Genomic DNA, 576,716 nt, shown 5'->3' with positions numbered 1-576,716 from the left:
ATTTTATATAAAAAAAAAAGCCCGCTGAGTTTCATGCGCCCATTCTTCTCAGGTCTGAGGCAGTCTCTTTTGAATGCGTGGTAGATTTTGACGTTCAATAAGTGATTATAAATCCTATTTTGAATAAAAATATTTGAATTAGAATTTGAATTTGATACCAAAAACTAATAACCGATCGCCTCCGAGCCGGTCAAAATCGGTTGATTCGTTCGTGAGTTATTGTTGACGAAAGAGAAACAAAAAAGTGCTGTTTTCGGAATTACTTCGAAATTCAGAGTTCGATCAAGATTCTATATGAGGCTCAAAAAAGCGCGTGAAAATCGGTTCATTCATTAAAAAGATATTGCCGTTTGCAAAATTCAAAAAAATAGTGTTTTAACTTTTTTCAGAAGTATTAATTTGAATTTCTTATACCAATACAAATATAATAGTTTCTCATTTAAACTAAAAAGCTATTAGTTTGGAATTTCTACTTACTTATCTTAGAGATTGGAACTACAGTAAGAATTTGTAATTTTGAAATATTGATGATCTCTTAATACTAAACTAAGATTAACCAATGCAATAATGTTTTTTTTTTCAAAATATGGGTAAAATATATTAATACCACCCCGATTTTCAAAAATCGAGTTTTCATCAGATATCGACGTTGTAAGATCCTAGGAAGCTTTCCTGACGATTTTTAAGATGGTGCCTGTATGTTTGACTGCATGTGTTTGTGTGTTGCCATTCGATAGGGCTTGACCACACTGAGATTTTTAATACAAATAGGACCGGTAGATTTTGAGAAATTTCAAAACGTTAGAGAAATTTAAAAAGTTTTAGAAATGGCTTTACCGGTCGACTGAAAACTGCGTGAAAATCGGTTTATTCATTTAAAAGTAACTGCGCTTTTAAAATTTGTAAAATAGGGGTTTATTTAATTTCGAAGAGCTCAAAAACATAGAACAGTTAACTCTTTCTTTATATTAATCGTCATAAGTACAATTTGAGGCATTTAGGTACGAAATTTGCGGGAAGTTGCAGGGATGGCCTTTAGGGTCAACCGTTTTCCTAATTTTTATGTAATATTGATACACAAATTATCTTGCCCAAAACTAGGCATAGCCTGTACTATGGTCACAAGACAACGATATATTTAATACAATATACTTTCTTAAACATTCACATATATGAACTTAATTTCTTAACGCAGTCTTATATCAGTAACAATATTATGATCTTAATCGTAACGGGTCACAAAAACAGCAACGGCGTAGCTATCGTGATAGGCCCTGATGATTGCTATCGCTAACGCCTGTCGGTTTGGCGTTTCTTCAAAAACCCTTCCAGTATTCAGAAGCTAGTCTTCTCCAACCTTGTCGGGGACCCAGTACTCTGTAAACAGCTCGAACCTGCGTATAGTCGTCGCTTCATTGTGTGTTCATTCAAGCCTATCTAACTGTGAAAGACAGTCTTGTTATTCTTACCTGGCTTCTTCACCTTTCAGCTCAAGCTTTTTCTAATACACACGTACGTCTAGTCATTCATTTCCAGGAGTTCCGTTCTCTAATGATCAAAACAAATTGTGAAGTTCTTTTCACCTGTCTTTTCTACATGACTTAGCTACTTGGTATAATGACTAAAGCGAAACAGTATTTCACTTAAAGCAACCGCCTGCAAATCTTTAAGGCGCAAATATGTCCTCACATGAATAACTGTTCTCACCTCCAGGGTTAGGCCCAGTACCAGATACCAGAATCTTTCATTTGAGATTGTAAACGAAATCGATTCACTGAGTCAAAATCAAGTCAATCAAGTCAAATCAAGTCATCTTCGCTTTTCTCGATTCTTTGGCGTTGCTTACGACTTAGGGAGCTTCAACTTTAGAGCTTACTCGGAATGCCAGCAAAACGTTTCTTGATCTCTGTTATTGTAGATTTCCTTGGATAGTTTTCACTTCCATTAGGTCCACGTGATCCACTTGCGCATTTCCTTCCTCTAATATAAAAAGGCTTAAACAGGTCACTAACACTGGTTATAATGATGTATATAATTACAGATATGTTTGAAGAGTTTAACCAAAAAGCAATCATGTATGGTGAACTTTAAAATGATAAGTTACAAAAAGTTCTTTTGAAAGATGTATCGAAGGAATAATAATATCAGTCGAATTTTGATAAAGAGCCCTTTGAAAGATAAGCCGAATTTGTGGGCCTGATAATAGAGGCCCCCAAGCGCTTATTAGATATAAACCATAAATATGCTTAAAGATAGCGCCTTTCCCGCAAAATCAGTAACAATAACACCAAACTATTGAATAGGTTTGCAATATGACCCGAAATTCAATTTTATCCTGGCACTAGGGTCTGGTAAAACTGATGACAACCCAGGGAAAAATAAAAATTATTGCTCCGGTACCTTATTTTGCCTAAGGTTTTGAATGTATAAAAAAGCTTTGAACCTTCACTCAAAACTCTACATATATATATATATAGCTGCCTCTTTTGTCTATGTTTCCAATATGACGCCCATGATGAAATTAGTCCATTATTCCCTAATTAAATTTACAATTACACTCTTTACGAACGCTACACCAAGAAAGGTGTTTGTTTTTTTAACTGAATCTGAAGAGTTTTAACTAACTAACTTTTCTATTTTATTTCGAAGCATTTTGTATTTTAATATACCTACAATTCCGACTACCCTGATTACTACTTTAACTAATATCACAGAGAGTTACACCTTATTCAATTGAGAATCTAATTCACGAACTGATGCTTTCTGAGCTATCTTTTTCTTAGAACTGCGGTGTATATTTTTCGAATAGAAACTTCATTGAAAGTATCAATAATTTGAAAATACAACATTGAATAAAATATACATAAATTTCTTTAATAAACACGTTGTCTGTTATACCATATATCTAATAATCATTGCGTACATTTAAACGTAACCAACATATATTTTTCTTACACCAACGGTATTCCATCCACGAATGTTAAAATTCTGACTTTGTATAAGTGATTATAAAATCCAAAATTATTAATGATTTTTGCAAATAAATAAATAGTAAGTAGTTAAAAAAAGCTATAAAAACGTTATTTATAGAAAACCGAACTAAAAAACAGAAAATTTATTTTAAAATTTAAAATTAACATCAATTAAGTTACTGTTTTATAGACGATACATGAAAATTATATAAATTAATAAAAATTTATTTTGCATATTTAAAGATGGAATAATTTTATTAAATTAATGTATTGTCATCGGTCCTAGATAAATCTACGAAGTTTGAACGAAATCTGGCCGTTTAGAGTGGGTCAAAATCGCACCCAAATGAGTCGGTTACAAACAAACATACATACAGGTGAAGCTAATAAAAAGCGTGTAAAAGCTGTCCCTTAAATATTATTTTAAGTGTGTAATGGGGAAGATATCAAAAACGTGATTGAGGAAATTTTGACACCGGAACAATGTTACAGAATTGGAACGGGCGTTCGTGCCAAGAACTACGTAGCAACGTGACGTCAGATGGCTGATAGGAACTACGTTTACGACCCCGTCGACAACGGCGAGCCAGTGCATCAACAAACGTTCAGGATGGAGGCAGGCCAGCTCTGGCGACAATATGTCATCGCAGGCGTCGGTATGTCTCTGTGATTGTGTATCTGTGCTAGAATTAAGAAGTTATGTGGCAGTTCCAATTTTGAAAATGTGACAGATTTTATTTTTTATTTTGTGTTTATGTCTTTAGAGTCTGCGTGTTTTGTTACAAAAAGTTACAGATCACATCTGAAGCTAATGATGAGTTGAAATTTTGTTTTTTATATGATAGCGCCATTATTTTATGGAAAGGTCTTAAATACTATTAAATAAGGTTTTAACTTAAAAAATTTTTAAGTATTAACATGAATCTTGGTCTTGTTATTCCTTCATTTTAATTGAATATGTCGCATTACTTTGCGGAATATCAGATCTGTTGTATTTAACGGCTTTTATTTTCGAATATCGTTCAGAGTTTGCATTAATTTTGAATAAGTACATATTTATAAGGTTAATAATTTTATTAAATTTAAATTGACGCATAGGTCCTTTAATTTAATATCTGTAGTTTTTTCAATAAATTACGGATGCTCATAATATACCTGAGTCACTTCATTGTGTTATTTTCGATGTTACATAAAATTTACGAACAATTAAAATAGATTGATTTCGGTAGTAATTTTATGCACATTGAATTTTAACTGTTTTTGCATAAATTAAAATATTTTATATATTTGTTATTGGTAATAATAGAGTTGAAACTACAATGTTAAGAAAGATAGATTAAACAGTATTTTATTGGTTTGAGTATACCTACGATAAATTTAGGTTGTTATATCGATAAATATGACACATCGGGTTCGATACCCCTTAGTGAATAAATATATTGTTGAATGTATAAATTCGGGCCTTTAGTATTTGAAATGTCCATTCCAGCCTCAGTTTTTTAATCATAACTAGACTGCGGTACATATTTATATTGTGAACGTACAACTGGGAAAGTTCACGCTCGAGCAATGTAATAATGACTTACAAATATATTCTACATTCAATCTTGAATTAATAATTAAATCTTAGATTAAATTCCCGGAAAAAAACAAAATAAAAAAGGCGGGAAGCATTGAGTGACTTACTAACACAGATACATAATAATACAGTGTTCTATTATTGTCCATTGCACTCCACGTTTGAATTTATTATGGTGTCGAAACGCTGTTCAGTAGCGTAGTTTATTTTTAATTTGTTTACTCCTGCGTAGTAATAGTAACTACAAGCAGAATACTATAATTTAAAACGCCGTTCATCAGAGTAGATATTGTTTTTTCCTTGTATAACAGTGAGTTTAATAACATACAATATAAACAATATCGAGCTATTCTTTGCATAGCGGTGAAGTAAATATCACCTGGGCTAAGGTTGCCGGATTCGAATACATCATCATCATTATCATCAGCCGGAAAACGTGCACTGCTAGACAAAGGCCTCCCCCAAAAATTTCCACGACGATCGGTCCTGCGTTGCCCTCATCCAACGTATTCCGGCGATCTTGACCAGATCGTCGGTACATCTTGTGGGGGGCCTACCAACACTGCGTCTACCGGTACGTGGTCGCCATTCAAGGACTTTACTGCCCCAACGGCCATCTGTCCGTCGAGCTATGTGCCCTGCCCAATGCCACTTCAGTTTCGCAATCATATTTCGAATACCGTTTTATAAATTATTAATTAATGAAAATATGATGAAAAACTTAACTATACAAATTAATTGATTATATATACAGCGTTCTACAAAAGTGAGAATGCGTATGTCGCCGGTAACTTTAACATAATCTCGTTTTTTTTTCGACTAGCTGACCCGGCAAACGTTGTTTTGCCATCTAAATTATTTTTAGAGTTAAACCGTTTCTTGGACATTGCAACATTACTTTATTTTTCTAAAATAAAATAATTTTTCTAAAATAAATGTAGTTACTCCTTATTACATCAGCTACCTACCAATAAAAGTCCCGTCAAAATCGGTCCAGCCATTTCAGAGATTAGCCGAAACAAACAGACAGACAGACAGACAAAAATTGTAAATAATGTTATTTTGGTATATGTACCGAATATATATTAATTTACATGTAATAAAAAACGGTTATTTCAATATTCATTTTTTTTATATGTATAGATATAATCTAGAATGTTTTTATTAATTTAAAATTCCATCTTTAGTGCAGCGACTACAGCTTCATCATCTCAGGCTGGCCACACTCATTCCGTTTGCATTTCTTTTTGTATGTATTATATATGTCTGCAGGTGCCGGGTATCACGGACTACTGATCAATCTGAGTTTTAATTAAGACACGTGTGAATCAAAGTGCCGGAATTTATTTTATAAATATTTGATTATGAATTCAGAGAACCATTCAGGATGTGTGTGGTCAGCCTTAGAATCTCTGTCGTATCAGACAAACCTTACATCTTAGAGATAAATAGAATCATAGGCCCGCCTATGGCTAGCAGGCTATGATGCGGACCATTCATGGAACTTTACTATCTCAAAAAAGAGTTTTAAAACTTGTTCCATATTGAATTTTTTCAAGCAAAAGTACTTAATAACCGCACACAATTTAACTTTACCTTTTTTGACAACACGCTCCGTCAAACAAAACAAAAGATTTCGATTTATAAAAATCAAAGATTCTTTTTTTTTAATTTCCATGCCGAACTTTGACGATGGCTGCATAACTCTGTATTTGCCTTTCCTATTTAAGGGAGGAAGAATAATAAATTAAAATCAATATTCCAGCTATACCAGACAGACTTTACTTTTTTTTTGTTTCCACCACATTCTAACTATGTTATAAGGAACGCCCCCCGTATTATTTACAGAGCGTTAATCATTAGCATCAAAAACAGATATATTATACTTCTAGCTACGTAATATATCATATTAATTACATTAGGATTTTGGCGCGATCTTGAATTATAATGTTTAAATGAATTTTCTTAACTAGCATGTATGCTTATATATGTATATGCCAAAATAGATATTGGTAAAAAATTAAGAAGTAACACACGTCTTAGAAATTTATATATCGGAGGAGTTGCCATAACAATAATAATATATAGTTGCCCATAAATAAGATTACAACATCACTTTTACGCGTCATAAGTTTTTACACTTTATGTCACATAAAGCTAGAACGGCTTAGAAATTACAAAATATACGAAACTCATAAAAATTATATACAATGATGTAGGTATCCCATGCATTTTTGTCTGCTTAGTAATATTTAATTGTATTAAACGCTTTTTAACAATTTTGCATTGAAAAATATATTAAACTAGCTGACTCGACAGACGTTGTTCTGTACATAATAAATAAAATACTGTTTTTTTTTTTTTATGAATTGTCAATAATATTTCATAACATCAAGAACTATTTCGTAACATATGCTCCCTGTTGTAATTATAAAATTGTTTCACGGCAAAACTGTCAAACCGTGCGTCAATAAATTTTCTCATACAAAATATGTCCATACAAAATATATATTGAAAATAAAAATAATTATGAGTCCCAAATCGAAATAAAAACTATCCTATCTCTCAAGTTGGACTAAACTGCAGTCCATGAAGTAATCTCCATTTAAATCCGTTCATTAGTTTAGGAATCCATCGCGGACAAACAAGGTGTCACATAATTTATATATATTAAGACTAGTGGACCCAACAGACGTTGTCCTGTACACATGTCTAAACGTCGATCCAGCCGTTAGCAGGAGTTCACTAACATACACATGAACAGGAGAATTATATTATATGGACAGAATTGAGAATCTAAACCAATGTCAAATTCACTGAAACAAACAAAAAAATCATCAAAATCGGTCCAGCCGTTTTGGAGGTAGTTCAATTGTGAATCCAACCATTCTCGAATCCACCTGAAGACACACACCAATCTCAAATTCAATGGAACACACAAAAATATATCATCAAAATTGGTCCAGCCGTTTAGGAGGTAGTTCAATTGTGAATCTAAACCATCCTCGAATCCCCTTGAACTCACACAAAAAAAAACATCAAAATCGGTTCAGCCGTCTAGGAGGAGTTCAGTGACATACACACGCACACAAGAAATATATATATAAAGATATAGAAACGGACACCTGAAAACCGGAAACGACAACGGATTTGATTTCAATTTTTACTTAGACACTGTCTAGTTTAATATGAAACGTGTAGTCATTTGACATAATATTAAGGCAAGTGCCCGTGGACGCCAGACCTACATTATTTTAAGAAGCTTAAAGTTTGTCAGTGCATGCTCGCACCACAGGTAAGAACGATGGACCATTATGGAGTTTAGGTTACAGTGGCCGTACCATAAGTTTAAAATAGTAATTACGATTGAGCGACAAAGTATAATCCGGATAAGTTTGAAAGCGAACAGTTGCTTAAAACGTAGTCGATTTTGGCAATCTCCGTTATTTACAAGATTATAGCCGTCATCTGTCAATACATCAATGACTGCAGGTTTCATATAATCGCGTGAATCGCTTTTATATTAGAGAGTTTCACGAGGCTGGCTACCAGTTTTTCAATTATGAATGACACTTTTTTTTAAATATCAATATTTATATGGACCTTAGTTATGAACAAATATTAAGTTATGCATAATGCATGTGGATCATATAGCACTGTTAATATCATGTTTATCTCAATAAATTTCCGTTCCGTCAGTATTATATTGTCAATAATGGGCTCCGATCAAATATAAAACATAATATTATTGTTTCATAATGTAAATGCATTATGTTTTGCTTCGGGAGTCTCTGCGCAACGAACAACGTTATGTCAAAAATCTAAGCCAACTGTAGCCTTAGATAACTAAATAGCCATATAGCCCATTGGTTAGTGACCTCTGCCTACTGAGCCAGATGTCCCGGGTTCGAATCCCGGTAGGTGCAAACATTTATATGATGAATGTGGATGTTTGTGTCTGAGCCATGGATAAGTAGTAAGTATATTGTATTAAATATATCATTGTCTTGTACCCATAGTACAGGGTATGCCTAGTTTGCAGCAAGATAATTTGTGTAAAATTGTGTAAAATATTTATTTATTTAATTATAGGCTAGATAGATTGTGACACTTGTTAACAGCGGCGAACTGTTAACCTCTATTTTCAGCAACTCACGCAAAGTGACTAACAATTAGCGAATGTCAGACGTAGTTGTCATGCACACTAATGTAATAAAAGTGGCCTGTTGTTATGCGTTGCCTAACAGTAAGAGGCTCTATCTAGACGGATAAATTATCTGAGGCTGTAGCGGCTACAAATACTCCCAGTACCAAAGCTAAAATATAAGTCAAGACAACTTCAGGATAGCTGTGTTTCAGTTTACCAGTGGGAGGCTCCTTTGCACCGGATGCCGGCTAGATTATGAGTACCACAACGGCGCCTATTTCTGCCGTGAAGCAGTAATGTGTAAGCATTACTGTGTTTCTGCGTTCTGAAGGGCGCCGTAGCTAGTGAAATTACTGGGTAAATAAGTCTTAACATCTTATGACTCAAAGTGGTGAGCGCAATTATAGTGCCACTCAGAATTTTTCAAGAATCCTGAGCGGTACTTAATTTTTAATGGGCAGGGCGTATAATAGATTCAAGTGTTTTGAATGATTGCAATTGTTTATTATTATTTAATTAGCTTCCATTTCTGTTACATAACTTGCGCACAATAATAATAAACTATCTGAGAGGTTATCAACAAAAATAAAAACGCGAACTTATCTTACGATAAACAATAATGATATTAAACACATAACCTTCAATACAGACTTATCGGCTTGATACCAACCATCGTAAAATCCAAATAAATTATTATAAAATTTCTCCTATATATTTAAATAACATAAAATTTCAATGCTAATAGTATTAATTAATTTTCTATAAAAAAATAATAATAATATAATAATAATATTGACACACTTTTTAAGCAAATTATCTTGCCCCAAGTTAAGCATATATAGCCTGTGTTATGGGTTACAAGACAATGATATACTTAGTTAAACATACATAAATTCATATAACATACATATAAACATGCATAAATACATTTAAACATGAATGACTCGGAAACAAACATCCATATTCATCATATAAATGCTTGCACCTGTCCGGATTCGAACCCTGGACCTCTAGCTTAGTAGGTAGGATCGCTAACCACTCGGCTATACAGGTCGTCAAAAAAGTTGAATCAAAAGTCTATAAAGTCGCTACACAGCGGAGGTCCGGCCACATTATGGAGTATTGGTGTCATCTCTGGTCTGGCGCACCCCAATATCAACTCGGTCCATTTAACCGCGTGCAACGCAGAGCTCCTCGAATTGTTGGGGATCCAATATTCTGTAAACGGCTAGATCAATTGGGATTGCGTAGAGACGTCGCTTCATTGTGTATCTTCACCGCTTTTATCACGTGTTCCGAAAACCTGTTTGATCTTAAAGGAACTTCCTTCCGTGTACAAGATGTGGAAACTGTGGAATGAGCTTGAATGAGACGATATGACATGGGTACCCCCAAGAAAAGCACGTACACTTTTCTAAAACGCGGGCAATGCTCTGGTGTTGCAGGAGGATCTGGGGGCGCGGTGGTGCCAACGCTCGTTTGTTCTCCCCTTAAGGCAAAGAGTAAGCAGAAAACACGCAAACATGGTGTTTTTAGACAAGTTTTGTGGTGAAAGTATAGCATTTCGAGCTATGACTACTACTTAATCCTATTACACATATCCTTAGTATTTGTAGGTTGCTATTGCTTGCTGTTGGTTATAGTCAACACTCCCGAGCCTTTTTGAACTACCACTTTCCTTTGAAGTTAAACAAGTTTTTTGGCATGGCGTGACGCATTTTTTTGGTACTTGTCTCAGAAAAGTTATTCTTATAGCTTGTACTTTTATAGCTTCTATTTTTATTTATTCAGATCAGTAGTGAATAACGAGGATTGTAAGCATATAAACTGTTTTCCACACAAGAATTTTGAAAATATTGGCTTTATTACATAGATGGCGGGCCGGCAGCCGTGAACTCATATCGCTCAAGGTCGCTGGCATTTAGTGTCGCCTTAACATAAAAAATGCAGTTGTCAGTTAAATTGGAATTGGTGAAACATTACAAAGCAAAATGGAATCGTCAAATTTATTTCACGGCAATTGACTCGCCGTAAATTGATTCTGTAGTTTAATGTTGTGATTTATAAGATAAATTACACATTGCTAAAACTATATGAAGAAGCTTATACTTACCACAAAGTGCAAAAAAATTTTTACAAAATAAACAACTGACTTCAAAAAAAACATTCCAACACAATATAATATGCAATAAAAAGTAAATAAAATTTGCCCATTCTTCTGAAACTTAACTAACTTGTAACTATGTATGTAGTTACAAACTTATCTTAGCTGACATCAACTTAGCTTTCAAATAAAAAAAAACATGAAAATCGGCTCACCCTGTCGAAAGTTCTCAGGTAGTTAGCATAAAAAATACAAAGCCTAATTGGGAACTTCCTCCTTTTTTGAAGTCGGTTAAAAATACTATATTTATAATATGTAAAGAAATTAAATTGCACAGTAAAAATACTAGTTAAGTGGCAGTCTAAACGGCTCCCTATTGGTCGTGACTGTCTTGTTCAGTCAGAATTAAAGCTTCTTGTATTCAGTGGTAGGGCTTTATTCGCATTTCTGTTTTCGAATGCCTTAAGCAAAACCATATTATGTAGGAATTTACAATACGTTCGCTTTCAAGACCTTAATTGGTCGTATTTCCTGAAAAACATTCCTAGCCACAAGCATCACATTTTCAGGAGCTCGTGTTTTAAACACAAGCTCCTGAAAATGAAGAACGTTTGATAAATATTAGTGTTCTAGTGGGCTGGGCTACTAAGTCATGATGTTATTTAAAGAGTGACAGTATGGCTGCCATTTTTTGTCAATCCGTTAATATGAATCACGTGACCAGTTTTGTGTTCTTAACTCAATTTCGACATGATTGTGGTTTGGAACATTTTTCTGGAATTGCGTCCAATTTTAGTTTAAGATTATTTAAAATTTAGATTTTATCTAAACCACAGATGTCAACCAAACAATCGATCCTGGATCTTCATTACGATATATCAATCTAAATATCCAAATCCATTAAGTGTTAAAAACGTTTATCTGCCTTCAATCATACAAATACCAAGATAAAAAAACGTCATCCGTAAGTGCATTGATTCATAGCTATTGAAATGCCAAAAGATGGAAAAGATTTAAATATTAATCTCAGATCGCCACTTTAAGATTGCAAATCCAAATCGGCCGACAATGGCATACGCATTATAGCATAAAAACACGAACGGTACGAGCATAGTATTTGTAATATATTTTATCTACACCCATGCTTTAAGTCCTCTATTATAGATCCTGAAACAGTTAGCTTATTGCCAATATTAAAACACCTAAAGTCCTAATAACAATTACATCATCCAAACGAGTGTTGTAATGTTGTACTGAATTTCATAACAACACCCCTTTTTTTTCGATCCCTTCATGCGCAAAGAACTTCAACAGACAGCCACATTTTTATATCTGTATGAATTTCAAAATAAGAACATTTACGTTTACGCGCGGCTCCACTGTCCACACTACCAGAACGTAGCGCGCCGTAAAAAATGTAGATTCTTCGAATCCCCGCCATTTTTCTTCTATATTTTATTGTTTTGTTTACAAAAAATGAGCTATTCAAGTTTTGACACTGCATATTACTACTAAAATAAATAAATATTTTTTGTATACAATCAGTAATGGATGATATTAGGCTACTAATAGGATTGCCGGTCATCTTATACTATTATTAACCCACATTCGTGTTTTAATACCCCTTATTGTTATTACACAACAGTTGCATAAATAACTAATAATGTTCCCGTATTATTACTGACTAAAATTAAAAAAAAAATCTGTATATAGTATCTTGTAGACTAATATTAAGAAGACAGACAGACATCAAATAGTAATGTATCGACAAGCTACAATTATTGTTATCTAAATCCCTGTGTTAACAATATTATCATGTAATCATATGTCGCTACAAACACACGCCATTCCTATCATATTTACTGTTTATTATACATTATTATATCTGTTAATTTATAGAGCACTAGAATTACAGATCGATTTTTATATTATTACATAGTTTGCTATTATAAACCCTCAGATTAAAGATTGGTCTTCGCTGCACGACAACTAGATACCGCATTACCTAAGAACAATAGTTGTTAACTATTAGATGCTTATGTGCGTGGCACCTTGGCACCCAATGGCATCTTTCAAATTTTGATTTTTTATTTCTTATTGTAGTAATATTTTTACAAAGCTTTACTACGCAATCCGGCATTTTAATTTCAATTATTAGCAATGTTTTACAAACACATATGACACATCGTCACACATTGTTCGAGGCTGGCTTTTGCAATAAAATATTTTAAAAATGCCGTCGTTCGTTGTGAAAAAGTGTAAAAACGATAATATAAAAGTATCTGTGGATATATGATTATTTAACGAAAAAAAAAAATTGTGTAACTGGTATACCCCGTAACCCCACACACACTAGCATAAAGGTGCTTCACTTGATAATATCACGGCGCGGAGTCCTTCTTTTTTACTAGTCCGTGGTTTTATGTATGAAACAAAATCTATGGCCTTTAAACATCTAACGTGACAGAATAATCATTTGTTTTTTTTAAGTTACTGGCCAATTTCATATTGTATATGTTGTAATTTCATATTGCTATGTGACACTTATTTATTGAATGCCAATATTCGTCGCATCGCGTTCCAAAATTGGTATGTACACGTTCACGACGATAAATATTTCGGTGATGGAATGCTACTAATGTGTATCAAGTACTGCCAATATGTGAGTGATATATAATAAATCGTCTATAATAGATTACATTCGATATTAAAATAAGTATGTAAGTATAATAATCTCATTAGCATGTGTCAAGTATACACATACGAGTGGGAGGCTCCTTTGCACAGAATGCCGACTAGATTATGGGTACCACAACGGCGCCGTGAAGCAGTAATGTGTAAACATTATTGTGTTTCGGTCTGAAGGGCGCCGTAGCTAGTGAAATTACTGTGCAAATGAGACTTGACATCTTATGACTCAAGGTGACGAGCGCAGTTGTAGTGCCACTCAGAATTTTTGGGTTTTTCAAGAATCCTGAGCGGCACTGCATTGTAATGGGCAGGGCGTATCAATTACCATCGGCTTAGCGTCCTTCTCGTCTCGTCCCTTATTTTCATAAAAAAACACGTCTCATACGTTACATTATACAAGCGTTCCCTTCTTGTTATGTTGATTCCCACGAATTTTTTTGTACAAAATAAAATGAATGATTCTTGCTGTTATCTTGACTATGTTATACTAACGGATGCCCGCGATTTCGTCCGCGTAGATAAAGGGTTTTATATTTTTTAAATAATAAGCAAGTTTGGAATTGAAGATTATCTGATATCCTATCTGGGATAGTAATAGGACATGAGATAATCTTCCGGTTCCAGTTTTCACTCCCGTTACCAACATATTATATTAATATTATTTCAAACTAAACCTTCTATTGGTATAGTTATAGCTCATTTACGTGAATTACATTATTTCACAAATACCGCGGAAACCATAATTTTTTCCCATACAAAATATAGCCTATGTATGTCCTTTCCCTAGCTCTTGTCTATCGCTGTACCAAATTTCGTCAATATCAGTTCAGTAGCTCCGTAAAAGCATAAGAAACAAACATTTTACAAACAATATAATTAGGGATGTTATTAAAGCAGCAATATTTAATAAACACTCTATCAAAAGAAGCTGTCCCACTATTGTGGTTTATGTGATATAGAACGACCGGGCGCACGGTGGTGTCTTAGGGCTGATTTCACCATTTAAGTTGAACGCGATTAGAATACTTTGAACGAATTCCACCTTCGCACGACACGCCACAAATTAGGATATCATCCCCACCATCTGGATGTGTGGCGGTCCTCCACAGTGCGGTTTTCAAGGAGCTTTCTTCCTCGTACTACGAAGCTGTGGAATGAGCTTCCTTGTGCGGTGTTTCCGGGACGATACGACATGGGTATCTTCAAAAAAAGCGCGTACACCTTCCTTAAAGGCCGGCAACGCTCTTGTGATTCCTCTGGTGTTGCAAGAGATTGTGGGCGGCGGTGATCACTTAACACCAGGTGACCCGTACGCTCGTTTGTCCTCCTATTCCATAAAAAAAAACGAAGCCTGAGATCTTCTATAGAGCGTTCTCAGACTTTAATCACGTAAGCCTTAGCTGATTTTAAGCTTAGCGTAAACTTTGATTACGTTTTAATAGCCAATTGACATCTGAAATTATATTGAGCTTAAGCTAAGATAGTCCAATGCAAAAGCCAAATTCGTGTTTTATCACACGCAGCTAAGTTTTAGTAAGTCTAAGTTTGCTCTGTAGACCTCAGCCTAAGTTTACGCCTGTAAAGTAAACAAGTAAAGAGTTAAGTGAGATTCAATTCGAATTTCACCAATACAAACTAAACGCAGTTATAACCTAAACGCGTTTAAACGATGATCACCGATTTCAAAGAGGACGAACATATTATGCAATAGCGAAATTTTCGACGTATATGATTATGTTCAAGAGCTGTCAGTGTCATTATGACACTAATGTGACAGCTAATGTTACATGAAATAATTTTGTTTTGTGTCAATATGTATTGATGACAGTTTTAACAGCTGTTTGATACATTCTAATGTTTATGATATGTAATCTCAGTTTTCGTGAACGCGCTTAAATGTATTTATAAAATCGCTTTGACTTTAATCGAGATATTTGAAGTAGTTAAACGGAGTTTTATTAAACTCAGTTTGAATGACCCTCAAGTAAGAAACTAAATAAGACTTTATTCCTAAAATCCTGTAACGCTATTGTGATTGTTGTGTTACAATAATAGAATATTCAAATTCAAATATTTTTATTCAAAATAGGACTCAAAATCACAGAACGTTAAAAACTACCACCTATTCAAAATAGACTGCCTCAGACCTGAGAAGAACGGGCGCAAGAAACTCAGCGGGCTTTTTTTTATAAAAAATATGGATTGCAATGTAATATCGTACAATAAACATTTAACGAAAGAGCTTGAGGGTGTTCGATTTCCAGTCTGTGGTGTCATTAATAAAATCGTTTATGTTATAGTAACCTTTCGCACAGAAACGTTTATTAACAATTATTTTAAATTTCGCAAGTCATTTGTTTTGTAGGTATATTTTTTGGGATCATGTTCTGAAAGCCTAATAAAAAACTAACTAACTCGAGTTAAACGAGTAGTAGGCATAACAAGTTTATGTTAAATAAAAATATGATATCATATAATGATCGCATTATTACCACCAGCTTGGGTTTATTACTCCATTGTCAAGATCACGGTCACCGTATACGAGGAGCATTAGTACATACGAGGATGGACACAGGAAGTTATCATCGGTCATACAAATTAATATCTTAATGCATTTGTTCATTCTCAAATTGATGACAAAATACAACTTAAGCGGTTTTTACTTTTAGGCGAAAGGAAAAGAAATGTATGTTTGTACGAAAACTGTGTGTGTGAAGACTTTTGATCCCTTTTTAAGAATATCGCCATGTACGGGATAGTGTATGTTATTGCGTAGTGAGTATTTACATTGAGAATAAGTGCAAAGTTTTCTGCAAATTATTCCCAATCTAAATACTTTCTTCAAATCTTAGATAGTTTATTAAATTGTCTAGCGGCCAGCTATTAGTTATAGTCCAATGCTATCTGTTGATAGGTTATTGAAATGTAAGTAAACGTAAAAGGATAGATTTGTCTACCATTAGTAAGTTAAAGATAGATAGGTTATTGAAAACGGCCGTATATAGAGCCTCTTGCTGTGTGGCAACGCATAAAAACAGGCCCACTGCTACACTCGCGTACACACGACTAAACTTCAGTCACCATGTTTTAGTGTGCGTGCGTTGCTGAAAATAGGGTCTAACTATTTGCCGCTATTTTTTCGACGTGTTCACAGCTGGCATAGTCTATCTAGACGCATAAATTATCTAACGCTAAAATGAACAACTTTACGTAATATAAGCTTACATTCTTTTTGAGAATATCAGACAAGAGTCAATGTCAGATAACAAAATATTTAGATTCTTTTCTGTTACCTACTTTATACTTACGTACCTATAAAATAATGTACCACAGGAATGGCCGTTGAATCGACGATAAAAGGGAAGTCGTGTATTATCCTTGTGACTTGTACTATTTATAGATGGCTAGAAGATTATATATAGAAACGGTTTCTAATTCAGAAAATGAACTATACATATAAATAAAATTGGAGTGTCTGTTTGCAATATTGAAATAACCGTTTTTTACCACATGTATTTGAATATATATACGGTACATACACCAAAATAACAATTTTTGTCTGTCTGTCAGTTTGTTTGTTCCGGCTAATCTCTGAAATGACTGGACCGATTTTGGCGAGACTTTTATTTGCAGGTAGCTGATATAATAAGTAGAAACTATGGCTACGTTCATATTTGAAAAATTCTTTTATTTTAAAAAAATAAAGTAATATTGCAATGTCCAAGAAACGTTCTAACTCTAAAAATAATTTATATTGCAAAACAACGTTTGCCGGGATTATATTAAAACTGCAGGATCCGGTGTAAATTTACATTAAAAGAAAAGTAACAAAAAAGGTATAAAAAATACAGACTACAAAAATTAATAAACTTTAAAACATAGTAACTAAAAGTAAAAAAATATGGTTCTTGTCTGGCTCTGCGAAAGCCACCTTAAATTGTAAAATAATACATTAAAAACTTTTAATAGCTCACATACTACACTCTACCTTTCTTACCTACTACACTCTACCTTTCTTACCTACTACACTCTACCTTTCTTACCTACTACACTCTACCTTTCTTACCTACTACACTCTACCTTTCTTACCTACTACACTCTACCTTTCTTACCTACTACACTCTACGTTTCTTACCTACTACACTCTATCTTTCTTACCTGCTACACTCTACGTTTCTTACCTACTACACTCTACCTTTCTTACCTACTACACTCTACCTTTTTTACCTGCTACACTCTACGTTTCTTACCTACTACACCACGTACCTAATACACTACAGAATTACATGACAGGGAGAAGTAGTTTTAAACTTGGAGTATGTTTTCATTGTGTTAAATAATTTAAGACAGTCTGTGGTACTGCATTCTCATTTGATTGAATTTACAACCATCTTATCACAACGCGTAGTAATTGATTTTTGGTTGCCATTGCTGGTCTTCACTTCGCGAAAATATCCTTTCTTTAAACAGATATAAGTAGGTTTGGTATTATTTGAAATGATGATACAAATATTGTTTTTATCAATCGGTTGTACTGTAAAGATTTTAATCGACTTTTTTTATTGTTTTAGGCCTAAATATCTTTTTTTTTAAACATTTTATTCTGCCAAACTGCATAGCAGTTTGTCGGCAGTAATTCTCGTGTTTTGCAAATTACCAAATCAATATTATGTTTTTGTGTGTGAAAATTTAATAGTCCCTACCAGTATTTCTTAAGTCTATTTATTATGGACATTGTGCTAAGTAGAACTTTCGCAATAAGTTTTTCACCTGATTTTTTGTTGTATAATTCGACAATTGTGACGCTATATGGGCAGTTAATTCATTTATTAATGTAGGTTGTGAGTGTGTAGAGTGCAATTGTAGTGCCGCTAATAATTTTTTGGGTTTTTCAAGAATCCTAAGCGGCACTGCATAGTGATGGGCAGGGCTTATCATTTAACGTCCTGCTCGTCTCGTCCCTTATTGTCATAAAACAAATTAAAGATACTTTTAATTTCCCAATAGTCGACAAATTATCGAGTGACCTTCATTCACCGATGTATTCAACATATAAGTACATAATATTAGGTAGCTAATATTTTTTTCCTGTATACTATCTGTCAGTCAGGAGGAAACACAACAGATAAGAAACTATGTTGTTTGATAGATAAATACATTATTTCGTAAATAAAATTACTTTCTACGACTTAGCGATTTTCAATCGACTTTTAAAAACGGCCAAGTGTGAGTCTCTCTCTCTGTCTTTACATAATATTACGATTTCATTGCTTAGGTTATTGTTAATGACCAAGACATAAACTGTTTAGTTTTCGTTTAAAATCTTAAGTTAAACGTCTCGGGACGCCTGACAGAAGTGATAACTTAAACCAATCTAAGTTGAACTATTTAGACTTGAAATTGATTAACTTGAAAAAGCTTAGATTATTACTTAAATTTTATGTAAATTAATATGATAATGCTAATATTCTTTGTAACAATTCTTGATGTGTACATTAGAATTTTGTGTGTGTACACCATTTAATCCTATAAAAGTAACAATTGGTTAGAGTGAGAGGAGTAGCCTGCCTACCGCTGCCTTATTTGTGAGAGAAAGGGAAAGCAGACAGAATGGCGCCGTAACGCGTAACGTTACGTTATGAAGCGATTCACTCTCTTATAAGAAGTTATCACTTAAAAAAATATTAAGACATGTTTTACTTATACACGCCCATCGGTATTATGTCGATAAGTTTGCAAACCATAGCAAATTGATAAATACATGTGAACTAATTTGCCCAAATCCAAAGTAAATACGATTAAGTACAGCTGTGACATAATCATCAAATAAATATGATTATCGCTCTGTAAGAAATTTCCGTAGATATTTTATCAAATGATAAAGAGTGATGAACTACTAATCCATTTTATTATACAAAACTATCTAGATATAGGGGGGCACATAGTTACATAAAATATGTATTCGAATTGATTTTACGAAATTATTTAAACGTATATGCGTACGTGACTTTCCACGTAGATATCAGCGTATTATTTTAACTAACAATTGAAGTAGTATTTACAGTAGCAACTCGATTAACCGGACTATTATTGTCGTTAGGCATTCAGATAATCGAAAATCCGGATATTCGAAAGTATGTGCATATGTGCATATTGTGTAGTAGTTTTTTTGGCGTAGTAGTTTTTTTACCTGGTTTTAAGTGATCACAACCGCCCATATTCTCTTGCATCATCATCAGCATTTCTTCGCAGAGGAATCATAATACATGAGAATACATCTTACCTTCATTGTTTGTAACATGAGTTGTGGCCAGCTATCGTCAGTTCACTTAGTCTATGATAAGCGGTTTTTTATATGAAAATAAGGGACGAGACGAGCAGGACGTTCAGCAGATGGTAATTGATACGCCCTGCCCATTACAATGCAATGCCACGCAGGATTCTTGAAAAACCCAAAAATTCTGAGCGGCACTACAAATGCGCTCGTCTCCTTGAGACATAAGATGTTAAGTTTCATTTTCCCAGTAATTTCACTAGCTACGGCGCTCTTCAGACTGAAACACAGTAATGTTTACACAATACTGCCTCACGACAGAAATAGGCGCCGTTGTGGTACCCATAATCTAGCCGGAACCCTGTGCAAAGGAGCCTCCCACTAGTAAGTGGTGTTAAGCGTTTGTAGCAGTAACACGCATTTGAGTGATAGGTTTTGCTCAAAATATCCCAATATAATATCTCTCAAAACACAAGTAAACGTGAAGGAGTGACCTTTCACCACTAAATCGTTATTATTATTTTTAAAACAGACTTCTTATATTACATGTTCCTCAACATTTTTCTTTATTAAGCGATTAGAATAAACAAACAATATGTAACGAGCTTGCCACAAAGTTAAAGTCAAATAAACTTTATTCAAATGAAATTTTTGATTTGATTTTACCATAATATGTTCGGACAAAGTAGAGCTCGTGAGAAGAACATACAAGAAACGGCCACTCTTTTTAATCAAATAGAGTATTTTACAATGATTGTAAAATACTTGCATAACTTTGCTTATATATACTATTACTAGACTATTGTTTTAACTATAGGAATCAAGCTCAAAGTTAAAAGCACTTTAATTAGAATTCATTGTTTGTGTAAGGATGCTGTGAGAATGATAATAAGAATAATAGAGATAATTAGAGATAATAATAGAGTGTAACAAATCGTGTTGGTCACAATACATCAGTGTAAAATAGTGGTTTTCTAAACTCACATTGTGTTATTAAGGCTGGGGACCGAGCTAACGGCCTTGAGGAATTGAGTGGAGCGAGGTTACTTCTCTCGCACAAGATCGCTTTAATTTTAATTCGGAATTGTTCTTCTCAATCGTTCACTCTTGTCCGAGTGGTCGTGCTTGCCAAGATGACGCAACATTAGTTGCCGTTGGTCTCCCCATTTTTGGGTCGCACTGCCTCCCTCGTGATGCTCCTCCACTTTCGACGGTTTGCTACATTGCGGGAGCACTCCACAACAGGTGTCTGGGTCACTGTTTTGATAAGGTCCGTCCATCGCGTGGGTGAGCGTCTCTCGCTCTTTTCCCCTCGACCTTGCCCTGCACTATCAACCGCTCAATCGATCCTTCATTTCTGTAGATGTGACCAAAGAACTTCAGAATTCGTAGTTGCACAGTCGGCGTTAGCCTTTCTTTTATTTTCAGTTCTTTTAAGATGGAATTGTTGGTTCGGAAAGCCGTCCAAGGGATCTTCAGGAGTCGCCTCCAACAGCACATCTCTAAGGCATCAATTTTGCGGCGGTCTTGAAGTCTAGGCGACCAGGTTTCAGCCCCGTAGAAGAAGATTGGAAACACAAGTCACCTCATAAGTCGAACCTTGGTGGTTTTGGTGATCCTTCTGTCCTTCCAGATCTTATTGAGCTTCTCTACCGCAGACCTGGTTATAGCACTTCGGATTTCCAGCTCGCAACCCCCGATATTGGAGATAGTAGAACATATTAGGTGAAGGTTGGTACCACCTCGCAGTTGGCCATGTGTTGAAATTCTACCCAGTTGTTATTTACGCAGTAATCGTTACGCAGTCTTTTTTTCGTACTGTATATAAAAAATAGAAATATAAAGAAAAAATGATTTTCTTCTGATATTCTGTAGATTTATAATTATTTTTTGTAAAAATATAAGCTTTATATAAACCGTCGAGAAATGGTTTCAACTATGCACTATTTTGGCGATTTCTTGGGATAGCAGCCTTAGTAAACGCAATGTAAAGCTACTCCAAGTTTAAAATTCTGTCTGTCATGTAATTCTGTAGTGACAAAGTTAAGATAATGACAATAATTTTTAATTTGGAATAACATTACCTCGTATACAAAAGACTCACTGAACATGAAAGGTGAATCACAAGAATCGACAAACTAATTAAAGGAAAGATAATTAATTTCTAACTATCTGTAATATCTTTACGAATACTACTTATTATTCCGATATTTGAGCGATTTATTTATGTTCCTAGTCATCTGTAACTAAACGGATCATAAGTAACGGCCTATAAGAATTCCAATTTGCTTTTTTGACAAATGCTCATTTTTAATTTACTGACCATTCACGGAATAGCGGACGACTAGCGTTAGCCTGAATTTAATTGATTAATAATAAAAATTAAGTAATATATTTTAGTCAGAACCCCCATTTATGCGCCTTTTAATATTACCACAATACACTTAAGCATCTTATTCTGGACTCTATATATCTAACTTAAATTTCTCCATTCCAAGATGTTTACCAAGACAACCGATTAATAAAATATTTTCAAATAATTACTCTAGAACGAATGTGAAACAATACGGTCCTTATAATAGAATATCTACAACATTCAATGATTCCAACGGTCATGACGTTGACATTTTTCACGACACGTTTAAGTCATTTAGAAATAAAGTTTTAGAAAAAATAACGACCACGGTAGATAATAGTTTGTATTAGATTGTTAATGACTTATTAATTCTTTTTTTTATTTTTTGTAATTCCACACATACCACTTTATAATTATTTACATTGTATAGTTTCTAGAATTAAGATTTATTACTAAGTTACTTAATTTTTTCATAATTAAAATGCTGAATGTACCTAATTAGAATAACCAACCTAGAATTAGTATGTAACTGCAATTCAATTGTTAATTTTAAGTTGAGTTATTGTTGGTACATCTTAAATAAATAAATAAAATAAAATAAATAATAACTCCAACCACTTCTTGAACTAGTTTTAGCTATGCCTATGTCACAGACTTTCAATATACTAGGGTATAGACAAACACAGCGTACGAAAGAGAAGATCATCCTAACCAATTTTGATTAAAAAGCCGTAAACAGACAGCCACGCTTGACATGAGTTCCTTAGTATTTTGAATAGCTAACGCACTCATTGATATATCAAAATTGCTCCCGCATCATCGGCTGTCAGCTCATGCATACTAAATCTATGGTTTATGTATTGTTTTATCTCTTTCTGTCAAACATCATTTTAACGGTGGGAAAGTGACGTAACAGTTCAAATAGGTTTAAAGAAAGGTTATTGTTATTATTAGATGGATAGTCTGCAAATACAGAACGTAGGTGGGGCATTGTAAACACGAGAAACAACAATTTACGAGTCAATGAGTGAGCTTAACTGGACATTACCTCCGTAGTGAGCCCATTCGTCGTATAGTTTCAACTTATATTGACAAACAACCTTATGCCCGTTGCTTTGTTTCCATAAAGTGCTATGGCTGGACTTATATGGCTGGATAATACATCGTATGATGCGTTTGGGAAAAAATATGACTGATTTTTATACGTGGTTGGCTGGATGATACTATTATAACAAACTCTGCTTCATGTTTTTAAAATTAATTAATACATATATTTTTTATAATCGCTTATAGAATGCTGCATTATTTATTTATTTACGGTGCGGATTGATGCATCTCTTTTTTTAAATGAGCTTAATTTTATATTCATTAATTAATTAATAATTTTTTATTAATATATTTTTTTTTATTATAGCTACCTTTATTTTAATTTTTGATAATTTTAAAATATTGACTACTTATATGTAAACATGTTTTATACGGGTCCCTGAACTGCAATAAAATGATTTTATTATTCATTTACATTTACTTTTTTTCATATACTAGTATTTGAAGTTTGATTTTTTTTTTGTTGCATCACTTTACGTATTTTGTAATTGAAGTGATTTATAAAACGATGAAACTGAAAATGTTGATTTAAAAGAGTGGCAATGAGTTTCTTGCCACTTCTTCTTAACAAAGCCCAACCTTTTCTGAAGTGGTGATAAATGTAAAAGAAAAAAAGAAAACTTTTGAAATTCGTAGGTGTTTCCTTGATCTACATGAATAAAGTGATTTTGATTTGATTTGAAGTAGGTATGTTTTTCCGACAACGCGAAGTTAGTCGAGAAATCTTTCTCTAGTAGTGTGAAAAGATATCTATACGTAATTATTTATTGAGTAAGTTACACGACGTCAAATCCTATTCTCTTTAGAATAATTATTATTCAAATAAACATTTCAATGGACAATAGAAGACAGCTATTACAATATTTTATCACTCGTTAAATTGTCCCTTACTTCCTTGTTCAATCACAAAGTATTTTAAAACCATTAAACGTTGTAACACAATAGTGATCCTTATTGAATACACGATAAAAAATAAATTCATTTGCAACTTTGTGTGCTGTTACGCCGTTTTGAATGAGATAACTTGATAATCGTAGCATTTTTCATAACAAGAGTTCTTATCTGTAGTATAATAATTACAGTGCTTTGATGCCGATGAGTAAGCATTTACTTAGTATTTGTTCTGTTTACACGATCGAAACGGCAGTATTAATTTTTGTATGAAATATTGTTTTATACGTCTTACTATAGTGATCCCACATAGTATGCGCTCTATGAGATCATTTGATGAGCTCCTTAATAATAATTTTGACTCCATGGATATGTTTGGGATGTCGGTGCTACAATCTAAAAGACTTTGCAACAGTAGTAGTTTTTAATATATATATGGTTTGTTTGTTTTACTCATATTCAACATAAGAAATAATTTGTATTTTTAACATTTATTCATCTTTAAAGTACTTTGCGTTTTTTGTACTAACATTATCTTTAATAATACAACAGAGCTGTACATACCTGTAAGAAAGCTATTCTGTTCATGATGTTCGTTTTATATTTTTCTTATTTTTGTTTAGTTTAGAAAAGCTTGTTGGTGTGTTATAATAAATAAATTAATAAATAGTATTCAGCGGCTGTCTACGTTACTTGACTGCTAAACTCTCCCATACTAGAACATTCGTCTTTTGTGGGTTGTGTGTCCGCATTTATACTAAAATACCAATTATTTGTCTGCATAAATTTAAATCGGTTATCAAGAACATTTTAATTAAAAAGTCTTATTCCACTGTAAATTATTACCTTATTAACAAAAGCCCGTGGATGGTTAGCGAAACACAAAGATACATTAATACTGTCACAGTAACATATTGAGTAATTAAATTTAGATTTGTTTACAATTTTTGACAAGTACAAGTGTATGTAAATACCCAAGTGCTGAATTAATTTCATTGTTTTAAACAATTAAATACCTACTTACAGAAGGTAGGATAGACAAGTACCATAACAATGAAACTCACAGTTTACGACAAAAGAAATTATTTTTTTTTTATGAAAATAAGGGACGAGACAAGCGACGAGCAGGACGTTCAGCTGATGGTCATTGATACGCCCTGCCCATTACAATGCATTGCCGCTCAGGATTCTTGAAAAACCCAAAAATTCTGAGCGGCGCTACAATGCCACTAGTCAATGTTAGGTCTCATTAGCCCTGTAATTTCCTAGTAGGTACGGCGCCTTCAGACCGAAACACAGTAATGTTCACACATTACTGCTTCACGGTAGAATTAGGCACCGTTGTGGTACCCATAATCTAGCCGGCATACTGTGCAAAGGAGTGAGGGAGTGAATTTTATTTAATTTGGGTCAATTTTATATTTTGCCAGCGAATATACTGATCGCGTCGCTGGGGTACAGCATGGGTTGGACAGCTCCCATCAACTCTAAGCTCAACAACACGGCCGAATCCCCTCTCGAAGTACCACCCACGGCTGACCAGCTCGCGTGGATGGGCTCACTTCTAACCGTTGGCGCTATATTCGGTAAGTACCTACGTTAAAATCCCATCAATTCATCCCCAAGTACACGGACCCTTAGCCCGAGCTGGTAAAGTTAAAGGACAAACACCCAAAGTAGAAAAACAACAGAAGAAGAAGAAGACTGGTCGTGCCAAGCGCAGGATTCAGTACAACAGAAGATTTGTAAATGTGGTGCAGACCTTTGGCCGCAGACGTGGTCCCAACTCTAATTCGTAATTGATAACCCCATGCTCCCAAATACCGCAATCCCAGTAAATATCTTAAATAATAAAGCAATAAAACTTTAAATATAATGTGTTAAAAAGAATCTTGGTCAGGGGTGTGGGGTTCTAAACCACTCTCCCTCACCAGAGCAATTATCTGGCGCCTTAGACCGCACGACCAAAATAACTTGAAAGCAGTAGTTGAAATTAATGATACAACTTCACCCCTACTGCGGTAGGTACTCCGCAGCCGATCGTTATACGACATGCAATAAAATATACATATACATACATGAGATAAAAATTTGAGGCGATGTAAAAAGTTTCACTTAAAAATTATATTTTTATTTATTAATGAAAAAAGGGAGGAGACGAGCAGCACGTTCAGCTGATGGTAATAGATACGCCCTGCCCATTACAATGCAGTGCCACTGAGGATTCTTGTAAAACACCCACAAATTCTGAGCGGCACTACAATTATTGTGCTCGTCACCTTGAGACGTAAAATATTAAGTCTCATTTGCCCAGTAATTTCACTAGCTAGAGCACCCTTCAGAGTGAAACAAAGTTATGACTGCACATTGCTGCTTCACGGCCGAAATAGGTGCCGTTGTGGTACCCATAATCTAGCCGGCATCCTGTGCAAAGGAGCCTCCCACTGGTAAGAATATTTGATAGAAGGAGGCTACTTGTTGTAGCTAGATGATCCTGACATCCGGAATTCTGCTTCATTCTGTTAAATTTGAATCATTTCATAAATTAATATCTTAATTTCAATCTCGCACCAATTAAATTATATATCTATTGACTTGCTTTACTTAAACATTTCGTTACATAAAATTTGATATTGTCTATTTAAGTGGAGGACAATATCATTATTATTATCAACAAATATATTTAATGTATGTTTAACGCTTTAAACAGGTCCCTTCGTAGGCGGTTTAGCAGCATCAACAATTGGCAGAAAATGGGGTCTGTTGTCTTCAACAATACCTCTGTTCGCTGGTTGGGTCCTCATTGCCATTGGCACCAGCATGGGACTCCTGATCGCCGGCAGAATACTTTGGGGTGTTTCCGTTGGAATGGTGTTCACAATATCACCGATGTATTGCGCGGAAATTGCAACGGTAAGAACCTATCCACCAACGTTATCCATATTTATTTGGAAACGAATACAGGTTACATGTTTTTAACACAAAATAGACATAAGGACAGGTGAGATAAAAAATAAGGACATAAGGATGTCTCCATATAGTTTCACTGAAAAATCTAATATTTAACTTTACACTTAAATTGCACCTGATACCAGTAAACAAAATGCAAGAACTTAAAATAATAAAAAAACAACAAATAAATCAGACAAAATTACATATATATATCTAATACATAAAATTCTCGTGTCATGGTGTTAAACATGGAACTCCTCCGAAACGGCTTAACCGATTCTCATGAAATTTTGAGTGCATATTGGGTAGGTCTGAGAATCGGACAACATCTATTTTTCATCCCCCTAAGTTGTTGATGTTTTTTTTTTTAAATTTGTTTGACTATGAGTCAGCATTAAAAATACATACAACTTTAAATTTTCACCCATCTACGATCAACAATATATATATATATACTAGCTGACCTGACAGATGTTGTTCTGTAGATACTAAAAAAATACAGTTTTATTGGAATTTGCCAATAATATTTCAAACCATCAAGAATTATTTCGTAAAAAATACTCCCTGTTGTTATAATGAAATTATTGCACAGTGGAACTGTCGAGCCGTGTGTCACTAAATTATGGGTAAAATAAAAATAATTATGGGTCCCAAATTGAAATAAAAACTATCCTGTCTCTCAAGTTGGACTAAACTGCACTCCATGAAGCAATCTCCAGTAAAATCCGTTCATTAGTTAAGGAGTCCATCGCGAACATACAACGTGACACGTAATTTATATATATTAAGATACATATGTATGTATTAGTTAGTAATATATAAAACATTCAAAATCATATTTAAAAATTCGCCTAGCTAATTGGTTACGAAGATAATTTCGGGAATCTCACTGTTTTGTTTCTTGAGCATACCAAGTTCATGAAAGGTTATCACCTATGTTAGTATGGCATCAATCTGTGTTAAGGATTCCGCGCCCTTGGGTGTGATAAGAAATAGTTATGTCAAGATGAAAGCTATTGACAACATTGCTACAGCTGAGTGAGGCCTTATAACAAACAGTATTTATATATTTATAAATATAGGCACAGAATAAATAACCTATTCCAAGTATTACATAAACAATTTGTTATTTTTAATGTGATATCCCTCAATACTGGGATTAATTATACAAATTAAATTTGTAACCATAATTTATGAACGATTCGGGACTCGAACCTCGCGAAGGTAGGTAAGTAAAGTTGTGAGGTAAGGAGCTACTGGAGTTGAACAAGACACCAAGATTTACTATCCATGGGTCACTCGACCGCTTGGCTCAATTCGCGCGGAGAGTTCCGCGTGTTCGAGTCCAGAATAAAAATACAGTTTTATTGGAATGGATAAAATTTGTAACCAAAATTTATGAACGCATAAATTTTGGTTACAAATTTTATCCATCCTTACATTATAAATACGAAAGTATATTGAACTCCTCCTCAGCTAAGTTACCCAAGCGACTTTGATGATTTTTGAATTAAACCCCCTTTGGGCGCGTTAGGGAAAAATTGCCTGCATGAATTTTTACGATGCGCCACGCAAATTTGACACCCTGACACTAGTTGGTCAACTAGACCATTTGTATCATACTTCAGCTACCAAGCCTCTTGTAACTCATGTGTCAACTGAACCACAACCAATGGATGAGAATTAAATAAATTTCAATTTATATACAAGTTTTAAAATAAAATAAAAATCTCTCTAATTGTATAAAAATAATTTAATGATATTTAATTACACGTTATTTAACTAAATTATGCGGTATAATAGTATTTTCATTTTTTGTATTTAATACCTTCTTTATTACAATACTAGCTGACCTGACAAACGTTATTTTGCCATATAAATTATAAATGTAAACTTTCCTTGAGCTTCATCGAATCTATTACAAAAGATTTCATTGAGATCGGTCGAATAGTTTAGGAGTTATTAGGGAAAATACAAACATACATTCTCTTTTATATATATAGATTGTTTTTCTACAAACGTAAAATAGCACGAGGGATAATTTCTTTAGCGTTTTTGTTTTATGACGCCAAAGAAGATTATCTTCTTGAGTGCGTACATAAGTAAGTACACACACTGTTTTTTATGGGAGAGGAGGACAAACGAGCATACGGGTCATCATCATCAGCTGGAAGACGTCCACATGCTGGACAAAGCCCTCTTCCAAAGATCTCTACGACAATCAGTCCTGCGCTGTCCTCATCCAGCGTATTCCGGCGACCTTGCCCAGATCGTTGGTCCATCTTGTGAGAAGCCTATAACACTCAAGAACAATCGAAATAAAATCGAACATAGGTACATTGACACATACAGTAGAAGCTAGTATAAACCGTATAGAAATCAAAGTAAACATTATAAGTTATTATTTAATATAGATACAAAGAAATGGTCACTTTTTGAATTTTATTTACATATAGGTACATAGACTATCGGTGCTCTATTACCATCAAATTAACCCTTGCCCTTTCATTGACAAATACAATAATCTTGTTTATTATTAATCATTCTAATTAGATATAAAACAATCACAATCATGACACGTTTGATCGTCACAGTCTGAGGTCAAGATGACGCCACGTCTTAGTAAAAACAAACACATTTAAACTGTCTGGAATTAGTTCATACATTAAACAATACCTAATTCCTGACCTATTCACAACCAAAGATCATGCGACAGAAATGTACATTCGATGCTAATTAATTAAAAGGGTGTGTTTGTACGCATATAAGACATATTATAGTAGTAGGGGAACCTGTTGTACCTAGGACAGTTTTTTGGATATCTATTTTTATTTTTTACTAGTCGACTCAGCAAACGTTGTATTGCCACCATAGTATCATCATCAACTATAGCTAATCTATCAACTATAGGTAGCTAAAATTAAGTTTGTTTTTTTACTGCTGAGAAAGTTAGACAGATACAAAGATTCTAATTAGTTATACATTTTAAACTATCTTTCAATTTGATTTCTGAACGACGGGGGACACATCAAAGGAAAAACAAAATTGTTGTTTTTTTTTATTCCGAACATTTTCATATTTATTCACCTTTTAAACCTTCTCTGGACTTCCACAAATAATTTAAGACTAAAATTAGCCAAATCGGTCCAGCCGTTCTCGAGATTTAGCGAGATAGATAGATAGATTTGACGAACTGTAGTCAAACCATTTATGCATATTTTGAAAGGTCAATTATTTGAGTATTCACCACCAAAACATCAAAAATGTAAATTTCCCACTTACAAGTGTTTTAATAATTAATACGAAAAAAGGGATTTATACCAAGGTACATCATAACCTATGTACCTAGGCCAGTACTATGGTGTACCTAGGAATTGGGGGTAATTTATGGAACATATAACTATTCTTAACTAAAACCGTTTTTTTTTATTATATTATAAATACTTACATTTATCCCCAAAAATCTTTTTAACGTCGATAACACAAAATACCGGCTTAATGGCGGTAAGTGACTTTCAAATTGAATAGTCAGTACTGACGAAGAGAAAACATTGGACAATAGAATTTAACGCGGGTATTTTTTTAAACCAACTTTTTGGCCTAGGTACACATAGTGCCAAGGTTCGACAGGTTCCCCTATATTATGATAGAAGTGAGCCAAGTTTTTCATTAAACACGAGGCTGTGGGTTGCAGTAATCTCAGTTCAGCCGAGTGTCTAGTGTGTAAGTTGCTCACGGGTTTCATACCGAATTTTTCAACACACTTGCGAGGAAAATTGATAATGCTCTGTTTACATATTTCTATAAGATTTAATTTCAATTTGGAAATGTTTTTTCTAGGATGACAGCAGAGGAGCTTTAGGTTCCTTCCTGCAGCTCTTCATAACCCTGGGGTTCTTGCTTGTGTACGGCATCGGTCCCTTCATCTCCTACTCAGCTGTTGCATATGTTGGAGTAGCATTTGTTGCCGTATTCGCGATCCTGTTCTTCTTCATGCCGGAATCACCAACATATCATCTTCTGAAGGGTAGGTATTTTTTATGGATAAAGGAAAACAAACGAGCGAAACGGGTCACCTGGTGTAAAGTGCTCACCGCCGCCCACATTTTCTTGCAACACCAGAGGAATCACAGGAGCGTTGGCGGCCTTTACGAAAGGTGTAGGTACCCGCTTTTTTAAACGTAACCTTGTCGTATCCCGAAAACACCGCAAAAGGAAGCTTTATCCACAGATTTGTGGTATGTGGCAGATATTTCCTTGAAAACCGTAATGTGGATGAAAGCCACTCATCCAGATGGTGGGGATGATATCCTAATTTGTGGCGTGTCATACGAAGGTGGAATTCGGCGGCAGGCGGTAGGTTTTACATTTTTGAAGTATTGTAGATACAACGTAAAACAAGGGCTTCGATTGTTAAAAAAATAGTAACATTAACTACTATCAATATATGCATTCGAGTGAACCAGTTTTCCCAACATTTAAGATACATATTGTGCGGGGGGGGGGGGCGAAAAATATCCGCCGAAATCCTTCACGGCTTTGTCTGGTTTTACTCTTGCTTACTTTTGCGAAAAGAGAAAAATTACAGATATTTATCATTCAAAATATAAAAAGAGAACTAGAGTCTGACTGTTATTTGCAAACATTTTGCATGGCACGCCTAATTCCACATCAAACACAAGCATTAAAATTTTTAACAAAAAAACAACCGACTTCAAAAACACTATTCCAAAACAATAGTTAAAATATGCATTAAAAAGTATTAAAATAATTGCGTATTTTTATACAATCTAATTAACAAATGTAATTCTAGTTACGATTTTTGTTATTTTTGGAATAGGTGTCCTTCCGCCGCGACCTCGCTATCGCCTCTCGCCTCCTCACGACTCAAGCACATCTCACCTATAACTATGCATGTAGTTACAAACCTATCTTGGATGACATCGACTCCAAAAATTACAATAATCGTAACTAGAAATTCCAAAGCACCAGCTTTAAATAAAAAAAGAATTATCAAAATCGGTTCACCCAGTCGAAAGTTTTGAGGTACCAAACATAAAAAAAACATACCCACGAATTGAGAACCTCCTCCTTTTTTGTTAAAAAGTCAGTTAAAAATAGGCCTTTTCAGTACCGACCAACTGTCGCAGAGGATATGTATTGAAATTTGTCTTGAATTCAAGATATTTTTTGGAAAAAAGAGGTTATATTAGCAAATAATGCATAATAATCTTGGTAATTTTCAAATCTATTTCAATGTTACAAAGTTAATTATTAAACCACAGTTCAACAAGTCGACAGTATAAATTCTCCAATTGAGGATAAATATCGACCTCTATAATGTTTAATTTACTCTACATATTATTTTGGATACTATACGCGGAGTACTATTTTGACCTAAGATAATGTATACGTCTAGATAGACTAACAGCCGTGAACACGTCGAAAATAATAGCGGCGAACTGTTAAACTCTGTTTCCATCAACGCTAAAACAAAGTGCCATACATATCGCGTATATATTAGAGTAAGACGTAGCTGTCATGCACACTAAAGTTATAAACTTGGCCTGTTGTCAAGAGGCTTTATATATAGACATATAATTCATCTAGCATTTGACTTATAATATAGATTATTTGCCCAATTATATTTGAATGACATACAATTCGTCGAGCAGGTGACAGAGCTGCCGCTGCTGATTGTTTGGCCACAATCCGGGGCCGGTCTCGAGCTGGCGTAGAAGCTGAACTGAGCCTGATGGAATCAGAGGTCAAAGCTTCCATGGCGAAGACTGCCACGGTAAGTGCTCCGAATATTAAAACTATACCAATTGTATCATGATTTCTCCAAAACAAATACACACTTAAAACTTCTGATTCCAATTCATAATAATTTTAATATATTTAGGCTATATAGGTAGAGATTGTTAGTAATTTTATTTTCAGATCGCCGACGTGTTTCGTGGCAGTAATTTCAAAGCGTTCTACATATCTTGCGCGCTTGTCTTCTTCCAACAGTTCAGTGGTATCAACGCTGTACTCTTCTACATGACTGATATCTTCGACGCCTCTGGATCAAGCATTGAGTCTTCTATCGCTACTATCATTATTGGTGCTGTACAGGTACGGCGCATCAAATCACTAATAAGATTATTGTTATCGCTATTTATAACAAAATAATGCATACATACCTATAATGCTATAAAAAGAGTATTGTGATAGATTTAATTGGAAATACTCTTCTTTTTTAGATCATACTCTTAGTAGATTTAGGCCAGCTTCTTATGATTATTGTTCTCCGTATCATTTCCTTCTCCCGTTTAATTATAAATATATACTTTCTCAATTTCTTCTTTGATTTTAAAAGCACCTTGTTTGTCACTCTAATCTTACACGAATTTCAAGTTTCCTCTAGGCCAGTTTCTTTATTATTATTCTCCGTCTCATTTCCTTCTCCCATTTTATTAGAAGTACATACTTTATCAATTTCTACTTTGATTTTAAAAGCATCTTGTTTGTCACTCTAATCTTACACGAATATCAAGAATTTATCAATATAAAGATATTCATTGAAAGTTTTTTATAGGTCCTCGCGTCTTGTATCACACCATTCGTTGTGGACAGACTAGGAAGACGGATTCTGCTTCTTATTTCATGTTGCGGTACTGCTATTGGACTTGTAAGTTAACAATATTTACGAATTATAATTGATTTAACATCGAATGCATATGTAACATCTTTAATGGACCAAATATTGATCCTTGTACCATACACAAAACACTAGTACCTACTTATATGCGTATTATATTATTATTTTAAAAATAAAAATAAATATAACTTCCGTTTTGCGTGCATCTACATGTATACCATATTTCTTTCCTTGACACAGTTTTTATTAAGTTTTTTTCGTATTATCTAAGATCATTTATACGTCTAGATAGATTTTAACAGCTGCGAAAACGTCGAAAAAAAATTGAGTTTAGAGTTAACCTCGAGTTTAAGACGTAGCTTGTCACGCACACTAAAGTATTAAACCTGGCCTGTTTTTATCGGCTGTCTAACAGCAAGAGACTCTATCCATATAATTTATTTAAGAATATAACTAAACCAAAACAACCATTTTCAGGGTCTTCTTGGAATGTTCTTCCTACTGCAAGATCAAAAGAGTCCTATAGTTGACTCCATCAGCTTCATACCAATTCTATCCTTGGTGCTCTTCATCGTAACGTACTGCTGGGGTCTGGGGCCACTCCCATGGGCGGTCATGAGCGAACTATTTCCCATCGAGGTGAAAGCCGCCGCTTCACCCATTGCCACTGCTTTTTGCTGGGTCATGTCCTTCCTAGTGACTCGGTAAGTCATCTCTATTATTGTATCAATAGATTTATTAATGCAAGGCTTGGAATCGGTTTTGATTTCACGATTAATGGATAAACCGGTTTGTATCTTTAATTGAAGTGTAGGTAAACTTTAACGGAGTGTTCTATTAACTCTTTCAATCGGTTAATTCCTCGAAAATCGAAACCGTCGTGTGGTAAAGTGATGATTATCACAGAAATTTAAACTTTTCTCTATCAAATGACTCGGCGATGAAGATATGTTAAAAACCGTTCTCAACCGGTTTGTTCAACGAACCTTTATAATGCACTTAAATAACCAAAAAAGTGGTTAGATGTAGAACACAACCGAATATACCTAATGTTCTCTAAGCACCTACACTTAAACTAGTTTTTTGGTTTCCAACTTTTGATTTTTGGATTAGATTTCCATTTTAACTATCTAGCGCTCCGTGTGTTTACCCGCTGAAGTAGCTAAGATACACTTATTAATAGAGACCGGATTATATGCTACAAAAAATGCCCAAAATATGCATGCAAATATGCAAGTAAAATAACTAAAATATGCACGAAAATCCACAAAAAGGGCCAAAATATGCATATATTTAAACAAGAAAAAATTAAAAGTCATATTTTTAATTTATTTTATTTTTATTTTATAAAGGCTTGTACTGACAATCGTATTTGTGAAAAAAACTTTTACAAGATATACCTACTTAGGTAACAATGAAATTTAAGATTTACCTTTAAAAATATGTACTATTAAGTGCTGTTCTAAATGTTCTGTAGACAAATTGTGTCGCGATCGCTTAATAAATTTTTGTAAGCGGAAAAGGAGTGTTCTACGTCTACTGAGCTTCCTGAGCAGAATTTAAATTTGAGTGCAATGTTTGGGCTTACTATGAAATGCATCGAACGATGAGCGAGATCGAGCGTAAATACGCATCATTATATTTTTTTTCTAAAATATGCAACTACCTCTGAAAAGGTACTAAATATGCAATATGCACTTGCATATAATCCGGTCTCTACTTATTAACTAAGCAAATTAAAAACCAAATTTAGGACTGAACTCTCCAATTATCAGAGCTGGTGAACAATATAAAATGCTTGTTATAAAAACACTCAAATGCAGACAGTAGACATATTCAACGATTCTCTTGGCTCACTAAAAATAAAATACTAACATAATTTTAAGTCAAGCTACAAACTGAAAACCTAGTAACTTAAATAAATTTTCACCGTAACTCTAATTTGTACTTACTTATAAAACACTAACCTTAAATTAAAATTGGTCAATGCTATGCTTAGTAGTGATATCGCTTTTGGGATTAAATATGTAAATTAAATTTGTAACCAAAATTTATGAACGATGCGGGACTCGAACGAAAGCTCGGGTTCCGAGCGCTCTTACCAACTGAGCTCTGACGGTTGCCTCAGGTTGCATAAATTTTGGTTACTAATTTAATTTGCATAAATAATGTCAACTTTATTTTTGTAAATGTATTAATATTATCTATTCTGTTGAAGAGCCTGATAAATAAATAAGTTACTTATCAATATTATCCAGCTATTTCCCTACGATATCGAATGCGGTGGGAATGTTCGTCGGATTCTGGATCTTCGGCGTATGTTGCGTGGTGGCGTTCTTCTTCACACTCTTCATGGTTCCCGAAACCAAGGGGAAGAGCTTCCAGGAGATTCAAGAGATGCTTGGAGGGGGGTAAGTGTGCATTATGGAATAGAACGACTTGTGAAACATAACGAATAGCTTAGATCATTTATGTATCTAGATCAAATTGGTTAAAGTTTCATCGAAGACGGATGAACGGTGTGACAGCGTATATTAGGCATAAAACGCATTTATTTTCTCAACATCAATTCCTTTAGAATTCTTTTTGATGTCACTTCTAACACTTACCACCGCTGCGGAAACAAATGGTGCTCTGAGAGAGAAGAAACGAATAGAAAGATTAGATCGAATTGATTTCATATAAGTGGTGCCCGGGAGGACGATGTCCACTCGGACCGTAGCCGTCGCCGGCGATCAGAGGGCCTACCATCAACTTTTAATAAGCGATGCGATTCCGATGCAGTTCGATTTAGGTACGTAAACTGAATCGGCTAAAATTCGTACCATGAAGTGCCTTTTACTGAATCGCGTTTGGATCCCATAAGAAGAATGAACGAAATAAATTTGTCTGTGGTGAGAAAGAGATGACGCTCTACAGTCGTTGCATAAGTTTATCTCTCTTACTCGAACCTTATGCGTTGCATTTCGAAACCAAAAATGATATGATTTTAAGCTATTTTTTTGCGTAGAAAATACTAAAAACACATTTTAAAATTGCGCTTTATAGCTTCAAATTATAAACCATTAAGCCTTTTTTGTACTTATTAAATAATAGTAAAATTAATAAATATAGTTCTTTGAATTACAAATTAAATGTTTGCTTAGGTGTTTTCGTAAAAATAACGAGTTATGAACGCACCTCCATTGATGGTTGATTTGACAGGACGACAGAGTACATTTTTTTTAATTTGTTCTTGCGAACAGGCTTTAGTCCGGGCCCTTACTGCCTCGTCTTTAGTATTTTCATTTTTGGTATTTATTTTCAGTATTTTGTTTTACAAAAACGTCCGATAAAGTATTCTCACCTCATTTTTCATCAATAAAATTTTCCTTTTCTGTATGTTTTCACTATTTTTAAAAGTTATTAACAACCCAATTCACTTTCCTCTAAGGAAGTAGGAACTTTTTTCGAATCGCTCACTTTGACACATAAGCTATCCAGTTTAGGTTGAAATATTACCTCATGGTACGAATGAATGAACGAACTAAATCAGTTTGCGATTGAGTTGATATCATTTTTGACATTAAATTCTAGAGTCTCATCCCAGATTTTGGCAAGACAACACGTCCTGAGGATGCCTCGTGTAGAGGCGAAACACGTGTCGAATTGTTTTAAAAAACAAATATTGGCGGAATTAAAACTAAAGAAAACTTAAATCACTTTTATAATTATGGATTTCCGCAAAGTAACGCCTAATTCAATAAATTTTATTAAATTGACATCATTGCGATTTAATCATTTGATTTGACGTCTACCTAAATTAGATAGCTCTAATCACGTCGTGGTACGAAATAGCAAAGCAGTTCATTTTAGGTTGTCAATTGAATCGCAATAAGAGTTCATGGTAGGCCTGCAGGGCGGCGAAAGGGCGCCTCATGCCGCTCTGAGTGATTATATTCGCTATTCCATTACAAACAACGACTTAACTTCATTTTATCTCTTTTTCAGGAAACCAAAAATGGGGAAAGCGTAATGATTGCAGTCAGCTTAGTAAAGTTCAAATTGTAGTAAAATTTTATTAATGTTGAATGTATGGGACCAACTATGTTGACGTCACTTTGTTTAAACCTACTCAATGACATTCTACACATATAAAGACATATCATTAGCAGTCTGATAGCGGAACGGTCAAAGTGTGCTTAAAGACAATGTAAGCACACTTTTCTCTAGTCACCAAACAGACACCAGAGTCATGACGCGTCCGAGCTGGTCTCGCCGCCAAATTAGTTGCGTAACCAAATGGACACCAGGTAAGTAACTCCCTACAGAGCTGTATATATTTTGTTGGTAGCGACGACTGGTAGTGCCACCGTGGTGTCCCGGTGATACATAAAACTTAGACGTGTGTTAACTGTCACTGTCTGAATCAAACCTTATCTAAATAAATGTTCTACATTGCTGCTTGTTGACCAAGAATATTTTAAACGACTGGAGTAAATGCGGCAATGTATAGATACAGCAGTTGAAGCTTATTCTGGCATGTTCCATATTTCGGCTTTGTTTTAATACGTCGTGAATTGTCTATATGTATAGAATGTCATTGAAAGTACCGAACGTTGTTATCTGTGTGTAAGTTAAATATTATATAGCTATATCTGACCTACTAAAACCCTGTTCTGCTGTTCCTAATAAACACACAGGACTGCGAATATACGAGAAAAATAAACCAAGAATACCGTTGCAAACGTATCATATTAGATTTATAATATAATGTTTTAAGTTCTTTTATTTCGCAGTTAAAATTCAAAATGGCATATCAGATATGCAATCGTTGGCTCCTAATTATTATTAACTGACTATTAGCAATTCATATCGATTCAAATGTTACATTTTATTATGGATAGATAGGTACTTAAGATAAAATATTACTGTTGATAATTTTATATTATACTGAGTACAAATAGGTAGGTATTATGTTAATATTACTAAAATTGTATAATAGAATACCAACTGACTGTTAGTAATTTTTTAAAGGTTTTGCGCAAACTAACACCCGATTCAAAATATTATTGAATATTAGTTAATTAATTAATATATCATTAAGGGTATGTTCCGATATGCACTGCGACCACTGTACAGTGTGACGTCAATTTAGTATACTGTGAAGCCGTTCCTTTATAGCCAGTTATACTGGTTACTATTTAAAACGGAACGCAATCCAGTAAACTGTCAGCCGCATTTTTTGACGCAGCATTCAAATAAGTGTATTAAAGTTTTCTAGTTCATTAAAAAAAACTGTTTCCACTCGACATTGGCGAAATAATTTGCGCCCGACTGGTGCAGCCACACGCTATATCACAAAATTGAATTGAATTGAAAAAAAAAACTGTTGATGGAGTACTGTCAAATTAAAAAGATTTGGAATTAATCTGTAGGTATTGTTTATAAAACGTTAGACACTCAAGTGGTTTTGACTGATCACGTGATCAAAGTACTGCGAGTACCTTATCCCGAAAACGCCAGTGCTCACACATGATATATTTCCCTAGGGTACTGCGGCAGTATACTGGCAGTCCATAACGAAACGAATTTTTGTACAGTTATACCACTGTGCAGTGCTCGCAGTGCATATCGGAACATACCCTTAGTGTTACAAAGGGGTGTTTTATATTCAAAGCCTGTATATGTATATAATTGAATTACCTAACCAGTTTTAATAAGAATATATTAATATATTTGTATTAGAATATTTGAACAGTAGGTGTTTAAGCACTAAAATATATTTAGATATTATAAATCTATTGAAATCAATATGGCAATTACTTTAATGTACAATATGTACAATAATATAATAACACTTTACCGGCTGCAAATTCCTATAAGATATTTTTTATTAAGAAATATTTTAATGCTTGAAATTTGTTTCGTTTTTACAATCATAATCAGTTATACTTTCAAAACGTAATTCGTCTGTTTATTTCTACTAAGTAAACAAGTCCCAACATTTTTTAAAAATATATTAAATTTGCTAGAATCTAAATGTATAATTATCTTAAGCACATTAAACTGTAACATTATATCGAATAGTTTATAGTAAAGCGTTGACTTTTGAATACTAACACTTAATCACAAAGAACTCTGTGATACTTTTCTGATATAAAACTATACCCTGGTGACGAAAGAGAATCAAGAAAAGAAAGAAAGAAACAAGAATATAGTGTTATTGAGTACTCACACATTTTACTCAAGTTTTCAGCTATTTAGAGACCTAGTTTTAGATTTTTATAAATATTTTATTTACTATATACTTTGAATACGTCACTATATCACAAAGTTTAGGTCAATTCCCGAGATTGAATCAGCTTCGTGACCAGAATATAGTATATTATATATGTACCTACTAAGTTTAGGAATAAATATGTTAGACATATATTTAGCGCACAGAAAAGCCCGTTGATAAAAAACAACTTCTAAAGTTAAATAGTTAAATTTAATGACGAATTTACGCAATACCAAAGTGCTAGTTGTATTGCTAGTTCAAAACTAGTATAATTATTTATATATATTGTATTTTGTTAATTAAAATTAGATTTGATAAGTGCCAGTACAAGTGCCTATATTATTGTGAGACATTTTTAAGAATAAATTATTTTATTTATTTGTACTTTTCAATTTTTCCTGAAATAAATGTGATTGGAATAGGAGGACAAGCAACCACGCGGATTACGTGATAGGAAAGTTATTATCGCCGGCCACATTCTCCTGAGAGGAATCACAGGAGCGTTGCCGGCGTTGCGCCTTGTAATACCGCGTGACGAAACTCATTCCAGAATTAATAATCATAAAATAAATTATATGAAGCTAGCTACATACCAATGTAATGCTTAAATTAAATTAATCTTAGATCATTTATACGTCAAGATAGACTATGACAGCTGTGAAAACGTCGAAAAAAATTGAGTTTAGAAGTAACCTCTATTTTGAGCAACAATTCACGCACACTATGATGTAGCTTGTCAGGCACACTAAACAAATATTCCTCGCCTGTTTTTATTGGTTGTTTAGACAACTGTTAGCAGTAAGAGACTCTATCTAGACGTATTAATTATTTAAGAATTTAATATAAAACGAATTCATATAATGAGGAAGCTCATGGTCGCTTAGAGAGCAAGCTAAAAGCAAACTAATCGACATAGCCCAATTAATAATTGCGAAACTGAAGTGATAGTGGGCAGGGCATATAGCTCGACGGACAGTTGGCCGTTGGGGTAGTAAAGATCTCAGATAGCGACCACGTACTGCAAGACGCAGTGTTGGTAGGCCCTTAACAAGTTGAACTGATTTTCTGGTTCTCTTTTGAATGAAGCCAATATTTGCTATTCCCTACCCCAGTACACCTCGCCTAGTAGTGGGCAAATCAATATGATTAGGGCCTCTTTTTATATGGAAAAGGAGAAGATTGTAAGTGTTCACCGCCGAACACACTCGTGCTACAGCAGAGGTATTTCTATTTCATACTATTATATTTTTACTAATTTTATACAAATTAAATTTGTAACCAAAATTTATGAACGATTCGGGACTCGAACCCGCGTCCTCTCGGGTTCCGTCCGAGCGCTCTTACCAACTTGTCAACCGTTCGAGTGTCGCATGGTTGGTGAATCTTGGTATGTCTTGTTCAACTCTCAGGTTGTGGCTCCATCTACCTACCGAGATGACGCGGGTTCGAGCCCCGCATCGTTCATAAATTATTTTTTTTTATGGAAAAGTAGGACAAACGAACGTACTTCTCGCGGACCTCTTGCAACACCAGAGGAATCTCAAAAGCATTGCCGGCCTTTAAGGAAGGTGTACATATCGTCCCGGAAACACCGCACAAGGAAGCATTCCAAAGCTTTACAGTACGTGGAAGAAAGCTCCTTGAAAACCCGCACTGTGGAGGACCGCCACACATCTAGATGGTGGGGATGATATCCTAATTTATGACGTGTGGTGCGAAAGTGGAATTCGGCGGCAGGAATTAGGTGAAACAGCTCTTCGGAACACTCTGAAAATGAATCCCAGAAGTAGAGGATCTCACTTTGAAACAACAAAGTATATAGTTTTGTTGTATGTTGAAGAAAATACCTTGAAAACCGGACTGTGGAGGAACGCCACGCAAATGGAGGGGATGACATCTTAGTTTATGACGTGTAGTTGGATAGTGGGATATTACGGTTGGGAACGGGTGAACAGCTTTTAATTAAGAATACTCTCCGTGATAAATGCGGTAGAAGACACACAACAGAACGACACCTGTTTGTAATAAAACCATTATTCACCAGTGGGATGTAATGCTCCTTTGAACAGGATGCCAGCTAGATTATGGGTACCACAACGGCGCCTATTTATGCCGTGAAGCAGTAATGTGTAAACATTACTGTGTTTCGGTCTGAAGGGCGCCGCAGCTTGTGAAATTACTGAGCAAATGAGACTCAATAAGGTGACAAGCGCAGTTGTAGTGCCGCTTAGAATTTTTGGGTTTTTAAATAATCCTGAGCGGCACAGCATTGTAATGGGCAGTGCGTATCAATTACCAGTAGCTGAACGCCCTGCTCGTCTTTTCCCTTATTTTCCTAAATAAAAAATTCAATATAATATCATAAATAAACACGAAACAGTATTTACCCAACCCTAGAGTAGTTAATCAAATCCAAATGTTATTTCTGTATGTAAAAGTAAATATAAAAATCAAAGCCACATTTAAATAAATACAAATATATTTAATATCAGACATGTTTTATAGACAATATAATATCTACATCTATTATCACTATATTGCTTTACAGAGTACACTGAGATAACAACTATAGGTGCCATAAATATTCCTTCGCAAATAGAAATACTGTTAAGAACTAAGCCTTTAAGGTTTAACAGTGACAGGTAAGTTGTGGCCGTAAAATCTTCAGCGGTGTGATTGAACACATTTAGATAGGTTGACAGAGACGCTGTGAAATTTTGTGATTTATATTACCGACTTAGATTAAGGATTGGTCTCCGCTGCGCTCCAACTAGATACAGGCAAACGCAGGCGTAGTCGCAAAGTGCGGCAACGAATACTACGCCCAAGTAGACGTAATCGAGCCAGTCTCGGACAACGTGTGACGTTGACGTTCCAAATGTTCTGTTAAACTTTGCTAATAGTTGAAACTAAAATGCCGGGTTCCGTAGTAACACTTTGTAAAAATAATAATACTACAAGAAATAAGAAAGACACTGGGATCAGATACGTATCATCAGTATTTTGTATTTTATTAATTTCAATGTAAAATAACACGAAGCGTATGTAACAAAATTTGAAAGATACTTCGCACACAAGCATCTAATAGTTGCCGTAATAAAAAAGCTATTGTCCTCAGGTAGTGCGGTATCTAGTTGGAGCGCAGCGGAAACCCAACCTTAATCTACGGTCAAATGTTAATTTATTTTGTTTATTCATCATCTTGCAAATATTATTCTTATATATATTATAGTCGATCATGCTAAATTTGATAGCATAAATATTTTTCGCATTTCGACGTTACCTGTACGCTTATTTTACGTGGAAAAGGAAAAGGGTTCAAGCCATTATTTCATTAAAAAAAAAATATGTTCTCTTCAATGTTGGTAAAAATTTATAAAAACACTTATTTCACATATTCTTTACCTATTTAATATGACATAATAATAAAATATTTTTTAGCCGATATGTAAGTTAAGTTTCCAATACATACACGATATATATATTTTTTTTTATAAATTCACGTCGAATCTTCGCGAAAGTCATGAGATTGTCATAAATTAGGTTCTAAGGCACAATGAGATTATAGTTATTTATGCAACTGTTGTGTAATAAGGGGTAATAAAACACGAATGTGTGTTTATAATAGTATCACATGAGTATTATAATACCTAATTATCAACAGTTGCATACAAGACCTTATCTATACCCATAATATGAATCCTTTATAAAAGATTCTGAAACAGTTAGCTTACTGCTAACATTAAAAAAGCCTGTCCTAGTAACCATTACATCACCCAAACGAGTGTTGTAATGTTGTACTGAATTTCATTACAACACTCGTTTGGATGATGTAATGGTTATTAGAACATTGGGTGTTTTAATTTTGGCAATTAGCTTACTGTTTTAGAATCTTTAATAGAGGATTAAAGCATGGGTGTAGATAAAGGTTTTTATTAAAGGCATATCGAAGACGTTATCCTTAATGAACAGTTATGTAAACGGTAAGAACACACTTTATCATAGATTATATTATTATTACCTTAGATAATACGTCTCGATAGTCTTTTGCTGTAAGACAACCGATGGAAACAGGCCAGGAATATTAGTTGTGTATGCGTGACAAGTTACATCTTACACTCGCGATTTGTATCACACTTTGTGTTAGTGTGCGTACATTGCTCAAAATAGAGGTTAGTTCTATGGTATAATTTTTATTAAATTTTCACAGCTGTCATGGTCTATCTAGACGTATATATGATTTAAGATTATATTATACGTAAGTCGACAATTTAAAACAAATGTATGCAAACAGACAAGAACGAACATGTCAAAGGATACGTCACTGCAATACATCGGGGGTGACTTCAATGTTTACGTTAGATGTAGATGCCTACGTGAAAACAAAATAATATTAGTCACAATACAAGTTATAGAACAGTAGCGGCCTCCTTCAAATTTATACCTACGTCTGAGCGGAGTGCTACAAAAATATTGATGACGTCACGGCGCCGCACTCAATAGTTTTGTCTTTCCAAGATTGCTTAGCGGTCGAGTAAATTGTGTGTATGTGCGCGTGCGTCGATTCGCGCGCTCTAGTATGTAAATAAAGTTCTGTTCTGTTACTGCATCGTGCTTTTGTTGACATAAAATGGCACAGTTTACATCAATACAAAACGATTAAAAAAAACTCTTATATTTAACCGACAAAAAAGAGATTGATTTCGTCATCGTCCATATAAATTCATTAAACAGACAGAAATAACATCATTGAAGAATAAGGACGAGGGCATTTCACAGACAACCCACAGCTGATGTAAAATTAAAAAAATTGCTTGGCCGTGAATGAGATTTATTTATGAAAATAAGGGACGAGACGAGCAAGATGTTCAGGTGGTGGTAATCGTTACGCCCTCCCCATTACAATGCAGTGCCGCTCAGGTTTCTTGAAAAACCCAAAAATTCAGAGAGGCACTACAATTATTGCGCTCGTAACCTTGAGACATAAGATGTTAAGTCTCATTTGCCCAGTAATGTCACTAGCTACGGCGCCCTTCAAACCGAAACACAGTAATGCTTACACATTACTGCTTCACGGCAGAAATAGGCGCCGTTGTGGTAACCATAATCTAGCCGGCTTCCTGTGCAAAGAAGCCTCTCACTGGTGATGAATTTCACATTCTTAACTAACCTCATCCATAGCCTGCAGCACGTCACAGATACTGGCCGCGTATGATCTTATATCCTCGCTCTTCTTAATCTTCAAACTAATTAAATACAACCTCTTATACGAATCCGCCATTTTCTCGTAGTCTTTGGTATTCGAACACCTGCAGTACTGCACTATGCTCTTCAGCATCAGGTGGAGTTTGGTCTCGTACAGTTTCAGCAGGCTGAGTTCGTCAGTAACGCTGTGATCGTCTTCAGGTTTCGCCTGTTCTTTCTCATCTGGCTCTTTGTCTCTGAGCACCTTCATGATGGAGTGGCATTGACGGAGTAACTCTACTGCGTTTTGGAGCGACTTCAGTTTGATGTTTGATGAGACTGGAACTGAAATATAAAAAGATATTTACATGTATCTTCACATTGTCTGCATAGTAGTGGGCAGGATGTATCACTTGACATCACGTGAATGTTTTGGTTTTCTCGACACTTTTTCTCTTAAAAAGCGGTATGTCATTAATAATGGAGTTCCGAAAAAAAACACAAGGTGACATGAAATCAACTTACAAAATATAATTGCGTCTCACTATCCAAACGATCTACTTAGGTCTTAAATTTTTTATGGAAACAATTTATGTAGTAATATTAAAATAGCTAAGATTATAATTATAGCGAAATTGTCGGCAATTTTCCCCTTTTCGGCAAAGACCACACACATCAAACATCCCACATCTAACTCCGCTCTGTTCAATCTCTTGCCAAATAGATTCGAAGCAAACATGTCAAAAACAATATGTTATGTTTTTAAAGTGATAACCTTCACTTCTAGGATTAATACACAAATAAAATTTGAAAACAGTGAGGGTTATCACTTTAAAAACATAACAAATTGTTTAGATTTACAAGAGCGACATATCAAGTCAATTTCCTAATATGCAAATATTGGGGTTGAGCAGGTTATCAACTGTAAAGAAGATCCTGTAGATGAAGCCACAACCTGAGAGTTGAACAAAGCATACAAGATTTTGTGACGTACGACATACGTCACTCGAACGGTTAGCTCAGTTGGTTAGAGCACTGGCACGGAACGCCAGAGGACGTTGGTTCGGGTACCGCATCGGTCATAAAATTTTGTTTATTTGTGTAAAGACCTCCTCCTCCCACATCTAACTCCATACTATTCGATCTCTTGCCAATCCTTAGCCCTATACTTGTAACAAAACGAGAATAGATTCGAAGCAAACATATGTCAAAAAGTTAAATTTCGTATTCTTGTAACATTCCGACGGTTCGATTCCGATTGTGATGAAGTTACGTTCCGATTTAGAGAAATCGTATGATGCGTATTCTTGTAACAAGATCTAACGGCAATTGTTGGAAGATGCGTATGCTACTATTTTTTACGTTTGATTGAGTTGACAACCTAAAACATCATCTAATATATAATTTTTTTTTTTTTTTTTTTTTTATTAGATTTGGTAGAACAATATTGGTAGCTTGTCGTCGACGCGCGGCTCCGATTCCTTCTACGGCAAAATGACAGGAGAATACGAATCTAGTGCAAAACGTGCATAAAATCGGAACATAACGTTTAAAACGTATTTTAAGTTTAATTTTATTTGGTAGTGGTTCCCGCATAGCTCGTCTTCCCACCTTTTATTTTATTTTTTATGAAAATTAGGGACGAGACGAGTAGGACGTTTAGCTGATGGTAATTGATACATCCTGCCCATCACAATGCAGTGCCGCTCAGGATAATTAAAAACCCAAAGTTTCTGAGCAACACTACAATCGCGCTCCTCAACGTCAAAGTCCCATTTGCCCAGTAATTCCACTAGCTACGGCGCCTTTCAGGCCGAAACACAGTAATGTTTACACATAACTGCTTCACAGCAGCAATAGGCGCCGTTGTAGTACCCATAATCTAGCCGGCATCCTGTGCAAGGGAGCCTCCCACTGGTAAACCTTTCTTGCTCTTTTCAGATTACCTTATTCTATACAAATTTAATTTATAACAATTAAAAATAATAACAAACTTTAGAGTTAAAAACATAAAAAACACTTTAAAAACATAACAAATTGTTTAGATTTACAAGAGAGACATCTTAAGTCAATTTCCTAATATGAAAATATTGGGTTTGAGCAGATTATCAACCACAAAGTAGATCCTGTAGATGAAGCCACAACCTGAGAGTTGCACAAAGTATACAAAATTTTATGACGATACGTCACTCAAACGGTTAGCTCAGTTGGCAGAGCACTGGCACGGAACGACAGAGGCCGTGGGTTCGAGTCTCGCATCGTTCATAAAATTTTGTTAGCGAATTTTATAAATCCTAGAAGTGAGGGTTATCACTTTAAAAACATAACGAATGAATTAATTATATTAAATAAGGATTTTAACAAGCAGTACCTAATCATAAATTCTCTCACATCACAAATAAGCATTTAAAAACAAGAGATCAAACAGTGATTACTTTACAGACAAAGGTTAATTCCATTGTCAACGAGACTGTATGCCGAAACAAATAAAGTGTTAAACTTCTATGTAAGTATTTAATATTTGACGCATTGCCAACTCACAAGTTTAGACGTGGAGTGTTTTATGATATGTCAACAGTAATTTTATATTGTATTAAGGTTGTTAAGATTAAAATATAAAAATGCGTGTTGTCAAAGAATTTTTATATTTGAGATTATAGATATAAAGTTGGCTCGTTTGTTAACTTTGGTATTTCTGTCAATATAATGTTTTTTTTTTATTTTTTTAGGTATTTTACAAAATTATATCTAGGTGGCCCAATAGTCTAAGAGCCCGTGGACCCCAGACCTACGTTATTTTATAAAGCTGAAAGTTTGTAATGCACGCATGCTCCCACCACAGGTAAGAACGATGGACCATTATGGAGATTGGGTTACAGTGGCTTTGGCAGATAAACTGTACTTAAGGTGTGTAAAATACCGATCTAAATACATCAAATAATAAAGTGCGATTTTTCGGTATTACCTTCAGAATATTAATAAAAATCACGTTATTAGCATAACAACTTAAAACCAATTTGAATACAGAACTCTCTAGTACTCTCAACGACTTGGTTAATATGGTGGGAGGCTCCTTTGCACAGGATGCCGGCTAGGTTATGGTTGTGTTTCTGCCGTGTAGCAGTAATGTGTAAGCATTATTGTGCTTCGGTCTGAAGGGCGCCATATTTAGTGAAATTGCTAGACAAATGAGACTCAACATCTTATGTCTGGAAGTGACGAGCGCAATTGTAATGCCACTCAGAATTTTTGGGTTTTTCAAGAACCTTGAGCGGCACTGCATTGTTATTGGGCAGGGTATCAATTACCATCAGCTGAACGTCCTGCTCGTCTCGTCCCTTGTCATAATAAACACCCACCCATCTCGAGCGCGGCGACATGCTCCAGCCTGGCCGTCAGGAACAGGGCTACTTCCTCCAGGGTCGCTAGCATCATCGTGGATCGCTCGTAGTTGGTGCACGCCAGGGTCATCAGGGCACGCCGCTTGGCACCGTCGTTATCAGGTGACAACGACCTGAACAACAATATCATGTTAACAATATTACTTTTCATAAGCATTTGAATGTTATTTTAGTTGTTAGTTATGTTTTATTAATCAGTAACTATATTTTATTTATGGAAGAAGACAAAAGAGGGTACGTCACCTGGTGTTAAGGGATCACCGCTGCCCACATTCTATTGCAACACCAGAGGAATCGCAGGAGCGTTGCCGGCCTTTAAGGAAGGTGTACGCGCATTTTTTGAAGATACCCATGTCGTATCATCCCGGAAACACCGCACAAGGAAGTTCATTCTTTGTAGTACGTGGAAGAAAGCTCCTTAAAAATCGCACTGTGGAGGACCGCCACACATCCAGATGGTGGGGATGATATCCTAATTAGTGGCGTGTCATGCGAAGGTGGGATTCGGCGGCAGGAATCAGATGAAGCAGTACTAGTAATTCTTACAATATTCATGGTAGTATTTGATAGTCTCGTGACGGTGAGTGAGTATTATATAATATATACTTTCCCCCTTATTCATAATGGTCCGCCAACTTTAAACAGCCGCTTAGGAGTGTTTTGTCTCATTCTGACTTAGGTCAATAGAAGAAGACAGAGTGAGAATTAGCAATGCTTTAAGTTAGCAGACTATTGTGAATAAGGGGGTATATATATATTTATATATACTAGCGGACCCGACAGACGTTATCCTGTACACACGTGTTAAATTTGAAAAATCGGTCCAGACGTTAGGAGGAGATCACTAACACACGTAGGAGAATTATATGTCGACTGTATTGAGAATATAACCAATTACAAATTCACTGGAAAAGTCTAAAAAATCATCAAAATCGTTCCAGCCATTTGGGAGGTACTTCGATTGTGAATCTAAACCATCCTCGAATCTACTTGAACACACACAGAAAATTTAATTCAAAACGGTCCAGCCGTTTAGGAGTTCACTGTGGACACACGTACAGAAGAAATATATATATATTTTCAGCTGTACAACGCTTTTTTTAAAATTAAATAGAAATACCAAGGTATTCAAAAGAAGCTGTAGAGCGTAAGAAAATTATCTAAGCATTTTATTAATATCTAATATATAAAATTCGCATGTCGCGGTGTTTGTAGTTAAACTCCTTCGAAACGACTTGACCGATTCTCATGAAATTTTGACTGCATATTGGGTAGGTCTGAGAATCGGACAACATCTAATTTTCCCCCTTGAACGTTATGGGTGGTCCACGCCAAATTTGTTTGACATATTTTTTTAAATTTGTTTGATTATGAGTCATACAACTTCAATTTTTCACCCATCTACGATCAACAGTTACTTTTGCATCGCGATTTTAATATCGGCAATACAACGTTTGCTGCGTCAGCTAGTCATTATTATATAATCACATAAGATTTTAACAATTCTAATTCTAAGAAGTCGAAACAACTGAACTTGATAAGAATTTTAATACAATACGGCGACTAAGAAATGTTAATATAAATTGTACTAAGCAATTCTCTATATCACCTTACGATGTACTTCTAATACGAACCTGTACTGCGCATGATACAGCGACCCTAGCCGAGTGTGGATCATGGCTGCACGGAACTGGTACAGATATTGCCTCGGCCCCGGGCTCAGCTGACAGTACTTGAGCGCATGCTTGAAAGACTCCATTATTTCTGCTGGATCCTGGAATGGAAATACATTACCATCTCTGTGCATGTGCACTTCTAAAATGTATATAGTACACATCCTCCGAAAGAATTGCCCTCATACCAGTGGGGGGTTCCTTTGCACAGGATGCCGGCTAGATTATGGGTGCCACAACGGCGCCTATTTCTGCCGTGAAGCAGTAATGTATAAGCATTGCTGTGTTTCTCTCTGAAGGGCGCCGTAGCTAGTGAAATTACTGGGCAAATGAGTCTTAACATCTTATGTCTCAAGGTGACGAGAGCAATTGTAGTGCCGCTGAGAAATTTTGGGCTTTTCAAGAATCCTGAGTGGCACTGCATTGTAATGGGAAGGACGTATCAATTACCATCAGCTGAAAGTCCTGCTCGTCTCGCCCCTTCTTATCATAAAAAATAAAAAAAATATACTACAAATATGCGGGCGGAAGATTTGTAAGAAAATTAATTTCTAACGAGGCATTCATTTGTATTTTTTATTTGGCGTTGACTCTGGCCAATACCAACTGTGAATCAATCTTAAATCTTTTATTAAAATACTGTCAAAAAGCATCAAATGGTGTGCGTTTTGTGTTCAATTAATAATATTGGTATTTATAATTTATTTGCTAAATTATTAAACTTGATTTATTTTATACGTAGGTGTAGTGCGATGCGCTGCTTGGGTGTATTGAGGCCCTCAACTACGTCTCATGCCTACAAATTTCACGAGCCTCGTAGGAATTGGTAACTATCCTTTTGTGAACAATGTATTTACCCGACTGCGCCAGAAGGAGGGTTATGTTATTTAAATGTGATACTGGGTATATCAATCTATAAAAAAAATAAAATGGCGCATTTATTGCGCCAAATTCAAATGTATAGCAAGCTCTGCAGCCTGAACGACTCGAAAGTGACACCGGTTATAAATTTTGATTCAGAACACAACATAAGGTAACAGTTAAAGTGGCAAAAACTCAAAATTCATTCAATAATTAAACGTAAAAATAAATTTAAAAAAACGGTTATTTAAAAAACGGGTTTGACGACTGTCTTGTTTAAGAGCTTTTTCATTTCCAAATTACACAGAAAAGTAGCCGAGTTTTTTAAGTTTTTAAATAACCGTTTTTTCTGCTAGATGTTGTTTATTTCATAAAAAGTCAAAACATACATTTTCTTTTTTTATGCATCACAACAACACTGCTTGAGAAACACTTGACGCTCTTATAGAAGAGAAACATTTCAGCTTTAATGCAAAAAATATGATTTAAGACAATTATCAGATATTTCAAAATAATATACTTTTTATTATCTTTTTTCAACATCTTAACACTCTAAGATAATAACATAAATATTCTATTCAATTAAGATACTATTTAAAAGTTCTTCTGAAAACTTTTAAAAACAGATGCTACATGGGCGGACTGATGTACTTTAGTGTCAAGTGTCAAACTGTCAAGAGCTTCTCGCCGCCTTCCCAGTTCCGCCGTGACCACGATACATACAATTGAATTGAAATATCGGCTTCAAGGAAATAAAATATATATCGGGAGTACCAGTCATAATAATACTAATAATATTGACACACTTTTACACAAATTATCTTGCCTCAAACTAGGCATAGCCTGTACTATGGGTACAAGACAATGACATATTTAATACAATATACTTACTTAAACATACATAAATACATATAAACATCCATGACTCGGAAACAAACATCTATATTCATCATATAAATACCTACCGGGATCTCTAGCTTAGTAGTCAGAGTGACTAACCATTCAGCTATATGGGTCGTCAAAAGAGAGTCTCGAGTCCAATGTCTTGAACTGGAAAGTCATTGGTAGCAATATCCCTTTATTATTACCTTGGAGTGTTCGTACAGCAGGGTGGCCTTGGTATACAGGTGACAGGAGAGCTCCCAGCACACCAGGTCCCACACAGAGGCCGCGCCGCAACACTCGCGCGAGCCCAGCACTCGGAGAGACTTCAAGTACAGCTCCTCTGCATCACGGTACAAGCTCGACTTGGGGGCCCTAACACAACGGAGACGTTTCTACAGTATTTTATAGTAAAGAGAAATACACATAATAGGCCCTTACACGCTTTTTAATGAATTATTTATTTCAGGCTACAAGGCTAATGACATAAATACCTTATAGTCTAACATACCAGTGGGAGGCCCCCTTGCACGGGATGCCAGCTAGATCATGGGTACCACAACGGCGCCTATTTCTGCCGTGAAGCAGTTATGTGTAAACATTACAGTGTTTCGGTCTGAAGGGCGCCGTAGCTAGTGAAATTACTGGGCAAATGAGACGCAACATCTTATGTTTTAAGGCGACGAGCGCAATTGTAGTGCGTAGTCAGAATTTTTTGGTTTTTCAAGAATCCTGAGCGGCACTGCATTGTAATGTGCAGGGCGTATCAATTACCATCGTCTCGTCCCTTATTTTCACAAAAAAAAATAGGTAATCAGGTAATGCAGGGCAAAATACACATTCTAAAACTTACAGCGAGCCGTCCGGGTCACAGTGGGCCTTGAACCTCATATACCGCGCCTTGTTGCAGTAAAGCAGCACTAAATTGGGCAGGTCGTTGACCCTCTCGAAGATCTCCGTCGCTTCGTCGAGCAGCTCCGAAGACTTCTTCGACATGGCCGTGAACTGCGCCAGGTATTGCTGCGCCATTGGACTCCCCTCGTCTTCCTCGGCGAAGAACTTCGAGTATACACCTGAAATATGACTATTCAAATCAAATCAAAATCACTTTATTCTTGTAGGTCACGGAAATGACACTTATAAATGTCAAAAGTTTACTTCTCTTATTAAATTTACCATCACTTCGTAAAGGGTTGAGCTTTAATGAGAGCTCTTTTAAATCTACATTTACACCTTCATCGTTTTACAAATCATTTCAATTACAATAGGTATATGTAAAGTGATGCAACAAAAATACTTAAATGTCAAGAATCTCAAACGTGGCTTACATGAGTTGAACAAAAAAGTAAAAGTAAATTAATACAAAACAAAAGTAATTGAGTAAAGTAGCTGCATTATTCACACACATCGTAAATAAATAAAGGTATTTTGAGAGCATTCCATTAGCGAATATAAAAATAAATAAAAACTAATTTTATGAAAATGAAGCAGTGTTTCTAGTAACAGGATCATCCTGCCACCACAAGTAGCACCCGATAACGAGCACGCCGCATGGAACAGCCATCGCCACCATATTTTAAGGAAGGGAACGACTCGTGCCAAGGCGCCGCCACAAGCAGAGACTTTTAAACGAGCATGACGAAGCCTGTCACGAGAACTCAATCAAATAACAAAAAAGAATGTTAATCTACATATTATTATGAAATACTCACTAAATACCTCTAGTTACATTTTGACCATTCTGCTTTAATTTGTAATTATTAATATTATACATAATTTTTAATATTATATTCACAGTAATTATTCTTCATTTAAATATGTTATCATTATTATAACACAGTTTACTTCTAATACCTATACTAAGGCCAACGAGAGGAGATAAAGAATATAAATAAACTGACCGTTACTATGTTACATTGCGATAGCGAGTGACTATTATCTCTGTCCCTATCACCCGTACGTGGCTATGGTCGACGACAGCTGTCGTTGCGTAGTTGTCAAAATTTGGTCCGCCATTTTGTGAACAAGTCCTGTTTGAATTGCGTTTGAAATGATAAAATTTTTTTCGTTTCCATATTTACTTAGTTTTTGTTATTATTAATCCGTTACTGTTAGTTTTGACTATTGCTGTTGTTGATTTTAATTATGGAATCACAGCCTGGCAGCTCTAGACTACCTTTGAAATACATAAATTTTTTTCAACAATCAAAGATATCGATGAAAATGTTTTGAACCCCTTGAACTTTGTTTACGTTCTTTATCTCCTCTCGTTGGCCGTCCTATACATACTCTGTGCATCGCTCATGTACTTGACAGCCAGCTCGTTGCACACGGACGCCAGACGCCGCTGTAGCTCAGCCCGCCTGCTCGCTCCGTCCCGCCGCGCCTCGCTCGCTCGCCGGTAGTAGTGGCACGACGACACCATCGCCTCCGTCTCGCTCGTGGGCAGCGATATATCTGTCATTATATATTTCATTAGGGCTATATTTCACCGGGGCAGACACGAGGCTAGGGTCCCAGACCAAAGATGGACTTTAAAAGCGACAAGATGGAGTGGTCACTCAGGTAACAGATACCGAGGTAGACGTTACAGTGGCAGGTAAAAACTGGGTGTAGAGAGTTATGGAAGAAGATGGAGGAGGCATTTATTCGGATAGGATCAAGATTATAATTTAAGTAATAACATTAGTTTAAGGTATATTTTAAGTTACTAACACATTTAAATAATTATGTTATCTATACTCTTGAATAAATATGGGTATATATACGGGACACCACGGTGGCGCAAGCAGTCGCACCAACTTGGTGTCCGTAAGCTACCAAACTAGACACCAGATTCGCCACACCACACTGAGGCGGTATCAAAATGAACCTCCAAGAGATAGCACTACTGCTGTATGTAAGAATGAAAAGAAAGTTTAAGAGAAAAAAGAAACAGTGGTGGGTTTATCCTTATTTTGCCTTAGCATTTTATTTTTATATCTCTATCGGAATAATCTGATCAGGAATTATCCGAAAATCTAAATTGATGGTCTACTTTGAATTTCGATAATAATCTTTTCTATATCGAAATTATTCATTTTTATATGTGTGAAAACAATACTGTAAGTGGATGCGCTGCAATTATTATTTTAAACCGACTTCAAAAAAGGAGGAGGTTCTCAATTCGTCGGTATTTTTATTTTTTTTATGTTTGTTACCTCAAAACTTTCGACTAGGTGAACCGATTTTGATAATTCTTTTTTTATTTGAAAGCTGGTGCTTCCCGTGTGGTCCCATTGTAATTTGGTCCAGATCTGACAGTGGCATCCATGAGAAAACCATAAAAGTCTTAAATTTGCTATACATACGTATAGCAAAGTGGATGATAAATTTACGAATAACTCAATATCACAATCCTCCAAGATAGACTTGTAACGACATACATAGTTATAGGCGAGAGCGGGTCGCAGCGGAAGGACACCGATTCCAAAAATTAAAATAATCATAGATTTTATAAAAATACGCAATTATTTTTATACTTTTTAGTGCAAATTATATCTATTGTTTTGGAATAGCAAAAACACTATTCGGTTGTTTTTTTGTCAAAATTTATTTATTATTGTTATTTGGCTGTGGTCAATTTATAGCCGACGATTACCTGTAGACAGAGAAATACCATAGACAACAGACGCATTGTCATCTGTGAGGTTAACATAATGACAGTTGTCTATTTCGCCGCCTAATAATATAACAAAATTGTCACCGAGCAATATAGTTCTAATATTATCCATAACATATGCAACACGACACGTGTTTCGCCTCTACACGAGGCATCCACAGTCTCCTGCCAGATTTTGGCAAGTCTACACGTCCTGAGAATGGCTCGTGTAGAGGCGAAACACGTGTCGAATTGTTTAAAGAAAACGCAAATCATTTTGATGATCTGGAATTATTAGGTCGTTATGTAGTGTCACCGCCTCAAGATTACCATTATTATACTCTTGATTAAAAGTATTATCATTATAGACATTTGCAAGAACTCACCCAAATCAAATTCATCTGTAACGACACCGTCAGCCTCTTCACTCAAATCGTTCTCAATCTCCATTCTTATCACTGCATCAATCTCATGGTCTGTGTTAAACTGTTTCCTGAATTGCTCCAGCTTACCCCAATGTTTACTAATCTGGATGAAGTTATCACCCACTCTCCCGACAAGACAGGACGCATCCACCACTCGACTCTTCAATATCATGCTGCTTAACAGCTTCTGGCATTTACTGGCTATATCAATGTATTTTAGCGAGAAGCCGTACTGCTCGTGCGAATAGCTGTACTCAGCTAAAGTAGCGTAAGCCAAACATATTTTTTCGTAAAGCAATGTCTTCAGGTGCATCTTCCACGCGAAGTTATCATCTCTATTCGGCTCTTGCCATTGCAATATCTTATTTCTGATCAAAATGGCATTCTTGTCTACGTTAGAGTTGGTCTCGATTAGACAGTTTCCAGACTTTTTGGTTTGCTTTTTATCACGTTTCCGTCGCCGACTTCTAGAGGTATGTTCCTGCGGCTCTTTCTTTTTGTTTATGGGTTCATAGTCCATCTTGATAGGCTCGTAGGGGTTTGCCATTTTAGGATGCTGTTCTTCGATGATGATCTGCTGTTTGAGACGCTCCCGTTCTTCTTCCTAAATTGGAAAAGCTGGTTTTAGGATTGTATAATATTCTATTTATTTACCTTCATTTAATGGAGCTGAACGCAATAGAATTCAAACTTACTTAGCATAAGTACACGATAGTAATCCGATAGGATTATAGAACACGGAAAGATGTCGGTTCTGCATCTTTTACCGCATTTATCATGGGGAGGACTTAAGAGTTCTGTGGGTCGAAACAAGCAGCCGAATTCCAACACCGGACGTTCGGAACGAAACAATGAAAGGCCTTTTTAAAGAAATGTCCGGCATAACCGCGTCTATCAGTTCACTAGATACATACAGTTTGCGGAATATTTAAAATTAGCTGTAGCATTTATACGAAGGGTTACCTTAGACTTGTCAATAGTAAGATGATGGAGAGCTAACAGTCCCTTCAGCGCGTGACTGAGCGCTTTGCCACATCGCTCCGGTACCTCCACGCCAAGGCCTTTGCCCCCCGTGTCCTTCGTCTTTTCGTCCTGGCAAACACAAGTTTTTTTATGTTATGCAGGGGACATTGTCAGCGCAAAGAAAGCAATATTTTGACATATCATAGACTTAATATATGCACACAAAAACGAAATTTATTACAATGCGAAATATAATATATGATACTTTCATTTTAAAATTATTTTTTTCACTCACTGTGTCGTGTCTAGTAGATCTATGTCCGATGTCGCGTAGAGCAAGACCGCGCACCTGTACTGCCATATCATCCATCTCTTTCTCCAATTCCTCGCTATCCTTTTTATTTTCAGCCTTATGTACCTGTTAAGAAGAACTGTTTTACCTTAATTTTAAATAAACAACATATGACGTATCTGAACACAAAAATAATGTGTAATAATAATAATTACAATAAAGCCTTTTTATTTCATATCCTTAATATATGTACATTTCAGAAGTTGTTATTTAGTGTTAGTTAATATTTTTCTTAATATCTAGATGTTAGTAAGTGTTACTTATTCGTATGTGCTATTTTTGGATATGAACCGCTTCTCGGGTGAAGGCCTCCTCCAACTTTTTCGATTGTCGATTTGTCTTTACCCATTACTTGGCAGTCTTTCCCAGCTATATCTATTACTTCATCAGCCCACCTTCTTTTCGGTCTGCCTGCTCGTAGTTTTCCTATAGGTCCACTGCGTGGTTCTGAGTCAGCCCATTGCCATTTCACTTTAAGGGCTTGCGTGGGGACATTCTGATTTTGTTGTTTTTCCTTATATTTAATATGGTACGCTCCATGGGTCTTCTTGTTGTCCTGATCCTCTGTTTAGCTCTTGTCGCGAATTTTCATGTTTGACAGCCATATAAAAACAGGGCATTGTGCAGGTATCAAATACTGTTTAATTTTTTTCAAATTCATCGAGTAGTCTCCTTTTAAGATGTCTTTGAGTGACCAAATATTTTTTCCAGGTTATTTTTGTTCTTCGTTCGAATTCGTCTTCGTTATTTGTTTTAAATGATACCTGCTTACCCAGGTAGATGTAGCTGTTAATTTTATTTTATTTTATTTAATTTTATTTTATTATTCCATTCTGTTTTCTTTGACTCTGATGGGTAATTTGATGCTGTTTGTCATAATTTTGGTTTTGGTAGCATTCATTTGTAATCCAATTTTCGAGCTTTCTTGATCAAGTGTGCATAGGATTTCGCATAGATCTTTGGATATTTCAGACAGAATAACTATATCATCAGCGAACCTGAGATGATTTAAATAGCTGGTGTTAACTTACAGTCCCTTGGGTTTCCAGTCTATGTTTTGAAAGATGTTTTCTAGCAATAAATAGCTTAGGTGACAGGGGGTCACCCTGTCTCCTCTTTCAATGCAAACATAAAATTCAATTTAATGAGTAATAACTATTAAAACATTGTTCATACTAAAAGACACATATACACAACATATAATATATAAACAAATATGGATAGCTCACTTTATAACTGCTTGGCGCGAACGCATTCATTACTTCTATTTATCAATTTTATTTATTTTTGTTATTGTAAAATATTAACAACACTAAATTGTGTGTGATACCTGGCTGGTATGTCTTGTGTTTCCGCTATCCAAATCAGTTATATACCGTCACTCTGTACGTCGGTGCATCGCACCACTATTTCGTTTTAAATGTTATTGCTTTGCTTGTGGGTTGCGTCCCTAAAATATGGTCAAGGGAGGCGATGGCTGGCCCATGCGTCATGCTCGTGAACGGGCGCTACTTGTGGTGGCAGGATGATCCTGTTACCGGAAACTCTCCTTCATATTTTACGGTGTGTGTGGACGATACAACTACTGTACTCACTAACTTTTGTTATGTATTCATTTACATTCACTTTTTTGACTTACTCGTGTAAGGCATTGACTATTTTACGTTCGAGTATTTTTGTTGCATCACTTAATATATTATTTTATTATAATATTTTGTATTTGAAATAATTTGTAAAACGATGAAAATGTAAATGTTGATTTAAAGAGTGGTAATGAGTTTCTTACAACTTCTTCAGTGGTAAATTTAATAAGAGTCATTTTTGACATTCATAAGTGTCATTTCCGTGACCTACATGAATAAAGTGATTTTGATTTGATTTTTGCGTATTTAGTATATCTTTATACCTACAGTTGGCTTCATAATTCCCTGGTAATCATTTAATCCATTTATTTATTAGTATGTTGAATTTTGATTTGATTTTTGCGTATTTACTATATCTATATACCTTCAGTTTGCTTCAAATTAACTAAGAATTATAATCAGTATTTTAATTAAATTTAATGTAATTATGTAATTTAGTATGGGAATAAAAGGCTTTTTTATTTGTATTTACTTGTCTATCTAGTGTATGTGACGGTGAATTATTCGATACCGGGTATTCAGTATGGCGCCGTGAACGTGACTATTCGAGTACGGGTCACACCCTTGGTGGCGGCGTCCTAATAGCAACGCGGAAAGATTTACAAGTCCGGCAGAAGGCGAATGGATTACACTAGCTGTTAAAGTAAAAATACGTAAATCTACATGTTTGTGTAGTCTACATATATATGTGTATACTAGCTGACCCAGCAAACGTTGTATTGCCGATATTAAAATCGCGATACAAAAGTAAGAAGTTGAAGTTGTATGTATTTTTTAATGCTTACTCAAAGTCAAAAAAATTAAAAAAAAATGTCAAAAAATTTAAAAAAAAAATCGTCTGGACCACCCTTAACATTTAGGGGGATGAAAGATAGATGTTGTCCGATTCTCAGATCTACCCAATATGCACTCAAAATTTCATGAGAATCGGTCAAGCCGTTTCGGAGGAGTTCAAAGTTTAACACCATGACAAGAGAATTTTATATATTAGAAGATATATCGTCTTGAAATAGCTGATGTTACTCTCCTGGTGAAAATAGCTGAAGTGTTAATTGATTGTCCAGAAATTCTAGATAAGCTTCATCTCCAAATCACTGCGATAGAATGATTTACTAAGACTAACCTAAACTATTAAAGAAATACTTTTATTTGGCTGTATATTATAGTGTATACAAATAAAATTTTCGTGACACAATATTCTACTTGTTTCCGAAACGGCTTGATCGATTTTTATGAAATTTATGCGTATCTTTGGTAGGTAAGATACGGTAATCTCTTTTTATACCCCAATAATTTTTTTTATTGCATAAATTTTTTATTAATTGACGAAGCAATGCAACGTTTGCCAGGTGCGATAGTAATTTTTTTTTATGGAATAGGAGGACAAACGAGCGTACGGCTCACCTGTTGTTAAGTGATCACCGCCGCCCACGAGGTGGAATATATATTATTATTATTTATTTTATGTATTATTATATATTAGCATAAATATACTGGCTATAATTTAAATTTTTCTAGCTGCTGGTTTTCCTAATTATATAATAAAATTATTGTCCTAGATGCAAATACTAACATTATGATGCAATGTTTCATCCTTGTCGTCCGTATTGCCCTCTTGCTCGCAGGTGTCTCCACAAGCACTGCGGTCTCCCTTACACTTATCGCTGTCTCCCTTGCGAAACTCAGCGTAGTTACCGAACTCCGACTCTTCGTCGGAATCCGAGCTTTCGTCTAAAAAAAATATTATCTGTGCGTAAGTTACTGAAAATCAATATTATATATATATACTAGCTGACCCAACAGACTTCGTTCTGTGGATAATAACGTAACATAATATGCTCCTTGTTGTTAATGAAAATGTTTCACAGCAGAACTGTCAAAGCGTGCGTCAATAAATTCTCTTACAGAAAATATGTCCGTAAAAAACTAATATTGGAAATAAAAATAATTATAGGTCCCAAATCGAAATAAAAACTATCCTATGTCTCAAGTTGGACTAAACTGCACTCCATAAAGTAATCCTCATTTAAATCCGTTCATTAGTTTAGGAGTCTATCGCAGACAAACAACGTGTCACGTAATTTATATATATTAAGATAGATACATAATAATATGTTTTTTTTTATGGAATAGGAGGACAAACGAGTGTACGGGTCATCTGGTGTTAAGTGATCACCGCCGCCCACGCTCTCTTGCAACACCAGAGGACTCACAAGAGCGTTGCCGGCCTTTAAGGAAGGTGTACGCGCTATTTTTGAAGGTACCCATGTCGTATCGTCCCGGAAACACCGCACAAGGAAGCTCATTCTACAGCTTTGTAGTACGTGGAAGAAAGCTCCTATAAAACCGCACTGTGGAGGACCGCCACACATCCAGATGGTGGGGATGATATCCTATCCTTGTTTGTCTTATATAAAATAAAGTCTAAAACAACGTTAACTGTTGTCTAATATTATTTTATATTATAATAAGTAATTAATATTTTATTGTAACAGCAACAACTATGAATGTTGCGTACCTACATCTGTTATTGTTACTCACATCAGTAATTAAATTTCTGAGATAGTTACATGTGTTGTACTGTTGATGTATCTCTTAGAATAAATAAATTAATAAATTATCATGTCATTAACGTTACATCTGAACTTGATATCCTTGTGGTAATTACAAATATTTCAAGCTCATACGTTAAGCAGAATGCGAGAGGCAGGTCAGGGTTAAATGATGCCTATTCTAGGCGACGTCGCGGCGTCTACGTATTAAAACGGAATATGACATTATTTCACTTAAGGTTCGGTGGGCCCGACATGAAATATGACACCATATGTTACTAGATTTTTCAGATACTCTAAAATCGGAAGTGCCGTATGGCACACTATGCCCTGACCGAGTTGTGACCCTCATTTGGTTTATTATGAATGGTCTTATAGCTTGTTTCAATAGCTTTCTTATGCATTCACTCAAATCATCATAATTGTAGGCAATCTAATAATACAAGTAAAATAATTCGCTTTGACAGGCAGTTGCGCGCCATAATCGCCTATCTATCTAAACGAAGGGAAACAGCCGCTTCATATAAAAATCATGAGGTAAGTGAAACAACTTTCTCATCACATTTCGTGGCATTCACAATACTTGGAAAAAGTATCGTCTTCAGAACCTAACATCATTAAAATGTTCTTCACATAAGCAAAGAATTTTATACGAATAATTAATTAAAACACACCACAGGTGTCGCTATTAACCCAAATATCTTTATTATTTATAAAATTTTATTTATAATACGATTAAAGTAATCCGACATCTTAGATATTACATAATAAAATAATAAGTATTAAATTAATGCATAAATAAAGTATCGGTTTGTCTGAAGTATCATGCAAATGGTCTAGTTGACCAACTAGCGTCAGGGTGTCGAATTTGCGTGACGGTGTGCGCACGCATCGTAAAAATCCACTCTAATAATTTTTACCTAACTCGCCAAAAGAAGTATAACCCAAAAATAGATGAAGTTACCTTTAAAGCCCGGTGCTGCCGGATTGGTGGTGGCCGGCACGTACAAATCAGATAGCATGTAGTGCGAGGAAGCCACCAGCTGCGGGTATCTCTCCTGCTGCAGCAGAGCCACCACGTGCTGCAGCAGCTGCCTCACGTGGCGGCTGCGGTTCATGAGCCTCATGTTCCTGGCCACGCGGTACAGCAACATGGCGACTGGCGTGGTGAACGGGTTGTCCATCGCGTCAGGACACAGGGAGGTCAGGTCGTATAGTTTGACTACGTCGTCGTGGGGGCCTTTGAATAGCCTGAAAGTAACAGTGATTCATTTTTTTTAATGAAAATAAGGGACGAGTCGAGAGCACGTTCTGATGATGGTAATTAATACGCCCTGCCCATTACAATGTAGTGCCGCTCAGGATTCTTGAAAAACCCAAAAATTGTGAGCGGCATTACAATTGCGCTCGTCACCTTGAGACGTAAGATGTTAAATCTCAGTTGTCCCAGTAATTTAACTAGTTACAACACCCTTCAGACCGAAACACAGTAATGTTTACACATAACTGCTTCAGGGCAGAAATAGGTGCCGTTGTGGTACCCATAATCTAGCCGGCATCCTGTGCAAAGGAGCTTCTCAATGGTAAAATGTAAAACTATTGGAAAATAAATCGCACTGGCGATACAGGCTGTATAGCGAAATATCAGGATGAATATGTTCAAGCAATGTCACATGCTTTTTACTCTCTGGTAATTCACAACAGATAATGCAAGACAGCAAGATGTCAAGCATGCTGCGAGCACGTAGGCCACCGAGAGGATATGGAGCCTTGTTTAGGGCAGATGTATGTGTGGGTGTAAATGTGGGATGTTAATGTAAGTAATTAAGTGAGTTAGCTGCCATGATATTATATTAGGTAAAGATTACATTCTTAGACAGTAAAAAATCTATAGTATGTCAGATTGATTCTCACCAATACGTGTGGCCAGCCTTAGTCGCGTTCGACTTCAAAAAGGACAGAATGTTCTGTGCCACGTTTCTGATAACCTTGGGCGAGAACTTAGAGTTCTCCATCTTCGGAAGGTCTTCGGTCTTCATCGGCTCGTACCTCTGGACTATGCCGTCCAGGTGGTAACACATGAGCACCTCAGGCACATTACACATCAGGTTGTCGAGCCAATAATCTATGCCTGAAAAAATTGCAACAACAAAATTTAACATTAAAAAAAAATATTTTAATTTAACTTCTTAGAGTATGAATGAAGAATTATTCGATAGAGACCCTTCAAGGCACACAACTGCGGTACAAAGGCTGACGATAGCACCGATTGTATAGAAGATAATAATGCATGGTTCTTGTCTGGTTCTGCGCAGGCCACGTAAAATTGTATAATATTATATGAAGTAGGTACAGCAATTTACATAAACGACCTTAAATTTTAATTCGCCAGCTTGGGGCAGGCTTTTGCTGTACGGGAATGTAAACAATACAATTTTATTAATATTTAGTGAACATAACAAATTTGATAAGGTCACGTTTGTTCATGTCTCCTCTATTTCTAAACCATATTATTAAGTTTGATACATGTGTTAAGTTTTAACTTAATATTCTTGGAATAATATCATGAAAACTGGTGTCTGGGAAACAATTATTTATTAATGTGTGTTCTATTGTACTGTGCAGTAGTTTGCCTAAATTTTTTCCTATTTCATCACAAAATATTACAGTTTTATAATTGTTTTTTTATGCATAGTTGTAGTGTTGGATCCGATGTTAACTTCACCGCTTAAGGGGAGAGCTAGTCTATCTGGTTTTGAATTCGCAGAATTTTGGTAGTCACACAATCACACTCCCTATGGTAAATAAATATATTTCTATTCTATTCATCAACATTGACACTACAATGGCGCTGCGGCAGTGGAATTTTCCCACAGGGATATCATGGCATCACTGTTATATAAAACAAACTTATGCACCTGTCAACACATTGATGGGCTCGTTGGCATCGCGCAGTCTCAGACTGACACAGGGCCGGTCCTTGTCGCCAAAGATGGGCAGGTTGCTGCCCACCAGCATGTGGATATCCTCGAAGGTCCACAGCACGTTGCGGTTGTAGCTGGCTTCCGCAGGCTCTTCAGGTCGAGGTTCGGGTTCCGGGAGAAATGGACCTATGAATAAAAATAACAATTATTGGTTATCTGGGTGATAAAGGCAATTTGGCTTCGAAGAAGCTGGAGATCATAAATAGGTTGAAACAACATTTAAAGGCGGCCCACATTTTGGCGCAGGTCCAGGGGCGATATATTTTTACAGATCTTCTTTGGTTTGGTGCACCCCAGTGTCAGCTGCACTTAATTGATTGCAAATAGTAAACAGGTGCTAGAATTGTCATCGCGTCTGGCGTGTGTCCACAGTGCGGTTTTCAAGGCCTGCCACGTACAATGAAACTGTGGAATGATCTTTATTGCGCGGTGTTTCCAGGCCGATACGAACATCAAAAACAGCGAGTATATCTATACTAAGGCCAACGAGACTAGATAAAGAATATAAACAAACAGACCGTTTCAGAGTCACATTATACTGAGTTATATTGTCATAAATATGGCTGTTTCGGACACTTCCGACTAATCATCATTGTCTAATACAGACGACAGCGATTAGAATAGAGAATCCATAATTTGTATAAGTATATTTTGAAGCCCTGAACCTTTGTTTACAATATTTATCTAGTCTCGTTGGCCTTACTAAATACAAGAAGGCAAGAAAGCATGGGTGACGGTGATCACCCACCATCAGGTGGCTCGTACACTCGTTTTTCTCCCAGTTCCATTAAAAAATATTTGCTGTCCGCATGAGCTGTTTTTTATGTGCTTGTTTTTTGAATGTAGAATTTGAAGGCCACTAACCGGTGAGGCACACAGGAGTGTGAGGTACAACGGATGGTGCGGGCTCAGCGCGTTCCAGCACACTGTGCGACAGGAACTTGTTGGTCAGCTGCAAGGCAGAACTGGGACTTCCGGCCGCTGTCAGAGACATTCGCTCCTGTCGCGACAAACATGCAAGTTATTGACGATTATGGTTATGGTGTGTCAGGCCCGGTTATTTCCACCAAGCGGAGAGGACATGTGAGCTGTGAGAGATCCAATCAGTCAAGTGATGTCTAAGTCAGGTCCGTCAATCAAATAACGCTTTCGGGTGTCCGCAAGAAGAAGGAAGCGCGTATGATGAATTTTCACCTAAGCTAAGAGGAGAGATGTGGAAATAACAAAATCTGATTGGTTATCAAAAGATATTTTTACGTTTCCTGTATAAGCGGAATCTGGGTTACTACCCGTATTTGTACCCGACGGCGTATCTCATCGGTTGCCTCGGATACAACAGTCTAGAAACCAGACGGGCTCTCAACCAAGCAACTACCTTGCTTAAAGTTAGCCGGGGCTTAATAAATACCCCTGATACTCATAATGAGCGGATCCGATTGTATATACCTGACAATTATAGTCTCTATAATATAAATATCTCCTCTCCGCTCTGGTGGATACCGGACCTCAAGTGGCTTTGGTACAGTTCAGTGCAGCCCTGTTTCACCGTGACCAATGTGATCTAGTGTGATAAGATATGCGTATCTCAAATGGTTGAATAATTGGACTTCCCAAAGAGATGCTACGTTTACGCATGGACCACATTTAGAGAGGATATGTAACGGGGTTTCATCTGCATTGTTACGCTCTGCAATGTGGTTTCAACTGGTCTAGGATTGTTCGCTGTTCAAAATCAAAGTCAAATAAACTTTATTCAATTAGGCTTAAATAAAGCGCTCTTGAATCGTCACTATAAATATTTCTTTTAAATTACTGAATCTACTATATGATCGGAAAAAGTTGAGTACGTGAGAAGAACATACAAAAAACCCAACGGCCACTGTTTTAAGCGTAAGTAGTGAAGTCGGGAGCGGAGCCAATACCACGACTGGTACACTTCCTGTGTTCCGCCGTGCAAAGCGCTTTGAGTAATATATTTATGCACCATTAAGATTAACCATAGCAATCATAATAATGTAGGTAATATTTATTAGCTTGATCGTGTTGGGTTGGCAACACCAATACAGATATTTCAACAAACACAAAGAAAAGGTCAAAGACTAGGTGCGCAGTTTCGACATTCTTTTTAATAAAAAAAAATAACAAAAAAACAACCGACTTCATAAACACTATTCCATAACAATAGATATAATATGCACTAAAAAGTATTAAAATAATTGCGTATTTTTTATCTTATTAATATTATCTAATTAATAAATCTAAGTCTAGTTACGACTATTGTTATTTTTGGAGTCGGTGTCCTTCCGCCACGACCCGCTCTCGCCTCTCGCCTCCTCACGACTCAAGCACATCTCACCTATAACTATGTAGTTACAAACCTATCTTGGATGACACCGACTCCTTTTTTGAAGTCGGTTAAAAATAATTTTAAATTGTCACACAGTTGGACATTACAATTTTAAGAGTTTCGTTTCCGAGAAAATATTCAATTTCAAAATTCAACCCCACTCAAGAATATTTAGTATAATGATACATTTTTGAATAATTTTGCGATTCATTCATATATTTTGTAATCAGGCATTATGAATGATTTCATTTAGAATTATGATTACATGCCAACATTAAAATTGAAGCCGTTTAGAATGAATTGAGATATAATAACTCACCTTTTCAGACATTGTCTTAAATATATTCTCATAGAAGAAATCCTTCAGCCAGGTCCACTCCGACTTCATCAGATAGTTATATACATCAAAGTCATCCAGGAGTAACGTATTCTCAACTCTATGCACCATCATGCTGACCTGAAGAGTTCATTATCATCTTTCATAAAGTATTATTAACAAATGGTCTTCACATGGATCTTAGAGAATCATTAATTTAAGAAAAATTTAAAGAGATATACAGAATATTGATTATATATTTACTAGCACATCAATAGATTATCCATAAAGGTGATAATAATAATAAATTTATTCGCAAAAAAAAAACGAGCGGTTTTAATTTTTTCCGTCCCATTAGAAAACCATTGACAATATTACTGGCACATTTGTTGTGGTGCATAAAAAAGTTTATTCCAAATTCAAATAGTCGGACTTTAACAAAAATTGCAGTTATTTGCGTATCGTGGAGGGTATCTGTGATAGTTCGTATTAACTCTGAATCATTTTAATATAATTATTGTCTGATTGTCCTATTTCCTTGATATTTTTAAGTCTTCATACCATTATTTAGCCATCTATAAAATGGTTGATAGAACGATAACAGCGAGCAAAATTATAGCGCTACTTGAGGAAGAGTGTAGTCAATGTTATGTATCCGAGGCTAAATGTGAGTCGTTCGAACGTCTAGAGGACTTGGCAATGATATCCAGAGACTGGTTCCGTCAGCAGAAGGTCTGGGTCTGGAAGAAAATCATGCACAGAAGCTCGAAATGACCGCTTCCTGGTGAACCAGGCATTGAGAAATCGCAAATGTGTGCAAAACCAGCTCATAGACTGTCAGGAGGAGGCTTCTCGCTGCCAATATATGCAGTCGTGTCCCTAAATTACTCCGCGAGCACAGAGTTGCTAGACTTAGCTTCGCTCGAAATTGTGCGACGTGGACTAAAGGGGACTAGGGTAGAGTATTATTCTCGGATGAAGCCAGAATATCACTATATGGTGGCCAAGGCAAGGGGGACGTTTCTCAGAAATTTGCTTTGAAGAAATAACCCCTTATGGTGGGAGGCTCAGTTATATTTTGGGCAGTGAATAATGTATAACCCCTTATGGTGGGAGGCTCAGTCATATTTTGGGCAGTGAATAATGTATTGGACCGTACGGAGTTAGTCTTCATAGAAAACGACAATTTGAATGCACACCGGTACATATCAGAAGTCCAAATTATTTACGTACAACCTGCATTAACAGTTCTTGAAGAAAATTTTATTTTTATGGACGATAACGCTCGCGCTCACTGTTCTGGCGATGTGGAAGCGTATGTTCAAAAGAGATTCATCGTTTGGATTGGCCACTTCGAAGTCCCGACATCAATCCCGTGGAGCACATTTGGGATGTTCTAAAATGAAGAGTAAGATCGGTGCAGCCCGCTCCGCAAAACATCAGGGAGCTAAGGAATGTAATTGCTGCGCAGTGGGAGCATATTCCATAAGAATTAAGAATAGCATCGCTAGCATGCCCAGACGAATACAAGCTGTCATTTTAAGAGAGAGCCACACTCGATGTTAAACTTTTAATTTTTATGTTATAAAACTTATGTATTTAGTTTTCTTTTTTATTTAATGAACAGATAAGCGAATAACTGTTTAGATTCTGGGATCGTTTTTCATTAAGTCCATCGAAATGTACTGACGAAATTGACTGAAACTTTTTTTTGCTTATTTATTCAAAGTATTATGATAATACAATCTACTTAGAATTATGAAATAATCTGAAGATGCCAGTGAAACAGATTATTTACCTAGGTGCCCGTTTTTTTTTGCTAAAGAGTGTATTAATACCAGGAGCAAAATAGAAACACGTAATGCCTACTAAAAAGTGGTAATTTTTGACGTTCATTAAGTGATTTTAAATCCTACTTTGAATAAAAATATTTGAATTTTAAAACACGAGATAGTAAGTCTTTCGTTGAAATAAATGTATATCCTTATCTTTTTTTTATGGAATAGGAGGACAAACGAGCGTACGGGTCATCTGGTGTTAAGTGATCACCGCCGCCCACACTCTCTTGCAACACCAGACGAATCACAGGAGCGTTGCTGGCCTTTAAGGAAGGTGTACGCGCTTTTCTTGAAGGTCGTATCGTCCCGGAAACACCGCACAAGGAAGCTCATTCCACAGCTTCGTAGTGCGAGGAAGAAAGCTCCTTGAAAACCGCACTGTGGAGGACCGCCACACATCCAGATGGTGGGGATGATATCGTAACTTGTGGCGTGTCGTGCGAAGGTGAAATTCGGCGGCAGGAATCAGGTTGAACAGCTCTTCAGAACACTCCCCGTGATAAATGCGGTAGAAGACACACAATGAAGCGACGTCTCTACGCAACGCCAAGTTATCCAGCCGTTCACAGAGCGCTAGGTTACCGACAATTCGAGCTGCTCTGCGTTGCACGCGGTCAAATGGATCGAGCTGACTGGGGTGCGCCAGACCAGAGATGACAGCAATACTCCATGTGAGGCCGGACCTGCGCTTTGTAGAGCGCTAGAATGTGGGCCGGCTTGAAGTATTGCCGTGCTCTATTTATGACGCCCAGTTTCATCGAAGCCAATTTGGCTTTGCCCTCCAGATGGCCACGGAATTGGCAATCGCTCGAGATTTCGAGACCCAGTATTCCGATACTAGGCGAGGCTTTCAGGGAAGTATTCTCGGAGAGCGTGATACGGCAAATGGGGTTTTTTTAGTGGTAAACACGCAAACTTGAATCTTCTGGGGGTTTAATTGGACAAGGTTCAACTTACCCCATTCCGCGACCTTCTCGAGAGAGGACTCGATAGAAGACACAAGTTTCTCCCGGCACTGCTCGACGTTTTCCCGAGAGAGACCTGCATGGCCCGTGTATACGGCATCACCAGTGCTGTCGTCTGCATAGCAATGCATGTTGGCGGTGTCCAACATATCATTGATATGCAGAAGAAACAGCGTGGGAGATAGCACACGCTGTTTCGGCACTCCAGCGTTCACGGGCTTGGGATTCGAGCAATAACCGTCGACAACGACCTGTATGCTGTGCCCAGTGAGGAAGCTGGAGGTCCACTAGCATAAGCTCTCGGGAAGCCCTAATGATGGAAGTTTTGCGAGGAGCGCCTTGTGCCATACACGATCAAAGGCCTTCGCTATATCCAGACCACCTGCCAGGCCTTCCCCCTTGCTTTCAATAGCCGCCGCCCATCTATGTGTTAGGTATACCAGAAGATCGCCAGTCGACCGACCATGGCGAAAGCCGTACTGCCGGTCGTTGATCAACTGGTGACCCTCAAGGTATACCAAGAGCTGGCGGTTAATTATGCTCTCCATGATTTTGGAGAGTAGGGAGGTAATTGCAATAGGCCTGTAGTTTGCCGGATCCGAACTGTCTCCTTTTTTTGGGATCGGATGGACAAGGGCTGACTTCCATGAATCAGGGACTACGCCTTTTGAATAAGAGTTCCGGAATAAACGCGTTAGCACCGGCGTCAACTCAGGGGCACACGTTCTAAGCACGATTGGAGAAATGCCATCCGGCCCGCTCGACTTCCTGACGTCCAACGAAAACAGAGTTCGCCTAACAGTCTTCTGTCGGAACTGTACTTCAGGCATGGAGCTCTGACATCGCGGGATGGTCGGCGGTGTTTTTCCGTTGTCGTCAAGAGTCGAGTTGGAGGCAAAAAGAGTGCACAGGAGTTCGGCTTTCTCTTTTGCCGTATGGGCCAGGGTGTCATTCCTTATGTGCAAAGGCGGCATGGACGGCTGGTTAAAGTTACCAAGAGCAGCTTTCGACAACGACCAGAACTTGCGTGTCCCGGTCGGGTAGCTGGAAAGCTGCTCGCCAATTTTGATGACGTGCAACGATTTCGCACGGGCGATTTGCCGCTTAAAAAATCTGGAGGCACGGTTATATTTCCTCTTCAAAACTTTGCAGTTCGGATCCTTTGAGCCCAGCACCGCAACCCAAGTTCGATACGCCCGTTTTTTGCAGTCAGATGCTGCTTTAACTGACGCATCGAACCAGGGCTGTGATCTGCCACCGATGGTACTACAGAGCTTGGTATAAAAATATCCATGCCCTGCAGTATCACATCGGCTACTGCAACGGCGCAGGCACTAGGATCATCCGAAGGGAAACAAACCCTGCCCCAAGGGTAGGATGCAAATAGGAACGCATCCTATCCCAATCTGCTGACTTGTAGTGCCATACGCGGCGGGTCGCTGGTGGTCTGCGACGTTGGCGTCGGATAGGCACTACACTCCTGACCAGGCAATGGTCGGACGTTCCAAGAGGGTCGTCGACAGAGACCTGGTAACCATCGGGATGTGTAGTCAGCAGAAGATCCAATAAGGACGGCATGTGGCTATCCACATCCGGGGGCCGCTTTGGCGACTCAACCAATTGGGACAGACCATACGCCAATGCAAAATTATGCACAGATCGCCTGCGTGGCTATGCGTGGTCTGTAGTACGTGATCCAAGCCATTCGGCATTGTGCCCGTTGAAATCACCCAAGACTACGATTTCAGCGGAGGGGATCTGAGCAAGCACGTCTTCACGGGGGGGGGGGGGGGGAATGGCCTCCGGTCCTCGACACTAACCTATGCGAAACATACCGGCACTAGGCCGCTACTTCACGCCGGTATTCTGTGCGAGTGTGGTAAGTAACCCGGACGAGTCTGGCCCGATTGTGCTGGCCTGATTGTGACGTCATAAGACGGCAGCGTGACTCTCCCACTTTCAAAAAGCCCGTAGTTGCCTCTTAGGACACCCTTGGACCTGGGGCTACCCTATTCTTTTTACGCTCCGGGGCAGCACAGGGCGAAAAAAGACTTATCTTTAAAGACTCTGTGATACCTATGGTGTTACAAGAGAGTGTGAGCGGCGATGAACATCAGGTAACCCGTACACTCGTTTGTCCTCCTCTTGCATAAAAAAATGCAGAATAATATTGTTAAAAAACTTTTGTGTGGTAAAACAATAACCTGTATAATACCTTAGCAATGAAGACAACCACGCCACCAACCACCAAAATTTCATAAAATTTGAATAGTGAAACAGATATAAATACTCCTAAACAACATTAAAAACAGCCAAAACACTGTATTTTAACTTTATTGCCACAAAACTGTTACATCCACAAGATTTTATTAGTCACTGTGAGTAAGAAAATTGTTAATATTGTTCACAATCTGTATCAAAGTTATGTAAGTCAAGATTAACAAATTATTAAACTTACAGTTCCATTGGGCTGATATGGTAACTTGAGTAGTTTCTTGATACACTCGGCATCAGAAATGACATCAACCTCGCCCACACAGTCTGGGAACATGTGGGCCATTCTGAAACTATATTAACACTACTGAAGTCAAATATGGAAACAACAAATGCTCAACACATTTCCAATAAATCCAAAACAATAAAACATAGAAGTTTTTGATTTTATCAAATGACAAAAATTATGGCGGTAGTTATATATTAATTTTACGAATATTCTTTTTTTTTAATTTAAAACAAAAATGATACCACACCTTGGCGATATTTAAATATAAATATTATTATAAAGCAATTTAAAAATAAAAAAGGCCTGAATTTCGTGTTTAAGGGTGTAAGGCTTATTTTTTCGAAAAGATTTTTTAATTTAACATTCGAAGTGATAAGCTATAACTCTGTTCCTCTATTATATAAGAAAAATGCAAGTCCAGTAATATCATAATTTATTAATTTTCACACTAACAGCATTACATACAAAACATTAAAATAATTATGGTCTTAAAGGTACATAATCTGGTATACTGTTACTGGTTAAAGCCAGTTACTGGTTACACTCTCATTGCAAGATATTAATTTAAATACATTATAAAGTTCGACCTACAAATTTGACAAGGATTTGAAGCAAATTATTAAAAATAATAGATATAATAAAAAGAAGTAATTTTTTGTATGAATATCAACAAACATATTATTATTTACGAACAGAAATGTGTGGTTAGTTTTTATTTCAGACTTGTAGGTGAAAAATATAAAAATATTTTATGGACGCGGAAAATCGATTGTACTCAGAACATATCCTTGATGATGGGGAATGTACTGTACTGAACTGGGATAGCCTTGAGGAGTGCAGGCAAGCCAAAGCAGCTTAACCTTGCGCCGACTTGCGTTTTACCAGGGAAATCTTACAACTTAATCGGTGTCGACTAAGATTAATATTATGTGCGGCCACAGGTCACGGCAATTTTAACAGGCATCTTTTTAATATAAGTGTCACGGACAGCCCTCTATGCAGAGGCTGCCTGGGGGCAGAGGAAACAGCCGCTCACGTCCTGCTGGAATGCAGTGAGGTGGCAAACTACAGGGCAAAGCACCTGGGGTCACCACGCGCTTCGGGAAGTCTTCCGAGACGTTAAGAAGGTGGGTGACTTCTTGGAGGAGCACGATAGGCGCATATGACGACGAGTTGCGGAAAGCGCCCGTATGAAGAAGAAGATGAAGAAAAATGGGGAATGTTTAAGGTCATAATCAATACAACAAACAAAATAAGTCACCAGTGGACGGCTTTTTCGAACAAGATGCCAGCTTTGTGAATTTACCACCTTTTTCTGTCGTGAAACAAATATATAATGTACTGTTGTGTTTCCGTTTTAAAGGTCACCATAGCTAGTGAGATTACTGGGTGACATCAACATTTACCATCTTAAATTAATCTTCTCAAATTGACACACATAACTTGCATGAATTACTAACAGGTGAATGTCATGGATGTCTTTTTACTTTTTCTCATTCACAATGGAAATAACCTTAAAGAATATTTTCTTCTGCCATGAGCAATTATAGTAAGTATCTATTCTGATAATAATTGACAAAGCAACACTGTGACAAAAATTATAAACTAAATGAATGTGAAAAATCGTCCTTAAAATTTCGCAATTATATACCCACCATCTGGATTGGACAGTGCGGTTTTCCCTTGAAGCTCCTTAGCTTTCTTCCACATACTATAAAGTTGTGGCATGAGCTTCCTTGTGCGGTGTTTGCGGGACGATACGACATGGGTACCTTTATAAAAAGCGCGTAAACCTTCCTTAAGGGCCGGCAACGCTCCTGTGACTCTTCTGGTGTTGCAAGAGAATATGGGTGGCGGTGATCACTTAACACCAGGTTGACACCCGTACGCTCGTTTGTCCTCCTATTCCATAAAAAAAAATATGAGCATACCTTGACATTCCAGTTCCCCCTGTAAGTATCTGTTTGAGACCATAACTATCTATCCCACCCCAGTTTGTGGGGGGCAGGTTGAGATCCGTGTTGCACTGCAGCCGAGCATAGCCAACTGGGGTTTGAAATGCTGTATACTTAACAACTGCAGTTGACTTAACACCTGGGGATGGACTTCGCTCCTGGAATAATTGTTTTAGGGTACTCATAATCAAAGTCGAATATTGTTATTTGCAAAAAGTATTCACAAATGAAGAAGTTTAATATTTTTATTCTGAAAATGAATTTAGGCGTAGGCTTTCTAATTTTTTAAATAATAATTTAATTTAAATTTGTTCTTTAAGTGTACTTTTCTTTTTATTTGTGTAGAAATAGTTGTAGAATATGTTTTAGATTTATATAATACGTTATTAGGAGGTATCTAGCCGCCAATTAACGTCAAAGTATGTGTTTTTTTTATTTACTAATTTAATTTAAATTTGTTCTTATATATTTTTCTTCTTATATGTGTAGAAGTAAATGTAAAATATTTGTTAGATTTATATAATTTGTTATTATTTTATAGCCGACAAATAATCGTCATAAAATTATGTTTCATGCATGTCCGATTGCCTGTAAGTAGAATCGCAATTATCATTTTTTTAAGTATGTTGTAATTATAGTGGAATGTATGTTGTAGTTTCTGTAGGTAATCTTAAATAAATAAATACTATACCCATAATGTGTTAAATATAGGTTATAATAATAAATAGATACAATATAGGAATTCATGGGCTTTTTCCGCAAATTTAACACTAATTAAATGACAGGCTGGGTTCAAGCCTTTGAAAGTCCAGTTAGAATTGTAAGCCCAGCCTAGGTTCCAGCCGTGGTAAACCCCAGCCGGCCAAAATCGGCAACCACCTTTCTAGTTACCTGACTGCAAACACAAGTTTTGGACGCTGTCAAATGCTGCTCTTGGTATGGTCAACCAGCCATTCCTGCCACAGCTGCACATGAGGCATAACACCCTGGCAAATACAACAATAGAGAAAGCTGATCATCACTGTACTCTTTTTGCCTCCAACCCGACTCTTGACGACAACGGAAAAACACCGCCGACCATCCCATGGTCCCAGAGATCTATACCTGAAGTACAGTTCACACAGAAAACTGTTAGGCAAGCTCTGTTTTCGTTGGACAGTAAGAATCTCGAGCGGGTCGGATGTCTTCTGCATATCAATGATATGTTGGACACCTCCAACATACATTTCTATGCAGATGACAGCACTAGTGATGCCGTATACACGAGCCATGCAGGTCTCTCTCGGGAAATCGTCAACCAGTGCCGGGAGAAACTTGTGTCTTCTATTGAGAAGGACGCGAAATGTGGCAACGAAAAAAACTCCATTTGTCGTATCACGACAACACTTCCCTTAAAGCCTTGAAGAAATCTCGAGTGATTGCCAATTTAGTGGTCAACTGGATGGCAAAGTCAAATTGGCTTCGAAAAAGCTGGGCGTCATAAGTAGAGAAAGTAAATACTTCAAGCCAGCCCACATTCTAGCGAGTGGAGTATTGATGTACTTTCTGGTCTGTATCTGCTCGAACCTCTTGACCACGTAGAGCTGCTCGAATTAACAAGGACCCAGTGCTCTATGAATGGCTAGATCACTTGATGTTACATAGAGATGTCACTTCTTTGTGTGTGTTCTACCACATTTATCACTGCGAGTGTTCTGAAGAGCTGTTTCACATTATTCCTGCCACCAAATTTTACCATCACACAACACGCCACAAATAATGATATCATCCCCACCATCTGGATGTGTGGCGATGCTGGCTTTCAAGGAACTGTCTTCCACATATTACAAAGATGTGGAATGAGCTTCCTTGTGTGGTGTTTTTGGGGACAATATAACATGGGGACTTTAAAAAAAGCATGTATTTAAGCTTAACTTAAGCACTGGCAACGTTCCTGTGATTCCTCTGGTGTATCAATAGAATGGTGGTGATCACTTAACATCAGGTGACACATATGCTAGTTTGTCCTCAGCTTCCATAAAAATAATTATTTGTAAGCCCAGTTAGTGGCAACCAATTTTACATGCAACATTTGAATAAACCAACCTACAGGTGGGTTTAGGTTTACTCACTATATTTTCCTTCACCTTCACAGCATTGAATAAACACATTAAATTAAAAAAAAAAAACGAAATAAAATGGTATGTGGTAGGCATGGTAGGTAGCATTAGCCCTACCAACACTCTAGGTATGTGTTATATAGATTTTTGTATTGCACATCATATTAATGTTCACATCACAGAGAGTGTTACTGTTGGACCAAATTTCACCTTTGTGTTACGACATCACACAACCTTGGATAACATATTCACCATTTGGAGTATTCTTCTAGCGTGTGTAGTTTTCATGAAATTTCTATCATGTACAACCTTACTGTGGAATGAGCTTCTTCCCCATGCAATGTTTTCAGGATGATGTGACATAATTATCTTCATAAATAGTATGTGCACCTACCTTAACACTGTTACTCCTCTAGTGTTTCATGAGATTGTGGATGTGGGTGATAACTTACCTTGGGATAACTCATATGGTTGTTTGTCCATAACTTACATAAAAAATGTGGCTCAAAATATAAATAGTGTGAAAAATTTATGCACACTCACTTAACCTAACCAATGCCTTGGACACTCTACAATTAAATATGTAATTTAAAATTATGATAGGTAGATTAGAGCATTTAATTGGTGACTGATGAATACACATTTTGTTGTTAATAGCTAAAAAAAGAAAGTTTTATAAAAGGCCTTTATTAATCATTTATTTTTAAGAATTTTGAATATGTGTCTTGTATTTAAATAGTTGCTTAAAATATAATATATCTTAAAAATACTAAAGAATCAACAGTTGCAACTAGGATATTTAATTATAGGTTACCTTATTGGTCTTATGGTCGTGATCATTTTCCTGTTGTTCCATTGCTTACTTACTAAGAAAAATCGATCGATTGCGTATCTTCAAAGTTTTAAATTATTTGCTCAAAGTAACAAAAATATTATTTTACTTATTATGCGAAGTACGAACATTCAAATTTGTAAATAACAATCACAAACGATAATATGTCAACTGTCAATATGACAGCCACAGAATAATAATACTTCTATGACAGGAGGGAGAGTGGCGAGTGCAGACAGGAGACAAATGACAATTAGACAGCTCGAGCTCTGAAATAGAAAGGGTTGAAAAGGCTTGTAATGTCAATATCCTTTCCGCATCGGCCGTGCCCGCGGGCACTGGTAATTCAAAAAACAATAAGAGCGGCTGTGCCGCGGGGCACTCTTTTACCTCATCCAGTTTTCACCCTTATTAGGTGTACAAGATGGTTTATTTGCCTACGCAGTTATGAACGAGTGAATTCCCAAACACATTTCGATCCGTTACGATTCAAGGCCACCAATATTCGACGTCATAGCTTTACGGACAAAGCACTTATGTGTCCACTTGTTCCCGGCCGGCGCAGCGAGCGGTCGTTATCAAGACTTTACACGAAGATCGTTCTTTGTGGAGATTTAAGCTTTATTTTATAATTAACATATACTATTCATTACAAAAACATAAAAGGAAATAAATAAAACAAGTAATTAACAATAATAACAATATTTATTTTAAAATATACCTATTTTTACACTTTTTTTCGAATGAAAAGTCTGTGTGAAATAAAAAAGAAAGACAATATGAATAATTTATACATGGTCTTATAGCTTGTTTCAATAGCTTTCAGTGACAGTCACTCAAATCACCCTAGTTATAAGCATTTAATAACTACACGTAAAATAATAAACACGGGGAAAATGCCGCGAAAATGCCGGAAGCTTGCCGATCTACAGTGTACAGCGAGATCCGGAGCGCGCCGATCCGGAAAGGATATTCTAAGCTTGTACCCTAAGAAGTTTGTTTACACGTCTTGTAAGTTGATGTGATGAGAGAGACTTACATCCCGTGCCACTAACTAAATTAAAAAAAAACTAAACAGCTGTGACTGGTGAAGTGTCAAGTTCAAGTGTGTTGGTTGTTGTTATTTTTTTTAATAATTTTTCAAAGAATGTAATTAATTAAATAGATTTCTAGGAAATGCACACACATTCATATATGCATACTTACCTTATATACCTATTATATTTATTCTTAATGCCTTTTTGTAATAAATCTTAAATTTGTTTTATTTCAACATAAAATGCGTTTAACAAATTATTTACTTTCTTCTGTCGTCTCAAAAAGACCTTTTTACATAACAACGCCTATATTTTACGTTAATGCTGGTAAGCTAGAAATATTGACATATTTAATTTGAGTTTGTATAATTTGAATGTAAGACTATAGCCAATACATATTATTTTTTCAGCTCCACACTTGGGTCACTTATACACAGCAGTTTTAGCAGATGCAATTCAAAGATTTGAGAAAATAACAAATTCAGATATTAATGTCACATTCAGCACAGGTATTTGTAATATAATTATTATGACAAGCTGGCTCCTGTATAATTGAACCTGACTAAATCTGCTTATAGACTAAATGCTTGCTACAAAAGATGCAGAGTTGTCTCCATTCCTGACTTGTTTGTAGCTAATGTGTCTACACTTCCAATCACTTATTTTTTTTTACAAAATGTTAAATTTATATTGTAGGTACTGATGAACATGGCACTAAAATACAGCAGGCTGCAGCCAAAGCTAATCTCAGCTTACCGGACTATTGCACCACTATATCTCAGGAATATAAGTATATGTTTAAGGAGTATCACATAGAATACACAGATTTCATAAGAACTACTGAGGAGAGGCATCTAAAGGCAGTCCAACATTTCTGGGTATGTTTGTTACTTTTTATGTCAGACACATTTTCTTTCACTCAGGGTTGGGTTATTTAGATAAGCAAAGGGTTGGGCTCATTACCATAATAAGGAATATGATTTTGATAGCCTATATCTTTATATATCCATCTTTGTCTGAATACAAAACACAAATATTGTTTAATAGCCAACTGACACAACCACTCACACAGTTTTGCTAATATATATATATATATATCTGTATCTGTATGTATCCTGCCTTACCCTGGTTGCCCCATTATAGGACCTTAAATTTTTACCAACTGGTATTTGTTAAAAATTTTTGACAGTAAATAATGAGGTGGAATTTATATTTTATTAAATTTTATTTGTGGATATAATTTTTGGAAAAAATTTTTATTCCACCCATCACAGAATCTACATTACACTTAATAACATGATCAACCCCAATAATTTCATATTAAAAATTTGACTTAGGAGCAACACTCTTTCAAATCTAAACCAAATGTTATTTTTTTTTTCTCCCTTAATTTTTGTTTTTTTTTATGGAATAGGAGGACAAACAAGTGTACGGGTCACCTGGTGTTAAGTGATCACCGCCACCCACAATCTCTTGCAACACCAGAGAAATCACAGGAGTGTTCCACAGCTTTGTGAAGAAGAAAGCTCCTTGAAAACCTCACTGTGGAGGACCGCCACACATCCAGATGGTGGCGATGATATCCTAACTTGTGCCGTGTCGTGTGAAGGTGGAATTTCGGCGGCAGGAATCAGGTTAAACGGAACACTCCCCATGATAAATTCGGTAGAAGACACACAATGAAGAGACATAAACGCGCAAACTTGAGTCTTCTGGGGGTTAAATTGGACAAGGTTCAATTTACCCCATTCCGCGACAAAAGTTTCTCCCGGCACTGGTCGACGATTTCCCGAGAGAGACCTGCATTGCCCGTGTATACGGCATCACCAGTGCTGTCGTCCGCATAGCAATGAATGTTGGAAGTGTCCAACATATCATTGATATGCAGAAGAAACAGCGTAGGAGGTAGCACACAGCCTCGGGGCACTCCAGCACTCACGGGCTTCGGGTTCGAGCAATGTCCGTCGACAACGACCTGTATGCTGCGCCCAGTGAGGAAGCTGGAGGTCCGCTTGCACAAGCTCTCGGGAAGCCCAAATGATGGAAGTTTTGAGAGGAGCGCCTTGTGCCATACACGATCAAAGGCCTTCGCTATATCCAGGCTTACTGCCAGGCCTTCCCCCTTGCTTTCAATAGCCGCAGCCCATCTATGTGTTAGGTATACCAGAAGATCACCTGCTGACCGACCATGGCGAAAGCCGTATTGTCGGTCGTTGATCAACTGGTGACCCTCTAGGTATACCAAGAGCTGACGGCTGATTATGCTCTCCATGATTTTGGAGAGCAGGGATGTAATAGACTAATAGGCCTGTAGTTTGCCGGATCCGAACTGTCTCCTTTTTTGGATCGGATGGACTAGGGCTGACTTCCATGAGTCAGGGACTACGCCTTTGGAATAAGAGTGCCGGAATAAACTTTTTTCCGTTGTCGTCAAGAGTCGAGTTGGAGGCAAAAACAGCGCACAGGAGATCGGCTTTCTCTTTTGCCGTATGGGCCACGGTGTCATTAATCATGTGCAACGGCGGCATGAACGGCTGGTTGAAGTTACCAAGAGCAGCTTTCGAAAACGACCAGAACTTGCGTGTTCCGGTCGGGTAACTGGTTGCCGATTTTGACGACGTGCTTTGACTTCGCTCGGGTGATTTGCCGCTTAAAAAATCTGGAGGCACGGTTATATTTCCTCTTTAGAACTTTGCAGTTCGGATCCTTTGAGCCCAGCGCCGCATCCCAAGTTCGATACGCCTGTTTTTTGCAGTCAGATGCTGCTTTAACTGACGCATCAAATGAGTGATGTGATCTGCCACCGATCAGTACTACAGAGCTTGGTTTAAAAATATCTAAACCCTGCAGTATCACATCGGCTACTGCAACGGCGCAGGCACTAGGATCATCCGAAGGGAAACAAACCCAAAGGGTAGGATGAAAAAAAGGAACGCATCCTATCCCAATCTGCTGACTTGTAGTGCCTAACGCGGCGGGTCGCTGGTGGTCTGAGACGTTGGCGTCGGATACGAACTACACTCCTGACCAGGCAATGGTCGGACGTTCCGAGAGGGGCGTCGACAGAGATCTGGTAACTATCGGGATTTGTGGTCAGCAGAAGATCCAATAAGGACGGCATGTGGCTACCCACATCCGGGAGCCGCGTTGGCGTCTCAACCAATTGTGACAGACCATACGCCAATGCAAAATTATGCACAGATCGCGCTGCGTAGTCTGTGGTACGTGATCCAAGCCATTCGGCATTGTGCCCGTTGAAATCACCCAAGACTACGATTTCAGCGGAGGGGATCTGTGCAAGCACGTCGTCAATTGCCGCTTGAACGCAGCCCATGAGGTGATCCGTTTCTGCCTTACCACTATGGGACCTGTAGACACACGTATAGATGCGGACGCGGTCCTCTAAATCTACGCGGAGCCATAGAGCAGACAGGTCCCTACCCTCAAAATTGCCGAGACGGCGACAGCAGATGTCCTTCCTAAAGTACACACATACCCGGCATGAGGCAAAAAATTATGCTCAATTTTGTACCCGGGGTACGTTAAATATGTCTATTTCAGTGCTGCCTGTTTATAGTAAATAATTTTTTTAAAACTTTTGCACAAAAGCATTTTTGTAAATTATTGAACAAAAAACAATTTGGTTTCACTAGGGGCTAATCAACAATTAATGCGGGTACTAGAGTCATTGAGCACATCTTTGACGCCTGGGAAGAGTCACAGGATGCATTGGGCATTTTTTGTGATTTGTCCAAAGCATTTGACTGCGTCCACCATGAAACTTTACTCCTAAAACTAAAGCATTATGGAGTAAAAAATAGACCCCTTAATCTGTTAAAATCATATTTAAGCGAAAGAGTTCAGATAGTCGATGTAAATGGTAAACGGTCTTCGGGTAAACCTGTGGGAATAGGTATTCCGCAGGGTTCTATTCTCGGTCCTTTCTTGTTTCTTATAAATATTAACGATCTACCGTTTGTGTAGATGATAGCCATGAGATTGTATTGTTTGCTGATGATACTTCACTTATTTTTAAAGTGAAACGAAGTGCAGATATTGATGACGAGGTAAACAATGCACTCTCAAAGATAGTGCGTTGGTTTGAGACGAATAATCTGCACTTAAACAGTGCCCACTAAAACCAAACTAAGTGTTTACGGTTCATTACACCAAACAGCGGAGGTACAAACCAACGTACTTATAAATGACCAGAAATTGGAACTTGTGGACACTACGGTCTTCTTGGGTATCACGTTAGATAAAAAGCTTCAGTGGGGTCCACATATTGTCCAACTAGCAGATAGACTCAGCTCTGCGGCATATGCTGTTAGAAAGATTAGAGAGTACACTAATGTTGCGACCGCTACGTTAGTGTACTTCAGTGCTGCTGACATTGACATAGTGTTAATTATTTTCTAGCAATAGCAATGAAAGTACAATATTGTATATTTTTATTAAAAAGAGCGCAAAAAAAAGAATGCTGGGAGAGTTTCTTGCGCCGCTTCTTCTCTCTCAGAGTGCCATTTGTTTCCGAAGCGGTAGTATATCTACTATATTAGAAGTGACATCAAAAAGAATTCTAAAGGAATCAATTTTGAGAAAATAAATGCCTTTTATTCCTTTTATGACGTATCGCTAGGTCGAGATATCTGCGTCTCAGTAAGGAAACACAAGGCCGGCTGCGCCGTCTCAAGGTGGTGGTGGACGGCGTTTAAATTGGAGTGAATTCCCCTGATGTTACAAAAGTCCACATTAAGCGTGGAGTGGGGTGCCGTGGTGTTGCTGCCCTGTTTGTCCTTTGATTTGCGCGGTACTGTGCCCTCCCCAGAATACGAGGGGCAGCCCGAGCGAGAATGCTCGGTGAGGGATTCTCCGGTACCCTCCTGGGGTACTATCTCTGAGGACCGCTTTCATAATCTTATTGACACTAACCCATGCGAAACATAGCGGCACAAGCTCGCTACTTCACGCCAGTATTCTGTGTTCTTTCTTTCTGGGATTAAAAATGCAGATTAACAAAAGTAACAAATTGCTTATATGTATTTTTTTATTTTCTACGCAAACGGAACCCTAGAAATTAACACAGAAATAAATACATAATTTTGTCAATGAATAACATATGTTTTCCAATCTTTTTATAAAAAATATTTAGTTAATGTAATCATTTTTAGCGAAGACTTGTCAAAGATGACTATATATACAAGGCGAAGTACTCGGGATGGTACAGTGTCAATGACGAGGCATTTGTACCAGAGTCACACACGAGAGAAGAGAACACTCATGATGGTAAGGTGAGATCAGTAAAGCGAAATTAGTTTTATTTTTTATTATTTACCATTACCTACTTGCTTTCTTGCACAGTATCTTCAGGTTCATTTGAATTTTACCAGTTCCTTTACAGGCTCCTTTACACAGGATGCCGGCTAGATTATGGGTACCACAACGGCGCCTATTCCTGTCGTGAAGCAGCGATGTGTAAGCATTACTGTGTTTCGGTCTAAAGGGCGCCCTAGCTATTGACATTTCTGGGCACTCATTTGCCCTTAACATCTTATGTCTCAAGGTGACGAGCGCAGTTGTAGTGCCGCTCAGAATTTTGGGGTCTTTCAAGAATTTTGAGCGGCACTGCATTGTAATGGGCACGGCGTATTAATTACCATCAGCTTAACGTCCGGCTCGGCTCGTCTCTTATTTTCATAAGAAAAAATCGTCATCACTTTTATTCCCCAGTGAAGTTATATTATAAATTTGTTACGCTTTTATGACGAAGCTACTGAACCGATTTTATCCCGGAAAAATCAATGGTTCCCGCGAGATTTGTTAAAAATTGAAATTCAAGTCGATGAGCTGTATTATATAGCTATACCAATAGTAGGTTCAGTTTGCCATAGCAATCTTCCTCAAAATAAGATTCATATTATAATATGTTGGGAACGGGAGCGAAAACGGGAACCGGAACTGGAATAGGACACGAGATAATCTTCAATTCCAAACTTGCTTATTATTTTAAAAAACCCTTATCTACGCGGACGAAGTTGTGGGAATCAGCTAGTATATAAAAGTATTGCATATACAAATGGGTACCTGGGGTATATGGAAAAGGGCTCCTTCTAAAAGTTAACACGATACAGACTAGATTATGGTTATACGGCGCGGTCTACATAAAAACAACAACATCGAACGAAAGGTATCCCGTTTCACTCGCCTGGCTACACTTCTAGAACTTGTTTGTCGTATAACAATGACATAAGTACAACTATGTATCTATATATTTTTTTAAAGAGCCAAAATACTGCGAGATTTTTTTGCGCAGTTTCTTCTCTGTTTTTTTTTTTAATTTTTTCGAGTTTCCGATGTGTGGAGGTGGTTTAATTGACATTTATAATGAAATCTATGAAATAAATACCTTTTATATATTTTTATCTAAACATTACACTCTTATATACATGTGATTTATTTCTATATAGTTATGTCATGTCTCAGGTTCGAGTATCAGTTGAGTCGGGTCATAAATTGGAATGGACGGAGGAGACCAACTACATGTTCAGGCTGAGCGCCTTCAAAACACAACTGCAACAGTGGCTGAGAACAGGTAACGGTTTTCGAAATATCTGACAGTAATGAGTAAATCGACCACGTGATCTTAGGCGGGTGTTGTTTTTATATGCGAGGGGGCGAACGGGCAAGAGGCTCACGGGATGGGGAGAGCTGAGGTAACCGCCCATGGACATCCGCAACAACAGGTGTGTCAAGAAATGCGTTGCCGGCCTTTAACGTAGAAGTATGCTTTTTTCTTGAAGGTCCCTAAGTCGTATCTGTTCGGGAAGACCGCTGCCGGTAGTTGAATCCACAAAGTGGCTGTGCGAGGCAAGAAATTTCGAACAAAACGCGCGGTTGTGGAATGCCAGACGTCTACGTGATGCGGATGGTACTTTGCACGTAATACGGGTGTAATCTGCGTATTCAAACCTCACCAGATACCTCTTACGATTTTCGATTTTAATATGATGGAGGAAAACATCGTAATGATACTTAGGCTAAGATCTATAAAGCGTGCTAAAAACTTTGCTCAGACTTTACTTACAAAAAAACTTAGCTGAAACTTGACTTTTACATTGGGCTGTCTTAGCTTAAGTTCAGCATAATTTCAGGTATCAAATGTCTATAAAACCTAAATCAAAGAGTATGCTTAGCTTACACTCTTACAAGGTAAGTCTTACTTACATAACTTAACATCTCGTCTTAAAACTATAGGCTCAATAGGGCCTGAACCCAGGGCCGTATTAACGCAAAGTTGATGTCAAATTGCAGAAAATGATCATCTATACCAGGTATATTCTAGTTCCTGGTTAACAACTTGCTCGTATGTTTAGGGTTAGTGGGTTTGCGGTTGTAGAGATGAAACTTTATGAAAAGAAACATTCACCTGACTGTCAAGGGCGCGAAAAACTCGGCAAAACTAATATCAAAATCTGTGACACTAATTTTTCCACAGTAGAGGAACCAGGAAATGTCATCAATATCTTTAGAGCCAAATCGGCTGACCAACTTGAAATATATGTATTAAATATGTATGTATGTATTAAAATAGTAGAAATGTAGAAAAACTCGGCAAAACTAATATCAAAATCTGTGACACTAATTTTTCCACAGTAGAGGAACCAGGAAATGTCATCAATATCTTTAGAGCCAAATCGGCTGACCAACTTGAAATATATGTATTAAATATGTATGTATGTATATAAATAAAGAAATATATGTGTGTGTGTGCGTGTGTGCAAGTCACACACGGTAGAAGTTAGTTTAGTTAGTTTATAAAGGTCTTTATTTACCATAAGCTTAAAATCTAATACAATGGATACTGTACATAATCACTTAAAGACAATTATTTTACATAGACTAATTACGTCTTTTTAAAATATTTAGATGTAAAACAATATAAACTTAATAAACAAGATAATGAAATAGGTAGGTATTAAAATACAAAAACATCTCGCTGACTTTATGGTCATACAAGTTTTAGATTATGTACCTACTTAAATTATTTTTAAGAAGGTATAACAATATTATTTTGCAATATAAGTATTATTGTGACATAATACTAGCACATTAAACACAATTAAATTGTTCAATACTAATCATGGAGAAAACAATAACGTAGTTATACAGTCATTATCAAAATTATAGCATTGCATCAATGCGTAAGGTAACGGATAACAATACCTACAGGCTGCGAGCCTGCGACACCAAGCTAGTTAAAACCGGTATTATGTGACGTTATCCATACTCGAGGAAATAGTGATGTGGGAGGCGATATCGATTATACCTGCCAGCGTATCGTAAGTTATTTAAGCGGGTTCTACCAATTGAGGAAATTAAGGGATTCTTATGAGTCGGATTTTTAAAAATATAGAATTTCTTAGATATCCTAAATATGAAGTCTTTGATTAATGGATTTTTTTTTATTAAATTGTAATTTTTTCAGGTTAGTTCGAAACACGGTATTATATGAAATTTTAATGGCTTTATTCTGTATTGATTGAATTTATATCGTAATTAGTATTGCAAGTGCTGCACCACACGGGAGCAGCATATGTAATGCATGGCCTGACAAGACTAGAATATATACGCATTTTAGTGTTGCAACTTAAATTTGATTTGCGGTTAAGCACAGGACTGAGAGCGTTAATTGCTTTAATACCTTTTACATGAAGAGCATTTGTATTTTGTGTCCAGTTTAGCTTATTATCTAGTATTAGACCCAGGTATTTTACCGTAGTACTCTATGGGATAAGTTGGCCGTCTATTCTTAGTTTGCGAATTGGAGATGAGCGTTTTCGAGTAAACATAATAGCTTCCGTTTTAAGGGTATTTATTTTTTACTTCCACTTGGTGAAATAAGTGATAAGTAGTTCCAGTGACCACTGAAGGCGTGATATTATAATATCAATGTCATCAGAAGACGTAAAACTCGCAGTATCGTCTGCAAATCCAGCGAGGTGGGTATGAGGTTGTTTTTTGATGTCATTTAGGTACATCACGAATAAATAGGGCCCTAAGATTGAACCCTGTGGTATACCGGCTGGTACAGGTCGTGGACTCGATATAACATCACACGGTAGAAGTGAAACTTCTGAAAAGTTCCTGATAAAATATACTCATTGAAAAGTATTGAAGAAATAAACTGTCGATTCATATAAATTGCATATAAATAAATACATAAAAATGAATTAGGATTATTGAAAATAACTCAAATTTCATCATTTTCAATACTTTTTAATGAGTATTTTTAATCAAGGGTTGGGCTACGAGATATTGAAATGGACATAGAGTATCAGGATTACTAGTATAAATGTAACGCTTACGATTTTTCACCAAGCTTAAAACTTATTTAATATTGTAATGTAAACTATTATATTACAAATGCTGCAGCTTTACAAACCTCATATGCGTCGCTTGAGGCATATATTATTCCACATCCGTTTCGTGAGCTTACTAATTTGTGGTACTCAAACTTACTATTCACAGTTAACAAGTCCATGCAACCCAAGCATTATAAATGGTGACATAGAGATCTCACCACAAAACCAACTATATATCCAACTATTTGCTTTATATATTCACAAGCTTGTTTATGATCTATGAAACAAGACATTATGTCTCCATTTTCTTCTAAGCTATCTATATTATATACGTCACTTTCATTCTCATTTGCATCATCAGTCCGTGAAGATGGAGCAGTTGTATTAATATTATGCGTCGAAGAACACATCAAAATACTGACTTTTCTAGTGTTACATTTTCGTTAGCACACAGTTATTTGACTATCTGGATGTGAACTTTCTTCCACGTACTACAAAGAATGAGAAATGAGCCTCCCTGTGCGGTGTTTCCGGGACGATATGACATGGGTCGGCAACAATTTTAGTTCCATTTGGCACGACAATTTCCGGAAGATGTCTATTGGTTATTTGGCATTAGGGTTATCATTATAACTACCACGCATATATTGGCGCAGATCGCCACCTACCGGCAATAGTTCGAAACTATTGATATTTATGTATTAGTTTATCGTTGAAATGAATATATTATCGGACGTCGTTCGGCTGATTATGATATAACTATGTTCTGTTCTTCAGATGGAGTGATTAGACCGAGCAAGTTCCAAAAACAGTTGCAAGATATGCTGGAGAACGAGGTCTACTTCCCGGATATATCAGTCAGCCGACCTGCTAGCAGGGTGCACTGGGCTATACGGGTAAACATCAAATATACCCAAGAATATATAACAACATCAATGACCTCGCTTGTATTATTATTTCGATATCTCACTTCCAAAGTGTAACAAGGCTGAAATTCAGTAAGTTTGAGATGAGTATGAGAAATTGTTCCATAGACGACGCCTATTTCTGCCGTGAAACAGTAATGTGTAAACATTGCTGTGTTTCGGTCTGAACGGCGCCGTAGCTAGTGAATTTACTGGGCAAATGAGACTTGACATCTTATGTCTCAAGATGACGAGCGCAATTGTAGTACCGCTCAGAATTTTTGGGTTTTTCAAGAATTCTGAGCGACACTGCATTGTAATGGGCAGGGCGTATCAATAACCATCAGCTGAACGTCCTGTCCGTCTCGTCCCTTATTGTTATAAAAAATAAAAAAAACGATAACCCACATATTGTGTTGTTTGGTAATCCAAAGAGAAACTTGTCGATAAGTGAATGCAGTTTAGTTGTTACTTCCAATATCCTACTCATATTATAAATGTGAAAGTTTGTATGTCTGGATGTATGTTTGAACTTCTTTAACGCAAAATCTACTGAATAGATTTTGATGAAACTTTACAATAATATAGCTTACACACCAGAATAACAAATAGGCTATAATTCATAAAACTATAGTGTGAATTATACAAAATATAAAAGAAGTGTGATTGTTACTAAAGAATACATACTAGCGCCATCTCTTATCAACTAGCAAGCACAAGATCAATACAATTTATATGGCAAAACAACGTTTGCCGGGTCAGCTAGTTTCTTCATAAGTCTGGAATTTTTTTGTTTCATCCAGTGACAACTCGGGATGCTTTCATTAGGAACCCCTTTCTCAATTGTTACTCTGTGAAACTATTGATTTGATCATTTATATTTTGCTTGCCCCTTGGTCCCTTTTAAATGCCACTTGCCTGGGAGGTACCAGTCAGTTATTTAATTATATTAATTATTAATTAATGAAGGCTAGCCATAGCTTTTACCAAAGCTCTTTCGTTTAAGTGGCCCACGCATGCACAATATTATTGCACGATAATGGAGGTTGTGTAATTTCAAAATAATGATGGTTGTGATATTGGGTTAACATATTTATTCTCATAAAGAATTATTGCAATTCACTTACATGACAACTTAAAATCTTTTTAATTTACCTACAGTTTACCTTAATCTTGTTTTCTATTTATATAGAGATAACTGAATAATATTTGATAGGTGCCTGATGATGAGGAGCAGAGTATCTACGTGTGGTTGGACGCGCTCATCAACTATCTGTCGGTGATCGGATATCCCGATGAAGATCTGATGAAGCAGAAGAACAGGCCGTGGCCCGCAGACCTACATGTGCTCGGCAAGGATATACTGAAGTAAGCTACCTTAAATTCTTATTAATAATTCATTATTATGTTGTAATGAAAAATTCTTCACGATAAGGATAAAATATCCAAATATACATAACCACTTTGAGACGGCGCAGCCGGCCTTGTGTTTCGTTACGGAGACGAGATCTGAAGCTAGCGACGCAAAAAATGAGCATAATTTTTGCCTCATGCCGAGGTATGTCTGCTGTCGTCGTCTCGACAATTTTTACGATAAGAACCTGTCTAGTCTCTGGCTCCGTGAAGATTTTGAGGATTGCGTCCTCATCTATGTGTGTGTGTCTACAGGTCCCATAGTGGTAACGCAGAAATGGATCGACGACGTGCTTGCACAGATCCCCTCTGCTGAAATCGTAGTTTTGGGTGATTTCAACGGGCACAATGTCACGGTCACGCACCACAGAATACCCAGGGCGATCTGTGCTAAATTCCACCTTCGCACGACACGCCACAAATTAGGATATCATCCCCATCGTCTCGATGTGTGGCGATCGTCCACAGAGCGGTTATCAAGGAACTTTATTCCACGTACTACAAAGAATGAAGAATGTGCTATGTTTCCGGTGCGATACGACATGGGTACCTTCAAAAAAAGCGCGTACACCTTCCTTAAAGGCCGGCAACGCTTCCGTGATTCCTCTGGTGTTGCAAGAGAATGTAGGCGGTGGTGATCACTTAACACCAGGTGTCCCGTACGCGTGTTTGTCCTCCTTTTCCATAAAAAAATATATTTTTTGGAAATGTGCTTCACTTATGATTGTGTGAATAACCATAGATAAATCACAGCTCCCTCAGAACTCCAGAGGAGTTACTTTCTGTGAGGTCAATTTCCTTTTTGTTTTTTAGGTATGTTTAACAAATCGCAGCATCGATTTTGTATTTATATTTATAATTCTTTTACTTTTTTATTATATGCCAGTAACCAATTTAAATGTACAAATGTAACGTTTAAATTTGTATAAATAAATATTTCTGCCGTAAGCAGTAATGTGTAAGCATGACTGTGTTTCGGTCTGAAGGACGCCGTAGCTAGTAAAATTACTGGGCAAATGAGACTTGACATCTTATTATCATTACTGGTGGCTGGATGATTTTGTTACCGAGATCTGGGTCTGCTTGATGTGTTTTTTATTATTATTATTTCCTTTAAAGTTAAAGTTATTATATATTTTATTTAATGAAATGCTCACATAATGCCTCTATTTATTTACGGTATGTGTGGATTGATGCATCTACTATACTCAATAACTCTTGTGTTTATAAGTATTAATTTACTTTTTTTTTTCTTTTTTTGACTTACTCGTGTAAGCCTTTCAGTTTTTGACATTTGAGTATTTTTGTTGCGTCACTTTGCATATATTGTAATTGAAATGATTTGTAAAACAATTAAAATGTAAATCTTGACTAAAAAGAGTGGCAATGAGTTTCTTGCTACTTCTTCTCATTAGCTCAACCCTTTACGAAGTAGCGGTAAATTCAATAAGAAACATTTTTTTTTTGACATTCAAAAGTGTCATTTCCGTGAACTACATGAATTTGAATATGTCTTAAGGTGACGAGCGCAGTTGTAGTGCCGCTCACCATTTTTGGGTTTTTCAATAATCTTGAGCGTCCCTGCATTGTAATGGGCAGGGCATATCAATTACCATCAGCTGAACCTCCTGCTCGTCTCGTCCTTTATTTTCATAAAAAAAAAATAAGGTTTTACAATAAATTCCAAATAAACTTATGTGAAATGAGAGCAATAAGTATTCCTATATTGTCCAAATGTTATGATTTTTATTGAGTGCAAATTCCGCTAAGTTTTGTCTTTAATCATGTCAACACGTGTTTCACCTCTACACTTAGGAATCTTCAGGAGATGTTGACTCGCCAAATTCTGCCACGAGACTGAATTGAATGACATTTTTTTGCGCCCAAACAAGGGAAACCCTCCGGGATAACTACGGGAGGGAGGTGGTGAATGCTCATGCATACCAACGCACCCTAAGTCTGCGTTGGTTATGTGGGACTCACGTGAAAACCTAGGTGCCTACCCACTAAACGTCACCTGCAGTTGGCTTTGGGCAGGTGCGCTCTAAGCCTTCATCGAAGGCGACCTTCTCTTGGGGAGAGAGAGGCGCAATCGGCACTCCCTATGGAGTATCCGCTGAGATATTGAATGAGGCGAAAACCGCTCTTTTATACCCTCGTCGCATGGATTGGCGCACTATGATGAGTCGGTTGTTGTGACGTATTAACCCCAGAAGAAATACGTAACTATGGTGAAGAGATCAAAGAACAGTTGCTGCGTAGCGCCTCGTGTCGCATGATGTAACGTGAGTTGGGCACGTTTTGCAAAGTAGCAGACGATTTCTAGAACGTTGTATTTCTTGATTCTATTCTGTTGTAATACAAATAGATGCAAGGTCATCAATATACAATTTTTTTATGCAAATAAGGGGCGAGACGAACAGGACGTTCAGCTCAGATGGTAGTTGATACGCCCTACCCATAACAATGCAGTGCCGCTCAGGAATCTTGAAAAACCCAAAAATTCTGAACGGCACTACAATTGCGCTCGTCACCTTGAGACATAAGATGTTAAGTCTCATTTGCCCAGTAATTTCACTAGCAATATACTAGCAGTGTGGTTGTGAAATATGTTCTCTCTGTGATCAAACCCTCTAAATAAAGATTTAAAACATCACAGATTCCACGGCATCTACTGGCCGGCGTTTCTGATGGCTGCGAGATGGCCGCCGCCACGTGGCATCCTGTGTCACAGCCACTGGACAGTAGACGGTGTGAAAATGTCCAAGTCCCTCGGGAACGTGGTGAGGCCACCGTTGAATGCCGCCGGTACCGCCTACGGAACTGCCCTCAGGTATCTTCTTCTGCGGGAAGCCACCTTACAGGACGATGCAAGTAAGCTTAGGCCATGCATTTTAAATTATCATTTGATATTATAAAACAAACTACGCATAACCTGTACTATGGGTGGCAAGACAACGATATATTAACTTACTAATATTATATTTTCTTTGTGCCATGTCGTCGAGACACTTGGTCCGTTGGGCCCAGAGGCGCGGAGAATGTATTCAAAGTCAAATATTTTTATACAAAATAAGATTCAAAATCACTTATTGAACGTCAACAACTACCACCCATTCAAAAGAGACTGCCTCAGACCTGAGAAGAACGGGCGCAAGAAAGCGGGATTTTTTTTTATAAAAATATGGATAACAATATAATATCGTACAATAAACATTATAATTAAAGAGTCTCAGGGTGTTCGCTTCATTCCCAGTCTGTGGTATATTAAGAAAATCATTTATGGTATAGTTACATTATTATCGGCTGCACTGCCCCATAACAATATACCATAGCATATAATACTATGAAAATAACTAATGTATACATACTAGTCGCGCCGTATCTATGTCAGTTAATTATCTAATCTTTTTAACCGCGTATGCTACAGAACTAAGCCTATACGCCAATCATTCAATATGGAGGCACCATAAAAAACAAAGGCAAAAACCCTTAACATCACATGTACAAATTACTAATCTACGCGCCTCAATAGGGCTTTTGGAACCCAAGCGCTGGCAACTATTTCGGTCAACGGATCAGCCTAGCTATCCAACGCGGAATGCTTCTTAAAAGCCAGATGAAATAGCGTTAAGCCCCACCAAACAGTAGCACTTGGCAGCTCCTTTGCGCAGACTTCAGGATAAATACCTCCCATCTATCTACGTATCACAATGCTTTCTTTTTTCTGTCTATATGAAGATAGAAATATGTTTATTTATTTATTTATTTAATAGGTACACACAACAGAATTACAACAAATACATAATAAACAAAGAAAACTATTAGCTAAATACAAGATAGGCTGCAACTCCACGAGGGTGTGTACTCAGCATGTTTAGCATAAATTAATAACTATGAAAATACAACAATAATAGCGATTTTATAACTAGCTTTAGGTAATGTAGTATTATAAAAGAAAAAGACAGATAAAATATATATTTGGACAAATAGAAGTGAATAATTATGGTAATATTAAGATTTTTTTTTAATTTAAACTATTTAGTTTTTGTTACGGGAGTAACAATAACATAACATATTGCAACAATACTTGGTCTTATGAAGGGGCCATGATATGGGGAGAAGAACTCCCAGCCCATCTTTTAAATCATATAAAAACTTAGCCTACTTACTCTAATATTATACAATAACTAGAAGATGTGATATGGAAGAGTACGACCATAACCCGCCAAAAGAAAGAAACACGTCAGTTGTGAACAAAAATAGCAATAAGATTTTCCATTTATATATGTAAGGACCAGAGCAGGTTATTAACCGTAAAGTAGATCCTCTAGATGAAGCCACAACCTGAGAGTTGAACAAAGCATACAAGATTTTATGACGATACGTCACTCGAACGGTTAGCTCAGTTGGAAGAGCGCACGGAACGCGAGAGGTCGTGGGTTCGAGTCCCGCATCGCTCATAAAAATTTATTTTAAAATTTTATTTATGTATTAATCCTAGAAGACAGGGTTATCACTTTAAAAACATAACTAATTGTTTAGATTTGAAAGAGCGACATATCAAGTCAATTTCCTAATATGCGAATATTGGGGTTGAGCAGGCTATCAACTGTAAAGTAGATCATGTAGATGAAGCCTAGTATCGGAATACTGGGTCTCGAAATCTCGAGCAATTGCCAATTCCGTGGCCATCTGGAGGGCAAAGCCAAACTGGCTTCAAAGAAACTGGGCGTCATAAATAGAGCACGGCAATACTTCAAGCCGGCCCACATTCTAGCGCTCTACAAAGCGCAGGTCCGGCCTCACATGGAGTATTGCTGTCATCTCTGGTCTGGCGCACCCCAGTATCAGCTCGATCCATTTGACCGCGTGCAACGCAGAGCAGCTTGAATTGTCGGGGACCCAGTACTCTGTGAACGGCTGGATCACTTGGCGTTGCGTAGAGACGTCGCTTCATTGTGTGTCTTCTACCGCATTTATCACGGGGAGTGTTCCGAAGAGCTGTTCAACCTGATTCCTGCCGCCGAATTTCACCTTCGCACGACACGCCACAAGTTACGATATCATCCCCACCATCTGGATGTGTGGCGGTCCTCCACAGTGCGGTTTTCAAGGAGCTTTCTTCCTCGTACCACGAAGCTGTGGAATGAGCTTCCTTGTGCGGTGTTTCCGGGACGATACGACATGGGTACCTTCAAGAAAAGCGCGTACACCTTCCTTAAAGGCCGGCAACGCTCTTGTGATTCCTCTGGTGTTGCAGGAGAGTGTGGGCGGCGGTGATCACTTAACACCAGGTGACCCGTACGCTCGTTTGTCCTCCTATTCCATAAAAAAAAAAAAAAAAAAGCCGCAACCTGAGAGTTTAACAAGACATACCAAAATTTACGAATCATTCGTCACTCAAACGGTTGGCGCACTTGGCAAGATTTTGGTTACAAATTTAGTATAATGATAGTAATTTTTCAGACTACAGTGAAACAAAGCTAATCAACGTGGCCAACTCGGAGCTGGCGGACACTCTGGGTAACCTGGTGAGTCGGTGCTGCGGACCCGCGCTCAACCCTCGCGCTGAGCTGCCACCGCTACATCCTCGTGGGCTGGAGCCAGCGGTCACTGACCAGCTCATGACACAAGTCGATCGGCTGCCTGGTGAGTGGGTCATATATCCAATCGATTGAACGGCTAGCCCATTTGATATTTTTTTAAGACATAAGGGACGAGACCAGCAGGACGTTCAGCTGATGATAATTGATACGCCCTGCCCATTAAGATGCAGTGCCGCTCAGGTTTCTTGAAAACCCAAAAATTCTGAGTGGCACCATAATTGTGCTCGTCACCTTGAGACATAAGATGTTAAGTATCATTTGCGCAGTAATTTCACTAGCTATACGGCGCCCTTCAGACCGAAACAAAATAATATAATCACGGCAGAAAAAGTCGCTGTTATGGTACCCATAATCAAGCCCGCATCCTGTGCAAAAGGAGCCTCCCACTAGTAAAAACCTAGCTGGAAAATACCTAGCTTTAAATAACTGAAAACTAGAACTGCTAGCCCAATTGAAATGAAATTGCACACATTTAAAGGGCGGTATAACAACTGCGACGAACTCAGTTACCTTAGTGCCGGATAGGTGGCGCTGGTGGCAGTGATTTTAATCTTTTGAGCCATAGTATATTATTTACGTGAATCCGAGTGCACCAGCTAGTTATCATGCATATTAACTACAAGAAAATGGAATTTAGAAATCACACAGTGGAATTTAGAAAAATTTGCCCAATATTTATTTAAAAGATCGTCGGTCCATCTTGTAGGGGGTCTACCAACAATGCATCTTCCCGTGCGCGGTCGCCATTCGAGGACTTTACTGCACTAACGGCCATCTGTCCGGCGAACTACGTGCCCTGCTCAATGCCACTTCAGTTTCGCAATCAAGTGGGCTATGTCGGTGACTTTGGTTTAGCTATTTTGCTGATTCGATCTCAACTTTCGCACCAAGCCCATTTTTAGCGACAAATTAATTAATAATTAAGGATTAATTTTACAAGTGACTTTAAAAATCAATAATATTATAATTTTCAGAAATTTGCCACAAGCACTATTCAAACTATCAGTTCTACAAAGCGGCTGACGCCGTTATGTCCGTGTTGCGGACAGCCAATCAGTTCTTTGAGACTTCCAAACCTTGGGAACTGAGGAAAGATCCGTCTCGCCAGAAAGAATTAGATGTAGTACTACATTTGACGCTCGAGACGTTGAGGATATGCGCGATTATCCTTCAGCCAATGGTACCAGATATTAGTGAGAGGTTACTGGACAAGTTGCAAGTCCCGAAGACTTGTAGGAGCTGGCAACACTGTGAGACGGCATCTTGGCGACTCAAGGGCGCTATCTATGAACCCAAGAACATACAGGCCGGGAAGTTTGTGTTGTTTCCGCGGATTTATACAGAGAAGAAAGTGAAGAAGGCGTCTGTGTAGTGTAAAGATTGTGAAATATAGATGTATTATACTTCCACAATTGTTTTTTTTTAACCGACGAAAATTCCGGAGGGGCTTCTAAAGTCGACGCGTTTATTTTTTATTCAAGTAAAATGATTGAGTAGTAGTGTAAAAGTGTCAAAGTCCCTGAACCTGATATGACCAATAAAATGACCTTATCCTGTAAAAAACACTCCTCTACTTTACAATCTTATTTTTACAGTATTAAGGACTAAGATCCTTCCCTGTTTTGACAACACTGTGTGTGCGTAATACTCTGTGGGGCTGAGCGACGGATACCATATCTGTCATGTTTTATCTTTCATTGCTCCGGCCACCATATTATCTTCGTCTCATGACGCCTGTACCGTAACATTTTGACTAAGGTTTGCATTATTTATCTTATACTATTTATAAATGGAGAGCTTTTTTTGTTCGGTTATGCTGCGAAAACTACTGAACCGATCGAATAATATTTATACCATAAGATGCAGCGTGTCTCGAAGATTTAAGTATGTCATGTCGGTGATTACTTATTAAGAATCTTTATTTTTTTTTGACTTAATACCTATATTAGCAAAACAATTCAGTCAATTACACATGACAATTCATCCCTTGAGTAGGCGCGAGGTACTTAATTTATATGCCAAAAAAAACGTTTGCCGGGTCAGCACCTGTCTACTATATTTCGGAGTATTATATTTCCATGGTTCTATTAATTACTTAAAAAATACTTAGGGCACGAAATAAAAGCACATAATCTATATCAGAGTCAATTTATTTATACGCTTACTAAATAATAATATTTGCATCAAAATACTGCAATAACGACAAACAGTACCGAGAAAGTTGACATCGAGGGGCCACACGTCTGTCACTGCTAGCTGTCAATGTCACTGTCACTTATTAATTTTACAATCGATACTTGGGTACTTCATATTGCTTTATATTGGGCGCAAAGCCGGCGCTACACGTGGGCAAACATTTCTGAGTATAATTTCGTGAGATGGAAAGAAAGAGAAGTATTTCAAAAGGTAGGATAGGAACATCTTGGCGGTTTTTACTGTGCAAGGTCACTTCAAAAAATAACAAGTGTAATATTTTGCTAAAAGAACAAAATGTGTTGTCAAGTGACGAGATTTTGTATAGAAATCCAAAAAACCTGACTCAATTTACAATTTTGAAGGTGAAATACAAAACTATTTACTACGGCCAAAATATGACAAACGCCATAATTATTTTTTTAATGTTATTGCCTGTATGTAGACCAGTTTGCAAAATGTTGACATTAAGTTATTCATATAAAGCTATATCTCATAAATTCGCAATGACAGACACCGCGTCAAATTATAATTATCTCCCCTATAGTTAATAACACAATATCTTCTACCACCAAATGGCCCTATTCATAGAATGTCAAAACGTTACATAAAAAATTTAATATTTTAATTACTGATTAAACATAGTCTACCATCAGCGGAAGACAAACACGATAAACCCCTCGCCAAATATTGTTTGACTAACGCGAGTGTTACACATTTAAATTAAACTCTTTTTAACGGATTAAACGCTTGTACAGTGTCACCAACTAATCTGTGAACTGATGGGTGTCGCCATTGTCGTTTCAGTGTTGGTAATTAATTCCAATGTGCATAAAAGTCGGGGCATATTTAACGCTTAAAATTCAGAAGAATCGCAATAAAACCCACGGAACACTCGAAAGCAGTAGACACTGACAGTCGAATGACATTTGACACACAACATGGCGACCAGAGTTCTTATTTTTGCCACTTCACAGATAAGTTGGTATTACTTTAAATGTGTTTTTACATTCGATTTTGCATTTTAGGAAAATGTGCTCTGAAAGGTCACAAAGGTCCGGTTAGCTAAAATAATAATAATAGTAATAAATAAATAAAATAATAATTTACGCAACAACTAATGTAAAAACGCATTTATAATTACTTATACGCGTTTTAATCCTTTAAAAAGTGTTTTATTTAAGTCTATATGTTCGGTCTAAAGTTGCCACGCGTATCTATTTGGGCAATTTCTCATACGTCACTCTAAGACCCATTCTACCTATTCGCAGCAACTTCGGGACGAATCGAACGTCTGAATTAACTTTGAAATTATATTATATTAACGACCATGCAAGTTAGAATACATCAACTACAACATTATTCAGAATTAAAAAAAAGTGTTTGTTCTTCTAAATATTAACATTTGTAACTGTGAAAATATATTAAGCGATTAGGGATTTGTTGACCGCTGGCTACCTTAGATTAGTGTTATAATAATATGTAATTTCCGAAATACCTATTATTGTTAAAAAAATATTTAAGAAACGTTGAAACATCTATGAATAAGGCCCTCGGTGGAAATGCCTCATTGATATGACCCAGGTAATACGCGTGTAACGGATTTAATTGACAAAATTGTAAATTGAATATTGTAACGTATAGTTCACGGTCCTTGATTGGTATCATTATTACGCAGGAGACAGCTGACTGGGCAACTAACACCCAACGTACAAGCGCAGTCGCTACTGAAGATCTGCGCACTAAATAAACTCACCGCTCAAAACCTACACAGACGTACAACCAATTCCATTGGTGCAAAATTTCCTCATCGTTAACTTACAGATATTAAAAAATATCAATCACGCGATCTAATGGATGTTGTACGACAAAATAACATAATGTAGAATATATGTATGAGCAAAATAGTATTCGATAAATGTTAGTTTTTATTGAACATATATGTGCGTCTAGATATACGTTCGTTTAGGTATAAAAGAATTATGTATATTAGATTAGCATGTTATATAACAATTACAAACATAAGGTTTGTAAGGATAGAAGCATTCCTATTCTATTGTCTCTGCTTACCCCGACGGGGTCATACTGTGTGTGTGTGTGTGTGTGTGTGTGAATAAATATAATAATAAAATAATAATAATACTAACAAATTAAATATTCATAATATCTATTGTATATCAGCGGTAACTAATAAATGCCCTCCGTACCATAAGATCTTCTTACACACCAAGTCGCAAGCTGTAACTTTCCCAAAGATTGTAAAATATATAAAATACGCAACCGACAGACAGAACGACGCTAGCAGGCAAGAGTCTTTGAATCGCAGCAAAAGAAAAACATCAAAAATACTTATGTTTTTTATTTAAATTTATATGAAAGATGGTTACTTTAACTTTTTGCCTCAGTTCGATTGTTTGACAGCTGCGGCTAATATTCTATCTTAGTATTTTCTTTGATTACCGCGAGTGTTACACATTTTTAAATAAAATACTTTTTAAAGTAATAAAACGCGTGTAATTGTATCTGTGTTTTACATTTGATTTTGCTTAAAAGTTACATATTTATCTTAGATTATTAATACATCTAGATAATCTCTTGCTGTTAGACAACCGATAAAAACAGGCCAGAAATAATACTTCACTGTGCGTGACAAGCTTCGTCTTACACTCGCTATTTGTATGACAAATTGTGTCAGTGTGAGTGCATTCCTCAAAATAGGGTAGTTCAAAATTAATTTTTTTCGACGTTTTCACAGCTGTCATAGTCTATCTAGACGTATAAATGATCTAAGGTTTTTAGTATTATTTTTTTTACGCAAAATCTAATGTAAAAACACAGTTCAAATTGCACGCGATTATTTAAATATTCCCACTTGTTATTTTAATTAGTCTATGTCATCTAAACACATTCCGATAATATTCGAGATACGTATTTACGATGAAATTTTGCAAAACACCATTCAACACAATTAAATTACTTAGTGAGGATAACTACCTAATACTTTTGTTCTGCTTACTAAAAAATAAAACAAACAGTTCACACTGGCCTTATTTTGTCATTATAAGCGAAAGTTTATTGTACAAAATAATATTAACATTATACATGAAATTTTGTGCGTTTTGATGATTATTATTTATTCTATCACGCCAAAACGGCTGAATGAAACTCAACGACAAATGACACACGCGTTTAACAGAATTGACACATTGATGTCAACGCCAATGCGTATATAACCACAGCAACACTAAATCAGAATATCTCGTTACACGCATTATATGTAAGAAAATCTAGATTAATAAATCAATTCGGTGAAAATATTGCAAAATATTCATTTAGAACATGAATCACAAATAGGTGTTATTATTCGCGAGGGCTCGCTTGGTAATTGTTAAATGTAGACAAGCGCCATCTGACGTCAGTTGGAGTTTTATACTAACTATTTCTTTGTCGATACTATCGATACTTAAATTCCAAAGAGTAACAATTCAAAAAAAGATTTCAAAATGAAACGAAAATATTCTAGACTTATGAATAAATTAATGTTATGAATTTAGTTATTATTATAACTAGTGGGTTATCGTTTATGGAACAATTACCCATACCTTATCTTAAATTTATTGAATTTCAGACTCGTTACACTTTGGGACTGAGGTATCGATATATTGAAACACTTACTTGACGCTAGAGGGCGCCGGGCTTAAAACTCACGATATATTAGCGTATACGAGTTGCGACCCGTCTTTGCTAAGACTAATTCTGCTAAGTTGCCGTAGAAATAAAATAACCTGTTTAATTTGAGCCTTAGGGAACGAGTGACTCCTTTGCAACGCTAGAAGTGTTTTTTGTTAGTCACAAAAGTAAAGTTTATGTGTGCGTAAATTAGTCACTGCTTTTAATTTTGTAATATGATTTTTTTTCATATCTGGTAATCGAGGAAATTAGTAAAATAATGCACCCACACAAAGATAATTCATCATAATTCATGATTACTCATAACTTCAGAGACGTTTTCAAATACATACTAATGGACAAAATCTCCAATGTCACTAAAAAAATTACTATCAATAAAAATTTCCGAGCGGGCCCCAATAGAACAGACCTAGGAACGATATTGTATATACAAACTTTCCGTAACAAAAGTTGTAAATAATAGTTTTCAGTAGGTAATTAAAATTAAATTTAAAGATTTCTTAACACACTCATATTGAAAATAAATTAAACCTTAGATTTAGATTTTTCCACGGCTGGTTTGGCTAATGAAAAGTGCCGCCGATAATCTTAATATGATAAGGTTCCGTCCCTTTTTAACGTGCGGGGGTTTTATATACCCAATTTCAGAAAAGAATCGCCAACAAGTAACTTAACGTCTGTCAGAGAATTTAGTTTAGTATATTTCGAAAAATTTTAAAGGTACAGTCTAAGCCAAAGGGCATGTTATCAATAATAATTATTGCTGAGTAAAACTTATAAATATATAAAGCAAGATTGACAAAATGATACAACTAAATTATATATAACAGACAAGTCTTCAGAAGATACAATATCTTAAAAGTTTATTATAGTCCGGTAGGTTTTGTATTCGGAAAGTTTGAGCCCAACAAGACTATAAATAATGACTACATCTAGTTCTTGTGTCCGACTGTTCGTCGACATTGTAAATAACAGAGGTATACCTCAGCCTTAATTCTGCAACTTCATACTATTGGAGAAGATATTATAAACTATTTATAACGAAATTGATAAATCTGTACAGCGTGGATTTGTTGGCAAGTAACAGCCTACCAAATGTGTGTTTAGTCATAACGTATGGTTGTGCTATTTATCGAATAAGTAAGTGTTTGTAGACACGGGTTGTAATTTTTTACATCAAATCCACCTGCTAGATTGCTAGATTCAAAGATAAACGCGTTAAAACAAGTAAGAAAGTTTTTCATCTTTATAATATTAGATAATATCGTTGTGCCTTTTCGAAAGCTAACTTCTACTCTTATCTTATTGGATGTCAATGCGTTGTGTTAAGATAAGACTGAAAAACTAAAATATCGGTCCTTCTTCTCCTACGAGTGGAGCGTAGTTCCAAAAAAATATCGCCACAAACTTTTTAAATGATACAAACCCGAGTTCGAAATCTATAAGTTATGCAAGTGGCTCCATTATTTCACATCAATGTGTAGAACCCTGTATAGTTATTATTTGGGTAGTCGCATATTTCAATAAGATACCTATAAAGATAAATTCTTAAAGCGTAAATAGTATTAAATGCATAGGATTTTAATTATGCTTTCATTTTGTGAATTGCTTTTTGATTTGTTAGATGTCATCGGTGTTAGATTTTTTCAAACCGAGTCAGAAATATCAATTTCGTTATATCGAGTTAAACTAATTCTATAAAATGCATTGAAAATATTATATACAAACAAGTGTTTTCTTTTATTGTATCACTGTGACAGATTGGGCCGCCATGTTGAAAACCTGACGCCATTTTAAAAAACACTTTGTCTTGAAATAACAAAATAAATGAAATTATTAAATATACGAATACAAAACACGCGGAATGGGATGCTATTTTCTTATATAATAATAAAAGAATATTCAAAAAATTTCCAGCGACAAAATAGTTATATTACATAGACACTTGTGCACTACAGACTATGGTTGCAATTTGATATAAAATTATTAATAATAAATACCTTATTTGCTAATTGATCAAATTGTAGATATTTGTGCTTTACATAGTAGAAGTCTGTTAACGTTGGTGGGTAAATGGGTAATATGCCACTTAACCAATCAGATGTGTTCACTGCATCGCCAGTTAAAATTGTTAGTTAGGTATGTATATCATTATCTATCATGAATCTTGAGCGGTGTCTCTATAAACGCAGAAATTGTTAATAGGCGTGCGCAGGTTCCAGTGCTTATTTCGTTTAAATACAATCGACAAAAGTAAGCAAGACATATCGTTCGGATTACGTTATACTGAAGTACTGCACACATAAAAATTTGGAAAGATATTCCTCATGGGTGCCATAATTAATTATGGTATATTAAACCATAATAGTAAACAAAATAAATCTGCCATATTCATTTCTGTGTACACGAAAAGTTTAAGTCGTAGAAAAACGATAAAAAATTACATTTTAATTGAGTTCATAATGCCATCGACGGGTTCAGGGTCGACTATAAGAATGTTTTTGTTTTGAAAACCGTCAGAATTTTTGCAAATTCAGCAAACCCCATTTGATTTAAAATAAAAATGTTACTATATTGGCTTGAAAAAGCAAGTTGTACTTCTTATTTATTCACAAACGCTCAGAATACTAATGTACAAATGTAATAACAATAATATGTTACATTTAAATTATCGATTCGAATAAATACTTACTTTTAAAAAATATTCAAAGCGTTTTCACACATTCACGATGATCGAATACGAATTCATATAAAAACATCAAGTTGTCGTTACCGCAGGAAACATCGATCTATCGAATCAACTAATTCGATTCTACTTATTGCTCGAGTTATATAAAATTGGCAAAACATTTAGAAATTGCATTGTACTTACGTTACGTTCACTACTCTGTGTCGTCACCTTCTCCGTTGACAACGATTAGTCTGTGCTCGAAGAAACTTCCACCGCAATACGCTAACTACCTACCCGTTAATTCATTTCAAAAGCGACTAAATGCATTTACATTACTCTCTATATTCGCACATTATGACAACTGTTTTTTTTTTAAATAAAACAATTATTATTTAAAATATAGTTAATAATTTTTAGGGAATTTCACTAACGGACAAACATGAATCGGCCATCATAACGTGCCGTTAGTTAGACATTCAATTGTCAACTTTAAAAGATAGGGTATACGACTAAAATTATAAACAGAAAATAGTAACAGTATAAACACTACATTTTTCCCTAAAACAGTAGACATAAAGTCGACAATCGCGTGTCCCAAAACAAAACACTCGAATTATCACTCACACAGTCGTACCAAAAAAGCTTTTACAAATACCATAAAGAGAACGATTTAAAAAATATACAATATCAAATAACAGTCCACCTTTCAATATTAAAAAACGTTTTATATTTAAATATCTATCGATTAATAATATCAAATGCGACGAAAAATGGACTCTTAACAAATAATTAATAAATTTAACTTCATCATTTAAATTCGCAAGTCGAAAATAAAATATATTAAAAGTATACCTTAATGGCTAAATTGTTCATGATTGTTCTAACCTTTTACTCATCCCGGATTATTTTCTGAAGCCTTATAACCACGTGGTGTTCAAGCTTCGTGTGCGCAAATTTCATTTAATTTTTAAGTCGTGTAATTTGATATAGATTACAATACGGATTCATAATTCGACTACAGGCAATTAATTACATTTAATTTCCGCTGGTAGCTCATAGTAGCCCTGTTTAATAATACATCTAGATTACAAAATGGCGTAACAGGAAAATGACAAAATAAATTCGCTAGCTTCCTATATTCTGAACAACTGACCAAGACAAAAATAGTATTTAATCAGAGGTGATCGCAGAAAGCGAAGATAGAAATGGATGATACATCATGTCCAAACCAACATGTGGTTTATATCATCTTATGTTGTTCGCTGTAGATTGATTTCTACATGTTACGTTCGGCTTGTCGGTCAGCTGAAAGCTGGCGTGTGCTTGTTATTGAGCGTTGATTCAATGGGGGGCTTCACTGACTCGTGGGGGCGCTTGATTGCATCAAACGCGGGATTGATTGATTCAAAGGTGGGCTTTATTGAGTCATATTGGGGTTTTATTGCGTCGTACAGGGACTTGACTTGGAGGGGGGCTGTGTCTGAATCCAGAGGAGATGTGATAGACTCAACGAGGGCTGTATCTGATTCAAGTGGGGTTATTATTGATTCGATGGGGGGCGTTACTTGTTCGTTGGGGGGCGAAAGTGATTCCGGCGGGGGCGAAGAGGGCTGTAGTAAGTGATCTGGAACGGGGACCTGGCGTAACCGGGCCGGGATCTTCTTTTGCGGACATAGCACCTGTTTAAATAATAAGATTCGTGTTAATTAATAAAATAATCCTTTTTTGACCCTAGCATTAATATACAATTATTTATAACGTACGAAATGTACTCAGTTACTGAGGACTCAAGAGTTTATATCTTGAATAGATTATATATTTTATTTGTTTATCTACAACCACTGCGATTTTGATAAATTATTTCTCAATATATTTAAATAAGCTTGACTTTTGCAACAAAAAACTGGAGTTACCTTTCGTGCAAAAATAAAGCACCCAGTTTCCTCCTCCTGTGTCTCAGTGTCTGCTACTATCTGCAGATCAGAGGTTCGAGTCTCGATGCCGTTCTCATCTGTTTTATAAAAAAAAAATATACATACATAAAAAGCCTGTGTGTAACGCACGCACGTAAAAAGCAATTCTTTGGCACAGCAAAATAAATTTTATAAACAAATCACAATATTATGACGACGTAAGAACTATTTGTGATACAAACCTCTGTATAACTATATCTAGTTTATCATAGTAATACCTATTTATCTCTACTGACAGTGGCATTTGCTAAATAAACACCTTGAATATAGTTAATCTTCATACTATGCTACAGGGAGATTTATCGACTAACTTCATGGTGACGGAAACGGTATGCCAACATTCAAATCTTGGACTTTGTGTTCATGCCATAAGGTCGGATCTAGTTGACACTTGTTTACCCTATAGGAAGGAAGTGTTATCAGTGAAGTACCTGTGGTGAACTGGTTTAGTTCCGCGTAGCAGCCGGTGTCGATCATCTCCGCCTGCCAAGGTATGGACACGGAGCCCGTGTTGAACTTGCCATAGAAGGTGTCGTCTCCCGCGTCCAGGTTCACGCCCTTCACCGTAGAGAACTGTTCGATGTCGAGCACGTCTTTGGCGTACACGGCGTGAGGCTAAAACAGATAATAAAGATAAGACAACCTATTAAGTTATCCGCGCTCTGATTGTTGAAAGTCGCCCAATTACCGCGCGCTTAAACGCACGCTAAACGGCGCCTTATCTTTGTCTATGTATTATTTTACGTGTAGCACAAGAATGCTTATAGTTACGGTGATTTCAGTAAATTTATCTGAAAGCAAGTAAAACAATGTATTATAGTAAGCGCAAATTATTTGATTTGTAGCTTGATTTTATTATACATAGACCTTTCTTTTGACAAAAGTTGAAAAACAGTTATATTTTGGAATAATCGAGGATTTTCAAGGAAAACAATTGGTTTTGTTTATAAGTGTTTATGGTTTTATAATCAAATTTATTTGTTTGTTCCTTTCACCAAACTGAAATTTACATGCTTCATAGAAATAATTTGAGATATTCCTGCAGAACGACACCCACGAAATTAACGATGAACAGAGATTGCACGCGTTAATGACCGTACATTCATAACCCTTATGTGAATAGGTGTTCAATATCTAGACATTATATTTATATACTGAACGATAGGAAATTTAACCTACTTTTTATTGAATAATATAACTTTGGTTAATTTATCAAACCAAATACCATATAAAGCAAAATATTGAGTAAGGTAGGAAGTTCACGACATAACTTTGAAATTTTTTATTTTTTAAATTATGTCAAGATTATCCAAGTTTTCTGTTAAAAAAAAACTACAATAAAACAGAACTTAAATAAGCTCGTAGTAATGTATAATACATGTACATTATAGAACAAAGTTATAAAAAAAAAAAATTGAAAACAACTTGCGCCGACAGAAACCATGTGAGTGAAGAAGTGCGAAAGTGCGAGATTGTTTGTGTATGATATAGAATATAATTTTGAAAAAATAACTACTGAACAAAGTCGTTATTCGATTTGAATGGTCAAGAATTTCAAGTCTAATTTATATCAACAAAAATAGTATATATCCATACTATTGTAATTATATAATATGATGCCTTATATAATAAAATTGTGTTATGACAACTTACCGAATATTGGGTATAAATACAAAAACAATCAAAAACTCAACGCACGCACGGAAAAAACTACTCAATATGGCGTACGGCAAGTACTGTTACGTTCCCGCGCCATTTTTTGTAAACTTTTCTATAGAGTGTTCGAATCTACCTATTCAAAACGGATCACCTCATGGGCTGCGTTCAAGAGGCAATTGACCACGTGCTTGCACAGATCCCCTCCGCTGAAATCGTAGTCTTAGGTGATTTCAACGGGCATAATGCCGAACGGCTTGGATCACGTACCACACACTACGCAGGGCGATCTGTGGATAATTTTGCATTAGCGTATGGTCTGTCCCAATTGGTTGAGTCGCCAACGCGGCTCCCGAAGTGTAGTGCCTATCCGACGCCAACGTCGCAGACCACCAGCGACCCGACACGTTTGGAACTACAAGTCAGCAGATTGGGATAGGATGCGTTCCTTTTTTGCATCTTACCCTTGTGGCAAAGTTGGTTTTCCTTCGGATGATCCTTGTGCCTGCGCCGTTGCAGTAGCCGATGTGTAGTATCACAACGGCTACTGGCAGGGCATGGATATTTTTATACCAAGCTCAGTAGTACCGATCGGTGGCAGATCACAGCCCTGGTTCTATGCGTCAGTTAAAGCAGCATCTGACTGCAAAAAACATGCGTATCGAACTTGGTTTGCGGCGCTGGGCTCAAAGGATCCGAACTGCAAAGTTCTAAAGAGGAAATATAACCGAGATCTCCAGATTTTTAAGCGGCAAATCGCCCGTGCGAAATCAAAACACGTCGTCAAAATCGGCGAGCAGCTTTGCACATGAGGAATGACACCTTGGCCGATGCGGCAACACAGAAAGCCGATCTCGTGTGCGCTTTTTTCGCCTCCAACTCGACTTTTGACGACAACGGAATAACACCGCCGACCATCCGGGGGTGTCATAGCTCTATGCCTGAAGTACAGTTCAGACAGAAAAATGTTAGGCGAGCTCTGTTTTCGATGGACGTCAGGAAGTCTAGCGGGCCAGATGGCATTTCTCCAATCGTGCTTAAAACGTGTGCCCCTGAGTTGACGCCGGTGCTAACGCGTTTATTCCGGCACTCATATACAAAAGTCGTAGTCACTGACTCATGGAAGTCAGCCCTTGTCCATCCGATCCAAAAAAAGGAGACAGTTCGGATCCTGCAAACTATAGGCCTATAGCTATTACCTCCCTGCTTTCCAAAATCATGGAGAGCATAATTAACCGCCAGCTCTTTATACCTAGAGGGTCACCAGTTGATCAACGACCGACAGTACGGCTTTCGCCATGGACGATTGGCAGGTGATTTTCTCGTATACTTAACACATAGATCGGCGGCGGCTATCGAAAGCAAGGGGGCAGGCCTGGCAGTTAGCCTGGATATAGCGAAGGCCTTTGATCGTGTATGGCACAACGCGACTCTCGCAAAACTTCCATCATTTGGGCTTCCCGAGAGCTTATGCAAGTGGACCTCCAGCTTCCTCACTGGGCGCAGCATACAGGTCGTATACGTCGGTTATTACTCGAATCCCAAGCCCGTGAACGCTGGAGTGCCCCAAGGCTCTGTGCTATCTCCCACACTGTTTCTTCTGCATATCAATGATATGTTGGACACCTCCAACATACATTGCTGTGCAGACGACAGCGGGCGATGCCGTATACACGGGCCATGCAGGTATCTCTAGGGAAATCGTGCCGGTGACTAGTGCCGGCAGAAACTTGTGTCTTCTATCGAGTCCTCTCTTGAGAAGGTCGGTCGGAATGGGGTAAATTGAACCTTGTCCAATTTAACCCCCAGAAGACTCAATGTTACGCATCTACCACTAAAAAAAACCCATTTGTCATATCACCGCTCTTCGACAACACTTCCCTTACAGACTCGCCTAGTATCGGTATTCTCGAGCGATTGCCAATTCCGCGGCCAAATTGGCTTCGAAGAAACTGGGCATCATAAATAGAGCACGGCAATACTTCAAGCTAGCCTACATTCTAGCGTTGTACAAAGCGCAGGTCCGGCCTAATATGGAGTTTTTTTTTTATGGAAAAGGAGGACAAACGAGCGTACAGGTGACCCACCTGGTGTTAAGTGATCACCGCCGCCCACATTCTCTTGCAACACCACTTCTGGTGGCTACCTATGATTCCTCAATCACAGGAGCGTTGCCGGCCTTCAAGGAAGGTGTACGCGCTTTTTTTGAACGTACCCATGTCGTCCCAGAAGCACCGCACAAGGAAGTTCATTCCACAGATTTGTAGAACGTGGAAGAACCACCCATTCCAAAATGAATGCCTCAGACCTGAGAAGAATGGGCGCAACAAACTCAGCGGGCTTTTTTTTCATCGAAAATATGTTTGCAGAGTAAGTAATATTGTACAATTAAACTTATTATTTAATGGCCTGGGGCGGTCGCTCTAGCTCAATCTGTTGTATCATAAAGAAAGTCTTTTATGTTATAGTAACTTTTACCACACAAAAAAAATAAGTAGCCCAGCCGCGGCCCCGGGCTCTTGGTGAGCAGCGCCGCACATTATATATATTGAATGTGACTCACGTCGGGCACGAAGGGCGCCCGCACCATGCCGGCCTCGAGGCGCGCCCAGTTGAGCCGCGCGAAGAACCGGTGGGCCTTGACCAGCCGGGCGCCGCCCCGCCTGACCCCGGGCTCTTGGTGAGCAGCGCCGCACATTGTATATATTGAATGTGACTCACGTCGGGCACGAAGGGCGCCCGCACCATGCCGGCCTCGAGGCGCGCCCAGTTGAGCCGCGCGAAGAACCGGTGGGCCTTGACCAGCCGGGCGCCGCCCCGCCTGACCCCGGGCTCTTGGTGAGCAGCGCCGCACATTGTATATATTGAATGTGACTCACGTCGGGCACGAAGGGCGCCCGCACCATGCCGGCCTCGAGGCGCGCCCAGTTGAGCCGCGCGAAGAACCGGTGGGCCTTGACCAGCCGGGCGCCGCCCCGCCTGACCCCGGGCTCTTGGTGAGCAGCGCCGCACATTATATATATTGAATGTGACTCACGTCGGGCACGAAGGGCGCCCGCACCATGCCGGCCTCGAGGCGCGCCCAGTTGAGCCGCGCGAAGAACCGGTGGGCCTTGACCAGCCGGGCGCCGCCCCGCCTGACCCCGGGCTCTTGGTGAGCAGCGCCGCACATTGTATATATTGAATGTGACTCACGTCGGGCACGAAGGGCGCCCGCACCATGCCGGCCTCGAGGCGCGCCCAGTTGAGCCGCGCGAAGAACCGGTGGGCCTTGACCAGCCGGGCGCCGCCCCGGCCACCGCCGCCGAGTCGAGACGCGGGGCTCTTGTTGAGCAGCGCCGCGCAGAGCGACACGGAGCACTCGCTGAACTTGGACGAGTACTTCTCGCTCTCGTGCTGTCGGCACACACACAAAACTATCACCTTCTTATTACATAACGTATGATATGTCTTGTTCAACTCTCAGGTTGTGGCTCCATCTACAGGATCTACTTTAGAGTCGATAAACTGTCCAACCCCAATAATTGCATATTAGGAATTTGACGTGAGATGTCGCTCTTTGAAATCTTTACTTGCTATCTATATCTTAATTTCATTGAACATGGCAACCCTGCTTGCAACTATTGATACAGTGCTCCTAGATTTTTTAAGTGAAACTTTAGAATCGTTGTGATTTCAAACCGGATGCAACGGACAAAACGATAGGTAAGAGACACAAATAAAAAATGTGTAGGATGAAGCCGGCAAAGAATGAGACAGAAATATGCATACTATTGAAGTGAAAATTTCTTTATCATCGTTGTGATTTGAAAGTCGATGAAACGAAAAAGCAACAGTAAAAAGAGCAGTCACACATCAAATCATAATATTTAAACATGGGAGATAATGAGATAGGAAGCATAATACAATGTTTTGGTACCAGGCGATCATAGTTAAAGAAGAGATTGTCTTTAGTATGGCGCGAGTATACCTTAATATATTCTGAATCCAAGCGCACGACGTTTTACTACATAGACACCAGGAGAACATATTATTATATATATTAGTGGTCGTAGGAATGTCTTTCATAGCGGTTGAAATCATGTGTCATCCTAGCAACACGTACCAGGAATTCATATGCAGTTTAGAGGTTCATGCACCATGCAGGTTTCACTTCTGACATGTGTACTTTGTACGCACGCAATGTTTTTTTTATGTTGTTCTATAAACTTACTGTTAGTTTCATGTAGAAAGTGTAACAGGCGGAAAGCAACATCTACGAAGAAGGTGCTTTGGTGATATCTCAGATAAGTTCCTATTATTTGCAATAGAAATCAAGTAAAATAAGTTTGATTTACACTCCCACAACCCTCAAAACGGACTTGTTTTGCGGCTGTCATTATTTTTCTGCGATCACCCTCAACCGGCGAGTAAATATACTGTCGAATTCAATAGACATTTTGACTTTCACCTTTGACAATTTGCCAAATTCATCTGACATTCTGTTTTCGGTTTTGACAATCGAAAAATATTGCCAGCGTAGAAATTTGCTGCCGGCACAGGGTAATACTAAAATATATAGATTATCGTAACACCTGCATAAACACATATGACGCTATATGCCTAACCGAAAAGTGGTTACTGGATGGTGTGCACAATAGCGAATTATTCTACGATAGGTATATAGTTTGGAGAAGAGACAGGAACTATAACGAGACGGGTCAGTTATTTGGAGGTGGGAAGACGCGACAACAGCACTGAGAACAACAACACTCGCAGCAGTATTCAGGAATTGACTGATAGTGTTAAATTTATGTCAACCAAATTGGACAAGCTTCAAAGTGATCTAGCCATTACAACTGAGGTTATTAAAAAGCACGAGACGGAGATATCTGCTCTACGCAGCGAAGTTACTGAGGTTAAGTCAAGACTAAACCAATTTGAACAGCACTCCCGCGACTGTAACTTAGAGGTGCAGTATGTCCCTGAGCATAAGGCTGAGAACCTAAAAGCCGTAGTTCAGCAACTGTGACCTGTCATCCCACGACCTTGTGAACTTCCATCGTGTTGCAAAGAGAAGTCCAACCGACCTCGTTCCATTATCGTATAAGTTGGCGAGTCCCCTTGTACGTGACTCAGTATTGACTGCAGTGAAAACTTTCAACAAGACTCACGAGAAAGATAAACTCAATACAAATTACCTGGGGCTTGCTGGAACCAAAAAAGCTGTGTACGTGTGCGAGCATCTTTCTCCAGGCAACAAAATTCTTCACGCCGTAGAATTGCAAAAGATAAGCACTACGAGTTTGTGTGGGTTCGAGGTGGAAAGATTTTTATCAGAAAAGACGTTAATTCCAAAAGTTTCCTAGTCCGAGACTTGGACTTCATAAACTCCCTCTAAATTTGTATCTATGCTTTTATTAACTAAACCTTTTTGTAATCTTAAAATCGTATATCAAAATGTAAATGGTATTAGAAGCGCATATTTTACGAGAAAATTTACTGAAACAAGCCTTTGACGTTATTCTATTAACTGAGACAAACTTAAACGCGTCTGTTTATGACCATGAAGTTATAGACAACAGATACTTGGTTTTTAGGCAAGACCGACACGACAGGTGGGGTCCTCATAGCAGTCCAAAAAAAACATGCCCCCGTTAGGAAATTAAAATGGATGACTACTAATGAGAACCTATGGATTACGATTAAGTTTGGACAAGATAACTCAAAAGTGGAATTATGTATTTGTACTTTATACGTTCCTCCCCCCGTTAAGAATTATTCTTTAGAAAATTTAATGAATAATGTAAAAAATGTTATACAACACAAAATGTCAAAATAATTTATATTTCTTTTAGTATGTGATTTTAATAGGCCGTACCTCCACTGGTCTCACAGTACGGATCTAAACTTATGCTCTCTGATCCCTAGGTCTCCAACAGATAACACAGACGCCTTGCTTATCGATGCTGTTTCTTTCAACGATCTCCACCAAATGTGTTAATACCAAACTTAAATGGCAGATTCTTAGATCTTGTTATTCCAATCTCACCGAAACTCGTATCAATGACCCATTTGGATTAGTGTGGATTTGAAGACGCATCACCCGGTACTAAGTATTTCCGTAAAAATTGTAGCTGCATCATTGAGGCCCCCAAAATTTAATAAAACGCCCAGGCCTAATTTCAACAAAGCTTAATATGAAATCATTAGAAACGAGTTGGATAATATTAACTGGGAGCAAACTCGCGATCCTCGTTTAACAGTCGATGAGACAGTAGACGTTTTCTATGACATACTTACATCCATCATTAATAAGAATGTTTCAATGAGTACGAAAGGTCGGAGCACTTTCCCATTTTGGTTCAGTCGATCGTTCATCCAGAGTTTGAAGGAAAAGGCAAAGTATCATCGTAGATTTAAAATGTATGGCAATCCTATGGATCTGTTTACATATTGGTTACTCTAAGGACAAAATCTTAACGACTGATATAAATATGTTGAAATCAGAAGCCAAAAATTTAATCAAGAAGGATCCTAAATATTTTTGTTCTTTCGTATAATCTCTACGATCCAATAGCAGGAATATACCAGATGAAATGACTTACTTAGATCAAAGCGTTCAAGGTGGCCAGCAATTGACAACCTTTTTTCAGAATACTTTCACTCGACCAATCTATCAGTATGACCCAAACCCAAGTACTAAGCACAACGAAACCGTCGAATGTCACACGTCACTAGTTTATGTCGTTTCACTGACTCAGATGTCATATCAGCGCTCAAAAGTCTAGATGCAAATAAAGGTCCTGGTCTAGATTTTATACCTCCTAGTTTCTTGTGGCACAAAATTGGCTGAGCCGCTACGAATTATTTTTAATAAGTCTTTACTATGTGGAACTTTCCCCTCAAGATGGAAGGTTCACACAGTCCGCACATCAGTCCAATTCACAAGAAGATCCTGGAGATATTACTAACTACCGGTCGATCCCAAATTTGTTTGCTATCGGTAAGCTGTTTGAATTACTGGTTCAGAAAAAAAAATTTCTACGTTAAGCCCTTGCTCATGGCATGGATTTCTACCTGGTAGATAATCTACATCAAATCTTGTGGATTTTGTTAGTGAAATTACACAAGCTTTCACAGATGGCCACGAATTGCTTCTATTTACACTGATTTATCAAAGGCCTACAATGTGGTTGACCACGAACTGCTCATAGAAAAATTTGGTCACGCAAGAATATGTGGCTCTCTACTGCGGTGGTGCGAATCCTATTTGCAGATCCGTTCCCAGATTGTAAAGAATCGTTGGCTTTAAGTCAATTACAAGAACCTTGCCATCAGGGGTTCCACAGGGTTCCATTTAGGGCCCCTTTTTTTCTTGGTCTTTGTGAACGATCTAGCCACTAAATTAAAATCCAAATATCAAATGTTTGTAAACGACTTAAAGATTTATAGAGAAATACAATCTACAGAAGATACGATCATATTACAAAGTGATCTTGATTCGATCTGCAATTGGTGTGTTAGAAATAGGATGGTCTCAAATTCCTCAAAAAGTTTTTACTTAAACTTTTCTCGAAAACGAAACTCTTCACTTCTTACTTACTCCATAAATGAGTGTCCACTAACAGAAGTTTGTACTAGCCGAGATTTAGGCGTCATGGTTGACACTAAATTAGATTTTAGAGGGCATATTGACTACATTTCCAAAAAGGCATCTCGTCTTTCAGGTTTTATAATTTTATCAGGTTGATAAGACAAACTAAATTTTTCAAAGACCCTGATGTGTCAAAGATACTTTTTAACAGCTACGTGCGTAGTATTTTAGAGTTCAGTTGCAGTTCGGTGTGAAACCCTTCTTACAAAGTTCATATTAAGAGGTTAGAAAAGGTACAGTCCAAATTTTTATATCATCTCTCATATTCAAGTAATCTGTGTCGTCAGTTAGACTGCTACGAATCTAGACTTGTGGATTTTGACATGACGCCTCGTGTACAGCGTAGGAAAGTTTCAGACCTTGTCTTTTTACACAAACTAATTCACGGCCACATAGACAGTCCTCTATTATAAAGTAAAATTAACTGTGCTGTCCCACGGCATTGCAGCCGTATTATTAATAGGAAAACGTTCAGTCTACCTGCAAGACGCACAAATTATGGTCAACATTCTAGTTTATATCGCGTTTGTTCTTTGTATAATGAAGTCTGTCAGAAGGTAGACATATTCGATCCGTCAGTCTCTAGGTTCAGAAAACTTCTGCTAGAAAAAGCGGATTATTAGCTTGAGGACTGTGGGGTTGAATTGTGTTTATCTATAGCTGAAGTTATTTTTTTTTGTTTTATATAAAATCTAGAACACATTTAAAAGCATGGTGAGTTCACTTCCAGAAGGAGGCACTCGCCCCTACATTTTAACATATTTTTCTGTTTTATACAATACTTAGAGTGTATCCCGTTTAGTGAACATAATAAAAAAAAAATTGCTGTATATGTTTATGTACTGAGTATTATTAACATTCTCATAAGTTGTTCTTAGGTCTTGTCTGTATACAAAGAACAACGTGGATCACTCTTTAGCAATTATTTCGATTTCGTTATGTATAATATAATATTGACACACTCTTAGACAAATTATCTTGCCCCAAACTAGGCATAGCCCGTACTATGGGTACAAGACAACGATATATTTAATACAATGTATATACATAAACATACTTATAAACATCCTTATTACTTATAAACTCCGAAACAAACATTCATATTCAACATATAAATTATTGCACCTACCGGGATTCGAACCCGGGACGTCTAGCTCAGTAGGCAGGGTCACTAACCAGTGGGCTATGGGGGTCGTCAAAATATATTTTAGCTATTGAAAAGTCTTTGTCATCACAGACACAAGATCGAGGACTAAATAAAGTCAAGTCAAAGCTCATTCGTCGAGCGTTTTTTTTTGTAATACACAACTCAGCATTTTAATCTGCGATTGAACAAATATCATCTGTATTTTCCTACACTTAGTGATCGATTTTTTTCCACAACCAACTTAGGGGTATATATACCCTTTCCAATAAAAAAAGTTAGTTATCAGAATCGAATTACTCTGTAAAAAGTCTTAAGTGGTTATACATAAAGAAATATACGCGTCGAATTCAAACTTGTATAAAATCATAGTAATTTTAAAATTAACATTTTTCGACTTCGAGCGCAAGAACTTAGGATTAAATATTTAAAATGCGGGTAGTTAGACAATATTTTGTACCTTGACTCTCCTGTCCACCTCTTCCCGCTTCACCTTTTCCTTCCTGGCACGGAAGGGGGCGCGACCCTCGATCATCTCGTACACGAGGCACCCGAAAGAGAACCAGTCCGGGCTAAAAGTGTACCGCTCGTTGTCTATCACCTGTCATACGAAAAAATCATGTATCACTTATCTTGATCTAGAAGTTACTTTGTGAATTCATGTTTGTTATTTTTTAACCTATTTATAAATACGGCTAGACTCACGTTTTATCGGTGAGGTTACTTAAGTACTCAGTAAGAGTTGGGACGTTATCGCGAACCCACTACACTAACCCTGATGAACGACCTCCGAATGGTCCAAAACTAGTCGTTACCCACACCGATAAAACGTTAGTAAAGCCGTATTAACAAATAAGTTAATAATGACTCACGGAAGTTTTAATAATTAATATTGTTATTTTTAATGGTTGAGTTTCTGTAACAGGCTTCGTCATACTCAGTAAGTGACGGCTCGCAAAATAATTTCATATTTTTTTATGACAAATAAGAGACGACACGAGAAGGACGTTCAGCTGATGGTAATTGATACGCCTTGCCCAATACTATGCAGAGCCGCTCAGGATTCTTGAAAATCCCAAAAATTATGAGCGGCACTACAATAATTGCGCTGGTTACCTTGAGACATATGATGTTAAGTGTCATTTTCCCAGTAATTTAACTAGCTACGGCGCCCTTCAGACCGAAACAAAGTAATGTTTACACATTACTGCAACACGGCAGAAATAGGCGCCTTTGTGGTACACATAATCTAGCCGGCATCCTGTGCCTCCCTCTACCTACAGTCGCAGCAAGTGTCCGTACCTCTGGTGCCATGTAGCCCACGGTGCCGACGCGGCCTCGCACGGTGCCGTTCTCGGGCACGTCCACAGCTAGCCCCAGGTCTGAGATACGCACGTGGCCCGCGTCATCGAGCAGGATGTTCTCCGGCTTGCAGTCTCTGCAACGATTAACAATCTACATAGGCTTACATAATACTATATTATGATACAAACGAGTTAAGTAGCTCCATTATACACGAGGCGATACGCCGTGCCCGTTACTATGCAGAGCCACTCAGGATTCTTGAAAAACCCTAAAAATTGTGAGTGGCGCTACAACTGCGCTCGTCACCTTGAGACATATTAAGTCTCATTTGTCCAGTAATTTCACTAGCTACGGCGCCCTTCAGACTGAAATAACAGTAAGGCTCACACATTACTGCTTCACCGCGGAAATAGGCGCCGTTGTGGTACCCGTAATTTAGCCGGCATCCTGTGCAAAGGAGTCTCCCACTGGTAAATGATGATTGATTCCATACAGCCTACTTCAAAATTAAAATTTAAGTGATAAAATACATATTATATTTTATAACAAATTATTGTGAATTATAATTAATTTGATAATAATAAATGTTTTATTTGTCTTAATTAAGGACACATTAATTATTTATATTACAAAAATTATAAGTCCTCTTTGTTACAAAAAAAACTGTATTACCCAGTTAAATTGAAAATGCTCGGTTTACTCTCGTATAATTTGCAGTTAGGTATTAACTTTACTTTGTAGGAATAATTGCATTATACACCAGTGTGTAATATTATTATACACCAGTGTGTTATATTATTATACACCAGTGTGTAATATTATTATACACCAGTGTGTAATACTATTATACACCAGTGTGTAATATTATTATGCACATGTGTGGATCACCTATTACCTGTACACGATGCCCATCTTGTGTAAGTGCTCGAGGCCACATGCAACCTGGGCCGCGTAGAACCTGGCCCGCTCTAGCCCCAGTCCACTCTCCGCCCCGCACATGTTGTATATGTGGAACTTAAGGTCACCACCTGCAACAACATATTTGATTTTAAATGACAAAAAATACAAATGAGACAGCTTCGACAACAATGACATAAAATTTATTTAAATTTGATAAATAATCCCAGAAGTTTATTATCACTTTAAAATAACGAATTATTAAGATTTGAAAGAGCTACATCTCAAGTCAATTTCCTATATGCAATTATTGGAGTTGAGCAGGTTATCAACTGTAAAGTAAATCCTGTAGATGGAGCCACAACCTGAGAGTTGAACAAGATATACCAAGATTTACGATCGATGCGTCACTCAAAGAGTTGGCTTAGTTGGTACTTGAGAGCTCGGACGGAACCCAAGAGGTGCGGGTTCGAGTCCCGCATCATTCATAAATTTTTGGTTTCAAATTTAATTTGTATAATTTATCCCAGGAGAAGAGGATATCAGTATAAGATAACTGTTTAAATTTTATCATTCATTTCTAAGTTTCACTTTTTATCTTGTTTTACAGTTGCAATCCTAATTAAGTCTGTGTTTAATAAAGCCAAAACGTAGATCGGTTATTTTAAAGTCTATTTCACCTCACAACACTGAGGGTATAGTGAAAACAAAAATAAAGTGAAAGAAGGAAGTGCCCGGTCTGGCCACGGCCCTGTCACTAACGTATACACAAACTTACAGCCCCTGACAGAACAAGGCACTCGGACACGGCCCTCGTGTGTGGATAGACTTAAAAGGATATGCTCAAAAGTCAACTTTATGCAAATAGGCTTAAATTAAGCGCTTTTGAAAAATCATTAAAAATATTTAAGCAATTTAAATTACTGAATCTACCATAGATATATGCTCGGAAAAAATAGAGCTCGTGAGAAGAAAATACAAGAAACTCAACGGCCACTCTTCCGAATGAATGAGTATTTTACACTTGTTGTAATATACATACATAATACATTAGTTTGTGAGGTTTACGCAAAATATTGGATGCATCTGTACGGTGCAACCATACGCCTTCCTCACTCAGCACTTTACGCGACACGCCCGGTATTAACATAAGTACGCGTGCTCATTAACATTTACAAAAAAATCATTTTAAATATTTATATTATACGTAATTCCTGAACATCTTTCATTTAACTATCGTTTTGCACCAACAGCTCGTATATAGTCACATTGGTCCTTCGAGCCGGATTTGAACCGTGTTCAAAGTTAAAAAGCGCTTTGAATATCTTTATGGAGTGTATATGTGGTAATAACATACCATTCATAATAGTGAGAACTAGACACAGCGCGTCCTTAGTCTCGTAAGCGTACGCCAGGTTGACCACAAAGCGGGAGTTGATCCGCTGCAGGATCTGCTTCTCGATCAGCACCATCGCCTCGCCCTTACGCTTCTTTATTCGCTTCTTCTCTAGCTTCTTGCAGGCGTACATCTTACCCGTTGCTCGGACCTGCAAAACAGATATCAAACAATCAGTACATTTCATGATGGGATATTTGAAAGTTTTCTGAACCACAAAAAATATTAATTAATAGGTTTAGGTATTTTAACCGAAGTCAATTAAGTTTGTTCAAATATTTTCACACTAAGCGCTTTTTAATCGTCATTATAGACATTTCTAATAAATTACTGAAGCTACCATACGTTTGTTCGGAAAAGTTGACTAAAGTAGCGTGAGAACAACATACAATTGTCGAATCTAGATCACCACAGTTTTATCGCAAAGGCATAAATGATCTTCCTATCAGATGGCAGCAATGTATAGATAATATTGGTAATTATTTTGATTAAATAAATATTTTATTAAAAAACAAAACAGAATTTTAATATTTCAGTACAAATCTGCAATAACATGCTTTATTTAAACCCTATTTCAATAAAATATCAAAAATAATAAAGAATAATTAGTAAAAATATTTATAATACATAGTTATATTTTAACTATAACAGATGGAAAAAACACCACAACCAGCGCCCGTTCACGATTTCAAACATGGACCAGCCATGGTTCCCATCGCACATATTTGAGGGTAGAAGACGATCCGGAAAACGACGCCGCTGCAAAAGCAATTGACTATTGCTCTCATCTTTTGACTGGTGACCTTCAGTATATGCTCAAACCATTTAACGGCGTGTAATCGAGTGAGTTGCTCGAAGGTCGAGTCGCGCTTGGCTTTGCATAGACAAGCCAACACAACGACAAGCGTGGACACCCGATGAACGTTTGTCTTCTTCTATCTCAATTTGACTCAATTTTTTTGACCTGAATCCTGCCGTCAAAATCCACTATCGCACCACATGCCATAAACTTAGATATTATCCTCAACGTCTGGATGCGCAGCAATCCTCCAACGGTGCGATTTTCAAGGAAATTTCGGCAATTTTTAACCAAACTATGGAATGGGCTTCCTTGCACTTTGTTTCAGGATGTTACGACGTACGTACTTGCGTAAAAGCATGTCCACATAAAGCCGGCAGCGGTCACATGAGGATTTAACATCACAAGGCGAGGCGGTGATCATTTATCAACAGATGACGGGTACACTAGTTTGTCTCTCTCTATTGAATCACATCGTATAACAATAAAGTCGAAATATGGAACATGACACAAATTACACCATAAAGCTTCGACTGTTATATTATCTATACATTGCTGCATTCACTCTTGTTTAAAATATTCTTCGTCAATAAGCAGCAACGTGAAACATTTAGTCAGTTTAGCTTTGATTCAGATAGTAACAGTTGGCACACGACTAAGGAGAAAAGTGTGCTTATATAGGCCTGCTAATGATATGACGTCATACTCATAAAATGAAGTTTTTTACGTCCTGCCAATTACAATGCAGTGCCGCTCAGGATTTATGAAAGACCCAAAAATTCTGAGCGACCCTACAATTGCAGTCGTCACCCTGAAACGTAAGATGTTAAGTCTCGTTTGCCCAGTAATTTCACTAGCTACGGCGCCCTTCACACCGAAACACAGTAATGCTTACATATTACTGCTTCACGGCAGAAACAGGCGCCGTTGTAGTACCCATAATCTAGCCGGAATCCTATGTGCAAAGGAGTCTCCCACTCCCCTGAGTGAAGGTAGAAAGTGATGGATGTGGGCTTCCTGGTTTGTGTTTGTGTTCAGCGTCTGACCTGACAGGCGCAGACCTCGCCGAAGCCGCCCTTGCCCAGCACGCGGTACATGCGGAAGGTGTGCTGGGTGACGGGCTGAGCCTCCAGCCACTTCCACTGCAGGTAGCGATGGAAGTACATGGACCGCTCGAACTCCGCAAACGGCGTGCCGGCCAGGAAACTCTTGACACATCGCACGCACTCGCTGAAGATGTCTTTTGCGCCGCCTGGAAATACAACACTAGTTTTTGTATTTGTAGTAGTAGAATAGTTAGCAAATAAATTTGAAGTTACATCTACATATTCATACCTTAGTAACTCACCGGCCTGTCTGGCCAGAGTGCTAGGGTTGGTATATACAAAAAGATTGACGTGGCGCAGCTAATTTAACTCGGACAGCGACTAGTCTCGGCGGCATACGGCGTGGCACTCAATAGTTCTATCTTCCCAAGATTGCCTAGCGGCCGTGTAAATCGTGTGTATGTGTGCGTGCGTCGGTTCGGACGCTCTAGTATGAAGATAACGTACTGTACTATCACTGTATTGTGACCTTGTGTACCTTCGAGCAGTGAGCTGGCATCCTCAACGACATTTGCGGAGACCACGTCGGTGACTGCCTCGCCGTCGTCAGTCTTCAAGTATCGTCCGAACACCTCGGCAGCCAGTGCCCCGCGGTTCTCGTCCACCTCCACCTCATAATTATCCGCCTGAAACAGAAATAACTAATTACCTTTTTTATTTTAATTATGGCAAGTCTGATAGCTAATCTCACGATCTATCGGTATCTCACTTTTAACCTTCTGAGGTACCGGTGTCTACCAGACATAAGTACAGCAATAATTACTTTATTCTGATAGACGTTACCTCACTAAGGCCGTGCTTGTGTTCTTCCTCAGTAAGTGAAGTATACTTCAATATTTTAATTTGTTTTTTTTTTGTGGTTTTAAAGGATAAATGACTTTCTAATGTAGCTACAATACTAATGGTACGACGAATCGAATTTTTCGATCTATTTCCTTTTCAATCCTGACGTGCCTATTTTCTTTGTTTTCTAGATTTTCTAACCAGAATAAATACTGTAGAGCTATTAAACGAGACAGAAGTGAAAAGTTTAGAAGTAATATTCTTGATGAAAAGCAAATTGAGCCGTGATTATTGCAGGGAAAGGTGAGAAGGAGAAAAAATTTAGTGATTTTGAAGATTCTGACTTTGTACTTGAAAATAGGGTAAGAGAAGTGAGTCACGACAGTGAATATCAAACTGAACGTGATGAAATCATTGAATACAATGTAAGTAACAACGATCGCAGCCATGAAGTGAACAAGTGAATCGTTGTCAAGATGCTTCGAATTGCATAAGCACAAATGGATTTTATGGTCGAAACTTTAAGTCGCTTATTTATTTATGCCAACGTATCAGTTACTTTGCTAAATTTACTACGAAAGGCAAAAAGTTAGCCACCAAAATCTGGAATGGAAGGAGTAGGAGGGACCAAAGAGTGAAAAAAATGTAGAGAACTGAAGCAGATAGCTCAGAATCGCGTACATTATGGTGCTCCCACACTGCTGTTATTAAATGTTTACAAACATTCTCTAACAATCATTTGATCACAATGTTATAAAATGTTTTCATGTTAGATAATGTTAGTGAACATTTCTAAGCAAAATTGTTAGGTAACAAACAATAACACAAAAACTCAAAACATCTAACAATTTCTAACATTTTTCACAAATATTTTTAGTGTTTGAAAATGTTTGTAAGCACTTTAGAACAGCAGTGTGGGAACACCATTACGAGAACATTGCACTTAGAACAATCACTCGCGGTTGTATGATCATGGGCTAGATAAATTGTAAACTAAAAACTTACATTAAGGATTGGTCTCCGCTGCGCACAAACTAGGTACCGCACTACCTAAGAACAATAGCTTTTTCATTACGGAAACTTTATATTGTAGTGTGTATTGGCTATTTATAAAGATGCTTGTGTGCGTGGCATCTTGACACTCAATGGCATCTTTTAAATATTGTAACATACGCTTCGTGTTATTTTACATTGAAATTAATAAATTACAAAATTCTTACTGATGATATGTGATCCCAGTATCTTTCTTATTTTTTTGTGGTATTATTTTTACAAAGTATTACTACGCAACCCGGCATTTTAGTTTCAATTATTAGCAAAATTTAACAGAACATGTGGCCGCACTTTGCGACTACCCCTGCTGTATCTAGTTGGAACGCAGCGGAGACCAATCCTTGATCAAAGTACGTGAATCCTTACTGAATTATACAAAATATTTGTATTTTTCTTTTAAGAAGTGTGATTGTTACTAATGAATCTCTTATCAACTAGCAAGCACAAGATCACTACAATTTATAAGCCCAAAAACAATAGAACTAGTCAATTGACATATATTTTTTATTTACAAATTGACATAATGAAGTAATATTATGACGGCTACCATTTGGTAAGTAAATAATAGTGATTACTTTGAAATGACTCATAAAATTTATTTTATTATTTTACTACCTGGTGACCGGTGCGATTTGCTTCAAAATTTAAAATATTTTTTTGTATACTTACGTGTTTTTATGACGAAATATATAGAAGTTCAATGACTACAATAATAATTATTTCGTTTTTCCCTGTACTCATAAAAACATATAGTAGGAGAGCCCAAGCGGGAATTTCGGGTTTCTAAAGCGCGGTAGATTAATATACAGGGGGATAACTTGTACCCGGTTAAGTACCTCCACCAAACATGAGCCCCATATATAAGGCCGCCCGCCTCAAATGTTAATGTTATCTAAATTGTAAAATACCGCGTTGAGCAATTTGCGACATGCTATAAAAACGATCTCGCTATCCCAAACAACGCATTGAGCGTGTTAAAAAGCACGAGTGCCTAGATAAGCGGTGCGCTCGTACGCTACGGACGTCTCGTTTCGGTTTCTTAACAGATTTTATTCAATATTTTAAAGTGAAGGTCAATTAAATTTCTGCTTTAAGCTGTTACAATAAGTCACAAAATTGTGTAATATAGTTTGCAATTTGAATCTCACGCTCGCCCAGTATCTCTTGGCACTGTGATCACAGAACAACGGAAAATACACAGAATCAACATGTCGACGATGCGATCACCGCCTCATCATTATAACTCAGATTCAGATCTGTCGAAAGTGAAAACGGATGATCCTGTGTGCAGTTTAATGAGAAAGCGAAAACACGGGGATGACTTCACAGTAATTTTCAAGCAGTTCAGTGTGGAATTAATGAATAATTTCAAAGTCTTCAAGCAGGAAATACAAAAAGAAATCTCAGAAATTAACAACAATCTTAACTCTGTCATCAAAACTGACTTACAGAATTTAAGCTTTAACATCACAGAAATGAAAAAAGAATGTAAAGGTATGTCAGTCTCTATACGTGAATTAGAAGGTCAGCATCGATCAATGCAGTCCAAGATAGATGAAATTCAAAATTCAGTGCAGTTTACGTGCAATAAAGTTGATGATTTTGAGATTAAAATACAAAACTTAAGTAAAGAATCTAAGAAAATTATCAACTTGGAAAAAGAAATATCGGATATAAAAGAGCAAAACCGACACCTGAGAAACGACATTAATAATAAAGAACAACAAGACAGGAACTGTAATTTAGAAATAGTCGGATTACCCGAATTCAAGAACGAAAATTTGATGAGCATCTTTCTGAAAATAGCTGCGGTCACTGGAGTCGCTCTCGACGAGAAAAATATTGTTCATATAAACCGAGTTACACCCAAAGTTAAAATACAAGGACGACACAACAACATCGTAGCAAAGGTCAGTTCCCGCTTACTACGAGATGTATTATTATCGAAACTCAGGAAACTTCGACTGACAACCAAGGACATAGACCTGCCTATAGACCCAAAACCGATTTTCTTTAACGAACACCTAACCCCGTATAATAAACAACTATACAAGAAATGCAGAGATTTAGCGAAACAGAGGCTGTATCAATTTGTTTGGACAAAAAATGGAAGGATTTATACCAGAAAAAACGACACCACTCATGCTATACAAATAGTGGACGAAGAGGACCTGAAGAAAATTGTAAATTCCTAATGCATAATAACAGGATCACCCAGGTTATTTTTTCATTTTGTATAGGTCGTTTTTATAATTCAAACATATACTTTTATTTTATACATTTATATGTTATCAAACTTATCTCTCTATTATCCATACACCTTTATACAATTTATCTGTTTCGATGTACAACTAACCACTCAAAATTCTGTCGCCTCTCTATTTATAATTACTACTCTTTGACGTCACTGACCAGAAGGTATTGTATTAAGTGCATAAACAAGTTATGGTTCACGCGCTTTGTATTGGTGCGATCTTTGATTTTACACAATAATTATTGCAGCACCAGATTTCTTGTGACATGGCATATTTCTCACATGGTTATATTGGTACATAGGATAAATATTTGGAATATAGTTTATATTTTTTATTTTCTCCTTCTTAATATGCAACAAAATTTACAATTGAACTGTTTATCAAAGTCTATTTTTATGAAATCAACTATTTATAACTACTTAAAAAATACATTAAATATTTTTAAACACAAATTACTACCTACAACACATAACAATCTCGCACCATTATTTAGCGAGCGGAGTATAATACTATTAATTTATTCACTAAATATATTTCTGACTATTTTGTTGTTCTACCTACCTGATTCTGCTAAAACATTGCGATCATCTGTATACTCTTTTGATTATTATAGTAACACACGTAAATACTATTATCGTTTACGCGCCTTTGTATATATCTTTGTAGGTATTTCGAATTTTTGTCGCATACCACTTGCGTATATTGTGGAGAATTATTTGAGTATGTACTGTTTAAAAAGTTTAATGAACTTGACTTTATTGTATGTAGTAAATTACACACTCCTGTTGTTTCCGGGCCTGGTTGAAGTTACTATGAATGCATTAAGATTAATGATTATAGAATTTGGTATTATACAAGACCAAATATTACATATAATTATTACTATATTAATTATGTTTATCTTGAAAAACTGCCTAATATTACAAAGCTATCTGACTTTATTTTATGAATCTGTTGCAGATCAAATTATGAAAAATCTCTCACTTAAGCGTATGTTAAAAAAATATATGAAATTGTTTTTTAACATTAACCAAAACGGAAACATGATTCATAGATATATTTTAGAAATCGGTATATATGCTTTTTACAGACACGTCTATCCTTTAACGTCTTCAAAAATTGTAATTGTTATACAATTTAGTCGTTTTACGTCGTCAAAATGAACAATAAGGACTTAACCGTGTACTACCAAAACGTACGCGGACTTAGGACGAAGTGCTTAGAACTGCGGCAAAGTATTTTATGTAACGATTTCGACATTATCATAGTTACAGAGACATGGCTGCATGACGGAATATTTGACGCCGAGATTTGCGACGACCGGTACGACGTGTTCCGAGCGGACCGCGACCTAGCTTCTACAGGCAAGAGCACTGGGGGCGGCGTCATGATATTAACGCGAAGAACTTTAGGTGTCACACTGTTGGAACTCGACTCGAGCGCGTCTATTAAGCCTATCGCTGTCGAGTTAATATGGGTTTCGTTGTCTATGCGTGTTTGCGGTTCTCATTCGGATTTAATTATTTGCGCTGTTTATATACCACCTGAACCACGATTAATGTCCGATAATATAAATGCTTTAGTAGAACAAGTCTTGTTTGTTAATAATTTACATACTAATTCTAATTATCTAGTCATTGGAGATTTTAATTTAAGCTGTATTTCCTGGGAAAATGATTGTCCTTTATTCTTAAAAAAAGGCCCCAAAGTAGTGCAGGCTGCTGGCATGCACTTACTGGAGGAGTTAGAATTTATAAATTTAAAACAATTTAACTTTCTTAAAAACTACGCAGGCAATACTTTAGATTTATGTTTTTCAAACCTACCACTTCTAATATGTCATAACCATACTCCGCTGGTTAACGTAGATCGTGCTCATCCTCCTTTTACAATTAACATAACAGACTTAAACATACAGCCACTACGTGAATCTTTTATTCCTAGGAGAAATTTTTATAAAGCTGATTACGCCAGTATTAGTGAAAATTTGAGCGCACATGACTGGCCTAGCTTATTGCGAACAGGCACTATCGATGAGGCGGTTGATGTTTTTTATGATATTTTGTATATTTGTGTAGATAAGTACGTCCCTTTACGTAAATCAAAACCGAGTAGATCGTACCCTAAGTGGTACAGTTCTTCTCTTATAAAAATTGTCAGGGAGAAGTACAAAGCTCACCAAAGATGGAAGAAATACGGTAACCCAACAGACTATGACGAATTCACATTGCTTCGCTGTAGGGAGCGACGTGTACAAAAACAATGTTTCAATAACTTTACTTCAAACTGCCAGGTCAATATCAAATCGAATCCTAAATTATTTTGGACTTTTGCTAAAGCTCTTCGAAGGGGTTCCAGTTACCCTAAGTCTTTAAGTATGGGCAACGACAAATTTGTGGATGGGAAAGAGATTTGCGATGGTTTTAACTCATTTTTTAAAAACGCTTTCGTTAATCACCATAAGACGGATCAGTTTCCAGAAAACGTCTCTCATGGGCTAGACGCATACTCATGTGTACGAACAAATCCCACCATTATTCTTAAGATGCTCCAAAACCTTAACACTAGGAAAGGCGTTGGTTGCGACGGTATTCCTTCCACATTCTGGCACTTGTGTGCAAAAAGTCTTGCCCTGCCCTTATCAATCATATTCAATCGCTCTCTAAGTGAAGGTATCTTTCCACACAGATGGAAAACAGCATACATAGTGCCTGTTCACAAAAAAGGTAGCAGGACAATGATTGAGAACTATAGGGGTATCTCAATGCTATGCACTGTAGCTAAGTTACTCGAACTTATCGTATACAATTCAATTTATCATATAATTGCTAAATCCATTCCTCATGAACAGCACGGTTTTCTCAGGAGGCGATCGACTTCCACGAACCTGGCGTGCTTCACCGATTATGTACTTTCTAACATGCAACGTGGTGGTCAGGTTGACGTGATCTACACTGATTTTGAAAAAGCTTTCGATCGTGTGGACCATGTCATCCTTCTCCACAAACTGCAGCTCCTTGGAATTCATGGAGATTTACTTCGTTGGGTACAGTCGTATCTTTCAAATAGATCTCAAGCGGTTGTAATTGGTGGTTACAGGTCTGATCTCGTTGATATTCCCTGCGGTGTACCACAGGGTTCGCATTTAGGGCCATTGTTTTATAATGCATATCTCTATGATATCGGTTCCTGCTTAGCTAACTCTGAATATCTTATGTATGCTGACGATAAGAAGATATATCGTAGTATAAAATCTATAAATGATTGTCAGTTGATGCAAAAGGATCTCGACTGTCTTTTTGAATATTATAAAAGAAACAACATTACAGTCAACATACTCAAATGCGTGCAAATCAGTTATACGCGTAAATCAAAGCCCTTTGTCTATAACTACACCTTAAATGGCACACTTTTACAGAAATCCAAACTTGTTCGCGACCTCGGAGTATATTTTGATCACAAAATGTTACTCTGCGACCACATTAACAACATAGCAAAAAAAAGCATAAGAAATCTGGGATTTGTCCTGCGCACGTGCAAACCATTTTCTGATATAGAACCTATTAAAGTTATCTACTATGCATATGTCAGGAGTATTCTGGAATATGCTTGTCCAATATGGTCTCCACAATATATAATTTACAATGAACGCTTGGAACGTATACAGAAAAAATTCTTAAACCACCTAAACTACCGTAAAAAATTACACACCGGCTCTTATTATGTCAGTTGTAAGGCGCACAAACTATTAACGTTGGAGCAGAGACGCATTTTACTTGATATGAGCCTACTATTTGATATTGTGAACAGCTTTGTTGACTGTGATAAATTGACCTCTAAAATATCATACTGTACACCGTCAACCCGCACGAGGCACACGAATCTACTATATGAACCACTACACTATACAAACTATTCCAAAAACACTTTCATATCACGGGCAATACATACTTACAACACAACCTTCAGTCACGTAGATCTTTTCAGCATAAATAAATCTAAATTCAAATCAGAACTCATAGCTACTTTCAATGATACATCTAAGTAACTGATGCACTAACATAATATATTAATATGTTTATTTATTTTACCACATATAGTATACATATTTATGTATTACCTTTTATGTATATATTTAGTAACAGTTTTTTTTTATGTAATGAAACGACCTATATAATCTCAAGATAAATCTCATTTTTGTTTAGTAGGTATCGCACCATCTTGAAATTTTTCGGAAACCGTAATTTAATATAATATAATATAAGGGAAACCTGTTATTGGCATTATTATTGTAAAATATTATTAGTTATTTATCTAATCTGTAATATGCTGTTGGTTTTCTTAATAAAATAAAATAAAATAAAATCTTTTTGTAAACGCAAAAGTTGTGTAAATAACGCCCCACACTGAAGGTCGATAAACCACAGTTGTTGTGTTTCAGCACCCAATGTGTAGAGTTCAATGATTTAAAGAAAAATTTTTTGTCAGATTAGGCGAATCCCTCTAGATAATCGTCAGATTATGAGACAGCACGTTTATAACATAAAGATAAACCATATATATCTTAACCAGACGCGCTTGAGTTTTTTTTTTATTTCAAAATGGCGATTTTTTTACGCATTATAATAATGGCCGGGAGCTTTCGCCACTTCGGAATCGTCAGATTAGTGAATGAGAGCTTTTATTGGTGCACTTAACACCCCCCTAGAAAATCTGACGCGCTCGATTAATTTTTTTTTATCATTTTCAACACTTACGTACAACCACCCGCATCATGCTAACGATCAGATTAACATACGTACATTATTAAAAATACGTAGGGCATTAATGCTATCAATATCTGACACGCTCGAGAATGTCTATGCAACAGTATTTTTTTAAATATTTAAAAATCTATAGCCGCTTCCCCCACCCATGAAAAGATATATATTATATAACATTTTTTCTTCTTATCATATAAGCTTTGCAACCCAACAGGTCTCTATGACGCTCGAGTAAATCCCCAATAAGCATCGTGGGCTCCCCTACTAATAGGGTATGTTCCGATACCCATAACGTCCCAGCAGAACTGTAAAACTGTGCGTCAAAAATTAATTACAGAATTATTCAACAGAAGTAATAATCGATCATGTGTATAGGCTATAAGCTATCTGAATGAAATAATTTTTAATTTTTGGAAGTTATATGTGTGTGAAATTATAAGATGCGCGCGCATCACTGTAACATAAAAGTAACATGTTGAAGTTGGTTCCTAAAATTTTCTGACGTTTGCGACATTCGTTATTTTTTTTTTGTTTCTTCGTCCATTATTGGGGCAGGCAATGGGTTCAATCCCATATTTTCCGTATTCATTATTTAATAATTTTATTTCATTATTTAAAATTGTTCTTTCTAAAAACGTACACGAGGAATAAATCATTTTAATGATTTTTGCTACGTTAGGCCACAGAAGTATAACTACTTGCGTGCATAAATAAGTACACACACACACACTTTTTTTTCTCACATAGTATACCTAGTACCCTAGTCTTGCGTCACATTAAGTACAAACCACTTAAAGTAACATTCAACGCATACCTGATCACCACAAAACAAGGAAAACAATGAGCAGTTGCGTCAATGAGATAAACTGAAGGATATTTAACAAACAATTATTATAATAATGTGTACACTATATTATTGCATCTATTATATCAATAAGGAGTTAAGAAATATATAGACGGAGCGAGGACACATTTTATTTATGGAAAAGGGGGACATAGAGCGTACGGGTCACTAGGTGTTAAGGCGACACTAAATGCCAGCGACCTTGAGCGATATGAGTTCACGGGTGCCGGCCCGCCATCTATGTAACAAAGCCAATATTTTTAAAATTCTTGGATGGAAAACAGTTTATATGCTTACAATCCTCGTTATTCATTACTAATCTGAATAAATATACTGACACAAAAAAGTAAAGCTGTAAGAATAACTTTTCTGAGAGGTTTACTAAGAAAAATGCGTCATGCCATGCCAAAAAACTTATTTAACTGCAAGGAAAAGTGGTAGTTCAAAAAGGCTCTGGAGTGAAAACTATCACCAACAGTAAGCATTAGAAACCTATAAATAAGACTTAAGTATGTGTGTAACAGGATTAAGTAGTGTTCATAGCTCGACATGCTATATTTTCACCAAAAAACTTGTCTAAAAACCCCTTGTTTGCATGTTTTCTGGTTACTCTTCGCCTAAGTGATCACCGCCGCCTACAGGCGCGTTTCCACCCTCTTAGTTAGGTGTAAGTGCATTTTTGAAGATATCCATGTCGTATCGCCCCGCAAACATCGCAGAATCATTTCATTCTATAGCTTTGTTGTACTTACTTGTATTAGGTACTGCTATTTTAAAATTACCATAACAAGATTATTTCATCTGTTACCTTTACTGAACAATTTTATGAACAAAAAAACATGTCAAGAAATTATCCCACGAAAATAGGAAATCTATTGACAAATTTAACCAGCGATAGGATTTCTCGTCGAGCCAGTCTCGAACAATATGTGACGTTGGCGTGCTACGTGTTCTGTTAAACTTTGCTAATAATAAATAATTAAAACTAAAATGCCGGGTTGCGTACTAAAACTAAAACGTAAAAATTATACTACAAGAAATAAGAAAGACACAGGGATCACATATCTGATCAGTAAGTATTTTGTATTTTTAACCGACTTCAAAAAAGGAGGAGGTTCTCAATTCGTCGGTATCTTTTTTTATGTTTGTTTCCTCAAAACTTTCATCTGGGTGAACCAATTTTGATAATTATTTTTTTATTTGAAAGCTGGTGCTTCCCGTGTGGTCCCATTGTAATTTTACAATGGCATCCATGAGTAAAATCATATAAGTCTTAAATTTGCTATATAACGTAGATTAATTTACGAATAACTCAATATCGCACCAACCGATTTCGATAATTCTTTTTTTATTGGAAAGGATATACTTCAAAAATAGTTTGGTGAGAGTTTGGTTAGGTTCTGATTACGGAATCCATGGCAAACTAACGGAACTCTTCAATTAAGCGCGTACGTTCATTCATACTCATATTTAGACAAGTTGTTAGTGTTCTTCAAATTCACTAAAAATCAAAAATTAAAAAAAAATATAACAAAAAAACAACCGACTTCAAAAACACTATTCCAAAACAATAGATATAATATACACTAAAAAGTATAAAAATAATTGCGTATTTTTATACAATTTCATTCTAGTTACGATAATGGTAATTTTTGCGGTTGGTGTCATCCAAGATAGGCTTGTAACTACATACATAGGGGAGATGTGCTTGAGTCGTGAGGAGGTGAGAGGCGAGAGCGGGTCGCGGCGGAAGGACACCGATTCCAAAAATTACAATAATCGTAACTAGAATTAGATTTTATAAAAATACGCGATTATTTTTATACTTTTTAGTGCATATTTAACTATTGTTTTGGAATAGTGTTTTTGAAGTCGGTTGTTTTTTTGTTAAAAAAATTTTTATTACCTAATTTCAATATAAAACAACACGGAGTGTATGTTACAAAATATGAAAGATTGCCATTGAGTGTCAAAATGCCATGCACACAAGCATCTAATAATTCATTAGAATCGTAATAAAAAAAGCTATTATTCTTAAGGAGTGCGGTAGTGCGAGACCAATCCTTAATCAAAGATATAGGTATTTCTAAGTTAAAAAAACATAGTTTCCGAATAAGTAATCACCAACATAAATATTGTCATACTAACTTATTATATATTATATTATTAACGTTAGCAACAGTTAGTCCTTTATATTATAATTTTTATAAACATAATATTTTCCATTCTCAACATATTCCAATTCTAAAACTCATCAAATGCAGTTTCCATTTCTGATATGTTACCACAATTCGGTCACTGAAACCTCTAATTAATTGGTACAACGCAACGCAAGTAAAAATATATTTTCCCAAACCATATAATGCACACAACGTACCCAATTGAGAAAAATATCTTTCAGATATATAATGGCACAGAATCGGTTAATGCAGTTGTATATATTTGAAGAGCGTTTCTCTCAAGGTGCCAACTTAAGTACCAATTTGAAATTAATTGTTTTTTGTATAATAAATAAATATTGTAAATTCTCATACCTAACGAGCCCCATCCTATATTTATTCTACTATAATGTAACTTTACTACTATAATGTTCTTAAGGGAGATTTATTTATTTTAATATATATACTTTTATAATAAAGTCCCAGCCACTGTTCAGGCATTATCTATAAAAATGGCTTTGTCGTAAATCCTATTACTCCACAGCGGAATATCTAAGTGATCGGACAGCCTGGGACTAGATTATGATTATTTTATAGCAATAGCAATGTCAGCACAATATTGTATATTTTTATTAATAAGAGCGCAAAAAAAGAATGCTGGGAGAGTTTCTTGCGCCGCTTCTTCTGTCTCAGAGCGCCATTTGTTTCCGAAGCAGTAGTAGTATCTAGTATATTAGAAATGACGTCAAAAAGAATTGTAAAGGAATCAATTTTGAGAAAATAAATGCCTTTTATGCCTTTTTATTGTGATTTTTGGTACTACAGTTGCTTAATACGTAGAGTATTTATGATTAAAATTATATCTAAGTCTTAGCAAATTAACCTCTTAAACACCAAAGAAAAGTTTTTTTGTCATTTCGCCGAAGTAATTCTGGTATTTGATCATATCACTAGATTTGTTTCGAGAAATGACAAAATCGTATTGTTATTCTAACATACTTCATGATTTGATCAAATCACTTATAGAGAATTTACCAAATCTCTATTTTTATCATACTCCTGCGACATATACAGGACTTGGATAAACTTAAAACATAGCGTTTTCATTTAACTGGGTTAAGCTCGGAACCACATAAAGTCTCGTAACCGTGGTTTTGTCAACATTCAGGAACTACGATAAGTTTGAAATTTACTGAAATTACCGAACCATTCTGTTTGGAAACTCCTACCCCGTCCATATCTCTAGATGACATCTATGATAGCAAACTTTAATCTTGTTTGAATCTTTTGAAACATTATTACAACTTACAAGAAACTTTAAGCTGCAAGCATTGATTTGAAACGCAAGAGTACATCTAGATCGGGATGGGGCAAGTTTTTAAATTATATCAGCCAACCTAAGATAATATTTTATACGTCTATATGAGTCTCTTGCTGTTAGACAACCGATGAAAATATGCCAGGTTTGTAAGTTTAGTGTGCGTGACAAGCTATGTCTTACACTCTTTATTTGTATGACGCCTTGTGTAAGTGTGCGTGAATTGCTTAAAATAGTTGTAAACTGAATTTTTTTCAAAGTTTTCACAGTTGACACAGTCTATCACAGCGCTCCTAACCTTGATACTTAAGATGTTAAGTCTCATTTGCTCAGTAATTTCACTAGCTACGGCGCCCTTCAGACTGAAACACAGTAATGTTTACACATTGCTGCTTCACGGCAGAAAAAGGCGCTGTTGTGGTTGGTACCGATAATCTAGGCGGTATACTGTGCAAAAAAGCCTCACACTGGATCACTTTTGCAAGACAGGAGATGTTATACTGTATTGTAACGTCAAATGTTAGCTAGAATTCGATACTTACCGTCGTAAAGGAACCTTTACCTTGGGAGTTCGCACGACACAAATTAGGATATCATCCCGACCATCTAGATGCATGGCGGTCCTCCACAGTGCGATTTTCAAGGAACTTTCTTCCACGTACTACGAAGCTATGGAATGAGCTTCCTTGTGCGGTGTTTCCGGGACGATACGACATGGGTACATTAAAAAAAAGCGAGTACTCCTTCCTTAAAGGCCGGCAACGCTCCTGTGATCGCTTTGGTGTTGCAAGAGTATAAGGGCGGCGGTGATCACTTAACACCAGGTGACCCGTAAGCTCGTTTGTCCTCCTTTTCCAAATAAAATTATATACAAAAACATGTTCTTCTTGCTTCTACCTACTACACTGTTCCACATCATTGTACAATGATGCTTATAGGACCGTCACACTATGCTCCTTCCATGTCGCCCCGTCTCTACCTACACACTGCTCTATTCGCTCAACTAATCGCGACGATTCGCACTTGTTGCTTTCGCTCAAAAAACCGACAAAATAGAAATGGGCACGATGAGGAAAATGCTGTTCGGAATGACGAGTAATGTTGCCACACTACGGTTCACATCTATGAAGCGTACTTAGACGCTAGTAAGATTTACGTAATTAAAGTCTGAGAAAAGTCTAAGGAATCTCTATACGTCTCAAAGTAGAGTGTTTGTAAAGGTTCGCGTATTATTCAATGATTCATTCAGTAACTGATCGATAAAGTGAACAGCTTGGGCGATACCTATAGCAAGCGATACTAAAGAATTATAAAGAGTTATATCACCAACTGCTGCAACTTATAAAAAGATATTTGAGGAGTTATTCTGATTTTTTCAGAAGTTCGTAGTCTTAACTCGTAACAGTAGTGTACGTGGATATTCTCTTTCGTTCACCAAGATATTGCAAGGGAAGCGATGGTTGTCCCTGTCTCGTGCAGGTCAGCAGTCTCTTGGGGAGTCTGGTCGCTGTCATTGGGAACTCAGCTTTCGTTGGTAATATAAGGAGTAAAGTTATAAATATCTTAAATGATAAAATTTTAGCACAATTTTAAAATATTTACAGTGCATGTTAGAGATATATTTATACCTACACCTATGTGTATACATTTCATAACTGGAATTAGTATAAGGTTCATTTTTTTTCATACTTGCTCGAGTAAGTCATAACGCTTTGATATTTTTGTTGCTACACCTTGCTTATATTGATTTAAAAAGTGGTAGTGAGATTCATGCCACAACTACAGCTTAACTTTATTAGTAAATGGTTAAAAACTAAGATTAAGGATTGGTCTCCGTTGCGCTCAAACTACTGCAACTAATACTACGCGCCCAAGTGGGCGTACTCGAGCAAGTCTCAAACAATGTGTGACGTTCACGTGCCACATGTTCTGTTAAACTTTGCTAATAGTTGAAACTAAAATGCCGGGTTCCGTAGTAACACTTTGTAAAAATAATAATACTACAAGAAATAAGAAAGACACTGGGATCAGATACGTATCATCAGTATTTTGTATTTTATTAATTTCAATGTAAAATAACACGAAGCGTATGTAACAAAATTTGAAAGATACTTCGCACACAAGCATCTAATAGTTGCCGTAATAAAAAAGCTATTGTTCTCAGGTAGTGTGGTATCTTGGATCGCAGCGAAGAACAATCCTTAATCTAAGTGGTAAAACTTATTACTTACTTTGACAATCAACTTTTAAATCAAAAGAATCTGTTTAAAATAAACCACAATCAGAGAAGAGACGAATTTCTATAGGGATTCATAAAGACTTGAATTACTTCTAGTTAAGGGTAGGTTACGTCAAGCATCGCAGTGTAAAGGTAAGCTATTGGAGATATTGAAGAACTTACCGCATCTAAAAAACTGTTGTATTTGTGGTAGTGGGGTCGGTTCTTCTCGCAGAACTGCCGGAACAGCAGCTTGCCGATCGGCTGCTGATCGACCACGTAGTCGTAGTTAACATCTGGAACATAAATATTGCGAATATAATATGGTATCTTACTTGACATCTTTTTCAAGTGAATACTTCGACGCGTTGGGCACTTTTTGGTAGGAGAAAATCTTATGGATTCGCGTCAGCGTCATGCTCATGACTGGCGCACGCAATAAATAAATAATTTAAAAAATAAATTAATAAATATATAGTTAAGACACTTTTTGGATGGATGAAATCTCGTTAGTTCGCGTCATCGAAATGCTTACAGCAGTATATCTGTAGCTATACAGCTGACGTTTTGTGCAATATTAGAGCTGTGTATATCTTATAAGTGAAATTGAATGGATTTAGTGAAGGTTCAATGTGAATATACTGTGCATTGTTGTATGATTAATATTTTATTGTAAATAAGTTTTAAAAGTAAATTGAAATTAATAATTTAATTGTCTTCAAACATTCTGAAATTTCAAATTTTAGCACTAAAAGTACTAAGTTTTCCCTTATATCGGTAGTCTCTACTGCCCATTTATTTTTTTTATTAAAAAACGTGACGAGACGAGTAATACGTTCAAGTGATAGTAAATGACACATACGCCCCCGCCCATTGCAGTTCCTCTCAGGATTGTTATTTGTACCCCAAATTCTGAGCGGAATCGCACTTATTCCCAGTAATTTCACTAACCACGGCATCCTTCAAACGGAAGCACAATAATGCCTGCACATTATTGCTTCACAACACAAGAAGCCGTCGATATTCATGATAAGGATTGACGAGGCGAACAAGAGCCCACTCAATTAACTGCCTCATAACAGCCGGAAGACGTCCACTGCTGGACAAAGGGCTCCCACCGAAGATCTCCACGACAATCGGTCCTGCGCTGCCCTCATCCAAAGTTTTCCGGCGATCTTGACCAGATCGTCGGTCCATCTAGTGGGGGCCTACCAACACTGCATCTTCCGGTACGTGGTCGCCATTTGAGGAGTTTACTGCCCCAACGGCCATCTGTCCGTCGAACTATGTGCCCTGCCCACTGCCACTTCAGTTTCGCAATCAAGTGCTATTCTTACTTCATTTATATCTTTATTTTCGTGATATTCCCTGTTTTCCTATTAACTAGTTAAATCGCCCAGACAGACATTTGTACAACAATAAGAAATGCCTATTCAGATAATGTTATCTCGCACAGATAACGTAACTACGCTGAGTTATGCTCGGTATTGGAAGACAGATATTTTAAACCCTTATCTAATACCTTTCTTCGATAGCTGTTCACAATTTCATTATAATACTTTCATACAAAAATGTTACCAACGGTCTGGTAAAACTATTTACTTGAGTAATGGCTTGAAGGATGAATTTACAGTTTTTTATTTTGGAAAAGGGGGACAAACGAGCCTACGGGTCAACTGGTGTTAAGTGATCACCGCCGCCCACATTCTCTTACAACACCAGAGAAGAGCGTTGCCGACCTTTAAGGTTTGTGTACGCGCTTTTTTTGAAGGTACCCGAATGTCGTATCGTCCCGGAAACACCGCACAAGGAAGCTCATTCCACAGCTTTGTAGTACGTGGAAGAAAGCTCCTTGAAAACCGCACTGTGGAGGACCGCCACACATCCAGATGGTGAGGATGATATCCTAACTTGTAGCGTGTCGTGCGAAGGTGGAATTCGGCGGCAGGAATCAGGTGAAACAGCTCTTCGGAACACTCCCGTGATAAATGCAAATAGAAGACACATAATGAAGCGACGTCTCTACGCAATACCAAGTAATCCAGCCGTTCACAGAGCACTGGGTCCCAGACAATTCGAGTTGCTGTGCGATGCACGCGGTTAAATGGATCGAGCTGATACCAGAGAACGCAAGACCAGAGATCACAGACAGTAACTATAATTTAAGCAGTGGATCCAAATATGAAAAATATCTTACATCTTATAATAGAGGTTGACAGTTAACCTCTATTTTGAGCAACGCACGCACACTTATAAAAATTGACATACAAATCGCGAGTGTAAGACGTAGCATGTCACGCACACTAAAGTAATATAAACCTGGACTGTTTTCATCGGTTGTCTAGCACCAAGAGGCTCTATCTGGGCGTATAAATTGTCTAAGAAAAACATAATAGACACTTTCTGTGGTAAACAAAACAATGTGCATCCCTTATTCAATCCTGATGAAACACCATTGGTCAATAGCAATTATTATGTGAGCAACGGGCAATGGCACCTATTAACCAATTAAATTCTAATTGCCTTCAATTGCTGGACACGGCTGAGGTCAACGTGTTATGAACACAAAGCAATTAACCAACCGGAGACGGTATCACATAATTAACGGATTTTAATAATGATTTCAGCATTTTTTTTGCGACCTGCGTGTTTGAAAGTTTATGCTATTCACAAATTATAGTGCGAATAAAATGATTTACAAAAGATCTATGAGAGAAAGATCGAATCAGAAATGAGGAGATCCGTAGGAGAACCAGTCACCAACATAGCTCAAACATTTGCGAAACTGAAGTGGCAGTGGGCAGGGTACATAGTTCGACGGACAGATGGCCGTTGGGGCAGTAAAGTTCACGAATGGCAACCACGTACTAGAAGACTTACCCCCTTATTCATAATAGTCTGCTAACTTAAAGCATTGCTAATTCTCACTCTGTCTTCTTCTATTGAACTAAGTCAGAATAAGAAAAAACACTCCTTAGCGGCTGTTTAAAGTTATATGAATAAGAGGGGTAGTGTTTACACCAGATTGACCTACGATATGGTCAAGATCGCCGGCGTAGGTTGGATGAGGGCAGCGCACGACCGATCGGTATGACGTTCTTTAGGCGAGAATTAAGCAAATATTTTTTGTGCGGTCCCTTTCGTTATTGTTAGCATGCCGCATCGATGCTGAAATAGATAAAACCGTTAACTCTCACTAAATAATATTGTACACTATTCTGTGGGACCGGGGTTGACGGGGGCATCGTGGTGAAAGTAAATACTCCACGTAGTAGCACGTACTACACTGGCCTGCAAAAGTAAGTATCACACTTTTCAAATAAATTTTTTTTCTTAACTATAGAAGGTAGAGATTTAAGATTAAAAACGTTGTGTTGCAAATTTTATAGGCTTTAATTCTTTGAAACTAAAATTATACATTAGTAACATTTTTAACTTAAAAAAGATAAAACAATGAAAATAGACATTATTAGTTTAGTGTAAAAAAATTCAACTAAAATGTATTACATGTTATTTAATTTTTAATAACTGGTATTGCCTCGTCGAGCTCTGATTACGGCTTCGAGCCGGTTTGGCATACTGAACACTAGGTTTCAGAGCCGATGTTGGGGAATATCCTCCCATTCTTCTACCAGGGCCTGCTTTAGTGCTCTGAGGGTAGTAGGTGGTGGTCTGCGATTTCCGACTAGCCTCCCAAGCTCATCCCAGGCGTGTTCAATCGGGTTGAGATCAGAAACTTCTTGATGGCCAAGCCATCACGCTGATACCGACCTCCTGAATATACTCTTTTACGATATGAGCCGTGTGTGGCCGGGCATTATCATGCATCAGCATCGATCCATCACCCATATTTGCTAAATACGGCCCTGCATACTCATTGAGAATCTCTTGAGCATATCTTTGCCCAGTAAGGGTGCCATTTTCTATGGCTACTAGCTCTGTGCAACCTTCTGAAGATATGCCAGCCCATACATGCACACTGCCTCCAGCGTATTGGACTCTTTCTGAGATGCAGGCTTGAAAGTATCGCTCACCAGGTCGCCTGTAAACACTTCGCCTTCTATCAGAAGTGTAAAGGGAGAATCGAGACTCATCTCCAAACAAAATTCTTGACCATTCTTCTTCATCTCACTGCATGTGTTCACGGGCGTATCGCAGTCTCGCTACTCGATGCTGTCTCTCGAGTTTTGGGCCACTCGCTGGTCTTCGGGGTTTCAAATTTGCTTCAGCAAGTCTTCTTCTGACTGTACTGTCACTAATGTAGTCCCTCCGGGTCTAAAGTAGCTGTTGCTGGATTTCAACTGCATTTTGGTGGCGATTTCTTAACACAGTGGAAATAATATAACGATCTTCTCGGGCACTGGTACACCTGGGTCTGCCATTACAAGGTCTCCTCAGATGGTGTCCAGTCTCTTCGTCTTGAAAAAAATTTAAAACAGAAAGAAAAATGTGAATGGTAAAATTGTAATTCGGAAACGTCCACTTTGAATAAGAATGGTTTTGTTTTTGAAGTTTTTTTCAGCCAATTCTTAAAAGAAGGTTACCGACTATAAAGTTTTTATGTACAAAATTAAATTCTCTTTGGAGTCCTTTTTATTTCGAAAGTATATCTTGTGAACTTAAAACGTTATCCCAATTTTAAAAGTGTGATACTTACTTTTGAAGGCCAGTGTAGTACGTTTCCACGTATCAATATGTGTCGAATTTTGAACTCATATGTATGTTTGATCGACGCTTTATAAGTTCAGCAACGATCTAATGATTACAAGTGTTACAAGAGTTACCCCGAATTTCAATTTAAATTAGGATATCATCCCCACCAGCTAGATGTGTGGCATTCCTCCACAGTGCGATTTTCAAGTAATTTTCTTCCACGTACTACAAAGTTGTGGAATAAGCTTCTTTGTGTTGTGTTACCGAGACAATAAATCCTGTACACCTACTCTGGTGTTGCAATGTGGGCGGCGGTGATCACTTAACACCAGGTGACCCGTACGCTCGTTTGTCCTGTTCTTCCATAAAAAAAACATTTCTAGTAGTGGAACTTACAGACGAGTTAAGACACACGTACAAACGACAACACATAAGTTTGGGTTCGTTTAAATCAGGGGTGCTCAAGCTTGAACTGCTGGCGATCTACCTCAAAATTGTTAGACTACGATCGATCGGCTCTGAGAGGCTTCAAGTATGTGTGATAAAGGATTGTCGTCTAGGTAGAGTGTCACGATGACATAGTGATAGTTTTGCGCAAGATATGCATATTTTTTTAGTCAAGTAAGTGTAGGTCTGCTCTTAAATGTAAATGAAAAAACTCATAATTATTATTAAAAATTACGAGTTTATTGGTACTTACAAAACAAACGCGTTCTAAAGTTCTAAGCTTAACTAAATAGTGACTTTGGATGTTGAAGCGTGAGACTGCATGTCCTGATCATACTTTTCATAAGATGGTACGTAATTACCGATTTTAGTTTATTATACCGGATTTTTTTCTCGAGACCGACTCAAAAAGCACTCGCGATCGACCTGTCGATCCCGATCGACCGTTTGAGCACCCCTGGTTTAAATAGTTATGATGAGATAGTATAGCATTGAACTTGATGAGGTAATATATTCTTTGCAGGGGCGTGCATATCATATAGGCAATTAGGCAGTGCCTACCTCATTATAAACCTAAAAAATATAGTGTTAAAGTTAACTTAGTTTAATTTGTTGACCGTTATTTTATAACCAAACTTCTATTGAACCCCCTCTCATAAATTTTCCTAAATATCTACGGTAAGCAATCTCCAGGGTCAACTACGACTAGTTAGATCTACAGTGCCTACCTTGCTAGAAAACCAATGCATGCCCCTGGTTCTTTGATTAACGTAAGAAGTGGTATTGAGTTTCTTACTTAACATTTCAAAATGGTAAAATTAGAATACATCGTGATACAAGGGTGGAAACTTAGATAATTTATATATCTAGGTACAGCCTCTTGCTGAACGAAAAAAGGATAGGTTTATTACTATAGTGTGCGTGACAAGCTAGGTCTTACACTCGCGATTTGTATGAAACTTAGTATTAGTATGCGAGCTTTGCTCAATATAGTGGTTAATTGTCAACCTTAATTTTTTTCAACGTTTTCACAGCCGTCACAGTCTATCTAGAGGTATAAATGATCTAACTGTCATTTAATGAACTGTTTTTAATGTCACGAGTACCTCTACCTACACATGATTTTATTTTTTGTATGAAAACTCCTTGCTAAAGAACTTTTTAAATTGATCGTAAATCGAGCTCGTTAAAGAAAGTCACGACCGCGTAAAAGAAAGATGCTTTTGAGAAACATTTAATTTTCGAATCATAATAATTATAGCCTATGGAAGTGCGCAAAATTTAACAACTGTTTTGAAATACGTAAATAATTATTTTTTATTTTGATTTTGAATTACCTACAGGGAGATGACTCTTATAGCCCAAACACATGGTCGTATTTGGTACGGTCGGACCATAGGACGGTCCGGTTCGCGTGGGTTGGCGCTTAGCACCATTTGGTCCGGTGTCTTACTCATACAGTCCGGACGGTAATAATAGTAATTCTGTGCGATGGACAATAGAACATACCATCGAATATGGTCCGCTACCAGACAGCGTCCGATGGTTCGTCCCAATCAAATCCGATGATGTGTTTATAGCTTTAGCATGAGTTGATCAACATCTGTTTCTTTCGAGACTTATTCTCATTAAAGATGTAAGCTTATCAAACATAACGCCAGTCGCCACAGAGCAGCAACCTTTACGAATCTTTACTAACGCAGTCTCGCCAACTACTTGTCCAATTAAAGCGGCATATAAACATCGGCGAGTTAATATCTCCACAGGACGTCGCATTTTAGCATGTCGTAAAATAGCCCCGGACACGTCGTAAACGGACCGAGAGATTCGCGCTATTTCTTGTTGATCATTATTAAGTAGTCTGTTCACTAAACTGAACGTTATATCTTAAAAATACTATAAATCTTTATATACTGCCTCCCTTATTCATAATAGTCTTCTAACTTAAAGCATTGCTAATTTTCACTCTGTCTTCCTCTATTGACCTAAGTCAGAATGAGACAAAACACTTCTAAGCGGCTTATTAAAGTTAGCGGACCATTATGAATAAGGGGGTTAATATATACTATATATTTATAATCTGGACCTCGACACCAACGATTTTAATGAAATTATACAGGCAGTTTGGGGGAGGAGAAATCGATCTATGTAGGTTTCAATTTAAAAAAATTTAGTTTTATGAGAAACTTCTACAATAACATTAGAATACAAAGGTAAATTTCGCCACTATATACAAGACTATAATAAGCTCAGATGGGATATTGGGTGATCCAGAAAGCAAAAGATCCCGGTTCGAATCCAGATGTCCTATTAGTTTTCTTCTTAAAAATCCGAACGAGGCTCTGTCTTCCAGGTTATACTTTACTTATACTTTTTAACTGTCACCTTGTTAACTTTAACTCACTTAATTATTTTTTACTATTTAAGTATTTGAAAAGTCATACAAATACGCCTAAATCACCAATCAACATCAGAAATGTTACATCCTCGATCAGGTACCCTTTTAAGAGGTGCCGAACCAATCAACAGTTCGGAGCATCCATAAATCACACAACCGTAATTGGAGAGGGAGGACCCGGTCTCGACTCTACAGTATCGGTACAGTCACGGAGAGCGTCCGGCGATGAAAATGAAAGATTCAGTAATTCAGCCAATCTAGGGACACGCTATACATTATATTCGGTAGATTTATATTGCATAAAGCCTTTTCAAAATTTGAAACTACTTTTATACCTACTACAGAGTATCATTACCTATAATGATAAATTAAACGTAATTTTATTTTTCTGTCATTTATATATTACTAGCTGACCCAGCAAACGTTGTATTGCCGATATTAAAATCGCGATACAAAAGTAACTGTTGATCGTAGATGGGTGAAAATTTGAATTTGTATGTATTTTTTAATGCTGACTCACAATCAAACAAATTAAAAAAAAAATTAGTGTGGACCACCCTCAACATGTAGGGGGATGAAAAATAGATGTTGTCCGATTCTCATACCTACCCAATATGCACTCAAAATTTCATGAGAATCGGTCGAGCCGTTTCGAAGGAGTTTAACTACAAACACCGCGACATTTGAATTTTATATATTAGATTTTTCATTGTCATTTATATAACATAATTTATAAAAATTACGTGTCACGTTGTTTGTCCGCGATGTACTCTCCTAAACTAATGTACGAATTTTAATGGGGATTACTTCATGGAGTGCAGTTTAGTCCGACTTGAGAGATAGGATAGTTTTTATTTCGATTTGGGACCCATAATTATTTTTAATTCCAATATCTGTTTTGTATGGACATAATTTCTATGAGAGACTTTATTGACGCACGGTTTGACAGTTCGGCTGTGAAACAATTTCATTATAGTTAACAACAGGGAGCAATGACGTTCTATACATAATATAGAACGTCATTGACAGGGAGCATATTTTACAAAATAATTCTTGCTGTTATGAAATATTATAATGTTATGATTAAAATTGGGATTGTTTGTAGATCTATACGTGAAATGCCTGAAAATAAATGATTTATTATTATTATACAGTCACGAGCAGTAATATAATGGGCTAAAAAAAGCATTGTCTATCGTACTTTAATGTCGCCAAAAAACACAGTTGTTTCGTTGCCACAGACACCCAAATCTAGGTATGGTAAGGTTCATAGAAATAATAGGTAACACGTAGTACCTATACACAAAATTACAAACATATTTCTATGTTTATCAATTTCCATCATTAGACTAAAAATTTTAATGTCAACCAAATAAAACATTTTATTATTAGGGGTTGAAATATCATATTGCCGATTTGTACTGAAAAATTGAAATTGTTTTTGAAAGAAAGTTTTTTCAGTATATTGTTGGTCAGTGCAGAAGATAACACTACACTGGTTTACAGCAGCCCCTCGTGACATTTGGGGTAGACAGATGCTATAGCCTTCCCAATGTTATTAATTAAAGTAATTAATTAGCGCATACTCTTTCCTTGAAGGCCGGCAACGCTCCTGTGATTCCTCTGGTGTTGCAAGAGATTGTGGGCGGCGGTGATCACTTAACACCAGGTGACCCGTACGCTCGTTTGTCCTCCTATTCCATAAAAAAGAAATGTGTAGGTATCAAAGGGAATGAAATTAAAATATATATATATAACAGATAACCCGGCGTAAAGACGATGGGGGAAGGACGGTGGATTGCTACAGGAGCTTTTGGGTAATCCAGAAATAATCCATTTGAATATACACGGGCTCCCCTCAATAATAAATCATCTCATACCGCTCGTAAACATTAAAATCTCATCGCAAACAAATTAAACACAACGACATCGTGAATATAATTCGGGATCGGAGATTTTTTCATCGTTAAGGGAAACGAGATTAGAAAGAAAGTTTTGTCTTGAACAATTGCTTGAGATTATTTAGTTTTTTTTTTTGTTATATAATTTTATTTATTTACACGGTAAGCATACTTAGTATAAATTGGATGTTTAAGTACTTAAGGCGAAGAGTAAGCAGAAAACACGCAAAGATGGTGTTTTTAGACAAGTTTTGTGGTGAAAGTATAGCATTTCGAGCTATGAACACTATTTAATCCAGCTGAGTGTAAGCGTAGCATATTCTTTGATTTTGTTTTTAAAGAAATTGGATAGCTCCACCAGTTGGAGGCTCGTTTGCACCGGATTCCGGTTAGATTATGGGTACCATAACGGCGTCTATTTCTGCCGTGAAGCAGCAATGTGTAAGCATTACTGTGTTGTCGGTCGGAAGGGCGCCGTAGCTAGTGAGATCACTGGACAAATGAGACTGAACAGCTTATGTCTCAAGGTGATGAGAGCAATTGTAGTGCCGCTCAGAATTTTTGGGTTTTTCAAAAATCTTGAGCGGCACTGCATTATAATGGGCAGGGCGTATCAATTACCATCAGCTGAACGTCCTGCTCGTCTCGTCCCTTATTTTCATAAAAACGAGGTCGTTCACACTGAAACACAATAATGCTTGCACATTACTGCTTCACGACAGAAAGCGCCGATGTGGTACTCATCTATAAGGCAACCAGTGCAAAGAAGCCTCCCACTGGTTGAAATAAAAATATTAATGACTAACAAAATATAAAACCGCACGTTTAGTTGTGGCGACCTAGACCTCGGCATTAAAACTGTCCGGCAAGAAATAACCCAAACTAGCCTGAAATACCAGGACAAACTAACAACACATGCCAACGAGCTAGCCAAGTCTTTGAGCGGAAAGGGTGGCATCCAGTTCACCAGGCTTAAGAGGCATGATATCACAAATCTCAGCAAAAGATATCAATAATAAATAAATAAATGGAGAGTTTGATGCAAAGTAATTTTACATCAATTTCGGGCTCTCGACGATGACTCTTTCAGCAGATATATGCAGCCAAAACAGTAGCTTATTGTTTGAAATAACAGATTGCCACGACGCAGAAAACCAAACAAAAAAAAAGTTGTGGCGAATATCTGATGTGACGTCAGAAACATGTAGCAGTCTTACATTTAAACGTCTACATAGACTGTGGCGGGTGTGAACACGTCGAAAAAAATAGCGGCAAACTGTTAACCTCTATTTTCAGCACTGACGCACACTAGCACTAAATGACTAACTTATAATTATAAATAACTAGCTTGTCATATACACTTAAGTAATAAACCTGGCCTGTTTTCATGCATTGCCTAACAGCTAGAGGATCTATCTACACGTATAAATTATAAAATATAGGTAAATTATTTAAGTGTGGCAATGAGAGGGTATTGACTACGATCGGATAATAGTAAAAATAATATTGACACACTTTTACGCATATTATTTTGCCCCAAACTAGGCATATCCTGTACTATAGGTACAAGACAACGATATATTTAATACAATATACTTACTTAAACATACATAAATACATATAAACATCCATGACTCGGATACAAACATCCATATTCATCATACTAATGATTGCAGCAACCGGGATTTGAACCCGGGACCTCTAAGCTTAGTAGTTAGGGTTCAGTCCCGGGTTCAAGAAATTAATTTATAAATCAATTCAGTAGAGAGATTAAATAAACATATAGAATCGATGCATCGCATAAATTGTGCTTAAGATCCGCAAAGAGGCAAATTTAAATTATTAACCCCCTTATTCATAATGGTCCGTTAACTTAAAACAGCCTCTAAGGAGTGTTTTTTCTCATTCTGACTTAGGTCAATAGAAGAAGACAGAGTGAGAATTAGCAATGCTTTAAGTTAGCAGACTATTATGAATAAGGGGGTAAATCTTCGTACAGTCTAAGTAAATGTTTATTCATCTTATAGTTATTCATTTACTTTTATACGTGTTTAGAGATTCTCAACTATTTGTTCAGCATATTTACTACGGATTTACCTCATCATCATCAGACGGAAAACGTCCACTGCTGGACAAAGGCCTCCCCCAAATATTTCCACGACGATCGGTCCTGCGCTGCCCTCATCCAACGTATTCCGGCGATCTTGACCAGATCGTCGGTCCATCTTGTGGGGGGCCTGCCAACACTGCGTCTTCCGGTACGTGGTCGCCATTCGAGGACTTTACTGCCCCAACGGCCATCTGTCCTTCTAACTATGTGCCCTGCCCACTGCCACTTCAGTTTCGCAATCGTTTGGACTATTTCGGTTACTTTGGTTCTCCTACGGATCTCATTTCTGATTCGATCTCGCAGGGAAACTCCGTGCATAGCCCTCTCCATTGCCCTCTGAGCGACAAAAAGCTTCCTCATAAGGCCCATAGTTAGCGATGACGTCTGTGTACCGTAAGTAACGGATTTACCTAACATTGTTTTAAAGATAAATATACATAAAAAATACCTATAATTCTATCCATTTCTTTGTAATTTAGCAAGCTGACACATTTCTATTTTTCAATTTATTTATAAAATAAAAACAAAAACAAACAAGCTTACAGCCGCGGATTACGGATTGGTCTCCGCTGCGCTCCAAATAGATACCGCAGGCGTAGTCGCAAAGTGCGGCAACTAATACTACGCCCGAGTGGGCGTACTCGAGTCAGTGTCGAACAATGTGTGCCGTTGACGTGCCATAATAGGTTCTGTTAAACTTTGCTAATAATTGAAACTAAAATGCCGAGTTGCGTAGTAAGACTATGTAAAAATAATACTACAAGATCACATTTCATCAGTAAGTATTTTGTAATTTATTAATTTCATGTAAATTCAATGTAAAATAACACGAAGCGTATGTTACAAAATTTGAAAGATGCCATTGAGTGTTAAGATGCCACGCACACACGCATATAATAGTTACCGTAGTTAGCCCGTACTTAGCCCTGAAGAAGTAAAGTGTAAGCATTACTATGTTTCGGTCTGAAGGGCGTAGCTAGTGAAATTACTGGGCAAATGACATTATATGTATAATTCTTGATGATGTAATGTATGTTCATAGGCATATAAGTGAATTTGCCAGAACTCATAGTACTTTGTAAACATATTTATTCAATGAAAAAATAAAGCCCGCTGAGTTTGTTGCACCCATTCTTCTCAGGTCTGAGGCAATTATTTTGGAATGGGTGGTAGTTTTTTGACTTTCAATAAGTGATGTCACATCCTATTTTGAATCACTCATTGTGCCGCTCAGAATTTGGGTATTTCAAGAATCCTGAGCTGCACTGCATTATAATATGCAGGGCGTATCAATTACCATCAGCTCAACGTCCTGCTCGTATCGACCCTTTTTTATAAATAAAAAAAACATTTGCTTGTTTGGTAACTTATACCTACCCATAAAAAAATAAGATGGACCCCAAAGTTTAAGTTTTTAGTTAAGCAGCTATCAGCTACTTAACGCCCGTTAACAGCAATCGTAGAGTGAGGCCTGGAACTGACGTACTGTACTGTAATTATAGTCGCGTGACGTCACTACACGTACTCCTTAAGCCGGCTCTACACTTGCCTGTGAATCGCGGCCACAATTTACGGATGCAATTCACACAATTCAAGTGAATTCTCAGCGAAAATGTCTGTACAATTACAATGTAAAAACGCTTCGCTGTCTTTTTTTAATGGAACCTTTTTTTGTAAAAAAAAAGGACCAACGAGCGTACGGAGCAATGGGTCAATGGTCAATGAATCACAGGAGCATTGCCTGCCATGTAAAAATGTGTTCACGGTTTTTATGAAGTTCCGAAGAGCTGTTTCACCTGATCCCTGCCGCCGAATTCCACCTTCGCACGACACGCCACAAGTTAGAATATTATCCACACCATCTGGATGCGGTTTTCATTTCTTCCACGTACTACAAAGCTGTCGAATGAGCTTCTTTGTGCGGTATTTCCGGGACGATACAACATAGGTATCTTAAAAAAACCACGTACACCTTCCTTAAGGGCCGGCAACGCTCCTGTAATTCCTCTGTTGTTTATTTATTTATTGGAACACCAACAATAGGTATACATGACATTTGCTTATACAATATTAAGATTCTATATAGTCTAGTATATCTATTACTTAAAGGCATTCACAGCATTTCATAATAGATAGTTACAATAGGCAAAAACAAGACTTAAAAATTAAAACAAAATACTACTAAATTAAATTAAACTTATTACAATTAAAGAAATAAACATTTTGACGGTGTTGCAAGAGAATGTGGGCGGCGGTGATCACTTAACACCAGGTGACCCATACGCTCTTTTGTCCTCCTTTTCCATATAAAACAGTTCCAGAACTACACCGCCGTGAACGAAGCGCGAATCGTTTGTCGCCGGAAAAAACTGACATTATCTAGGATCGCCGCGAAGTGCGAACGTTCGCGGTTTTCGCGCCGCTAATGTGGAGCCGGCTTAACATTCGGAACAACACAGACATTACTTCCATGTACGTCGCGCTCGGTAATCGGTGCGGTATTACAATGATTGATTTATTAACGGGTGGGCCGAATTAATATTCGGCAATGTGTCAGCTGACAGAAGTGACACTGAATAATAGATAGTAGTCATATATTTTAATAACTAGCTGACCCGGCAGACTTCGTACTGCCTCAATCGATAAATAAAATACCTACACTTTTGTATAAAATAAACTTAAAACAAACAAAAGGAATCCTTTTTTATTAAAACAAATAAAAAATGCTCGGTACGAATGAAATTTTATTATTATTTTCGATAAATTACACACGATATTCCTTGCTTACAAAACAGAGTTTTCCTGAAATACTGGCTATTTGTAAGGTTTCAATTTGATATTGATGAGACACACACAGTTATGATACAGTCTGTTAATCAATTCAAAGCTTTCTGATAAACTTTTTGTTTTGTTTTATTGGTGCGGTTAGGTTCAGAAATTTTATTTTTGGACAAAAGTTAAGATTTATCAATCTACATAAAAATAATCTGATAAATAGTTAACAACTGTAGTTAATCCACCTACTACAGTTACCTAAAATTAAGTTTATTTTTTACCTCCTGAGAAAGTTAATTTTAATTTGATTTCTGAACAACGCGACGGGGGACATATCAAAGAAAAATCAAAATCGTTGTTTTTATTTAATTCCGAGCATTTTCATATTTATTATACCTTTTAAACCTTCTCTGGACTTTCACAAATAATTCAAGACCAAAATTAGCCAAATCGGTCCAGCCGTTCTCGAGTTTTAGCGAGACTAACGAACAGGAATTCATTTTTATATATATAGATAGATAATCATTAGGACATAATGAATTATCTCTACTAAAGACTCTACAATACATTGAGGTTGGTGATAATAATATTATATAATACTAGCTGACCCAGCAAACGTTGTATTGCCGATATTAAAATCGCGATACAAAAGTAACTGTTGATCGTAGATGGGTGAAAATTTGAAGTTGTATGTATTTTACAATGTTGACTCAAAATCAAACAAATTTAAAAAAAAATTTGTGTGGACCACCTTAACATTAAGGGGGACGAAAAATAGATGTCCGATTCTCAGACCTACCCCTATATGCACTCAAAATTTCATGAGAATCGGTCAAGGTCCGTTTCGGAGGAGTTCAAAGTTTAACACCATGACACGAGAATTTTATATATTAGATTTGGCAGTTTCCCGGCAGTTCACCAGTGGGTGAACTGTAACTATATACGCATAATTGTTATGCTTATCACACATGTAATTAATGTTTCTTACACCTGTAAAGACATGTCTTATAATTCTAATTTATGGACTATGTCCTTATGTACTTCCCATAAGTACTTACTAAAATTATAATTTTTTAATGATGTGTTGTTGGTTAAACTATCTGAATAAATAAATACTTTTAAATAAAACACTTTTAAAGGATTAAAACGCGTGTATTTGTAATTTTTACCACCTTTGCAGATCTCGTTTTCAGGAATCTGGACAGGTCTTGAAACGTCGGGTTAACTAATTTAAAAATGTAAAGATTACGCAAACATCTAATATAAAACCGTTACAATTACACGCGTTTTAATCCTTTAAAAGTGTTTTATTTAAATGTGTAACACTCGCGTTAATCAAAGAAAATACTAACTCCCTTATTCATAATGGTCCGCTAACTTTAAACAGCCGCTAAGGAGTGTTTTTCCTCATTCTGACTTAGGTCAATAGAAGAAGACAGAGTGAGAATTAGCAATGCTTTAAGTTAGCAGACTATTATGAATAAGGGGGTAAATAAATACTGCTTTAAAGGTTACGAGGGAATGCTCTCGGTTAGCAGCAATTAAGTTGAGTTTAATGAGAAGAATATGATATAATATATTAAAAAAAAAAACCCTTGATTTATAATTCGCAGATGTTTAAGAAAAAAAAGTTAAATTGAATTTTTTGCAATTGAAATTAGAAGCCTATTTTAAAATGTTATTTTTAATTTTAACACTCTAATCACACATCGGCTAAATTCGCTATCGCGGGACCAGTAGTATATTCGATTATATAATCTTTATACAGATAATCAGATACCAATCTTATCGCGTTATCGCGAGGCTCTAATAGAAAGTTGTACTGATATTATATGAAACATTTTATCAATGACATCAAACAAACCAAGTAGTTAGATACGAAATATAAACAGATAAAACATACTAAGGAAATATACGTATACTTACTTCCAAAACCTTATGAAGTGTGGACAAGTTTACTGAAAACAAATCTCAGTTTAAGGCTGGGGACCGAGCCAGTGGCCTTGAGGAATCGAGCAGAGCTAAGTTACCTCTCTTGCACAAGATTGTCATACTTTTAATTCAGAATTAAAAGGATTTTTAATTTATTACATAGTACAATTTTCTTTACAAAACTATGCCATGTTAAATAGTATTGGTGTACAATAAATAAATGTTTATCTAGGTTGAATGATTAGCATGCTAATGCAACTGTAAAAGTTAGGGGTAGTTTGGTGAATTTTTTTCGCACAGTCTATAAAAAATAGAGATGTAAGAAAAAAAGAATTTTCTAGTAAAGTCTCATATTGTGTAAATATTAAAATATTTTTTTAAAGAATATAAGCTTTATATAAACCGTCATGAGATTCAAATTCAAATATTTTTATTCAAAATAGGATTTAAAATCACTTATGGAACGTCAAAAACTACCATCCATTCAAAACAGACTGCCTCAGACCTGAGAAGAATGGGCGCAAGAAACTTTTTTTACTAATATAAAAATATGGATTACAATGCGATATCTTTACAAGTGCGTAGCTGTTTTGTAGCAAAAATAGGCGTAGTGGCAGTACCAGACTTAGGATATATGCATATTAGCTAATAAATGGTGTCATCGTTAAGTGTGACCAGTCGATTATTCCGTAACTATTAGAGATATCAAATAAATTCTATAATTGTTCGTCTATACACTAGCATATTGTACGTCTAAGGTTCATTCTACTGACGGCGAATCGTTTGACGTTTCAAGTGTTTTTCTTGTACGTAAATAATGTCCAGGTTAACATTCTCGAGAGTCGTATACTCTTCTGTCGCACGTCATAGCGATCGCGGAAGGAATGACAATGTACATTGAGGCGTTGTTTGTGTTCGTACACTAACAGGAAAATAGATGGACCCAACTGGTATTAACATGAAAATGCACTTATGTGCCTATCTACATACATTTAATTAAAAAGAATACACTATGTTAAATAAACCCTGTAGAATAATTGACACGGATATGAATTAGAATGAGGAGACACCACTAAAAAAAAATCAAAACCTCTAGATTATGTGCTACAAAAATCTTGGGAACCCCTGACTTACAGTAGACTAAGGTCTTGCCCTGAACTCGGTCCAATGGCGTATAACTAGCATTAGCTGAGCGGCGGCTCAAACGAATAAGACGGGGCCATTAGAATCGCGGAAATTAGAATTATTGCTTTACAAAATTACAAATTACACTCAATCAAGTCAAGCTCTCTTTCAGGATCGGTTGCGTAAAGTTTGGCGCTCGCGACAATTCCGTGATTTTTGGTTTTATGGTGCTAATTAGATATTTTGTTGGTCATGTACTCGAGTGAAGAGTATTTAAACTAATTGCTCATGTGTCTAGGGCGTAATAATTGTAACAACGGCGCAGCTCGAAGGGATTACGAACAAAGTTATGCACTTGCAACGCAATGCTTTCCAGCGCCTGCACATGTGATAGTTTACCTCGGGCAGCGTCCATGCAGCATAACTGATCTCCACCACGTCTTTCGCGTGCCGTTCGAGAGTATCTCCAAGAAGAGTAGGTACGGCACTCGATGGATCGGGCGAAATGAGCCTGTCACTTGGCCGACGCGGTCTCGTGACCTCACGCCGTTCGACTTTTTCTTTGGGGACACGTGAGGAATACGTGTTCCGAAAAAATTGTGACGCTAAGGAGGAAATGAGAGCCCGAATCGTAACACGACGGTGTTACAACGGATCCGTGCCAATGTCGTGAAACGTTGCACTAAATGTATCGAAGTCAATGACGGTCACGTCGAGCAGACCCTGCGGTTGAGAGACGCTGAGCAAGTGGACATAATAATGAATTAAAGTGTATTAATACAAAAATTACGTTGTTTGTTGCCGCGCGCCCGCGCAGGTTCGCAAGGTTCATGAATGAAATGGGTGTGTGGGCAGGGAAATATGAAAATGGCCGCACGCAGAGGTGTCCAAACTTTTATAATTGGGAACGTTATTACCCGCTTTTTATTCACTATTTTTCAATGTGCTTATTTCCTAAAAATCAATATTTATATGGTGTTATTACTTGATATGATACCAATATACGTCCTAATATTGTACAGGATTTTTTAACAGCCTGTATGCTTGAATTCTTTAAATTTTTCTCTCGATAATTTTTTACAACCTATGATTTAAAAAGCGCGGAAAGCTCTTCTCTCTTCTGCAGCACAAATATTGTATGAATATCGGGTGCACTGTCCCATAACAATATACCATAGGACGTAATACTATGTAAACAACTTAAGTAATCTAAGATAGTGGCAATTTTCCGCCCTCTGAAATTGTTGACGTATTTTTATTACGCATGCATTATTACTATCCACCCTCTGAAAATGTTAACGCACGCACAAAATCAACTATACTTCACACAAGCGTCAAACTCTTAGCAACGACTTATAGATTCTGTATTATATCGGTAAAAGTTCGATGATCTGTGAAATAAAACAATCTTAGATTGGTTCTTCCGTGGATTCCTGCGAAATCTAAAGTTAATTTACAAGAAGACTTGGAACCAGTGGATTTATTATCAGAATAATGGATTAAGACTTGACGCTTTCCGCCTCCGGCGAGAGAAAAATATTGCACACACCTCGGGCCGTGTTTGCTTCCCAACCTCGCCTTCGGCTAGGGTGGTATTTTGAACAAGGTTTGAAAAATCCCACTTGCCACCCTAGGTATGTAATATATTAATGAATTGAAAACACCTCGAGGCGCACTGAGCCTTTAATTTAGTGGGTATTGAACGATGAAGTTCGGAAAATATGAGGATAAAAGAAAAAATCTCGCCTAGTTCAGCTTTCACTTCTGTCGTGCTGTGTTATTATTATTATTTGCAGAGAGTGGCTATTTGGCTAGTCCTGATTGAGTCCTACTAACACCGCGTCCAGAATTGAACTATTGTGTTCGCCACTCATACTTATAGCTCGTCGTCAAGCCCTGCCGCATTTACGAACGGCAATATCTTCTTCACGCGAGTATTACAAACAGCATCTGGGAATAGGGTATAGTCGCCAAGGATGGTGTTACGCTTATGCATTAGTGGGCCGCAATTGCAGAGGAGTTTATCGAATTATTATTTTAAGAAATATTTTGATTAAATATTTTTCTTTGAAATATTGACGGGTAACTCTAAAATATTTGTCCGTTAAAGTTTCAATTCTACGATGTGTTTATTTGTGCTAAATTTACGGAATATGCCAGATTCCAGATTCACCAAAAATTGGTGCTTAAAGTATGTAACAGCTTGCTCTGTCTATAATATCATTGTGGATCCGACATTGACGCGGCAAGAACGCGTCGCCTTCACAACACATTTTGTTGAATAAATGAATTTTAATATAACATATCCAAAGGTCGCGTTGAGATGACGACGGCACAAATGAGATTTGTTTTAGTTTAGCGTCCTTAACTGTGGTCTACATTGAAGAGTTACGTAGAAGAGAACCACAAAAGACAGGCATAAAAGGCATTTATTTTCTCAAAATTGATTACATTAGAATTCTTTTTGATGTCATTTCTAATATACTAGATACTACTACCGCTTCGGAAACAAATCGCGCAAGAAAGTCTCCCAGCATTATTTTTTTTGCACTACATAGAAAAAAAGCAAAGATTTTGATCGTTACCTTTTTTTTTGGACATCGAAGGATGATTAAGCTGGAGGTGAACCACTTGCTCATTCGTGTCAATGATGTAATCTGTGATTGAACGTAGATACGCCAAGTAACGAATGCCATTGCATAATATGAGTGCCAGTGGCGGAAACGAATGGCACAATAGAGAGCATGGTTGCAACAAAATCTAATTAAGTGTTGCGGTATACTAATATATTTATTTAGATGTTGATAAAAGGTAATATTTTTTTATATAAGAGGGGGAGCAAACGGGCAGGTGGCTCAGGGGAGGGGGATTGGTGAGCCAAGCACCCATGGACATACGTAATAACAAGAGATACGATGCCCGCCTTTAAGGTAGGAGTACCTATGTTCATTTCTTGAAGGTCCCTAAGTCGTATCGGTTCGGGTAAACAGCAGCCGGTAATTGATTTCCAATTTTGAGTGCCAACTTTAAAAATAACAAATTGCTTAGATTTGGAAGAGAGCCTGAGATGGCTCTCTTCATCAATCAATTTCCTAATATGCAATTATTGGGTTTGATTGAGGTTATCAACTGTAAAGAATTTGAGGCGCGACTTTCGAGTCCCGCATCGTCCATGAATTTTGATACAAAATTAAAATTTATATATTTAATCCCAGAACTGAGAATATTTTTTTCATTTCAGCCATTTTAAAATGCATTATATTGGATTTTTTATTATTTGTAGTTATAGCAGGAATAACAATTTAAAATCTGTCATTTCGGCTACCTAACTGTTGCGATTATGAGATACAGTCCACTGACAGACTGACAGAAAGGCACCGGAGTCTTAGCAAGAGGTTATAATCTGGGTTCCCTTCGGATACAGAAGTTTGTTTACCCCAATGACAAAGAATATATATAATAGTACAAGTACGGAAGTCTCACTCCACAAAATCAATAAAAGGAATAGGTAAACTCTTGCAGTCATACAATAAGGTGTAGTTCAGATTGCATAGCGCTATTAACCTACATTTTTATTCACCTAGAAGTTGCCTCTCTTTCTATCGCGTGACTCTTACCTCTTCTGACGAAATTAGGGTTGACTTCTTTACTTAAAAGTGTACCTACCTAGTATAAGGTCATCAAATCAAATCAAGTTCATTTTTTCTATAGTATAAATAGGTATGTAAATAGTAATTTAAAAATCAATATTCATTCGTTGTCAAACCTTTATTAGCTGCAGATAGTTATATCGTTGACAACACTGTATGCGTTGGAAGACCACGACATAGTCAAACCTACTTAGTATATAGGAAATAAATAGGTAGGCATTGTGAATCGTAATTTCATTATAATAATAATCACTTTAAATTTGATTGTATCAGCGTCTTTAGGAAATTTAAAAAAAAATAAATTTCTATCACAATGACCTTAATTGCATTGCTTTATTTATGTTTCTTAATTTTTTTAAATGATCGCGCGTGCGTCACTGCTGGCTCCTGAGTCCCGACTGGCCGGCGTACTCTGTAGAAGCCGCCGCGCGTACTTTCGATACCAACACGGGGAGTGAGACAGGCCTGCCAATGATAGAGGGCTCCGTCTACACGATGCTAGATCGCCGTCGAGTTGTTAAGCCGGCTCAATCAGCTGTGACCGGAGCTGTGTAAGCAAACATCAACTACTTAAAGCCGGCGCGCTCTATAAATAGCACCGCTGGGGTGTTATTGTACAATGCCCTATGAGATGGCCAACAACAAACGATCTCTCCATTCGTTTCGTTCTGTGTATGTTTGTAGAGATTGATTCATTGATGTTGTGTGCACATCGCGGATTTTTTTTTAAATGTCACGCGAACTATTCAAATTCATATATATATATAATCTACCACCCATTCAAATTCAAATACTTTTATTCAATTTATTTAAAATCAATTAGGTATGGAACGCCAAAACTGCCACCCATTCGAAAAAGTGTGCCTCAGACCTAAGAAGAACGGGTGCAAGAAATTCCGCGGGCTTCCTTTGAAGTGTGTCGCACTTCTTTGCGCACATGAGGGTAAACTTTTTACGGATGAAATGCAAAAAAGAGACAGGAAAATGTGAGACGTTTTCGTTCAATTAGAGGGAGAGAGCAATTGATACCGGTTGAGAGAGAAAGTGGAAAAGGGCGAACGTAGGATGAAGCGAACATAGCGCCGCTAGTAAGTAGAACATCTTCACTACTAGCGTTGTATCATGCAGGTTTAGCGCGGCTGCGAGTAAATAGAACATATTGTGTGACTGATAAGGAGTCGACAGATTTTTTTAAAGTGTAATGGCGTCGCGAAATAAAAAAGGCTATTCTAACGGCGTTAGAAATAAACTTGGAATAAAGTTACAACTGAGAATAAACGAAGAACAAAACGTTGACTATATCGTTGACAACACTGTCAATACAATGTTAATTCTGAAGTTTACTGAACGGCAAGCATTCTTGCAAATAAACGCGGGAGACTTTATACGTCCGAACACCTAAACCAATTATAAGCAAAATGTGTGATGGTACGCCCCCCACAAGATAGACCGACGATCTGGTCAAGATAGCCGGAATACGTTGGATGAGGGCAGCACAGGGCTAAACGTCGTGGAAATCTTTGGGGGAGGCCTTTGTCCAGCAGTGGACGTCTTCCGGCACATGCTGATGAAGCAAAATGTCTATTTATCAACATTTTGCATATTCTTGGTTAATTCTCAGCTATAACTTTATAACCAAGTTTATTTGTAATGTTTTTTTATGAAAATAAGGAACGAGACGAGCAGGACGTTCAGCTGTTGATAATTGATATGCCCTGCCCATTACAATGCAGTGCCACTCAGGATTCTTGAAAAACCCAAAAATTCTGAGCGGCACTACAAATGCGCTCGTCACATTGAGACGTAAGATGTTAAGCCTCATTTTCCCTAGTAATTTCACTAGCCACGGCGCCCTTCAGACCGAAACACAGTTATGCTTACCCATTACTGCTTCACGGCAAAGGAGCCTCCCACTGGTGAATGATGTCTATTGTCAACATTTTGCATATACTTGGTTTATTCTCAGGTATAACCTTATAACCAAGTTTATTCTATCTAGTCTATAAGTATAGACAATAGTTGTACAGATATTCGCGTAATAAACAATTAAGAGTGCCGGGAGCGAGAGAAAAATATGATAAGATCGGAGCGGGCAAAGTAAAAATAAAGATTGTGAAATGGGAACACATCAATAACACCTCCGGTAGTGTGTGCTGCGTAACCAATCATTATGTTTATTCTTCTGAGATTATAACGTGAAATGTTTTAGTTTGCAATCAACGAGGCTCGGCCGGGGCTCACTTAATATATTAGCTGTATGTGGAGTGTTCGTCCGGCTGTATGTGGGAATGGAGCGACCGCCCTCAGGCTATTAAATAACAACCCCTTATTCATAATAGTCTGCTAACTTAAAGCATTGCTAATTCTCACTCTGTCTTCTTCTATTGACCTAAGTCACAATTAGAAAAAACACTCCTTAGCAGCTGTTTAAAGTTAGCGGACCATTATGAATAAGGGGGTAAAAGTTTTATTGTACGATATTTGTAACAATATTTTTATTACACAAATAAAATTTTACGATCGATGCGGGACTCGTACCCGTGACCTCTCGCATTCCGTGCGAGCGCTCTTTACAACTGAGTCAAACGTTCGAGTGACGTATCGTTGAAAATTTTTTGTATAGCAACTTATTGTTCAACTTTAGGTTTTTTTTTTCATCTAAAGGTTGTGGCTACAATAATTGTGTGTAAAAATGTGGCAACAATATTTTTACGAAAAAAAAAGAAGCCCGCTGAGTTTTTGCGCTCGTTCTTCTCAGGTCTGAAGCATACTTTTTCGAATTGGTGGTATTGACTTTAAATAGGTGATGTAATATCTTATTTTGAATAAAAAATATTGGAATTTGAATTTGTAGGTAAGTTACAACAAAGTGGGCGTCTAGGAATTTCAATCTCTCAAGTTCAAAGACGCGTTTTTTAATGACAATACAGGACGAGACGAGCAGGACGTACATCTGATGATAATTGAGACGATTTTCGAAAATTTCAAAACTTCTGATCGGCACTACAATTGCGCTCATTTCCTTGAGACATAAGATGTTAAGTCTCGTTTGCCCACTAATTTTTACTAGCTTACGGCGCCCTTTTGACCGAAAATGCTTACAAATACTGCTTCACGGCAGAAATAGGCGCCGTTGTGATACCCATAATCTAGCCGGCATCCTGTGCAAAGGAACCTCCCACTTTCTTCCACGTACTACAAAAGCTGTGGGCTTCCTGGTGCGCTGTTTCCGGGACGATACGACATGGGTACATGAAAAAAGGCGCGTACACCTTCCTTAAGGCGCGGACCATCTAGGATTGTAAACGCTACAACCAACCTACAATATTTGTGTTGAACATGTGGCTAAGCTGCAAATGCTGCATTCGTTTTACTGGTTTTCTTTATGTCATTCAAAATTTACATATTAAATTAAATAATTAATCGCTTTAAATTTAAGAAAAGTATTAATTCTATTAAATTCTTTAAAAAAAGAATGTTGCTATCGCTGAATATTCTGAGATATTGGACACCAAAGTCTATTTTTGGGAAGCAACTTTTAAATTTATTATTGGATATTTCAAATTATATATGCATATTCTATTCGGTTCGAAGTTTTCTTTAAGTCCTTCTTTGTGCACTGTATTTTTTGCGTCGGAATATTTTCATTGCTTTTTGATGTAATCGACTCTCTAAGAAACCAATTTTTGTGGATATTGAGGTGTGACCGCGCCTTAAAGACTGGTAACGCTCCTGGGCCTTCCTCTGGTGTCGCAAGAGAATTTGGTCAGCGGTGATCACTTAACACCATTTTACCCGTACGCTCATTTATCCTCCTTTACTATAAAAACAAATGCAAACACAGCTGAAATTTGGACAGAAAATGTCATAATTTTAACTACGAAGAAAAGAGACAAAACATACATGATCACGGACTACGTAATAACATGCCTTCTGAGTTCTGGTATACGAACCTTGGATTATACTGGACCACTTTTGATTGGCCACATAAAAACTGGCGTAGCGTGTTAGTGTAGTAGCCGGGCTAAATATGGCGACTGCCTCGATCAATTGTCGCCGTAATGTGTCAATATTGAATGATAAGTGTAATAGCGGAATGTTGCGTTGCATTCTTTACCCGGTTACATTATCTCTGGACTTCACGTTGATGACGTCACAACGTCGCTTTGTTACGGTGTGCAAAACATCACTAGGATATTATTATTAATAAATACGATTCATTTTATTTTTATTATTATGTTGTGATGCTGATATTATTATATTTATGAAAAATAAATGAAAGAATTTGGGTTACGTACAAAAAGTAAGCATATCTTATACTACAGAATAAGAAACAACAAAAGTCATTAAAAAAATTTTAACAAAAAACAACCGACTTCAAACACACTATTCCAAAACAATAGATTTGTGCACTAAAAAGTATAAAAATAATTGGGTATTTTATATACAATCTAGAAATATATAATATAGATTAAAATCTAATTCTAATTACAATAATTGTTATTTTTGGAATCGGTGTCCTTCCGCCGCGACCCGCTCTCGCCTTCTCACGACTCAAGCACATCTCACCTATAACTATGTATGTAGTAACACACCTATCTTGGATGACACCAACTTCAAAAATTACAATAATCGTAACTAGAATAAGATTAATTAATTAGATTGTATATAAATACGCAATTATTTTTATACTATTTAGTGCACATATCTATTGTTTTGGAAAAGTGAAGTTTTTGAAGGCGGTTGTTTTTTTGTTAATTTTTATTTTATTTTATGATTTTTAGTGAATTTGAAGTACACTTAACACTATAACTAACAATTTGTCTAAATATGTGTAGATATATTAAATTTTTCAATGCAGCAAGGAACGTAAGTGCTTTGCAATTAGATTACAGACAGTGTTCCGTTACTTTGTCATGGATTCCATCATCAGATCCTAACCAAACCATCTTTGAAGTATATCCTTTCCAATAAAAAAAGAATCATTGAAATCGGTTGGCGCGATATTGAGTTATTCGTAAATTTATCATGCACTTTGCTATACGTATGTATAGCAAATTTAAGACTTTTATGGGTTTCTCATAGAAGCCAATGTCAGATCTGGACCAAATTACAATGGGACCACGGGAAGCACCAGCTTTCAAATAAAAAAAGAATTATCAAAATCAGTTTCACCCAGTCGAAAGTTTTGAGGTAACAATAATAAATACGTCATGAACGTACATCAGTTGTTAAGTGGTTTGAGATGGGGAAGACAACAAATCAAATCAAATCAAAATCACTTTATTAAAGTAGGTCAAGGAAATGACACTTATGAATGTCAAAAAAATATTTTTCTTATTGAATCTACCGCTACTTCGTAAAGGGTTGAGCTAATGAGAAGAAGTAGCAAGAAACTCATTGCCACTCTTTTATATCAAGATTTACATTTTCATGGCTTTAAATCATTTCAATTACAATATAATATGTAAAATTATGCAAAAAACATACTCAAACGTCAAATATTAAATGCCTTACACGAGTAAGTCAAAAAAGTAAATGTAAATGAATACAAAAGTTATTGAGTGCAGTAGCTGCCTCATCCTCGCACACCGTAAATAAAGAAATTCCGTGAGCATTTTATAAGCGATTATAAAAAAAATATCTATAGAACTGATAAGAAACACCATCTTTTAAATCATATAACAACTTAACCTACTTAATAGAATACTATATATTGAAGGATTGGCGAACAGACTTAGTTCTGCAGCATACGCGGTTAAAAAGATTCGACAATTAACTGACATAGATACGGCGCGACTAGTATACTTTAGTTATTTCCATAGTATTATGTCCTATGGTATATTGCTATGGGGCAACGCTGCCGATATTAATACATTATTTGTGCTGCAGAAGAGGGCTATTCGCGCTATTTATAACCTAGGTCCTAATGAATCATTGAGAGCAAAATTCAAAAAAATTAACATCTTGACTGTTGCTTCTCAAAATATTCTTGATAATGTAATGTATGTTCATAGGCACATAAGTGAATTTACTAGAAACTGTCATAACCATCATGTTAACACCAGGAACAGACATAACTTAGCCTACTACTCGGCTAAGTCGAGTTAGTAAGGCTTTTGTGGGGCGATGTTTATCCTTTTAGAACAAGATCCCAGAAAGTGTTCAAAACAAAAGTATCACGTTATTCAAAAGAATTCTTTAAAAACGTTCTTGTAGTAAAGGTTACTATAACATAAATGACCTTCTTAATGATACCACAGATTGGGAATGGAGTGACCGCCCTCAGGCTATTAAATAATAAGTTTAATTGTACAATATTACTTTGTAGACATATTTTTTCAATGAAAAAAAAGCCCGCTGAGTTTGTTGCGCCCGTTCTTCTCAGGTCTGAGGCATTCATTTTGAAATGGGTGGTAGTTTTTGACTTTCAATAAGTGATGTCAAATCCTATTTTGAATAAAAATATTTGAATTTGAAAAGTAAATAATTTTAGGTAGCGGAGTAGGACCACTCAAAGAACCATGCATCATTATCCTCTATAGGTATAATCTACGATACTAAAGTAAGCGATCGTTGCCATATAAGCACTGAACTGTATAAATACCACTGGACAGGCTGTTCCAAGTGTGTGACAGCAGATTCTTTGTATCCTATTTGAAGCGCCACTCGCGAGCGTCCAGAGAACTAATTTTGACGTATAATACAAATGGCTGCGAGAGAAACATACAATACTCTGAAGTATTTCAGCATTTTGAATTAAATTCGGTCGTTTTCCGTGTTATTTATACAGGAATCAATGTAATATTTTTTTAAATAGTAGTAAATAGTTTTCCCATTGATGTTTGTTTAGCTGCGGTTGTCATCACTAGTTATAGTTCCACAGACTCTCGCTACATGGCCAACAGCGCCAAAATGGTGAATATCAAACAGGCACAAAAGCACTTTGACAGCCACCAGTCCAGTGTAAATAAGCTAATATATTTCTTAAATCAGTAATTAATCTAAAGTAACATATTTATACTCTCAATCACAATATAACCTAAAAACTAGTTAAAGCTAAAAAGGCGTGCAGTATTAACAACAAGGCATAAAATACTTCATTTGAAATGCGTAAAACAAATAAACTGGAAAAGATTATTGAAACATAAACCTAAACGGCGGAGGTAAGTATGTAAAATGTCGTTAAAACACAGTGGAACTATAAATTAAATGGCCAAGCTCGTTATGTATTGATTTATGAAAATTTAAACAGCACCTAGATAGATGTCTACAGTTGAATGTAGTCTATATAATATGTATAAATAAAATAGATGTCTGTTCGTAGTGAGAATTAAAATTATTTGCGGCACTGAAGGGATCTGTGGACATACAAGTAGAATGGATAGGCAAAGGGTAGAGATACTAGATCAGGTCTACTCGCAAAATCGACAACGATACATTCGGAACGATACGATAATACTCCGAATATATCGCAACTAACCTACTCTAACAAATGTTCGAATTCCTTATCGTTTATCGTTACCATAGACTAATATTTTGATTTTTTTACGATGTTAGTGTGAATGTAATATGTTCAAACCTAAACATTATCTGTGCTTTGTCGCTGTGAAGTGTCAAAAGTCAAAACATAGTTTAGGCGCTAAGGACCAGGCCAGACTCTGCACCACCAATTTGGTATCATTTACACATAATGTAAATGTTAAAAAAATATGTAATGAATATAATATGACCATTTAAAATTGTATAAATAATACAAAACTCGCGGATAATAAAATGTAAAAAAAGTAACTAAACCCTTCTCGTCGACTTTCTATTTCTCAGGCGGCCATTTGCATTATTTCTACGCATAAACGATCAACAAAATGACGTAAATTACTTGGTAGTAAAAAAATCCTCTTGAATAGTAAATCACATATAATTATTTTAATAATATTTATTAACTATGTATATTGTATGGCAAATATATCTACACAACTTGAAACGATAATAGCAACGACAGCCTAGATGGTGTCGTTGAGATTATCGTAAAAGTGACGTTTGATTATTTGTGAGATTCGAATATTCGTCTCTGACATTTTCAACTAAGAGTAGGGTTAGGACCGATAATATCGAATAATGTTTCGTTCGTTCAATCATCGTTTCGACATTGAATACGACGTAACTAAGAGTAGGATTCGACACGACTAATGCCACGATTTATCGAATATCGATTTTAGGAGTGGCCTAGGCCCCCAGGGATGCTGAAATGGTCGATGTCGAAGCGCGTGCTTTTTGAGTCGATCTCGAGAAAAAAAATCCGATATAGAAGTATTCACAGATTTTGTTTTAGGTAACTAAAATCGGTACGTACCATCTTATGAAAAGTATGCTCAGGGCATGCTGTGTCAAGCAGATTCAACATCCAAAGTCACTCTTTAGTTAAGTTTAGAATTTTAGACAATAGAACGCGTTATTTTTGTTAGAAACTTAAAACTCGCAATTTTGAATAATTATGAGTTTTTCCATTGACATTTTAGAGCAGACCTACACTTAGCATGACTAAAAAAATACATATTATTGTGCGCAAAACTAATATCTATGTCATAGTGACACTCGACCTAGGCGACAATCCTTCATCACACATACTTGACGCCTCTCGATCTCTCGAAGTCGATCGATCGTAGTCTAACAATTTTGAGGTAGCCAGCAGTTCAAGCTTGAGCACCCCTTGACTAGATAAAATAGACGCGATCTCCGTGAGGAATAGAAAAATATTAAATCCGCTCTAGTGCCAGTCGGTTACTCGCACTCAGGGTTCCATGGCATCGTACAAGATTTTTTTAATGAAAATAAGCAGGACGTTCAGCTGATGGAAATTGATACGCCTTGCCCATTACAATGCAGTGCCACTCAGGATTCTTGAAAAACCCAAAAATTCTGAGCGGCACTACAATTATGCTCGCCACCTTGAGACATATGATGTTAAGTCTCATTTCGCGCCTTCGCGTCGGCGCCCTTCAGACCGAAACACAGTTATAGCTAGCCGGCATCCTGTGCAAAGAAGCCTCCCACTGGTATTTGTAAGATACAACAGATCTACCATTTGCCCATCCATGCTACAGCGTATCCCACAGACCGAAGGCGTTTGACTATACAAGTGTAGAGTTCTAAGTTAATATAATAAAGTGTTGGGAAAGATCCAGTTTTTGCATGTACATTTGACAATTCGAAATGACAACAGAAAAGAGGTCGGGATCAATAGTATCAAGGACAAGGGTTAATTTGAGTGGAAAAAGCCAGTCAAATGTGTCAGGTACCTACTCTCTAGTACCTTTGAAGACAGACATAATTGGATGTATGTTAGTATGGAAGAGAAGGAGACACCTGTACCTGAAGTTACCGCCGATGCGTTGTCGGCTTGTTCACGCTTTTTTGAAGGCATCCATATCGTATCGTTCTGGTAACGGGATGCAAAGAAATTACTGCGAATGCACTATGCACTAGCTATGAGACGAAGAGAGAAAGAATTTGTGAACGCGCACAAATTCTTGCTTCTACAATGTGATACAGACCTGAGTATACTCCTGCACTGTGTCTAAGACATAGGAAACATAACTGGCAATGAGAGAAACAAAATGTGTGCTCGCACCTCTCTCTATTGCCCCTACATTAATATATAAAACGTTACTCTCTCTTCTTAACTTCACTAACTTACATCTCCCTCTCAACTTCCTTCGTAACACTCTCATCACGCATTGACCGGCTTACTGACCAAGTCAAGCATGCGCAGAGAAGTTTAACTTAAATTTCAGCCGTGGATCCACCCAACCGTATGTAAGTCAGCCCTGTATTTAAAATACAAAGCATAAAGAAAATATAACGCCTTATTCTGCAACAGTGTTTAAGGCGACGGCCGTGAGCGCATGCATTTTAGATGGAAATTATGTATTCTTTGCGAACGTTTAATAATTTGCGTGGACGGCTGCTCGTATTCATATGCAGGTAGCGAAGACATTGTTTTATTACAATGTGTACATCGTGGCTACAGAGTGCCTGGCCATCATATTATCCATTAATGTCTACGTATACGATTGTAAGACAATTTTAGCCCGAACATTGTACATGTTATGAATATTGTACACTTTTTATGGCATAGGAGGGCAAACTAGCGTATGGGTGGCAAAGTTGGTGGTGAATTGCCGTTAGTAAATTGTTATTTACGATATAGTCTAATTTTATATTGATTTTTTTTTATTTTATCCTGAGCCCTTTTCAGGAAATCCCCAAATTGCCGTGCAATGCTTGCATTCGTCGACGTTTATGAAATCCATAACGTCTGGATCAATTCTGGATTTTTGGAGTGAAAACTTCTTTAGCGGCGCTGAGCACAGTTTTTGGGGTGGGTATAAAATGTTAAACTCGCGTCAGGACACGTGACCTCATCCAAAAATTCGTGAGACATTCTAGAAGTTAAACTTTTTAATGGAAAATAATTGTAATAGTAACTTCTGAAGTGCAAAATTTTTTATGTAATATAAATTGTCATTTTTGTGTACGCGCAATAAATTATTTTTTTAAACTATAAAGTAGTAGGAGAATATTTTGTTATCTTTTTCAGACGTTCGCAATGGCGTCGTTTTAAAGTCACATCCATATAAGCTGTAAGTTATAAAATTTTATTTTAAAGATGGATAGCGAACCTGGTGCAATATTTATGTGATACATATGAAAGTTTTAGTATGTATCTCGTAATATCGTAGCGTTGCACCGACATGACAGACTATCTCAAGTTCGGGACATGAAAGTTTGTGTAAAAGTGTGTCTTTATTATATTATCCTACTATTATAATATCTTCCCAATTTTGGCGTGCGTCCGAGCAGAATGGGATGTCGCTATGCCAACTTAATGGCTGACAGGCTTGCCCTGCATGTTTCAGTATGACAACTCGATGATAATTGATTTAGCAGACGCCTCTGTTTATGACAAACATTTTATTGAGATAAAATCTTTAGTTATGAATGCAACGGACAACTACTAGTTATTATATAAAGATGGATGAATTCCCTGGCACACCACTTGTTTTATATCCTTGAACCCAACACATGGTCTCTCCACAGAATAATCAAACAGACAATGATGCCAAATACTCAATAGAGACGAGAGCATCTTGCGACGAAGCGAACATAAAATTTATGACAATTTTTATTGCTCCGAGACATCAACTTGCAGCGTAAACATTTTAATGAGTTGCGAGCTCAAATAATTTTATATCGGCCATTACGAATACCATAACGTTGTAAAACACTTAGAGAAATTGTACCGTTAATTCGATTAAGCTTTCAAGGACCCAATTACTCCGAATATGCAACATAAAATAATGCTTTAGATTAATTAATGTAACTCACGTCAAAAATACTAGTGCTTCGCCACGATTTCAACCGGGTGGAAAATATAATAAACATCTACAAACATAGAATTATGAGCAGGTAATAGAACATGTAGTTACCTTTAAAAGCAATAGCTACTTTAAATGTTCGACAATAAGATTAATTTTAAAGTGTCCTCAGTTTGTAGCCGTGTTGGATTCGTTAGAATAAGCATCGGAAATATTATGTAACAAATATATTTAAAAAACAGACTGATGTATAACCTCCTCCATTTTTAAGTCGTTAGAACTAAGTAACATTTAAAATATTTTCATCTACTAGGATATGTATATATGGATTAACACGGGTGTCCGGGTGTCCACGGAAGACCAGCGTTGTGGATTCTTTCGAAACCAGAACTATGCTGAGCCCATTGGCGTCATTAGATCATAATAATTATATTAGTATAACTTTAAGAACTGTTATCAGAATGTATAGTGACGTCAATAAACATTTTAGTTCTTTCTTTCAATATTTACACGTGTTTAAATAAGGAACATTAGGTTTTAGCAACATGCTCGCAATAATTCCTGTAATTATATTAACTTTCAACATATTATACTGTACAAAGGTTTAATAATGAAAACACATCACTCTTAAACCTCATTATAATGTTATTCACAACGTAACATCGGTCGCGCTCAAAGGGGTTGTTATGAGAAAACGAACAAGTTGCTGGAATTATGTGTTTAATATTTAATAAGCATAGTAGCTTTATTGTTTGGAACACAGTAGAACTTCTAAATATGTATGTACGATGTAATAGTCCGAGTACAACTGATTCAGATAGCATATCGAAGTTGAATACCTGTTTAGTGAGGGCAATCTAATAGAAATAGACGAATAAAGCATCATTCGCGGATATCTGGCGCACGCCTGATGGACTTATGAAAGATAATGACCAGGAGTGATCAAATTGCTACCATATAGCATATATATGCCCAAGTTCTCGGATAGGAGAGCGAGTATCCCCTTTAGGTATCCTCTCCATAATAACGGGCTCAATGATAGCAGTTTCAATACACCGCTTATCTGGTATACTTCACACTAAAAGAGTGCCCTCATTGCTCTTAGCTAAAATATCACCGTCAGCATCTGCCTGATTGGTTCCTGCACAGATAGATTTTCAAAGAACTTTCTCCCACGTGTGACCAAATTGGAGGCGCAATGACTTCTTTAGTATTGCAAGAGTACAGACAGGAACCAGTGGGACGCTCTTCCACATGAGGGTACCACTACGGCGTCTTTTTATGCCATGAAGGTTCAAGTAGTGTGCAAGCACTGTTTGTGTTTCGGTTTGAAGGGCGCCATAACTCATAAAATTACTGGGCTAGTGTGACTTCACACATAAGTCTCAAAGATATGGGGTTTGCAAGAATCCTGAGCGGCACATTGGACATTGCAATAGGCGGGGTATTTCAATAACTATAATATGCACGTCTGAACAAGTGACGAGACAAGCAAATTACTGGGCAAATGAGACTTGACATCTTATGTCTCAAGGTGGCAAGCGCAATTGTAGTGCCACTCATAATTTTTAGGTTTTTCAAGAATCCTGAGCGGCACTGCATTGTAATTGTAGTCGTATCAATTACCATCAGCTGCACGTCCATATTTTCTCGTCTCTTATAGTCATAAAAAACATATTCCATTGAAATAATGCACGGAGCGACCAACTGCGACGAGGTGATACCCATTTTGTCCCCAGCGGTAAAACTTTCCTCCATATCTTGCAATGTATTAAATTTGTCTGAGGTCCTTTTCCTCTTTTTGTTTTTTTTTTGTTCTTTAACTTCACTTCTTATAATGGGTATTCAATTATGGGTAAACTATAGTTTACCCATAATGAGGGTAGATTCATCCCATTTTCAACAAACTGAACAAAACACTAGGGGTCAACGAGCAGCCAGGTTTACTTTTTGTTGGAAAGCAAACATGGGTCATATTTTTATAAGGCTTGAATGTAGTTAAAGTTTATCATAAAATCTATCGGAGACCTTTTCTTTTTTGCTAGAGGTCCCAACGGCATACTGTATGGATTATTGATTTTTCTTAAAAGCCCTTCTGCTGTTGGGAATTGGCATATTTTGTTATCGCTGCAGACGGGTCAAAGGCATCGCGCAAATTGAATCTAAAATAATCGCTTCTTTATCGATCCCTCGGGGTTCGCAGCTTTTCTATTATCGTCAAGCCCCTCGCATATCCACCTTTTGACTGGAGCGCCACTACTGTATAATACTATTCTTATGTCAAACACTCCGTGCCTATGATGCATAAATTATCGCAAAAGGAACAGACGTGTGCGATGATGTCATTGATCGATTGACGGACACGCTCAGCAGTAGAAAGAAGGAAAGAAAGAAAAATCTTTAATTCACTTAGGTCAAAATAACATTTACGAATGTCAAATATTTAACGACAACTTCGGAAATTTTTTGCATTAATGAGAAGTAGTGTGAAAAAACTCTTTTCAACTCTTTTAAAACTATATTTACAGTTTCAGCATTTTACATAATATTTAATACAATATATGTTAAGTGATGCACCAAAATTACTCAAAAATGACTTATGTGTAAGTTAAAAAAAGAATAAAAGTGATTCATCATTGAAAAAACTCTTGGTACCGAGTACAGTAGATGCATCTATCTGCATACACTGTCAAATGTCAATAAGTAAAAATGTTGTGCGAGCAGTTTTGTCAAATAAATAACATACTGTGTGTGACATTCTGTTATTACCACTGAAGCCTTTAAAGTAGGCTGTACAGCAGAATACTATGCTTTAGACCGTTTAATGAATGGTAATGGCGATCGACGACCCATATAGTCGAATGGTTAGTGACTCTGACTTCTAAGCTTGAGGTCCCGGGTTCGAATCCCGCTAGGTGCAATCACTTGTATGATGACTGTATGATGATTCCGACTCATGGATTTTTATAAGTATTTATATATGTTTGAGTAAGGATATTGTATAAAATATATCGTTGTCTTGTACCCATAGTACAGGCTATGCCTAGTTTGAGGCAAGATAATTTGTGTAAAAGTGTGAAAAAAATATAGATAATTAACAAAAAAGACGTGTGGCACTCGGGGACTGCCGCGGTAAAGCTATTGCATAGTATTTTTAATCAACTTATGCAATTATAATTATTTATTTATTTTATTTATGCAGTATTTTTTTGATAACATTAATTTTAAAAAAGGCAAACGGGAAGTGAGTAAAATTTAAATTTGATTACAGACAGACAACGGGACAGGTGAAACTAAATAAAACTGCTTGGCATAATAATAAAAATTAAAAAACGCGATAATAAATAAAAAATTTAAAAAAAAATCAAGATGTATCCCAGGCTGGAACCTGGGATCTTCTGCACAAAAAGCAATACGTGATAACCGCTGTTCCACGGCAACTGTAATGACCGTGCCGAAATATCTATATACAACTAGTAAGTAAGTGTTAAGTTATTTTCGTTACGGAACTTCTGGATTCGGTCTCCACGCTCAAGGCCCGCGATAGAAGCTATGAAATAGCTTAAAAAAAAATTGCTCATTTAAAGGTATAAAGGTTACGTTACTTGTATTCCCGCAAAAAACAAACACCACAATAAAGTCATTCACAGAATGTCACCGCGGCCCCAATAGCCCGTGGACAATGTAACATTCATATTTTAATTACGATGAAAGGATGTGATAAATTGTCACGCGTGACAACCCTAGGTCGTACCTCGGCGGCTGCTACGTAATAAGGGACATCCGACCTGTCACGGGGCACGCCATACTTTTATCTACCGTCCGTGTTTAACGTTTTATGTCAACCATCAGACCGAGTTTTTGAGTTTTTCATTAATCCTGAGGGGCACTGCATTGTAATGGGCAGGGCGTTTCAATTTGCATCAGCTGAACGTCCTGCTCGTCTTGTCCCTTATTATCATTAAAAAAAATTGAGGGGACATAGACGTAGTGCATAGAGTACCATAGGTCTCTTTACCCTCGAAATGGGCATCGCATGTAATTGCCTACACAGCTGTTGATGTTTGTTATGTTTTCGAATAAAGAAATAGTTTCATTAAAAAAGTTATGTCGACACGAGTAAGATTATGCAAAATGTTGACTATATAGTATCGCTCAAAAATGTTGAAACCCAAACATTCTCATAAGACCGTAATTATGATTATCACCATCATAAGCGGCCTTACAAATAAACTTAAACCTTGAATATATAGCTGACAACACTGTCAATACAATGATAATTGTGGCCAATTTTTGCATCCCGTGCCACTAACAAAATTAAAAAAATGATAATTGTGAAGTTTTCCGAATGTCAAGCAGACTTGCAAATAAACGCGGGAAACGTTATACTTCCGAATAAAATATGTCTTAGATAATTGAGCTTATTTTTAAAGCCGAAGATGTTTGGTCATTACTTGGTCATTCGCTGAAAGTTCGCATGGTAATTAATGTGCATCATATATTATTTTTAGTTTTATCATTCTCTTATTTTAGATGTTACAGGGGTGGGGACACATTTTACCACTTTGGAAGTGTCTCACGCGCAAACTATTAATTTTAGAAAAAAGTGATATTAGAAACCTCATATTATTTTTGAAGACCTATCCATAGATAGGGTATGATAAAAAAATGTTTAAGAGTTTCAGTTCTAAGTATGGGGAACACCCAAAATGTATTTCTATTTTTGTGTAAAAATCTTAATTCGGTTCACAGAATACATCTACTTACCAAGTTTTAACAGTATAGTTCTTAAAGTTTAAAAAAGTGGCTGTGACAGACAGACGTGACGAATCAATAAGGGTTCCGTTTTTTCATTTTTGCCATTTGGCTACAGAACAAAAAACCAGCTACATAATAATTTACTGTATAAATAATTGCTTATAAGAGACAAATATAATTTAGTGGGAGGCTGCCTCATACTTTAGGTTATATGCAGTTAAGTGATAAGATTTACAAGAGCCATTTTTAAATCCACTCGTAGATCACTTAGCATCAAATGTATGCTCGTTTGCACTTGAAAAAAAAAGTTTTTTTGCACGTATTCATTATGGAAAGTGTTGTGAATGGTGTTTCATTGATATAAGCCGTGCGTTGAAATAATGAGCGCTAGTCAACGGGGCCTATTGTCTCCACATCCTTTGTGTCTTCATTCAAAGCATGCCTTCAGCGTAGTAGAATACTCCTGACGACTGTGTTATGTTAATATCACTGAAGCGACATTCTCGCAGGTTCTATGTACTACTTTAAAAATGTAACCGAAGAGTTGAACAAGACATAACAAGATTTATGAACCATGCGTCACTCGAACGGTTGGCTCAGTGGAAGAGCGCTCGGACGAAATTCGAGAGGTCGCGGATTCAAAATCTCGCATCGTTCATAAATTTTAATTTAATTAGTTATAAAAGTGATGGAAATCAATTAGAAAAGAACAAATTCCTTAGATTTGAAAGAGCGACATCTCAAGTCAATTTCCTAATATGCAATTATTGGGGTTGAGCAGGTTATCAACTGTAAAGTAGATCCTGTAGATGAAGCCACAACCTGAGAGTTGAACAAGACATAACAAGATTTATAATCCATACATCACTCGAAAGGTTGGCTGAGTGGAAGAGCGCTCGGGCGAAATCCAAGAGGTCGCGGATTCGAGGCCCGCAGCGTTCAAAAGTTTTGGTTACGATTTTAATTTAAAAATTTGGTCTTACTTTTTGCCGACTCCATCAAAAAGGAGGTGTTTTCAAGTCGTGTATAATTTTTATATTATTCCGCCATTTATTAACCGATTTAGAAAGTCGGTTAAATTTTGTTTCTTTTCGGCAACAGCTCTACGCAATTTGGCGTATATTTGAATGGGGATAAAAAGTATCCGACTAAAGTCTGGGATAATCCAGCTTTTATTCAGCGCGACTATTTTCAGGATAGATTCAATTCAAACTCTTCTTTACGTCCCTGTGAATTTCACAAGAATAAGTGTTGAATACAATTTCTACGAAGCCTTAGGCCCAGAACTCACGGTGAAGCGCAAATGCAACGAAACTGCAACTACTAATTACTTTTGAGTTGCATTTGAGTTTCTGCCATAGATTCCGTTGAGAGACCACACATGAGGCGACCAGTTTGAAATCAGTTTGAAACGCGTTGTAAATCAGTCGCATTGAAACCGGCGTGCAGGAAACTCGCGTTGCGTTTCATTCATTTTTTGTCTTGGCGTCTTTTTTACAAAATTGCTGACGACAAACAAAACAACATTTAACTTGTGTTCGAAGTGCAAAAATATCCTTGCTTGTATAATATCACACTATGAAGCTTCTAAGACTGAGACTGATAAAGCATTCTATCAGTTTCTTGTAATTCTTTGGCAGCCACAAACATACAACAGTTGATATTCTTCTCAATGTAGGGATGTATCCACATAGTTCTTCTTTTGCACCTTCTTCTTTGTCGAAGATACAAATACATAACCACAATTTCTTCGTCACTTGAAGAACTCATTATGCACACGTATTTCTCAACGAAAACCGAAATAATTGTGGTTGCAGCATGTGTGGAAAATGGTTGAAACTGGTTTCAAATCAATAATTTCAAAAGGGTTTTGTTGCATTTGCGTTTCACCGTGTGTTCTGGGCCTTACACGCGGCGAGGTGTTTCTCACAAAAAAAATTTTTTTGCTATTTCAAAAGAAAAACCAAATAATATTATAATACAATCACACAAACGGGTAAAAAATGAATATGGTTCCAAAATTATTCTGCGCTTATTCATAATTTTTGCTAGCCCAATGAAACTGAAAAACACCGCCCTTAGCTGAAAGTTAATGCGTAGAATATACATAAAAAAAAATACCGATCGAATTGATAACCTCCTACATTTGGAAGTCAGTTAAAAATATTAAAGCGTATCGATTTAATTGTAATGCAGCCGACAGCTGATTGTCGACAACCGGTATGTGTGAAAAGGCCCTAACAGTTCAATGACCGAAAAAAATTCTGCGCAGCGACAGCAGATACTTATGAAATGTGTAGGTATTATATTATGCACTCACCTATTCTTGTCTTTATATCTAAGCATTGCGATATGTGAGGAAACTGCAGGATCTTCCGCCACTTCTTACTCTTGCCTTTGTTGCTATCGGAACCACCTGTAGACAAACATACATACATTTATAATGGTTTGTTATTGAAGTGAAACTTCGATATATGAGAGAAATTTTATAGCAATGTCGTCACGATTTTGACGAAGGGAGCCGTTGCTAGTGAAATTACTGGACAAATGAGACTTAACCTCTTATGTCTCAAGGTGACGAGCGCAATTGTAGTGCCGCTCAGAATTTTTGGGTTCTTCAAGAATCCTGAGCGGCCCTGCATTGTAATGGGTAGGGCGTATCAATTACCATTAGCTGAACGTCCTGCTCGTCTCGTCCCTTATTTTCATAAAAAAAAGGCGATTTGAGCACTTTATTTTGTGGGTATTGAATGAGAGACGTCACGCTTGGCTGTGTATGGACGGGTTAGCATTTTTAGAGATATTCAATCATAATAATTTAATATTAACATAATTTAATTTCAATCAGCCTATTAGGGCTATATTTCACCAGGACACCACATTGACTCAACTAATCGCGCCTACGTGGTGTCCGTAAGCTACCAAACTAGACACCATACAGACACCAGTCATGACGCGTCCGAATGGTCGCGCCACTTAATTGGTTGCGTAACCAAACTGTAACCTAGTTAGTAACTCTGCATTGAACTGTATAATATATTTTGTTGGTAGCGGCGACTGGTTGCGCCACCGTGGTGTCCCAGTGAAATATAGCCCTTAGTTAATTATAAATGATTTTCGCATGGGTAGATCAAATGTAAATTTTTTAATGTCATTGTTTTAGATGGTGTAGGTAGGTAGGATTTCATATTAAAATTCTACAAGTAAATGACATTTTTATAAAAAGTTACAAACCTACGTGAGTCTTATAGATTTAATGTTAGCGAAGCTACGATCAAAAAGACCGACCAAAGTACCTACACGTATCCCGCGTTACAATGTGCGTGAATCAACGCTAGTAGGGTAGGTGTTCTACTTAACCGGAGCAGCGTCGTCCAAGTACAATGACTTCACTATGCTTAATAATGAAACAATGTTTACGACTGTCGTAAATATTATACTTTACTATACTATAATAACAGTGAAGATACAAGATATATCGTTAAGCATAATATTTTATTCGTACATGAAGCCATTATGCAAAGTAGTTTGTTAGTCTTGGCAAACGAACGAGTGTCGTAAAGGCGAATTTCGGACCAGAAACGCTGATTTTGCCGTTGTTCATATATGTATATATATTTATGTATAGTATGATTCATTTTTCTTTTTATGTCGGCTAATAATTAAAGTACATGGGGCCTTTTTTTTCATGTTAACAATCTAAAAATTCTGAGCGACACTACAACTGCGCTCGTCACCTTGAGACATAAGATAGACAAGTCTCATTTGCCTAGAAATTTCACTAGCTACGGGGTCCTTCAGACCGAAACACAGTAATGCTTACACATTACTGCTTCAAGGCAGAAATAGGCGCCGTTGTGCTACCCATAATCTAGCCGGAATTCTATGCAACGGAGCCACTGGTAAACTATAAATATAATGAATGTGATAGAACAGAAATATATTTTTACTAAAGTAGTGTACAGTGTATCTGCGACTGAGGTTGGTTCTTGTACTCGGTATATATAACTTTTTTATAAGATTGTTTAAATACAATTTAAACAAACAAAAACAAAGGTTTTTGATAGTAAGTCGACAAAAGAGTTTCAAATATTATTTGCCTTCGAGTAAGCCGACAAGATTAAAAAACTAAGGCCTAAATAATCGACAACGATGTTTCGTTGCCCAGTCAGAATTTATCAATAGCTATTGGAATCATCCTGTCTTTTATAAGAAGGTGCATAAACGGCAAGAGGCTAGGCCCAAGGATGTTCGCAACACCAGGGGTCAAGAAGTGTGTACGCGCTCTTCATGGTGGGCTAGATATGCTCTAGGCTTCAAGGTCTGTAAGACGTAACAATTGAACAAGGGAATATGTTCAGAGCCCAGTAATTAATAATAATTACGTCAAAATTCTAAAAATAAAAAAAATTCTAGAAATTTCTTGCCTCAAACAGCCACTTTGTGGAATCAATTACTAGCTGCTGTTTTCACGAATAGGTACGGCTTAGGGACCTTTAAGAAAAGAGCATACTCCCACTAAAAGCCGGTTAGGCATCTCTTGACACCTGTTGTTGCGGATGTCTATGGGCGGTTGCCTCACCACTCCCCATCACGTGAACCTCCTGCCCGTTTGCCCCTCTTTTATAAAAATATATATATCTAAGTTTTTCTTTTAAGGATTCTTGTGGACCTAGGTTATAAATAGCGCGAATAGCCCTTTTCTGCCGCACAAAGATGGCATTAATATCGGCTGCACTGCCCCGCAACAATATACCATAGAACATAGTAGTATGAAAATAACTAAAGTAAACTAGTCGCGTAGTATCTATGTCAGTTAATAGTCAAATCACGTTGTTAGTTAATTTTTATAATTTTCCACTAAGAATCGTGCACAGCTATTTTTTTGTATTTCGCCCAGCCTGGTTCTTATATGCATACAAACGATACCAACACGAAATCTATCTAAAATTATGGATGTTTTCATTTGTGCACGCACCACAGAAAAGCTACTGAATAGATTTCAATTAAGTCTTCTATTCCAGAGACACTTAGCCCTGATCTAGAAAAAAATATTCCGATATCTTCATTTAATATAAAATTTATTAAATTTTAAGAAACAACGAATTTTAAGGACTAGACGAACAGGACGTTCAGCTGAGGGTAACTGATACGCCGTGTTGATAACAATGCAGTGCCGCTCAAGATTATTGAAAAACCTAAAAATTCTGAGCAGCGCTACAATCGCTCATCACCTTGAGACAAGATGTCAAGTCTCATTTGCCCAGTAATTTGACTAGCTACGCCCTTCAGTACGAAATACAATAATACTTAGACATTACTGCTTCACGGCAGAAATAGGCGCCGTTGTGGTACCTTTAATCTAACTGGCATCCTCTGCAGAGCCTCCCACTGGATGAAACAACGGGCAAACTCAGTCATGTGTATACGCGGACGAATGGAAGGGATGTCCCTTTAGGTTTACTATAACAAAATTTTTAAGATTTCCCGAAATGCGGAATTTTCAGAATTGGTGTCAGTTAGTAATAAAACAAAATTATACAAAAAAAAATGTGGTCACAGACAGAGGCTACAGACTTGTATAGTAGTATAGGTGTTTGAATTTATTTTCATGTAGAAACTTCCTGTCGCTTCCTTATTCTTATATTTATTGAAATAGAGGATTGTTCCGGGTTTCTCGGTAACTGGCAACCTCTAAGCCTTGCCAAATCGTGTGATATATATTGACACACTTTTTACAGAAGTTATCTTGCCCCAAGTTAAGCATATATAGCCTGTGTTATGGGTTGCAAGACAACGATATATTTAATACAATATACTTACTTAACATACATAAATACATTTAAACATCCATGACTTGGAAACAAATATCGTAGGATCGCTAATCACTCGGCTATACAGGACGTCGTATAAATATAATATTTTATATGTTTGTTGACATAATGTTGAACTCTTTGGTAAGCTGTATAATATTATATTGTATATTATTGAAGTGAAAACTTCTTTAACCGCGTTGGGCACTTTTTGGTAGGGGAAAGTATGGGTTCGCGACACCAACATGCTCATGATTGGCGCACGCGATAAATAAATATTAAATATAAAGTCAGGCACTTTTAACCGACTTCAAAAAAGAAGGAGGTTCTCTATTCGTCAGTATTTTTTTTATGTTTGTTACCTCAAAACTTTCGTCTGGGTGAACCGATTTTGATAAATATTTTTTTATTTGAAAGCTAGTGCTTCCCGTGTGATATCAATTAGGTCCATATCTGACAATGGCATCCATAAGGAAACTATAAAAGTCTTAAATTTGCTATACATACTTATAGCAAAGTGGATGATAAATTTACGAATAACTCAATATCGCGCCAACCGATTTCAATGATTCTTTTTTTATTGGAAAAGATATACTTCAAAGATGGTTTGGTTAGGTTCTGATTACGGAATCAATGACAAAGTAACGGAACTCTTCAATTCTTAGGAGCAAATTAACGATACGATACTCGGCCGAATCTTTTTTATGCTATCCGCCATATTTAAGTCATCTACTATAACATAGTTATGGTCAAGTAATTGTCGTAGTCGAATATGATGTTCAATGGGACTCCTTCACGACTAATAAGGTGCGATCTGTGGCAGAATTTCTGTCTGTAATCAAATTGCAAAGCGCTTAAAGTCATTGCTGCACTGAAAAATTTAGTATATCTACACCTATTTAGACAAATTGTTAGTTAGTGTACTTCAAATTCACTAAAAATCAAAAAATAAAAAAAATATTAACAAAAAAATCAACCGACTTCAAAACAATACACATAATATGCACTAAAAAGTATAAAAATAATTCCGTATTTTTATACAATCTAATTAATTAAATTTGTTTTGAAATAGTGTTTTTGAAGTCGGTTGTTTTTTTGTTAAAATTTTTTGGATGGGTGAATTCTCGTGAGTTCGCGTCATCGAAATGGTTACAGCAGTATATCTGTAGCTATACAGCTGACGTACTGTGCAAATAAAGTTTATTATTTCTCCTTGTCACGCTAGAACATGTGAACGGCTTTACCGATTTTATTCATTTATTTTTTAATATTTTCTAATACTTCGAAGAAGGTTCTTACATTTCGAAAAATTACGAAAATTGCGCAGAGGATTAAAAACTTAACGACCACCTTTATTATAAACTTTTTTAATGTAACCTTAGCCTGAGCGGTATTTGAAATAACTGTCAGTTGTTTGGCAGTAAGAGAAAGATCGCAAGCCGCCAGGTTTAGACAGTACAATAAATTCGTTTTTTTTTTTAAATAAAACATCGTCTGTTGGGTCAGCTAGTTTTATAATAATATCCGCCAGAAAGCTGACAGTAGTCGCATGCTGACAATTTCTCAGCTTTATTAGCATAGTCTAACTAATTGCTTGCGATATGGTTCAGTTAACGACATTGCCAAGTAATGACATCACAACTTTCAACCGGTACCAATTAAATAGAGTTGTTAACTATCGTGCAGAGTGCATTTTTGCTAATGGCCTGTATTGTTTTAAAATGATATACCTTATATATAATATACAGGGTGTCCCAAAGTTATGAGACATGAAGGGAAAGTACCTTAAATATCGAAGATAGGCTATATCACTGAAAGAAGACTTTATGTTATTTTTAAAAGTTAATAATTCTGCATTCAAAGATTTTCTAAAAACTACTTGCCTCGTCTGGGAATCGAACCGACTTAAATTTAAAAAAAAAACACCCCTACTCTTATGATGCCAATCAAAAGAATGGCCAAAAACTAATAACTCTTCTTAAGTAACATAGTATTTTAAAAGAAAGTAGTCACTTAAGCGGATATTTTTTTGTAAATATTTTAATTAAATGCTCAAAATGTGATCCCTCTTATCTTACGCAGATCGCCAATCTTTTAATGAGTCCGCTGCCTGTTGATTTTCTTATCATGTTATGGTGAATTTTCGATATGATATTTTTTTTTATGGAATAGGAGGACAAACGAGCGTACGGGTCACCTGTTTTTAAGTGATCACCGCCGCCAACAATCTCTTGCAACACCAGAGGAATCACAGGAGCGTTGCCGGCCTTTAAGGAAGGTGTACGCGCTTTTTTTATGGCACAATTCGTTTTTTTTTTATTAAAATATGGGACAAGACGAGCAGGACGTTCAGCTCATGGCAACTGATACGCCCTGCCCATTACAATGCAGTGCCGCTCAGGATTCTTGAAACCCCAAAAATTTTGAGCGGCACTACAACTGCGATCGTCACCTTGAGACAAGATGTTAAGTCTCATTTGCCCAGTAATTTCACTAGCTACGGCGCCCTTCAGACCGAAACACAGTAATGCTTACACATTACTGCTTCACGGCAGAAATAGGCGCCGTTGTGGTATCCATAATCTAGCCGGCGTCCTGTGCAAAGGAGCCTCCCACTGGTTCTGTTTGTAACTCGCCCACGTTCTCGTATCGCTTTTTGTATAGCATATCTTTCACGTATCCCCAAAAGAAGAAATCTAATGGTGTAAGGTCCGGGGATCTGGCCGGCCATCTAATCGGTCCATTCATACCAATCCAAGTAGGAAAACATTCATTTTACGTTGTTCCTTTCTTTTAAAATACTATATTACTTAAGAAAAGTTATTAGTTTTTGGCCATTCTTTCGATTAGCATAATAAAAGTAGGGGTGTTTTTTTTAACATTTCAGTCGGTTCGATTCCCAGACGAGGCAAGTTATTTTTAGAAAACCTTTGAATGCACAAGTACTAACTTTTAAAAATAACATAAAGTCTTCTTTCAGTAAAATAGCCTATCTTTGATATTTAAGGTACTTTCCCTTCATGTCCCATATCTTTGGGACAGCCTGTATATACGACCTGTATAGCCGAGTGGTCAGCGATCCTACCTACTAAGCTAACTAACCTGTACTGTCAAGTCGGAAACTAGGAGACTTAGAGAAAAGTGGTGAAAGGACTCATGCCCTCGATTTATAACAAAACAAATAAACTGCATTTAAGTTTGTTTTTTATATTTCTTAAACTTTTGATGGAAATCGACCCGAATAATTTTTCAAAAAAATTACATCCTGTATTATTGGACCAATGGACTCTGATATTGCTGATAAGGATATGTACTTACTTTGTGTAATGCAATCACGACTTTCCTCTATGTCTCGTAATTTCCGACTTGGCCATCACAGCCCTTCTCAAAAAACCATCCTGTATATAAACATCACTATGCAAGCTTATAACTTATACTGCAAAAATAATTGTCTAAAATCTGACTCCTCGTTTCGCTCTTGGTACCTCCGAAACGTTTGAATGGGTTTCACTGGCTAGATAGCTTATAAGGGTGTAACTTTTACTATTCGTTTGTGAAAATGATTTAGGCTTACTTTACTGGCATAAGTTTACGGTCAAGTGGTTCAAAAGCATGGTTGGTAAAACATTTTAAATGACTTACTTTACACAAAGCCTATTTATAGCTGATAAACACCGTAAATAGTTAATAATTAAGAGCTCAGGCACCTAGAGATCATAAATAAAACACGCCTGACCATATCGGCGTAATTCGTCCATTAGAATGGCCAGTGCCGCACTCTGTCGAATATAAATACATTTTCATTTATTATGCTTAATTAGAGGCCAATTAATAACAATCCAGGCTGTGTAACATTATTAATTTAGAGTCCGACCAAAACAGGAGCTTCAACCGAAACCAAAATCGAATCTCAGGTAACTGTTTTAGGTTTTTGGGTTTGCGTAACAGTTTGCGGGTAACCATAAATTACGTAAGGCGCTTAGGGAGACGAGAGTGTGGAGCCAAATCTCACCCAATCTCACGCTGGAATGAGGTAAATCTCGGCACATACAACGTAATTTTTTTTCCGCAAGAAGCACTGTTTTACGCAATTTTTTGCGAGAAAACTAAATTAAATTTTAAGTAAAAAAAGAGTGGATATCTTATAAAAACATAACTTATTACGCATAAATGGTTGCAATCAGCACAGATGAACTACTTACCTAATTTACATGTTTTTTTTTTAATTGGGCGTTATTTTGCGGAAATTCACAAGTATCCTTTAGATAAATATTATTATTGAAGATTTTTAAAATTTTCACGTGAGATTTGAGTGGAGTAGTGTTTCAACCCAAATCTCACGACATAACACTGAGGGAATGAAGGCTGAATCTGTTAATTTACCTCACGTAGATAATATATGGGCGAAATCGAAACTTTGTCAGACAAGTTAAACTATTATTGACAGTTAATGTTAAAACGTGATAGTATTTGCCGTGATTCCCCCTACCCCGTGAGGTTGGGTGAGATTCGGCTCGACCCTCTCGTCTCCCTAAGCGCATTACGTAATTCATGGGATGTCCAAAAATAAATATTATTAAAATAATGTACCTAAATACGATTGCTAAAAATTATCACAATCCAGTTGTAGGCTGTCTCATCATTTATGCAATCTTCAGTGAAATAATATTAACTGCAAAACCTCTTTTTAATAAAACTTTAAATTTAATTACAGATAACATCTGAAGTAAAGCTGGGATTTCATTATTGTGTAGATATACATTTTCTTTTAAAACTATTGCGTATTTTATGGAGCATACATGTTTGTTAACAATCATAACATATAACCTGAAAGTTGAACAAGACATACCAAAATGTACGAACCATGCTTCACTCGAACGGTTGGCTCAGTTGGTAAGACCACTCGGACAGAATCCAAGAAGTTCTGGGTTCAAGTCCATCATTGTTCATACATTTTCGTTAAGAATTGAATTTGTATAATCATCATCATCAATATACCTACAAAAACAGATGCTTTTGTTTGTAATATCAAAACATCGGACAGACTGACGGACTGAGATACACAACAAACACACTTCACAAAATAATATAAACACATACATACATACACACTAACATACATTACACTATACATCACTGCAGTTGGCAGCGAGGTATGATGTTAACCACAATAATTAATTGCTAATCATATAAAAATTATTACTTTAAGCATACAAATTTTTTTTCTTTATTTTTGTAAAAGGGAGTGAAGACTCCATCCTATGTGTATCAAGACACTGTCTTAAGACTTGTTGAGAAATCTCTTAGCAGTATGCAATGTGTCTTAGACTTTCCAGCAAGACTTCACACCCGGTCTTGGCACTACCCAAGCATTGGATGGAATTCAACATTCTAGATTTTAAGACCTGAAGACTGGCTCTCATCAGCCCAGATCGGAACAACTTGGACTCCAAATTATGGTCAGTTTTAGCAGACATTGCCTGTTCTCGAAGATACACTGTGTAAGTCCACAGAATTGTGGCCAGATGGATTAAAGTGCTGCATTAAAGTCAACGAATAGAATTTCTATATTTTGCTGAGACTTCAATAAATACATACATTAAAGTTTTATTAAGATTACTTTACGTAAAAATATGCTTTTTTTTTGTAACAGTAGCAGTGGCACATAGAAATACTAGAACTAGAAAGATATTTTCATCATTTATTCAGATGGTATTTTGATCACACTGAGATTAAAGGACTAACTTCATGGTGTACTATAAAAATGGCATGGTATGACGGTGCCTATTTCCGCAATTAAAGTCAAATAAGCTTTATTAAATTATACTTAATTTAGACGCCTTTGAATAGTCACTATAAATATTTTTTATAAATTACTGAATCTACCATATGTTCGAAAAAAGTTGAACTGATGAGAAGAACATACAAGAAACTCAACGGCCACTGTTTTCAATCAAATAGAGTATTTTAAAATGGCTGTAATAAAATACAAAACAAGTGGAATGTATATATGGACTGTGATTAAATAATATAAATTATTTCATAAAAAGTAATAAAGAATAAACTGTATAAATATAAATTATCATATATTGGATGCATCAACTTTTAGAGCTTGAATTCATCAACAACTGAGTGCGTTTTAAGAGCAATGTTTGATCACCCAAAAGACAATGAGCATTATAATCACAAAAATCGTCACCGTTTTGCTCTTAATAGTGATTTTCATTATTATAACACTAGAAATAAGGGATTGCTTGTAACTAATTCTAGTAGGCTTCATAAGATACATAATAGCTTTAAGGGTAAATGTATACACTTCTACAATAAAGTCCCAGCCACTGTTCAGGCATTGTCTATAAATAAATTTAAATGTTTTATAAAAAAATGGCTCTGTCGTAAATCCTATTACTCCACTGCTGAATATCTAAATGATCGGGCAGCCTGGGACTAGATTGTGATTATTTTATAGCAACTGTACAATATTGTATATTTTTATTGAAAAGAGTGCAAAAAAAAAGAATGCTGGGAGAGTTTCTTGCGCCGCTTCTTCTCTCTCAGAGCGCCATTTGTTTCCGAAGCGGTAGTAGTATCTAGTAGTATAAGAAATGACATCAAAAAGAATTCTAAAGGAATCAATTTTGAGAAAATAAATGCCTTTTATGCCTTTTAAGGATATAAAATAATGACTCACATCATGTCCAGATGAAATTGCCAAGCTAATGTAATATGTCTCATATGTTTGTTTCCTTCACAACAGCCGATTTTTACCTAACAACTGCCTAGTCATGATCATAAGATATTGTGTTGCGGGATTCTGTAATAGGTTACAGGCATCCAAAAATACCATCCTTTCATCAATGACTGGGTGGATGAGATGTAGTTTGACAGATATAATCTATATAATATAAACTATTATTATTTTTATATGAATGTGTCACTGCCATTTTCATTTGAATTTTAAGAAATATAACTATATCGCCAGGTGACCAGAACCAGACCAGGTCATGAACAGAAGGACAACACTTTTAACAATCTTGACAAGTAATTATGATCATTTAAATGCATTACTAATATTCCACATATATTCCATAAAAGAACAGTTAGAATACTAACAACCATCCATATTATATGATAATATATCTATAGGCATTAAAAAACTCATGTATAATGCCCTTAACTTAAATTTAGGATTGGTCTCCGCTGCGCTCCAACTAGATACCACAAATACTATGCCCAAGCGGCCGTACTCAAGCCAGTCTCGAACAATGTGTGGCTTGGACATGCCATGTTCTGTTAAACTTTACTAATAATTGAAACTAGATAAGACTTTGTAAAAGTAAATACTACAAGAAATAAAGACACTGGGATCGCATATCATCAGTAAGTATTTTGTATTTTATTAATTGCAATGTTAAATAACATGAAGTGCATATAACTTACAAAATTTTAAAGATGCAATTGAGTGTCAAGATGCCACACACACAAGCATCTTTACAAACAGCCAATACACACTAAAATATAAAGTTGCCGAAATAAAAAAGCTATTGTTCTTAGGTAGTGTGGTATCTAGTTACACTAAACTATAATTTTCAGCTTGAAATTTATTTAAATAAAACTTGTGATTCAAGTTGAGCAGTCTTTTGAGTTCAAATTATTGTGCAAATATATGAATATATTATAAATGTAAAGGCAGGTGGGGAAAACACATTTTAGTCTAAATATGTGAATCTCATCTCTCTGTGAAATAACAATTTAACCAGCTAATATTATTAATGATTTATGACGTGCATGGCACATCATTCTTTTCTATTCTTCCTACGTTAAATTACACATAAGTAGTATAATAAATTCTAGACTTTGTTCCTGTACATATTAATTTTTTGCAACTAATAAGTTTTGATTTGTTTGTCACTGATCATCAGGCAGTCATTCATTGGATTCAAAATATAATTAGTGAGAAATATGAATATTACTAGTGCCATTGATTGTATATTTCATCAAAATTTACCTACATATGTACATAAATATTTTTTTTAAATATGTGATAAACCTCATAACATAAATAGGCATAAGGCCACAAACTGTGGGCAGAACTTTTATTTATTAAATAAATTACCGAGTACTATAGCATGAATTGTAGGTGAAACTGATATAGTTTTGATAGTAGAGTGTCTCAAATGAAAAGAAATAGAAACAAAATTCATAATATAGATATTATGAGTGTAGTTGTAAAACCAGTAATTGTGTTCTAAATAATTCTGTGTAATCACCTTTTATAAAGGAAACCCAACTTAATGTTTTAAAGTCAATGAAAAAAATGTTACAACTGTTCTATATCCATATTTTAACATCAAAGAGATAACTGTATAATAATATGCATGTAAAAATTGATTAGCACCCCACTTATCAATGTCGGTTAATGTGTTTAACAGGGCGTTGAACCATATATTATGTTTACGTTGTAATACGTAAACAAAAACCATAAAACGTAACATGTTTTCGACACATTTGTCATTTACCAATAACGCGCTATTCATTCGAAATTTAAAATACGTACCCTCTCTGGCTTTCAAGTAAACAGTGTTGGCTACGATGTTTTCCAATTCCATTAGTTCCAGTGTGGCGGATTTTACTGTAGACCGTCCAGGAAACTGGTATCCGCCTTTGCGGCCACAGTGCCGCTGTAGCCGCTTGCAACAATCCGCCCATCAATAAAACAATCATACACTAAACTTCACACACCTCATCGGCTTCAACACAAATTCACGGGTGTGTATATAAATGTAACGAACACGCGATGAAAACACCTTACCATCCTTTATATCATTCGCGGGATATACAATTCACAACTTTTAACAGATTTAAAATAATTTTAATGAATTATAACTTTTTGTAAACGTGATTTATTATCGGTGAAGTCTCGTTTTACTCACAACCGAAGAAACGCCCCACTAATCCACGATATTAACGGCTTTAGAAGTACTTTAGAGAGTTAAATGAGTACTGTTTACTACCGTTTAATAATATTTAAAACAACCAAAGAGATACTTCAACCAACCAACTTAACAATCACCAAAACGCGACGCAATCATAACCCAAGAACCACGACTCCCCTAGCTCCTTCCTGTATGCATTCGACTCAAGTTCGACTTCGACCGTCATCAACATTCGGCATGCATCGGCCATCAGAGAACTTCTATTCATTCCTTCAAGAATGAAGAAATGCCAATTTGACATTTTGACACTGACATTTTTTTGGAGTTTATGGCCTTTTGACACTGACATATTGCAATGAAAGCTGCACATCTGTCACTTCTGTGTTTACTGGAGAATCAATTGCCAGAGTAATTAACATTAACAAATAAACATTCTTTGCAACTGCCATTCTAGAAGCATTCTTTTGTTATGTGGTGTGAACAATTCTATTATACTTTCAGACTTCAAAAATTGCATCTAATAAATTCAAAGAGGTTCTTGCCTTGCCCCGACACACATATAAGTTTTATTATGACAACGTTACATCACAAAAAAAATATGCATTTTTTTATGGGAGAGGAGGACAAACGAGCGTACGGGTCACCTGTTGTTAAGTGATCACAAGGGCGTTGTCCATTTGAAAATATTACGTCACGTTTATGAAGTGTAGTGGTGCATAAAAAAGTTTATTCCAAATTCAATTTTAAAATAACATTGTCTAAATTGTAGTATATCACTTGGTTCAATTTTTTTTTTATTTATATGAGAGGGGGCAAACGGGCAAGAGGCTCACGGGATGGGGAGAGGTGAGGCAACCGACCATGGACATCCGCAACAACAGGTGTGTCAAGAAATGCGTTGCCAGCCTTTAAGGTGGGAGTATGCTTTTTCTTGAAGGTCCCTAAGTCATATCTGTTCGGGAAGACCGCTGCCGGTAGTTGATTCCACAAGTGGCTGTGCGAGGCAAGAAATTTCGAAGAAAACGCGCGGTTGTGGAATGCCAGACGTCTACGTGATGCGGATGGTACTTTGCACGTAATGTCCGATGGTGGAATTCGGCCGCTGGAATCAACCCGAACAGCTCCTCTGAGCACTCCTCATGATAAATGCGGTAGAAGATGCACAGAGAACCCACATCTCTACGCAATGCTAGAGAATCAAGCCGATCGGAGATGACTTGATCGTCGATGATTCGAGCCGCTCTTCGTTGAATGCGGTCAAATGGAAGAAGCTGGTACTGTGGAGCACCCGCCCAGAGGTGAGAACAGTACTCCATGTGAGGCCGAATTTGCGCCTTATAAAGTTGCAGGCGGTGGCTTTTAGTGAAGTACTGTTTCGCCTTACTGAGTACACCAAGCTTTTTAGAGGCCAGTTTGGCCTTCTCTTCCAAGTGACCACGGAACTGAACGTCGCTCGATGTATCGACGCCAAGTATGCCAATACAGGCTGCGGCAGTTAGAGGAGTGATCTCGAATCGAGGGGATACGACAAAGGGAGACGCACAAACTTCTGTCTTCTTGGGGTTGAATTGGACTAAATTTTGTCGGCCCCATTCCGAGACTTTGCAAAGCATAGTCTCGATTTCAGACACAAGTTTGATCCGGTTCTCGTCGACACTATCCCGGGACATGTTGGCACGGCCGGTGTAGGAAGCATACCCCGTGCTGTCGTCCGCATAGCAATGAATATTGCTGATTTGCAGCATATCATTGATATGCAGAAGAAACAGCGTAGGGGATAGCACACAGCCTTGCGGGACACCAGAGTTTATGGGTTTTAAGTCGGAGCATGCACCGTTGATAACCTTGATGCTCCGATCAGCCAAAAAGCTAGTGACCCATTTGCACAACTTCTCGGGAAGCCCATAGGATGGCAGTTTCGCTATAAGCGCTTTATGCCACACCCGATCAAAGGCCTTCGCTATGTCCAAACTCACCGCCAACGCCTCTCCCTTCGACTCAACCGCTTGCGCCAATTTATGGGTGAGGTACGCAAGAAGATCACCAGCTGAGCGACCCTGACGGAAACCGTACTGGCAGTCGCTGATCAGCTGGTGCCCCTCTAGGTATCCCAAGAGCTGGCGGTTGATGATCGACTCCATTACTTTGGAGAAAATGGAGGTAATGGCAATGGGGCGGTAGTTGGACGGATCTGAGCGTACACCTTTCTTAGGGATCGGGTGCACTAAAGCCGCCTTCCATAATTTCGGGACTACGCCTGATGAGTAGGAGAGCCGGAAAAGACGGGTAAGGACCGGCGCCAGTTCCGGAGCACATGTCCGCAGCACTATCGGGGGAACGCCATCGGGCCCGCTCGATTTGTGAATGTCCAAGGTGAGAAGCGCCTTAAGCACGGCACCATGCCGGATTTTTACCTCCGGCATATAAGAATCGCACCGCGGAATGTGCGGTGGAGGTGCACCTTGGTCATCCAGAGTCGAGTTGAACGCGAAGAGGGAGCCCAGGAGATCAGCTTTCTCTTTCGCGTCATGGGCCAGCGAGTCATCATCCCTGTGCAGTGGCGGAATCGCTGGCTGGCAGAAGTTTCCTTGGATAGCCTTCGCGAGCGACCAGAACGCACGAGTTCCCGAGGGAAGGCGTGCAAGTCTCTCGCCAATTCTGCCAATGTGCTTCGACTTCGCTTCAGCAATAACTCTTTTGAAGGACCTGGAGGCATTATTGAAGTGTTTTTTAAGTTCGCTGGAATTCACATCCTTAGATACCACCGCATTGACCCAAGCCTGATAGCACTCCTGCTTTCGGCGAGAGGCCATTTTGCAGGGGCGGTCAAACCATGGTTGGGACCTGCCACCGATAGGCACAAAGGAGGATGGAATGAAGAGTTCCATATCTTGCAGTACCACATCAGCAACAGCGTCAGCAGCGGCATCTGGATCTCCCGGCGAAAAACAGATCTGCCTCCATGGGTAGGATGCAAAAAAGCACCGCATCTCGTCCCACTCTGCTGACCTATAGTGCCACACGCGGCGACAGCCTAAGAAGCGGGGCCGTGTTAGGCGCGTGATCGGCACGGTGCTACGGATCAGGCAGTGGGCCGACGATCCCAGAGGAGGGTCAACGGAAACTAGGCAGCCGTCCGGATGTGAGGTCAACAGAAGGTCCAACAGTGAAGGTGTATGATCTTGCACATCTGGGATTCGCGTTGGCGCAATAACCAGTTGCGTCAGACCATATGCTAAGGCGAAGTCGTGAACAGATCTCCCTGCATGATCGGTGGTACGTGAGTGGGCGTTAAAATCGCCAAAAAACACGATCTCTGCAGTGGGGATCTGCTCCAACACGGAATCTGTAGCCATTTGGATGTGTTCGAGGACCCGGTCATTCTCTGCGTTACCGCTATGGGACCTGTACAGGCATGCGTAGATTCGCGGATGGTCATCGCATTCTACACGCAGCCAGATGATGGATAGGTCCTGTCCTTCAAGAAAACTCAGGCGTCGAGACCAGACATCCTCCCTGACGTAAACGCACACGCCAGCCCGTGGTATAAAGAAGTGTTCCAAATTATACCCCGGGTAGGAAAGGTAAGATGAATCAGCCAGGGAGGATATCTGTGTCTCGGTTAAAAAGAGCAGGGCCGGCTTCGCCGTCTCCAGGTGAAATTGGACGACATTTAAATTTGAGCGAAGCCCCCTGATGTTGCAAAAGTTCACAGCGAGTGTGGAGGAGGGTGGTTTGAGCCTCCTGCTCTGTTTGCCCCGAGTCAGCGCGGATTTGCCCCCTCCAGAATACGCGGGGCAGCCTGGGCAACTACTGTTAGGTACAGGCCCTAATTGTGGACGCCCAGGGACGGATTCTCCAGGGCTGCATAGCCTGGTACCGTCCTGGAGTAGTCTCAGTTTAGTCTGTGCTGCCATTTGTATTTGGGAGGGGGGTTGTAGGCCTCCGGATACCCCTCTCACCGGACGAAACACAGCGGCATAGCCGCTATTTCATGCCGGTTTTGAGTGGGGGAGTGGTATTTCTCCGGGCGTGCCGGCCCAATTCGGTTTTAAAAATTTTAGCACCGATCACTACCACTTAAAATAAAATAGAAATACTCGAAGCTTAGTCTACTTTAACGAGACATTGGCTAAATTGTTATAAGTATATCAAAGAAGCTATAGAATAGAACTATTTGCCGCACACAAGCCTGTATTAGCAAATAATACATAATAGTACAAGTACGAAAGTTTTACTCGGCAAAATCAATCAAAGAGATAGGGATTCTTGCGGTCATTCAATAAGGTGTAATTCTTCTGACGACATTTGGGTTGACTTCTTTACCTAAAACTGTAATACCTAGTACAAGGTCATCTCATAAAAATAGCTCTGTTCTTTCTATAATATTTCTTATATATTCTATATTATTCTTATATATCTTACATTAATCTATAATATAAATATAGATAAGTCGCGCGCGCGGGCAACCGGGATGACATGTCGCTTACCAAGTTTATATATATATTTTAAAAATGAGTGGCAAAGAAATAATAATTATTAAGTGTTATGTTTTATTTGTAATCGTATAGACGTTATTGATGAACAAGCAATAACTCAAATATGTACATCGAGTTTCTCGAAAAAGAAATAGAAAGTGCAAAAGCCGTTATTTGTGAAAATTTGGGAACAAGAATCACTACATGAAAAGGCGAAACAAGGTCAGTCAAAAATGTCCAGGACATTTTTAAGATATTAAAAGACACAGAACCTGATAACTTACCGATTTTTGTAGCAAAAGATTTACACAAAATTCCACAGGTAAAGTTCGATCTTCTTTAAGATCGGAAGTTTCGTTTATGAAAATGAATATGGTTGTAAAAAACGAAATATATAAACTTCAAAATGATATAGACACAAATAAAACGGAACTTTTTAATCATCGTAAGCCTTTGTGCAATACTGTAGTATAATCATATGATTCAAAAAATGTACAAAACGTTGAAGGTAGTCCTGAGAAAGTCATTTCACCTTTACCCGCATTAGAAATAATTAAGTCGACTCAGTCTGATGTACGTATTAATGAACCTGTTTTAGCACAAAGGAGGCGTGGCTTAGTGGACGCTAGCATAAGGGCTGCTCTACAAAGTTACTCGTATCGAGACGCGGTGATCGTTCCGGAAGAAAATGTAAATAGACAAAAAACAAATAATCTGGCCGCCGGACATTGATTACAGAAAATATATATATAAAAATATAATGAATTTACGAATAATGGTAGTGGAAATGATAACCGTGAATTTATAAACAATTACCATGGCTATTTCCTTGAAATTATCATCTTTCAACTGTAAATCCGCAAAGAGATCTTGTGATTCCTCTGGTGTTGACAAGAGAATGTAGGCGGCGGTGATCACTTAACACCAGGTGACCCGAACGCTCGTTTGTCCTCCTATTCCATAAAAAAACATTTCTAGCAGTGGAACTTACAGACGCGTTAACACACACGTACAAACGACAAGATGTGCCAAGTTTGGGTTCATTTAAATAGTTATGATGAGATAGTAGCATAGCAAAAAAAATATCAATTGAGCATATTCGTGAATTATGTAACATCTCCGATATCATTGCACTACAGGAAACTTGGCTCATGCCAAGTTATATTGGATTTTTAAATCAAATTGAAGCCATTGATGCTTCCGCTGGTATTTTACGTGGGAGGCTCTATGGTGGCGGAAAAATTTATTCCAGCAAACTAGAATAATTAATGTGGGAAGTGACAACTCTCGCATAGTGGCAATAGAATTTCAGTTACAAAACATAAAATTATCGTAATGAGTGTGTACATGCCCTATGATTGCAGCGATAACTTGCCGGAATTTACGAATACGTTAAGTGCGATGAATGCTATCGTTCAGGACAGTTGTGTGCAATTAGTACTTTTATAACTTTAATAAGTAATCTATTTAATATTTTTTTTAGGCATAGTATGTTACCAGAAGACCACAGTTGTAGCAATTATAAAAAGTAAAATGAGTGACCTTTCTGACATAAATAATTACAGACCTATCTCGGTGGCTACTGTATTGTCAAAAGTATTTGAATACATTTTATTACAATATCAAGAAAGTAGTATAAAAATTAATGATCGTCAATTTGGTTGTAGGAAAAAATTTTCCACTGATCTTGTGATATTAGCTTTAAAGAATTGCGTTACCTATTACAAATCTAGACAAACGTCAGTGTATGCTTGTTTCCTAGATTTAAGTAAAGCATATGATAGAGTGGTATATAGTAAGTTATGGGACAAATTGTATAGAACAGGTGTATCTCACAGTATTGTTCGGGTTTTAAAGTATTGGTATCAGCACCAAAAGTATATTGTAAAAGGCATAAAAAAGGCATTTATTTTCTCAAAATTGATTCCTTTAGAATTCTTTTTGATGTCATTTCTTATACTACTAGATACTACTACCGCTTCGGAAACAAATGGCGCTCTGAGAGAGAAGAAGCGGCGCAAGAAACTCTCCCAGCATTCTTTTTTTTTTTGCGCTCTTTTCAATAAAAATATACAATATTGTACAGTTGCTATAAAATAATCACAATCTAGTCCCAGGCTGTCCGATCATTTAGATATTCAGCAGTGGAGTAATAGGATTAACGACAGAGCCATTTTTTTATAAAACATTTAAATTTATTTATAGACAATGCCTGAACAGTGGCTGGGACTTTATTGTAGAAGTGTATACATTTACCCTTAAAGCTATTATGTATCTTATGAAGCCTACTAGAATTAGTTACAAGCAATCCCTTATTTCTAGTGTTATAATAATGAAAATCACTATTAAGAGCAAAAAGGTGACGATTTTTGTGAACATATATTAAATTTTCATAAATGTACTGACAATAAACAGTCATAATATTTATTTCTTTAAATTTTTCTTTGAGAGACTGTCTATAACCAAGCTGATATATAGCACGAACAGCTCTCTTTTGCAGAGCAAAAACTATATCAATGTCAGCAGCATGACCCCATAGTAATATACCGTACGTCATGATGCTGTGAAAATAACTAAAGTACACTAATCTAGCGGTCGCAACATTCGTGTACTCTCTAATCTTTCTAACTGCATATGCCGCAGAGCTGAGTCTATCTGCTAGATGGGTAATATGTGGACCCCACTGAAGCTTTTTATCTAACGTGATACCCAGGAAGACCGTAGTGTCCACAAGTTCCAATCTCTGGTCATTTAAAAGTACGTTGGTTTGTACCTCCGCTGTGTTTGGTGTAATGAACCGTAAACACTTTGTTTTTTTACTGTTTAAGTGCAGATTATTCGTCTCAAACCAACGCACTATCTTTGAGAGTGCATTGCTTACCTCGTCATCAATATCCGCACGTCGCTTCACTTTAAAAATAAGTGAAGTATCATCAGCAAACAATACAATCTCATGGCTATCATCTACCACAAACGGTAGATCGTTAATATATATAAGAAACAAGAAAGGACCGAGAATAGAACCCTGTGGAACACCTATTCGCACAGGTTTACCCGAAGACCGTTTGCCATTTACATCGACTATCTGAACTCTTTCGCTTAAATATGATTTTAACAGATTTAGGGCTCTATTTTTCACTCCATAATGCTTTAGTTTTAGGAGTAAGGTTTCATGGTGGACGCAGTCAAATGCTTTTGACAAATCACAAAAAATGCCCAATGCATCCTGTGACTCTTCCCAGGCGTCAAAGATGTGCTCAATGAGTCTAGTACCCGCATTAATTGTTGATAAACCCCTAGTGAAACCAAACTGATTTTTGTTCATTAATTTACAAAAATGCATTTGTAGCTGTTGAAGCAAAAGTTTTTCAAAAATTTTACTAAAAACAGGCAGCACTGAAATAGGTCTGAAATTAGCAGGGTCAAAAGAACTGCCCGATTTAAACAAAGGTATAACTTTGCTGTATTTCATGAGGTCAGGGAACACACCCTCATCTATGCATTCATTAAATATCATTGCTAATTCAGGTGCTATAATGTCAAGTATGTATTTAACAATATTAGTCGAATGGCCCCATAGGTCTTTTGTATTTTTTATTTTTTGTATTTTTTTTTTTATTATAAAGTGGCAAAAGTCATATTCTGATACATACACATTGAACTGTGGTGTTAGGCAGGGCGGACTGACTTCTCCAATCCTATTCAATCTGTATGTCGACGCTCTGATCTGGTACTGAGTTCAGCTCATATCGGATGCCATATTGGTGGATTTAATATCAATAACATTAGTTACGTGGATGACATGGTCCTCCTTAGCCCCTCGATGAAGTGTCTTAGAGGACTGGTAAACATCTGTCAAAAAATTGTTGGCGAATACGGGTTACTGTATAACGAAAACAAAAGTAATCTCATGGTATTTCGCTCAGGAAAGGGCCCGGATTACATACCGCGTATTTATTTGAACGGAACGAAACTAGCAATAGTAGAAAAATTTAAATATTTAGGTCATTTTGTCACAAGTACTCTAAGCGACGACGTTGACATAGCGAGAGAAAGGCGAAGTTTAGCTGTAAGATCTAATATGATTATAAGAATATTTAAGCAGTGTAGTAAAAATATTAAAAAGCTTCTGTTTACCTCATATTATCAGTTTTTTTATTCAAGCAATCTTGTGTTAATTATACGCGTAAGTCCATGAACATCTTAAGAGTTCAATATAACAACGCATTTAGAATGTTTATTATTGCATTGTTTTATAGGGTTTTTGTGTTTGCATTGTAGTTATAGGGTTAATGATTTTTATGCAGAAATTAGAAAAAAGTTTTTTCTATTAGAGACCGCATTAGTAAAAATTCCAATATTGTTTTAAATGTAATGAATAATTTTGAAAATATAGTGAATAGATGTGAAAATTATTAAATATATTATATTAATTATTTAAATATGTTAAAATTAAAGTGTTCAAATAAATGTATTTAATGTGTCACTAACCCTAGAATTAGATTTTACTAACATTATATGGGCTATGGCCTGAAATAAATGATATTATTATTATTATTATTATTAAATAGGTATGTAATTGTAATTTTAAATCAATATTCTTTCGTTGTCAACCCTACATTAATTGCAGATAGAAATGTATGCGTTGGAAGACCATAATACACCACCATAGTCAAACCTACTTAGTAAGTTAGTATATACACGGTGAAATTTTATGGGTATGCTATGCTTTGAACCCGACGTTCCTTAGGTCATCTCTAATGACTATGTTAAGTCAGAAATGAATTATCGTTATATTTTAATACAATATTTAAAGTGCAAAGTTTTCGTGAAAACTATGCATCCCGCAACCCTTATCAGCTGTTTTTTTGAACTCTCTTAGACCTAAAACAGATGAATAACGTAGATGTGACATAACATCAGATAAAAGTAAAATGCCTACTACTCATTGCACCTGCGAGGAAAATTAATTTCTCATTTTGCCATGAAGACGAAGTTATTTTGTATGTCTTTAGCTGACATTTTATTTTATTTTATTTATTTGGAAAACCAGCTTTAAAAACGTAAACGATACTTAAGATAATTACAGAGAGCCAATTATAGGTTTCCACAATTAGTGCTAGAGTAGAAAAAAACAGACATTGAAAATAATGGTAAATTTGTATTTTTTTTAGATATGTACAACCCAATAAAGATAGGTAATTCGATTCCAATTATGAAACTATGTATGCATACACTTAGGTTTAAAAGATCGGTCTGTCTGCATTTTTACTCTTTGGACTGTGTGAATGTAAATATCATGATTGAAATATTCACTCCTCTGTGTAAGTAATTGCCGATTGTAAAGGACCCTACACACTGCACCATTTTTAATTCAAGATATTTTTGTTATGTTGGAAATTAAATGAGTTCACATTTATGATAAGTTATTACCTACACGCAAGCACTTCAATGTAGGATTATTTTTTTTTTCTATTTTATTAGAAAACAAACAGCTATATACATATTTTACATAGTTTTAGCTTTAATTTAGAAAAATACAATAAGCCAGCAAAGTTTTCACAAACGTGTAGATTCATAATTGCTAGATTAATAACTCGATCGGGTACAACTAGGATCGCATACAACACTAAAGTTATAGATAAATATAAAAGATAAAATTCATCGACTGCAAGATTTATTTCTTTATCATCTAGTAGGCCGCACCAGTTAATTTTTGCTAATTCTTCGTTAATCAGGTTATAATCTGCCGAGTGAAATTTTCTCACGAGCCGAGGAGGGGGTCGCAGGCTAGGCTGCAAGCCTTGAACAGTATTAATATTAATATATTAATACTGAGAGCAGGTGGTTATCTTCGGGTATCGCTAGAGCGACAGATCTCTGAACTGAACGTTGAGAACTAGATATGACCAAATCGAGGCATCTATTATTAATATTGCTGATATTATTGAACTGGGTCCAACCCGTAAAACATAAAAACGCCCATAGTTGGGAAGTCAAACGGTCCGTGCTAGTATTTAGTCCGTGCTTTTATTTAATTTTGCATTTAATTTTTATGCTTAGCTAGTGTGCAACCTATATCACCAAGATTAGCTTGCCATTCAGCATTCCTAATTTGAAATTTTCTTCATCTGTCATTGAAAATAATTCCAAATTTGTATTTGTAGATTATGGGTGCCACAACGGTGCCTTTTTCTGCCGTGAAGCAGAAATGTATAAGCATTATTGTGTTTCGGTCTGACGGGCGCTGTAGCTGGTGTAATTACCGGGCAAATGAGACTTACCATCTTATGTCTCAAGGTGACGAGCGCAATTGTAGTTCCGTTTTTGGGTTTTTCTAAGCTCTTGATCGGCACTGCATTGTAATGGGCAGGGCGTATCAATTACCATCTGCTGAATGTCCAGCTCGCCTCGTCCCTTTTTAACACAAAAAAAATGTATTATCCAATAAAGGTAATTCTCTCTCCTATTAAGAAATTGTTCTAAACGGATAACTTTAGTCAAAAATGGATGTCTTTGACCATCCTCGTATTAATAATAGATAGGTAGGTATTTCATTCCCGGGCCGGGCAAAACGCATTGGGTTTTTATTAAGAAATTTCTGGGCAGCAGTCCAGAGCTTCGAAATGTGGAGGCTCTATTATGGTTAAACATGAACCTTGTCCAATTTAACCCCCAGAACTCAAGTTTGCGCGTTTACCACTAAAAAAACCACATTTGTCGTATCAGCGCTCTTCGACAACACTTCCCTTACAGTATCGGATTAATGGGTCTTGAAATCTCGAGCGATTGTCAATTCCGCGGCCATCTGGAGAGCAAAGCCAAATAGGCTGTCATCTCTAGTCTGGCGCACGGGGGTGAAAGTATTAGTTGGCTGTATTTACTTTTTTCGAAGATACTAATATCGTCATTGCAGTGTTCAACGTGGCAGTAAAGCATTCACCCATCTCTATATTCTATTTTGTGATCTTTCTCGAATAAGATCCTATTGTTATATCATTCTACTGATTGAAATCAGATTCATAAGAAACTGTAACCTTTTCATATTAATATTTTCTCTAGAAATGCCTTATACATTACACTTACTATCGAAATAATAATAAGAACTAATGAAAATGACGTGTTGTGGTGTTTTGTGTGTATTTATTGTGAAACTCAAGGAGTGTTCAAAAGCTGCGAAGGATAAAAATAAGAAGAATGGTATGTATCTACGCTCAGTCCCTCGCTAACTCGCAGTAACTCGCTAAGTCCGTAGGTAGGTTACCTAAGTTTGTTTACAAACAACGGCTCCGCCTATATTAAATGGCGGTCTCTTTAAACGTTATGGTTGTCTAAGAAAAGAAATTGAAAAATAATATTTTTATTTTGTAGGGTATTTTTTAGGCACCCGTAGGCCGTGCGAGTTTTTAATTAAATTATTTGTAGACAGTACAATATTGAAAATCGAACACTGTTTTGCGTTGAGGGACATGCCCCTAGCCAACGTTACTCTAATAACTACATACAAAATTGCGTTTACTTTACTTTCACGTTGAAGGTACTGTTAACGAAATTAAATAATTATAGAAATACTCGCACAGGGCATATGTACTTTATTCCATACAATATAACGTCTCTCAATGGATATTACATAATCCGTGATCAATCATACCAAAAAAAAGTCAGACAGACTCGATAGCACAAAAAATGTGTCATCTGCGATAGGCCTAACGAGTATTATACGAGATAGCACTGGACAGCCAGCTGTATATAATATAATTTTATCCTATGATTTGATACCATTAATTTCGAGAAAATGGTGTAGACTATAGAATTCACAAACTTATAAACAATATTTATTTTAATATAAATGAGTGGTCAAATTATTCAAATGGTAATAAAAAAAACAGGCGGCCAGCATTTCAGATTCTCAAGCTATAAATTTTTGCTGATAAAAAAAAAAATTAAAGTTTCGCGCATGTTTCCTTAATATTTTAACCTGTATCAACCTGTATACACTAAACACCTAAACCTATTCTGTACTCGGTATTTAAAGATATTTTTATTTTCTTTTAAAAGAAAGGTTTGAAAACCTTAAAGCCGTTTAGGGACATAATCATTTATTAAATAAATGATCCTTTAATGCTACTCTCGAAGTAAAATGAAGACAAATCCTTGCAATGTTTGTGGTTGTACCGATTTGAAGCTGCTAGATGGATTTTATTATTGTATTGAATGTGGTACACAGGATAAAAACGTGCAGGAAAGAGTGGTTGAACATCTTACGCAAGCCGATGGAACTATCACGGGCTTAAGTACTGTTAGAAAAATAGTTACTAATGAAAAGGAAAGTGTCGACTGTATGTATTTAATATTTAAGAACATATTTATCTTTATAATACAAATCTATTTATATGATAGACCCATAATATATCTGTTCGCTTCATCTTCTAGTGGGCAGTGAATGGAATAAATGGCATGGGTACAACTTTGTAATGGCAGGCTTAGCAGATGAACTTGTGGGTATTGGTGCCAAGCCAAGTGTTAAAATCAAACTACTGTGGATTTGGATCAGATATATAAAGAAATTTCAACTAAAACAATCTGAGTATGTATACACAATCCAAGTTTCTTAAATCTTGTGATGGTACACTTGTTGTATTTATTGTTTATGTTGGTACTGTTTATTTATTTATACATTTATTTATTTAGATAGTTACACCAACAACACATCATTATAAAATTAAAATTTTAGCAAGTACACAAGGGATAGTACAATATGACATGTCTTTATAGGTGTAAACAACATTTACAATAGTGCGAAATGAGTAACAAAGTTGAAAAATTAAAATTAATGAAATGATGAGTTAAACAAAAATGATGATATTAAATGACTTAAATACATTACTACTTTAAAAAAGAGATTTATAAAATTTATAACTATACAAAAATAAATTAATTTATTATTATGTTTGATTCCTTCATAATCCCATAGTTATATTTTATAATTTTATGTATCTGATGTATTCTAGAATTATTTCATTCATACTTGTTTTCTAGTAATTAAACTACATTTACTTCTATTGATTGTAATGTTGTGTTAGGAACCATTTAGCCCTTGAGTGACATGTCAGGTTGGACATGCATAAGTTATTATCACTATTTTTATTATAGACTAGCTGACCCGGCAAATGTTGTTTTGCCATATAAAGTATAATTCACGCGAAAGTTTTATAAGTAATAAAATATTGCCTATATTATAGCCTGTACATCATTTTGTTCTATTGTCAATAGTATTTGCAGCTCACGCAAAAATAGGTTTTCGATTTTACACCTTGTGTTACAAAATAGCAATTTTATTACGGATCCCTAATTTTGAAAAAAAAAACATAGCCCATAGCCTTCCTCGATAAATGGACTACCCAACACTGAAAGAATCATTCAAATCGGACCAGTAGTACCAGAGATTAGCGCGTTCAAACAAACAAACACTGCAGCTTTATAATATTAGTATAGATTGGTGGTTATTGAGTGTATTTGTACTTTTCGATGTATATAAGATTCCATGCAAAAGTTACAATTAAAAGTGTCAACATCAACATAACAAACATATTATAAGTACTAACTGTACCTTAACATAATTCTGAAATGGAAATTAATACAAAATTATTATAATATGTTAATTTATTGACTATATTCTAGTCCACATTTACAATATAGTGATAAAAATATTATTATTATTTACTAATAATAACATTACCAACTATTTTTGTATCCTAAAAGTGTAATACCATATTTAAAGGACTGATACTTTCTACATGTCAGTCATGGTTCAACAATATTAAAACAAGAGCTCACAATATCTCAACTGCTATTTACCATTTTTTTGCACCAACCTGTAATCTAATTGGTATTGTTGATCAATTAATTTCAAGACTATCAGTGTACCCACAGTATTAAGCTAAGATTTTGACATATAATTTGAGGTACTGTTCATCCAACTTCATTTTGCATATCTGTTTTGGTATTTACTAAGGATTCATTTTGAAAATGAAATATAGCAACTTTTTTTGGTAAATAAGAGTAATTTGGTATCATCATTCCCCATCAAAGGTTTCTCCTATCTCTAGAAACATATAAAACAATACTGATTATGAAATTTTGCTATTGGTCCAAATTTTTTAGGACGTGTGGAAAGCACATTTTCAGCTTTTCTTAAATAATATATTTCTAGTATTTTATCAGTAATTGAAATTAGGCTTACTACCTATAGAGATTTTCTGGGTTTACATATCAGTACAAATTGTGCAATTTAAAGTTACAAGTACAAAAATTACTTCTCCCTGTCATGTAATTTGGTAGTGACAAAAGGTAAAGACAAAAACATTTAAATTTTGAATAACTTTACTTCACGTTTAATATTTACACAGCTTATGTAATTAATATTATTATTTATAAACATGGTCTGAGCTTAAGTTAGGAGATTGGCTTACCCAAGGACAGTGGCCCACTTAAACTTATTACTGTCTGTAATGGTAATATATCAAATACTTTGATGTTTTAGTGACTTTCAAGAAGTACCCCCAAGTATATAACACTGTCTTAGTGTGGTAAGGTTATGTTATCTACCTGGAGAGGCAGGCAGTTGTCCTTTCACAGGGTGAATACCCATCAGTTTACATATTCATATTCATATTTTCAGTCATGATATGACTATCTGTGATCCTAAAAGATTTGTGATTGCATTTTTGTTGTTGCCCATATAGCAATGTTATTGGCAAATGTTGAATAAGTGATACCATCTGTTTTTTTGGGTATGTCTGCTGTGTAATATGTGTAGAACAATCTCGCAATGCTGAACCTTGTGGAACTCTTCAATTTAATTATGTTTTTAACAGGTAGGTCCCATACCTGTAAGAAACAATTGATAGCTGTGTGTAAGGCTGGTTGTGATCTTGCAAAGGAGATCTTGGTGCCAGATTCGGTCAAACACCTGTTCAATATCTAAGAATGCCGAGGTAGACTATTCTTTATTTTCCAATGTTGTATTATTCTGTATTACACTGTATATGTACCTGATCTGTTGCGGATGTTGGTATGGTAAAGAGGTTATTTTTCCGCAATTAGATGTTTTGTTTGCGGAGTGGTGTTGTGTAAGGGGGCGTCCATAAATTATGTAAGGTGTATTTTTGAATTTTCTGTCCCTCCCTCCCCCCCTGGTGAGATGTTGTGAGATTTTATTCGACTCCCTTTCCTATCCCCCATGCGATGTAGGTTTCTTTCATAAACGCGTTGTATTGTTACTGTAAAGTTGTATAACATCGAAGTATAAACCAAATTATTTTCTTTGGAACTAATTAGTGAAAGATCTTATCGTATTATGATTACGCTTAAGATTAAATCTTAAGCATGTACAATCTGGCTTAAATGGACCAAAAGATTATTTTTTTTTGTTTCAATCAGAAAAAATATTGTGTGATATTTGCCGAGACCCCCCTCTCTCCAACATAAGATTAGATGAGATTTGACTCGACACCCTACACCCCTTAAACATCTCACGTAATTTATGGACGCACCCTAACAAACTAGTGCAGTGGTATAAAATTATTTGCATCTGGGATAGGCAGTAATCTTTCAAATACCTTTTCGACGAAATAAGTATGATGTAATTTCATGAGATACTTATCCTGCTTTAGGTATCATTATAATTATTAAACCTTCCATTATAGTATCTACTGTACAGTTGTTAGTTAAAAAATTATTGCTCATTTTGGAAGGTGCAACAGTATTTATTTTGTTAAAAGGTCAAAGCACAGAGCCTTTTTGTGCTTTTGAGCTTCAATAAAAATCTATTTCAAATATTTTTATTCAATAAAGATTTAAAATCACATATTGGATTGGAATTAAGATCACTTAGTTCAATAACTACCAGTCATGAGAGAAATTATGTGTCAGATCCGAGAAGAATGGACGCCAGAAACATAGCGGGCTTAAAATTATAATTAATTAATAATTAATTATTATATTATTAAAATATTGTTACAATGTAATATCATAGAATAAAATTTATTAATAAAAGCCTGAGGGCGGTCGCTCCATTCCCAATCTGTGATATCATTATGAAAGTCATTTATGTTATAGTTACATTTCCCACACAATCGTTTTCCAACAATTATTTTGAATTTCGTAACACACTTGTTTCGTTCATTTTTAGGGATCATGACGTGTTAAAAGCATATACATAGCCCAATTAAAGACTTTTTAACGCGACTTAACCGAGTTGTAGGCATAACAAGTTTATGTTTGTTTGTAATGTTAACATTGTGATTATCACAATTTCTAGCAAATTCGCCAATGTGCTTACGTACATACATAACGTAATCAGGAATATAAATTGATATGCAACGAAAATACTTATTTCGTTAAGTTTATTTTTCTCTTAATGATTCTCTAGACCTAGCTTATAAATAGCGCGAGTAGCCCTCTTCTGCTTTGATTGATAATGGCTACACTATGCCCCAACAATTTACTATAATACATAAATACTATGAAAATAACTAAAGCGAACTAGTTGCGCAGTATGCATGTCAGTTAACTGTCTAATGACTAATACTTTTAACCGAATAGGCTGCAGAATCCTTCACCAGATTGTCCTAACTATCTGTATCAATGATACATGAGGAGAAGATATTTGGTAATCTCGATTTAATATTTGGTCTATTTCTTTGTCAGATTCCTCCTCTGTCACTGCTTTTGGGCGGAAGATTTTAGACAGTGTTTATAGTGCAGGCTTCAGCCTATTCCTGTGGTATTCTTGCCAAATCCTGGTCTAGTGGAGGTCTTGCAGACAGGGGTCTGTCATATTCCTTTATGAATTTCCAAAGAGATGATGGTTGTAGCAGTTGCTAGCTATACTTAGCTTTCTGCAGCACTCTTGTAACGCCAGACTAATTAGGTAGACCAGTAAACGGGAGGGGGGGGGGTGAAGGTATTAGTTGGCTGTACTTACTTTTTTCGAAGATACTAATATCATCATTGCAGTGTTCAACGTGGCAGTAAAGCATTTACCCATCTCTATATTCTATTTTGTGATCTTTCTCGAATAAGATCCTATTGTTATGTCATTCTACTGATTAAAATCAGATTAATAAGAAACTGTAACCTTTTCTTATTATTTAATTACTCTAGAAATCCCTTACACATCCAAACTTAATATCGAAATAATAATAAGAATTTATTTTAAAGTTTAACAAAAAAACCTATCAAATATCTAATATACATTTTCTTTCTTTACTAGATAAATTAATTATTCATGTTTTCAGGTCAGAAAATGAGTTTACAATAGGGCATGATGATGAAAAATCTAAATATGATACAGAAAAACAAGAAAATAATGAAACCTTTACTGAGAACTGTTCATCGAAAGAAGACTCTAGCGGCGAGGAATCTAGTGATGGTGGTGATGATGAAAATGATCGAACAACTACTCTCAAAGTACCATTGGAGAGGATAACCAAGGGGTTGATAATTGCTTTGTTATATGTAGCATTGAACATTGATGAAAGTGAATTCCAACTTTCGCATTTGCAACGTTTTATTAGAGAAGGCCATCTCAGCTTATTGAAATGCAGAAAATTTCTCCCAATGGATTTTGATGTCAAGAAAATTCCGCGTTGGAAATCTTTTATACATTCGATGTGTATAAATTACAGTTCATATAAAATTAGAACTACAGCCTTTTCTCTATTTTTAAGATTAGATTTAGGATTACCCAGAGTACCAGATTTAAGAAAGATAGCATGTAACTTTACAAAGGAGTTATGTTTGACAAATGATTTCAGTGAATTAGTTTTTTCACTTATGTATCAGTTTCCGTTCGATTTTGTTAATGTTAGTATGAAGAAAAAGATGCTGGTTCTCATCCCAGACTATGAATCTATATGTATGGCTTATGTTTTGGTTGCACTTAAAATGTGCTTTGGCTTAGACTCAGATTATGAAATTCGACTCTCAAAACTGGCAGACAAAGTAAATGATATGCATGATCACCCAAAATCTTATAAAATTGGAGGCTATTCAGAATCATCAAACAGGTGGTATTGCTTTACGGAATGGTGTATGTATCTTAAATTTAGGAGAACTATTTTATGTAAGCATAACTTTACTTTGGCGAAACATCTCAATAGTGCAGTCGGCGAAAGTGTGTTCTTAGAACATTTGTTTGACAACGATGAAAGTATTACAAATTTGAGATATGAATTAACCAAGGATATCTTAGATAAAATTCCTGTTGATAATAATCCTTTTGTCATACCGAAATCAGAATATAGAGTATCACTAACACCTATGTCAGCTTATTCAGAAGTTATTGTGGAGTTTCTTCAAGATCCTGATTTAAAACTATTGCTCTCAGAAGATTTTAGTCAGTACTCGCTTGAATATGTGACGAATAAATCTAAACTATTGGATTATGATGATACAAAAAGTTTAATTACTGGTGTTACTGGTAATAATAAATTTATAAACAAAACGATAGTTGGGAATTTCTCTGTTAAACGCGGAGAAGATGGGGCTATGGTGTTTGTAAGATTTTGCGAAAATGAAAATTGGTTAGATACAAAACCACCTACATTGCGACATGTTAAAATTGCCAATGAGCAAATTATAAACAGTGGCGAATCTGAAGATGAAGATCATTCAAAGAGTCTAATTAATATAAATGAAAGTAATATTACTACATCTGATTCTAAAAGTAGTACAGATACAGATAGTATTTCTCAAACTTTATTACCGGAAGCAGAAAACAATAAAGAATTATTAGAAAAAAATCAATATGAAAAACAAATATCATTTGTTGATTATTCAAATGCAGTTATATATGAAGATGATTCGAAGGATCATTTAAAAGATATTACATTAAATATGACAAATACACATGAGACTACAACTTCACCAATTGTTTCCGAAAATGTTGTCCCTGAAAATATGAGTTGTGATACTGTGTGTAATATTAATGATTACAATAATATATTTGATCGAAATACAATTATAAAAGAATTACTAGATGTTGTGTGTAGAAAGTACAAAATTTCATTACCACGTGAAAGCAGCAATGGCAGTAGAGAGAAAAAACGAAAAAATCCTGATCCAGTTAATTGTCCTTCTGGGCTCAAAAGACAAAGAAAACGACTAAATGATACAGTTAATGAAACTGTAGCTGGCCTATTGTCCATATACTACCACAAGTTATTTGATCCCAATATTAATCCTTTCGACAATGCTCACCATACTTCTAACAGTTCACGAGCACACAGTTCTGCTAGTAATTCGTTTAATTCGAATGTTGTTCAAAATGATGTAGTTGAAGAGAATAATTCATCAGTTGATGTACAAAAAGAAGATGAAGTTATAAATAAAGATAATGAAGCGAAAAACGAAGATGACCAAATTTTTAAAAATGATAAGACTGCACTGTTAACATCTGATGATGAGAGTGACGATGAAATAGTGAAACCAGATCCAAAATTTGACAAAGAAAAGCATGATGTTAGTCAACTATATCTTGATTTCAATGCGGAAAAGACAGAAGATGTTACACTGACAAAACTATTTCATATGGATAAGGAATTGGAATGTATACTTGAAAAACATTTAGAAAGAAACAAAAAGTTGAATAAAATAGAATCAAAACCAGTTAGTAAAGTACGCAGTAGAAAATTAAAGAAAGGGGAAAATATGTCACATATAAAGGAATTTAAATATTGGTTCCGACATTATGATATAAATAGTTTTTTTATAAAATCACGTGAACAACATGAAGAGTTTAATATAGAGCTAGATGAGTTTTTTCCAAAAAGTTTTGTATTCATATTACGTGAATGTGCTGTTATTGCAGATACTAGTCCGTTTAGACTTTATAAATTATTGCAATACTTGGAGTCAAGACTAGTTAAATTCGCAAGTTAAAATCAATAGACACTATAAAATATGAGGTTTGACATTTGATTTAGCTTTGACATCATAAATGGTGCCGTTTTGATGAAATTATTGCTTTTTAAAGAATGTATGTATGTATTTGTTGGAATAAATCTTATAATTGGAAAAAACCTGAAAAACGTAACAGCCACAAATATAACATTTTAAGGAAATCGTATTTAAAGTTTAATCCCATATTAGGTACTCAATGAAATAATTTTTGTTTCTAGTTTTAATATTTTATTTATTTGTCTTAGGGCCGATTTTTCAATCCTCAGTTAAACAACTAGATAAGAGAAATTCGACGGATAGCGCAATTCCGAATTTTTCAACAGGCAGATAGAAGTTATCGAACGAATTTATACTATATCGGGTGATTATATTTATCGGCCCCTTTGGGAGCCGGTTAAGAGCTATCGGTGGGATAATTAGGACGTGTTTTTAAGTTTTTTAGGCTATATGTGTAGATAACAAATAAGTGTATTATCTAATCTTAATACTATGTTCTAATAACTATCATCTTTTGACGACTACACACGTAATTTATGTTATAACTATGTAATATAGTAGAAATTATAGTATAATGGATATTTTTGAGACAATTGACGACTTCGCGATTGAAGAAGAAATCCATTTCCTCAAGAAGTAAAGGCCACGAAAACAATTTTAAATTGAAATAAACTGAACAAATAAACGAGTGAATTAGAGGTTTGTTGTTATTAATTGTTGTGATAAATGTCTTATGTCAAACACGCATCCTTTGACCTTTCTCTGTCTTATGCGTTAAATAATATATATGTCCATCTCGCTTGTGTGAAGTGTGAAGTTGCTTCGACAATACCACAGACAACTATTCTTTGGATAAAAAGCGATTGAAAAATTCAAAACTTTTAATCGTTAGATAAACAGTAAGTTGATTTTATTCTCTCGATAGTTATCTGGTGATTTATCTGAGGATTGAAAAATCGGCCCTAAATTGATTAAACATTACGATAATTTTATCCTTGTTATAATTTACAACAAGAATACTTTTTTTTAAATATTCTTAAAAATATTGACGAAGCAAGTTTTTTTGATAGATTGCAAAATGTCAGTACAGTCCTGACACAAGTTTAACATTTTATGCTCATCCCTTAGAATAGCGTTAATATTCAAAGACCCATCTAAGAAGTTTTCACTTCAAAAATTATAGCACCCAATTACTTATATGAAAAATATACAGATATAGTTAACAGATATGTTAATTGTATCAGCTATCAATGAATCAAAGAACTTGAAACAGAAGTCACCCAATTATATTTGCATTGAAAAGTCAAGTTTATACCCTGAAAAAAATATATTATTATGTCTGTTAAAGGTACGCTATAGTAATAATCTGTCATGTCATCAATTTACTTTTCTATACTTTCTAACAATCTAGTAAATTTTTTTATTTCAATTAAATTTTTGAGTAAGTATTATTTTATTTGTTTTTTTTTTATACATACATACATAAAATCATGCCTCTTTGCCAGGGGTAGGCTGAGACCACTTCTTTCCACTTGCTACGATCCTTACATACTTGTTTCGCTTGGTCCACTTTAATTAATCCTTTCATACATGCTCTTCAGTTTAGGGTACTCTTGACCTGGCCTTTTTTCAAGACATCCCTGATTTGATCTTGAAACGTCCGCCTAGGTCTACCCCTTCCAACACTTTCATTCACACTGGCCTTATACACTTTCTTCATCAATCGTTCTTCATTCATTCTCTCGACAAGTCCAAACCATCTCAGCACACCTTTTTCAATTTTTGTCACATCTTTCAGACCACAATGTTTCCTTATCTCACTATTTCTTATCCTGTCACTAAGTTTAACTCCTATCATACTTCTCAACGCTCTTATCTCAACTGCATTTATTCTGCTTTCATGTTTCTACTGCCATAACCAACTTTCACTTCCGTACCTGAGTGTTGGAACTAACACCCCCTCATGCACAGCCAAACGAGCCTTATTAGACACCTTCTGCCTGTTCATAAAGGAGTGCAAAGCTCCATTCACCATGTTTCCTGCATACACTCTCCTTTGAATATCACTCTCATACTTTCCATCTCTTGAAAATTTAGAACTCAGATACACAAACTCATTCACCTGTTCAATTTTTTCATCTCCAATCACGATATTGCAGTCTGTCACTACCTCATCTCTTTCAAACACCATCACATTCCTTTTCTGCCGAAAGCTCCATTCATAGCAGTTACCATCTCCTCGGCCGAAGATAGACAGGCATAGAGAAAACATTTGACGAGTAACTCATTCATTCTCAACCCACTTTCATTCTCTTTTAAATCTGTTAGCAATTGTTCGTGAACAGATTAAACAGCCACGGTGACGCTACACATCCCTGTCTAACACCTTTTTCGATATTAAACTATTCAGTCTATGCCCCGTATATCCTTACACGAGCACTAGAATCTCTATAAAGGGATTGCAATGCACGTATGAGAACATTGCTCTCACCGTTCGCGGACAATGCTGACCACAATTCGTTCATCACCACTCTATCATAGGCCTTTTATAGATCCACGAACGCGCAATAGACCTTCTTGTTTTTAGCCAAAAACTTTTCGGCTATGCACCGCAAGGAAAAGACCTGATCTGTACATCCCATTCCCTTTCTAAATCCCGCTTGTGCATCCCATACTTTTTCGTCTGTTTCATTCACAACTCTTTCAATCAACACTTTCGCATACAATTTACCGACGACGCTGAGAAGCCGCGTTATTATACCGCGGTAATTTCTGCAGTCCTGCCGTGACCCTTTTCCCTTATACAATGGCACGATTACAGCTTTGCAGCAGTCACCTGGTTCTTGCCCATTTCGCCAGCACAAATTGAAAAGGCGGTACAGCTGGCTAGCCACTATGCCCTGTCCAGCATCTCGACGGTAATCCTATCATACCCTGCAGCCTTACCTAATCTCATATTTTTCAATGCTTTCACTATTTCGTCCATGCTTATCTCACTTTCATAAACATTTATATTAGTTTAAATAGAAGGTGCCGGATGTTGTTCATGCACTTCCTCTAAACTTTCAAATAAACTTTCAAAATACCCTTTCCATGTCTTTAGCACACTTTCTTCTCCTCTTATGATGCTCCCATCTTAACTCCTGATTATACTGAGCTCCGTGGTAGAAGTTTTACCCCTGGCTGTTTTGATCGATTTCTAGAAGAACTTGATGTTTGACTGGAAATCTTCTGTGAGCCTCCTATCAAAATCATCCTTTTGTTCCTCTTTCTTTCTAGACATGACTTCTTTCGCTGCTGATTTCAATCTTTTATACTTCGTTCTTGCTTCCTTTATCATGTCATCCGTTGCCTTTTGAACTTTTTGGTTAGCTTTTGTTGCTGACCAATCCAACTACGTTTTTTTTCTTGTACCGCCATTTGTAACTCTTTATCCATCCACACATTATAGTTCTTTCTTCCTTTCCTTCTTTTAGCTACCCTGCATACCTACACAGCAACATTCACGACCCCTTTCTTAAATGTCTCCCACAAAACTTCAATCACACCTATCTCTTCTATGCCTTTACTTTCTTTCAGTTTCTCTACATACTCGTCTTTCCTTTCTTCTTCTTATAGATTTCCCACCTTTACTCTGTCCAAAACACTCGTAGGCTCAGCTCGTCGGTGTCGCCAACGTTTAAAAAGGCCACGCATTCAGGCTATGACCAGGAAGTGGTCTGTGTCCATCACGCTTTACTCTAACCCACCCATTAAAATACCCTAACATCACGATCCGTTCATTTTCTCCGCATTTATTCAAAACCTCTCGCTAGTTCTGCAGCATATGCGGTTAAGAAAATTAGATGGTTAACTGACATTGATACGGCGAGATTAGTATACTTTAGTTATTTTCATAGTATTATGTCCTATGGTATATTGTTATGGGGCAGTGCGGCCGATATTAATACTATCTTTGTGCTGCAGAAGAGGGCTATTCGCGCGATTTATAACCTAGGTCCTTAAGAATCATTAAGAGAAAAATTTAAAGAAATAAACATTTTGACTGTTGCTTCTCAATACATTTTCGATAAGGTTTTGTATGTTCATAAGCACATTGAGGAATTTTCTAGAAACTGTGACATTCATAATGTTAACACGAGGAACAAACATAAACTTGTTATGCCTACTACTCGGTTGGGTCGAGTAAGTAATACTTTTGTTGGGCGATGTATATGCTTCTACAATATGATCCCAGAAAATGTACAAAACAAATGTGTTACGAAATTTAAAAGAATTGTTAAAAAACATTTGTGTGGGAAAGGTTATTATAGCATAAACGATTTTCTTAATGACACCACGGACTGGGAATAAAGCGAACACCCTCAGGCTCTTCAATTATAAATGTTTATTGTACGATATTACATTGTAATCCATATTTTATATTAAAAAAAAAGCCTGCTGAGTTTCTTGCGCCCATTCGTCTCAGGTCTGAGGCAGTCTCTTTTGAATGGGTGGTAGATTTTGACGTTCAATAAGTGATTTTAAATCCTATTTTGAATAAAAATATTTGAATTTGAATCTCTCATGGTGTCCCAAAATTCCTCTCTCTATTTTGGCTTTTAATGACACACCTCCGCACAGATTCGTCGGTGCATAGACCCCAAGGATAAACAAGCGAGTGAGTCCGACTTGTAACTTAATCCAGAGGAGTCTTGGGCTAACACATTCATGCTCTATCACACATTCTACTATTCGAGCGGAAAGAATCACACCAACTCCCTGACAGCCTCGGCTGGTTTAAGGGACTCCGGACCAGTATGCCGTGTAGAGACCATGAACCGTGGTGTCACATCCTTTCCTCTTCGTTTCGTTCACGCACAGAATATCTATGGATCGTTCATCCATCATCTGATATACTTCATCTACCTTATCATCCACTCCACCTCTTACATTGAACGTAGCAAAGCGGCTCTCCATGGGCCGCTTTTCGCCCCCGCGAGGAACGAGACGTGATGGGTGGCGAACCACATCGCCGCCATTTTGGTGAATTAACTTATTTTTATTATTCTCCATTGCGTTACGACTTGCAAGGGAAAGGTTTGTCCACCCCAGCAGAGCTCCGCATGCCAGGGTAAGGCTGGTCTGATTCTGGGTCGCCCGGTCCCAGGGCAGTGTGGCACACTAACGACTAGGCTTGCCCCTAGCCATTCATCCATCCGCGCGGCAGACGTTGGATTGGCGGAGAGGGTAGAAATAGGGAAAGGGAAGGATAGGTGGTGTGAAAAGGAAGATTGGTAAGTTAAAGTGGGAAATGTAGGATATTACCGCCCAGGAGGGCAAGGATTAGGACAGTAATAGCTAAGGGAGCCGGGGTCGCATACCCGTATACTATACCACAACTTTCGGACAGGTAAGTTGGGATGAGTAGCCCTGGTTAAAGTAACCGTCATGAGAAGCTATAAATTTTGTAAACAAGTGTTCAGGAGTTCACAACATTTGGACCAACAAAAAGAATGAATTTGTTTAAGATTTCATAAATTATTAAGTAACAAACATTAATTAACATATATTATTTAAGAATAATTATTCGTCAGATTCAGATGTTTCCATTTCTGTGTCAGAATCAGTGACATGTATCACGAAGCTGTCTACAGTTTTATCAATCATCTCATCGATTTTGGAATAAAAATTATCTTCTTCCTCGATAACATTCTCCACACAACGCTTCCAATTTTCCGAAGTAATCTGCTGCAGTCCCTCTTGTAATAATTGTTTTACCTCGTCAAATTTAAAATTTGTATTTTTGCGAGCAACATATCCTTTTACGTTGGCCCAAATTAGCTCAATTGGATTAAGCTCACAATGATATGGCGGGAGTCTCAATACTTCCACTTTATATTTTTTTGCGAGCTCGTCCACTACATATGTTTTAAAATTGTCTTTAACATTTTTTACTTTTAGCAGTAATTCAGTCTTAATTTCATTGTCGTCGTAAGAAATATCCTTACTTACAAGCCAATTTTGTATATCATTTTTTTTTCCAGGCCTTGAGTGGTATGGTGCATTGTCCATTACCACTACTGCATTTTCTCCAAGTTTTGGGAGAACGTTTTCAAACCATTGTTCAAAATGTGTTGCATCCATTGATTCATGGTAATCTCCCGTCTTCTTGCATTCAAATATATTTTCACCGCCCTCTTCAAAACCGTTCTCATTGCCGATATAGGTAATTATTAATCGTTTACCTATTGACGTTGGGTTACGTGCACCAATGCTAAGTCCTTCTAGGAAAGCCTGCTTCTTACTTTTAACTTGTTTGTCTACCCAAGTTTTATTTACGGTATGTCCTGTAAAAACAATTAAACATTTGTTAATTAGCGTCTTGCGCAGTAAAAGCGTTGAAGTATATTATTATTAATACACACTTGTGATAGCCCTTAAGAACTAATGCCTCAAGGTCGGCGGCGCGTGGGTTATATTTTGCAAATAGATTTGCAGTATCATACACATCACTTCACGGTAAAGGTGACGGTATTTGCTTACAATCAGGCGAACCGTATGGTGGTCTGCCGTTTCACTGCAATAAAAAAAAACACACTAACCTGCATTCACCCATGTGTCATCCATGTAAAATATCTGGCGATTTTGTTGTCTATAGTCTTTAATAGATTTCAAATATTTTCGCCGCCATATTGTTATGTCATCTCTATCAATAAGTGCGTTATTTCGCTGTCGTTTTATATATTTAAAGTTTAAATGCTTTATTAGCCGCCTGAGAGTTGTTTCGCTAAAATTTGGCAAATCTTCATCGTCATTGACTGCCTGAAGAATCTTGGGAATTTTTGGTAATTGGCCATTTAAAAAGAAACTGTGAATTTTTTTCCTAATTACGGATTTATCAAAATCGTCTACTATCTGATAAAATTTAGGCCTGTCTTTAGACTTGATAGGTGATTTTATTCCCTCTTCTTATTTATATTCTTTTAAAATATTATACACAGATGCTATGCCAATTCCCAAAATCGATGCTGTTTTTTTATTTATTTCGGTTTTGTAGGGATATTCATTCGATGGCCAATTTTCTTTCACGTACTTATATACGTTGATCACCATAATTTTCTCATTAGCCGTAAAGCTCGTCTGTATCATAGAGGTCTTACTCATAGAAGAAGAAATTAGTGACTTTTGGTTACTATGACTACAAAGCAGTTATTACGTTGTCATGCTTATAAAAAAAGTTGTAATCAATTTATAAAATTGTTTTCTTATGTTAAATGATGGAGGATCCATGCAAAAGCTGTACTATTAAAACTTGGTCTTTTGAGCTATGTTTAAAATAAAATTAAGAGACCAACGCGAGAAGGTGGTGCATTAAATGGCTATATGGAAAAAGATGAGGTAGCATTAGCCGAGCTATTTCTCATATTATCACCGGGCGAATTAAAACAAGTTAAAAAATTGTCAAACAAGTAAAGATGTCTGGGATACGCTAGAAAGCATATATTATAGCAAAGGTCCTGCAAGAAAAGCAAGCCTATTAAAAGAGTTGATATTGAAGAAGATGAAAGATGGTGATAATATTGTCAATCACTTGAATAAATTTATGGATATCGTTGATAAACTGGCAGATATGGACATACCAATTAATAAAGATCTTCTTAGTATTATGATGCTTTATAGCTTACCTCAATCTTTTGAAAATTTTTGAATTGCAATAGAATCCAGGGATGATCTACCAGATCCAGACAACTTGAAAATAAAGATAATTGAAGAAGCTGAGGCAAGAAAAAATATAGCTAGTACAAGTGAACAAACCTCTGAACAAGAGGCGCTGTATAGTAGACAACGTGGCAAAAATAAAAACTTTATTGTTAAATGTTTTAAATGCAAAAAGAAAGGACACAAAGCTCATGAATGCTGGTCAAAAGTGGACCGAGTTAATAAAAATAATGCAAGTCTATGTTGCTTAGAAGAAACATGCCTAAATACGTCTGATAATAAAGAAAAAATTAAGAAATGGTGTCTTGACAGCGGATGTACGTCACATATGAGTCATGAATTGAAAAGATTCATTAATATAGACAAAGCTGATAACAAAACGTTAAGGTTAGCATCAGAAAACTGTCTTGCACAAATCGAAGGACGAGGTCCAGCAAAACTTTACATCTATAAAATACCAAATCTGAAACTAACTGAAGCCTTGTACGTAATGTCAGTTGGAAAAATAACAGACAAAGGTGGAACAGTTTTATTTAAACAAAAAAGTGCTATCGTGATGCGAAACAATAATATTCTGTTAAAAGCAGAGAGACATTCAGACGGTTTGTACTACTTTAAAGAAAACATAGAAGAGAAAGCTAATTACTGCGCAGCAAGCAAAATGCAGCAATGGCATAGAAAGTTAGCACATCCAAATGAAGAACAAATGAGAATAGCACTTGATAAGAAAATTATGGAAGGCTTAGAATTGAATAAAAGTGACACAGTTAAAGACTGTGAAGTCTGTGCTAAAGGCAAAGCAACAAAACTACCGTTTAATGCACCTAAAAATGAGCAACGTACAAATGAAAGATTAGAAATTGTGCAAACTAATATTTGTGGTCCCATGAGGCAGCCATCGAAAGGGGGTTCCAAATACTTCATCACATTTACAGATGATAATTGAAGATATACAAGAGTATATACAATGAAAACTAAGGATGAAACTCTATTTAAATTTAAGGAATTCAAAAATGAGGCTGAAAGATTTACCAAAAAGAAGATAGTATGCTTACAAAGTGACAATGGGACAGAATATATTAACAATAATTTTGACAAATATTTGAAGGAGAATGGCATCAAAAGGAGACTCCGCACCAAACACGCCAGAACAGAATGGCTTAGCAGAAAGAAAGAATAGGATATTGCTTGATAAAGCTAGATGTATGTTGATAGACGCCAATATGAAAGAAGTTTTTTGGGCTGAAGCTATTAATACAGCTAACTACTTGACAAACCATAGTCATTGCACAAGTATTGATAACGCGACTCCATTTGAAAAATGGGTAAAGAGAGTTCCGTCAGTAAGACATTTTCACATATTCGGAACTAAGGCGTTTGTACATAAAAATGGAAAGAAAAATGGAAAATTTGAAGCCAGAGCGACACCTGGAATTTTTGTAGGATATTCGGAAAATCACAAGGCATACCGGATTTTCAACCCAAAAACAGACCAGGTAATGATTAGCAGAGATGTCAAAATACTGGACAAAATGTTTTATGAAAACGAGATCAAAGGAGAACAAAAACAAGATGTAGTTAATAAAAAGGAAATAGAAATTATATTTTCTCCTGAAAAAGAAAATGTAGAAGATAATAAAGATTTGAAAGAATATGAAATTGATGAAACTGACCAGGAATTGAACAATGATGAAATATTTGTTGACACAAATACAGAAACAGATGAAATAGATCCGACTAGTTCTACTGATAAAAGACAGAGAAAACCACCAGTATGGCATCAAGATTATGAGATGGATGCTGAACAATCATTCCTCTGTGAAATAGACGAGAACAAGGATGAATGGGAAGATGCAATAATAAGCGAGATTGAATCTCATCTTAAAAATAATACTATGAAAATTGTACACAGGAACGATGGCAAAAATTTGATTGATAGTAAAATGATTTTAAAATATAAATATAATGCAATGGGAGAAATAGATAGAAATCTGGATAAATATTTAAAATACATAATTACACATGGAAAAGACAAAGAGTTGATTAAAAAAGCAAAAGAAATGCTTTTAGAAATAAATAGATATAAAAATAATGGGATATGTCAACTAAACAAAGCCATATATGGTTTGAAACAAGCAGGAAGACAATGGTTCTTAAAGTTACATGAGAAATTGTTGGAAATCGGATTTAAGAATTCTTCAGTGGAGCCTTGCTTGTAAATATTAGAAAAAAGAGGAGAAAAGCTGTTTGCAAACATTTATGTGGATGACTTAATACTAGCATATAAATCAGAAATGTTGTTACGAGAAGTCAAAACAAAACTGCAAAAAGTTTTTGAGTTACGAGATATGGGTTCACTCCATCATTGCCTGGGCATACAATTCACCCATGTAGGGGGAGAAATAACATTGTCACAGGAGAATTGTATTTAAAATTTAATAAATAAGTTCAACATGGCTGAATGAAAGCCAGTGTCAACGCCCATGGAGACTGGTCTGAAACTGGAGAAGGGTAATGGACTCACAGAGATGGAGAATATACCATACCAAATGTTAATTGGATCTCTAATGTACCTCGCTGTAGCCACAAGACCAGATATAATGTTTGCTGTTAGTTATTTGAGCCAATATAATACATATTTTGATAATACACATTGGCAAGCTGCAAAAAGGGTGATTCGTTATTTAAAAGGAACGAAGAATGTAACTATCAGATATAAACAATCAGGAATGGCACTAACAGGCATGGCTGACGCTGACTGGGCGGCATGTACCGTTGACCGTCGTTCATATACCGGTTATATTTTTAAGTATGGTGGTGGCCTTATCAGTTATGCATCAAAGAAACAAAGAGCAGTGGCTTTGTCAACAGCAGAAGCCGAATATATGGCGATGACAGAAGCAACGAAGGAAGCTTTACACTTGAAATATCTGTTGGAAGATATTGGAGTTTTTCAACAAACTGTTACGATCTATAATGATAATTTGGCTGCACAGATGTTAGCAAACAATCAAATGACTGGTAAGAGATCGAAACATATCAGCATAAAGGAACATTTTATACGGGATTGTGTCCAGAAGAAATTAGTGACCATCCGTTACAAGGACACAGAGCATATGGAGGCAGACCTTTTTACAAAGGCATTACCACAACCAAGATTGTTAAAGCTTCTAAAGATGATAGGCGTCACTCAGACCTGAAGGTCATCGTGAGGGGGAATATCATAGAGGTTACTCATAGAAGAAGAAATTAGTGACTTTTGGTTACTATGACTACAAAGCAGTTATTACGTTGTCATGCTTATAAAAAAAGTTGTAATTAATTTATAAAATTGTTTTCTTATATTAAATAATGGTGAATGCACTGATTTGCTCATAGTCTACTGCTGATACTCTGCTCTATCTCATATAACAGTCTGTGTAACCTGTAAAAATCACCTTTAGTCACTTGTCACACGAAGCTCAAGCTATATCTCCAAGTATACCAATTAACCTAACCAATTACTTCACAATTTAAAACCTACTTCTAATATTAGCCTTAAGTTTCCAAAGATTAGCGCGTTTGAACAAACAACTCTTTCTTTTTACTTATTATATATTTTAGATAAATTGTATTACGCACCTTTTGACGTTTTTTTCGTGGCAAATTTATTTCCTTAGATGTACTGGCTACTGGCTCCATTATACGTAATAACAAATAAAATTAACGCAACAATTAAAGTAACAACAATAAAAAAGTGATAACGAAACAATAACAAAATTAACAATAACAACCAGATCCGCGATATATGCAAAGCAATGAAACAAACTCGTACGCATTCGAAACTCGAATGACGATCCCTGCGACGGACGCGTTCCGGTACCAAGAAACACAAACGATAGCGCTTTACGTCGTTAAAAATAAATTAAATAGGTTGTTACTTTCATATAACCTGTCTATATTTCATGTCGATTGAATATGGTCAATTTATTATTATCTCGCAGCATAAAATGTTTACTTAGTAAAAGATGTTTGTTTATATAATTTATAGCTTCTCGTGACGGGTACTTTATATAGATAGTTCTTTTTATAACCTGTTATTATGTTGTTTTATATTATAATTTCATGAAAATTTAGATTTTAGGGTCTCTGGCAAGGCACGATCTTAACGTTCTGGCAATGAATGACGCGATTTTTAGTAATTTTCTGAAGGTTTAAATTCCAGAAAATCACACTTTATTATTTGATGAATTTAGTTCGGTGTTTTACACACTTTAATTAGCCAAGGCAACGCGGGTAAACCAAACTTTTATGGGCCATCGTTCTTACGTGGGAGCATGTGCTGACAAACTTTCAGCTTTTAGAAAATTTATTGAATTAGGCGTTACTTTGCAGAAATCCATAATTATACAAAAGATTTAAGTTTTCTTTAGTGTTAATTCCGCCAATATTTGTTTTTAAAACAATTCGAGACGTGTTTCGCCTATACACGAGGCATCCTCAGGACGTGTTGTCTCTCCAAAATCTGGGACGAGACTCGTGCCAGATGCCTCGTGTAGAGGCGAAACACGTGTCGAATTGTTTTAAAAACAAATATTGGCGGAATTAACACTAAAGAAAACTTAAATCATTTGTATTTCAGCTTTTATAAAATAACGAAGGTCTGGGGTTCACAGGCTCTCAGACCACGGTTATGTTTTAGATAGATATTTAAAAGCAGCCTAGTAGGTAGGTACCTTCGTTTCGATTCGTCTCGGCTCAACGAATCTACAAAATGAAAGCTGTCATACCTTTTATGAATGCAAAAAATTAAAACAAAAATTCCATTTTTAAAAAGTTATACTCTTGCTGACAATGTCATTGAATTGACAAGTCTCATATATTTTATTTAATCGTGAAAAGGAGATAGTTGAGAAAACAATTCTGTGAATTACCTTTCTGGAGAAAAGGAAATAAGCTTGTTCACTAACACTATGTTAGGCAGAAACTTGGTGAATTTAATGATTCGGACAAGAGCACAGCCAAAGTTTTGTGTTCCAAAACGCAATTGGGCCCAAGTTGGCCATGTGATTTCAACACCAGCCAGGGTCCCAGTTTCATATGCAGTGAGTTACAACCGTTCTGAGCTATTAAAGTAATATAAGAACTGGGCAACTCAGTATTGCATATTTAAATTTAATATTTAGCTTAATTTAACATTAACTTAATAATTATTTCCACGCGCCCAGCACTATAAACATAAAAATATGCCCGCAAAAATATTAATCTAGCGGTACGCGTGTAATAATTGTATGTAATAATAATGTAATATAATAATTATTCACAAAAAAACTACCTACGTATAAGCCGATACGTACAATTGCGTATAGTGTAGGTGCAGTCGTCCTAACACAGCAGGACGGATAACAGATTAGTCTGAACCTCTCCCCTTTGATCTTCCGTCTTAGAATTCAACAATCGTCAGATCACGACGATTAAAATGCAGCATTAAGTTAATAATAATTGGATTGGCACGTAATTCAAGATTGAATTAAACTAAATGAAAGAGGTAGGAATGCCTAGAGAAGACTTTGATTTGAAAAAAATAAACAGTTGCTCTGGAGCCGTTACGACCGGGAACCTACTAGAAATATATTTCTATGGAGAAATTGGAGCATATCCAACTCGCACTTAAAAGTTGCGTCACGATGTTTTCAACTCGAACTATGCAAATCAAAACATGCCCTGTGGAACAGTAGCTAGTTAATATTTCATTAATCTTTAAATATTATTGTCATTTGTTTGCAGGAGAAAGTTTGCCATGTTGTATTCATGTTCACCGTTTGGCTTTCACCAGTGTTATATTTCTTGACGCAAATTAAAGTATGGAGACGTATGTATGTTCAAGATAATAAGTCTTAATGCTATCATTTAATAAAGAGTGAATATCTAATAATGTATTGTTTTATTGATAGTTTTACAACGACAGCATTCGAATTCCACTTTGTGGAATCAACTACCGGTTGCAGTTTTCCCGAACCGTTATGACTTCATGTCAACGCTCTTCAAGTTGAGTGTGTAGACCCAGCTCTTCATCATCGCCGTCAGTGCCTAGATAGATTTCTAAATAAAACAACTAATCGAACTTAGCGCACACCCTCTTCTTGATATTGTACACTGTCTCAGACTATTAAAAAACTACTTCAAATTGGACTCATATAGATTCCCCTCCTTTAATTAATTCTTATACTAAATGTAAAGCCTTCCCAGTCCCGATTTTCAAATAAGAGAAGTCAGGCCTGTGCTATGGGTCAGTGTCACCAAGAGTGTCACTCACGTGTAGGTGGCCACGCCAGCGTGGCTATGTCCACACAATCATGCTTGCACATTTGTGTAGGTACTTTAATTCTGCTTCACAGTAAAAACACGAGTGTTTACGAACGGGCAGTAACGCACGCGTGAGCACGTAGTGTTCAATTCTCTTTGGCGCGAACCTTGTTCGTCATCTACTTCAGACCGATATTTTAAAAATGGAGAAACGTAAAAAAGCAAACCATTTATTTTAAAGGTCATTACAATCTAAATTATAAATAAAATAAGCTTCCTGCAGATGCTGAAAGAATCTAATTTACAGTGAATATTAACGCTACAGAAGTAGCGTCGGTTACTGCATTACAAATAGAAAGTACAAGCGATATACAACTAAGGCTGAGATAGAACGGGACAAAACTATTGATCTTGCATCTCTATCGCGTAACCCATTTATTTGTTTGGCCAAAAGTTAAATTTTGGACCAATAATCGCTACCATGGCACGCTGGCAAAGATCTGTCATGTCATCAAGCTTGCGAATAGTATTTTTGTGATTTTATTGTTTTGAAACATATTTGGTGTGAGATACGGATACCTTTCAACATATAAACGTTAAGGCCATGGTTGGGTGTTGTGTGTCTGGTTGCCAAAGCCGTAGTTACTGTAAAAATCCAGGAGTCAGCATCCACACGTAAGTATTGCTTTTCACCTAACGTTTTCAATATAATTTGTAACAAGAGAGTATCAAATTAATTTTGTATGAAATACTCTTTCCAACAGTATTGATTTTTGAGCCACAGCCAACTATTTTCAGTAAACTTGTAATCAAAATAAACATAATTTATCACAGTGACAACTTAAATGTTGCCATAACATAGGTTTATAGTTTTAACCAAGTTATAGGGTAATTATTTATTTTAAACCTTATTTTATTCAATTTTATAAAAATAATATGCAACAGGTATTTATAATCAGCTTAACGTCCTGATCGTCACGTCCCTTACTATCATAAAAAAAGATGGAGTTCTGCATACTCTTATAATATGCTTATCTCTCATATGCTTTGTGACACCCTTTCACAGCTAGTAATTTTTCAGTTAAATTTCGCGCACTGATTCATGGAAGTTAACAGAGTGACACTGCGCGTCAGTGTCGGGAAACGTATGTGGTCATAAAAGACCACATCCATTTCGCTTGGGCCTACTCACGTTCTAAGCGTTATTATTCTAAGTTTCTCACTTCATGCCATTTCGATTTCATACAGATTCTTTACAAATATATTTCCCGCAATAATAACTATAGTTTTTATCCGATACCTATATTATTATTATATTTATTTATTATTATGATTCCGATGTTTCTAAGCAAGGTAGCTAATAGATTATCCACCGGTATACTTAGTATTACTTAGGTTATACTTGGTTTACGTTGAAAATAGAAAAGGAATGTTATTGACAATTATCTCTAACCAAATATTGCCTTCTCTCTTCTGTTAAGTCAAAATACGGTCATACTATTGTGTTCTTATCAATTTGGGTATTGATAAGATATAGAAGATAGAAGAAAATAAAGCCTTGTCCAACATTATGCAGTCAAATTTCCAAAACTGGCATTTAATTTTTTCTGATGCATCTTAAGTCCCCAACAGTCCTGTTGGAGTACCAGTATGGATTCCCTCTACAAGAATTATATTAAGTTATAGTTGCCCATCTGTCACATCTATATTTACAGGAGAATTAATTGCTATATTAGAGGCCAATGAATTCATTAAGTAACACAGTTTGAACAACTCCATTATCCTTTGAGATTCTAAAAGTTGCCTACAAGCAATCCTCTGAAACCCATTCCGTTCAAAAAGTAGGTTCCCAATTATATTTAAAATAAGAGAGTTATTACACGAGTGCCATAAACTCCACATTAACATCATTTTAGCATTGATACCAGGTCATTCGGGTATCCTTGGTAATAAATGCAGATGCATGTGCTATGTCAGCTTCACAAATAGGATCTCTCCAACACTAATGTAGCTGTACCTACAACCAATAATATCAATTAACACAAATGTCTAATATCTAACTCATAACGTAGCATTATAGATCGTAGAAATAGTAATCGTGCATAATAACTGTAATAAGCGTATGCCGAAAGATTTGTTCTGAAAAGAACATTTTATTTTATATAACATAATATTAGCTCTGATAAGAACATTTTATTTTATATAACGTAATATTAGCTCTGATAAGAACCATTTCATAATGCTGTACATCAACTCATAGAATCATACAGATCACCAGTAATAATCTCATCAATGTACGAGCATCGTCACGTCCTCTCGACGATCGCAGATATCTGCGATCACGTGATCAGTCATATGCTCCGCTTTACACAACCGCACAGCAAGGCCGAGCGGACTTGACTGACGATTGAAGCGTCGGGACTCGGGGGTCGATCGCTATTCATGCAATTTTAATCAATGAACAACAGCGTAGGTGCTGAATGCTCATTGACATGGTATGATCGAGGTTCGACGCGAGTTTACACAAACTGCGATAGCATTAGTTTTAGAGCGAGATAGAACACATAATGCTATTCTCAATTCTTATTGAATGAAACGTTTTACTATTGGTTAAAATGTAAGCTCTAGTATTGGTGTGTATTTTCTGAACTTGTAAATATTTTTTAAGTAACGATTGTAATTGGGTAACTAGTTTTAAGGATTTTGTATATATATCATGTAACTTTTTAATAAATTATATCTTCCACATATTCCTCACAGTCAAGCAGTTGTTTTATTTAATCACCAAACGCTCAGTCTCTAAAGTGGTGATCCCGAACAAGAACACCGACGGCAGGAACCCGAAGAAGAACACCGACGGAAGGAAGCCAGGAAGCCCGAACAAGAACACCGACGGAAGGAACCCGAACAAGAACACCGACGGAAGGAAGCCAGGAAGCCCGAACAAGAACGCCGACGGAAGGAAGCCAGAATAGAAGAACACCGAACCCCTGCCCGGCAACACATCGAAGAACAGCTTCACCAGCTCTCTGAAACGACGAATTCCTGTTCGACGAATCTCTGCTCGACGAATATCAACCCGACGAAGAAATGGAAAACACAAACCAGGCTCAGCCACTCCCAGCGCCCACCGCGACAGAAATCTCCACCATTTCACTGTCGATGCGCATACCACCATTTTGGCGGGAAAAACCGCGATTGTGGTATCACAGCTTTGAAGCCGCCACCGATGATCTCAAGAGGAGTCAAGCCCAGCTGACACAGATGGTGCTCGTCCAATTAGAAAAGGCTGACATCGAACAAATCTCCGACATCCTATTTAACATACCGAGAGACAAACAATATTCAGCAATCAAGGAACGTCTCATATCGGTGTATGAAGAATCCGACAGCCGCAAGTTCCAGAAGCTACTCGCCGAGATGGAGCTTGAAGACCAGAAGCCTTCACAGCTACTGCGACGCATGCGTAACCTTGCAAGGGACAAGGTTACCGACTCCACCCTCCGCATGATGTGGAGTAAGCTGCTGCCAGCCCACGTCCGCTCCGTGCTCGCTGTCAGCGATTCATTCAGCGCGAAGTCCACGCTGGAGGAACTAGCGTTGCTTGCTGACACGATGATGGAGCAAATCCAGGAGGTAGCAGCCGTCTCCAGCCAGCCACCAGCCGTCTCCAGCCTGCCACCAGCATCAGGTCCAGAATCATCGACGTCAAATCAGGTAGATCACACACAATCACTACAAGTCGCCAAACTCAAGTCAAGGCCATCTCAACACTATCATCGCCACCGATTTCGCTCGTCATCTCGAAATAGAACTTCGTCACAACACCGTTCCCGCACACTCAATAGCTCACCAACACTTTACTGTTATTACCATCGCCGATTTGTTAGTGAAGCACGACGTTGTACTACGCCCTGCAGCTTCAAGAAAGAGCCATCGGGAAACTAGAATGGACGTTAGCTGCGGCGGAACCCGGCACCCTTCATACCGCCTTTTTGTCACAGACAAGAAAACAAAGATGTCATTGTTAGTAGATACCGGTGCTAATATATCCGTCCTACCAAGAAAACTAGGCCTGAAAGCAACGCCTCTACCATTTAAATTGTACGCTGCAAACAACACAACAATTTCAACTTATGGTGAGAAAACATTAGAACTCGATCTCAACCTCCGTCGACCATACAAGTGGAAGTTTATTGTAGGTGACGTCACGATAATATTATATAACTAATATTATGTGCCGATTTTCTCAACCATCATCAACTTATCGTAGACTTAAAAAATCGAAGTTTATTTGATGCCGTCACAAGTCTTAAAATTAACGCGCCAATAATGTCAACGACCTCACCCACAATACGAAGTATCGATATACAGGCCCCGTACCACGCGATACTCGCCAAATTCCCCGGTACCACGAGATTAACATCGATGCAATTATCGCCAAAAATTAACGTGGAACATTATATTGAAACACAAGGACCTCCATTACATTGCCGTGCTCGTCCCATTCCACCTCATCGTTATGAAATAGTGAAGAAAAAATTTGAAAACATGATGCAACAAAGACTCTGCAGACCGAGTAAAAGTCCATGGTCTTCACCACTCCATATAGTACCTAAGAAGAATGGAGATATACGGGTATGTGGTGATTATAGACGATTGAACAGCATAACCAAACCCGATCGTTATCCAGTGCCGAGAGTTAAGGACTTCACCCATCATCTGTCTGGCAAAACAATATTCTCCACAATCGACCTCAACCGCGCTTACCAACAATTGAAGACCAGGGAACAGGACATAGAGAAAACAGCTATCATCACACCAATGGGTTTATTCGAATTTCCTCGCATGTGGAACAAACATTTCAACGATTTATTCACGAAGTGCTCCGAGGATTAGACTACGTTTTCCCATTCATCGACGATTTGCTCGTAGCCTCAGCAAACGAGACTGAGCATCGCGATCACCTAAGAACAGTTCTTAGAAGATTGGAAGAAAACGGTATCACTATCAACCCCGCGAAGTGTAACTTAGGCCAAACGGAAGTCAAATTTCTTGGATACATCGTATCATAAAACGGTATACAGCCACCAGAAGAGAAGATTAAAGCCATTACCGAATATTCAAAACCGAAAACTATAGAAGGTTTAAGATGATTTCTAGGCATTTTAAATTTCTATCGTGACCACATACCGAATGCTGCATCAATACAAGCTCCGCTAAACGCTTACCTACACCATGTCAAGAAACGTGATAAAACAATAATTGAATGGACCGACGAAGCATCACAATCATTCGAAGAGTGCAAGAATAGTATATCCAAAGCTACCTTACTCGCTCACCCATCACATGATGCCCCTATCGCAATATTCTGCGATGCGTCTGACAATGCAGTAGGTGCAGTTCTACAACAATACATCGAAAATAATTGGCAACCACTCGGTTACTTCTCAAAGAAATTCTCAGAGGCGGAGAACAAATACTCAGCGTATGACAGAGAACTCTCAGCTGTCTATAAGTCAGTGAAACATTTCCGTAAGATGTTTGAAGGACGTGAATTAATTATATTCACAGACCACAAACCCCTCACATTCGCAATGAATAAAACACAGACTGCAAACGAAACGCCACGCCGAACGCGCCAATTATTATTCATCAGTGAATTCACAACCGATATTCGACACATCAGTGGAAAAAACAATATTATTGCCGACGCATTAAGTCGAATAGAAACAATAACAGTGTCACCTACGATCGTCTACAGCGAATTAGCAAACGCACAAGAGCGAGACAGCAGCATAACACAACTCATTCAACAACCAAACTTAACCTTCAAGAAAATAAATGTATCTAACACGAACCTAGAATTATATTGCGAAACATCAACAAGTCATGTACGTCCTTACATACCTACAGAATTCCGCAAACAAATTTTTAATAGTGTACATAATATTACTCACCCAGGAATACGAACATCACGTAAATTAATATCTCAAAAATTCTTTTGGCCATCAATGAATATCTACATCGGGAAGTGGAGTAAAACTTGTATAAATTGTCAAAAAAGTAAAATACAACGCCACACAGTCAGCATAATTCAATGTTTTGACGCAAGCGATCGTTTTCAGCATATACACATAGATATTGTTGGACCTCTACCTACCTCTGCCCAAGGACATCCTTATCTGATAACAATGATCGACAGACATACTGGTTGGCCTGAGGCAATCCCTAGCGACAATATTACAGCCGAGACAATTGCAGATATCATAAACAATCACTGGACCTCAAGATTTGGATGCCCAGCGACACTAACAAGCGATCAAGGTCGACAATTCGAAAGCTCTCTGTTTACCAACCTCATGAAAACTATAGGAGTTAAACGGATACGAAGTACTAGCTATAACCCAAAGAGTAAGGTAGAACGTTTTCATCGTTGCTTGAAGACAGCCCTTCGTTCAAGGTTAATGAACACCTGTGCATGGGTCAATGAACTACCAACCGTATTATTAGGCCTGCGCGCAGTTCTACGATCGGACACAGGCGTTAGCGCCGCCGAACTAACATACGGCTATAACCTTCGTCTACCAAGTGATTTCTTCGACATAAACACACAAACATCATCTACCTCATTGGATCATACCTACGTTGATAAATTACGTACCCATATCGCAGCTAATAAACCACACTCATCTACTTCACATCGTAATATCTAACACATATTTGTTCATCAAGACTTTATATGCAGTCATATACATGATTTACTGAATCTATTCTAATAAATACTTATTAGAATAGATTCAGTAAAATCACCATTACAAACACCATATGAAGGACCGTACCGTGTTATCAAACGAAGCGGTAAAGTTTATACCATTCAGTTACCAGGTCGACAAACAAACATATCGATCGACCGTTTAAAAGCTGCATATTTATTAAATGAAACTGAAGAAAACAATACATTATATTGACATTGGCTTAGTTGTGGTGACCTTTCCACAAAAGCCATAATATAAAGAATAGACGTTGAACCAAACAAATAAATGGGTTACGCGATAGAGATGCAAGATCAATAGCTTTGTCCCGTGCTATCTCGGCCTTAGTTGCATATCGCTTGTCCTTTCTATTTGTATTGAAGTTACCTACGCTATTTCTGTAGCGTTAAAATTATAAGTTTTAGGTGGTGAGTGTTGAAGTTTTCCATTTCAGACATCAGATACTTACATCCTCTTTGCTTTAGAGTTAACACAGATTATTACGATGAGTAACATAAAACATTCTGTGTTCAAGTTTCACTTTCACCTACACCAGGCCATAAAATCAAAAAAAAAAATTTCACCTACAAAAAAATATTGCCGGTTTTTTTGTGGATTTAGGTTAGGTTATTTGTTTGTAAATAAATCTGAACATGAAAGAATCGAAACAGAATCAGACGCCAATAGCAGATTTACAGGAATTACGAAATCATTTTGTTTCTCACAATGTTATTCGCGAATATATTGCTCACTCATCTAAAGTCCATTCTGTTGGCTGGTCTTGCGATGGGAGACGACTAGCTTCAGGATCCTTTGATAAAACTGTTGTCATTTTTAACTTAGAGCGTAATAGATTGGTAAGTTTAACTCTCATGCATCTCAATCCTTGACCAGCAATTAAAATTTATGCTGTTAAGTTAATTTCAAATACCAACAGGTGTTTGATTACTATCCTATTGTAGGAATTGAATTTTCAAAGTCATTACTACAATTAACTGAGCGAGTATTTATAAATGTAGTCATTCACATACCATTCCTTTTTAAATTTTGTGCTAAGCTGTATCACACTATTTTTGTTTATAATGCGAAAGATACACAATAAATTGCAGATTACAATACACCAATGAATAAAAATATAAATTATTAATTTCTTATTATTACTTTTATGTGTGTAAGGTGTAAGTAACTCTCCCAGAATTCTGTTTTGTGTTCTTTTCAAACAAATTTGAATTAGTAGTCGATGTCAAAACATATTTCCTTGCCCTCAAATCACTTTGATATTCAGTTGTGGAGTAGTGAGAGGAACTGTTAGAGGAATGAGGAAGCCATTTGGTTTCTTTTGAGCCAGACATAGTATTTTTGCTGCTTATAGAGTCCATGTGAATGACAGCAGCAAGTAGAAAATATTACAAGTTGTTTTTTATTTACAGGCACAAGACTTTGTGTTCAGAGGTCACACGGGTTCGGTGGATCAACTATGCTGGCATGCTTCACATCCAGACCTACTCAGCACTGCCAGTGGTGACAAATCTGTCAGAATATGGGATGCCAGGTATTTTTGAAACATTAATTTGGGATTGCTTACAAATAAAAGCACATTATAATTATAGTAATTGTGTCTTTTACAACACCAAGTTTTTTTACTGTAACAAATTGTAAATTCATATTAATAATGATAATTTCTCTACATGTAGAAATGATTTGAATCAATTTGATGAAGGAAATTTCTGCTATTTTTTAACCTAACTTAATGGTTTACCCATTCTGTCCTGTTTTAGTTATATGTTGTTCCAGCCCAAAAAAAATTGTTGTCGATTTTCTGAGGTGTCGTCCCACTAAAATTATTTTCCCAAGTTTCATTATTATGTTTGTAACTATTTTAACAGGTCACATAAGTGTGCAGCAGCCATATCCACAAAGGGAGAAAATATAAACATTGCATGGTCACCCAATGGTTCAACCATTGCTGTGGGAAACAAAGAGGACCTTGTCTCATTTATTGATGCTCGTAATTACAAAGTGGTAAGGATATTTTATAAACATGTAATACAATTTGGTGGTGAAAAATTCATTATATATGTCGCTAGTTGGAAACCGTTTGTGTTCTTAAGAGCTGTTTGACCTGTATTCTCCCTCTTCAAAATGTTGATGCATCCAATATAATATGATAATTTATATTTATACAGTTTATTCTTTATTACTTTTTATTATAATTCATATTATTTTCACATGATTCATATATTAGATGCAGCACCTTAGTTATTAATTTGTTATCTATTTTACAGCCATTGTGAAACACTCTATTTGATTGAAAATAGTGGCTGTTAATTTTCTTGTATGTTCTTCTCAAAAGCTCAACTTTTTCCAAAGATATGGTAAATTCAGTAATTTAAAAGAAATATTTATAGTGACTATTCAAAAGTGCTAAGTTTAAGCCTCATTGAAAAAAGTATATTTGACCTTTTTTCAGGTAACTGAGGAGCAATTTAATTTTGAAGTCAACGAGATATCATGGAACAATACCTCTGATCTGTTCTTTTTGACGAACGGCTTGGGATGTGTTCATATTTTGACGTGAGTACCTAAGTAAAACTTATAACTTTGTATGAAGTTAATTATTTATTTAATAATAAATTTTCATGAATATTTCTTTTGTGTATAACAACCAGTTGCTTAACTAGCCTTAAATACTTTTGTGAAATAAGTTAAAGAAAAAAGCTCACAAACTACTCTATGTACCAACTACATGATAATAATAATAATAATATTGACACACTTTTTACACAAATTATCTTGCCCCAAGTTAAGCATATATAGCCTGTGTTATGGGTTACAAGACAATGATATATTTGATACAATATACTTACTTAAACATACATATATTCATATAAACATACATAAATACATTTAAACATCCATGACTCGGAAACAAATATCTATATTCATCATATAAATGCTTGCACCTACCGGGATTCGAACCCGGCACCTCTAGCTTAGTAGGTAGGATCGCTAACCACTCTGCTATACAGGTTGTCTTATGATGTGTTGCGAAATTGAAAGAATTGTTAATAAATGTTTGTATGGAAAAAATTCGATTGCATAAATTATTTTGTAAATGATAACATAACTTGAGATTGGAGCGAATGCCCCCACTAAGACCCATCACAAAATCTACTACCCACATAAATTCTGTGAGTAGATTTTGACAATAATGTTAATCCTATTTGCATATGGATTTAATGGCGGTGATATAGCAACTGGGGCGGTGGTAGTGAAAGGATTGGCTGATTTCACGCCATTTTTTTGATGTGAGTTGTTTCGATAAACTCGTTGAATCTATGGATAGGGAGGGTGCATATTAATGATAGGTGGTGCAATTTTTTTTATTAGAGCGGGCAAATGGGCAATTGACTCACCTCACTAGTCGCTCATGGATATTTAGAAGGCTTTTGAGAAGGGTTTGAGTACCAGAGTATTAAATACAACTTTGTATAATGCGACATTCCACAACAATGAAAATTTAATTTTATTTGACACAAATAAATTCATTAATTATAAAATGAAAATAACCAATGGTAACCTATACCTACCATTTAGAGTTAAGCGACAGCTGGCTACTTTAGTAGCTTATAGTCTTAGTCAACAAACTACTTCCTCTGTAGTATTATTTAATAAACATGCCTCTATTGGGCAAAATTGTAAAATAATCGACATACAAGCCCCTATTGGGGAATGTATTAGTACTAATGTACAAAAATATAACAATGAAGATTTTTCTTCAATTAATTTAAATTAAGTTATTTGACAAGGGAGGACAACTCTTGCAATATCATACAAAATAGGCAACATTCACCAAATATAAATGTTACTGCTATAGATAATCATAATATAAAGCTCATAAATATTGTTCACCAGAATATACAAGGTATCTCAAGTAAGGAATTAGAAATTGAACTGTTTTTGAGCTGCTGTAATATAGATATATTATGTATTACAGAACATTGGCGTAAGAGTCATCAGCTCCAGTTTAGTTTTAGAGAACATAAAGTAGTCAGTTCGTTTTGTAGAAGTAGGGCAATACATGGAGGTTCCCTAATTATCATTAATAATAGATTAAAATGTAAAAATAGAAGAGATATTGTTAATCTCTCTATAGAACAACTAATTGAGATAGCTTGTATAGAACTAGAGCAATTTATTATTGTAAGTGTATACCGCCCCCCACTGCATCATATGAACAATTCCAACATAGAATGGAGGAGGTACTATCAAAATTTAGCAAAACTAGCAAGTCAATTATAGTGTGTGGAGATTTTAATATAAACTTGCTCGAACCTTCGGCCAATTGTACTAGCCTTAAAAATTTATTTCAAAGTTTTAATTTGTTCAATGTATTTTGGGAACCTACTAGAATCACTTCTACAACAGCAACCTGTTTAGATAATATTTTTACAGATGTTACTATTACTAGTAATCTCATAATTAATAATCTTCAGTCCGACCATAGTGGGCAACTTATAAAAGTAAATACAAGATTGGACAATGTCAGACCAAAAAAGGTGACGATTATACCAGTTACGGGTAGCCGTCTTGAGAGGTTTAGAAATAATTTGGTAAATACAATACCATTTTTACACTGTGGCGAAACTGCTAATTTTCACGACAACTTAGTCTTCAATTCCTTCTGTGAGGAATTTGACAGGATTTTTACTCCAGTAACGGTGACAGTAAACAACAAACATAGTTTTAATGATTGGGCAACAATGGGTATCCACAAAAGTCGTAAACGCTTATATGACCTTTATTATGAGAAACATTACAATAATAGTGAAGAATTTAAAATATATGTAAAAAAATACTCCAAGCTCTTTAAAATAGTTTGTCATGAAGCGAAAACACGTTTCATTGCAGATAAAATTAAAAACAGTAATAATAAAGTAAAAGCGACTTGGAGTGTAATTAACAATGAAACTGGTAGATCGAATTGCCGTAACACCTCTATCTGTTTAAATATTAATAATCGCGTTATAAATTCGGAAATAGAAATTGCAAATGAATTTGATAAATACTTCTCCGAAATCCCGATTGTCACGACCAAATACCTTAACTCTTCGCCAAAAGCAGCATATGATATGCTTAAATTACACGTATCTTCTACTGACTTGAAATTTAAGTATGTTACAGGTAGCGATATAATAAAAATCTTCAAATTAATTAACCTAAAAAATACAAAAGACCTATGGGGCCATTCTTTATCTAATGTATCTGTATCTAATATTGTTAAATACATACTTGACATTATAGCACCTGAATTAGCAATAATATTTAATGAATGCATAGATGAGGGTGTGTTCCCTGACCTCATGAAATACAGCAAAGTTATACCTTTGTTTAAATCGGGCAGTTCTTTTGACCCTGCTAATTTCAGAACTATTTCAGTGCTGCCTGTTTTTAGTAAAATTTTTGAAAAACTTTTGCTTCAACAGCTACAAATGCATTTTTGTAAATTAATGAACAAAAATCAGTTTGGTTTCACTAGGGGCTTATCAACAATTAATGCGGGTACTAGACTCATTGAGCACATCTTTGACGCCTGGGAAGAGTCACAGGATGCATTGGGCATTTTTTGTGATTTGTCAAAAGCATTTGACTGCGTCCACCATGAAACTTTACTCCTAAAACTAAAGCATTATGGAGTGAAAAATAGAGCGCTAAATCTGTTAAAATCATATTTAAGCGAAAGAGTTCAGATAGTCGATGTAAATGGCAAACGGTCTTCGGGTAAACCTGTGGGAATAGGTGTTCCACAGGGTTCTATTCTCGGTCCTTTCTTGTTTCTTATATATATTAACGATCTACCGTTTGTGGTAGATGATAGCCATGAGATTGTATTATTTGCTGATGATACTTCACTTATTTTTAAAGTGAAGCGACGTGCGGATATTGATGACGAGGTAAGCAATGCACTCTCAAAGATAGTGCGTTGGTTTGAGACGAATAATCTGCACTTAAACAGTAAAAAAAAAAGTGTTTACGGTTCATTACACCAAACACAGCGGAGGTACAAACCAACGTACTTATAAATGACCAGAGATTGGAACTTGTGGACACTACGGTCTTCTTGGGTATCACGTTAGATAAAAAGCTTCAGTGGGGTCCACATATTACCCATCTAGCAGATAGACTCAGCTCTGCGGCATATGCAGTTAGAAAGATTAGAGAGTACACGAATGTTGCGACCGCTAGATTAGTGTACTTTAGTTATTTTCACAGCATCATGACGTACGGTATATTACTATGGGGTCATGCTGCTGACATTGATATAGTGTTTGCACTGCAAAAGAGAGCTGTTCGTGCTATATATCAGCTTGGTTAAAGACAGTCTCTCAAAGAAAAATTTAAAGAAATAAATATTATGACTGTTTATTGTCAGTACATTTATGAAAATTTAATATATGTTCACAAAAATCGTCACCTTTTTGCTCTTAATAGTGATTTTCATTATTATAACACTAGAAATAAGGGATTGCTTGTAACTAATTCTAGTAGGCTTCATAAGATACATAATAGCTTTAAGGGTAAATGTATACACTTCTACAATAAAGTCCCAGCCACTGTTCAGGCATTATCTATAAATAAATTTAAATGTTTTATAAAAAAATGGCTCTGTCGTAAATCCTATTACTCCACTGCTGAATATCTAAATGATCGGACAGCCTGGGACTAGATTGTGATTATTTTATAGCGACTGTACAATATTGTATATTTTTATTGAAAAGAGCGCAAAAAAAAAATGCTGGGAGAGTTTCTTGCGCCGCTTCTTCTCTCTCAGAGCGCCATTTGTTTCCGAAGCGGTAGTAGTATCTAGTAGTATAAGAAATGACATCAAAAAGAATTCTGAAGGAATCAATTTTGAGAAAATAAATGCCTTTTATGCCTTTACCTATGCAGCAGCCGGCACTGATACCGCAAAGTGGAAGCAAAAGTTTCTTCGGAAACGCACGGTTATGGTATGACAGGCATCGACAACGTGATGCGGGAGGTTATTCGTAGTTTGGCGTAGTCAGTGATTGTGAAACTTGGTTTTTAGTTAATTATCTGATCAAGCTAATTTCTAAGCAACTCAGAGTGGTAGCAGCAGGAGGCTTTGTACATGTTGCCGGCTAGATTATAAGACCCACACGGCACGGCGCCTATTTCTGCCGTGAAGCAGTATTGTGTTTCGGTCTGAAGGGCGCCGTAGCTAGGGAAATTAATTTTCAATTGAGACTTAACATATTATGTCTCAAGGTGACGAGCGCAATTATTGTAGTGCCACTCAGAATTATTGTGGTTTTCAAAGAATCCTGAGCGGCACTGCATTGTAATGGGCAGGGTGTATCAATTACCATCAGTTGAATATCCTGCTCGTATCGTCCCTTATTATGATAAAAAACCTTCGCAGGTACCCGTCGCTGGAGCTGCAGACGGTCCTGAAGGCCCACCCGGGCACGTGTATCTGCATTGAGCACGACCCCACTGGCCGGTTCTTCGCCACCGGTTCAGCCGACGCGCTCGTGTCGCTGTGGGATGTCAACGAGCTGGCCTGCCTGAGGGTCTTCTCAAGGTAACGCTGCGTCATGGAATTCATACTGGCATTCTGTCACAGAAGTAGTTATAGAACTTATTGTTAGTAGATTTTTTTTTCTAGAAAAGGACGAGCGTAGGGTCACCTGGTGTTAAGTGATCACCGCCACCCATATATCTTGCAACACCAGAGGAATCACCGGAGCGTTGCCAGCCTTTAAGAAAGGAGTATGCGTTTTTTTAAAGGTACCCATGTCGTGTCGTCCTGGAAACTCCGCACAAGCTTATTCCACAGCTTTGTTGTATGTGGAAGAAAGTTCCTTGAAAACCATACTGTGGAAGAATGAAGATTGTGGTGTGTCGTGCGGAGGTGGAATTCGGCGGTAGGGAATGTGTACACATTCTGTCCTGTTATTTGGTTAGTTCTTGTAGTGATATCGTGGGGCGGGTCGTTCCTTTGCTTAAATCATGTCAAGGTAAGTGATGGCTAGTCTTACTCGTCACCCGTCAAATATTTCATATCATTGAATTAATTTAAGAAAATAATTAATGACAATTTTAATTATTTTCTTTTAGTTATTTACACAACATTATTAATTTAAAGGGTCACTTTAAATTTACTCCTTTTTAAGTTTGGATATGCTGTTATTGAGACAATTTTTCACTGAACACCTTTTTTTCACTGATCATTGCTTGACGTTGTATTTAAAGCGCGGTAGAAACACAACTGAAGTGAAGTGCGTAGGCTCAGTTTTGCTTCAGACAGTTTTTGAGCGTAATTGTGAGTCTATTTTATTGTACGTAACATAATATTTCAATTCAATCATTGAGATTGAATTGAAATATTATGTTTCCATTGCAAAAGCAGGTGCGCACAAGTGTCACAAAATAAATTAAGTAAGCAATGCAAAATATAACTGTAGGTAAGTACTTCATACAAATGATAAAGGGACTAAAGATATGAATAAAAATTTAACCTAAATTTTAAGTAATAAAAATAAAACTGTATGATGTTACTAGTGAAGCCCATGATGACAAGTAATTCCGCATCATACTATCCCCAATATAATAATCTTTTAAATTTATAATAAGTGGGGAACGTAATAGAACCCAACACATTTTGTCATTATCTTACGATTTATTTACCTTGTTAGTTCTAAAACCGCCAGGAAATTTTATGTTTGTGTATAATATTAGTTATGCAAATCACATTTTTAATATATTTATGCATACTTTACTAATTTATAAATACAATGTTTTGATATGTTGATTATTTGCAATACAAGCCCCAGTCTGTTGTTTTTGGTGCAGACTGGAGTGGCCGGTGCGCACTCTGTCGTTCAGCTTCGACGGTCGGCTGCTGGCGTCTGCCAGTGAGGACCACATCATTGACATTGGAGACACCGAAACTGGTGAGTCGTTTGGATACTATATACTCATTCATGGGGAAATACAACACAAATATATAATAAAATCCCCCCCCCCCCCATGTTACTGAACTTCCGTTATATAAATTTTAATGAAGTTTTAATGAAGGAAGCGTATTATAAAGTTCAGGAATATAATATAGATGATAAAAATGTATGGATAATATGAAAACTGTAAAGGGAGGATAAAACTTTGGTGAGTTTCTTGCCGGTTCTTCACAGAACATGCCCTCTTGGTAGTATCTTAAACCGATGGCATCGAACTTGACATTCATAAGTTAACAAATTGTACCTAAATGAATAAAAAAGTTTCATTTCACTAGTTTTGGTTTAGTTGCAGCCTTGGTCCTTGGCTGTTCCTCCACGTTATCTATTATTGCTAGAAAACAAGCTGCGGGGAGCACTTAGATTATCAGGACTGTTCTGCTGAACCATTGTCGATACAATCTGAGTCTTAACGCGTATCAAAATAGCCCAGCGTAATTCAATCAACTCTGATCAAGATGTATTGGTGCTAGAGAGAACATCTCTAACGGAGATACAGCAAGAGATAAAGCAAAGAATCTATTGTTACTGTAGCATAATAAGGATCAATTGTAGTGCCACTCAGAATTTTTGGATTTATCAAGAATCCTGAGCGGCACTGAATTGTAATGAGCAGGGCGTATCAATCACCATCAGCTGAACGTCCGGCTCGTCTCGTCCCTTATTTTCATAAAAAAAATCAAGCAGTTCAGCCTAGACTAAACGGGTTTGTCCTAAGACCGATAGGAGAAACTAGTTTGACCTAGTCCGTACCAGTTTATCCTATCGCCTACAGGTGAACTGGTTTGTCCTAAGATCGTGTTTGGCCGGTAACATATACACGTACATATAATACAGGTACACACTAGTAGATATATTCCCAGAATATACACATAGAAATAGTGTTATATGCCACTGTCTCGGATTACAAATAAGTGTTCTCTTCTATTCCGACATTTCTATGACTTGTTTGAGGGCTCTAAATAATGAATATAAAAATAAGTTTTTTTAATATAATATTGTTGTGGGTGTATCAGGTGAGAAGGTGGCGGAGATCCCAGTGGCTGCGTCCACGTTCACGGTAGCTTGGCACCCGTCGCGCTACCTGGTGGCGTACGCGTGTGAGGACAAGGAGCCTCCCGAGAGGAAGAGGGACGCCGGCAACCTCAAGCTGTGGGGCCTGAGCAACAGCTGAGTGTGAGAGGGACTGGTGACGCCACGCACACGTCGGTATGAGAAGGTTCCGTCCCTGTTGTACCACGTGGGTACTAATACCACTACCCTCAGTAACATTGACAACATGCGGGTCACCTGACGGCAAGTGATCACTGCGGTTGTTCTTGTGAAGAAGGATCATAGTATTATAAGCGTTGCCGAACTTTATACTTGACGGGATATTTTTTTTAAGGTATCAATCTTTTATCGACTTGAGAGCACCACAGAACAATTAAGGAAAAATATCAACAGTACTTAACGGGATAAGCATTTTTTGAGTTTCCCCTATTTCATACTGTTTATGTGTAATAAATACAAATAGTGAGTCAACTTTTCCACTAGATAGAACAACTATGGATCAGCCAGCGATGTTTGCGGTAGTACCGGTTTGCTCGCTTGCGTACCGGTACTCGTAATTAGACTTGTCACATATACAAAGTAATCTTGCGTGAGATGATTTAAACAATTTGTTATTTTTAAAGTGCTATCCTTCACTTCTGAGATTATACAAATTAAATTAGTTACCAAAATTTGTGAACGATGCGATACTCGAACCCGTAAAATCTGTTTCCGGCCGAGTGCTCTTACTAACTGAGACAACCGTTTGCGCGTGACGCATGGTTCGTAAATCTTGGTATGTCTTGTTCAACTCTCAGATTATGACTCAGTTGGTAAGAGCGTTCGAATGAAATTTGAGAGTACATGGGTTCGCATCCCGTATCGTAATAGTATCATAAATTGTGGTTACAAATTTAACTTGCGTGAGAAATAGTTTGGTGTCCCTTGTATACATATCATAGCAAGTTTTTGTGACAACCCGCAAGGGTCTTGACATCTAGTCATAAAGTATTTGCATATTTTAAGACTAGGTGTCGGGACAATCGTGCAGGTAGATAGAGTCTCTTGCTGCTAGACAACCGATGAAAACAGACCAGGTTTATTACTTTAGTGTTCACGACAAGCAACGTCTTACACTCGCGATTTGTATGTCACAGTGTTAGTGTGCGTTCATTGCTCAAAATAAAGGTTAACTGGTCAACATCAATTTATTTTCGACGCTTTCACAACGGTCACAGTCTATCTGGTATATATGTATAATTAATGATCTATATAAAAAAGGCAAATGATGAAGGAAATATTCAAAACAATAAAAAATTTATTCATAAATATATTTGTTTTATTTACAATTCATATTACTTCGTAGTGACCGGTGCGCTTCGCTTCACCGAAAAAAATACATAATATGTACAAAAAATTATATCAAAAGGAGGATGGCGAGTATGCATGTATTTGGGACCCACTGAAAGAAGTGGTTTACATCAGATAGAAACACTTAAGAAATTAATTTTAAATTAGGTAACCTTATGTAAGTTTATAAGATTTAGTTTTTATACCACGTTACTTTTAGTTTCCTACCAGTAAAAAGTTTTGCTTTTAATTTATATATAAATATTTTTTCAATCTTAAGTTTATATTTATTTTTAATGTTATGTCTTTGTATACTACATACTTATACGTTTCCAAATAATTTTTTTTCTTTCTTTCTTTCACATCACGGAAACTTATTAATAATAGTAGAACGAAAGAATAAACTGTTACGATGTATACAAAAAGTGGTATGATATAACTTAAAATTAAACGATATCTAATCTAAATTAAATAAATAAATCTTTTGTTCAATCAATAATTTGTATCTTATGTCTATGCCTAATTACTGTCTGCTAATAGATAATATAGATAACTAGCTGACCCAGCAACCGTTGTATTGCCGATATTAAAATCGCGATACAAAAGTAACTGTTGATCGTAGATGGGTGAAAATTTGAAGTTTTATGTATTTTTTAATGCTGACTCATAATCAAACAAATTTAAAAATCATGTCACGAAAATTAAAAAAAAAAATGGCGTGGACCACCCTTAACATTTAGGGGGATGAAAAATAGATGTTGTCCAATTCTCAGATCTACCCAATATGCACTCAAAATTTCATGAGAATCGGTCAAGCCGTTTTGAAGGAGTTTAACTACAAACACCGCGACATGAGAATTTTATATATTAGAATATGTGGAATGTTGGCCAGCAGTGGGATAGTCAAGGATAATTGAGGTTTCACAATTCATTATTTCAAGCAGGTATCGATCGATACTCTAAAAGAAGTGACCTACTCATTTTAGTATGAAAGAACGATAATAATCTTATTGTTAATTACTACTGGTTTGAGGTAGGTCAAGATAGTACGATGGTGTCGGAACATCCATATAAGTAATGACAAGGACTGTCATGTCAAAAAATGTAGATGTAGATATTTTAATCATATCATATTCAATTCAATTTATTTATGAAGAGAGAAGAATATAGAATATTAAAAATAATAGAATAAGGCTACAAAAATACTTATAATAGGCGCTCTTAGGCGCCACCATAATCAACAGAATTTATGTACTCTTTTTCAGCCATTATTTTCGCTGGGCAATCAGAAGCGCCTGTGTTATGATCGCTTGGCTTTTTAAAATGTAAGCAAGAAGCATATTTCGGTACATCTGCCTCTTTTAGATATTCCTTGATTGTGTGACCTTTATCTCCGCAGTGGCTACACGTGTATGTTCACTCCTGGCCGCATGACCATACTGCTGACACTTAAAATACCTTGTGACAAAAGTAAAGTCTCTCACAGGACAAGACAATTAACAAACACTTGATCCTATGACATGAGGGCTTTGCGTATGGTTGCGGTAACTTCAATTATATAATTGCAGGTTTCAGCGTCCTAAATCAGGCGATTTATAACTTTAACCTTAACTTAATTGAGCTTAAAAACGATTCGAGGCTGGAATCTTAAAAGTCATCGGCATAACTCTAAGCTTACGTTTAAAAGGCTCATCGGTCATAAATCCTGAGTGCTTTAGCTGTTCAGATTGTTTCAGCTTCTGGATGTCCACCTTATTATCTGTGCTGATTATGACACCCCCATTCCTCGCCTTGCACAGGCCTCAGGCCAAGTAATTTGATTTGATCTGGGCAAATAATTTTTTGTACAAGAGATTTCGTCTTTTCGCTTGACTTCAATTTGTCATTGAGATAGATGGCAACTGACCTAAAATTATTTGGTTGGATGAAATTGTTAGTACCTTTTTCAACATCTCAGCAAATGATGTTCCCGGGGCAGGTTTAAAAGACTCCTCAATGCTCAGCTTCTTCTTCAGGTCTTGAAGTCGCTGGGATAGGTCAAGTTGGCTTTGGAGAGTTTGTATGGAAGAATGCGCTTGAAAAGTTTTAGAATTGAGAGACTGGTATTGCACAGCCATCTGCGAAGTACCATGACCCACTCTTCGGCATAATGCATTGATCCGTAATTTCTAATCAGTATGAAGCTTTCCTTCTGCAGCAATAGAGCACATTTCATTTAAGCACTGGTCAATGGACGATATCTGTAACTCTGGTGTGGATGACTTCAAGCACATTTTCGTCTTGGATCTTTCGGGCGAGGTGCGGGTGCGGTTGTTGGAGGTGGGGAGCGAGCAGTCCTGTTACTTCGATTAAATGGAATATTTTCCATTTTTAAAATATACATACATAGTTAATAAAATATATACTATGAACACGTCTCGCACAGTTATTACATAACTGCCTGTTAACATGAAACTAGGTCACACTTTAGCTTAATGATTATTTATAAATGACAAATAAAGATTATTCGACACGTCTGTTCACAATGAGTTCGCAACATCTCATAATTAAAAAATTATAATAATTTCTTTCTTTTGACTCCCATATCTTAGCGATTCAATGTTTTTATATAAACATTGTATAAACTTATGTTTCTAATTAATATAAACTTGTACTTGTACGTTACTCCCTTAATTTTTAAATTATGTGGGTCCATTCTCGCCATCCTCCTTTGAAATCTTCAGTTAATTACGAAATTCGTAGAAGTTCAGTCAGTACAACCCAGTTGTTATTTCATCCGATTAAATAATATGACTTAAATTATTTCGGGAATTGCAGGAACAGATAATTAATTTTCCAAAATTAAATTATGTTACGTAACAATCACTAAATTATATTACACGAGCTGTTAGACACTTAGGGTATATTCCGATATGTACTGCGAGCGCAGATATGTATGTACACAGTGCTATCACTGTAGAAAAATTCGTTCCGTTATGGACTGACAGTATTTAGGCCGCAGTAGCCTAGGGAAATATATGACGTCATAATTTACTGTGAGCACTAGCGTTTTCAAGATAAGGTACTCGAAGTACTTTGATCACGTGATCAGTCACAACCACTCGAGTGCCTAACGTTTTATAAACAATACCTACAGTTTAATCCCAAATATATTTGACAGTACTCCAATAACAGTTTTTTTAATGAAGTAGAAAACTTTAATACACTCATTTGAATCCTGCGTCAATGCGGCTGACAGTATACGGGATTGCGTTCCGTTTTAAATAGTAACCAGTATAACTGGCTATAAAGGAACGGCTTCACAGTATACTAAATTGACGTCACACTGTACAGTGGTCGCAGTGCATATCGGAACATACCCTTAATGTCACATCACAATTCGATTAGTCCTTCGGTTTTACAGTAATTTAGTAATTTTTATTTTAATTTATAATATTGATAACTATCATTGCTGATTTACATTAGAGAAAATCTATACATTACGGTGGTATATATAGTATTTATTTATATTATGTACATCGGTTATAACAATATATTCAACTACAGTGTCTATCACCAAGTCTCCGTCTGGTATCTGCCAGTTTGCACCATATTCTTCACGAAACCTTTACCGTCTTCAAGGTCACAAAGAACGTTCTCTATAAAGCTATCCCTGACATTGTCGGGCATATTCTTGGAGTTCCCGGAAACGTAAATGTGTGCTCCCGACAGGATTAGATCCCGGAGAGTGTTGCGGTGCTCACTTATTTTATGTTGGACGTATCTGTAAATGTAAATTAAATATTTCATTCTTGCCCATTCTTGTACCTCACCTGACACACAGTGGCATTGCACTTCTTGCCCCGCACGGCCACTGTGTGAAATCAATTGCCGGCTGCTGTTTTTCTGAACCGATACAACTTGGGAAACTTCAAGAAAAGAGCGTACTCCCACCTTAAGGGCCTGCCACGCATCTCTTGACACCTGTTCTTGAGAATGTCCATGGGCGGCTACCTCGACACTGCTTACCACGTGAGCCTTGCTCGTATGCCCCCTCTTATATAAAAAAAACGAATAGGTACATAGTAAACAACGAAACTCACACTTTCTCCTCCTGGTCCCTCGAGAACGCGCAGTACACGACGACGTGTCCATCTGTCTCCCATTTCTCTATTTCGCGGCGACACAGGAAGTCTTTCTCTTTGTACCGACACCCGAAGAACAGATGAATGTTACCAGCGACTCCCCGCGCGATCCGGTCTTGGATTAAACTGCGGAATGGAGCCAGACCAGTTCCGGGACCGATCAATATCAGAGGAACATTCTGGAAAATATTAGGTTTTATTGGTAAATTTGAGATGTGCCTACATTTATCAAAAAAGGAATAAGTTTTGGGGCTTTTACCATTACGTCTTGGTAAATGAAAGCGACGGTCAATGTTGAATTAAACAAACTGCAAATCCGAATTGTCACATTTAGGTTGAGTTGAAATAGGAAGTTAGCTCATAAGATTTAAACATATAAAAAGATTAAAATACAATATAGAATTAATTTAGGTTATTATATTTATATTAAATACCCACATATGATGTAATATGTTAGTTTAGACTTCGTTTATTGACCGGTTAGTAACATCGTCCGCGTAGGCGCATTCAAAATCAAGCAATTTTTATAACAACCCAAAATCTTCCACCCAACCCTCACATTCATTCATCCAGTTAGGTACGCATGATATATATTTACAGATAATACTGTTACTTTATAAGATAGTTATTCAATATTTCTTTTGTTACCTCTCACCAAACTTCTAGTTCGCCCTGAAGTTCGCATTCGCTCCTTCGGTACATTATTTTTTGGATTTCGCACCTATTCGCTACAACTTCGGACCGATCTAGAAGTTTGTGATATGAAAGTATGAAGAGAAAACGATATTTATTTATTATTTATCAAGGGTCAATGGTGAGATATATTCGTACACGTTGCGTCCACGCCTTACGTAATTTAATTTTTAACTTTAGGCTAAGTTTACTAGGAGGCCGGCTAGATAATGGGTACCACAATGGCGCCTATTTCTGCCGTGAAGTAGTAATGTGTAAACATTACTGTGCTTCTGTCTGAAGGGCGCCGTAGCTAGTGAAATTACTGGGCAAATTAGACTTGACAACTTATGTCTTGAGGTGACGAGCGCAGTTGTTGACCGCTCAGAATTTTTGGGTTTTTCAGTAATCCTGAGCGGCACTGCATTGTAATGGGCAGGGCGTGTCAATTACCAACAGCTGCACGTCCTGCAGACGTCTCGTCCCTTATTTTCATTAAAAAAATCCAATAATATTTATATTAAACGTAATTTTTTCGCTAAATATCATGTCTAACCAGTCGTGCTGTAGAGATCACAAATAACATATTTATCTTTCTAGAGTATTGTACTGAACTCACCGGTTCCGGAAACTTAAATACTCCTTTGTTGATCCACCCATATAGTCTGCGGCCCACGTCAAGATGTTTCATCCAGTTGGAACACAATCCAAGTCTCGGCTTCTTGATCTTCGTGGAATATTCAACTACTGCTACTAGAAGATCTAGTTTTTCACCTTTAAATATAAGAATAAAAAACATAAGCAAGCAATATACCTTATTCTAAAATATAAATAAAACACGTTTTAAAGGATTAAAACGCGTGTAATTGTAACTGTGTTTTTACATTAGATGTAGAAGATTAAATGGACTCATACTTTCATCTGCAGTCCCCCTGAAAACCAGATCTGGAAAGGTCTTAAACGTCGGGTTAACTTAAATAATAATCTAATGGAAAAACAATAACGATTACACGCGTTTTAATCCTTTAAAAAGTGTTTTATTTAAATTTGTAACACTAACGTTAATCAAAGAAAATTATTCTAAAATAATGAGGTTCTTTGTCTATATGAAGGATGATTAAAGGTTCTTGTACATATCGCCGGAACCGCACGGGAAGCGTGTGCACACAGCTTAATTGAGGAACACAAGATCAGTTTTTTTATATGACAGTAAGGGACGAGACGAGCAGAACGTCCACCTGATGGTGGTCCAGAAAAAGGCGCCGTTTTGGTACGCATAATCTAGCCGGCATCCTGTGCAAATGAGCAACCCACTGGTTCAATACAGCATCGCCAACGAAATGTCAAGATTTCTGGTATCAAGAAACTGTAAGTTTTAAGCCAAAAATGTCCGAGCGGCGTTGTATATACGTATATATTAACTTACACTACAGATAACATTAAAACATTCATTCAAATTAACATCTTATTTCGAGGTAGTAATATTCAAAGTTTATTGTATACGCTTATAAGAGACTCGTTGATTATTAAGCTCTTTCGCAAATTTCACCGGCGTCTCGTTTTGTTTTAGCAATTTGAATGTAATTATTTAGCAAAATGATAAAAAATCTCAAGGACAGTTTTTAACTGAACACTTTGTCATTGCGTGGCGTTGTATTCAAAGCGCGGTCGAAGCATAACTGAACGACGCGTAGGCAGAGATTGCTTGAGACAATTTTTGAGCATGATTGTATGTTGTTTGCTTATGATTCTAATATTGATATTGTTACGTGTAAGGGTTTGGAAAACACCAGCAGTTTCCGCAAATAATTTATTACGCGTCGCAGCAGCAGTAACTATTGGTACTAGTTAGGAGTACCCTCACTAACGAACGAGAATTTTCTCAAAAAAGTAGACAAAAGTTCTTGTGATTTTATGTTATATTTTCTGAGTTTAAAGCTTTCTTTTATAGCAGCTATTAAAACTAGTTCCCATCTTAAAATACTATCCCCGGTGTTCAGTTAAATACTGACCTTCGGCAGGCACACAACTGCTGGCTATAGAGAAGGAACGCGGCTTGATGGTGGAGAACAGCTCGAAGAGAACGTCTATCGTCAACTTGGACGTTGACTTGTGGAAATCTCGGAGTACCTTCAAAAAGCACAATATTATAGTTATTTACATTATTTTTTCGCTTTTATCTTCTTGAGATCTTTGGGGGAGGCCTTTGTCCACCAGTGGACGACTTCCGGCTGATATGATGGTGATATTATTTTTTATACTTGAGCATAATACATCAACAATATACCCTAATATGACATAATGAGTGAAGCAGTAATGTTTAAGTATTATTATATTTCATAACAAGTGAAATTACTGGGCAAATGAGATTTAACATCTTATTTCTCAAGGTGACGAGAGCAACTGTAGTGCCGCTCAGTATTTTTGGGTTTCTCAAGAATCCTGAGCTGCACTGCATTGTAATGGGCAGGGCGTGTCAATTACTATCAGCTGAACGTCCTGCTCGTCTTGTCCCTTACTGTCATAAAAATGTGAGCCGTCACGGGACGCCTGGCAGATGTGAAACATCGACATTATTTAGTAAAAGTAATATGCAGAAAAGAACATATTGTGATAGGAACTAAATATGTCATAATGGTAAAATAAAATATTACGATTTTTTTCCAGATAACGATGACTATTTATTGAATAAACATTTATTTTCATTAAATACAAAAATTTACGAATTTATTTCAAATCGTGACTACTTAATTCGTTTAATCAGTGACTTCGGTAATCGTTATATTCGATGTTGCCTCTGAGGACGGTATTACTGTGACAAGGCGACGCGTCGCCACGGCATGCGTCGCCACGCCAGAAATCTGTTTTACGTGCGGCTATAGATGTTTCACATAAAAAAAAAACTATTTATGCAGCAGAACTAAGTCTGCTTGATAAGTTGTCTATATATGACACACACACTTTTCATAACGCTCTCGTCACGCATTCACCAGCATACTTGGGGAGGCAAGCGTGCGTAAAGAAGTTTTATTTAAAAAAACTAACAATATTGTTTATAAAGTAATGTAGACTCGGAAAATATTTATTACAAACTGTATTGAAAATTGATCGTATTACCTCCAGAATGGTTCTCCTAGGCCTTCTACAATAGTTCAACCATTCCTCCTGACCTTCTGGTGAGCTGAGCTCTATACATTTCTCTCTCTCTAACTTATCTTCAGACACAAGCGCTAGAAGAGCGAACACGTATTGTGTGGGGTACGCCTTCAAATCCCAGTATTGTTCGGCTATCATGTAAACGGACAGTGGTTGCTTGAGGAAGTTCGGTACAGGCATGTCTACAAAATAAATTGCAGATAATTTTAATAAAACATTTCTTTACCGGCCTTCACAATGGAAGCAGCAGATGTTAATGTGCAGTCATCACCGACAGGTTGGACACAGTTTTTACTGCAGTTAAGCGATTTGTTGAACTCTGTAATTACTTTTACAATTTGTTATATTTTAAAGTGATAACCCACACTTCTGGGATTACTTAATTACACAAAAATAAAATTTGAAACCAAAATTTGATCAACGAACGGTTGGCACAGTTGGAAAGGCACTCGCACGGAACGCGAGAGGTCGCGGGTTCGGTTCCCGCCTCGTTCATAAAATTTTGTTTTCAAATTCAATTTTTGTAATTACTTTTATTCAAAATAAATTTCACTCTCTAGTACTTACAACGAAAAACATATTCTACAAACTAGTGGTGTAGGTTTATAATATAATACCATGCGTCGCCAATTACTCGTGACGTATTCAAACATACATTCGTGTTTATTGACTTGAATGCAATTAAATATAAATTGTGACTTAAAGCTACATTACTACTGCGCTAAGGCTATGAGAGACCACGATGGCGTGGTCTCCGTCTTCGTAAGCTACCACACAAGACACTATACTCATAACGCGTCCAAGCTGATCGTGCCACGGACACCAGTAACCTATAAAACTGTGTACATTTACGGCCGTTTTCAATAACGTATCTCTAGTTACTACGGATACATTGCTATCACCGTTTAATGACGAGAACTTATCTATCCATAGTTATGTCCAATATTGTTATAGTCCAATGCTCTATGTCGATAGGATATTGAAATGTAAGTAAGCGTAAAAGGATAGATTTGTCTGCCTCTAGTAAGTTAAACTAAGGATAGATAGGTTATTGAAAACCTCTGTTAGTCGGTAGCGGCAACAGGTTGCGCCACCTTGGTGACCCGGTGAAATACAGCCGTAAGGGTTTGTTTCACTGAAGGAAAATAAAGTATCGAATTGCCATAGGATTAATAAATAATTATTGGAGACATCGAAGTTCCGAATAACACAGATTGCGTCCACAATCACTTCACCGCTATATTTATTTACCGGACTAGCTGATACAGCTATAACATAGCAGGAAGTTCAGCTGATGTTAATTGATACGCCGTGCCCATTACAATGCAGTGCCACTCAGGATTATTGAAAAACCCCAAAACTTCTGAGCGGCACTACAAATGCGCTCGTCACCTTGAGCCATGAGATGTTAAGTACCGAAACACAGTAGTGTTTACACATCACTGCTCCACGGCAGAAATAAGCGCCGTTGTGGTACCCATAATCTAGCCGGAATCCTGTGCAAAGGAGCCTCCCACTGGTAAAAAACGCTTGTATGCTCGACGCGGCACAAAATTCTATAGAAAAATGAGACATCTCTCCTCCGCGTGATCCATTTCCACCTACGCTAAGCGGAGATATATTTTTTTTTATGAAAATAAGGGACGAGACGAGCCGGACGTTCAGCTGATGGTAATTGATACGCCCCGCCCATTACAATGCAGTGCCGCTCAGGATTCTTGAAAAACCCAAAAATTCTGAGCGGCACTACAACTGCGCTCGTCACCTTGAGACATAAGTTGTTAAGTCTCATTTGCCCAGTTATTTTACAAGCTACGGCGCCCTTCAGACCGAAACACAGCAATGCTAACACATTACTGCTTTACGGCAGAAATAGGCGCCGTTGTGGTTATAACGAAATCTGATTGGTTATCAAAATACATCCCCTCTCTTCTCCGCTTTGGTAGATACCGGGCTAATGCTGTTGCAAGACATGTAAATAATTATGTACTCAAAGTCGTAGTACATTTATTCTATCATCAATTGTTTTCGCAGCGCACGCGATGTAAAGAATATTTTACACCTTGGGTTACATTTTTGGAGTGTTAATAAGGATCCTTTAATTTTTGACAGTATAATATAGCCTATGTCACCCGGGGATAGTGATACAACTTCCCAACAGTAAAAGAAAATTTAAAAATCGGTTCAGTAGTTTTAAGCCTATTCAATGCAAACAAACAAATCATTCCTCTTTACGATATTAGTATACTTAGACGACTTATAGATTGTGGGATTCACCAGTGGGAGGCTTCTTTGCATACAATGCCAGCTAGATTATGGGTACCACAACGGCGCCTTTTTCTGCCGTGAAGCAGTAATGTGTACTAAGCATTATTGCGTTTCGGTCTGAAAGGCACCGTAGCTAGTGAAATTACTGGGCAAATGAGACTTAACAACTTAACTCAAGGTGACGAGCACAATTAGAGCTCCGCTCAGAATTTTTGGTTTTTCAATAATCCTGAGCGGCACTGCATTGTAATGGGTAGGACGTATCAATTACTGTCAGCTGAACGTCCTGCTCGCCTAGCCCCTTATTGCCATAGTAAATAATTTGAAACAGGACCTGAATGTGATAAATGTGTAAATATAAATAGGTAGTTAGTTTTAATCTTATTGCTAAGGAATGCATGTTTGTGTGTGGTAAATGAAAGTCATAAGTCAAGATATAATTTATTCGTCTTGCTGCCAGCCATCTTCCTCGCTCAGGAAGCGCCTCTTTGCCGCCGTGTTCATATAGGGGCGCAGCGCCCACTCCGTGTCAGCCGCGGCGGCCGCGTCTAGAGTTCCCAACTTTATCTCATACAGTTTCATCTGGAAGCGGGGGCCTATCTCCGACAACTCTATCTCCTTTCCGGCCTGCAAAGTGACAAACAACAACAAGTTTGAAATGATAGCTATTAGCATGGCTGTATACTCCGCATGGTGTTTTGTTGTCTCTGTCTCGGACAGCTGGGTCACGTGATTGCCCTAAGGGCCCGGCCACAACACTGCGTTGCGGCGTCACATCGTAAAAATCTACCGACGCCGCTTATACAAAGAAATATGCTTATAAATAATAAAATACAAATCGAATTGAGAATCCTCCTTTTCTAGGTTGGTTAAAAAATTTATAAAATATTGTATCGAATCAAATTTATACTATTTTTATGGAATAGGAGGACAAACGATCGTACCTGGTGTTAAGTTATCACCGCGAAGAATCACATGAGCGTTGCCGGCGTGTAAGGAAGGTGTACGCGCTTTTTTTGAAGGTACCCATGTTTTATCTTCCCGGAAACACCACACAAGGAAGCTCATTCCACAGCTTTGTAGTACGTGGAAGAAAGCTCCTTGAAAACCGCACTGTGGAGGACCGCCACACATCCAGATGGTGGGGATGATATCATAACTTGTGACGTGTCGTGGTCGAAGGTGGAATTCGGCGGCAGGAATCAGGTTAAACAGCTGTTCGGAACACTCCCCGTGATAAATTCGGTAGAAGACACACAATGAAGCGACGTCTCTACGCAACGCCAAGTGATCCAGCCGTTCACAGAGCAATACTCCATGTGTGGCCGGACCTGCGCTTTGTAGAGCGCTAGAATGTGGGCCGGCTTGAAGTTATGCCGTGCTCTATTGATGACGCCCAGCTTCTTCGAAGCCAATTTGGCTTTGCCCTCCAGATGGCCACGGAATTGGCAATCGCTCGAGATTTCGAGACCCAGTAATACTATCAATATTTCCAAGAAACGTTAAAACACGTTATCTGTACGATGTTGTTTTTGCAGTGTTGTGACATGGCCCTAAGAATACATCATCAGTTGCGATGACTGTTCTCAAACTATTTTCCAGTGAAACAACGCTATAGATGTGAATGACACTACAATAGTGATTATATAATAAAATGCTTGCAAAATACCTTTATGTATTTACGCTGTGTGCAGATGATGCAACTACTGTACTCAATAACTTTTGATTTGTATTAAGTTACATAAAAGAGGGATTGACGGACGAACTAGTAAATTATGTAATATGTATGTATACGTTACATATTAGTTAAACCATTTTGTTATCATCAGACACTAAAGACCTTTTGATTATGGCTCACTTTTAAATACCATATCCAATTCAAATTCAAATATTTTTATTCAAAATAGGATGTGACATCACTTATTGAAAGTCAAAAAACTACCACCCATTCCAAAATGAATGCCTCAGACCTGAGAAGAATGGGCGCAACAAACTCAGCGGGCTTTTTTTTTTCATCGAATAAATATGTTTACAAAGTAATATTGTACAATTAAACTTATTATTTAATAGCCTGAGGGCGCTCACTCCATTCCCAATCTGTGGTATCATTAAGAAAGTCATTTATGTTATAGTAACCTTTACCACACAAACGTTTTTTAACAATTCTTTTGAATAATGTTATACTTTTGTTTTGATATGTCTGTTCCTGGTGTTAACATTATAGTTATGACAGTATCTGGCAAATTCATGACTGACTTATGTGCCTATGAACATACATAACATTATCAAGAATATATTGAGAAGCAACAGTCAAGATGTTAATTTCTTTGAATTTTGCTCTGAATTATTCTTTAGGACCTAGGTTATAAATAGCGCAAATAGCCCTCTTGTGCAGCACAAATATTGTATTAATATCGGCAGCGTTGCCCCATAGCAATATACCATAGGACATAATACTATAGAAATAACTAAAGTATACTAGTCGCGCCGTATCTATGTCAGTTAATTGTCAAATTTTTTTAACCGCGTATGCTGCAGAACTAAGTCTGTTCGCCAATCCATATTGGATATGGGGGCCCCATTGTAATTTACAATACATGTACTGTACTAGTGATTTTACAGACTAAAAATAGACAAAATATTAAATGAGTCATTTACTTTACCTTCTTGTAGGTGTGTTGTCTGAAGCAAATGTAGTCATCATGGTTTGCAAAAGTTATAACACGCTTTGAGTCCGCCTTCGGAACAGGGAATAAGTACTTCAATATACTCATGGTTCTCAAGCCTGAAAATATATAAAATGTCAACTATTACCATTATTGCCCCTCAGACAAATAATATTAGTTGAAAGTGCAAAGGAACATTCTGATTTTATTTGCACATCACTAAGAGCACATTAAGAGTCTGTTTATATGTCTATTTATTGAAGACATTCAATTGATAAATTTAAATATTTTGTTAAAAAATGGCTCTGTCGTAAATTCTACTACTCCACAGCTGAATATCTGAGTGAACTGACAACCTGGGACTAGGTTATGATTATTTTATAGCAATAATAGTACAATATTGTATAAAAAAAAAAGAGTGCAAAAAAGAATGCTGGTTTTTTGCGGCGTTTCTTCTCTCAGAGCGCTATTTGTTTATGAAGCAGTGCTAGTGTTAGAGAAGACATCAAAAAGAATCAATTTTGAGAAAATAAATGGTGTTTATGCATTTTGATTATTGTAGTATGAATTTCGAAAACAAATTAAAATTGTAAGTTTTGATTATTTTGTTATATGGCAACATACCGCCATTTACAAAATACACAATGTTTATTTATGCATAAATAATTATTACCTACTAGCAAGCAAGTTCATTGGGTCTTGTCCGCATACAAAGAATTACTGCAAATGAAAATGAAATAAAGGTACTTATACTTTTCTTTTGCTTGTCCCACATATTATATACTATATCTTTAACCTCTAGAATACCTTTATGCAATAGTCGAACAGTATGATTTAACTCTAAATACTATCAAAATGATAGTAACTGCGGTCTGTAATTGGACATCACAAAAACAGATCCGGTACTAGTTAGTGGAAAACCGTTGGAAAAAGTAAAAGAGTACCTGGGATGTAGGTTGAATGGAAGCCGGAATCAGAAAAAAGGAATATTTACTAGTAATTTCACTAGTTACGGCGCCCTTCAAACTAAAACACAGTAATGTTTATACATTACTGCTTCATTACAGAAATAGGCACCGTTGTAGTACTCATAATCTTCCCGGCTTCCTGTGCAAAGGAGCCTCCCACTGGTATACCTGAGAGTAAACTAAGAATATACAAAATGTAGACTATATTGCTGACAGCACTGTCAATAAATTGATAATTCTGTAGTTTTCCGAATGTCAAGCAGCCTTGCAAATAAACGCTGGAAACATTATATGTCCGAATAAACCAATCATAGGCAAAATGTATATTTGTAAACACTGCATATTCTTGGTTGATTCTCAGATATAACCTTATACCAAGTTTATTTGTAAAGCCGTTAAAGTTTTCAAAAGAGCATACTAGCAGTTAATAACATAGCTTTATTTTGCTGTCATTTGTGATATGTGAACCTGATCTAAAATATGTATAACAATTCGTCAGGATCTCATAATTTTTTCAGGACAAATTGTATCCTATAAACACTTCTGTATCTAACCACCATGAATATAAAATTTCAATGGTATTCTATAAACTTTTCTGTATCTGACAAACGTGAATGTTGACTATGTTAAGTCAGTGAAGGTGTAACAAACAAAGACATCAGACTTACCTAAATCAGTTTTGAAGTTATGAAATATTAAATGTGGGTACTGTTCACTCATGGGTCCAATGTCTGGAATGTCATGCCTCATCACAACCCCAGAGAGAGTGAATGACGCTGTTGGTCCATACGGCAAATGACATATGACCTGTAAATTGACATTTCATTAGTAAAATTATTGTTTCAACACACATAGGATTTATACATGTACCAAGGAGAGCCATCCAGTGTCGCCCAGGATATAAACCATACATTTAGTGCAATAAAATGACTCTACTAAAGAAGATCAAAGACTAATGGTACAGGCACATTACATTTAACCCTGATGACATTTCATGACAACCACATTGACAATATAGGTAAGATAATATTTACTTAAAAATTGAGTATAATAATTCTTCATGATAAGAACTCAAATGAAATACTGCAATCAGATCTCAATACTACTGTGTCATTGCCCATGCAGCTGATATTTCCGCTACAAATTTCATGACCACTTACAAGCTATTATTATTTTTAAGTTGGTGTTATAGTCCTGGTTGCCTGGTCCTTTGTGGTGTTTTTGACCTTCAGGTTTCTCCAAGTGGGACAACTACTGGTTCTACTCAGTACAGTCCTCCCAACCAGACAATTTGTAAAAGTGATTTTTTCATGGCCAATATTGACCTGTGGCTCATTCTTCAAATACTACTGGTACTAATCTATATATATATATAAATAAGAGATTTCCATGTACATAGTCACTCATCACGATATCTCTGGAACCTAAGCCATAGGAATATTCCATTAAGAACGGATTTTACGAAATTCCACCCGCAACAGTTTTTTTTTATTATGAATGTCTGTTGGGTCAGCTAGTTTAATATATAACAACCTAAAAGGGCAATGGGAACATTACCTGTCATGTATAATAAATTTGTAAATTACTTGATCGTCAACAGTCTTCTTACCAAACTATCAGGCACTCCTCTATGTTCATGTACTACAATGAAGTCTGTGACATCATTTGCTCTGCAGGCATGAATCAGTTGTGACATCTCGTATCCACCTCTGTTCATTCTTTGACTGTTTGGAAATATTAATCTGAAATACACATTACAAATTAAATGAACTGAATGAATTTTATTGTAAGAATGAATTCCTAGAGAAGCTTTCTGCTGATTTCCTTCAAAGATGAGTAGTCATTAACATTTTAATTTCTAAAACACAACATATACTTCAACTATGTTAACATTTCCACATCGGCGCTCTCCTCCGCAAAATATTCGCCTTAGTTTAGCATGCGTTCGGCGCTCGCGCAGCGATCTCCCCGTGCGTATTATTTTATGTGTAGTAATAAAATGCTTATAACTAGGGTGATTTGAGTGAATGTCACTGAAAGCTATTGAAACAAGCTATAAGATCATGTATAAATTATTCATATTGTGTTTTTATTTTATTTCACACAGACTTTTCATTCGACAATAAGTGTAAAAATAGGTATATTTTAGAATAAATTATTATTTTCAATGATAATTACTTGTTTTATTTACTAACTTTTATGTTTTTGTAATAAACATTATAGGTTCTTTATAAAATAAAACCAAAATCTCCACAAAGAACAATCTTCGTGCACAGTCTTGATAACGACCACTTGCTGCGACACCCGGGAAAAAGTGAACACAAAAATGCTATGTCAATAAAGCTATGACGTTGAATATTGGTGGCCTTGAATTGTAACGAATATTGGTGGCCTTGAACGTAAATGTGTATCGGAATATCACTCGTTCATAATTGCGTAGGAAAATAAACCATCTTGTACATGTAATAAGGGTTAAAACTGGGTGAGGTAAAATAGTCCCTTGGGGCACAGACGAACTCAATTTCAAGTGCCTGCGGGCACCATCCGATGTGAAAAGGTTAAACAAGCCATGCATGTTGAAAATTGTCTAGATATCTTAAGTATAATTACACAGCTGTTTTAGACCTTTCGAGAGATAGGATTGAAAATGTTACTGCTGGGAGAATCATCCATCCACAAATCACAATTACCAAAAATAAAGTTTGTACTTTGAAACAATAGATAAAAAGTCACCTTAGTTCTTTGACAAACATTTTAAGTCTTGCACTTGGTTCTCGGGAAGTTGTGATCATGATTTTAGGATCCTCAACCCCTGCATACTGATATTCATCATCCTGAGAGTTAAGTGTGTTTGCTCCACCACTGAAACCACCTATCACTGCTGACCTTTCTGGACCTGTAGAGTAACACAGTGTGATGTGAAATAATGGTTAGAAATTAATAAAAATTGTGATAAGCTTGCCCCAACGATAGCTAACAAATAAAGTGCAGTCAAGTTTGCAAAGATTTAGGTTATCATTTCAAGCTAAAAAAACAATGTATTAATCATATCAAACAATTCAAGTAGCTTACCTTTATCGTCAAACTCTAATCTCTTCTGCAGAGCTAACGCTTCTTTGCGTAAATCACCGTGAATTGGTATGTTTTCTTCCAAACACTTTTTTAACTGTTCTTTCTTCGCTTGTATACTTTTTTGTTTATCTTCAGAAGATTTTCTATATAGATATTCACGGCGCAAACGCGCCTGCCGTCTCAACATTTTTATTGAATTATGATGTAGTAACAAGAGACAGTAACTATTCAGTTAAAGTGTAAATTAAATAATTCCGTTTCAAAATATACAGTACATTCGACAAACAGCATGCTTTTTCGAATAACTCGATACTTCAATGTCAAATATGTCAATTTGACAGTCAATTCGCGACTTTCAAATCGGCAAATCGTAGTTGGACCAAGAGGAAGAATTAAATAATGGGAACATATTATTTTTCTAAAGCAAAATTTGAAGTGTGAAATGGTCTGAAATGAAATGGAGAACGAAATAACATTTACATTTCTCACGAGCTCTACTTTTTCCGAACAAATGATAAATTCAGTAATTTCAAATACTTATATTTATAGTGAATAAAGATTATTGAATAAAGTATATTTTACTTAGACTTTACGGTAAAATAGAAGATCCTCTTTTCAATATTTTACCCCTGTTCGAAGTTTATATGAGCAGGTTGTCAATGGTGTATATAGATTTTTGGTCTAGTTTGGCTACTATTCCAATTTAGTACTTCACTGATATACATTTATTATTATTTTTTATATTTATTTTCTTACCTTCATGGCATTCCTCAAAATTCAATATATAGTGGGCTTTTATATCTAAATTGTGGGTTTCAAAAATATCAAACAAATCTTTTATATCCGCTGTACTATTCCGAGGTCTGATATTTAATGTATCTCCTGGATCAAATTTGAGTTTATCATTGATTGTCTTAAATGTTATAAGCCTTACATCCTGTAAAAGTATGTTTACAAAAATGTGAATAATAACTGAAAAAAAATCATTAAAACTTCAACTAAGGTGTAAATATCACCAACCATTTCTGCTGCTTAAATACTATTATCAAATAATATATAATTTGTCAAAATATATTTTAATTCAAGCATAATACTCACTTGAAAATGTGATTCATCTGTTATTCTCTTATTTTTTTCTATTTCCAAATGTAATGGGTTTACGAAATGTGCTGTGTTGCCATTACTAAAATAAATATCTTCATTGAAATCATCAACATCATCTATTCCCCTCTTATTTAGAGATACTTTCCATCGTGGTACAAATTTAGTTTCAGTGATCTCTGGAGTTACATTGGTGGAGCATAATTTTAGCTTTGTATAGAAATTCTTTAACCATGATGATAATACACCATTATGACCTAAATCATGTTGGTAGTCACACAGTGCTAAAAAACAATAATTTCTGTTAAAAAAAAACTAATGAATCAAAAAACTAGTTTTCAAGTTGATTTGTTAATTTATTTATTAAAATGTGGAGCAGGGCATCCAATACACTTATCCAAATGTCATCAGAAACATGACAAATGAGAGTAAAACTAGTATCAAATTGGAAGCCCTAACCCTTATCTGACTAGATAAGGTTATAGACTCTCACAGAAGCTATTCTCAGCAGTACTAGAGCAAATGATCAGAAAATTAGAATGGGATCATCATCAGATTGTGACAAAATCAACCAACAGCACAGACAGAAGCTAAGAAATAGGACTAGAAATTAACTCAAGTAAGACTAAAATGATGACAAACTCAGTGGCTGCAGACATAATCATCAACAAACAAAAACTGTCTTATGGAATATGTGTATCTCAGTCCGATTGTATATTTATTATTATGTACTGGGTTATTTGTGGTATGGTAAAAGTAAAAGGAAGCAGAAATAATTCAGTACTTACTCAAATTTTAATCCTTTCAAAAAGTATATATTATGTTAATATAATTGAATGATAGTTCAATTTGCATTTCTTAATATATCCACTTATACATATTTATAATGCCCTAAAGTAAAGTGTAAATAAAATTAATATTTCAACACATACCAGTTTCATGCAAAGGTGTACCCCCTAGTTGTGATAACCGTTTCTGTAGCTTTTTAGCAGCAAAATTGAACTTAGCATATGAGGAATCCCCTAATCCAACCACTGCGTACTTTAAGTTGATTAAAGAGTTTGATGGCAAGTTTTTCCGAAGCAGAAATTTCCAGAAGGTCTTCATATTATCTGGTTCATCACCATCGCCAGTCGTAGAACACACAAATAGTACTAGTTTCTCATAAATGAGATTCGAAATAGGGTAGTCATCCATAGCTAGAACAGGCCCTTTAAAACCGAGAACTTTTGTATCGCGCCATATCCTCTCAGCTATTTCTTGTGCCGTATAAGTTTGGCTTCCGAATAAAACTAAAAGTCTTACGTTATTTTCCATATTTAATTAATTTTATTTTTTAGAATATAACCTCCAAAACTAACAGAAAAGCCAATAAAATGTCAAAAATGTCAAAAATGCTGGATATCAGCTGAGAATGACAACAAGAAACAAAGAGTTAGAATATAATTACTCGAAAGAAACTCTTTCTACTAAGAGGTACATCATTATCATACCCAAATATACATATCAATAAATTATTATTGTAACGAACAGACATTATGGAGATACTTATAATAAAGCTTAAATTTTCGGAATAAGTGGCGTAAGTATTGTATCTCTTGTAGTTTATTTATGATTTGATCATAACAATGGTATATGGTCGGAGCACAAACTAAAACAAAATCGTATAGCGAGCTTTCGAGGTTTTCTTGGAGTTCCCTAGACAGCGCCTCTTTTAATCCTTCAATATGTGCGAATCCTACCCACCGTCACACCGTTGACAATTAAATTTTTCAAGTAAATCTTTAAACTTGGGTGGCTTGGACAATACATTATAAGTAATTAAAGTAATATAAGCATCCTGTGTAAAGGAGCCTCCTACTGGTATGAACTTACCCGTTTAGGCAGGCACAACACGTTTAAATTTATTACGCGCGATTTCTACCTGACCTAAGCAAAACGAACCCGATCTGAAGACATTTGCTCTTATAATGTAATAATCATGTAATTAATATAAATAATGTATCGGTAAGGTTAATGATGTTATATCCTTACCAAGACATTAATGTGATATCATCTTTCATAATGAACTATACCAAATTATTTGCCGTAATAAGATAAAACTATTCACATAAGTTAAGTAGGTAGTATTTTCTCTATCCAGGAAGCATGTGTAACAAATCATAAATCCTTTATTAAAATAGGTGAAAAAATAGTAAAAATTGAGTTATTCTACACAAAAGTATTCATCCCTGAAATCCCGGTTTCAACATTTAGGTCAGGTGCGGAGCAATAATATAAAGCTTGGAGAACACGCATTTTTTAAGTAGCATAGCGGTACTCTTTCATCCAATACAAGTAGTAGTGCGATAGAAAGAGACGACATGCGGCAATCGGCCTCAATCCAAATCCATAAGTAGCCGTTTTGGGAACGAAGTTCCTTACGGCAGGCTTGGAGGAGATAGGGATTTTGAAACTGAAAAAAAAGGGGTAGTTAAACCGTAAGAAAAAGTCCGTGGAATAAAACCGTTAAATGAGACGTGCGCAGGCGCGACAGTCGTTTCTATTTCTACGTAATTTTATGTTGTCAAACAAAAATAAAGAGACATATTTTGTTATTTTAATTGATAATTTGGATTACGATTTTTTTTTATTTTACGTAATTTATTATTTCCTAAAATACTGAATTTCCTAAATACTTTCGTGTAGTTAAATAAAAACTAACCTGCAAAATTTAAGAGAAAAATCAAGAAAACCTACACAAAATTGAACATTATTTTTTTTTACAAATTGTGTCGATTCTACATTAGCCGAAGGAACTTCGTTCCTACCTGGTGTCCCACGACACCATTTTTTTTTGTTCCAGTAAGCGACTATAATATCGATAAATAAAAGTGTGAATGTAAGCAATAAAAAAACATGCTGTTGAGTTTAATTATCTCTTGATCCTGGAGTTTTCTGACTGTCTTCAGACAAAATTCACATTTAAACCTATCGATTTTTTTGATAAATTTTGCCTGACATTTTGACGTGAAAAGACTAACAAGCTTACTATCATCTATCACATTTTGTAACTGTCCAGTTAGAAACATTGCAAATGAAAACTTTTTTTTTTAATTTCAATTTTAGAACTCTTTGGTAATCTAATGTAGTATATTGCATTCATTCGTCATTTGTTTTTGTGAATTGGTGGCAAATCTTAAACTCTTGTTGCAGGTGAAAATGAACCTAACGCGAGAAAATTTTCGGTCAATAATTTATTATGACGTTTCGTTGGGCTTACTCAACAACAAAGCTATGATAAGCTGCGATTAGTATTTCTTAATGAAGCCCCAACTCCTGCGACTATTTACAATTGGTTTAACAAGTTTAAGCGTGGATGTAGCAATCCTAATGATGATCTGCGTGAGAGACGTCTTTTAACAGCGACTACTGAAGATAACATCAGTGCTATGCGTCGCATGATAGAGGAAGATAAGAGAGTGACCTATCAGCAGATACGGGCAAGCCTAGGCATTGGTATGAATCAAGTTAAAAAAATATTACATGAACTTTTAGGCGTCAGAAAGCTTTGTACCAGATGGATTCCCCATACTTTAACCGACGACTAGAAACACCTTCGCATGGACTGGTGTTGCCAAATGTTAGATAAGTTCAACGGCGGTGACTCAAATGCTGTATTTGACATCGTAACAGGTGATGGAAGCTGGATGATGCTACGAACCCGAAACCAAAATACAATCAGCTCAGTGGGTGTTTCCTTTCGAGGATCGGCCAACTAAGGTAAAGAAAGGAAGAAGTCAAGGAACAAAGATGATTGCCTCATTCTTTGGTCGGAAAGGTCATTTCGCGACAGTTGTGCTAGAAGATGGAAGGACAGTTAAAAGGCATAAAAGGCATTTATTTTCTCAAAATTGACTCCTTTAGAATTCTGATGTCATTTCTAATATACTAGATACTACTACCGCTTCGGAATCAAATGGTGCTCTGAGAGAGAAGAAGCGGCGCAAGAAACTCTCCCAGCATTCTTTTTTTGCGCTCTTTTCAATAAAAATATACATTATTGTACAGACATTTCTATCGATATAAAATAATCACAATGTAATCCCAGGCTGTCCGATCATTTATATATTCAGCTGTGGAGTAATAGGATTTACGACAGAGCCATGTTTTAATAAAACATTTAAATTTATTTATAGCTACTGCCTGAACAGTGGCTGGGACTTTATTATAAAAGTGTATACATTTACCCTTAAAGCTATTATGTATCGAAGCCTACTAGAATTAGTTACAAGCAATCCCTTATTTCTAGTGTCATAATAATGAAAATCACTATTAAGAGTAAAAACGTGACGATTTTTTTGAACTTATATTAAATTATCATAAATGTACTGACAATGAACAGCCATATTATTTATTTCTTGAAATTTTTCTTTGAGAGACTGTCTATAGCCAAGCTGATATATACCACGAACAGCTCTCTTTTGCAGAGCAAACACTATATCAATGTCAGCAGCATGGCCCCATAGTAAAATACCGTACGTCATGATGCTGCAGACTGGTATGTCTATCGCTGTTTGCCTGTTGTCTTGGAAAAAATTCAACAGCAGCGCAATCGAAGCAGGATCCTACTTCACCACGACAATGCTTCAGTGCACTCCGCAACACGGACTGTTGAATAATTGACTATAGCAGGTGTCGAGATAATGAGTCATCCGACATACAGTCCTGTTTATTCCCAAGAACTAACGATAAAATTCGAGCCCTGAAGATGCGGTGAAAGCGTACGAAAATGACATAGAAAAGACCCCTAAGAAAGAATGGGCCTACTGTTTTTCTCAGTGGTTCCATCGAATGCGACGATGTGTAGAGAAGAACGGAGATTACTTCGAAAAACAATAAAAGTATTGGCAACTTTTTACATTTAGCCGTTTTTTATTTTCTAAACATTCTCAGTGTTACCTAGGTAATATTAAGATTGGATGTATGAATTTTAAGGTAAAGTCTTTATTTGCTCGGGTAACTAGAAATAATGCAATAAACACATTTTAATTTTTAATACGTAAAGTAAATTATAAGAACTTATTTTCACATGCTATTTAGTATTTAGTATATTAAAGCCCTATACATATTACTTATTTTACATTTAAACTATATACAGTTTTCGACAATCACTCAAAACTAAACATTAAGATTAATGACGTTCTTATGGATACAACGTAATTTATTAAGATCATAAACCTCTAGATGAAACCGTAGAAAAAAATATTGAAGAAGGATTATTGTCAAAGAGAAGATTCCTAATAAGAAATAGAGAAGATATTTGGGCGGCGGCTATTGAAAGTAAGGAAGAAGGCCTGGCAGTTAGCCTGGATATAGCGAAGGCCTTTGGCGTATGCCACAAGGCGCTTCACTCAAAACTTTCATCATTTGGGCTTCCCAAAAGTTTATGTAAGTGGACCAACAGCTACCTGGGAGCAGCATACAGGTCGTTGTCGACGGTTATTGCTCGAACCCGAGACCCGTGAACGCTGGAGTTCTCCAAGGCTGTGTGCTATTTCCTACACCGATTTTCTGCATATAAGTGATATGTTGGACGCCTCCAACATGCACTGCTGTGTAGACGACATTACTGGTGATGCCATATACTCGGGCCATGCAGTTCTCCATTGGGAAATCTTCGGCCAGTGCCGGAAGAAACTGTCAGGGATCCAGTGTTCTGCGAACGGCTAGTTCACTTTGAGTTTGTTAAAATGTCATCCCCACCATCTGGATGTGTGGCGTTCCTTCATAGTATGGTTTTCATGGAACTAAAACTGTACTATTCTGCTATGCATGATTTATATTTATGCTTTACTGTATACGAATATGTTTATGGAGACAAGAGTTTTTGACTTACGAAGAGGTTAGTGAGCATTTATGCTAAAGCGACACTACCTTCGGAAGTACAAGGGAAAAATAGGCAACATGCCTATTTAAAACTATAGATACTAATTTAATAAAGATTTTTCGCCTATAGAATATTTTAATTGGACTATAAGAAAAAAAGGCCGGTTTGTACCAAAAAAAAAGATGAAATCACTCTCCTGTAAAATGCACTTTTCGTGCTTTAGTAATTTTGCCTCTCCAGTGACGATATGAAGTCCTGGTACATGTTGCTAGGATGACACATGATTTCAACCGCTATAAAAGACATTACTATTACCGCAACCGCATTTATGTTCTCCTGGTGTCTATGAAGTAAAAGGTCGTGCGCATGATGTCAGAATATATTAAGGTATATTTGCGTCATATATAAGACAATCTCTTCTTCAACTATGATCGCCTGGTACCAAAACATAATGTATAATGCTTCCTGTATCATTTTCTTCCACTTTTAAATCTTATGAATTTATTTATCTGTCTGTTTTTACTGTTGCTTTTTCGTTTCATCAACTTTCAAATCACAACGATGCTAAAGAAGTTTTAAGCAGCCAAAGCATACACCTCGGCACCGATCACAGAAAGAAGGCAAAGCTTTAAAAAAGGGGATATCATTACCAACTACACCCAACTACGGTCTAACTAAGGCTTATGGAAAATTAAAGATGGCTAACGTATTTGTAATTTTGTAAATTTGTGAATAGTAATTTGTGATTGAGTTCATGCGGCTTTTTTTCTTTTGTGCATGTATTATGTGATATTCCATCGTCATACATAATCGAGTAAATATATTCTTTGTTTAGTAGAAACTGGAAATATAAAAATTAAAGATGGCTGTTGTGTTTATTGGGCATTCATTAAACGACTATATATATTATTTGGCCAAACCACATGAGTAACTAAACGGTACAGAGACAAAGCATTATAAGAGCGGTCTTAATTGTTACCTATTTTGGTAGTATGTCACAAAAAGTTAAGAGAAATCAAACAAAACATTGTTTTAGCTATTTAATTGGTTTGATCATCGATATTAATGATACAGGTTTTCATACAAAAGTTACAGTTAAAGGTTCAAACATTAACTTCAACATTATATACTTCTATAAAAATTAAAGCTTACGGACTAGTTTAGGTACCTATTTGAAAAATATATTTTTTTTATATTTATTTAATTTAAAGACAGACCCGACTAAAAGGAAGAAAAAAGAACCATGTACGGATAATAACCTTTCATTAAAAATGCTTTTTTAACTTAAGCTTAAACAAATATTAAAAGTTTCATGTTCATATTACGAGCCGATGAGGAGTTCCCACATGAGGAGACAGTCCTATCTGCTGTTGCAGTTCATGGTGAAGTTCACGTTTGACAAACAAAATTAAAAAAATTAACAGAAGTTTCGTTCCAGCTTTTGGCGACAAATAAGTCAACAGCTCCTGAAGATGCCTCGTGTAGAGGCGAAACTCGTGTCGTAGTGATATTTTGTGAAGATCGGCGGAATTAACACTAAATATCAATTTTAAAACGAAATTAAATTTACATACAATGTTTCGCGTCCTTCCTACGAACTGATAGGGAATTCTCTCGTAAGGTGACAATCATCACTACAGCGACAGATCATAGTAAAAACGTGATATCAAAATTAAACTTACATACAATTTCGTGACCGTGCCAGTAAGTACTAACTGATGAAGAGATAATCCTGGCTGCGTCAGATTATGTATAATATCATATTACTGCATTGCCACCGAAGTTATGCAGGTGTACAATATTTTAGCTCAATGAGATTTCAGAAACATTCGAAAATTCCAACTTATACACTTGCAAGTCGTACCTACCCAGGTACATCTGCAAAGTACAACCTGCAAATAAATTAAGATAATACTACTATGTGAAAAAATTAAATTAAGAAAATTTACTTACTCATAAAAGCGATGTCAGCGATGACATTAAAATATGTGTAAGCACGCTATACCTCTGTATCAAATACACACGAAGTACCTCTTACATATCTACATTACATTCGAGGGGCAACTGATAAATTTCCTATCATTGCATTGCATTATTAGTTATTGGCCCGTAACCGTCACAATATCTGAGATCCACACATAGAACAAAATTGGAGTACCAAGCCGTTACAAAATAAGCACCAGCGCTTGGGTTTCCAGTAGCCTTATTGAGGCGCGACGATAGTACTTTGTACATTCTCCGCCCCTCTGGGCCCCACGGGCCAAGTGTCTCGACATCAAACGTCACAAAGATATTTGACTCACTGAGACCAGATAACGATTTAAATAACAACGATTGTTTGCGTTATAAACAATCAATATTAATTAACACCCACCATCTTCGTTACAAACACCTATAGCCCTGGGCTCAGCCTACAGACCTGAAAACATTTCAGTACTTAAGTACTTAACTCATTACAGAAGGCGCTCGAAGCCCTTGGCGAGTCATTAAGCTCCATGTTACGTTGTGATTTCTCTTGTGTTCTTGGTGATCTAAATATTGACGTCACCAATGAAGACTCCCTAAAAGTAGAATAACTTTAAAACTTCTATTGTAACCACAGTATTGCTTTAATATTAATACTACGTACTGAGCCAACAAGAATGCAATAATGTTAAGGTGATACAAAACCACTAGTTGACTTTGATAAGAAAACCTAAAGTAAAGAAACACGTTCGAATAACAATATCGTTATACAACATAGATCTTGACGCTTTCACACAGGATCTGAACTACATAGAAGACGACAGTCAATAGAAGAAGACAGAGTGAGAAATAGCAATGCTTTAAGTTAGCAGACTTATTATGAATAAGGTCTATCTTTAGTTTTTTCCTATTGATAAAAAATACCTAGGTACTAAGGTACCAATTCGAAAACTTTGCACTTTGTTAAGTGAGTAAAGTTGACTTCATTTTCTCATCAAAATTTAACAAAATGAAAAGACACACAAATTCAGTAAGTACCAAGTTTAATTTATAATGATTATTACATATTAAGTAACTACTTAAAGAATCTTAAGTAGGTAGGAAATTATATTTGAAAAAGTATTAATTCGCAAAGAGAAAATAAAACATTCAATGTGATGGATGAACCTGGTGACTATCTACCAATCTAGCTACATCCGGTTCAATATTGGTGAGTAAATATATGTATATAACCTTAAATCTCCACGTTCGTTGATTTTCAAACGGTTTCTTTTTTCAACTAGGTATGATGATGGAAAAGTTCCACAATGTAGGATACTGTATTTCAATGTTGCATTGCCACCAGAAATTCTGATAGCCTTGGTTAAACTTCTGCTTAAGCTCATCGTCTGTGCTGATGGTACTCAACTCTTCTTGCATTATCAAATTGGCTTCTTCTATGGCTGTGGTATTGTACGGATTTATTATCCATTGAGGAATTTGTAAATTTAAAAGATCCTCAAACCTCTCCGTAAAATCCTTGTGTAATGCGTCCAAGTGAGTGACTTATAATGAAATGTCATCATCTTAAAGCATTTTTGGTAATTTTGACAAATACGAAAACTACGAATATTCTTTTCTGACTAAATTTTGTTTATAAAGGATTAGTTTACCCACGAAGGCCGATATTATTGATTTTGTTTTAATCAAGTTAAGACCGTCACCTGCAAATTAACTTTGTTGAACAATCCAAAGATATCAGTCAATATTTGTTTTACAATTGTTCAGATTTTCTTTCAAATTCGGATCTCTTTCTTGTAAAATCTCCAACAGAGATTCAAAAATGGCCGAAAATCTTTTTGAGCGAGAGCCTCTTAATAGCCAGCGAACTTCAGTGTGCAGAAGTAATCGAGTAAAGACTTCGTCGTTTTCCTCACATAGCTGAGCAAATAACCGCGAGTTCAAAGAATTGCTTCGAATCTTGTTGATAGCATTTATTACATATTGTAAAGACTTATGCAATCTAGGACTCAGCTTTTTTGCTACTAAATGCTGCCTATGAATCACGCAGTGAATGAACAGTACATCAAGCAGCTGTCGCTTTAAGTGAGCTATAAAACCACGATGACGACCAACCTAGATGGTCGACCATCAGCCGCAACAGAAACAATGTTCTTCCATGGAATAGCTTTGTCAGTAAATAAATATTCCACGGCCTGAAAAATCGATTCTCCTCTGGTATCAGTCTCTAAATATGTAGCAAAAAGCAGTTCTTGGCACATATTTTCATCATTGATATATCAAACATATCCTAACAACAGAGATTCATTGCCGGGTAATGTAGACTTGTCCAACTGGAGAGAGAATCTGTTGGTCTGTAAGAACTTGCATAAAATGTTTTTCATATCGCGTACCATCTCGTCTATGCGTCTCTGAACGGTGTTATTGCTCAAAGGTATTCTCTTTAAAATATCATGTGCGGGTTTGTGCAATACATTGTTAAGGAACTCCGCAATGGTGGGTAAGATAAGCTGCTCTCTAATTGTGTGGGGTTTCCCCGACTTCGCTATTAGTAAAGATATGATATATTATGAGCGGCGGCCAATTTGGATTTCAAAAATGATCCCAGAATGGTTCTCTGCACCCTCGAGAACCTCGGACACGATTTCCATATTGCTGAAATCATAATTATGAGCGGCGGCCATCTTGGATTTCAAAAATAATCACAGAATCGTTCACTGCATCTTCGAGAACCTCGGATACGATACCCATAATATTGTAATCATAATTTTGCGCGGCGGCCATCTTCGATTCCAAAAATGATCCCAATTCGTTCTCTGCACCCTCGAGAACCTGTGACACGATATCGATATTGCTGAAATCATAATTATGAGCGGCGGCCATCTTGGATTTCAAAACTGATCAAAAAATCGTTCTCTGCACCCTCGAGTACCTCGGACACGATATCCATATTGCTGAAATCATAATATTGCGCGGCAGCAATCTTGGATTTAAACAATGATCCCAAAATCGTTTTCTACATCCTCGAGGACCTCGGACACGATATCCATATTGCTGAAATCATAATTATGAGCGGCGGCCAACTTGGATTTCAAAAATGATCCCAGAATCGTTCTCTGCACCCTCGAGAACCTCGGACACGATATCCATATTGCTGAAATCATAATTATGAGCGGCGACCATCTTGGATTTCAAAACTGATCACAAAATCATTCTCTGCACCCTCGAGTACCTCGGACACAATATCCATATTGCTGAAATCATACTTTTGCGCGGCGGTCATCTTGGATTTAAACAATGATCCCAAAATCGTTTTCTGCATCCTCGAGGACCTCGGACACGATATCTATATTGCTGAAATCATAATTATGAGCGGCGACCAACATGGATTTCAAAAGATTGCCCTAAAGTACATACATACAAATATCCCGCGTGGCATAATATTCTGTAAATTTTATTTTAGGGCTTTCCGACTTCCATTTACCTATATATTTCAACAAATACGCTGTCGCATGATCATTATTTTTTTACTATGATTCCCGCTTTGTACTTGTTTGCTAAAATCTTACGTAATGTGAGCCCGAGAGACACGAACACAATACCTTCCTTGACAGTGGTCACGGGCGTACTGCTTGTATGAGCGTGCATGCAACCAAGGCATCGCGTTTGGTTTATAACGAAAAAAATTAATATAAAATAATTCACAAAGCGTATTGATAAAACCCACAAGGAAAATTTATAAATACTAATAAACTATCGAATAAAATAAGTTTTGTGTTTATAGCTATCATAGTTTTATCATAATATAAACAATTCAAATAAAAAAGACTATTTTTCAAAAAATAAATCTATCGAGATTTTTTTTCGTAATCGTGTTTTCGAAACTGAGATAATTTAGATAAAGAAATGAAGATAAACATGTCAAAAAATTGGAACCGTAGTATTTGTAGAAATATTTTAAGTAGATTTTCAAAAAAGTTACATTTTCGTACTATAGCGCCTTAAGATTTACTTATTGTGTTAAAAGTTTTCAGGTATACCTAAAAGCTATACATATTTCAAATATAGTGCGGTATTGAAGTACTTTACATGAATTTCTATCAAATTTTCTCGCGCGGTGATTAACAAACATTCAAATCTACAAATTTACTTGTATTGTTCAATGAGTTCATAACACATTTTTTTCAATTGTTTATATTTTAAATATTTATTCATTCTACATTCAACGTATCTCATAGTATTACACATAATTTCACACAAATTTAGTAACTGTATAGGTATGTAATGACAATTGATATTGTAATTAAGTTTTAATAAAAATTTTCATCAAAACGGTACTACTACAGCTTATTAAAAAAGTAAAAAGAAAAAATTTAAGACGTCAGTCGGGTCCGCGAGTGTATTATAATTATAAGAACACACTTTTTACCCATTAACTTATTTGAATTTCTGTTTGTGTTATCTTTTAAATAGATAAATAAATTTTCATTCAGCACATACCTGTTCAAAACTTATATTTATCGTCTCAAACTAATTCTAGCATCCTTTTTATAAAATATTTGGTATTTAAAACGCTTTTTATCGTTGAACCCGATTAATATCTATTGGATGCAGCATCTTACAAACCAAAATTTATATTTAATTTAATATGTAATTTATACCTAGGTGTATTACAGCAACTTAATATACTCATTTATTCAAGAGAGTTGTTGAGTTTCTTGTACGTTCTTCTCACGAGCTCTACTTTTTCCGAACTCAAGATAGATTCAGTATTTTAAAGTAAATATTTATAATGACGATTAAAAGCGCTTAGTTTGAATACAGTTTATTTGACTTTTTCTGCCCTCAATATTCGATGTTCCCATGTGTAACGACTGGCCAAGAAAGTGATTGGGGGTTCGATTCCCGCTGTTATGTTTCAGTAATATATTTTTATGGCGCGACGCAAAACAGTTATCCGTAATAGGTTGGGGTGATCAATCACACGTTGATGGCTGTAATAAAAAATTAAACTTATCATTTTAGTTTTTTGTCCTATAATGTGCAAAGGGTTTTAGGCTTTAGCTCTAATAGCAATCTTTGGATTAAGCATTTCAATTCGCGTGTTACAAAGAACATTGCTTATTTTACTTTGAATTTACGTCATCCACACTCCGAAGCAACCCCATTTTTGCCACCCCTTTCAGCCCACGATCCGTCCTCGAATCTGGTTCAATACATATAGATATCTTTATTGCTCTCGAACAGAACCGATCTTCCATCTCGCTTTATTTCGGCGCACGGCAGTCTCGCGTTTCATCTTAGCGGGCCTAGTCGCTCTACAAAAAAGGCGGGAAAGTAAGTGTAGTGCAAAAAAGGATTTCACAGATAAAAAATGTAAGTTACTCAATGAAAATGTTTTACTACAGAGATTAGAGACTTATCTATATTGTTCATATTTTTCTTAATTATTATGCAATTTAGCGATGAAGTTACAGTGCATTAAATTCATATCTACACTGTGGTAAATGAAATATTATATTTTATTAATATAACAAAAATCTATAATTAAAATTGTTATCTTAATAATAAATTAAATAAATATTCTTCATAAGTGTATTAATTATACTCATAATTTTTTTAGATTACTATAGTTACATTTTATTATACCTACTAACTTTTCAAATCAAACTTCTGACATAGAGTATCTGATTTAATACAAAACCTAATAAGTATTTATTGTAAAAAAAAAACTTAATTTTGACGAGTTTAAATAATAACCCATGGTTGTCAACTTTTTGGAAATACATATGTCTCATTACAAAAAGGGGAAAAACAGAATAGATATTAATTGTTTTATCTAAATTTTTCAAACATTTTTCAACAATAACTTGTTACATTGACATTATATTAAGATGATATCTGCGTTCAGAAATACTTAATACAAGGATTTTTGAGTAGATACCAACCAGTACATGTTTATGTAAAATGAGTGCTCACATGAAAAAGATTACAATACTCCATTTAGTGTACGATTGGCAAACCTAATATCTATATATTATTATTATTATAACGGTAGATAACCATGTAAGTAGAATTGTCAGACAATTTTCAGGAAACAATTATACTGAATTTGAGATGCTTTTAAAACCTAAATTATTTCCTTTGTAAAATATAGAATATTTATTGTTTAACTGTGTGCTAAGAAATAAATCGTTGTGTCCGAATTGATTAAAAAGGCACTTATCAAAATATAACTTCGTTACTTACTCGTACAACCAATATTATCAATTTCGTGTCGACAATGACATCGCTTAAGATAACTTAATAATAATATTTAAAGATACTACCCGACCTATAAGGTCAATTAATTTATTGACTTTGTAAACATACACATTAAAATTTCCGTACTTTATTTATAAATTGTTAAATACCACTAATTATTGTTAAATATGCATACATACATAGTGCACAAGGGTTGTGCTGATAATAATTTACTAAGTAGTAGAATTGTTACAGACGAAATAAATATTAAAAACACGACAGTAAGTACCTAATAGAATTCTTATACCTACGAGTACATAACTAACACTGACCCGGCAAACATTATTTTACCCGGTACCCCGCGCCTTTTCACTGTATGAAATATGAATTGTCATAATAAGTAATGAAATGTCATTGACTGATTTACTATTGTATTGCGATATATAGGTATTTCTAAATCAAAAAATATAGGTTGCGGTTAAGTAATCATCAACTATCAGATACTAAGATCTACTCCGAAATATGCATGCATCTTATGGTATAACTATTATTCCGATCGGTTCAGTAGTTTTTGCAGTATAACCGAAGGAAAAACCGGCTTTCCATTTATTTGTGTAGATTTGATTAAACATAATTTATACAATTGATATTAGTTACTACGGAAAGCGATTATGTCAAACTAATTAAGAGAATTATGTCCAAATGAGAATAAATCTACTAAAAATATTGGTACATGATAATATACAGGCGTGATGATAATAATCGCGCTTTCGGTTATATTTTTGCATTAATATGTGCGTTGATTTATTAATCATTTATTAATTATTATTAATAATAAAAATAATAAAGCTTTACTTAATTCCATGCATAGTACATATGGGTTGTTATCGTTAAAAGATAACAATTGGTAACTTGTTAACCTATAATATTGAATTACATTTATTAGAGTTAGATGAATTTGGTTTCTAGTTATAGATTCTATTTCGTAATTAGTTTAATTATTATTAGCTTTAATTATCAACAACTTAATTATTTAATGCATGGACCTCGTTCGGGTAAAAGCCTCCCCCAAGGAATGCCATTGAGGCTGCAAATGTAGACGGTATTTTTCGTTTTGATAATTATTCTTCTTGGGGGGTTTTGCTCGAACTCTCCCGCGGTGACCGCGACTGGGAGATTAGGGGTTAGAAGAGGGTGATTTTGATTGCTGTGTCGTGGTCTGAAGTCTTCGATTGGCGTTGAGTAGATTCTGTCTGAGAATTAGTTTGGGCTTTTGTATTATATAGTTCATTATGTCCCCTTTATTTTTCTTAGGTGGTTGTTTACTAGTATGATGAACATTTTGGTTGTCAGGGTGGAGCTTTTCTGTTCTGCTGTTCTGTGGTTTAATGTTGCTCAGTATGAAAATTTTTGGCGTATTTTATAAAAGTGGTGTTTCCTGCATCTTCTTCATTCTGTAGTTGGACTTGTTGTAGCTCTTTACGCTTAATTAAGACTTCGATTGGGTAGTCTTCTTTTCGGTAATAATAATAGGAAGTATTTTGAAGGTTGTGTTTTTTTTTTTTTTTTTTTTACTATCGGTCGAACTTTTTCACCCTTTTTCTCCAACCTTCTAACAGCTTCTATGTTGTAAATATCGCATGAAATTTTTATGCATGTATTTATTATATTTATTACCATTTTTTCCAGTTCATCGTACGACTTTTCTATCTCTTTTAACTATTCTTTTTTTTTAAATATTTTATTGGACTTTCCTTGACTTGTATGACTATTTATCATATAATATACCTACAGTACTATAAGTGTACTATCTATTAATATAGATGACATTGGTACCATCAAAAAAGCAGCTTTATTTTTTGTCAATATTTTTCGAGAGACATAAAATCAGTGAGAATGTGCTATTATATGAACGAACTATTTAAGTACACCTGAAAATAAGTGTTCATTAAAAATTTTACTTTGTTCGAACATCTTAACATTAAGACATATTCGCAGATATATTTATCTATCATAAAACTAAACACAGAGGTCAAAGGTAAAAGACATTAGAGGTTTGAGGTCAGCGGGAGGGGAGGGAGAGAGGCAGAGGTCAAAATGGAGGACAATCGATACACTTCCTACACACGTGCTCTTTATTTTGAGGTTATAAACTTATAAAGATATTCTTACCTTCTTTCTGATTTGAAGTATTGTAGAAAAATACTAGCTGACCCAGCAAACGTTGTATTGCCATATAAAGTAATAAAAAAAATGAATAACAAAAATTTTTGAGGTATAACAAATAGATGCAACCGATTCTCAGACGTACCAAATATATATCGTACTACAATTATTGTATTCGATTGCTACCTTGCAATCCTATAGCGGTTTTGTGAATGGAACAGAATTATGTAAAAAAAGGCGATACAATAATAGTAGAACTATTTTCGATTCGATTTATCGATCGTAGAAGGGCGAAAATTTGAAGTTGTATGTATTTTTAAATTCTGAATCATAATAAAATGAACACAAAAAAATTTGGCCAAATATTAAAAAAAAAATGTTAAGGGTGATCAACCCTTTTCACTAAGGGGTATGAAAAATACATAGTAGCCGATTCTCAGACCTACTGAATATACATATAAAATTTGGTAAAACCAGTAAAGCCGTTTCGGAGGAGTAAGGTAACTAACATTGTGACACGAGAATTTTATATATATATATCTAATATATAAAATTCTCATGTCGCGGTGTTTGTAATTAAACTCCTTCGACACGGCTTGACTGATTCTCATGAAATTTTGAGTGCATAATGGGTAGGTCTGAGAATCGGACAACATCTATTTTTCATCCCCCTAAATGTTAAGGGTGGTCCACGCCAATTTTTTTTTTTAATTTTTTTGACATTTTTTTTAAAATTTGTTTGATTAGTCAGCATTAAAAAATACATACAACTTCAAATTTTGCACCCATCTACGATCAACAGTGACTTTTGTATCGCGATTTTAATATCGGCAATACAACGTTTGCTGGGTCAACTAGTATGTATATACAATTTGGTAAAAATCAGTTAAGCCGTTTCGGAGGAGTAAGGTAACTAACATTGTCACTCGAGAATTTTATATATAAGATATATAGCTATAATATAAATATTAATAATGTAATGATAAAATAAATTTGCTTGCAAATGTGTTACTTCTGATTTTTAATGGAAAGAAGCGTGTCGATTTATTACTTAGTATTACTATATATTACCATCATTGTGACCTACTTTACCTAATCCTGTAAAAAATGCTAAATTAAAAAAGTTCATACCTAGATGCTAGGTGTTATTATTATAAAACCGTAGAGACTTGTTTATCATTGATAGACCTGTATAGCCGAGTGGTTAGCGATCCTACCTACTAAGCTAGAGGTCCCGGGTTCGAATCCCGGTAGGTGCAAGCATTTATATGATGAATATGGATGTTTGTTTCCGAGTCATGGAAGTTTAAATGTATTTATGTATGCTTAAGTAAGTACATTGCATTAAATATATCGTTGTCTTGTAACCCATAACACAGGCTATACAGGATGTCCCAAAGTTATGGGACATGAAGGGAAAGTACCTTAAATATCAAAGATAGGCTATTTTACTGAAAGAAGACTTTATGTTATTTTTAAAAGTTAGTAAGTTTTTGGCCATTCTTTCGATTGGCATTATAAAAGTAGGGGTGTTTTTTTTTACATTTCAGTCGGTTCGATTCCCAGACGAGGCAAGTAATTTTTAGAAAATCTTTGAATGCATAAGTACTAACTTTTAAAATTAACATAAAGTCTTCTTTCAGTAAAATAGCCTATCTTCGATATTTAAGGTACTTTGCCTTTATGTCCCATAACTTTGGGACATCCTGTATATGCTTGACTTGGGGCAAGATATTTTGTGTAAAAAGTGTGTCATTATTAATAACAATATAATGTGTTTATTTATTTATAAACGAAACGGGTAAGTGTGGGTTGGATTTGCACACGTGGGTTCTGGAGTACCCAGAGAAGAAGTACCCAGAGTTTCAACAAAAAGTACTTGACATTAGATATTTTTCATCTTACTATTAGACGTTTAAGAAAAATAATGGTATGTGATATCGAATGGGAATAATCGACTATCAATAAGTGAAGTTATAATCTAAATAAGTTTTATAACATATTTATGTATTTATTGTATTAGTGTTTTGCTAGAAAAAAAAAGAATTGTCTTTTTTTATCAGTTAATTTTGTTTACTTTAATTATTTTAAGTGCTTTGAGTAGTACCTACTCGTTGTGAGGTCGAATTTGTGTCTTACATAGATGTAGGCTGTGGTTTGAAGGGAAGGACTGTCTCACCTTAGATACTGAGTACACCAAGCTTATTAAAGGCCAATTTAGCCTTCTTTTCTAAGTGACCACGGAACTGAATGTCGCTATATAGACACCAAGTATGCCGATACATGCTGTGAAAGATAAAGATCTGATAAGAATCGAATCTTGTATGCACTTAAAAAAAAGTAGTATAAATTAGGTTCTCCATCTTGTTTTAATTATTTATTGTATAACCACCATGCTATAAACTGATTTCTATTGAGCATTTTAATTTCTTTATGGCTTATTCCTTAAAATAATTACTAAGACGGGCGATAACAACCCTTCCTTAATACTTCCCGGGGGCATAAAAATAATAGGGAATAGGGACTTAACATCTTGTTTCAAGGTGACGAGCGCAATTGTTATGCCGCTCAGAATATTTGGTTTTTACAAGAATCCTAAGCGGCACTGCATTGTAATTGAATTTCCTGCTCGCCTCGTCCCTTATTGTCATAAAAAAACCTTACATACTAACATAGTTTTAAAGAATCAAGATGTTACTTGTACAGTCGCACCATAGTGTTGTCAACATAACAAATGCGGGTATTCAACAAAGTTACGCAACCAAATGTTATGACGGTTCTCTTTCCGCACCGACTGTACCATCAGCCACTGACAGACAAACAGAAAGGACGCATTGCGGAGCATGGCTGTAATAGGTATAATCAATTGAGGCAATGGGCAGCATCTTCAATCTGTTCTGTAACACCAGGAACAAACATAAACTTATAATTCCTACTACTCGGCTGTTAGTCAGTCTTTTGTGGGGCGATGTGTATGCTTTTACAACAAGATCCCAGATAATGTTCAAAACAAAAAATGTTTCACGAAATTCAAAAGAATTGTTAAAAAACGTTTGTGTGGTAAAGGTTACTATAATATAAATGACTTTCTTAACGATATCACAGATTGGGAATGGAGCGACCGCCCTCGGGCTATTAATTAATAACGATTATTGTACGATTTTATATTGGAACCATATTTTTATAAAAAAATAAAGCCCGCTGAGTTTATTGCGCCCGTTCTTCTCAGGTCAGATGCATACTTTTTCGAAAGGGTGGTAGATCTTTACTTTCAACAAGTGATATTATTATATACTATATTGAAGAAAAATATTTAAATTTGAATTTAAATCTTACTCGAAATAAGTCTTATTCACCAATGGCTAACAATATCGGCCTCAAACCTGTAAAAGTGCAGCGAACTCGGAACGTTGCGGAATCGAATGCTATCTCTGGCGAGGTCGGATGTCAACTGATAACTAGTGATTGTGCATGCAAATATCTCAGATGAGTCCTTGGAAACGTGATTCTGCAAAGATCACGAAACGGTTTTAAGAAGTAATAATAGAAATCACGCAAAACACAAAAAAAAAGGATTTATATTTAAGTAAGCTTGTAATTGAATTAAATTAATTCAAATATGGATAGTGTTTGGACTTAGAAGTTGTTTTTTTTCTTATGAATTTTGATGAGACTGTAGAGACAATTTATTTATTTTATCACTATATAGTTACACAAATACTCTCAGACTCTAACCCTCGACCTCTCGCGTTCCTTGCGAGCGCTCTTCCAACTGAGCCAATTGTTCCAGTGACGTATCGTTGAAAAACCTTGTATGCTTTGTTCAACTCTCAGGTTGTGGCTCCATTTACAGGATCTACTTTATAGTTGATAACCTGCACAACCCCAATATTTACATATTTATATTTGTGTAATATAACAAACTGTTTATCACTAGTTCTTGGCCGCGACTGCGTCCATATTTTCTAGAGTATCCAACTAATATGTTGATGTTTCAATGATGCCACAAACCTTCATATACACAAAAACATATCTCTCATAGTTAAGGCAGCGTTCACAAGAAACGTTTTCGTGCGACCGTTTTTTCTCTGGCTTACTTTGCAAATCGGAATTCTAAAAGACTGACTTAAAGCTAAGTACGTACTAATTCTAATTATTTCTATTCTATGTTTGATAATTTTTTTTTGCAGTTTTATTTCGCTACTACCATTACATTCACGATCATGTTGTTTGTATAGATTCTCTTTCTTTTTCTATGATCTCGCAATGTCCCGCAATAAGGGGTCAGCTTTTCCAATCATGTTTTCTTACTTCAGACCCAATACCTTCATGCCCTCTGGACATTCGTCAACTAGGTGGTCATCCTCTTCCCCTCTTTATAGTAGCCATCCTCGGCTCTACGCATTATTCGACCGACCTCATCCCGGACTCGCTCAGTTTGTCCGTTATCTTTGCAACTTTGAAGCTCTCCCTAATGTACTCATTCCGAACCTTTCCTTTGAGTGTGACTCCTACTGCCCATCGTAGCAAACGCATTTCTGTTATGTGGAGCTTTTTGATGCCCAGGCTTCGCTACCGTAAAGTAGTGCAGGCCTACAAACTTTGCCCTTAGTTCTTATTGGCATTTTAATGTCACACATGACTCCAGACAAGGTACCTACGTCGCGTTGCTTATTACACCCTGCCGTTGTCCTACGAGTTACGTCCACTTCAATTGATCCATCATATGGGAACAGTGATCCTAAGTATTTGAAGTATTTTGCTCTTAGTATTGGTAGTGTATAGATTCACTACACATTTAAATCTTAAAACTAGCCTAAAGCACGGACTAGTAAAAAATAAGGACTCCGTATCACCTTACATAACAGTGTAGCACCAAAACAAGCAGATTAACGTGTAAATACATAGCCCCACGGCACACTTTCACAACTACAGGCCGATAGGCGGCCATTATGAGAATTGTCATTGTCTGTGACAGATCAGTTTGCGTCGCAATAAAATATTTTAAAAGTGCCGTCGTGCGTTGTGAAAAAGTGTAAAAAAATAACATAAAAGTATTTGTCGATATAATTTGATTATTTAAGGGAGAAAAAATTGTGTAACTGGTATACCCCGTAACCGCGCACACAATAGCATAAAGGTGCTTCGCTTGCTAATATCACGGCGCGGAGTCCTTCCTTTTTTTGCTAATCCGTGGCCTAAATTAGGTAGTTGAAAGATTAGACTATATTACAAGGTTAGCAAAGGCACATCATGCAATCAAGGCTTGTATCAACTGCTGCTCGCGTCGTCGAAGCTATAAAGCAGGAAAAATACTATGCCTTCATCTACCGTGGTATATGTATAATCTATTATATTTTCTCAACCTCTTGTTAATATTCATGCAAAAGTTGAATTAGATCTGTTTGGCAGTTAGTAGTTGTGCAAATAAAAAGAAATTCTATGAAGTATTTTTTTTGGTTTCGGTATTATTTGCAGAACACACAGCGAGTATTCTTTAAAAACTACTCAATGTACCTACGGTTTTAACGTTATTAAAATATGATTACTTATACGTATAGATAGATAGAACAATAATTTATTTAGCCTTATGGTCTATCTATTTAAAGAAGAAAATATTATATTTTCCTCTTCAAATCGCTGCAGTTCTGCGGCAACGCATTCTCCAGAATTTATTAGCAAATAGCAACTTTCTGTACGGATTCGCTTGTTCAGGCCGAACCGGGAGAGAAACGCCGGGAAGCTGGCATGGCCCGTGAATATCTGGGTCATTAACGCAAAGTGGGTTGGGATGTCCTTCTTTACCAGCTTTTACGACACCCCGATGTCTGGCAAAAGCGGTTTAGTAACACACTTGCGGTTTGACCAAATGTTAAAGACAGACCTCGAGGGTCTTGACTCTTGGCTTTTAGAATGCTTCGAATAGTCGCCTTCAGTTTCAAGTATCTACAGCTACACGTCTTTCGCCAAGTGGTAATAGAAATAGATATACATATTTATATAAAACTGGCTGACCCACAAACGTTGTATTGCCGATATTAAAATCGCGATACAAAAGTAACTGTTGATCGTAGATGGGTGAAAATTTAAAGTTGTATGTATTTTTAAGGCTGACTCATAATCAAACAAATTTAAAAAAAAATGTCAAAAAAGAAATCGTGTGGACAACCCTTAACATTTAGGGGGATGAAAAATAGATGTTGGCCGATTCTCAGACCTATTCAATATGCTCAAAAAATTTCATGAGAATCGGTCAAGCGTTTCGGTGATGACCCTTAATTCTGACCCTTTCTAAATGCCTTAAAGGCATAAAAAGGCATAAAAGGCATTTATTTTCTCAAAATTGATTCCTTAACAATTCTTTTTGATGTAATTTCTAATATACTAGATACTACTACTGCTTCGGAAACAAATGGCGCTCCGAGAGAGAAGAAGCGACGCAAGAAACTCTCCCAGCATTCCCTTTTTTGCGCTCTTTTTAATAAAAATATACTAATCAACCTACCTTCAATATATTTTTCTGTCCAGAAATAATAGGTTAATAAAGGTACATAACTTGGCCCGTTTGCCTCTCTATTTTCTAAGAATATTGGACAACGCTAAAAAATCTAAAATTACCAGAACATTTTTCTAATCGAAACTTCAAAGAAAAGATTTATACCTTATCAATAATCTCCAAAATTATTATTTTTATTAAACTATTCGTTAAGACGCATTATATAACAAAAATGGGTAGAATTTTAGTATTTTGCGAAACCTGAACCTCATTTTTCATGTACTTTACATTAACTTTAAAATTCGCCTTGCAGGAAGGAGGTTAAAAATAAATAAACTTTGAGTTATAATTTTCCCTTCTTGTCGCTTTAATAAAGAAAGTACCCTCGTACGAGTAAAAATAATATCACGTATAAAAGTAGACTACTCGTCCTTGTGCGACCCCAATCAGATCACAATAGCCCCTTTGAATGTAGTTCTTTAAGCCGAGTAAATGGAGTCTGGGAATGAGTTCCTTATGTACTTATTCCTATTTGTTTACTCGACAGTTCTCACCAGCAGATATTTCTTTATCATATAATGTGTTCGTAAGGTATGAAGTATTGGGGTATATTTGTTAAAATTGACTAGGAATGTTTCATGATGGTTTACTTGACTTAGGGTACTTTGGGCATAGGGTGTCCACAGACCTCCATCATCCTGGACGGTCTTGAGCTTCACGTTTCACTGCACTCCAGGTCATCCCATTACAAAAATGGAATGGCCAATATGGCTTGTCAATTTATATCAGAATCCCTTCGAATTCTGTGGCCAGTCTACTCTTGTAGTATTATGTTGTCTATAGTAATAGCCCAAATCGTCTATTTCACTTGCAGATCACGTCCCTTTCATAATTTAATTGGCGGTTTGTTCCCCAGAGCCGACGGGACTCCAGAAATAGCCTTGTTTGATACCTCACCTAGTTTAAGGTTTTTACCAGAGATTGGAATAGTTTACCTATTTAAGTGAAGCCGGTACTAAAAATCTCGCACAAATGTTGACATCCAGATTTTTTATGTTTTGGCACCTGCAGTAAAAAGATACGGACATCCGGGGCTCATGGATATTGTAATAAAGACTAACGGCCGCTATAAATATTTCAGATTTCAGATTATTTGGGATCCAGGTTTTGTCCTCGATCCGTCCATCAAAACTGAATTCGCTATTCAATATTACAATCTCAGTTTGATAATTTAAACAGACTAGTTTGACGTAGCGTTCCATAGATGGATCAATGAAATGCCAAAAGTGGGAAATAGATAAATATACCAAGCTCGGTTCGCCAATTTAGGATTCTGTTTAAATATATATATATATATATATAATTTTATAATTATAATGATATTATTTTCTATATGAAAATGGTCGTAAGTGCTCTTTAATCTGAGAGCTTCATACTGCAATGTTATGACGTCAACACGAGCGAGCAGGCCCTAGCGGATTAGTACCACACTCGTATTGAAAATCGGCGAGAAGTGGAGACCATGAACTGCTATGTTTCATACATAGATCAAAGTTGGTGATTGTGAGACGGCATTCATCTTCCACCCCCTCCCTTGAACAGAATATACGACAGCACCAACTCAAACACCGTCGGAGAATCAGTCCCTGAGAATAATTATTCAAGCCACCGTCGTCTTCATGGAAGGCTACTACATAATTGCTGAAGCCTTTGAAAATGATAAATGTGAAAAAAATAATAGTAGGATGATAGGACCCAACCCATTGGAAACGGAAGAGAATATAACAAATGAAATGAAAAATAAATTACGGGCGAGGGGTCTAAGGGGGGGTTTAAGGTAAAAAACGGTTTATCTTGATTTCCGGCAAAACTGCAAGTCCTATGGTAAAAAGTCAAATCGCAAAGTTGTAGGTAGTAAAAAGATCTACAACTTTTGTGTTTCCAATTTTTCACATAACCTCAAAATTTATATGAAAAATTGAAAAATAATTTAGTGTTATCCATATTTGGACGTAGTTTCTGAAAAACGTTCCAAGCCACAAACATCACATTTTAGGGAATTCGTTTTTAAACTATAATAAATATTAGTGTATTCCATACTTGTGGGATTATATGTTAGTTAATAGTTAGTTACCTGATAAAAAATATATCGATATTTTTATTGGTCAGTACATTTGGTTATTGGTTTATGTTAAATATTTTATATTAGTTAAAACATAACTGATAAAAATATCGCTATTTTATTGGTTGAGATATTACTCATTATTATTTGTCAACTAGTTGACCCGACAGACGTTGTTCTGTATATAATAAATAAAAGAATGTTTTTATATGAATTTGTCAATAATATATCATAACATCAAAAATTACTTCGTAAAATATGCACCCTGCTGTCGTAATGAAAATGTTTCTGATAACTGTCAAACCGTGCGTCAATAAATTCTCTCATAGAAATTATGTATGGACACATCAAAGGAAAAACAAATATCTTGTTTTAATTTAATTTAGCAGCATTTTCCTATTTATTCACCTTTTAAACCTTCTCTGGACTTCCACAAATAATTCAAGACCAAAATTAGCCAAATCGGTCAAGCCGTTCTCGAGTTTTAGCGAGACTAATTCATTTTTATATATATATATATATATATTACTTACAAGATTTGGTTATGAGTTGATTAATGTTAATGAAGTTGAATAATTTATCATATTGTAGCATATAAATGTTATTAGATAAAATTAAATGACTTTTTCTTCATACATGAACACTTTATAAGATACACTTGCTTTACGATTACCTTCCTTATAAAACAACGACTTGAAAAATAAAATTAACAATAACAAGTCACTTACTAATCGCACTATAGTTATTTGTTTAAAATATCATTTCACTTTGTTTCGAATATAAATATCGAACTACAGTAAGGACGACAATAGAACGAAGCTAACATAATTAATAAGTATACTACAGTCCGGTAACATAATATTATATGAACATACGAAAATGTTGCTTAACACTAAGAGATTAAAGGTTAAATTTCAAAACATTCAATTTAGTTAATTCGGAAACCCAGGTTGAATTGATTAAAGTTGATATGATATTTTTATTGAATAATGTTAATTGTTAATTTTATTTATAGAATATGATTTTTTCTTTATTCGTTGATAGGTTGAAATGGTTGATATGATATTTTATTGAATACAATGGTTGATTTTAAATATTAGTTAAATTTATTAGTTGATAGTTATATTCATCATCTCTAGTCCGTTAATATGAATAACGTGACCAGTTTTGTGTTCTTAACTCAATTTTGCCATATGGTTTGGAACGTTTTTCTAGAATCACGTCCATTTTTCATTATTATTGATTAATTTAATTATTGTAATTAAAACAAATAACACAAAACATAAATATAAATACATACCTATAGTTAGACAAAAAATAATTGGTGAAATGTTGAACCCGGGACCTCTAGCTTAGTAGCTAGGGTCGCTAACCTCTCGGCTATACAGGTCGTCTAAATACAGTATATCTGTAGCTATTTATTTATTTATTATATTTATTATAAAATTTCACATTTTAATGCTAACTTTTCACTTCTGTCGGCAATTAGTTTCTACAACTGCCATTATTTTTTTCTATTTTCTATTTTTATTTCTATTTAGAAGTGCAAGACTTTAAAAAACTATCTACAGTTTTATTTATATAGCAATTTGTTTACAGGACACCAAAGCGGACTTCCGAAGATGTCGACACTGAAGAGCTTAAGTCGGACGACCAGGAAGATGCCAAGAGTGGTGGTGCTCTGGAAGCCAAGATGTCGCTGCTGAACGGCATCACGGTGATAGTGGGTTCGATTATCGGCAGCGGCATCTTTGTATCTCCCACGGGCGTGCTGAAGTACACCGGCTCTGTGAATGCCAGCTTATTAGTGTGGATTTCTTCAGGAGTCTTTAGTATGGTGAGTATTTAATTGATTTCTATTTCTTAAAGATATCTCTTTTTTTCTCGTCTCTCTTATAATTCTCTTTTAATTCAGGGCGCGATTTTGCTACAAAGCGGTTCACTAACTACTATCTTACACTGACTTAAAAAAAAAATTAACAAAAAAACAACCGCCTTCAAAAACACTATTCCAAAACAATAAGTATAATGTGCACTAAAGAGTATAAAAATAATTATGTATTTTTATACAACCTAATTTATTAATCTTATTCTAGTTACGATTATTGTAATTTTTGGAATCGGTGTCCCTCCGCCGCAACCCGCTCTCGCCTCTCGCCTCCTCACGACTCAAGCACATCTCACCTATAACTATGTATGTAGTAACAAACCTATCTTGCATGACACCGACTTCAAAAATTACAATAATTGTAACTAGAATAATATTAATTAATTAGATTGTATAAAAATACGCATTTATTTTTATATTTTATTGTGCACAGTTTTTTTGATATTTTTTTTATTTTATGATGTTTAGTGAATTTGAAGTACACTAACTAACAATTTGTCTAAATATGTGTAAATATACTAAATTTTCCAATACAGCAATGAACGTACTTTGCAATTTGATTACAGACAGTGTTCCGTTACTTTGTCATGGATTCCGTAATGAGAACCAAACCAAACTCTTACCAAACTATCTTTGAAGTATATCCTTTCATTGGAAAGAAAAAAAGAATCATCGAAATCGGTTGGCGCGATATTGAGTTATTCGTAAAATTATCATCCACTTTGCTATACGTATGTATAGCAAAATTTAAGACTTTCATGGTTTTCTCATAGATTCCACTGTCAGATCTGGACCAAATTACAATTGGACCACTCGAGAAGCACCAGCTTTCAAATAAGAAAGAATTATCAAAATCCGTTCACCCAGTCGAAAGTTTTGAGTTAAGAAACATAAAAAAAAACCGACGAATTGAGAACCTCTTCCTTTTTTGAAGTCGGTTGAAAACGACTTACGACGGAAGTGAAACCTTCATCAAAGCGAAGTTAAGAAATTCCTTCTTTTTTGTTTTATTAACTTAAAAAATACCATTTTCTACAATGTTTTATAATTAAAATAAGTGTGTATAATTTTTGCTCTATATTGTTGTTGCGTTTCCTAAGTTAACTAGAGCTGACTTAACCACCGATAAAATAATGTTCAGCGCGCCTAAAAAAGTATTCACTTATTGTAAATATAGTTAATCAGATTAAATATATAAAATTAATAAGATAAAGAAAAAAAAAATAACAACCTAAACCGATAGACGTTGATTAGTTGACCAAAGAGAATTTAAACACTATAGTTGACACTTGTTTGTTTACATGACCTGACTACGAAATATCACAATGGCTATCATTCCGCTAAAAAGATTACAAATTAAACTTAACTTAACTTGAAGTACATATATAATAATATGTAATAAAATCATACGATATCAGAATTGTGCAAAATAATTATCTATATATATATATATATATATATATATATATATATATATATATATATATATATATATATATTAGACTAACGAACAGCAATTCATTTATATATATATATATATATATATATATATAAATGAATTGCTGTTCGTTAGTCTCGCTAAAACTCGAGAACGGCTGGACCGATTTGGCAAATTTAGGTCTTGAATTATTTGTAGAAGTCCAGAGAAGGTTTAAAAGGTGAATAAATAGGAAAATGCTGCTAAATTAAATAAAAACAACAAATTTCTTTTTCCTTTGATACATAATTTCTATGAGAGAATTTATTGACGCACGGTTTGACAGTTCTGCTGTGAAACAATTTTATTACCACAGCACGGTGCATATTTTAATAATAGTAATAATTTTTGATGTTATGATATATTATTGACAAACTCATGTAAAAACATTATTTTATTTATTATACACAGAACAACGTCTGTCGGGTCAGCTAGTCGGATATATAAGTAAAAGAATGTAAAAAATATTTTTGAAATTTTTGTGGTTGTCGGTTGTCGAAGTTACTAGCACAGTAGACATAATGTCTACTGTACTGGGATCAAGATCCATCCACAAAATTATAAACATATTTTTTATATATTTTTTTGGAACAGGAGAACCAACTAATAAATATAAGGGTCAACTGATGGTATGTGATCACCACGACCCACACACTCTTGTAGCAGCAGACCGTTCGAAATCTGAAAACACATTCTTACGTGGCGTGCGAGGTCGAACTGGAGGCTCCGTCCTGAAAGTGAACGGCTCGTCCTAATTTAGTTAATAATATCTATGTCGAGTCCCGCGTGCGCGCTTACAGTACTTACTGGGAAATTCGTGTGCCAATAAAAAAAACCAAGTCTCGCAACTCAGTTCTTCTACCGTAAAAGTTGTGAGATCCATGAAATACCAAGTCAGTCTATTTATTAAGTCCCTACGGTCCTTCTGTCTTATTTTATTACGTAATTAGCTAACTTAACAACATCTAATAGTGACTATATTAATGTTGAAATTATTTTGTTTTAAATAAATACATTTATAAATCAATGGAAAACCAAAATAGTTTGCAATTTCGGTCCAGTTATCGCCAACTGCATAAATAACTTTGAAATGTCATTTATAAAATATAGATAAAAAAATTATTTTCAATGTTTTGTGATATTAAGAAATAGGTACTTTCTCAAAAATCTTAATATATGATGAAATGTCGTTATTTTATATCACTTACAAGTAATAAGATACATTCACCCATAGAAGACGTGGAAAAGCTTGCGATGGAGAACTCCACATTTTCAAGGAACACATACAGAAAAGTTCATGAATTGGATCCAAACAACTTCAACTTCAAATATTTACGAATACTTACTCACGGCCAGCTGCTACGGGTATAATATGTTTGATGGACGTTATTGTAGTAAGTGTAGCTTCATGTGACAGGAAGCGACATGGACTACTAAACTCGTTGCGGTTACCTTAGAGTATAATATCATTATGTTGTGATTACAACAGACGTTAACCTTGCGATTAATCAAAAGTTTAATCAAAATCACGCGTCACTGAGAGTTCGATTGTGGCAATTTTTTGTTGTTATTTGGGAGCTTTCAGATGTCGCTAAAAATCATTTTCTTAGATATACATACAGATACAGCTGAACGATGACAGCTACCCCATCAATGGATTACGTGAGAGTAAATTGAATCAATCTTTGCTGGATCTGGAAGACAAAACGTTTAGTGAGGAGAAAATTATGAATGCTGTGGTAGCTTGTAAGTGAATTAACTCCTATCCATATCCAGAGTGTAATTTGTTAGTTGTCCCAATAAATAAATAAAAAATCTTTTATCGCAGTATGGCAAACGCACTATAGATTTAAATTGCGAAATTTCACATGTATGTCAAAGGGTACTTGTTGATCTGCGGGAAATAATGAAGGTAAACTGAGTGATATAGAAATAATCACGTGTATTAATGTGCAGTCAATGCAGAAAAAACTCGCTGATGTTTCATCGGGGACGGTACACATTGTAATATAAAAAATCTCTCATTATACTGTCTCATTTAGTATAGTGCTATTGCTTGTGGAAGCAGAATTCATTATGAAAGAAAGAGAATTCCCCCAGGCATCTTGTTAAAATGTAATATTTCTTGTCCGCAAGGTTTAAAGTTCTAATGGCTAAAAATGAGTGAAAATAAGTTATATATTTCCAGAAACAGTAGAGGAAAGAGCAAGCCATTTTAAATCAACACTAATATTTCTAAATGCTTATCACCTATCTCAAATGTATATTTTGTTTACATTAATAATAGTAAGATACAATACTGAAAATGTCAAAGAATATAGCGTAATAAACTAAATCTTAAACATTATTGCGTCTATATATTTGCATAAATAGATAGTAATTCTATTCGTGTTAAGTTGACAGTGAAAGCGTTCGATCAAGGTCTTCATTAACAATATACTTCGCAAACAACCTTGACCTACTAATATCAATTAATTTCTTGATTTTTTGCATAACCCGGTTTCTCACGATAGTCAATTCCTTGTTACATAATTATATTGCTAAGCAAATTATTATGGAAAACAGTAAATTAATGTAGACAGCGACTTGATTCCTGTGCTGGAATTCCAATATTACACCACACATTATAAACTAGAACTATATCCTCACCGTCTGAAATTGTGGCGTTCCTTCATGCTGTGGTTTTCGACCTACCCAAATATTGTAAGTTTTCTTGAGCGTTAGTTCGCTATGATTTATCTTTAAATCTGTCTCCTTGAATTGGTTAAAAACAAATAATAGCGAAATTAACACAAGAAAACTCATTACATTAATTCAAAAATTTTTCTTCATGGGATCTTTTTCCAAGTAAAACCTGAATGAGTGTTTCCAGGCCGATGTGACATGGGACGTACAAGCGTGCCCATCAACCTGGAATGTGATGTGTGATTCCTTTGATATTGCAAGATAGGATAGGCGGCGGTGATCACTTACCATAGGGTAAACCCGTACGGACGTTTGTCCTTCTAATATATTAAAAATAAAGTGGAGAATGGTAATTTGTGTAGAAGAAAGGTTTATCAGAGCCATTTTATGGAATTACAAATGAATTAAAATAAATATTTATTTCGTAGTGCTTCCCCAGGGCGTAAAAAGAAAAGTCCCAGAAGCAAGGTGAGTTAGCGCTTTTTGATGTAGGAGTGCCAGCCACTCTGGCGTCATATGACGACAGTAAGATCGGGCTAGACTCAACTGGCTTAGTACCACCCTCGCACACAACCAGCGGCGGAAAATAGTTTTGTTTCGCATCGGTTAGTATCAAGAACCGGGTCATTCCAGCCTTATCGCTCCACCACAATAAGTCAGCGGTCCTTTATGAAATTTTACTCCAGAGGGGAGAGTCAGGGAATCCCTCCCTAAGCATTCTTACTCGGGACACCTGCAGTTTACATTACATTTATTTAACTCCAGGCATCCACACCATAGTACCCCGCAAGGGCATCCCCTACCACTTAAAAACCGTCAACCACCTTGAGACGGCGTAGAAGTCACAAATGTGGTTAATTTTAATTTATTACAGATATATGTAGAGATATTCATACAAATATTAAATTAGCTTTTTATTTACTTTATTGTTTTATTTTCTTTAATTTTACCGACTTACCGGATTTTCCTATCTTATTATTTGTACAGGAATGTATTTAGAATTAAAAATGGAATAGTAATGTGCCAATATTAGTATAAAAATAATATTTGCATAAAGCATGGTATACAATGGTGTTATAATACAATAATCAGCTTACATCTTTTGCTAGCACTATACATGTCTTTTCTGGCACTATACCTATATCTAGCATGCAAATATTTAACTTAGTACAACTTAATACGTAAGTATCATTCCTACTCTGTGGTACAACTAACATTCGAATTTCTCACACAAATAAAATTTGAATTTTTTTTTTATGATCGATGTGGGACTCGAACCCACTACCTCTGGCGTATCGTCAAAATCTTGTTTACCGTTGATAACCTGCTCAACCCCAATATTTGCATATTAAAAAATTTACTTGAGATGTCGCTCTTGTAAATCTAAAGAATTTGTTATGTTTTTGAAGTGATAAACCTCACTTCTAGGATTAATACATAAATAAAATTTCGAAAACAAAATTTTATGAACGATGCGGGACTCGAACCCACGACATCTGGCGTCCCGTGCCAGTGCTTTGCCAACTGAGATAACCGGTCGAGTTAACCCTTCAGACCGAAACACAGTAATGTTTACACATTACTGCTTCACGGTAGAAATAGGCGCCGTTGTGGTACCCATAAACTAGCCGGCATCCTCTGCAAAGGAGCCTCCCACTGGTGAATATATGTAATATATATAATTTTATTCTTAAAAATGATTAAGAATTTAAAATTTTAATGCTACTGGGTAATTTATTAGAAATACGATCATAATTACATAAACAACTTTTATTATATTTTATTAATATCTTAAGCTGACTGGCAGGCTGTCTCATTTTGTAAAGTGCTATTGCTTGTGATGGCAGAATTCATTATGAAAGAAAGAGAATTTCCCCAGGCGTCTTGTTAAAACGTAATTGTTCGTGTCCGCAATAAATATCCTTCTTGGAATAATCCTCTTTAGAGGCTTTTCAATTTGTGCAAGACTAGCTGCTGCTCTCTAACATTTTCCGTGTATACTAATATTGCAATTTAATTAATGTATTCAACATATTAATATTCAGTCTATATAAAATAACTAGCTGACCTGGCAGACGTTGTTCTGTTTATAATAAAAAAAAATGTGTGTGTACTTATGCATGCACGCAAGAAGTTATACTTATTTAGCCTAACGAAGCAAAAATCATTAAAATGACTTATTCAATATATGGCTTTGACAATTATTTTATTAAATAATGAATACGGCTGTATGGGCTTGAACCTTTTGCCTGTCCTAATAATGGACAAATAAACCAAAAAAAATCATAATTTTTTCATAACTCGCCTTAAAGCATTATAACTTCAAATATTGCGGGTGGAATTTCGAAAAATCCGTTCTTAGCTGACCTCTACTCGCCGAAGGGAATTCCTCAAATTAAACTTAAAAACAAAATTTATGAATGATGCGGGACTCGAACCCGTGACATCCGTTGCATGCGAGCGCTCTTCCACTGAGCCAACCGTTCGAGTTACGTATCGTTTATAAAATCTTGTACGCTTTGTTCAACTTTCTGGTTGTGGCTTCATCTATAGGATCTACTTTACAGTTCATAACCTGCTCTTCTTCAGTATTTTCATATTAGGAAATTGACTTGAGATGAGGGTTATACCGAAACACAATAATTCTTACACATTACTGCTTAACGGTAGAAATAGGCGCCGTTGTGGTACCCATAATCTAGCCGGAATCCTGTGCAAAGGAGCCTCCCACTGGTGTACCGACCAACTCAATATAGACGCTTCATACTTCGGGAAATAAGCAGAAAGCATTAAGTTCCTGTCTCTAGATACTGGATTCTTTCAGACTAGAGTGCTCAGGATGCAAACCATGCCGCATGCTTGATTTTTAAATGCAAATTAATGCATGCGGCAGTTTCGTGTGCCGGGTCGATATGCGAAGGGAACGATGGTTGTTAAATTGTGAACGGGTGCTGCTTGTAGTGCCAAGTCGACCTGTTATAGTAAACTATCATTTTATTTATTGGATGCGATTACTAATATGACAGTAATCACGACCATCATGTTCACGAAGCATCCTTACATAAACAATGAATTTCAAGCTCTAAAGGTTGATGCATCCAATATACGATAATATATATTTATACAGTTTAGTCTTTATTACACTGTATCAAATATTTGATATTATTTAAACACGATTCATATATTGGATGCAGCACTTTACAAACTAATTTGTTATGTATATTACAGCAATTGTAAAATACTCTATGGGATTGTAAAGAGTGGCCATTGAGTTTCTTGTATGTTCTTCTCACGAGCTCTACTTTTACCGAACATATGGTAGATATAGTGACGATTCAAAAGCGCTTAGTTTAAACTTTATTTCAGTTTGACAAATTGGCTTCTATTACTGCGTTCAATACATTATTATTTATCTTAGTGGATGGTTTTCTTCGGATTCATTCTTCAAGTGTGGATATTTTCTATAGAAGCGATTAAATGAAAAATCCGTGGTGCGTTCATTCCCGTATCCTCTCCAGACACAGCTATCATATTGTGAGCTGTCCCTATAAATACACACTAAATACATACTTTTCAATGTAATCTCAAACATTCTAGTTGTCTTTTGAAATTAGCTTCACTCTGAAACCTCGCACCAAAAGCTTTATTTCAATCCAAAGTATCCAGTACGCTAAAAAGGCAATTTCACATTTATTATAAGTTTAAATTCAAATATTTTTGAATTGACCTGAGAAAAACGGCTGCAAGAAACTCAGCGGGCTTTTTTATTAAATTTTGTAAAGTTGTACGATAAAGTTTATTATTAAAGCTTGACGGTGTTCGCTCCAATCTCAGTCTGTGGTATCCTTAAGGAAGTCATAAGATACCACAAAAACAATCCTTTTGAATTTGGTAACACATTAGTTGTGTATATATTCTTACGTTGTCCTAAAGACTTAGGCTTAGCACGCACTGCGATTAAACGCTTGATTTTAAACGTAAGTCTGAAAACGCAAAAAAATATAACACATAGCTTTCTATACAAGCGCACGCATTTGCGACTTTTTTCAGTGACTGATTTTAAAAACGCAACTTGCTACATTTGATCGCAGTTTGTAAAAGCACGTTTTTTTTGTGCCCCATATTATTAGTATGGTGGCGCACGCACGGCGGTTAACCGCATTCGGTTTTCTATTCAGTCTCGACTGGGCGAGCGCAGAGGATAGATCTTTAGGTGATATTGCCTTACCAAATGCAGTGTCTTAATATCGTAGATACTGGCCCACAGATTATAATAATTTGTCAAAAGTACCAATGGACATTCTTTAGTAATTAATAAAATTATCGGGATGCTGCCGCACGTCGTTGTACATTTTGCAAAAATATCCTTTCAAATATCTTTGATCTATTAATGGGTGTACCCAGTAGGTACCCATGGCGGCGCTGTTTTCGTTTTCTTTTTTCTATTTTGAAAACCAAAGCCGCAACACATGCTGCCCGCCAGAAATCCATGGTGATACTGGAATAAAATTAAGCAAAACGCCAACCGCAGTGCGAGGTTGTATGCTGTTTTGCGTTTTCAGCTATTTCTAAGCCGCTCGCCTTTAATCGCAGTGCGTGCTGTGCCTTACTAACTCGACATAACCAAGAGTAGGCTTAGCAATGTTGGTTCCTAAAGTTTATAGCAAATTCGTTAATGTGCTTATGAACATACAGAACATAACTATGCAACCAGAGACAATGCAAAACTCTGTATCACCGTTTTAAGATTATAATTGAAAATAGAAATCAGTCTTAGAACGTACATTTTTAACGAATCTCTTCCACGTGAGATAAATAACATGTTGACCACATTCGACCCATTTCAATCATTGGCGTGTTGATAAGCTCGTATTTCTGATATCATTATCAATTGCTAACATTATAATTATTTTGTTGATATTTAAATATTACTCGTTGTTACTAACTCTATGGAAATTAAAGCTATAACAATTATTAATACAAATATGCGATAATGGATGTGAAAATTTTTTAAGCGCGTTGAGAAATTTATTTTGTGAGTACTGAGGACTTGCCGAGAGAGAGCCGTCATGCTCAGATTTGTAATGCTCGTTCCAGTACAGTAGGCTCGAGTTAACTTAGGAATCGCAGACTCTTGTCCTATCTTCGATCCAATTGTCCTTATCAGTACAGCCAAAGAATATTTAATAGTACAGGCGCACATACAGCCAAGATTTGATTTGAAGAAGGCTTAGGTTGAAACATCGCCAAACTTATACAAAATTTATAAGCAATGAAGGATTCAAACCCACGTCTTTGGATATTATATATATATATATATATATATATATATCCAAAAAAAATGTATAAAACGTTTGTGTATGAAGGTTTTTTTGAAGTGAAATTCCTTTAAAATCATTGTGATTTGAAACTCGATGAAACGAAAAAGCGAGACAATAGAGGCGCCGTTGCCAGCTATTGTTTATAAAACTTTTATTTTAGCCGCGGCACCAAAATATGATTTCAACCATATGCATATCCAGCCAAGGTTCTTGAGGGTGCAGAGAACGAATATGGGATTATTTTTGAAATTCAAGATGGCCAATTTGATGTAAGATTCAAGAAGAAACTGTACGTGCCGCTGAATAATTTAGCTAGAGTTAAGAGCCCCTTCAAATAGGTCTTGGTATTCAATTTTACAATAAAATACCAGGCAGTATTACTAGGACTCACTAAGCACAATGTGTCTTTTTATATTAAGTTGGCTAAGCAATTTTGTTATTCAAAGATGGGCTGCGAGTTCCTTTCAGCTCATCTCCTCAAGTCAAATCCCCTTTAAAAACTGATGATGCTTCGAGACGTTTACTAAGTTTTTGTTGCAATTAGTATAATATTATTATCACTTCACTTCACGTACGAGACTTGATCTCGCATAACGATCGTTTGCGTCATTTTCAAACCCTTTCATTAAAATCCCGCCGTTTATACTTAGATATGATTTTTCAGTACAAAATAATAAACAGTAAAATTGATTGTCCTGCTCTATTGAGTTTGTTTGACATCAATATTCCCCATCGACCTCCTCGTAAGGGAACTGCATTGTTTAAAATCCCACTCCGCAGAACGAGGCTTGGAGCCAATTCAACTTTAGTAAGGCTGTCGCGGTCATACAATTATCTATCTTCAAGGATTGAGGGTTTAGACATTAACCATAATTTTGAAAATGAATTTAGGCGTAGGCTTTGTAATTTTATAAATAACAATTTAATTTAAATTTGTTCTTTAAGTGTACTTTTCTTTTTATTTGTGTAGAAATAGTTGTAGAATATGTTTTAGATGTATATAATACGTTATTAGTATCTAGCCGACAATTAACGTCAAAGTATGTGTTTTTTTTATTTACTAATTTAATTTAAATTTGTTCTTATATATTTTTCTTCTTATATGTGTAGAAGTAAATGTAAAATATTTGTTAGATTTATATAATTTGTTATTATTTTATAGCCGACAAACAATCGTCATAAAATTATGTTTCATGCATGTCCGATTGCCTGTAAGTAGAATTGCAATTATCATTTTTTTAAGTATGTTGTAATTATAGTGGAATGTATGTTGTAGTTTCTGTAGGTAATCTTAACTAAATAAATAGATAAATCACTATTATAGCAATTTACAATTTATTAAAACAAAACAAATCTTATAACTATATTTACAATACTACGACTACATAAAATTAAAACTATCATTACGTGGAAGTGTACCTAGAATACTGGCAGCATTTCCACGTTGGATAGCAAGGCTGATCCGTTGACCGAAATAGCTGCCAGCGCTTGGGTTTCCAGTAGCCTTATTGAGGCGCGAAGATAGTATTTTGGACATTCTCCGCGCCTCTGGGCCCCACGGGCCAAGTGCGACCAACATATTATCACTATTATTCTTTACTCGTCATCAGTCTCATCATCACTGTCTGAATTCTTCACATCTGTGGTAGACAATTATTTCACGTAAATTCTCGTCTCCTAGATTGCTCTTTTCGAAGTACTCCCTTCCTTCCTACTAAAACCTTTCAATATGATTCACATTCGTATCGCATTCCGACGAGGTCTTCAGATAATGTGACCGTGTTATGAGGACATACATTATTGATAAACACATTACTTTTGTTTACGTCGCGAAAAACATTCAGAGCTTCATAACGATGGCTGGTCCATGGGACTTGCTCGTAAACGGGCACTTCGTGTGGTGACTGGTTGATCCTCTCATCAGTCTGCTATTTTTCTTAAATTTAAGTTATATTTTCTTTAAATCCTTATTTATTTATTTATTCAGAACAAAACAGTATTTTATAATAGTAAGGTTTGTAACTTTAACCTTAAGATATACATACTCGTAAGATATATATAAACTAAAAAAAAAAAAAACAGTCCCATAAATTAAATATTAATATTACAATTTTTTTTAGACAATAATGAAAAAAGCAATTAAGATGATTTATATCAAAAGTGAAAATTACAAAATTACCATAAACAAAACGAAAATTTAAACAGTTATAACCCAACAACAATGATTTTATTATTTAGAGTTAATTATATTCGCATTGAGTATGATATCGCCTGCTATTTTCTTATATTTTTGTATATTTAATTAAATTATATCAATTTCAGTAAGATGTAAATTGTAATAACTACAAGAGCGCCTCACAAATGTATTTCCTATACAAAAATTTCTTGTCACGTTGTTTGTTCGCGATGAACTCCTAAAGTACTGAACCGATTGTGTGCAGTTTTATCCAACTTGAGAGATAGAACAGTTTTTATCTAGATTCGTAAACCTTAGATTAAGGATTGGTCTCCGCTGCGCTACTACTAGATACCGCAGTAGGTACCTAAGAACAATAGAATAATACTTGACACTCAATGGCATTTTAGCACAAAGTTTACATAGGTTGGCCCATTAGTTTTCATTTTTTGAAATTTTTTTGCCTATTTGGATGATATAATTGTTTTTTGTGTAGGTACGGCTTTTTAGGAGTTTTCATTCAGGTTGATTATATATTAATATTATTTACTGACACTAAATAGTAAAAAAAAACTACGCTTAAAAAACCGACTTCAAAAACTGTAAAGTATCAAATAACTAAATTTAATTAAATACACCTCTTATGCAAACCTTTACCTTTAATATTAATAAAATACTATTATTTATTTTTTCCCCTAACTAAGTAAAAACTTTTGGATTTTTTGTTGTCATCAATTTGTATAGTTGCATTACCTAAAATTATTTGTAAAATTATGAAGCTGTAAACATAGATTTAAAAGAGTCGCAATTAGTTTCTTGCCACATCTTCTCATTATTACTTAACTTTTCCAAAGAAGTGGTAATTAGTAAAATATATAAATTTGCCTTTCATCTGTCATATTTGACTTGAATGTATATTAGTTATATTTTAAAAAAAATATTTAGACGTCAGCCCGTAGACATTACTTTACAAAAGTTATTTTTAAGTAAACTCTTTTGTGAGTTACCAATACTAAACATATTTATGAGATAAAATGACAGTAACAATGGCAAATAATTATGACACGAAAATAACAAATTAGTTTTCAATGACTGTTATTATGTACGTGTGTACAATTTTGGTACACAATTTTATTCATAACTAGCTGATCCGGCAAACGTTGTTTTGCCATATAAAGTATAATTCACGCGATAGTTTTATAAGTAATAAAATATTGCCTATATTATAGCCTGTACATCATTTTGTTCTATTGTTAATAGTTTTTGCAGCGCACGCAAAAATAGGTTTTCGATTTTACAAAATCCCATTTACAGGATCCCTAATTTTGAAAAAAGAAATGGACTACCCAACACTGAAAGAATCATTCAAATCGGACCAGTAGTACCAGAGATTAGCGCGTTCAAATAAACAAACAAACAAACACTGCAGCTTTATAATATTAGTATAGATATGCGTTAAACCTGACCTCGCGATAGGATTCCTAAATTGATACGCTTTCAAATGTCTTAGTAAATACGGCCATTACAATTTTTACTTATTATTTTTAAAAGATTTCATGTGTAGGAAATTTATATATAACATTTTATTTATTTCATTCCTAATCATTCCATTGTACCAAATATTGATTACATACAATATCTTAACTATTTAACCTCATTATTTAAATCTCATCATCATAATCTCAGGCGGGAGCCGTCCACAGCTGGACAAAGGCCTCCCCCAAAGATTTCCATGACGATCGGTCCTGCAACTCCCCTCGTCCAACGTATTCCGGCGAACTTGACCTGATCTTCGATCCATCTTGTGGAGCCTACGAACACTGCGTCTTCCGGTACGTGGTCGCCATTCGAGGACTTTACTGCCCCAACGGGCATCTGTCCGCCGAACTATGTGCCCTGCCCATTGCCACTTCATTTTCGCAATACAAATCTTATTTATACTAGCTATGATTACATTAAGTTCAAACTATCATTACTGGGAGTGTACGAGAACACTAGCAGCATTTCCACTTTGGATAGCTAGGCTGATCATTTGACCGAAATAGCTACCAGCGCTTGGGTTTCGTAGCCTTATTGACGCGCGTAGATAGTAATTTGTATGTTCTCCTCCTCTGGGCCCCACGGGCCAAGTGTCTCGACAAAAAACGGCACAAAGATGTATGAATTCTCACTCTCTCACTCACTGCAGAGACTGTGTGACGACAGAGAATATTTGTGACGGTTGCTGTCTTCGGCAGTCGAATCAGCAGCACGGACTGAAGTAACTTGGACATCAGAAGGAGCCAGAGCGTCAACGTAAGTAGCGTATTACACCAGCGCCCTTCTCCAAGTCCATGCCACCAGGGTCATTCCAACAGGACGCTTGCCATCGCGGCGGGTAATACCATTTGCCTCTAAAACAGCTGGTGTAGTAAGAGCTGCAAATGCTCTACGGATAACTTCATTAATGCTGTCGTCCTGATACAGCCTACCGATTTTAATTAGGATAGCCCGTGACGAAATGTTTCGTGATGTTTCGCAATTATTTAGCCCAAATTAACACTAGTATAATTAGTTTGTGGTTGTCTGCAGGTGGGAGCGTATTGCTACGCGGAGCTGGGCACCATGATACGACTGAGCGGCGCTGACTACGCTTACATCATGGAGACGTTTGGTCCCTTCGCTGCCTTCATACGTCTCTGGATCGAGTGTATGATCGTTAGGCCCTGCTCACAGGTGAGTCACTTCTAGCCCTGGGTCGCCCTACTGACATATTGTTACTGATACGGGACATTACTTTATTTTTCAACACACTTGCTCGAAAAGTCGGCAAAATGCTCAATATGACAAACGCATTTTATTTCGTAGGACTATTTGACTCAATCGTTGTCCCTTTCTTACTCCTTATAAAAATGTTTCCTTAAATTGCAACGGACCACAAATACTTACAACTATATAGGAATAACTAAATTACACAATTCCAAAAAAAAGAGTAACTAAAGCAAAAATTTGACAAAATCGAATAAAAAATAAGCTCATCAAACTTAACAGTTGCTAAAAAAAATTTATTGAAGTAGGCGTTACTTTGCGGAAATCCATAATTATACAAACGAGACTCAGTCTCGTGCCAGATTTTGGCGAGACAACACGTCCTCAGGATGCCTTATGTAGAGGCGAAACACGTGTCGAATTGTTTAAAGACAAATATTGGCGGAATTAATACTAAAGAAAACTCAAATCATTTGTATTATACAGTTGCCACTATACCTGTTAATAATTATAATAATATTGACACACTGTTGACAAACATTATCTTACCCCAAATTAGGCATATATAGCCTGTATTATGGGTTGCAAGACAACGATATATTTAATACAATATACTTACTTAAACATATAATATATAAACATAAAGACATTTAAACATCCATGACTCGGAAACAAACATCCATATTCATCATATAAATGCTTGCACCTACCGGGATTCGAACCCGGGACCTCCAGCTTAGTAGGTAGAATATATTCGTTTATCGTATACAAATGATTTAAGTTTTCTTTAGTGTTAATTCCGCCGTTAAATCGTATTCAACTAAGCGTTTGATTAAATAGTAAATTCGACTCCTTCAAACTCTATATTATATCGGATAGTACTGTATCAGGTTTTTTATTTTAAAATAAGCGACAAGACGAGCAGGACGTTCAGCTGATGGTAATTGATACGCCCTACCCATTACAATGCAGTACCGCTCAGGATTCTTGAAAAACCCAATAAATTCTGAACGGCACTACAACTGCGCTCGTCACCTTGAGACATAAGATGTTAAGTCTCATTTGCCCAGTAATTTCACTAGCTACGGCGCCCTTCAGACCGAAACACAGTAATGCTTACACATTACTACTTCAGAAATAGGCGCCGTTGTGGTACCCATAATCTAGCTTGCATCCTGTGTAAAGGAGCCTCCCACTGGTAAAGGTGATACTGGAGAAGAGTTCCCCATGAGAGGGATGTCTGTCAAGACTACCCTATTTCTCCACAGCTATTCACCACAGCGGAATATGATAAATCTAGTTATTTGCTTTTAGTTGGTTAAAACAGTCGTGAAATAAAATTTGTGAAAAAATTTGCAATGAACGAAAAAGTTACAAATTCAAATTCAAATATCTTTATTCCAAATAGGATGTGACACTTATTGAAAGTCAAAAAACTACAACAGATTTTAAATCTAATGCCTCAGACCTGAGAAGAATGGACGCAACAAACTCAGCGGGCTTTTATTTCATCAAAAAAATATGTTTAAAGTAATATTGTACAATTATATTTATTATTTAATAGCCTGAGGGCGGTCGCTCCATTCCCAATCTGTGGTATCATTAAGATAGTCATTTATGCTATAGTAACCTTTACCACACAAACGTTTTTTTACAATTCTTTTGGATTACGTAATACTTTTGTTTTGAACATTTTCTGGGATCTTGTTGTAAAAGCATATACATGGCTCCACAAAAGACTTACAAACTCGACTCAGCCGAGTAGTAGGCATTATAAGCTTATGTCTGTTCCTAGTGGTTTCTAGCAAATTCACTTATGTGCCTATGAACATACATTACATAATCAAGAATATATTGAGAAGCAACAGTCAAGATGTTAATTTCTTTGAAACATGTAAATAACTCCGTTTCCAGTTGATAAGTTCTACCACAGATTAGGGTTGGTACGGCTTGAGTTCTACTAATACAATATTTACTAACACACTCCAGTGAGAACTGGTGAAATTTTACTTTATCAGAGTTTATTTCTTGTTCTTGTGAGATAGAATAACATCATAAAGATCTTTTAAAATGCCTTCACTGGACTTAGCGCTCATGAAATGATTTGCAAAAATTTATTGAAAGTGTAGATAGGTAGTGTTAGATCTCAGATTAACGGCAAACCGAAAAGGGATTATAATATTTAAGGCATTAAAAGGCATAAAATACATTTACTTTCTCAAAATTGATTCCTTTAAAATGCTTTTTGATGTCATTTCTAATAACTACTATACACTACTACCGCTTCGGAAACAAGTAGCGCTCTAAAGAAGACGCGCATGAAACTCTCCCAGCATTCTTTTTTTTGGCGCTCTTTTAATCAAATGTACAATATTGTACTGTCATTGCTATTGCTATAAAATAATCATAATCTAGTCCCAGGCTGTCCGATCATTTAGATATTCAGCAGTGGAGTAATAGGATGTACGACAGACCCATTTTTTTTTAAACATTTAAATTTATTTATAGATTATGCCTGAACAGTGGCTGGGACTTTATTATAGAAGTGTATACATTTACCCTTAAATATAAGCTTTAACAAAAACGGCCCTAAAAACTATATCGCAGAGACTTAATACGGATTAAATTAGTCCGTAATTTTTTCGATGAAAATCGAATCTTATCTAGACGATTTAATGTCGATAGTTGGTCAACCTAAATGTTTCTAAGATCGATATATTAGTAGACGAGGCGTTATTGTCATGTATCGTGACCTATTTAGTGGGAGCCATTAAGTCTCAGTCTATTAAACCAGTGGATATTTTTTAAATTGCAATAATTACTTTATATAATAGCTGCCTCGATTTTGATTAAATTTAATTCCAATCAAAATGATTTACACGAGTAAGTCAAAAAAAGTAAATGTTAATAAATACGTAAAAACAAGAGTTATGGATTACAGTAGATACACCAATCCACATATAATAAATAGAGGTATTTTGCGAGAAATAAAGGTATTTTATGAGCGAATATAAAAACTGTAATAACAATAATTAATTAAAAAAAAATGTATTTAATCCATTATAATATAAAATTAGGTACAAGTAGCAAATGGCAAAATGTTTAGCGGTAATGTAACAAGAATATTTTGAGTTTTATTAATTCTTCGCGGGGTCAGATAGGATTCCTATTAAAAAGACTGTGTGTGTTTAAGATGATATGACAGATATGAATCTTATCAAAGCAAGTTTAATTATACGAAATACAACTATTTGTCAATACGGCTCAATCTCATTCAATATCCACAAAGTAAAGGGCTAAAAGCACCTCAATATTTCCATTTCGAACACACAATATATTACTTTATTGGTGTCCCATGGAGCCAGCAGTGTTTATCTTGATTTAAGGTCAAATTGACAATATTGAAACTGTTTGTCTCACGTCTATTTTATCTCCGGTAATACTCTTTAATGTCCTCGCTTTATTTAGACCTATAAAACTACAGCAGCCTTAGACAAACACAATACGATTCGAAGGGATTTGATTTTTACATCTATGAATGTTAATATTTTTTCTTTGGAAAAGGAGGACAAATGAGCGTACCCGTACGCTCACACGGTGTTAAGTGATCACTCAATATCATCTGTGTGAAGTAGTTGATAAAGAGCGGCGATTTTTTTAGTGGTATACGTGCAAACTTGAGTAAAATCGTTGTGGGGGTAAAATTGTACAAGTTTCAATTTACCCCATTCTGCGACCTGTTCAAGAGAGGACTCGATAGAAGTTACATGTTTCTCCTGGCACTGGTCTATTATTTCCTGAGAGACATGCATGGTATCGTGTATACGGCATTACCAGTGCTGTCGTCTGCATAGTATTGTATATAGGAGGTGTCCAACATATCATTGATATGCAGAAGAGACAGTGTAGGAGATAGTATACAGCCTTACGGCACTTCAGCGTTCGCGGGCTACGGGTTCGAGCAATAACCCTCGAAAACGATGTATGCTGCGCCCAGTGAGGAAGCTAGAGGTCCACTTGCATAGACTCTAGGGAAGCCCATAAGATGAAAGTTATGAGAGAAGCACCTTGTGTCATACACGATCAAAAGCCTTTCCTATATCCAGGCTAACTGCCAGGCTTCTCCCTTGCTTTCGATAGCCGCCGCCCATCTAGGTGTTAGGTATACCAGAAGATCGTCTGCCGACCGACGATGGCGAAAGCCATACTGTCAGTCGTTTATCAACTGGTGACCTTCTAGGTATACCAAGAGCTGGCGGTAAATTATGCTCTCCATGATTTTGGAGAGCAGGGAGGTAATAGCTATAGGCCTATTGTTTGCCGGATCCGAACTGTCTCCTTTTTTTTAATCGGATGGACAAGGGCTGACATCCTTCAGGGACTACGCCTTTTGAGTGAGAGTCCCGGAATATTGCGTTAGGACCGGCGTCAGCTCAGGGGCAAACGTTATAAGCTCGATTGGAGAAATACTATCCAGCCCGCTCGACTTCCTTACGTCAAACGAAAACAGAGCTCAACGAACAGTTTTCTGTCGGAACTGTAGTAGAGACATAGAGAACGGACACCGCGGGATGGTCGGCTATTATTTTCCATTGTCGTCAAGAGTCAAGTTGAAGGTAATAAGAGCGCACAGAAAATAGGTTTGCTCTTTTGCCGTATGGGCTAGGGTGTCATTCCTTATGTGCTGCGGCGGCAAGTTTGGCTGCTTGAAGTTACCAATTGCAGTTCGTACGGGCGCCTATCCTTTGAGCCCAGCGCCGCAACCCAAGTTCGATACGCCTGTTTTTTGCATTGAGATGCTGCTTTAGCTGCATCGAACCAGGGCTGTGATCTGGGTCCAATCGATACTACAGAGCTTGGTATAAAGAATATGCAAAACGCAACGCAACTTGGTATAAAATAAAGGAACGCATCCTAGACAAAAAAAAGGATCGCTGACTTGTAGTGCCAAACGTGTCGGATCGCGGGTGGTCTGCGAGGTGGCCATTTAATATACTACACCCCTAAGGTGTAGTACCTATATACCACCGAAACTATCTTATACGAAACATAGCGGCAGTATACTATAGGTCGTAGGTAATATAGGTCGCTACTTCACGCCGGTATTGTGTGCGAATGTGGTAATTAACTGATCCGATTTTGCTGACGTCATAAGACGACAGCTTGACTCTCCCACTTCTAAAAAGCCCTTAGTCGCCTCTTACGACACCATTGGCTCTGGGACTCCTCTATTATTTTTACGCCCCGGGGAAGCATAGGGCCATGATAGGGCAAGCATTCCTTGCTGTTATCGATTTTAATTCAAGGTGTACCAATAGTGGGGTATTTAACCCAACTTTTATTATATTATTTCCAATAGAACACATTTATATCAAAATAGTTTCCATACTGAGACATTTACTACTCAATCCACAACGTTCTAATATAATATCAAATCAAAAAAGTTATTGGAAACCAAAGCCAAACAAGACAAATTGGGATATATTTGGGAAAGATTAAACTATTAGGTCTTACCCAATAAGAAAATGAATGTACTACAGGATCACATCGCCTGGTCACACGGTAACGGATTTTAAGCGTTTTAATCCCTTAAAACATTTATTATTTTAAAGAAAATTAATGTATAGTAAAATTTATTACATTTCCATAGGCGATCGTGGCGTTAACATTCAGCGTGTACGTCCTGAAACCGATATTCCCCGAGTGCGATCCACCAGAAGATGCCACAAGGTTGCTGGCGGCTTGTTGCATCCGTGAGTATTGTCTGTGGCACTATTACATATTCTTTGTCTGTGGTATTGTGTTACACTGTCCTTCCTTGTCACTACCACATAATAATCCGCGTGCAATAAAATATAATTAAAAGAATCTGAAGTACATGGTTAAGTAAAAGAAGTGTTTTTTTTTTTCTGCCAGTAGACTATTATAGCGACACAGAACAATAGAAACTACAGAACTATTAACAACAAAAGTCAAAAAGTAACAATGAAAACTTCAAAAAAGGCAGTGTTAGCACGAAAATATTATGACATGTATCTAACGGTACTGAAACTACAAAGCGTACTGATGCAACAGGACGAGCCGCCGGGGTGAAAGGGGAATGGGAGTGGGAGTGGGTTTCACGTTCCAGTGAGCTCCAAAGATAATGTGGCCGTGTAGTAAGTTGGTGTCAATTTTAACATCCAAATTAGGACAATCAATACGTTTTACATAATGTATAATGCGAATACTGCGATTTTTTTTTTAAATTCTAAACATCAGATCTCATTTGTTTTTTGCACTGGAATCATTTAATTAATTCTATTCATATTGCCGTTCAAAGTCAAAATCATTTATTTACAAGATACATTTATAGCTATTGTGTGTGTGTATATAGTGTGTGTATTGTTGGGTTGGCATTGTTTCATATAAATTATTAGGAATCAGGACACATCTTACGAACTAGACGCACATGTTCGGAAGGCTATTAAGTAGGTGTGGTCCTTTTAAATTCCGCGCGTTCTAACAGGGACAGAACATTCTCATATTAGCACGTCGTCTGTTTGCAACGGTACTTTTGATGGGTGATTTGAAGTTTCCGTCTGACGTCACTACGATGGCACCACGGGTATTCAGGCCCATGCGTATTTCAGTTTTCTATTGTGATCTAGTGCTCCTTTAAATTCACAAAATTGTGTAACTAACTTGCCGTTTTTAATCATTATGCTAGATAATCTGATTATTTATTCAAACAAAACAAATCTAATAACTATATTTACAATACTATGACTACATAAAATTAAAACTATCATTGCGTGGAAGGGTACCAAGAATACTGGCAGCATTTCCGCGTTAGATAGCTAGGCTGATCCGTTGACCGAGATAGCTGTCAGCGCTTGGGTTTCCAGTAACAGTATTGAGGCGCGAAGATAGTATTTAGAACATTCTATTATATCTATATAATTATATTTCAATTGGTAAAACAAAATATTCTTGCCTCGTGTTACATGAGTAAATAAAACCGTTTTATTTACTCATGTGGTAGTGGTTGATTGGTGCTGTGTACTCATGTGGTAGTGCTTCTAATGAGCGTATGTAATATACATTACTGCCACGTAATATGGTGTTAATTTGAATGATTGTTTTAATGTTATCTTTATAAGTAAATGTATATGGGTATACTCGGACATTTTTGACAAACTTTTAATAGGCGATTGTGTGCTCAACCATATCCGAAGCGTTGCAAACGTAATATGTAGCAATGTAGTGTATGTTGTTTTAGGTGACAGTGGACTCGCATGGAAACACCACGTATAAGTACCATCTCTATTACCTTCTTACTAAGACTTCTATTGTTGTCCTCTTAGATATTAAACATGATTGTATCTGTTTGCCCATTCTTATTACAGCGTCACACCCACACCTACTGCCTCTATAAAGCTATTAATATCATAGGCTTTTATGAATTACATTGAGATACTACTACTAAGAGTAGTAAGTAGTAAGTAGTAGTACTCGTACTCTTCAGACTAAATACTGCTTTTTTATATAAGAGGGGGAACGGGCAAGAGGCTCTCGTGATGGTGAGTAGCGAGGCAACAAGACTAGCAACGCATCTCTGGTCATCATCAACGGTGGGAGTATGCTTGAAGGATAACTTGTATCGGTTCGGGAAAAAGCCGGAAATTGATTCCACGAGGCTGTGCGAGGCATGCAATCAATCATCAAACAATCGAATGGTCGTTCAATCATTGATTGAACCCAAAGTCTGGAGCGGCATCGCAATGGTTCTTCATCTTGAGACAGATGAAAGTCTTAGTAAGTCCGATATGGCCGGCATCCCTGTATCAAAATGTCTCCAACTTGACCATCCCGTAATTCTGTTTAATATAAAATATTATTCTGTGTATCCTCAGTGCTGCTGACATTCGTCAACTGCTGGTCGGTCCGCGCTGCGACGCTGGTGCAGGACTGGTTCACGTACGCTAAACTCCTGGCTCTCTTCATCATCATCGCGGCCGGTGGCTATCAGCTCTGCAAAGGTAAATAGGTTTTGGTTATCTAGTGGGTTGGTAGTATTAGAGATACACATACATTTGTTATGACTATTACTCGATTAAGTCGAGTGAGTAAGTCTTCTGTTAGGCGAAGAATATGCACTTACAACATCCTGGGTAATGTGCGAAATACATGTGTTGCGAATGAATGCTTTTGTATTTCGTAATGCATTTGTGTTGAACATTTTCTGGGATCTTGTTGTAAAAGCATATGCATCGCCCCACGAATGGCTTACTAACTCTACTTAGCCGAGTGGTAGGCATAAGTTTATGTTTGTTCCTGGTGTTATTAACATTATGCTTATGACAGTTTCTAGCAAATTCACTTATGTGCCTATGTACATTCATAACATTATCAAGAATATATTGAAAAGCAACAGTCAAGATGTTAATTTCTCTCAGTGATTCTGTAGGACCTAGGTTATAAATAGCGTAAACAGCCCTCTTCTGCAGCACAGAATTTGTATTAATATCGGCAGCGCCCATAGCAATAACCAATATACCATAGGACATAAATGTATTAAATTAACTAAAGTAAAGTAGTCGCACCGTATCTATGTGAGTTAATTGTCAATTTTTTTAACCACGTATGCTGCAGAATTAACTCTGTTCGCCAATCCTTCAATATGGGGGCCCCATTGAAATTTGGAAACCAGAGTCATGCCAAGAAATATAGCAGATTGCACCGGTTTTATCAACTCTCCGTTTAATAAAACATTTGCTACGGTAAATTTTATATATTTCGTATTCTTGCTATTAACCATAAGGCTATTAGCGCTAAACCAGTACACGATGTCAGATACAATATCGTCTACTTCGTCATACATAACGTGGTTTCTTTTCACTTTGAATATAAGTGAAGTTTCGTGTGCAAAGAGTTACTACCTTATTATAAGATTAGGTAGATCATTTATATAGATAAGGAGGAGGAAAGGTCCAAAAATAGACCTTTGTAGTACCCCCTTATAATACTGAGAATTCACGTCAACTTTCTGAATGGTATTGTTAAGATAAATCCGAAGATCGAGCGCAGTTCCGTTGAACATAATCAAAATTAGGCCTTAGATAAATCATAGAAGATACCAAGTGCATTCTGTGATTCTTCCCAGGCAGCAAAAATATTCTTAATTAGATCAACATCTGCATCCGTTGTTAAAAGTCCCCTAGTAAAGCCAAATAATTGTTTCATATGAAGTAACTTATGAGAGTTATAATAAGTAAGCATTTGGCTTAAAATTATTTTTTCAAAAATTTTACTAAGGGTTGGCAAAACCGACACAGGACTAGGATAGTCATTCGGGTCAGAAGTGCATCCTGACTTAAATATTGGTGTAATGTTACTATGTTTCGAAAAGTCAGGAAACACACCTTGTATTATACAATTATTAAAGACTTGTGTTTTCATGTCTTGAGATTTAAAAAAGTTAATTATTTCTCCAGGGCTTACAAAACTGAAATTGAATATTTGTTGACATTCTCTAACATTTTCCAGAAGAAGTGACTCGGCAATACTGGTAGAGGAGACAAGAGTGTTTGTGATAGAAACTGGATTGTCAGAATTTTTTTCTCAAAAGCAAAAGCAACATCCTGCTGAGATTGAATTATTGTATTGTTTATTGATACATTATAATCAAAGCTGCTTAAAGCCTTTCACTCTTCCAGCTTCCCAGCTTCTCTTATAACACCTACTCTGTGGTATAACAGAACGGAAAATGACGATGCTTTTGATAGCTTCTCTATATTATGTTAAAATTAAATCTCTGCTATCGGAGAAAAAAGGCGGTCTGATAGAGAAGAGACGGTGGTAGAAGCTTTCCTAGTATTCTTTTTATACGATATTTTTAAACGTAATTTATTCGAGTAATGGAAGTCCACCATTATCAGCTATCAATAAATCACGTGTCTCCAGTTTAGGGTCAGCCTTGTTTAAAATATTTATTTATGATATTTAATACAGTGATGTTCATTGAACTGTTGACCAGTAATGATAAGAAGTTTCTTATGAATTGAATCTATGTAGTCAAAGGTTAGATTTTACCAAAGCAGTAGTGATATTTATACAAATAATTCGCGGACATAATTTAGTGGTTGCTCATCAATCCAACCAGTACTTTTATTGTTTTTCGTCTCAACACATCGTCGCTATTCAATGGAACCACTGAGAAAAGGAAGGAAGAATGGGCCCGCTGGCCTATTCTTCCTAAGGGGTCTCTTCTATGGCATTATCGTACGCTTTCACCGCATCTTCAGGGCTCGTAAAGCGAATACCTCGAATTTTTATCTTTAGTTCTTGGGAATAAATAAAAGTAGCAGGGCGCCAGGTCAGGACTGTATGGCAAGCAATATATCCAGCTTTCATCACCTGTGACGATGTCAAATACAGCATTTGAGTCACCGTCGTTGAACTTATCTAACATTAGGCGACACCAGTCCATGCGAAGGTGTTTCTGGTCGTCGGTTAAAGTATCCATCTGGTATAAAGCTTCCTGACGCCTAAATTTTCGTGTAATATTTTTTAAACTTGACTCATAGGCTTGTCCGTATCTGCTGATAGGTCATTCTCTTATCATCACTATCATGCATCGCACAGCACTGATGTTATCTTCAGTAGTCGCTGTTAAAAGACGTCCCTCACGCGGATCATCATTGAGATTGCTACGTCCACGCTTAAACTCGTTAAACCAATTGTAAATAGTGGCTCGAGATGGGGCTTCATTAAGAAATGCTAATCGCAGCCTATCATAGCTTTGTTGTTTAGTAAGCCCACAACGAAAGTCATAATAAATGATTTGCCGCCAATTCACAAAAACAAATAACAAATGAATGCAATATACTACATTATGTTACCAAAGAGTTCTGAAATTGAAATTCAAAAAAAGTTTTCATTAGCAATGTTTCTAACTGGCCAGTTCTAAATATTTTCAGTGTACTTAGAACAGTAGCGTAACTCGACGGGCTCCTTCAAATTTATACCTACGTCTGGACGGAGCGCTAGGGTTGTACATACAAAAAGATTGACGACACGGATGGCACGGCGCTAATTTAACTCGGACAAAAGTCAGTCAAAGGAAATAAAATTTTACTTCCTTTGACTGATTTTTGTAAGCTGCTTAAACTTTTAACCTACTTCAAAAAGGAGGTTCTATATTGGTCTCATTTTTAAAAGTCAGTTTCACTGATTTTATTGTGAGTAAAATGATTTATCTTAATGCCTGTGTGCCTAAAATGTCAGAGAGCTATGGAAAGGAGCAAAAAGCTAAAGCTTAAAGACAAATAAATATAGACGTAAAAGGCGTAAAACAAAACTTACAAACATCCTATTACGTATCTACCAACTAAATTGGAGATGGACTAGACATTTGCACCGTTGTCAGCAAGAGCAATGAAGCAACCAGGTGACTCTCTGGTACCCACGAGATGAGCATAGTAGAAATGAGAAGATTGAAAGACGACCTGAAAATGACCTTAGGTCCATATTGGCTAAAAGTGGCGGTAGATAGAAAACGCCGCAAGGCAAACTGAGCTAAGAGACATAATATTATAAGTTTAGTAACACAAATATCAATTAGTTCAACATGTATGAAAGTTTGGAATAAAAGGCTTTATTAACATTAAAAATATAGGTACCTACTGCGTTTTCCATTTTTTTCAAAACAAATCAAACATTTGTACACGGAAAATATTAATTGTTGAAGTGGAACTGATGAATAAGATCGCGAAGGTGTTCTACTTATAGTTGTTTCCTGAAGCCTTTTACTCGGTATTTAGGCCGCGATTAGTTTTTTTAAGAGTCCAAGCCGAAAATTAACCAGCCGAAAGTGAATTATTACTTAGACATTTTTCGGTACATCCGCCTGTCTGTTTTTCAGCGGGTAGTATAGTATAGTAGTAGTATCATGCAAATATCGCTTTATCTCCAAATCTTAGATCATTTATACGTCTAGATAGACTGTTTCAGCTATGGAAACGTCAAAAAAATTACACTAACACAAACTGACATAGGTACGAATCGCGAGTGTATGACGTAGCTTGTCACGCATACTAAAGTAATAAAACGGGCCTGTTTTCATCTGCTGTCTAGCAGAAAGAGGCTCTATCTAGACGTATAATTATCTAAGCTGCAAATAATGAAAACAAATATTCGAACATGGCCGCCACATAAATTCGCGTTCTCGTTTTTTTCCCCTCAATCTATTTCACTTGTAATGTAATACTTACGCATCTCAGTAGTTTAACGTGAGATGCATTATATGTTGGTGCAGGCTCGGCCGGACACCAACAATCATCTAATAAGTTAATTTAGTCTGCTTGTGGTTATATAGTTACGTCATTTAACAACAACTTCCGAGACTAGTCATTCGGTACTCTTTGTTACTTTTGGCATTTCTCATAAGTATCAAATCATCTCAATTATTCAATTACGTCAAAAAGCGACATTCTTGAATGAGATTATTTGATGCAAACGTTAAAATTTTTAGCAGTTACCACCGCTTTTTGGGCTTGATAAGAAATGGCATGAAACTAATTACTAACTACGAATTATTTTTATTACCATCTATGTGAAACGATCCTACAAAAATACTCAAACGTCATGACTCCCAAGAATAAGTTTATTAAAATTAAAAAAAAACACAAGACTTACGGAGTGCAGTAGAATGAATCGAATTTCGATAGCCATAGTAAAAGATTGGCAATTAAATTATCTTTTAGATTGTGTAAATTTCCTAAAAATATACTCAATACTTTTAGCTTTGTGGGCTTATTGCCCGCGTGAGACATAGATTTAAAATACGTTTTAAAAAGAATTAAGATATTCATAATGTAAAGGAATTAAGTATAAATTATTAAGGAAACACTCTTTTACCAAAAGATTTTTTTTATTAGATGTGATAATATTATATTAAATTTAAAATCATTACATATTCTATATTTGCACCGTAAAGGCTATGATAAACGACAATAATAATAAATATGACATATATTTTTTTTACAATATATTTGATCGAAAGCTTTATGAATATGAGGACCATCATAACCAAACCAACCCAAATAAATGTAAAAAAAATTTGAAGTAGGCGTTACTTTGCGGAATTCCATAATTATACTAATGATTTATGTTTTCTTTAGTGATGATTCTGCCAATATTTGTTTTTAAACTATTCGACACGTTTCGAGACATTGTCTCGTGCCAGATTTTGGCGAGACAACACGTCGTGAGGATGCCTCGTGTAGTGAATTAACACTAAAGAAAACTTAAATCATTTGCTAAATAAATGTATTAACCATACAACATTTACCCCAGTCCTTCGGTAGGATTCTATTTTAACTCGTGTTCAAGCAATTTATTGAAGAGTTGGCGACAAAAGGCGCAAATTGAGGAACAAATTGATTTGTCCAGTGTTTCCGGTTTGTTTGCGAGACGCTTTAACTTCTCGTTTTGTGTCGTGTGACTCTTATAAGATGGATTGAAATTTATAACGGTTCTTTCGTAAGTAATAACCGAGTATTGTTCCTAACTAATGTAAATGTAAGTTTATTTGTTTTTGAATGAAATGAAATGATTTACTTGTATGAATCGTGGTAACATAGTTGTTAACAATTAATTGGTGTACAGCACAATTCGCCAATAAATCGGCATACAAATATTTGATTGTCAATATTGGAATTTTTATATTTATACGTCACTAATAAACATTACATAGTTTTAATTCAATAATATAATATTAAATAAACATTAGTTTGTAGGTACCTCTCAAAAATTACATTTAAATACTATATTTTTTGGCTAAAGAATTCTTTTAAACTATAAAAGCATTTATCTTTTAGCCATAATTTAAATTTTTTATGCATTAATGTTTTAGGCATCTCTCTAATATTCTTTGGAAGGTTGTTAAAGACCCTAATACACATAACATTTGCGTTATTTTGATGAAGCGCTGTTCTACAGTATGGCATCAGAAGGCGAGTTGGATCTCTTAATCCTAATATGGAATAGTCCTTTGCTGGTTTAAAAAGTTCACCATGTTTTTTAATGAACATACAAATTTCTAATATATATAGACCAGTAAGCGTTAACAGACGGTGCTTTTTGAATAATGGTCTACACGATTCTAGAGGACTGACATTTAAAATGAAAACTTCTTTGGAAGCGTTGGGAACTTTTTGGTAGGGGAAAATCATATAGGTTCGCGTCACCGACATGCTCATGACTGGCGTATGCGATAAATAAAAAAAAAAATATTTAGACACTTTTTGGATGGGTGAAATCTCGTGAGTTCGCTTCACCGAAATGCTTATAGCAGTATATCTGTAGCTATACAGCTGACGTATTGTGCAACATTAGTGCTGAGTATATCTTATAAGTGTAATTGAATGGATTTAGTGAAAATTTCAATGTTTTATTGAAAATAATAATAATAATCGACTTCAAAAAGGAGGAGGTTATCCATTCGGTATTTTTTTTATGTATGTACACCGATTACTCTGAGCTTTATGATCCGATTTACGTAATTTTTACGGCACCAACTTAAAACCTATCAATAGGTAGCACATATAAATAATAGCATTTTATTAATATTAAAGGTAAAGGTGTTTTAAATTAAATTTTTAGTTATTTGATACTTTTCAGTTTTTGAAGGCGGTTTTTTTAAACGAAGTTTTTTTTATAAAATAAATTGAAAGTAATAAGTTCATATTTTAATACTAAAAGTTTTAAGTGTGCACTTTTATCGGCAGTCACTACAACTGCCAGTATTTTCTACTCTTTACGTCTTAATTCTACTTATTCGATCATCGTTCATAAAATACGTCACACTAAAATCAGCTTTTTTGACCCCCTCCCCCCTATTGTCACGCTGTGTCACACTTTTTGTGATCCCCCTAGAAATATTTCGTCACAAAAACTAAGTATGATAAATTCTAAATGATAGTACACAAATTTTGAAAATTAAAAATATCGCGGCAGTAAAGAGTATAAAGTAATTAACTGAAGAGTATTAAATAGAGAAGATGAAAAAAGCGACTGTATTAGCTCACTGCTAAATGGCGAATGAAGGAGTAAAATATTAATAAATACATGAGAAACAGTATTTTCATTTGTTACTGAATCGAGAGCGCAGGTTACGTGGAAACGTTACTCTCTCAAGTATTGGAAAAACAAAAGAAAACAGTTGTAACGGATCGCAACACCGCTAGAGTCTCGCCACAGAGCTTGCGCTCATGTCAAAAAATAATAAACGGCGAACGTCACGTTGCCGTATACCCCCCGTCCCCCTTTGTCACAATATCTTGTCACACTCAGCCAAACCCCCTCCCCCCTGTATGCAAACGTATTTTATGAACGGCCCCTTACCTATAAGTACATTTTTCAAAAACGTTAGAAACGTTGCGTTGTTAAATACCTGTATATCTTTGTTTATAAGTAGCACATTAAATATAATTAGGTACGGTTGACAAGCGCTTAAAATGAATAAAGGCTTGCATCGTATGAGGAGACGTGAACAGGTTTAGATTTCAGGGAATGACAATTACAATATTTAAAGTAAAAACAAAATTGGTCGCAGCTCATTAAAATGTCCGCCAAAAATGGATTCGTAATTTATCATTTTACAGAATCGTTTGCGTTGCGTGAATCTGGTTTGCACCTCACTTGTTTTTACGTAGACTCACATTCATTCTCACAACAGAATCACAAACAATTTTATTTTCCACATCAATGTCATACTTCCTTATGTAAAAAAGTAAAAATATGCCCAAAATCGAGGCTATGACGATCAGTTTCGTACCATCGTTCAAGATGTTATACTATGTAACACTAGATATTTTATTAATAATTAAGTAATATGGAATAACACAAAAGGCAGTTTTACATGGCTTAGTCCAATTCTATTAATGTTACATCTGGTGTACCCCAGGGCTCAATTCTAGGCCCGCTTCTGTTTATCCTGTTTATTAATGAAATTCACACGTGTTTTAAGTTCACTAAATTTCTTTTGTATGCTGACGACCTCAAAGTATACAAATTATTGATAGTTTCGAAGATCACCAACGTTTACAAGAAGATCTCGATCGTCTCACTATCTATTGTGAATTGAATAAACTTGAACTCAGTATAATCAAATGTCATATTGTCTTTACCAGGAAAATCAGTAAGTCAAACTATTGCTACAAACTTAATGCTTCTGTTCTGAAAAAAGTAGACATCGTTAGAGACCTGGGTGTGCATCTGGACTGAAAATTGACCCTAAATACTCACATTTAATAATGTTTGTTATAAAGCTTTTAAGATGCTTTGTTATAAGATCGAGTAGGCAGTTTTAAAAATCAAGTACTTATCTTAATCTATATAAAACGTTGATAAGGTCTCAGCTAGAATACGCAGTCTCTATATGGAATCCTTATTCTGAAAAGTATATTTATAGTATAGATCGTATACAGAACATATCTTATGATGAACTGTTAAAAAGTATTGCATTTTGGATCTAAAATCTAGAAGAATTTATCTTGAAGTGATGCTATATATGCAAAAAAGAAATACTTATTTGCAAATAATAGATGCACCACAAACGATGGTTTCCGTGCACCGTTATTTAGACTCCTTAAAAATTATAATGAGTACTTTACACACATTGATAGATATTTTTAGTAATCGTGCTTCCTCTTTTAGAATAGAAGTTATTGATGTTTTAAAAACATAAATTAGGTAGTATGATTAAATGATAACTACTTAGTAAGATTGAAAAGTTTAAATTAGTTATTCAACCTTATGTTACAGTATAATTTAATTAAAATATATATAGTAAATAGTAAATGAAAGCTATAAGTAAATAGTAAATGTTTCCGGGACGATACGACATGGGTACCTTCAAAAAAAGCGCGTACACCTTCCTTAAAGGCGGGCAACGCTCTTGTGATTCCTGTGGTGTTGCAAGTGTGGGCGGCGGTGATCACTTAACACCAGGTGACCCATACGCTCGTTTGTCCTCCTATTCCATAAAAAAAAGCTAATAACCCATGCCTATGTAATAAACAATAATATTTATCATCACAGCCGTCATAATTTTTTTTCTCTTTTCTATATTAATTGTTACTAAGCACATAAATTTTATTTTTTGTTTATATAGATGTACGTGTTTATCTCTCTCTCATATAATTTATCTGTGGCTAATGTAGTTGGTTTCACAATTAATAATTAAGGTTTATATGTATTAGTTATTGTGTTACTGTTTATTGGTACTAATAAAGTAAATAAATAGAGGCAATTAGTACCGGTAGACGTGTGTTGTAGGCCCCCCACAAGATGGACTGACGATTTGGTCAAGATTGCCGGAATAGGTTGGATGAGGGCAGCGCAGGACCGATTGTCATGGCGATCTTTGAGGGAAGCCTTTGTCCAGGAGTGGACGTCTTACGGAATAGATTTATAAAAACATGCTCCTATATGAATAGAATATTGTGTTAAACTGTTTATATAAATAGGATCGGTAAAAAAACATTAGATTTTTATATTTATAGATTTATATAATAATAATATAATATTGAAACACTTTACGCAAATTATCTTGCCCCAAACTAGGCATAGCCTGTACTATGGGTACAAGACAACGATATATTTAATGCAATATACTTACTTAAACATACATAAATACATATAAACATCCATGACTCGGAAACAAACATCCATATTCAGCTTATAAATGATCCCGAGACCTCTAGCTTAGTTGTCAGGGTCGACTATGTGAGTCATCTGGGCATATTTATAGATTAAAAAAATATGCGGCGATATTAAAATAAGTGTTGTAACGGGGTGGCAATTATCATACCACGCATATATCGCAATTCAAATTCTGTTTTGAATGCGTTCAAAACAACGTGACTGGAAAACAATACTTATAGAATACGTCTTATATAAAGGACGCCTCCATACATATCTAACGTTTTCATTTCAATAGGGAAAATGAGGCAAGTGGAATATAATTTGGTATTACGTAATCACGACCGTCCATGTTTCTCTGCAGCACAACAGATGGAGATTAATAATTACAAGAGATGGGGGGCCCCTTAGTATATACACATTACAATTTACAATGTTATAATTTAGGTATACACTTAGGTACAAGTGTAGGTATAGAAGAACAAAGAGTGCAAGAGAGTAGAACATCTCTAACGAAGATGCAGCAAGATAAAGGCAAAAGGCAAATTTTCTCTAAATTGATTCTTTTAGAATTCTTTTTGATGTCATTTCTAATATACTAGACACTACTACCGCTTCGGAAACAAATAGAGCTCTGAAGAAGACGCGCAAGAAACTCTCCCATCATTCTTTTTTTTGCTCTCTTTTTAATCAAATATACAATATTGTACTGTCATTGCTATTGCTATAAAATAATCATAATCTAGTCTCATACTGTCCGATCACTTAGATATTCAGCTGTGGAGTAATAGGATTTACGACAGAGCCATTTTTTAATAAAACATTTAAATTTATTTATATATCATGCCTGAACAGTGGCTGAGACTTTTTTATAAAAGTGTATACATTTACCATTAAAGCTATTATGTAGCTTATAGGTAGAAAAAAGGGGAATTTATTGTGACTGTAAACGATTTTGATTGAAATTGGAATTAGCTCCTTAATATTTTGAATATTAAACCACTAACTATGTAACGCACACGGGTTGTCAGGTCGTCTATAAACTAGTATATTCTAAAGTATACTTAAAGTATCGCTGATCTAAGGACGATGAATACTATCCTTTCGTGATACAGTTTTTACAAGTACGAAACGATAGGGTTAATAAGTTTAATGACAGCCATTAAGTTACCTATAATAATGAAAGTTAACTTTGAATAACATTTAGTTCTATTGTGTTTAGCTCATTAAAAGCTGTATAATGGTTGTTTTCTTATTTTAATAAAGATTATTATCATTATCATCATAACATAAATAATAGCTTTAAGTGTAAATGTATACACTTCTATAATAAAGTCCCAGCCACTGTTCAGGCATTATCTATAACTAAATTTGAATGTTTTATAAAAAAAATGGCTCTGTCGTAAATCCTATTACTCCACTGCTGAATATCTAAATGATCGGACAGCCTGGGACTAGATTGTGATTATTTTATAGCGATAGAAATGACTGTACAATATTGTATATTTTTATTGAAAAGAGCGCAAAAAAAGAATGCTGGGAGAGTTTCTTGCGCCGCTTCTTGCGAAGCGGTAGTAATATCTAGTAGTTATTAGAAATGACATCAAAAAAATTCTAAATGAATCAATTTTGAGAAAATAATTGCCTTTTATGCCTTTTATTATTATTCTTAGTCTATGGTTCTAATAATAAGATGACGCGTGCTGTATAATATAATGCGTCGTTATATTTTCTTTTCAGGTCACGTTGAGCACTTTTCCTTTGAAGGGACAACTAATGACGTCACGTCTATCGCCCTGTCATTTTACTCCGGCCTTTTTGCATATAACGGATGGTATGTAATATGTATATAAATCGTTTTTTCTATATTTGTGTGTGTAACAAATATTTTTGCACTATTTCAATGTGAAGTTAACAAAATATCAAGTCATTTCTGAATAAAATTCGATTTTGTTTGAGTCATAATCATCATAATATTTTATATTTTGTCATGGCTTCCTGCGTAACTCTGGGATAGTATTAGAGTTTGAAAAAACGTAAATAAATGTCTCTGGGGAGTTTTTAATGTTACAAACTTTTAGGTGTAAGTTAAAGTAGGTACTCTGTGGTCACAAACGCTTCATAGCTAATCTCTGTCTATATATTAGTGTCGTAGTGTAGTAGGATCTATGGTAGCGTATTTTTAAATAAATAAATAATAATAATAATGACACACTTAACACAACTTATCTTGCCCCAAAACGAGACATAGGCCTGTACTATGGGTACAAGATAAGGATATATTTAATACAATATACTTACTTAAATATACATAAATACAAATAAACATCCATGACTCGGAAACAAACATCCATATTCATCGAACCCGGGACCTCTTCTTATTATTGGCTTTTATATTTGTCAAATCAATTGTTAACCACGTGGCATTATGTTGTTCCCGTAGATATCGTTGATTTGTAGCGCTAAAGGTTATACATAACAAACTTTGCCAAGTTTGCAATATTTGTTAGTTCACGTGTGTCGGTAAATAATAAATTGTTTTCCATTTGAAAGAGAGACATCTCAAGTTAGTGTCACAATAGTCCTGTAGATGGCGCCACAATCCGAGAATTGAATAAACATACCAAGATTTACGGGTCATGCGTCACTAGGACGGTTGGCTTAGTTAGGAAGAGTGCTGGGGCGTCACCCGAGAAGCACAGGGTCGAGTGCCATATCAACAATAAATTGGACGTAGTTAAGCAGAAAGGGCTCAAACCACACTTTGGTCAACAAAGACTTAAGAATGCCATCATACTCCTGAAGGTCGATTCTGTCATGTAGTGAAAACCCTATTTTTAAAATGTACACGGTAACTGTTTTTTTAGATATTTATATGGAAGATTATTGGGAGCTGAAACTTAAAATGCCTATAACTCAAAACTTTGTGTGCCTGCGTAACTAAGGCCAATTTTGGCACAGATTAAATTTGTATGTTTCAAGTACATAAATTGAAGCTTCAAAATTTATTTTCATAATAAGAAACTTAAATGAAATAAGCTAGAATAATTTAATTTAAATTACAGGAACTATCTGAACTTTATCATCGAGGAACTGAAGGACCCTGTCCGCAACCTGCCGCGAGCTATCGCCATCTCGTGTACGCTCGTCACCGTCGTCTACACCTTCACTAACATTGCTTTCTACACCACACTCTCACCCAATGAGGTTCGTATTGTTGTCTTTTATTTTATTTATAGGCATCCAATTACCAATGGGAGCCTTTTTGGAAACGGTTAGACCGGTACCATGGCGGCAAGTCTTGGAGAAACCGTTTTAAATTTAACGGTTAATATCGGTTTGTGATCTGTTATTTAATTCGTAGTGTAAATGTTTGAACATCCATGCTAAATTTGCGTTTTTGCTACAAATATTCGGTAAATGTCACTAAAATTGACACGGCGCGCGAAGAAAAATAAATACTTACTTTTTGTTCTTAGCCCAGATTCTTTCATTAATTTTTCAAAATTATAATAAAAATCATCACAACATCTTAACAGTAATCAATAAAGATACAGATAAAATAAATCATTGTTTATTTATTAATAATTATATTCTGGTAATGCTTGTTTTGCACACCGTAAGAAAGCGATTATGTGACGTCATCGACGTCAGGTCCTGAGATTATGTAACTGGGTTGTAACTTCGACTATTGTTCACTTCAATAAAGGATTTAACGTATGTACGGGTTACATTTTCATTGGTTACATCCATTGGAATTTAAACAGAGCTAAAACGCCAGTTTTTCACTAAACACTTTGTCATTGCGTGGCGTTGCATTAAAAGCGCGGTCGAAACACATTTGAACGAAAACTCTGCCTAATAGTGGCGTAGGCGGATTTTTGCTTTAGACAATTGTTGAGCCTGAATGTGAGTCTAGTTGTTTATTGCACGTCTATGGGTGAGATGCATAAACTTAGAATACACTAGCATATAGACGACCTGACAGCTCGATAATGCGTGAACAATTTTGTCAAAGCATATACATATTAGTATTCAATATACTAAGGAGCTAATTCCAAAAGTGTGGCTGACTGTTTACGACTTGACAGTCAAATTTGGTTACAGTAACAATATATTCGATTATTAGAAGTGTCTCACTCATGCTTTGTTTGTCTGTACAGTAGTATATTGTAAGTCAAGACCTTTTCGTTACGGTCCAATTTTCTAACTTGGTAACCGTAACTTTCAGTGTGACTTTAATGACATCTCACGTCAAAAGCACTGGTGTTTTCTTGGATTATGAACCCTAAAGCGCTGTATTAAGATCCACAGTACAAACAAGTGTGATGAACTATGTCTTATTAAAGCAATGTCCGCAGGTGCTGGGTTCGCCGGCAGTGGCCGTAACATTCGCCGAGCGACTGTTCGGTGGGTTCGCTCTGGTCATTCCACTGTTCGTGGCTGCGTCTACGTTTGGTGCTGTCAATGGAGTGCTTCTGACGTCTTCAAGGTTAGTTTTATCTTTTATATATCTGTATATATATATATATATATATCCATGTAGGAAAACATTAATTTTACGTTGTTCCTTTCTTTTAAAATACTATGTTACTAAAGAAGGGTTATTAGTTATTGGCCATTCTTTCGATGGTCATCATAAGAGTAGGGGTGTTTTTTTTTACATTTAAGTCGGTTCGATTCGCAGACGAGGCAAGTAATTTTTTGAAAATCTAGGAATGCAGAATTACTAACTTTTAAAAATAACATAAAGTCTTCTTTCAGTAAAATAGCTTATCTTCGATATTTAAGGTACTTTTCCTTCATGTCCCATAACTTTGGGACACACTGTATATATATATATATATATATATAATGAAAACGGTCCTTGTTTGAGGCTCTTTCACGCCTAAACCACTGATCGTATCGACATGAAACTACCACAATTCGATGCGAAATTTATCCTAGATGGTTTATTTTTTTAATGTTTTTGTAATAAGATTAATAAATTTTTTTTTTCTTTTAAAAAACGGCTAGTTTATTTATATTTTGAAACATGACGTAGGTTCTATTGCATGTAATCATAGACTTTCTCTAATCTAAATCACATTATGGCAATAAATACACAATTAAATAATCTTACGATTTCTAAGGCAGATTTTTAATAAAAAAAATTGAGGATACCAATACGATACCTTTTTGGATACGCAACCTCATTCTCAAATTAACTGCAAATTCAAATTAAAATATTAAGCAATGCAATGTAAAATACATTCAAATCAGATGTTATAATAAATATATTTAGGTATAATCAATTAGATGGGTGAACGCCTTTTCCAATAATCTGATTCTGGAAACCAGAAATAGGCTAGAGTTCTTTTTTTTATTTTGTACAAGATACATTAATACCTCATGCTTTTGGTCAAACTATCCATACGTTCGCCCGTTCGTAACCAGCTCGAAGGACCAAATAATAAAGTTATAAGCAATTATAGGTAATATTTGGTAAGTTAATGTTAAGTACATTTCTACTCAATGGAGAGACTTAAGAACAGTAGCTCAGAGCATACTTCCACCTTTAAGGTCGGCAATGCATCTCTTGGCCCCTGGTGTTGCGGAGCTCGATCGACGGATACTTCTCCATTTTCCATCACGTGAGCATCTTGCCGGTTTGCCACCTCTAATAAAGAAAAAGATACAGCTTGCAGATTCTTCCAGGATTCGGATCAGTTAGGCATAGTTCCCTTTTCCTACCTGACCATTAATGCACATAAAATTATCTACCCTAGGGTAGCACACTAAGCATCAAGAGATGTGGTGATACCACTACTATATAAAGGCTCAAATAATATGGAAGTTTTACTTTATTTTATAAATATGCTTAGTGATTGCATATCTGGTGGAATGGTTTATTACAATACCGCGCATTTTCCACATGTTTATGTTATATCCCTTTTGTTTGTTATACCCGACGTATCGGTATCGGTTTCCTGTGCAAAAAAACGTGAATTCGTGTATTAGCGCAGTTTCTTTAGAGTTTTGCGTAAAATGATGCATATTTGTTATCAAATAAAACATATGTTAACAAATCCAAAACAATTTTTTAATAAAGTTTTTTTCGTATATTATTTACTTTTTATATGCTTTTTAAAAATAATAAGCAAACAACCTCCAAACTTCTATTATTTTCGCTGCTGTCATGAGTGTGGAGAGTAAATTTTCTCTGAGTTCTTCTTACTCATATACGTACACATAATTATTAACATATTAATATGTAAGGAACAACGTCTAATAAAACAATAAGTAACAGGTTTTATTTTCTCGTAATCAATTTAAACAAACAATACGAACACTTAATTTACTAATTAATTAGCTGCATTATCTTTCAAATTTTCTCTCAAGTCTCCCTCAAACTTTTTTTCGTCTTAGGCAAAGAGAAGGAAAACCTGTAAAAACCAGTTCAATATTCTCAGACAAACAGCTGCACAAAAAAAAATTGTTGATGCTCTTTGGGCTTGGAAACAACGATATTGGCCACCTTTCCCTTTCTATCAAATCATGGTCCACGGCATTTGCGATGCTCGTATCCAGAAGCTATAACATCTCACATACCTATAAAAAGAATCTATAAAGTTTTATATAGGCCTTAGTTTTTGACAGAAATGTTTGTTTCCTAAACAGTTTTAGTGATTTCTCCAGTTGATTGGGCCCTCTGAATTAAATTTCACCAGAACAGATTAGTCTTTGGCACGTAGGGTAAAACTATTTCGTTTATCATGGAAATCTGTAAGCTATCTTGTGATATCCTAGCTGGCGCACGTCGTGCCACAATTGTATCGAATGTTTTTAATAACACCTCGTCTATCTGTTCAGCTAGTAGTTACCAATAATAATTATCATCAGGTTGTTCTACGCCGGCGCAGCACAAGGTCAGATGCCGGAGATGTTGACAATGGTGACTCCGCGCGCGACGCCCGCTCCCGCCGTTATAGCGGTGGCGCTGCTGTCGCTTCTCTACCTCACTGTGTCTGACATACAGGCGCTAATCAACTACGTCGGGTTTGCTACTTGGGTATGTAGTATGTAGTCCCTACTTACTATTCACATTGTGTCATTAAAATTGTGAATTGTAGCACACTTAGGAAGGGTAAAACTTGCTTAGTTATGTTACTGACTTGCAAATATAAATGTTGAGAAATACTGGCTGATTCACTAAAGTTATTAAAATTATATTATGTTAGTTATGAGAAAGTTGTGATAAGACTAACTTTCAATTCGATTTCTTAAGGCTTCTAGCCATTAAAAGTAACGACTTCAACGGAAAATATAGCAGTGAAAAGTCGCATGAAATGCTTAAATTTAGTTCCCTCTAATGATTAAAATAATTAAATATAATAATAGGGTAATTGACATTGCAATATAAATACAACCTACCTATATTGAAATAAACTATTGGGTTTTTAAAAGGATACTCGATTTTAGATTTATTTTATGGATTGGAAGGACCAACGAACTTACACACCTGGTGATAAATGATCGCCGCAAACTCTCTAGGTCGATGTTCGGCTTTTTAAGGGTTCCGTACCCAAAGAGTAAAACGGGAACCTATTACTAAGACTCCTCTGTCTGTCCGCCTGTCACCAGGCTGTATCTCATGAATCGTGATAGTTAGCCAGTTGAAATTATCACAGATGATGATAGTATTCCTGTTGCCGCTATAACAATAAATACCCAAAAACAGAAAAAAAATAAACATTTAAGGGGAGCCCCCTTAAATGTTTACCCTACCACAAACGTGATATTTATAGATGATGTTTAAAAAGATAGTGGTACTAAGCCCTTCGTGCGAATGTGCGTGCTTTAGAAACGATGTCGGTCTCCTAGAATCTAGATACACGGCGTATGAAAGTTCATTGTATAGTTTGATTGTACGTGAAATTAAGGCCCTTGAAAACTAGAGCAACGCAATATGGTGGAGATGAAATTTAAGTTTGGGGCATGTGGTGCGAAGTTAGAATTAGGCGGCAGGGATCTGGCTATAAAGCGTGGCTGTTAAAATAATACACCTTTTTAGTATAACAATATCTATATTAATTTGGAAATACAGAACTTTATTTTATTTTAATTAACCAAGGAAGCCATTCTTAACGATAATAAATAATAATACGCCGACTACCGTACATTAAGTATATATACATATATGTCAAGATAAATGACAGTGACAATGACGCATAGAGCCACAGAATAATACAACAACATATCAAATGCATTTCTAACAGCAGTGGCACTACAGTGGCGACATGAAATAAACACACAGGAAGAACTACATAACTGTAAACATAAAAAAATATTCAAAAATAAATACCTAATTCACCTAAATAAATCAATTTTCCATATATACATATTATAATTTCGGAACGACCTGTAAGAAATGTAGTAGCCGTGCGCTAGCGTAGCCCCTGACACCACTACTTCGTATATGCACTATGCGACCACCTAATGGTGATTAAAATTTTGTTTCCAAAATATATAATTAATTTGTTTGAAAATTTCAATTATTTACTTAAAGTTTAAAAATTATTATTTTACGATTAATGTTTAATAAATCGTGTGTGCATTTAATGCCATCATTACAACGCCACGCTGTATAGTTCTTTACTGTAATATAGTAGAAGACACACAGTGAATTGACGCTAAACGATCTAGCCGTCCACAGAGTACCTACTGAATTTGCAACGATTCACGAAGCTCTGCATTGCACGCGGTTCGACAAGGTGACTAGTGACAGATGACAGTGGGGTGCACCAGACCAAAGATGATAACATTTAATACTCTGTAGGTGGCCAGACCTGTCCCTTATAGAGCGCTGTGGGCCGGAGTGTCCCATTCTGTTTATGAATAATTATAACAATTTATATGCTATTGTTTCAGCTGAGCATCGGAGCTGCAGTTTTGTGTCTACCAGTACTCAGATATACGCAACCAAGCCGGGAACGACCTATTAAAGTCAATTTATTCTTTCCAGGTAAGATAAATACGTTTTTATTATACTAAAATTAATATAAAATGCATGAAGTTTGAAGAGGCCTTTACCCAATGTGGGATCCATATCTATTGTCTAACCTTTTCAGAAATATGTATAAAAAAAAACTTTACAAAAAAAAAGTTAAACATTTGAAGTATTTACTAAACTGATGACAGGATCATTCTTAGACTAACGGTAGAGCAGACAGTGATCCTTTACAGGATTGGAACCCTAAAACGTTATGCTCGGGCTAATTCTGATAATTCAAATTCAAATTTAAATACTTTTATTCAAAATAGGATTCAAATTCACTTATTGAACGTCAAAAACTACCACCCATTAACGTGAGACTGCCTCAGACCTGAGAAGAATGGGCGCAAGAAACTCAGCGGGCTTTTTTTTTAATATAAAAATATGGACTACAATGTGATATCGTACAATAAACATTTAAAATTAAAGAGCCTGAGGGTGTTCGCTTTATTCCCAGTCCGTGGTGTCATTAAGAAAATCGTTTATGTTATAGTAACCTTTCCCACACAAATATTTTTTTATTAATTCTTTTAAATTTCGTAACACATTTGTTTTGTACATTTTTAGGATCATATTGTAGAAGCATATACATCGCCCAACAAAAGACTTACTAACTCGACCCAACCGAGTAGTAGGCATAACAAGTTTATGTTTGTTCCTCGTGTTAACATTATGAATGTCACAGTTTCTAGAAAATTCCTCAAATTGCTTATGTACGTACAGAACATTATCAAAAATGTATTGTGAAGCTACAGTCAAAATGTTTATTTCTTTAAATTTTTCTCTTAATGATTCTTTAGGACCTAGATTATAAATCGCGCGAATAGCCCTCTTCTGCCGCACTGCCCCATAACAATATACCATAGGACATAATACTATGAAAATAACTAAAGTATACTATATAGTGAATAAAATCTATCCAGTGATCTATATAATATGCACCATCCTGGTGGTGGCATTCCCTGCCATCGCGTCTCCGGCGGAGACTGGCATCGGGTGCCTGATGATCTTGAGCGCAGTACCCGTCTACCTGCTGCTTATCGATTCTCGCACCAAGCTGTCGCTGGGCCCAGCCGCAGGTTTGTTAATTAACATAAGATGACTGAAGAAAGAATTAACGTGATCTGTAACAGTAATAATTCCAACATACGTGTGCAAAGTGGGAATTCAATGACAGGAATTAATATCAACCTTAAGGTGTGTCTACGCTAGATGAGTCGAACACTAGCGAAGCACAGCGCATATATACGTATTAAATTCGTACATTATAAACCGGCTTAGCAACAACGATCGAGTACGCTGCGTGCGTTGGCTCTTCTTGTAAAGGTATTTGCAATGCTGGTTGCACTCGAGGAAGTTTGTAGACGCCTTATACGTTTTTTTATGGAATCTGTTTTTTTTTCCCCTTAATGCCTCGTCTAGTATCTCTACATCTCGAGGGATTGCAAATCCGTAGGTCATATGGAAGGAAAAGCCTTGACTTCGAAGAAATGTGAAATTTATCACGGGGAGTGTTCTGAGGAACTGTTTGACCTGATTCCTGCCGCCAATTTCTACCTTCGCACGACACGCCACAAATTATGATATAACGCCAGATATCAAGATGGTGGCGATGATCCCCACTATCTAGACATGGAGAAGATGACTATGGAATGAGCTTCTGTGCGTTGATTCCTTGACGATGCGACTTGGGTACGCTCCTGTGATTCGTTTGTCTTCCTCCTCTTCTCTCCTCCCCAAATTTCTTATTGGCCTTCTGGAATTGTTTATTGACTTTTTTAATAATAGCTGCATTAGCAGCCAAGCCAAGGTCGCCAACAGCCGCGAGCGTAGTGTATACTACCAAAGAATATGTAATTGTACAAGTAATACTATTGAAAACTATGTTCGAGGACAGTGATCGTTGTGTGTTCTCTGGTCTCGATCGTCTTCACTCGTTCCTGACTCTAGCTATAACGCACCTTTATACTGAACACCAGCCTAGCGAAACTCTCTCAGAAAAAAGTGATTGTATGAAACGTACAATCGTTGATTGACAGCTGACGGCTATAATCTTGTAAAAAACGGGGATAGCTGAAATCCACTACGTTTAATGCAGTTGTTCGCTTTCAAACTTAGCCGGATTATACTTCGGCGCCATAATATTTTAATTAGGTATTATTTCAAACTTATGTCAAACTCAAATCACTGCAAAATTCACACTTAACTAAATTTCAATTTTGATTTAGCCAGTCCCACCTCTTATTACTTAGTATTTACATCCTCTTTGCTGAACACTATTTTTGTATTAATATGTGATGTGTTTTTTCAGAGGCTGCAACGCGTTTAGTGCAAAAACTGACATTGTCTGTTCGGCCAAAAACCAAGGTAAATTTGAGAGTATTTTTCGAGTGCCAATAATGATAAAATTGTAAAAAGTAATCGCAACGAGCCACTTTTCACAACTGAAGTAATTGCTAGTGGTAGAAGTACCATCACCATGCTCGTTCGTTTTTGGCAGAAAAATTATTTAACATAATTCAAATGGCTTGTTCTGTGTTAAAGAATATTTTATTTGTTTTCAGTAAACTGAACGAATTGCCGCTACGAACATATCGGACCTCGTCACAGTATTCAGAGATTTTTTTCTAAGATTAAAATCTGAAATTACACCGAAGCCTACAATCAAAACTCAATTTTCATCTTCATAATTTACATACTTTTATTAATTTTTACCAAAAGCGTAGGTAGTGTTTGTATTATATTATTTATTTATTTATCTATTAACACACAAAAATTATAATGTAATGAATTTAAAAGGGACCTTATAATATTCTTACATAATGAAAGTAGACTGCATTTCATCAAAAATTAAGCACTATTAATCTGTGGTAGTGGGAACATTACGGCTAAAAACAAGCTTACTTGCCATGATTTAAAAAAATTAAAACAACTTACAGACAGTTTCGGCTTGCTTATTGAAATTATGAACGATTAATGATTTTTCGTAATTAAATACTTATTTAAATAATAATTTAGTGTAATTCTCCAAAGATATTTGATTGGTATCGTTCAATTCTAACATTATATTGCAACACCTTGGAATTCGAGATGCGCCCTAATGAAGGGGTTCCCTATTTGATATTTAAGTTAGTTTTATTTAAAATAAAAAGGTTCGTGCTTTTCAGTCAATTGAACGTAATTTCGTTTATGACATAAATCGAATCATATTAGGATCGAATCTAGTTGTAATAACAACACAGTTTCAAGAAAATGTTCTGTATTTTTCTAACTGGGTGCTTTGACATTAAGGGTAGGCTCCCATAATTATATGAGATTTTCTCGAGAGAACTAAACCAAATATCCTATCTAAGAGAAATTTAAATAATATATGTTTTCAAACCTTTTTCTTTCGGTTGCCTAAACTGAAAACACGATTGGAAGATATTTGTTCGATGCTTTTTTTTATCGATAACGATGCTTACTTATCGTAATAAAAAATAATGCAATATAATATTTTCGTATTCAAAAAATGTATGTTTATACTAATTATTATATTATAGATATAAACGTAGTAAAGCATGCCGTTGTATCAAGTGGTTGAATTGTTGTCGATGTTGTTCAAATTGTTATCAATTAATATAAAATGTAGTTTGCTTCTATCCAATGTGTGAATTATATTGGTATTTGGCTATTTCGCGAAATATTTTCTAATAACTTTTATTCGAAGTGGCCGCATTTCATTCATTCAGAAGTTCACTAATAAAAGCTCAGGAGAAACTATGCATTTATACAGAAAGGGCTAATACGTAAGGCTTAAAGAAAGGCTACGATTAGTCTTTATCACAGTGTACAGAAAAGACTGTGCCTTTATACTGCATCAGTCATTTTTTTCTTTCCACTCATATCAAGAAGTTAGAACCAAAAACAGACGAAAAGATTTTTTTTACCTTTCAAGGTACCCTTGGACGACAATTTATACACTAAAATAGAAATAGTAGAACTTAGATTTTGTAACTAGCCTCTAGTCTATATTTGATAGCTTTTATACTATATTTAAACATATTTTAATAACTTTGTTTATTTGAATAAAGGCTGTGTTAGTTGATTTATCCAAAGAATCTCTTTTTTAATGCTCTTTACTTTGTACATATCTATTCCTGGATCGCTTGCTACAAACAATAGTTATAGTCCTCTCCACAAGAACGTATAAATTTTTAAAATACACATTCACAAACCTTTGAATCCGCGAAAACAACACGAAGAAACTCTTGAGACGCATTCGAAACTTGAACAACCATAGACCAAGTATAGCAACTAGACATCGCTCGATTTGGCTTGGCCAACATGAGACAGATAAAATCCTATATATACAGGCACAATAGGTACATAATATAACACAAGTGTTCTTTCACTTTTACATCGTAAAATTATTACCTTCGTATATTTCCTTCGATTCTACATAAAATTGTCACTGATGTTGAATAAATAGTGGATATTTCACACGTTTCACAAGTTTTCTGTGCAGCGCTGTCAAGTTTGTTTAGCACACCGGGTATGCTGACCTTGAAAAAACCGGCACGCATGGCGAAACAAAAAATCTAATCACTCTATCTCATTTCTTTACATAAGACTCGCATAAGTTTTTCTTTTTCTCGTGTGAGTGAGGCGGAAGCGATCAATTAGTCTAGTAACTAGTTACTATACTTGGTCTATGTGAACAACCGTAGACAGCTTCAACGTGAATTTACTTCAAAAAGGTTAACATGAAAAACATAAAACATTAAACGACAGACAGACACTTCATATCGCTAGAAAATTACCGTCGCTCGTAAGTTTCGAATTACATTTATGATTACTTCGAGTGGATTGAATTTGGGATATTTATTTCTGATCAAATTGTTGCTAAGTACTGCTAAGTACCTAACTTAGGAAATCTTTATTCACAAAATTTATAGGGCTTCTTGACGGGGACTATAATTAAGTAATTTACAAACTTTAATGTTAACAAAAAATCTGATTATCTTGATAGAACAATGATATACTTAAATGATTTGGTTGTGGTACTTGTCCACTCCGTTTCCAACTCCAACATCGACCATAAACAGCAAGCGAGATCTTCCTTTATTTTACATGCAAGAAGACAATAAATAATTATTTTGCAAACTAATGATCTAAGTAAATTATACTCATTAAGGTGATTTGTATTTGTACATATTTAATGCGTTACAATACATAAACATTCCAATTTGTTAGATTAGGTTAAACTAGATGCGCTTTACGCAAAAATATATTCAATTTCTGTAAGGTGTCAAAGTTTATAGGCTTCGCCACGTAAAAAGGGTGGCAACCTACAACGTTTTGTCAACTAACTTAGCGGTAAGCAAAGGGGATGTCAATGCATTGTTTCCTGCCTGTACATACTCGCACAATATTTTTGCACGATTATTTTGCTTAGCGTTGAAAGGAAAATACTTATAATGTTCAATAGTTCAAGAAGAATGCAGGCTAATAAGAATAATTAATTAGTTATAACATTTAATGCTACAGTTAATAATTTAAAACAGTTTTTGATAAGATCTGAAGAATTGTTTTTTTTAAAACAGTTTTTCATTCTATTCCTTCCTATGCCGCAATATAATACATAATTATTATAAATTGTGTTTCTTAGTTAGAAGTTATTTTGTGCGTGACTGTACTAGACGAAGGCACCCCACCATAACCGCGCAGCATCTCTTTACGTGGCGCCATCTATATAAATTACTTCATTACAAATAATGTTGTAATATTCATATTATGTCTTGTGTTATTTTATAAGTATTCCTAGTTTATTACACATGATTACAACATCGTTACTCTATGCCCTCAAAGGAGTAGGTATATTAATGTACAAGGGCATTTCATTGTAGTGTTTTAATTTTAATTAGTTATGTTAAGAAGTAGCAATGGGCCAAATGTGGTTTGAACCGAATACGAACTTCGGCCGAACATTCGGTAAAAATCGAAAATTCGGTTGATTTTCAGCGCGCGTTCTCGGGAGTGGTCAGCTACGCCCCACCCCGCGCGTGATTCTGGGCTTGTTGGAGCTCATTAGCAAATACGTCACCTTCGTGACGCTCGCGTTTTGTTTACATTTGACATATTATTACGTGTTCTTAGGTATTTTAACGAGGTTTAAGTCAAGAAATATTAATATTTTCTTGTTTTATTTAACAGATATGACAAATTTTTGGTTCTAATATGTTCAATCAAAAATATGCAGATATTTTGTTTATTTTTTTTTCTTGTAGCCAATAAGCCGAACTTCGGCCGAATACCGAAGTTCTGTTCAAGCCGCCGAAGTTCAGTTAAACCGAATGTAAAACGAAGTTTGGCCCATCCCTAATAAATAGCTTTAAGACTGCGTGCCATCATTACGGATGAAAAAGTTTGTCTTTCTGTCGGATAATCTCCACTGTTCCAGCGAATAGCGATTGTTCAACCAGCGTACCTAATCTTGCGTTTCGCAACGTGCACACCACGTCATGTAGTATCTCCGCGAAAGGACTACTTGGCCTTATTTCATAATAGGTGGTATGCATGTTTAAATTAAAAAAGTAATTTGATATAAATCACCCTGAGAATAGCATGAACAAGAACAACAAACACGCGGAACTAATTTGGTGACATAACTGATGACCAATTTGATGACGTGTAATTACGAGTACGCAAGCGAACGAACCGGTACCACGCGAATAAGATGGTGACGTCACTGTCCTTCATACCGCAGCCTAGCGTTTCTTTAGTTGAATCACTTTAAGAAATATAATACATATTTTAACACCGTTATATATATATTATAATTAAAAGTGGCAAGTGAAACAAACCCGCAACGTTAATAATTATTATGGTAATTAATAGTTAATGGTCGTGTGCGAAATGCGAAACGCTATGAAAAAGTACGTTGATATCGCTGTACAGTGTAGACAAAAATTTGCTTTCGCAATCATCATTTATAATTGCATTAATATATGACGCGTTATTTCCAATATTTTTTTGCTCAGTTTTATATTGGTAATATTATGATTAATACATATTAATCATATTTATGTTATTTTAACTGTTTATGTGTTAGTATAAATGTATGATGTGGATAACAGAGTTATTCAGTTATATTGTAATCTTGAAATAATAACGCGTAGAAATAGAAACTTTTGTATGAAACAATCGCACAAGATTCTGTTTACTAAGCCAATAATACTCAGAAAGTAAACGAGAGAAGCGTTATGCTCAGCACACTGACATAAATCATTGAACTTAGGTAAGGAAAAAGATTTAAAAGGAAGGCGTGAATAAAACAGCAAATGTTAGTCAAACAAACATCATACGTAAATACTCATTGCCATTATTATAAATGAATTGATTAAGTACCTAGTTACTAACATAAAAAACGTATATCTAAAATGTTTAAAATCATTTCACTTACGTTTCATTTAAAACTTAGCTTTTTGATGTGTCATTATTTAATAAATAAATGACATTAACTTCACATTATTTCAAACTTGAAGACCAAATTATAAAAGCCTTCCGATTTCATTAATCAGATTAATTATCGGACAGATAAAAGTTTTAAAATAAATAAATCATTATGACATATCTCAGTGTAAACAAAAATTACCTACCTACCTATACGAAAATGGCGTTTGAGTTTAAAACTTGTAATTATTAATGTTCAATAAGAGGAAAAGGTGTGTGAGCTTTATTTATTGCATTTAATTTAATTTCAGATTGTCAGCGTGCGATATTGTGGCTAACTCTTAAAACTTATTTCTATGCGTTATTTTTAGTGTGTGTATCGTATTTGTTCTATGTCGTTGTTTCTATAAAACGCAGTTTTTAACTGTCGGACACGATGTGACAATAATAACTTATTAAACGGAATTGTAAAATTATGTTGTTTTACTTATTAGCAAACTATTTTTAACTATTAGTTACAAAATTTTGTTATATTATATTTAACACCATGAAATACCTGTTATATCTGGAAGTCCGTAAGACCGTTATGAGTTTATTTTCACAGACGAAAGTTATACTTAGTAACTTCGGCAAGACAGCCCTGCCGCTGCTGCGCATCTCTTTTGCCTGTAAATAGGTTCTTAACAGGAATCCCCCTATTCTAAGAACGTGTGCTGATCCTGGTGTGATATGAGTCCAGTACTAACGTTTATTCTGGCACTAGTACTCAAATGACATAGTCCTAAACTCATGGAACTTGATGAACTAAATAGATGACAGCTCGGATCCGGAACTTTAGTCTTATTTCTATAACCTACCTTTTCTTCTCTTAAATAATGGATAGCATCAAGAACCAACTCTTGACTTCCAGAGAAGTTTGGCAAGTGGATTACCAGCTTCCTCACCCGCGATTATTGCTTGAACTTTGGGTTCAAGCAATAATCGCCTGTAAAAGTTAGAGTTCCCCAAGCCTCTACTTCGTGCACTGTTTTCTTCTGTAAATCAGCAATACACTCCAACATTCTCGTTTGAGTTAGAGTAAAAATATTCTTTTGATGATTATAATATATATGCCGACAATAGAATCTACAGCGGATGTCGTATCGTAGGACTCTCTCGTATAATCGTCGACCAATGCTGGGAGAAACGTATGTTCGCTGTAGCACAGAAACAGATTTGTCGGCTTACCAAACAGTACAAACCATAGAGTTACGAGTTTTTCGCTACATACGAAAACAAATTTTTTAATTATTGACGAAACTCAGAGGCGTGCATACGTCTAAGCAATTAGGCAATGCCTAGCCCATTAGGAGTCTTAAATAAATAAATTTACTGTATAATTAATAATAAACACTATTGTTCAAGTTAATTTAGTTTAATTTGATTCTCTAATTCCACTTTATCACCCAAACTTCTATTGAATACCCATCCATTTATGTTTTCGCAATTTATTTTAAGCTTTAGTTACTGATTGCTGTGTTTTCGTCTCCGTACTTAAAATCACGTGCACGAATTAATTAAGCTAATTAATTGCATTAGTAATTTCATGATTTGTTAATGAAAAAGGAAGTTGTTGTGTGTTTCAAATAGGTAGGTGTAATTACATCTTCGCAATGACATTACACGCAATATACTTACTACCTTTGCAAAGTTAAGTTGAATTTTGTGAGGTGGCAGACCAGGCACCATATACTGATTAAAAATTCTATTGGATAGTCAACAACTTCTTCCGGTTAACGTCATCATGCGTAAGCATCATATTAGTCTGTGGAGTCATCAGTTGGATAATATATCTATGGTAAGAGTGTTAGTCACAGAGTACTTTACGAATAAAAGCGTTCTGTGTATCTGTGGCCATGTCAATGTCACTCCTTGAGAGTTGAGACACTAATGAAACCGTCAAGTGTCAACTGTTGAAACTTGAAAGTGAAACTTGAATTGTCGAAATTCGAACCTCGAATCTTGAAAATAATTAATAATACACTGTGTTAATACATAACCTAAATAAATGAAATATTAGGTATTAAAAGTTTATATTTTAGCTCTGGCTATTAATAAAGAAGACATTACGCTGTAGAATTAAATAAGGCATAGCTGTCATCACTCATCCCTACTAAATGCAGTAAGCCGTATCTAGAAGAAAGTAAATTAATTGAAACCACTCACACCGTTAGCTGGTTACTCTGCGATATTGAAAGTATAATATAGTGTAGTAGAAATTGATCATCATGGTAAAATTTGGAAAAAACAAATTAAAACTACTAAACAAATTAGCTAAAAAACAAAACGCTATTCCACACGGTGATAATTCAAACAAAATTTTAAAAAAGAAGATAAATGCAGAGAAGAAAGTGTCTTTTCAAAAAGAAGTACTTCTAAAGGAAGCCGTTAAAAGTGATCTTGTTACTCAAGTGGAGAAAATAGATTTAAGAAAGATTCTTTACGCTAAAGCTGAAAACGTGCAGTCTGAGTCTAATGACAAACCAAAACCCAAATCGAAGCCAGTCGAAAAGAAAAAAAAGCGTCAAAAAATACAGAGAAGTGACACTCAATTGTTGCTCAGTCTAATGAAAAAGAAAAGTTGATGTTAATTATGTTTTAATATTTTCTGTATTTATTAAAAATTTCTACAGATTGTTTAGATATAACCCATAACATACGTAATTTGATAAGGGTTGGTCTCCTCTGTGCTCCAACTAGATACTGCAGGTGTAGTCGCAAAGTGCGGAGACTAATACTACTACAATGTGACGTTGACATGCCACATTAATCTTTGCTGGTAAAATTAAATGCTGGGTTGTGTAGTTAAACTTTATAAAAATATAATACTTTCAGGAATAAGAAAGACACTGGGATCACATATCATCAATTATATATAATATTGTATTATATTATATTTAATGTAAAATAACATGAGCATGTTACAAAATTCGAAGGATGCCAGACACACAGACATCAAATAGTTGCCATAGTAAAGCTATTGTTCTTAGGTAGTGTCGTATCTAGTTAGAGCACACCAATCCTTAATTTAGCATAGGTAGATATTTGAAACAGATAGATTGCAAAAGATTGAGACTCCAGTCTCGATATTGCTTCATAATATGTTCTTTCCTTTGTATATGCATAAAGTTTGTGAGAATAAATGATTTTATCTGATTTTTATGATCATATTTCTTTATTTTTATTTATTTACATTAACCCCATGGGGCAGTTTGTTTTTTGAATCTAGTCTTAAGTTAATTTAATGTTGAGCCTGGATAGGAACCTATAAATATATCTTCCTACACCATGATATTATATTTTGACTGTGGTAGAATATCATAAGGCCTAATTCAAGAGAGATTTAACTTCATACTAGACATACACACTATTTACACAGCCGCTAAGCAATCTTGGAAAGAATCTATAAACTATCAAGTGCCACACTGAGAATAGTCGCTGTCAGAGTTAAATTAGCTGCGCCAGGCCGACCATGTCATCAAGCTTGTTTGTACCAACCCTAGCGCTCCATCCCGACGTAGGTTAAAAATTGTAATAAATTTCAAGTAAAGTGCCGAGTTATGCTACTGTTCTATTACTTGTATTGTGACTATACACACCCCTTTTGCGGGTGAAATACAAACATAAATTTGTCTTGATTTACAAAAGACGTCACAAAAACTTCAGTTATGTTCTAATTAGGGTAGTAAGAAAACCATTAATTTCAGATTGAAAAATTTATTGAATGAGACAAGCCAGTATATTTTATATCTTAATACTTACAATAATTATTATTCAATAGAATACATTAATATATAATATTGTGTGCTGTCTAAGATGACGCCTATAAAAAGGTTCTCGTAGTACAACACTCACTGCAGGGAGAAAAATTGTGATTTGTAAAAGGGTGTACGGAATGAAGTTGAGTGTCTCAAGTGATACATAATGTTTTATACTACACCTACAAGGAAGATGATTAGTAAAATCATGTTATAATTTACCAACTAATAGAATACAACTATGTATCTGAATTATTTTTAAATATTATTTTGTTTGATAGGATTCTCATCAGGTTTATTTTTTCGACACAGTTCTATTACAGCAACAACAAACAAACACTCCGAAAAGGTTGTATTTTGAATCAATTACTACATAGCACAAAAATTTTAAATTAAAAGAATTACGATATCTATTATACTTTCTCAATAAAGTAATTATAATTAACAATAAAATGAAACCTAAAATATTAAACTATATAATTACATGCTATCCTACAAAGATTAAGACACATTATTATGTCAATACCTTATCTTAGTTACAAGACGTTACAGAAGATAACTACTATCCATTATTTTAGTTCTATACTATTACATACACTAAATAAAAATATAGTTCTACAAGTGTAGTTTATTATAAGGTCCTACAAAGTACAACCATTGACATACTAGTAAAGCTGGCCACCATAGTATGATTGTACTTTGAACATAATATAACGAAAGAAAACCAAATTGACAAATGTCGCACGTAGATGTTCTGTTGACATTCTACCAATTCACAATCTTTAGCAGGGAGTGGACAACAAAGAAGAAGAAGCAGCTAAGTAAGTTATCTAACGATACATGATAGTTGGGGCTGACTCTAGTTAAAAAAAACTATGACGACAGCTGCGGGAAAAAAATTCATTGGCGCCATTACCGGTTATAATTCATGGAGGCGCATGATGGTATTATGTGGGTTGATAAAGTAGTGTATGTAATGGTGCTCCCAATCTGCTGTTATAAAATATTTACGAACATTTGATCACAATGTTATGAAATGTTTTCATGTCAGGTAATGTTAGTTAACATTTCTAAACAAAGTTCTTAATAAATTGTAACAAACAAAACATTTGTTTGTAAACATATTGTATTCTGAGGAAGTATTTGTGTTTGAAAATGTTTACAAACATTTTATAACAGCAGTGTGGGAGCACCATAACTGTACATAACTAGGCATTAAATCTCCTGTTTAATGCTCTTCATTATGTACAGTCACATAAAGTACTAAAAAAGCATTTTATTCAAACACACATGTCATGATTTAGTAATGCATGTGTTAAATAAAACATATTATATAAACATTGTGGTGGCCTGCTTGCCATGAGCCTCAGCCCAGATCTAGTTCCTCCTGCGGCCGCGTCCACGTCCCCGCTTGGCCGGAGTAGAAGGTTCCTTGGCCTCTCCGTTCGCCTCGGTCGCTACTGGTTCATCCACTTCCTTTTCTTTTTTCTCTTCTTTGACTTGGACCACCTCCTCTTCTTTAACTTCCACCTTCTCATCGTCTATTAACATAACATATTTGCTACATTTAGGGTAATATTTTAAACTAGGTTGAAATTCATGTGCTCTAAAACTTGATGTCACAGAATAGTTTTTAGTGAAACTTCATGTCAAGGGACATGGACAATGGACATCTGTTTACCAGGTTTCATAGTCATGTGGTGACTAACATTTTAAGAGGCATTCGCTTCTCAAAATTTATTTTTTTGGAATGCTTTTTGATATCATTTTAACTCTCTCACTATTAATCTTTTACAAAATATAAACAATCAACTTTATCATTGCTATTTTAAAGATAATTGAATTTTTTGTAATTGAGTAGAACAAGATTTACATCAAACAATTTTTGTCTGAATATTATTTGTTCCAACTTCAAACGTTTTTAGAGTGCAGTACAATACCATAAAATGAAACCCTTAATGAATGAAGTTAACATTATACAAATATTGACAAATGCACAAGTTGGAGCCGTCTAATCATAAGGATAAAGGATACTACACCAAGACAATAAAGAAATTGATAAATGACTAATATAATATGACATACTACAAGAAACAAGGTCTCAAATAAGTTTAATAAAATGAGAAGTGTCCCCATAAGTAAAAAAGAACGGCGAATGAAAGTTAACTAAGATGTAAAGAACAGCTCATAGAACGCGAGAAAGAAAATGGAGAATTTTTGCTAGAGCAGAACCCTCTATTTGATAACATGTACTTGTCTTTATCTTGTTGTATATTAATGACAGTAATTGTATTAAGCCCTAGGTTGTATTCGGTTTGTCAAATGAACAAACAAGAGACTTGTAAACTTACCAGCAACATCCTTCAGCAGTTCATCCACAGAATGCTCCCAATCCTCTAGTTCATCTGTCTCGGGAACTTCTGAATCTGCTACTTTCGGATCTTGCTTGGTCTCTGCTTCTGTCACCTCCATTTCCTCTTTTTCATCTGAAATAAAACAATCAGTAGTTTTGATAAGACAAATCATCATATACCCATTTTTATATAATTTGTATCCCTCTCGAGCAATGATTCCTCAACATCGAGTACACCCTGGTAAGAATTTAAAAATGATTAACACACGTCATGTAGTATTTTGTGGTACTTATTAACTTAACCTTGCTTGACACACAAAGATCATTGAGAAAAGCTGTTTGAACTGATTCCAGTCGCCGCATAATTCCACCTTCGCAAGACAGGGTGTATGGTGACAGGATTTCAGGGTGTTGGGCGTTCCTACAATGCGGTTTTCAAAGGAACTTCATTCTATATACAACCAACTTATGGAATTGAACGTTGAGCAATGATTCCAGGACGATACGACATGGTTACCTTCAAAAAAATGTGTACACTCTTCTAACTGCCAGCAACGCTCCTGTGATTCCTCCAGGATAATGTGCACGGCGGTGATCCCTTAACATAAGGTGACCTGCGATTATCTTGTCTTCAATAAAAATCATATCAGCCCTGATATCATCATCACTATACAATCACACCTGTCTTCCAGCGGAATAGGAAAGTTTACGATACATACTCTCTTATATTCTTTATACTCTGATCATAAAATTCCGAAACCTAATAAAATTGTAGTCTACTTTCATGCAATCTTTCTAGATGCCTTAGCCACCTCACGACTTTTATGGGTAAGTGATGACTTGCAATATGTTCACTAGACGGGAAGACTCTTGAAAACCTAAAATTTTACGTAAAACCGCAGAGGCGTTTACCACCTGGAGTTATAGGATGTTTGAGGTAACCGTGTGTTGCAGACTAACCCTTGTCTCCGTTCTCTGTGGCGCTGTTCCCGTCATCGTCCTCGGAGCGGATGCAAGCTCGCTTCCAGTTGTCGGACCCCTCGTCGGTGTTCGGGCGCTTTCTGGACTCAACCGGCTTTGGCATCTGAGAACACCGCCATCGAAGAGTTACATTAAGTTGCTTAGATCATTTATACGTCTAGATAGACTATGACAGCTTTGAAAACGTAGAAAAAATTGGGGTTAAAGTTATATATTTTGAGCAATGCGCGTACAATGTAATGCATGTGCGTCAGTTTTAAATTTGTTTGAAAAGAGAGAAGTGACATTCACACATCCAACACAAGACGATAATAATCAGAACACAATTTATGTTTGCATAAATTGTGTTCTATTACCGTCTTCAAAGAGTACATTCTTCTATTGTGAGAATTGGTTTTCGCATTTATAATAATATACCAATTTGCCCGCAAGAATTACCCCTAGATTTAAATCCGTAATCAAGAATATTTTAGTAAAAAAGGCTTATAACACTGTCAATAACAAAATCCCGTGGTTGCTTGGCGAAACGCAGGGAGAGATGTAAACTGTCACAATGATATACATAATAATTAATTTAATTTAGATTAAAAGTTGTTTATAACTTTTCACAAGTACAAGAGTGTATATAAATACCCAAGTGCTGAATATCATTGTTTCACGCACACTAAGAGACCTGGCCTGTTTTTATCGGTTGCCTAACACTAAGCATCAATGTATATTTATTACACTTGGAGCTGCTTTTAAATATCTGCAACTGCACTGCGACGCTTGTATTTTGAGTCGTGCAGATTTTTTAGTGGACTAGCCCTGCACGTCGGAGGTTGTCTATCAAATATTTTGAACATTCCAAATATGTATAATTTGAATAGACACACGTGAAAAAACTAATATATACAAATATAAACACAACTCCGCGCGAATATTCTGCGGTAAACAGAATCAGAGTTCAAACCTACAACGTATATTATTTATAATAAAAATGAAGCAAGAAGAACTGTACTGCTGCTACATTATTACGAATGGTATCTGTAGTGACTCGCGTTTGGGCTCAGGTGGGACTACTATTGTTTAGTAAGTAACGCTGCAACCGGGAACGTCCGCTCCCGACGAATGACCGATTGGAACTGGCGTCTGGCGTTCCAGTTGTGCTGTGCATTCTTTATATAGCACTTAAAGTCACACGGTTAATGTCACTGTCAGACTAGATGTCAAGACACTACAGTATCTGCTATTATAGACATATAAAAATATCTACTACCTTAAATTAAACCATATCTAATACAAAAAATCATGTCACATTATACCTTTTCACCACCGAACGTTAGATAAAGGCTTGTTGGTTCATTATTAAATATGTTATCTCGTTGTCTTTCATTCGAGCTATTAAGCTCCAAGTTAAGGTGTGCATACGATATGTCCTAAAATTCTTTAATAATGTTAATACCTAATAACTCTATTCCATGTTACTTATAATGAGAAATTGAGAATGTTAGTGCCAATACGTCCCCTCCTTTAATAATGCTGTCTCATTCTCACACGGCTACACTGAAGATTTATTAATAATTAATTAAATCAAGAAATTATAAAAACATTACATATAAACATTTTTATATTATGCAATAAGTATAGTGGGCTTATAGTTATCTGAAACAAACAAGAGTTCTTGCAACACACACAATAATAATCAACATAATATTATTGTCATATCTAACTTAAGAATACAAAATAATTCTTCAAAGACAGTGTAAGCAAGATCTTCTAAAAGAGAATCTTGCTAAATCCATCCTCCTGGGAATGCAACGCCATATTTTAATGCATAATAATTGTTTTCTTTAATATTACATATTATTTGAAAATTCTAGGGTCTGTGATTGACTTGTTATTCAACAATTTGTTATGAAAAGAGCAAACCCTATATTTGCTTAATTTTTCAGGTGAAACTGCATTACAACCAGATTATTAAAATACCTATTGTAATGCTTGACTATTTATTTTAATCTTAAAATCTTTACGTTGCACCCTCTATATTTAAATATATATACTAGCTGACACAGCAAACGTTGTATTGCCGATATTAAAATCGCGATACAAAATTAACTGTTGATCGTAGATGGGTGAAAATTTTAAGTTGCATGTATTTTTTAATGATGACTCATAATCAAACAATTTTTTTTTAAAGGAATGAAAAATAAATGTTGTCCGATTCTCAGACCTACCCAATATGCACTCAAAATTTCATGAGAATCGGTCAAGCCGTTTCGGAGGAGTTCGGTCCCGCACACCGTGAACGAGAATTTTATATATTAGATATTTAAATACAATAAACATAAGAAATTTTTAGCTACCTTCTGGGGTTTCAGTCGTTGAACATTGTACCAAATAATTTGATTGTATTCGTTCCTAAAGTAATTTAAATTATAGTTCCTGTATCCGTTATTGTAGCCAGCATTATAATATCTACTAATACAATAATGTCTTCGATTACCAATGTAATTAGCATTGTCACAACCATTCCTTTTCTTTTTGCGACAACTGTTTCTTTTACGAATCACTCCCTACAAATTGTATAAACATTAATTAATACACAAAAACTATATAGCTATTAAAAATATAGTACTTAGTGATTTATCATACAGACTTGGTTTAAAGCAGTCAGTGAATTTAACTATTGAAAATTTTCTGCGGAGACTCCTTCTTTTCCCTACCTAAAGCTTCAACATAGCGATATAGGCCTGGCCTGATTAGATCCTTCTCATTTGGTTTCAGCACTAAACTTGCGAGGGATGCAGATATTATTTATGAATATTTCAAAAATTATATTACAGAAAAAAATATACTTAGCGTATTTCACGTGACGCGGTAACGTAGAAAATATTACTTAGCTCAAATTATCAGACTCTATAAGCAGTCTTTTTAAAGACATATATTTTATAATATGTGTGACGAATACATAACGGATGGTGAACCAATAACACGCCACAGCTGCTCAGTTAAGTAAGTTGCATGCGATATGTAACTCGAGCACAATTAGCAGGATTTTCTGTCCGTTAAAATGAGTGAATCTAGTGAAGAAATTCGAGAGATTTAAAAAAATTATTAATAAACCAAAACGGAGCAAGATGCGAAAAAAATTGTGATTTCCATGGACTTAATACAGTGCAGTATTGCACAAGTTTGTTAAAGCGTTTTCAATCAAGGAGATTTTAATTTCAAATATAGGGGAAGGTGGTGTAAGAGACGTGGTAGCGAGGTAAGATGGGGACCCTACCAAAATAGCATTTAAATATATTTTTATAGATTATGGTTCGAAATTATAAATGAAAAACTGGTAGAGGAGGGTAGAGTGAAGAACAAATGAAATTAGCCAATCAAGAAATGTCCCTCAAACAATACTCGAGCGTAAAGTTTTTCGGGGAGCAACAATGCCAACTGCAATTAATGCACCTTATAACACAGCACAGATTTTTACTGAAGATGACTTCATTGCTGCAGAGGCCACCGAAATTGTATTGAATGTTGCAAAGGAACCTGAAGCTGATACAACTTCGACACCATCGATAGCAGAAATCTCACAACGAACACTGACAGTTCCACCAACAGTTACATCGTCAACTCGTGATACTCAAACAGCTGCCTTTAATTCTTCAGCACACACTCTTTCTCAACCAACTGCTCTAACCTCATATCTAGTACAGCAAGCAACAGTAAATGATTCTTTGGATAATGGAGCATTCCATCTGGTTAGCCCGAAACAGTTTTGCCTTGCCTTATCCACGAAGCGTCGAAAATAATCTAAGACAAGTTCGAAGAAGAGGAAAAGCAGCTATTATCACTGCTTCTCCATATAAAACAGAATTTAAAAAAAAGACAAAACAGTAAGAAACCGAAACCAACTGTAACAAACAAAAAGAAAATAACAATTAAGAGATCTCAAAAACCAAGAAAGCTGACGATGAAGGTCAGACATCAGACGAAGAAGATACAGAATGTCTGTATTGCCACGGCTTGTATTCCGAGTCTACTGAAGGTTGGATCACTTGCCAGGCTCGCATTGTGGCTGTGCAGGAGTGGAAGATAACGATGACGAAGCCATCCATATCTGCCCGGTTTGTGAACATGACGACGTTTAAATATTCTATACCCCATCTTACCCAAGGGGTACGTCTTGCCCTGTAAGTGGGGTAAGATGGGTACTATTTTTTAAAAGTTGATATTTCTTTGAGAAGTATTATATTTTTTTGTTTTGACTGATTACAGTTAGAGGAAGAAAGGCTGATTATTTTCTTAATAAAAGTTCTTACATTGTGCAGTTAAAAACATGGGTTTTATTCATGAAATACCTTAAGGTCCCCGTCTTACCCCACCTTCCCCTACACCTCGCTCTGGTCGCACTGTTACAGATAAATTAAACGCCATTTTCGAAAAGGTGGAGCTAGATGGATCAGTAGTTGCGACTTTCTACATTATCTCTGGACCTGACGTCACATCGTCGCTTTGTTACGGTGTCCAAAACAAGCATCACTAGGATATTATTATTAATAAATAAACAACGATTTACTTTTGCAGTATTACGGATTGATGTAAATTTGTTGTGTTGTGATGCTGCTTATAATTATATATTAAACTTTTATAGCGACACAGAACAACAGAAACTACAGACCTATTAACAACAGTCGAAACATAACAATGAAAATTAAAAAAAATAAAAGAAGTAGCTGAAGAAGTGGAAATTGACCACGAAACAGTTTTAACCCATTTGAAACAAGCTAAAAAACTCGATATTTGGGTGCCACAACACCAGCTCACTGAAAGATACATAATGAACCTTACCGAGAACTCATTCAGACTATAATGAAACCGAACTGTTTTTAAAGAAATTGATAACAGGTGTTAAAAGTAGATCACGTACGATACAAAAGATCCGAAAATGGTCGTGCTCAAAAGTCGATTAGGCTTCACAGATTATGGCAAAACCCGGGTTAATTCGCAATATATGGTGGGTGAGATTGGATGTGCATTGTTTATTGTGAGCTGTTACGGCCGGGTAGAAACATCGATAGTCGTTACCTATCTCTCTGCCACCTACTCATGTGATTAAATCAAGAAGTTGAGAATACGATCAAAAACGATTAATAGAAAGCGTGTGTCTTTCATCATGTTAGCGTTATCACATGTTAGCTACTCAGCAAAAACATTAGTTTAACTCGAAGTTTGGGAGACAAGTTTCGGTTAAAAGGTATCAATATGCAAACTGTAATCAATCCAACATTATTATGACACCTGAATTGTTGCTGCTAGGTGTAAAAGTGATATCGAATAGGTTGATGGATGATAATAAAATTAGAAAAGGAAAAGAAAACCCAAAGGAAAAGCTATTAGTGATGCGTAAATAAATTTACAGGGTGATCAACCGGGTGTTCTTTCATACTGCAGGTACGAGTAGTGTCCGGGTATACCTACTAAAGACTGTGAATATACCGCTTTAACGCGATGGTCTACACTAGAAAAGTCATAACAATCAAAGTTAAGCATAAATTGGCGCTTTTAGCGTTCTGATGTCTATATAATCTTCATAATATCTTAGATTAAATATTGCTCTGCGGCCGAGAGATCAGACGTGTCTAGAAAAGGTGGTTGACCCCATTATTATCGCACATTATAGGATAAATAACAAAAGAACACTAATAGTATCTTATATTGCGACGCTACCGCTTCACGTGAAATGCCGAATTGTTTCGTTAAATAACAAATAAAATTACCCCAGAACTTACACCATGCTTTCGACAGACTCCATTAGTTGCTATATTGGTATCATCATACTTATTTGAACATTCTTTATCAGATTCTGTCAAATCAATAATATCAATTGTCTTATCCTAAAACCATAATTAATTTTATAAATTAAATAACCTTTGATCTACCAAACCCAAACCATAATATTCCATTGCAATAAGCTCTAAGTACATTTGGTAAAATTTACTGTATTGGAAGCATATCCCATTTTATCCTCTATTATTTCACCTTAGGGGTGGTTAGTTTTGCATAAAATTCATAGACGTACTATAACCAACTTGACTCCCAATCGCCTATTAAAGGTCGTCAAAATGTACGAGCGGTTTTGTATACACATACATCTTTACAGATACCATTATAACAATCATTCAAATTAACGTTGCAGTAATGTTCAAAGTATATATATACGCTCATAAGAAGCTCGGACGCGAACACGAGGCAAGTTTGTTGTAGCAAGTGAAATGTGTTTTTTTTTTGCAAATGATAAAAAACGTCTAATTAGTTACATAATTTTGTTAATTTAAAGGGGCACGATCCTTTTTAAATTTTGATAATATACTGTTAATTTGGACAGTTTTTCACTTAACACTGTCATTGCGTGGCATTGTATTAAAAGCGTGGTCGAAACACAACTGAACGAAAACTCTGCCTAATAGACGCGTAGGCAGATTTTTGCTTCAGACAATTTTTAACCGTGATTGTGAGACTAGTTGTTTATTGTACGTGAATGGCTCTTTGCTACTTAATAAATCGTTAAATTACTAAATTACCACATGCACCCCGTAAGGGATAGCAATGAACAGGAGAGGGGGCAGACATTCAAAATATATTATCCTCAAAGTAATCATAGTTTTCTGGTATATTAAAAGTCAAAGTCAAATAAGCAGTTAGTAGGAGTGTAGTTACGATAGTTTGGTCGCTGGGCTGACTAGTGTTACGTCCAGAGAAAAAACAAACAGAAAGCTCTTTAACTTAATAATAGTAGTATATATATATATCTATAGATAGTAAAACCAATGATTGACAAAATATTAATACAATTGTAAAATACCCACAATTATCTCAACATCAGTTCCTGTATCATCATGTGATATCAACAAATCTAAACACGGAGCATTGTTCGCAGTCACTAGTGCAGACTCAATACTATTCACATTGGATTCCTAAAAATGAATTCTACTTTCGTTTTATTTATTTTTTATACTGCCTATTCAAATATATTATGTACAACTGTACCATAATTTCATCATTAGGCCATGGTTCAAGTGCCTCAATCTCATCAGTCAAAGTATCTCCTTGATTCTGAATACTAAAGGATTTCTCCATAATGAAGGATTCGTCTAATACATTTCTGCTCATCTACAATTAAATCAACATTTAGCACAAAATATACATCGGTTTTTGGATGTTTATGAAAAAAATAAAAATAAAACCCGAGTGAACCTATTAATATGTGCATGATTTTTTTTGTTTTAATCGCCAATGTTGCAGATAACAGATACCTACACAAGTTAGAAACTTCAAAGATTTATGAAATCTTCTAATAAAAATACGTTATATATCATCATAATATACAAAACCTACTGTGTCATCTATTGTATAGTCGTCATCCGGAGCCAATTGGTCTGAATTAGTTAAATAATTATCTGGTTGAACACTCTCAGCCCCTTCTTGCACCTACAAATGTTACAATTGTTACGTTACTTTTAGAGGTTGTGCGATGTGTTATACATAGTACAATTGATTTTCCACGGTCACATAATATTCGATGTCACACGGTCTGACTTTGAGAATTGCAACACAACAGCTAGAAAATCATCATCATCTATCTCTCTTTCTCTATCCTTCGCTCGAATGATGCTACACGCAGAATGCCTTTGAATCTTTTACAATTATTTCCGATTCCATGGCCCTTCAAGAACCGTCATAATTTCTGTTGCTTTGATGACATATCTCTATGCTCAGCTCGAGCGCATGCATACGTAGTAATATTTATTGTTTTATCCCAATGTATAGGACTTAACCTGTTCTTCTGTCGAACATGTATGTATAGTAAACAAAATATGAATATCATATTAATTATACTGATATTTTTATACTACGTCACTAAGACTGTGAGTTTTAGGCATGATACAAGGGCGGGATGATTAGTAACTAGCCTAATAAGAAAACACTTAACTTTCCGTGATAAAATTAATTTTATTTTTCGACATAGTCTCCGTGAACCTCTACGCACTTATTCCATCTTCGTTCTAAAGCAGTAATGCCTTCCATAAAATGATTTCTTTCGATGCCTGCAAAATACTCCTCTACAGCGGCTATGAATAATTCATCATTTGTGGCAAATTTATTTTCGCCCAAAAAAGTTTTGAGCTTAAGCGGAAGTCTGAGGGCGTTAGATCAGGCGAATAAGGTGGGTGGGGCAGCAAATTATACTTCAATTCGTTGATTTTTGCCATAGCTTTAACACACGTGTGAACCCTAGCGTTGTCTTGGTGGAAAATGATTTTTTTTCACCTAACCTGGTGGTTTTTGCTGAATACATTAATGAAGCATATCAAGAAGATTAGCTTAGTATTCTCAATTAATTGTTTGACCTTTAGGAAGGTAATCTATAATCAAGATCCCATCTGCATCCCAAAAGACGGAAGCCATCACTTTTCCAGCCGACTTTACAGCAATGGCTTTTTTGGAGCCAGGCATCCCGATTGAGTACACTGGCGTGTAATGATGAACCCATGTTTCATCTGTTGTTACAAATCGACGTTAAATAATCGGCCGTATTACTCTGAAAACGGTCCAGACATTCTTTTGAGTTTTGCACCCCAATCCTTTTTTGATCATGTGTAAGCAATCGCGGCACCCAACGGGCCGATATCCTTTTCATATTTAATTTCCTCACTTAGGATATGATGTACCCGTTCTTTTGTGATACCTGTTGTGTCAGCTATTTCAGATAACTTCAATCGTCGATCTGCTAATACATTATCATGCACTTTCACGACCATTTCTGGAGTCTTTTTGGACGACCGGGGCAAGCTTCATCTTGGACACGTACGACCGCGTTTTAGCTCAGCCACCCAGTTTTTTATTGTGGCATAAGGAGCACATTCACCCAAAACATTCTTTAACTCGTCATAGATATCTTTCCCCTTCATGCCCTTCATATGAAGAAACTATCACCGCTCTTTGTTCAATTTTATCCATTTTGAAAACAGTTGACGAAATATATTTTCAAATGATAAAGAATCAATAAAATTTTCACGCCACCAAATTCAAATTTGGAACACGGTGGCCAGAGATACGAATTTAAAAATGACATATTAGGCTTGTTACTTATCATCCCGCCCTCGTATCTATATAAAATAGCTATGAGAGATTGAAGTAAAATGATTTTATTATCTTTATACAAAACTCTATAACGCATGAATTGTAGATTGATAACCGAGGGTCGAAAGAATTAATTCCAGAGGTATTTAGATATATAGTCCGAGTAGGAATTGATTCTTTTACCCGTGTTAAACACTCTACTTTTCATTTCGAATATGAGGAAAATAAAACTAGTTGTTTATCTAAGCTATTTATTGATAATATATAATAATATAAGTAGTATCTATTTAAAATTAATTGTCAAATTAGGACAATTTATGTCGACTTTTTAAATTTAAAATATAGAACTCACCGCGAAATTGTCGCGGCTTATTCCGCTCAAAGAAGTTTGCGCTAAGTTCACACTGGCTGTTTAGAGTCACATAGCCGCAGGATTTTGTTTAATTTTTTTTTTATATAAAACTCTTCACAGCTGACAGCAGTTCTATTTTTAAACTTCATTCCGGCCTTTAGGTGGGAAGTAATTTGTATGATTTTTTCCCTTTCTATGGAGGAAGCAGCATTTTCCACCCAATAATCAGATCAAATCAACATTACTTTCCGTGTATGAGAAATGAAAAAACAATTACTTACTTGCTCACTATCTTTGGAGAACATTTTCAAGCTAGCATTGTTTATTTCCCAGTATGATAAATTGCAGCAATAAGGTTCAGAAACTTCAGCAAAAAACTGGTACTTTAGCGGAAAATATGATACATAAGGTATTTAAACAAAGTAATTAAGATATTATGTAGTCATTATATATATCTATACCCTTATTCATAATGGTCCGCTAACTTTAAACAGCCGCTAAGGAGTGTTTTTTCTCATTCCGACTTAGGTCAATAGAAGAAGACAGAGTGAGAATTAGCAATGCTTTAAGTTAGCAGACTATTATGAATAAGGGGGTTAGTGTCTATATGTTGAGTGCAAAAATAAATACAAGGTTAAACTAAATGGGTATACTATGCTTTGAACCAGACATTCCTTAGGTCATCTCTAATGACTATATGAAGTCAGAAATGAATTAGCATTATATTTTAATACAATATTTAAAGTGCTAAGTTTTCGCAAAAACTATGATTACCTCAACCCTAATCAGCTGTTTTTTTGAACTCTCTTTGACCTAAAACAGATGAAAAACGTAGGATGAACGTAGATGACATAATATCAGATAATAGTAAAATGCCTACTATTCATTGCAGCTGTGAAGCAATTTGTGTTCTCATTTTGCCATGAAGACAAAGTTATTTTGTATGTGCATTTGCTTTAGCTGACATTGAAAATACTTCTAAATTTGTATTTACTGTAGTTAGGTATAACCCAATAAAGATAGTTAATTCTATTCTAATTATGAAACTATGTTATGTTAGTATTTACTCTGATTTCCGCGAGTGTTACACATTTAAATAAAACACGTTTAAAAGATAAAAACTAGTGTAATAATTGTAACTGTGTTTTTACATTTTGTGTTTATTTGAAGTTTAATACTCTTTGAATTCTGCTTTGAAACACGATATTTACTGCTCTGTGTGTGTGTAAATGTCTATTTTGCACCATTTTTAATTCAAGATTTGTTTATTATGTTCGAAATTAAAAGAGTTCACATTTTTGATAAGTTATTACGTAAGCACTTCAATGTAGAATTATTTGAAGTTTTCTTTAAGTTACATTGAAATAATTCCAATTTTGTAATTGTAGATTATGGGTACCACAACGTCATCTTTTTCTGCCGTGAAGCAAAAATGTGTAAGCATTATTATGGTTTGGTTTGAATGGCACTGTAGCTGCTGTTATTACTGGGCAAATAAGACTTGACATTTAAATTCAAAAATGTTTTATCCAATAAAGATAATTCTAATAGGCTCCTATTAAGAAATTGTTCTAAACGGATTTTTTTTGTCAAATATGGATATCTTTGACCATCCTCGTATTAATAATAGGTACTCCATTCCCGGACCGGGTTTTCTACCCGTATGGAATGGGGCAGTTATTGAGTTTTTCGTAGTAAATTCCTCACTAGCAGCCCATAGTTCAGAAATGTAGATGCTCACCCCCTATTACATGGGAATTAAACATTGTGAAACGTGGGTGGAAAAAATACACCTCTAACCCTTCAGGAATACAGATGTGAAACTGTGTAATGTTATGTAAATTCTTATTTTGTTTATTTGTTTCGCAATAACAGGATGTAAAAAATGAATGAATAAATACATAGACACAAGCCACATTTCATGTAGTGTGCATACTCCTTAATCATAGATTATAGTTTATGTTTAAGTTCATAGGTAGGTGACCTGATTCTGTTTATAAACAAAGGCCCCGCCTAAAACTGGCAGTCTCTTTAAAAGTTAAGGTTGTCTAAGAAAAGAAATTGAAAAATAATATTTTTATTTCGTAGGGAAGTTTTTTCTTATTTTTTATTTATTTATTAAAACTTAAACATCACCATATTGCATATGACCCAAATAACGTACCATTGAAGGGATGTTATACCCTTTCTGGTTCACGTTGTATAATAATATAATCTTAATATATAAAATAGCTCGCAAAATACCTTTATTTATTTACGGTGAGTATGGATGATGCAACTACTGTACTCAATAACTTTTATTTTGATTAACATTTACTTTTTTTATTTCCTCGTGTACGCCATTTGACTATTTGACGGTAGAGTATTTTTGTTGCATCACTTTACATAATAATACATGGGGCACACTAAAAGTTTTACATTTCTAGCTAATCCGAACTACATATTTGAATTTCGGATGTTATATTTTTTTTTAAACGTTGTAAGTAATAAAAATAAAAACAATTGGCGGGAAATCATTTGTAAATTGTTTTTATCACACATCAAAGTTGTACGTTCGCAACGAAAATGGAATTGAGTCGAAAAGATTTTCGGGCGATGATTTTTTATGATTTTATAAATTCTCTCTCCGCAAGACTGTGCCGCTCGTCTTCAAAATGCTTTTGGGAGAGAAGCACCTGAGAGAGGGCGGCCTACAACTGCCGTCAACAAAAATAATGTGGCTACTGTTAAGCGACTAATTGAAGTAAACCCGCGGATTACCTATGAGTCAATTCGAGGACTATTGGGGATTTGTACGAGCCAAATTCAGTAAATATTACACGAAGAATTGAAAGTTTGGAAACTATGTTGTCGTTGGATCCCTCATGGACTGACAGCGGAGCAGAAGCGGGCTCGCGTGGAATGGTGCTCTCACAGATTCTAATGAAGTACGACCACGGACATTCTAATGCTGTTTATGACATTGTCACAGGAGACGAAACGTGGATTTATTGTTATTGACCCGAAAAATAGCAATTTTGTGAATGGATGAGAACAGGCCAACAAAAGTGAGGCAGGCGAGAAACGTTGACGAAAAAATGATTGCATTTCTTTTCTCAGCTATTGATCCCATTTGCACAATTCCACTTGAAGTTCAAAATGTTAATGCCGAGTGGTATTCCACCATAGCCATACCATATATTTGGATAGAAATTTTTGTAGAATATGTTTTAGATTTATATAATACGTTATTACTATTTAGCCGACAAACAACGACCAAAATTTATTTTATTTTTAATTACTAATTTAATTTAAGTTTGTTCTGATATATTTTTCTTTTTATTTATGTAGAAGTAATTGTTAAATATGTTTTAGATATATATTGTTCATTATTACTTTATAGCCGACAAAAAACGTCATAAAATAATTTTTCATGCATGTCTATATGTTATAGTTGAATGTATATTGTAGTTTCTGTAGGTAATCTTAAATAAATAAATACAAATAAAATTTGAAAACAAAATTTTATGAACGGTGTGGGGCTCGAACCCAGGACCTCTGACATTCCGTGCCAACTGAGCTAATCGATCGAGTGCCGCATCGTTCATTAAATTTTGTTTTCAAATCATATTTGTGTATCTTAGTTGATATTAGTTGCGTGGACTCACCTTTTCAGCCAACACCTGCAGGAACAGCTGGTGGTGGCGCCAGGTCCGCAGGTGGATCTCGGCCGTGTCGTCACTGTCCAGCAGCTTGCGGCACAGCTTGCACTGCACGCAGCGGAACTCGGTCAGGAACGAGCGGCCGACGCCACGCTCCGTACTACATGAGCAATACGGTATTATTGTTCGAAGTAAATCCATCGAACAGCACTATATTACAAATATTGCTTAGTAAATAAAATTAATTGTAATAAAACCATGTGTTACCTTTAGTAAGGCAGTACGCGGGTGACCATTGATCGGGCCGGTCCTAGTTACCATTTTAACCATTATTACCAATGCATAGTAGAGATTCGGTACGCGAGTAACCATTGATCGGTCCGGTCCTAGTTACCAATTAATAGTAGAGATCCGCGTACTCACAAGTAGAACCAATAATTATAGTTATTTAGCAAGTGTCACAGATTAATTTAGTATCTTAAGTAAATAAATACTTTTACTATAAAACCAATACAAATATCTACCCCTAAGTGCACCTCTTTTCAATTATTGTTACTAGTTGTCTCTCTTAGTTTATCTTATATCTTTAAACGAGAAATTCTTGTATCTATATATTCAGAATCTCGGAAACGGCTCCAACGGTTTTAATGAAATTAGTATACAGGTAGTTTCGGGGGCGAGAAATCGATCTATCTAGTACTTTTATTCGTGTTTTAATGAGAAACTGCTACAAGACTATAATAACTCAGATGGGATATTGGGTGATCCGGAAAGCAGATAAACCCGGTTGGAATCCAGATTTATACATTCTGAAAGATCCGAGCAAGGCTCGGTCGACCAGATATTACATCATATGTTTTAGCTATGGAAGAGCGGAGCCTCCTACTACCGGCAACTCATTCTTAAAGGGAGACCCCAACACTAATGTTGTAATAAATGATTATTATAATAAATAAAAAATGGGCTACGTAGAATAATTAAGATATCGTAAATAAACACTCAGTTTTTTTTACAGAAAAAACGGAATTATTACAAAAATCCTGCCTGAACTTGAACTTTATACTAATGAAGTGTTTCAGTGAAGCTCGGGGCGAGGTAGTAGCGATTTATGACTAAAATTGTGAATTTAACTAAACGTGTCAATGGTTGTCTTTTTTCATGTGATAAATTTTTAATAATATTTTTTTCTCTCCTAAATGTGTTCAGTAATTTTATTGTAATTGATAAACCAGTTTATTTTTTATTATTTTAAAATAATGGTGTAAGGCTTTAATACCTATTCTGCCTACATCAATAATATTGACTCTAATTTTTATTATGAGCTAGAAAAAAATTATTAGAAGTGCTAAAAATCTGTTATCTTCAAATATTTGAAAAACGATACTATTATTGTCACATAAAATTATGACCATTCATCCTAACTCCTTCACTTTTTTTTGCTATGCATTAAATGCTAATAGGTTAAGTGTGTATAACATCTGTGATATAATGGAGGTTCCACACATTCGTCATCTGTTCCTCACATATAAATTATTTTTTAATTATTTTCGAGGACATTCCTTGCTTCAAAAATTGGAGTAACTTGTCCCTCTACAGTATTAATCATATATCTAATGATAAAGTCCTAGCCTAGTTACCTAACACTCTGTTTTAAACCTACACATTACCTGTATTATGAATGCCCTTCACCACACTAACCTTCAAACCCTCCAAAATTTTAGATTTTGGCATTAATAAGAATACAATAGAAGTAAATATAACTTTCTCTCACATTATTGCACATTTCCAAAATTGGTATAAATTTTTTACTGACTAGAAAAGTCCCTCGGTCCTGTTTGGGTAGTTTAGCAGTATCGATTTCCTGTACAAGAATTACATTAAGTTATCTACCACAGTATATCCTATTTACAGGAGAAGAATAATTTGGTAATGCAGAGGTCATTCTATTCATTATGCCCCATGGTTTGAACAACTCTATTAATTTTTTTTTTAATTCTAAAAGTTGTAACTTCAAAAAATTTTTTTTTTCTCAATAATTTTATGTCATATACCTAAATTGCTTAGATTATTAAGCTCCTTTTATGTGCATAAGCAAGTATTCCATTCTTCTCTTTTAATAGGCTTAAAATCAAATATTATGGGCCTGATGATAAGCATCAGAGGAATCACAGCAGTGTGTGCCAGCTATGCTAAGCTGGTGAAATCAAGTGCGAACCTTCGCACGACACGCCATAAATTAGGATATCATCCCCACCATCTGGGGGTCTGGTGTTCCTCCACAGTACCGTTTTTAAGGAACTTTCTTCCAGGTACCACAAAGCTTAGAATGAGCTTCCTTGTGTGGTGTTTCCAGACAAATAATACAAGCGCGTACACTTTTTACAGGGCCGGCAGTACACACTCTGACAAAATATCAGATCTCTAAGTGTTTTCGTTTATGAGACTATCTGCTAAAAGGTGTCTTGGGTTGGTTACATTCAGACGAACAATATATTAAACATATAGGACAAACAAAATGTGCAAAAAAGAAGAACATCTCTAAGATACATACCGCAGCAAGATGGAAAAGGAAAGCGAATCCAATGCTACTGTGTAAATATTTTTGATTGCAAGTGAGCCACACTTGGCATTAGTATTTTGAATTTTATACTAGCTAATGCATTGACAATGTCATATATTCTCTTCTATATTATAAGTGGATGGGTTAATCACCCTTTTGGACTGGAACTAAGTTAATGAGAACATTTAATTTCCTACCTGTACTTTGGAAACTTATCAACAGTGATGGCAGTCATATCATCACCATCTTTATAGTCCAATATAGTTTCCTCATCGTCAATACTCTCCTTGGGACCTTCAGCTTGCTTGTCAGCTGCCTCATCTTTTTCTTTTTCACCCTTTTCCATATTCTCATCACCATCTTCATCCTTTAAAATGTTTTAAAATTAATTATTTTTTGCTGTAAATATTCCTACTAATATCTTCCCTATCTTGGAGTGGGTCCTTGCAGAATGGGATGTTCCTATGCCAACTTAACGGCTGACAGGCTTACCCTGCATATTTCAGTATGACAACTCTCTCTGTTAATGATTATTCTTATATTAAACATTTTATTGAGATAAAACCTTTAGTTGCGAAAGCAAAGGTCTACTACTAGTATGACAATAATGTGCTAGAAAATTGCATGCCAAAGTCACCTAGAACATATTTGTATAATAACTGATACACCAATGTGTAAAATATATTAAAAATCCTTTTCATAAGAGCACAATCTGGGGCATGTGTACGGGGTTCAACTAAAGGACAGAAATCTAAAACCTGCAACAATGAGGTTTAAAAGAAACCACATGTTATTAAGACATGCTTTTAAAATACAAAATCTCTTAACCCATCTGATTGTATGTACATATTTGTAATATAGTGAAGAAAATTTTAAAATATTTTTAATAAATGCAGGAAGAGTTGAGTAGAGAGCACTTACGCATTACTGCTTCACTGGTGAAAACTGTAGTTGATCAGGACATGAATAATAACTATCAAAGAGGGTTGTCTCCCCAGGGAAATATTACTTAAAAAAAAGATGCGGCTGTAAGTGTCATTCTTATGCCAATCTGCTCAATATTGGACTGTCGAAATGTGTGAAGTGGTAAAAGGCTTAAACAAAAGCAACTAAACAGCAAGGCACCTCAAAAATCACTAACATATCTAACTATTCTAAATATTTTTTTTAAAAACACAAACATTATTTCATATACACTCAGCGGCACAATTAACAGCCCACCCTTTTAAAGTAGCAAATTTTGATGTTATCGCAGATGTAAGTTATTGGGCATAAATAAGTCAAGTGTGAAAAAAATGTAGTGAGGAAAAAATTACAAACTACCCACTTAACTGTGTTTTTTTTTACGCATAAGTTGTGAATAGGATAAATATCTAACTTCGTCTCATTATCGTTATCGTTGCCATACTGCTTACATTGCTTCAGTTGGACATCACAAACATGCCATTTGATGCCAATTCAGTGGCGAGAGCCGTCGCTCTTATCGACGAAGGGTTTAGTCAGCGTAACGTGGCGCGGAAGCTTGGTGTCGCACGTACCACCTTAAGGGATGCAGTGAAACGGTTTCGGGAAACTGGTTATTATGAGCGAAGACCAGGACAGGGCCGAAAAAGATGCACCTCCGCTCGTGACGACCGATTTCTTGTGACCAATATTCTAAGAAATCGGTTCACTACAGCTGTTGAGGCACGAAACCAACTTCGTGAGGTTCCCAATGTTCAAGAGAGTGAAAGAACAGTGAGAAGATGACTAGGAGAGAATGCCCTTGGAGCTTTTCGACCATCTCGAGTGCCACAATTCCTCGTAGGCCACCGGAGAGAAAGACTTCGTTTTTCCCGAGAGCACGCCGAATGGAATATGGAACAATGGAAGAATGTTATGTTTACTGACGAGACAAGAATATGCTTGCACGGTCCTGACGGTCGCCAGCGTGTATACAGACGCAAGAATGAAAGGTTTGCACATATCAATGTGGCGGCATTACTTACGAAGCACGCACCGACTTGGTTATCTTCGAAAGAGGTGGAATAAATGCTCAGAGGTATGTAACAGAAGTGTTAGAACCTCATGTAATGCCATTTGCTCCATTTATTGGAGATTTTTTATTAATGCAGGACAACGCTCGCCCCCATGTTGCTAGAGTTGTTACCGCGTACCTGGATACCGTCGGCATTCGAAAATTAACATGGCCATCCCGGAGCCCTGATTTAAATCCTATTGAACACATATGGGACAATTTAAAAAGACGTGTTTGAAGCCGCATACCAGCTCCAACCACCATAGATGAATTAAAACAATCCGTGATTGAGGAGTGGCAGAACATTCCACAATAACAGATCAAAGATGCCATCGACAGCATGTCAAACCGTTTGGTGGAAGTCATGAGGGCTAGAGGTGGAAATACGCACTATTAGATCAGCCATTTCATCACATTTGTTAATTTACGGTCAGTGTTTTTCAGACTTTTTTTATAAATAAACGTAATAATTAAAAACAATATTATCTTTCATTTTACTTCAATATACCCACGTTATAAAATAACATTTTTTTTTGCCACATTTTTTTTTAAACCAAAATCGTAAAAAATCAAGGTTAATTGTGTCGCTGAGTGTGTATTGTAACCTAGTTTTGTAACTCTGCAATGAGAAAATTCTGATTGTTTTTAGCATTACCTTGTTCTCAGATTGATCTACGTCTTTCTCGGTGTCCGCATCCTTATCTTGGACTTGTTCAGAGTCCTGATTGCGATGGCGTTTCTGGCGCTGCTTATCGTCACGTAGAAACTGTTGCTCCGTCACAAGTGTAGATATCAACAACACTGTGGAACAGAGATCAAATAAATAATAATAAGTAATTTCCATGTCAAGTTCTACATCATAATGTATTTTTATAAATTTTTATATTTCTGGTAGTTTATTTTCAGCTGGAACTAGTGTGATAGTATTTATGATCAACCATCCATCCAACAGTTTTTTAGAGTGGCAGGCAGGGTAACCACCTGAAGCCTCATTTACATGAGGAACAGAATCGTATCTGAATACTGATTATTTAAAAAAAGTACACCTTGTTTATCTTGATTAATAATTCATTCCTTCTGGAAATGAGTACCTTTAAAAAAAAAGTACATACACCAAGGTGAGCTGTGATATATCTGGTGTTGTCAGAGAATGATGGCACTTATCATTGTTATGACAACAGTTTATTTAACCTGTAGGCAACATTGAACCTGCACTGAAGGAACAAGTGACAGGGTCAATTTTATTAATGCCGACCAGACAAGAAAACTGATAATGATAGATCACTTAATTGTATTTAACCTAATATGCATTATTAGTCGTGCTTCCCCGGGGCGTAAAAAGAATAGGTAACACAATGGCACTCCACTCTATCGAAAATCCCGCCACCCCCCACAAATGACAGCATGGAATAAAAATAGACTGGAGTACCAGGGAGGTAACAGACTATGGCAAAGAGAGCAAGACGCTTAACCACCCTCTTCCTCATTCTCTGTGGACTTTTGCATCATCAGTGCGTTTCGCTCAAATTTAAATGCCGTCTATTTCAACCTGGAGGATTCGAACTCCTATTTTGGGATCCAATGGACCATGTTTGACATCCAGGAGTCTGGGACTACGCCTCTTTAGGTATGAGTGCTGGAATAAACGCGTTAGCACCGGCGCCATATGGCTGTATAGGTCTCATAGCTGTAACGCATATGATCGGCTCCTTGAGCACATCCGGTTAATTCCGTGTTGGAGCAAATCCCCACCGCAAATCGTGTTTTCTTGGCGATTTTAACGCCCAGCACGCCGAATGGCTAGGCTCACATTTGACACAACTGGTTATTGCGCCGACGCGCATCCCAGACGTGAAAGATCATATACCGTCACTGTTGGACTTTCTATTGACCTCACATCCGGACGGCTACCTAGTTTCCGTTAACCCTCCTTTTGGGGTCGTCGCGTGCCGATCAAGCGCCTAACACGGCCCCGCTTTTTAGTTGGTCGGCATGAGATGCGGACGCTTTTTCGCTGGACGATTCAGATGCCGCTGCTGATGATGTTGTAGATTTGATAATGCAAGGTATGGAACTCTATTGTTTTGACCGCGCCTGCAAATGGCCTCTTGTCGAAAACATTGAGTCATTGCGGTGGTATCTAAGTATCTGGATTCCAGCGAACATAAAAGATTTATCGTTGAGGCGAAGTTGAAGCACATAGGCAGAATTGGCGAGAGATTTGCACGCTTTCCATGGTAATTTCTGCCAGGCTGCCATTCGCCACTGGGACGATGACACGCTGGCAAATGACGCGAAAGAGAAAGTCGATCTCCTGTGCTCCCTCTTCGCATCAAACTCGAGTCTGAATGAGCAAGGCCAGTTTCTGCGGTGCGATTCATACACGTCGGAGGTAAAATTTCGACACGGCGCTGTGCTTAAGGGGCTTTTCACCTGCTCCGGAATTGGCGCCGGTCCATACCCGTCTTTTCCGGTTCTCCTACTAATCAGGCGTAGTGCCAAAATTATGGAAGGCGGTTTTACTGCACCCGATCCCTAAGAAAGACTACACATACCGATTAACTACTAGATCTCTGTCTAAGACCCTCTCGGAACCTCTGTCTATTGCAAAGAATTTCACTCATATTCAAAGGCAAAGTAGTCCCTGACTCAAAAATCATGGAAAGCATCAACAGCCACCTCTTGTTATACCTTTAAGAAGTATATTTAACATATATATATGGGGACTGAGAAGACTCAAGCATGCGCGTTTACCACAAAAAAACCCCATTTGTTATATATACTATTACTATACTATTCTTCGACAACACTTCCCTTAGCACACACCCCAACATCTGGATTTGTGGCATTCCACTAAAGTGCGGTTTTCAAAGAACTTTCTCCCGCTTAAAGCCAAGCTGTAGATTGACCTTCCTATTGCAGTGACATCGGTACCAAGACACCTTACACCTTAGGTGTAAAAAACACCTTACAAAAAGGCTGGCAACTCTCTTGTGTCTCTTCTAATGTGTAGGATAATGTGGGTGGTGGTAATCACTTAAAATCAGGTGATGTGTAACAGTCCTTTGTCCTCCTATTCCATAAAAATTTGGCACAGTATGTAATATTTTTAAAATAAATTTTTGCTATTTTATTTACCTTCAGGCTTAGGCTTAACAGTTATCCCAGAGGAATTCTGAACATTTCTCAAATGTTCCGGGCTCAACCGATGCTCATCCAGCTCAATTCTAGTTGGTATCTCCTTGTGGCACTTGGTGCAGGTTGGATGGAGGTATTTTTTCAGTTTGCGATGCTCCATAGTGGTCCTATGAGATGAACCCTCCGCTGCATACATGTCACACATTGCACAATAGAAGTCTCTTGCTGGCATTTGACCCGTTTTACGGTTGCGTTTCATTTCACGAATCTGTATATTTTTTTAAATTATTTGTACTATACACAATATTGTGGTCTATGAACTGCAAACTTTTATATGTAGCATCCAATAGCACAACAACAAATATATTCAGAACTGTATTGTAAGTACTTAGAGCAACATAGGATCATTATTTTAAAATTACAATAAAAAGAACTGGTATATCATAACTTTTCTTAAAACACATTTATGATAAAAAACAATGTAACAATTATCCAATATCAATAATAATTTATTGAAAAACTTTAATCTATTTGATTTAAAAGACTGAGTGGCCATTGAGTTTCTTATATGTTCTTGTCACAAGCTCTACTTTTTCCGAACATATGGTAGATTTAGTAATTTAAATTAAATATTTATTCAAAAGCACTTAGTTTATTTGAATAAAGTTTATTAGGCTTTGCCTATCACCCAAAAACTAAACTGCAATGCCTCTTGTGGCTGTAAATAAACTGAGTTTGTCTAACAACATTACCTTGAATTCTTGCCTCATGGTATCGGCAGTCAGAGCATAGCTCTCAGCAGTTTTCTGCATCATAATAGCATGGGCGCGACCATTTAGATGGTTCTCAAATGAGCGGCCATCCCACATAGACTTGTTGCATATATGACACTTCAACAGTGACTGGTTTATGTCATCATAGCGAGTTTTCTGACCTTCTTTCTTCTGCTCCTCATTGTCTGTACCCTCCTTGTTCCCACCATCATCTTCCTTTTTATCTTCATCACTAAATTATCAAACTTTATGTTTTATTGAATGTTTTTCATTACAGACAGTACAATTAACATCTCAAAACTTTGGAAAATGTTCCATGCTAATTTATATTTAGCTGATTCACTACATCTAGGTAACTAAATCATATAAGTTACAATTTAAAAAGCACTTGGAACCACAATCATCAGTAGTAGTGGTCAGATACAACAAAAATATAAACCTTAAATATGACTGTCATTTGCTGGATGGATGAATCACAAATAATATGCCAAAATGTTCTTCAAAAAATTATTGAATATTGCTTGCCCCATAGTTGTATAAGAAGCCAATGTTGAGAGATAACAAAATTAAGGTTTGTTAATGTATAAATTTATGAATCGTTTTTCAGATACTTGAACCAGAAATTGGGCAGATACTTTAGATGCTTACATCTAGTTGCTTCAGAAATTTTAATAAGTCATTCTGAGAAGACAAACATAATGTGTATATTGAAAATACATCTCATAAGTTTTCTCAGAAATGGAAACTGCCATAGGGCAAACATGTGGCCGGTGAACGTAAGAACAGTATATCTTTAAAATATAGAATATAAAAAGGAACAGAAAGTCGGTAATCACACCGGAAGGAAGTGGGGTTCTTACCTCTCCTTGGATTTAGGCTTAGAATCGGCCTCCTTTTTCGGGGTTATCTTGTTATGTTGCCTTGGCCCATCATTAGGCCTGAATGGTTTACGATTGTTGATACGCTCACCAGCTCGGTTGTAATTTCCAGTACGACGAAAATTACCTTGATTGCCCATCTAAAGGGAATTCATATGTTGTTAATAAGAAACTGTGCGCCAGTTGGCTTTATGAAAATAGAACATGAAAGACTCTTTACAGCATTAGTCTGCATCTGTAAGCCTACATTAAACTTACAATTATCATTAAAGAAGGAATATGAATTTATAAAAAATAAATCATGAGTAAAATTCAATTTAAAACAAATTGCTATATTATCTTCCCACAAGTTGAACTATTAATGTGGTACTTAAAATATAATACTAATACTTTCAACACTTTCACAGCTTGCCCTACAAAGGTCTTTTAGCTGTGGCATAAATCACAGTTGGATTGCACTTATGACACAATTGTTATGTTTTAGTTATTGAGAATTAGTATTAATACATAAAATCTGTAAAAGAAGTTATTTTTATAATATACTTTTTATACTCACTCTATTGGGCCCATATCCTCTATCCATATGATGGGTCATAGGAACAAAGTCGCGTCTTATGGGCATGTCTAACAATGAGGGAACAGAATTCTGTCGTGGTTGCAATAAATTGATTATGTTACTGGCCATACTGGCTAGAGCAAGTGTAGCGTCAGAAGACTCTCCACCCAAGGGAAGCAGATTAGGAATGTCATTGCCCGGTGCTCCGCCTTGCCACGGCGATACACCAGGCCGAAAGTTTCTGCCGCGGTCATTGCGCCCAAAATCCATACGACGCCCGTTAGCAGCAGGTCTTCGGTTTGCCATTTTCTGTAATGTTTTGTAACTTAGTGACGTCATCAAAATACAAATTACAAACTGTGTACGCAAGCATTTGTAACTAAACAGTGTGGTATCGACAGTGGACAATAGGAATATAAAATCTTGATCAAATTATTACCATCAGCATTATTTAAAATCAAGCGACGCATTTTCGTACATTAAGAGATATGATTAGCTACTTGTCCTTACCTACTTCAGATATCGTTGTATTGATCTCTAATATTCAAATTCACAAATCGTAATGCACAAAATCACTAATCAGAGAATAAAATTCCGCTTCTAACTTCTACAACATCCACAATGAAAAGCCGACGAACCTCAAAATGGCCGGTGCTAAGCAAGCTTGGTACCATAGACTTTTTTTTTTTGGTTCTGTTCGTCCATCTGGACAGGCAAAGGGGTCAAAAGCCCATACAGCTAAGTCTTCATTTTTATTTTTGTATTCTTCAGTCTTCACTTTACACAGCTTGTTCAAAGTCAAGCTAAGTCTTTATATCATCTTCATCTTTAAATATAAATAGTACAATTTCACATAAAAGTAGTATTTCGTGTTCTTCATGTTTCATTTTCTTCATATACATATAGGTTCACATGAAAGGCCGAAGCCAAGTCTTTTATTGATAATATTCTTGTTCCAATTAAGATCAAGCTTAGCCCCTTATTTTTAATAATAAACTTTTATGATATAATACTAAAATATAAATCTCATATACGTTATAAGAAATATATTATACATGAATTATAAGTAATAATAATGAATATTAGTTGAATATAATAATTATAAGAAAATATGAAACTAATTTAAGGTATAACTACAAATATACTATTTACATTTATACATTAAAATTTACATTATAAACACAAGTCCAATAATCTTTTATGGACGAATATGTTTTAAGTCTGTGTAAGGGATTGTGTCAAAAGCCACGCCGTATTTTCAAATTTCGCCTACCGTTGAAACTATAAATTTGTAAAGCGGCACGAAGCAGTCATAAGTTTTCAATAACTGCTGAAGTGAGCGCGGGATGTTTTCAGCATTCTTATAAATATCCAAGAGGCAGTCTATCAATGTAAATGTTTGAAGATTATATTGGGGACAGTCAAAGAAAATGTGATCAAGAGTTTGGATGGATAAATTACAGAATTGAAAAGTTGGAGAATCTAACACACCGACCCTAAATAAATGAGCACCACTACGAGAATGTCCCAGACGTAACCGACAAATTGTGGTGTAAAATTTTCTGTGTAAGTATTTTTTCTTTTTAACAAACCAGGGAGGAGAGATTTCGTTTTTAATGTCGGCTAAACATTTGCCCTTTGTTTGAACAACTTGTTGCCAATAATTCTGAAAGTCTTGCAAGAATGTACCTTTAAAATGAGACAGTGCATCTGTGTGTGGTATGGAAATGTTCAAAGCAGTATGTATCTGATTACTATTCACAATAGATTTAGCAAGATAATCAGCTTGTTCATTTCCTTCCACGCTTATGTGTGAAGGAGTCCAGAATAAAACAATATCTTTTGTTAGGGATAACCATTGATATTTGTCTCTAATATTGTAAATGATGAAATTAGTTGTAACATTACATTTAGGATATTGTAAAGCTTTTAAAACACTCATGCTATCTGTTATAACGATCCAATTATTATATGACTGTTCTCCAATATATTCTAGAGCAGCATATATGGCAGCACATTCTGCTGTGTATATACTAGCCAAGGTATTTAACCTATGACCAAACCCACTCCGCAGTTGTATGTCATAAACTGCCATAGAGACAGCAGTATTACTTTTAGATCCATCAGTATAAAGTTGGTTATAATTTTGCCACTCTGACAGCATACTATATACATCTTCCTTATATTTTAATGATTCATTAATAATTATTTTAATAGGTGTATATTTTGAATTATAAGAATTTAAATAACATGGCCAAAGAATACTAGAAAATAGATTATGATCACAAGAAAAATGTAACAAATCAGAGATGCCTTCTACTTGATAGTAGGAATTATTGTCAGGTCGGTTAATATAGTCCTGTATCTTTAATAGGAGTGGATGATTATTAATAGAAGTTAATTTGAGAAAGAATTTTGTTTGTAGATATTTGAATCTAAGAGCTAGTGGGGGAATAGTACATTCTACTTGTAATGATATAATAGGAGTAGACCTAAAAGCGCCTGTTATGATCCTTAAGCATTTATTTTGTATTTTTTCTAATTTATTCACTAATGTAATTACTCCACTATAACAAAAGAAGGCATACTCAAAATGGCTACGGACTAATGACTTATAAGTGTTAGCAAGATGCGTGGGTCTGCACCCCAATATGTACCAGCTAATGATTTCAGAATATTGCAGGCCTTTAATGCTCGATTTTCTAATATTTCAACATATTTGTGCCATCTAAAATTACTTAAAAACGTAACTTCTCAAAACTTTATTGAATTATCTATTGAAATTTCCTGAGTACCATAATATATTTTTGCATCTCTTATTCTTATAGAATGCTTTGAAAATATTGCTACTTTGCTTTTGTCAATACTGACCTCAAGACTAAGATATTGAAAATAAAGCTCAAATTTTTTGAGTGCTACATTAAGATCTAACACAACATTTGATAAATTAAGTCCTGAACTATACACTACTAGATCATCAGCAAATTGGAGGTTAGAAACTCTATTAGCCAAAACAACATTTATTTGATTTATGTAGATTATAAAGAGCAATGGACTCAAAATTCCGCCCTGCGATACGCCTCTATATGAATATCGAGGACTTATTAATTGGTTATTGACTCTAACATAAAGTTTACGACCATGCAAGAAATTGAATATCCAACTAACTATTTTTTCAGGGCCATTTAAGGATAGAAGAATGGATGATAATTGTTCTAAATCAACATTATTAAATGCTCCTACAACATCCAAAAAAACACCATCCAATATCTTATTGTCAATCTGGGCACTATGGATGTCAAGACATAAATGCCGTATACTCTCACAAGCAGAACGACTTTCAATATAAAATATTAATCTCTGTTTTATTAATTGTTCAATAATTTTACCAACACTCGTGTGTTGGTAAAATTTTTGAACAATATGATAGGACGATATGAATCAGCTGAACTAGAATTTTTCCCATGCTTTAAAATTGGAATTAGACAGTCTGTTTTCCATTCTTCTGGAATAGTGGAGTTCTTCCATAGGAGATTTAATATTTTTAGAAACTTATTTAAGTTAGAAGAGTTTAGGAGTTTAAAAATTTTATAGGAGAGCCAATCCAAACCGCATGCCGAGTCCTTTCTTGATGATAGACCAGCTTTTAATTCTTCAATAGTAAAAGGGGCAATCATAAAAGAGTTGGTGCTATTTAAAGGATGATTATTGTGAATAATTGTCAAATTTGGTACTGTATCTGGAGTATATTTGTGTAAAAAATTGGATATCCAATTATTGCTAGAGAAACAATTATTATTAGAATATAAGTTCTTAAATTTCCTCATTTTTGTCCAAATCTGTTTCATTGGTTCTGTTAACCTATTTATGGTGGAGCAAAAATCTGTCCAGGATTTACGACGTTCAAGTCTTAATATACATGTTTTCTTTGCTTGAGCTTGCTTAAAATGTAGTTTTGGATATTGCAATTTGATTTGAATAACAGATAAGCCTGTTTGCAATCTTCTACCAGTTTAGTACATTGCCCATTCCACCAGGGAAGTTGTCGCTTTCTTTTAGGTAGATTAGCAATATTGTTACAGTGGTAGTTGGTTTTAGGTACTGAACTTTCTACCGCTCTAAGAATTATGGAACAGAAGTTATTGTAAGACTTCTGTAGATTACAATTATTTATATCAAATTGTTTTAATAAGTCATTTACTAAGTTCTCATATTGGTCCCAATTTACTATTTTCAGATTACTGTGTGGAGGAATGTTGGATGGAATTGAAGAAGATTCAGTTTCCGACACTACCATGGAAAATTTTGTGATTGTAGGCAAGTGATAGCTGCCCAAAGAGTCCTGATGAACTTGCCATTCACAGCACAGGAATAATGAAGATGATACTATTGTTAGATCTAGTCCATTTGGTCTCCAAGAATTAGTACCCACTGTAGTTGGTTGATCATTATTTAAGAGCATTAAGTCATTATCGTCCATTACATCCATGATGTCTCTACCTCTAGAATTGGTTCTATTACAACCCCCAATGGTATGGTGAGCATTAAAATCACCAGCAATTATTAGTGGTTTTGGGATACTCTGCAACAGTCTATTAAATTTAGATTTGTCAAAGTTAGGTACACTGTTGCCAGGACTATTAAAGCTAACAATTGAGATGTCTTTTTGTTTGTATTTAACTAACAAAAATTGCTACACCATTGTGATCATTACCACAATCATTTCTTAGTATTGTATAACCTCTGATAGAAAACTGTATATTTGGTTTAAGACAAGTTTCTGATATAAGTGCTATGTGTATGTCCTGCTCATAAAGTAGGTTTTGAAGCTCAAGTCTGTTACTCAACAGACTTTGAGCATTCCACTGTACTATGTTAAGCTTGTGACAGTTGAATGTGATATTTTATTTTTAATTTGTATGGTATCTTTAATAGCTGAACTAATTGCGTGTGAGCTAATGCTTTGATTCTGTGTTTTATTTAGTGTAATGACTTTTATTATTGATTCTGTGATTAGGTTCATTGCTGCTGGATTGGATAAAATTAAATTAATGATGTCTTGTGTGTTCTCTGTCTTATTGAGTGATGGAAAGTTTGTTGGATGTTTAAATAAATCTGATAATGGTGTTTTACTTTTATTTTTACAAATTACTTACTTTTACTTTTACTATTCCAATATCTTTTTTTGTTTTATAGGGCATTGACCTGATACTGCAAGATGGTTACCTTTACAGTGCACACATACTGCTTTGTCAATAGGTATAGTACATTCTTTATATGAATGATTTTTAGTGCAGATTGAGCAACGCTGAGCATTCTTACAGAATTTTGCCAAGTGGTCAAACCTAAGGCATCGGAAACACTGCTTAACTGGCGGCACATATGGTCGCACTGGTAGACGGCACATCTTTAAGTGAACGTAATCTGGGAGTGAAGTAGATGACGCAAAGGTAATAATGACTGCCTGTGTAGGTTGTAATATAAAACCACTATCGGATTTGTTTTTTTTTCATTATACGCCGAACAGAAATATTTTTTTTTGTACTTGACAAAGATTTGAATTTTTTTTTGTTGGATATATCAATGGGTACGGAGGAAATCACTCCAGACAATTTAGTGGCACCAGCTGGGATGGACGCCTTAATATTTTGTTCCCTTAAAAATGTCGTGTTGTCTAGGAATGTATTAGCCAAATTGGGTCGTTCAAACACTACTCCTATCTTATATTTGTTTAGTTTCTTAAGATATTTAATGCCTTTAATGAAGCGCGATAAGTAGCTACTAAGAGTTAGCATGTCACGACTACCAAGTGGCTGTTCAGTGACACTCTCTATGACGACTATAAATTCATGACCGGCACCTGCGTCTTCCGGATATCGGCGACAATAGTCGGCCACCCTATATGGCGAATAAAAGTCCTCGTGGTCTTCCAAAACTGTACGCGAATCTGAGTATTCGCTACTTTCAGAGGTGGAATCTAAAATAGACTCACCTTTATCTCGTTCCGGCTTGGTTTGTTTGCGCCTTTTCGACATCTCTTAGCACAAACCTAAATCACTAAATATATAGACTTTTACTTATACTAAACAAATTAAATGATAAACATATACAAATACTTATATACTTTTCAAAAATATGAGGATTATATACAATATAATAGAAATATTTAATTTTATAGTTAAAAAGACCGTCCTAAGCAATCAAGAGTTCCCGCGCTTTCCATGCACCGTCAATATTCGGTACCATAGACTTTTTTTTTTGGTTCTGTTCGTCCATCTGGACAGGCAAAGGGGTCAAAAGTCCATACAGCCAAGTACCATAGACTTTTTTTGGTTCTGTTCGTCCATCTGGACAGACTATACACAGTACACTATTATTGGTACCATAAATATATTATCGTACTGACATTCGTAGATAGGTAATGCAAATCATCGAGCGTGCCCAAAATCTGATTGCTTGTGTTAGTGTGAAATGTCTATGTAGCCCATCAACTCACTCAAATCCAATCTTTCTCAAATAGCAATGGCCCGAGTTTCTATTCTTCAATGGAACACGAGAAGCCTCCGTCCCAAGAAATACAGTCTCCTTCATCTCATTAATAAATTTCGTCCAGCTACCATGGCCATTTCGGAGACATAACTAGTAATGTCCTGCGGGTTCACCAACCCCTATAAAACCCCAAAATTGCTGTTGAACTGTTCTTATGCTCACCTTGTCTGGCCTCCTTCCTGTCATGGAACATCCTGACTGATTCACTAGGTAGTGATCTATACCTTCCACAGGAGCCATAGTAGGAAGAACAGAATAGAATAGAATGTTTATTGAGGTAGGCGTTACTTTGCGGAAATCCATAATTATTCAAATGATTTGAGTTTTTTTAGTGTTAATTCCGCCAATATTTGTCTTTAAACAATTTGTGTCTTTAAACAGTTAGTGAATAAACTAATTAAAAATAAACAAAAACATTTAATTAATTCAGAATTTTATCCCGTCCCACCACCATCAAATACCAAATATATGAGTAGTTTGACATATATTGGTCCAATATCAGATAAAATAGCTAAAATATTTAGGAAATATAATATTAATGTGTCCTTCCGAACGAATCACAATTTCCATCTGTGAATATGTAATGGCAAAGATCGATTAAATAATTCCGAAAAATCCGGCGCTTACAAACTAAGTTGTGACACTTGTAACGGGGTATATATAGTTCAAACGGGTCGAAATTTCGAAATTAGATTAAAGGAACATATTGCCGCATTTAAAGAATAATCATACCGAAAAATCACACTTCGCGAAACATTTAATTGACATCGGTCACTCACTCGGAAACAATGATAATTATAATGTTTTACATACATGTGAAAAAGGATTTCGCTTGAATGTGTTAGAGCAATTAGAAATAATAAAACAAATTTGGTCCCTTCACCATTGTTACGTATCTCTTCCGGGGGTAATGCGTCACAACAGCCAACCAATCACTGCGCATCATTTCATGGGGCGAGGGTATAAAAGATCGGTTTCTGGCTCATTTGTTTCAGTCTCGTGCCAGATTTTGGCGACTCAACATGTCCTGAGAATGCCTCGTGTAGAGGCGAAACACGTGTCGAATTGTTTTAAGACAAATATTAGCGGAATTAACACTAAAGAAAACTCAAATCATTTGAATAGAATAGGTAGTAATCATTTCCCTATTTTAATACACATATCTGACAGGGCAATCCCTTGTCAATACTTTTCCACATGCCTCAAATACAGATTATCCAATGTCAATTGACATGATTTCGCCTCAAATCTTGATCAAAAAATAGAGTCCTTTACCTTATCAAATCGAAATAATGTTATAGATAATTATAACAATCTAGTAGAGGCAATGATCTCCTGTGCAGATAATAATTTTCCATTAAAAAAAACCATCTAACACTACAATTTCTACTCCTTGGTGGGACGTTGAATGTACAGGGGCTGCAGAAAATCATATTTTTTGAGTTTTCTTCGATATTGAAGCTGCATATGACAATGTGTCTCTTCATGTGCTGAGGAGTAAACTCAACCTGAACATCCCAGAGAAGCTATCCCGTTTCATATGCACCATGCTTATGGAGTGCCATTGAAATTGACCCGGTAAGTACTTCTTCCAACGACAGCTACAACATGAGTAACAAACAAATTGCCTAGACCAATAACGATGTAATAGTTTTAGTCCTGATGAAATACTAAAGATTGCAACAGCATGTCTAGAGATAAGTCCCCTGGCATGTCTGTCCCCTGGTAAGATGGTCTCAGTATTGAACATATTATTATATTTGCTGGACCGGAAATTTTTAGTTTACTAGCACAATAATTATATTCATTACTGTTAAATTTTCCCTTCTTACCGAGTGATTTAATGAAAGCAGTAGTTAGTAGTCCCAGTTCCAAAAAATAAGACAGGTAATCTTTCCACTACAACTATATACCAATTTTCTTAGGCACCATTTTGGGTAAAATCTTTGAAAGGTTAATTTATCTGAATTAATGCAGAATGTTTGTATTGATGACGTACAGTTAAGCTTTCACCCTGGTCTCTTAACGGACGCGGCAATATTCAGTTTAAAACATGTAGTTAGGATTTACGAAAGTCGCTACACATCCGTATAAGCATGTTTTATAGATCCTAGTCGGGCTTTTGACCTTGAAACAATGATTTACTGTGGAAAAAACTATCGATGAGTTCGGTTCTCCTGAAGGTTGTCGCTCTGTTATGATACTAGTACGAGAACCAAATAAACTGCTTGCCTTGGCTCACTTGACTCACTGTCTAATAAACATAGATTAGGCTGGTCGTCAAGGTGGGCTGACTTCAACTTGTATAGGTCATTCATATACAGTCGATAGCGGATCTGAAAAATACGGTACATGGCCTAAAATACAATGTGAACCAATTGGAAATGATGGTTTTTAGGGTTGGACGGAGTACATTAAAAGTTCCAATAATATATATTAGTTCGATAATTGAATAGTATAGCTGTAAAAAGAGTGAACGGTTAAAGTATTTGGGACATATATCTTACAGATGATGAAGATATCGAGCCTGAGCGTCGTGCGCTGGCTCTCAGATGCAATATGCTTGTGCGTAGATTTGTCAACTGTGATGATACACAGTGATGTCATTTCACCCGTAGGGGGCATGGGGGATGACTTTTAAGGATGCCTACTTGCCCCCTAAATCAGGTTTCTAGTGCTGGGCATAAATATGCCCAAGCCAGTGGGTGGGGGAGTTGAATGCTCCCCTTTGTAGTCATCTTCTTCTTGAGGTGGTGGGGGAGCGGATAATCCCGTTTGCAATCATCTTCTTCTTTGAGTTGGTGGGGGAGCGGATGCTTTGCGTTCGTCTTCAAGTTTGGCGCCCAATGTAAGAACTTTGCGCGCGGCGTCATGTCCAGTGGGGTGGCGATCGTGGCCCTGGGTGGCCTAGAGATCAAGCCCCGTAAGGCTACGGGGCGATCAGAGGGGCGGTGCTACGAGCACGAACGTCCTCCTCTTCTTCAACCCGCTACAGGAGGTCTCGCGGGAAGCTGTGGCGTTGGGTAGCCTCACGTGCCAGGGTGTCAGGTACCGCAAATGTTCGAAATCTTCCACATCGGCGCGCGAGAACATAGCGACAGCGAGGCGCCTAATGAAGGCGTCAAGGCTCTCAACTCCCAAGCCCCTCTGGCTCGTGGTGTTCCTCACGTACCATGGGGATCCCGGTACACGGCGGAGAATCTTATTTTGGGGTGCCAAGCCGCCTGTCACGAGTGCGTACCATGCTGGTGCTGCGTACGTGAGGCGGGATATTAGGTGTTGTAGACCCCGCCTTGTTCTTCAGAGGGAGGCTGGCGGATAGCACTGGAAGGAAGAGAGCTGCGGCGATGTTGGCCTTCGTCACAGTGTCTTCGACGTGCTGTGTCATATTGAGGCGACGAGCAATCGTGACTCCGAGGTATTCAACCATCGGAAACCACAGGATGTCCTCTCCGCAAAACTTCAGCTTCTGCAGACTAGTAGACTGCCTGCATAGACAGATGGCCTGTGTATTCCTGTCATTTGCCGAGAGTCGCCAGCCTTTCAGCCATGCTGGTAGTGCGTCCAGCTGGCGCTGCTGTCACATCTGTATTTACAGGGGACTCAATTGCTATCTCAAAGGCCATCGAATTCATAAAATTCCACAGTTTGACCAACTCCATTATACTTACAAATTCTAAAAGTTGCATCCAAGCAAATCTCTCATATCCATTTTGTTCAAAAAGTTGGTTTCCAAATATTTTTGAAATTAGGAAGTAATTACATGAGTGCCATAAACTCAACATTAACATAATTTTAGCATGGAAACTAGGTCATTCCTGCGTAATGAAAGTGCAGATGCATGTGCTAAGTCAGCCTCACAAACAGGAACCCTCTAACACACCAAATTTTTTCTCATGACTGCACTAATCTGAAATCCGTGATAAATCGAAATACATCGTCAATTACATACATTGGTCCAATATTTGGAAAACATCCAAAACTTTGAAAGGAAAATTCTATGGAGATCTTTAACCTGGTATCCCACCAAAACCATGGTTTTCGATATTGAAGAGTGCCCATAAACCTGTAATTTCAATGTCTGCTCTCCAGTATTTCTGGCAAAACTTAGGGTTAGGGATCACTCTTTGTGTGATCGGGGCCTAGATTGGGGAGATATGAACCATTTTTTCTTTAGTTGTTATTTAATGCATTCTTCCATATACAATTGTAAACCTCCTGAAATACACGGTCTCTCCAATCCCTGGTTTTTACTCCATTTGTAAATATTTAATGTAAATATATAAGGAAAAATAGAATTAAGCTTTAAGAGTGTTACTTAACACTAACATTAGTATATATTTAAATAATATATATCTGTGTGTTTTTAAAGTAATTTTTATTTTACAAACACCATGTTTATTTGTTTCATACTTGACGATATGAACATAGCTGTTGTAAATGGAGTGATGTTTGGTGAATTCAACATGACTTGTAAAAAAACGCGGTAAAAAATAATAATATGTCATATGAGTATGCTCCGATAATATATTTTTTTTTAAAGTTCGCCAAAATGAAATGGATATTGTTTAATCCTTGTTTATTTCTTTATCTTATTCTCATTACGTTTGGCGCTTTCTATAAAATTTATCGTAGGCTACCGCAGCGCCTTTATTGAACGCGTTTTAACGGACACTTTTTCATACATATAGATACGGAGATCTCTGTAGACTTAGTTACCTTCCTAAATTATTTTCGAGAGTTCTGTCGTTCTGAAGGCCTAACATCAACTTTTAATAAGCGATGCGATTCCGATGCAGTTCGTTTAAGGTACCTAAACTGAATCGCTGAAATTCGTACCATGAAGTGCCTATTACTGAATCGCGTTTGGATCCCTTAAGAAGAATGAACGAAATAAATTTGTCTGTGGTGCGAAAGAGATGACGCTCTACAGTCGTTGCATAAGTTTGTCTCTCTTACTCGAACCATATGCGTTGCGTTTCGGAACCTAAAATGATATGATTTTAGCGGTTTTTTTGCGTAGAATATACTAAAAAAACAAATTGCGCTTTATAGCGTCATTTTATAAACAATTAATATTTTTTTGTACTTATTAAATAATAGTAACATAAATTAATATAGTTCTTTGAATTACAAATTAAATGTTTAGGTGTTTTCGTAAAAATTACGAGTTATGAACGCACCTCCATTGATGTTTGATTTGACAGGACCACACAGTACATTTTTTTTAATTCGTTCTTGCGAACAGGCTATAGTACGGGCCGTTACTGCCTCGTCTTTAGTGTTTTCATTTTTGGTATTTATTTTTAGTATTTTGTTTTACAAAAAAGTCCGATAAAGTATTCTCACCTCATCTTTCATCAATAAAATTTTCCTTTTCTGTATTTTTTCACTATTTTAAAATGTTATTAACAATACGATTCACTTTCCTCTAAGGAAGTAGGACCTTTTTCGAATCGCTCACTTTGACATATAAGCTATCCAGTTTAGGTTGAAATATTACCTCATGGTACGATTGAATGAAAGAACTAATCAAATCAATTGACATGATTGCGATTTAATCGGTTGATTTGACGTCAACCTAAAATAGATAGCATTAATCACGTCGCGGTACGAAATAGCAAAGCAGTTCATTTTAGGTTGTCAATTGAATCGCAATAAGAGTTCATGGTTGGCCCGCGGTTCTATTCTTTTTATTGTGCCTTTTGTGGAAAGGTTAGCGCTGGACTTCGTATCATCATTGACAATTGACATATTGTCAGTTACTCCATGTTACTGTCGTCTGTCACTGTAACTGTGACATGATTTCAAGGTTATTTTCACAAGATAAATTTAGCAATATTTATTATTCAGTCCACAGAACACTATTACCTGTGACTATTACTCTAACGAGATTCAGTCTCCATCAATAACACTAATCAATAATTTCAACACTGTGAGAGAAAATGTATTTTATGTGAAAAAAAATTGATACTAAGTAATCATGTCTCAGGGAAAAGTAGTTTTAGTGGCGTGTGGTAGTTTTAGTCCTCCTACGTATATGCATCTAAGATTATTCGGTAATAATCACTGTATAGTTTTTCAGCAAAATTTGTAAAAATCCATTCATTTATTTATATACAATTTTTGTTTAATGTTGCAGAAATTGCGAAAGACTATATGCATTCATTTGGATTGGGTACAATTGTTGGGGGTATTGTGTCTCCTGTGCATGATGCTTATGGAAAAAAAGATCTAGTGCCTGCACCCCACAGGTAGGAATACAGACTGTGATGTAAATATTGCTTAGGTATTCGTTTTTTGGACTAAGGAAGTTTTTAATTAATAACTTCTCTGGTTATTGAGAGTATGAGTGTCAATGTCCACTTACTACCAGGTGACACATGCTTAATTCTCAATCTGTTTGATGAATGATTAGGCTCTCCCTTTATTACTAGCAAATTTTAGTATATTACAGATTTATACCACCTTATATTTTAAACTATTTTAATTAACATTCAGCATCAAGTCCAAATGCCTTTTTACATAAAAAAAAATGTGAAAAGCAATACTGTACCCATACACTATCAGCTAACTTAAATTATCTTATAAAATCACCACAAAAAATTAGCACTTACAAGCTGCAATATGATGCGAAATTATTTTGGTTGACTATAATCTATTGATACACAGTAGTGTATCAATAAATGGCTTGAAAATTTTATATATCTAACAAAACTATGACAGTTTTGTGTTTATCTATCATAGTTTAGTTCTATCATATTTATCACATTTTTTAAATGCCAAAGTAGGAAATTTTTATATGGAAGATGAGAATAAACAAGTGAATAAGTAGATTTCAAGTGGTCACCAGCATCATCCTGCAACACCAAAATTGCGAGAAAGTTGTAGATCATGACCCCCTGATTCTCTCTAGTCATCAATCAAGTGGCAGTTACAAAATACACAATTGACTGGAACAACATTTAATTCCGATTCTACTCATTGTTCTATCATAATGTGTCAAGAGGTTAAAAAGGAATGTTTAAGAAATATTACTCATACACACTGACAGCTAACTAATGTGTGTGGCTGCAAATGACAGCCCACTTGAAATAGGACCCCTCTGCTCCAATATAATTATCTGCTCATACTGCAAGGTTTGATCACATGATTAGAGTTAAAGAGAAGAAGTTACTTAGTTAATTGTTACATAATACACATAAAAATTACTTAACATTTATATTTAAATAAAATATACTGTGGTTAATCAAAGTAAATACCATAATAATATTGCAATAAAGATTTATTATTATCTTTCTAAACTAACCTACCAATGACCACTCTATCAGCTTAGATCTCTGCATAAAAACCGGTTTATGACTTGTTACACTTTTGAACTGTGGTATTTTTATAATAGCAAGACTGGATATCTAGTCTTAGTGATAGGATGAAATAAACAAGCCATGCCTATGCATTGATAGTTGTTTAGAGTCTATTGTTTCAACTTTAATCTTATATCTTTAAACGAGCAATTCTTGTATATATACATATAATCTGAATTTCGGAAACGGCTCCATTAAATTTAGTATACTATTAGATTTCGGGGGAAATAAATCTATCTAGCTAGGTTTCAATTAAAAAAAAATGAAGTTTTATCTGTGTTTTGATGAGAAACAGGAACAATAACATTAGAATACAAAGGTAAATTTCGCCAACTATATACCAGACTGAAATAGCTCAGATGGGACATTGGGTGATCAGGAAAGCAGAAGACCCCGGTTCAAATCCATATGTCATATTAGTTTTCTTTTGTTCAAGTTTCAATCCGGTTGTCTGGATATTGTTATTTAATAATTAGAAATACCCTATTGGTTTCCATTTCCTTACATGTTATAATAATGTGATGCTTTATAATGGCTGTATCGTGACAGGGTTAAAAGGTATCTATGTTTTCAAATTTGATTCCTGAGTAAAGAAAGTCTATTCAGAAGTTTTTTCTTTTCTTTCTAAAGTTCTTACAGCTTAGGATAGGAAAACTTATTAGTTATTAAATTCAACTTGACTCTGTGTGGCAGATCAGACCACCACATGTTGAATTCTCACACACACAGATCTGTAATATTGTACAAGATCTTATATTATGTATCAAGATCAAGTCATGGTTTATGAGATACAGCTTGCTGACAGACAGACAAACGAGCGAACAGTGTAGTCTTAAATAAATAGGTTCTTGATAGATGGGCAGACCTCTTAAGGAATTCCATACCCATGGAATCCTTAAAATGTAAAATAAGCTTTTTTTACAAAAATTAATATTTGTTACAGAATTGAAATGCTGAAATTATCATTAAAATCTTCGAGTTGGGTCAAAGTATCTGAGTGGGAGACACAGCAGGCTGGCTGGAGTAGGACCAGAGTTTCACTGCAGTACCATCAGGTGAGAGTGGTTTGAGTTAACTACCAATGTCTTTAATGCAGTAGTTTAATCTGTGTGGCCACAAATTTATGGATTTACACACTGTTTACAGCGGAAATTTAGTCACTGCCTGTTCTAGAGGCTTACTTTTTTTTACTTACTCATGTAAGGCATTTAGTATATGATGTTTGAGTATTTTTGTTGCATCATTTTACATTTATTGTATTTGAAATTATTTTTAAAATGATGAAGCCATAAATGTTGATTTAAAATGAGTTTCTTGCGCCTTCTCTTTAAAGCACAACCTTTTTCAAAGTGGTGGTAAAAGTAAAATAATCATGAATAAAGTGAATATGATTTCACCATCATTTTTTATTTATTGGGATAAAAACAGTAACAGATAATGCTAAACATTTTTAGAAATATTTTAACAAAAATGGAAAAATCTTACAAATGTGCAAACAAGAATATACAATATTTACAAAAACTATCCAAATTTTAGGTCTATGAAAGGTGGTTTATTAGTTCCATGAAATGGTGAGGATGTAATTTTAGTTTGTAAATTTGACAAGTCCGGACAAAAAGACTGACATTTCGATAAAAGACCGGACTTTTAAGTTGATCTCATTTATATATATTTTAAAAATATTGTGTAGTTTTATTACTATAGAGTTTATCTATCTAATTAATAATAATAATGAAAGAGTCTAAAAGTCCGGACATGCCCGTATTAATTCGGACGGATGGTCACCCTAATTGCAATCTAACGATATGACGTATTCTTCGGTCGGTACGGAGCGATAAATATGCCGCGGAAAATATCAAGGCTGCGACCGCAAGGACGGAAATAGTTGATAGTGAATGCTGACCTTTAAATTATTATGCCATTTTTGTATTTATAACTAACCGCATTAATTTGCATGATAGCGATGTGGCATGTCGAAGTATTTCACTAAAACGCAATTCCAAGTTCAAGTTTTGCAAATCTATATCACGCAGAACTTTAGAATGATGTTGATTGTTTGATTTTATGTATAAGAGACCTGAATTCTATTTTATATCGATTTATTGTTTTGTAATGTTCATTATGGGCCTGACCAGGTTGGGAAACATTATCAACCAAGAAGTTTAGAGAAGCGTCAGAATCTTTCAGTAGATCTTCATCACGATGACCCTAGACCACGCACATTTTTAGCCACTCAGCAAAAAATACGGTCACCTTCCTCCTTCAGATTCAGAATCATTTAGCTAGTGTTAGATTATCATCAATAGAGGAATGCCAAGACTTACCTGTCGCGTTTATTGATCAGAAGTCCAAGAATTACTACAGCAACAATGTCGCTACCTTTGTTTTAAGGAAGAGGAGGACTTTGAGCGATATGAGTTCACGGCTGCCGGCCCGCCATCAATGTAAAAAAGCCAATATTTTCAAAATTCTTGCGTGGAAAACAGTTTATATGCTTACAATCCTCGTTATTCACTACTAATCTAAATAAATGAACCTACACAAAAAAGTACAAGCTATAAGAATAACTTTTCTGAGAGAAGTACCAAAAAACTGCGTCACGCCATGCCAAAAAACTTGTTTAACTTCAAAGACAAGCGGTAGTTCAAAAAGGCTCGGCAGTGTTAACTATAACCAACAGCAAGCATTAGCAACCTACAAATAAGACTTAAGGATATGTGTAACAGAATTAAGTAGTGTTCATAGCTCGAAATGCTATACTTTCACAACAAAACTTGTCTAAAAACACCATGTTTGCGTGTTTTCTGCTTACTCTTCGCCTTAAGTAATCACCGCCACGCACATTCTCTTGCAGCACCAGAGGAATCACAGAAGCGTTGCTGGCCTATTAGGTGTACGCGCATTTTTAGCGAAACACCGCACAAGGAAGCTCATTCAACAGTTTTGTTGTACGTGGAAGAAAATTCCTTACTTACCTACAAGATGGCAAAAATTCATCGAACTAAACGGCATATGGGTCATGTATTCTATATAATACTAGCTGACCCAGCAAACGTTGTATTGCCGATATTAAAATCGCGATACAAAAGTAACTGTTGATCATAGATGGGTGAAAATTTGAAGTTGTATGTATTTTTTAATGTTGACTCATAATCAAACAAATTAAAAAGAAAATGTCAAAAAAATTAAAAAAAAAATTTCGTGTGAGGGACTTTCAAATACTTACCCCCTTATTCAAATAGTCTGCTAACTTAAAGCATTGCTAATTCTCACTCTGTCTTCTTCTATTGACCTAAGTCAGAATGAGAAAAAAAACTCCTAAGCGGCTGTTTAAAGTTAGCGGACCATTATGGATAAGGGGGTTAATCCTTATCAAAACCAAACGAGGATATAGAGACTTGGTTGCATCAAAAAACGGGATTGGTCGAGTAAGAAAAGTAGCTTCGTCTAGAATATTTTCCGACAGTGATTCAATCAAAATTTTGAAAAGCTCACGTATTTTATTCATCTAATATATAAAATTCTCGTGTCATGGTGTTACACATTGAACTCCTCCGAAACGGCTTGACTTGAATTGGGTAGGTCTGAGAATCGGAAAACATATATTTTTCATCCCCCTAAATGTTAAGGGTGGTCACCCTCAAGCCGTTTCGAAGGAGTTCAATGTTTAACACCGTGACACGAGAATTTTATATATTAGATAATATATTTAAATAAAATGAGTTTTCATATAAGATGGGAAGAAGCTTTTCCCTTAGCCTATTATTATACCTATACCTTGATTTGATTTCGAGTCATGGGAATTTATAATGCGTTTTTATGTATGTTTGAGTATGTATAAGATGAACCGTTGTCTTGCACCCATACTAATGCTTAGTTTGAGGCATGATAATTTGTGTGTCAATATTAAAAACAAAACTTGTAACAATTTTTATCTTACTTTATTATATTAAAACCTTGACTTTAATTAAATCTTATCTCGAAATGTAAATATGTTGTTATGTTTGTCATAACAATAGATATTGTTCTGTATATAGAGATAAAATATAATGTGGAGTAATGATTCTACACCGTAATTTTGACGATTATTAAAAATTTACAAATTTAATTTGTACCAAAACGAATGAACGATGCGGTTCTCGAACTCGCGCCTCTCGGGCGCTCTTACTAACTTAGCCAACCGTCCGAGTGGTCTGGTCGGACCGATTTACTCTCAGAAGTGAGGGATATCACTTAAAAATAACAAACTAATAAAAAAATATTAACTTTTAATTTAATATTTTTTCATTAGTTTATAGTTTTGATAATCGTATGTCGACTTCGTTACATAAGCGACTAGCTGACCCGATAGACGTTGTTCTGTATATAATAAATATAATGTTTTTATATGAATTTGTCAATAATATATCATAACATCAAAAATTACTTCGTAAAATATGCACCCTGCTGTCGTAATGAAATTGTTTGACAGCAGAACTGTCAAACCGTGCGTCAATAAATTCTCTCATAGAAATTATGTATGGACACATCAAAGGAAAAACAAATTTGTTGTTTTTATTTAATTTAGCAGCATTTTCCTATTTATCCACCTTTTAAACCTTATCTGGACTTCCACAAATAATTCAAGACCTAAATTTGCTAAATCGGTCCAGCTGTTCTCGAGTTTTAGCGAGACTAACGAACAGCAATTCATTTTTATATATAATATAGATATAGATGAAAAACAATAATTTTAAAGATTTAATGTATGGGAATATTTTAACATAAAACAGAATGATAATATCTTTCTGTCTGGAACGTATAAGATGGGTGTTTCCAATTTCGGACATATATATATACGTACTGTATATTAATATATTTGCAGGGTGAATTTGGCATGGCCAAACGGAACGACACAATTAGGAATATCGAAAATTACTTTAAGGGGTCGCGGGCCCGATTTGGAGGAAATCTTTAATACAAAGCTGTGGAATGAGCTTCCTTGTACGGTGTTTCCGGGACGATACGACATGGGTACCTTCAAAAAAATCGCGTACACCTTCCTTAAAGGCCGGCAACGCTCTTGTGATTCCTCTGGTGTTGCAAGAGAATGTGGGCGGCGGTGATCACTTAACACCAGGTGACCCGTACGCTCGTTTGTCCTCCTATCCCATAAAAAAAATCTAAAACTGTTTTATTGGGTTTTTGTAAAATTTACCTGTAGACACACATTTAGATGGACGCGGTCCTCAAAATCTACACGCAGCCATAAAATTTTAAATTAAAACATATTAAGGACGCGAATCGAAAAAAAAATTAACGTATCTGTCAATTTGGATCAAATTGCACACCTTGTGCAAAATTTCATGAAAATTTCAGTACCTAAGTACTCCTAAGAGTTCATCGTTGACAAACAACGTGACATGAAATTTTTATGTATAAAGATTGCATAGTGACCTAATAATGATGGAAGAGGAAAGGCCTATGCCAAAACTGATGATACGATATCCTACACTGAACTGAGAGATATTATCTAAACAAAAACTATATTTAAAAAATAATTAGGTTCAGGATAAAGGGCTCATTCATTGATCGATACTTTAATATATCCTCTCTATATGACCAAATCATTAAGGCGACACTAAATGCCAGCGACCTTGAGCGATATGAGTCACGGCTGCCGGCCCGTCATCTATGTAAGAAAGGCAATATTTTCAAAATTCTTGCGTGGAAAACAGTTTATATGCTTACAATCCTCGTTATTCACTATTAATCTGAATAAATTAACCTATACAAAAAAGTACAAGCTATAATAATATAATATTGATTAATATTCTTCTTCTTTTTATTTCTTCTTCTTTTCAAATTTATATCTTGATTTTATAATTTTTGCTTTATTTTATATAATTGTTTTCTTGGTGTCACGGAAGCAAAGACGTGTGCATGTTGTGACACCTTAATTTGTTGTACATTCAACTCATTATTTGTTAATATTTGATATATTTTAAGCGTATTAGAATGTAACAACTACTGGTTGTCCTATAAATAAATAAATAAATAAATAAGAATAACTTTTCTGAGAGAAGTACCAAAAAATGCGTCACGCCATGCCAAAAAAACTTGTTTGACTTCAAAGAAAAGTGGTAGTTCAAAAAGGCTCGGCAGTGTTAACTATAACCAACAGCAAGCATTAGCAACCTACAAATAAGACTTAAGGATATGTGTAACAGGATTAAGTAGTGTTCATAGCTCGAAATGCTATACTTTCACCACAAAACTTGTTTAAAAACACCATGTTTGCGTGTTTTCTGCTTACTCTTCGCCCTAAATAAATTTAGTACAAGAATATTAATTACTGATCAGAAATTTTTGAGTCTAATCTTGGTCTTCAATTTCTGAATCATGGATGTTCAGATTTTAAGCATGCCTCACGCACGACACGTGTATCATAACTGAACATGTTAGGTGGGAGGCTCCTTTGCATGGGATGCCGGCTAGATTATGGGTACCACAACGGCGCCTATTTCTGCCGTGAAGCAGTAGTGTGTAAGCATTACTGTGTTTCGGTCTAAAGGGCGCCGTAGCTAGTGAAATTACTGGGCAAATGAGACTTAACATCTAATGTCTCAAGGTGACGAGCGCAGTTGTAGTGCCGCTCAGAATATTTGGGGGTCGTCGAGAATCCTGAGTGGCACTGCATTGTAATAGGCAGGGCGTATCAATTACCATCAGCTGAACGTCCTGCTCGTGTCGTCCCTTATTTTCTTTAAAAAAAAACAATTATTTGAACTTGGTCAGGTTTTGTGCATAATTGTAGTAGTAACTATTATATATAGAATGAGACTTAACATCTTATGTCTCAAGGTGACGAGCGCAGTTGTAGTGCCCCTCAGAATTTTTGGGGGTTTTCAATGTCAATGTAATGGGCAGGGCGTATCAATTACCACCAGCTGAACGTCGTACTCATGTTTTCATTAAAAAAAAAACATTTGTATTAAGAAATTATTTGGATTTTGCAGGACACGATAAACAAGCACAAATCATCGCACAATTTAAATGAGGATCCGCCATCTTGGTTACCTGATGACATTCTGAACGTCAACAATATAGACGAGCCGGACAATCTGAACCAGATGTTGAACGGTAACGTCAGCGATGACGTCACGGTGAAGCTTCTGTGTGGCGCGGACCTGTTGGAGTCTTTCGCCACACCTGGGTTGTGGTCTGATGAAGACGTAAGTCATATTAGTACGTTACGTGATGAGTTAGTTATTTTACCAGTGAGAGGCTCCTTTGCACAGGTTGCCGGAAGACGCCGTGAAGCAGTAATATGTTTCGGCCTGTAGGGCGCCGTAGCTAATGAAATGAAATTTAACATCTTATGTTTCAAGGTGACGAACGCAGTTGTAGTGGCGTTCAGAAATTTTTGGGTTTTCCAAGAATCCTGAGTGGCACTGCATTGTTATGAGCAGGGCGTATCAAGTTCCATCAGCTGAACGTCCTGTTCGTCTCGTCCCTTATTGTCGTATAAAAAAAATTAATACATAAATATATTATAACAGAATATTAAGCAAAATTCGAAGATTTTTGAGATTCTCAACACACGAGTAGCTTACGATATTGTGTATTTAGATATGCTTTATACCAGTGGGAGGCTCCTTTGCACCGGATGCCGGCCAGATTATGGGTACCACAACGGCGTCTATTTCTGCCGTGAAGCAGTCATGTGTAAGCATAACTGTGTTTCGGTCTGAAGGGCGGCGTAGCTAGTGAAATTACTGGGCAAATGAGACGTGACATTTTATGTCTCAAGGTGACGAGCGCAGTTGTAGTGCCGCTCAGAAGCAATCTTGAGCGGCACTGCATTGTAATGGGCAGGGCATATCAATTACCATCAGCTGAACGTCCTGCTCGTCTCGTCCCTTATTTTCATAAAATTTAGCTGAGCTTCGATAAATAAGAAGTAAAGCGATGCTTGAAAGAATTTGCGTAAAGACTTACCCCCTTATTCATAATAGTCTGCTAACTTTAAGCATTGCTAATTCTCACTCTGTCTTCTTCTATTGACCTAAGTCAGAATGAGAAAAAACACTCCTTAGCGGCTGTTTAAAGTTAGCGGACCATTATGAATAGGTGGGTTAGTCCAAACCTTTTGATTGTGTACCATACCATAAACTATAAATCAAGTAAATGATTGTATCGCTTTAGTATCAATCTCTCTGGATCTTCATTATTTATTTATGCGATCGCAGGGATCTGTACGTGGCCCTATTGATTAAAGTGAAACGAAGTAATATTGACTATCAGAATAATGCAATCTAAATCATTATCAATAACTTCTACATTTCCTGAAAGAAAAGTAATATGTACCCGAATTATGTTACTCAAAATATTGATAATTTGTAAAATAATTGCTCGTTTAAACATAACTTGGAGAGTATATTAAGTTAAATGTAAATCTTGATATAAAAGAGTGGCAATGAGTTTCTTGCTACTTCTTCTCATTAGCACAACCCTTTACGAATTAGCGGTAGATTCAATAAGAAAAATAATTTTTTTGACATTCATTAGTGTCATTTCCGTGACCTACATGAATAAAGTTATTTTGATTTGATTTGATTTATGATTGGCGCTTTCAGTTGGAGACGATACTGGGTCGCTACGGCATCGTAGTGGTGTCGCGCGTCGGCAGCGATCCCGGCCGAATGATCAACGAGTCGGACATACTTTACAAATATCGAGTAAGCTATTCAATATTAGTGGGTATGGTGTCACCAGAAAAAAACCTATGTGATCCCGTGGGTGTCGTAAGAGGCGACTAAGATAACTTATTAACAATTATTGTTGAATTATACATATTTGAGTGCTGTATGTTTGTTCGAAAAAAATTTAGCGAATTCAGTAAACATGAAAACACTTTTCTTTTCCCATCCAGGGACCCCACCAAACTACAAGTACCTTGCTGTAGAACTACATTATTTCAGAGAAACTGTTTGTGTATGTGCATAAAAATCTATAATCACATCCCAAAAATAATAAGAGAGGTATCGTAAAATAGGAATTTCTCATCTTAATTGAAAATATACCTTAGTAAAAACTGCTTATATTCATTAGACGAATATCTTCAAATAAAATCTTGACTATATACTGTATAATACTGCTACTAATCTTTTGTTAAATTAAATTTATATTATTGTAAGTAATGCACTTTATACGTATATAACGTATTTTATAAAATTTGCACGTCATAAATGTGGCAAACATGTACTTAATAATATTTATGTAACATCAATCTAACATGTTTATGCAAATAAAAACTTTGACTTTGACTTTAAGGGATACATGGGCAGCATTATCCTTCCGAGAAGTATCAACATCTACTGTGATCGCTAACCCGCCTGCCAAGCGTGGCTATTATAGCAAATTGTTTTCGGACAATTTTCGAAGCAGTTTGAATTTTGTCACTGAATCATAAAAATATCTTATTTCAATTATAGTTCTACAGCCTTATATTAAAGTTAAGGAATAAAAAAAGAGACGGAGCCTTGTCATATTAAACGCCTGCGTGACGTCATTAGATACTCGTTAATTTGCAATTGGTCCTTTTGTTTGGTAATTTTGAAGTGTGTGCATGCGTGCAACGTGTCTTCACTATGACGTAACAAAGATGTCGGCCTATCCCTTTTTCAACGCGCGGGGACTGTACTAGTTAAATTTATTACTTATTTAATATAAATGCTCTTGATTCTCTACAATACTTGGGTAATTATGCTTAAATAAAATGGGTAAATATTGCTTTTACAACACGAACCCCGAGAATGTTACAAATATGCATGCGTTTCGAAATTCAAAAGAATTGTCGTACAACATAGTATCGGAATACTGGGTCTCGAAATCTCGAGCGATTGCCAATTTTGTGGCCATCTGGAGGGCAAAGCCAAATTGGCTTCGAAGAAACTGGGCGTCATCAATAGAGCACGGCAATACTTGAAGCCGGCCCACATTCTAGCGCTCTACAAAGCGCAGGTCCGGCGAACACAAGGAGTATTGCTGTCATCTCTGGTCTGGCGCACCCCAGTATCTGCTCGATCCATTTGACCGCGTGCAACGTAGAGCAGCTCGAATTGTCGGGGACTCAGTGCTCTGTGAACGGCTGGATCTCTTGGCGTTGCGTAGAGACGTCGCTTCATTGTGTGTCTTCTACCGCATTTATCACGGGGAGTGTTCCGGAGAGCTGTTTAACCTGATTCCTGCCGCCGTATTCCACCTTCGCACGACACGCCACAAGTTAGGATATCATCCTCACCATCTGGATGTGTGGCGGTCCTCCACAGTGCGGTTTTCAAGGAGCTTTCTCCCTCGTACTACAAAGCTGTGGAATGAGCTTCCTTGTGCGGTGTTTCCGGGACGATACGACATGGTAACCTTCAAAAAACGCGCGTACACCTTCCTTAAAGGCCGGCAACGCTCTTGTGATTCCTCTGGTGTTGCAAGAGAATGTGGGCTGCGGTGATCACTTAACACCAGGTGACCCGTACGCTCGTTTGTCCTCCTATTCCATAAAAAAAACGTTTAATTGGTTGATGTTCTATAGCATTCGGATGATATATTATTAATATGAAACCACACATTAGGAATGTAACGATCGTCCATAATCCAAATTTTATTTAAAAAAAAGAGACCTCGGCTAGCTTTTGCGGCCGTTAGGTCTGAGCCATATATTTTCAAATTGATAGCTTTTGACGTTCAATAAGTGATTTACTCAGATCATTTATACGTCTAGATAGACTGTGACGGCTGTGAAAACGACGAAAAAAATTGAGGTTGACTGTTAACCTCTATTTTGAGAAATGCACGAACACTAACACGAAGTGACACACAAATCGCGAGTGTAAGACGTAGCTTGTCACGCCCACTAAAGTAATATACCTGGCCTGTTTTCTTTGTTGTTATTTAAGGTGATTTATTAATCCTATGTTGAATAAAATAATTATGTATTTGAATTTGAAATTTGAACTTTTATAAATAATATGTATGAATATTTTCCAGCGCAACGTGATTGTAATATCGAACTACATCACTAGCGACGTTAGTTCAACGGTGATTCGTCGTCTGGTGCGCCGCGGAGAAAGTCCGAAATACCTGACCGACGATGCAGTCATATCGTACATCATACAGCATGGGCTCTATGGGGCTAGAAGTCAAATTAAGTGAGTTAATAATTATATCTAATATGGGAGCAAAATCTAAAAGTACCCTCATAACTGGTTTTATCTTTAAGATAAAAAATTGTTCATAGAATGTTTACCTAGCAATGTTATTTATTTAATTTATTATTTGCTAACAAATTTTGATATTATGCTATCATTATATTTACTTACGTCGTGTTAAGAGAAATTTAACTTCCAACAGACGTATCGACGAACTTTCTTACAATTTATTGCAATTACAGCATTAGAATAATATAGTTGATAGCCCTGCTCCATTGTAGATTGCACTCACGTTTTCATATAATTATAGACCTTTGAAGGTTTTATAACGAAAACCACAGTATACCCTATGTTCCACAGAAATTAATATTAATTATCCGTTCACGCTGCCCGGACAACAGTAAGTATACAAATTACATCAACTATGACGTATCGCCGAATGACGTGATAATGACGTCACCACAGGACACGTACAAAAGCATACTCATCTCGATAAGGGACAAGCCATCGATCGTTGACGAGACGGTCACCGTGAAAAAACCAAAATCGATACTTTCGCACGGCACTGTGATGCCGATCGAGAAAATGAAACCGAAAATGGCGTACATCGATAAAGTGGCACCGCACTACGTCCCAGGGAAAGCAGTGAAAATTGTTAGTGATGTGAAAAAGTACGAGGTCAAAGAAAAGGTTGGTTCGTTAGATAGTTTCTTAAACGACGTTTGTGAGAATAAACGTAGGCTTAGTGATGGGAATATGAGTAATGTTGATAAAGTTAGGAAGCGATGCTCGGCATCGACGATCCGGAAGTTGAAGCCGGATGATATGCGGAAAAGTAAGTCTGAAGTGAGTAAGCTTTGTGAGAAAGTTAAGAGCATGAAGTTGAAAGAAAAAGAGGGTAGTTATAAAACGAGGAGTTGCAATGATATAGTTAAACTAGTTCTGACGAAGCACGGTATACACGTTATTAGTGACACTGAAGCGATTGTTTAAATGAGGGTTCACCTTAAGATTTTAAATTATGAAATTGGTAGACAAATTACCTCAAGTCACTAGATGAAAAGTGATCACCGTAACCCAGGCCCTTTACAATACACAAAAACGATGCCAATGGTTTAACATATTGATTATTGTGATTGGTAAAGAAAGGGAGTTGAAATGTCGAGCGATGTTTTATAGATTGACTGTCAACTTGTAAGATTATGGGAATATATACACGTGTCGTAGGAAATTGTAATAAATAAATTCCAATAGGGCATCAAATAACCAGTGGGAGGGCTCCTTTGCACGGGATGCCGGCTAGATTATGGGTACCACAATGGCGCCTATTTCTGCCCTGAAGCAGTATCGGTAAACATTACTGTGTTTCGGTCTGAAGGGCGGCGTAGCTAGTGAAATTACTGGGCAAATCAGACTAAACATCTTATGTCTCAAGGTGACGAGCGCAATTGTAGTGCCGCTCAGAATTTTCGGGTTTTTCAAGAATCCTGAGCGGCATTGCATTTTAATGGGTAGTGCTTGTCAATATCATCAGCTGAACGTCCTGTTAGTCTCGTCCCTTATTTTCATAAACAAAAACGACTAGGATTTCAGTAAAATGCTGTAGGTATACTGATCCCACCAGCGCGTGAGGTTGATGTCTTCAAATTCGTGTTCAACGCAAGTAGCGGGGGTGTGGTGAGGGCGGCCCGAACGTCGCCACCCGTGTTCTGTCACAGATCGGTGTGTATACTGAGGCCAATGAGACTAGATAAATAATGTAAACAAACGGAGCGTTACTGAGTTATAAAATAATAATAATAAATTTCTTTATTGGGGCAACAGAGGCCCATATTTTCTTAGTTACAGGCTTAAAAATTATGATAGTATGTTACAATTGAACTTGAATGAATCGCTGCAATATTGGCGAATCCAGTTTTCCCGATATCATATTCAGGATACTGTTTGAGCTCGAACGCAGCCTTGTCAGGGCGGATGACGTCCTTTTCCTTATGATGGCATAGAAATCATCCGTTCGTGGTTCAGCAAACATGCCTGACGCCGAACAAAACCGCGATAAGCCCAGCAGCATCCTGAAACTATTGTAGTACTACAACCTCAGCGTGTGTCTTTTGACTGTAGTTGGTCCACAGCCCCCCCGTGTTATATGTCATAAATACGGTTGATTGGGGCTCTTCCGACAAATCATCTTTGTCTAATACAGACGACAGCGAATAGGGAATTCATATATTGCATATAATTTATTCAAATAAAAATGTTAGGAAGCCCTGAAACTTTGTTTACGTACTTTATCTCGTCTCCTTGGCCTTACTATAGTAGTGGATACGATTCGGACAGCACTGTGTATATTAAGAAAATTTATGTAATGTTATGATTGTCAATTTGGTAAAATAAATAGTAATCAATAACAGTATTAATATATAGTATTTGGGGTATTTGGTAGCTATGACGTCATAGTTCAAACAGACAAGTAGAAAGGTTAGGTTCGCGATGCGAATAATTGAAAATTTCATACAAGGCGCTATTTTGTATTCGTTTTCAAACAATTCGACACGAGTTTCGCCTCTACACGAGGCATCCTCAGGATTTCAGATTGTCAAAATTGTCGTGTTTACCAATTTTTTATCAAACATATAATACATGATGCCTGCTAGGGTTCATGATGCTAGAATAACAAAGTATTATTATTATCTCGATGGAACTATTTAAATTGTAAGGTTACAAATAATCGTAGAGCTCAAATATATACTTCCTTTTTTAAATGATAACTTTTTGATGTATTTTGTTTATAAGCTCCATTTACTTGTTGTGACATATGTATAGAAACCCTTCTCTCGTAAATTTTAATGTACGTAATATCAGATCAGATTAATTATTAGATAATTGACATTGACGTATTTTAAACAACAACAAATTAAAACATTCTTACAAATAAAAACCTTATTCCGTTGCAGTAATGTTCAAAGTCGATTGTATGCGCTCATAAGAAGCTCGTTGATTATGGTACGAAATGTGTGAATTTAACGGAAGTCTCTTTCGCTCATTTAGTCGGTGATTTTAGCAACTGAATTGTTTAATTTTGTTAATTTAAACGGGCACTTACCTGAAATACCTCACTCCATCCTTTTTAAGTTTGGATATGCTGTTTTTAATTGAACACTGTCTCATTACGTGGCATTGTATTCAAAGCGCGGTCAAAACACAAAAGTGCTTAAGAGACGCGTAGGCAAAGTTTTGGTGCAATTTTTCAGCGTGATTGTGAGTCGAGATGTTTATTATACGTCAATTATTATTGATAAGTATCTCCCACTAGATCCCGCCGGAGTACTTAAAATAAGCGGCAATAATACTATGCCAGAGTCGGCGACTGGCGTCAGATTCGTTGCAATTCATTTGCAAACTGGACGTGCCATGTATTTTATTTTATTTTAAGTATGACTCGATAAGTAAATGCCAGTTTTCGAAGTGAAACTACTAAGAAAAACAGAAACACACGCATAGTATATGATTTAAAGAATATTACATTATTTTACAGCATTCACGGTGCGGAGGCCAAAGACGTAGTTCCAGAAAAACGTTCCAAACCATAATCGTGTCGAAATTGATTTAAGAACACAAAACTGGTCACGTGATTCATATTAACGGACTGACAAAAATGACAGCTCTAATGTCACTCTTTAATTGAAATTATGGCTTAGTAGCCCAACCCACATGTATGGAATACACTAATATTTATTAAACTTTAAACACGAATTCCTTAAAATGTGATGTTTGTGGCTTGGAACGTTTTTCAGGAACTACGCCCATTGTTATAATAATCTAAAGTCAATTTTTCCAAATTGTAGGCTTTAAGATAATATTTAAGATGTAATCCAGTAACCAGATAGTGGTGATATTAATTTTAGTAAAGATACTTATTTTTCTGTTAAAACAAGTAGCTGAGTTGATAATTGTTATATTCTATATACCTTAGATAATTTATACGTCTAAATTGAGTCTCTTGCGTTCAGACAACCAAGGAAAACACGCCGGGTTTATTTCTTTAGTGTGCGTGAGCCGTACTCTCGCGATTTTATCTATTTATTTATTAAGGCACACAAACTACAATAAATTGTGAATTAAATAATATAGTTTACAATATATCTTAATATATATAAATTACGTGACACGTTGCTCGTCCGCGATGGACTCCTAAACTAATGAACGGATTTTAATGGGGATTACTTCATGGAGTGAAGTTTGGTCCAACTTGAGAGATAGGACGGGTTTTATTTCAATTTGGGACCCATAATTATTTTTATTTTCAATTTTTGTTTTGTATGGACATATTTTCTATGAGAGAATTTAGTGACGCACGGTTAGACAGATCCGCTGTGAAACAATGTCATTATAACAACAGGGAGCATTTTTTACGAAATAATTCTTGATGTTTTTAAATATTATTGGGAAATTCCTATAATACAGTATTTTTTTATTATCTACAGAACAACGTCTGTCAGGTCAGCTAGTATATATATATATATAATAACATAGCGCGTGCACAGCATGCTTTATACACTTTGTGTCAGTGTGCGTGCATTATTCAATATAGAGGTTAACTCCAAACTCAATATTTTTCGACGTTTTCACAGCTGTCACCGTCTATCTAGACATATAAATAATCTAAGCTATATACAATTTAATTCAGATTACTAAATGACATTATTTTGGCAGCCATCTTGTTGGTATATCTGTAAATTAAAACATGGCGGCATGAAGTCGTCTAGAATTGCAAGTTATTTTGGTTCCTAACTATAGTTATGTGCCAAATATTTACTATTTTATATTACTAAAATATATTTTTTGTTAATTTTTATATTTTCTCTTGTTGTTAAAATGAATAGTTTATAATTACCAATGTGTAATGAAAAGTTATGACTAATGAATAATGATTTATAACAAAATTAATATCCTATCTTAATATTAATACGTTAAAGCTATATTTATCAGCAAAATATGTAGAATATATATGTATTTCTAGAGTAAAATATATTTAAATTGATTGATAAACTATAAATTGATTTGTATTTATCGAATTCATAATAGGATCATATATAAAATATTGATTCGAAGAAACTAATTTTAAAATATATTTACAATGCACAATAAACAAAGTTAATTTTGTGTATATTATGATGTTTTTATTATTATAATATTATGACAGTCAAAAAATAAAACTAATAGTGTTGTGTGGGTTTAGATAATTTATACAGGTTTATAACTTTTATGTGCGTGACAAAATACGTCTTACACTCGCGATTTGTATGACACTTTGCGTTAGTGTGCGTTCATTGTTCAAAATAGAGGTTAACTATTAACCTCAAAAATTTTCGTCGTTTTTACAGCTGTCACAGTGTATGGTGGTGGGCTTAAACACACGCCAGTCATGATTTTATTTTTATAGAGTTCAAAAAGTAATTTGTAATTATGTTTATTAATAGTATACACGACACCTCGGATAGAGCATCTATTATTTTGTTTTTGAAATGCAGCCAGAAAAGTATGAAACTCCATTTGTCGCGTATTATTTATTGTTCTTTCTATTTGGTTAGAAATAAAATTTATTAACGTAAACCATATCGTGTCAAAAAGACTTCAAATAGAATTATTTTCCTTCATTTTGTAATTTATTTGTAAAATTAAATGTATTTTTGTCGTATTTAGTAAAAAGCACTATATATATTGCACAAGGGGGAAAGTACGCTTCCACTACTCGGGTGAATGAATTGAAGCACTCGACTTCGTCTCGTGTCTACAAATTGCACCCTCGTTAGGAATCGCATGCCTTCTACCCTTGGTGAAAATTATATTATTTATATTGGTATAGTGTGCGCGGAAGCGCTAGTCACTGCCTGGGGTATGTGAGTGGCAGGGCGTGGGAGGTAGACAGACGTCAAGCTAACTCATTCTCATACTGCATAATACACTATATACCATAGATAGATGTGCCACTGATGTTTTTATTATGTAAAATCAGTCTAAGAGATGGCGCTGCGTTATTTTTAGTAAAAATATTTTACGGCCGTAGTGTACCGACTATCGTCGCTACTCCCTAGATGGCGCTCATTATGTTTATACTTTATCTATTGTTGTAGACCGTATTGATTTTGATTGCATATTTGCGACGTTGTTTAATATTGTAATTTGTTCTTTATATTGTGTGGATGGAAATTCTTAAACTCAAAAGAGTTAAAGTGATCTGTGTTTTTGGTAGTATTTTATACTGATACCACACGATAGTCGAGTCTTGTTTTAATAAAGGCATAAAGGCATTTATTTTCTCAAAATTGATTCCTTTAGAATTCTTTTTGATGTCATTTCTTATACTACTAGATACTACTACCGCTTCGGAAACAAATGGCGCTCTGAGAGAGAAGAAGCGGCGCAAGAAACTCTCCCAGCATTCTTTTTTTTTTGCGCTCTTTTCAATAAAAATATACAATATTGTACAGTTGCTATAAAATAATCAATCACAATCTAGTCCCAGGCTGTCCGATCATTTAGATATTCAGCAGTGGAGTAATAGGATTTACGACAGAGCCATTTTTTTTATAAAACATTTAAATTTATTTATAGACAATGCCTGAACAGTGGCTGGGACTTTATTGTAGAAGTGTATACATGTACCCTTAAAGCTATTATGTATCTTATGAAGCCTACTAGAATTAGTTACAAACATACCCTTATTTCTAGTGTTAATAAATAACTTAAGTAAGTTTTTTTACTATCACTAGCTCCATATATCATGTATGTAAAATGATGGCCATGGTAAGGAATTTGCAGCGTACCTAATAGAATAGATGGTAGCACTTTCAATGCAAGTTTTTATCATGTGCCAATGTAGGGAAGTTGCAACCCCCTGCTCATTCTGCCGTCGACCACAATATATAGTGTGCGTCTTGTCTTCCCCCGTCTCACCCCCCCACATACCTCAGAAGGTGACTATCGCTTCCGCGCGCACTATACTAATTTGAATATTATTAATTATAATTAAATTCTTCGTATTGTGATAAAATCTTTACATATTATACACACATTGTTTTGATTTCAATCTGGATTTGAGTCTGTAAACGAACTTTAATATTCGTAACACGCTGGTATTTAAGATACTTGTTTTTTGTCAATGGGCGATTTTATAGTATTAACGATTTGTTTATAAAATGTTTTTTCACATTGATGGTAGTAGTAATAGTAAATACACTTTTGAAAATTGCTCGGTATTAATGAAACTTTGCAAGATATTTTTGATTTTAATTCTTAACTGTTGTATAGAAACGACATACCTGTATGTAATTATTATTACTCATAAATACTTCTAAGATAAATAAGAAGAAAATAAGAATTTATTAAAATTTTAATTTGAATTTGGAATACAACAATACCTGAAAAGTTTCCAAAGAAAAATTGAAATATCCAACAAATATGTGCTGCCGTGCTTTCCTGCCGTGCCTAAAGTAACCCAAAGGTACGTGTTTGCTAATCAGGCAGGCCTGGTTGCGTATCGTATCCTCTTGGGTATGGATATGTCTACCCAGACATATCCACCCGAATATGATGTCATTTCGGGTGATGACGTCCACTGCTGGACAAAGGCCTCCCCTAAAGATCTCCATGACAATCGGTCCTGCGCAGCTCATCGAACGTATTCTGGCGATCTTGACCAGATCATCGGTCCATCTTGTGGGGAGCTTACCAACACTGAGTCCTCCGGTACGTGGTCGCCATTCGAGGATTTTTCTGCCCCAACGGCCATCTGTCCCACTTCCATTTCAATTTCGCAATGATTTTGGGCTATGTCAGTGACTTTGGGTTCTCCTACTCATTTCTTATTCGATCTCGAAGGGAAACTTTGAGCATGGCCCTCAGCGAGACCATCAGCTTTCTCATCAGGCCCATAGTTAGCGACCACTTCTGAGTTTTTCAAAGAAAAAGTAATACTCCAACAAACACGTGCCTGTGGAAAATGTTGGTTACTACTTACATATATACATTTATATTTTAATAAAACATATCATGTACCAACTGACCCATGCCCTCGTTTGTTCTGTTCCAAAAGTGTTGTGACAAACACAATTTTTTCCATTTTATGTGGTTTTGTTAAATCTTATTACTAACTCAAAACTGTATATTTTACTGTGTTAATTATTTATAAAAACGCTCAAAACTCGGCTGGCTGTTGTAATAATTTTCAATAATATTCTAATGTTTCAGTAAAGCTTCTATGGAAACAATAGTGTTAATAAATTATTATAAATACCATAAAGTAATTTTATTGTAGAATTCCCCTATTTTTAGTATTTTTTTTGGTGTTGTTTTCTGTCGAGGCTTTACTATCCATGTAGATTTTGTCTAAACCCTCTGTGTATGATTATTTGTAGCCCAGATGTTATGTAGAAAGTATTTTTTTATTTAATATTTAATATTCTTGCATGCTGTATTTAATGTAACAACCTTAGATAATTCATATGTCTAGATTGAGCCCCTTGCTAGACAACCAATGAAAACAGGCAAGGTTTATTACTTTAGTGTGCGTGACAAGCTACGTCGTACACTCGCGATTTGTATGTCACTGTGCATTGCTCAAAATAGAGGTCAAATAACTGTCAACCTCAATTTTTATCGACGTTTCCACAACTGTCACGGTCAATCAAGACGTATAAATGATCCAAGGTAACAACAATAAGTAGATAAAAAACAATAGTGCGACAAGTAACTTGAACTAGATCAAATGTGGCGAATGTTTTAACTATAAACGCCATCTTGTCCAACGTCACTTTTGACAAGTATTACAATCTGTATTCGAGGAGACTGATCAGTAGGTTATCAAGCGTATTGTTGTTTTTTTATGCATAAGTATAACGAAAGTGACAATGGTTAAAACTTAGTATCCCGTACCACGAATTATGAGGTAAAAAATATTGTAATTGATAGAGCTTTAGTCCACAATTATAATGCTACCACTCTTATAACATGGTAATGCACCGTTCCACAGAAAAGCATTTTAACCTAACCTCAAATTAAGACATTTTTATGGGGAGAAAAGAAAGGGAAACGAATTCAATTCGTTTCTGGCACTCGCCGGCCGCTACCGCGGCACGCTGCGCTCGGCACTCGTGCGATGTTTTGACTGTTCTAACATAACCTAAACTAACCAATTTTTATAAATTGTAGTTGTTAGAGCTTTGGCCCCCGAAAAAAAATCTATCATCTAAAAAGATAAATACGGGATACTAAGTCCAACCAGTGACAATCAACAGTTACCTTCTGGAATTCGGACCTTAACTTCTCAACATTTCGATTGTCAGCGTGGGCTTGAGGCTTGGCACTCATCACTCGACGACGACATCAAGTGGTATATGGGTAGAATGGTATACGATCTATATAATTATATAGTCCAAATTCAAATAAATCACTTAGCCAACCGAGGTGAGCGGGTACCAAATGCTCATTAGTCAGGTAAGGGGGCGTCCATTATTTACGTGAGGCATCTTTGATATTTTTTCAATGTCGGTGACTTTGGTTCTCCTACAGATCTCATTTCTGATTCGATCTAACATGGAAACTCCAAGCATAGCCCTCTCCATTGCCCTCTGAGCGACCATGACCTTTCTCATCAGGCCCATAGTTAGCGACCACGTCTGCGTACCGTAAGTCATCACTGGCAACACACACTGGTTGAAAACCTTCATCTTCAGACGTTATTTGGTACGAGAAGATTTTACGGAGCTTCCCAAATCATATTTAAGCCCTAATTTGCCTTAAATCTTCCTATTCGTTACTCGAAGTTATAATAAAAACTAGATCAAGTGAAACCGTTGCTAAAATGAACATTTACTTGGTTCATGTCAGATCGCATGATATCAATTTGCGTTAAAACTAAGTATTTCGTATTCGGAATGAAATAAAAGTATATTGTGTAGCCTGCAATGGCAAGTGATCACTCTGCGTAGTGCTCTTAACTGGTCTCTATTTGGAAAGAGTATCTTTTGAGACTGTTATTTATGAAAGCATTTTAGCATTACTTTTAATTTTTTTTTTCGATCCCTTCTCAGTACTTTTCGATTTGGTTTCGGACCCAGTTAGATTTTTTCTTGTGCAGTTCACATAATGGCTTAGGTCTATGGGCAGTTTTAGCAGACCTTCCTCTGATAGTGGCCAGCTATTTCAATATCTTTGACTACGCTGAGTCCTGGTAGCCATCTTAGCGTGAATCCATTCGATTTACCTAAAGGGTTGAGTGCCAGTACACATTCTTTTACGATTATGAGGAGCCTATTATATTGGAATCTAGGGCCTAGAAGGCTGCCTGGTCTTCCTGCATATTTTTAATTTTGTAAGTTTTGGTTAGTTGGGATACTACAGCCTAGAATTGCAACTATTTCAGCTTGATAGATGGTTGCAAGGAGTCTTTGTCTAAGCACAAATGCCTTTGAATAAGTTTAAATTTTTGATGAAAATTGCGAAGTCCTCTATGTGAGTTATGTGGAACAATTGAGGATGTTGAGCACTTGTTAAAGGAATGTGTCCGATTTCCGGCTACTAGAGACAAAATTGTAGGACTTATGGGTTTGAACAGATTTGATACGGGCATGTTTGTAAATATACTTGCCCGCCCTGCATCTAAGGATGCCATAAGTTTGTTTGAATCCATAAGTCTTATTGTTTGAACACTATAGATATAACTTGCTTTTGGTTTTATTAACTTTTGTTTTAGTTTGTTAAGTTAATATTTTGTTTTTCTTTTGTCTTTTTAATGTACTTAGATTATAATGGGGCTGACATGTACATACTTATAAAAGCCCCTAAATCAATAAAGAAAAAAAAAAGCACAACAAAGTATGACAATGGCCAGACTCTATACTTTCTTTTGTGACAGTAAGGGGCGAAACGAGCGGGACGTTCTACTGATGGTAATTGATACACCCTGCCCATTTCAATGCAATGCCGGTGAGGACTCTTGAAAAACCCAATAGAGCGGCACTACTATTGCGCTCCTCACCTTGGGACATAAGATGTTAAGTCTCATTTGCCCAGTAATTTCACTAGCTACGGCGCCCTTCAGACCGGAACACAATAATGCTTACACATTACTGCTTCACGGCAGAAAAAGGCGCCGTTGTGGTACCCATAATCTAGCCGGCATCCTGTGCAAAGGAGCCTCGCACTGGTAATACTGCAGAAGCTTGCTCTTTCTCGCCGTTCTGTTCTTGAGCCATCTGTACCACCAGACTCTTCTTCTCCGTTGCCGAGGAGCCAGGAAATGGGGCGGGGCGAGGTCAGGTTGCCTAGCGATTTATAAATAAAATTGTAAATTGTATTAAAATTTCTCAGTGATTTGATAATTTAGTAGAACAATTTTTTACCTTAGATAATTTATGCGTCTAGATAGAGCCTCTTGCTGTAAGAAAACCGATTAAAACAGGCCAGGTTTAATTACTTTAGTGTGCGTGACAACCGTCTTACACTCGCAATTTGTATGACACTTTGTGCGTGCATTGCTCAAAATAGAGGTATAGATTAACTCTAAACTCTTTTTTTATTTTCGACGTTTTGACAGCTGTCATAGTCTATCTAGACGTATAAATGATCTATGTTTTTTACATTGCTTTTGTATTTTTTTCTTATATTATGTGTTCTGTAGTAGTAATAGTAAAATCAGTATTGTTTTTGTAATTTTACAGTAATGGTGTATACGACGAGTAACAATTCTTTGCTATTTCAGGGATGCAGTTGCCCTCCGTAGCTGATATGGTGCGCGTGTGGTCACAGGTCACCGTACGCGCCAATTTAGACCGAGCAGACTAGTGATAACACGCATTTATACAAACGCTACAAGGCATAAGGGACTTAATAACACACACTACAAAGTTTAGTTTTGAACTGGATTTTGGGGAAAACATCTTTATTGTTTAAATACTTAATAGAATTTGGGAAGTGTTTTGAGATCTTCTCAGCCTATATAAGTGCATACCTTCTGTAATGATACGATTTATACTAACACTGTAAGGGAATATGGTCTTTATACTACACGCTACATAGTCTATTTTCAATGGACAGTTTTTACATGATAATTAATATACATAAGATGCATTCTGAGATCATAGGTACTTAAAGTTTGTGATGTATGTATGTTAGTGCGATTAAAATAGAATTATTAGCGAAATACTAATGAAAATAATATGTAGGTTGAAATGAAATTAGAATTTCACAGAGACAGAATCTATTTTTTTTTTTATATCGGCACTAGCTGGTATTATAAAGTTAATTTACTAAATAAATAATTAGCAGGCTTCACCAGGAAAAAATGTGTTATGAATTTTGTAGAAGTTGAATTTAATGAAATAATGTCACAGCAGAACTGATAAACTGTTTTATTTTTGTGAAAACGTGAGTATTTCAAATTATTTTAATCATAAAAACATAAAAAGACCACTTACGGACAAGTATTTTCAATTCATAAACTATTTGGGGTCACGAATTGAAACAAAAACTATCCTATCTCTCAAGTTAGATCAAACTGCACACAGTGTGCAAAGTTTGATTAGAATCGGTTCAGTAGTTTAAGAGTTCATCGCGGGCAAACAACGTGACACAAAAGTTTTATTTATAAAGTTATACCCGAAAACAAACCAAGAATATGCAAAATGTTTACAAATAGACATTTTGCTTATGATTGGTTTATTCGGACTTATAACATTTCCAATCAGAATTATCATTGTATTGACAATGTTATCAGAGATGTGGGTTCTCTCTGCATTTTCTACCGCATTTATCACGGGGAGTGCTCAGAGGAGCTGTTCGGGTTGATTTCAGCGGCCGAATTCCACCACCGGACATTACGTGCAAAGTACCATCCGCATCACGTAGACGTCTGGCATTCCACAGCCGCGCGTTTTGTTCGAAATTTCTTGCCTCGCACAGCCACTTTGTGGATTCAACTACCGGCAGCGGTCTTCCCGAACAGATACGACTTAGGGACCTTCAAGAAAAAAGCATATTCCCACCTTCAAGGCCGGCAACGCATTTCTTGACACACCTGTTGTTGCGGATGTCCATGGGCGGTTGCCTCACCTCTCCTCATCCCGTGAGCTTCTTGCCCGTTTGCCCCCTCTCATAAAAAAAAGGCATAAAGTCAATATTTTGCATATTCTTGGATTATTCTCAGATATAACTTTATGTCAAGTTTATTTGGAAGGCGGTATATGTTTAAAGTAGGTAGGTACATATTATATGGTTTTGTTATTTTTTTATAAGATGAGCAATGTGTTGTACCTAGTTTCATATGGGTCGGTAGGTATTTCATATCAATGTGATAGTAAGCTTAGTATTGCTGTTGACTATACGTAATTATTGTTAAATTATTTTTATATGCTTAATGTATTTAAATGTGTAGCTTATATGCCTTATTACTATACAGGATGTCCCAAAACTCAACGATAACCTGGTACCGGGCGAGAGGCCAAGGTATACCAGTTATGAAAAAAATCTATGTCACTTAGTCAAGCGATGACAGACATTTTTCGAAAATGTTAAAAATTTGACACCCTTTGTCGCTTTTTTAGGTACTGTGATCGCAATTTTCACAATTTTACAGTGATTTTTTTAATAATGTTATCTCAAATAACAGTGCTATTAATGGTAACCACAAATGAAAGTAATAATCATTGTTAACTAAGTAAAATAAATTAAATTTTGACGAGTTATTGTTTATAAAATTTATGTCAGTCAACTTTGACACTCTACGTTGGAAAAAAAATGTACTACACTACCCATGGCAAGTTTTTTTAAAAGATGGCCCATTTAGTTTAGATTTCAAAATAGTACAATACTTGCCACTTTTCTTGCCAATAAAATTGCTATTTCGTATTTTTTGCGAAAGGAACTCATGGAAAATTTAATCAAAATAAAACGGTAAATTATCGTAACACTTTATTATCCTCCTAAAATTAAAGCAGATGCTCAAATTGTTTCCCTCCAGCACGAATACAAGCTCTGCATCGCCTCAGAAATGACCTGTTCACCAGTCTTGCAAATCTCCTCGCATTGATTTCTTCTGATGCTGCATCAATTTTTTGGCGCAATTCTGTTACATTTTGAATTGGTTTTGAGTAGACAAAAATCTATAGAGATATAGAGTAAAAAAAATCTACTGGATTCAGGTCTGGGGACCGAGGGGGCCATGAAATTGGTCCAAGGCGTCCGATCCATTTACCGGGATATAATTCGTTTAAATATTCTCTTACAGGCCGGGCATAATGTGCTGGGCAGCCATCTTGTTGATACCACATTTCTCTCTAGATGTTGAGTGGTACATCTTCTAGCAATGTCGGCAAATCATTTTGAAGAAAATGCAAGTAGGTGGCGCCATCTAAATTTTCAGTGAATTCAAATGGTCCAATTATTTGACCATTTAATATTCCTGTCCACATGTTGACTTTAAATTGGTATTGGGATCGATCCTCGCGCATCAAATGCGGGTTTTCCGTATGCCAACTATGAAGGTTATGTAAGTTTAAATAACCATCTCTTTTAAATGTCGATTCGTCAGTCCACAAAACTTTATTTAGAAAATCCGGATCTTCACGAATTTTCGCTAACATGGTTCTGCAGAAATCAACTCTGGGTGCATGATCACGTGGTAACAAGCTGTGCACACGTTGTACATGGAAAGGATGAAAATCGTATCGTTTTAAAATTCGATGTGCGGTACTCTCGCCACACCCGTTGCAATTTCAATCGCACGTACTGAGGTACTGGGGTCATTTTCAACTTCATTCAAAACTTCAGCGTCGTAGTTTCCTTGAGGTCTCCCACCAGATGTACGAGCACTGGGTAATCGTCCTTCCGAGTATGATGCGTGCACATTTTGGAAGACACGATAATCTGGGTGCCGCTCCACATTCGGGTACCTCTCCCGATACAGTCGAGCTGCCGCGGAGGCATTACAATGGCACTCACCGTAGATAAGATGCATATTCTTGCGGTGTGTACAAATGCGGCATGTTGTTCACACACAGTGTGCACAGCACTAAGTCCAAAAAACAAAGCCAGAGTCGTCAAGTACGGATAGAGTATCAAGTCCAGGGTAACACAAGCCAAAGTCGATAGTACGAAAGTAACACGATTACGAGAGATGCGCAGTAAACGAAGAAACGATGCGTACTAAATGTTATTGTTTAAATTTTATTATGAACGACTGATGAGTCGTTGTGAGTGACACGGATAGTGACGTCTCGTTTTGACAAATACCATAACTACTATCCATTTCTTTTTATCACTTTTGTTCATTACAAACAATGGAGACTTCGAACTTTTCAAACAAAAGAATATCAGGTATTTTTTTTACTGAGGGATCCCTACGCATAGCATACGAAAAAGCAGTTTTATTGGCAAGAAAAGTGGCAAGTGTTGAACTATTTTGAAATCTAAATCTAAATTTTATAAACCATAACTCGTCAAAATTTAATTTATTTTACTTAGTTAATAATGAATATTACTTTCATTTGTGGTTACCATTAATAGCACTGTTATTTGAGATAACATTTTTAAAAAAACCTCTGTAAAATTGTGAAAATTGCGATCACAGTACCTAAAAATGCGACAAAGGGTGTCAAATTTTTAACATTTTCGAAAAATGTCTATCATCGCTTGACTAAGTGACATAGATTTTTTTTCTTATTTTTTTCATAACTGGTATACCTTGGCCTCTCGCCCGGTACCAGGTTATCGTTGAGTTTTGGGACACCCTGTATATAAATAGCTATTAAAACAAATGTTATACATTCTTAGCCGAGTTAAAAACTGCGTGGAAATGCTTTATGGTCTAAAACAATTAGGCATCTGTCTACAGGTCAAACGCCGTTGACATAAGGTGGTATAATGTCGACTAAACCTAATAAAATAATTATAGACCACTTTATATCACAGATTTTACAAATAAAACTATTTAATTTCTAATGTATACACTGGTAATTATTTAACAACAATATAATACACAATTTAAATTTATAAACGACGATAAACAAAATTTTATGAACGATGCGGGATTCGAACCCACGACCTCCGGCGTTCCGTGCACCGGCACGTGAGTGAGTCTAAACCACTGAGCTAACCGATCGATTACCGCCTCGCTATAAAATTCTGTTTGCTTTGTTCAACTCTCAGGTTGTGGCTTCATCTACAGGATCTACTTTACAGTTGATAACCTGCTCAACACCAATATTTGCATATTAGGAAATTGACTTGAGATGTCACTCTTGTAAATCTAAACAATTTGTTATGTTTTTAAAGTGATAACCCTCACTTCTAGGATTATTACACAATTTAAATTTGAAAAACAAAAAGTGGGTTATCACTTAAAAATCATAACAAATTGTTAACAATATAATATTTAATAAATACTGCAGAATGAAAATTAAATATTGATCTTTCGATCGAGCAAGTTATTATTTTACCGTACGTTATCTCCTCTCCTCTCCTCTACTCGCCACACTTCACACCGCTACACTATCGCCTCCTCTCCGAATCCACTCACTTCACTTTACTTGTAATTTGATCTGATATAGATAATTGTGTGGCGGTCATAAAATTATAGATTCTTGTGTGAAACTTAAATCTGATAATAGTCGTAACTTGAGTACCTATATATGTACATAAACTAAGTTTCTTGGTTACACGGGCCAGACGTCCAGGGAAGAATTTATCCAGCACTATTCCACGGGGGTCTCGTAAGTCAAAGAACTTTAATTTAATTAGCGCTATTACATCGTCACTTTAAATATTTATTTTTAATTACTGCATGTACTATGTTATGTTCGGAAAAAGTAGAGCTCGTGAGAAGAAATTCAACACTCTTTTCAATCAATAGAGTATTTTGCAATGTCTGTAATATACATAACAATTAAGTGCTGCATCCGATATATGAATTGTGTTGAATGTTGAAGTGTTTTAAATATCAATATTAAAAAAATGTAACAAAAAATAATCTGCATAAATATAAATTATCCTATATTGGATGATGCATCAACTTTTAGAGTTTGAATTCATCCGAATAACCCAAAACCCGAACGATATGGGCCGAACGGCTCAAGTGAGTAATGCGTTTGCCCACTTTAAATACTGTTACATGGCATTAACACTCAAATAGCTGTACGAATACGATTACAACACGTAAGCATGAACCCCCTTATTCATAATAGTCTCTGTTAACTTAAAGCATTGCTAATTCTCACTCTGTCTTCTTCTATTGACCTAAGTCAGAATGAGAAAAAACACTCCTAAGCGGCTTTTTAAAGTTAGCGGACCATTATGATAAGGGGGGAAGTGTCCAGTTTTTTGTGTACGGGAAGTATTGTTTTCCAATACTGTCTTTTATTGCCCGTTGCATTCTCAAGTAAAGGTTTTATCTCAATAACTTGTTTAAATAGGGATAACAAAGAGAGTTGACATACTGAAACATGCAGGGAGAGCCTGTCAGCCGTTAAGTTGACATAGCGATATCCCATTCTGCACGAACGCACGCCAAGAAAGCGAAGATATTAGTAGGACTAAGGGCTGAATTTTTTAAATATTTGGAGACTGGGCGTTTGGAGTTTGCATGATTCTATGACTTGATGTACAGCATTATGAAATGGTTCTTATTAGAGCTAATATAGTATATAAAATAATATGTTCTTTTAAGAACGAATCTTTCGGCATACGCTTATTACAGTTAATATGCACGATTTATATTTCTACGATCTATAATACTACGAAGGTCTAACTATCTAACTTGTAACGTAATAACGTTACAAGTTAGATATTAGACATTTATATTAATTGATGTTATTGGTTGTAGGTACAGCTACAAATAAAAAAGAATTTTATTGATAAGATAAACATCTGAACCATCTACATACCGTATAAAAAAGATTTGTTTTGATGCTTACCTACCAGCACCACGCTTTCCACGTTCTATATGATAGTAAATTATAATATATTCCTTGTGGACGGAACAATTTTTTTATTTAACTTTCATTTTATTAATGTAATGTATTAGATTTGTTACATTTAATAAAAACGTAACGCACGCTTTTATGTTGTTTTATTTAAACTGATTTTTTAGGATTAATCAAATCAAAAAATGCTTTAGTGAAAAATGAAAAATAAGTAATATTATTATCTGGAAATATCAATATTTCTATTATTTCGACTTAATCCCAGGCATAAAAGTCACCAATGTAATACTAAATTTTATAATAACCCTTGCTAAAATATTTGGATTTACTTAATAATAGTTTTAAACTAGTGGTTGACAATTCTCTAATATAAAATGGGAGTTGGTGCTGAAATTGATATGCAAAACACAAGATTATTAAATTTCCTTTCGTCTAATGTCAATAGTTCTTATGTAATAGTAATAGTTCTTAATTAATTACTTTCACGTACGGTGGATTTTTATATTTTTACACCCTTATTCATAATAGTCTGCTAACTTAAAGCATTGCTAATTCTCACTCTGTCTTCTTCTATTGACCAAAGTCAGAATGAGAAAAACCACTCCTTGCGGCTGTTTAAAGTTAGCGGACCATTATGAATAAGGAGGTCAGTAGTAGTTAACTGTTTGCCATATCACTATACCTATAAACAATTCCAGTTAGGGAATTCACTTAAACCTTAATATATTTTACATATCTCATATTCGGTAAGTAGGTCCTTATTACCCCCAAATGGGGCTTGTAGGTGACCTATTAGCGTTCTAGGGTAATAATGTAGCTAGACAAGCCCTAGGGCAGTAAGAAATAAAAAAAACTATTCACTCTTTCAAAAAGTTCGCGTACATCAATCATTCGTACTGGCAATAGACATCATGCATTCAGCCCAATGTCAAAAGAGGTCGCTATTCAGTCTTGTCTTCGTATGAGTATAATAGTCATCAAATTTAAAAATCGAACGGGGAAGCTCAATTTCGTTCTTGAAAAAAATAATTAAAAAAAAAAGATGAAAAAAGGCGGGAATAGAAAACTTTTACTTTAAATATTGTTTGTTTTTCAGATTTTTTTATAATTACGTGCTAATTAGGAAAAAAGCATGAGTTCTGCGAGTGATGAAGATATATGCTGCGCTCCCGATTCAATGAAAATGGAAGCTGAAGCAGCAATTAACAATATTTTATTATTGTAATGCCAGTTTTTTTCTACTTACCTTACAATCGAGATGTAAAGCAGAGTAGTTAGCTCGGGTGTAAGCATCAATTGCACCCTCGAACTATAAATATCTCGAGCTGCAAATCTGCAATTGATGTCTCACAGCCCTTGGCTACTAATTATACCTAGAGGAGAGAAGAATTAAGCATACAACATTGGAAAGTACTAAAGCGTTTATTAAAAAAATATTTTCTCGAAACAAACAAAATATTGAGACAAAAGCAGGGAGATATGTCTTCTATGATCTAACATTAATGAAACAAAGATAATATTAAGCTAGACAATAATCACAGAGACAGAGGACTGGCTTACAACCGTACTCACAAAACTAAGTCTGTGCGTACACACACATGCAACCAAGGTTGTTTGTGTCGTTCTGGAAAGTTGCTTAGTACCTATAGGTTACAAAACAGATGTTTTATGTTTAATATACGATGTGTTTACCAAATATTGATTGAGCTAGATCAATATACAATACATAATTACAATTAAAATGAAACAATAGAATTGTCATTAGAGTCTGTTTATTTTTATAATGGTACAAGAAAACTAACTGACATAGATATGTACGGCTCGCGTAGTTTACACTAGTTATTTTCATAGTACTATATCGTATGGTATATTATTATGGAGCAATGCAGCCTTGATGGTTTAATACCACCTTGGTACTGCATAGAAGGCTATTCGCTAATAAGGCTATTTGTAACCCAGTTCCTAGTGAATCATTGACGTGCTGACAGTCCCCATATAAGCGTTCCGAAACACACCATATCAGATATCAAATTTTTTGGCTTGTATTCAGTGTCCATATACAACTGATGCCAAAAAATAACAACATATATGTCAGTGACCCCGGATATACCTGTGTAAAATATTAAATTTTATGTACCTATTTATTATCATAATGTTAACACTAGGAATAACATTTTGGTTTAATTGTAAAAAAAATCCCCCTTATTCGTAATGGTCCGCTAACTTAAAACAGCCGCTAAGGAGTGTTTTTTCTCATTCCGACTTAGGTCAATAGAAGAAGACAGAGTGAGAATTAGCAATGCTTTAAATTGGCAGACTATATGGAATAAGGGGGTTTGTATTTGTCTTGTTGGGCGTACCTACCTACCAACCTAATGCCTTCACACAGAAAAAGTATAAAAACCGTGTCTTTTGAAACAAGACCAGGTTTGTGTTGTAAAGGTTTATAATATATTACGGTTAATGTTATTAAGGTTACTATAGCATAAGTAAATGACCTTACAATAAATACAAAATATAATTCCGTGTAGTACGTTGGGAATGAAGGGACTGGCGAGGGGTATTCAATGAATTCTTCAATTCAATCTTCATTCAATGACTTCAACTAAACAGTTTATGTTTGTTCCGGTAAACAATAGGCGAATGGAGAAATATAGAGGCAATGTTTCAGAAAAACTCTCAAACTTGTATTTAAATTATAACAGTACTCCAAATGAGATGTATGGTAAGTTATTTAAAATAATTAAAACAGAGTTTGCTTCTATATTTACTTCAAAGACAGTCAACTCGGGTGGTCTCTTGTCATTTAACAACTGGGCAACAGCTGGTATTCATAGGAGTAGACAACGGTTATATGACCTATATAGTGAGAGATCATCATGTAATCATGATGCACCTTTCCTTGTATATGTGAAAAATTATTCAAAATTATTTAAGAAAGTATGTACTATTGCTAAGCCAATGCATATTAGAGAAATAATTAAAAATGCTTCAAATAAAATAAAAATGACTTGGAAAGTTATTAACTGGGAATCTGGAAGAGCGAAAGACTGCAAGTTTGAATATAATCTAATAATAAACAATACAAAGTTCCACTCTGAGCAGGAAGTAGCTTCTGCTTTTGAGAAATTTTTTTCTGACATTCCAGTTTCCATCTCAAGCACCCTTGTCTCCTCCACCAGTGTTGCCGAGTCACTTCTTTTGGAAAATGTTAAGGAATGTAAACAAAATTTCAAATTCAGTGTTGTTAGCCCAGCAGAAATAATTAAAACTTTCAGATCCTTAGAAATGATAAAAACTGCTGATATATGGGGCATATCTGTAAAAATAATAAGTTCTGTTATTGACGTCATAGCACCATATCTAGCACTAGTTTTTAATAGCTGTATTGAACATGGCGTGTTTCCTGACCTTCTGAAGTATAGTAAAATTACACCAATATTTAAATCGGGACTCACTTCTGCCCCGAATAACTATCGCCCTGTTTCGGTGTTGCCGACCCTTAGTAAAATTTTTGAAAAAATTATTTTAAGCCAAATGCTTACTCACTTTAACACTTATAAGTTACTTCATATAAAACAATTTGGCTTTACTAGGGGACGCTCGACTACGGATGCAGGTGTTGAACGCATCAGGAATATTTTTGAGGCCTGGGAGGAATCACAGAATGCACTTGGTATCTTCTGTGATTTATCTAAGGCTTTTGATTGTGTTCAACATTCAACGCTGGTCAAGAAGCTATGCCACTATGGTATAAGAGGATCTGCACTCGATCTTCTGATCTCATATTTAAATAATAGGATTCAGAGGGTCGAGGTGAATGGCAGGAGATCTCCTGGGACTCCTCTCAATATGGGGGTGCCACAAGGGTCTATTCTTGGACCCTTCACTTCCTAATTTATATAAATGATCTACCTAACCTTGTGGAAAAAAAACACAAGGTGGTATTGTTTGCGGATGACACTTCACTTATATTCAAAGTGAAACGAAGCCAAGTTTTATATGACGAAGTAAACAATGCTCTATCTGACATCGTGTACTGGTTTAGCGCCAATAACTTATTGTTAAATAATCATAAAACCAAATATATTAAATTCACCGCGCCAAATGTCAAAAATGTAGATGCGAATATTTTATTAAATGGAGAGGTGGTAAAACCAGTGGAATCTGCTATATTTCTTGGCATTACTCTTGATTCCAAATTGCAGTGGGGCCCCCATATTGAAGGATTGGCGAATAGGCTTAGTTCTGTTTAGTTATTTTCATAGTATTATGTCCTATGGTATATTGTTATGGGGCAGTGCGGCCGATATTAATACTATCTTTGTGCTGCAGAAGAGGGCTATTCGCGCGATTTATAACCTAGGTCCTAAAGAATCATTAAGAGAAAAATTTAAAGAAATAAACATTTTGACTGTTGCTTCTCAATACATTTTTGATAATGTTTTGTATGTTCATAAGCACATTGAGGAATTTTCTAGAAACTGTGACATTCATAATGTTAACACGAGGAACAAACATAAACTTATTATGCCTACTACTCGGTTGGGTCGAGTTAGTAAGTCTTTTGTTGGGCGATGTATATGCTTCTACAATATGATCCCAGAAAATGTACAAAACAAATGTGTTACGAAATTTAAAAGAATTGTTAAAAAACGTTTGTGTGGGAAAGGTTATTATAGCATAAACGATTTTCTTAATGACACCACGGACTGGGATTAAAGCGAACACCCTCAGGCTCTTTAATTATTAATGTTTATTGTACGATATTACATTGTAATCCATATTTTATATTAAAAAAAAGCCCGCTGAGTTTCTTGCGCCCATTCTTTTCAGGTCTGAGGCAGTCTCTTTTGAATGGGTGGTAGATTTTGACGTTCAATAAGTGATTATAAATCCTATTTTGAATAAAAATATTTGAATTTGAATGCCCTTGTTCAGCGAACGACGACTTATGTAAAAAAGAGAAAACAAGGCACGAGGCAAGGGAAGGAGATGGATGTCTTGCGCTCGAATTTGGATATACTATAAACCGTACAGTTCACTGACAACAGCGACGTACGAACGAAAGATGTACGTATTTGGATACCAAATCCCCGGTTTGTATTGGTTATTGTTACCTATTGCATTCATAGGAGTTAGAACTATTGACTAATTGCCAGAGAACAGAGTCCGCTTGGACGCTATAAGGCAGCAAATACACAAAGCCTGCATCTATGGTGATTAATTAATAGCCAATTATGTCCCGACCTATTGTTCATATAAAAGCAAAATTTTAATTAAATCTCAGTAGTTTTTGCGATTGGCCTGGACATAAACCCCATTTGTCGTATCACCGCTCTTCGACAACACTTCCCTTAAAGCCTCGCCTAGTATCGGAATACTGGGTCTCGAAATCTCGAGTGATTGCCAATTCCGTGGCCGTCTGGAGGGCAAAGCGAAATTGGCATCGAAGAAGCTGGGCGTAATCAAGAGAGCACGGCAATACTTCAAGCCAGCCCACATTCTAGCACTCTACAAAGCGCAGGTCCGGCCACACATGGAGTATTGCTGTCATCTCTGGTCTGGCGCACCCCAGTATCAGCTCGACCCGTTTGACCGCGTGCGTGGCGTTGCGTAGAAATGTCGCTTCATTGTGTGTCTTCTACCGCATTTATTACGGGGAGTGTTCCGAAGAGCTGTTTAACCTGATTCCTGCCGCCGAATTCCACCTTCGCACGACACGCCACAAGTTAAGATATCATCCCCACCATCTGGGTCTGTGGTGGTCCTCCACAGAGCGGTTTTTAAGGAGCTTTCTTCTACGTACTACGAAGCTGTGGAATGAGCTTTCTTATGCAGTGTTTCCGCGACGATACGACATGGGTACCTTAAAAAAATGCGCATACTCCTTCCTTAAAGGCCTGCAACGCTCCTGTGATTCCTCTGGTGTTGCAGGAGATTGTGTGCGGCGGTGATCACTTAACACCAGGTGACCCGTACGCTCGTTTGTCCTATTCCATAAAAAAACCATACTTACATATTTAGAAACAGACAAAAATTATTGTATCAACTACTTTTTGGCTTCGGTATTGTTTGTAGAGCACACAGCGAGTATTCTTATGAAAAATATTCAATGTACAGTTTTTACTTTACGATTTTATTGTAAGTATGTATCTATAGATTATTAGTTTTTTTTTTAGTTGAAGTAATAATATCATAAAAATAATCTTGATAAGATTTCTAGCGAAATACTCACTATCATAATATTATTATGCTGTAGTCTAACCTCATTGTGTTAACTAACATCACTTTACATATTATATTGTAATTTAAATCAATTGTAAAACGATGGAAATGTAAATGTTCTGTACTTCTTCTCATTAGATCAACCTTATACGAAGTAGCGGTAGATTCAATAAGAAAAAATATTTTTTTTGTCATTCATAAGTGCCATTTACGTGACCTACATGAATAAAGTGGTTTTGATTTGATTTGATTAAATTAAAACAATTATACTAAGCCTGGTCACACTGCATAAGCACATGCGTCAACCGTGCTCGGACGGCGCCCTTCGCTTCGGGGGGATAAGGGTGCCTTCAGCGTAGTTATTAGTAAGTTGAGTAGCGATGTTTGCCAATAGAATCGTTATACTGTATATATATATATATATTTATTTTTATATGTATTTGTATATATACTATATGTATTTGTATATACTAATTTAAAGAGTAAAAATAAATATTTAGGTATATTATATATATGCGAAGTGTGTGGTTACAAGGCATTGCAAATCATAGTTCCGAATTATATTTTTTTATAGTGAACGAGCGGACAAATGACCCATCTGGTGTTAAGTGATCACCATCTGGTGTTAAGTGTTCACCATCGCCCACATTCTCTTGCAAAAACAGAGGAATCACAGGAGCGTTGCCGGCCTTTTAGGAAGGTGTACGCGCTCTTTTTGTTATGTATTATTGAACTATTCCTTCTTTAGGGGTAAAAGTAGATGCTAAACCTTGTCGATTAAACCAAACAATTTTTTCCCATGTCGTATCGTCCCGGAAACACCGCATAAGCAAGCTCATTTCACAGCTTACTTGTCCATGGAACAAAGTTCCTAGAAAACGGTACTGTTGAGGAACGCCTGCATATCATATATTACGAAATTTATTATTTTAATAGTTTAATTTACAGATAATCCTCCACGGGTATTTAACAGTCTACCGAATTTATAATAACATAGTGAGTACTTACATTTTTTTATTTGTTAACATTCAGTTACAATTGAATTTAGACTGAAATTATGAATTTTTATATAATTCAATATCAATATCATATCTTAACAATCGTTGCCAATGCCGCGGTCTCCTGGAAGGCAAAGCCAAATTCGAAGAAGCTTGGTGTTATAAATAGAGTTCGGCAATACTTCAAGCCAGCCCACATTCTATAGCTCTACAAAGCGCAGGTCTGCTGAAGTATTGCTGTCATCTCTGGTCTGGCGGACCCCAGTATCAGCTCGAACCATTTGACAGTGTGCAACTTAGAGCAGCTCGAATTGTTTGGGACCCATTGCTTTGTGAATAGCTGGATCAATTGGCGTTGCGTAGAGACGTCGCTACATTGTATGTCTTCTACCGTATTTATCACGGGGAGTGTACTAGAGAGCTGTTTCATCTGATTCCTGCCGCTGAATTCCACCTTCACACGACACGCCACAAATTATAATATTATCCCCACCAGCTAGATGCGTGGCGGTCCTCCACAGTGCGGTTTTCAAGGAACTTTCTAAAGTACTTCAAAGCTGTGGAATGAGCTTCCTTGTGCCGTGTTTCCGGGACGATACAACATGGGTACCTTTCGAAAAAGCGCGCAAGTACACCTTCCTTACAGGCCGGCAACGCAGGAGCGTGGGCGTGAGTATTGGAGAGCCAGCGAACACCAGAGGAATCATTCCTGTGATTCCTCTGGTGTTGCAAAATAATGTGAGCGGCGGTGATCACTTAACGCCAGGAGACCCGTCCCGTCTGGCTTCCCTTTTTCTGCATATGGCAGCATTAGGCAGGCTCCTCCTCTCTCACTCTTACCAATTGTTACTTTAATAGGATTAAATAATGATACTTATAATATACATACACAAAATTCTCATGTATATAACATATTCAGGAATTGTAACTAAGAATAAAACATATTTTAATACAAATTCTCATGTATATAACATATTCAGGAATTGTATCTAAGAATAAAACATATTTTAATACAAATTCTCATGTATATAACATATTCAGGAATTGTATCTAAGAATAAAATATATTTTAATACAATCAATAAAAGATTTTATTAATAAATAACCTTTCCTTACATTATCATATTATACATAAAATTTAAGTAATAACCTAAGCTCTTCTCAAGTTAAAAATTTTCAATATTAAATAGTTCAACTTAGATTTGTTTAAGTCATCACTTCTATCGGGCGTCCCGTGACGCCATCTTTTTATATTTCATTGAAAGACAAACAGAACGCGTTTACGTATTTGACATTCTTTTCAATGTCAAGGTTACATTGTTGTCAATCATCGTAACATTGAAAAATATTTCAGTAAAAAAATACCGCTTCATAAACAGTAGTTTCAATACAATATTCTTAATTGAAGATAATATTCATTTTTTTACTTGGAGTTTATGCGAAACAGCCTACTGACAGACGGAAGACTCTTTGTAATAGGGTACTCGTAAATTCACCCTAAATATTAAAGTATCATAAAAAGAAAACTGATACACTTGCTAGAGTTAATTGTTGTATTGGTCAAATAAGGCTTTATCAACATTTTCTACAGAAAAGTCACTGCAGTCTCTACTGCAACATCAAAAGGCAAAAAGTTCTGATACAATCCATTCAGGTGCTGCAATAGTCAACTTCTCATCTATTTTTCTTAACGTTTACTGGTTCAGGACATTGGCACCACGGCGTAACATTCTTGTCACATATAAGTTCAACATTGATCACTGTAATAGGCAAGTTGTCTATCACAACACTATTCGTACTATATATGGAGTATTTAACATCATGAACACCTGTGATTCTGTCTCTGTGACGAGTTACTTCCCTCTGATTATAACATCTTCGTTGGTCTCGTTTGCGGTAAGTCTTATCATGCATATGTCTGAAAAAAATATATAATATGATACAAGTATGATCCACATCTCTACGCAACGCTAAAGAATCAAGCCGATCGGAGATGACTTGATGATTCGAGCCGTTCTTCGATGCATGCGGCCCATTTGACCGCTAGAAGCTTTGAAAAAACTTTAATTTTACATAATGTAATAAACCGTGCATCATTTCTCTTACGCTCACCTATCTGGCCAAAATTGTTTAATTAAATCATGACAACCTGTGCCTGCCTCCATTTTTTTACTGGCAATAATGGATAATCGTAAACAATAAATATAAAACTAATAATAGGTGACTGTAAATAATAAATAGATAATAATACCAGGCCCCTCAGAAAGTTGTTGCCCTGGCTAGTTGTTAAAAATATGTGGATTATTTACGCGTAAAAAATATCATAGCTCGAATTTCAAATATATTTGAGAGCTAAATTGTATTTTTGTGTCTGTTTGAACAAATGAATCTGCGACGGGAGTATTTTCGGATAATTATTTTTTATGATTTGAAATGTGGCCTTAAACCAGACAAGTCATTTGATCGACTTCATCTACCGTTTGCATAACGAATTTAACGCGGTCAGACGACCGCGTATAGACAATAGACATTGGCTGTTACCGATGAAAAGCAGCAGTGAAAAATTTAATTCAAGAAAACAAACGATTTACATACTAAGAAATTCAGCATATATTGCATATTGGATCGGGAAGCGTTTACAACAGTCTATACTAGCACATTTGCGTGAAAAGGATAGTTTCGCGCTGCATGTCACACAACCTCACAGAAACTCATAAGCTGGCAGTGGCACGTGTGGAATGCTGCTGTGACCACGATCGATAAATTTAAAGCAACCTTGTCTGGGACGTTTACGGAATTGCGACAGTATGGCTGTTACAAAACGAACCAACACCTACCAAGTGAAACGGTCGAGATGCGCAGGTAAATTTTGGTCGATAGTTTCTTCGATAGCGACGGAGTATTTAATGTCATTTCCATTAGGAAATCGAAGTTGCATTGCCGAATCGTATACTACAAAATTTTCACTGCTATGAACGACAGAATACCAGGCTCCGCGGAGCAGCTGGACACCTGAACTGAACTGAAAAGGATCCAGCTTTCGTCGAGGGAAGATGCACTAACAGGGTTCGAGAAGGCCGTAGAAGAGATATCTGCGGCAAACTGGAAAAAGTGTTTCGAAAACTGGTTCAGACGCCTTAGACTTTGTATACAGGCTGGTGGAGAAACTTACTTTGAAAAGATTTAATAAAAGCATTTCAACCATATAAGTTGATTTTAAGTTTCACAAAACTTTCCGAGTGGCCCACGAATTCCTATTTACAGCTGGCAACCCTAACGTTAAGGCCAAAGCCAATTAAAGCCAATTTGGCTTTGCTTTCCAGAAGACCGCAGACTCGGCAATCCTCGAGATTTCGAGACCCAGTATTCCGTAACTAAGCGTGGCATAAAGGGAAGAACGGTGTTTTTTAGAATTAGACGCGCAAACTTGAGTTTTCTGGAGGTTAATCCTTAGCGTTCCATCGCTCTCTAAGCTGAATTCCTCTTAGTTCTCCGCGATTTTGAACTAGAGTCTTCTGGGAGTTAAATTGGACAAGGTTTATTTTAGCCCATTTCGCGACTATCTTAAGAGACGACTCCATAGAAGACACAAGTTTCTTCCGACACTGGTGGACGATTTCCCGAGAGAGACCTGCGTGTCCCATGTACGAGGGCGGCACTGAAAATTTCGGGAATCAAGGAAGTGACACAACATTGCTATTTAAACATGTATTTATTGCTTTTCGAAGTATTCTCCGCGAAATTTGACACATTTTTGCATATGATGGAACCAATCATTGAAGCAACCATTCCATTCGGAAGTTGGGGTCTCCAAAATGGCCGTTTTGTAGGCGTCCACAGCTTCTTCAGGTGATGAAAATCTCTGACCACGCAATTTATACTTTATTTTAGGGAAAGTATAGAAATCATTAGGGCTTAGGTCGGGGCTGTACGGCGGATGGTGTAATAATTCTATGTTTTCTTGCTCTAAAAACTCTTTTGTTCTGTGCGCGGTGTGAGAGCTCGCATTGTCGTGATGGAGGATGATGCGGCGGTTGCAGTTCTCTTTACGGACTTCAGAAACGACCTCTGGCAAACAAATGCTAGCATACCATTCTGCATTAACCGTTCTTTGTCCCTCAAGAGGAATAGTCGCAACATGGCCGGTTTTGGAGACAAACGTGGCCACCATTTTTTTTTGCAACACTCCGTGAACGAACAATTTTGGTTGGCTTTAACTGATTTTCGAACACCCAAACTCGTGACTGGTTTTTGTTTCGGGTTCGTACGCGTATATCCAAGATTCGTTACCTGATACGATGTTGTATACAGCATTTGAGGATCCTGCGTGGAATCTTTCGAGAGTTCTGACGCACCAAGTAACGCGAGCCGCTTTTTGCTCATCACAGAGCAAATGCGGTATCCATCGGGAAAACAACTCTTTTACACCTAATTGTTCATTCAAGATTATTTGTATTTGATTCATGCCAATGTCTAAAGTTGGCTGAATTTCGCGGTATGTCACATGTCGATCTTTCTCAATCAGCTAACGCACAGCATCAACGTTTTCTTTGGTGACTGCAGTTTTTGGACGACTTTGACGGGGATCATCACTGATCTTGACACGTCCACGATAAAATTCAGCAAACCAGCGATTAACTGTGGTTTTGGATGGGGCTTCATCACCAAATGCAGAAATCATCCGGTCAACACACTGTTTTTGTGTTAAACCACTTCGAAAATCATAATAAATCATCGCTCTAGAATTTTCTCAAGTCAATTCCATTTTCTCAACGACTAAACAAGTTTGTAAAGACCTCGTGCCAAGACCGAGAATCTTTTTTTAAATAAATAAATGGTATTCGATTTTTAAAACCAAGGAGTTTTCAATTAAAAAGATTTTAATATGACAGTAACAGTGGAAATATTCCATTCCCGATACTTTTAGTGTAGCCCTCGTATAATATCGCTCGCATCACCGTACTATAGTCTGCATAGCCATGTATGTTGGAGGCATCCGAAATATCATTGATATTCAGAAGAAATAGTGAAGGGCATAGCACACAGTATTGGGGAACTCCAGCGTTCACGGGCTTCGAGTTCGAGCAAAAAAGAGCGACAAAGACTTTTATGCTGCGCCCAGTGAGGAAGATCCACAGATCGCCCGTTGACCGACCATGGCGAAAGTTGTACTGTCAGTCTTAACCATCTAGTGACCCTCTAGGCATACCAAGAGCTGGCAGTTAACGATGCCTTCCATAATTTTGGAAAGCAAATAATACCGATCAATTGAGGTGCAATAAATGAAATTTAAGATAGCATTAACTCATTTCGTTAATTTATTTAACACACCGGTTTTTTATTTCTTAGCAACAAATTTTGGTTTATCGGTTGACTAGATATAGTCACTGAGTTACCATGTTTCTATCTACATAGTATAGATTTGCTTAGGGGACATTGGGATAGCTTTATATCAATGCAACAATCGCCTTTTTAGGAACTAATTGGCAACAAAAACGTTACAAATTTTGCTATTTTAAGGTTAATTTTGCTGCTGCTACCTTGTTAGAGCTCATTTTGTGCGGTTGTGTCTACTTTTTTGAAGGTACCCATAACTGTAATCCACAATCCCCAAGTTTGTGGCGACGTTCAGTTCCGTGGTCACTTGGAAGAGAATGCCAAACTGGCCTTTAAAAAGCTTGGTGTACTCAGGACGAGACAGTACTTCACTATATGCCACTACCTGCAACTATATATGTATAAATATGGCGCAAATTTGGCCTCACATAGAGTACTGTGGGCGGCGCTCCCCAGTACAAGCTTGTTCCATTTGACCGCATACAACGAAGCTCAAATCATCGATGATCAAGTCATCTCCGATCGGCTTGTTTCTTTGGCATTGCGTAGAGATGTGGGTTCTCTCTGAATCTTCTACCGTATTTATCACGGGGATTGTTCAGAGGCGCTGTTCGGGTTGATTCCAGGGGCCGAATTCCACCACCAGACATTCCGTGCAAATTACCACCCGCATCACATTGACGTCTGGCATTCTACAACCGTATTGCAAGAAATTTCTTGCCTCACACAGCCACATTGTTTGGAATCAATTACCGGCTGCGTCTTTCAACCGACACGACTTAGGGACCTTCATGAAAAGAGCTTACTTAAGGTGGGTATCTTAAAGGCCGGCAACGCATCTCTTGACACCTGTTGTTGCGATGTCCATGGGCGGTTGCCTCACCTCTCCCCCGTCCCCCATGAGTCTCTTGCCCATTTGCCCCCCACTTATATATATTTAAAAAAATGTGCAGATCTTATGTTTGAGATTTATGTTAGTACTTAATACAAACTAATAATATAGTCGAATAAAAACACATACATACACCAAGACATGGATTTTTTGAGACAAGTAGGAAAGACAGTGAACTGATGGGAAGTGATTTGAGATTCTTGAATTGTCTTGAAACACCAGGAATCACAGGTAGGTATGCACATGATTGCAAAAAAGTTCATTGCATATTTTGTGGATGACTACCAGTCACATATCCAGGTAGTGAGATAGATAAAGTCTGTGATCTGTGTGCAATAGTGCAATTTGGCAGGAGGCATAAGTTGAAACAGCTCTTCCAAACAAACAATGGTGTAATTTGGTTGGTGACCAAAACAGTGACAGGTTTTTAGTAAGTTCTGAGTAGAATTTTTAATACCCAATAATGACTTTTGTGGTTGTTGTAATTTTATTGTTGCAAGAGCTGATCTTGTAGCTATTGTGGTTATTAAAGAATATTCTGAGAGGCAGGATAGTTATATAAATAAATTGTAGTTAGCACAATTTGACTTAAACATGTGAATTTTCTCAGAAGTTAAAATTTGTGGCTTGGGGCTATCACTAGAGATGTGCTGGTTATGACTTTGGACAAGCAGCCAACTAGCTGGTTAGTTGGTTGTAAAAATTCTTGTTGACAATCAACAATTTTATTTAAAAAATTTGATAGATGTTTTTTTTAAAAGTAGAATTTAAGTTTGGAAACTGTATACCAAAGAAAAGTTACATTTCAAAATGTATAGACTGATTATAAAATAAAAAATATTAATAAACAAGTTTTTTATTTATTGTAATTCCTCCTACAAAATTTTTATTGACAAATATATATACAAAGTAAGAAAACAGATAGTCGGCATTTTTTTCTGAATAATCACCGACTAGTGGCTGATTATGATAGTTGCCTGATAGTCGGCTTTACAGACTAGTAGGCACATCTCTAGTTATCACCCATCAAGACAATCTCTAGATTAAAATGACAGTCATTATTTTGCTTCATATGAAACATTTTTATAGTACACAGAGTTATATACATTTTGATACAGCCTCTGTGTTGTCACAGTTATAAGAGTTCACATTGGTTTCCCATCAGATAATATGAACAAAAGGTAAAGGTATGTATGCCTATATTGCAGGATAACTTATGTTGGTTTTTGCTAGTAAGCTCCATTTGAATTGGATAATTTTACACACAACCTTTTAAATAACTTTCCAAGTGTAACATTTCAAATACACATATCAATTCAAAAAACTGAAAATACATTGTTACATAGCAACCGGGGATCAAACCAACACCACCCAGATGAAAGGTAATGACACTAACCTTTGTACCACCACCACTCTTTGGGTATGAAACATTAACAGTTAAAACAAAGTACTCACCTGAAAGTATTTTCTATTCCTGTTGTTATATTCTCTGGCCTAAATACCTTCAACCCCGCATCTTTCAGCCTCACATAAAACTCATCATCTTCAAGACCCCAACCCCAGTAGTTATTAGACATGCCCTTCACTAACTCAAAGTGTTCCTTAGTTATTAACAATATCCCTCCAATGAAGGTATCATAATGGTATTTGGGATGTGTTTTTGGTGATGATATATGCATGGGACCTAGCCGTGGGTAGATGTATTTCAAATTTTCATTAATAGGCAACAAATCTACATCATGCATAGCAATATAATCATATTTATCTCTCGTGAATATAAATCCAACATTTATCAAAGATGCTCGGTTAAACCGATTCAAATCTTTTTGTTGTATAACAAATATATCAAATAAAATGCCTTGATTCTGTAAAAAGTTGAACATGTGTGGTACAAATTCTAGAAGCTCTTCAAATCTATCTCTGAAGGGCACAAGTATTGCTAGTTTTTTTAATTTTGTAGATATTTGAAGCTTCTGTGGTTCTGTAACAACAATAAAATAGCTTTAATATGAACATAATTTTAAAATTAAGACTTGATAATTTAACAAAAAATAAAAGAAAATGTTGAACTTCAACAAAATCAGGTAAAATAAAATAATACGATATGAAAGTTTATATGTGATCAGTTATCTTTATTACGGATTTATCGTGCACTTAAGATAGCTTATAATTTTCGATATGTATATAAAAAACTATGTCTAATAAATACAGTGATTCTGAGTGTTCAGTGACGATAAAAAACATAATCAATACAATAATATTTAAGTCATAGAAAAAATGTTAGAAATACCTGGTGACTGTATTGGAATTGTTGCAATAAAACATGCCATCATAAAAGAAATTCCAATACAAATTGTAAGGCATTTTGTACAGGTAATTTTATAACCCATTTATTTAACACTGAACTTTAATATAAGGCAATACACATAACAAATTGTTATTATTTTATCAACTCTGCTTTTTCTCCGAAATCGATCACCCGACCTACGAATATAATATTTACTCTAACGACGACAAATACACCCTACACTCTTGACTCTACAGTCGACAATAGTGTTAGGCGTTTGATAGTGTTCATCTGTGACAGTCGACACTCGACCAAAGAATATATTTAGCTCGACTCTAGACTCCACAGAACACTATTAATGCTCTACTCAAAGTAGAGTACTCTGTGGCTCGAGTCTTGACTCGAGTTGAGTGATAAACTGGTGTATAAATTACGCACGGCAGCACGCTAGTACGTAGTTTACACTAGAAGTTTTGCGTAACTTAAAAAAACAACTATTATAACTAAAATATTATGCTTATTGCTTTTCAAAATACTCTCCTTAAATATTAAAAATTTTTTCATACGATCGAACCATTTTTTAAAACAGGAGGACCACAGATCTGATGGCATATTTTCTACGTGCTGGTTGAACGCTATCATTGCTTCTTCGGAATTGTTAAAAGTGAAACCTCTGATCAAATCTTTGATTTTGGGGAAAATACAGAAATCACAGGGTGCTAGGTTGGGGCAATGTGCAGCATGGGTGATGAGATGTACTTTTTTGGAAGCTAAAAATGACTTAGTTTTGTTGGCCATGGGTGAAGAAGCGTTGTCATGATGTAGGAGAACGCGGCTTTTTGGTCGTCTTTCCGCTTTCGAGAATTTTTTTTAACAGTCTGGGTAAACAAATGGTAGAATACCACTTGGCTTTAACACTCTTTTGATCTTCAAGTGGAATTGTGTAGATGGGACCCGTTGCTTAGGAAAAAAATGCGATAATTTTTTTACCAACGTTTCTCGCCTGCCTCACTTTTGTTGGCCTGTTCTCATTTTCAAACGCTCATTCACAAGATTGCTGTTTTATTTCGGGTTCAAAACAATAAATCCACGTTTCGTCTCCTCGACAATGTCATACACAGCATTAAAATGTCCGTGGTCGTACTTCATTAGCATCTGTGAGCACCATTCCACGCGAGCCCGCTTCTGCTCCGCTGTCAGTTCATGAGGGATCCAACGACAACAAAGTTTCCGAACTTTCAATTCTTCGTGTAAATTTTCTGAATTTGTCTCATACCAATCCTCAATAGTCCTCGAATTGTCTCATTGGAAATTCGCGGGTTTTCTTCAATTAGCCGCTTAGCAGTAGCCACAGTATTTTCGTTGACGGCAGTTGAAGGCCACCCTTCACGAAATTCGTCATGCAAAGAAACCCGACCTCTCTCAAATTCAGCAAACCATCGCCTCACGGTTCTCAAGCAAGGTGCTTCTCTCCCAAAAGTATTTAGAAGACGAGCGGCAGAGTTTATGTGGAGAGAGAGAACTTTTAAAATGCGAATATTCAGTTTTTGCTCAAATTTGGCGCCACTTATGGCTGTCATTTTCGAACGAGGTGCGTTCTCTTTGCGTTTGCGTGGAATTGAAGTGTGATTCTATTTGCGCCGGTCATTTTATAAACAAACATATTTTACACTTTTTGATGTTGAACGAGCGAATTACAAAATGTGTAACACTGAATATTCTAGTGAAGGTTAAACTACAAGCGCTATGAGAAATCATTTAAAAGCATTGCATAAAACTGAGTTTTTTAAAAATCTAAACACACTTTACCAGTGGGAGGCTAGGGAGGTCCATTGCACAGGCTGCCGACTAGATTATGGGTACCGCAACGGCGCGGCGCCTATTTCTGCCGTGAAGCAGTAATTTGTAAGAATTATTGTGTTTCGGTCTGAAGGGCCTCGTAGCTAGTGAAATTACCGGGAAAATAAGGCTTAACATCTTATATCTCAAGGTGACGAGCGCAATTGTAGTACCGCTCAGAATTTTTGGGTTTTTCAAGAATCCTGATTAGCACCGCATTGTAATGGGCAGGGCGTACCAATTTATGAAGGTGTACGAATTTATTTTGATAGCAGATCTTGGTGGTACTTAATTAATGTTATGACAGTGACCATAATTTCTAGCCGTCGGTAGAATGAACTTTGCAGACTATCTGATACGGGGAAAAATCAACTGTGGGTTACCCTAATTTTTATACCCGTCAAGCAAGAAATATACGATAATTTTCAATTGGAGTAGCTTTATTAGCAATTCCCCTTTCAGAAAAAGTTCGAGTATGGCGTTATAAAGTTAAAAGTTACGATGGCGTAAGTTGTAAGCAAATTAATCAATGACGTTTATAGAACCGTCATAGAACGTCATTGAAATTAATACAAATCTGAGAGGCAAAATAACTGTGAACAGATTGCATACAATTTTGAACTTACATAGCACCACTATTGATAGTTGAACGCCAGGGTTCTGTTGGAACTTGGAAGTGCCAAACCGACAATCTTATACCCTAACTGGGAAAAAACGTCCGGAACGTAAATCTCTTCATGTACGTCGAAGCGTTGATAAGCGACAATATCTTGCTGACTGATTCTTGGCGGGAACTCCAAACGTGGCGGTCGATTTAATTAGTTTTACTGTTATTCGTTAAAATATATTGCGTTAATATTACCAAAACTTATTTTAGTCAGTGTAAATAATTGTACATTTTGTTAATTATTAAAATGAATGAACCGGAGGACCCAGGTGGAACGCCGAAACGAACCAAAATTGTTCGAAAAAGAGGTGCGAAGGAATGTGGACCTGAAGAAGGCGGCGGTGAGGATGACTTTACTCCGTTTTTTAAGCCAGGTTATCTGAGACTTTATCCTGAACACTGTACAAATACAGACTTCAAGGTTTTTGTTGAAAGCCAGGACCAACAAGTTAAACTTGGAAATAAAAGCCCAGTGTACTTAAATCATATTTTTACTTCAGAGGTGAAAGGTGTGGTAGCTTTACATAGAGTCAATGCCAACAAAATTGCGGTTGTTTTCAAACAATACAACACTGCAAATAATTTCATAACAAATACTGACTTTTTAACAAAGCACAACTTGAAGGCGCATATTCCTGCAGCGCATATAGAAAAAACTGGAATTATCCGATATGTGCCTACCAACATTTCGAACAAAGATTTATATACGAAACTGTCTTCGATCTATGAAATTATTTCAGTGAGAAGATTCATGAAAAAAGTCGGTCAAAGTACTGTAGGTCTTGAGACTGTCAGTATAACTTTCTTATCAAATGTTCTGCCCGACAACATCCAATATGACCTATTTTCGTTCCGGGTGTTTGAATATGTCCCGCCGTTGCAGCAATGCTTCCGGTGCTTCAAGTTCAACCATCCTGCGAAAATTTGCAATGGTAAACAGCGTTGCTCAATATGTGCTGGGGAGCATAATTTCAGAGACTGCGATAAAAAAGAGAACTTGTGTTGTGTCAATTGTAGTGGCCCTCACCTGGCCATTTCCAAATCTTGCCCAATTAAAATGAAGAAAATACTTGAAAAAAAGGGTAACATTACTTATGCCTCTGTGGCTAATACAATTAAGTCATCTGATTTTCCGTCTTTACCTGCACATTCGAGCAACATTGTTAAAACTCTACCATCAAGCCAAAATGTATATAAATTAAATAAAAATGTAAATAAAACAGTACCTGAACCTAACTCAACTTAAGGCTCAAATTGCAAACAATAAGAATATTCTGATGGCAATGGTCCAAACTTTAGTTGAATTGGGTAATAAAACAGATAATGAACCTGTGACTACACTGTTCATTAAAGACTTACTTTTAAAAAATTTGTCACATTAATGGACAGTACAGTACAGAACATACAGCAGTTATGTATAGCTCAGTACAATATTCAAAGTATACATAGGAAAAAACCCTTATTGTCTAAATTTTTAGCTGAACAAAATGTTGATATCTGTTTACTCAATGAAACCTGGCTGAAAGACAATCAACATTTTAAAATTTCAGGATATAATTCCCACTATCATAACGCCCGAAATGAGCATGGTGGAGTAGCAATTTTGATTAAACCATATTTTAAATATAATATTATTCAAACCAGATTTTTACCAAGACATTCAGACTGTGGCATTATCATTATATGTAAGTGGTAACCAATTAACGATTTTATGTGTATACTGCCCTCCCTCGAATGGTAACTTCAGAATAAGTAAACTGCGTGATATAATTAGAGATTTGCCTAAACCAATATATGTGGCTGGAGATTTCAACGCTCACCATGTGGCATTTGGGTGTATGACCACGAAAAGTCGGGGTCATCAGTTATACGATTTAATTGATGAATTTGATCTATGTATCCTTAACAATGGTAGCTTCACTACTATGAATTATCCTAACCGAAATCCATCCGCTATTGATGTCAGCTTTTGTAGTGCTCCAATCACTCCACTATGCGAATGGTGGGTGCATGATGATTGTATGGGGAGCTATCATTTTCCTACGCTTACTCGTGTTTTATAGTCCGTTGATAGATACCAAATTAATCCTCCCATTGAAAAATTCTTATACAACAAGACAGACTGGACAAAATACAATGAGCTGTCAATAACTGCTTTTTATAATTTTGAAGTTAATAATGAGAATCCATTACAGTCATATGACGAATTTATCAAAAGGCTTGATACACTTAAGAGGGATACTGTGCCAAAGTTTGTCAAAGCAAATAACTATCGTTGTAAACCTCCAGCACCTTGGTGGAGTAACACATGTGAACAGAGTGTTATTAAAACTTATGAAGCTTTAAAACTGTACAGAAGGGACCCAACCATTGATAATTACATTAATTACAAAATAATTGATGCTGTTAAGAAAAAGACTATTTCAGAACATAAGCGCAATGGTTGGGCGAACATCTGTAATAATTTTAACAGAACTACACCTGTTAGTATTATTTGGAAATACATCAAGTTATTTAAACGAATAAAATGCAATAACAGAACATATAATGACGAATTTGTTGTCCGTCTCTTAGAAAAATTATCTCAAAATGGATGTAGGGTTATTGATAATCTAGAAAGTTATTTTCAAATTAATAATAGCCTTCAGAAGTCCAGTTTCCTCATAGAACCCTTTACTTGGAGTGAGTTTTGTACAAGTTTACAATCCAGACGAAACACAACCCCTGGTTTAGATGATTGTCCAAAAATACAATTTGATCAAAAACCTAAATGAGTCCGTTCAAAAGAAACTATTAGCTAATTTTAATGCTCTTTGGCACTTAAAGAAAATTCCTAAATCTTGGAAAACACAGTGTGTAATCCCTCTACTTAAGCTTGACAAGCCACCTGAAGATCCTAACTCATATCGTCCCATATCATTGTCATCTTGTGTTGGGAAGCTTAATGAAAACATGATAAAGATGCATCTTGAGTATTATGTAGAGGTGAACAACATCATTCCACATGTTCAATATGGCTTCCGGAGAGGCCGAAGTTGTGCTGACAGCTTCATCTCTCTCTTGTCAGATCTGAAATATGCCAAAAAAAAAAAATAAGTCCAGTGTTTGTGTTTTTCTGGATGTTCAAGGTGCGTTTGATAATGTAGACCCTGGCATTTTGGTTCAAGTTCTTTCTGATATTGGTATACCAGGCATACTTTGCCATTGGTTATTTAATTTTTTAACAGATAGAATTTTGTATGTAAGGCATAATAATATTCTCCATGGTCCAAGAAGGGTCTCCAAAGGTACAATGCAAGGGGCTACATTATCTCCATTGCTGTACAATGTATATACAAGTCAAATTCTTAATTTTGTAAATATAGGTGTAAATATTTTACAATTTGCAGATGATCTTGTACTATATTGTACAGGCCATAATGTTGATAGAGCTGTAAATAGTATAAATAATGCTTTAGATCAATTGTACATATATTATAATGACAGGTTGGCTCTACAGATTAACCCCAACAAAAGCAAGGCCATGATTTTTAGTAAAGACTTTCCCTCTAATGGCATACTCTACAATAATCATTCAATTTCAGTTGTACCTAATCATAAATTCCTGGGTGTTGTCATTGATAACAAACTTTGTTTTGATTTACACATCAATCACATTATAACTAATTAATTCTCTTAAGGGCTTAAATATTATAAGATATTTAGCTGGTGTGACTTGGGGTGCAGACCCCAAAGTTTTAAGTATGCTATATAAATCTATAGTCAGAAGCCACTTCGACTACAGTTGTTTAGCCTATTCAAATAGTAGTTGTGTAAAAAAACTAGACATAATTCAAAACAAAGCTCTGCGAATTATTTCTGGGGCTATGTGTTCAACTCCCATACGAGCTATGGAAGTTGAAACCAAAATAATGCCACTGTGTCTTAGAAGACTTCTGCTAATAGAAAGATATTTACTAAAGCTGTTATCTGGTAATGATAATGTTCTCAAAAAAATAGTACCTTTTCCTGTACAATGCTTGGCTCAGCAGACTTCGGGAGGTGATCTTTTACAAGGTTATTTCCCAGTTCTACCTCTCATTGTACTGCAAATGAATGAAGATTTTAAAAATGTAATTAAACAATCAAAGTGGACATGCTACTCATACCCATATTCCTCTATTATATTTGAGACCAATATTGTTACTAAAAAAATTTTTAATAATTGTGAATTATTAAGTTTTCTTTCCAACAATAACTACTATACTTTGTATACAGATGGTAGCAAAAGTGAGCTCTTTGTGCGCAGTGCTGTTTATGATCCCCAATCCAAGTTTGGTCAAAGTTTTCTTCTGGACCCTAAGTGCAGTGTTTTCACTGCAGAGGCCCTCGAGGCCCTGAAGTGGATTGCACGTATAAATAGTTTTAATAATTTTTTAATTTTAACAGACAGTTTAAGTATGGTCCAAAGTTTAACCAATCTCAGATTTGACTAAAAAAAAACTATATATTGTATAATATAAAAAAATTGTTATTTAGTTATGCACAAAAGGGTATAAAGGTCTCTTTCATGTGGATTCCATCACATAGGGGCATAACAGGAAATGAGACAGTAGATAAGATTGCACGTGATGGAACCAACATGTTGGATGTTAGCTCCATAGTAAAAGTACCTTTGACCGACTGCTATCAATCTATTGACAACCAGGTCAATAGTTTATGGGCCGAATTTTGGAAACAAGACCAAGAACAGAAGGGTAAATGGTATGGAAATATTCAAGCAAACTTACCTGTGGCACCATGGTATAACAAATTGAAAATGGCCAATCGGGACTTTATTACGACTATAAACAGACTGCGTTTTGGTCACTCCACCGTCCCGGCCCACCTGGCTCGGTTGGGCATAGTGGAGAGTAGCTACTGCACCTTCTGCAATAATTCTGTTGGTGATATCGAACATTTCATATTTAAATGTGAGTGCTTTTCGTTTGCCAGATTGATTCTTGTCAGTGAAATTAGTGAAATAGTGCAAAATCAATTGACAGTGCAAGATCCCTCCCGCCGCCTGAGTGATATGTTGAAAAATAGATCCTATTACGTGCCTCTATATAAATTCATCAAAAATACAGTTGGGAAATTATAATATACCTAATAAAAATACCCAAGACTAAAGGTCTAGATACCAGGCCATAAACTCCAAAAAAAAAAAAAAAAATATCTTGCTGACTATTATTTATATATAAATAATTGACAAGTATTGAAAAAGGGCGGGAAACTTAAGATCGGTCGCACGTAATTTTAATAATTTTTCATTTTATTTTTAAATTTCATGTAAATATTCAGATATTTTGATCAGATAAGTTGTAGTTTGTATATATTTTAGTAGTTAGTTTTTATTAAAGTGTTAATTTGTGTAAATTTCATCCTATTGGTAAGTCTTCTTTTCTTCACTTTTCTATAATATGATGGACCCCCCGGATGATCCTATAGATATATATGATGATATAGGTCATGTAGTGACAATCTCTAATAATGACGAAGGTAGCACTATGGATACAGATGGTTCTGTGTCTCAGACATCTAGTGGCCGTAAAAGAGTGTCAGCTCGACCCAGAATATGCAGACACTGTAATAAAAGACGACGAAAACACCGTGGTGATAAGAAAGATATTAAGGAAAGTGATTGCAAATGTGTAGACATTACTGACAAACAAATTCTTTCCAAAGTCGATTTCTGCAATAATTCTTCTATAGTAGTAGAGACAATACAAAAAAATAACACAGACACTCCACAACAGCCACAGCCCCCTGTTGCAAGGCTGTTATATAACTCATTAGATGCTGCTCCTTTTGTTGTACACATTCAGAAACAGTATTCATCTCCCGATGATAATGTTACTTTACATCCAGTTACGACCAAATCGTTTTCTCAAAAGAAATTCTATTAAAAATATTGTGAATGGAAGTTTAAAAAGGATAGGCCGGAATAGGTTATCTATTTCTTTTTCTAAGTACCAAGATGCAAATGACTTTGTTGAAAACAAAAATTTAGAAAATGAAAAATATAAGGCTTTTATTCCATCGTTTTCTGTGAGTAGAATAGGAATAGTCAGAGGAGTACCAGCTGAGTGGTCTGAAGAGGAAATAAAAGATAATGTTTCTGTTCCTATTGGCTGTGGTCCAATCATAAAAATTAGGAGAATAAAACGAAAGATGATGATTGATGGACAAAACCATCTTAAATGTACTGAGTCTGTGGTATTTACTTTTGATGGACAGTTTTTGCCTAAACGAGTATATATGTCCTACACTTCTCTTACTGTAGACTTGTATATATATCCTACTATTCAATGCTACAATTGTTGTCGGTTTGGTCATGTGAAATCTCAATGCAGATCTAAACCAAGATGTTTTAGATGTGGTCAAGGACATAGTGGTGATAACTGCTCTGTTCAAGATGATTTTATATCTTGTTGTTTATGTAAAGGTTCCCATATTGCAACTGATAAAAAATGTTTAGAATATGAAAGACAAAGAGCTATAAAGGAATCAATGGCTAAAAACTTTATTTCCTATTCAGAAGCTTCAAAGATACATCCATCTGTCTCTCGAATTTCATATGCAGATACATTACTCTCATCACCTAACATCACTCCTAATACTTTTCCAACCCAGCATCAACATTCAACACCTAAAGCTATAAACAATACTTCATATAAAAAAACTGTTTTTGTTAAACCAAAGCCTCCACCTACACTTAGCAAAGGATATGACAAATCTGCTCACCAAGAAATTTTAAGGGATTTTAATATTCCCCAACCCTCTAATGGATGTGCATTAATTAACAAAGAAAATGAAAATCCTTTGGAATCCTCAGTTATTGATCTAATTATTTCTCTTATAAAATCTCTTAGTCAATCGAATGAATTTTCACCGTCCAACGCTGCCTTATTAGTTTCTGCAATTACTCAAATTTATAAACCAAATAATGGACAAAGTTCTTCAATGGAATTGTCAAAGCATCACTCCTAAAAAAAGTGATCTTATTTATTTATTAAATAAATATAAACCTTATATCTGTGCTCTTCAAGAGACATGGTTGAAACCAGGATCTTTGTTTAAGATTCGTGGTTATTCATGTCTCAGAGAAGATCGTGTGGATGGGCATGGCGGAGTAGCCATGCTTGTGAAACACCCTCTTTCCTTTTCTCTCTTCTCTATTCCTTCTCACAGTAATGATTTTTCTATTATTGCTGCTTTAGTTGAAAATATCTGTTATGTATCTATTTATATACCTCATCCTTCTTCTGCAATCTTAAATGAAATTAAAGATATTATTTCCATTCTTCCGAAGCCTTTTATGATCCTTGGTGATTTTAACTGTCGCCATGAATCCTGGGGTTACTTATCTTCTAATAGTTATGGTAACACATTAATAGATATATTTGATTCAGTGAATTTGTGTATATTAAATGATGGTCGTCCTACACGACGTTCTCATCCTGACGAGGGCCCAAGTGCTCCAGATTTAACAGTCACTACACCTAATCTTGCTTCTTCTTTGTCCTGGGATCCATTACGATCTACTTTTGGTAGTGATCACTTCCCACTATTATTATCATTTCCAACCTGCAATAATAACAAAGTATTACATAATACTTATTCTCCTCGTTTAAAATATAAGCTTAATGATGTTGATTGGGATTTATATAAAGATCTAATAAAAAACAAAATTATTACACTTCCAAAAATTAATCCAGGTACAGAATCTCAGTGTGCAGATTCTTTAGCAAGAATCTTTATTGAGGTTGCCAATGAGATATTTCCAAGTAAAAATAGCTCTTTGGGTTTTATTCCTTCTCCTCCTTGGTGGGATAACGAATGTACTGAGGCAGTAAAGAGAAGAAAATATGCTGAAATTACATACTGTCAATGTTCCACTGATGAGAATTTTGAAATTCTTACAAAGAGTATGTCAGAAACTTCAAAATTGCTAAAGAAAAAGAAATTTGATGGCTGGAAAAATTTCTGCTATTCAATATCACCTGATGTCAAACCATCTCTTGTATGGCAAAATATAAGAAGGTTTAGATCTGCATACAAAGATTCATCTCCAAAATCAATCCCTTTTCATTTAGTTAATAGCTTTTTAGATAAATTGGCTCCACCTTTCGTTCCTGAAGACTTAATAATTGGTTACCCTGTAATAAATATAAATAATGATAACTGTTTTGGTTTAAACAGTATATTTTCTCTCACTGAACTAAAAGGTGTATTGTCTCATGTTAAGGATTCTGCTCCTGGACTGGACGGTATTCCGTATTCCTTTATCTCTCATTTAGATGATGATGCTTTATTTTATTATTTATCTCTTATAAATTCCATAGTGACACCTGGTAACATCCCCTCCACGTGGAAACGTCAAGAAATAATTCCCGTACTGAAACCTAATAGATGTTCTTCAGACCATTCTGCCTATCGCCCAATCGCACTTTCTTCTGTTTTGATGAAAATTACAGAACATCTTATAAAAAATCGTTTAGAATGGTTTGTTGAGCATAACGGTCTATTATGTGAATCCCAATTCGGTTTCAGACGTGGGAAAAGTACTATTGATAGCTTAAGTATATTCATTTCTGATATTCAATTATCATTTTCAAATAATAAATCAGTAATAGCTGCGTTCTTAGATATAAATTGTGCCTATGATAATGTCGTTATAAGTATTTTAAAGAGTAAGCTTTTACAACTTAATATACCTCTGCTATTAACAAATTTTATCATAAACATGCTTTCCGAAAGATACATAATCCTGAAACTAGATGACAGGAAGTCAATTACTCGACTTGTTTCAAAGAGCCTCCCCCAGGGATCAGTACTTAGCCCAATATTGTATAATATTTATACACACGATTTAAAATCATCACTTAATAGTGTAAATGTTCTTCAGTATGCTGATGATCTATTAATTTACTGTCGTGATATTTCTATTGAAAAAGCTAGTTCTTCTATAACACAACCACTGATAAATTTAAAAACTTGGTTGGACTTAAATGGCCTTGATCTATCACCTGAAAAAAGTACAATAGTTTTATTCACGAGATCAAGAACTCCTCCTAATATTTCTATATTTTATGAGGGTTATCAGATTCCAGTTAAAGATAATGTTAAGTTTTTGGGAATTGTCTTAGATTCGAAACTAACTGGTATCCCACATTGTGATTACCTAAATGCTAAATGTGACCGTACTCTTAATATTTTAAGATGTCTGTCAGGTGTTTGGTGGGGTGCGCACCCTTTTTGCATGAAATTGTTACATAATGCTCTTATAAGAAGTATATTAGATTATGGTACATTCTTGCTGGAGCCTGGTAGTGTTAAGGCATTTAAAAAACTAGATCTCATACAGTCCAAAGCTTTACGAGTAGTTTCTGGTGCTATGCGGTCAAGTCCTATCAATGCTCTTCAAGTAGAATGTGGTGATCCTCCACTACATCTACGTCGTCAATATTTAGCAGACAAATTTATATTCCGATCTTTTCAGTTTCTTAACCACTCTCTTTATAACAAACTTCAGAAACTTTCTCATTATATAGATTCATCTGCATATTGGTCAAATAAAAAACCACCTTGTCTAATCAATAGTTCAGTAGTTAATTCATCGATCCATTAATTATCCTCTTTTCAGTACTAGCTTTGAAGCATTAATGCTGCTTCCAGAAATTAATTTTAACTCAGATTTAAATAAGCACGATATTAGTACAAATTTTTCGTTTAATCTTCTTAAAAATACTGTTTGGGTTGATTACCATCATATTTACACAGACGCGTCTAAACATTCCTCCTCGGATCCCGTTGGTGTAGGTGTCTATCACGCTCAATTTAAAATATCACAGAAAATTAAACTACCTCCGGAAACATCGGTGTTTACTGGAGAATGTTATGGTATTTTTAAGGCTATTGAATATATTATTCTATTTAAACTTCCAAAAACAATAATTTTCTCTGATTCAAAAAGTGCCTTACAGTCTCTCAATAGGTTCCCATTTAAATCAAAAAACATTTCTTCTGTTGTCATAGAATTAAGAAATCTATTAAATAAATGCAATCACTTTGGTCTTTCTGTGTTGTTTGTATGGATCCCCAGCCATAGCGACATTCCTGGTAATATAAAAGCAGACCAACTAGCTAATGAAGCCGTGGTCGATGGCGACATTTTCCCTTATAAAGTTTTTTATCAGGATCTAGGTGCTCTTCCTATAGTTCACCTTCAGGATTGTTGGAATAGACTTTGGACTGAAACTGGTCAATCAAAAGGCAGGAAATATTTTAACCTTCAGCCACTTATTTCATTTAAACCATGGTTTTTCCGTGCCAAATGCAATAAGTTAGTATGTTCTTCTATCATAAGAATACGTTTGGGTCATGTTTGCACTCCTGTTCATCTTAACAGATTAGGCATTGTATCTACTGACATGTGTGAATGTGAATCTGATAAATGTGATCTAGATCACATTTTCTTTTCATGTTCTCTATACGACCGCTCCTCATTCCTGAATGATCTAATATCTCTTAATGTTCCTTTTCCTACCTGTATATCCTCTCTAATTATGTATCCATGTAAATTTTATAAAATATTGTCATCTTTCATTCTTCAGAATCATATCAAAGTTTAAATATTTGTAATGTTGTGTAAGTAGCAAGTATATATTTATGAAATTTTTAATATCCGTTTCAATCCTCTTTCTACTTATCTGATCCTTTCCCGTGTTCCGTATCCTTTTTTAACTTAGTTTCCCAATCTTTTAATTTACGTTATTGGCAAAAAGTAAACGCTATTGCCAAAAGAAGAAGAAAAAAAAAAGTAAGAATTATTGACATTTGACACATTTCTGACAAATTAGGTACATTGATTGTTTATTGAGCGAAGTGAAGCGAAATTGAGCGGAGCTCCCACCGGGTGAATCCAATTGATTTCTATGTTAAATTGTTTCTCGGCTATTTCAGGACCGATTAAAAAAAATTGAACTCATAGAAAGCTTTCAAAAATTTTTAGGTTATTGTCGAGACAGAATTTCGACTTGATTCAATAATTATGATGAATTAGCATAACTTTCTCATGTGCAATGTTAGATACAAAATGTCTCGCGTTTGCCTTATTTTCTTATGATGTTGATATTGTTCAAAGTGTTAAGTATGGCCAGACGTATGTTCAGGCAAAAATCCAGAGTGATTCGACTGCCAGGTTCTTAGTTATTGAATTTGCAAATCAGCACAAGTTTCTCATGTGACCAAATAAGGCGCTAATTCCTCATGTTTAAATATGGCGCCAATTTCCAAAATATTATTTTTATTGTTTTTGTTTGAATTAATTTTGTTTTGTTTTTGTACACAGACCTTAGTTTACCTCGCTTCGCTCAAATATACGCCACAGCGAAGCGGTACCTAGTTTTATTGAACGAAGCGAAGCGGAGCTCCCACCGGGTGACTCCAATTGATTTCTGTGTTAAACAATAATATTACAGTATTAAAAGAAGTAGATATGTCACTAGCGCGCCGAAAATGAATCGCCTAAATGGAGACAATTGGTCCCTTTGGTCGTAGTCGCTCTCTCGTTACGAAATCTCTACGGACGCGTTTGTTGTTGACAGAATTGCTTACAATTTCATATAGGTACAACATTAAAATGTCATCTTATATATTATATTTATATATTATTATTATTATTATTATTATTATTATTATTATTATTATTATTATTATTATTATTATTATTATTATTATTATTATTATTATTATTATTATTATTATTATTATTATTATTATTATTATTATTATCTTTTGTTATGGGAAGATGCACTTATTACGAAAGTAAAAAAAAATTAATAGAATTACATTATACAGTTAAGAAATCATGAATTATAAAATTTTATTTGATTTCATTATTACTCTAACAAAGTAAATATGTCGCCATGACAACGAGACTCAAGTCTCGAGTGCGGACATAGATTAACGTACAGAAACGACGAAATATTGATGCTGTCTGTTGCGGGATGATCGAGGTAGTATATTTTAGGAAATGATGACAGTGAATGTAATACGAAATGTAATAATTTTTAATAAACAAGTGTGTATATAGGTAGCTGAACTATCAAACTTCAAAAACAAGTTTTAGGGTAGGTCGCTACCTACCCTAAAAGGGTAAGTCCGCTGACTTAAACAGTGAGTGCTGTTTGCTTACGTAGGAGCTTTTTCAGTAACACTGTCCCTTTCGGTATAACCCTTGCTAACTGTAGAAGAATCAATGGATCATTTTCTTCTTCTCCCATTTTCTTCTTGTAATAAAACCTCAACAAAAAGATATTCATAAATAGTATAAGATACAAAAAATAATAATTGTAACCTTAAAACTTTTTGGGATCAATCGCGATCGTTGGTAAAATTGTAAAAATGGGACCATTACTGTACATTTCGGTTTTGTTTTGTTATGTCTGTATGTTTTTTATTATTTTATGTACAAATAATTGATATCATCAATGTGACTATATATAATAATCAATATTAAGTTAAATTTCTATAAAATTAATGACATTTTATTTACCTAATTCAATGCAGTTTTACTTTATAACTTTTACTGCATGAACTCATAAATGTATCGTATTTTAGGCATAAATCATGGTGTAAAAAATCATATTTGATGAATTATTGTATATTTTTCTGTTCAAATACGAAGCAATTAGCAAATTAGATTTATCTCTTTTTCGCTTGCGATAATTGCATTAACTATCCTTCTTTGACGTGTAATCGTAATTTAGAGTGCTATTGCAATGTTAAGTTTTTAATGTGTGCGTTAGTGTATCATTTATAAACACCGAATGTTAACTAGGTAACCGATCTATACTTTTAAATATCATTGTGTGTTAAATTGTTTCACGGCCATTTCTGAACCGATTTAAAAAAAATTTGAACTTATAGAAAGCTTTCGAAATTTTCTAGGTTATTGTCGAGAAGGAATTTTGAATTTCGACTTGATCAATTATTATAATTAAAAACAAACATGATTTATAAAATTATTCTAAATTAGCACACGCTATTTATATTTATTTAAAAATCCCATTGATCATATCTTGTTAGGATTAATTTGTTTTGTTAATGTACACAGATTTAGTTTATCTCGCTTTGGTCAAATATACGCCGCAGCGAAGCAGTACGACGAGTGATTGCGGCATCCTAGTTTATTTAGAGCATTGGTAACAAGGCCAAATCAAACCAAAATACAATAAACTAATATTTAAATAATATATAGGTTAACTGCAAAATTACATTGACGTAAATGCAAAACATAATGACATTTACAGTACCCAAGTCCCAAAGAGAATTTAAACACTACGTTGGCAGTACCTTTTTGATGGTAATGAAGATAAACTTCTTTGACTATTTAAGGTAGTGCGCGCACTACGACTTCTAAAAATAAAAGGTTTCTGAAATTTTTTGACGTTTGCGACATTTTTTTTTTATTTCTACGTCCATTATTAGAACAGGCAAAGGGTTCAAGCCAATACAGCCGTATGCGTTAATATTCAATAGTTTATTTCACGATTTTTATAACATAGTTCCTTCTACAAACGTAGAATAGCACGACGAATAAATAATTTTAAGGATTTGTTTTGTTACGCCAAAGAAGTATAACTTCTTGTGTGCATGCATAAGTATACACACACTTTTTATTTTATTTCAGGCAGTGGAATTCAGTGGAAACTGCTCATTCTTTTTAGGAAATCAGTAAAAATTTTATTTTATAATAAGGAACTTCGTTCCTATCCGGTGACCCACGCCACCACATGGTTTTTTTTAAATAAATGAGCAACACCAAGACTTATAATATAATTATGTATATAGGTACCTACTTACATGATTTAAAAGCAAACAATTTATCAATGTCAGTAGTTGAAGGTACTACAAATTGCTGCCTTTCATTTAAATGTCTTAGTTAAGAGTAATAATTGAGAAAAGAAGTGCTTATTTGACGGTCCAAGTTTAGTATTTCAAACAGTTAATTATTATTACCCCTTACGCGTGAGTATTAAATACTCAGAGACTGTGGTTTTAACCTGTTGCGACTAATAGAGTAATAGGGTAAAATATATCTATTGACATTTACCAGATTTCTAATAGTCGTACTTAGTACCTATTTTCTAATAGTTTGTAATATTTATAGTGCTATTTGTCTTCGGAGCTGTGGTAATGGTCTAACGAAAATAATTCCAAAGTGATAGCTTTTAAGCAAAATTAATGATTTGCTACAAGCTTACATTAATATAATCCAAAAATATCTTGGGTATTTATTTAATTGGATCTATCTAAGTCTGAATGTATATGTTTTTGAGTACCTTCCGATAGTCAGGGAAGTTGGAATTATTTATTAATTCAATCACAAACGAACCACGCACCTACCAATGGTGGCAAATCACCCGCCATCACAATTTTAATCTGATTGAGAACCAAGACGATTAACGACAAATATATGAATTGAATTTCAAACCGACTTAAGTCCAAAACTGAATTTTAACTCTGACCATTTTATACTCTGTGTTATGGGAAGTGGGTAATTAAAGATATGAATAAACAAATTATATATTGTTGTTGAGGGCTGTTATTTCTGTTTATTTATGCTTCAGGCTATATTTACAGAAGAGCGAGTTATATTGTTTTGTTACTTGTTTAGGAATTTAATGAACTACGTACATAATATTATAAGTAATTACTTGTATAAGTTTCTAGAGGTACTTTATTGACTTTTCTAATACAAGCCTCAAGCAATGGCTGCATGAGTCAAATAATGCCATGCTTTTCCAGAGGTATCCAGGGTTTATCGTAGAAGCTGGTTGCCGAGCTTATTATATAATTAATAACTAATGCAGAAAAATGGAGGGCTAACATATCTATAATCTCATATTCTCACTGCGGGATACCGCAGCGGAGACCGCTGTTCTGTTAAGCTTTGCTAATACTTGAAATTAGAATGCCGGATTGCGTAGTAAAGCTTTGTGAAAATAATATTACAAGAAATAAGAAAGACACTGGGATCACATATCATTAGTAAGTATTTAATATTTTAATAATTTCAATGTAAAATAGCACGAAGCGTTTGTTACAAAATTTGAAAGATGCCATTGAATGTCAAGATGTCACGCACACAAGCATCTAATAGTTGCCGTAATAAAAAAAGCTAGTCTAAGCCTTGACAGTAATTGCACTATTTCACAAACTTCGACGCCCTTCAGACACACAGTTGCTTGGTGTCAGAAAAAGGTGTCGCTGTGGTGCCCAACAAGCCACGCAACAAGATTCCTGTGTAAGGTACATTCTATCGGATAAACGGTACCTACAGTGTCCTAATATGAACATTATGATCTAATATATTAGATTTCGGAGCCATCAGAGAGTGGACAGCGCAGGGTGTCGCTAATATAGACCGCCCGCATTGACCACCCGCAGAGCTGCCATTGTTCCGCGCCACTTTTATTGATTGTTCTAGTGTTGGGATCTGTATCGATAGTTGATACACAACTACATATTTTTTTTATATGTACTAATAATATTTCATCAAAAGTGTGATCATATAAAAATACATACTTTCAAATACTTACATACAATTGTTATGTCACAAAGGCTTACGTTCACTGAAGATGTTAAAATACATCAGCAAATTTGGTAAAATCTTTTATGTTTTAAATCATTCAATTTGATATCTAGAACAATAAAACACTTTACACAAAAATTTAATTAAAAAAAACTATTCACAATTACCTAGTTTTTAATAATAAACAATATTGAAGTTGCAGTCTGTAGGTTAGGTGTCCAAGAAGCTGGAAACATTAGAATTCTTAATGGCCAAACGTGTTCTCTGACAGAGTAACGTGCCAGATCTCTAGTCGACCATCAAATCCATGAGGCGACTAAACGACTCAATATTGTGATTTAAGTGATAGAGTCGACGGAACTCAGAAACCAATCTCTCGTTAGAATTGTATCTTGCATTATGTTGGTTGTATAAGGTCCATTTCTATAGGATGACTTAATAATTGCTGATCTAGAGTATTTTGCAACTCTCTTCGCAACCGTGTATAAAAGACACAAAATACCTACAGTTGATCATAGATTACGTATTGAAACACCATCTAGGCTGAGGATCATAGGAAACAAATACGGACCCTAACCCACCGGCAATAGTAGAGTTAGCATACGATAGATACTATTAATTATTGGCTATCTTTGGACCGTCTCTGCCAGGACCTAACATCAAGTCCTGGCAGAGACGGTCCAAATCAATCAAAGTCAATTTAGTTACCTTTATCATATTAAATTCACTACTCTTTAAACATTATCGATAAAAATGAATACATGTTTTTATCGACACAATCACTCAACTAGAGCACAGCAATCAGTGTCAAGCGAAGCGACACAACACGACCCATTAAATGATTCAAATTAAACTGTTTAATTTATGTTTTAAACTTCATTAAGCCGTCGAGGTTAGCTGCACGTACGCGGTGCGCATGCGCAGAATTCTGTGGGGAGGTGTTTGTTGTTGACTGAATTGATCCACAATTTTTGTTCGTATGAATAGCAAATAGTATCTTACCGTTTTAAGCTATCATCCCAGTATCACCTCTAACGTTTTGCCAATGAAGAGTTGCTCGAATTTCCAGAGTTCTATTTTTCTTTATGTTTCGAGAGGAGGAAAATACATTTACGTATACAGACACCGAAACGGGGCCCATATGTTGGGCTCGTGTGTAAACACCCCATACCGACTATAAGCCTCCTTTGTGCTGATAGCCCTAAGCTTGAGATTGACCTACTCTCAGCGGATACTCCATAGGGAGTGCCGCTTGCGCCTATCACCCCAAGAGAAGGTTGCCCAACTGCCAACTGCCCACTTGCCCAAAGCCAACCTAAGGTGGGGTTTAGTGGGTAGGCTCCTAGGCTTAACGTGAGTCCCACATAACCAAGGCAGACTTAGGCTGCGTTGGTATGCATGAGCATTCACCACCTCTCTCTCGTCGTTATCCCGGAGGGTAGCCCTTTCCCTTTAATTGGGCGCAAAAAAAAAGATTGTGCTATTACGCTCGGCTGTGAACTCAGTGAAACGAAAACACTAGTGTCGACATAAACACACCGTGTTAGGTAATAGGTTGGAGAAAATGTTTCTTCGCATCTTATATGAAAACACAAAACATTATTTTCAGATTTTATTTCTGGCTTTTTGCCATCTTGTAGGTGATCCATGATGCAGTTGGTTTGGAAATTTTGGGGCTTCTAATCAAAGTGTAACAAACAGATAGTTTTGGCAGTTATCTCATGATGTTGACCTGACACTGCCTAAAGAATACTGAAGAGACTGAAACATTTGGGAAATATGAAGGTGCAAGGACTGGGCTTTACGACGGAAGCATTAACATCTCTCATCAATTATACTTAACAGCCGAAAGACGTTGGTTAGATAAAAATCTCCCCCAAAGATCTCCATGACGATCGCTCCTCATCCAACCTATTCCGGCAATATTGTGGAGGGGCTGCCAACACTGCGTCTTTCACTACGTGGTCCCTATTAGAGGACTTTACTGCCCCTGTCATCTGTCATTAGAGTTATATGCCCTGTCCACTACCACGACAGTTTCGTTATCGTCCGGGCTATCTTGGGGTGGAACAATACCAGAGGAATTACAGGAGAGTTGGCGGCCTTTACGGAAGGTTTACGCGTTTTAGAGGTATCCATGTGGTATCGTCCTGGAAATACCGCACAAGGAAGTTCATTACACAGCTTTGTTGTACGTGGAAAAAAGTTCGATTAAACCGCACTGTGGGGTACCGCCACACATCCATATGGCGGGGATAATATCGGCGGCATGAATTAGCTCTTCTGAACACTCACGTGGGCATATTTTACTGTCATAATATTTTAATTAGTTATAATACCACAGGCTCATTCCGTCCCTACTCTCATAAAAAAAAACAATCAAACATGAAGCACTAAAAGCGACAACTAAAAACATTTTTTCGGCATTCATTCTTATAGTATCTTATACTGCCTACAAAAAGAAATGGATTTATCCAAATCCATTAGAAATTTAAATATTTCTTTTCATACAATTTACGGTAACTATAATTGACTTAATATGTTTTAAATCCGAGATGAGCCTTAAAGCTCTCAAAGGAACCGTTAAAAAATGACAAGTTTTAAATCTGGTAACGTTATAATCCGAATTGTTCTGTGTTTTTATAAATACAACGGGCACTTAAGCTTTTTTAAGTTAACGGAATTTAAATTTATTATTTTTGCTCGGAAAGTCTTAATCTGTCTAATCCATTCGCCAAAAACCTAACAATATAATCTACTACTTATTTTAACGATTTTAATAATGACGATATTGTGTACTTTTTTTTTATATTAACTGGCTCCGTCGACTGAATGTCGACGATTCGGCCAACGTCAAGGTGGAGAGATTTTTTATTTTAATTTAGCTGATTGAAGTATATAAAGAGCTGATTTAAAAGGAAATGATCGGTTGATATAGCTGTGGTTTTTTTTGTGAACTGAAGAATAGGCAACAAGAGTTAGTACGGTTAGTAATAAACACCCATAATATTGTGTATTACTTTATAAACGCCTTTTCTGAAATTTATAGATTGACTATTATTTCATATTAAAATCGTATGGAATTATGAATCCATTATAAATACCAACTATTTCTGTCTCAGATTTTAAGGATGGTCATTAGTAGGCCTAGGTTTCTTCTAACAATTAATTCAAATCTATATAGCTATAGCTCAAAAATTAAATATGATTTTCTTTTATGACACTAAGGGACGAGACGAGCAGTTGATGGTAATTGATACGCCCTGCCCATAACAATGCAATACGGCTCGGGATTCTTGAAAAACCCAATAATTATGAGCGGCGCTACATTTGTGCTCGTCGAGCATGCTAAGTCTCATTTGCCCAGTAATTTCAGTAGTTAAAATAGCTAATTATATAAAACATTTAATAAATATAAAATAAAACTAAGTTATAATTATTAAGAAAGTGACGATAAATAGTGAGATAACTTATCTATGATGTATTTACAAAGATTTCTATCGGTGTAAATAATAGAGCTATTTGTGTTTCCCAAGATCAACCTTGCTATTTTCCTCATCGAATCTATTGTTAAAAGGAGTTCGTATTTCAATGGCTGTTTCAGTCGACCTTTGCCACCATGCATTAGAGGCCGTTAAAAACAAACACGAAGTGGCGATCGACGGGAAGGTAAAGTGTAGGATTAAACAAATGTAGTAACTAGGTAATGAGATCTCGAGAGAATCAATAAGATTGAGGGGCTGGCTACATAAAACCGTGCGGGAGATAATTCCAAAAATACTACGAGTATTATCACTGCATATTATAAAACAAAGTGCTCCGCCGCGTTTTCACTAATGGATAGCATGGTTTTTGAAGGTAATTTTTTAAGATTTATAGATATTTTTGTATACATTAACGATATTTGTTGTAGGTGACAAAAAAAAGTAAGCCGTCTGGGAGCTTTCAACGAAAACCTTTTAGATATAACAAAATAATGTATAGTGGAATTGTGTAGGTATCTTATAAAGGTCTACGGAAAAGTCCGCGATGGCATATGTGTATCTCTTAAGGGTAACATTCTATATCCATATTAATACTTTAAGAAATAGGCAATGATAAAGCGGTATTTAAAATCTGTTTACACAAATCATGTCCAAGTCAATCATACTCCTTCTCATGTCCAAGTTACGTCAGTTGGTGCTGGGCTGCTGCTTCGACTGCCGAAGACAGCAAGGGTCACAAATATGTTGGTCTCAGTGAGTCATACATCTTTGTGCCGTTTGGTGTCGAGACACCTGGCCCGTGGGGCCCAGAGGCGCGGAGAATGTTCAAAATACTATCTTCGCGCCTCAATAAGGCCACTGGAAGCCCAAGCGCTGGCAGCAATTTCGGTCAACGGATCAGCCTTGCTATCCAACGCGGCAATGCTGCCAGTATTCTTGGTACGCTTCCACGTAATGATAGTTTTAATTTTATGTAGTCGTAGTATTGTAAATATAGTAATAAGATTTGTTTTGTTTGAATAATAAATAGTAATACGATATTAACCCTTATCATTTTATTACTATACATTATAAAATGATTAGAAATACGTTATTGTTTAATTTTTAATTCATGAACTTTGAGTACACATTTCCGAATAGTATATATTTGTTTTCTATTGACAGAACAGCGTCTGTCAGTATTAAATATATTAAAGCTAAAAGTGCAAATATGTCAAAAGAATGGAATTATTTTCATAAACGTAATTTATGTTCTAAAAATTGATTACTTAGGAATTATTTTTGAGCTCTGTATTCTCTTTTGAGCTCTTTTGAAAAGAATACAAATAGTAATAAATAGAACTATTTTTCTGCACGTAACTTTTATTTATCGAAGTCCAAATGAATTCTAAATAATTGTTGGATATTTCAATATAAATAATACTGTCTGAATAAACTCAAAGGGTAGACTAGAATTTCATCAGATGATTGTAGGTAGTCTCAAAGCTACTAATCTACATTAATCTGATGAAATTCATCTAGCTGATGAATTAAACGCCTTTGTCAAAACGTTACAACTTGATTGATTACCGCTAACAGGTTTCTTGACGTGGTCCTTTCCCCTATGTTGCCAGTTCTAGCTGTAGCATAGATCTACTAGTAACTGTTTAGCATCTCCACCACGATCTCTTAATATTCGTGTAGACTTATTACACTCTTAGATGTTATCACCCACTACATATTAAAATATTTTTCAAACAAGGGAGATTGATTATATTTCACTAAACACTAAAATTACGTCAATAGACTGGGACTCGGATTGATGCCTTTGAGATGTGGTGCTGGAGGAAGATGATTCAAATCCCTTGGACAGCATTCCTCACCAATCAATCCATCCTTAACACTGTAGGTGTAAAAACCAGACTCTCATCCATGTGCCTCCGTAGAATCCTAGAGTTCTTTGGACATATCGCCAGAAAAGATGGCCACAACGTTACGGGGAAGGTAGACGGACGACGCCCCAGAGGTCGCAGCCCTGTAAGATGGTCTGACCAAATCCGCACATCTCTGAACACCGGACTACTTGACGCTCTGCATGTTACCAAAGACAGACACAGATGGCAAACTATTGTCAAAAAGTTGAATCCTCAGAGAAATCACGACCCTCAGCAATGAGGAATACGACGCGAAGAGGAGGAGGAGACTGGGACAGTGTTACCTACAGAATCCATTAATAGTGCAGTCAATTATTTCTATTAATTTTCTATTAAATTTACGAGAGACTAAAAGAAAAACATGTACACTAACTACTACATTCTAGCAATTTTTCTTAGGGCTATGAAGACAGTAATTGAGGAAAAGTTTATATATTTTCGTTGATTTTATACTTAAGACAATAAATCTGATGAACTTTCTATACTATCTAACGAACGATCAAACTAGTTCTTTCCGACTTTCAGACCACCCTTTAGTATACTAAACTGTTGTGATACATCACAACATGGTGTCCTTCAAAACTGTTCAACGTTATCTAATCTTTTCCCTTTTTAATGATGGACTTACTGATTCAGTGGACAGGGTTGGATGTTATATACACTGATTACAGCAAAACTTTTATTTTGAAATTATCTTACATCAAGCCATCATCCAGGACCTAATTTAGTGGCATTCATTTTATAATGAAAGCCATTCTCAAGCATTGTTATTAAAAGTTATATTTCTGGGTAGATATGGTAAATATTCCAAGTGGAGTACCCCAGGGTTTGCAGTGCTTCTAATTCTTTCTAGGTTTATACAGTGAGACCTAATTTAATCATTCGATTTGCAGACGACATCAAGTTATTTATGCCTATTGAATCTTCTTATGATACAATGGTTTTGCAAAATGATCTTAATAGTCTAGACTGCACACATAATCACCTAGATCTCAATCTCTCCAAGTGAAGCGTTATCACCTCGACTCGTAAGCGTTACGTGCTTATTAATGTTTGTATTCGAAAAGGCGAATGTTTGCAAAGAAGCACGGTATCCTGTGACCTGGGGGTACTGCATGATTCGCAGCTATTATGCGGTCAGTACATTGAATATATCGTCACAAAGTCACACTTCGGGCTTTATCCTATGTCTCACAAAAGATTCCAAATTATGCTTTTGTTTGCTATTATGCTTTTGTTGGAAGTAAATTAGAATACACGTCTTAAGTATTAAATCCGGAGTAAACATATTATGTTGATAGATTGAAAAATATCTAAAAATATATAAAAGTTGATTCGATATTTGTGTTACCACAATTATTTACATCATTGCAATAATATTTATATAGATTAATTAGAAATACACCATATTTGAGCACTTGTATAAGAAATAGCTGATGATACAGATCTCATGTAGTTGTGACCGGTTCAATTGATAGCCCGATTATAAAAATTATATTTTCATACACTGATTATAGACAGAAGTCATCTATGGTGAATGAGTAAAACTTACAATAAAATAACGAATAATTCCAACCTTATACTTTATCATAATAGCCGTGACCAAGCAAGACAAACAATTGAATCTTAATTAATATTGCTCGCTAATTGTATTCTTAATGTTAATGTTAACGTTCTTTGTTTCTATATTTCAAAATTTAAGTGTTATATTGATTAACCTCTACTAAATTTCTACTAGCTTAGTACTTAGTTTTTTTAAGACTGATGTGTAATATAAACTCATTTGCAAAAAAACGAGTGATTTTATTTCTTTCCGTCACTTAAGAAAATACAATACCGAAAGAGGTTTTAATCATTTGAGAATATTACTAGCATGGTTTTTTTCAAAGTTTATTCCATATTAAAATTTTAACAAAAATTACAATTCGTTGAAAATACGTATGAACTCTAAATCATTTTTAGATAATTATAGTCAGATTGTCGTATTTCCTTGATATTTTAAGTCTTAGTAGGTATTATCAGTTAACGGTCACTTAAATGTTTGATAGAACGAAAACAGTGAGCAAAATTATAACGCTACTTGAGGAAGGGTGTAGTCAATGCTATGTATCCGAGGCTAAATGTGAGTCTCTGTGAGAGAAATTTCAATTATACGTGTTTTAATTCTTTGAAAAGTTTTGTATTTAAATGAGGGATGTTGACATCAAGGTTCTGTCCCATTCCAACCAGCGAGGATTAAACCTACTATTTTACGGTAGAACATAGCTTCATAATAGACGTGTTTAGTCCCAAATGTAGTCACGTTATTGCCCATGGGCGAGGCGTGATAATATCCAATTCGGCGTAACAGCGCTGGTAATACCACGTAATTTGGTGTTACCACCACACCACCACATTCTTGGGGCACATTCTTGTGTTTGAAAGCTTTATGAAAACTTTTCTGGGTTTTTTATTAATGAAATAACGTGAAGAAGGCGTAAAAGGCATTTATTTTCTCAAAATTGATTCTTTTACATTTTTTTTGATATAATTTCTAATATACTAGACACTCCCAGCATTCTTTTTTTTTCGGTCTTTTTAATGAATTAAACAATATTGTCATTGCTATTGCTATAAAATAATCATAGTCTAGTCCCAGGCTGTCGGATCACTTAGATATTCAGCTGTGGAGTGGTAGGATTTACGACAGAGCCATTTTTTTAATAATACATCTAAATTTATTTATAGTTAATGCCTGAACAGTGGCTGGGACTTTATTATAAAAATGTATTCATTTACCCTTAAAGCTATTATATATCTCATGAGGCTGAAAGATTTTAAACTATTAACTTACATACGATAGACAGATAAATAATCCAGTATAATATTAAAACGGGAGTGCGTCAGGGATTGGAAATAATACTCCGCTTATAGGAACGAGTCTTTATTTGCGTTCACTTTTTCTGAATTTGCACTTGCCGGTCTGCCGCTATTCCTCTTGTGGGCGGCAGTACCTTCAACGCGTCACACTGCACCGAACACTAGGTCTCTTCTATCTTCTTCTTCTTGGAACACTTCCACTTTTCACTACTTCTTCTTTTCTTCTTCTTCTTTACACTTTCGAGTCAGAACTAGAACTGCCGTAGGCCACGCTTAGTACGGCTTATATACCCCCGGATCTGTTCCATTTTCAAAATGATTCCCCCATTCCATCTTTAAATTTAAATTGCACTAGAAAATTCTTTTAACTATTTTTATCCTGCTTACACATTTTCCATCCCTTTTTTTCTGTTCGATTTGATCCTGAACGTACTATAAATTTCCATTAACTATACAAAACCCAAAAAATTCCATACACTGGTAGGTGTATCGAACCCGGGTCTACAGCGTCTAAAGTAAACACTTTTCCGCTGAGCTACGAATATTGCTGACGGAGCTGTTGAAATTAACAATGTCTTGAAGTTTGACAACTCTCGTCATATACTTCGAAGCGTTGCTACGCATCAATATATAGCTAATTTTCTGTAGCTTTTATTTTTAACCAAAGTGTCAAAATATTTTATTTAAGTGTTCGTATCTTTTGATTCAGGTGATTATTCAACAAGAACCCTGTTGCGAAGTCTCCACATTCAGTTTGCAATTTTGTTAAAGAACATTTTCTTTAATTTGCATAACGGTAATTACTATTGTTTGTTCGCGATTTTGTACTAAACTACTGAACCGATTTCAATCAAATTTTGTACACTGTGTGCAGTTTAATATAACTTGAAAAAAGAACTTGAAAAACTAGTTTTATTTCGATTCCTAACCCTTAATATTTCCATTGGATAAACTTTTAAAGCGACACTAAATGCCAGCGACCTTGAGTGAGTTCACGGCTGCCGGCCCGCCATCTATGTAACAGAGCCAATATTTACAAAATTCTTGGGTGAAAAACAGTTTATATGCTTATAATTTTCGTTATTCGCTACTAATCTGAATAAATGAACCTACACAAAAAAGTGCAAGCTATAACAATAACTTTTCTGAGAGAAATACCAAAAAAAAAATGCGTCACGCCATGCCAAAAAACTTGTTTAACTTCAAAGAAAAGTGGTAGTTCGAAAAGGCTCGGCAGTGTTAGCTATAACCAACAGCAAGCATTAGCAACCTACAAATAAGACTTAAGGATATGTGTAACAGGATTAAGTAGTGTTCATAGCTCCAAATGCCATACTTTCACCACAAAACTTGTCTAAAAACACCATGTTTGCGTGTTTTCTGCTTACTCTTCGCCTTAACGCACGGTTTGACAGTTCTGCTGTGACATTATTTTATTGCAAGAACAAGGAACTACGACATTATTATTGTGATTATGGAACTGCTACAAATAAAAATATTTTGAATTTTTAAATGATTTTTTTTATTTATGATGGAAATGCTTAGGTAAAGCGAAGCACACTAGTCATCTGCTAGTACTAATATAAATAATATACACTCTCTATCATTTTAGCTAACTATTGGGGTTTATGAAGTAGATAGAGCCTATTGACAGACAGACAATCGGTCGAAAAGCGGAGTGGTAGCTATGCCGTTACCTTTCAATTCCAAAACTCTAAAAAATCAAAATAAATTCATATGTTTCTTTTTATTAACTTCCAAAATCCACAACTGAATGAAAATGAAAGCCTCGCCCTAAAGCCTTGTGATCGGAATAGTGATTTGTCAACTTCAAGTTAAAACAGCCTCAGGCTATTGACATCTGGCTCAATAATTCAATTTAATAACATAATGTAATGAATTGATATTTATAACCATTTAAAATTCACTTGCCTTATATTACTTGGTTATAAGCTACTGCGCAATACAGAAATTATTTTGAGCAAAAAATTTTACTACTAATTTGGCTATTCTTAAATATTAAGTAAAGTAATAACAAAGAATATGTAATAGTCCAAGTACAGAAAGCTCACTCCTCAAAATCATTTAAATAGATAGGGACTCTTGCGGCCTTACAATAAGGTGCAATTCAGACTGCACTGCGCTATTAACCGTCATTTTTATTCACCTAGAAGTTGCCTCTCTTTCTATCGCGTGACTCTTAGCTCTTCTTACGACGTTAGGGTTGTCTTCTTTACCTAGTTATTTACTCTTATGGATTTTCTTATTCAAGGCCATTTTTAATCAACTGGTCGTCTTTACATTTAAACTGTTTATCCAGACAATAATTTATATTGTCATCTTAAATAAACAACTCAAATTCACATATTTTTAGTCAAAACAGTTCTGTCAATCATTTATTGAATGACAGATTTTACCACCCATTCGAAAATACATGCCATACAGACCTAAGAAGAACGAGTGCAAGAAACTAAGCGTTTTTTTTTAAATAAAACTTTGTAACAATATGACTATCTATAGCAAGTCTACCTACATCTTTTCCTGTTTGCGGTTCCTTGGCAACGGTCTTCTCCGTATGTTTCTACTCTGACCGATCTGCTGTCAGTCAAGATGATTCTCTCTACTGGTTATTCCTTGTCTCGTGGCAGATTTTGGCGAGACAACACGTCCTGAGGATGCCTCGTGTAGAGGCGAAATACGTGTCGAATTGTTTTAAAAACAAATGTTGGCGGAATTAACACTAAAGAAAACTTAAATCATTAGTATATTCCTTGTCTTTCCACCTTTAACACTGTCTTTTTCTTTTCCATTTTCTTATCAAATCATTAGTGCTTGGCTCAATTTACCTTCTCTCTTATCATAACGTAAATAAGTAAATGTATACACTTTTATAATAAAGTCCCAGCCACTGTTCAGGCATTATCTATAAATAAATTAAAATGTTTTTTTAAAAAATTGCTTTGTCGTAAATCCTATTACAGCTGAATATCTAAGTGATGCGACAGCCTCAGACTAGATTATGATTATTTTATAGCAATAGTAATGACAGTACAATTTTGTATATTTGATTAAAAAAAACGCAAAAAAAGAATGCTGGGAGAGTTTCTTGCGCCGTTTGTTCTCTCTTAGAGCGCCATTTGTTTCCGAAATGGAAGTATTGTCTAGTATATTAAAAATGACATCAAAAGGAATTCTAAAGGAATCAATTTTGAGAAAAAAAAATGCCATGTCACCCACATGTCAAAGTCAAATAAACTTTATTCGATTAGGCTTACACTGAGAGCTTTTAAAACGTCATTTGAAATATTGAAGTAATAACAGTTGGCCCGTGGGGCACAAAGGCTAAAGTAGCTTTTAGAAGCCTAGCTATATAACACGGAAATGTTGCCAGTATTCTTGGAAAACTTCCCCTGAATCATAGTTTTAATTTAATGTATGAAACAATTTATTATATTTGAAGTCACATCGCTCACTTCTAGGATTAATTATACAAATTAATTAATTTGTTACCAAATTTTATGAAAGACGCGGTATTGAACCCGCGACCTCTCGGGTTCCGTCCGAGCGCTCTTTCCGACTGAGCCAGCCGTTCGAGTACGCATGGGTCGTAAATTTTTGTATATCATGTTCAACTCTCAATCTAATGTATTAATTATTAATACATTTCTTTAGAAAAATTACCCTTCAGAACCTTTCACAACAACAGTAGTAGTTTATGGTTTTTCAATAATTCTGAACGGCACTGTTATTTACCTATGTATTCGGTAAGTCGTCAATTAACCATCTGGTGTATCGTTAAAAATCATCAAAAATAGTGATGAAAATATTATTTATCTAAACAATATGTACCTAATTATTTATGTCGGCATCCATTAAACTGCGTAAACCTGTTTACTCCACTAGGTAAATATTTTATATTCTTAAAGCATAATTACCTATTATAATAATATTTTTAGTCATCTTCAAGTCACTTGAAAAGTTAAATATCTACTATATAGTTATGTTTCTCTATGGTGATATTGCTTTCTATTAGTGAAATATTTTTATAATTCAACGGAAGTTACAATGAAAAAACATATTTTCACAAAAAATCACCGAATCACTTTAATTGTAACATTTAATTACTATTAATCTAATTAATTGTAATATACAGTAATCTTGCAAGACAAAAGCTGGGAAGATTATTTAAATTAAATAATGCTATTATACATGCTCATAGTAAATCAAGTCTTTAATCGTTTCGGAAAGAAATGGCGCTTTAAGAAAGGAAAAATGGCGCAAAATCCCTCTCGATATTCATTTCTTTTGCGCTCTATTATTAATATTATCATTTATTACCAAGGTATACACAATATATACATAAATGTCATGCGAAAAATATATAACAGTATAGCTAGAGTATAGTTAGAGTATTAAGGTGATGATGATGGGAGGTTTCCAAAAGAGAAAGGAGTGCAGCATGGAGACATACTATCGCCAAAAGTATTTTCAGCGGTGTTGGAAAGAAATGGAAATTTAGATTGGGAAGTAAGCCTTCCCAATCTAAATTTCCAATATCTAATTCTATTTTCCATTACCTAATTTCGGTTTAATTATACATGGCAAATTCCTCAATCATAATAGATTTGCTGATGACCTCATTCTTATGAGAGAATCACCCAGTGCATTAAGAAATACGATAATAGAATTATTTAATGAAAGCAAGAAATTCGGCCTTAAAATGAGTTACACTAAAACGAAACTATTGACAAATGGCCAAGAATCCAAAATTACGGTAAACGGTAACCAGTGAAGTACGAAGAAGACTACATTTATCTGGGCCAAATTATATCCTTTAGAAATCAATTGATTGAAGAGGTAAATAAACGTATAAAGAATGGATGGAGAAAATACTGGGCTTTAAAGTTTGTAATGAAAAAGAAAGACATTCAGCATATCAATATAATATATTATTTAACTCTTGCATTCTTCATTGTATGACTTATGGCTGTGAGACATTGGCTCTAATAGCTTTACACAAAGCCAAGTTAGTAGCATGTCAACACGCAATGGAAAGAATTATCCTCGGTCTTAGAAAAAGTGATGAGGTAAGAAACTAACTAAGTTTACTGATATTGGTATTGATAAGAGTACATCAGTCTAAATGGAAATGGATAGGTCATGAGTTGATGATTATGAACTAATGATGAAAAGTGGAGCAAAATTATTACAAACTGGTATCTTAGAAACTCAATCAGAAGTAGAGGTAGACAACCCGATAGGAGGGAAGACGAAAGAAAGAAGATAGCGGCTACTGGCGACAAGTAACAGGAGACAGGACTTATTGGAAGGAGTTAAAAGAGGCCTTGATGAGGAAAACTGCGACTAGGGACATTATATAGTTAGTACCTAAGTAATTAGTATAAGTTTTTTTTTGATGTAGGTACTTACTTTAATTAAAACAGTAAACACTAATTACATTAATTACAGATAATTCATTATTAATTCAGAAATTCATCTCACAGTAGGAACTTCAGGAATTCTGACATTATTCCCGTCCTTTCATCCGGGAACAAGTCACTCATCTTAAATTAATTTGTTACTTCTCTTACATAAGTTATTGTCAGCTCTTATAGCTGAATACTTATCCAACTATAGTATCTATTATAAGTATATACTTACAGTAAAGGCATATAGAGGCATAAAAGGCATTTATATTCTCAAAATTGATTCCTTTACATATTTTCAAATCGTTTAAAACACTACCACCGCTTCCGAAACAAATGCCGCTCTGAGAGAGAAGAAACGGCGCAATTATGAGTTTGATAAAATAGCCTGTAGTAGACTAGTAGTACCTACCTACTCTCGGCATCTCGCAGGTAGGTATATCTCTGCAATTTTTAGATCTTGAAATCCATTTAGTTCTTAAATGTCTTAAAGTTTTTCTAATGTCACATTACCTCTAAAACTTAAATGAGAAATATATTTTTTCCCAGCTGCCGTCAATAGGTACTTACTAACACCCGAAGAGAACAGTATCCAATAATAATAACTCTGTTATTTAATGTTTTATCTATATTTTACTTTATCATGTATTGAAAATGTCAGTGAATGCATTAAAACAAAAATGGCGAGTCTCCCTTGACTACTTGAACCATTATTATTATTTACAAATGGCTCGAGTCCCACTGAGCGCAATAAAAAACCAATCACAGCCACAAATCAAAACAATTTTAATTAAAAAATCAAACTATTTACCAAACACTGTTTAGTTTATAATGTTTGAAAATTTGCGTGAAATTCAATGCTTATCGCGTTTTATTATTTAATTTTAAATCAACATAACGTCAAGAATTATTTTATTATCAATAAAAATTCTAACGAGCGCGATACAGTTTTGTATCGGCAGTTTCCCGCGAAATCGATTATTCGACATTCGGATACCGATTGAGTACTTTATCTCGATACATTAAGCTAATAAAGCATCCGAGTTAATTAAAGATTATTGCAGTGTCGACGCAGCGTCCGCTAACAAAAAAAAAAATCACAGACGTACCCAATCGTTCGCTTAATTGAATCATAACCAGCTAATTTTAAGAGTATCACAGCTCCATAAAAGCGTGTCTAAACCGAGGCATCACACCATCTGGCCGGTTGGAAATCGCGGCATCCAAACGAAAACCGCCCACGAAAGAAGGCTCTATATTCAAATTCCACCCGTCGTCTGAAATCGACCAATAGCGAGCCAGCCGGAGTATTAATGAGCGACGTTTAACTGGTCGTAGCCACCCATAAGGGGGAGGCAGCCAATCGGAAGACGGGCGTCCATTGTGGAAGTTTTTTTTATCGGAACGGGCGTTCAGCGTGTGAAAAGGGCTCATTCGTTCGCGCGCCGGGTCGGCGTTCGTACCGCGTGCCGTCATGGATTGTGGTTGTGTTGTGAGTTGATTGTTGAGTGTGCTGTGACGATATTGGTGGAAGCATGATGCCTCTCGCACCGACCCCTGTTATCGCGGTGCCGTCCAAGCCGAAAATTGGATTTAGCATAGACAGTATAGTTGGTTCAGAGCGCCAGAAACACACTTCCCCACCGCTGGCAAGCCCTGGATCGCCGTCTCCCGTTGCGTCGCCCAGAAGCCCTTCTCCCCTACCGCTGCTGAGGCCTAGCGCCTTGCCGGCTGTGTTTCCAAACCCCGAGTTAAAGAGGCTACCGTATTTGGACGCTCAAAGCCACCATCACCAGTTCCTGGCGCACTTCCAAGGCGCCGCGTTGGCTGCGGCTCTGGCTCACCAGCAGCAAGGGTTCGGAGCACCCATTCCTCCTCATCACCCACCTCACCCGGCGGCTCCAGTGCCCAGGGAGTCCTACCAGCTTTACCCGTGGTTGATTAACAGGCACGGGAGAATATTTCCTCACAGATTTCCGGGAGGTAAGTCATTATACCTACATCTTGTTACAAATTAATACTAAATAGTGTCTCTATATCGTTTTAGGTATTGTATTTGCTCTTTATGGAAATCTATCACAATAACTAAATAATTATCGTGTGATGTACTTTCATTCATCTCAAATATATAAATACTATTATTATATATTTCAACTGATTGTATTATTTAATGAGTCTGCTTAGCTCTATCTTTACTCTGCATTTATATCGTAGATATATTTAATATAATAATTATTAATAAGGTAAATTTATTTCATAAAAAATATTTATATTTTTTAAGTAAAATCATTATTCATCAAATACTAAGGTAATAAAAAACTTTATACATTAATCTCTACACCAAAAGAAGTTCTGTTTTTTATATTTAATAAAATAAATTGTGTAGATAATCCTGCGAACTTTTGGCCAATTATTTTTCTTATAGGTACGATATTTAAAGATTGGCTAATGAAAGTTTCTCCTTCTCCTTAAAATAATTTTTAAATTTTATAATATCACATAGAAACTTTCAAAATTTCAATTAGAAAAACTACAATAACAACAATTACCGTATTAATAATAATAATAATTAATTAAATATATTTTCTATTGTTATGTTACCAGTTTCCATTAGGTAATAGAGCTTTTCTGCTCTCTGAGTGACTAAAATTGCTATGAGTGCCATCGTTCCCCTCCCTTCGTTTTAAAATGATCCAATTGTCCATTGATATGGTCCTATTAAATTATTAGTTAAATATATTCAAGTAGTCTTATTTAAATATTTAGTTCTATTAGGTAGTCGTACAATAAAAGTATATATTGAACTTTAAAAAGTTAATATTTAAAAAATCTGTTACTTACCTTCAATACTTAAGTCAGTTAAATTTAAATTAAAATAGTTAGTCCTATTAAGAAGTAGTAGAATTTAAATTATATATAAACTCAACTTTGACGTTTTAATTTGCATGTCATTTGAAATGTTCTGACGTCATAACTATGTAAATGGACTCGCTACAATTATTAGAGTAAATGATAAGATTATTTAGCCTCTCTTGTGAGTTTGTCTCGAGATAGATTTCTGAACGGTGACTATGATGAGAACTTATATAATTTATATGTCTAGACTCTAGATAGAGTATCCTGCTCCTAGATAAGGTTAGTGTGCGTGAAAAGCTACGTCTTACACGCGCCAATTGTATAACACTTTGTGTTAGTGTGCATGCATTGCTCAAAATAGTTAACTTTAAACTTTATATTTTTTTCGACGTTTTCACAGCTGTCTAATCTATCTAGTCGTGTTAATGATTTTTGGCCGTTTACAATAACCTATCTATCCTTTTACGCTTACTTACATTTCAATAACCTATGGACAGATTGCATTGGACTATAAGTAATAATATAACTATATTGGAAATAAATGTGGATAGATAAGATCTTGTCATTAAACTGTGATAGCAATATATCCGTAACTAGAGATACGTTATTGAAAACGGCCGCTAAGGATGAAACATACGTTCAACCATTTATTAGCAATCGGTGTATAGGTGTGATCATTAGATTTTTGTAGGGCAACTCAATTAATTTATAGACATTCAGAGTTTTATTACGGGGTATGTATAGATATTTCGCCAAAAATGATGCGTTCATGACATTCCTTCATTAGCTTGTACCTAGTACCTATTTCTTTTGTTTAGCGCGAGTGTTTCACATTTATATAAATAAAATACTTTTTAAAGGATTAAATCGTGTGTAACTGTGCAAAGGTCATGAAACGTCGGGTTAAATAAATAATAGTAAAAAGGTAACTTTTACGCAAAAATCTATTATTAAAATACAGTTACAACTACACGCGTTTTAGTCTATCAAAAAGTATTTTATTTAAATAAATATACCAGCTTGATTATTACAAGTTATTGAAATAACTATTATTATTATTGTAGGTACCTACATCTATGTAAATAATACCTACCTATATATCAAAAATTAGTCAAGAAAATGCGTATTACTTTTTTAAAGTTACATGAAATATAATTAAAATTGTATATTTATAAAAAACGCACGTGTTTCTTGCGCTTTTTCTTCTGATGATAATTGCTTTAATGGATATAAAAACCAATTTTTGACTACAATAAATTCTTTATTACAAAGTACACTTTTGTAGCACACAGGCAAACCTTATCTGAGAGTAAGCTTAGCACAATCTTCGATATTCTTTTTATAGTCATTTGACTGCTGAAGTAAGTTTAAGCTAAGACAGTTCAATGCAAAAGTCAAGTTTGCGATTTATCACACTCTAAGTTTAACGTAAGTAAAGTCTAAGCAAAATCTAAGTACGCGATATCTCAGCCTCAGTACCGGACCAGTAAGTCTACTAGGGCTATTGAGCAGTCATTGATCCGTCTGTTTCTATAATAATTTAAGCCCACAGATATACGCAGTGTTCCGAACGGGTTGGACCTCAATGTATTCTTCACAGTCGTTCCCTCATTGCTGAGGATCGTGACTCCGCTTAAGTTCGTCTACAGCTTTCCTCCATCTGTTTCGGTCTGTCGCATGGTGGAGTGCGATGCTGATGGGTTGGTTAGTCTGGTCGGATATTTGGTCAGACCAGCGTCGTGGGCTCCGGCCTCTTGGTCTCTTCCTCTCAATTTTCCCGGTGACCATCAGACGTTCTAGGTTATCAGAACAGCGTCGTGCACTGTGGCCAAAGTATCTCATGATACGCTGCAGACATGTAGTGGATAGACGTGGACTGCTCCCTATTTTTAGCTGTTAAAGGATCGAGGCGTTACCTACCACGTAAATTTAGCAGCAATATTTAGTGGTTCTGGAGATATATATGTTTTTTTTTAATCAGATTGTCAGAGAAAATTTGAAACTAGCGCCTAACTGTTCGGTCGGTGATTTTTTGTTTCAAGTTAGCTACATAGTTGGATAAGGAGTAAGAACGAGAAGGAGCTAAATTGAACTTTAAACTCTATTGAAATACTAGTGTTGCTACTATTAATAGGGTTGATATTGGCGGAAAGATATTTTCTTCGGCTTTACTCAGCTTATAGTAAGAAGTGGTAGTATGAGCAGGATGTTCACTTATTATTGTTTATATGAAAATAAGGGATGAGACGAGCAGGTAACTGATACGTCTATATACAATGCAGGGCCGCTCAGGGTTCTTGAAAAACATAAATATTCTGAGTGGCTCTACAATTACGCTCGTCACCTTGAGAAATAAGATGTTAAGCCTTATTTGCCCAGTAATTTCACTAACTACAGTGCCCTTACACATTACTGCTTCACGACAGAAATAGGCACCGTTATAGTATCCATAATCTAGCCGACATCCTATGCAATGGAGTCAGTATGCTCTCTACCTACATATCGTATAGTATACAGTAATTTCTCTGGCTTTTGCCCTGTTGAAACAGAAACATAGATGGTGCTTGTTTATTTTATCTTATGATTTGCCGTCAAGGCAGCTAAAAGTGGCAGTCGCCGTGGTGGTACCTACTCATCTTGCTTGTGGATGAGAGGCTTTTATCGGCTCAAAATTTCAACATTCTTCGGTTGCTAGCTTTGGCTGTGAAGTTAAATGAGAATAGAATAGAACAGAAAACACTTTATTAGCAACAAAACTCACATCTTCAATCTATCTATATATATAAAAATGAATTGCTGCTCGTTAGTCTCGCTAAAACTCGAGAACGGCTGGACCGATTTGGCAAATTTTAGTCTTGAATTATTCGTGGAACTCCAGAGAAGGTTTTTAAAGGTGAATCAATATGAAAATGCTCGGTATTACATAAAAACAACAATATTATTTTTCCTTTGATGTGTCCCGCGTCGTCCAGAAATCAAATTGAAAGAATAGCTTAAAATGAATAACTAATTAGAATCTTTATATCTTTCTGTCTTTCTCAGGAGGTATAACAAACATAATTTTAGCTACCTATAGTTGGTAGATTTTATGTACGATTTAATATTTGTTAGGTCTGCGAATATTATTATTAATATAATATTATTCGGTCGTCATCTATTTTTATACCCCAAAATTATTAATTCTTGATTTTTTCTTTTTACTTTATATGGCAACACAACGTTTGCTGGCTTAGCTAGCTTACAAAATTAATTACTATCTTTAAACACTGAATTAAATGAGATAAGTTACAAAAATTATTAAAATATAAGAAAAAGATGTGTGGCGCGTGTTTTCCTGCTAAAAGGGGTGACTTATAAAAATTATATAATTATAAGTTTAGATTTCTAGTACCACACGAAAAAAACTACTAGAGCTGAGCACTAATTTTGTGAGTAATTAACACTGAGCTGTCACACTTTACTTTGTAACGGACGTTTGGATAAGGCTGCGTGATCGGTCAGAATATAATATAACAGAATTACATTAGCATACATTGTAAATGTTGATACTTAATGAGAATCGAATAAAAATGTATACAAAATACATTAAAATCCAGCCCATATTGAAGTTTTAATTTCACACAATTTTTTATATTATTTTTTTGTGACTAAAATGCGTGTAATGGTAAAAGTATTTTTAACATTAGGTTTTTGCGAAAAAGTTAAATTTTTATTATTATTTTGATGGTCGATTTCACACAACGATGGATTAATTGAAAAAAAAAAAAAATAAGTTTTATACAAAATCATAATGTAAAACTACAGATTCAAGTAGACGCGTTTTAATTCTCTAAAAAGTATTTAATTTAATACAATTTTTGTCTCTTTTAGGCATAGTTACGAACACAGTCCGAATAATGTATCATCGACAAAATTGAACTGAAACCCACCTTAATGTCACTTTCCTACTGCTGCGAAATTCGCTTGAACATACATTTCCTTAGTAACTGTTATTATTTTATTACAGTCCACAAACTTCTCAAAAAGCCTCTTGCTGCTAGAGAACTGATGAATACAGGCCAGGTTTATTACTTTAGTGTGCGTGACAAGTAACGCCTTACATGCGCGATTTGTATGTCAATTTGTGTTACTGTGCGTGCATTACTCAAAATAGAGGTTAACAGTCAACCTCAATTTTTTTCGACGTTTTCATAACAGTCACAGTCAATCTAGACGTACAAATGATCTAAGCAATTTTCATCCAAACTTTTACGTGTAAATATAAACTGATTTTATGATTTTAAATTATGGATTAGACACATATTAAGAGTATTGTGACCTTAAATTTTATCTGCTTCATGATTTTTTTTTAATTAAAGTATTTTTTTATATTATAGTCAATAAAAGGCTCGCATAATGCCTTTATTTATTTTACGGTATGTGTGGATTGATGCATCTACTGTGTTCAATAACTATTGTGTTTTTATCTAACAATTTACATTTTTTTTTACTTACTCGTGTAAGGCATTTAGTGTTTGATATTTGAGTACAGCCTAGCGAAATTCACTCGATTGTATGAAACGTGCAGTCATTGATAGATTGACAGATATATCTATAACTATAATCTTGTAAAGACTATAGTTATAAGACTGTAATCTTGTAAAAAATGGACTCAGCCAAAATCCACTACGCTGTAAGCAACTGTTCGCTTTCAAACTTATTCTTAATAGTTCGTCGCCAATCGCCATACTGTAATTACTACTATTTGAAACTTATGTCATATCTTACGGCACGTTTCATACTAAACTAAATTTCATCTTTACTTAGACAGTCCCGTCTCTTATAAGGTAGTATTTAAATCCTTTGCATTAGAGGTTTAACCTAATGCGACAGAGTAATGAATAAATAAAATTACTTAAACAATACTATCATGTAAAAACATATTTCTTAAAAGAAAAACTTAAATAAATTGAAATGATTTGGAAATTTAATTCAAAATAAGAACTTGTTATACCTAATCTGTTTTGAAAAGAGCAAACTTAGGGTTTCTTGCTGGATCTTCTGTTAAGAAATCTGCCTTCGGAATGAGCTGTATAAAAAATTACATGTTTAAAGTGTAATGTAATTCTGTTTGCTTTGTTCAACTCTCAAGTTGTGGCTTCATCTACAGGATCTACTTTACAGTTGATAACCTGCTCAACCCCAATATTTGCATATTAGGAAATTGACTTGAGATGTGGCTCTTGTAAATCTAAACAATATGTAATGTTTTTTTTAAAGTGGTAACCCTCACTTCTAGGATTAATATAAAAATAAAATTTGAAAAACAAAATTTTATGAACGATGCGGGGTTCGAACCCACGACCTCCGGCGTTCCGTGCCGGTGCTCTTACCAACTGAGCTAACCGTTCGAGTACCGCCTCGTAATAAAATTCTGTTTGCTTTGTTCAACTCTCATTTTATTTGTGTATTAATCCTAGAAGTGAGGGTTATCACTTTAAAAAATCATAACATAGTGTGATGTAATTTGATTTGATTTGATAAAGAAAACTGTTTATCAACGGGCTCTACGGCTGCAACAGTGGTAGCGTGATTTATTAAAGGTAATTTGCGATGTTTTTGTTGCGATCGCTAATTATTAGCGGTCGATATAATAGATATGTTACGCTTTTTAGACGAATTAATTAAACCTGTCCGAGATCTAATAACATCTTTAGAATTTCTTGTAGATTTTTAAAAGGCAGTATGATTTATAAATATTTGTCACCTATATATTCCTTATAGACTTACATATCTTATACATATATTTAAACTTGCGATTTCTACCTATATTTTGCGTATCTCGTTAATTTTATTATTCATCCTAATCTAAGAACCGATTAACCATTTGGACAAAATTGATATCTAGGTGGTTTTGGAGGTAAAAATCCTATCTAGTTAGGTCTCATCTTTGGTTTTTCGGTGTTTTAAGACCGATTATCATTATCATCATCATCAGCCGGAAGACATCCTGGACAAAGGCCTCCCCCAAAGATCTCTACGACGATTGGTCCTGCGCTATCCTCATCCAATGTACGATGTATGTAGCGATCACATGGCTAAACTTCGTCTTCCGGTATATGGTCATCATTCGAGGACTTTTCTGCCCCACTGGCCATCTGTCCGTCAAACTATGTGCCCTGCCCACTACTACTTCAGTTTCGCACTCGTTTGGGCTATGTCGGTGAATTGGTTCTCCTACGGATCTCCTCATTTCTGATTCGATCTCGCAGGGAAACTCCGAGCATAGCCCTCTCCATTGCCCTCTGAGCGACAAGGGCTTTCTCATCAGGCCGAATATAGCTTACCTAAATCTTGTTTCCTCATAAGACATTTCAACATTTAAGGTGTTTAGGTTTATCTCATCTAGTAGGTACCTACATTAGGGCCGATTTCTAGAAAAGCAAAATAAAGAAACAAATCACAATAGTATATTATGTGCATAAGAATTGTTCGTTTAAATATTATATGAGATACACTAAGGTACTTCAAAGGTATTATAATTCGTAAGTTATGATTAAATATTATGTTTTGTCACTGTCTTCATAGTTGTGCATGAAAGAGACGAAATACAATTGAGCACGGACGTAAAGCACCCGAGAGAGAAAATAATAGAGCGTTAGGTACGAGTCTCAACAGATACATAATTTTTTTTTAATTTAATTAACGGCTTTGGTAAAAAGGCCTTTGAGCTAGTGATAGAGATGCCATAACATCAATAAATATAATTTATTTAATCACATTTTAAAATGAATAGAAAGGCTTCGCAATTTTGAATTTAAATTAAATTTCTACTTTCATTAACATCAAAAGGCTAGTTAATTAGAAAACTCTTGAATCTATAACTTATTGTATTATGTTTAAGATTACTCATTGAAATAAATAAATATCGTTTAATTGTTCTCAGGCACTTTCAATAGAATGTAAATTTATTTTTTATAAGTACATACGTTAAAAGTAATTACGTTTTGATTATAAAATGAATGAAACTTATATGTTATACGTTGTGGTGCGTGCAGGAAGAGAATATATGATAAACTATTTGGAACCCATTCCTCTATAGGAAAAACTAAAGCCTCTTGAACTCTAGAACTTACTTGTGTTGAAAGGCGTGGTAATTTAAGCATACATAATTCTTCATAAGTAAAATGGTACTCAAACTTAGCACTCTAGCTTACCTTTATAGGACACGACAGCCAAACCTGATAATGCTACCAACTGTAAAATTATAAGAATCAAATTAAAGTTAATATAACTAAAGATCTGTTTTTATATGGTATTATAGTTATTTCGAATCATATTTATAATTAAGTGATAATTATATAAAATAACATTGCTAAGACTGACTAATGAATAACAGTAAGTATATAAATGTAATTATTATTAGGGATATCTTATGGCTCCATGACGCTGGTAGCTCTTGTTAATAGAGTAACTAATTGAATAGTGATCTGTGTGAATGTGGTGAGTTGGGTGACCTGAACCATATATTTTTATCATGCCCAAAATATAACCGGGAATCGTTATACCCGGGTCTTATTCAGTGTCATATCCCACTTCCTACTTCTGTTGACATCCTCTTTTCCTCTGATAAACCTTGTGTATATAAACTTCTTTCCTCATATATCCTATTAAATGATATTAAACTCTAAATAAGTAGTATAAGTAATAAGTATTCCATTATATATTATTTTCTATCCTTTCCTGAGCCTATCAAAAATTTCGTTAGTTATTTTATATTTTTTTCTAAGTAAATAAGTTTCCTCCGTTTTAAAAAGAAATAAAGAAAAACTTGACAATAGCTCAATCGCTTAACGCGCAGAGCCAATAAACCACGAAGAAGAAGAAGAAGAGTAACTCTTGGTGACGTTTGACAGAAAAACAATTTATTAGTCTGTGGCATCTTGATTACTGAATGCGTACAAATTAAAAATAAGGTGTCATATCATCACCAAACCTTTTGTAACTCATATTATGTCTACTGCAGCACAACTATATAAAGATAATAATATTTTCATTGGTTGTATGTAATATTATATATCCTAACTAGCTGACCCGGTAAACGTTGTTTTGCCATATAAAGTATAATTTACGCGAAAGTTTTATAAGTAATAAAATATTGCCTATATTATAGCCTGTACATCATTTTGTTCTATTGTCAATAGTTTTTGCAGCGCACGCAAAAATAGGTTTTCGATTTTACACCTTGTGTTACAAAATAGCAATTTTATTACGGATCCCTAATTTTGAAAATGGCTATGTTTTTTACATAACCTATAGCCTTCCTCGATAAATGGACTACACAACACTGAAAGAATCATTCAAATCGGACCAGTAGAACCAGAGATTAGCGCGTTCAAACAAACAAACAAACAAACATATATCCTAATTAAAATACTGTTGCTTCGATATTAATAAAATACAAAGAGGAATATTTTTTTTAAAGATTTTTCTTTTCTTACGTTAAATAATGTTAATTGTATGTGGTTTTTTAGATGCTAAGTTAACCTAGTTTTGTATATCCTGAAACTGTAAAATGAAAAATAAATTTAACATTAATACTAAATCACTACTTAACCGACCCGCGTCTATCGGTAACCTACAGATTGGTTTCATTAAAAAAGCATCACAATTTTTGTCACACAATCCCTTATCTTAATATCCCTCATCACAGCTTTATATCAGCCCTACCATTAATAGAACAGATAAAAGCCTGTTAACACAGACAGTAAACTAAGTTATTTATGAAAGTAACTTAATCTGTACAAGCAAGTTGACACTCTGTTAAGATAAGAGACGCTTAAGTGACATTTGGCTTGAACGTGGATCGGAAATGTGTGTTCCTCCAATAAGTGTATATTGGTCGTTTAAATATACACTATAATTATTAGTATTTCTTTATTAATATAAGGTAAAGTGAAAGGTTTTTAAAGGGCATTTATTAGTGGGAGCTCTTTGCACAATTTGCACTAGAATATGGGTACCACAACTGCGAGTTTTTCTACCGTGAAGCAGTAATGTAATGTAAACATTACTGTGTTTCGGTCTGAAGGGCGCTAGTGAAATTACTGAGCAAATGAGACTTATCATCTTATGTCTCAAGGTTACGAGCGCAATTGTAGTGCCGCTCAGAATTTTTGGGCGGCACTGCATTGTATTGCGGCAGGACGTATCAATTACCATCAGCTGAATGTCCTGATCCTCTCGTCCTCTATTGTCATTTTAAATAATAAATCAGCCTTTATTCCTGACAAGTTGACCCACCAAATGTTGTTTTATTAAATATGTGGCGCCCGCTCATTGTATGAATTGTCATATGTAATGAAATATCATTTACTGAATTATTATTATTATTATAGGTATTTATAAGTAAAAAAATATAGGTTCCGAATAAGTAATCACCAACATATAAAAAAAAACTTCTCCGAAACACGCTGCATCGTATGGTATAAGTATTATTCCGATCGGTTCAGTAGTTTTCGCAATATAAGCGAAGGAAAAACTTGCTCTCTATTCATTAGTATAGATTTTATACTCAACAAGTAATAAATTACACAAAAAAATAATAGCATTGGGTCCCAATCAGCGCATATTCTTCAGGATCTTCTCATGGTGTCTCCGCATCTCTTAGTTCTGCGCCCGTCCTGAAGTAGCGTAGCACTTACTTAGTTTGTAAGGTTATAAATAAATTTATAGCTTAAGCATTTCACAAAATATTTATACAATCTCTGCGAGATTCTACATTATTTCTTACACTTCAATTTACTTGAATGCCTAAGGTAAAATAGTAAATATAGATATTATAAATTCTACAAAAGAGTACCTAAATAAGATACATATAATTATAGTGATGACGGCCTTCTTTTGCTGCCGCCATGGATTCCTATCATAGGCTACACGCCTCCAGTTCCATTCCCATGATTAGTTTTGGGATTCTTTACTACATGGGGTTTTTGGGAAAAGCTCCCGAAATTTCATACAATTCATTCGAGCCAATTCCCTAATACCAATGCATAAATAAATTTATATATATAAGAATTAATTAACTATATGAGATGTAACTTACATCATCAAACACAGATAATCAGAAACCATTTACAAAATAGTGTACATTAAAAGCAATAATTATCGCTCCTCTAATTAAATTTTTACTTAGATAGACGACATTTGGCCTCCCGTCCTATTTCACAATAATTACATTTGCCGTAAGATAACCTCTAACACTCAACAATGTAAGACATTACTGGTAATTACTTTCGATAATATTACACTAGTTGTTTTCTACGAATTTGTATGAAATACTTGAGGACGCAATAAAAAATAACTAAGTTTCTTTCTATCTAAAAGGCTTGGATTTATACAATTCAATTGGTCGTATGTGATAACCCCCCGGGAAATTTCCACGTCCTCTCTATCCAACTCTAAGAAGTAGAATGAGAGCACTGATACGGGCATAGCTAGAGGAATTACTTGGCTCCTGACACAGAAAGTCTTACTTCTCAAGTTGACGAATGCAATCGCCGATACGCTCAGAGCTTTTGGCTTTCAGGAATCCTGAGCAGCACTGCATTGTAGTGGCCAGGTTTATCACTTGCAATTTTTCGAGTGTCTTCCTCGAGTTGTCACTTTCTATTACAAATAGTTAAAGTTTACCTAATTTTGAGTTCTAGAGAGTACACTAACACTAACATAACACAAACATGCAATTATTACTTTCCTATGTAGGTTCTATAAACTAAGCAAAAACCAAAGTTAGATGTACTTAAATAAGAAGGAATTGAAAATTATTATGTCCTTTGCTCTATGCCCCGTATCCATTGCATTAGTTAATAAAAAAATCACGCTAAGCTTAGCTACAAAAACTGTCATGGCGTCGCATTGAAAATAATATGTACGTCATGACAGCCCCTAGAGTAAGTCGGGCGTACAATAATATTATTTTATGAACTCCATAACAGAATTTAATTAAACCGGATTATGTTTTATAAAAGCGTCACTTAAAATTATTTTTATATACAGAAGCGGTTTGACAAAAGATTCTTTGTAACGACGCGCGAACGAATGCCCGCGATTATCAACCGACGCCATTGTGTTCGAAATTTGATTGTTTATTAGTGACGTAACTTTATTTTGTCGATGGTTCCTTAATTTTATTTATTAGTATATATTTGTTTCGTGTTTATAATAGCAGCTAGACAAAGCTACCCTATACAAGACCATCACGTAGTGAGTTTATTAAATATAAAATAAAATACCTTTTAGAATATTATATAATATCAAACCATAAGCATTTTTTTTCGAAAGATAAAATCTTTGGTAGATGAAGCGGCTAAAGAACCGATGTGTTAGTTAAGTACTCTATGCTTTCTTGTATAACATCTATTGCAAATTATATACTTATCGTATACAGTATGTTATAATTAATGATAACAATCAGATATAAAAGTAATATAATCTTAAAGTGTTAATGTTTGTATGGGCAAAAAGTTCTAGATATCGTGCTATTTTACGATTGTATCAGTGAACAAATAGCATCTTAACACATTCTATTAAACTATAAAATACATTGTTGATTCCAAAGCTATTACAATGTAATATGAAGTAGTAATAAGGTACATACCTATATAGATAAATGTTATGTTCTCAATTGCATACTTCTGATCTTTAACGATTTCAATGACTGTTTCGTCCCATATAAACACAACAATGTGAAACTAGTTAATCGACGATGGTACATTTATCGATAGTTTCACAACACTTAACCTTCGGTTCGTTAACGTTGGTAGCACTGTACGTCACATCTTTCGTTACGCGCCTTTTTTAATGACGGCGATTGTTGCCGGATGCGTTTTTTCAACAGTATTTCTGTAAAGAATTGAATGGGTTATAATTGGATGTAATTTGAGAATACTTTGTTGTTGGTCGAGCGAGATTAACAAGCGTTTTAAATTAAACTATTTGTGTTCGTTGTGTTGGCAGCGGTCAGCCATCTTGAAACAAGATCGGTAGTTAGATGTTGTGATTTACGTTCAAGTCGAGAGTCCGAGGATGGGAAAATTTATGATTAATTATTCAGGCCGAGCTGTTTAAAAGTAATTAAAGGAGATATTTGTTCAGTTTATAGCTTGACAAGATAATTCGTTTTGAAAAAACGATTCCTAATTATTACCTTCCATTTAGAGATGTTCCATCGAGTTAAATGATTGTGGGTTTTCTTTAAATAGACACCTGGCGAGGTAATATTTTATTGTTGTTTAAATAAGCACTTGTGATTCAAATTGGTCTCGTATGTAAGAATTTCTTTATGCGTTTCACTGAACAAAATGGACTCATAGAAAATAAGACTAAAATGTACTTACTTAGTTAATTACTTGCCTCTTGTATGTAAAGTAAAATCAGCATTCATATTATTATCACGGACGAGTAAAAAAAATAGGACTCCGTATCACCTTACATAACAGTGTAGCACCAAAACAAGCCGATTAACGTGTAAATACATAGCCCTACGCACACACTTACACTACTACAGGCCGATAGGCGGCCATCATGAGAATTGTCATCGTCTGTGACAGATCAGTTTGCCTCTCAATAAAATATTTTAAAATTGCCGACGTGCGTTGTGCAAAAGTGTAAAAACGATACCATATAAGTATTTGTGGCCATATATTTTATATCTTAAAACGAGCAATTCTTGTATATATATATATATTATATCCGAGATTCAGATTATATAACGGAAACGGCTCCAACGATTTTCATAAAATTAAGTATGCAGGGGATTTCGGGGGTGATAAATCGATCTAGCTAGGTTTCAATTTAAAAAAAATGGTTTTATCCATGTTTGAATGAGAAACAGCTACAATAACATTAGAATACAAAGGTAAATTTCGCCACTATATACAAGACTATTATAGCTCAGATGGGACATTGGGTGATCCGGAAAGCAGAAGACCCCGGTTCGAATCCAGATGTCCTATTAGTTTTTTTTTGTTCAAGTTTTGTACATTCTTAAAAATCCGAGCAAGGCTCGGTCGTTCGGATATTGATAATTTAAGGGAGAAAAAATTGTGTAACTAGTATCCCCCGTAACCGCACACACACCAGCATAACGGTGCTTCACTTGCTAATATCACGGAGCGGAGTCCCTCTTTTTTTACCAGTCCGAGATTATTAAATAAAAGTTTAATTTAGGTTTAAATAATCAATTATCAGTAATGTTTTTTGATTCATATATTAAAATAATCAAAGAATATTTTTAAGTCACCGTTATCGATTTAATATAACGTTCCTAATAAATTACCATAAATAATCTTCAAAGATATGTTGATTAATTGACTCTTAATTATCTTCGTAGTGAATTTATCAGCACCGTTCTATAAAGGCATATTAAGATGCTATGTGCGTTTTTAATTATCTTTAATTATGTTTAATCTGTGGTGACATTTTAACCATTAATTATAAGTTGCTTAGGTTATCGTATCGATGACCTTGTTCTGATCACTAGTTAGTTTTAATGTTGGTATGCTTGCAAAGATTTGGATTCCACTAATTTAAATATGGCGGCCATTTACATAAAATTTTTTAAAGAATTTTCACTTATTTTTTCAGATATATCGAATCGAATATAATGATTTTTATTACAATCAACGCATATTAACAGATTATTTATAAATTGTTTGATTAATTAAGCATTTTATCAGTTCAATCATTAGGCCGGATTCAGATATAGCGGGCGACAGTTTAATAATGCTAAAAAACGAAAGAGAAAATGTATGGCCAGGCGAGTAATTAATAAAGAAGGCCTTTCGCTTACCTTCGACCACTCTAATGTTGACAAGGCTTAAGAGATGAGCAAAGTTCTCTTTTATGAGAAAAAGATACGATACGAGGAATATAATCACCTGATGGTAAGATCCTGTAAATTACAAATTATGAGTGGAATCGCAACTGAGCTTGTCACTTTGGCTACGGACTGTTCAAACCGAAACAGAATAATGCATGCACATTTTATACTGAAAATAAGTTTGCCAACTGTACTATATAATATATCTATTATAATACAGTATACTTACGAAGAATTCTTTAAATATACAAACCTATCAATAAATGCCCAAAGCAGTAAAAAAAATATTCATGAAATTATATAAAACACTAGCTGACCCAGCAAACGTTGTATTGCCGATATTAAAATCGTTATACAAAAGTAACTGTTTATCGTAGATGGATTTAAATTTGAAGTTGTGTGTATTTTTTGTAATGCTGACTCATAATCAAACAAATTAAAAAAAAATTTCAAAAAATTAAAAAAAAAATTCGGACCACCCTTAACATTTAGGGGGATGAAAAATAAATGCTGTCCGATTCTCTGACCTACCCAATATGCCCTCAAAATTTCATGAGAATCGGTCAAGCCGTTTCGGAGTTCAAAGTTTAACATCATGACACGAGAATTTTATATATTAGATATTTCGGGTACTGAATCCAATTATACTATATTTCTACGTAGATCGGTATTCGGTCTAAAAAAATTGGCACCCCTAACTGAAAGGTAAATGGAACCGATGTGGTATACATTTAAACCTAAACACATGATCGGATTTGGTACGCCTGATCCATCGGGCGCGGTCTGGTAGCGGACCATATTCAATGGAATGTCGCATTGTCCATTCGAACAAAATTACTATTATTACAGTCCGAACCATGCTGAATACGACGCCCCGGACCAATTGCTGCAAGGCACCCACCGGACCGTCTGGTAGTCTGGCCGTACCCAATCCGACTATGTGGATGGCCTATTAACCGGCATCTTGTGTAAAGATGTCTCCCAACGGTAGAGTAGGTACTGCAATATATATGAAACTCTATATTTATTGTGGTTCAATTCTGAAATCAGTTCTTGCTGAGAATTTCGTTGAAAAAAACCTATAAATAATTAAAATTAAAACAAACTTATTATTGTTCCTGAATCTGAAAGAGCAATGGCAACTTAAACCAATAACATTAGACAGTAAAAAATAATATTTAAAGACTAATTTTTCAAATCGCTCGATCTCAAGAAAAATCATGTTTAGAATTTCGTAATGTAGGTTACCGCTCCATTTTACCCGTGACTGTACGTAGGTACACGTTTGAAATTGAAAACAGCCATAGATAAAGTAATGAATTGAATTTGTGTCACATTTTTAGATGTACAAAGAGTAGATTACAACTATCTCATGACCTAGCCACTGGCCGGTGTCACGAATCACATAAATTTGATGTTTTACGATCAAGATAATTGTATTGACGTCCTCGTCGTTACCTTATCTATAATTTTGGTTGAAACGAACCAAAACACGTGCTTTCTGAATATTTTGTCTAGAACCTTGAAAATTATAGTTTCTTTAGCCTGAGCTCTAACGACTTTAAATATTTCCTATCAATAATACACATAAGTGGAGACTAGTAATAATAAAATGTGAAAATAATTTTAAAAGGATTAAAACACGTGTAATTGTAACTGTATTTTATATTTGGTTTTTGCGCAAAAGTTACATTTGTATTATTATTATATTGAAACCGAAATTTCGTGACTTTTGTAGGGTACGTTCGATAGAATAGTTGTCATTATGAAGTTTAGCGCCAATTGTTGTCTCGGAAGTGGTATTTGCTTTAGTCAGATATATAAAAATAACCTTAGATCATTAATACGTGTTGAAAGACAGAGTGTTATACAGATCCCAAGTGATGGACGTAGCTTGTCACGCACACTAAAGTATTAGACCTGGCCTGTTTTTATCAGTTGTTAACAGCAAGAGACTATCGACACGTATAAATTATCTAAGAAAATAATAAATAAAAACTCAATGGGCAAAATTATAGATTACCTACATAAAGCTAGTTTAATACCTTAAAATACATCATCATCATCATTATTATGGCCTCCCCCAAAGACTTCCACGACGATCGGTCCTGCACTGCCCTCATACAACGTATTCCAACGATCTTGACCAAATCGCCGCGGCCGGTCCGTCTTGTGGGGCCTACCAACACTGGTACGTGGTCGTTTTTTTTTAATGAAAATAAGGGACGAGACCAGCAGGACGTTCTGCTAATGGTAGTTGATACGCCTTGCCCATTACAATGCAGTGCCGCTCAGGATTCTTGAAAAACCCCAAAAAATCTGAGCGGCTACAACTGCGCTCCTCACCTTGAGACATAAGATGTTAAGTCTCATTTGCCCAGTAATTCGACTAGCTACGACGCCCCTCAGACCGAAACACAGTAATGCTTACACATTACTTCTTCACGGCAGAAATAGGCGCCGTTGTGGTACCCATAATCTAGCCGGCATCCTGTGCAAAGGACTTTACTGCAATACTTAGAATACGTGACAGCATGCAGTTTTAAGTACACAAAGCGGTCATTAACAAATTATGTTCATTTTTTCTCCTTATATACTAGAACCAACGTGTTTAAAGAAGTTTTTATTTCAAAAATATCCATTTATTGTAGAAGAACGGTCTCTAAGAGACCACTTGTAACAATAATTATGGTAATTACTAATAACTCTGCAATTGGGAATGGCGTCGTGCTAAATGATATGTTTGCGTGTCTTAAAATATACTAACAGTATGTTATGTTGCAATTATTTTATGAAATGCGTATTTAGCCGTTTAATATTATTATTTATTTTGAATAGCTTCAAGGTGAACGTGTTATAATTTGTGTACGTCTCTGTCTGTCCGTTTATATACAATGTTGATAGAAATGTATTGATAGGATTTGTATTTTTCATATGAAATATTCATATTGAAGATTATGTATATGTTTTAAAAAAGAAGTCAAAAAAAATATGAAAGTACTGCAAGATTTTTTTTTACCAGCCTCTTGCTTGTGGCTTTAATTTGTTAATTTTTTTTTTTAATTGTTTTCAAAAGTTTTAGTTTAACAAAGGATGTATATAATACTATTAAGCATGTCGAGTTAGCCTGTAAGTGGAGTATACAGCATTATAAAAGAATTTTTAAATGTATCTATAGATTAAGATAGTTGTATGCACGTTGGCTTCCTAATAAATAAATAAAATTACTATTCCATCGAACAACGGGATTGTAGAGTTTGATTTTTTTGAGGAGAAACTAGTTGGTTATATAATATTCTAATCTTTACTTTTATATATTCTTTGCAGCATTTTGAAGTTGATGCTAAGTTTATCTTAATATACATAATACTACTAAAATTAATAATATTGGTTTCATACAGTAATTAAAACCAACAAAGTACTGTAGAGATCCTTAATTTAAAAATTTTGGTTATGTTTTTTTTTTAATAATTTAAAAATGGGTTTGATTTGTTAAAGAGTTTTCGTTATACATTTACAAATATGGTCAAAGAAACAAGTGGCGAATTATGGGTAGGCTCAGTACAGACCTTTTTATATGGAGGAACTATAAATATTAAATAACTAAGAATATTTTTTTTGAGACGAGCAGGACGTACAACCGATGGTAATTGATACACCCTGCCCTTGTCATTACAAGCGCAACGCACTGCATTCAGTGCCGCACAGAATTCTTGAAAAATTCAAAAATTATGAGAGAGAAATCTTGAGACATAAGATGTCAAGTCTCATTTGCTCACTAATTTCACTAGCCACAGCGCCCTTCAGATCGAAACACATTAATGCTTACACAATAATTGCTTCACGGCAGAAATAGGCGCCGTTGTGGTACCCATAATCTAGCTGGCATCCTGTGCAAAGGAGCCTCCCACTCCACGCGACACAGTTTCAGACAGATTATTTAAAACTATACAGACTATTTTAAATTTATTAATATTTTTTATTTTTATGAAAATACGGGACGAGACGAGCAGGATTCAGCTGATGGTAATTGATACGCCTTACCCATTACAATGCAGTGCCGTTGAGGATTCTTGAAAGGCTCAAATCAATTCTGAGTGGCACTACAATTGCACTTGTCGCCTTGAGACATAAAATGAGACTTCATTTGCCCAGTATTTCCACGTGAGAATAGGTGTGGTTGTATATACGGTCGGTCCGTCTTGTGGGGCCTATCAACACTGCTACGTGGTCGAATTTTTTTTGTATGAAAATAAGGGACGAGACGAGCAGGACGTTCTGCTGATGGTAATTGACACGCCTTGCCCATTACAATGCAGTACCGCTCAGGATTCTTGAAAAACCCCAAAAATTCTGAGCGGCACTACAACTGCGCTCCTCACCTTGAGACATAAGATGTTAAGTCTCATTTGCCCAGTAGTTCGACTAGCTACGACGCCCTTCAGACCGAAACACAGTAATGCTTACACATTACTTCTTCACGGCAGAAATAGGCGCCGTTGTTGTACCCATAATCTAGCTGGCATCCTGTGCAAAGGAGCCTCCCACTGGTAATAATAGTAGTTATTAAAATTTAAATGAACATTATACCAAACCATTCTAAAATAGCTTTCTCTTCAGGTCCAGATATCCCCGGCTTCCTCCTGCAGCCGTTCAGAAAGCCCAAGAGGATCAGAACTGCCTTCTCACCATCTCAGCTCCTGAAACTGGAGCACGCCTTCGAGAAGAATCATTACGTAGTGGGCGCCGAAAGAAAGCAACTTGCTCAAGCGTTAAGTCTGACAGAAACGCAGGTAAATGAATTCGCTTTTATATATCTTATAAAGACAAAATATATCTACATATTTAGTGTTATTAATAAACGCGAAGTAACGTTTTTCCAAATTTAAAAGTTTTTGTCTTTATCATATCTTGTTTCACTACAGAATTACATGTCAGGGAGAAGTAATTTTAATGCTCGGAGTAACTTTTCATCGCGTTTATTAATTATTTATTGATAAGACATATTAAGTATAAATATTTGTTTGAACGCATTTTCTCTCTTCTCTTTATATTTTCGTGTATAGTAGATAAATATTATAAGTGATGTCTCAATTCAAGTTTAAAAGTTACTCACTTTACAGAGTAGTACATTTTAGGCCTAAATATATTTATCTTTAACTTCCATACATTTATAGGACTCCCCACAAACTTCTACAAAAGACATGGTGATGCCAATAAATAGCCAATTTATATTTCATAGATAGTGTAACTCTTCTTCTTAGATAGTAAAATTGATATAATTGTAGACTAGCAGCAATAGAAATCCATTAATTTGATAGGATCATGTTAAAAGTTTTTCAAGAGTTTTGAAAATTGGATTTCTAGTGATGTTATGTGATTGTTACGAATTTGGAAACTCAAAGGATAAAAGAAATAGTTTCTGACAGTATCTTCATCCCGACTTAATATATTGGAAAGAAAATACTTATGTAAATTTCCAGATAATTTAAAAAAAAGTATTACGAAATTCAAAAGAATTGTTAAAAAACGTTTGTGTGGTAAAGGTTTAGTGTTTACATAAATGACTTTCTGAAAGATACCACGGATTGGGATTGGAGCGACCGCCCTCAGACTAAGTAAAAAGTTATATAAAAATAATAAATTTTATTGTACTAATATCGTACATTACTTTAGAACCATATTTTTTATGAAATAAAAGGAGCGCGCTGAGTTTGTGGCGCCCGTTCTTCTCAGATCTGAGGCATACTTTTACAAATGGGTGGTAGTTTTTGACTCTCAATAAGTGATATGACATCATTTTGTAAAACTATTTAAATTTGAATTTGAATTACTAATTCAATCAGAAAATTTTGTTGTGACGATTGAGATGTTTGCTATCGCGTCCGCAACGAGAGTAGAATCCACGGTCGCTGAGGTGTGACAGGTGCTAGTAATATGATTACAGCACCGGTAGTAACAGTTGCGTGAAAACGAAATCGCTAACGATATAAATAGTTGCATCTAATTGTTGGAAACGTATAAAAAATGCATTCATTAGCCGATCATTACTGCTAGTTGTTCGTGATTGAGTACCGTGCGCAAAACAATCAAGTTGAGATTGTTTTATTTAGATTTTTTGTAATGAAAATAAGGGACGAGATGAGCAGGACGTTCAGATTATGGTTGTTGATACGCCCTACCCATTACAATGCAGTGCCGCTCAGGATTCTTGTAAGACCCAAAAATTCTGAGCGGCATTATGATTACGCTCGTCACCTTGAGACATAGGATGTTAAGTCACATTTTCCCATCAATTTCACTAGCTACGGCGCCCTTAAGAGCGAACTTAACGCTGCTGGTAGGGTAGGCAGAAAGGACAGAATGCCCAGTGTCACCATGCTTACATATTTCTTTTGCCATTCCTAAATTTATAAGTCTCTTTATAGGATCTTTGGTGTATTTTAGTGCTATAGAGCAGCTAATATTTTAGCAATTGTTCACTTGAATCTTAATTATGAGGCCATGTTTAAGATAGACAGATTTAGATAATTTATACGTCTCTAGATAAACAGTGACAGGTGTGAATACGTTGTAAAAAATAGCGGAATGAACAGTTAGCCTCTATTTTCAGCAATGCACGCACATAAAAAAGGAGTGACATACCTTCCTAATCATAACGTGATTATAAGACATTTTAATAATAAACAAATTTAAAGGATTAATCGTGTTTATTGAAGCAAAACGTGTTTTTAATCATTTAATAAAGTATTACACAATCAAACAAAAGATGAAAGTTTGGATGAAACTATTTAAGATTGTCAATACTCATATAATTACTTTTTAATTTTATTTTTATAAATAAATGTGTTATGCTGACGCTACTGAAGGGTGTGGTTGCTCGATCGATTTGTTAGTTTCTACAGTTTTTACAATCGGCCCTGAATTTAACCGTGTTTAGACATTGCTTAAGACTGGGCGTTGGCTCATGTTGTGTTGTAACTAGCGACGTAACACGTCTTTGTCCGTAACAGCTGATTACTCGCTATCCTGGCACGAATGACATAATTATAAACCAGTATATAACGCACCTAGGGAGTAAAGCAGGTCATTCTTACCCACGGAATATTGACACCTTGACCATGAGTGACAATCGCGGGTGGCAATATCCAACTTATCTCACGTGATGCATTATGATTTTATTTCCATTTGGATGAAAAGGTCGCTTTAGTGAATAGTCCCTGGTACGAGGGACAAAAGTCGTCTTGCCGGGAGAGAATCGGCCACTTTTGTCCCTCGTACTGGGGACTAAAAGCGAATTTTCCATGGAGGTGCGAAAAAAAAAATTTTTTTCACTTCTCATGCTCTGACATTGCTTATTTGTGCACGATATAGGCTGGACAAAATCGATTTTTGTGCACAAGTGCACAAAAGTATCTACTCATAAATGTATCTATATTAAGGCAAAGAAAATGAGCCATACAGCCAAATACAATAAAAAGTTCAGAGATAGAATTTGTTATCTATTATAATGTTTACTTTAATTTATTTGCCTCACGTGTTTTTTAAGACATAAAAGATATTAAAATTTTAATTAAAATACAGTAGGTTATTTAATTAATAATAAAAATATATATTTTGTAATTAATTTAATAGTAGGCTGTATAGGTCTGGAGCCCAAGCCTAATATCAATGTCGTAAGATTAAAAAAAAAAGCAGCGGGAAACAGGTCTTGCTTTTTCGTGTGTTTATTTGTTTCTTCAAATTTGCTAAATTTTTTAAAAATGTCCATGTTATCTACTGTTTTATTTCCTCGCAATCGAAATGAAAAGCAGAGTTTATAACTCGTCCACAAAACCATTTTATCCTCGACATTACTATCAGCCTGCTAAAAGTCTCGGATAAAAAATGGTTCGTTTTGTGCACTTGTTGTAAAAATCTACTATTGATGTCACTTAGTTTGGGGTTCAATATACAAGTTTATATTAGTGTCATAGCTTATAAACGATGCGGAATTCAAACTAGAACGATATGTTAAAGGAAGATTAGCTTAGTGGTATACTAATACAGTAGTTTATAATCATTAAGTCATAATAAATAAAAAATAATCATCAAAAAAATTAAGGTTTACTGTTAACCTCTATTTTGAGCAATGCACGCACACTAACACAAATTGACATACAAATCGCGAGTGTAAGACGTACCTTGTCACGCACACAAAAATCAATAAACCTCGCCTATATTCATGGGTTGTCTAGCAGCACGGCTCTATCTAGAGTAAACAGTCAACCACGCTTGACATTAGCTCCTTACGTATTATGAATTTTAATCAACAAGGTATTAGTATTAGTCGCCGATTTCAGAAAAATATATACCTACAGCTCCATACAGAGTTACTCTCCTGGTGTCCGTTCGGTCATCAAATTGGTGGCGCGACCAGCTCGGACGCGTCTTGACTCTGGTGTCTGTATGGTGTCTAGTTTGGTAACTTACGTGTCCCGGTGAAATATAGCCGTAACGGCCGTTCCCAATATACTATCTCCAGATAGAGATACTTTCTACTGTCAGTAATTAGCTGTCAATAATCTAAAGCTGTCCCAATATACCCGATAAGTCATTCTTATGGCCTTATATTGGGACGCGTGAATTGCAATTTCCATACAAATTTCTATCACTGGTAAGCTATACGTCGTCCCATTGACAGACAGAGTGTACGGATAAGGTGAGTTACCGTCGATAAGTTTATTGAGACAAAAAAGTCAACGATAGTTACGATTTTTATCTGAAGTAAGCCACAACCGGAGATTGACTGAATATTGGGAACGGCCTTAAGTCTATGTGTTAAAGAAATGCCACAGTGAAGCAAGCCGGATTATCTAGAGATCTATATAATTTTGGCGGATAATGTGCTCTGTACGCGAACTAAAACGGAGGCAGCAACTCGTTAAACACAGTTAGAGTATTCTATTAATAGCAAGTTAAATAGGTACAAAAACTGCAGAAAATTGAAAGGGAATTATCATAAAAACACGCCGGGATAGTCTGCCTCTATTTGCTTGTTTTTTACAAGACTCGCAAGCGGCCAGTACGAATACAACGTCAGTGAATTAGCGCTAAATTGTTCGCTGCATGCGATCTTTTTGCATTTTCAATGTGCTCCATCTATATTTACTAGTTTACTGACTCTATATTTTTAGTAACGGAATTTTATGTTTAGACTGAAACACAATAATGTTAACACATTACTGCTTCACGGCAGAAATAGGCGCCGTTGTGGTACCCATAATCTAGCCGGCATCCGGTGCAAAGGAGCCTCCCATTAGTAAAAAGAATATTCAATATTATTATTTTTTATAATATTATTCTTTAAAGAATATTCAATGCCTAAGTTTTATTTTGTTACAATTTATTATAATATATATAGATAATAACTACAGTAACTTAATCAGCGACCATAACATAACATCTAATTACCCGCTATTAATTATAGGCTGGCAACAAATTTAACACAAAAACACGATTACTAACGTTTGCAATAAAATTGTTCGTCTTTTTTACAAACAGAATATGTTCCAGAGTTATTAACATAGGAAATTATAACGTTGTAAGTTTGTATTACAATAATTTATTACTTTTATTTAAAATTGTAATTTATTTATCTTTTTATTCAGAATAAGCAGCAAGATAATATAATTTATGAGATCTAAAAGGGGGTGTTATTATTATTGTATTTTTAATGAGAAAATGTGAATAAGCGAGTAGAAATTCCTTTACATTATTAGGCTACATAATTGTAAATAATGTTATTAATATGATTTTTATTAGAGCGATTCTTGTTAACATGCTAAGCAGCTTTACAATTCGGTGGAGATGTAAAAATCTTAATTGACTAATCGAGAAGTATTTTTCTACACATGCTACATAAATGTTTTGCGTATACATTTCCGCGTTTTAGTTTCTCAATAGAAAACTAAGTAAATGGACTGTTATCGAATTTTAGGTTTTGCTTTTATTAGCAGTACCTAATAGTAACCTATTCTAGAAAGTAATTTATGCATTATAAGTTAATCTATTTTTGAATTTGTCGTTTAATTTTTATTATTATTTTTAAATTTAAAGTAATAGTTTGCGATCTTAATGTTAATACACCCAAGTAAAAAAGTAAGCTTAAAAAAAGAAGATGGTGATATTCTCGTTCCCGCCAAAACGTATTTTTAACGAGCAGGCAAAGAGCAGCGCATACAGCCAACTGACCAAGCAGGTTACACTCGATGGCAATTTCATATTATTAAGCAAATTACACACAGCTGCTCACCAGGTTATACAGAGCTATTAAGATAAAATGTTTACCGTACTTAATTTGATTATTGGAACTTGAAATGATGATATTTTAAACACTGCTGTTATATGAAAAAAAATTGTGCTATTTATTTATGATTTATATTGGATTCTAAGACATTAATTGGATTTTTATCTGCTCTAACGTGTAAATTAATAATGTATATACTTATATACTATTTATAGTATTCTTTATGATACAAAATGGCCACTTACTTTAAAAATAGTATAGAATGTAAAGGTTCTGTGTGATATTTGACATAATATTTTTTTTTTTCATTTTTATTGTAAAGAAGAAATCTTAAGTTGTACTTATTGGTTATAACCTAAAAATAGGAACCATATAGCTTACCTCTTAAGAGCACCAGCATAATACACATATTATATTATATTCCAAAGGTTGTAACTAAATTAATTTGTTACTTACACTGACATCAATAATTCTCAAAAATTCTGGCCATAATTCTGGACGTAATACTAATAATAATGGACGTAATATTATTAATTAATAAAAATAAAATTATATCAGCGTAGAAATAAGGCGGGGAAATAATGATCTATTAATAAAATTGTGAATTTAACATAGTTTGTAAATGATTTTGTCTATTTTTGTCCGACAATCCTAATGGCGAATTTTAAGCCAGTATTTTTTAATTTTAATGTAACGGTGTTTATTTATTAAATGACTTCAATCGCCCTGGCATCATTACTTGAAACAAAGTCGAATATATATCGGAAAACTCAAAAGTACACAATATTGGCATAAATATAGTATCCATTTTTAAGTATATAGTAAGTTTCAAAAATCAAGTCTATTATATGCGACGTATATGCTCTTTCAACAGTATGCAAAAGGATGAACAAAATATGTACATGTATTTCGAAACACAATTTTTTTTAAAAAACGTTTGTATTTTTTTCTTAAAAGAGGCTCACTAAACTTCTTGCGCCCGTTCTTGCATATTATCTGTTTAAGTAGGTGGTTAATTTTTTGGTGTTACATTCTGACGTTTAATAAGTGACTTAATAATCGCATTTTGAGTAAAAGTTTGAATTTGATTTTCCTTTTCTACAGATGTCACTGCATCTTGTGAAACTCCAAATATCTCATAGCACACCAACCCTAGAGTACATAAGGCTTGGAGCAGGGTAGTGAATAAATATCTGGCGGGTGTTCCACCCTCGAAGGCCCTCGCTATAATAACAGCCTCCCACAAGGACACCCTGCTATACAGCCTCCATTACGCATGCGCGCTGCATCCTTATATACCTATTTTATATTCACCCTACTAGTAAAGAATCCTTAGCACAGGATACAGGTTAAATAATACCACAGAGGTGCCTCTTTGTGCTTCCAATCAGGAGTGTGCAATCACTAATCTGTGTTTTGGTTGTAAGAGATGCGATAGGTTATTAATTACTGGGCTACTAAGAGTTAACATCTTATGTCACGCGGTGTTTACAATTTACGCTTTTCAAGAATCCTGCGCTGTACTGTACTATAGTCAAAGAATATATAATAGTACAAGTACTATTGCAGGGATTTTTTTACATAATAGATGGATTGTCTGCATTAGGAGTTTTTTATTTATGAAAATAAGGGACAAGACGAGCAGGACGTTCAGCTGATGGTAACAGATACGCCCTGCCCATTACAACGCAGTGCCGCTCAGGATTCTTGAAACCCCCAAAAATTCTGAGCGGCACTACAACTGCGCTCGTTACCTTAAGACAAGATGTTAAGTCTCATTTGCTCAGTAATTTCACTAGCTACGGCGCCCTTCAGACCGAAACACAATAATGCTTACACATTACTGCTTCACGGCAGAAATAGGCGTCGTTGTGGTACCCATAATCTAGCCGGCATCCTGTGCAAAGGAGCCTCCCACTGGACTACTATAGATAACGAATATATAATAGTACGTACAAGTATTATAGTGGGTAGGGTATTGCAGGGATTTTTTTTTATAATAGATGGATTGTCTGCATTAGAAGTACACAGGTTAAATAGTACTACTATCATCATTTCAGCCGGAAGACGTCCGGACGGACTAGTTGTCCTGCTGGACAAATTCCTCACCCATGGTCGATCTATCTTGTGGGGTGCCTACCAACACTACCATCTACCAGCGGCCCAATCTATACGTCGAACTATGTGCCCTGCCCACTGCAACTCTAGTTTCGCAACTACCTGGGCTATGTCGGTGACTTTGGTTCTACTATGGATCTCCTCATTTCTGATCCGATCTCGCAGGGAAACTCCGAGCATAGCCCTCTCCCATTCTTAGCGACCACGTCTGCGTTCCATATATTTCTTAAATTGAATTTTTTTGAATTGAAATTGAATTTTGAATTTTTTTTTAGAATTTAAAAAACATGTAATTTTTTTATTATATTGGATAGTAACCATTTTGTAGTTGTCCATTTTGGTTCTTTGTCGTTATAACAGTTGGTACATTCTGTTAAAATTTCAGCTGTCTTATCTAACGGAAAATTACCAAGTTTTAGGTGGTGGGAATGTTTAAGAAATTCTATAAGGGCAACGAATCCGTTAAGTATAAAATATTTAACAGAACTGGAGTAAAAATACTATAAATTAGTACTTAATTTCCCCCAATTTGACTATTCCAAATTATTGGGTGATATTATTAACCCAAGAATTTGGAATAGTCAAATGACCAAGATCAACAACTGTTTACACTTTGATCAAAATCATTAATTACACAAAAACATTGAATTAAGTACTTCCTCTAGAATTTATAAATATTTTTCTATAAAATGAAAAATTAGACCAGGATTATCAAGCATTAACACTTACATAAAAATGAATTATTAAATAACATTACGAGCGTAATGTGTAGGTAAGGTGCAGAAAAAGCTGGCAAGCTACCTCTTGAAACAGCCATATTCTATTTATTAATAATTCTTCTTCTTCTACGTCGGATTACTCTTGACAGAGCAGTCGTGGTCACGTCGAACGACGAACGATTCTACGCCAGTTATCCCTGGCTGTTGCTTCTCTGGCACATGTGTTGAGGGGAGTATTGGTTAGATCTTTGATCTGGTCTGTCCAGCGTATAGGGGAGCGTCCTCTTGACCTACTGCCGTTGACCCTTCCCTGAACAACAAGTCTCTCTATGGCATGCTCTCCACGTCGCGTGATATGTCCGAAGTATCTGAGGATACGGGCTCTGACTATAGATGAAAGCCTTTCTTTCACCTTGAGCTCTTCAAGTATCGAGACGTTTGTGCGGCGTTGTGTCCAAGATACTCGTAGCATTCGTTCATTATTAATAATATGTTCTATAAATAATCCGGCAAAGCGATCCTAGCAAAGAACATGCGGGGAAAGCAGCTATATTTAAAATAATTTCATTGAATATATCACACGTTAAATCGGCAAAATAAATTTTAAGATCTGGCAATGTTATATCCTCTCCAATGTCCGGACAGCTCCATTTCCGGTTCGCTCCGGATACAACTTTATAGGACATTGTTCGGGTTATGAAACTAACGATAACGGTTATTACTGTGTAAATCACATCCTTCCACTATTTTAGTGGCTGCACATTTAAAATATTGTTATGTATTCATTTATAAATCAACACAAATGGTTTATTCTCAAATGGTTTTTATACATTATGTGTAGGGTAAATAAATATAAAAACGTAATGAATTGTTAAAATGTAATACTGAATTCAAATTTATTTAAAACAAACGTAATATTGTTGTAGAGGCCTTTATAAAATGGTTTAAAATATCTCTATTATCATATCAAAAATAAATAAGCTGTTCAAAAGCCAGTCTATATATAAGTATAAGTCCTAGCGGTACATCATAAAACTAATATGTATTACGAACCAGAAGTCCACCACATAACTTTTAACATACATAAGATATAAATTAAAATAATATATAAACATACACACACATAAAATAAAATAAATTTTACGTTTTAACTTAAGTATATGTATAGCAAAGTACATTGTGTTATATCTTGTACCTGCAATGGTATAACTCTGTATCACTCGCTTTTTTTTTTAAATGTCTAAAAGGCAGATCACCATTCAGCCACTTTGGCTTCTGTTAACACATTCATAAGCCATTACAAACAAACACACACGTTAGTAAAAAAAATACCCCTCTTTAATTAATAGCTACAATAATTTGTGGTTTACAGAATAATATATGGTTTGTTTGCATTTGTTAACAAAAATTGTTTAATTACGCCAGCCGTCAGATGTTAATTGCATTAATGCATGCATAAATGAAGATTAATTCTCATGTGGATAAGTTACATCTGTTTTTAACAAGGCTTAAGTATTAATAACTCATTTGTTTCATATTTGTCCTGCAGTCTGCTTTTCCTTCAATTTTTTTATGATAGAATGGTTCTTAGATATTGTTAACCGTCTTTTTGACAGTTTTAATATTAAATTACAAGATATATATCTGCATATATAAATTCTTATTTATATTTACTATGGAAGAAAAATGACAATAGCTTCGCCGGCCTTTTAGAGAAGTGTATGCGCTTATCTTAAAGGCACTCATGTCGTATCGTCCTGGAGACCCCGTATATACCAGCATTCTATAGTTTGGTTGTATGTGGGAGAAATTTGCTTGAAAACCGCACTGTAGAAGAACGTCTGACATCCAGATGACTGGGATGAAATCCAAGTATGTAGCGTGTCCTGCGAAGGTAGAATTCGGCAGATAAAATTAGGTCTAATAGCTCTTCGGAACAATCTCCGCGATAAACGTGGTAGAAGACACACTTTAGATAATTTATACGTCTCTTGCTGCAAGACAACTGATGAAAACAGGCCAGGTTTATTACTTTTAGTGTCCGTGACAAGCTACGTCTTACGATTTGTATGTCACATTGTATATGTGCATGTTAATATCTTATTATTCATAAATAATTGTAATTCTTAATAATTTCGACTGATTGTAATTGTGACTTTGTAAAATTATGCAACTTGGATGTGTGTCTGTAATAAACATTTATTATTATTATTATTGTGCTAGTGTGCGAATATTACTTAAAATAGAAGTTAACTGTCAACCTCAATTTTTTTCGACATTTTCACAGCTGTCATCGTCGATCTATTCATATAAAATGATCTAAGAGAAACACAACCAAGCGAACTACCAAGTAGTAGCTATCAACTACTTAGAGAAATCAAATTTTATATTGTGAGTTATTAGATACAATTTAGTTAACAATATAATAATACACTCGACGACTATAAATTATCCAATTTATTATCACATTATTATAATGACAGTATTAATTTACGTTGAAATCTAAAACGAACTCGACCCAACAGAACAACTCGCATTCTAACCCAGTGTTAATTTCAAAAGTAAACATTAATCATAATTGCAAGTAAACTACCAACCGATGGAGTCGCCATTCCCCAATTATATTATCACAAAAGAACATTATTAACAACCAATTGATCTTTGTAACTGCACCGTTAAATTTATAGACTACCCTCATTCTAGTTTACTTAGGGTGTTTTCACACGGGTCAAACTGGATTTGGTATTCTATAGCCTGTAACAAAATTATTATTTTATAGGTATATTATTATTATGTGTGTATAGTAATATATATTTTTAAGTTTTATAATTAATACTAAAAAATTGGGAAAGATTCAAAAAAAAATTGTAATAATTAAGACTAAAAAATTGGGAAAGATTCTTGTCTGATTTTTTTTATTTAATTTAATAATATTTAGGGGAATATTTACGCTGTCTTTCAGACTGTTTTATTATTTTTGTTTTTAATATTTCACGTCTTTCGTAAAATAGAAAAAAACTTTTTATCTCGGGTTTGTACTAAAGCTTAAAAAGATATAGTATATTATTACTTAATGTAATTTAGTTAATTTAATAAACGATGGATTTTTATTGCCAAAGTTTGCCTACATCTAGTAAGTTCCTCTATTATTTTCAATAATATATACCAAATGATTTTAAGTTTTCGCTAAACACAATAGTTCGGATATATTTGTAATTTATTATAAATCATTGTAATTTTATATAAAATTATAACAAGAAAATAGTTAAATTTGTATCACGTTTCACAAAAGCTTCAGTGTGCATACACCCTAAACAGATCTCCGCAAATAGTCGGGGGAATTGTGAAGCGCAAAAATTGCAACTTTATAACAACCCCAATTTGTCGCATAATGGCGTCCCACTCTTTCGTATACGTCCATCCCTCTCCCTCACTAATGGATCTACAATAAAGTAATATACAGATAAATAGCTTTCCGCTTAAATTTTGGCCCAATTCTCGTTCTACCCCCTTAATTGCGTATCTCCCCTTCATAGCTCATCTCTTTCTATCGCGCCGTTTGTTGTATTTACGTCTTGCTCCCGTAATTCAGTGGGTGTATAATGGGGTACATAAGTACTTAATCGTATTTCGGGGTTTGAATGACACCCCTGTATTTATTCAGTACAGTTATGATTTCGTCCTTATTACAGCAATTGTTTGCGGAGACTTATGACGCTTATAGGACCAGTTTGGTAGAGCCCGGTTGTAGCTTGATACATATTGATTGAGAGTTCTCTTAGTACTAGCTGGTGAGTTCATGGCAGATGCCTCTTTCAGAAGTTTATTATGTAACAAAATGTGAGCGATTTAATTTGCATAGAGACGTTAATTGTTTAATAGCTTGTTTAGTTGGATCGTTTTTGTTAATGTCACCTTTTAAATTTATTGATGTGCGGGATGCCGTTATGGAAATATGAAATATATTAAAATTAAATCATATTTTTGTTTTTTCTTTTACTAAGTATCCTGATATGAATGCTATATACATCTATATAGTATCTATTATACTTAGAAAATTACTTTCATTCAAGATTTCATTTCATAACTTTTTTCTACTGTTCTCTCTTTCTTATGTGTGCAGTCAGACGTTGAATTCTTCTACATTCATAAGTGTTACTATTTACATATCTAAAGGTATGCACAACGTTACTAAACTAATGCTAAAAACATAAAAAAAATAAAAGTAATGAATTTACTCCTAATTACTTACTTACTAATATATATTTAAACTTTAAATTTAAAAAATATCGATATTATGATCTAACTTAAATATTTTATTAAAGCTTACACATATGGGAGAGTTTAATCCGTAGTTATTTCTATAAATTTTAATAAATATATAAAATATAAATTAAAAAGTTCCTGAAATAGTAGGATCGGATAAAAAATCTTAATAGATTTAGCACTGAGATATAATGTAGCTTTCTAGTAGTGAAATAATTCGTCTTGTTAAACCTTGGATTGGACTTGGGATTCCTCTGGTGTTACCCGAATTCTTCTGGTTTCAGATGGCTTTGGTGATCATACCGTCAGGTGGCCATCTTCTATTTTTGTCATCTTCTTCTATTAAAAACAATCCCATTATCCCCTACTAACAGTGCCGGTTTCACCACGTAGCAAAAGAAGCAATTGCTACGGGCCCCACGCGAAAGAAGGCCCCGAATGTTTAAAGTGAAATAAACTTTTGCGGCTATAAAGTCCTCAAATTGCGACGTACCGGAATACGTAGTGTTGGTAGGGACAAGATGGACTGATTGGTGAGGTTGGATGAGGGTAGAGCAGGACTGATCGTCGTGGAAATCTTTGGGGGAGGCCTTTGCACAACAGTGGACGTATTCCGGCTGAAATGATGAAACTTTATTCAATTAGGCTTAACCTAAGCGCTTTTGAATCTACACTTTAAATTACTGTGTCTACCATATGTTCGTAACGAGTAGAGCGCGTGAGAAGAACATACAAGAAACACAACGGCCATTCTATTCAATCTATATCTTACAATGTCTGTAATATACAAAACAAATTAGTCTGTAAGGTGCTGCATCCGATATGTGAATTGTGTTAGTTAAACGTGTTTTAAATACCAAATATATAATTAAAATTAATTAAGAATAAACTGTATAAATATAAATTATCCTATATTGGATGCATCAACTTTTAGAGCTTGAATAGAATTTAAACCCCTTCATATCTGCCTGAGCGTAATTTTTTGAGTGAAACTTATCAATTATATAATTAAGTTTATTCAATTCACTCGATGTCACAAAAACGTGAAATGATATAACTTTTCCTACTAACGGTCGTTTTCAATAACGTATCTCTAGTTACGGATACATTGCTGTCACCGTTTAATTACAAGATCTTATATATCCATAGTTATAGTCCAATGCTTTATGTCGATAGCTAATTGAAATGTAAGTAAGCGTAAAAGGAGAGATTTGTTTACCTCTAGTAAGTTAAACTAAAGATAGATAGGGTACTGAAAACGGCTGTAAGACAATCCACGTCAGAAACTCGGTAGCCTATTATTTTGAGGTCTCTTTGAAAGAATTTACTACGGGCCCCGTGCTTGCTAAGTCTGGCACTGTTTACTGCAGCAACTATGTAACAGTTGTAAATCTCATTACAATTGGCTATTAATGGGGGCTGTGATTCGTCCCAGTGGAAAGTTTGTCTAAGTTGATGGGTTGTACCGGGGGTTCGAACTCTAGCGTCTCGAGGGACTATCAAATACTTACCCCCTTATTCAAATAGTCTGCTATCTTAAAGCTTTGCTAATTCTCGCTCTGTCTTCTTCTATTGACCTAAGAGAATGAGAAAAAGCACTCCTAAGCGGCTGTTTAAAGTTAGCGGAACATTATGAATAAGGGGGTCAATCGTTATCAAAACCAAACGAGGATATAGAGACTTGGATGCATCAAAAAACGGGATTGGTCGAGTAAGAAAAGTAGCTTCGTCTAGAATATTTTCTGACAGTGATTTAATAAAAATTTTGAAAAGCTCACATATTTTATTCATCTAATATATAAAATTCTCGTGTCATGGTGTTACACTTTGAACTCCTCCGAAACGGCTTGACTTGTATTGGGTAGGTCTGAGAATCGGACATCTATTTTTCATCCCCCTAAATGTTAAGGGTCCACACGAATTTTTTTTTTAATTTGTTTGATTATGAGTCAGCATTAAAAAATACATACAACTTCAAATTTTCACCCATCTACGATCAACAGTTACTTTTGTATCGCGATTTTAATATCGGCAATACAACGTTTGCTGGGTCAGCTAGTAAAACTATAATATAAAGGGTCAGAACACACGTCCAACTCGATGCGACCATTTATTAAATACATAATGGGCAAGTACATAATGGGCTGTAGAAAATTTTGAATAACTTAGTTCATCGTAAGAAGCCTTAAGTGCAATATTCTAAAGGGTTACATAAAATTGTAAACTCAAGAATTTAAGTAAGCGAAAACACAATTTTACGTCATGAAACAAAGTTAAACATAATTTTTACTCAAAACAATCCAATTTTCCGCTATCAGAAGCAAGTTAAAGTAATTTATTGTTCGGTATAAAATACGAATCACCGATAACTATGGATGATATTACATACAATATTAAATTTTTGATTTATCGTATGTAATTGAAAACAAGCAATTGGCGGTAAATGGGAAAAGTTATGATTGTAAAGTTGTGATTGGTTTACGTTTCATTGAATTTGATTTGTTTTAATTATAATACTCAGTGATGTTTTGTATTTTTTTATGATGAGGCAGCTCTAATAACCTTTAGCAAGTACCTATAGCAGTAGAAAGGTATGGTTACAGATAAAATTGAAATACCTGAATACTTTTTTTTAGTAATTTTAATTGTCAGTCAATTTACTAGTGGGAGGTATCTTAGCACAGGAAGCCAGGCAGATGGTTAGCTATTGAAATTACTAGGGAGCACAACTGCGACGCCGCTCAAATTTTTGGGATCAATCAAATTTCTTGAGTGGCTCTGCATTGTAATGGGCAAAGCGTATCAGTTACTGTTTACTTTCATTTGTAATGTCTTAATCCTCCCGTCACTTTTTCTCAAAATAATTTTGCTTTAAAATAAAAGAAAAATTCACAATTCATGTTTTATTTTCTTTATGTCTCATCAAACACTCGAAGCGCTTCGATTCACCTAAATAAATCTACCTGTTTTGCAACGCTGCCACATACATAAATACAAAAATTTGTATCAATTCTACCTATTGTTCAAAAGATAAAAACACTGCCACCAGCGCCATCTATCCGGCACTAACGTAATAACATTTCAATTGGGCTAACGGTTCTTTAACCTTAAGTGAACATACACACATACCTCCACCCACATACATTCTCTTTTATTATCAAAAATAATTTATGCAAATGTATGTAACAAAATAAAAATCCTTATTTTTTTTATTCCTCGTGCTTTTTTACGTTCTTATAGAAAACAATTATGTAATAAAGAAGGTATTATTATAAAATTAATGAAAATATTATTAAACCGCATTATTTACTTAAATATATTTAAATTATTTTATACAATTGAAAAGAAATGAAAATTTTACTTAAATAATTAAAATTTTAACTTAATATACTTATTGAAATTTATTTAATTCGCACCCATTGGTTGTTCTTAAATAAACACATGAGTTACAAGAGGCTTATGGTAGCTGAAGTATGATACAATTGGTCTTGTTGACCAACTAACGTAAGGGTGTCGAATTTGCGTGACTGTGTGCGCGCGCATCCAAAAAATTCACTCTGATAATTTTTCCCTAACGCGCTAAAAGAAGTATCCAAAAATTGTGGAACTCGTTAACTTTTCGTCCTACAAACATAGCCCGAGATTAACTGTGCCGAATGCAAGTTAACCCATGGCATTAGTAGGGTGCTAATTCAATAAGATCCCTTATTTTGACTACGAATTAAATTATCCAGAATGTTCTGGTAGCTTCGAGGGCTTATCCCTTAAGTAAGATAACATCGTCACAGTACATTAGTAATGCATATATCGACATCAAATATCAATTTAGACGTTTCCTTACACCCTTTGTGTGGTGGGTAATGGTCCGTGTTAGAGCAGGACAGAATGCGTTGTGTTAGAAAAGTAAACAAAATTTTAGTAACTAATTTCATTATTATATTGAAACAATGTTTATTCAAGCAGCATCGACTGCGGCTTAAAATAGTAATTTAAATTAAAAAGTAATAGTGATGTAAGAAAGTGACTCTATGTACCTACTATATACATACAGCAACTAGTAGCTGACCCAGCAAACGTTGTATTGCCGGTATTAAAATCGCGATACAAAAGTAACTGTTGATCGTAGATGAGTGAAAATTTGAAGTTGTATGTATTTTTTAATGCTGACTCATAATCAAATTTAAAAAAAATGTAAAAAAAATAAAATATAAAAAAATCGTGTGGACCACCCTTAACATTTAGGGGGATGAAAATAGATGTTGTCCGATTCTCAGACCTACCCAATATGCACTCAAAATTTCATTAGAATCGGTCAAGCCGTTTTGGAGGAGTTCAATGTTTAACACCATGACACGAGAATTTTATATATAAGATTATAACAATAATTCTTTATTTGCATAATGTGTGTATAAAAGTTTACCAAAATAACAATACGAATCAACACATTAGACAAAAAGGGCACGTCACTATATATTGAAAAAAAAATTAATATTAGGAGTACTCATTTTACTGTCATCATCATTATCATATTAACATCTACACAAAATATACATTGCCACACTTAGGTAATGTTGCAACGTTTCGGATATTGAGTGAATTGTGCAGAAATGGTGTGCCAAATTACGGCAATACGAATAAATTGGGAAATTCATAGTGGAAAATGATCGCCATTTATTAAAAAACAGTATCTAATTAAGTTAAAAAAGTTTTACCGCAGTCAGATCTTCTTAAATACATCAGCTATCTCTCACAACAAATATACATTGTACAAACCTACAATTATTATTAGTAAAAATTACAATCATAAACCATTTTGCTTGGGAGTGACAAAATACTGCGACATTGATGTTTCAAACAACTTACGTCTCTACATCAAGTTAAAATGGTGATTTGGCGTTGTAAATATGAAATTTACTGCCGCTAAAAACGGGTATAAACACATAAGGTATTGTGCAGTAATAGTTAGTGCTTCGGTAAGATTATTATCTGGTCTTTAAGTAAGTTATTGTATTCTTACTGTCGTCGCTGAGAATTATTTATAGCACTGTTAAATACACCTTAAACCTCAGTACAGCGTCAATAATTGGCCATTGATGCTAGGTATATTTTACTTATAATAACGGCAAGTTTATTTTAAACCATAAACTAAAAAGATCTTTGTTTTGAACGACTAGATCGTTAAATGTTAAAAACAAATGGGGTGGGAAGAATTTCGGACAAGCGGGCAAGGTATAATAATTTCTACTAACTACTATACTATAATTTAAACTTCTAGATAGACTGTGACAGCTGTGAACACGTCGAAAATAGTGGCAAACTGTAAGTCTCTATTTTCAGCGGCGAACGTCTAACGTCTAACGAAAGTCTAAGTTATCGCGAGTGTACGACGTAGCTGTCATTCGCATTAAAGCAATAAACATGGCCTGTTTTCATGCATTGTCTAAGAGCAAAAGGCTCTATCTAGACGAATAAATTATCTAAGCTTATTGCAATGAAATTTTATTATTTCATGGAGTCTATTTTTAATGGCGTCGAATCCGCCATCTTTGTTTTTATATTGCTATAGCAACAAAAAACTCTGTCAAGATTTCAAATGTTAGCCCGCTGACAGACAGACAGACTTTGTAGTAGGGCTGTTTTGTAATATGTTATAAGTGGATGACTTCTTTGCCAAGATGCTAGGTGGGTACCACAGCGGCGGGGAAACTCATGAGTCTTAACATCCGACTACCTCTTGCAATTCTTTTAACATATTTTTCTCATAAGGTAAAGGGTGGTCCATCGGTTACGAAACCGAATGTCTCGTAATCTGAAATAATTACTTTAAAAATACACGCATAGCTCACTATATGGCTTAATTAAAACTAATATTTATTTAAAGTTTTATTTATAACTAGCTGACCCGACAGACGTTGTTCTGTATATAATAAATAAAATAATGTTTTTATATGAATTTGTCAATAATATATCATAACATCAAAAATTACTTCGTAAAATATGCACCCTGCTGTCGTAATGAAATTGTTTCACAGCAGAACTGTCAAACCGTGCGTCAATAAATTCTCTCATAGAAATTATGTATGGTCACATCAAAGGAAAAACAAATTTGTTGTTTTTATTTTATTTAGCAGCATTTTCCTATTTATTCACCTTTTAAACCTTCTCTGGACTTCCACAAATAATTCAAGACCAAATTTAGCCAAATTGGTCCAGCCGTTCTCGAGTTTTAGCGAGACTAACGAAAAGCAATTCATTTTTATATATAGATTATATCACTATTCATATTTAAACCAATAGAAACGATTCACCTGCCTGCTGGCTCAAAGAAATACTTACTATTTGGCTATTTTAATTCTGCTGTTATTATTGTTAGAAATTTAATAAATATATAATTATTAATCTTTAATCACTACCACCGCTTCAAAACAAAATAACTCCCAACTAATCTTTTTTTTTAATAATTTGAACCATGTTGTTCGTTTTTTAAGTACCTACCTATCAAATTTGCTTTTTTTTTTAATTTTATTTATTGGCACGCTGTGCAAGTCCATAAGCCGTATAAAATTTTCCTCCAGAATTAATTGCCATTATACATTTAACAATTATTGGCACTAACTTGTTGGGTATACCGTTACAAAATATATTTTCTCAAGTTGCAAGTATAAAATTATTATTTAAATACAGATTTAGGTGTATTATTATATCTATTTTCAAAACTTTCTTTATCAATGCTATTATAGAAAACATTCTAATAATACCCCATTTTATAAATCATATATTTGGTAATCGTCTCGATGCGTTTTGATAATAAAATAGTCATTTTATGTCGGTGCCTATGTTGCCAATGGCTTGTCCATGCGTTATGTAAGTATATTACAGCTATTGTAAATTACTTAATTAATTATTAAATACTTATTAATTTAAAAGAGTGGCCGTTGAGTTTCTTGTATGTTCTTCTCACGAGCTCTTCTTTTTCCGTTAGTAATATAAATAAAATATTTATAATCATTCAAAAGCGCTTAGTAAAGCCCATTTGAATAGGGTATATAATATTTTTAGAAGGGGTATCTACAGGCAAATTTTGATCGCTTGGGTTAAATGATTGCAATTTTCTTAAGGATGACTAATGTATTTAAAAAAAAGAAAGTAAAACCCATTTTAATATAATAATACTATTGGTGAAAGAATTTTTAAAAACGGTGAAAGTATTTTAAAACACAGTAAAATAATTTTTACAATTGGTGAAAAATCGGTGAAGTAGTTTTTGAGTTAATGGATTACATGTTATTCAATATAGATTATTAGATCAACACCTACGATATTAAAACCATGTTAGACGTGCTGTTGTTGTGCTCGATTGAATTTCATGCAAACACTTCTGAGCAGAACCCATAGACAAACTACGGCGTTTCCTTAACCCCGAACAAAGCTAACACAGCGCATAGATTATACAAGCCATTAAACACGTGACAAATTGTTAAACAAGATGGCGGCTGTATTTTTACGCGGGAAATCTGCTTTGTATTACAATAGTTTTCTTTGAATGGATTTTTGAAATATGATATGGGTTTTGTGTAAACTTCCCCTCCTATGAGTGATTTATTACTTGTCTACTACAAGAAGTTGTGCTATATACGAGTAGATAACCGTTTTCACACATATCTACTTTTGTTTTCTTTTAGTTATCTACGTCAGTGCACTTAGATGACTTTTTTTTTCTGTCGATAAATGAGCCGGCAGTAGTACACCTACTTACACAATTAATCAGAATCTGGTTTTCGGCCAGACTTACTTTTTATATGAATTATGTACTTTGGCGTAGAATTAATTTTAACTGTGATAAGCCTTTGAGAATTCCCCAATCTTCTTAAAACATCCAGATAATAAAAATCAAATTGCGCTAATTCTCTCCTGCACGGATTTCCCGTGCTCCCTGTGGTATGTATATACTGTAATACATAAAATAGATTAACCGTGACTGTGGCTGAACGAAACATGCCTTATCACAAACCTACTTACTTTAAAAAATATAATTGGCTGCTTAATAAATTTCGGCTCGCAGAGAATTAGGATTAACATTCTTTGAATAAGTTTTTACTTTTATAAGTAAGTTGAAAATGATTATCTTCCGCTCTTTATAAAATTAGAATACAAAAGCGCGTTACTTTTAGCTTGAATCTTTAATTAATCTACGGAGATATAAATTAGTACCTACCTGAGATACGTAGGTTGATGTTGAGAAGCGTGGGTTTTTATGTTTTTGTTATTTATTTAAGTGATGATTTATCAATGCATAATTTTTATTAATTAGGTTTAGTTTATTACATTTATCTAAATTATTGACTACATTGAATTTAAAATAATATTTTTGAATTACTTTAAGTACTTACGGTGTGTACCGTTTGTTGTATGTATTATTAAAACATATTAATACAATAAAATGTGGCAAAGTTTAAATAATAATTATTTTGTCCGTAGGTAAAAGTGTGGTTCCAAAACAGAAGAACGAAACATAAAAGGATGCAGCAAGAAGAAGAAGCGAAAACTGGTAAATCCAGTTCATCTAGCAATAAGCCAGATGAAAGTCATTTTAACAACTCCTACGACGATGATGATGAAGAACTAATCGATATGGACATGGATGAACTAAGTGAGAGTGAAAATGAAACGTAAAACAGTGACTGGACACAAATATTGTAAATATTAGTAATTAGGTATAGATAAAGCAATTATAATATGTAATAATTTATTAACTGGCAATATTACTCCCAGCTGTGGGTAGAAGATGAATGTGAATTTTTTTTGTATAAGTATATAATGTATGGTGACCCTAAAGAGATGATTGATTAATTATAATGACTTATAAGATTTAAATACAACACTGCATTCGTATGCCATGCCTTGTGGGAAGTAGAATTAAATAGTAACCATTATCGTTTTAGCAATTTCATCGCCCAATTTATCACAATACAATAACCGTCACTTCAAATGCAAGCGTGTCATTAAATTAACATTACAAAATGGCGTCGAAAACGACCTCTTGTTAGCACGTCACGACTTATTAGATAACAAAATTGGCCGCATTATAATAGTTTTGGTATTAAATTAATTAAAAATACCTTTGATGCGACCCTTCAGTGATGTGGGTATAATTAGACAGTTTGATTTCAAACTATAGATACGGAATATGTTTCGGGACGCAATAGAAAGAGATGGAGTCGCTTTTAATGTCAAAATGTACGAGGTTGGAAAAAGACGCCAGAGAGATATAGATGAAGATTGTACGTCGTTTGTGGGCCTATTATTAAGAGGTGCGTTCAGAACCCATATCTTAGTTTGAGATCGCGTTCGGTAATTGCTCGGCTCGAAACGAAATTGTTTATAGTTGACGATTGTTCTGAACAGCTATTTGTCTATGCGCGTCGGGATTCGATTAGGATCAATAGATGTCTTGTTAGCTTTCACGCGCCCGATGTTGCTCCGATACGTTTCAAGTATTTGTTTTATATCGATAATTCTATCGAAGCAACATTTTACGAATAAGGATACAACAAATTTTATTGGGCAGTGTCAGAAAATAGAAGCGTATTTTTATTGTGTTGAGAATAAATAGTCTTTTAGAGATATCAAAGTTCATGTCGGTGTAACGTAAACTATTGTCTTCTATAGACTTTATAGTTATCTTTGTAAATTGTTTAGAATGGATGTTATGACATATATTAATTGTCAGGAAAGAGAGAATATGAATTCAACTTTAAATAAAAAAGATCTTAAATATTGAATAAGAACATACAATATTATGACATTAAAATCTTTAGTAATCAGGTTTCTAGTATTTTTAAGTCGAGTATAATAATAATACTTTGTAAAGGATTAAAGTTAGCAATTCGGACTTCTCTACTAGACTAGACTTGCGCAACGGTTCTTAGCGTTTCGAAAGAACAGTTGAACAGTTTTGATACGTTTTGATACAAGAAACCATACCTACGTTGAAATAATAATTCACAATTTGATTAAAAGTCATAATATGTATATATTACGTAGACTACGTAGATGACTTCCACATTGTTTTGCATACTTGCTATCTTTCACATTGTATTCCTATAGTGCTTCAAGTTCTTTCGAAAGTATGTACTTAAAATTTTCATCCAGTCTCGGAGTAATTTTATATCAATAAGGCCAGTGTGGTAGCCGCGAGTGCCGCCTACAAGGGACAGTAATTTATAAAAGATTTATTTGGTAGTTTAAAAAACATCATGTCGTACCACCCACGTCGTCAGAGTCAATGAAGGAATGACCCTCCATAATTGGTACGAAGCACAGGCTTGTGAAAATAAATCGTTTAATTTGGAATCACATGAGCGTGAGTACTTCGCTATTGTTTCCTTCCATTAATGATTAATGCATAAACATTCCCCATTAAAGCGGCTTATAAACGGGCTATATTCTACAGCGATATATGGCAACACTATTGTTAAATATAGCTACACCAACAACATATTAATATATCGTATGGCCTAGCAAAATATATCTCGACAGTATTTGCCGCCACAATATAAAAATATAGCATGTAGGTAATGTATTATACATTTGCGATCTAAGATGAGCTGTGTACCGCAGTTTACCCGCGGGTAACATTTTTGTAATAAAATACCTATTATGGCGTATGCGTAAGAGATTGGGTTAATATAGATTGTATTAAAGTATTAAAGAGGATGTAAATACTACGTAATAAGAGGCGGGACTGACTAAGTAAAAATTGAAATTTAGTTTAGTATGAAACGTGCAGTGATTTGACATAAGTTTGAAATAGTAGTAATTACAGTATGGCGATTGGCAACAAGGTATAATTCGGCTAAGTTTGAAAGCGAACAGTTGCTTTAAACGTAGTGGGTTTCGACTTACAAGATTATATCCGTCATCTGCCAATCTGTCAATGACTGCACGTTTCATACAATCGATTAAATTCTTTTATCTTAGAGAATTTCGTTAGGCTGCAGTTCGATTGATTTCGAATTTGATTTTCTAGTTAACGAAATATTTCTACTCTGTTATTGACTCATATGGTAAGGCAAAGGTGCAACGCTATGCAGCCACAATTACACCTAGATGACACATATTATAGTAGAAATATTATCCGTTTAGAAGTCAACGCTAAGAACTTGTCAGGAATTTAAAATGCACTTCAAAAATATAACATTCTGCCATGAAAAATATTAAAACGGGATATTCAGAAGTGCTTAAATATTGGACAGATTTACACACATACGTAGGCTAATTCGGTAAATTTGTAGGTACATTGTGAATTCAGTTTTTATCAAGAACTATTCATGCATTATATATAAAATTCATAACTGTAAATAATTATCACAAAACTAAAAATTAATTATTCCCTACTTAAAATACCATTCCGTGGTAAGTTCATCAGTTACAATTATTCAGATATTGCTGCACAAGGGTTGATCTGAAATACTGTTCAATTAACTCGTTTCGACATATAACTTAAGAAAATATATTTTCGCTACTTTATCATACAGTCATGCCAGACACCCAACGGGAACCAGAAATTGAGGAACAACTTTTGCCTAGTAAAGAGGTACTTAGTTTCTTCCGCTCTCATCAACCTCCTTATATTTCCTCTCTTATTCTTGGTACTCTCCTCTTTTCAGTATATCTGCTACCTGATCGTGGAATGTACGCCAAGATGCCCTCTTTTAAGGAGGAAACATGTTAACGTTAACCTATGCATGAATTACATGGACCAGGGAATGAAGATTCAAGCCACTTCGGCCTCTCTTCTACGTTAGAAGAGGGTCAAGTTTTGTTTTACCCACTAAAACCCCCCCGAAGTCATCGAGATCCCCTAATAAGAAGGTTCTCCGGGATCTTTGCAGGGCATTTTACAGGAAAAACTTTGGCTTATTTCAACTATTCCCATCAATTCTGAAATCGCTCTATAAATGCGTTCAGTAAATCTCTCTTTTCATACATCTTCATGGCCAAACTACTCTTACAATAACTGCCACTACAGCTTCTGTACATATCATTCTATAATCTATTTAAACTTTTATTTACTTTGCGTGAACTGAAAAGCACCACCTTAATATCACTTGAAAAGATTAATTCAAACCATCGCAAGAAATAATTTTAGCAAACCAACTGACACATTTTTTTTTGTTATATTCAGCAATTCGAATTCAAAATTGAATCAGACATTACGTGTGGTAAGTAAGTATCAACAGTTAAACGCCTGACTTAATGCTTTATTAAAACGATTATAAGGTTAATTTGTGCTTTCTTTCCGTCCTTTGTTCATTGATTTACGATCGACGCTCCGATTACGAATATTTCGAGCTTGCACCAATTGGACTTTACCTGGTAATAACGCATGTTGCTTTAAATCGTATTAATATATGTTTATTTACAAACCGTATTGGAATTTACATCTCGTTGTACAAGTAATAATCTTTTGATGGTTTTGTTTTTAAATAATTGAATACGTAAGATTTTTCGCGTGGGATTATAAAGTAATAGAGCGATTGGTTCCATATTGATATTTGTGAAATTCTTTAATAACAGATACAATACAGGCAATTTCTCTACATAAGAAGAAACAAATAAGATACTCTAATTTTAGGTAACCTAAATATTCTTTATAACATCTTGGTAATAACTGCTTACTAACTTTTAGAAATGTTCTGAGATTGACAACACCTAAATGTCAACTCTTAAAAAATTACTATGTAGGTCTACACGGACTAGTAAAAAAATAAGGACTCCGTGTCACCTTACATAACAGTGTAGTACCAAAACAAGCCCATTAACGTGTAAATACATAGCCCCACGTACACTTACTCTACTACAGGCCGATAGGCGGCTATTATGAGAATTGTCATAGTCTGTGACAGATCAGTTTGCGTCTCAATAAAATATTTCAAAAATGCCGTCGTGCGTCGTGAAAAAGTGTAAAAACGATTGTTATAGGTACTTGTGGCCATATATGATTATTTAAGGGAGAAAAAATTTTGTAACTAGTATCCCCCGTAACCGCACACACACTAGCATAACAGTGCTTCACTTGCTAATATCACGCCGCGGAGTGCTTCTTTTTTTACTCGTCCATGTGTAGGTAGCTAAGTACAGCTAAATTCATTTGTAAAGTACTGACAACATCACAAGGTAACTAATATTATTTGATTACACATATTATTAAAATGTAAAGTTATTCTAGATACGTACTTATCGTAGTAACATTTATTAACCTCCTTCTGCTTAACAATATATAATGACGTCATGGGAAACGTTGGTAAATATATGACGTCGTTGACATCGATAAAAGAGATAATTATTGTAAAAAAGTAGCAGCGCATCGGTAATACTCGAGGAGTAAAAGGGCCAAAGCTGATTCGTTTTTTTTTATTTAATTTCCTGTTTGGATTTTCCCACAGTATTATAATTTTTGTGTAGCTTTTTTCATTTGCCATAATTTTTTCTGAATACAAAATAAAGGGTGGGCCATTTAGTGTTTTAAATTTGAATCGGTTATAAAACAACTTCTGATAATAATCAGATTTTATTGTTTTATTGATACATTTTCGATTGTTTTGGCTTGAACTTCCTCAATGGCAACTTCGATTTCACGTTTCAACGCTTCAATTATCTCTGGATGGTTTACGAAACATTTATCCCCAAATGTTTCCCCCCAAAAAAAACCCAAAGGGCTCAAATCACAGCTCCGAGCTCCTATTCAAAATAGGTTATGATATCACTTATATCACTTAGTCAAAAACTAACCATTCGAAAAAGTAAAGTAAGTTTTTAATATTTCTCAATTCTGTTCGAATATATTGTCCCATTTTGTTAATGTCAAACATAAAACTGACCTGTCAACAAATGAATGTCATTCTACCTATCAAAGTCACAGTAATCGGTACTTCAAATTTAAAACACTAGATGGCCTGAAAATTAAAAAAAAACTTATCTTATGTGCCTATACTTACCATACAAAGACCGATATTGCACTTATAGTGAATACCAGATTGTGGAATGTGAATTAGGTGATTTGAGTATTTTATCATATTCTCAAGTTTTTTTTATTGGTGTTGTCGACAAGGCTGCGTTTATTGATGCAGATACTACATACAAACACCCTCATTTCGATGATCGTTTCGAATAAGGATTGTTTCGTGAAATTAGTCTTAAATACCTCAAAGTCGGAAGCAGTCTAGAATTTTCGTAGTAAATTTTCCACTTGTTACATTAATAGGTTTTCATTTTCAGCTCAATTAATCGCAAATCATAATTGATTACTGATTTTGATTATGGTTTATTCATTAACTGTTTCCGATTAGCGACCATGTCGATATTTTAACGATCTATTCAGCGGACTCAATTTTTAATTACATACATCTCGAATGCAATTAATTTGCTGATTAAGCGACATTATTCCTTTATTGGAAGATTGATTGCGCAGAATCGATTTTAAAGGAATTGTACCGATTGCACTTCGATGTGAATCGAATATTTATCGCGTCGTCAAAGCATTTGGGAGGCTTATAAATATATTTGTGATTATCTGACTTTATTGGGATATCTTTATGGAATATGTGTTTCAAATTTTTAGCTGCAATTTTCGGCTTTTGATCTTTTAAGTTTTTATGTGCATTGACACGAGGAAGTACAATTCGTTATAATAATAAATTGGACAACTTCAGAGTAGCTTTCAACAAAATCTAGCCTATGGACCTGCATCTTGTGTCATTTATTTAAAAATATATATTTTTATTAAATACTTTCTTGTTTCTGCTAGTGATATTTTAATAAAGCACCTGTATCTCTATCTTTCTTTATCTTATTATAGTATGTTATAAGGCGTGATTAATTCAAAAACTTTCCCAACCTTGGGTGAAATCGAAACTGTAAATTTATTGGTACCTAAAGTATTTCTGATCTATTTTATTCTTAACCCATAAGGCAAGGCAAAGGTATCTATCTATGTAGCCACAAATGATGATATGATCTTAAAACGTATTGTATTTATTTATGTACTATTCAGTGTCAAAGTTTTATAATACTTCGTATTATTAAATGTATTAATTAGACTTTTATCTATGAAATAATTAAATTGCGCTCAAGAATAGATTTAAGAGTGATTTCTAATAATTTGAAATGTAGAACTTATTGTTGCTAGATGAAACAATATTCATCTTGAATGACATTTCTAAAATATAAAACATCTATTCTTGTGGTGGAAGTTTTTAGCAGCAGCAACACACGAGACTCGAAAATGTATAAAAACCATAGACCAAGTATAGTAATTAGACTTATTGATAGCTTCCGTCTCACTCACAAGAGAAAAAGAAAAACTTATGCGAGTCTTATGTAAAGAAATGAGATAAAGTGATTAGATTTTTTGTTTCAACATGTGTGCCGATTTTTTCAAGGTCAGCACACCCGGTGTGCTAAACAAACTTGACAGCGCTGCACAGAAAACTTGTGAAACGTGTGAAATATCGACTATATATTCAACATCAGTGACAATTTTAAGTAGAATCGAAGGAAATATGGTGCGATGTTATGTTTTACGATGTAAAAGTGATAGTGAAAGAACACTTGTGTTATATTATGTACCTATATATATATATAGGATATCATCTGTCTCATGTTGGCCACGCCAAACCGATGTCTAGTTACTATACTTGGTCTAGGATAAAAACAAAGGAAGTTTTTATTGCTTATCAATTAATACGGTACCTATTAGTAAAGTAATAAATAAATGTACTAAGCGCCAAGTCTATGAATACAAGCAATTAAAAATTAAACATAACAGCCCTCTAAAAACTTGTTCAATGAGAAGGCAAGTCCTGTCTTTTAGAGTCTAGACAGCTGTAGCTATTAAAGCAACCTTATTAGGACGTTATGTGGCAGTTCATGTGTACTATAATAGCATCTGTTTATATACCTATATTATAACAAGATTAAGACATTATTATTATTAAACATAAATAAAATTTAATATATCGCGAAGTGTTCAACAGACCGTTCTTGATGACGGTATATTGAGTGGTAATTCACGTAATAATTTTATGGTAGTTCTGAGACTGTTGTGGGCATGGTATTTAAATAAGTTTGTTATACGCATACCAACTATTTTAGATCATTCCCTGTGGGTCTAAAGATTGTTTTAATACTTGGCTTAGTTTTTCACGTAACCCAAGAGTCCTATACACGACTTAACTGTCAGTTTGACAGATAGTTCGAACCAATTTGATCCTCGATTTAATGTTTTAGTTTAAGCAAGATGATACTAAGAGATACTAATATCTCTTATTATAACAGGAAACTGTTTAGTTCTTCGTGAATTTTAAAAGCCGTCAGAATTCAGGAGGTAGGTATTAATGGTTTGTATGTACCTATGCAATTCCTAATACCAATATTGTCGTCATACATTAAAATATATATATATTATGTTATTTAACTGAAATCGTTAATCGATTCGGTCCTGATCGTCTTTTCGCCCTCGTGTTATTATTAGATTCTTAATTATAGTCTTCAAATTTGGTATTAAATTCGTAATGGCCAAAATTCAATGACTATGTTTTAGGTAAATATTAATGTTTGGCTATTAAATAAATTGATGTTTAATGTATATAGATATATTTATTTCGATGTACTTAATAGATTAGGTAAAACGGTTGGATTATAATTATTAATAGTTAAAACCAGTTTATCGAATTGTCATCAATATGTTCTCTAAGAAACACATGGTAATAAGCTTGAGGTCTGTTCTGTAATTGCCAGTTTTGAAAGTTGAACTTTCCGTGGAGTCCGTCTCATGAAAGAAATCCCGCAGCATTCAAATATAACTAATTTACCATTATTTTATTATGTTTATAAGTTCATTAAAACAATTAAAATAAATTTGATTGACTTTTGAGGAGTAAAATCTGTAGAGACCAAAGAGTATATTATAATCACAAGGCTGTTCATCACTAGCAAAATTTCTTCGCATGACTGCAGCAAGTCGTCTGCGGGTATTCTTTCGTGAAATGGAGCTTAGCTATTACCGTTTAATATAAATTATTTACATTATAGTTTGCGTCAACAATTTTTTTACGACAATGACGCAAAAAGTATGGTGTGATCAATCACTGTATTGTAATTATATGTGTATAATCAGAAAAATGAAAGGGTTTTATGTTTATCATTCTCAAATTCTGTGTGAGCAAGTGTTATTTGCTAACAAAAGTGTCCCAGTTAAATGTTAAGCCATCTATTAGTGATAAATGTAGGTACCTAGTCTGGCCATATGTTCGGTTACAAATAAAAAATTAATTTATTTTTTATGCTGTAATGTTATCTTAATAAAACTTCTACGTATTTATTTGAGTCTCCACAACAAATCAAATTAAATTATATTCGAAATTCCGCCTTTGGCTTTAATGCAGGGCTTTAATTTGTCTAGCCACGAATTTTTGGATTGACTCACTGGGGTGGAAGGACAATTTAGTCACTACTTGTTAAAGAGATTTAGAGAGATGACTCGATATCAAGGTGCCTGCTGGCCATAATTCCAACCTTGAAAAAATATGTGAAATAGCGGGAAAAGATCAATACATCAAACATAATAAATACATTCCAAATTTGAATTCAAAAAATGAAAATGAAATTTTTTTAAGATGTATCAATATTTATGGCCATATTAGTTATATTCGTGTGGTTAAATCGTTCATATTTATGAAAATAACCGAAACATTAAATACAAATCTGAATAAATTGCGCCGGCTTTAAAACATTACGAGTGTTGCTCTAAGTTCTGAAGTGTTATTTGCTGTTTTGTAGTTTTGTAATAACATTACAAAGTTCCTAAATATACTAATAAATATTTCGCAGTCACAAGATAAACTTTCTTAAAGCTATAGCTGACATTTAACCGTAAATAACATTACCACCAAAGAACTTCTCAAATATATGTATCTTGAAACTATTTGTATGATTATCAACAGCCTTTTTAAAAGTAAAGTTGAACGAACATTATTATTGAAGCCATAGATAACATGTTCTTTGCAATCGTCGTTATGATTCTCTTTGGTAGTTTTCATTGCTGGCAACACATCCATTCATTAATCATATAAAGAAGGCTATGTTATAGAGAATACAATACAACATAGTTCAACCGTTAGCCATTGTTTATATCAATATTGTTCCTTATTGGTTACATGCCATATTGTACATAAGTAGTGTAAATTGTAATTAGTTGTGTATATATTCGTAAGTGTGTGTGTACATTCGGCTTGTGAGCGTAGCCTGGTTTTGTTTAAGCATTAATTGTAGTTATTTAATGAACGAGTGATATAAATATATGTTTTTACTCATTTAGTTTTTGTTTTTATATACTTTACCTCGCTTTATTTGCACTCCCTCCATTCTGTCACTTGTATCAACTCCTTCATATAAACTTTGTAAGTTTTGGTCCTTTTGTAACTTTGCCCCGATCTGATTAAGTCGTCCATCCATCACTTCTATCCATAATGCTTTATTTTGTTCAGTCAGTCTATCTTGATCAATCCTGTCTACTTCTTCTTATATAAGAGGGTGCAAACAGGCAAAAGGCTCACCGGACGGGGAGTGGTGAGGCAACCGCCCATGGACATCTGCAACAATAGGTGTCAAGAGATGCGTTGCCGGCCTTTAAGGTGGGAGTATGCTCTTATCAAATCAAATCCAAATCACTTTTTTCATGTAGGTTAAAGAAATTACACTTATGAATGTCAAAAAAATATTATTATTATTGAATCTACCGCAACTTCGTAAAGGGTTGAGCTAATGAGAAAAAGTAGCAAGAAACTCATTGCCACTCTTTTATGTCAAGATTAACATTTTAATCGATTTACAAATCAATTCAATTACAATATAATACGTAAAGTGATGCAACAAACATACTCAAACGTCAAATAGTCAATGCCTTACATATCTTGATTTATACTTTTTTAAGATAAGAAAATAAAAGTAAACCCAACAAATATTTACCCTATGCTACCAGCTATGTGATACGAGACGGCTCGATGTGAAGGTGTTTCAATTCGTGTGTTGGAATTCAAATTGGCGGGAAAATATCGAAACTTCCAACATTAATAAATGCATTCCAAATTTGAATTCAAAAAATGAAAATTAGAAACTTTTAAGATGTATCAGCAACGTGATACGCTCTGTGTACTAAAATGCAGAGGCGCTCAGGTTTCTTGAAAAACTAAAAATATGTGTCACTGTAACGGCCGTTCCCAATATACTATCTACAGATAGAGATAAATTACTACTTTCTACTGGCTTTGGTACCTTTAAATCGAGACACAAATACTGCTTGGACAGTAATGCTTAGTGGCAGCAGAAGACGCCGCTGTTGCACCCATGTTACATTATATTATACTTTGGAGTCTACCGTTGTAAAACTTGATCAAATAACTTTTACGCTATTTTCAATAACTGTCCTTAAATCTTCTTTGATTCTTTTCATTCCCGTTTTACAACTTACGACATAAAAAGCGAACCTTATGTTAACGAATTTCCAACCAACACGCACATAATCATGTCTTCGAAGGGCACTAAGACAACATCGAAAAATCTGTAAAATAAAAATTTATCAGTAGTAAGTTATAGAGATCATTAAATGTTTACTTACCTAATATGTACCGTTGCCTATAACTAACGGCTACATTCTGATCTGTAGTAGAAACTATATGGGATCGAAATTTTATTTCATCCGCCAATCAATCTTAAATCAAGGATTGGTCTCCGCTGCGCTCCAACTAGACACCGCAGCTGTAGTTGCAAAGGGCGGTAGCTAATTCTACGCCCAAGTGGGCGTACTCAAGCCTGTCTCGAACAATATGTGACGTTGACATGCCGCATGTTCTGTTAAACTTTGCTTATATTTGAAACTAAAATGCCGGGTTGCGTAGTAAGACTTTGTGAAAATAATACTACACGAAATAATAAAGACACTGGGATCACATATCAGTAAGTATTTTGTATTTTATTAATTTTAATGTAAAATAGTAATAGTAATGTAAAAATTTGAAAGATGCCATTGAGTGTCAAGATGGCACGCGCACAAGCATATAATAGTTGCTGTAATAAAAAAAGCTATTGCTCTTAGGTAGTGCGGTATCTAGTTAGAGGACAGCGGAGACCAACCCTTAATCTAAGATCTGCATAACAATATGTGGATCTTATTTCCAACTCCAGATATTATAGATAAGAATATATCTGTCACATTCATAGAAATAATAAAATACCAATACGGTATAGATTGAAAAGAGACCACCCAAACGTTGCAAAGATCGGTAATTGAACTGCCAAAAGCAGCAAATGGATAAAAAATTTAATATCAGATTGCTAATGAATAATAATATCAATATAGAAATATACTTCTTTCTTGTCCTAATAAGATCTTACATAATTAAAATGGGGTCAATGAAAATAATGTGTATATATTGTGTGGGACAGCCACATAATTCAATTTAATTTGTGGGGATAAATCGATATGATTCTAGGACGTTCTAGAGAAGTATAAGAAATTGAAGAAGATGTATGCTACAGTCCCCTCAAAGGCCGGCAAAATTGTTATAATCATCCTTTTTAAAATAAACTTCTGACTTAATTAATAATAATAAGTGTGAGCTTCCTTCTTTCAGATAAAAAAGTCCGCAATAAGACTGAGAGTATCTACTTATATTTTCTTAAATTTTCTTTCTATGATAAATAAATTAATCAACTATACACCGGGCTCCTTCTCATGTCCAAGTTACGTCAGTGGGTGCTGGGGCTGCTGCTTCGACTGCCGAAGACAGCAAGCGTTGCAAATATGTCAGACTTAGTGATTATTACATCTTTGTGCCGTTTGGTCTCAAGACCCTTGGTCCGTGGGGCCCAGAGGCACGGAGAATGTACAAAGTACTATCCTCGCACCTTAACAGGGCTAATGGAAACTCAAGCGCTGGCAGCTATTTTGGTCAACGGATCAGCCTAGCTATCCAACACGGATATGCTGCTAGTAATTTTGTTACGCTTCCCCGTAATTATAGTTTTAATAAAATGTAATCATAGTATTGTTAATATATTAATATAACTAATGTAAAAACGCGTTTTATCAACTATACATATCTCCAGATTAGAGAGAGAATAGAGAAAAAATTAAGAGAATTTCGTAGAAGGTGCCAAAATGATTTCAAACACATTTTAAAGTTTTACAGTATTTTAGCATAAATGAGACTTAGAGAGAGGTATAATATAAGATATCTGCAACAGTGTGAGTCGTCCAGTATGTTAAGACCACACATTAAGTCGGTGACGTGTTTCGGTGAGCACATGACACAGAGTATGCATACAGATGCACTACGCACGCATAACGCATAGTAACCATGGTTTATTATCAATGTTTGGAAACGAATAGACAACTTAAGTGTTGGCTTAAGTAGCTTGTTTCTAGATTTAAATATTCACATAGTTGGTTTTAAACATTAAATAAAATTGGCATTTGTAGAGATTACGGATAGAAGTGAAAACTTAGAACTTTTATTACCTATTAAAATTTGAAATTTCACAATGTTTAAAAACAATTAAACGATTAATTTCAATTTATTTATACACTTATTTTCAATAATATATTAGTCGAACAGAAAAACACTATTTCAATGATACACAGTACACACATTGAACTTTTCACTAAATCCATTCATTTTCACTTAAAAGATATACACAGCACTAATGTTGCACGACACGTCAGCTGTATAGCTACAGATATACTGCTATAAGCATTTCAGTGTCTGAATTTATTATTTATATTTACTTTTTTAATTATTTATTTATCGCGCCAGACGTGAGCATGGCGGTGACGCGAGCCCTTAAGATTTTCCCCTACCTAAAAGTTCCCAACGCTGCTAAAGAAGCTAACGCTGCTAACTTCAAAAATTATAGTAGAATAATATTTGATACATAAATTTTAAATATGCATCTGCATTCCGTTATTGTGACTACGTCAACAGACAGGAACATAATTATTTTAAAGTGAAATACTTAGATTAAGGATTGGTCTCCGCTGCGCTCCAACTAGATACCGCAGCCGTAGTCGCAAAGTGGGGCAACAAATACCAAGTAGGCGTACTCGAGCCTATCTCGAACAATGTGTGACTTACCACATGCATGTTCTGTAAACTTGGCTAATAATTGAAACTAAAATGCTGCTTGTAAAAATAATACTACAAGAAATAAGAAAGACACTGGGATCACATATCATCAGTAAGTATTTTGTATTTTATTAATTTCAATGTAAAATAACACGAAGCGTATGTTACAAAATTTGAAAGATAGTGTCAAGATGCCACGCACACAAGCCTCTAATAGTTGCCGTATTTAATTATAATTAGAGCGCAGCGGAATCCAATCCTTAATCTGAGGTGGAATGATTATTGCAAGAGACAATATATTTATTTTACGATCACTAGATAGGTAAGCTTCATTAATGACATCACTAAGTAAAGCGCTGTCATTGAGATCGTCGAAAGACAAAAAAGAGAAACGGACTATTACAGAGTTCACCACAAACAAATCACAACCACTTGTGATTGATTGTAACAAGTATGCCAAGATAGAAATAGAAATAACTTTAGTAGCAATATAATAAAAACCCACACATAATTTAATCAATTGAAAAAATTAAAAGAGAAAAATAAATAGTATTATACATAATTCAAATTCAAATATTTTTATTCAAAAAAGGATGTGAAACCACTTATTGGAAGTCAATAAACCTATTCCAAAATGAATGCCTCAGGCGTGAGAAGAATGGGCGCAACAAACTCAGCGGGCTTTTTTTTTCATCAAAAATATGTTTTACAATTAAAGTAACATTTACAAAGTAACATTGTACAATTAAACTTATTACTTAATAGCCTGAGGGCGGTCGCAAAATTCCCAATCTGTGATATCATTAAGAAAGTCATTTATGTTATAGTAACCTTTACCACACAAACGTTTTTTAACAATTCTTTTGAATGACGTAATACTTTTGCTTTGAACATTCTCTGGGAACCTGTTGTAAAAGCATATACATCGCCCCACAAAAGACTTGATAACTCTACTTAGTCGAGTAGTAGGCATTATAAGCTTATGTCTGTTCTTGGTGTCAACATTATGGTTATGACAGTTTCTGGCAAATTCACTTATGTGCCTATGAACATATATTACATTATCAAGAATATATTGAGAAGCAATAGCCAAGATGTTAATTTCTTTGAATTTTGCTCCCCATGATTCCTTAGGACCTAGGTTATAAATAGCGCGAATAGCCCTCTTCTGCAGCATATATTTAGTTTAAAAAAACAGCAGTATATTATTGAAAATAAGTAAAAAACACTGTGTGTCTCGAGATTCATTGCTTAAATGAGCTGGCTAATGTCTTACATATGTGGTTTGATAATGGGATAAGGAGAAAAACGAAACTTAAGAATCACATAATGGTAAGTGATCACCTCCAACCAAACTCTCTTGCTATTAATTAAAGGCATAAAGGCATAAAGGCATAAAGGCATTTATTTTCTCAAAATTGATTCCTTTAGAATTCTTTTTGATGTCATTTCTTATACTACTAGATACTACTACCGCTTCGGAAACAAATGGCGCTCTGAGAGAGAAGAAGCGGCGCAAGAAACTCTCCCAGCATTCTTTTTTTTTGCGCTCTTTTCAATAAAAATATACAATATTGTACAGTTGCTATAAAATAATCACAATCTAGTCCCAGGCTGTCCGATCATTTAGATATTCAGCAGTGGAGTAATAGGATTTACGACAGAGCCATTTTTTTATAAAACATTTAAATTTATTTACAGACAATGCCTGAACAGTGGCTGGGACTTTATTGTAGAAGTGTATACATTTACCCTTAAAGCTATTATGTATCTTATGATTATAATAATAATATATAATTTACTTTTGATTTACTTATTTTAGTATGAAACATGAACATCATTTCGAGTAATAAATTAATATAAAATATGTGTTAGATGTCAAGTCTTCATGTAGGCAGTTACAGCAAAAAGTTAGATGTATATTATTATATTATATTAATACTTATTAGTAAAGGCTAAAATTGGTATAATAATAGGAATAGAAAATGCAGACTGCAAGTCTACAATCTTAACATCCATATGACATCTACCAATGTAGAGTTAAGTGATTTCAATATTGTATCTTGATAATTTAATTAGATTACCAGATAATGCAGTACCGCTCAGGACTTTTGAGAAACCCAAAAATTCTGAGGGGCACTACAATTGCCCTCGTCACCTTGAGACATAAGATGTCAAGTCTCATTTGCCTAGTAATTTCACTAGCTACGGAGCTTCCGAGCGAAACACAATAATGCTTACACATTACTGCTTCACGGCAGAAATAGGCGCCGTTTTGGTACCCATAACCTAGCCGGCATCCGGTGCAAAGGAGCCTCCCACAGGTAAAAACTACAGTTACAATTACAAGTGTTTTAATCCTCTAAAAAGTATTTAATTTCATTAATTTTTTGTCTCTTTTATGCATAGTTATGAACACAGTGGGAATAATATACTATCTCCTCCTCGAGCCTACCACTGTAATATATGTGCTTATATTTGTATCAGAAGATCAGAGTTATGTTGAATAGCGCGAAGGAGCTCTTATCCGCATATAAAAACTCATTGTTCTATGGTTGGCCGTCAAGCTAAAGTTAAAGAAAAAATGATTCAAAGTTCGAATATTGCCGCGAATGAGAACATAATCGAATAGACAGAATAGAGAATGAAGTAAAGTAAGAACGGTCGGCCTTCGGCCTAATATAAGATATAATTGATGTTTTAAGTTATTAAAAGAATATACGTAATAAAAGTACAACATTGTTTGATTAACAGCAACGATTCAACAACAACATATCAGATATCTTCGTACATCCGACAGGTAGTTCGATCTAAATTATTTAGCCACATCGCCATCATCATCATTAGCCAGAAGACGTCCATTGCTGGACAAAGGGCTCCCTAAAGATGTCCACAGATGATCGGTCATCCAACGTATTCCGGTGATCTTGACCAGATCGTCGGTCCATCCATCGTTTAGCCCCATGATATATGGTAATGGTTTGATGCTTCCAATGGAATAAAAGTTTGTGAATCTCCTCTGTATGTTCATATGGTTCAGATAGAGATCCTTATGAACCAGGTATCAAAACACGGTGCCTATTTTTGTTCAGAACGGTTTTCGTGTTTCTGAACAAATATCCTAGCATTTAGCACGCCGTTCTAGAAGTGTTTTCAATATTAACATTAAATCGTCGTTGTGCGTTTAGGGTTGTTTCCAGATCGCGTATCCTTCATTGGGCAGTTGTTAATCTTATATTGACATGCATATAGCATGAAAGAGTTAACTTTGTGGAGGACTATAACCCAGATTTAAACATAGATCCACGAATTAGCAATTTTATCGATATCTTCGTGCAATGATAAAGCGTCATTATGACTTCATTTGCCAAATTTGATTCGGCTGGGAAATTCAAGTATTTCGATATATGTACACGTCATTTGGTGATATCCTTAGTAAAATATTGAATAAGAGTGGCTTTAATATTGATCCTTGTGGCATACCCGATGTAACTTGCTATGTGTTATTTGGAGGAATAGCTCCTAATGGTATAATATATGAACGTCTGTCTAAAAGATAAGATTAGTGCCATGATAAAATGAGGAAAGCTTTGCCACTGGCAACAAGCTGTGTCAATTAACTTGTCACAGCATTGTTTTATTTTTTTTTAATTGTATGTTTTAAATTCTTCATGTTTCGTTGACATAAATTAACAAATGTATCCAAATAAAATTTTGAAAACAAAATTTTATGAACGATGCGGGACTCGAACTCTTGCGTTCCGTGCGAGCGCTCTTACCAACTGAGCCAACCGTTCGAGTGACGAAGAATCTTGTATGCTTTGTTCAACTCAATTCAAAATCAAATTCAGCAACTCAATCGGTTGTGGCTTCATCTACAGGATCTACTCTACAGTTGATAACATGCTCAACCCCAATATTTGCATATTAGAAAAATGACTTGAGATGTCGCTCTTGCCAATCTAAACTACATATTTGTTATGTTTCAAAGTGATAACCCTCACTTCTGGGATTAAATTTATTACAGAAACAAAATTTTGAAAACAATTTAAATTCAAAATTCTATTTGTGTAAGAAATTTAATCCCAGAGGTGAGGATTTGTAACAACATATTGTTTAAATGTATCTAAATAATTGGTGCAGTATATTCGGACACTTGTGAACTAACATCTCACGTTTAACGTAGGTACAAATATGTATTATTATAGATTTAGTCTGACAAGATTAGTTATCACAAAAACATTCACACAAAAAAAAGTATTTAAAAAATGTTTGTTTACGATTCCTTAATGTCGCGGCACCACCCACAGCGTTCCAGGAACATTGATTGACCGTATTGGGAATCAAACCCACCTACAGCCTACCTGTGTAATCCTTTTGGCTTGACTTAGTGCGGATGACTGCACTCGGCACTTTGCTTGGATAACGAGATTTAAGTGGCTTAAGTGATGCCATAGACGGCACTTTAAGGTGTTTTAAAATCCCTTTTCTATAATTGATTTTAATTATAATCTGGTTTTTAGTGCTTTTTGTGACAATATATAAGTTACGGTACCTATTTGAGCCTCAAAACAGAACTACAGTTTTTTGTCTTTCTTAATATTTTCTACACAATATTACTACCAATTTTAAAATTCTTTCATTGTCAGCCATGAAAGCTTCAATATAACTTGTGAAGGTGATCACTCCGAGACATTTTGTTAATGTATTTACCTACAGCTAATCCAGTCTATAATCAATTTAAATATTGGAAAAAATCTAGGCAAAATCTGACCATTTATGGAAATATTTTTATTTATTCAATGGAATTTTACTATAAATTATATATGCATATACGATATCAATAAAAAAAAGTCTAAACCATAATAAGTAATATGAAAAAGCTTACATTCGTAACGTGTACAAAATCAAAAAATGTGGCAAGTAATTTTACCTACTTTCTCAGTTTCCAAATTACCCAGACAGTCAGTCCAAACTGTGCCTAAACAACTTGTTTTGCTTCGAAAAAATTTATTTGTCTTGAAGCTATATACGAAAAGAATTAAAATCTAATTCTGAGATTAAAGAGAGTGCAATATAACATATTAAGTATATTTTTTGACATACAAACATACTCCTTAAGGACCTTATGGTAAGTGAAACCACGACACCAACTAATGAAACCAAGCTACTGCCTATAAATAAATGATTATTAACTGTTAATTTTAGACTCTTAGGCCAGGTAAAGAGATCAGCGGTCTTAGAAGAATTATTTCCTCATCAATGTCTACAACAGTAATTAATAACCGTGTACAATTTGGAGATTACTTATCTGTGGTATGATTAATGCCCAATCAAGTTTGACATCTGTCAAAAGTGTCAACAGAAATGGCGGCGAAACGGTAGGACTTGCTTGTGCTAAAATTGACTTTAATTTGATAGACATAGGAGCGAAATTATTGTTTATATATGTAAATAAATTTTGTCTAACGCTTTTGATATTCGCCGCAATAATTAACGCAAATTGACATTTAAGATTCCAGTTGATTGTATTACTAGATTGTGTCGATTTGTGTTTTTTTTAAATATGGTTACGTATCACCTGGTGGTAAATGATCAAAACTTAACGACAAAGCAATTTTAATTGCTTATTTCTACGTTGGTGCTTTTTTACTGGTTTCTATGTTGAAGTACTGACAGATTTATTTATGGATGTCTTGGAAGAATCAATCACAAGACGCATAACGAAGGTTGTGTTTGCCTATATACCTCTAGCCACTTACTAAGCCTTATAACCTCAGTAAGCAATATGGCGTTGTCAGTATGACGCGAGATCTCCCGTTCCCAATATACTATCTATAGATAGAGATAAATTACTACCTTCTACTGTCAGTAATTAGCTGTCAACAATCTGAAGCTTTCCCAATATACCCGATAAGTCATTCTATACGCCTTATATTGGGACGCGTGAATTGCAATTTCCATACAAACTTCTATCGCTGGTATACGTCGTCCCATTGACAGACAGTGTACGGATAAGGTGAGTTACCGTGGACACCTTTATTGGGACAGAAAAGTAAAGTTACGATTTTTATCTTAAGTAAGAGATAGACTGAATATTGGGAACGGCCGTTGGCCATTTTCAATAACCTATCTATCCTTAGTTTAACTAACTAGACGTAGACAAATCTATCCTTTTACGCTTACTTACATTTCAATAACCTATTGACAGATAGCACTGGACTATAACTATATTGGACATAGCTATGGATAGATAATATCTTGTCATTAAACGGTGACAGCAATGTATCCGTATTTTAAACCGTATGTAAAAATCCGTAAGTGAAACATTATCACAAAATTGTGCAAATGTATTTGAAATTTGTAAAAATAATAGTGTACAGTCAAATATATGTAGGTTCCTTTTTTTAACAATGTCATATAAATGGTAGAGTAGAAGGTTCGGTATAAACGATTAAAGAAGTCAGTTTTAAGTTTAATATTTTTAAGAAAGCCAGCAGGTAGTTGTGCATACATATAAATAATAAACGAACATAATTTATTCGAGCTAATCATAGGCTTCCATATGTATAATGTTCTCTCCTGTTGAGGAACAAAATGCGTAATAAATAATATTTCCACAAAATGGATCCTGAAAACGACTAGATAGACAGAAGAACAAAGTTCTAGTGGGTAAGATTGGTATCCACAGGTCCAACCAAATAGAGTCCATAAAGGAACTGGAATAGCCCGAATGCCCCGCGACAAGTCATGGACAGTGGTGTGGAGGCAGCTTTTTCAGAAATCAGCAAATACCCTTCAAGAAGAGAGACCTTCATTAATGAAGAACGCATGGAGGAAGAAGAATGGCAGATTTAAAAAAAAATATATGGCGTAATATATGACATAGATTACTTATACTTCATGAACGTATGCACTGGCATATTTCTTTTACCATTTCAATATTAGAGTAAAATGGATTCTCTAAGCCACGCCTCTACCGCTTTAATCTACTTTTAAGATAATATGCACTTAAAATATAACAGGTATGATAATTGGTCTTCAACTATTCCGTTCCAATAAATGTAGACACACCTAGAAAACATCTGTCAAATTACAAACCCCAAAGTAAGGGTCGGGACACGTTCCAATTATTAAATAAATTAACCTTAAATATCCTATTATAGTGCCTTTCATAAAAATAGTAATGTTGTTTATATTATAAGCGCGCAGTTAATTAAGGTGGCGCCGGTTTCCACAACACCACGAGAATATCGTGAGTATACTGTTTAATTAAAATTCAAATCCGAATACTTACGTATAACCACCAAAATGTAGGTGCCGGTTTATTTACAAGCATCTGCGATAAAGTTAAAAACACGTCAACAAACAAAGCCAAGTCCAAAACAACGTCCTTATATATATAACGGCTTTGGTTAAGCAGGCTCTTAGACCTGAGCTAAAATGGACATGGGTAGGACACATCCAAGGTTCATTCTTGATAAGCACAAAAAATTTTATCAAATAGTAAGTAGTAATATTCAAATAGTAATTACACTATGGCAAAAGGGACAAAAACTTATAATGTTAATGTAATTTAAATGTTTATCGTTAATTAATTAATTTTGCATGAAGAAATAAATGATGTATTAAAGTAATGGACATTGTCGATAGATTGTTTTCAATAATAGTAAATTGTATTCATAAATACCATGAAGAAAAAAATGTTATAAAACAAATTCAATCGTTATAGTTATTTGTAAATAAAAAATAAATTTGCATGAAATAATAGAAATAATTTTAAATCAAAATCACTTTATTTATATAGATCAAGGAAATTACATTTATGAATGTCAAAATATTTCTTTTCTTTATATATCTACCACCACTTCGGAAAGGGTTGAGCCTTAATGAGAAGAAGTGGCAAGAAACTCATTGACACTCTTATGCAACCCTATTGCGGATTTGTGGATAGAACAGAATAATATAAAAATCGTGATACAAAAATAGTTTTAAATCGTAGAAGGGCGAAAATTTGAAGTTGTATGTATGTTGTATGCATATTTCAATGCTGAATCATAATGAAATAAAAATTAAAAATAAATATGTTTAGGGGTGGGTTACCCTTATCATTTAGGGTTATGAAAAATAGATGTTGGCCGATTCTCAGACTAACCCGATATGCACACAAAATTTCATACAAATCGGTTCAGCCGTTTTAGAGGAGTTTGGTAACAAAAACCGAGACACGAGAGTTTTATATATTACATTAATTTTTTGATGCCTATCCTCGATATTCTAACTTGGGATCATATCGCATTATGGTACGCCTCATGGTCGTGTCACAAATACCATTATTAGATATAGATAAGTAGAAGTAGATAGTTGATGTTTACTAATACCGTACAGACTTGTCTCCATTAACTTATTCGTACTGGCTTTATCATCATCATCATCATCAGCTGGAAGACGTCCACTGGCTTCCCCTAAAGATCTCCACGACAATTGGTCCTGCGCTGCTCTCATCGAACGTATTTCGGGGATCTTAGCCAGATCGTTGGTCCATCTTCTGTGGGGCCTACCAACACTGCGTCTTCCGGTACGTGGTCGCCATTCGAGGACTTTTCTGCCCCATCTGTCCATCGAACTATGTGCCCTGCCCACTGCTCCTTCAGTTTCGCAATTACTTAGGTTATGCTGGTGACTTTGGTTCTCCTACGGATCTCCTAATGATCGACATCTAATCTCTGATTAGATCTCGCAGAGAAACTCCGAGCATAACCCTCTCCATTGCCGATATACGAGAATATAAAACGTATAATTTAAGTATTATGTGTGGTGGCTATTTTTACTGGCGGTGCAATGGAAACGCACACTTCCCTCAAATTGAAGCTATCTCGTTGAAGGGCTTAATGGGTGTTTAATAGCTCGTTTCATCTCTAATATCTCAACCACGCCCTCTACCTCGTCTTATACTCATTGTATATAATTATCAATACTGCTTCTAGACGTTGCATTGTTTAACGGCAGTTAATTATCTTCAAATTGTATAACTACCTTTCTATTACTTAAAATATTAGCAGATCTAACAGACGTACTCCTGTCCAAACTTTGGTTAAATAGAAGCAGAGAAGGATAAATTAATAAAACATTTTGGTTGTATTCTCTGCTACCCGAAAAGACTTAGGCTAGTCTACCAGTGGGAGACTTCTTTGGACATGATGACAGCTAGATTATGGGTACCACAACGGTGCCTATTTCTGCCGTGAAGCAGTAGGTAATGTGTAAGCATTGATGTGTTTCGGTCTGAAATCACTGGGCTAATAAGATTTAACATCTTATGTCTCAAGATGACGAGCACAATTGTTGTGCGGCTCAGAATTTTTGGGTTTTCAAGAATCCTGAACGGCACTGCATTGTAATTGGCAGGGCGTATGAATTACGATCAGCTGAACATCCTGCTCGTCTCATCTCTTATGGTCATAAAAAAAGTCTGACCTCAATTGACATCCAGGATATCATTGACGTCTTCCATTGATACGCTTGCCCCTTCCCATCTACATGGAACCTACAACAGAGCTGGTGCGGCTTGTGATGCGGCTGGAAAAGCTAAAGTATATAAATTTAGGGGTCTAGGCTCCGAATATTATTTTGTCCCATTCGGTGTCGAGACCCTTGGCCCGTGGTGTCCTAGCGCAATAAGGGTTTTCAAGGAAATCGTAAAAAGTTTGATTGACTTCAGAGGAGACCGAAGATCTGGTAGCTACTTCGGACAAAGAATTAGTCAAGCTATTCAAAGGGGGAATGCTGCCAGTATCTTCGGAACCTTGCCTAAAGGGACTCCATTTAATAATATATTTTAGTTATTATACTACATTTCTTAAGGTTTTTAGTTTTAGGTTCATTGTTTTAGTATATTTTTTTATTTCTGTACTAGCTGACCCGGCAAACGTTGTTTTGCTATATAAAGTATAATTCACGCGTACATCATTTTGTTCTATTGTCAATAGTTTTTGCAGCGCACCCAAAAATAGGTTTTCGATTTTACACCTTGTGTTACAAAATAGCAATTTTATTACGGATCCCTAATTTTGAAAATAAAACACAGTCTATAGCCTTCCTCGATAAATGGACTACCCAACACTGAAAGAATCATTCAAATCGGACCAGTAGTACCAGAGATTAGCGCGTTCAAACAAACAAACAAACAAACACTGCAGCTTATATATATATTATAAGTATATATATTATAAGTATAGATAAATAAATGCATTAGTATTTAAAATTAATATTAAGTTAGAAAAATAAATATTAAATAAAGTACTATTACAATTATTAATGACGCTGTTAGCAAATTCAATAAATATATAATCATCAATTATTAAATTAATAAAATACAAATTACCTCCAGGATACACTTCACACAAAGAAACTCTTCATCGTTCCATTATTGGTTATTATAGACTTCTGTTTAATTTGTCACCATAACATGACTACTGCGTCCTCCTAGCATTAGAAATAGTATTAAGGTTGTGTACAAAACCAAAACAATTTTTCGGACGTCCAAACTAGGCAACTGCATATTTAGTAGTTTACGATTCAATTTAAAACAGTTTACAGACAAACCTAGCGTGTCGGGGAAGCATTATTGTTGAAACGAACCCATTATGGAACCATTTTACTCAATTATTTCATAACCACAAACTTAAACTGTTTTATAGGAACTATATTATATAAATTATAGAATATTATTCGATTCTGAAGATTGGAAATAATTTTGCGGTTACAATTGAAAGACTATGTTTATTTTAAGTATTTATTTTGTATTTCATTATAATTTATTTATAAATAGCCGGGCGGGCGTGGGTTAGGCTTTTTCGTTGCTCATTCTCTTAAATAAATATCATTGTGATTCAGCGCCATCTTGTGATAAAATGCATACCCTTGCATGGAAAGCGCCTTCTTTTGAATATGTTTACTGTGTACTATAAAGAAAATTCATTTCTAACTTTTTGTTTGGATATTGTATATTTTGATGGACTTTTGATGGATATCAATTTTTTTCAATTGTAACTTATATCCATCTACTCTTTTTCAGACTGCAGCACCGGTATGAAGCAATTTTTACAAACAGGTGGCATACAAATGTTCTATAAAAGTCTATTTCTAAAGTTTTATTTTTTTGTTTTGATCTGAGTTTTATATGATAGATCCATTAGCGAGTTGCTAAGTTGGGAGTATGCTCTAAGGTTAAAGGTCCCTAAAATATATTCCCAATATATTATAAAAACTCCCTACCTAGGCAACTTTTCTCTAAGACTCATTAATTTTAAAGTTCACTCTTTGCTAATATAATTAAATAAATTTACTGTAGAATATTTCTAATTAATACATTATTTTGTCCCTACGAGTATTATTAATGCGTGTTTGGAAAAAAAAATATTTCAGAGAACATTTATTTATTATTTTTTCCAAAAAAAAATTATTTCGTTTTCAGACCTTTAAAAAAAGATCTGAATAATAAAAAAATATTTTTTTACTCAGATTACATCAACAATTATTTCACCATTCTTCTTTTAGCTCCAGTTGGCTCAATATTTAGAAAATGATTAGGCAGTCAAGAGAAACAATTTTATTTTTATTTTTTTTTATTTTTTTAATGCATTGGTAACGCGACCATCAGCTCAAACCGTATCACACCATACAAGACATTTTTTTTTTAATAAAGGCAATGACTAGAATAAGATTAGGCTTTTGAATAATCGTAAGAAATGTAGTTTTCAGCTCTACATTTTACAATTCAAGACAAACAATTAAAGAAACATGGATTATTCATTTTATTTTTGTTCAAAATATGAACCATGAATTTGCATTAATACATTAGTGCAATGGAACTCTATGCAGCCTTAATCGAACACACATGAACAAGTGTGTGGACACTGTAACAATGTGTGCGTATGTAAGTAGACATGCCTGTGTGGGTGCTATGAGTGTGTGTAAGCGCGAACAACTTGTTTGTTCAGATTTACACGGTAAATTTCTTCGCGTTACCTGAGAAACGGTCTTGATGCAAACATATGTAACTGAAATTTTGCAGATTTCAACGTCAAAAAATGGTTTACTTTTTAATTTAAATTTTGGTTGTCAATGAGTTTTACTGCACACCTACTATTGTATGTTAGGGTTATGTACTTACTGTAGTTATTTTTTTTCCATATCTGTCGCACTAAACAATCTTATTAAATATAATATGTATGTATATCTTAAGAAATACATTGTATAAATTAATCGATTTATTTAAAACATAAAAGATTTTCAATATTGATATGGTCACTATAAGATGTTGCTAGGTTAGATATTAACGTAATAAGTAATAACTTATGACACAAGTTTTTTTGCATACCATTACTTAATCTGCATTATTTTCGAAACAGTCCAAAATAAACTAAGAGTCGTAACAGTAGCTGACAATATAAGCTTAATAATAATATAAGACTTATTCTTCTCGCATAAATAGTTCTGAAATTATTGATTAAGGTAAGTTTATTTACTCTTTTCGTTAAAGTAAACTTTTCTTAAATCAAAATCATACACCCATATATATAAAGGATTGATATAATTTGCAATGATGGACAGAATAATTAGGCATATGAGACTTAAATGAGAGTAAGTACCACTGTTGTTTCACTCATTAATTTTAACGGCTCGGAATTTATTATTATTATCATGAGTCGGTACCTATATATAATATTTATATCTCAACTTATATATTCAACTAAAATATGGTCAATAGATACGTATTATAATTATATTATTATTTAAATATTTATACATAAGTATAACTACTAGCCAACTGCATATTTACAGCGTCTAATATAAATGAAGTAAAAACGCAGATACGCCATTATTCGCTGTATCGTCTTAATTGGATATATCATAGGCGTCTGTTTGCGCATGCCAATTGATTGCAACTTAACAACGTGCCAGCAAATTGCCAACGAGGGAGCGAGAGCGCGCTATACGGCGGAAGTAGGACCGCAGGAGCCGTGCGGGAGCGAGCAAGCCATATCGACAATATTAAGGGTGGGAAAGAGATAGCAAATAACTGTCATTCAACTCGGTATTTATATTTTTTTATTATTATATTTTTGAATTTGATATTTTGATATTTATTCCTGAACTTGATTTTTTTTTCTAATTTTTTATTCATATTTTTAATTTAACTACTTTTTAATTCATGTAAATTAAAACATATTTTGTATAACTCTTAAAAATGATAAATATCACTTATATTTCGTAAGTAATAAAAAGTAAGGAGTTTTCCGAAGAGCTGTTTCACCAGATTGCTACCGCCGCGCCGCCACCTTCGCGGCACCAAAAAGCGCGGACACCTTCCTTAAAGGTCGGCAACGTTACTGTGATTTCTCTGGTGTTGCAAGAGAAGGGCGGCGGTGATCTCTTTCATAAAAAAATGTACAAAAAAATAAAGCGTTTGTGTAAGTAAGGTATAATTATGTAGGTTATTATAAAATTTATTTCTATTCATCAGAATTATTTTTATCATCATCCAACTGTAAATTCGTAAGTAATATAATAATATAGAAACTTGGATACCTAGTACTCAATTATTCTAGATTTAGCCAAAAATATTTTTAAGACTTAAATAAACCACTCTTAAAGGATTAAAACGCGTGTAATTGTAACTTTGTTTTTACATTAGATTTTTGCGTATAAGTTACATTTTTATTTTTATTTTAGTTAACCCGACGTTTCAAGACCTTTCCAGTTCTCGTTGTCAGGGAGACCAAAGAGAATTTAAACACTAAGGGGGCTGCAGATGAAATGAGTCAAAGAGAGTATTTGTCATAGTTGTCATTATGAAGTTTAGCGCCATTTATTGCCTCGGAGGTGGTATTTGCTGTAGACAGGTGTTTTTGGCAAATTTTACTGAGAGTGTCCTCTTCTCTTTAAGACTTGTCAGTTTATGACTAACTAGTTTTCGCTTCTGGTGTAACTTTTATTTTTATATAAAAAATAAAAGTATCTCCAGACGAGTTGAAACTTAAATATAAAAAAAGCCGGAATACGAAATTTTCCAGCGGTAAAATGGTGCCTTTATCAAGATAATGTAATTTATAGTAAATAAATCACTCTTATAGTTAATAAGTCGTTGTATTTGTTGGATGCAATTACTAATTGTGACAGTAATCACGACTATCATGTTCACGAAGTATTCTTACACAAACAATTAATTCAAGTTCTATAATTTATATTTATACATTAAATCCTGTATTAATTTTTCTGAAATAATATATATAATATGAAAACAATTAATATGTTGGATGCATTATGCAGCACCTTTGCGATGTTGGAGGTTCGGGTATTGAAATGATTATAGTCTGACTCCGATAATAATTCCCTTTATTATCATAGGATAATAAATGCATAGTTGTATAGGCAACAACTTATATACTAGTTGGAGAGATGAGTGTGTGTGTATTAAGATGATACACACACTACACCTCCCCCCTATAAAGAAAGAAAAAAAAATATATACGACATATATTTTTTATATATATATATATGTTCAATTTATATGATCATTACGTTAGATATATAATATTGATAAGATAATATATATAGATAAGATAATTGTAAAATATTCTATTTGATTGAAAGGTGATGACTTTTTTGTGTATTCTTCTCACGAGCTCATCTTTGTACTGACGATGTAAAAGCGCTTAGGTTAAGCCTTATTGAATAAAGTTTATTTGACTTTGACTTTAAGACCTCTACTAATACATCGGTAAAAGTTGTATTAGTTGCATACATACTGACAACCAAAAATACCGAAGATATCGCATCAGTTTAAACAAAAAAAAATCTCATATTCGACCTTTGTTAAAAATTAAAAAAAAACTTCAGCCGCGTATTTCAAATATGGATCGAAACAATTTTGTTAATATTTAATATTTCTCATTATGTTATACGGATTGAGTAATTCTGTGGCTGTTTAAGCCAGGGGTCGTGGTCACTGGTCGCTAAAAAACAGAAAACAAGGCAGAAGGCAATCAATTTTGAAACCAACAAGCCCGTGAAACCAACTTGATCGTTTCCGCTCAGAACAAAAGCGATGAACAGAAATTAATTTTCGAGAACAAAATAACAACGAGGATATAAATATTACACAATAAAGTTACAACGTGCCGAGCTTTATTATTTTATTATTATAATTTAACTTAGTAGATGACTAGAACTAATTAACTAATGCTATTCCACTAAAAAGTTCAGTTTTACCAGTGGGAGGCTCCTTTGCACAGGATGCCGGCTAGATCATTTGTACCACAACGGCGCCTATTTCTGCCGTGAAGCAATAATATGTAAGCATTACTGTGTTTCGGTCTGAAGGGCGCTAGTGAAATTACTGGGCAAATGAGACTCAACATCTTATGTCTCAAGGTGACGAGCGCAGTTGTAGTGCCGCTCAGAATTATTGGGGGTTTTTCAAGAATCCTGAGCGACACTGCATTGTTATGGGCAGGGCGTATTAATTACCATCAGCTTAACGTCCTGCTCTTCTCGGCCCTTATTTTCATAAAAAAAAAGTTCATTAGTGTTCATAACCCACCTCCTACCCATGGTCCAACCGACCTTTCGGTCACCATGACCTAGGTACCGACCGAAACAACGAGAGATGTACCTACCGGTTTTTTGGCCTGTCTCTTGACTCCCAAAATCTCATTTTTATCGTCTCTGAGTGGACTCTACCTTTCTGGGGGCAGCCGACCACAGTTACAGCTGCTTCGTTGCCGGGCTCTCTTAATCCTCTTCTCCTCTTCTTTTTAATCTTCCTTTCTTTGTTATAGTTGCCGTCCTGGTTTCACCCTCCATCACTCTCCTGTCACGATACTAACTTGCTGAAAATATTACTAGCCTAGGGATTCTACTCGGACGAGACCAAATCTCCAAAATGAACTGGTCCCGAATTTATACTTATTCAATTTTATTTTCCATTAAGGATGCGTTGAGGTTTGGTGAGGTGGAGCCAGCTGCAAGAGAACGAGTCTGAGTTGATTGAGTATCGTTTTACTTCATCAAATATACTTGGGATTTCCAGATACTGATGGATTTCCAAGTTTCGAGCATACCAAGGCGCCAATAAAAGTACCCTTAGTATACTGTTTTAAGCCCTCTGGATGCACATCATGTTGGATTCACTGGTTGTCGACCACAGTTGGATTCCATATGTCCAGATCGGTTTTATTATTCTCAATATTTCGGCAACATTTCGGTTCAATATTTCGCCTCTCTAGCTGCACTTCCACTACACGTGGTTCGCGGTACTGTGGATGGACAGGTACCGATTTCTTTAAGCTCTAGGTTCCTGACCTTGCCGCTGAACTGCCCAGGCCCCGTCAACACCTGCGTTGTGTAGTGGTCGGGATCACCCGGCATCTGCTCGTGATATTTCGTGATGTATCCACTACTACTGGCAGCAATATTGGACTGTGTAACAGAGCGCAATTAAGATACCACTCTGAATATTTTCTGTATGCGGACATAAGCATGCTCACACTCGCACGCAATGACCGGTCCGGTCCGACCACACATGGAGTATTGCTGTCATCTCTGGTCTGGCGCACCCCAGTATCAGCTCGATCCATTTGACCGCGTACAACGTAGAGCAGCTCGAATTGTCGGGTCCCAGTGCTCTGTGAACGGCTGGATCACTTGGCATTGCGTAGAGATGTCGCTTCATTGTGTGTCTTCTACCGCATTTATCACGGGGAGTATTACGAAGAGCTGTTTAACTTTCACAGTGCGATTTCAAGGAGCTTTCTTCCACGTACTACAAAGCTGTGGAATGAACTTCCTTGTGCGGTATTTCCGGAACGATACGACATGGGTACTTTCAAAAAAAGCGCGTACACCTTCCTTAAAGGCCGGCAACGCTCCTGTGATTCCTCTGGTGTTGCAAGAGATTGTGGGCGGCGGTGATCACTTAACAATAGGTGACCCGTACGCTCGTTTGTCCTCCTATTCCATAAAAAAAAAACGATCAATTCTTGTTTATATATATAAATAATCTGAATCTCGGAAACGGCTCCAACGATTTTCATAAATTTTTGCATACATTTCGGGTCGTTAAATCGATCTAGCTAGGTTTCAATTTAAAAAAGAATGTAGTTTTATCCGTGTTTATGAGAAACAGCTACAATAACATTAGAATATTATTGTGTTGGTATTATACCAACGTGACGCTGAGTCAGCTCCTTTTAATAACAATAACTGCTACACAGTACTTTTAAATTAAGATAATTCCTATAATATTATACATATACTTGCTTTTTTTTTGTTTTTGTCATTTGTATTATTTTTATGTTAATAGTTCTCAATTTTTTTTTACCTCTGTAAGTTCTTTTCTACTTTTATTATTCTGTGTGGTTTGTGTTTGTTATTAATAAAGTTTTCATTCATTCAAAAGAATACAAAGGTAAATTTCGTTCCTATATAAAAGACTATAATACCTCAGATTAGGTGATCCGGAAAGCAGAAGACCCCGGTTCGAATACTGATGTCGTTTTTTTTGTTAAAGTTTTGTACATTCTTAAAACTCCAAGCAAGGCTCGGTCGTCCGGATATTTTAATATTAAGTCCAATCATGAATCCTGAGCGGCACTGCATTGTAATGGGCAAGGCGTCACTTACCATCTGGTTAACGTATTTCTCGTCTCACATGAACCATGAAACATGAACGTCTGTACGTAGGTGTTTTAAATAGAGTGATAGTGAAGGATATGAGTAATTGATAGTGCTAGAGAAATCTCCGGGTGTCACTTTCTATAATGTTCCCAGCGACGTGTATTGATTGTAACGTATTTGATCTGTGCGAAATATTTCATCTCGAGATCCATCATTACTCAGAATAATGCGGGTACTCGTATATGTTAAAATTTATGTAACCCTTACTTATCGGTACATTTTTGACGTGATATAAAAGTAGGTCTGCTCTACATAATTATGGAAATAGTATTTCAGGGAGTGTCTTCCTCATGACTGTACTGATCGGTTTTCTAAGTCTAGCCAGGCTTCTCACTTTTTTTATGGAAGGGGAGCTCAAACTAATGTACGGGTCCCCTGACTTCAAGTGATTATCGCCGCCCATGATCTGCTACACTAGAAGAGTCATGTTACCAGCCTTTTAAATACGTGTACTTTAATGTAGGTTTTTTAGTGTTCCTACGCGCTTTTTTCATAGTTGGTAATGACGGTACGTGAAAGTAAGTTCCTGGAATTATCCTCCGGCACGAGACTCTGAGTCTCGTGTAGAGGCGAAACACGTGTCGAATTGTTTTAGCACAAATATTGGTGGAATTAACACTAAAGAAAACTCAAAATACTTGTATAATTATGGATTTCTGCCCAGTTATATATATTAGGAGTTAAGTATGAAATTGCCGCTTTGTACTGTGTTTGTACTGTTTTGTATTCAAACGTTTTACCCTCACGGAAAGGTTATTTATTACTTTGTGATAAAACTCTAGACTCAATAGAGTTCTGTGAAGGCATTTTGTAATTTTTACAATGAAAAAATTTTCCCAATCGCAGAAAGTGGTAATTGGTTGGGTCTTGGTTTGCCGAGTAAGGTGGATTTCTAAATGTCAGAGGGTTTTCAATGTTAGTATTGTAGAGTCAAAACGGTTTCTCGTGTCGTGTGAAATCTTTCATTCTCCTAAGCTGTAACGGTTCAGAACAATAGACGTCTATGGTTATTTATTGGCTAGATCTGAGGAAGTTATAGTGAATTACACCAGGAAGTGACCACAACAGCTACCTACATTTTAATGGGTAAATTTCACTTTAGGGCATTGTTGTGGTGAAAGACCTGGGTACTATTGCGATTATCGTATACAATCAACTTTTTATTACACGTCACAAATCGCCCCAAAATCTCTTTAATTTTGAGCCGATTCAACCTGGTAAGGCAAGCTTGAATACAGGCTTGTCTCTGCAGATCAGTTAAGTCATGGGTCACCCATTTTTTTTAAGATTCTTTATTTTACCGATGTGATGTAAATGGGTTAATATTGTGGGAATGCTTCAAAAAAAGATCTACCATCGCCATTAATTCTTCATTATCTACCTTAGCGGCTGGTCTTCTTCGGGGTTCATACTTCAAGTCAAAGTTTCCTCTCCGGAAGTAATTTAACAGAAATCGTATGGTGCTTGAAAGTTACACAATTCAATGTTTTACATTTCTAAATCTAGAAATATTTAGCTGTGGTGTGATAAAAGCTTCACTCTGAAAGCTCTCTCAAGGGTTTTTATTTTAATCTAAGTTATAGGCGATTTCATACCTATAGGCGCCCAAATTATTCTCATAGCTCATTAGAGATTCCGTCAAGGTGATGAGGTTCGTATCGATTTATGCGACACCTTAGGTTGGTTTGCCCTTTTTTTATGAAAATAAGGGATGAGACGAGCAGAACTTTCAGCTGATGGTAATTGATACGCCCTGCCCATAACATTGCAATGCCGCTCAGGATTCTTGAAAAATTCCAAAAATTCTAATCGACTACAATTGCGATAAGATGTTAAGTCTCATTTTCTCACAAGCTACGGCGCCCTTCAAACTGAAACACAATAATGTTTACACATTACTGCTTCACTGCAGAAATAGGCGCCGTTGTGGTACCCATAATCTAGCCGGCATCCTGTGCAAAGGAGCCTCCCACTGCTTGAAATCCGTCTGACGGTTCCGTAAAAAAATGTAAAACCTAGAACTATCAAGTAATCCCCACGCTCGACTGACGCTGTCGAACACAAAACAACATAGTTTATTACAAATTAATGACTCTGTGAGAAGTGTAAGCTGCTAATGTCCGGCGATAAATCTCATCGGAATGAGGGATAACTCAATCGAATCCCAACATTTAGATACATTTGCATATCGGCCAAGACCGTGTCGCACTTAACGCAGATGGTTCCGCTCCCATTTTTTAGTTTGGCGAACTAGAAAATTGGATGATCTTCTTCATCTTCAGTATCTGAATGACGGGGTACGTATCGCAGTGCGCTACGAGATGGGTCGTTTTGTGATGCGCTACCACACAACTCATATTCATCATCATCATCATCTGGAAGACTTCCACTGCTAGACAAAGGTACGGTCCACGACGATAGGTCCTGCGCTGCCCTCATCCAACGTATTCTGGCGATATTGACCAGATCGTCGGTCCATTTTTTAGGGGCCTACCAACACTGTGTCGCCATTCACCTCATATTGCCTCAGTACTTACTGTCACTTACCTGAAATGACTGTCTATTGCAGCATTTCAACCAGATCAATTTTCAATCATAATAAAAAACGTACCACAAGCGGTATAGTTGTTTGAGATGACACACAGACATCACCAGTGGGAAGCTCCTTTACACCGGATGCCGGCTAGATTATGGGTACCACAACGGCGCCTATTTCTGCCATGAAGCAGTAATGTGTCAGCATTACTGTGTTTCGGTCTAAAGAGCGCCGTAGCTAGTGAAATTACTGGGCAAATAAGACTTGACATCTTATGTCTCAAGGTGACGAGCGCAATTGTAGTGCCGCTCAGAATTTTTGGGTTCTTCAATAATCGTGAGCGGCACTACATTGTAATGGGCAGGGTGTATCAATTACCATCAGCTGAACGTCCTCCTCGTTTCGTCCCTTATTTTCATAAACAAAAGCGATAAAAATGTTTTGATTTATAATGCAAAGGAACTCTAAAATGTTGATAAACACCCAAGCGCTTTTCAATTCCACTCTTAAACACCTCCAAGCATTGATATCAAGTTACTGATTTATAAGTTGCCTCATCTATAAAGCCTTGCCTTAACAGCCTTACATGGGATTACATTTTATTATTGTTTCTATATTTTGATTATGCTGCTCGTAATTTGAGATGCACATTTTGGGCACATTTTTGAGGGATTTGGAATTCAGAAGTTCGAAGATATTAAAGTACAATGCATTTAAAAATCAGTTCAGTTTTTAGTATTGTTTCTGTATTATCTATGAGACGTGTAATTTGAGACGTATGTTTTGTTTATTTGTAGGATTCATAGAACTCAGAAATATATTGAAACGAGGCGTGACCGACTGTCATTTTTTTACGGAAAATTCACTTGGTGTCAAGTGATCACCGCTACCCACATTCTCTTGCAACACCAGAGGAATCACAGTAGCGTTGCTAGCCTTTAAGGAAGGTGTACGCGCTTTTTTTCAAGGTACCCGTGTCGTATCATCAACCTTCCACAGCGTTGTAGTAGAAGAAAGCTCCTTGAAAGCCGCACTGTGGAGGACCACTACACGTCCAGATAGTGGGGATGACATCCTAATTTGTGGCGTGTCGTGCGAAGGGGGAATTCGGCGGCAGGAATCACGAAACAGCTCTTCGGAACACTCCCCGTGATAAATGCGGTAGAAGAGACCATGTCATTTCAATGCATTTCAAAATCAATACAAGTATTAATAGCTAATTAATTTATTTTAATTGTAATCCAGGCAGGTTAATATGTGGCTTAATACCAGCAATTTGAATTATTAATTCAGATGCTGTTATTTTTGGGTATTTTTAGAACTTTTATAGCTGACTTCAAAAGCTATCCTAGTTATGTGTAATTAATGTTTACTTTTTTTTTAATTGAAAAGTTCCAGATTTGTTGAAGTATAAAATATCAGAATAATCCCCCTGGGATGTCAAATCTTATAGGTATCTATATAATTAAAGTGTTTTAGGTATTTTCAATGATGAGATATTTGTTTACAAAAATTATTGGTGAAGTGGAACCAGTAGTAAAATAGTAACTGGACCTTCTCAATGAAAATAATTCTAACGATTGGCGGTTAACACCAAACAAACTCCAAAAGCCTTATAATGTAATAAAGCCGTAAGGCAGGCATTGTAACTTAATAACCTACACACCTGTAAAGATTTATTTGCAAAGGTTGGATGGTCAACTCCGGCTTCGTTCAGACAAGATTTGAACTCAAGACGCAAAAAAGATGTGCAGAAACTGTTGAGTTGCTGAAAGTAACTGCTATTGTTATACTTACTACTGATGGCTAGGTTGCACCCTCGTGTAAATGTAAAAAAAAAAAAGGAAAAATAAATGAAATTATATCTCATTTTGTTTGATATGAATTTGAAATGTATATATTATATAATGATAATAAGGGACGAGACGAGCAGGACGTTCAGCTGATGGTAATTGATACGCTTTGCCCATTACAATGCAGTACCGCTCAGGATTCTCGAAAAACCAAAAATTTCTGAGCGGCACTACAATTGCGCTCGTCATCTTGAGACATAAGATGTTAGGTCTTATTTGCCCAGTAATTTCACTCTCTAAGGCGCCCTTCAGACCAAAACACAGTAATGTTTACACATTACTGCTTCACGGCAGAAATAGGCACTGTTGTGGTACCCATGATCTAGCCGGCATCCTGTGCAAGGGAGCCTCCCACTGATAATATATACGACACAAAAAGTGTAAGAGACCGCACCGTCGAATTAACGTATCTACCAATTACGTTCTATACACATATAAGGACATATCATTCGCAGTATAATAGCGGAACGGAAAAAGTGTGCATAAAAATAATGTAAGCACACTTTTCTCTTTAGTCGTGTGTTAACCTTTTCTGAATTATGTTTTACATTGCTGCTTGTTGATCAAGAATATTTTAAAGAACTGTAGTAAATGCGTCAATGTATATGTATGTATATAGATGCAGCAGTCTAAAGCTTATTGTGATGTAATTTGTGGCATGTTCCATATTTCAGCTTTGTCATGAGACATGATTTGTTTACAGGTCATTCATACATGAATTCAAATATGGAAAACCCATTAGTAGATCCCTACGTGGCGGGCGAGTATCGAACCGGGGCTCAACAATTCAACCTATTGTGTCTCCGTTGCAGACTGGATGCGTTAGGAACAAGATCTTCAGCAGGGTAAGTGAAGGTAAGTTGGCAGCGTTCCAAAATATAATCACGAAAAAGCCTCGCTGATAATTATGATACTGGCAAAGTAAACATTGACTTGTTAAGAATATCGTTTTATATCATATTTGATATAAATATTGTATTACAAGAAAGATTTTATTTACACCATATCGTGAAGTAGTAATGTCTAAACATTGTGTGTCGGTCTGAAGGGCGCCGTAGCTAGTAAAATTACTGGGCAAAAGAAACTTAACTTCATATGTCTCTAGGTGACGAGCGAAATTTAAGTGTCGCTTAGAATTTTTTAATGTTTCAAGAATCTTGAGCGGCAGTGCATTGTAATGAGCAGGGCGTGTCAATTACCATCAGCTGAACGTCCTGCTCGTTTCGTCCGTTAGTGTCATGAAAAATACACGAGACATGAGGACCTGAACATCCCTGAGAGGATCACAATCGCAATCACATTATTATGCACATGTCACTAAAATAATTTTAATAAAGTATCTGTAATTAAATATAATATATATATATATAAATATAATATAATACAAGTGATCAAACCTTCCTTTGAACTTCAATTAGTTTCTTTACACCGCTGACAAGCTGGATAACAGCAAGGCATCTTCCATCAACTATCTAACCGCGCACAGCGCCGCTTCACCCTACTTATCATTCCTCGTATAATCAACTCGAATAGTAAATGTAAAAGTCAAAGTAACACATTACAGATATATAAACAATATAGAAATGTCCATGTTTCTATCCATCACGTCTTGTCATAGCATCATCAAGATGATCGCTTGATCGGTTCCGAGAAGGGGCCGAGGTTCGAGTCCCCGCTGCGACGGTAATTCACGCGGCTCACACCTCCGTGAATCTGGATTGTACACTTATACCACGCACCAACCAGTTTGATACTTGCAATGCAAATGAAAGAGGACTAAGGTTTAGATCTATAATCTATAAAGTGTATTTAGACTGCTCAGACTTTACTTGCGTGAAACTTAGCTGACTTTTACATTGTGCTGTTTTAGCTTAAGCTCAGTATAATGTCATCTGTCAAATGACTACAAAAATGAAATTAAAGATCATGCTAAGCTCACACTCAGTTATGTTTAACGTAAGTAAACCCTGAGCAAAGTACAAGTACGCTTTATAGATCTCAGCTTTAGTTCTAACATAATTCTAAATATTGTTCTATGTAGTATATTGAACAGTCGCGATTTACAGTACCTATCTATATTTACTTTTTAAAACAGCAAATCCTCTTTTAACGCGCGCTCCTCACTATTTATAGAAGCGGTAGTGAGTTATAAGTTATTACTTATACGATTACAATATGAAATACAAAAGTAATAGTATTTTCTTTGATTAACGCGAGTGTTACACATTGAAATAAAATACTTATTAAAGGATTAAAACACGTGTAATTATAACTGTGTTTAATCATTACATTTTTGCGTGTTAGATAATTTTAGACCGACCTTTCTATTGAAATTTGGGTGTTTTAAATTTCTATGGCCTCACGTCTCGTGAGAAATCTATCTTCTTTTATATTAAACTAATTAACTGAATCCAGTATATGTTTCCAGATATTGTTGATATTTTTTAGGTTAAAACTAGCTATGTACCTAATAATAAAATTAAATTCAATTAATCACGACTGTCAGAGAATACAGACTCACATTTACCATAGTCCTACACAATTCCATACATGACATATTACTTCCTCCACATACGAATCATGACCATAAAAGGACACTGATATAAATAAGTATCAAAACTGGTAGATCCGAGTACAAGTAGTAATATATTGATGATAGTGTAGCCAGCTATTGTGATCCTTTGTTAGATTATGATAACTGAGATAAGTTATTCTCAGCTTAATATAAACGTCCAATGTTCGTGTCGTAGGTGACATCTTACTGTGGAATAGTAATGTCTATTTTTTCATATCTTAAGATTGGATAAGTCCGAATCAAATACGCAAGTAAAAATCAGTGAGAATCCGATGATTGGGTTGCAATTAGATTCATCAAACAGATTGTGGGTAAAATTGCCGTTGATAAATATTATTTCAGTATTTTCCGCGTGATAGAAATGAAAAATACCACAAAGTTTCTTATATAACTCTTTAAATCAAATCGAAAGATAGACATATCTTTCCAAAAAATATTTTTTAATTTTATATGACATGATTAGTATTATTTATTTAATCAAAACAAATCTTATAACTATATTTACAATACTACGACTACATAAAATTAAAACTATCAGTACGTGGAAGCGTACCAAGAATACTGGCAGCATTACCCCGTTGGATAGCAAGGCTGATCCGTTGACCGAAATAGCTGCCAGCGCTTGGGTTTCCAGTAGCCTTATTGAGGCGCGAAGATAGTATTTTGAACATTCTCCGCGCCTCTGGGCCCCACGGGCCAAGTGTCTCGACACCAAACGGCACAAAGATGTATGACTCACTGAGACCAACATATTTGCGACGCTTGCTGTCTTCGGCAGTCGAAGCAGCAGCCCCAGCACCAACTGACGTAACTTGGACATGAGAAGGAGCCAGAGTGTCAACGCAAGTAGCGTCCCACACCAGCGCCCTTCCCCGTGCCCAAGCCACCAGCGTCATTCCATCAGGACGCTTGCCATCGCGGCGGGTAATACCATTTGGCTCTAAAAGCTGGTAGATTAAGAGCGGCAAATGCCCTGCGGATGACTTCATTAATGCTGGCGTGACGACTGATACGGCCTGCCGATTTTAGGCAGGATAACCCGTGGCGTCTAAGAGCATCTACCTGAACGCCACATCTACATTGATGTGGTTCATTCAGTTTTATACCTAGCCGGAGTGATACGCATATTGACAATGTCATATTGTCAAGTAGCGTTCCAATCGGCGCAGAAGGCAAGGCTTGTAACCAAAATCCCGACTCATTTTCTGTCACGGCCAAAAGACGAGCACGCTCTGTTATGTCAGTAGATGAGATCAAAAGATCATCAAAGGCTGACTTACAAATAAGTGCGTCCCATGCTTTTTGACACTTTAAATCGTCTGGAAAATTTTGAATGTTTGCAATATTTAACCAAGCATTGTTAGCTTCGATCAAATACACAATCTCTGAGTTACCTGGTACATGATTTACAATTCTAGTAACCAAAGGCTGCGCACTATGAACTGAAGATAGAAATGCTGGTAAGGCAACGCCCGAAACTTTGCGAGTACCCAAACCACGAAACCGTATCGGTAAAGAGGCTTGAGACCATGCACGATCTGTAAACGCGCAATTCAAAACGGTTTCTAAAATATTTTTAAGTGAAATATCAATCACATCAAGCAAATTTGGAAATTTCCATAACGGGCTAGACCTTAAGAGGTACGTAAATTTTGGAACAAATAAACAAGACCGAATAATAGTTAAGGCCATATGCGAATTAATTTTTAATAATCTGTCCGAAACATTATTAAATTTTTTAATGTGATCGTTTAAGATCGTTGGAATTGAAACAGGAAATAATGGAGCTCCAAGAAGGTCAAGTGAATGACATGATTTGTATTTGTGAACTTCTTTCAATTATTATAAATAATCTCATCATACATTTCTTTGTTGGAAAAAAAACATCAGATTTATTTCTTGTTGGGGCATAAAAATGTTTGCTCCTCTTTAGATTGCCAACTTAGTATTTTACAAGATTTAAAAATTAAAAAAAAAATTAAGCCGATTTTTTGGTGCTAGGCGCTTTAATTGGTGTAAATCACGTATCAGAGTATTTCTTATTAATGTTATTAAAAAAAATAGTTTTCATTTAGTATTTTCATGAGGAATGTCCATACAATACTTTCATGGCACCATCTCCCTCTAGTTAGCTTTACATGATAATTGCGAAAGAATTATGATAGTATATTACAGAACATATTTATTTTAAATATTCGTTTTGTGTTGTATTTTAATTCACAATTTGTTTTACAATATACTTTTACAATATAATTTATAGTTACTTATGAAGGACTTCTCAGCGCCATTTTGTGAAGATTTCATAAGACAGACAAAAATCAAAGATTCGTGACGATAATGCAATTATCATCAAATTCAAATTCAAATATTTTATTCAAAATAGGATGTGACATCACTTATTGAAAGTCAAAAACTACCACCCATTCTAAAAAGAATGCCTCAGACCTGAGAAAAACGGCGGCGCAACAAACGCAGCGGACACTATTTTCATCAAAAAATATGTTTACAAAGTACAATTAAACTTATTATTTAAAAGCCTGAGGGCGGTCACTCCATTCCCAATCTGTGGTATCATTAAGAAAGTCATTTATGTTATAGTAAGCTTTACCACACAAACGTTTTTTAACAATTCTTTTGAATACAAATTATTTAAGTCTTCTTTAGTGTTAATTCCGCCAATACCTGTTTTTAAAACAATTTGACACGTGTTTCGCCTCTACACGAGGCATCCTCAGGACGTGTTGTCTCGCCAAAAACAGGTAAACAGGTATTGGCGGAATTAACACTAAAGAAGACTTAAATAATTTGTATAATTATGGATTTCCGCAAAGTAACGCCTGATTCAATAAATTCTTTTGAATATCGTAATTTTCTGGAATCTTGTTGTAAAAGCATATACATCGCCCCACAAAAGACTTACTTACACGACTTAGCCGAGTAGTAGGCATAACAAGTTTATGTTTGTTCCTCATGTTAACATTATGTCACAGTTTCTAGCAATTACCTCAATGTGCTTATGAACATATAGTACATTATCAAGAATATATTGAGAAGCAACAGTCAAAACTTTCATTTCTTTAAATTTTTCTCTTAATGATTCTTTAGGACCTAGATTATAAATAGCGCGAATGGCACTCTTCTGCAGCACAAAGATGGTATTAATATCGGCCGCACTGCCCACCAATAGTTTATTTTAACTGCTCAACAAAAGGTGAACGCCATTCTAAATTGCTTTATCAGATAAAAATATTAGCATATCTTTAAATTTTCTAATGAGATATATTTGAGTTATGTTATTTAAATCCATTACAAAGCTAATGACCGATTTAAATGTTAATATCTCTTAATATTAGCTTATTTAAATAATTTTCGAATCAAAGTCTGTAGGTGTAAATCATTTTTATAGCTTGGGTTTGTTTTGTGGAACACATTTTAAGTATAATAGGTCGGCTAGTAACCGACTTAATGTAAAGACTGTTTTGACAGCTCGACTCTGTGGTATCTTGATTATGTCTACTTACCCGCATTGCCACTATTAATATGAAAAAGTAATTTACCGTCGTAGCCTCAAAATACTTTTCTCGTCTACTCTATTGTTATTGTTATCTACTCCACGGTATATGGCACATTCTTCTATACGGATTTGATGCCTGAACCCTTAAAGAGCAACTCCGGACAAGGGTAGAAGGTATACACGCATATTCATATCATATATCATGGGGAGTTCTCAGAGGAGTTTTTCGGGTTGAATCCAGTTGCCGAATTCCACCACCACGTATCCACGTTCCAGCATCACGTTGACGTCTGGTATTCCACAAGGAATTTCTTGCCTCGTACAGTAGCTTTGTGGAATCAATTACCGGCTGCTGTTTTACCGAACCGATACGACTTAGGACCTTCAAGAAAAGAGCACATCCCATCTTATGGGCCGGAAACGCATCTCTTGACACCTGTTCTTGCGGAGGTCCATGGGCGGTTGTCTCACCACTCCCTATCAATTCATTCATTCATTTCAAGAAGAAAGTATAAACTGTACGTGTTGTGAAAAGGTTAGATAGGGTTAAGTTCTTCTTCATAGGTTTAATTATATAATAAAATACCAAACAGTGTACAAGGACTCACACACAAATTCAAGAAATATATTAAGGGTTCTTTGACAAACAAATTTTACTGTAGATTATATCTGTGGCCTGGTGCTAAAAGAGCCAAAGTAAGTTTTTGTATGAAACGAGATTGTAATGCCAGTTTATTGTAAAAGTATGATATTTTTTTGTACTAAAAGAGCGTTAGTGTATTAACAATCTTTCAAAAGTTACAATGTAAAAAAGGCCAATGTAGTGTGCGCTTTCATACAGTTAAGTAAAAAAAAATGATAAAAGGGCTGCAGTATACTTAAGCCGCTAAGAAAATAATGATTATTGACATTGGCCCTTTTAGCACCAGGCCACAGATATAAAGGATAATAATAAAATCAAAATCAAAATCTGTTTATTCACGTAGGTCACAGAAATGGCACTTATAAATGTCAAAAAAAAATCTTTTTCTTATTGAATCTACCGCTACTTCGTAAAGGGTTGAGCTAATGAGAAGAAGTAGCAAGAAACTCATTGCCACTCATTTATATCAAGATTTACATTTAAGTACATCGATTTACAAATCAGATACATACAGATCATACAGATGCAACAGATAAAGCATGGTTCTTGTTTGGTTCTGCACAGGCAACTTATATTATATGTATTTTAGTACGTTAGCTAACCAATTTTGTTAATATGATTTAAAAAATAGGCCGAGAGTTTCTTATCATCTCTTCTCACCATTTCAAAGCCCCTTTACGAACTAATGTAGCTTCATGAGGTAAAACAAATATTGCTGAAATATGTTATATTATTACCACTCCCTATAGTAAATTAATCTATATTTGTATTCTATGTGATCACTTTGGCAGAATCACAAGAGCGCTCATTTTGCAGTGCTAGAGGGGACGCGACCGCTGACTTTCAACAATCACTCATAAAAAGGACCTCTGATTGGTCTGAACTGAACTGCTACCAACACCGATTAATCTTGAGTAATGCCGATATAAATAAATAAAGTTTATAATGTCTCATGTAATTATTAAGTATTAACCAACAAAGTATGTTAGGTCTGCTATTAAAATTACTTATAATCTTATAATAAAACGTATTTTATTTCGATGAAATGTGTATTTAAGTATTAGTTATAAATACGATTTCTTTTGAGGAATATTAAAAAAATATTCATTAATTATCTTTACAAACTTAATATACAATATTTACATTAGTAAATACAAATTGACATCATTAATTACATACTAATTGAGTTGTTTATCCAATATGTAAAACAAATTAAATCCATAATACAAGATATAGTACGACAAAGCTACATTAATTATACATAATATAACATCAAACTGTTTATGTGGTTGGTTCTTAAGGACTATAAAACTGAAGAACTATAAAACGCTAGACGGATTTCAATGCAATCTTAAAATTTTGCCGGGTCCATATATAACGAATTCAAAATAATTGCGAAAGAGGGAGCTACGTTGTTCTTCGTATACATACGAGACCTAAGAACTACTTATGAGAATGCTAATAATACTTAGTACATAAACATATACAGCAATTTAAATTAAGATATAGAGAGCAAGTTAAGATTTGAATGAGCGACATCTCAAGTCAACTTCCTAATATGCAATTATTGGACAGGTTATCGACTGTAAAGTAGATCCTGTAGATGGAGCCTCAACCTGGAAGTTGAACAAGACATAACAAGATTTACGATCTCTTGATCTTGATCTCGATTTGCGTTGGCTCAGTTGGTAACAGCACTCGGACGGCACCTGAGATGTCGCGGACTCGAGTCCCGCATCGTTCATAAATTTTGGTTGGGATTTAATTTGTATAATTAATCCCACAAGTAAGGGATATCACTTTAAAATAACAAATTGCTTACAATCTTTCCGAGGTTTCAAACATAGGTAGGTACTTAAAGTTCTGTATCCGCTAGATGGGACAAAGGACTTCCAGGATCTTGGTCTTGTGCTTCACGTTTCTGGTCTTCTTCGCGTGACTGCTCTGGTTGAAGGTGTGAAGTTTTGGGATTCCAATCTAGGTGTTGCCTTGGTAAATAATCAGACGTATTGTCGTGTGTATGTACGTGTGTGGGGCCAATCCATTTTAATTTTCGGCATCTGATCTGTTGTTCTTCTCATTACAGTATATTGATGTTTGAGATTGTCTTGGACCAGCACATACCAAGAATGCATATTCTGCTTATGAACGAGTTATAAGACACTGAAGTTGGTGTGATACCGGATCTACATATAACGAACGGTGTCGACAGAAATTGGCTATCGAACGAAAGAAATAAGGGTTTCTTTATAGAATAGGAGGACAAACGCCCACATTCTCTTGCTACATCAGAGGAATCATAGGAGCGATGCCGGTCTTTATGGAGGTACGCCCTTTTTTTTAAGGTACCCATATCGTTTCACCCCTGAAACACCGCACAAGGAAGCTCATTCTACAGCTTGGTAGTACGTGGAAAAAAGCTCCTTTAAGAGTATGTGTTTAGTTCACCAAAGGCGAGTAATAAGAAAGAAGATCTCCCACTAGTTTGGTTCGTCGTCATTCTTTGTATGTGAACCTGCGATGGTTTTGAATGAATGGATAGAGTTTTAAATCTTGTCATCACTTGAAAATTCATTGAAATGATTTATTTTTTATGGAATAGGAGGACAAACGAGCGTACGGGTCACCTGGTGTTAAGTGATCACCGCCGCCCACATTATCTTGCAACACCAGAAGAATCACAAGAAACACCGCACAAGGAAGCTCATTCCACAGCTTTGTAGTACGAGGGAGAAAGCTCCTTGAAAACCGCACTTTGAAGGACCACCACACATCCATCTGGATGATATCCTAACTTGTGGCGTGTCGTGCGAAGGTGGAATTCGGCGGCAGGAATCAGGTTAAACAGCTCTTCGGAACACTCCCCGTGATAAATGCGGTAGAAGACACACAATGAAGCGACGTCTCTACGCAACGCCAAGAGATCCAGCCGTTCACAGAGCACTGAGTCCCCGACAATTCGAGCTGCTCTACGTTGCACGTGGTCAAATGGATCGAGCAGATACTGGGGTGCGCCAGACCAGAGATTACAGCAATACTCCATGTGTGGCCGGACCTGCGCTTTGTAGAGTGCTAGAATGTGGGCCGGCTTGAAGCTTGAATACTCTAATACTACGTCAAGGTTACATTTCCCAATACTTACAACCTTATTCACTCTTTAAATTTGTTCAGTTAATATACTACCTAATAGTGAAACTACTAAGTCAGGAAGAAAACTAAATGTAAAAATAAATAAATCACTGAAGCGAGGCTTGTTAAAGAATAAAGGCAATGGACATTTAAAACGATTTGAGAGCCACCATTCAACCGAACCATAATTGTTAGTTTTACATCTTTATTGAACGCTCAAAAAGATGCCCATTAGCATAACAGAGTTAGAGGAAGCAATGGGGGTCCCAAACGACCCATAAACTACGTAATGGACGTCGCACAGTCAAAAATACTATAAAATATATATAAATAATCATTTATATTTGTGTATATTGTGAATTAATTCAAATGCTACCGGGATATGACGGGTGTCCGCTGACCGGTAGTCGATAGCAGACCTCATACTAAGCTTGCTACAGGTAAAGTAGAAATTATTCTATTATCCGTAATGCCTGGGTTTTGACAGCCCCTTGTACGTCAGGTAGTGTACATTTCAACTCTATCTGGGTCTTTCAACCCCATAATTCGAATGTAACGTAATGGAAAAGCAGGTAGCTCATCCGAATAAAACTGTCATCATCTATCATAGGCATGATATCTTAACATATCACAAAAATTATGTATGTGACACTGACATCCAATAGTTTCAACCTGGACACAACAGCACCACATCATAAAATATGTAGTTGTAAATGACTCGTGATTTGAGTTAAAAACAATGAGAGTGGTTGATCACTTACACTTCACCCCTATTGGATATATAAAAAAATGTTTAGAATAAGTAATTAGAAATTCCCATTAGATGACCTATAAGGTCTTACATCCCCTTATTCTTCTAAAACAGAATAAAACGTTTAAGATGTTTAATTAACAGCATTATCTGTAGACATCTAAATATTATTATTTCATTAAAAGTTTGAAATTATTTAATTGAAAACCCGTTATATTCATAATCAATCTCTGAAGGCTTTCACTAAAGAATTAGAAGTAAAAAACAAACCTTAATAATCCAGAAATGTTTGATAGCGACTGTATTATCTTTCATCTGCAACATAGATTCGTGCTAATAAAGATATTTGCTTTTGAACATATTATCAAAAGATATGATTTAACATGAATATATATGTAAATTTTTAAGGCTTTTGAATAAATTTTGTTCCGAGTAATAATAATGAGAACCATTGAAAAGAATTCCCAGCAGAAAATGCAGGAAACAGAATTAAATAAATTGTATTTAAGACATGCGTTGCTTCTCATACTTTTCGGCATATGGTTGCTTATTGACAAAGTTTAAGGCTGTGATCCATAGAGCGCACATGGAATTTGCTTAGACTTTACTTACGTGAAACTTATCATAATCTTTTATTTCGTTTTTAAAACCGTATTACAGATGAAATGATGCTGAGCTTAAGCCCAATTCAAAAGTCAAGTGGGCTTACATAAATCACTTTTGTATCATCAATAATTTGGATAAGTTGGATAAGTTGGAGCAAAATGGCGTTAGAGGACCAGCTCTTAACTGGATGGAGTCCTACTTAAAAGACCGTAAGCAATGTGTGGAGATCAATTCTATCGACGAAAAGGCTACCATAATTGCCCAACAATCAAACTTTAAATTAAATAGATTTGGTGTTCCGCAAGGAAGCGTCCTTGGACCATTATTATTTTTAATTTATATTAATGACCTGCCTAGTGTGACAAAAAATGACTGTTATTTATTTGCCGATGATATATCAATAATTATGACATGTAATAATAAAAATGAGATTGATATTTATGAAAGTGAAATTAATAATGAAATTAATACAGTGGTAAATTGGCTAGAGGATAATAATCTTCAAGTTAATATTAAAAAAACCTCATTTATGCAATTTAGTTTAAGTAACCGCTCTAATAACTATAGCCTTAAGATAAATTATACAAATACCCAAATAGAAGAAGCTTTGCATGTTCAATTTTTAGGAGTACTTCTAGATAAAAATCTAAAATGGAAAGAGCATGTAGACATGGTATGCCAAAAAATTGATAGATATGTTTATGTGTTATATAGATTGCGTAAAACGGCTTTACAAAGTACAGTCCTGGCAGCTTATCATGGTTATGTCGCATCAGTACTTCGATATGGACTAATCTTGTGGGGAAACTCTAGCGAGGCTAATAGGGCTTTCATGGCCCAAAAGAGATGCTTAAGAGCTATGACAGGAGCTTTTTACTTTGATTCGTGTGAACCACTGTTTAAAGAATTACGTATTCTTCCATTTCCCTGTATGTATATATACGAAATATGTATCTTTGTCAAACAACATGACCATTTATTTACAAAAGCAAGAGATATTTATCCGAGAAATACAAGAAACGGTGACAGACTGGTGATTGCACACAAATTTCATAATGCATCCTACGGAAAATGTAGCTATGTCATGTGTATAAAAATATTTAATAAACTCCCTCCAAGCTTACGCGTATTACCCGTCCAACGATTTAAAAAGGATCTTTTTACATGGCTTATAGATAAATGTTTTTATTCCATAAATGAAATGTTGACACATTAGGTTAAATTAAATTGACTTTAAAATATATATTAATTCTAGTCTTTAAATAATGACATTTAAAATAATAATTATAATTTAAATTAACCTAAGTGCTTAAAATATAGAGTTTGTTAATCAATTATAATAATAACTAGAATTTTGTTAATAGTAATTTTGCATGCCAGAAATGGCCGATAACATTGATACATTAAAACTACTTACACCCATTGTTACATGTTTTCTAGCAAAATAAAGAATTTATTTATTTATTTATTTAATAACATTTTTATAACAAACTAGCTGACCCAGCAAACATTGTATTGCCGATATTAAAATCGCGATACAAAAGTAACTGTTGATCGTAGATGGGTGAAAATATGAAATTGTATGTATTTTTTAATGCTGACTCTAAATTTAAAAAAAAGTCAAAAAAATAAAAAAAAAAAAATTGTTGTGAACTACTCTTAATATTTAGGGGGATGAAAAATAGATGTTGTCCGATTCTCAGACCTACCCAATATGCACTCAAAATTTTCCGTTTCGTAGGAGTTTAACTACAAACACCGCGACATGAGAATTTTATATATTAAATAATAACATTAACTAAAGTCAAAACCTTAATATTAAAAATATTCTAATAAAAAATTAACATAAGAGAATCATCATCATCATCAGCTGGAAGACGTCCACTGCTGGACAAAGGCCTCCCCCAAAGACCTCCATGACGAATGGTCCTGCGCTGCCCTCATCCAACGTATTGTAGCGATCTTCACCAGATCATCGGTCCATCTTGTGGGTGGCCTACCAATACCATGAGGCACCGGTCGGTTAAAAGAAGATATAAAAATATTAATGAAAAAAATAAGCTACAACAAAGGAGTTTACTTCTCTCTGAATGAATGAATTGAATGAAATCTAGTTGATTTTTTTTATTGAAGTAGCCGTTTCTTTGCGGAAATCCATAATTATCGAAATGTTTTCAGTTTTCCTTAGTGTTAATTCCGCCAATATTTGTCACAGAGCTCAACTCTCAACAACACACGCCAAACTCTGACACGTGTCGAATTGTTTTAAGACAAATATTGGCGGAATTAACACTAAGGAAAATTCAAAACATTTGGATAATCTAGTTGCTTTATTATGGGAGATGTAGATATGTCGTGGAAGATGTTGTAATCTAGGTCCCAAAAAATATTTTTTTTTTATAAGTAAATAAAGGTTTTATTTATAAACATATGTATTTATGTTATGTATGTATGTTAAGTATTTAAACACAGTAGCGAATTCACTAGAAACTGTGATAATCACAGTGTTGACAATATTGTGCAAACAAACAAGGAACAAACTTAAATGAAATGAAATTTCTTTTTTCATTAGGTACAATTTGTACGCTTATGAATGTCAGTTTTGATGTTATCGGCTCAAGACACTACCAGGAAGCCATGTTCTGAAAAGAACCAACAAGAAACTCAGCAGCTAATGTTACCTCTAGATATTTCACGAGGGGCTGCTGAAAAATAATATTGTATTGGTGTCCCAAATGCTTACGCAACTGCGTACCTGCTTCCATTTTTTTATATATCCTGTTTTTATATATTAATGCAGTATTTATATTTCTGATTATATTTCTGTTGTCTCACATGCATTTCGTTGTAAGTAAAGTTATTTCTATCCTATTTCTGGCGACGCTCTCTTCAGTTTGGGGCCACTAAGGTCAGTAGCTACGTACCACAATAAGATATTAAAACCCCAATGACATTTAAATATAAAATATTGTTTGATGAAGCAATCGACTCACGCGCCACAACTTAGTGGCTGGCGATAACACGAATGCACCGAGCATTATAATTAAAACGTATGCGGCACACTGACTGATATAATAATTGAAGCTATAAAACTAGATAACGGATCGAGTAGCACACCTTAATGTTGAGTAAACTTCCCTTTGTTTGTGTTGTCTTCTTCTGTATCTGGTTAGCTGTGTTTAAGTCTGAAACATGAGAAAATTACTTTTAATGGTTAACTTGCTAGCTATAGATATATACTTTACAAGGTCGCAGCTTTAAAGTACTTTCAAATCAAATTCAAATCAAATCAAATACGTATATTTCTCCCAATATGTAGTATAGTTACAATAGTACAGGAATACTTATTCTTAAAATGTTAAAACTACAGTTGAGAGACAGGAGCTCAAACTAGGTAGAACCTGTGCTATGAGTCTCCTGCCCCCCCCACTCTTAACTAATTATATAATTACTCTTTATTGTCTATATTATTTAGACTAAATATAAAATATGTTTGTGTGTGTATATATTTGTGCATGATTATGATTGCTTCCAAGAGAGTGTCATTCTCTTTTCAGTTTGTCTGTGTGTTTAGTGTGAGCAAAGATGATAAATATTATATGAACCTATTTATTCAAATATTGTAAATTACGTTCTCAGTGCATAATATATATAATAAGATTTTAATTTCATTAAGTTTAAAGGAGTCTCGAAATCTCGAGTGACCGCCAATTTTGCAATCATCTGAAACTCAAAGCCCAATTCGCTTCGAAGAAAGCGGGTTCATATTTTAACGCTCTACATAATGGAGGTCTGGCCACATATGTAGTATTGCTGTCACTTCTAGTCTGATGTGAGATGCCCTATTTGACCACGTATAGCTTTGAATTGAATTTGAATTCTCAGGGTGCTCTGTGAACGGCTAGGTAACGTGGAATTGCATAGGACGCTTCATTGTGTGTCTTATACCGCATTTATCACAAGAAGTGTTCCACAGAGCTGTTTGACTTGATTCCTGTCACCGAATCTCACCTTCGGACAACACGCCTAAACTTGGATATTATCCCCACTATCTGGATGTCTATCGTTGTAGAAAATCTCTTTGACGTAAAATCAACCAATGAAATGAGCTTTCTTGCGCAGTGCTTACATGACCAAACGACATGGATACCTTCAAAAAGAGCGTACACTGTTTCAAAAGATCTGCATCGCACCTTTGATTCCTCTGGTATTGCAGATAAAAGAAAATCAAATATGACGTGATACTCGCTCGTTAGTCAAATATATGACGATGTTTATCATAATATAAAAAAAAGCTAGATTGTTTACCTCTACTGTTTACTATATAATAAGGGTGTTGGGTCACATGCTTTCTCAAAGAAGCATAACTCTTTAGCATATCTTCAAGTGGTTGATTGCCTTGAGTGACTATTCTAATAGGTGACAGAATACTTTCGTTCGTAGAAGCGAATAATTCGGGAAAAACATTTCGTTAATTTGAATCTCTCCTACGAACTCGTAACTAATAATTCTAAGTACAATTGGATGTTAAAAAGCGTCTGAATCGACAGAACAGTGTTACATGTTGAATTTAAATAATTTTATACACAAGTATATTTTTCTTCTTAAATAATTTATACGTCTAGCTCTAGATAGCGTTATACTCGCAGCTTGTATAACACTTTATGTTCGTGTGCGTGCATTGCTCAAAATGGAGGTTAACTGTGTACCTCAATTATTTTATTTGACGTTTTCACAGCTATCATAATAATCTAGACGTATAAATGATCTTAGATTTTTTGTATAAAGTGTGTTATGACAGCCACCATTTTGGAAAGAGTAATCGTATTAATGTGGCAACAGGCTAAAGGTTGCTTTATTACGTGGGCGTACAAATATGTGGCTGGAAAATTTAAATGTAATTTTGGGTAAACTGAATAACAAGTGAGCTGTTCGTTTTATATATTAGCTTGGTTATAGACAGTCAATCAAAGAAAAATTTAAAGAAATAAATATTATGACTGTTCTTTGTCGGTATATTTATGAAAATTTTATATACATATTTAGTCTGGCCATAAATACTGTTACAATTAAAAATAACCAAAATATTACATTTGAATTTGGAATCTGTCATTTTTATATGAGTTTTAATTGAGTTTTCTCATATTGGAGCCAATACATTGTACAATATTTTGCGATATTAAAATGGAGTGAGGTGAAAAAGAGAACCGAATCACTGTGATTGCATTACACAAAGTAGGCATGATTGCAAGTACTAAAGCACGTACACCTTCTTAAAGGCCGGCAACGCTCCTGTGATTCCTCCGGTGTTGCAAGAGAATGTGAAGGCGGCGGTGATCACTTAACACCAGGTGACCCGTACGCTCGCTTGTCCTCCTTTTCCATAAAAAAAAATATATTTAAAGCTTCGAGTGTCCCCTACGTGTACGTGTAACATAAAGATACAGCAATACTAGTTATAATAAAAACATTTAGCAGTAATTCACCTCCATTACGTTTACTCAGAAACTTAAATTGTTTGAAACCTGTTGTGATTTCACAAAACAAGGCTTTGTCTGTGACGAATTTCCCTCGAGAATGTAGTTTTAGTGATCCGTAGTTGTAGGTGAGATATTCGTTTCAGAATGTTTTCTCAGGTCCATATTTTCTAATCTCTAATATTTGAAAAAAAAAAACAATGGTAAAACCGACTTCAAAAACTAAAAAGTATAAAATAACTTAATAAAGATTTAATTTAATACACCTCTTATGCATACCTAATAGGTACCTTTATATTAATAAAATATTATCATTTGATAGGTTTGAAGTCGTTGCCAAGCCCTTAACAAAATAAACAGCTTACTTACTGTAATTATCAACGACGCCTGCCCGCGTGTGTGTGTCCGCTTGGGTTGTTTTGTTCTACACGAAGCTATCCCGCTCAAAATCACGCGTGGCGAGTGTAGGTACTTACGTTTGTCTTGTTTTTTTTACATTTTACATGGGTTCATTAAAATAATATACTATCATAATTATCAACCTAAACGAAAATTCCTAGAAAAGCCGTACACAAACTATAATTACAACATCCACGTAAACAAAAATATTCATAAAATGAAAACTTCTGGGCCAAACTTTCTTCTTCTTTATGGGCCAAATGGCAAACATTTTGCATCAAACTAAAGAACCACAAAAATGGGATCATAAATGTCGCGGTGTATATACATAAAAAAATACCAATCGAATTGAGAACCTCCTCCTTTTTAAAATCGTTTAAAAAAACAGTCAAGAGGATGTGTATATTTACGATACATCTCTAACGTAGATACAACAAGAAAAGGAAAGCGAATCTGTTGACGGTTACTGTATTCGTAAAGAATCAGTTACGCTTGGCATTTTCGATAACTTTTAAATATAAAGTTATTTTTAAAATTAAATGTATATTAAATAGGGAACACGGTGAAAATAACCCGATTTAACTTAACGGTGTTTTATCTAAATGTTGTTACATTTTTCTCTCTAATAGCATACGGTAGTCCTCATATTATATACATCAACATCTGCCACCGGACATTAGGACTTATAGCACGCGTAATACAGGCCACAATTTGTTACGAGAAGTGGTTTAAATAAAGGATGTTCAAGACAAAGCAGTTTAATCTCGAACTATTTTGTCTGAAATGAGTTTAACATTTGCCCTCGACTGAAGCGGCTACATGGTGCCATAATTTTATCACCGAGTGGTGCAATATTTCACGTTTACGAATATAAATACCTTTTTCCACAAATCAGATATTTTCAGAGCTAATAATAATAATAATAAAAATAAATCCTAATTTATATATTAAGAAATATTGGATTTCTTTATGGTAAAAATTAACTAGTTTCATCAATTGGTTCCAATAGCTTGCATTTAGATCTACATTTTAGGTATAAATCAAAGAGAAATGCTGAAACTATTTGTTTATTTAAAAAAAAACTTGCATTTCAGCATAACTAGTCAATACAAAGTGATAGTTGATTGTTTTAAAGATTGACTTACGGCTATTAAAACACACGTCAATAATTGTGGCCCATACGATTGAATAATATTAATTTGAAATATTTTTTTCATAACTCGTGACGTTGTTACTCATTTTCAGAAGCTCACCTTTTGTTAAGGAACATGATTATCATAACAGTAACAGAATGATCTAGAAGCACAGTGCTTTGATATGAACAAGAACTACATACTCATTATACGGAATAAATATTCCGTACTTATTATTATACTTATAACATTATTCCGCTGCAGAAATAGGTGCAGTAGCCGTCTCATCAAGGCCAAACAAAACACAAGCAGTTAGTTCCACTTGTAATTTACATGTGCCGCGTTTGTATCTAACCCTTATGAATATGTCCTGGAGTCACCCAGGGATCAATTTGGGACGCTTACTTTTTGTTCTATTTATAAATCATAATCTTGCTACGAACGTCTCTTTAAACTCAACAAAGAGTAATGAGGTAATTATATCAACACCTGAGAAAAAGAATTTGTTATGATTTAGTAAAATAAATTTTGACTCTTCTTGTTGAATAAAAATTGTTGTCCAATCCACGATATTTTTAATACTATTCGTTTGAGCTTTGTACATTTCTTCTCTATGTAAACTTTAACAAATCCAAAATCGAACTAGTCCGTGCGTGTGATGTGCTTAAAAATGGATACAATGTTTTTTCTTCACGTATTAAAATATGTAGTATATTATAATGCTGCACCATATAGGCCCAGCAGACATCAAGACTGACATTCAGAATGAGTTGTCACGTGTCAGACATTTACTCAATTGTTATGGCCACTTTATAGCGGCTGCCCATTTGTCTGATGTAACCATCGCTAAGAGTGTGTCGGCATAGCTCCACAACTGTATCACTTCACACAGTTATTGGAAAAATAACAACATTGCTATGAAGATTTCTCAGTAATGTTGATGTCTTAGATTAAGGATTGGTCTCATCTGCGCTCCAACTAGATACCGCACCACCATAGATAATAGCTTTTATTATAAGTATTACTGCAACTATTATATTTTTGTGTGTGGCATTTTGACACTCAATGGCATCTTTCAAATTTTGTAACATATGCTTTGTGTTATTTTACATTGAAATTAATAAAATAGAAAATACTTACTGTGATCTCAGTGTCTTTCGTATTTCTTGTAGTACTATTTTTACAAAGTTTACTACACAACCCGGCATTTTCGTTTCAATTATGAGTAAAGCTTAACTGAACATGTGGTTTTTCAACGCCACATATTGTTCGAGGATGGCTCGAGTACACCCAGTCGGGCGTAGTATTAGTTGCCGCACTTTGCGGCTACGCCTGCGGTATCTAGTTGGAGCGTAGCGATGACCAATCCTTAATCTAATGTGTTTTTTAAATTTTTCCTGTTAATAAAAATTGCAAAATGAATTACGACATATATGTCTCTTTATTTGAACAATTTATAAGATTTTACATCCAAAATAAGAAATGATAAAAGAAAATGACTTGAAGATAATCAGTAGTTTACACACCCATTTTCATGTCTAAGTAGGCCTACCTCCCTACCTAGACTTTATAATTCCGCCCGCGGTAGGATTTTCATTTCAGTTTGAGTTTAAGGAACATTCTACCATATGCTGCGCAAAATATCCGGACATCCAGTGGGAGGCTCTTTTCCACAGGATGCCGGCTAGTTTATGGGTACCACAACGGCGCCTATTTCTACCGTGAAGCAGTAATGTGTAAACATTACTGTGTATCGGTCTGAAGGGCGCCGAAGCTAGTGAAATTACTGGGCAAATGAGACTTAACATCTTATGTCTCAAGGTGACGAGTGTCATTGTAGTGCCGCTCAGAATTTTTGGGTTTTCAAGAAGCCGAAACGGTACTGCATTGTAATGGGCAGGGCGTATCAATTACCATCAGCTGAACGTCTCATCCCTTATTTTCATAAAATCATCATAAAAAAAGAGGAGCAGGGGTCGCCCCATAAATATATTTATATCTTAAATCATTTATAGTAGGTCTAAATAGAGCATCTTAGGCGATACATGACAACAGGCCAGGTTCATTACTTTAGTGTGCATGACAAGCTAAGTCTTACACTCGCGATACGTCTGTCACTTTACTGAAATTACAGGGTAACAGTGAGCCGATATTTTTTTCGATATGTTCACAGCTGCCACAGTCTATCTAGAAGTACAAATAATCTAAGAAAGAGATAAGCTAAAAATCAAAAGTCTCCAAATAAAATCACCACATTGGATAGAACGATTATTCGTCGGCAGATGTCAATTTTTTGCCAATATCGGCCACTTTACAACGCTTTGTCCGAGAAGGTTTCAATTACACAGCTATTGTACACGTGGGCTCTTGAATCAACTATTCAAATACAATTGAATTAGCCGCGGCTATTCACAAACTATTCAGTAACAAGCTGTGAAAACGTTTTGTTTGTGAGGCGCCGCTACAAGGCTTTGTGAATAGAAAGTTATTTTGTTATAATCGGTTTGTGAATCTTCAAACGGCGTCAAAATATAATATTGCAAGGGTATTAATCGCTTTAGGAATAAAGTCATACGATGTGTTAATAACGCTATTGGTCTGAAAACAAATCTTAATAGTTCTGGCGTAATAAAATACGTATTGAAGACCACGAAACTGGGCCCATAATATGTCGAGCTCGGTTGTAAACACCCTTTACCGACTAAAAACCTACGCTGTGCTGTCAGCCGCGAAGGCTTTTACAGCGAAACAGGGCGGGGAAACTTATGGTAAGTGATGAAGACTATTTTGTTGCTCCATTGGAATTCAACATTTACACTTTCTTGTTAAACCTACGGTGAATAATTTAGCTGTTACTGTAACTGTAACGGTAATCATTAAATACTACGATTAATCATTTTGATACTTTGCTGTAAAACACACAAAAAGCGTCTAGTAATACGAATGCCTATTTCCACGTTTCTCGTCTCACACAAATGTTATAATAATATACAATTCCCGACAATAAGTTAGGACAGAAGCGCCCGTGGGTAAACGACAAGAATCTTGCACGTACGGCCTGTGGTGTCCGGTTACAGATAATTTGAATAAATTATTATACTTGTTACTCTGTGATGTCTCTATTCTATGTGACAGATAGAATGCTGTAGACGGAGAACGGTGATAGTGTTCTTGGGTTTCGTTCAATTTGAATTTAGAATGTCGATTATTTTGACATCATCTAGGATGTCGACCATTGCCTAAATATATTTCAATGGCCAGATGACAGTATTAATAATTCAAAGAATGGTTTAAAATATTACTCACTTTTGATGTAAATATTGAGATTAATAAGTAAGATGTTCAGTAAAATACGGCAATCGGCTATGTTTACTGAATCATATTTTTTTAATGATAATAAGGGACGAGACGAGCAGGACGTTCAGCTGATGGTAACTGATACGAGGGCCTATTACAATGCTGTACCGCTGGAGATGGAGGATTCTAGAAAAATCCAAAAATTCTGAGCAGCACTACAATTGCGCTCGTCATCTTGAGTCATAAGATGTTAAGGCTTTACTCAGTAATTTCACTAGCTACGGCGCCCTAAACACAATAATTACTGCTTCACGGCAGAAATAGGCGCCGTTGTGGTACCCATAATCTAGCCGGCATCCGGTGCAAAGAAACCTGGTGGCTGGTATGTCACTGAATGACGTCATACCTCAATTATCATCACTGCGTCGCTATAAAAATTGGTTGTCGCGCTTATATTGATTTCTGAGGCGTTACGTCATAATCAGCCACGATGTTATGCTACGCGCGTTTATCGCGCGTAAATAAAGTTGATTTGATAGCAGATTATTTTATTGCTGAAATATGTAATAGATATAAACAGACATAATAGATACTTACCTTTGATAATTTAAACGTCAAGATCGACTATGACAGTTGTGAAAACGTCGAAAAACTAAACTAATATTCCTGGCCTGTTTTTAACAGTTGTCTAACAGCAAGAGACTCTATCTAGACGTATAAATTATCTGAGGCTCTTACCTACTTAGTAAGTCGTACTGTACAGAAAAAATTAAAATAATTATTAACAAACTAGCTGACCCGGCAAACGTTGTTTTTCCATATAAACTATTTTTAAAGTTAGAACATTTCTTGGACATTGGAATATTACCTACTTTATTTTTTTTAAATAAACGTAGCTCAAGTTACTCCTTATTGCATCAGCATATATATATTAATATAAATGTAGTAAAAAACGGTTATTACAATATTACAAACAGACACTCCAGTTTTATTTATATTTATATGTAAAGAATGTGTAAAACTTATGTGTTTAATTTACACAAATTCACCAATGCTACCTTCAATTATTAATTTTCTAATTATTTATAAAATCTTCAATATAAAAAGTAACGTATTCCCGCCATTTCTGTTTTTGAATGTTCTCTGTGTCTTCACGTTCTCTCTTGACACATATAATATGGGCCCACAGATTACAGAGCCCAACAATGCATGGATATTAAGTTACAGATAATTTATATTGTTTTTATGTGGGTTTATTTGAATGCTGATGGCGTATGGAGGTACATTAGTAGCTTATACAACTTAGAAATTGAGACGTAAACTGATACGAAAATCGATTGTATGAAGGAAGCTAGAGTAAAATAATAAATTATTATTGTACTATTACATATTCTTTGGTTAAGGTCAGGTTCCATATTTCAGCCTTTTATTGTTATAGATGACGTAATTAACTTATAAAGGCATAGAATTTTAATATCGATCTTTTGTCCGCATTTATCTTCAAATTATATCTAATATATAAAATTCTCATGTCGCGGTGTTTGTAGTTAAACTCCTTCGAAACGGCTTGACCGATTCTCATGAAATTTTGAGCGCATATTGGGTAGGTCTGAGAATCGGACAACATCTATTTTTCATCCTTTTTTTTAAATTTGTTTGATTATGAGTCCACATTATAAAATAAACTTTAAATTTTCACCCATCTACGATCTACAGTTACTTATATCTATATCGCGATTTTAATATCGGCAATACAACATCTATTTTTCATCTCCCTAAATGTTAAGGGTAGTCCACCCCATTTTTTTTGATATTTTTTTTTTATTTTATTTTTTATGATTCAGAATTTAAAATAGATACAACTTCAAATTTTTGCCTTTCTACGATCTACAACTATTTATGTATCGCGATTTTTATATTATTATGTTCTATCCACAAATCCGCTATAGGGTTGCAAGATGGCAATCGAATGCAATAATTGTAGTAGGATAAATTTGGTAGGTCTGAGAACGTTTTACACCCCAAATTTTTTTTTATTACTTTATATGGCGTTAGCTGTGTCAGCTAGTATTATATAGTTTTAAACTTATATTTATTCGAACCGATTGAAATTACTTACCAGTGGGAAGCTCCTTTGCAAAGGATGCCGGCTATATTATGGGTACCACAACGGCGCATATTTCTACCGTGAGCCAGTAATGTGTAAGCATTATTGTGTTTCGGTCTGAAGGGCGCCGTAGCTAGTGAAATAACTGGGAAAACAAGACTAAACATCTTATGTCTTAAGGAGACGAGCGCAATTGCAGTGCCGCTAAGAATTTTTGGATTTTTCGAGAATCCTGAGCGGCACTCCATTGTAATGGGCAGGGCGTATCAATTAACATCATCTGAACGTCCTGCTCGTTTTGTCCCTTACTGTCATAAAAAATCAGTAAATGTTATTCGCATAGTCTTGACGTTTGTTATATAATTTATTTTAACGCGCTAATTTCGATTTACTGGACGGATTTGATTTTTTGTGGATGAGGCTTACAAACACACATACGTACGAGTACCTATACGCGTCGCTTGATAGTATGTAATCACCGCAGACTATTCTATCTTGTGACACCAGAGGAATTACAAGAGCGTTGCTAATCTTATAAGTCGTAGAATAAATGTAATACGAATTCGAAAACCGAAAACACATTGTTATGTTCCGAGAGAATTTACGGTTTCACTGGGGCTATCGTTAGTGAAAAAATATTACGATATTCTATAAAAAGAACTAATAAAGGCATAAAGGCATTTATTTTCTCCAAATTGATTCCTTTACAATTCTTTTTGATGTCATTTCTAATAACTACTAGATACTACTACCGCTTCGGAAACAAATGCCGCTCTGAGAGAGAAGAAGGGGCGCAAGAAACTCTCCCAGTATTCTTTTTTTGCACTCTTTTCAATAAAAATATAGAATATTGTACAGTCATTTACTATCGCTATAAAATAATCACAATCTAGTCCCAGGCTGTCCGATCATTTAGATATTCAGCAGTGGTGTAATAGGATTTACGACAGAGCTATTTTTTTTATAAAATATTTAAATTTATTTATAGATAATGCCTGAACAGTGGCTGGGACTTTATTATAGAAGTGTATATATTTACCCTTAAAGCTATTATGTATCTTATGAAGCCTACTAGAATTCGTTACAAGCAATCCCTTATTTATAGTGTGATAATAATGAATATCACTATTAAGAGCAAAAAGGTGACGATTTTTGTAAACGTAAAACCGAAAACACATTGTTATGTTCCGAGGAAATTTACGGTTTCACTGGGGTTATCGTTAGTTAAAAATTCATTATGACTTTCTATAAAAGAACTGATCATTAATGTATCCAAGAAAAAGTACAAGATTCGCAATACGTATTGAGACAAGTATATAATTAACTGGCACTTAGATATAATAATAATATTATATATACAATATTGACACACTTTTTACACAAATTATCTTGCCCCAAGTTAAGCATATATAGCCTGTGTTATGGGTTACAAGACAATGATATATTTAATACAATATACTTACTTAAACATACATAAATTCATATGAACATCCATGACTCGGAAACAAACATCCATATTTACCATATAAATGCTTGCACCTACCGGGATTCGAACCCGGGACCTCTAGCTTAGTAGGTAGGATCGCTAACCACTCGGCTATACAGGTCGTCAGATATATTATGTAGAAGTAAATTGATTGCGTAGCGTTGGGAGATTTAGTACCTAATTAAGAGATCAATAATACTTCATCCAGCTTCAACATTAAAACAGAATAGACCAAAGCAAATATAAATAACAATTGGCCCATTAAACGGCATTAAAATCTTTAGAGAATTCAACAAAATTGACCACAAAACAAAACAGGCTAAACAAAAGAGATACGTTTGTGGCCACGGGACATTAAAAGGCCATTATTTAAGCCCGGGCCATAAATTAAAGGGCCATTATATTGTAAATAATTAGCAGAATTTCGTATTAGGTGTGTTGGGTTGTTCGCCAGGGACGGACTAGCTTTTAAAAGTCTGTGTTTAATAAAATAATATATTGACATGACAATCATGTTCATGAAGTATCATTACGCTAACAATCTAGGTTGATACCGTCGCTTTACAAAAAATGTAGAAGCTAATATAAAATCAAATGCACTTTAAGATGAGATAATTAATTTTTTTTCGAGAAATTGATTTAAATTAGGAATTCGCTATCTTTGTTTTTATCAAATTCAATTCAAATTCAAATATTTTTATTCAAAATAGGATGTGACATCACATATTGAAAGTCAAAAACTACCACTCATTCCAAAATGAATGCCTCAGACCTGAGAAGAATGGGCGCAACAAACTCAGCGGGCTTTTTTTTCATCGAAATACTATGTTTACAAAGTAATATTGTACAGTTAAACTTATTATTTAATTGCGGCGATGAGGGCGGTCACTCCATTCCCAATCTGTGGTATCATAAAGAAAGTCATTTATGTTATAGTAACCTTTACCACACAAACGTTTTTTAACAATTCTTTTGAGTAACGTAATACATACTTTTGTTTTGAACATTTAGGATCTTGATACATCGCCCCACAAAAGACTTACTAACTCGACTTAGCCGAGTAGTAGGCATCATAAGTTTTATCTTATGAGATATCACTCGCTGACAGACTGTCGGACGAACAGTGAACTTAAACTATTAAAGGATTCACAACCTATTTATTATGATAACGTTTATTATGCTCCGGGTAAATAACCCTAAAAATAACTAAAAATATTTTAATAATTATATATTCATTTGATGAATAATTATTATTGTTTTGTTATTAATACTTGTACAAATTAGTGTATATGTGAAAATAAAATCCAAGTTTTATTTTGAGTTAATATTTGATAATTAAATAATTAAAATTATCCAGTTACTAGAGTTCGTCCCTGTATATGTCCACTCTATTACACAGCAGGGAATCAAACCTTAACCCAACGCAACGCCCATTGAACATCGAAACCTTCAAAAGCACTAACAAGATACGGCAGATGTGATTCAAACATTCCCCAAACTGCCAATAATCAAATATCTATTGAAATAACATTATTCGATTCACTTAATGCGGTGCATTTTGGGGTTAAAAATTAAAAAAGAACCGATTTAGCAGTGAGGAGTTAATAAAGATGGTCTTTAAAGGTAATACGAAGAGAATTAATTATGTGTGGTTTGTTCAAATTTTAATATATATAAATCCAGTGTCCTGATGTTTGTTTCCAGTGAACTCCTAAACTAATGAACGGATTTTAATGGGGATTATTTCATGGAGTACAGTTTAGTGCAACTTGAGAAATAGGATAGTTTTTATTTCGATTTGGGACCCATAGATATTTATTTATATATCCATGATTTTTTTCTGTATGGATATATTTTCTATGAGAGAATTTATTGACGCACGGTTTGACAGTTCTGCTGTGAAACAATTGCATTATAACAACAGGGAGCATATTTTAAGAAATAATTTTTGATGTTATGAAACATTATTGAAAAATTCATAAAAAACAGTATTTTACTTACTATGTACAGAACAACGTTTGTCGGGTCAGCTTGTAATAAGTATTGACTGCACAACAAATGCACATAAAACTACCTATAAGGTAAGGTAATGTAACGCTCCTGTGATCCCTCTGGTATTGCGTGGGAGTGTGAAAAGCGGTGATCACTTTCCATCAGTGAATCAATTATTCTGATCATAACTCTCGCACTGTCTTGCAACACCAGAGGAATCACAACTTTTAGGAAAGTGGTGAAAAGATCATCCACTTTTGTGGAATCAATTACAGGTTTTCCCGAACAGATACGACTTAGGGACCTTCACGAAAAAAGCATACTCCCACGTTAAAGGCCGGCAACGCATTTCTTGACACACCTGTTGTTGCGGAAGTCCATGGGCGGTTGCCTCACCTCTCCCCATCCCGTGAGCCTCTTGCCCGTTTGCCCTCTCTTATGTATATTTTACCAGTGGGAGCCTCCTTTGCACAGGATGCCGGCTAGATTATGGGTACCACAACGGCGCCAGTTACTGTCTTCGGCATGGGAAAATATGACATTGCAATAATAACCCAAGGCTTCTAAAATAAAATTACCTATAAAATTCATTATTGTGCGCACGGTACTGGTGCTTCTATGAATTCTATATATATACAAAAGAATATATTATCTTGCTAGATACTGCGTGAGTCCTCCCTAACACGTGGGATCGTTATAGAATCAAACAGCTGGATATCTTCTCTTTCTGCCTTTTATTTAATTCATTCTTTATAATAGTTTTATACAATATGTTCTACGTTAAATATTAGGCGAAGGCCGACCGTTCTTACTTCACTTCATTCTCTCTTAAATCATTTATACGTCTAGAAAGATTACGACAGCTGTGAAAACGTCGAAATAAATTGAGTTTAGAGTTAATCTTTATTTTGAGCCATGCCCGCCAGTGTAAGACGTAGCTTGTCACGCACACTACACTAATATTTCTGGCCTGTTTTTATCGGTTATCTAACAGCAAGAGACTCTATCTAGACTATCTGTATAGCCGAGACGACCTGTATAGCCGAGTGGTCAGCGATCCTACCTACTAAGCTATAGAGGTCCCGGGTTCGAATCCCGGTAGGTGCAAGAATTTATATGATGAATATGGATGTTTGTTTCCGAGTCATGGATGTTTAAATGTATTTATGTATGTTTATATGAATTTATGTATGTTTAAGTAAGTATATTGTATTAAGTATATCATTGTCTTGTAACCCATAACACAGGCTATATATGCTTAACTTGGGGCAAGATAATTTGTGTAAAAATTGTGTCAATATTATTATTATCAATATAATTATGTATATTCTATTAATTAGGTAATCTATTCTACTCGACCGTGTTCTTCTTCCGGTCACTTCAATCTATTTAAATTATATTTTTAATCTTTCCGGTCAAATGCATAACACTGAGTTCTTGTGTGCGAATAAGAACTCCTTGTCACAGTACACTTTATAGAAAAAAAGGTCGGCGATATTAGTTTTTCTCCGTACTGCCATTCTCCTGCCCGGTTTGTACGAAACTCTTACCGTAGTACCTACCTCTTGTAGTGCCGCTCAGTATGGGATGGTATGGTATGGTATAATCGGGCCAATATCCGCATCCCGACGACTGGGCGCCTATTTGCGTGTGTGGGATATATTTGTTATTTCTGCCACCCCATTTTCTCCAGAAACTTTAGCAACCACATCTCCTTCCTAAAGACTTCTGGGAGTGTGTTTGGGGTACCAAGATGTTGAGCCCGGTAATTTGCTACACCTCGACAATGCAGAAGAGCACTTTCCTCTGCCTCTAAGTTGGATTCTATTGAGCTTAATAAGGCGATTTGCCATACTGGCATCAATGTTGGGGAGTGTTTGTCTGCAGTCCTCTAATAATAACGATAGATTTTTGTATTGGTGTTTCCGAATCCGGCTTTTGTGCCAGCCAGAAGGTAGTGTCGCTCAGTATTTTTGGGTTTTTCAATAATCCTGAGCGGCACTGAAGTGTGATTGGCAGGGCGTATCAAATATCATCAACTGAACGCCCTGCTCGTCCCTTCTTGTCATAAAAAAATCTTGGAACGCGCTTAGTATTATCTTCACGCGTTGGAAAAGTAACGTTAGTTTGCAAACCATACTTTTTATTGGTAATTTTTTATGTGAATGAAGCCTGGACAAAGCCGGGACATGACTTCATTATGACATCAGTACGTTGGCACTCTGTCTATCTCAAACGTGCGGGGGCTATATTTGTGAACACTGAGCCATTAATTAACATACATATAAGTTATACTTTAGCCAAGCGAAACTCTTTTTTTTTTATTGAATAGGAGGACAAACGAGCGTACGGGTCACCTGTTGTTAAGTGATCACCGCCACCCACAATCTCTTGCAACACCAGAGGAATCACAGGAGCGTTGCCGGCCTTTAAGGAAGGTGTATGCGCTTTTTAAGGAAAAAGCGATTGTATGTAACGTGCAGTCATTGATAGATTGACAGATGACGGCTATAATCTTGTAAAAAACGTAGACAGTCGAAATCAACTAAGGTGTTCGCTTTCAAACATAGCCGGATTATAATTTATACTTGGTCGACAGTTGCCATACCGTAAAGTGTAATTGCTACTATTACAACCTTATCTCAAATGGCGACATCTGCACGTTTTATATTAAACTTAATTTCAATTTTTACTTAGGCAATCCCGCCTCTTATTACGTAGTATTTACATCCTCTTTGATCTACGCACGCAAGATGTAACACTTCCATAACATAACAAAAAAGTCCTTTAAAAATTATTCCTATTGCTATTTTATTCATGTCGAAAGAACAATATTGTAATTAAGATACTTTTATTACAATGTAACCAATGATAATATTATTATACCGCATTATTTACTTATATAACGTTTATTATAAATACCATTAAATTATTTTTATACATTTTTTTAATGAAGAACTTGATAATTGTTACTGCTTTATCTTAGATCATTAAAAAAAAAACTAAGATGAAGAAGTGTGAAAAAGAAGTAAATAAATGGGACTTATGTTTTGTTGAATATCTACCGAGCTTAGGAAGGAATTATGATTATATATGTATATTCTACGAAAACATTAATGTATTTTTTTTTTAAAAGTAATAATTTTATCAACACACCAATAACTATTTATTACTAGTAGACAAAAATGTCAAATTGACGGAATTTGTCGCAGTGTTACGCACAATGAAAACCAAATCAGGCGACAAATTTTATTTCTAACAAATTATCTTCCACGTTTGCGAATAGCGTCCTATTATTGAGCTGTCAATAAAATCAATATACTATCCAGAGCTAAAGTGTCCATTGTCATTGCCACGTTATCAAAAAAAAAATAAAGATGTCAAAAGTCACTCGAAGCAGCAACAATACAATTTGATTGCTTCGTCTCCATTCAGAGATTATTCACGGCCATTATATTCTATTTAGTTCCAAATAACCGTTTAATAATACTCACCGGTCCCCTTAGCATGCTTATTAACAATACAATAAAATAAATAACAAATAACACAAAATAAATGCCACTTTACACCTTCTTGGAAGCTGGCAGTTGCGTTGACGAAAAAAATTGAAAAAAAAAATCATCCGTCCTTGTCTAACTTATTCGTTTAGCTCGCTCTGGCATTTCGAATTATAAATTTAAATGGGTCTACGAATAGAGAGGTAATTTTTTTACTATTATATGGCTTAGGGTTTTGTTGTAAGTGCCAATGCCAAATTTGTAATGAAATGTGGGAATAGATGGTTATTGGTTTGTTATTTGAAGTGGAAAATGATACGGTGAAGTGTCAATCCCTTTTCAATGTATCGCTAATATAAAATTAATATTTGTGTCGTTTTAGGGAACTGGGGAAGCAGAAAAGGTTAGAAAAAACTTGCAAATGAGATCTTTACGACTGGCCTTTGAGAATTTCGAATTCGATTTAATATTAGGTTACACAGTGAACAAACACCATTTCAGCTAATCTAATTTTGAGGAAGCTTAGCGAATTGTGGGCTGTATCACTTAATAATTTTGTGAGAATACCATAACTATTTATGATGTAGTAGTTAGTCTATATATTAATTCTTAATGCAAATATGTTGAATATCTAAACAATTAATTAGGTATTTTTAAAGTGATATCCCGTAAATATCTAATAATTAGTATATATATTTTATATCTTACCTGCCGACAGCGTTCTTAATGATATTTTCTATTTGTAATTAATTAATTTTATTAGATTATTTAAGTTTTATTTTATTATTTTTTATATAAATAGTGTTATTAATTATTAAGTCGTATGTAGATAATTTGAAATAAATGATATAATTAGTGATTATACAAAAAAAAATTGCGTTCACCTTCCTTAAAGGCCGGCGACGCTCCTCTTTGGTGTTGCACTTAACATCAGGTGACCGTACGCCCGTTTGTCCTCATTTTTTATAAAAAAAAATCAATTTGTATAATTAATTATACTGATTCGTAACATTCAACATTGTCTTATTGTAGATTTTATGACGTGTAACAATCTTTTTTTGACATATTATTATTTTTATAAAAGAAGAAATAATATAAGAAGAAATATATAAAAGGTAAATTACTGGGCGTTTGATAGCCTAAAATGGGCATTCCCCTTTAATACCAGAACGGTGGCCCAGTTGGTAAGAGCGCTCGGACGGAACCCGAGAGACGCGCGTTCTAGTCCCGTCTCGTTCATAAATTTTGGTTACAAATTTAATTTGAATAATTTGAATGGTATATACTTTGGATTTCTTTTATAGCGCATGAAACCTGAAACTTATGAGGTGGCAAAAGCTATTTATTTTTAATTTCCTTGCATTATTTCAGTAATGTATAAAAATACTATTTTAAGTATTGATGGACTTATGTATGTATTACACGTTCGTCCATCACAATGCCTCTTTCGCTGGCCGCTGTATTGTACTATTTCTCTATGAATAATTCTATGAGATAAATATTTGACGCACGGTGTGACAGATCTGCTGCGATATTATTTCATAACAAGAACAGGGAATTATAATTGTGAGAATTGAAATATTTATGCTGAATTACTGAAGTCTCGTGTTGGGGTTTTATATATATATACATAGTTATAATATACCTACTACAATTATGCACAAAACCTGACCAAGTTCAAGTTAATTGTTTTTTTTAAAGAAAAATAAGGGACGACACGAGCAGGACGTTCAGCTGATGGTATTTGATACACCCTGCCTATTACAATGCAGTGCCGTTCAGCTTTTTTGAAAAACCCCAAAAACTCTGAGTGGCACTACAATTGCGCTCGTCACCACGAGACATATTTTGCCCTGTAATTTCACTAGCTAAGGCGTCGTACAAACCGACACACAATGATGTTTACACATTACTGCTGCACGGCAGAAATAGGCGCCGTTGTGGTACCCATAATCTAGTCGCCATCCTGTGCAAGGGAACCTCCCACTGGTATACACTTGTTTGTAGAAGTAGGAAAAATTTTATATTTGTGCCTACTTCATTCTCGAGTGTATCAGAGAATAAAAATATTTCATATCTTTGCCGATGATCGGTCCAGTGTTGCCCTCATCCAACGTATTCCGATATAGACCAGATCGTCGGTCCATCTTGTGGGGCCTACCAACACTGCGTCTTCCAGTACGTGGTCGCCATTCGAGGACTTTACTGCTCCAACGGCCATCTGTCCGTCGAACTATGTGCCCTGCCCACTGCCACTTCAGTTTCGCAATCATTTGGGCTATGTCGAAGACTTTAGTTCTTCTATATATTTGCCTTAGTTTAGTAATATATAGAGCTCGGTTGCGTCATTTTTCTAATGTATCTACTGATATATATCAGCACTGCCTGACTGCATTTTTATTTTTAAATAATAACTTTACTTCAAAAAAGTCCAACCTTTTGTTTCGAATTATTTGTTCGTGTTAAATTAACCTGCTATCTACTTTATTTTCCTCGTCAAGATACAGATATACAAGGCTGTTGAAATTGATCGTCTTTATTATAACGCTGTTGACCTCAAACATTCAATAATCTTAGATTGTCTTATCTTTACAAATAAGGTATGGTAGGTACTTAGAGGTACTATGTTACCGTACAATTATTTATTTTTATCAAACCCTTTACTACGAAATTTATTCGTTTCCTAACAGGTATTATTTTATTTTAATATACATAGAAAGTTATACTTTCGCCTATCGCTTCACAATGAGATTTCTGTATAAAATTTTTAATTAAACTTAAACTAAAATCATATCATAAATATAAAAAAAAACAACAAAGTACCTCCTGTACTTTTTATTATATCGTATCGTTGGTCAATATATTTTTAATCTCCCAGTGATCCTCAATAAGATATAATTACCATCCCTACATATTATTTGCAAATATTCCTCGTTCCACTGTATAGTATATATAATAGAATGAACATTTTTGTAGAAGAATTTCATTTAAATATGATTATTATTACAATGCATATACAGTTAAAATAAAAAAACCTAGTAGAGGATGCTTTTATTAAAAAAAATGAAAGAAAACAATGTTTTTAAGGACTTATCCTAACGAGTACCGTTTTCTATCGAGTCCTCTCTTGAAAATGGGATAAGATGAACATTGTCCAGTTTAATCCCCTAAAGACTCAAGTGTGTGCGTTTACCGTTAAAATACCCCATTTGTCGTATCACCGCTCATCCACAACACTTCTCCTAAAGCCTAGCCATAACTACTGGGTTTTGAAATCTCAAGTGATTGCCAATTCCAAGGTCACCTGGAAGGGAAAGCCATTTTGGTTTCGAAGAAGCTGGGCGTCATAAATAGAGCACGGCAATACTTCACATTCAAGCGCTCTACAAGGCGCAGGTCCGGCCACATATGGAGTATTGCTGTCATCACTGGTCTGGTGCACCCCAGTATCAGCTTGAACCAATTGACCGAATGCAACGCAGAGCAGCTCGAATTGTCGGGAACTGCTCTGTGAACGACTTCGCTTCATTGTGGAATGAGTTTCCTTGTGCGGCGTTTCCGGTACGATACGACTTTGGAACCTTCAAAAAAAACGGTAATAGATCTCAAAACCTCAATTTCTCAATCTCGCATCTCAAAATTGTAAAATTGTACTTTTCAAAAAACAAGAAATACAGTAGCGTTTGGTTCATGAAGGTTTATTTAGTTTGAAGAAGAATAATTATAAAAGGTATGGCGTTCTGACAGTAAATTAATGTCCTTGAGGAATAATATTTAGTGATACTATAAAGGCTGAATCACGATTGAAATTATATGAAAGTAAATCCTTAGCCGATTTTTTTACTGTTTTACTACTAAATATTTTAATATTTGAAGTTCAAATTAGTTTGGTGGTAGAACATATTGCGCGATATGTTACCTAAATATTTAAAGGAAATTTTCTATTATTAATTATTGTATTTACTCATGTTATTTGCCAGTGCCAGCTTCTTTCATTTGACAACACAAAGAGCGGCTCGAATCATCGACAATCATTTCAGTTCCGATTGGCTTGATTCTTTAACGTTGCGTAGAGATGTGGGATCCCCTCTGCATCTTCTACCGCATTTATCACGAGTGTGACCAGCATCCAATTTTCACCATTAGAGATTATGGGAATTTCATCCACATCCCGTTGACGTTGGCATTTCACAACCACGCATTTCTCAAAACTCTTTTACCCTCACATCGCCACTCTCTGATATCCTCAGCCGGCATGAGAATTAGTTCGGTATTCGTGAACCAATGACCAACGAACATTGAACCGTGAACCAACAACTCAGGGACCCTCAAGTATAGAGCATACTCCCGTCCCATCAGCGACTAGTTTTTACTTTCCATCTGGTAAGTCATTTGCCCATTGCCCCCTCTCATATTAAAAAAATACAAAGTGGAAAGACGTTTTATGACAGTAACGTAGCTTGCTTCTGTGCCATTTAGCGTCCTCAACTCAGAATATCAATTCCTTCCTGCGTTAATGGATTAGCTTATTGCTAATTTGTTATACATAATGACTATTTCTTGTTACCCAGCGGTGTTTTTGTGTCGACAAATCTTCCAGACAAATTGCGAACCGCCCACCGCCTGCAACTTAACCGTAGCATCGTTTCTCGGAAGTCGTTTTGTTACGGTTCAATTTTATGTCACACACATGACCAGGTTTTAATCACTTTGCCTTATTTTTCCTATTTCTTTGATCTGTAATAGATCGATTTGAGCGATACATATCAATTTTTGACGTGAGAGTGTTTGTTTGAATTTGATCTCAAGGATTCTTTGTTAAGGTTGGATTTGGCGTGAATTATTTTGCTTTCGCAATATAATTGGTCCTTCGTTGTAGGTAACGATTTTTTTTTAATAATTTGTCTTGTAGGCAGGTGATCAATGCTAGGTACTCATGTTCCCTTTCATATATTTGACAAACACTTGGTTGTTTGGTATTCAAACTCATATTCAAATATTTTATTGAAGAATGGATATAAAATCACTTACTAATGTTTGCCTACCCCGCAATAGATTTCGGAGTCGATACTTGATCTCAACTCTTGGTGATGGAGAAGTCTTTTGATATTTTTTGAAATGAAAAGTGCTTTAAGCACTTTAACAGTGGGAGGCTCTTTTGCATAGAATATAGGTACCACAACAGCGGCTATTTCTGCCGTGAAGCAGTAATGTGTACCTAAACATTATTGTATTTAGGTCTGAAGGGCGCCGTTAAATCTGATGTTACTGCTTTATAGTAGATGTACTTATGCATGTCAATACTTGAATTTTATTAACTATAAGAGTTTCCAGTAACCAAGTAAGATTTAACAACACTTTATAGTAAAAATTCTGTGATTATCGTTAATTTTGAACTATAAACAGCCTTCTTTAGGTAAATCATAACAATTGTAAGCGTCGGTGACGCAATAGGTTGAACCGTTGACTCTCACCACGGAGCCCACGGTTCGATTCTCGCCCGCCACGTATCAATGTGTTTTCATATATAGAATTCACATGTCGGCAACGGGAATGCTCTTATAATTTCTCTGGTGAGTATTGGCTGCGGTAATCACATGCCAACAGGTGATCCTTAAGTGTGATCGTTTGTCCTTTTCTTCCATATTTTTTTGTATGTTAGAGTGGGAAAACGGGATAGGGATGATGAGAGATGTTGAGGCAACCGCCCATGAAAATCTGCAACAGCAGGGGTCAGGAGATGCATTGTTGGCCTTTTTTTTATGACATTACGAGACGAGACGAGCAGGACGTTCAGCTGATGATAATTGATAGCTACACCGCCGCTCAGGATTCTTGAAAAAGCCAAAAATTCTCAGTGGCACTACATTTGAGCTCGTCACCTTGAGCCATAGGATTTTAAGTCTCATTTGCTACGGCGCCCTTCAGACCGAAACACAGTAATATTTACATTTCATTACTGATACACGGCAGAAAAAGGCGCCGTTGTGATACCCATTATCTAGCCGGCATCCTGTGTATAGGAGCCTCCCACTAGTAAACTGGTAAGTTGGGAGTATGCTAAGTCATATCGGTTCGGGATAACTGCAGCCGGTCATTCATTCCACAATATGGCGATGTGATGTAAAGAAAGACGCGCGGTTGCCAGACGTCAACATGATGAAGGTGGGATTTCGCAATTTGACATATTGTCCGGTGGTGGGTTTTAGACGCTAGTATCAACCTGAACAACTATGAGCACTCTTCTACATATATTATGGCATAGAAGATGCAGAGAGAACCTAAATCTCTACGCAATGCCAAATAATCACGCCGATTGGGGATGACTTGATCGTCGATGATCCGAGCCGCTCTTCGTTGTATGCGGTCAAATGGAAGAAGCTGGTAGTGGAGTACCATAAACTGGGTAATATCATAGCCTCATTAAAAATCACTTTGCCCTAATCTGTGCAATTTGCATACTTAAGTAATATATGACGGTGTGTGGTAAATTGTATTAAATAAATGGTTCTTGATTGCACGGTGCCGCGTATTAAAGTACAATTAGAAGATTCCGCGAACGCACAATTAAAGTTACATTAAGCACAGGTATGTGAGAAATAAGACTATCCATAGGACTTCTAAGTTAGGATATGTATCACATATGTACTTAGTCATGGCTTATCCGTCATCTGTATTGAAACGATTTTGTGCAGAGATACAGACTTCCATTATCTTATTACTTACTTATATTATCCAATACGACAGTTATGGTTTAAATAAAACCCTTTTAAGTATTAAAACGCGTATAGTTATAAGTGTGTCACATTAGTTTTTGCGCAAAAGTAACAATCCCCCTGAAACCGTGCTCTGAAAAGCTCAAGTAACGTCGAGTTATTTAAAGTAATAATAATAAACATGTAACTTTAACGTTAAAACTATTGTAAAAACACAGTTATAATTAACGCGTTTTAATCGTATAAAAAGTGTTTTATTTAACGGCCGTTTTCAATAACGTATCTCTCGTTACGGTTACATTGCTGTCACCGTTTAATGACAAGATCTTATCTATCCATAGTTATGTCCAATATAGTTATAGTTCAATGCTTTGTATCGATAGGTTATTGAAATGTTAGTAAGCTTAAAAAGATAGATTAATTTACTAATTAATCTAAGGATAGATAGGTTATTGAAAATGGCCGTAAATGTGTAACACTCGCATTAATCCAAGAAAATACTATCTGACACTTATAATTGTTAAAAATAAACCATTTACCAACTTATTGGGTTTTTTTATGGAACAGGAGGAGAAACGATCACAACCGCCCACATTCTCTTGCAATACTAGAGGAATCACAGGAGCGTTGCCAGGCTTTTAACTGCTTTAATGAAAAGAAATAGCAGTTTTGTTTTGCGTGGAAGAAATATTCTTGATAATTGTATATTTGAGCACACACATTGTACAGTGGGGGGTCTTCGTTGCACAGAATGCCGCTAGGTGAGAAACACAGATGTGTATTTTCCAGCTGTGAAGCAATAATGTGCAAGCATTGTTGTGTTTTGGTTTAAAAAGCGCCGTAGCTAGGGAAATTAATAAGCTATGTCCACATTGTATCTTTTTGTAGTGAAAAAACTTCTTTAACCGCGTTGGGCACCTTTAGGTAGGGGAAAATCTTATGGGTTCACCTCACTGACTTGCTAATGCAATAAATAAATAATTGAAAAAATTTAATATAAATATATATATATAGTTAGACACTTTTTGGATGGGTGAAATCTCGTGAGTTCGCGTCACCAAAATGCTTAAAGCAATACTGCTATGTTTAATATGCATGGTGTTATAATACCCATGAGTACATTTTAATTTCACAACAAAAGTATAGTTTGTTCTTTATAAGTGATATCCCTCACTCCTGGGTTAAATATATTAATTTAGTTTGTATCAGAATTCATGGATGATGCGGTACTCGAAGTAGCGTCTCGGGTTCCATCCGAGCGTTCTTACCAACATAGGCAACCGTCCGAGTACGCATTGACAGTCTAGCATAAGCTTGACATATTCACCAGCAATCGCGTCCATCGATTTCACCAAACCACCTCCACATATTCTAATAACTGTCACTTCATCATCTTTAACTCCAGTAGTAATGTAATCAGCCATCATTTATCCACGATAAGCCCTGATAGGTCAGCGATATGACGTGATGTACTTTCAATTCTAACCACAAGCCACATATTAGTCATGTGTAATGCACAAATACAAATGCATCGCGTATGCTAGTCCCGACCACACTGGTAGTTCTTTTATGTAGCTGTAGCAATGTCTAGATGGAGCGCAATCTTAGATAAAGTCTACATAATAACATCCATATGATTTGAGTTTTCTTTTGTGTAAATTCCGCCAATATTTGTCTTTAAACAATTCGACACGTGTTTCGCCTCTACACGAGGCATCCTCGGGACGTGTTGACTCGCCAAAATCTGGCACGAGACTCGTGAATCGTGGCGAAACACGTTTCGAATTGTTTAAAGACAAATATTGGCGGAATTAACACTAAAAAAAACTCAAATCATTTGGATAATTATGGATTTCGTAAGTAACGCCTACTTCAATTTTTTTTTATATAATAACAGGAAAATGTTTCATCACATCCTGATATTTCAGGATGTGATGAAAAGTTGAAAATGTGGTCATGATTATCAACAATATTAACAAGATCATCAGGGGCTGGATGATCTTGTTACCGGGAGGTCTGCTTGATGTGTTATTTTATTATTATTATTTCCTTTAAAGTTAAAGTTATTATATATTTTATTTTATGAAATGCTCACATAATGCCTCTATTTATTTACGGTATGTGTGGATTGATGCATCTACTATACTCAATAACTCTTGTGTTTATAAGTATTAATTTACTTTTTTTTCTTTTTTTGACTTACTCATGTAAGCCTTTCAGTTTTTGACTTTTGAGTATTTTTGTTGCGTCACTTTGCATATATTGTAATTGAAATGATTTGTAAAACAACTAAAATGTAAATCTTGACTTAAAAGAGTGGCAATGAGTTTCCTGCTACTTCTTCTCATTAGCTCAACCCTTTACGAAGTACCGGTAAATTCAATAAGAAACAATATTTTTTTGACATTCATAAGTGTCATTTTTGTGACCTACATGAATAAAGTGTTTTTGAATTTCAATTTGAATTTATTAATATATTGATTACTTGATGTGTTAACAAGCAGTACCAACGTTACGAACTGGCATAAGATATTCCTATAAATAATTACATTTATTTAACTGCTCACGGTAGACGGTCGTGCCCTATATAAGCCAGATCCCTAAGTTCGAGTAGGCATTACTTATTGTGAATTGTAAGGGGTCACTATGGCCTAAGTGTCAGTAATTATTATAATTCTAAGTGGGAACTTTAGAATACAGATATAACAGTTGTAGTCTTCTACGGATACCTGCAATTGTACATGGCACAAAAAAAACTGTATATTACATAAACTTCAAAGTCCGATAAGTCGAAAACGGTTAGTAAGGGAAATTACTGGGCAAATGGAGACTTATCATATTATGTCTCAAGGTGATGAGCGCAGTTGTAGTGCCGCTCAGAATTTTATGGGGTTTTTCAAGAATCATGTTATCAAGAATAATTGTTACTTGTCAATTATTTATATATAAATAATAATCAGCAAGATATTGTCGCGTATCAACGCTTCGACGTATATGAAGAGAGTTACGTTCCGGACGTTTTGTCCCGGTTAAGATACCCTTCGAATCGTCCCTTACTGTTTTTTGGAACGAAGTTCCTTAAGGGGTCCCACGACACCACATGGTTTTTCTTATGAAAATAAGGGAAGAGACGAGCAGGGCGTTCAGCTGATGCTAATTGATACATTACAGACCCATTACAATGCAGTGCCGCTCAGGGTTCTTGAAAAACCCAAAAATTCTCAGCGGCACTACAATTGCGCTCGTCACCTTGAGACATAAGATGTTAAGTCCTATTTTCCCAGTAATTTCATTAGCTACGGCGCCCTTCAGACCAAAACACAGTAATGTTTACACATTACTGCTTCACGGCAGAAATAGGCGCCGTTGTTGTACCCATAATGTAGCCGGCTTCCTGTACAAAGAAGCCTGGATAAACTGATGAAACTATTGTCCCACTCATAATTGCGCATTTAATATTTTCTTCCAACTACAGCGCTCCGTCTAAACTTCCGCATTCTATCTACTCAGTCTGTACCTATTTGAATTTAAAAAATTGTTTAATTCAACATTGTATCGAGAGATTTTCGTTGAATTATGTTGACATGAATCATTATCATTTAAATTATTGTTACTTTTCTACGTGATTGTAACTTGAAATTATTATAAGCACAAAATATTATTGTATCGAATAATAAAATATAATGCACACTCGAAAAGTCTTCTGCAGCCCAAAAACATTCACTCGTGGTAAATAATTCTATTTTGTTTAGCGAGCTTAGTTCTTAATTGTGAAACATTACAATTATAAAGTTTTCAAGTGGTTAGTTAGATAAGTTGGATGGCAGCTCTTCTAGACAAATACTCCCGCTGTTTATTTTGTATTTAGATAGTTTTTCTAAATATATTGTTTGTTCTTGTTTGTACATTTGTAAAATATTTCCCTTTTGTTAAAACCCTTACGCTAATATATTTTTAGTAAAATATTTTAATTAGAAATATTTTTTTAGGTAACAGTTAAGTTTATTAGTTATTTCTAATTTTTTTTTAACATTATCTGTTACTGTCTTCTCTCCGATAAATAAATACGTTAGTAAAGATACTCTGATAACAAAATTATCAATATACTTTTTACTACTCATACTCAGAAAGTAATGTTGTTTTGATATGATTATTGGGTGGAAAATGCTGTTTCCCTGCATAGAGAGGGAAAAACTCATACAAATTACTTCCCACCTAAGGGCCGGAATGAACTTTGAAAATAGAACTGCTGTGAAGAGTTTTATGTAAAAAAAAACTAATTAAAAAAAATGCTGCGGCCATGTGACTTTCTAAACAGCCAGTGTGAACTTAGCGCAAACTTCTTTGAGCGGAATAAACCGCAACAATTACGCGGTAAGTTCCATATTTGAAATTTAAAAAGTCGACATAAATTGGCGGGATACTAATCTGTGCTTAGATAAACAACTAGTTTTTTTTTTATGGAATCGGAGGACAAACGAGCGTACGGGTCACCTGGTGTTAAGTGATCACCGCCGCCCACATTCTCTTGCAACATCAGAGGAATCACAAGAGCGTTGCCGGCCTTTAAGGAAGGTGTACGCGCTTTTTTTGAAGGTACCCATGTCGTATCGTCCCGGAAACACCGCACAAGGAAGGTCATTCCACAGCTTTGTAGTACGAGGGAGAAAGCTCCTTGAAAACCGCACTGTGGAGGACCGCCACACATCCAGATGGTGGGGATGATATCCTAACTTGTGGCGTGTCGTGCGAAGGTGGAATATTTTCCTCATATT

At 35.5% G+C, this 576,716-nt stretch overlaps 13 protein-coding genes and 5 long non-coding RNA genes across 27 annotated transcripts in view; 10 read left to right on the top strand and 8 right to left on the bottom strand.

Annotated features, from left to right (window-relative positions):
- LOC126972389 (facilitated trehalose transporter Tret1) overlaps positions 1-40,359 on the top strand; it is a 59,436-nt gene extending 19,077 nt beyond the window's left edge. The window contains exons 2-11 of the mRNA XM_050819100.1: positions 3,465-3,628; positions 25,552-25,707; positions 26,832-27,034; positions 30,914-31,100; positions 32,749-32,870; positions 33,017-33,193; positions 33,657-33,749; positions 34,197-34,423; positions 35,978-36,130; positions 37,710-40,359. Coding sequence (XP_050675057.1) covers positions 3,514-3,628; positions 25,552-25,707; positions 26,832-27,034; positions 30,914-31,100; positions 32,749-32,870; positions 33,017-33,193; positions 33,657-33,749; positions 34,197-34,423; positions 35,978-36,130; positions 37,710-37,734 — 1,458 coding nt within the window. The 5' untranslated portion in view covers positions 3,465-3,513 and the 3' untranslated portion in view covers positions 37,735-40,359. The remainder of the gene's footprint in view (positions 1-3,464; positions 3,629-25,551; positions 25,708-26,831; positions 27,035-30,913; positions 31,101-32,748; positions 32,871-33,016; positions 33,194-33,656; positions 33,750-34,196; positions 34,424-35,977; positions 36,131-37,709) is intronic.
- A 2,083-nt stretch (positions 40,360-42,442) lies between these two features.
- Positions 42,443-77,532, bottom strand: LOC126972379 (erythroid differentiation-related factor 1). Of its 2 annotated transcripts, XM_050819075.1 has the most exons (11): positions 77,379-77,532; positions 74,442-74,623; positions 72,466-72,574; positions 67,208-67,345; positions 65,406-65,541; positions 64,476-64,667; positions 63,472-63,688; positions 62,522-62,808; positions 60,579-60,736; positions 57,306-57,441; positions 57,118-57,139 (listed from the first exon to the last, which is right to left on the bottom strand). In XM_050819075.1, exons 1-10 carry the CDS (start codon positions 77,418-77,420, stop codon positions 57,421-57,423), a joined length of 1,482 nt encoding a protein of 493 aa, XP_050675032.1. In that variant the 5' UTR covers positions 77,421-77,532; the 3' UTR covers positions 57,118-57,139; positions 57,306-57,420. The 2 variants fall into 2 exon arrangements, with proteins under 2 accessions (XP_050675031.1, XP_050675032.1); XM_050819074.1 differs by lacking the exons at positions 62,522-62,808; positions 63,472-63,688; positions 64,476-64,667; ... (3 more) ...; positions 74,442-74,623; positions 77,379-77,532 and adding exons at positions 42,443-45,510; positions 48,525-48,679; positions 50,201-50,340; ... (2 more) ...; positions 54,272-54,439; positions 56,009-56,651 and having other exon boundaries at positions 57,011-57,139; positions 60,579-60,711.
- On the top strand, positions 47,894-52,363 carry LOC126972406 (uncharacterized). Its single transcript, XR_007731135.1, has 3 exons — positions 47,894-48,007; positions 50,982-51,065; positions 52,228-52,363. It is a non-coding gene; the product is annotated as an uncharacterized LOC126972406 (long non-coding RNA).
- A 961-nt stretch (positions 77,533-78,493) lies between the features above and the next one.
- LOC126972387 (methionine--tRNA ligase, mitochondrial) lies at positions 78,494-97,134 on the top strand. Its single transcript, XM_050819098.1, has 10 exons — positions 78,494-78,760; positions 78,844-78,942; positions 79,130-79,311; positions 83,605-83,724; positions 84,917-85,025; positions 88,573-88,691; positions 89,917-90,068; positions 92,773-92,987; positions 95,583-95,765; positions 96,697-97,134. The coding sequence occupies exons 1-10, from the start codon at positions 78,676-78,678 to the stop codon at positions 97,092-97,094; spliced, it is 1,662 nt and encodes a 553-aa protein (XP_050675055.1). The 5' UTR covers positions 78,494-78,675; the 3' UTR covers positions 97,095-97,134.
- Positions 97,135-97,854: 720 nt separating this feature from the next.
- Positions 97,855-189,703, bottom strand: LOC126972383 (G protein-coupled receptor kinase 2). Its single transcript, XM_050819086.1, has 13 exons — positions 189,079-189,703; positions 177,029-177,124; positions 137,765-137,877; positions 122,667-122,814; positions 122,129-122,334; positions 120,245-120,434; positions 118,886-119,018; positions 117,988-118,123; positions 117,146-117,286; positions 111,101-111,301; positions 106,681-106,864; positions 106,190-106,287; positions 97,855-105,955 (listed from the first exon to the last, which is right to left on the bottom strand). The coding sequence occupies exons 1-13, from the start codon at positions 189,128-189,130 to the stop codon at positions 105,578-105,580; spliced, it is 2,076 nt and encodes a 691-aa protein (XP_050675043.1). The 5' UTR covers positions 189,131-189,703; the 3' UTR covers positions 97,855-105,577.
- Positions 189,704-201,912: 12,209 nt separating this feature from the next.
- Positions 201,913-211,349, top strand: LOC126972381 (uncharacterized). 2 transcript variants are annotated; one of them, XM_050819080.1, is made up of 3 exons: positions 201,913-202,274; positions 202,369-202,522; positions 207,237-211,349. In XM_050819080.1, exons 1-3 carry the CDS (start codon positions 202,076-202,078, stop codon positions 209,878-209,880), a joined length of 2,997 nt encoding a protein of 998 aa, XP_050675037.1. In that variant the 5' UTR covers positions 201,913-202,075; the 3' UTR covers positions 209,881-211,349. The 2 variants fall into 2 exon arrangements, with proteins under 2 accessions (XP_050675037.1, XP_050675038.1); XM_050819081.1 differs by lacking the exons at positions 201,913-202,274; positions 202,369-202,522 and adding an exon at positions 204,836-204,932.
- Positions 211,350-222,465: 11,116 nt separating this feature from the next.
- LOC126972402 (uncharacterized) lies at positions 222,466-223,513 on the top strand. The gene is made up of 2 exons (XR_007731131.1): positions 222,466-222,683; positions 223,366-223,513. It is a non-coding gene; the product is annotated as an uncharacterized LOC126972402 (long non-coding RNA).
- Positions 223,514-231,212: 7,699 nt separating this feature from the next.
- LOC126972396 (THO complex subunit 3) lies at positions 231,213-242,038 on the top strand. The gene is made up of 7 exons (XM_050819113.1): positions 231,213-231,496; positions 232,070-232,191; positions 232,526-232,661; positions 233,110-233,213; positions 238,084-238,245; positions 239,517-239,617; positions 240,694-242,038. Exons 1-7 carry the CDS (start codon positions 231,293-231,295, stop codon positions 240,849-240,851), a joined length of 987 nt encoding a protein of 328 aa, XP_050675070.1. The 5' UTR covers positions 231,213-231,292; the 3' UTR covers positions 240,852-242,038.
- On the bottom strand, positions 242,010-261,478 carry LOC126972386 (NADPH-dependent diflavin oxidoreductase 1). Of its 3 annotated transcripts, XM_050819095.1 has the most exons (8): positions 261,019-261,477; positions 260,084-260,370; positions 259,742-259,922; positions 249,973-250,193; positions 248,868-248,985; positions 247,475-247,629; positions 246,142-246,362; positions 242,010-245,822 (listed from the first exon to the last, which is right to left on the bottom strand). In XM_050819095.1, the coding sequence occupies exons 1-8, from the start codon at positions 261,401-261,403 to the stop codon at positions 245,612-245,614; spliced, it is 1,779 nt and encodes a 592-aa protein (XP_050675052.1). In that variant the 5' UTR covers positions 261,404-261,477; the 3' UTR covers positions 242,010-245,611. The 3 variants fall into 3 exon arrangements, with proteins under 3 accessions (XP_050675052.1, XP_050675053.1, XP_050675054.1); XM_050819096.1 differs by lacking the exons at positions 242,010-245,822; positions 246,142-246,362; positions 248,868-248,985 and having other exon boundaries at positions 247,501-247,629; positions 261,019-261,478; XM_050819097.1 differs by lacking the exons at positions 242,010-245,822; positions 246,142-246,362; positions 247,475-247,629; positions 248,868-248,985; positions 249,973-250,193 and adding an exon at positions 259,296-259,432 and having other exon boundaries at positions 261,019-261,478.
- LOC126972397 (U3 small nucleolar ribonucleoprotein protein IMP4) lies at positions 252,709-259,303 on the bottom strand. The gene is made up of 6 exons (XM_050819114.1): positions 258,986-259,303; positions 258,647-258,809; positions 257,523-257,655; positions 256,582-256,720; positions 254,943-255,064; positions 252,709-252,906 (listed from the first exon to the last, which is right to left on the bottom strand). The coding sequence occupies exons 1-6, from the start codon at positions 259,170-259,172 to the stop codon at positions 252,721-252,723; spliced, it is 930 nt and encodes a 309-aa protein (XP_050675071.1). The 5' UTR covers positions 259,173-259,303; the 3' UTR covers positions 252,709-252,720.
- An 11,723-nt stretch (positions 261,479-273,201) lies between the features above and the next one.
- LOC126972390 (Y+L amino acid transporter 2) lies at positions 273,202-335,871 on the top strand. The gene is made up of 13 exons (XM_050819102.1): positions 273,202-273,296; positions 286,547-286,784; positions 301,066-301,209; positions 306,893-306,995; positions 309,138-309,263; positions 320,671-320,764; positions 321,996-322,137; positions 323,292-323,422; positions 325,813-325,981; positions 327,841-327,934; positions 328,888-329,043; positions 330,276-330,331; positions 330,529-335,871. Coding segments are annotated over exons 1-13 (1,458 nt in total). The 5' UTR covers positions 273,202-273,294; the 3' UTR covers positions 330,532-335,871.
- A 3,267-nt stretch (positions 335,872-339,138) lies between these two features.
- On the bottom strand, positions 339,139-366,237 carry LOC126972385 (zinc finger protein on ecdysone puffs). Of its 3 annotated transcripts, none has more exons than XM_050819091.1 (11): positions 366,078-366,237; positions 365,568-365,876; positions 364,994-365,151; positions 364,113-364,365; positions 363,361-363,628; positions 360,878-361,023; positions 358,403-358,572; positions 355,652-355,805; positions 342,509-342,632; positions 341,547-341,681; positions 339,139-340,736 (listed from the first exon to the last, which is right to left on the bottom strand). In XM_050819091.1, exons 2-11 carry the CDS (start codon positions 365,871-365,873, stop codon positions 340,573-340,575), a joined length of 1,878 nt encoding a protein of 625 aa, XP_050675048.1. In that variant the 5' UTR covers positions 365,874-365,876; positions 366,078-366,237; the 3' UTR covers positions 339,139-340,572. The 3 variants fall into 3 exon arrangements, with proteins under 3 accessions (XP_050675048.1, XP_050675050.1, XP_050675051.1); XM_050819093.1 differs by having other exon boundaries at positions 366,082-366,224; XM_050819094.1 differs by lacking the exons at positions 364,994-365,151; positions 366,078-366,237 and having other exon boundaries at positions 365,568-365,729.
- A 488-nt stretch (positions 366,238-366,725) lies between these two features.
- On the top strand, positions 366,726-370,699 carry LOC126972404 (uncharacterized). Its single transcript, XR_007731133.1, has 2 exons — positions 366,726-367,133; positions 369,805-370,699. It is a non-coding gene; the product is annotated as an uncharacterized LOC126972404 (long non-coding RNA).
- A 7,244-nt stretch (positions 370,700-377,943) lies between these two features.
- On the top strand, positions 377,944-408,780 carry LOC126972392 (nicotinamide/nicotinic acid mononucleotide adenylyltransferase 1). Of its 4 annotated transcripts, none has more exons than XM_050819105.1 (8): positions 377,947-378,175; positions 378,259-378,370; positions 380,424-380,535; positions 386,479-386,694; positions 388,099-388,200; positions 390,509-390,669; positions 391,071-391,359; positions 402,431-408,780. In XM_050819105.1, exons 1-8 carry the CDS (start codon positions 378,100-378,102, stop codon positions 402,449-402,451), a joined length of 1,089 nt encoding a protein of 362 aa, XP_050675062.1. In that variant the 5' UTR covers positions 377,947-378,099; the 3' UTR covers positions 402,452-408,780. The 4 variants fall into 4 exon arrangements, with proteins under 4 accessions (XP_050675061.1, XP_050675062.1, XP_050675064.1 ...); XM_050819107.1 differs by lacking the exon at positions 391,071-391,359 and adding an exon at positions 391,030-391,069 and having other exon boundaries at positions 377,951-378,175; XM_050819104.1 differs by lacking the exon at positions 402,431-408,780 and having other exon boundaries at positions 377,944-378,175; positions 391,071-395,521.
- An 8,156-nt stretch (positions 408,781-416,936) lies between these two features.
- Positions 416,937-424,636, bottom strand: LOC126972398 (beta-1,4-galactosyltransferase 7). The gene is made up of 3 exons (XM_050819115.1): positions 424,389-424,636; positions 423,554-424,079; positions 416,937-417,787 (listed from the first exon to the last, which is right to left on the bottom strand). Exons 1-3 carry the CDS (start codon positions 424,486-424,488, stop codon positions 417,544-417,546), a joined length of 870 nt encoding a protein of 289 aa, XP_050675072.1. The 5' UTR covers positions 424,489-424,636; the 3' UTR covers positions 416,937-417,543.
- Positions 424,637-427,366: 2,730 nt separating this feature from the next.
- Positions 427,367-431,869, bottom strand: LOC126972401 (uncharacterized). Its single transcript, XR_007731130.1, has 4 exons — positions 431,661-431,869; positions 430,894-430,976; positions 429,779-429,960; positions 427,367-427,805 (listed from the first exon to the last, which is right to left on the bottom strand). It is a non-coding gene; the product is annotated as an uncharacterized LOC126972401 (long non-coding RNA).
- Positions 431,870-433,747: 1,878 nt separating this feature from the next.
- Positions 433,748-435,253, bottom strand: LOC126972403 (uncharacterized). Its single transcript, XR_007731132.1, has 3 exons — positions 434,916-435,253; positions 434,611-434,783; positions 433,748-434,499 (listed from the first exon to the last, which is right to left on the bottom strand). It is a non-coding gene; the product is annotated as an uncharacterized LOC126972403 (long non-coding RNA).
- Positions 435,254-457,645: 22,392 nt separating this feature from the next.
- LOC126972399 (homeotic protein empty spiracles-like) lies at positions 457,646-508,682 on the top strand. Its single transcript, XM_050819116.1, has 3 exons — positions 457,646-458,179; positions 477,534-477,706; positions 498,783-508,682. Exons 1-3 carry the CDS (start codon positions 457,732-457,734, stop codon positions 498,975-498,977), a joined length of 816 nt encoding a protein of 271 aa, XP_050675073.1. The 5' UTR covers positions 457,646-457,731; the 3' UTR covers positions 498,978-508,682.
- Positions 508,683-576,716: the final 68,034 nt, after the last annotated feature.

This window comes from Leptidea sinapis, chromosome 26, assembly GCF_905404315.1.
Source record: "Leptidea sinapis chromosome 26, ilLepSina1.1, whole genome shotgun sequence".
Classification (NCBI taxonomy): Eukaryota; Metazoa; Arthropoda; class Insecta; order Lepidoptera; family Pieridae; genus Leptidea; species Leptidea sinapis.
Note: the sequence above shows the minus strand (reverse complement) of the source record. Positions and strands in the feature narration are given on the sequence as shown.

What these genes read in the sequence shown, in the direction of transcription:
- LOC126972381 (XM_050819080.1), top strand. Translation starts at nt 202,076, where the DNA reads ATGAAGACAAATCCTTGCAATGTTTGTGGTTGTACCGATTTGAAGCTG. An exon ending in TGAAAAGGAAAGTGTCGACT is followed by an intron (nt 202,275 to 202,368) that starts GTATGTATTTAA and finishes TTCATCTTCTAG; the next exon opens with TGGGCAGTGAATGGAATAAA. An exon ending in TTTCAACTAAAACAATCTGA is followed by an intron (nt 202,523 to 207,236) that starts GTATGTATACAC and finishes TCATGTTTTCAG; the next exon opens with GTCAGAAAATGAGTTTACAA.
- LOC126972385 (XM_050819091.1), bottom strand. Translation starts at nt 365,873, where the DNA reads ATGGCAAACCGAAGACCTGCTGCTAACGGGCGTCGTATGGATTTTGGG. An exon ending in CCATGAGGCAAGAATTCAAG is followed by an intron (nt 363,629 to 364,112) that starts GTAATGTTGTTA and finishes AAAAATATACAG; the next exon opens with ATTCGTGAAATGAAACGCAA. An exon ending in TAGATCAATCTGAGAACAAG is followed by an intron (nt 358,573 to 360,877) that starts GTAATGCTAAAA and finishes AACATTTTAAAG; the next exon opens with GATGAAGATGGTGATGAGAA.
- LOC126972397 (XM_050819114.1), bottom strand. Translation starts at nt 259,172, where the DNA reads ATGTTGAGACGGCAGGCGCGTTTGCGCCGTGAATATCTATATAGAAAA. An exon ending in GAGGAGTGCCTGATAGTTTG is followed by an intron (nt 256,721 to 257,522) that starts GTAAGAAGACTG and finishes GTCAATTTACAG; the next exon opens with GTCATATGTCATTTGCCGTA. An exon ending in GACAACACACCTACAAGAAG is followed by an intron (nt 252,907 to 254,942) that starts GTAAAGTAAATG and finishes GTCACTTTGCAG; the next exon opens with GCCGGAAAGGAGATAGAGTT.
- LOC126972387 (XM_050819098.1), top strand. Translation starts at nt 78,676, where the DNA reads ATGCGTTTAACAAATTATTTACTTTCTTCTGTCGTCTCAAAAAGACCT. An exon ending in TAATGTCACATTCAGCACAG is followed by an intron (nt 78,943 to 79,129) that starts GTATTTGTAATA and finishes TTTATATTGTAG; the next exon opens with GTACTGATGAACATGGCACT. An exon ending in AGGCAGTCCAACATTTCTGG is followed by an intron (nt 79,312 to 83,604) that starts GTATGTTTGTTA and finishes AATCATTTTTAG; the next exon opens with CGAAGACTTGTCAAAGATGA.
- LOC126972392 (XM_050819104.1), top strand. Translation starts at nt 378,100, where the DNA reads ATGTCTCAGGGAAAAGTAGTTTTAGTGGCGTGTGGTAGTTTTAGTCCT. An exon ending in TTTCACTGCAGTACCATCAG is followed by an intron (nt 380,536 to 386,478) that starts GTGAGAGTGGTT and finishes TGGATTTTGCAG; the next exon opens with GACACGATAAACAAGCACAA. An exon ending in GGTTGTGGTCTGATGAAGAC is followed by an intron (nt 386,695 to 388,098) that starts GTAAGTCATATT and finishes TGGCGCTTTCAG; the next exon opens with TTGGAGACGATACTGGGTCG.
- LOC126972383 (XM_050819086.1), bottom strand. Translation starts at nt 189,130, where the DNA reads ATGGAATTGGAAAACATCGTAGCCAACACTGTTTACTTGAAAGCCAGA. An exon ending in TGCCAGCTCACTGCTCGAAG is followed by an intron (nt 122,335 to 122,666) that starts GTACACAAGGTC and finishes TTGTATTTCCAG; the next exon opens with GCGGCGCAAAAGACATCTTC. An exon ending in AAGATGGGCATCGTGTACAG is followed by an intron (nt 118,124 to 118,885) that starts GTAATAGGTGAT and finishes TAATCGTTGCAG; the next exon opens with AGACTGCAAGCCGGAGAACA.
- LOC126972396 (XM_050819113.1), top strand. Translation starts at nt 231,293, where the DNA reads ATGAAAGAATCGAAACAGAATCAGACGCCAATAGCAGATTTACAGGAA. An exon ending in GTCAGAATATGGGATGCCAG is followed by an intron (nt 232,192 to 232,525) that starts GTATTTTTGAAA and finishes CTATTTTAACAG; the next exon opens with GTCACATAAGTGTGCAGCAG. An exon ending in GGATGTGTTCATATTTTGAC is followed by an intron (nt 233,214 to 238,083) that starts GTGAGTACCTAA and finishes AAACCTTCGCAG; the next exon opens with GTACCCGTCGCTGGAGCTGC.
- LOC126972386 (XM_050819095.1), bottom strand. Translation starts at nt 261,403, where the DNA reads ATGGAAAATAACGTAAGACTTTTAGTTTTATTCGGAAGCCAAACTTAT. An exon ending in CAGTTGTGTGCCTGCCGAAG is followed by an intron (nt 247,630 to 248,867) that starts GTCAGTATTTAA and finishes TTATATTTAAAG; the next exon opens with GTGAAAAACTAGATCTTCTA. An exon ending in TATTTAAGTTTCCGGAACCG is followed by an intron (nt 246,363 to 247,474) that starts GTGAGTTCAGTA and finishes AATATTTTCCAG; the next exon opens with AATGTTCCTCTGATATTGAT.
- LOC126972390 (XM_050819102.1), top strand. An exon ending in GCTGGCGGCTTGTTGCATCC is followed by an intron (nt 306,996 to 309,137) that starts GTGAGTATTGTC and finishes GTGTATCCTCAG; the next exon opens with TGCTGCTGACATTCGTCAAC. An exon ending in CCACACTCTCACCCAATGAG is followed by an intron (nt 322,138 to 323,291) that starts GTTCGTATTGTT and finishes CAATGTCCGCAG; the next exon opens with GTGCTGGGTTCGCCGGCAGT.
- LOC126972399 (XM_050819116.1), top strand. Translation starts at nt 457,732, where the DNA reads ATGATGCCTCTCGCACCGACCCCTGTTATCGCGGTGCCGTCCAAGCCG. An exon ending in TCCTCACAGATTTCCGGGAG is followed by an intron (nt 458,180 to 477,533) that starts GTAAGTCATTAT and finishes CTTTCTCTTCAG; the next exon opens with GTCCAGATATCCCCGGCTTC. An exon ending in TAAGTCTGACAGAAACGCAG is followed by an intron (nt 477,707 to 498,782) that starts GTAAATGAATTC and finishes TTTTGTCCGTAG; the next exon opens with GTAAAAGTGTGGTTCCAAAA.
- LOC126972379 (XM_050819074.1), bottom strand. Translation starts at nt 57,380, where the DNA reads ATGGATGATATGGCAGTACAGGTGCGCGGTCTTGCTCTACGCGACATC. An exon ending in TTACTATTGACAAGTCTAAG is followed by an intron (nt 56,652 to 57,010) that starts GTAACCCTTCGT and finishes TTTCCAATTTAG; the next exon opens with GAAGAAGAACGGGAGCGTCT. An exon ending in GTACATGAGCGATGCACAGA is followed by an intron (nt 53,056 to 54,271) that starts GTATGTATAGGA and finishes GTCATATTTCAG; the next exon opens with GTGTATACTCGAAGTTCTTC.
- LOC126972398 (XM_050819115.1), bottom strand. Translation starts at nt 424,488, where the DNA reads ATGGGTTATAAAATTACCTGTACAAAATGCCTTACAATTTGTATTGGA. An exon ending in AATTCCAATACAGTCACCAG is followed by an intron (nt 424,080 to 424,388) that starts GTATTTCTAACA and finishes TTGTTGTTACAG; the next exon opens with AACCACAGAAGCTTCAAATA. An exon ending in GGAATAGAAAATACTTTCAG is followed by an intron (nt 417,788 to 423,553) that starts GTGAGTACTTTG and finishes TATTTTTTTCAG; the next exon opens with ACATATGCATGATAAGACTT.